Source organism: Oryzias latipes, chromosome 15 (assembly GCF_053564925.1).
Source record: "Oryzias latipes strain Hd-rR chromosome 15, Olatipes_Hd-rR_3.1".
Classification (NCBI taxonomy): Eukaryota; Metazoa; Chordata; class Actinopteri; order Beloniformes; family Adrianichthyidae; genus Oryzias; species Oryzias latipes.
In genome coordinates, this window is record NC_136251.1 from 13657798 (window position 1) to 14193089 (window position 535292).

Genomic DNA, 535292 nt, shown 5'->3' on the forward strand with positions numbered 1-535292 from the left:
AGAATGAATTTTTCTGGGTCAAGCCCTGCTTCAAAGTTCTAATGACTATCTGTGTCTGAGAAGACAATGAGAGGTAATGACCAAAAAGTTGGAAATTCCCAACAACAGAAATGTTTCTCGAATTGGTCAAATAGAAAGAACATTTCTGAAATGAAACATCTATATTTCATAGTTTGGCTGCTTGTCTCAACTTTATCTTTGCATGGGCTTCACATTATTCACAGCCCTAAGGAATCTGGTCTCATTAGTTCTAAGGTGGTGTTTATTGATTTGCCCTGTGACAGACAGGCGACCTGCCAAGGATAAAGGGTATAAAGGAAACTGAAGGGAGAAAATCCCAATTCAGCAGATTTTAAGGCTAACCAAGAAAACCGGACATCTCTAAATGTAAGACTCAGACAAAAGTTTATAGCCACAAAAAGAATCTGTTTGCTACCACAAACAAACTAGAACTGTGCAATAATCAAACAAGAATGGCACTAGAAGAATGTTTTCTATTATTCATGCATGATTTTGTCATCCATGCACACTTTGGGGATTGGAGGAAATAAGAATTAACTGTTACAAAAAATTAATGAAAAGGAGAACTTTCTTGTCATACCATATACAGTTATATCTATAGTTTACAAGAATAAATCCCCATAAATGTAAATATGTACTCATGATTTATTAGCCTGAAGTACACACATTTTCACTATTTTGCTTTTTTTGGTCTATTTTGGTGTTAAGATAAGCTTGTGAGTATAAGAAGCAAGTAACAAACCCTTCACTTATGAATTTAAATGCAATATGTCAACACACACACAAAAAAACCTTCCAATAAGAAAACTTGTTTTGCAAAGAGAACAATAATACTGAATGTCAAAACATTAAAGCAGCACATCTCGGGAAACGGGTCCAGGGCGTGTTGTGCGTCCCGCCTCTTCCTTCATGCAGTTTAAGACATTAAGAAGGCGTGAAAATGGCAGCAAACTAAGCCCTGGGCCAAGAGCAAACAGCATTAGCTGCGGAGCACACATCGCATTTTGCTCATTCCAATATCCATCGATGCCTGCGGCGATGCTAGCTGGCTGCTATTAGGCTGGCTTATTCACAGACATTTGCAGCAGCACCGCTGCTTTCTGGAGTCAAATGCAATCGTTGCTAATAAGAGAATTTGAGACGGAGCATCAGAAGCGACTGGAAAAAATATAAAAAAGCAAATCCAAATCCCTGTTGGCTTTTATCTAACATTATGTGTCACGGCCCCCCCGCCCCATTGCCGTTCCAAATTTATGTAAGAATAAGTTATGAATGATTACTAGAGAAGTGATTTTATGCTTTGCCTGATGTTTCAATACGGCATCCATCACATGCAGCCATGACAATGACAGGAGGGTGGTCTTTAAAATAAAAAAGAGAAAGAAGAGGAGGTGATTTATTGGTTTACAATAAAGAAGTGGGGAAAAAAGGTTTTGGGTAATCCATGGATCAATCAAGCCGGCGTTCGCTCTTTTCCTTCTATCACACACACTCTGCGTTGCCTGGGAAGAAAATAGAGTTGTGTGTACCATCCAATTATGTGTCAGGGGTGAATAATGGCCCCAATAATATATTCACATTGCCGTTGCAGATCAATTTTTAATCAAGCTGAGAAATATGGAGCAAGTGAAGCTAAAATGACCCACCAGGAACTCTCCCATAATGCCTTTGCAGAGGAGTCCCTAATTTTATACCAATCACATTACCCATTCCCCAGGCCCCCACCTGCTACCCTCCGGAACCCCCCCCCCCCCCCCATCCACTCTCTCCTGAACCAGTGCATTGATGGCTCCTTCCAGCCTGGGGTGCACCAGCAGCTACATCTGTTCTTTCATGGGGGCAGAGGTGAGGTGCACTGCGACCTCATTAAAGAACCCCCTCCCATAACAATGTTAATGCTGTTTGTTGTTTTACAAGAACAAGTTTAAACTATACAGGTTTTAGTCACTTTCTGCCTGCTTTAAATGTCATAAATGGAGTTATGGGGCTTTTTAAATAAACCGTTTTGTTTTTTGTTTTTTTGTTGTTTTTTTTTTTTTTTTGGGGGGGGGGGGGGGGGGGTTGCGCCAAAGTTCATTCCAAATTGTGGCCAAACAGACCTCACCTTCACTCATCTGCAGCCCTGAAACAATGCAAACCACTATTCTACAATTCAAACAATTCTCAACAAGAAACAACACGCCAAACAACCTCCCCCTCATTGAAACTTACTTCAGTTCAAAGATGGTGCGTTCTCTTCAGCAGATCATGGAGGGAAACAAAACACTTTCTGCTTATAGAATAAATTCTGGAATGCATTTGATAATGACACGCACACTTTTCTTCTTTAGAAAAAAAAAAGTTAGTAGGGGAATCATTAAAAAGAATGAAGACGAGATAAAATATCATATATAGTTTCTGAGAACAGAATAAATCTTTGTTTAGCAAAAAAAACCGATGGATGAACAGGAAGTTCAAGTTCTTCCTTTTCCTTTCTCATTCTAATAATATTGAGAGATGTTTGCTTAATGCAAGAAATATCTGCTGTTTATTTACATGACTGGATGTATGACTGGGCTGCACAGTGGTGTAGTGTTGGGACTCTCACCTCACAGTGAGAAGAGCCTGGTTTGAATCCTGGCTGTGACCTTTTTGTGTGGAATTTCCATGTTCTCCCCGTTCATGTGTTCTCCGGCTTCCTTTCACAGTCCAAAAACAAGCTACATATGTTCATTGATTCTTAATTGTCCCTAGAAGTGAATGTGAGTTTGACTGGTTATAAGTCTCAGTGTGGCCTTGCAATGGACAAGTGAACCATCCAGAGTGTACTCCACCTTCACCCAACACCAGCTGGGATAGGCTCCAGTGACACCCGGGACCCCAAAAGGGAACCTGGGTGGATGGATAGATGGAATTAGTCCCAACACTACAATACTAGAAACAGATTCCACCAACATGCAGCCTCCATGGCTCCACAGCAGTTCCATGAGTGCAGGTTCTACCATACTACAAATATAACGCTTAAATTGTGAGCATAGGTTAACGAACTTCACCAAGACATTGTTATGGGGAGGGGATTGGGGTTCCCTCAAATCTCACTTGTTTTGATGTCAGAAGTGGATGCATCAGTGACCCATCATTGTTAGCTGCAGTGGAGCAGATTCAAGGTGGTGATGGCTCATTTATCAATTTCAGTTCTTTTTTAAACACACTCAGCAAACTCATTTTGGGGTCATGTGTCTAGTGGTAAAGCCATAGGATGCAGCAACACCTATTTTTCAGATGTCCTTGCCAAATTATAGGCATCAAGTGTTTTGATTTGTTTTGTTTCAGTGTGGGTCAACTCCCTTAGTCATTTATGCTTTCATCACAACTGCCCTTACAGCTAGACATAGGCGAAAGTCTGTCTGCGGGCGTAAAATAGTCAATCCTGAACAGGGCACAAAGTTTACCCGCCCAAAATATCAAGGTCGTAGACTGCTAAGTGAGCCCCAAGAGCAAAATTGTTCAAGCACATTTTTCTATGGGCAAGTGTGACAGGTCATAGAGAACACTAAAAGCAGGATTTCCCTACTTTAGTCTTTGGGGCACACATTTCCTCAATCCAACCCTGCTCAAACACACCTGCTTTTGATGACTGTCCCTGTCAGGCTTCTGCAGAGCCTAATAATCAGGTGTGCATAGGCAGGGCAACATGGAAAACATGCAGGACATTATTCCCTGAGGACCAGGGTTGAGAAACACTGACTTGTGAAGGTAAAAGTAGAGGTAAAGTGAGTGAGTGTCGTACAGGTTTGTTTTTTCGATGCCCCAAATCCTGCAAACTGCGCAAGGGCTGCTGTTCAAGTGATGAGTCCATGCTTCTTTTGTGCCCCGTACAGGTTTGCCCACCTTTCGCCTGCAGAACGTTGTTTCTAGTTTTATAGGCAGTTGTGACTAATGCTTTACTAGTGACTACAGTGTGGCACAAGGGCATCGTGGGCAGCATCACACATACGTCATAAGTGCGTGCAACTAACAGTAACCTTACGAATACTTCACCAAATACTTACCACAAGCAATCGTACAACACATTTTCAACCAGCCTCGAGGGGGCTGATGGGTGTGTATGGGTGCATGTGACTATACAATTAGTAAACACTTTAAAATTTAACAAATAAATGTGTCGTTATAAAAAGACTCATATGGAACAGCTGAGCAAAGACAACATTACCTTGAATCACATAATGAGCGTATATATTATGGTCCTCAGTGCAGTAATGTTACACTCATTTTAAGACACAAAACTGTTCAACTTTTGTGTTGTTGCTCATTTCTGAATGTAATACTTGAAAATGCAAAATTATATGTGCACGTTAACACAGGCACGTGTTCAGCTCTGGGCACTTTTTGAAAAGCTTAACCCCATAAAGCCCCCCCCCCCCCCCCCCCATCCCATCCTCCTCCTCTAGAGACAAGTCATGTACCTCTGCAATGAAAGCCTTCCCATTTGCAATAAACTGCAGCATCTCCAAAGAGCAATCCATGAGAGAATTCAGCATCTATAACAGCATCTGTAAAACAAATGAGCAGGGAGGTAATTGGAGACAAACAAAAATTACATTTCCAATAAAGGTTCTTGTCTCTTTTTGCTCCCAGAAGCCCCCAGCCCTACTCAACTGTTTAACAGTCTTAATATACCCTCTCATCAGCCTTCCCGTTGAGAAACCGCTGGAGGGGAGTTAACTGAGCACAAACACGGCTCATCTAAGGCGAGCAGGTTGGAGGTTTAGTGGCTGAAGGGTTTACGGCAATTAAAGGAAATGTGATGGAAGGCTTGGGGCTTTGGAGGGATGATTAGGAGTTTACATGACTTACTCTTGCTACTTGAAGACTAAAGCTGTATCCTCTATGAAAACTAACTTTGAAAAGCCAACCGATTCAAGAGACAGAAGGACTTCCCCTTGAATTTCTTTCATTTTGAGTTTAAAAAATTGTAATTATTTTTGTCAATGTAGTGTTGCTAAAACTCATACGTAACACTCTTTTATTACTTCATCACTTACTTAAAATTTCAGAGTAAATTAGAAATAGCACAAGGTATGTATAACTCTAACTTCTAAATTCACATTCAGAGAGAAAAATGTTTTGATTCGCAACATTACTTCAGTTTGTGAGTATTAATGGTAATTTTGCAAAGCTCTCTTAAAATTTGTGAAGACTCGCCTTTAGTTCTGTTTTCTAGCATATGTTCTATTGTTGGTTTGTAGTCGTGTTTGGTATGTTCACATTTTAGTTTGAAACAATCTTTTTTTTTTTTAATTCCTTTAAGTTCTGTTATTGCTTGGCTCTATGGTGTTTTCACAAAATTAAGCTTTGCAATCACATTTTATGACCTTAATAACTTCTACCCAAGGGGTCATGGGGACGCACTTCTGCCTGTCTGTCCATTCCTAAAATAGTGACAGGGACACTCCTCTTTCTGCCTACCTGTTCCAAAGGGGTTACTTTGAGACTCTTCCTCCTCCCCTCCTTTTCCAAAAGTGTCACCCAGAAACCCCTCTTCCTGCCCACTGGTTTCAAAGAACCTGACCAGGACGCTCCTCTTCTTGTCTGCCTGAAGAGGGGAGGGGGATGTCACCAGAACACTAATCCTTCAAGAGTCCTCCAGAGTTCAATCCTTCCAAATGGGTCCCCAGGACTCCTGTCTCTTTGCCAGGCTGTTCTCAGCTCTTCTTCCCTGCTTGTTCTAGGGCGTTCACCAGTACATTCTGATGTCTGTCTATGTGCTCCAAAAAAGTCACTAGAGTTCTCTTTTTTTATCTGCCTGTTCCAAAGAAGTCAGCAAGACGCTTCTGATCCTTTCTGCTTGTTTCATGGTGTCACCAAGATGCTCCTCTTCTTCCATGCCTGTTCCAAAGGGGGCACCAAGATGCTCTTCTTTATTGATACTTTTCCAAGGGTGTCACCAAAATATTTGTCCTTATTATTATTTTTATTCATCAAATATAACATTAAAAGTTATAATTTTCTCTCTTTAGCAGAGAAACAGGTTTGAAAATTGAACAAAAACTGGGGTTTTTTTGAGGCAAGGAGAACAAGAAGAAGAACTGCACATGAGGAAAAAAGCAACCTCTTGATGCAAGAATGGCAGGGTGAAACACAAAAGTATAAAAATTTTATAGAAAAATAAAAATGATGTTATTGCATAAAAACATTCTAAATGGGCTTGGTCGGTCTGTGTTTGGCGGGAAGCCACAAAATGTACCTTAGGCAGTGCAAAGTGTTAACATGAAAAACACATCAGAGATGAAGGAGGAGGGGGCGGGCCGGCGGCCTGTGGGGGTGCACACGCTCATGGAAATGCAGACATGTGGCCGATATGTCCCACTTTCAATTAGTGTGCATGATATGACTGCGTGCACTCAATGATGTGGGTCACAGATCTTTATGTAAAGCATGGTGGTTTGTGCAAAAAGTGGGATGCATGCAGTTTGGGGTGAAGTTGCAAAATAAATCTTAATTGCTACAGTTGTAGTGTAATGCAAAAATGCACTGTTCTCTTTTTATTTATAAATTAAGATTAAAAATCATGTCTTTGCCAAACAGTAATTATGCATATTTTCCAGTTTAGTTAGAAGACAATTGTTTCAAATCCAGTTTTTAATTTCCTGCCTGGTGGAGCGAACAAAGCTGAGACTCATGAGGCCCAGGACAATTCTAATTGGAGAAATAAAATGCCTGAAGCAAACTTTCTGCATAAATGTGAATAGGTTTGCTGGGTGGAGGAGCTTGTGTGTAATGCGTCTGCTTGGCTGAAGCACACAGGCTCACAAATGTGTACTTTAGTTTTGATGATGACTGGAAAGAGCGTGTTTATTTTGCAAATCCCAGATTGCCAGACTCTTCCGCCACAGTGGAGTTGCTGCAGCAAAGTAAAGAAAGGGAAGAGCAAGGAGGAATAGGGAGCGGGTGGGTTAGGAATTGGTAAGTTAAACATCTCGGGGAGTTCTCCAACTTTGCCTCCTCAGGGTTTGATCATCAAAGAAAACAAGAAGACAGAACGAAGCCAGATTCATACAGCAACAGAGAAGAACCTAATTTAAAAATCTCACTCCAAAGCAGAGTCAATACGTGCGGTTTCTCAAATGCTCTGCTTTACAACAAAAACAGGTGTGGTATTTTGAACGATAGATGCTATGCGTTTTTCAGCCTGCATGTCATAAATCCTTATGTACCTGATTACAACTCCTAAGGATTTACACTAAGGCAGTGGTGCTGTACTGCTCTTCTTATCTAAAGCCTTGGTCACAGGGGGTTCACCCATGCAGGGGGTAATGGGTTGCCCAAGCCCATGGTGAGTTGTAGAGTGGAGCGGTCCCATCTTAAAATCCTGCATATTGGAGCTATCCAGCTGTACGTTTTGAGCCAGATGCCAGCTCAGACGAGAAAAACAAAGATGTATGTGGATCTAGTCGCCTACAAGTGGATGCATCAGAATAGAGTGGAGCAGGGAGCTGGTGGCCCACCAACTGTAGCACCTACGTCTGCTACAGGCTTTTGTCAATACCATTCCTTTGTCTGCTCCTGAATTTTACAACAATTTAAATAAAGGAATACTCAGCAATGCGATTATAAGCTTAATTTTCTTTATTTATGTCCTCCATCATCAGAAAAATGCTACAAGATAGAACATGTTAAAAACGCCAAAAACCCAAATTAATTGGATTGGGTCTTTAAGGGGAGTGCATGTCTGTCTTTTAGGCTCATCCAGTTACCTTAAGGGACTTCTTGAAAATGGAAAGTAGGATTGTTGAGTGTGCGGTAAGTGTATCAAGAAGTATTCTAAAATTGCATGAACTTACGACACATGAGTGATGCTATTGTACGGTGCCCTTACGCCACACTCTACTCATTAGTATGGTGTCCCAGCCACCTAAGTGCTTGGGAAAAAACAGCAAGCTTTCCAAGGCTAAAAGTGTCAAACTATATGACTGAAGTCGGAAGCATGCATGAATCCAGCTGCTGTAGTGGAGCTTTGATGCACTTTAGAGCTCGTTTGGAGCTGTACAAAGAGGCAAGTCTGTGCGCAAGAGGGGGGACTGTCATATTTTCTGACAGTGGATTTTGGCGCGTATCATCTTTGCGATTCGCTGAAATTGTAATCGCAATAGACATCCTTTAACTCCCAAATAAAATTCTTGCAGACAGTTAAACATATTGCTTGACAAATCCTATTTGTGAAAAGGGATTGTACTTACATTACATCAATTATTAACTGCTAAAATATTTCCACAGAATAAGAAGTCTGAAGAAAATGTCAATATATTCAGCAAATAGACTCGTATCTTGAGACCAAATCATGTGTGAAGACCCAGATATTAGGAAGTTTAAAAAAGTTTATTTATTCCTTTTTTCTCCTTTCTAGACATCTTTTTGAAGGTAATTGGTAAGTGGACTGATGAGCAGTGGCGTGGCCTATTTGCTATTATATCATGATGAACAGAGGAGATTCAATCCTTTGAGTTGTGTTTAAAGCCAAAATCCATTTAAAGATCTATACTAGAAGACCCTTACTGACAACTAAAATGTGATATTGCAGGATTACTTCCAGGTAAAGTTAAAACAAACAGGTGAAAGACACCATCGAGGGCAGAAAAACGGCCTTGGTTTTCTTTTCTAAATTACCTTCAATTAGTGTCAGGTTCTTAAACTGAGTTTTTTTCTTACTGAATTTCTCATTGTTTCTCTGAGTGGACATGGAGGTGTGTCCTGCTGGCTGTGATCCAAAGCATCTGCTTGGGGCCTTCTGTATTTTCTTTACATATGCTGGTCATGCAAACAAGGTGGCTGTGCTTTGATCTGTGTAGGATAAGCAAAGAATGTAGCTGGACTGCAAAACAACAGCTGCCTGCTTACATGTTTATCCTTTACCTAAACTACAGAGACCCTAAAGAGTTTCAGTCCAGGTCTAGAAACTCTGAATGTCCAGGACTTTTCAGACTTCCAGAATCAGCCACACCCAGAGAAACTAATGAAAATGAAGGTGAGCAGATGGATGGAAACGGTTCATGAAACAAAGCTGATTTAGTGGAACAGTCTCCGTGTAGTTTAATAAAATGTTTTACTATCATGTCAAAGATGACTACTTTACAGTCGTGTTGGGAGGCGATTGGCTTTTTGCTCCAAACTGTTGTTCCCGTAAAAGCCGTCAAACTTTCGCTGTTGGTCTGCCGCTGTCAAAACCGTTTAAGCGCAGTGAGAGAATTTGGTTGTGCATCCAGCTGCAACAGCTGCTTGTTTTAAGCAGTTTTTAGGAGCGCTGATGATGCCAAGGCTGTAAACTTTATTTACCTCTCAGTGAACTTCAAAACAATTGGACAAAAAGACGGAGGCTGGGCGAAGAGCGTACGTTTCCCAACCTGGAGCGTCAAAGATTAATCAATCGAAACACCGGACTGACGACTCATCTTCCTCTGTGTCCATCTGAATCTACATCAGCTGATGACCAGAACCTTTGAAGAATCCGGGCCACCTCACGCCAGCCGGCCACGGTGATGCTGTATCACATCTGACACCCCAAAGCCTGGCATTGATCCTGGAGTATAGGCATTGATTGGTTGGGGTTTGAACTCGCGCTCAGATGGGAAACTGAAGAAAAGGGTCAGAAGTGGGACGTGCAGCTGGCTCGGTTCTTTTGTTGGGAGGGATCGATGGTCTCCCACCGCGGGCGAGATTAGCCCGGTGTGAGCAGCACAGCATGAGACGACATTATTTTATGGCTTCATTTGCTTCAACCTGCAATTTGTTTCCATCCGTCTTTGGGAACCGGCTATCCCATAATTTACTTCACACTTCACTGTAACCCAAAACATCTGTTTGATAGTTTAAAAAAAAACCTCAAAGGCAGCAGCAACAAGTTACATTGAAACATAAGTTCACAAGCAGAGAACAGGGGTGTAAAAACATCTGTCAGAGTCCAATGGGTTTGCTTTTTTAGTTTTCTTCCATTATAGAAACAAAAAAATCCAAATTTCTAGCTTTCTTTAAACAAAACATATTTTTTTCTGTAACATCTTATGAAGGGTTCACATAGACCAGCGTATGCAAATATGCATATGTAAATCTCCAATTAAATCTGAATTGGGAATTTACGTATTTATGTACTTAAATACACAAGCTTACTCTGAAAAGCAGCTTTAAATTAAATCAGACATTTTTTTATAAATTTGATACACTTGATCATCGATAAATTTACATGAATATCAATGGTTACAACATGATAAAAAGTTCCTGTCATGTTTTCTTCAGTAACTTGTTAAATTGGACCCCACTGTTCGTAGCAATGACTGTATATGAGAAGTGGACAAAGCAACCATTTCTCCTGCGTGTTCCAAAACAGGAAGTTCCTGCTGGCTCCAGGAAGCCAAAATCAGACTTCTATGGAGAAATAAACAGCTGTTACTCAGTCATTCTATTTGTCAGAATAACTATTCCTGCTCTGAGACTTTTTTAATATGTTTTTAATATTACTATTTTTTCATGAAATGTTTTTCATTATTGTAAGTTTTTGGAGTTATAAACTGACCAATCAGATGTCAAAATTAAGTATGTACAGCCCCCACGTCAAACGTTCGAAACGGTTGAAAGATTATTTTCTATTGGAAGGGGTGTGGATTTCCAACTGGCTCACTCCTGATTAGTGAGAATGGTTGCCAAAGAAACATTGACTTAGACAGGTTTGGACCAATCACATGGCGACGTCCATATCACAAAAAAATGGTGATTGAATCAACTTCATTTTGTTAGAGCCGGAAAGTTAGCAGTTTTCTATGGGTGACGTCACTCTCACTCAGACCGGTTCTCATATGCCAGGGGCGTCAAACTCCAGGCCTCGAGGGCCGACCTCTTGCTTGTTTTTCAGAAATCCTGCTGTTGATTACTTGGATCAGGTGTGTTTAGCCAATAAGGAGTTGGGAGGCTGAACACTCACACCCTTCTGAAGTTTGGGAGGAAGAAAAACTCTATATCTGCTAGTGGAGTGTAGTTCTCCGTTTAGTTTAACATGCATGTGGAGTAACTTATGCATCAGTGGATATTAGATTGGCCGCTCTGCGTGTCAATTATGTGATGTACTTCTTGGCGAGGATTATCATTGGCTGGCTAAAACGTAAAAACCTTTTTTTTGATGGCCTGTAATCTACCCACACTTTCTTCCAATTGACCATATTTGGCAATCCTGACAGTTCTGCGGATTTGAGACTCTAAAAAGATCCGTTATCCACACGTGGAGAAAAGTAAACAGAGGAGAACCTCCAAGAAACGAGCGACCACAATAAGTCTATGAAGACATGGAGAACTCATCCAAGACGGAAGGAGCAGAAGAAGATGGAAAGAAGCACAGACTTCACTAGACTCGGTTAAAGTCAGAGTTCAGGATTCAACAGTCAGAGCGAGACTTTCAGACTGACAGCCATCACCAACGCTTGCAGGGAGGAGAGTAAATTATACAAAATGACAAAATTTTTCCAAAGTTTCACCTGTTTGGAGACAAAGAAAGACAGAAATACCAAAGACAGAGTGAAAAGAAAGGAGCAAAAACAGAGGGAGCAGAGGCTTTGGCAGCGCCAGAGTCGACCACAGGCAGAACAGCGCTGAAGGGCCGAGGACAAGTGTTGCCATGTCCCCCTGAAACCGCCAAGGCCGCTGGGTAATGAATAAATAAACAGCCCCTCCAACCATCTTGCTCCTTCCTCTTCCTGCTCTCCTCATCTGGCAGACAACACACACACGAAGCAGCACACAAACAATGCGCCTAAACATGCAGCCTGCTTCACACAGCCTTTACTTTTTTGTGCTGCAGGTAAATGTTTAGTTATAAAGGTCAAAGTTGGCTCTTCTCGGTTTATTCCCAAACGCAGCACACGTGCCAAAACATCTCTTCACTAGTTTGGAACCAAAGTAATAATAATAATAATAACCTCCACAACCAGGTACATATCTGTGAATTATTTAGTTTGGCACAGCAAGAGACAAAAGACTAAAAAAAAAACATTTTAAATGTGTTGCTTGTTGCGACAGCATGAGCAAAGCTGCCTCGCCACGCGCTGAAATCTGGATACCTCGTCTGGTTTCGCGAAAAATTAATTTGTCATCACTTTGCTGTTGCCGTGAACGACGAATGGGATCTGTTCAACATAGGAATGCAGCGGACCGCTGTCCAAATCTCTGTTAAACTCAAAGGATCATTTCTGGAGAAAAGACACCAACGGACATTTGCTGCTCAGTCTTCCACAGCATGAAGTCCCTCCAAGCGGCTCTCAAACCAAGACACAAATTAGAAATGTTGGAGCAAACAGCAGCCTTTTGTTTGGGCCACAAAACAGATTTTTGCTTTATTTTGCAGTTTTCTACTTCAGTTCAGGGGATTTTGTTAAAATAAAAGTCATATATAAACTGCTCAGTTGATAAAAACTGAGCAGTTTATTTTTCGGTCTGATCAGTTTTCTGTTCAAACTGCTTTATATTTCTGGACCTGAAGGACCTGGAGCCCTGTGAGGAAGAGCTTCAAACCTTAAACTTTGAGGCCTGTTAAAGACCAACTTCAATCAACTTTAAAAGCATTCCTAGGTTAATAAGTATGCCATTTTATGCCAAAATAAAAAACATGTCATTTTCTAGGACAGTGTTTTTCAACCAGTGAGCCGTGGGAAATGACCCATTCACTGATCTAAAAACATTTACCATCTCCAGGATATCAGCTCTTTGTTAATCCAAACAGGCCCTGATGAAACACTGAGTACTTAGTAATATGAAAGATCATAAAATACTTTTTCTTTGTGTTTATTTGATTCTATTAAAGACATTTTTATAAGAATGACGGTACCGCGATTTAGCCGCAGCTTCAGCTCCGTTTTCGGAAAAGTCCCGCCACTTTAACTGTCTCCACCAATCCTTCTTGGAGGCTTAATCATACGTCATCAGTCTGACCAATCAGAAGTGGTAAAAGTCTTCACTTCCTTGTTCAGATTCTGCACATAAAGTCTCTCAGTTCCATCAAAAATACCAGCTAAAGCTCGTCTTTAAACGTCTTGAAACCACAACAAACGCATCAAACAGTTTTTAAATCTTCTTGATGAAATCAGAGTTCAACAGTTTAGTTCTCCTTCAAGGTTTGTGTTTATTAACGGCCAAACATCCCAGAGTTTGGTCCAAGTCATCTTTCTAACTGAAACACTTTTTTAATAAGGTCTGGATTATTTTACATGTTAAATTTAAGAAAAAGTAATAACAATGAGAATAACAACTGGCCAACAAACACAATTAAACTAAATTGAAACAATTTAATCATCTAAAAAGAAATTAAAGAGTTTTGTTAAAGTTTTCAAAGACTTCATCTTTGATTAAGACAAAAGAAAAATTAATAAAACTTCAACATGTTCACTTTTTGTGTAGCTACAGAAAACATAAATATAATGTTAGTCTTTTTGTGTAAAATTTAACAAATATATTGTGATCATATAACTATTCAAAAATTATAGTTGCCTTTGCACCAACATTGAAAATAATATAAAAAATAAACAAATTACAATTTAGAAAGAATATATTAGTTTTTTTTGTGAGGTTACATAAATTTGCATGTTAATAAACTGAAGGGTAAAAAACTACCGGGGTAAATAAAATGTCAAATAATTTAGTTGAAAATTATTACTGAAAACTAACTTAACTTTTATTACATCTTTTAGAAAAAACATTGCAGAGGGACTGTACATCTATACAGACTATAGACTTTCTCCTTTTTTAATTTTTGGATGCTGATGTGCGGCGGTATTTTTGTCAAGGATAAAGTGTGCCTTCCAGGTTGAAAAACACTGGAATACGACATAGTTCTAGAAAATGATAAGAAGTTCATTAGAATTTCACCTCCGAGTTGTGGGGGGGATCGTTTGTGCCTTCCCTCCTGCCCCTCACACACCTAACATTACTGGTGCAACAAAAAAGGGCGAGCAATATCGGACCATCCAGCCGTACAGTTTTGATTCAGATTCCAGCTAAGACTAAAAAACAAAGACGTTCATGGATCTATTTGTCTTGTAGCCCCCCCAGCGTATTTTCTACACAACAAATATGGACTTTTTCAAACAGCATTTTTGCTGCTGCTGCTCCTGATTCACAATGTGAATTAAAACAATGCACAGAGATGCAATTTTGAGCTTAATTTTCTTTATACAAGACCTCCGTCATCAAAAAAATGCAACAAAGTCATGTTAAGAAAAACCACACTATTTTAATCGGAGTGGGCCTTGAAGTTTGTACCACGCTATAAATTGGTTATGTTATCTCTTTAATTCTGTGAGCATTGCAAACAAATGCTCTGAACATTTAAAGTTCTCATCAGTTTGACTCCAATAAACCCCAAACCTTTCAGAAAATACCACTTCTCACACCAATTAAAACTTCTGGTTTTCCTCAGATTCGAGTAGAAATGATAAACAGATCAGGTAATATTAGGAAAATACATTAAAACCCCCCTTTTTTCTAAATGTGTTGAAATTTCAACCACTGTTTTGTCTCTCAGAGGGGCCGAAACTCAGGTTTAACTGAAAACCATTTTTTAAATGTCAACCAGCCGTGCTCAGTTTTGATTTAAATAATTCTCCATCTCCATTAGAGCTAAATTTAGCTTCAAATATATTCAAAATTGCACTGAAAATGCTTCACTTTGAGTTTGAAATATAAATGAGCGCATGAGAAATCAGAAAATCTTTTAACTTTGGAAGTTTTAAATCTGCAGAGGTTTTTTTTCTTCTTATTTCTGCCACTTTTCATAACAAATCCTTGTTTTGTTTTCTAACAGAGTTAAAGAAAACTGACAGCTTGGTGTGGAAAAGAAGACCAAGAGGAGGTTTGTTTGTTCACGTTTGGACCTCAGCTGGCTTTATTATTAGTCGGAATGTCAGTAGATGATGTTCGACATTTACATTCTATACAACAAGAACTTCTAATGAAACAAAGCAGAGGGTCAAACGTCAACGCGCGGGATTAGCCTTCGCCGGATCTCTCCGCTCTTCCTTTTGCGCGGATGCAAATGAGGTGTTTGTGCGGACGTGGGGAAGATAAAAAGGAACAAGTGTGATCCCCGACGTGTGCTCGCTCGGCTCTCCGCGCTGCTCTGCTCCCACAGTGCCCCTGGGACCCATCTGCCTCCCTGTTATTAATTCATCAGGCTTAACCATGCAGCGCTTTATGGCTCTGTTTGGACTGACGAACTATCACATCGCTCTGCTGCTCCCACACAACAGCGCCGTTATCGGAAAACAATATCTTTTCGCTTTGCAGCACGGCGCGTTCCTGTCTTTTGTTAGGAGTCGTCAATAAGTGAGCACGCTGCTCTGCGGTCGCATTTTCAGTGTCAGAAAGTATTTCTCAAACCTTCGTTCTGCTTAACGCTGCGTCCGTCACCAAAACGCTTCTGCCGTCGTGTCCGAAATAAAACCGGCAAAAAATCCAAACTTCCCACTCCAGAGATAATCTATGAATCAATCATTGCCCTCCCGCTGAATTCGCCCTGATTGCCGTGCCTAAACCCGTTCTCATCAAAGGCGCGGAGAGAAGATGCAGATCACATCAAAAGGGTTTATCTAGCGAGCTGATGCGGCCAAGATACAGGGAAAGCTCCAAGCAGCCACAAAACAAAGTCTTCTGCGGCTTCACGGCTTAGAGCCAAGCAACAGGGGGGGGGGGGGGGGGGGGGGGAACCGTTTATCGCAGAAAAAGTTTCACTTTTCAAGGTAAATGTGTTTTTATGAACTTCTGTTGACAGTAACAACCTACTTTTAAAGTCAAAGACAGAAAAAGTATTTCTTTTCACAATGATTTATCTGATTTCATCCTCTGTTTCAGAGGGCAGCGTGAAACTCCATCCAAGGTTTCATGGACTCAGCTGTGGCCAACTACTGAGCTTATACTGCCCCCCAGTGGACGTCTGTATATTAGACAGCTGCTCTAAATATTAAAGTTTGGATGATAAAATGAAAGCATGCAAGACATTTTAATAAAAAACACAGGTTCATGTCGTGCCTTCACACCTGCTGACGGCGTTCCTGTGTGCTGCTGAAGCTCCAGCGGCGGAGCCTCGGCGGAGCTCAATGACTGACGGTGTTTGAAAATGCCCGGACAACGTGTGACTGTGGATGATGGGGAGTCGGCCTTCACTCTGAGACGGGAGAGCAGTGCTCTCTGTGGAGCGGAGCTCTCAGAAAACACAGAAAGAAAAAAAACACGTCTTTGCAGTTTGTTCTCATTCCGATGGCTGAAGAAACAAACCCGAGAAGCACTTTTGTTTCACTAAAATGACCAGAAATGTTTTCATTTTGCTCCAAAAGCCGCAGCAGACAAGAATTATAAATCACAGACTTCATTTTTTCAAAGAGTTGCTGCTTAATTTTACTTGACTCTTTTTTGTTGTCGTTAATAAAATAACCCACACAAAAATGTGCACACATACAACAAAACACAACATTTTTACAATTTTACCAATTTGACTTCATTGTTCAGGTTCAATTTGTTTAAGAAAAGTTATAAACGGCAACAGTGCACTATTATTTTATAACCGTTTGTATATGTGTGCACAGTTTTGGCTTGAAGGTGTTGAAGACACACAAAGTTGATAACATTAGTGCATGAAATAAAAACATCGTAGCTAAATTTTCTAACACAAAATGTAAAAATCGAGAAAAACAAGCAATAATGAAGCATTGTCAAAATAAGGATGCAACAGTAAGTCAACAAGCTTGCTATGAAAATGTGTAAGATTAAAAAATGAAAGCAGGAATAAAAAACAGGACGGAAGTTAACTTCAGTTTTGTTTCTTCCATGCCTTATATGTGTTGCACTACTTGTTCGCCATTAGTTTGCGTACTTTTCTCCACTGTGGAGCTAGCAGCTTGTCGCTAACATGTTAGCATGATAATAGCAGCTTTTAGGAACATTTCAAACTTGTTTTATCTTCTATGAGCTGCTTGCATTCATACTCACAAACTATAAACAGTTTAATAAGAATATTAATCAACACACTTAGAGGACGCCCTGTGTTCTATAATTTTCCATTTAAAATCCTCTTTCTCTACATTTCAAATGTTTAGACAAAAAATGTTAACCTATACAAATGAGAAGTAATGTTTTTCTGATGATTTTTTACTGCCTAACCCTATAAGCTTCTTTCTAATTAGAACCTGCACTAAAAAAAATAAAGTTGTTTGTTAAAAAGGGGAAGATATTTGGCACAGAAACAAATCCCAACAGGTAAAAACACGTTCTATATACCACCTAAATAAAAAAACTGATTTAAAATGAAAGGTGATTTAAAATTTAAACATCTACACTTACGTAAAAGTCTGACATCTTCTCCGCTGACTCTTTTAAAACAATGTGGCTGAATTAGAACTAAAAAATACTTTTTTAAGAATTTTTTTTAAATGGAAAGTAAATCGAGACTTTTAAAGATAATTTTATAAAGGTCTTGTTACACAGCAATGCTTTGGATTGTAGAAAGGTTAGAAGAATATAAGTTGTTTTCCACATTTTTACTAAAAACTGCACAAAATAACTTTTTTTTGGAGAAAATAAAATTTGGCCAGGATGCTTCAGTCATTTCAAGTTGAATAAAAATTGTGAAATAATAAAAATTGTGAATCACTATTTTCAGAATTTTGACTTTACGTGGTCTAATGTTTCAGAACAAAGTTCAATCTAAATTTACAAAATAAAATAAAAACAATATTGGTGCACTTCAGTTTCTGTACATACACTGAAGTGAAAGTGAAGGTCATGACTTCACATTTCTTTAATGTCTGGAAAAAGTCCACATAAAACAGCAAATGTTTTTTTTAACTAGTTTGTTCAATTTATTTTTAACAAAAACCCTTTATGGAAACAAGATTTTAAAGGAAAATTGCATAAAAGATTTTTAAATTCTCGACTTGTTCGAGTCTCATGAAGCAAATCTAAACCAAAAAAACGATCTTTATGCTCCTGTTTGTGTTTTCTCCTCCTGTTTCTTTCAGATTGACTAAAAATAACTAGTAAACTAAAACTGAAAATGCTGTTTTAAATATGATGTTAAACTGTAACATGTCAAATGAACTCTTGCAATGCTTCTTCCCCTCCGGACAGAATGACAAAAGCCGCTCCACTTCACTGCAGAGCACTGCCCTTTTTATTTTTCTAAAGTTTTTACTCATGGAAAGATATAGACACCTCTTTAGAAATGAATAAAGCACATATTTTTACTTCATAGCTGCAGTTTAAAAAGGCTGACTTCCATCTTGAAAATTTCTGAATTGTTTTTTTTTTGGAGGATTATCAAACACAGAATGCTGATAAAGACTTTGCTAAACACAAATTGGTACAAGGATGAAAAACTTGAGAAGGCCTGTGCTAACCTCAGTTCGTGCCTCTTCCCTCTGGGAGTCTTTTCTTGGCAAACAGCGCTGTTTATTTTCCTAAAACGAGCCCTCACTTCAGCTGGTTTGTCTAATTAAAATGTTGAGAAAGCTTTGGGGAGCAGCCTTTTTATTTAACAGCTAATTGTGCCGACGCCAGGGACAGGGATGTTTTATGCATACACTTAGCAAGATCTTAGGGAAATAACATGAGTGTTTACACACACCAACGCACGTGCACGCTCACGTGCACAGGAGACGCTGCTGCTGCTGAGATGAATGTTAAACAGTCGCGAGTTTCAAGTTAATCAGTGAGAATTCTGCGGGGGAATCTCCAGTTTCTTTGAACACGGCAGGATGCATGTCTGATTAACGCGGCGCTCCCGCCGGACTCATGTTTACCGACAGGTGTTTCGAATCCGCGCGCCGAGGTCCCGCTGCTCGTTTGTGAGCACGAGGACGCCGGTTCTGAGCTGTAACAGCTGTTTTGCTACAGCTGAACCGCTGTAAATATTACAGGAATAAAACAGCAATGACGTCTCCGCTCATATGATGAAAGGTCGGTTTGTCCTTAAATAAGATCTATTTAGAGATTTTGATGTCTGATAACTCAACTTTTGTTTTTATTCTAAAGTGGAACGCCAACTTTAGTTTGATGATCTCAAACTCCTCCCAGACCTGCTGATTCACCGAGCTCCCGCAGTTCAAGCAAAGCGTTCTCGGCTAAACTCATCAACAAAACGCTTCCCGTCTGCTGATGCTGATCGTCCCTTATGCGAAGGATTCTCTGCAGAAGCTGATTTTATCTCCACCTCTGGTTTCAACGTTACTGCAGAAAGGATCTCTTTCAGTTCCGTTATTAATAAAAACAAAAGCCTCTATAGACAGACAGCGCTGTGTGAACTTTTTGAAACTTTTGCTTCCCTTCACTCACAACTATTTGTCCTCCCATGTCTTTAAAGTGAGTAAAAAGCTTTAGCTGCAACAGCTACTGCATGCTTTTATGTTTGGTTTGTAATGACTTTAATTGGCCACCAGGTGTCCTCGTTTTGTTTGACATTGACCATCGACTGTATCTGACAACTGGACCTAGTGAGCGTGACATCACCCATAGAAAATTGTTTACTAGCTCCAACCAAATGAGGTCAATTCAGTCGCCATTTTTCACAACACAAACGCTGCCATATTGGAACCAGACAACCTCGGTAAGCCGTCATTGGTCGGAGTCGTCTGAGTCAACCACTGTTTTGGCAACCACTCTGGATAAATCATGCATGAGCTTGTTGGAAGTCCACACCCCTACTACGTGAAATCTGTCAACCCAATGTTTCCAACTTTTGATGTGAGACCACATACTTTTATTGAAGCATCTGATTGGTCAGTTAATACATTGAATAGCTTTCACTACAGAAAAAATACACATGCGTTAAAAAAGGTATCAGCAAGAATAGTTATCCTGACAAATAGAATGAACTTCTCTATAGAAGTCAATGGGATTTTGGGAACACAGGCGAGTGACTTAGTCCAGTACTAATATACAGGCAGTGGTCATTGCCTCAAAGCTTTGAAGTGTTTTTGATCAAATATGAGTCTCACTCTTTTTAAAGGAAAACAGTCCTTAATCAGTATTCTGTATTAGACAGTTCAACAAAACACCTCGTCTTCTTCTTCTTAACGTCCAGCTGCACCACTCCTTGCATAACACAGACTCTTTAAATTTCTCCTAAAGTTCTCGTCCCTGTTATGCAACAAAGTAGATTGAAGGGCAGAGGTTTGTCAAAAAAATTGTTTAAACATTTTTTTAAGTTTAGGAAAGATTGAAATCTCAAAGGCTTTTTGACAACAACCAATCATTTTCATTAATTATTTTAATAAAAAACATGTTGGTTGGCATGGAAGTTTAGTATTGATATATAGGACAAAGATGATACAATATAAAAGGAAAAAGTTCTAGTATTTAGTTGCTAGCATATGCACAGCTGGTAATAGAATTTGGTTGGAATATCGCAAGACGCTACCGTCAGTTAACAGCAGGAGATGGTCTGAACAAAGCAGAGAGGTTTGGGCAGAACCTCAGAGGACCGTCACCGATGCCAGTGGGAAATAAATGTATCACTTTTTCCTGCAAGCTTTTTGCATAGAACGTCCTTCTGGGAACAGGACAGATAAGATTCACTTTACCTGAGTGTGAATACTTTTATCGTCTGTCGTTCCTAACGAGGTGTTGGAGGACCCGGCTCACGCCATTCATTGGTTTGAGGATAGTTTGGAGGAACGGTGTGAATTCGGTGCAGTCTGGGAAAAAAAGGGATAGGGTTATTCAGAGGAGGCTTCACCAGAATTACCTTTTCACACATCAGACTGAAGCTGACAGGTTGTGAAAGCAAAGGTATTTTAACATCCAATTTCAACAGTTTTGTGGTGCCATCATGCAAGTCTCCAGGCGAAAATAGACTGATTTAGTCAGGGAAGGGCGGGACATCTTTCTCTGTCCAATCCCTTTTGGAAAAAAGACAGAAAACAAAAAAACGGTATTCTGCAAAAGCAGACCAGACAATAAAATGACATTTTCCAAATAACAAGTTTTCTGTGTTTGAGATAAAACTGCAGTTTTGCGGCTGACATTGTGCACAGAGGCCTTATAACCGGGTTAAGATGTCGTATCAACAGCAATCGGCTGTTCAGCTTCAAGCTGAAGTAATCTGCTTTACATCAAGCTCAAAGTGCTTTTATATAATTAAAAAGCAAAACATTTTAAAAACAAAGATGGACTAAAAAATAATACATGATGATTTTGACAGTCAAATTTTACAAACTAATGAACTTATTGATGAAAGCTAGTGTGTGCGTAGTTGCTGTAACTCTAAATAAAGCAGCTTTAAAAAGTTAGAGGATGATAAAAAAAAAGTGTAACAAGAATAAGGGCCTATTTAAAGTCTGAGTTTGAAGGCTTTCCAGTGGTCTTTTAATTGTGACGATGCCGTTTTTAGCCAAAAATTGAAAAAACTTGTGTCGTTTTCTAGGACATAGTTTCTGTAAAGCAGCAGGAATTCTTTAGAAATTCACCTTTGAGTTGTGGGCCGAAGGAGCGGAGCAACCTCGCCCCCCCTTTCCCCTCTCCATCACTGAGAACCCAGAGCAGGGAGCTTGTTGCCCACCCAGCTTTTTCCAGATGCATTTTTGCATCTGCTCCTAAATTACAACATTTTGAATTTAGAAAAACTCAGAAATATAATTTTAAGCTTCATTTTCTTTCTATATGTCCTCCATCATCAGAAAAAGGCCACAAGAACAGGTTTCAACACCCAAAACATGGTTTTTATCTTTAAGCAGCTGCAGTTTCTAACTAAGACAAACAATAATAGATTCAAAAATTTCTGAAAAGTGTTTAAGAAAAATGAAAAGTAAATATCTACATGCCTTGATAAATTTATTCAAATCCAAGATCCAGATCCAATCCAGACAAACATTGAAATTCTATAAATTCCAAGGATTCAAAGTTGTTTGACATTATTCTGCCTCTCTATTGGGATTCTGAATCTATGCTGCTCATTTAGTTTGTGAGGTTTGTGACCCGGAGATCAAAGTTGGAATAAATTTGTTTAGTTTTATGGTTTTCACATTTTTCCGTTAAGGGGAAATAGCAGTTCAAAACACCTACTACTCTTCACAAAAACGACTCAAAATGTACAATTCATGAAACAACGTTTGAATAAAAGTTTGATTCCTCTACATGTGTATTTTTTGGATATATACTACTACTGCACTTCAGGCATCAAGTCTGCTGCTCAACTCTTGTCCAAAAATGTGTTAATAAACCTGATGCTCATGATGTGACTTAGTGTTTGGAAGGAGCTGCTGATAACTAGTATTTTCCTGGTTTTCTATGTTATGGATGACATGGATGATGCTGAGAGAGTAGCTTGGGTTTGTTTATAATGCAGAACTCTAAAAAGAGTGTTAGCAAGAACGCCACCATGTCTGGGATCATTCAGTGACCCTCCCAGTTCGGTGAGGGTCACCATCTGTAGCAGGAGCTGCGTCTGAATGACGGCTGCATTCAACAGTACTTCTGTCTCTTTGTGTGGCGACTCACATTGGTCCTCAATGTAAAATACTAAAATAAATAAAAGTAGCAACCAAAGCTGTGTTCCTAATTGGTTGACAAGAAGTGACGCTTCGCCTAAGTTTAGACATTGAGAACCATATGGAGTCCATCAAAAGGTTTGATGCGTGTCAGAATTTCTGACGCACTGTACCCAAAACACACTGAGAATCCCGCCAACCCTGACGCTCAAAATGGATCATTTGATTGGATGTAAGACACATCAATGAGTTCATGCTACTTGACTAAAACAGTAAATGTAATTTTGGGGTATCAATGGACGTTTACGTACTTTTAATTTTTCCTTCTCTCTATTTTCTGCTTTTTCATTTCACAGGACTAGAAAGGACAAACGATCCATTTAAAGCAGAGGATAGAAGTTGGTTCTGACCCTCTAAACTCCAACGTTTGAACCCTAGCTCACACAGGCGTGTCCTCACCGTGGCATGAATGCATCTCCATCAGCGACTCCCCATCAAAGGGGAGGCTGCCCCCTCTTTGGTAAGTGATGCCAAATGTCCAACCTGGTCAGGTCCTGCCTGTTCTTTGCAGGCGAACTCGGGGCCGGGACTTGCTGCTCGGGCCCTCGCCTGCACAAACAGAAGAAATTCAAGAGCGAGATTGAATCGGGCTGGCTGATCAGCGGCGGGTTTGTTTACAGACGGGATACGCTGTTCATGTGGGATCTGTCATGAACAATTGTGCGTGTTTAGACCTTTGGAAGGGTGCAGAGGAGTAATCAGCAAACCAAATCTAAAACCAAATTCTGACATCGACTAATAAAGAAAACTCTTAAATCGATGGGTGTTCGTTCAGTCTGTTGGGCTACACAGAGGCAGTTTTTAGTGGTTTGAAGACAAATAAGCAGAATAATGGACCAAACAAGACAAAATGACCCCCGCCGCCCCCCAGGCTGCTGGTCCTTTAACAGGACTGTACATCATACCATCGGATGAGTCCTAATTCCATGTGACGGCTCTGTGTTTATCAAAGAGGCTGTGTCTCAGTGTGTGGGGTGGAGGTTTCTCTGTGGGGGAAAAGGCTCGTGTTTGCTGTGGATTCTTAAGGAAATTGCCGTTGAACGTGCGGAGACCGGAGCCGAGGCCGGCGACAGGGTAGTCTGGCCCTCCCGAACCATTACTGCGCCTGCCGGGGCCACGAGGGGCCAGGCTGTCTGCAAGGGGGGGGCAAAAATGTGGATCTAAAACAGTAAAACCGCATATAATCCACATGACTTTCCCATAATCTCAGTTTTTCACAGTCCAGATTTAGATTAGCTCAAGTGTTTAGACCCGATTAGCTGCGATTTGACATGAGCTGCGTGTTTTGAAAGAACCCTGAAGGTCCAAAGCCGAAGAGGCAGAGCTATAAATCAACATGAAGGCCGTGTTCTGTTCCCCACTTAAGAGAAACCCACAGACTAAACACGGATGACCCCAGCACTGACCTCTAACACACTTTTCAAAACAAAGGAAGAAATTACCCTTTATGTAACCATTTCAATAAGACATGATATTATACTAAAAAAAAAAAAAAAAATGTAATATTCAATTTATCAGGTGGATTATTTCATTTTCAAGTTTGCTCATTTAAGGCTGTTTAACATTAAGATGTTTGTTACAGTTTTAACAAAAAGAAAAAAGAAGAAGACGACTGACAAACAACAGTTATTACTAAACACTGGAGACAAAAGCCACGCCCACTTTTAATGACCCTAAAATTCAGCAGTTTTATAATGTTTTGCACTGTTTTGATGCACATTTAAAATCATGGTTTGGGTGTTTTTAACATTTTCTTGTGGCATTTTTCTGATAATGGAGGACAAGTAGAAAGAAAACTAAGTTTAAAATTGCATTTCTGAGTATAATTTAGTTTGAAACATGAATCAGAAGCAGAGAGAAAAAATGCCACTTAAAAAGAGCTTTTTTTTTTTTACACAAAAAATACGCTGGGCGAACCACAACAAATCAGAATCATGAATTCCTGCTGGTTTAAGTCTAAATGATCTAGAATATTTGCTTAACTTCTTCACTCTTAAAAAGCACAAGTTGGGTTTTGAAGGTTTTGAAGACTTTATGTAAAACTTAAAACAGCAGAAAACAGTAATAATTTAAAAACCAGTAAAAAAGGACAATTGAAAGAACAAGCAGGAATGTTGGGACAAAGACAGACTGACTCTTGACTGAGAAATTAAAAACCAGAATGACTGAATCATCTGAGGGGGTCGAGGGGTTTAAACCTAGTCTAAAAGTTCAGAAGAACCAGAAAAGAACCTCTAATAATCCTCTGGGCAGTGGATAGCCTTCATAGTATTATAGTATCAAAAATCAAAAATTCAATGCGGGATTTACAAAGAAAAAAAACAGCCAGAAGAACGTCAGAAATATGAAATATGTTACTCCAAAAAAAAAAAATCGGAGACAGTTGTGACGTGAGGTTATGTCTCCCTCTGCTGGACAAAAGAAGTATTGTTTAAAATGTGCTTCTTCGTCAGGTTGGGTTCTGTCCTGATTGCATATACTGAGTTGACCTCATCACACTTAATACGTAGGCAGGTGGTAAACCAGGGGGGCTGTATGATTGCTTTAGGGTCATTAGTAAAAGTGTAAATTTTATGTTGATTATTTCTATGATGTATTGTGATTTTAATGCATTCTTCTGTTTTGTGAAGCACCTTGAATTACTTTGTGTATGAATTGTGCTATACAAATAAACTTGCCTTGCCTTGCCTTGCCTTAGTGTCCACAGCAGGAGAGGCGGGGAGCATGCCTGAAGGGGTCAAATAAGGTGTTTATGTTTTTACTCCAAAGTTACAGACTGGTAGACGCCATCTGCTTCGTTCTTTTAGAATGAAGGAAAACTAAACTGGTCAGAGAGTGAAGAACGTCCTGCTGGACGTCCAAACATGAGAAGCCATTCAAAATATCTTTCTGTATTTCAGTTCTTTTCTCATGTAAATATTTACATTGTCAAAATTAAGATTCTTTATCCATTTTGTCTCTTCTGCCAGTTTTGACTGCATTAAAATATCACGGGAAAATAAGGAAGATGACCTATATAGACGAGGGTCATTTGGAGTATAATTTAAGTTATGTTGACTCTTAAGTTAAACTGGTGCAGTGAAATGGAAATTGTGTTTTTGGTTGTTTTGCTATTTTTTTCATGTATCGCAAGTTGTACCATCATGGCATCACTAAGCGCGAGTTTTCCTCACAGCATAATGTCTTAACCCATTCTGATGAAAATTGTGTTCTTTGTGTTTTATCATGTTTCATTTTTCTGATGAGGGAGGACATATATACATGAAATTAAGCCTAAATTGCATTTCTGAGTATTTCTTCACTTGTTTTTTTGTAAATCAAGAGCAGGCGAGAAAAATACATTTGAAAAAGAGCTTATTTGGGATTTTGAAAATATGCTGGGTGGGCCACAAGCTTCCTGCTCCTTGCTATTAGCAACGGGGAGGAAAAGGGGGGGCGGGGTTGCTCTTGTCAACAGTCCTGCCCACAACTCAGTGGGGAATTATGTTGGAGCCAAAAGGTATGTTTGTAACATTTGAGTGTGTTGACCAACTCCAATTTGGTCCAGAATTCAGCTTCCCGCATCATCACCAGAACTCCCTCCTTCCATCACATCACTGCCGTTCTCCAGCAGCTGCACTGGCTTCCAGCAGCTTTCAGGATTAAATTCAAACTTCTTCTCTACATGTTCAAACTCCTCCATAACCTGGCTCGCTCTCATCTTTCTAATCTTCTCCCCATTAACACTCCCTCTTGCTCTCTCCGGTATTCTTCTTCCCTTCAGCTTTCCGTCCCTCCGGCCCGTATGGTCACCATGGGGAGCCATGCCTTCAGCCGCTCGGCTCCCCAACTCTGGAACTCTCTCCCCCCAGACCTCCGTAACATTGGCTCCTTTTCAATTTTTAAATCCAGACTCAAAACGTATTTGTTTAAATTTTCTTTTCCAGATCACAATTTTTCCTATTCTGCTATCTGATTTGATTTATGATTTCAAATTATTTATTGTTTTTAACATTTTGTGATTTTATTGTGTTTTACTTCTGAATCTGTAGTGTCCTTGAGTGTTTCGAAAGGCACTTTTAAAATAGATGCATTATTATTATTTATATTATTTTATTTGTAACCGTTTTTGTTGGACCGGACGGAAAAGAAAAGGAGGGAAGAAGAGAGAGGGATGTTGGAGAGGGGGGGGTAGGAGGGTGATTATAGAAGGGGGGGGGGATCATAAAGCATCATAAAGCAACAAGTTACTGGATGTTTATAATCGTTACTGTCAGGTTTAGATGTTTAACAAATCTAAAACGCCAGTCCACACACAGACGCACACACTCAAATGTTACAAACATACCTTTTGGCTTCAACATTAAACCAACAGGTCAACATGTACACAATACAACTAACATTCACACACATGTGCCTTCAGACCAACACATGTGTAACATTTCAGTCAGTCACACAAACTAACAAAGGTGAGATAAATGAGTGTTTCTGTTCTACTAAGGTGGATGAGGGAATGTAAAAAGAAGGAGGGAGAGTGTCCAGTCATCCCCACACCAAGACCCCCACTGCAGCAGCAGCATCATCAGCAGCAGCAGCATCAGCCAGGACAACAACCGCCCGCCAGGCAATCACACACGCCACACCAGGCCAGGACCGCCACAGTGCTACCCCAGATGAGCATTCACCCACCACCCAAGAGTTATGAACATCCCCCCACCCCAGCCATGAGCCAGGGCCCTCCAAGGGAGACTCGCCCCACGCTCCAGGGAGCCACCCACCCAGCCCATGGTTGGTCCAGGAGAGAGCAAGGCAGGGGCTGGCCACCCCTGTCCAGAAGGAGGACGCCCAAGTGTGGTGGGGGTCCACAAGGAGTGTTGTAAACATGGCCCAACCAGGCTCACCCACAGTTGAATTTTGGAGAAGGTCGGTGCTCAAAGGCTTCTTGGTCTTGCCAGAGGGGACCCCTCTCCCTCAGTGGTGAATTTCTAATGAACTACAGCCATTCTATAGATATATGTCCTAGAAAAAGACACGGACAACTGTTGACAGCCTCAAAATGTTCACATAAATCAGATGCTGTAGACATATTTGTAACCAACTTCACGGCCACATCCTCAGATTTTACATTGTGTCTCTGTTTAAGGAAACTTATTCTAAAAATGTAGCAGTTTATTTTGTTTGTGTGTACATTCCTTAAAAACTACAGCCCATTTTTTGACATAAATGCAAATTATGCACTTACGTGCAAATTCTCTCTTTTTTGTTGTTTTGTTGTAGTATCAGGACTCCGTTTACTACTTTCCATTTATTTTCTAAGACAGCTTTGGAGGAAAAAAAATGGTTTTTAATGTCAACCAGATGTATAGATGGGGGAGATTGTAAATATTACAAAGGTAGTTTATATTTTCCCTTTAAAAATCGACCTGCTTTTCAGTCAATTTATAATTATTAATCAAACTGAAAATAGAAATTAAAAAAACATGAACTTACCTCTAAGTTCTTGTTTACTAATGGTGACCTCATTGGGGATTCTTGAAATAAAGAAAAATAATTCGTTTTAATTAAAAGAAAAAATGCAGGGAATGATTACTTTTGTTTGTTAAGTCATGTCGTGCACGTGCCTAAACTAAACCATCTTGTTCTAACTGATGTCAGCTTAAGTTCCTCCGACAAATTCCCCCACAAAAGTCAATTTTTCCAAGTCTGTCGTGTTCCTCTTTTTCTTCTAAAGTGAATATTTTTGAAATATATTTTTTTAGTCAGATAAAAGAATAAAACCGAAGCAGCTCAATCCCAGAACAGCTCGTCATCGCCGTGATTATCACAGGTCTCTGTTCCCCCAGCGTGCGCCCCCTACAGGCCACACGCGGACCTACAGATTGTGTGGGTGTGGCTAAGGAAATCTGCCTAAGAGGAAGTCAGGACAAAACAAAATGTAAAGAAAAGAGATAAACATGAGAATTAAAATAAAAGAAACAAAAAATTAAATTGTTTAGTACAAATAAAAAAATAGAAGAGATCCATGCAGTATTTAAATTGAAGACCTTCAGAGTAAAGGGACTTTTTATTTCTCAAAACTTTTTTATTTTAGAATTAAAGACAAATAAATTGATTTAATTTTGGTATTGTTGTTGCTCAAATAAAAATCGGATTCATGACTTAATGTCAGTAAAATCCAAAACAACACGTTTGAAAGGAAAAAGCTTGTTTGGATCCAATTAAATTGCGTAAAACGTGTCATCTAGAATGAGTTAGCTATGGTTTTAAAAAGCTGGATGCTCAGGAAAACTAGAATATTTATTGTTTATAGTTTATAGAGTGGGACAGAGTATGGAAATAGCCTAGACTACAATCCTGCATATTTACAGTGTCTTACTATTTTTGGGCACTCCACACTGTTCATTGTATGCACTGTCCCTTAAATAAATGAATACAAATAGTGTTAATTTCTCTTTGTAGATATAGATTTAGTTGAACTATTTCATGGTTTCTGTGGACCATTTTCCCTAAAAAAAAATCTCTATTAAGTACAACAAGACACATCTTTAAAATCTTTTTTAACAGTATCCAGAAAAAGCACTTTGAATAAAGTTTCATAAAAATCAGAAAATTATGAAAAACACAAAAACATTTGGTTTTCAGAGCCAGAAAACTGAGGCTCAAACCTGACTGTTTACCCAACGGATGATGTGCGTGTCTGAACGTGCGTGTGAATGGACTCAGTTACTGTTTATGTACACAAGGCAGCTGTGAATCAATGAACCCTCAATCCTCTGAGGCGGCCCTTCGTTGAATGAAGTGCATTCAGAAACGGGGAGCAAATATTAGCACAGGATAAGGACACAAAAACAACACACAGGGACAGAGACCAGACATAGTAACGAGCAGTGGAGCTCATGCATGCTGCTGCTGTTGGACATTTCATGTGACACCAGGAGATCTTTACACAAAAACAAACTTCATGTAATGGGACGGCATTTTTAATTGTCAAAAACCAGGTATTGATGTGGTGATAAGTGTGTTTTTTTATTATCATTTAATTATGTTTAAAATAACTTAATAGACAATAGCTTAATAAAATAAATAGATCTGTTCAATAGTAGTTTGCAGGGTCACCATTTCAATAATGCTGCATTGCTTTGATGCAGGTTTGACTGTTGAGCCGTTTACGTTCTCACCACACGATGACAGCACTGACTCCTGGGTTTGTTCCATTGACTGTCTGTGACAACCAGACTGTGTGACGTCACCCATAGAAACTGACTTGCTTCCAACTCCAACCAAAAGAAGACATTTGAGTTGCCATTTTTTTTGTGATATATGAACGTTGCCACATTGGAGCCAGGAGACATTACAAAGCAATAATGATTGGTCCATGTCGGTCTGAGTCAGCATTTTTTCACCAATCAGGAGTGAGTTTGTTGGAAGGCTACACCCCCAGCACTTGAAAGGGGGCTACATGAAATCTGTCAATCAAATTTTTTGAAGGTTCGGCGTAAAACCACCTACTTTCATTGAGGCATCTGATTGTTCAGTTTATAACTTGAATAACTTGAACTGCAGAAAGAAAATATCATGAAAGAATTATCAAGAACATGTAAAAAAAGTCATCAGAGCAAGAACGGTTACTCTGACAAACGGAATGACTAAGTAACAGCTGTGTACTTCTCTACAGAAGGATTTTGGCTTCTTCGGGCTGGTGGATACTTCCTGTTTGGAATGCCAGGGGGAGGGGTCACTCAGTCCAGTTCTCTTGTACAGTCAATGGTTTGTTCTAATTCTGTGTTTCTTTTCCAGTTGTTGCCCATGTTGTCATCAAAAAGTACAGTGGTGTTTGTGGTGAAGCACGGAAAGTAAATGAAACAGAGAAAGGTGGATGGGCAGATCGAAACAGCATGGAGTCATAAAAGATTTATGGATCAGTTGGAAATCAGATTTCAAATAAATAGAAATCAAATCATAAAGACTTTTTTGAATAAGGTAAAACCAAAGCCAAATCAATCAAATTAAATAAAAAAACAAATTCATACAGCACTTTCCTGACTAAAGTGGCTCAGAGTGCTTCGCAAAACAACTTTGTGCAGAACTTTTTATACCTGATTGTTATTGGCCCAGGATTTGGGCTACCGTTGATGGAAATGGAGTAGTGGTGTTCCTAAACAGGATGAGAAAAGGAAAGGCAAGTATGAAGGAGCTTGGAATGTAGGGACTTGGACATGAAAAACTGGATAGTTGATGATGGAAAGAATAAAGGTGAATATTCTGTGTTCAAGAGACCAGATGGAAAAAGAGCACAGTTTTTGATATATATATATTTTTTGACTGGAAGCAGGTTCAAACTTTTTTATCATAGTGTATGTGGAAGGAGGAGAAGGAAGGTTAGTTGTTGAATGTTGTCAGTGGTTATGACCCCCAGGTAAGCTAGAAAATATGGGTGAGGTGATCCAGCATATCTCCAGAGGGGAGAAAGTGGTAATTGGAGTCAACTTTAATGGACATGTGGGTGGAGGAAACAGAAGAGTTGAAGAAGTGACGGGTACATTTGGTGTTCAGGACAGAAATACTGAAGGACAGGGCACATTTCTCCAGAGAAAGGAAGAGCATAGGAAGTAGGAACCCATGTTTGATTCGATTTTGTGCAGACACTGTAATCTGAACGAGATCCACAATCTGTAAAATTGTAGCTGGAAGAGTGTGGCCTGATACCATAAGATGGTGGTGTGAGGATGACTATGAGAGCTGGAAAACAGTGGTGAGATATGCAACTGGTGTGACAGAGGAGTGCAAGGTGGAGGTGGGACGTCACCAAGAATCAGCCTTGAGCTTTTTGCTGTTCTGATAGGCAAACCGAGGTTAGAGAGGAATCTGTGGATAATAATGTTCGCAGATGACACTGTGTTCTATACTGAAAGCAGGGGAGGGGTCTAAAAAGAAGAAGAATGAATGGCAGCCAGGATATCTGTGTGAAAATATGAGGGATTCAAGTGGAACGGTGAGGTTACAGGGAGCAGAGGTGAAGAAGGTGGAGGTCACTAAAAGACTAATACAAACGTTAAAATGGAAATATTGGGGTTTTGGATTCAAATATCAACAACTAACACATTTATTCCATTTATTCATTAACTTATAGGCAGTGAATGTTACATATGGCCATAAAAATGCAGATATTTATTTCAATATCTGAATACTAGAAATGACTAATTACTTTTTCATCACACACATTTTAGCTGTTAATCAGTACTTGAATATTTTCTATCCATTTACTTTTTTTTTTAACTCTTACACAATTCATTATTCAGATGATTATTTTTACTTCTAATTTAGCAGCATGATTTGGAACACATTTTGACAAAGGTGGATAAAGGTGGAGAGGATTTCATGTCATCCATGGACACGAGTGAAGATCACATATTGAAGGAAAAAGGTTCAGAGCACTGTCTTGGGTCTAGATGACCCAACTCCCAATGTTAAAGTGCCTAGGATAGCACAAGGGTTACAGATAAAAAGGCAACACAAATTTGATCAAATGTCATTTTACAAAAACATTTGTGATAAGTAAAGTAATTAAAGTAATCTCATGTTATAACATAAAAGCAGCACCTTTTCTACAGCTCTGAAAGTATCCCAAAATGTAGATCAGTGCACAAAACATGCTTTTTCTTTGAAAAAAAATTCAATCTTCAATTAATTTATTTAATTTAATTTAACTAAAAGCTGTCCAGGTCAAAATGTCTATCATCACACAAATGCATATTCAAGGTGAACATAAACAGATTTTCTGGTTTATTAGATTAATGACTCAAAAATGTATTAAAGAAGAAAGAAAATCCAAATGTCATCATTTTCGATGTTTTTTACCCATTAATTGAAATTGTCTTATTATTATTTGGATCTAAATTATTATTAATAATTATGGTTATTATTTATTATTATTTAGATGTAAATTTAGGTTAAGATCACTGTTATTATTATTATTATACAGACATTAATGCATGCTTCGTGCTTACACACGTGACAACTGACCACTCATTCAGCTGTAGGAACCTGAAGTCACCAGCAGAGGGCAATGTACCATAAACAATCCAACCTTAGTCCCCCCCCCTCTCTCCCCCCCCAGTCATGATCCTGAAAACAATGCTGGCAGCTGTCGGGGGGGGGCGGGGGGACGCAGATCTGGCAGCACTCAAACAAAAGCGGCTAATCATCTAACTTCCCGGCTATTGAGCGGATCAATATGTGCTAAAGAGCTCTGAGTTGTGGATTAACGGAAGCCCGCACTGATACGGATGGAAAAAGTTAACAAGATCTGATAGAATTTAAACAATAAATGTGTTTTTTTCCCCTCTGTTTTCATCAGATACTTTTGGGAAAAGGCAGTTAGTTAAATAGCAAAAAGTCACCCAAACTGATTTTCTGCTTCGCTCTTTAACGTGAACGTGGAGGATTTCACGTGAGGTCAAAGCTGACACGATCGAGGAAAGTCAGCGCGCGGGCTTGTGTGTGTGAGTGTTGTGGTGGTGGGGGGTTCTTTTTAGGGGCCAGAGAGGCTCACAGCCATCGTGGGCCCTCCACCAAAATGAAGATCGACGTCACCGCTTCCGCCCAACACCCTCCTCCCCTCTCCCTCCCTCCCTCCCTCCCTCCTCCCTCCCACGGAGTCGTTGGAGCTGCTCGGTCGTCTGCGATCCAACATGGAGTAGTGAGAGATGGGGCTCTAGCGGGGCCACCCCCCTTCAGCAACAGCAGCGACCACGGACGCGCTTTTCTTCTTTTCTACGCACAACTCGGCGCGGAGAAAACACGCGCCTTTGGACTTAAAAAAAAAATAAATATATATAAATACAAGTGGGGCGCGTGCGTGCGTGCACGAGGAGAGTGGAAATCGCCAGCCTAAAACTGTCAGTATAAGCTATCTGCTGATGGGGGAGTTGAAGTCATCATAGGACGGAGGCGATCCACGCGTGGAGGAGCCGAGCAGCGAGGAGGCGGAGAGCGCCGACGCGCACAAAGGCACAGGCGGCGGCGGCGGCTGGAGCGGCGGCGTAGGGAGATTTATGCGGAATCGGAGACGGAGCCGCGGAGAAAGAATGACGAGTAAAAAGTATGCCGCCGCCGCGCTCCGGTACCTGAGGTGAAAAGGAAAAATGATAGAAGAAACGCACCCAAACGAGTGAGTACACCGTTCTCTGTCCATAAGTTGGAGCTGATTGCGTGCGTTTGGGGGGAGGGGGGGGGGGCTTGGTGGAATGTGCTGCCTATAAGTCCGCTTTGCAACTTGATGCTGCTGTGGAGAAATGCACTGACACAGCTAGGAGACCTGGGGGTGTATATAAATATTATTATTTTTTGGTTTTTGGAGCCCCCACCTCGGTGCAGTCGTGAGACAACAGAAGAAGAAAAAAAGAGGAGTGGGAGGAGGAGGGGAATACGCGTGGGTGGATCGGAAACATTTTCTGAAAGGATCTGAGAGCAGGCCCTGTTGCAGCAGCAGTAGGCTCGAATCAGACATGCGCGCAAGTTCCACCTTCCACAAACAGCCGCGCACGCGGCGCGTGAGGGGTCCGCCAGGGCCAGAAGGAATAAGGAGAAGCGCGCGCGCGCGGTTTTTGCGCCTCGGATGTTTGGACACATCTGCGTGTTTGCCTCCAACCGAAGGGGGAAGTCTCACAGGATATGAGATATCCGATATGCCTCATCCGCCATCTCTTTCTCAATCGCCGTCATTTGCATAACCTGTCGCGCTCCATTCATAAAAAACAACACGAAGACTGGAAGCGACCCTTTTTCTTGAATCCTATTTGCGCCAAAGACTGCGCGCAACTACTAGGAGGTCTGGCGCAAAGGCGGGCCTGCGTGTTTCAGGATCCAATTCGCCTTAAAAAGCACGAATTAGTGCGTCTAAAGTGGAGGCAACCGGAGCTGCTGCACGGCGGCCGGAAGCGCCAGCCCTGCAGGAAGGTTGAGGGGCGAATGGCAACAGCAGGGGGCGGAGGGAAGGAGGGAGGGTGGTGTTTGTGCTGCGGTGGCGTGACGCCGGCTCATTCATAAAAGCCCTCGAACCCTCAGCGCGTCTCCATTCATGCCTGCTGGGCCGGTTTGGCGTCTTCCCGCCGGCTGTCCAGCGGGCGCGCACAGCCGACGGCCGGAAGCAGGAGTCCCCCCTGGATGAGGCCCTTTTCTGTTCTTAAATAGAAACACCCTCCCACACTGGATCCTGCTGCTGGTGGTTCCTCACAGCTTCACAGGGAAAGAGAGTATCCACGCAGGCCTCTGAACCAGAAAGTCCCAATGAGAGGTTCCCAAACCGTCATCAGAGGACCACACAGGAGACAGCTAGAGATCAAAGCTTCACGCTTAAACTCCCATGAAAAATGGTGTTTTGGGTGTTTTTAACATGTTCGTTCAGCATGATGGAGGACATTTATAAAGTCATTTTAGTTTCTGATTATTTCGTGATTTAAATTCTAAAATCAAGAAAAGACTTTTTTTTTGAAAAATATCGTATTTGTGACGTAGAAAATGCGCGGGGGTGGGGGGCACACGCTCTCTGCTGTGGCCCATTCTGATGCATCCACTTGTAAACGCGTGTGTCTCTGTTTTCCTTGTCTGAGCTGGAATCTGGATCAAAACGGCGGGATAGCTCCATTATTACTCACCGTTTTTGTTGCACCGGTAATGTTATGTTGAGGGTGTAAACAGAGAGCTCTCAGCAATGGGACAGGGGGCGGAGTTGCTCCATGCCAATGGTCCCGCCCACAAATCAAGCTACATTTACACCGCATTTGGCAATGCACGTTTTAGCAGCCTCTTCCAAGGAATAGTCTAAGTTAATGTAAGTAAACACATTTAAAACTAGGGGTGTGACAATAACCGCATTACCGCTGGGGTGATGAGGTAACCGCGACAGCACGCCCCCTACTATTTCATCACCGCTGTTTAAAAATTCCACACTGCCACAGCTCTATTTTGCAGCATCAGCAAATTTCTAATGACCTCCTGCCGCTCTGCAGAAACTATGTCCTAGAAAATGGCACAAGTTTTTGCATGAACCCCGATCAAACCTCAAACCACAGTAAACATCACAGAAATTGAGAGAATTAAGAGAAAGCCATGTGCAACTTTTAACCTCTAAACAAAGTTTGTGGTTTTATGGATGTGTTAACCTGTCATTGTGACAGATAAGAAACCATCTTTGTCTTTAACTCAGTGTTTTCTGTTAAACAGTTCACCAAAACCCAGAGATCTCCGGGGTTCCATTATCACTAGTTCCTGCGATCACTTTATGATAGCATCTAACCCTTTTGAATGAAGAGTTTCCCCAGTGAAAGTGAATGCATCCTCCAAGTGTCGTACTGCGGTGTTACCGGATGGAAATAGTCATCGTTTGTGTGACGGGGTTTTCTTATCAAAAATAAAACCGGTTGTAGGATTAGTCAAGCAAAGGACATAGGAGACACACCTTTCCAGTGTCACGTTTTTTGTTCAAAAGGTGGCGTGTCACATTCCTCTGTTCTTCTGTCAGCTCATTGAAATGGAATCCCTTTTTTTCTGGTTTGTTTTTGTTCTGAACGTAAAGGTGAACTAAGAGCAATCCAACATTTAACAGTAGGGGCACCTCTTTGTTGAGATTGTTTTTGAGAAGGACGGGTAAGGATGCATTGATCCGCTGGGTCCTGCTGCACGGTCAGCATGTGCACACTCAGTATTGGACAGGAGATCCCGCTGACATTCAGCTAAGGTCGGCATAGCGGCGAAATACAATCTGGGTTGAACCAAAAAAAAAGCTGTATTCACAAAAGCAGCAGAGTGGCGTTTGCATTTTTCTTTGGTTCCAGTGTTCCAAATTTCAGCAGGAAATCACAAAGCAGTTCCAAAAAAGGAAAAAAAAATGTTAAGCTACAGATTTTTTTTCTTTTCGTTTTTTAAAGTTGTTTTTAAAAAGTTCTGATTTTGTTGGGTAAATTTTTGCCTTCCGACCCATTTTTGATCTATTGTAAGAGTGTTCCCAGTGGTCTTTTAATTATGATTATTTGACTTTAATTATCTTTCTAGGAGTTTGCATTCCAGTCCCCTACTGTTTCCGGCCCCCAAAGACTGACTGGGCTATGTGTGCCCAAACCATCAGACGTCCACCGCCATGCTTGACTGTTGGCATCTTTGTGTTGTCCAATACTTTCCTCTCTGAGTTTTGCAAGTCTTGTGGGCTTTGATGAAAGACGGTGTATGGACGCTGATTTAAAAAAAAAAGTTTTATGAAAACAAACGTAACAAAAATGAAGGACAAACTTCTTGGACGATTTTTACTGCCTCTGATGGAGCTTAAGCTCTTCCTAAACTTCTGTCAAATTGTCAGTCAAGAGCAAATGAAATCGGCTTTAGAAAGAAGATTTCTTTTTGTTTATTTATACTCGTTCTCACATCGCCAAAAAACATTTTTCTTTATGCTTTCAAAGGAATGGACAGGAACACTGCTGGTGATAGATAGCAACCTTTTTTCACTTTTAAACCATTCAGAATCATAAGTATATATTTTTTCCCTTCATTATTATTGGTATACATTCTCATTCCTTGAACTCAGTTTATATTTTTTCTGCTTGGCACACTGCTAACTATACAATTTATTGGCAAAAACCAGATTTACAGTATTTTTTAATTTTTTTTTCTGGTTTCCTATTTTACCCTGAGCTGTCCCAGGGTCCAGTTGTTCTTCTGCGTCATTTATTCTGATATTAACTTTCCGAAAAGTTTTGTTTTGCACTTGGTTCCACTGTTTTATGAACAGAATCGTCCCGAAACACAAAGGGCAGGCGTAAACAGAAACACTTAGTTGGACTACACTAGGACTGCACGATATGAGGAAAACTTTCGACGTGCGATACCAGTGTTCAATATCGCGATGACAATTTGATTTACGACACATGAACAAATGGCAAAACAATCATATTCATTTCACCGCAACCATCGTATTCAAATAAAAGTCAACATAACCTAAATAATACTCTAAAAAAACACTTGTCTAATAAAGAAGGGCTCCATTTGATTAGTCAATGACCTGGCGAGGTTCATCCGAATGCATAAACAGCTTTATTAAACACTTCAAGCTGCCATGAGATTATTTTAGCATGCGTGCAAACATATCGCAGTGTACGCCATCTTTGGGCTGATATCGCGATTTATTCTGCAGGCCTTAAGAACACTGATACGCAGTTTGTTCAGGCACATTTGAAGTGAAAGCAAAAAGTATGTTTCAGACCACATTTACAAACTTACTTTGTGTCTACAGATGAACATCACAGACCTTTATACCCCCCCCCCCCCCCCCCGTGTACTCCCCCCCTCCACACACATCATGTGGAACAGATGCTTTTCCACAGTGTTTCCTGTGTTTTACAGAGGCTCATCACTGCTCGCTATCCGGAGCCTCCGGGCCAAATAATGGCCCGAGCTGTTTATATCGGGATGACAAACAATGGAAGCAGCTTGTTTGTCGTTTCTTCTTCTTTTTTTCCCCTCCTCCCTACTAATCTCTGCTCATCAGCTGACTCGATGACCAAGATTATAATAGCTGAAGTTTTCATTCACTGGCCTGCGCGGTCGTCCAACCTCAGAAGCTCGTCTCAGGGAATGAACTCCATGAACCTTCTTGGGGGAATTGGTTCAGGTTTCAGCTCAGTGTCCCACCGTGTTTCCTGACTTAATTGACTAAAATCTGCACATTCGGGGCATGAGCATGCATCAGAGGCTTGGTCTGTGCATTCTAACCGTCTATAAAGAAAGGGCACCCCCACCCACAAAGCCTCCTTTTTTTTTTTTAGCGTTCATGTGCGGAAATGGAAAACTGGATCATTTACTTATAAAAAAAGTAAAGTAATGTCTCACTGAGACTGCCTGTAAATCGTTGGAAATTCTGATTTGACAGATAAGATAGCAATTTGGAACATTTTCAGCATCAAGGATACTTTTGCAGCTTATTGACTCACATTTCCCTTTTTTTAATAAATGAAAACTAAACTGAGAACAGTTTGTGACAACTCTGGGACTACTTTGACACATCGTTTGATATGCAGATTTATAAACACATTGAAGGGAAGCCTCAAGACTTTCAACTTAACAACACCCCAATACATATTTTGAGACCTATTTTATGTTTTAAAATGAGAGATTGTCATTAAACTTGGTCATTGAATGTATATAAGAACTGAATAGGCTTTCCATAGAAAGTGGTTTAATTCCAGCTCCGACCAAATGAAGTCAATTCATTTGCCATTTTTTTCATATGTATGTCACATGTTGGAACCAGACAGCGTCAAGAAGTATTGATCAGTTTGAGTTTGTCTGAGTCTATATTTCTATGGCAACCACTCTCACCAATCAGGAGTGAGTTTGTTGGAAGTCCAACCCCCTAACAAATGAAAGCAGGTTTGGGAGAATTTGTCAATCTAGCGTTTCAAACGTTGAACATGGCACAACATACTTTTATTAAGGCATCTGATTGGTCAGTTTGTAATTGAAATAACTTGCACTACAGGAAAAAATATGATAAGAAATTTGGATTAGCTGCCATCAATATCAGACAAAATGAGAGCAACTAAATATTTTTACAATCTTTTGTGGTTTACTTGCATCTGATGGTTGGATTTATGTTAAGATACAACATAAAAATGATAAACGTCTGTCCTTATTGTGTAGAGATGAACAAAAAACATTTTTTTTGTTCAAGTTATTAGTTACCGGTATATATTAGAAATATGGTAACTTTTTGCTTAAAGACCCATTCTGATAAAAAAGTGTGTTTTTAACATGTTCTTGTGGCATTTTGGAGGATACATGGAAAGCAAAGTAGGCATAAAAGTGCATTTCTAAGTATTTCTTTATTCAAATTTTTGTGAATTAGGAGCAGACGAAAAAAAATTCAGTTTAAAAAAAGAGTGTATTTGTGACATACGAAATACGCTAGGCGGGCCCCAAGCTTCCCGCTCCACGTTCTCAGCAACGTGTAGGGCAAGGGGGGGCGGAGTTGCTCCGCACCAACGGTCGCGGCTACAACAGCATAATCAAGGTTAAAAGACCACTGAGGATGCTGTGAAAATAACTCGGGGATGATCTGAGAAGGATTTTAAGTGTTACGCACAGCGTTGTGTAAAGAATAATGCTTTAAGACACAGAATTGCCCAAATCAGAGAGGTTTTAAGATGAGATTTGGTTAAAACTGAGGATATTTTTTGGTGTTGTTAGCTTAGTTAGTGTGTCTGTAGCTGTCAGCCACCACTTGACGTCAAAATTGTCTTCATAACTTGTGAAATGACACTTTTGTGTTGGCACCTTTTGCTGTCACTTCTATCCGGTCAAAAAAGTTCACGCAGCTGACAGTTTAAACTTTTTTACCACCATACAGAAGTTTATTGGTTCAAGAACCTTGAGGAAGCTTTGCGTTATCATGTGGAAATACCAACTCCCTTCAGAAACGGTAATGGCTGTCATGTGTAGCTGTAAATAATGTATATTTAGACCAGAGAAGCCCTTTGAGAACAGACTTCCTAGTGTTTGATGATGCAAATGATTTTCAATTGGGTTGGTGCCCTGGAGCTGCACCACCGTCTGCCAAACACAAGATAAACCATTGACATCTGATAGTTTATTTAACCCAAGTCCACCTGATCAAACACACAGAGCAACGGCGGTGGATGCAGATTCTAGAAGTCCTTTTCAGTTGACCCTAAGTGTCGACCTGAGCTAAGAATAAGCTGGCGTGAGGCGCTCTGATGGTTTTTCAGCTTCCTGTGAGAAACCTTCAGCCAATCAGCTTCATTTCTGTCGGGTTCGTCTATACAAGGTATTTGCTGCATGTCACAGGGACGTCATCTCATGATTTCATGCACAGTCTGGCCTTGAACATTTGCAGCGAACTGCCTGTGGAGGGAACATTTAAAAAGTTTAGTGGCTGTGAAATAAACTTCTCAGGGAGCAGCACATCAGTGCAGGAAAAATGAGGTTCTAACACTAAAACACAGAGGTGGAACCGTCATGTTGGTTGTTGTGCTACATTAAAACAGAGAAAATTGAATTCAGAGAAAAAATATCTCCCTTTGAGGCACAAAGAGGCTTTCTTAAAGCAACTTTGAATGCACATTGACTTTATTGAAAACCCCTTAACACTTTCAAGCAGGAGATGTCACCGACAATAATGTACTGTTTTGTCATACCGTAATTTTGTAATTATTGTGATTTTCATGTTTAACGTGAATCAGCTGGTGATTCTGATGCGTAGAAATGCAGCTTTTCTTTTTGGCAAAACTTCACATTGTCATGTCGAGCTGGTTGGGGCTTCGCATTTAAATGATAATGAAGAAAAAAATGAAACCTTTCATCACTCTTCAGTAATTTACACATTTAACATAATTCCTGTGGAATCTGCAGCGGAGAAAAGCAGCTGCGTAGAGGCATCATAGTGCAAAGCCGAAATGAAGAGCCGCCTTTCTCCGCGACAGAATCAGCTCATTTGTGTTACACTTGCATAAACATTTCAACTGTTCAACAATTTGTATGGGCAGGTTTTTTAATGTATACCGACCAAATGTAGATTACTTTGTACTTTGTTCCTGAATGGTTTGGGATGTTCTTTTGTTGATAAAGTAATTGTAATCAGCGCTGACCACTTTCAGAGTGAATTTCAGACAATAATGACCCGTGCCTGATTGATCTGACCTCAACTCGCAGAAGTCGCGCCGTGATTGGTGGGCCGTCCGTGGCGTGTTATCCTTTACCGCTGCTCTCATGTCAGTTGACTCACCCATTCACACCCGCAGCCGGAGCCTCGCGCTGCCCAAACATGTGAGCGTTCCACATCGCTCCAGTGATGGACAGAAAGCCGATCACACTTCCCCTCTGGAGCCTCCCCCGTCAATAGTTGTGAATGAACTCACTTCACCTCCCTGAGTTCCTCCCCCTGCTTTCCTGTCTGTGAGGGAGGCGGTAATGAAAACAACATCACAAAGAAGCAGATTTATCTCCTTCCATGCTGTTTTTTGTCCTCATCTGTTCATACTAATGGCTGCACGCACCACTCTGGGGTTACAACCTTTAAACTCATTAGATCAGATTAGATTAGATGACTTTATTAATCCCACAATGGGGAAATTCATTTATCTGTCGCAGCAGCAACGACATTCAGAAATAATCAGCTAATAATAATCGAAATAACATCAAAAAAGGACATCAAAAATGACATTCATATTAAATAAATAAATAAATATTAAATAAATAAATAAATAAATACAGCTGCGAAAGTGTGATCCACTGCAAACATGTGATCAACTGTAAAAAAAACATGTAAAACGTTTTTTCTTTTTTTTTTTAAATACAAAAATAAGTCAGTAATAAAGTACACACCAAAACAAACAGCCGGTCAGGAACAAAAATAATTGAAAACAGCAACAACTGCAACAAAAGTAAATGAATAAATGAGTGAAAGAAAGAAAAAACACCCGTGGGACCGTGGAGTGTCACTTGGACACGGTGTTGTACAGTCTGATGGCTGTGGGGAGGAATGACCTGCGGTAGCGCTCCTTCTTACACTGAGGGTGCAACAGTCTCGTATTGAAGGAGCTAGTCATCGCCTCTACAGTTTGGTGTAGGGGGTGGGAAGGGTTATCCATGATGGATGTTAGCTTAGCCAACATCCTCCTGTCCGCCACCCCCTCGATGGACTCAACTGTGCAGCCCAGGACAGAGCCGGCCTTCCTAACCAGTTTGTTAAGCCTCCTCCTGTCTCTGTCTGTACTGCCCCCCGCCCAGCACACAACTCCATAAAGGACCACTGAGGCCACCACAGTGTCGTAAAAGGTCCTCAGCAGCTGTCTGCACACGCCAAACGACCTCAGTCTCCTCAGCAGGTGAAGGCGACTCTGGCCGTTCCTGTACAGAGCATCCGTGTTATTGGACCAGTCCAGTCTGTTGTTCAGGTGAACACCCAGGTATTTAAAAGTGTCCACAAAACTCAATCTCTGAACCCTGGATGTTCACCGGTGAGTGTGGTGTGACCTCCTGAAGATGCAGTAGGTCACACACACACCTCATGCAGTTTCTTTCCTCAATTTCAAGATTGAATGTTCATAAAGTTTGATTCAAACAGAGTTTCTTTTTCCTGAGGTCATCTCTGCCGCCCTCTCCTTGTGTTTGCACCAGCAGATCCTGCTGTGGGCTCAGTCATCGCAATGATTGTAAAGCGCCCCTCATGCACATCCTGTGTGCAGAGGGAGGTGTTCTGTCCATGAGCTCGGGGCGTGGCCAATCCTTTTTTTTTATCGCAGGAAGTGAGGCCGGTCTTATCGCACATGGCTGGGTTGCCCTCACTGGCCCATTTATCTGTCACACATGAGCTGGATTCCAGTCCTCAACCAGCCCGCTTCTCCTTTTTATTGCAATCTTGTTACACATGAAGCACATCAGGTATTTTCAGGGTCAGTGTACTGTGGAGTGCGTCTAATAGCTTATTGTTTCGTGTGTGCAAGTGCTTTAGATTATTATTCCCACAAAGTAGATGCAGAAAAATGTAAAGTAAAGTTCATTTAAAATAAAACAACAACAAATAAGCCTAAAAGTTGCAGAAATTTCAGTTGGTGGTGTGACTGTGTTTACTCCACCCATAACCCAATTTCCCTTCCTGAGCACCTGCTTACCTGCAAAGGCCTAAAACTTATAATATGTTTTAAAGCTAAGATGAATGAAAAAAGACCAACAGAATTATGGAACATCAAAAAAATGAATTAATAAACTGTTAAAAACAGTTTTAGGTTTCAAAAAGCAAACACTTTTTAACATGTTTTAAACACTGCTAAAATGTTCCAGGCTAATTATTTAATTACCAAGGATATTTATTTAAACAAGTCAAAGTTCCTGAAACACTACAAAACCGTACTTGATACACGTATTCTCCAAATAGTTACCATATTTAGCATTTTTAGGACATGGAATATTATCAGCAAAATTCTAAAGGTTCCATGTGTTTTTATTTTTACAATTCAAGAATAAATTTGCTTTAATGACATTTGAATGATCGATTTTTGCAGCATTTCAATTAGCATTCAAAAGGAAAAACTGTCTAAAGTATGTAAATTCTGATTTATCATATTTATAACATTTCTCACCTTTTGTTAATTTTTTTTAACATTTTGAGTAAGTTAGTTTTCTTTTTTTGGTATCTTTTTGCTTCCTCCAGATAATTATCCTATGAAGCACCCATAAGAGTATATCCCGTCTTCTGCTTCTGTATATCCCTATTTACGCTCACAAAATTGTTTAAAAGACCTATATCATGATTTTCTTAAGCTTTTCAGAGTAAACTATATTCATGTATATGATAATATATTTCCTTTGGCACACAGAAAAATGTTTTTTTTTTATGAAATATGAGTTACTATCGCAGCTAGTTTTCCTACCCGGAAGTAAGACGACTCGATCTCTGAGGCACCGTCCATTTCATGACGTCATCATAGAGCCGGCCTCAGCAGTGTGTCTGTGTTTCACCCATGAAAACAAACAACATCCAAACTTTTGCAAAGATGGATGTGCAGATAAAATGAAAGCGTTTTAGCTGATTACCGCTAGCTCAGTGGAGAAAGTGTGTGTGTTAGCCCGGGGGCGGTGCTGGCAGTGCAGACTCTTCCTGGAAGGGGCTGTTCTCACTTTCATAAGTATAATTATGTGAGAACCTGATCGTGTTTATGGATTGGTAGGGGCTGGTGCTCAGAGCGCAGGTTTTTAGAGGAATACTCAGAAATAAATAAATGGATCAAAATACAGCTCTGGAGATGTTTTTTGTGAGGAATAAACATTAGAATCCATTTAAAAACTCCCAAAAAAGTTATTTTTGCATGATATTGACCCTTTAAATGTTAGGACCTAATTTCAAATCTTGGGGACGTCATCTTGTATTATGGTGTTTTTTTTACAGCTCTGCTGATAACACACGACTCTACATTGCTGTGTCTCGTAATGACAGAGTCAGTCAACATACTTTTAAATTGCATTTTAGACATTAAGTCATGGATGGCCGAGAACGTCTTACAGCTGAACCAGGACAAAACAGAAGTTTAAGTGGTTGGCACTGAAGACAAGTGAGAGATTGTTTTATCTAAACTAAAAAAGTATAAAACTTCTTAGTAGTGTTTGAGAAACCTGGGCATTATTTTTGACCCTGAGATGAATGTTACTCCACAAACACCCTCCCAGGGAGCCTCCGGGCCGTAGAGACTGTTCATGTTTTTAAAGGGACCTACCTTTTTTGTTTAAGCTTTTAGTTGAAATTTAGGAATTTATTTGATGTTTTAATTATTTTATGTTCTCTTTTTACTAATTTGATGTATTTTTTATTCACTGATTTATATCTGTCTATTAAGGTTTATTTATCTGGTTCTTTATCTGTTTTAACTGTTACCGGTATTTATTTTCTTCCTATTGCATTTTATCTAACTCCAGTGTTTTCCTCAGAGGGATCCGACACATCAGTGGCTGACCCTTCTCAGTGAGCGGGGTCGGTGCAATGGGATCTCCCGGGTCTGGCTTGTTGCTTAGATCTGGGGGGGGTCCTGTGGTAGAGTATTCAGTGAACTTGGGTGGGGGGTCACTGATGTGGACAGGTCCCCAAAAAAATGTTTCCCCTCTTCAGTACAACGCCAGACTACACAAATAAAGTTTAATTTGATTTGATTAGCTGTGAGATCCAGGACTGATGTTAAATAAACACTTTTTTCCAAACCAAAAGAAAGCCATGCCTAAAATTAAAAAGTAGTAATATCTGTTGTTGACCAGTTTCTAGGTAATTTTACTGATCAGTAATTATCATTTCTGATGTGTTTTCATCTCCATCTGCATGTGCTGCCCTCTAGTAGTCAGTAATTAGATGGATATTTGTTAATAAAAGCACAGATTGTTCTTTATTTTAGCTATTTTGTCAATGTCGCTTAATAAATCCACAGATTTCCATACCTGGTTAGATTTTTTTCAGACTTATGGGAGGGAATCTTGCAAGAAGCCTAAAGAACCTTCTGGTAACGGCATAGAACTGTGATTCCTAAGATGTGCATGCAGGACACTCCTTTGTACCTTTGTCCCCATGGTTGACAATAAATTACTAAAGGCCATGAATCATGAGTATCCTGCACTATTCTCATCAGTGAAGTGAGTTATGGCTTCAAATATGATTTTGTTTTCTTGCCCCACCTGAAATATTTCTTCTGGATCTTAAAATCAGGTGCCCGTTTTCTGTTGTTCTGAACGTAGCAGCTGCACCGTTGCTGTGTTATGGTTGATTCCACACAAATAGCTGCTATAAATAAAGTTTGAACGAGTCCTTCTTCAGTCCTTCTCCAGCATCGTTCAACACTCGCATGGACAGTATTAGATCCTAAATGTATGCGTGTTGTATATTTGTGTCAGAATGTGCAGTCACTTCCAAGTGTATTAAAGTAGCACTTTGCTGCTGGCTGTGACTGTCTGTGTGTTCCAACCACAGATTACAGGGCCTGTCGGCAGACAAGGCTCTAAACACGGGTCACAAGACAGACCAAAATGTGACGGGTTCTTCTCAGAGAGCTGATCGTCTGGATTGTGTTTCTTGGAGCACATGTGCTTATTTAGCCCAGGATTTGGTGTTTTATTTCTGTATGTGGGCGGTTGGGGTGTGTGTGGTTCCATATCTGGATGTGTCATACATGTGTTTGAGTCAAGTTGACCTGCTGTAGTGGTTTGATATAACAGCAGTAGCAGTGTGGCTTTCCAAATCAAACATTTCTCAGTTTCGGAGTTGCAACGGAATCAGAAATGATGATGTTGAACTGAGAAACTGCAAAGCCAAAGCGGGAGGTCTGTCTACTAACGCCGTGCTTCGGGGTTGCTCCGCCATTTTATTCGGACTTTATCACAATTCTGCTGAATTGTGATAGGGAACAATTGTTCTCCTGGTTCGACTTCTCCATTTCCAGTACTTGCCCCACCTGAGCTCAGATATTGCTATTCCACCTTCATGCAGTAGTTGGCGCTGTTTTCATTGCATTACTATCCACCAATAAAGGGAAAATCAGAGTAGGCCCCGAGACATTAGTTCTTGTTCATATTTCCACTTTTACCCAACACAAGGCAAAAGAATTTTATTTTATTTCCATGGAAAATTCCAAAAAAAATGTTTACGTTCACACTTCTGGAAAGAAAACAAGATGATCCAACTGCCTGGAAACATTTGACAGTTGCAACATTTGCTGGTTTGAGGATAATATTAGCATGAGCTTTGACCAGGAAACACCTTTCACCCCTTACAAAACCTTGTTTATAGACCAGAAATTCTCAAACTTACTGGTATTGGTGCTGCTTTGGCTTTTCTAACATTTGGATTACTTGTGCTCTTTGGTTTGCTGAAGTAGAACTCACAGTGCTTTTGAATCGCACCAGGGTTCACTTGCAATTGAATCAAGACCATGATTGATTTTCAAAACTAAAGTTCTTCCTACCTGTCAAACGAAGCAAACTAAATGAACCCTGGTCTGGATCTTAGACATCTAAAACTAGACAGATCATCTCTGATAGATGGATTCTGAACAGCCAAAGAAAATGAAATGAGATGAGCTTGGGGTGGAGTTCACCCCCTGAACAATTTCTTAAAAGATTAAAAAGAGTTCTCCATCTATCTGCCAATCAAAAAGCAAAACACACTGGAGATGTCAGCGGTGACTCCTTAATAACACACCTTCTTTGGTACGTATACCGTAAAACTTCAACCGTTTAGAGATCAGTGTGAACAAAGCTGCTTCAGAATACGCTGAACCTACATTAATTGCGTACACGGTTCAATAGGTACAGTAGTCAAAGTAATGTCAACACTGGAGCTAAGTTCTGCTGTTAACCCTTGTGCTATCTTAGATGACCCCACCCTTGCATTGATGTGTTCTCCCTACCATGACAAAGGTGGATAAAGGTGGAAAGAGTTCATGTAATCCATGGACACCAGTGAAGATCACAAATCATTGAAGAAAAAGGTTCAGAGCACTGTCTAGTGGGTCTAGATGAACCAACTCCCAATGTTAAAGTGCTTAGGATAGCACAAGGGTTACAGGGTTAAGTTTGACCTCTAATATAACTGCTGATGTAAAAACAATATGCCCCTCTCAGACTTGTAATGGATACAATAAAAATGTAAACAGTGTTAACAGTAAAATGTGTTAATGATTGTGAATGGGCTGAAATACCATCTTGGTTCAACTATGCAAAACCAAACCAAACTAAAAGCAACCTGGTTTCCTGTTGATGTTACGTAATAAGTTGACTTTATTTTTGTGGAAAATGTGAGCCTCTTTCTTTTTCACTGAAATGGAAGTGAGTCGTGGAAACCTCTTTGTTTGAATTTCTGCTATTGCTGCTTTTGAAGTTTCCCACGTGTAAGAGCAGATCCCGCATGACTGTGCTCACACCCCGTGCGGTTTGACGGAACAAATGAAATTATATCTGCCTTCAAACTGTCTGTCTGCTGGCGACAACAGCAAGCCTCCACATTTAGTTGAACTAAAAGCGCCCTGTCATATTTTAAAAACCTGTGCTACTCAGACGCCACAAACCTTTAATCGGAATGGAAAAGTCTTGTTTTACATATTGTGTGTGTGTGTGTGTGTGTGTGTGGGAGACACACAAAAGCTTGTGGGTGAATCTGTGGTTTCTTTTCTGTGCACTTTGTTTGTCTGATATCACCCAGTCAGTCTGTCATTCAGTCACTTTTATGAATGTGTGTGGGTGGGAGCTGGTGAACCAGTTTTGCCAGCTGTGTGTGTGTGTGTGTGCGTGCGTGTGTGTGTGTGCGTGCGTGTGACTGCCTGTAAGCTAATTATATAACACCTCTCTTATTCAATCCCACTCTGCTCTCTCCCTCCATGTTTTTTCGTGTGTCTTCCTTCAGTTGTCACACACGTGCAGAACGGCATCAATAGAACACGCAGAGGTACATCCTGTTATTGTCAGACGAGGATTGGGACCGTTTGCTCTCTGTCCCTGCGAGGGGTGGCGGCTGTCGTGCAAAGGCCACAGGACGCCTCGTGTTTTTAGCGTCCGACCTCCGCTGCAGGGCCTGCCTCCTCCGAGTTTCTGCTGCGCATTGTTCTCCTTTAGCCTAGACTAAACTGGAGCTGTTTTATCTGCCTGTTTGTGTCTGATTGTGGCTCCAGGCTGCATCTCAATTGCTGCATTTTGGATAAGAGTTCCTCGTTCTGAAAAGCTTTTGCTATGGTTCCATTTTGCTTAAAGACCCACTCCAATGAAAACTGTGCTTTAGGTGTTTCAACTTGTTCTTGTGCCATTTTTCTGTTGATGAAGGACATCTATAAAGAAAAGTAGGCTTAAAATGGCATTTCTGTGTATTTTTGTTATTTAAACTGTTGTGAATCAGGAGGTGTTTGAAAAAGAGCTTATTTATGACTAGGGTTTGTAGATTTTTTTCAGCAATGGTTTTTCATAATTTTTCTAAAACAGTTTTTCAAAACCTTTCACAGAATTTCAAAACTATGAATAAACATATTTCAATCAAACTATTGTAGTCTGTGCCACTAAATAAAACTATTTTTTTGCCACTAACCTCATCTGCTCATGAAAAATATTAGATGAGCTGCAAAAAGTAGAAAAGCCACAAAGTCTCCATGTCATAGACATGATCTGGGTTGTTTATGTGCTCATCACGATATCACCAGTTCCTTCTTCCTACTGACTTTATCCACAAACATTTCAGAGCAAAACATTGGAAGTAGTTCTATTGACCAGTATGAACTGTTTCTTTCTGTCTGTGGTGAAGCAGAAAACGAGTTACAGCCGGGGTTTGCCTTGATGTGAAGCTGCAGAGGCAGGCAGAGACCGTCAATAAAGTACATCAAAACACCCCAGACAAACAATAGCAGTTTTTCAGTAACTCACCATAAATAATCTCAAAAACATCACAAGTTCTTATTATTGTCAAAACAAAATCCACAGAAATCCCTAATAATATTACCCCTTTTCTTAGAGTGAACCAGCGTGTTCGAGTGCTGCAAGTTCTTATCACCAAAATATTATAGTAAATTTAAAAAATCCTATTTAATTATAAAAAAAATTAAAGCGAAGTTGACAAAGATGAACACACCCACAACGTAGCTACAGTAGCTTTATAAAAAAAAAAACTATGAACAGAGTAAACAGAAAATACTGTCTTTAAAAGAATATTCCATTTATCAGGGGGGAAAAATCTGACAAAACTTGTTTGATGGTGTAGGAAATAGTATTTGCTCCTATTTTAAGTTATAAAAAAGTACTGGTATTTGTTAGAATTAGTTTCTTGGAAAAATCAGTCGTGGGTTAAGAGGAACAGCTTTACTTTTTAAAAAGAGACACATTATGCTGCCATGTAAAACAAAATTAAATATGCGCCTCGTCCTTTAAAAACATCCAAAATAAAAATATAGGGGGTAAACAAGTTATTTATTTATGCACAACTCAACATTCAAAACATAATCTAAAGAAGACAGGGGACTGTGGAGCTTTCCTTTGTTCGAGTGCACCATGTGTTTGGATGGAACTCCAGTTTGTCTTTCCTATTAAAGTTTTGATGCAGGTGAGTTTCTGTGGAAATGATCAACATGAAGACGCCTTTCTATGAAAGTTTGTGTGTGTGTGTGTGTGTGTGTGCGTGTGTGTATTTAATGCTGACTTGTCTCGGTCCAACACCTCCCACTTCAGCACAGTGGGGATCAGGCAAAGTCGTGACTCGAGACGCCCTTAAACAGTCTGGCACGGTGTGAATCCAGGTCTAAAATAAACCGCTGTGGCTTAGGAACATGTCGAATTCACAGCTTTGTTGGTTTTTACAGGTTAAAATTTTGATGTTGGCTGCGGACGAAAGCTTTTTGGTGTTTGTGGTCACAGTTTGAAGCTTTTGTTCTCGTTTTCTGTCCAGTGACAGCTACATCGTGCGTGTGAAAGCGGTGGTGATGACGCGGGACGACTCGAGCGGCGGCTGGCTGGCTCAGGATGGAGGGGCCCTGACCAGGGTGGGGGTGTGCCGCCTCCTGCCGTCAGAGCTGGCACCCGTTTCGGCTTCCAATGGCTCCCAGTTTCTAATCCGTGGTGAGCGGCTACGGGACAAACAGGTAAAACTGGTGAGCCGCTGTCTTTGGGGTCTGTCGGACCAAACATGCTGAAATGAGCTACGGTTGCCTGCAGGTAATCCTGGACTGTCCACTGCGGAAGGACCTGGTTTACACCATAGCCATGCCCACATTTCATCACTGGAAGGTGGAGGACAGAAGGTGTGGCCTATCCTTCCAGAGTCCAGCAGACGCCAGAGCTTTTGACAGGGGCGTACGGAAAGCCATTGAGGACTTGGCTGAAGGTGAGTAATTGATTCGAGGGTCTGGTCATCATTAAATCTTTTTTTATATCTTATGAAGAGTTTTGGAGTGAAGGATATTTAAATGATGGTTAGTTTTCAGGATCCAAATATTTTTATGAGCAAAGAAAAGTAATAAATGTGTCTTAAAATTGTTTAGTTAGGATGTATACTTGTATAGTGCTTTACTACAGTCACAGTCCCATTTACCCATGCACACACACACATTCACACACTGATAGCAGCTCCGCTGCTGAACACTGGCACCAACCTGTAACCACCAGAAGCAATGGAAGGGTAGCTAAAGGACACTTTGACACAAGGGGGCGCAGAGCAGGAACCAAATCTTCCATTCAGAGGTCGACCGCTCTACATCTGCACCACGGCTGACCCACAACTTAGTTAGTTGCCAAGATTCAATATCTCTATTAACGAAAAACATTGGGCCATTTTATGCACAGGAAAAGAAAAGAGAAACGATTACGATTTTGTTAAAGAGGCTTCAGGCACTTTTTATGACATTAACACTTAAGCTGGATTTATGTTTCTGCATCAGGTTTATATGAGGATGTTTGTGCTCCAGGTTAATGCAAGATAACATCCGTAAGAACCCAATCTGTCATCCGCGTGTCCTGTAGTCACCCTCTTCTACGTTTTTTAAAAGAAGCATGTTGAGACTCCATACCAGATCCTGAACTGATCCTGAAGACTTTAGGGTCAAACACAATGGTTACATTCTGGATTGTTGGGTGTGTGCACCCTAAGACACAGAAAGTTAGACCCAACACACCCACTCTGTAATTACGTAAGAGAATTATGGAACCCTCGTAGATGCAGGATACAAGCATGGAACAAACCAGAAACATTTTTGTGTACTGGTGTCCTTAAGACCAACACGAACATGAATTGAAACTCAGGCGAGTCGGACACAGGATCATGTTCCGTCCTAGAAAATAATCCCAAAATCAGAAGCACACCAGAATCACTAAAGAAAACCACCAAGAAGACCTAAAAAAAATCCAGATTTCACCGTGGATACGCACGAACCCTTAAGGAGGACATGAGAGCACACTTTCCTTTTTCGGGCGACAGGAAGTAGGCGGGTGAATTTGAAGGAATAGCATCCACAGGTAAAACCTGTCAGTCCGGATGAGAACATGAAAGATCTTGAGTATTTAAAGGAACCCATGGTCTTAAACTTTAAGACACTCTGTCTAACCCACTGAAACCCAGAGAAAGTGCCTAAAGAGATGCAGTCTAAACATTGTTGTGTTATTGACTGGGCTGTTTTCCTCCCGTAGGCTCAACCACCTCGTCCACAGCGCTCCAGAACGAGGGCGAGCTGGGGGACGATGACGTCTTTACTGTAAGCACGTTTCCTGCCTTTCATTACCTCTGCGCCCCCTCCTCACTTGCTATATAACCCTTGAAAACTGGCTCGGTGGAAAAAGGGGTTGATAGCTTGAATGAGGGAAAAGTGAAGAATGTGCACCTAGTTGTTTATCTTGAATGACATTCAGAGAGGTCAATATATTGGAAATTCTTGAGAGGAACTCCACCTTATTGGCTTGAATTCAAAGTAACCTGATGATTGATGATTGATGTTTACTGTTGTTTTCTCTGAAATGCAGTTCATAGAAATGGCAATCACTGGATTAATGGTTGTACATAAAGATGGAATTATTTCAGGATTAGTTGTTTTATGGTGCAAGAACACAGTAGTTTCTATTATTATTGTTCTAGCTTTCAAAATAAGGTTGAAAGACTATATTTTTGAAGCTGTTTCTACTTTTCTTTGTTTATGTGAGAAAAAAACTCCCCTCATTGGTGATACATAAAAGGCTTGATAGAAAAAAGGTTTTCTATGCTGTTGTGAATGTTGTACTTTTGCCGATAGCTGCAAAAAAAAATAATTTTTGTCAAATCAAAACCAAAAATACTACGTAATGTTTAAATTCTTAAATGACAGAAAGGGTCTTTAAAAACAGGGGCCTGCTGTTGTTGTACATATTAGTTCTAGAGCCAGATTGCTTCCCTAACTTGAAGTGGGTTAGGTGTCACTTTAGAAAATCCTCTTCATATTTTTCACCAGTTCTACTGAATTTGGGCTTTGGTAACTTATTTCTTGATGTTTGTTTTTTTGACAGAAGAATCGGTTAATGCATTTATGAACGTTTGGCCTTATTGAGCACAAAAACATGACTAGATTTTGGGTTTGATTCCTCTTAAATTCCTTTTTTTTGTTGTGAAAGAAAAGGAATGTGTCTGTTGTTTACAATATACTGCTACCAAAGATGAAAGTGGCTGCGGTGAAATCATCCCACCATCACAGAGTCTTTATAAACTGCAGTGTTTCAGCATCTGATAAGCCTTTGAGCTCTCATACTGGCCTTGTTAGATCAGATTTAATGTCTTTCTAGTATTTTCAACAACAATCAACCTCTACAGCGCAGCCTTCAGACCGGTTCTGAGAGGACCTGCTGAGGTGAAGCTCACGTATTCTGGCAACATATTTAGTCAGACGCTGCAGTTAAACACAGAAATCCTCATTGAAACTGCTCCTAAAGCTCTTGAGTGTTTTTCTTTTTCCAGAACTAAAGTTTGCTTCAGTTATTATGAGCTCGCTGTCATGTAGAGCTGCCACCAGAAGACGAAGAGCGTGTGCGCCGTTTGTGTGTCAGGGCCTCTCTACCTTAAGTTAGCATGAAGAGCCTCGCTCTGTGACTGTAATCTGACACCAGAGCCAGCAGGCAGGGTCACAAAGGTCACTTCCTGTATCCCACCAACTTCCTCTCCCCTTGCGACCTTCTCTCCCCCCATATACACACACCTATACACACACTCACACACACACACAAACGCACACACAGCCACCAAAGCAGCAGCTAGCAGCTGTTTCCCAGCTTAGTTCAGGGTGGGTGATTTACGAGAGGAAGTGCCTCGTGGTTCATCTTTGACTCGAGCTGTCTGCAAGGGCCAAGACTAATAGGTGCTCTGCTGGGAGTGTACAGCCACCACAGAGAGGCACACAAACACTTGAGGGGGGGGGTGGGGGTGGAGACTGCGCCGGAGGGTGGAGCAATCCCTAAAGCAAGGCTGCAGAAAAGCATTTCAGTGCAACAAATCCAAAACCCCTTCCTCTTAAAAAGCTACTTGAAATGTACATGTAGTAAAAGAAAGAGATAATGACAAATGTTACTTCTCCAAAACAAAAGGTTTTCTGCACAGACTAAAGAAATAAACAACCAAATACAAAAGATTACCCCTATTAAATTCACCTGTAAATACATCTCGCTTTGCTTTTTTTGAGCCTGTTCAACTCCCAAGAATGCAGCTTATGTGCATTTCCATAGATAGAAAGATTGTTTAACTTGTGGCCATAAATAGCGCTGTTATTCAGCAGCCAGCCACAACATTAAACCATCTGCAGGATTTGGCAGCATTCGTGCTCCCGTCCCGGTCCCGTTTGCTGGTGAGAAACCTCAAGTTGTGGCTTTCATCTGGATGTTTTTTTACACGCCACCCTCCGAAACATTTCTGCAGATCAGTCATTACCGCAACCGGGCACACCCTTGAGGGGTTGGACACATTTGTGACAGACGTTGGTTGCTGTGATGTTTGAGGCCATCTGTGTTGCCGAGCTGGTTCTTACAACAACCTTGGTGTGAGCTCTTGGCCAAAAAAGCCTTCTAAAGATCCAAATATTGGCCTGGTGTTAGAAACTGGCAACCAAATGGACCAGGAGCCATGTACGGTATATACAGAAAAACAGTCGATGCTTTCATGTAGCAATGAGGCTTAAAACTTTTAAAAGTAGCTTCTGCCATACGTGTGAGTTGCAGCAAGTTTCTGAACACATTTTTGGACACGTGACAAAGCAGGGAATTTGACGGGTGTTAAAACAGAGGCAGAGGGCATGAGTTTGAAGAGCAAGTTGTGTTAGGTGTGAACGCAGCATAAGTGACTACAAATATATACCAAGTTTATGTCTAATGACCACATAGAAGATGAAAACTGTGCTGCTGAAACTTTAAGGCTTGTAGACTAAGCAGATGGTACCTCAGTTCTTGAATGGATGTCATCTGGGTTTAGTTGAGTCTTGAAATGATACACATTGGTTTTTTTGTTTTAGTGCTTGTGTAAGATTTGTGTAGTTAGTCCTTGTAGCTCCAACTGAAGCTCTGCTTGTGTGCGTCCTTCAATTTACGTAAGAGTTGAGCTCTGCTGATGCTCTTGCACTGGTGAGTCTTCTGAAACGCGCTTGTGGCAGCAGCAGAGTTTCAAAGCGGGGCTGGTTGTGGAAAAAAGGAAATGTAAAGTCTGATTTACTGCCGTTTCATGGCGGGAGGAGGCCACACTTCCCTTACTTACTTACTTACTTAACCCAAACATTACCCAGGCGGCTCTCTTCGCATCCTTCTCTCTGTGTGTCTATTTTGGCTTCTTCACAGTGGGGTGGGGGGTGGGGGGGGTCTGTAGAAGCCATTCTGGGCTCTTCCCAGGAGAGAGCCAAGCCGAATCCTCTGGAGCTCCCGCTCAGGGCGTGTTTTGTGTCAGAAAATCATTTGAAAGTCTTCCTGTCCAGCTTTGATTCCGATTAAAAGAAGAGATGAAATCCAGAACTTGTCTCTGGAGAAGTTTTGGTTGTTATGTTGAACTCGTTGCAGCCATGAAGGCCTGAATGGTTTTGTGCTACAGTGGGGGGGGGGGGGGGGGGGGGGGCGCGCTGAAGCAAAGGCAGTACCGGTATGTTGTTATTTTTGGCTGGCTGCTCTAAAGGCTTTGTAATAAAGCTGGGGGAAATTGTCAGCATGGCAGTGTCCATGTGGGGAACAGGCCTCTGCAACCAGACAGACATACATGACCATTTAAACATTCATCCAAGATCTGTTTAGGCCCATTTTTAGTGTGCTTGTTTGAAGCTGGGCTTTACTTGTTCTGATGAAACTTTAAGAATCCAACTCTCGTTCTTTGACAACAGATTCTGGTTTGATCCCCTGAATTCATGAAAACTCACCAAATTTAGAAAACACATCCACTCTAGTGACAACTTTTTAGGAATGAACTTATTTACTCCATCTAATCTAATTTTGCTGCCATTGCGACACAGTATTTTCAAACTTCTGTTTAATTTAATGCTTATATTGTGTCTGGGTCAAAATTCACATGGGTCAATTCTGACCCAAACACAATAACACAATATAAAGGTTAAAGTACTTTTCCATACAGTAACAAACACCAGACTCAATAAAACACAAAAACCCATTTGAAAACATTCTAAACATGATAGGACGTTTCAGTCTTGTGTCACAGTGGGACATAAGCACGTAGAGGTACTGTTCTGCCCTCAGAGTATAGCAAATGTCTTAAGTGCTCCTGAAGACAGGTGCTTTGGTTAACCCAATCAATACACATTGGTCAGTAAATGTTGAAAACTTTCATATTATTTAAAGAGGTTTTGTGTGAGATGATGCAAAGAAGACACCATCTGAGGCTCGACATACTTTGTCTGATCAATAGAAGTGTGATCACTTGTTGAGTCGATACGGTCTGCCAAATGTTTGCATTGCCTACCTAGGAAATATATGCATTCGGATCGGTAAACATGTAAACAAAAGGTCCTAGTGTTAGACGTAGTAAAAAGTCTGCCCCCCTGAAGGTCATACTTTGAACTCTGCTGGATATAGTTTGTTCACGAAGGCTTTTTCAGTCATAACCCTTGTGCTATCTGACCCCACCCTGACTTTGACGTGTTCTCCCTACCATGACAAAGGTGGATAAAGGTGGAAAGATTTCAAGTAATCCATGGACACCAGTGAAGATCACAAATCATTGAAGAAAAAGGGATCAACGCACTGTCTAGTGGGTCTAGATGACCCAACTCCCAACGTTAAAGTGCCCCAGATTAGCACAAGGGTTAAAGGCTGTCATGGGTTTATGGGTGATTGTAAATTTCCCCTTAGGTGCGAGCCTGGATCTGAGGTTTGTTTGTCTTCGTGTGTGGCCCCAAACTGTGCTGGTGACCTGCTCAGGCAGATGTAATTGAGGGATAGGCTCAACAAACTTCTGTTCCCCACTCAGGAAGGGGGTTTAAAATAATTGGAGGAACCCCACCTACTCAAGAGATATCTTATGGTTTTCTCAACAGAGGCTCAAACTGCTGGTTAAGGCTGTTTGGCACAGCCTACATCTCCATCCATTTTCTTAACCCGCTTTATCCCTTCCTGGGTCACAGGGTTGCCAGAACCCATCCCAGCTCCTTTGGGGCCAAGGCGGGGTACATCCTGGACAGGTTGCCAGTCTGTCGAAGAGCCTACAGCTTAAATTAGGAAATTAAGGATAGGTCTTTTGGTCTTCTCCTGTCCTAATCCGCACGATGGGAAGTTCATCCCATCAAATGGAAGTTTCTGTTTCTTCTATTTTTAAATAGGAACATCCCTTTGTCTTCAACTCACAGCGTCTTTTAAATCTCCTAGCCTTGTTTCCAGTGACAATCTAAGAGTACCTCTGCTGGCCATTGGGGCACCCTAACTGACCCCAACAAAAACAAGCTGCTATTTCTTTACACCAGCATGACCTGGTGCCTCATGCATGGCGCATATTTCATTTGACTGTCAGCTGGTTCCCACATAGGATGAGCCCCTGTGTTTGAAAACCGTCTGATCGTCACATGGCTGCAACGCGATTGTCTGTCCTCTGTCCAGCCAAGGTTTGAGTTGGAGCAGAACCCTGATGGGCTTTATCTTCGAGGGGACCGGATGCTTTTGACTCACATGTGGGGTGATGAAAAGGGAGAAGTAAGGATTAAATGTGGAAGAAGTCTGATTGAGCAAAGGATGTTTCTGGGGAAAATATAAGGCTATGATACGATGTTTTTGTTGCCAAAGGACATTGGAGTGTAGCACATCAGACTCTAAAGTCAGAAAGTCTTTTAGAATTCTTCGTGCAATAAACCTTTGCACCCATCAATTCAAATACAGAACTCTGCTGTTTTTCCAATCAGCACAGGGAGTCTTCCTGTTTTTGTTTGGCCAATCCTTGTGTGCTTGCTGTTTGTTTGAGAACTCCAATCAGAAATGTTCAGGCCTCATCCTGTGTTTGTTTGTCCCCCTCAGAACACCACAGACAGCTCGTCCAACTCCTCCCAGAGACTGGACAGCTCTCTACAGCCACTCGAGTCCTCGCCCCTTCCGCAGAGACACAAGTGTGTGCCGAGACATCGCCATGACCCGCATGACCCCCATCCACTCATAGACCACTTCTACTTGGACCAGGTAGGAGAAATTATTTTGGGTGACATCACATAAACACGTGCTCGGCCAGTCCATTTAAAGGCGCTGTGGTAAGGCGTCGTGCAGTTTAGTTAGAGTGTAATGTTTTTCAGAAAAAAAGCAACAGTCTCTTCCTTCCAAAACCGAGCAAAGGATCTCTTTTGAGGTTTCCCAGCCTAGTTCTTCGAGGTCTACTGCTGTCCCTGATCCTGATAAACAGGATTGGGTTTGTTGAGTTAATCCGAACAATTAACTTTAACAACGGAGATGTTGCCAGTGACATAACACACGCTTTTTTAAGTACCGTAAATCTTTGACCATTTATGTGATCACAGTGAATCTGGTGATTGTTAACAGTTACATAAGGGTTGCGGTTGCAAAGGAATGTCAACATTGGAACCGAAGTGCTGGTGTCAAGGGCAGTGGCGGACTGTGCATTACACACCTGGGCCTTCAGTAGTGCTACGTCTGAATCACTCAACACCTCATTAAGCATTTTATGCCACTAAATAATCTTAATAAACAAAACAGTAAACAACCACAAACATTTGGAATATTATTTTATTATATTTATCATTTCACTATTCAAAAAAATCGGATTGTTCGAAGACAAAATCCATCCTCCTCTCTTTCTTCAAAAACAGTTCGATTACCCTGTCATGTAGATTGTCGCACTTTAGTCCGTCAAGAAGTCCTTTTATATTGCCATCAAGGCCAGTGCTGAGAGCCGAGTCTGTCCAGTTGTATTTTTGTGAAGGTTTTAACTTGCTTTACAGCCCAAAATGTTCACTCGACAGACGCAGTGGACACAGGGATGGTCAGCGCCAAACACACAAATTTCATGTTCGGTTACATCTTCTCATTCATATTTTTTTGATTAAGGAGATTAGTGGGAGATTTCCCTGCAAAATCCTGCATGATGTACATTATAGTCAGCTCTGTTTTTAACCGAGACAGATCAAAAAGTGCTCCGTGGCTCTGTGTCAAACTGGAGAAGGCTGCATGTGATTTCCTGAAACTTCTGTCCAATCAGAAGGTCTGAATACTGTGACGTTGCCTAAGCCTGCTAGAATGCCCTGCTGGCACCAACTCAAAATCTGATTGGTTGAAAGAAATGAATGACCAACATTGATTTCACATCACAGGACCTTCACAACTCTTGCTGAAGGCCCTTATCTTGCCTGGCAACAAAGGACAGCTGAAATGCGATAGGTTAAATGCTCCTATATGAAAAGACGTATGTCTGGAAGCAGCATCATGAATACAATAAAATTGAATGGACAAGCCATTTGGAATAATGTAATGAGTATCCATGGACAATATATAATTAACACATGATAGAGATATTTTTTAGGCCTTCAGAGAAGGCCTTGAAGGCCCCGAGGCCCACCACTGGTCAAAGGGTTGACCATCTGCTAATAAAGCAGTGGAAAGCAGGCAAACAAGCAGGATGGTAGACTATGGCTGAGCACCCTTGGACTGAAATATACAACATCCACTCTCTGGATGCTGGCTCAAACACCAGAACCTTCTTTTTGTTTCCCAGAGCAGTGCATCTGACCCTTTTTCAACATGCCATAGCACCTTGTTACCAGGAAACATTAAATAGTGTGGGGAAAAAAGGAAAATTATTGACATTGTCTTAGAAAGAGACTGAATTATTATTTTTATTTTTTCAATATATTGCACTAAAGTGTGACTAGCTGCTGAATAACCACAGGTTCAAGTTCGCTTGGATTTTAGATCTATGTTTAAAGCAAAAGTTCAATCAAACATATGCTAGGTTAGACACTTTTTTCCTGATTAGGAAATTATTCAGCGTATGTGTTAACTATAACTTTGGTTCAATTTTGTCTTTCTGTTCAGCATTTGTCCCGTATTCCCCGCCGCGTGAAGTTTGAAGATGAGGAAATTGTCCGCATCAACCCCCGGGAACGCAGCTGGGAGCAAAGCACAGAGCGTCACTTTGGGCGCCAGTCAGACCGCCCCTGGCTGACTGGCTATGAGGACTACCGCCACGCCACCATGCGGGACAAATACATCCACACAGACGAATCCGAGTCTTACGTCCAGTTTGACGATATAGACGCAAAGAAGCACGACTACACCTACCCGCTGGCTCCAGCTCTGTCGCCTTCAGACTCTGATGCCCCCTTTGGACCCTTTGCCAATAAGGGCCACAGTGGCTCCTGCCGCTCAGACTTCTCTGCGGTTTCCACACAGCCTAGCTCTATCCTGTTGAGCTCCTCTGCTTCTTTCAGTGCCGCGAAAGGACGTAAAGGTGGAGGCACGGAGCGTGCTCAGTGCGAGCACTGCGGGGAATCCTTTTTTATCTCTAACAACCGAAGAGGCCGGTGCCAGGACGCCCCAGATCCCGTGCGTGCGTGCATCCAGCGGATCAGCTGCATGTGGCTGGCAGACACCATGCTCTACCACTGCATGTCGGACCCCGAGGGAGACTACTCGGACCCCTGTTCCTGTGATGGCGGGGAGAGCGGCGGAGGGGGTCGCGTCGGCACGCGCTGGTTAGCTCTGCTCGGCCTGTCGCTCGTGGCGCCCTGCCTCTGCCTCTACCCGCCTTTGCATGCCTGCCACCACGTGGGGCTGGTGTGCGGCTGCTGCGGAGGGCGACACAAAGCCATGAGCTGAGTCCGCCGCAAAGACTTCAAACCAGGCACAGGGAAAGGGAAGGATGGGGGGGACCCACACAGGCAGGAGAAGGGGGAACTAACGGCCGCTTGATCTTTTGCCTTAGTTCTCTGGGTTTTCTACAAATTCCAGACACTGAAATAAGCCAAAAAGAAAAAAAGAAAACATTTGGTGCATTTTATGAACCGCCTGGGAAGATAAGCTCCCCCTCACGGCAGACAGTTCTCTCCACGTGGCCATTTCATACTCTGTTTCTAATGAGAGCAGTCTTTTTTCAGGGGGCCTTTTTTATAGCTAACCTATATGTATCACATATGCAGGTACTTTATACTGATATATTTGTACACTGACTCAAAGAACTTGAATTGTTTCTTTGTCGTATTTCTTCTATTCTTTATGTTTTTGTTTCTATTTTATCCAGTATCGGCCCCGTTCGGTTCAGCTACAGCTACAAAAGAAATCCGACACTACACCTCTTTGTATGTGTGTGTGTGTGTGCGCGTGGATGCTCGCAGTTTAGGTGTGCTGCAGCTTCTAGTAAAGCCTGTGTATTTAGCTCTTCCTCTACGACATCTTTGTAACTGAAAGAAGAGTGGTACTCGTCTTCTAATATTCCAAAGATTCGTGTTTTTTATCCTATTTATTGATCTCGATCGCTCCCTCAAGCACCGTAAATCATCCCTATGACTCCAAACAGTGCCTAGAGATATACCTTAACCCTGAACCCAATAAGTCTCGTTTGACTTGACGAACACTTAATTTCAAAGCTCTTGATTTTTTTATTTTTTGATCCTTGCAAAACTTCCGCCAACTAGTTTGCTGTGTCATGTCAAAAACAACAACAACAACAACAACAACAAAAATCAATCAGCTACCATAAAAGTTGGTGCCACATGCCTTAAAATGTGAACTGGCTCCCAGCTTCACCAGTCTTTCTAAAGATGTCTGCTACAATGAAAAGTAGGAGCACAGTTACAGCTCCAAGCAATCAAGCATCACCCCAATGTTTCTTGGTTTTATAATAAAAAACTTTGAAAAAGATTGAGTGTGTGGAATTGAGTTTGCCTGCGATGGACAATCACCCCCACTTTAGTAACGAATACAGACATTAAAAAATTGATGAAATAAACATCATTAAGGATTAATGGGAGGGTTGTTATGACAGTGATATCTTTAAATAAAATAATTAACAGTGTTTGGGAAAAGTTAAGGTTAATTAAATGAAGTACAGGTTTGTTAGAAATGAGTTAAAATGTTGGATTTATAGTTCTGCCGTGGACTCTGTGAACCTTTACATAACTGTATTAATGTTGACATTGACCTTAACACCTTCTACACCTCATTGACATGCACCTGTGCATATGACTGGAGCTGTAAAACTCAATTTTCTTTTAATTGTAACTAATTTAAAAAAAATATAAGTGTAACATGATCTGTGCGCCATATACACAATGTAAAAATTACACATAGGTGGTACACGCGTGACAAGAGCGCAAGAAATACATGGAACGGTCGTAGAAAGCCACAAATTTGCGTGTGCATCTCGCAAAAATCATGCACAATTGGGTAAGAGTTACGTAATTGCATTTAAACCATGTAAAATATAAATAGACTGCATAATTCTCAACCGACCAAATATTTTGGACAGCTCAAAACCCAGTTTACGTAAAGACCCATTGGTCAAAACCGTTGACAGACATCTGTGCACATTGACGAAAGATGAACACAAGAAACACTTATAAATTCCATCATAGTAGTAGGTTTAGGGGTTGTCATCTGGACTTAGTTTTTAAAGTTGGAAGACGTTTCACCTCCTATCCAAAAGGCTTTGTCAATTCTGAATTAGCTGGTAAAAGAGCTGGTATGTATGTGCTCTACACAAGAGGCTTTACTAACATCGCAGAGCCAACTCAAGTGGACCTGAGTCTGCAGTGCACCTCCACCTTAAGGCCACAAACCACTCGGTCGAGGACAGTGAAGTCCGAATTCTAGCCAGAGAGAAAGGATGGTTTGAGCGAGGAGTGAAGGAAGCCATCTTTGTCAAGAAGGATAAACCATCTCTTAATAAGAATGGTGGTCTCAGGTTTATTCTTCTATCCATCTACGGCAGTGTTCTGAAACACAAACAAACCGAACCAGTTCCACCTGGGTCGTTACAGCTGAAAGAGGTGACCAGTTTGGGGAGGGAGTCACTGGCCTCCCCAACCCCCAGCTGAGGACAAAGGACTCTTAACGACCCGAAATCATGTAGGCTAAGTTGACAAAACCACCCAGTTTCAGGTCTGACTCATCCTCCATGAGCGCATATATACCAGCTCTTTTACCAGCTAATTCAGAATTGACAAAGCCTTTAGGATAAGAGGTGAAACGTCTTCCAACTTTAAAAACTAAGTCCAGATGACAGCCCCTAAACCTACTACTATGATGGAATCAACCTGGATGAATGACAGTCTTCATAGACTTATAAATTACATTTATCAGGCATGTCTCACAAAAGACCAAAATTTCATTTGTGCAATATGCGGAAAATGTACAAAGGGGCTGACACAGCTTTAATATGGCAAGCCTGAAGGAGTTTGACTTTGAATGAGATAATGTTGAGCGTGAAATGTTAACTATTTGGGACAAAAACACAATTTAACCCTTGTGCTATCTTAGAGAAACCCCACCCTTACATTGACGTGTTCTCCCTACCATGACAAAGGTGGATAAAGGTGGAAAGATTTCATGTAATCCATGGACACCAGTGAAGATCACAAATCATTGAAGAAAAAAAGGTTCAGAGCACTGTCTAGTGGGTCTAGATGACCCAACTCCCAACATTAAAGTGCCTAGGATAGCACAAGGGTTAAATATATGAGAAGCATGGGTAATGCTGGTTCTTATTAGCTTTTTATCAATGTGAATTGAGTTTGAACTAGCAGCACGTCTGCTGAATTGTAAAGACGTGTCATGCAATTAACCCATAAAGGGAGAAGAAAAATATGAGAAATGGGTTCTGTGGTCCACATGGTTTGTGGTAAAGTACACATCATTTTATGTTTAAGAAAAATGGGTCAGGGTTCTTATGGGTTGATTAAAATTTAAAAATAAGCACAACTGTTAGCCATGGCTATATAAACTTGTCAACATTGGCTGTTGAATCTAAGGTTGTGTCCAAATGTTCTCACCACCCGCTAACCTCTGAAAAACGATATAGTGCGGGACCACCTAGTGCCCTGAATTTTAACACCATTTGGACATGTGCTTAGTAATATTTTTTAAACGGCAATATGGTTCACCCACTTGCAGAAGTAAAAACTTAATATGAATTAACATTTTACAAAGGCTATTTATGTTTCTGATAGCACATTTTTTTGACGCAATGCTTTGTAGTATTTTTGTCAATCTAGTTAGCATCGATGCCCTCTGCTTTTTTGCAGAGACCTCCGGAGAAAATTCCATGGCACCGAACTTTGGAATTGTACAATCGGAATTCCCTACAAAATGGTGAACACACAATATAGTGTGAAGTTGTGAGGGAATTCGGACACAACCCAAGGGAACCAAAACGCAGTCCTGTATGCCAGCTTTGGAAAAAAAATACCTCAACATTTCCAAAATATTTGAATACAGGAACTGATTCCAACAAACTTTTGAACAAGTCATACTAGAAGACATCAAACTGGGTCTGTGACAAACTACTGAATAGCGCACTATTTGAACTTTTTAACTTAATTTAATCAGTTTATTCTTTAAATTGCATCAATGTGTTGTGGTAGCCAATAAAATCTAGAATTCAAAGACACACCATTAAAAATGAAACGTTGTTGAGCTTTTCTGTAAATCTAGAGTTTAAGTTAGTTTTAAGATAACCTAATGGGTTTTACCTGCAGACATTATGTTAGCGTTAGCACGCTAACTTAGTCTTAACGCAGAACAATAAATCCTGCTTTACATCGTTTATCTTTCGTTTTTTTCAAGCACGGTGCTACATAACTAGGCTGTTTGTTGCTAAGAGGAATTTCCTTGACATAATTCAATAATAAAACAATTCCACATATAAGATTGAATGTGCAGTTATAGCGAGCATTTTGCTTTTGTTTCAATTTGATAAAAATTGAACCCCCTTTACATTTTCTTTTCTTCAGTTTAATTTATGTTAAAATCAGGAAACTTCTGCCATGTTATTCCTTTCTTTTGAAATGTCCCACTTGTAGCCAGATTTGGGGTTGGGGTGCGTTTGTGTCAAACTCGGGCAAAACAGCGGAAACACTGAAGTGGAAACTGCTTTTTGAACTGGGTCACGGCAGAGTCAAGAATGTGACAGGGAGTACAATGCACTATTTGAAGATGAAAAGAAAAACGTCAACCAAATCCCCCTTGGGAGAATATTCTGAAAGAATCCGTGAAATCCTGCAAACAAACTGTATTTTTATTGTTTTGCCAAGGAAATGTGCTTTACTGTAGTGGAAATGCAGAATGCCTGAGGATGTCCTTTTTCTTTTCCTGGCTGTATCCATTTCTTACATCCTGTCCCACGCCTGCATGTCCTTGGTGTGTGTGTGTGTGTATGTGTGTGTTTATGCTGCATCCTCTCTGCCCCAACTGCTGCTCCATGATCTTAGCGACCGGGATCAGTCAAACATGGCACCACAAACCCCGTCCTTCAATGATGCAATGTTTCGGAGACAGCGGTCATTGTGATTAAAAAAAAAAACACACAAAAAAACCATATTTCATCTCCATTCTTCTGGCGTTTGAGTGATCTCACATTTCAGAGCCATTTATAAGTGCCTGAACTCATCGCATGGATTGATATGTTAAATAAATAAATAAAACTCGACTGAATTGGAACCAGTTTCTAACATTTGGTATATTTACCTATGTAAAAAAAAGAGCAAATATATATTGTCTGTTGTACATTTTTATTATAATTTTTTAAAACTGTTTCCTACATGGACAATGTATGTAGCTCTTGCTTTTCGAGAAGGAAAAATGAAGTACTTTCTAGATCCAGAAGAGTGACCATGTCTGTGAGAAACTAAAGTGAAATGTGTGTCTTACCTTCCGCCTCCAATAAAAAATGAGAACACAGTGAAACCGCCTGCAAGGTCCTTTTTTTTGAGTCAGACTTTGATATGTCCCTACATCTGTTGGGGGAACCCAAAAGACTGGTGCTCAGCCTGTAGCAACATATTTATGCCTCATTTTATGGTAACAAGCAGTACATTATGTTTTATTAGTACATAAAAGGGATTGGTATTTGTTTCTGCTTAAAAAATTTTGTTTTGACCAAAGTTTGATACAAATTTGCCCCAAAATTATCAAACAGTTAGCTAATTTGGTTAGACTTGTCTAAAACCTCTTTTCTTTGTTTGTTTATATCAGTTTTATACAGTAGAAATTGATGTATTTTTGTTGTAGTTTAACATTAGTTGAGGTCTTCAAATTTAAATTTATGTTTTAATTATTAACAAATGTTGTCTAAGAAGCCCCAATCATGGTACAACCACCACAACACGACAATCGTTAACCCTCTACCATAGCTGTCGCCAGCAACTCCTAAATAACACGCTCTTTAACCTACCGTAAATTTGACTGGTTACACATTCCACACGACTCAGCTGATTTTTATGTGGAGAAAAGCAGTTTTTCATGTCCGGTTTGCACCGATTCTGCTTCGGAATTCGCTGGAATAACGTTAATTTCATAAAAGGTTGAAGAGTTATGTTTGTCAAAAGAGCTAAAGCTTCGGTGGTAAAACGTTACATTCATTTTTCTGTTATTAGCAAATGCCGTTCAAAAGCCCCAATCATGATACAACCACCACAATGGGACAATGATTTTTAAAAAATAGGTCAAACTATTTTCTCGATTTTCTTCCAAGTACAGACTTTGGACCAGTTTGATTTCCTTTTCTGTTCAAACCTAAAAAGTAGAGTCTTCCGATCAGAAGGTTGCTGGTTCTGACCCCATCTAAAAAGCAAGGCAGTGTCTTACTTGTGAAACAGATTTAAGAGTTTTGTGTAATCAGCTAAATGGTTGTGTAAACCTTTCAAAGGTCCATTTCTCACTATTTTATTTCATTTGTCTAAATCCAGATAGCACCTATCAAATTCAAAAATCTGCATGAATCAAGTGATATGATATTTCAATGGGAGAACTACAGAAAAGACCTGAATTGAAACAACGAAAACTAAGGCGAGTCCACCCGTCCTCCCCATCTGCCTCCCTCCTCCTCAGCGGGAACATGTGATAGCCATCGAGGAGCTGTTTCAATCAGGATGTCTCTGGAAAAGCATGTGGGCGATAATGGAGCACGAGAGAGCAGAAGAAGGGGGGGGGGGCAAGAGAGAAGAGGGTCCCCGAGGGCTATTGGGGGGCCTGCTAAGCAGCTCAACGGCTGCAAACAGCATCAGGATCCACATGTGCAAACATTTAAGATATCTGCCGGTGTAATGGGGTCGGCGTGGCCCCTCTCCGGGCGCGCAGAGCCCCGCCGTTTGCCTTCCAACACACTTTACTGGAAGGGAGGGCTTTGCTCGAGCTCCTGACGTTTGTCTTTGTGAGTTTTAAAGGAAATTCATTTCTGCAGCTTCTCTTTAAGAAGATCTAACTTCCCTGTCTGACCCAGGCTGAACTGGATGGTCGCCTCGGCAAACCTCTGCTTCTACACCCCCAGCCTGTAGGAAATCTCTGAGCTTGTAAGGATTTGTGAAAAAGCAGCTTGGAAACTAAAGTTTAGGTACTTCAAGGTAAAAGAAAATCATGCGATCTGAGACAAACTGTAGCATCAGCAGTACGTTTTAAAAAAGGCTAGCAGGCTTGAATTTTGCACAGAAAATCAAAAATTCCTTGACTGGTGAACCCGTCATTTCTCCAATTTGTCTTAGCAACCAGTTTTCTCAGCTTTGATTGCCGTATAATCTGCTTTAAGGAAGATTGCACCAAGATGAGGGTCTTTCCTAAAGGTCGGAGGTCATGTTTTTTGTGAACACGTGTGGCTGGTTGTGGGGGCAGCGGTCTCAGCGAGGATGCAAGGCTCATCCAGAACAGATGAAATATAATCTCTCCAGGGTGTCCTGGGTCTGCCGCTGGGCCTCCTCTTGCCTTTAATGCGCCCCCTAGGAGGCTGTCCAGGTGGGATTCCCTCCATATGTCAACGCTTCCTCTACCGTCTCCTCTCCACGTGGAGCAGCAGTTCTCCTCTGAGATGCTCCCAGATGGCCGAAGCTTGAGCCCATGCTGTGAGGGAAACTCATTTTTGCCACTTGTACTCATGATCCTCCCTGTTGAACAGTCACAGCTCCTAGGGATAGTCATTGACTGTATGAGAGAACTGGACTGAGTTACCCCTCCCCTTGGCGTTCCAAAACAGGAAGTATTAGTTCCAAAAAGCCAAAATTACTGTAAAAGTTACTCAGTCATTTTATTTCTCAGAAAAACCATGTGTGTTCTGCAACCTTTTTATTTTAACATGTTCTTCATCATCCTAATTTCATTTTTTTCCATCACATTTTTCTGTAGTTCAAGTAATTTGAGTTATAAACTGACCAATGAAATGCCTCAATAAACGTGTGGGAAACGTTTGACAGATTCTCCCGAGCCAGCTTACAACAAGCTCACTCTTGATTGGCCAGAGTGGTTGTCATAGAAACAATGACTCCTACAGACTCGTACCAATCACTGCTTGGCTCTGGCTCCAACACGACATCTGTATCGTGAAAAAACGGCGACTGAATTGATTGGAGCTGGAAGTAAACCATTTTTATAAGTATGACGTCACACCAAGTCCAGCTCTCTGATTCAGTCAATGGTTGTAGGTGGTGTTGGGGTGTAGATGCTACTTTAAGGTCTTCAGACTCAACTTTATTTACAACGCAACAGAACTGGGTTGCCATGGTAACATACAAGAGAAGTGCCACCAAGTTTTTTAGTCTTGAAATTTTACAGAGTTAAATCTGCATTTCAACATTTAGCTGTTCTTCGTCTTTTGTACGCTTCCTTTAGGAGTCACAGCGAATCATCAGCCTCCATCTAATCCCATCTTCTGTATCCTCACTCATGTCCTCCTCCTCTACATCCATGAAATCCTTCCTGGTTGCTCCAACCTCAGCATTCTCAATGTATCCAAACGCCTCTTCACCTCTTTGCTGAACAAAAACCGTTTGGCCTAGTAAGAGGATAATGTTAAAAAAAAAAAAGAAAGCGATTTAAAAAAAAATGGCTTGAAATCTTTGGTTTTGGCCGAATTTCAGCTTTTTCTGAGTTCTGAATGAAAGCATCGCTCAGCAATAACGCTTCAAGGTCAAGAGGGAAGTGCCGCCAGACTAAAATGGAAAGAAACAGGAAGAGTCTGGGGTGAGATTCTTTATTTCAGGCACGGAAAGAGCCTCTTCCTCTGGTGGCGCCAGAGCCACTTTCCTCTTCCTCTTCCTGCGTGCTGAACTCTGTTTGCGTGGCGGGGGAGAGACGACACTTCGTCCATCTTTCCACCGTCTCAACTCCTAGAGCTTCATGAAAGCGCCACACAGCCAACCTTATAAATCACTTTTCTTTATTTAAATCAGCGTTAGGCAGTTATGCTATGAACAACACAGGAAAATAAAAACAAACCGTGACAGAAGAAAAACATTAAAACATGATAGATCCAGTTAACATTAACTGCACTTGGCACTGGATAGACGTTCATGGAAAGCAGAGAGAAAAAAAAATATACACATTTATTCAAAATAGAAGTGCCTCCAGTAATCATCAAGCTAACCGCGGGGAGTCGCTCTGGAGAACTTAAATATGGTCTCAACAACATTTTACCCTTTTAAAGATACAGTTTCAGAGTTTTCCGGATCGAAACTGCCTCTGCAGATCAGAGAGAACGCTGCACAAATATTGCTTCAACTGCTTTACATCCAGAGGCCGCCTGAGCAAATACTGACTCCCGCTTACGTCCCACCACCGTTTTAATACCCCCCTCCCCAGTACCGTCACAGGCCCGATGCCGAGCCCAGGGGCTTCCCACTTTCAATTCTCATTGAAACAAAGTGATCTCAATCGTTTTTTTTCCGTTTTTTTCTTTTTTTTAGCTGTGCACGGCAACAGCTTTCCAAAGGAAAGAAGAAGCAAAAGAAAGTCATCCCACTCCCAGAAAACAGCGCTGCGATATCAAAATATATAAAAACAGACGTGAGGTGCAATCGCCTTGGAAACGATGCAGCAGTCAGCGGCCGTGAGGAGTTTGGAATTTTGCAAGGACTTGGTTCCCCTCTGAAGTTTGTCTAAAAAAAAAACGAAGCAATTCTCGGGCAAACGTCCCCAAACCAGCCAGCCGGAGTTTGGGTTTTGCCATCTGCAAAGATGAAATGACTGTGGGCTTAGAAGGAGATCCCGAAGCAGAGAGGAGGAAGCGAAGAGGAGGAGGATGTTGGATCCCTGTGATGTTTAGAAAATCTCGAGCCAAAACAGAAGAGGGACAAATGGATATATGCTTTGGGATATGTGTGTGTGTGCGGTGAAGGTGTGTGTGTTATCGTGTCTGTCCAGTGCTTTATCTGACGGTGACACCAAGTTTTTCCAGCACACGCACTCCCTTCTCCTGGTACTCCTCCCGGGTCAGCCAGAAGTTATCCTTGTCTTTCATGATGTCGGCGAGCACAGCTCCACCCAGGAACACCATGTGCTTCCGCCTGGGGGGGTCCTCGATCCGGATCTTGAATTTCTGCAGAACAAAAAGAAGGGCGAAAGGGTGAGTTCCTGATTACGGATCATCCTTCTCACCCATCCCCCCAAAACCTGCTACTTAGCATCACAAAAACAGCCAAGCAGCATCAAACTAGATACTATGTGAAGCTGCTGGATCTGGACTGAGTGACCCCCCCCCATGTGTTCCTAACAGGAAGTACCTGCTGGCTCAAAGAAGCCAAAGTCCCATAGACGTCTATAGAGAAATAAGCAGCTGTTACTCAGTCATTCCATTTGTCAGAATAACCATTCTTGCTCTGATACATTTTTTTTAACACGGTCTTGATGATACCAATTTTTTTTCCATTATAGATTTTTTTCTGTAGTTCAAGTTCATCAAGTTATAAACTGGCCAATAACATAAAAGTATGTAGTCTCACATTGATCATTCGACAGGTTTCCGATTTCTAGTGGCAGATTTGGACAAATCACTGCTTATTGATGTCGTCTGGCTCCAACATGGCGGCGTTTATATCATAAAAGAAGGCGACTGAATTATCTTCATTTTGTTTGAGCCGGAATTAAGGCATTTGCTATGGATCACGTCACTTAGTCCAGTTCTCATTACAGTCGAGGCTTTTTACTGCTTTGTTGGCTTTATTTTTTCCCAAAATAAAAAAAAAACTGCAATAGTTTAACTATTTTTTGCTGTATTTTTCCCCAAATTTACATTTCCTAATTAAAGTGGTGTCATCTGCAAATAGTGTGTCCTATTGAAATTTTGAGTTTGATAAGATTTTAAGATATGTGGTGGGCGGGGTTTCTTCAGACTATTGCATTTGACCAATCATTTACATTTGATGTTTCACAACAGACAAACCTCTACAGGACTGAACCCCCATGATGAGCTAAACCGTCAAAATGCTGTTAGCATTCTGTACCACTCCTATTTTTACAGTAAAAGATTAACACCGTTTGTTTTAAGAACGCCATTACCGTTATTGAAATGTAAACACATTGTGTTTCCGTGAAGGGAGTTAAACTGCAAACGAAACCCACCACTAGCTGGTATTGAGCTATAAAACGTCTGTTAGAGGGGGGAAAAAGGATGGTTGTTCTGATAAGCTAAGGCAATGTCATGTTTCATGCTGGTCAATCAGACCCAGCTTTGTTCTACATACTAGCCAGCATGTCCCCCACACACAAAAAGCACCAAACATCAAACATCAGGTGGAAAAAGCAGCCTGATGAAAAGTTGATGTTTCATACATGCAGCTATAAAAAATACTTCAAAGTCATTAAGGTCCACAATATCAAAATGAATGTAGTAAGTCTAGAAGAGAGGATTTTATCAGCAAGCACAAAATTATGAGATTTTACATTTGATTAATCTGGATTACAAAATTCAATTTTATTTTATTGAAATGGTGACTTTAAAACATTATGTAATAAATATTGGTTATCCTTATATACACATCTTTTTTTCTCATTTCCATTGACTTGTGAAAAATCTCAAGTTTTACCTTCAGTCATTTTTTTAAATCACTTTCCTAAAGTTATGTTTACTATAGAGCAATTCAATTACTAAGGCCATAACTTTTGGATCATATAATAACTGTAACTATTACTTTTGAATGTAATTTCCCAACCAAGGTGCTAAAGCAGTTAAAAAATGTTTTTGGTGTAATATATTTTGACTCAAGACGGCGCCCTTCAGTCCAACCAGATTTAGAAAACATGCATCTTTTTAAAGAATTAACCATTGACTGTATAATACATAACTGGATGGATCAGGCGTGACGTCATCCATAGAAATGGCTTACTTCTGATTCCAACTAAATGAAGTCAATTCATTTTTCCACCATGTCTTTCGCCAAGTTGCAATCAGACGTCCTCAGTAAGTCATGATTGGTCCTGTTTTTTATCTGTATTGTGTACATGTTGACATGTGGACATTTTTGCAGCTAGCAGGTGTGTTGATAACATTTGAGTGTGTGTGGACAGGCCCCGCCCTTTTTGTACTACATTTGAACCGTACCGTTATGATAAACAACCAGTAAACTTGCTGCTCTATGCTGCTTCATGGTCTTACCCCCCCCTCTCACTATCACCCCCCCCCCCCCCCTCTCTAACATCCCTCTCTTCTTCCCTTCTTTCCTTTTCCGTCCGGTCCAACACTAAAGATTTTCAAACATGATTAAAATGAATAAAGTTTGGCCTCAATTACAAAAGGGTTTATTCAGACATACCTTTGGTTTGTCTGAATTTTAATAACCCCTGTTGTAAATGTAACATATGTCCAACACAAGAGGCCCTCAGTTCTCATCTGTCTGCCCAGCTGTTGGACAGGACAAGTTTAAAAAAAATAAATTAAAAAAAACAACAACTCATGATTGGTCCGTCTACATTTTTATGGCAACCATTCTCTCCAATCAGGAGTGAGCACGTTAAAAGGTCACACCCCTTCCACTAAAATGGGCGTGGGAGAATCTTGCTTCAAAGGTTCGACGCGAGGCCGCCTACTTTTAATGAGGCATCTGATTGGTCAGTTTATAACTTGGATAACTTGCATTACAGCAAAAATATTTAAAATATTAGGATTAGCAAGAACATGTTCATAAAAGGCATTAGATTAAGAATAGTAATTCTGACAAATATAATGACTGAGTAAAAGCGATTTATTTCTCTAAAAAAAGTCTTTGGAATTTCGCCTTTTTGGGACCAGCAGGTACTTCCTGTTTGGAACACGAAGGGGGACGGATTGTTCAGTCCAGTTCTCATTTAGCCGACAATGAAATGAACACAAACTTGTCGAGAGTTTTGTGATGGTGAATTTTGAATTCTGAAAGCGCCAACAGCAAAAGGAAATTTCATTTATGTCTCAACAGAGACTTTCAAATTAAATCTTTGGTTTGGATTATCTAGAAAACAAAGATTTATATCCTTGATATTTTTAGTACCAAACATATTTGTTGCTAAAATGATTGACAGGAAAAACAGCAGTGAGGGGGTAAAGTAGAAGAAGAGAGGTTATCTGAAAGCTCACGACTTCATGACAGAGATGGTGAATTTTTCCAAACATAAAAACAACAAACAAATAAATGCTCAGTTTTGTTTGGAAGGAATTGGCCATCTGGCGCCTCCTGGTGGTGGTTTGTGCATACTACACAACCCCATTTTATTGACTTGCCAGTATGTTTGGATCAAGTTTACTGTGGATTAAAAGTGATGTTTTGGCAGCATAGAGTCAGAGTTTGCTGAACCTGAATCTAGGATGCAGCTCTGCCCTTTAAAGCAGCATTTTGCTAACAGAAACCTCAAGGCGGGAAACGGTGGCGGTTTGAAGGTTCCTCACCGAGAGCTTGTCCACGTCTCCCTTCAGCACCCGCTCCAGGTACAGCTGCTTGAGTTCCCGCTCCAGTCGGGAGGGCAGGCCCGGGTACATGGTGGACCCCCCAGACAGCACGATGTGTTTGTAGAACTCGGCCCTGAACGCAGACAGAGGGATGCGGGTCAGTGAGAGTGGGACGTGGGACTTAACTTAATGATTGAGATGCTGAGTCATCCTTTGGGGACTTGAAGTGAGCGTGCGCTTTTCTTATCTCACCTGGTGTCGATGTCCGCGGCCTGGATGGTGTTAAAGAGCAGCTCAGCCACTCCCACCCCCTCCACGTTGATGAGGTGGGGCTGGAAGAGCGCCTCGGGGGCTTCGAAACGCTCGCCGCCCACCTTGATCACGCGGCCATCTGGCAGCTGGACGCATGGAAACGAGAGACCAGATGAGAGCCAGTGAGACGGCTGAAGCGGAACACTTTGGACTAAAAAAATAAGACGTTCAGCAAGAAGGAAGCAGAGTACAACCATTGCCGCAAAAACGGCTGCACAGGAAATGATGTCAGGCGCAGTCTGCGGCCCCTTTCGGCCGCAGCTACATTGCCCTCCTTGTTTCGCGTGCTCGCCCGCCCACACCAACCCAAACACAGGCGGTCACAGTGGGCTCAGAGACACAACATGTGCTCGGCAAGGCGTGCAGAAGGGCAGACTGCAGCTTTAGGTTCTGCGGTTCCCAGCGCAGGAAAAAAATAAAATAAAAAGCAGCTCGGAAAGAAAAGCAAGCCTGATGGAGGCCCTGCACCCCCACCTCCACACGTTTGAGTCCCAGAGAAAACAGTGCAGACGCAGCCAGCAGGGCCAAAAAAAGAGCATGTGGCCGTCTCCTTTAACTGAAGCAGATTTAGCTCCGATTACTTCAGAATTCAGCCACTTTAGAAAAGCAAATCCTCTGAGGCACATTTCTTCATCTGTGGCTATTTTCAGCAGAAATATGAAGCCCGCGCTGACGGATACGGAAAGAACTCATTTCACAGCAATAAAAATAAAAGCTTTAACTACAGTAATTCAGAAAAAGCTCAATGTAACGTCCAAGTTTTCCTGAAATCACATTTTAAATATGAGCTTCTTCTTTCAACCACAAAAACATGACATAGTTTACAACCGGAGATGCAGGCAGGCAGAAACCAGCCTGGAAAATCTGGTTTTCCACAAACAGCCAGGCAGGAAAGAGAGAGAGGGGGGTGGGGGGGTCAAAGGTTCACATTTTTTAAGATTTTCATACTTTTTTTATGTTTCTTTGGCTAAATATTTAGCATCAAGTGAGTTTACAGAGTGACCTTTGGGTTTGTAAGAAGAATAAAAGACCAACTCAATGAGCAGAAGCAGCAGGACACAATCAGGACACAGAGGAATGTACGCATCATCGATCTGCAGAAACCACTCAGAAGTTCCTCCTCCTTCCTTCCTTCCAGGAACAAACTGCTTCAATAAATATTATTTTCACTATGTTAAACTATGAAGATAAGTTTCTGCTCCCAAAAAAAAAAGCTTACTGAGGGCATTCCTCCAAACCTCTGCATCCAATTTCTAAACCCACTAATGAAAATGCTGTTTTTGGTATTTTTACCGTGTTCATGTGGAGGACATTTATAAAGAAAGTTAGGCTAAAAATTGTATTTTTGAGTTTTTCTTAATTTAAATCCTTGTGAATGTGGAGCAGACGAAAAAATGTCATTAGAAAAAGATTGTATTTGTGACAAAATATGCTGGGGGGGGCGGCAAGCTCTCTGCTCCACTCCGATGCATCCACATGTAGACAAATGGACCCATGCAAGTCCTTGTTTACCTCTTCGGAACCGACATCTTGATCAAAACTATACGACTAGATAGCTCCAATGTTTTATATATATACTCTGTTGCACTGCTAATGTTAAGATGGGGGTGTGAGGGGCTGTAAGCTAGCAGGAGAGCATGTAAACAGAGAACTCAACAACGCGGAGGGTGGGGGGCTCGACAACAGGTTTTTAAATTTTTAGGATCACAAGTAAAAGACCACTGAGAACGCGTTTAACATATTGAATGTACCAATCATCTGAAGATCGCATGATTTAAGCATTTAGGAAAGCGTTTACCGTGTACGACTCCACGAGTACGGTGGTCTCCAGCGCCAGCTTCTGCTCCTGCTCGATGTTGTAGCCCACGTAGCACAGCTTCTCCTTCATCATGCGCACCGTCTCAAAGTCTGCCGAGTGGTTGAAGGCGTAGCCCCTCAACAGCAGAAGCTGCGCCGAACAGAAAACAGTTCCTTACACTCTGCCACCTGAGGAGCGGCTCGGGGGAGTCCGGGCGTGGCGTACCTTAATGAGGTAGCGGGTGATGTCCCTGCCGGCGATGTCCAGGCGCCTGGTGAGATGCGGCAGGCTGAAGCCCTCGTACACGGGACAGATGTGCGTCACGCCATCACCCGAGTCCACAACCACACCGGTGAGAAGACCTGCCAAAACCAGAACCCGAGAGCTGCCGAATCCTAATGGAAAACTACAAAAACTGCTATGTTACCATGGAAACATGATGGTGGGCGGAGCTTTTTAGGGAAACACTTCTAGTTTTTTACTGCTTTTCAAATCAAACTCTTTGAAAAGAAAGTAATGACGCGGCTTTGGGCCTCTCCTGTTATAAGTGCCGAACCCCAAACCTTTTCTTACCTTGAGCGTACAGAGTGAGCACCGCCTGGATAGCGATGTAGACTCCTGCAAACTGGTACGTCTCAAACATCACCTGCAGGAAAAAACAAAAGTGAAGGCCTCATCCTGATACACAATCAGGAGGAACCAAAACCAGATGATCCAAAAACAGAGAAAAAAAGAAGTAGAAAGAAAACATCTACAAGTGCAGACCCTCATGAATAAAAACGGGATGGAACGTCATCCTGGACAACCTTTGATGTCAGATCCAAAACTTTGGAGGTGTGATCAGGGATTTCCTTTAATCAGAAGACCTCCACTTTGGCCTGTTCCCCATTAGAAAAGCCTCCAATTCAGTTACAACTTTAAAAAGATCAAAGTATGAAGCTCAAGTGCTTGTGTCTATAAAATCAAAGCCCAGAAGTCCATTACCTTCTTGTTTCATGTGTTAAAGAAGGTCTTTCAATTAAGTATTTTGATTAAATTTGCCAAAACGGGCAAATTTTTTCCAGATTTACACTGAGGATTAAAGTATGTAGGGTACATTTTTTAAAAGAAAATCAAGGAAAATTGAATATTCTTTATTAAATCTGGATAAACTACATTTATTTGCTTAAGAAGAAAAAAAATCTAGATAGTTTAAGTGTTAGATCAACAACCTCAGATGCGTAGATTGGATGGAGGGCTTTGATAGCATGATTTTTTCAAAATAAAAGCTTTCTGAGCTTTAATGTTTCGTTAAGCACAAAGAAAAGCAGCTTCAAAAAGCTGAAGTGGGCAGGCCCCCAGAGGAGAGCCCCCGTCCTTGTACCAGCGTACCTCAATGATTTTCTCCCGGTTCTTGGTGGGGTTCATGGGGGGCTCCGTCAGCAGGATCTTGCAGTTGCGGGAGCTGATGTTGAGCTTCTCTGGCCCAAAGGTGTAGTCCCACAGGTGCTTCATGTCATCCCAGTTCCTGACGATGCCGTTCTCCATGGGGTAGTTCACCTCCAGCATGGAGCGCAGCTCGCTGGCTTCATCTCCCACCATCAAGTCCTGAGAAAGAGGGGGGGGGATACATTTAGAAATGGCCATGAGTGGGGTCCCATGTGGAAAAGCTCCATTTGAACCTTCTCTTGGGTCATTTGCCTTTTTGTCATCAACAAACAAAAAAATCAATTAAACTTCTTTTTACCCAGCATGCACCAATTCACCATCTTTCCATGCACAAACACCTGTAAACACTTCAACCCTGGCAACGGCAAAACAGTCGTTTCATCCTCATTCAACTGTCGGCATGCGGGGCACACGGCCATGTGAGCAGCTGCCGGGTTAGCGCCCGGGGTTGGCCGCCGTTAGCCACAGCCCTGGCGTCTCACCTTCCACTCGGAGACATCAAAAGCCTGCTCCAGGCAGCGTTATATGGGTTCATCCTGTGGCATTAACAAAGTACCAGACGCAGGCATCGCCGCCATGTGGTCTCAATAAAAGAAAGGGGAAAAAAAAGGAAGAAAGAAACCCAGAAAAGCAGATGTGCTTCTGATTCAGAGCCTTTTTAAGCACATTTTAAGTGTGTGCAGCTCTACTGATACTTCTATTTTGCATAATTAAAGGGTTTTAAAAAGATTACCGGGCGGTAGATCAATTTAAACCCTGCTCCAATTACAAGATTTAACATAAACGGTAATTATGGCATTAGATTTCCATTTTTGGTTCCAAATATGCCCATTTCTTTTATTTAAAGGCTTTTGTTTTCTTTATAATTCAAGTGGCTAAAGCAGAAAACAGAAATAAATATTGGAAAGAAAATCATTCAAATTGGGTCAAGACAGCAGAGAGTAGAAAAAATCATCACTTTTTCTATTACAGTTTATCTTTAAATATCGAAGTGAATTGAGAATTTGGCGGATAATCAGATATTAAAGGGGAGCACTAACTTTTTCACAAATACATGCAGATTTAGACTGATTCTAATGTGATAAAGATACTAAAAATAGATTCTGTGAGGTGAACCGATGCAGCTGCAGCTGATAGAGATTTAACTCTTTTCTTGTTTGGTTTAGAGCCGGCTAGAAGTGTCAGGACGAAGATCAGAGACTCTGGAAGTGGAAGGCGTCCAAAATGTCTTTTAGCGCTCCACCGCTAACAGCTGCTGCGTGATTCAGCGCAGCTCTTCCCTGCTAAACACTTCCAGCCTGACGAGACGTTCACACAACCCACACCTCATTCCCTAAAAACACTTTATGGAAAGAAAGGCAAACGAGCTGGATGAGGAGGAAGAAGACGACAAAGAAGAAGAGAAAGAGAAGGATGAGGAGGTGGTTGGGGAGGGAGAGGAAGAGGGGGAAAGAAGGAAGACGAAGAAGTCAAAGAAAAAGAAGATGCGAAAAAGGAAAAAGGAGGAGGAGGAAGAAGATGACAAAGAGGAAGGAGAAGAAATAGGAGGAGTACAAAAATGAAGACAAAGAAGATGAAGTCAAAGACAAAGACAACAAAAGGAAGATGAAGAAGGAGGAGGAAGAAGAAAACACCAAAGAAGAAGAAGAAATTGAAAGACAGAGGAGGAAGAAAGAGAAGAGTTGACTTGAAAAACATCAGTCTAATCAGGGGTCACAGATAACAAGAAAAAGAACAATTAAGAAGATAAAGATGAAGAAAAGGAAGGAGGAGGAAAAAGAGCATGAAGAAGACAGAATGGAGGAGGAAGAAAAAAAGGAATAAGACAACAAAACCTAAAGAAGGAGAAGAAGAAATAGAAGATGAAGGAGAAGGAAGAAGAAAATGTAAGAAACATGAAGATGAAGAAGGAAAAGGAGAACAATGAGAGGAAGAAATAGAAGACAAACCAAAGGGGTAAATCAGGAAGCAAAGAAGTTACAGAAAAAGCAGTGTTCTTTTTCCCAGCTGAGAGCATGACATAACTCCACTCGCTGTAGCAGGCAAGAACAGGAGGCACACACCAACCTGAACTTACCATCTTCTGGACATTCTACCTCATGGAGGAAGAACAGAACATGGAGAAAAAGGAAGGCAGGTACGACAAAAAAAAACAACACAATTAAAGAAGAGTAATTAAACTGACAGAAGGAAACACCGGGAAAAGGCCAGAAACCTTTTGACACTTTTTAATAAAACAAAGAAAACACTCATTTCCTGTCACGTGACCTCCATGAAGCAAACATGCGAGGAACATCAGGAGAACCAGATCCTACCTTGATCTCAATGTTGCCCACTTTGGCCGTGGAGCGAATGATGGGTCTCCCAACAAGCGCAGGGAAGATGTGTTCTGGGAAGTTGGAGCCGGCATAGCCACACTTGACAAACTGCAGGTGGAAAGAGGAAGTGATTAGCAAACGCAATGACATAACGTCACGAAGGAGGGAGATGACAACGATGACGTCATCTGCAAAGAAATCTGGCTGAAGAGTTGCATTATGGGAGTTTTTAGGACACAGACCCACAATGATACCCGTATTTCAAAGACAAATATCAATACTTCATGTCAAAATAAAACAACTAAAAGTCTAAAATTCTGACTGCTTTTTCCTAAAATGAGGAAAAAGTTATGTTTAATCTTTTAAGCAAAATTATGTATTTAAAACCAGAAAAATGCTGCTTTTAGAGGGAAAAAAGTAATATATATCAACTTTCATGTAATTACAGGTCAGTGTTTTTTTTTTTTTGGATAACAACAGCTGGGAAAATCTACAGAAGGTGACTTCAGAACTCCAGTTTCTTCTCTTTAACCTCACTTAACACCTCATCTCGAAAGAGCCGCCCGCTCGGGTGTCAAACCGACATCCTCCTCTGACAGTGGGCAGGAAGTGCCAGGAGGAACTGTTGGACCTCTGCTCTCTGCTCTGGAGGCCCGAGCTGCGGGGAAATGACCTGGAAGCGACTCAGGCACAGTTTGCACAGGAAATGAGGTTGTCCGGTGCTTCCTGGATATTCCCCTTCAGGACAATTAAAAAAAAAAAAAGGACCACACTCCTTCGCTCAATCTTACTGCAGACAAGCAGCATGAAAGCCGCGAGGAGGTTTCAGAACCCTCCGCGTCTCCTTTAGATCAGTCAGAAAAATCTGTTTGAGGCGTTTCTAAAGGAGCATGAAGCAGCACACTTCTGCTGAGTCCTGTCTCATTTTAGCTACAATTAAAAAGTCACTGATCTGGAGTTTAAGCTGCTTTGCTTTAAACATTTGTCCAAAATGAAAGAAAACCAAAAAGTAAGGTTATTGAAAACACGGCACATTTTGTTCAATAAAACCTCACCTCATCGCAGCACCTTCAGCTCTGTACTCTAAATTTAACTAAACGATGAAGCATAGCTGCACGTTTGTGTGAACGTCACGACAGCAAACCGTCAAAATGAGACCAGCCTGATTTCTACAAAAAAAAGAGCTCCATCTGCCTTATCTGCACCCTTTCACCTCCTGCAGTCTCCTCCTGCCTCACAAAAACCTCTATGAAGGTAAACCGCTCTTCTCTGTCACAGCATGGACTTCTTTCAGGAGGTCATGGAAAAATCACAGGAAGAGCGGTCTCTCCTAAACATACAGATACAACCTCAGGGTTTACAATGGGGAGTGTCATCTGTATATGAAGGGACAATTTCCTCTTTTAATTGCAAAGATAAAAAAAAAGTGTCTCTTGTATCAAGTAGCAAAGAAACCTTAAGTTTCAAAGTTACATTATGGCTACTAAAACAAAAAGTCTTCCTACTTTCTAGATTAACTTGAATCAGGCAGTTTGAGAACCTCTGAGATCCTGTTTTCAGCTATTTCAACCACTTTGGTATTTTAAAAAAAATGTCCCCCTTAAAAAAACGTTTCCTGTGCTTACACTTGTCCTTTATGGTTTTTAAAAGATGACGTCATTTTTGCTGAACCAGAAAGGTTCAAATCCTTCCTTTGTGGTTTTTAGGAGCTAAAAAAAATTCAGCAAACCTTCAGTTTCAAGATCAAACATTAAATCCGTACTGTTCCGTTTTTTCACTTAGTCAAAATTGTGGTCAATTAATACCATGGCAACAAAAATTTATTAATTGGAGATATAAATATTTAGAGGTAATATACATTGTAAAAATTTTGTTTTCCAAAAACACAAAAAGTGTTTTACATTACAGAAGTTTTTAACATTATTGGGACGCTTGAAGCACGGTTTTAAATGATGTGTTTTTCAATAATATTTTGACTTATTTCTGACAATTTTGCTGTGAAAATCTGTTTTTTTGTTTAAAATTATTCTTATGAATTCTTCCAACTAAATTTTGTTTTTAACTTCTGCAACATCAGAGAACAAAATGTTTTTGTTTTATTTTATTTGAAATTGACTTTAGTTTATTGATGATTCGTTGATCATCGCTTGTCAGCTTCTGCAAGGGCATTTTTGCAGGAAATGCACTTTTTTCATTACATTGTAGCTCAGGAAATACCATTGCCGCGCTACATTTTCTAAAAATTGTCGGGGGTTTGTTGTTCGGGAAAGGAATTTTTAAACGGCAATCCGTTGTGAATGCAAAACACTTTGTTCTGCTATTTTTTCAGCGTTAGAATTTTTTTAAATCACGTTTTCGGGTTCTTTTTCTCGCAGGTGTGGGCACTTCCGCATCATGATTTCTCAAAGAACTCCTGCGATTTTCTGGCCGCACGGGTTTCGATGTCATCACTTAGCTTGAGTTAAACCTCAGGGGATGAACAGCGGCTGAGCTTACATGTCCAATCGAGGTTCGAACACCTCGCTGGTCTCAAGTCAGGAAACATTTGAGACGTTTGATCTGCTGAGTGATGGGTTCCTCAATTCACCTGACACGGCCTAGAGACAGCGCCGCGTTTAGCTGCCATAAAACGCGGAAAGTTCCCCGTTTTTCTTTGCGAATAGAGCCAAAATGGTGGCAGGAGCGACAAGCCCGCACATTCTCGGCGGTTGCTGAGCAAATAAATGTCTGGTATCTGAGGCAGCGATCAGACAGGAGGAACCAGACTTCCAGCTGTTTAAGCTAACATGCTAGTTAGCAACTTTAGCTGTATTCATGTTCGCTGCTAATATGCAAATATTCCCCCACGTATGTGTGTCATTATGAAAGTTACGCGCGAGGCTTTACATTGAGACTTAATTTTGGTATTTGCAGCCACCTTGTGAGCTATTTACGCATCATGTCCGGATGAATGAAAAATCGGCTAGCTAGCTTCACACCCAGTTAGCTAGCTAGCAAGCTAGCTCGGACGCTGACAGAGCCACTTCCTGTTTCAGAGGGAAAAAAATCCAGCGACTCGGCGACGCCGTTCGAAATGACACTCTGGGCCCGAACTGCAAACTCACCCCGGTTCCGTTGTCGCAGACCATTACTTTCCTTCCCTGGCTGTCCATTATGAAAAAGTCCAGTTACCGCTGAACCTCCCTCAACTTTCTCTGACAAGCCGGAAGGAAAGACACACCAAACCGGGCCGAGAGGAAGAGGAGAAGAGCGCTCATCCGGTGTGACGGAGGCGCTCAAATGTCAGGCAGAACACCTCCACCTAAAATAAAACCAAAGATCCACCCAAAAACCCACCAAAGAGCTTATTTTTAGCGAAAAATACGACACCCCTGTATTCCGCTTAATCTGGTTAAACTGCACATTTAAACGGGCAGTCTTTTGCGACAATTTCAGCCATTTTACACATTTGTTGTGATGCAGAAAAATCATATATGATTAATAGAAACATTAATAATAGAAATATTTGAGGAAAAAACATGCGGATTATATATAATATAACAAATGGAAAAAAAACATATTCCTTGAACGTGAAAAATGTGTTTCACTAAAAGGTTAAAGTAAAATTAGATCCCTGGGGTGGAATATAAATTTTGATTTTATAACTTGTTTTTGTTTGTTTGTTTTTTTGTTTCTTTTTAACAAATACTTGTGTTTCACGTGCATTTTAAACCAGAACTTTAAACTGACAGGTCGTTTAAAACAGCAATTTAGCCTTTGGTTTGTTGTTAGAATTCATTAAAATTAGGCAAAACTAAAAAATTACCTTTCCGTAACAGAGTACATATTTTATCATCATTACAAATTAATCAATTTGATGAAAATGAAATTAATCCGTTTCTTTTAAAAAGCAGCTAAAATCCTATCTTTTTAATATTTCCTTTTCACAAATCTTTTTTTATAGTCCGCTTTGCCTTACCGTGTTTTACTGTGAAGCACTTTTTGATTTTTTTATCTTGAACGGTGCTATACAAATAAATTCTATTTGTATTATTAAAATCCGAACAGTGCTTTTCATCAAATTAAATTGCAATTTAAAGGGGGAAAAAAAGAACTTGGTTAAATCAATGCAGAAAAAAACATCTTTTGTAAAATACAAGAACTTACATTGAACAATCTTTTTTGTTTTTTAACTTGTTCTGTCCAACAACTGAGCAAACAGATGACAGCTGAAGGTCTTTTGTGTTGGACAGGTCTTACCATAACAAAAAGAGGTTATGAATCTTCGGATAACCAGTGTGAATTTGTACAAACCCCTTTTGATTTTCTCTTTTTGTTTTTTTTATTATTATTTTTTTATTTATCTTGTTACATTTAGTATTTTAAGTATATATATGTATTCTCTTTATTAAAGGAGGCAGAGAGTGGGAAAGTGTGTGTGTGTGTGGGGGGGGGGGGGGGGGGGTAGAAGAAAAATAATAAAGAGAGAGGAGAGAAAGTGAGGGGATACAAGTGCCATAAATGCTGTGAGGTATTTATGCTAGATCTGCAGAAAGACAAATATTACATCCAATCGTGAAATTCTGACACAAAGATAAGCGGAAGATATCTGTCCATCAATACACTGTGGGTTAGGAGGAGGGATAAAGCAGCCCCATCCTGGGGTCCCTCCGTGTGAGTGTGTGTTTGCTGCGTGTGTGGTGCCAACATGCAGTGTGTGGTGTCTAAAGTGAGAGTTAAAATTGGGGGGCGGACCGGTGAAAGGTGAGCCCGGTTGTTTCACCGTGCCCCCCTCCACCAGACCATCCCCACAAGACCCTAGATGAATCAAGGTGTCTGTGTGATATGCGAGTAAAAGTGGAATGGAGGGCGGGTGCCAACAAGGCCCTAAAGAGAGTCACTCCCAGTCAGCCCCACCAGCATTTCCCATCCGAACAATTCTTGGAGCCCTTTGTGCATGTGTGCAAAATTTGTTTGGGTGGGAGTGGGAAGGAGCAGGCGGATGGACACAAACGGGGGAAGAAGGTCCCCCCCCCCCCCCCCCCCCCCCGAGCAACTGGCCCCCCAGCCAGCCACAGAAGGCGCCTCACCTCCCAGGGCGACCAGGAGGTCATAGAATAATAACGTGGCTGCATTGATAATTCAAGTCAATTTAAACAGTTACAGTGTGATTGGAATATTATTTGCATGTAAACAAACCTCTGACCAGTTCTTCTTCCAGATGATTAAGGAATCCAGTCTTCTGCTTGTGTGAACATCACTTACGCAGGACGATCAACATGTGGCGCCTACAGACCACTGCAGGAAAAAGAAACAAGACCCTTCTGTGTAATAAAGTTGGCTTAGTAAAAATAAAATTATTTTAACAAAAAAACAACTGAACATAAATAAGGAAACCATCGACCTAACCCTAACTTCAAACATCAAAACAATAGAAAAATAAAGAAAAGATCCTACCTGAAAACCAAATCAGCAAAAGACAATAATTGGTTGCTCAGAATTGTAAAAAAACAAAAAAAAAGATATATATATACGGTTGACTAAACAATAAAAAGTAAAATTTAGTAACAAGCATTCAATATTTCAGGACTTCTTTAGAAAACAATTAATTTCTCCAGGTGGAAATATGCAGAGGAGCCTTTTTCAAAACAACCCTTTTTTGAGAATAGAAACATTTGACAATGAAACACACATAAACAGGAAAACAAAAATATAGTTAACTAATTCACACATCCATGATTGTCAGGAGAGGCAAGATATTACATAAAGACACACAATAGATAAAATAATTAGTGAATATAACATGGCAACGAGAGAATAAAACTGCAATAAACTGCATGTCAAAATTTACAAAAGCGCCATAATACATCCAAGATCATCCCAGTAAATAAACAGACATTTATCTATATTCATTTCTATTCAATAAAAGAATAGATAATAATAATAATAGATAGATGGAAAGGAAAAAATAATAATACATATTTATAATAAGGAATAATAATAGAAATAATACATAATAGATAATAATAGAAAGGAACAAAGGAAACACAGTTAAATTCTTTAGTTCTAAAGTATTTTGGTTTAAAGAAATTCAGGTGGTGTCAAAAAAGGCAATAAAATAATTACTACTATATATAAAAAGAAGGAAACCATATAAAAGTGAATGAATAAATACATTTGATTGGAAACAATTTGTGTCAGAAAACTATTCAGTATATATTCAGTATATTAATATTTGTTTAAAAAAAAGCTCAAAACTTTTTTGATCAATAAGTAAAAATAAATAATTAGAAATATGTTGAACTATTATTATTATAAATTGTTATTTTTTTGGTGGACTTTATCATTATCATTATTATTATGCAAGACATTTATTGTCATTATGATAAATAATTACATTTTTTCAAAAGAACACAATAAAAACAAAATAGAATAAATAAATAGGCCATAGGGACAAAAGTGCAGATAATTGACATCTTTGACTGTTCCTCAGTCTGCTTGTTTTACACCTGATGCTCCTGGACCTTCTTCCTGATTGAAATGGGATAGTGCATTGCCCGGGTGGGAGCAATCTTTTGGTAAACCCTGAGCCGTCTTCTTGATTCTTGTTTTATAAATTGAGTTCAGACACGGTAGTCAACATCCCTGGTCCTTTCTGTTCTGGATTGTGAGGTTGCCATACCACACTGTCAGACTGAGAGACAACATGGCTCTGTAAAAGATTGCCCTGCTGAGCCCTTTTCACCAGGTGTGAGGTGTTCACTGTCCAGGAAAGGTCAGAAGAAATGTAAATGCCCAGGAGTTTGATGTTGCCTTCATGCTCTACCTCTTCTCATTGAATAAAGATGGGAGTGAGTCCTCCTGGACTTTCTTTAATCCATCATGACCTCCTTTGTATTGTTGAAGTTCAGAACAAGATGGTTTCTGGAACACCACTGGGTCAGGTTCTGAACCTCTTCTCTGTAGTGAGACTCAATGTTGTCAGTTATTACACCAACTACTGTCGTGTCATTTGCAAACTTTATGACTGTTTGTTGGATGTATCTATCTATCTATCTATCTATCTATCTATCTATCTATCTATCTATCTATCTATCTATCTATCTATCTATCTATCTATCTATCTATCTATCTATCTATCTATCTATCTATCTATCTATCTATCTATCTATCTATCTATCTATCTGTAACAAGAAACGGGCTGTATAAATAAATTTGACTTTCAATTTGTTTCTAAGCACGCGCGGAATTGATGCAGTACCAGTCTCTGTCCACTAGGAGTCGGTGTTAATACGCAAAAACCGTACACACAGTTCATTTTAAATGAATTTTTAATGTTTGTGGGTGTGTAAACATTTATTATGGAAAAAGGTGAAAAATAATAATTATTCTAAAAGTTCAGAAAATTATTACTTGGGAGTTTAATCGATAAAAAAGACTCTGAGTCACACCCAAACCGAACCGGGTTGGATCTGCGGAACATTCCGGTGGCGTTCCGGTCCAGAATACACCGGCAGCGGGTTGGGGTTAGCATCATTGTGAGGGGTTGGATAAAATCGGTCTGATTAGCTTCTCCAACAGAAGGGGATTAGGCTTTCGGACTGTGGTTAATGCATTGTGTTAATGTAAAGCACACGTCAGCAAATATCCACCCATTTCTGAGGCGCTGCTGCTGCGGGAGGGGCGGGACGGGGGGGGGGGGGTGTCCACGCACACACACACACACACACAGCCCGGCCAGGACAGGAGTGTAGCAGGAAGAGGAGCGTCCTCCTCCCGACACGCCACGCCACGGCTGACCGTTCCCACAAGCATCCTCGGTTCAAGATGGCGGTGCAGGCGGCGGAGAAGGACGGCACGGTGAGTGTTTGGAGCCTGCGCCGGGGTGAAGGTGGCGCCTGCGGGCTCTCTTTGTGGATGCGGGGCAGCAGGTGGGCTCTGAGGAGCGTACCTGCTGCCCCGCATCCACAAAAGCGACGCGGCCCGCTGACCCCCGCCGTGTTTCCCCGCACAGGAGCTGCAGACGAGCGCGGACGAGGAGCTCCTGAGCGACCCGCTGGGGAACCCCGGCCTCATCTCCCCCGACAAAGAGGGCCTCTCCCGTCTGTTGGTAGGGAACCGACCCTCTTTCCCTCTCGGGACGGTGCTCGCCCCCGCGCTGACGTGCTTGTGTTTGTGCAGACGGTGCCGTTCTGCGGGCGCATCCGCGGCGGAATGCGGCCGGGGAAGAAGATCATAGTGATGGGCATTGTTGACCTGGAGCCAGACAGGTGAGATAAGAGCGCAGGCGCATAGCTTCACAGCATCATTATCCGTCCATGAGGTCAAAGGTCAGACCCTTATTTTGTTATTGTCTGGAGACCTGCCCCTCCAGGACTGCAGCAGAGGAGATGTTTGGGTCCAGATCTGGTTCTGGGTGTGAACGTCCCAAGTGACACGTTAGTCTATGACTGAGACCTGCAAAAAATATGAATGAAATGGAGCTATTTTGGAGATTGGTTGGTCCCACTAAGGTGGAATTAGCCTGTTTTTCCAGTCACCAAGACTGCACTACGCATTTTCCGGACAAGGAGGAGCTTATTGTGCCCTCACAAGAACCGTTTTGTCCTCCAAACCTGTCCTGACATCCACAGAAGGACAGTGACTGCTGTCCGTCTCTGATTATGCAGTGGAAACACAAAGGCCCTGTCCGAACAACCCTCTCTGATGTATGCGGGGTTGCAGAGGACGACCAGCAAACCAGATACACCCCTTCATTCAGACCAACAATTGTTGATCAGAATCTGCAGTTGACCCATCCCGGTCATCCTCGGGGGGTTCATGTTGCCATGGTTTTTCAAAAACAACACACTGAAGAACAAAATGTAGGGGAAGAGGTTGTAGACTGTGCATTCACCCATGCTCCATCAGGAAGTTCCAATAGTTGCAGTTTCCACAAATGACCACTTGAGGCATGTCTCACAAGGAAGTTGTTAGTTTGTGCATTTTTTAAGGGGCACGGACTAGAGTTGCACGACATGAGGAAAACTCGATATATTAGTGATCAATATCACGATGACGATATGATTTGTGATACATGTACCAATAGCAAAAGCAACTAAAACATAATTTCCATTTCACTGCAACAGTTTGATTGAAATAAGTCATTGTATTTTAAATTATGATACATGAGAGGCGAGCATCTAACATGAAAGGGCTCCACTCGACGTGAAAAGGTCCATCTGATTGGTCAGATGTGGAACATCCAGGCTCCTCCGGTTGGAAGAGGCAAATCTCCAGGCTTTTTCGTTCACAGCTCTATTCCAACATATGAAAGACTTGGTGTCTTAATTCCGATCGGGCACAAACTGCAAGCCATCCATACGTCACCTGACCCTGATTGGTCAAAGTTTGTCCTGGCTTGACTTTCAACCGGCACTCACTGGCTGTGTGTTTTGTACGCAGAGCCCGAAAACGGTCAGAGAAGATTGCGTCGTGACACGTGAACGTGAGCGTTTTGAACACAGAACCCCGAAACGCGCACTTGCACAGACTTTTTCATTGGAAGTGGTCGCTTGAACAAGTGCTGCTGAGGGTGGTGTGAACGTAGTTAAATACTTCAAGCTGCCATGAGATTGTTTTAACATGTTAGTATACATATAAGATAACGGTTTACGCCGTCTATTGGGATGCGCTTATTGTTGATATTGCAACAACGATAAACTTCTATTTACTGTGCTGGTCTAGAGTGGTCATAATTCCCTCACAACTTGGTCGTTCTATATAGGGTGTTCCTCATTTTTTGGGGAGGGGGTTCCAAATCTAGAATTCCAAAATCCAGTGCTCTGAAAATTTCCCAGTAGTCTCTGCAAGAAAATAGTGTTCATCCATGCTTGAATGAGGCAATATACACCACAATTCAACTTGTGATTTAAAAAAGTTGTATTTAAATGTATTTTTTTCATAAATCACGAGAAAATGGTGGATTCATAAAAATGTTCATTTTCATTAGGTTTTTATTTTGGCAAATGGGTGACATCTTACTTGCCATTAAAAAAAAAAAGAAAAAAAAGTGAATGTGTCCGAATTGCGTTAAAATCCAGTTCCATTTCATTGGTTACTTCGGGTCACATGACTAAAAAAGTTCAAATTTTATGATTGTGAATAGTTACTTTTCTGAAGCTCCTCTTTATCCAGGTAACCCCGCCTCCATCCAGTGCTGTTTTGGGAGCTGGGAGTTGGTGTTTAGGTGGTTCAAAGCCACAAAAGTGGGGCTACGCCTGATCTACAACCAGACTGAAGAAAAGGGGGCTTCAGATGGGGGGAGGGGGGTAAATCAGCTGCAGGGATTATGAATAATTAACAGCTGATTTATCCAACTCTGCAGAAGCAGAATGATTCATCAGTCTCATCCCAGATTAGCGGCCTTGCCCGTCCATCTCGTTTGACCCCACCTCTCCTTTCCCCCCACCCCCCAGCTTTGACGTGAGCCTGACCTGCGGCCGGGACGTGGACAAGCAGGAGAACCCGGACGTGGCCCTGAAGCTCGCCGCCCGCTTCAGCGACCGCCAGTTTCTGAGCTGCGCCCGCATCTCTGGGAAGTGGACGAATGAGGACGTGTCCACCGCCTACTTCCCCTTCATCCCCGACCAGCCTTTCAGGGTAAAGTTCCCCGGATGTTTTTTAAGACGCAGACTTTACAAAGTCCCTTTTTGTCCTCCCTGATGATGAAGAACAAATGCAGAAGCTAATTTATAGCTTCAAAAGTCCAGCTCCCACAGTAAAGCATCTGCTTCTTAAATACAATTTTAAAGTAAAAAACAAATTAAGCCTAGGGATATACACCTAAAGACCCCCCCAAAAAATCCATCACTTAAATAATTCAAATGTCTCTTAGGAAATGAAACCTCGATTCCTCAAATATGAGGGTCAATTTTCCTTTAAAAGTGCTTTTCTCTTAATTTTTTTTAGGACAAACCTTTTAATTCAAACGTTCATCATTTTATTAATTAAAGTTTATTCCAAACCACCAGTTAGGAAAATAATGATTGTAAATTTACATTTTTCAGATTCTGCACAAAATATTAATCAGAAATGTTGACCCTATCTTTTTGTGGGCGGAGATGTTCCTCTTTTATTCAAAACTTTTAAAACCATCTGTCTGTTCAAAAAATAAAAATGTTGCACATTATAGATAAATAGTTTTCAGAAGTTGCATAGAGCTGGTTTCTATTTAGAAAAATGTATTAAAGTAAAGTAAAGCTGTTAAAGTTTTCACATAGCACTACTAATCAGAACAGATCAGGTTTTAGATTCTATGAATGAAAACCCTCATCTGGATCGGATGGACTTATTAATGGAATGGAAAGCCTTCTTTCACTGCTTTTTGGATGACACTCCCCCATGCCTTTTGCTTAACCCTTCTGTTATGTTCTGGGTCAAATCAACCTGCTAATCAGTTAAAAAAATACAAAAAAAAGTATTTTTTAAACTTGAAACTTCTCCTGCAACACTTGTAATAAACACATAGAATAAACAAAATGTTCATTCGTAACTGAAATAACATGAAGGTTGAAATAAAGCAGGTCTGCAGATCAACTGCAGGAGTCTCAGCATCAGCTGTTCATGGAGGGGTGAGGGGAGGGGGGTTATCATCCAGGCTCCAGGACCTGGATGTACGATGCTACCTTCCGCTCTAATAATCCTGAACCTGCAGATGATGCAGACGTCCAACTCGGAACAGGAATCTGTTTCTGGGGCGTTTCCTTCCCAGAGAGACTCTCCGTTGCGTGTCTTTGCCTCGCGGCCGGAGCGGCGGAGGCCCTGCGTCCTGCTGATTAAAGCTGCCAGTCAGGCGGCTCAGGGAAAAAAAAGGGGGGGGGCCTCATGATTTGCAGACACGTGGGCAGACTCATGACGTGTGGTTTCGGAGCAGGAGGTTCAGCTGGAAAAGCGCCCTGACCGCCTCGGGCGCTGCGCGCTCACGCATCCAGGTCTGTTACTGCTGCTCCGAGTCCACATCCTGCATCTGCTCAGTCCTTGACTCCCATTATCCGCTTGACGACTCAAAATGCTGAAATTTAGGCGTGAACCTAAGTAAGACGACAGCCGTGGTGGAAGGAACGATTTTTCTGCTGGGATTTACATTTGAGCAAAACTGTGGAAAGTGTGCCTGTGGTATGAACGCGGCGGGCAGCACTGTAAGGGCCAAACCTTGGCACTAAATGAGGTTTTATTTGAGGGGCAGCAGCTCTCGGGCTCAAAGCTCTAAGGGGAATTTCACAGCCGGACAGTCCTGCAGACTCTGCGCATTTAGGCAGCTGAAAACCAGGAGGAAAAATCCACAAAGACAAACGGAGGCGTCAGTCCTCCCTATGTCTGATTGTTATTGACCCACTCTGATCACCTTTTCTATTCTGTTTTTATTTTAAGTGTTCTCAGCGGTCTTTGAATTATGATTATCCCGTTTTTAGGCAAAACTTCAACAGAGAGGCAGTAGTTCAGCTTTGACTGTTGGCATAGAGCAATCCCCCCCCATCATTGCTGAGACCTCTCTGTTTACACACTGCCCCACTACACTTACAGCCACATACCAGCTTGGATAAGGAAAAGGAAGACTTACATGGATCTAATTGTCTAAATGCATCAACATGGAGCAGCGCAGGAAGCTGCTCGCCCCCCCGTCCAGCGTATTTTCTACATCACAAATAACGATCTTTTACAAACTGCATTTTTTTTCGTCTGCTTCTGATCCATAATGATTTGAAATTGAATTTGGAGCTTAATTTTCTTGATAAAAGGTCCACAAGAACATGTTAAAAACATCATTTTCATCAGAATGGGTCTTTCAGGTACTTTTGATTCTGGTTTGGATCTATTGGTTTACTTGCAAGTGAACTCTGGTGTGTTTCAAATATAGGTGAAGGTAAAATTCCAGGTGGTGTAATGAGGTGTAGATGTTAGTTTTTTTCATTTTGTGAGTTAGTTTTCTTTTTCTATCCCTTTAAGACAAATGGATGATGTTTTTAGGTGCAATTGACCAACAGAAAAGGGTAATTTAGTCTCTGAAACTTCAAAGCTAAAGTTGTCCTGCAGAAACTAGACCTGATTTTATGAAGAAAGAAAATCTTCTATCACCAGATGGTTTTATATATTATTAATCAATCTTTGGGTTTTTACAGGATTCAGCAGACCTGGCTCTGATTATGATCTAAAACTAAACTAGACTGAAATAATAAAAGTATTCCTTTAATCAGACTAAACATAATTTTATTTTGAAGGCGATGTTTGTTTGTTTTTTGTTCCACGCGTTTTTTTTAACAGTGACTGACAGCAAAAAAAACAACAAAAAAGTAACACACTCTTTTGGTTTTCATTGCAAAAGTTGCAGCAAAGTGAAAACGAAACGTTTCTTGAACAAATCTTTATTGTGACTTTCAGAATGTCCACCACATCACATTAAGACATTACTCCTAGCCTGGCATTTAAATAAAACAAAAGGGAGCTGTAAATGAATAAACAACATGAAAAGATATATTTTTATAAAAATGATTTAAAAAATAAAAGAAGGGGCGTACATCAGCACAGAATTCCTTGAGTAAACATGGAATGTGTTTGAAAAATCTATAAGAACTCCACAGAAATCACTTTTTTAAAACGTTTTTTCTCCTCAATATAAGTCTGTCTCTCCAGATCCAGACGTGTCATCACTTCTTTTGTCCACATTTGGAAACAAAACTTTTATTTTGAAATCTCTGTTGTGTCTTTAGTTTTGCAGCCTTCTGCCGTTCTGCCCTTTGTTTGCTTCCAGCCTTTCTAAGCGCTGCCTCTCCTCTGCAGATGGAGATCCACTGCGAGCACCAGCGCTTCCGGATATTCGTGGACGGACATCAGCTCTTTGACTTTTATCACAAAGTAAAATCGTTGTCATCCATCGACACGGTACGGATTCAAGGAGACCTGCAAATCACCAAGCTCGGTTAACTCTTTCCACATATGAAAGGTTGTTGTATTTTTTATTTTATTTGATGTATTTGGGCGCTGCGTGTAAAAGCAAAACAAGCAAAAAAAGACTGCATCTCCAATGTGTGCACACTTGCCAGCATCCCATCATGCACCTCTGCTGCAGCAACTGGAAATGCTCCAGTTTGTCTTTGGTTGGTCACTTGTTTTTTCCTGCATTCAGTTATTATATTATCAGTTTATTTTTACTGGGATGCAGAACTTGTGTGCATTTGGAGAAGTTATTAATGTTCTATCATTGTGTACTGAAGTATTTAAGTTCAACTGAGGATATGTGCTGATTTAATCCTTAATGAATTCCTCAAAAATCGCCAATCCGGCTAATGTGTTTCTTGATTTAACGACTCGTTTCCATGGGGATGTTTAGCCCTACTTGCGTTGAACCTGGGTTTTATCTGAGCGCCATGTCGCCTTTTCTTTCCAGTCGTCAAGGTAACGAGCAGAAAGAGGATGGTGGTTTGATGAACCGTTGCTTCCGTGTTGTGTGGCTTAATGTAGTTGTTGTGATAGCCGCTGTCCTGCAGGCGGCGCTGTTGCAGCCACAGGAATATGAAACCCCTAAATTAGTATCTTGCTGCCAGCGGGGCGAATCCCGTCGGTGCTCTGAATGTAAACGTGTTGCTATGGCAGTGTAGACGCCTGTGATGCATCGTACGTGTCTGGTCATACAGCGTCGGAGACACTGCGGCGTTATGAAGCATTTATATCTGTTTATCAGAACGCCTTGTTCCAGCCGTTAACCCGCTTTGCTGGTGTTCATGTATGTCAAATTTAACCAATCTGTTCTGTCAGAGGTGTGAACACGAACGAATTTAAATCCAAGTTAAAACTGGTCAAAGTATCACTTCCTAAAGGTTCTTCCTGGAGGAAGATGAGTGATTACTGTCAGACATTTTCCCTAAAAGAGCAAAGAGCAACAAATAAGGAAATATGAAGAACAGAGTGGACAGACGAAGTGATAAATGTGCATACAAAACCCATAAATATTCACGGCTGCACAGCCTGGTGCTTTCTCAACCTTCCTCCTCACCTTCTAGTTGCTGCCTGTCATGGGATTGAGCTCAGGACCTAGACCTGGTGCTTCTTCCCCAAATACTCCAAAATCCTTCATGTATGTTCCTGAATTCCTGAAGAAGTTCATAAAAGTTGCAATACCTCCCTATTTAAAGTATTCCAGTAAAATTTAGATTTTTTTCACTCAAGAAAACCTAAATACAAATAAGAACTCTAAAAACTCTACCTGATGATTATTTTCTTTGAATTGTGAGCTTGAAAGCTGAAGTGGGAGATGACATCAACCAAGGACTTCCAAGTTTGTTAAAAAGAATGGTTCCCATGGGGCCATCACCTTTGTAATTGCCTCCATTTTTAGTCTGGATTGACTGCACGTTCGGCATGCTGGGAAATTAGAGATTTGTAGAAGTCCACATGCTCTTTTTGGTGCTCCAGTCTGACTTCCATGTAGGTTTACCACCAGTTTCTTTAAGAGACTGCTGCAGCTTTAAGTCTTGAAGCTCTCAACATTCTGTATTTTCACAAATTCCTATTACCTGTATTTTATTTTGAAAAGTCTTTGTACATAGCTGAAGTTGAATCATTCCAATAACCATCAAGGAGGTACCTCTGAGATTCCGTTTTGATGCGTTCTCATGTTTTTCCTTGTGGAACGTCAACAGTTTAACAGGACGAGGAGGTTCTTTCCCAGCGTCCATTGGGGTTGTGATCTGCTCCTTCTGCTCTCTAGTGATTTCATCTATCCTCCAGCCTATATAGAGGAGCACAAACCAGAGCCTCTAGAGCCTTCACGTCATTGTGTCCGTCTCAGCAGAAGTTTTGGAGAATTAAGGCTTCCAGAGCAAAAGAAAAAGGACTCCAAGTAGATTGCATGCTTCATTTTTTATTTTCATTTTGGATTTCTCGTAGTTTTGCACTTTAACAGTAGCATCTTTGTCCACGTGAGTATTTTAGCGTTTGTAGGTTTTCCTGATCCGACGGTTCCACGTCCTTTGAAAATCCCTCTCGATTGTTTGGAGGAGAAACTGAATGTCTTCTTCTGATTGTAATTTGGTGGTGGAAGTTCTGATCTCCCAGCAGACATTTGTGTTCAGATTTTCTCCCATCGAATCTTTAGTTTGGAAATTGTCGGTCCCTCCGAGTGTTAGATGTACGAGTGTGGCCTCAGGGGCTTTTATTTTTTGTTGTTTATACATAAATATTTTTAGTGCTGCCTTCACTTTGTTCCTTTTGAACTGTTTGTAGCTAAAACAAATAAAATCATATGCTATATTTCCTCAAACTGACAACTTTCTGAAGTAAGGCTGGATGGTGTACATTCATCAAATGTTTCTAGAAGTAGACAAGTCTGTTCTTGAGGTGTCATGTGCTTGTACAGTCACATTCTATTTATTACCGTGGCTGTTGATGAGGGTGTGCTCTGACGTCGAGTCCTTTTATAGTGTTGGAAGTGTTTTTGTTGATCGCACATAGCTAGAACTGATGGCAGCGCGCTGAGACTCCAGAAAAACCACTGACTGTTTTTTCCCATCTCGAGATGCCCTCACCGCTCTGACGTGTCCTCAAAGTTTGAGGACAATAAACGTTCACAACACAGCTTCACGTTCCTGTGACATTTACAGATCTCTGAAAATGTACGACGGTATGCTGATGATGTTACACTTTGTTGTTGTGTTAACTCCATTTTTCTTCCATTTTTTTTTGTAAAAACAGCTCTTTTGCAGTTAAATAAACATCTGCTAACGTAGTTTGGCTTTTTTCTGATTCTTTTCATCTGACACACTCAAGTTTTATATTTATATGGTATAGCATTTGAAGCTAAAAGGTTTACCTTTTCTCAACTGTTCTCAGACGTGTTTCCTTTAAGCTAATTACTTTTTTTTTACAGTTACCTGAAGATTTGCCGATAGTTTAAATTAGCATTGATTTAGCTAGCTAGGTTAGCTTAAAGTAAATCAAAATATTTTATGTTATATATTCTTATTTTAATTAATCATTTTCCATATTTACAGTTTTTGTTCACTCTAAATACACACTTGGCAAGAATTGAAACATTGTACAGCATTGTTTTGGCATTTGCTGCTATTTTTCAGCTGTTTTCAACTATTTTCAGTTTATTTGGCAAATGTAAGGTCTAATTTTACACCCCCATTAAATTCCTTATGAGCTGTTTAACAATATTCTTCATTTAGATTCTTTTCCCCCGTTGGACATATTGCAGCATCTTTAGCTGTACTGCATCACACCTGGATTACAGTCTTTTTTTTGTTACACAATTTTCCAAGTGAATGACTTATTTAAAAACTAGAGGGTGTTTGGCATAAACAGTGTAATTGTCCACCTCAGCAGCTTCCATATTGTAGGAAACTGTTGTGCAATTACTTTCATGCAAAAGCAAGACCTAAATGTTTAATAAATGCTAAATTTGAATGAAGTACAAGCTGTGTGGTTTATTATTGCTTTTAAAAAATGAAGACTCACTCCAGCTGGTTAAAAAGCTATGTTTTTAGACCTTAATGCCTAATTGACTTGTAGAATATTATTCACTGTAAAATAAAGCTAGTTATCTGCCTTCTAATGCAAAAAAGAAATGGAAGTAAGGATTGATGTTACCAGATTTATATTAAAAATAATTATATAAATAAAAACATGAGTTATTACATGATTTGGGCATACAGATTTACATTATGTAGTGGCGGTCACATGCACGTTGGGTCTACTGGCAGCAGGGGATTGTGGGATCCGTTTCCCTAGTCAAAATAGGGCTGAGCATGGGTGTTTCTTTTTGCCAACGTTTCTTTCCATATGGCTGTTTTGTTGTTCCACCCTTAGTTAATTCTTCCTTTTATATTTGTTTCTTTTTGTTGCACCATGAGTGTGGGAAGGGGAGAAGGTGATGATTGGTGCAGCATGTGGGACACGATGAGGTCTCCAGCACAGCCATTTTGACAGCGCGGGTATTTTTTTTTTAATTGGTCCTTTTTTTTTCAGCTTTATTGAACATACAAAATCCAACATCAAGGAATCGGACAGATCCGCATCAGCAGTGGTAATCAATGCCATCATTCCAAGCTTATTAAATCACCTCAAGTAAAAAAATTATCAGAAATAAATCAAAAATAGAACTTGCTGATTACAAAATAATAATAATAATGTTTACAATACAAAGCTTTCTTAGAGGGGATTACCTTATCAAACAAAAAAGCACAAATTGATCCAGTGTTACTTGCTTTGGGTGTGTTAATTTTTTTAATACATTCATAAAACTGAAGCATCTCGATCTTAAATACAGTAAAATTGGGAGTTGTTTTTTTTATTCTGCACTTATGTATGTAAAATTTTGGAGAAGTAACAAATTAATACTTTTTTCTACTTTTTTGTCATCCGAATTAAAATATGTGACGATTTGTTTCAAATTTAAAGTAATTTTAGTTAAATTTGATGTTTAAAAAGCGTTTTAATTGGTTCCAAAATTCACGGGAAAATTTACAAAAGTAGAAAAGGTGAATAACTGCTTCCGGGAAATCAATACAAAAACTACAATTATTTTCTATATTTGAGAATTTGGATATATTCATATTTGTGGGGTAAATGTTATGTAAATTTTTTTGTGTATTTCTTTAACTTTATTTATACAAAATGTATCTGCCAGTAGCCATGCTTTTTTCCAATTTATATCATTTAGAAGATTGTTCCAAAATATTTCTCATTTCGGTGTAATGTTTCTTTTTTAACTTAAAGTATTACGAATATATTTGTTGTTGCACTTTTTATAGAAAATATCAATACCATTAATTATTAAAGGAGAGTCAATTTTAGAGGCTTCCTGATATTTAAGGTGAGAGGTCATCAGCTGAATTAATTCTGAGGGAAGAGCTTTCATTACACTGTTAAATTCTTTGCAGGTTACTGGAAAACACATTTTATTTAGAAACCTGCCATAATCCAAAATCGTACCATTCTCATCAAAAAGATCCGAAACATAAATTATTTTTTTGTCAATCCAGTTTTGTTTAAACAAAGATTTATTCTGTATTGTTATGTCTTCATTGTTCCAAATTATACTTTTGTGTGGTGAGAAATTGTGACTATAACATAACTTCCAAGCAAGAAGAGCCTGCTGATAAAAATTCGAGAGATTGATGGGAATCTTTTTGATATTATAGTTACATTTTAATAGAAATTGAAGGCCACCAATTTTATTAAAAACATTGAAAGGGATGAAGTACCACATTGAATTCGAGTGTTGAAGGCATTTTTTAATCCATTTAATTTTAAATGTATAATTCAAATCAGAAAAATGTATGAGATCATACCCTCCTTTACATGAGGGGGCATAAAGTTGTTCTTTCTGAAGATAGTGACGTCTATTTTTCCATGCAAAATTTACTAAGAGGTTGTTTATTTCTTTGGAAGTTGCATCAGGAACAAATAAAGATAAGGCAGGATAAACTACTCTTGAGATCCCTTCCGCTTTAGTCAAGAGGATCCTGCCAAAAATAGATCTCGTTGAAGCCACATATTTATAAGATCCTGCATTTTTTTAATCCTGAAGGAGAAGTTTTGTTTTTGTCTAGATTTAATGTCTTTAGTTATACTAATACTTAAATTTGTAACTACATCTTTAATCGGGATACTGTGAATTTTTCATATTTTACTTTTTTATACTTAATATTTCACATTGTCCTAATTTTGACAGCGCGGTTCTCGTGTTCACCCTCTACTAGTGACGTACCAGCTGGGTCGATACAATAAAAAGCCTTGATAGTTGTATAAGAGATGATTTTGAGTTTCAACAGCTTTTATTGTGATTTACTTTCAATCAAATACGTACACACAGAAATTATGATGGAACTTTTATGTTTGAGGGTTCCTATGTCTCTTTATAACTGAATAAAACTAATGCTGGTTGAAATATTTGTAATTTCTTTTTACAACTTTGACGGTGGCACTTGAAACGGTCCTCCAAAGACAGCAGGGGGCGCCAAAGCGATGAGGTGATTTCATTTAATCTGTAAACAGGAAATAATTGAAACACGCTGTTGCCTTTTGGTGAGTTCAGCCCATAGACTGTTTGGTACAGGCCGGTTCTCTTCATCAGTCCACGTTTCCGTGTCTCGGGTAGCTCGTCCGTCATGCTGGGGGCGCAACAGCTCCGGTTGCTGGTCAGCGAGCGGCTGGCGGCGGCGGCGGAAGAGATCTTCGGGCTCGTGGAGAAGACAATAGCGGCCTACAGCGAGGAGGTCGTCCGCTCCCGGAAAGAAATCCTGCAGCTGCGGGAGCAGATCGAGCAGCTCACCGTGTTCCGTCCGCGGGTCTTCTTGCCCAGAGCAGGTTTGTAAGATACGCCGAGAAGTCTGCCGCCGAGCGGCCGATGGTGGAACCATCAGCTGCGGTCACGTGACAGAGAAGATTCGCTAAACACGACAGTTGGCTCCCGTCTGTTCTCCATACAGTAAACAGAACCGAACTGTTCCAGAAATCAAGGACATCTACATCTCCAGGAAATTTCTGAAAATGTCACAAAAACACATTTATTTGTATTCATCCCCACCGCAAAAATGTTTTCAAAAACACCAAACCTTAACATCTCATTACCTTGAGTCCCAAAATCCAGGTGTTGTGGTTTTGGGTTTGATTGGATTTAGTTGTTTTGTTCATTGTTTGGAGCTGTTGGATGAAACCAGCCATGGACCCCACTTTCCCCCATCTAGACTGCCCCTGGTTGGAACCACATTCGGCATCAATGTTTCCGATCATTGGTTGATAGAGGGGCACGCCTGCTGAAACCACACAACCCAAATTTTTACAGGTCTTTCTGATCCGACGATCAAACTTATGTTACATTCTTTTACACTAAAAATTGGATTAGGACTAACTAAGTTACCCTTAAAGTCTCTCTCCAATCATGTTTTGATCTATGGTAAAAGTGTTCCCAGTGGTCTTTTAACTATGATGATTATGAGAAAGGGGCGGGGTTGCTCCATGCCAACAGTCCCGCCCACAATGGAGCGCACCAGCCCTCCATCACCAGCCCCCCAAGACCACACAGCCAGGGAGGAGCACCAGATTGCACCACTTTGACATTCTGCACCTAGCTTCTTCCAACTGTAGGTGACAGACATGTGCTAGTATCAGGTAGTGACAGTCCAGCCTGAACACCTTATGCTAGATGTGCTTTCAAGAATACCCAGTATGAGGCGTAAAGATTGTTTTATGTGGATCTATCACCATCATGAATGTGTCCTTTAGAGAGAAAATGAGGCCTGAGGGTTGTTTTCGTGTCTGTGACCATGTCTGACCATGTTGTTCTGTCTGCCAGAGCTGCAGCTGCCCTTAGAGGAGCCATGCCACATTACCAAGGTGGAGAAAGAGGAGGATCTCGATGATCATCAGGTCAAACAGGAGCAGCCTGATTTCTACGTCATCTCAGATTTCCAGGATCTCCACGAGAGTCCTTCAGAGGACATGACGTTCTCACCCTTTGAGCCAGAGGCAGCTTCTCACGAAGACATGTTCCCGGCGGTTAGCGGCGTCATGGTGACGATGAACGATGAGGACTGGATGGGGAACGAAGGCTCCAGCTCTTCCTACTGCAGCCGGGCTTCCTTCCTGCAGCACAAAGCCAGGAAGAACAAGACGGCCTGCCGCTTCTGCGGCGCCTCCTTCAGACGCGACTGCGACCTTCTCAAGCACACGGCCGAGTCTCACACGGGGAAGAAGGCCTTCAAGTGCTCCGAGTGCGACAAAGAGTTAGCCCGCAGAGACAGCCTGGTCCTGCACATGAGGATCCACAGGGGCGAAAAACCACACCGGTGCCCCTTCTGCAGCAAGTTCTTCTCGCAGACCTCCAACCTCAGGGTCCACATGAGGAAACACACGGGCGAGAAGCCGTACTACTGCGACAACTGCAAAAAAATGGTTGCACACTCCTACCACCTGAAAATCTGCTTAAAACAGACGTCTGCCCAGGTGAGGACTGTGGGGGTGAAGGCTTTCCGCTGCACTCGCTGCGGGAAGAAATTCGGTACGGCGGCTGACCTGAAGGTGCACAATGGGATCCACGATGCCAGGAAATGACCTGACTAGAAAAATGCTCATTTGTTGTCCCTTTTGGAGCTTTCTAAATTCTTAAACCGATTTAGAATTTATGAATTAAGTTAATGCACATTAACGTGATGCAATTTGTTTTTTCCCCCCTGCACTTTCCACGCCTGGCGTTATAACAAAACAAAACAAAAAGTTATCTGTGTTATTGATTTATAAACACTCCAAGATCTGTTTGGAAATTTCAGTTTTTGTTCTAGTCGTGTTTCTTTATGCGTTTGCTTTATAAAGAGTTGTTTCAGCACAAAAAAGTAGTTGTTGCCTTTGCTTGTTGATGTTAAAATTGAGCAAACATTACTTTGAATTTACCTTTCTTTAAATTTAAGGGAAAACGGACTTCCAGACTGAAGCACATTTCAAAGACAAAATAGTTTGAGAGAGTTGTCAGTTCCCTCAGTAACCACTAGGTGGCTACACGAAAAAGGTTTTCATTACCTATGATGGTCTAAAATTGGTCTAAAAATTATTTTTAGGTGGCGGACACGCCCTTGTAAAAACTGAAGCATAGAAAGCTTGGAAAATCACAATAAATATGCACCACATGCATCGCATGTGAACCTAGCTTCATGATGACAGATTAGAAGCATTAAAACTTGCTTCTAGGTGAATCAAAGATCTGACCTGCTGAAAGGCGCCTCACCCGGGAGCTAATATGGGTCAAACTGAGGACTATTTAACCGGGCTTGCTGGCATATGATTGGTTTTCCAATTTTTTCTGCTACTTATTTTTTCTACAAGTTCCTCTTATCCTAACATTTGTTCACCAACTGTTGTTACTTCAGTTTAAGAATATTTTTTGTTTATTTTTGTGACAGAAAATGCTTTTTGATTCCCATGTGCCTTTCAGATGCACTGAGAATTAACTTAAACATTTGTTCATTCATTTTGTTGATTGTTGTGTATCCCATGGAGGGAAATAAAATGAACCTCATGGTTCACTGTTCATTAAAGCACATTGACTGTATAATATATAACCGGATGGATCGTGTGACATCATCCATGAAAAATGACTTACATGCTTCCAATCAAAATGAAGTAAATTCAGTCATCATTTTTCCACCGTATGTCCTTCGCCTTGTTGGAACCAGACATCCTCAGTAAGTCGTAGTTGGTCCATCTACAGTTCTATGGCAACCACTCTCTCCAATCAGGAGTGAGCATGTTAGAAGGCCACACCCCTTCCACTGAAAGCGGGCTCAGGAGAATCTGTCAAAGGATTTGAATGTTAGATGCGAGGCCACCTAATTTTGGAGAATGGAAAAATATGTTTTTCAGCTGGCAGAAATTGAAATATCCATTCATATCTCATTCAAAATGAGATTGCCACATGGGGTTGCCATGGTACTGGAATAAGTTTGGTTGTAGAATTTAGTGGGAAAAGGTTTGGTCTTTTCCCCTCAAATACTTAATTCCCCAATAAAATTCGAGACATTTATTTCAAATTTATTCATAAATTTTACCCTGTGAAACACTTTACCAATTTTTTAAAAAGATCCGGACATAAACTGTTCATTTTGCCATTCCTCACCAGAAACTCTTCTTTTTTGGTATTTGCACTTTCACTCAAACATTTTGAAAAGATTTGACTCATTTTTTAACAACCCATCAATGTGAAGACTAAATTATGCTAGGAACACATTTTTTTTAGGATATCTTATTCAAAGGAGATTTAATGCAGTGAGAAGGTACACAGTTAATTTACTTAGAATTTGTCACAAGAACAGGCAGACAGCTGGATCCAAATGCAGCAGGTCCTTTGCTCAGCTAAAAGTCCACAAAGCTAAATCAGGGTCAGGCAGGCAGGAGTCGATAACAGGCATGAGATCATCAGAGGAGAGGAGAGACAAGGCAGTCAAACAGAAGACAGAAGATCAAATACAACGCTCGGTAATGAAAGCAGAGTGGTACTAACAAAACTTCACACTGAGCTCGGCTCAGTGCAGTAAGTAAACTGTGGTTGGTGTATGAATGAGAGTCAGGTGTGTGGCATCCAGGAAGTGAACACTGGGGTTGCTGGGAGTTGTAGTGTGGCTTCAACTCTGGGGACGGCTCCCGCCGGTGACCAGAAGGGGAGACAGAGTTCTGACTTCTGACATAATTAAGGCTAAATATTTCCTCCACAAGTGTAAATATGCTAACAAAAAAACGTATTTTCTATTTTTCAGAAAGAAATTATTCTGTCTGTAAATAGTATAGAATGCTGGACTAACAAAAAAGCAGTTAGAACAGTTGAAACATCTTCTACCTTTTATTTTTTATTTTATTCTTTAACCTGTTTTTATTATGGCTTTTTTTTACATTTTTGTTCATTTTCCTGGCAAATGTGAAAATTGTGTCATTTGCACATAGTGTGGAGTGTCAATGTTTGATATTCTGTATATGCAATATTTGTTAATAAAGTTTGTTTGGGAAAAAAGAGGCCACCTACTTTTATTGAGGCATCTGATTGGTCAGTTTATAAGTTAAATACCTTGCCCTACAGCAAAAATATAATGAAAAGAAATATGGATTAGTAAGATGTTCATTAGTAACATTTTAATAAAAGGTGATAAATCAAGAATGGTTATTCTGACGAACAGAATAACTGAGAAATAAACGTTTATTTCTCAATAAAGTCTATGGGATTCCAGCTTTTTTTCAGACTTTATTGACAAACAACACAATACAATAACGTCGTGAATGTCTCAGTTCTCTTTTTTATTCTTTTTTTCCAAGAACTTTATTGATCACAACTATCCAATACAAAACAGTGCAATACAATGAGAGGAAAAGAACAAGCCAGGGGGTTATTATTAAATGTGACACAAAGACATTGAAACTATTGTCAGAATGTTTTATTGTGTTCGTGTATTGTTTGACCTCATTGACAAACATTAAAAATGAGGGGTATGATATGTAAATTTGGATTTATGAAGGTTCCATTTGCATAAAAATACTATGAGCCTAATTATGTATAATTGTTGTTTTTTATGAAATGGACAGTGGGTGAGGCCAAACTGTCCATGTTTGAAGCAAAGGTACAAGCCTGAGTCTATTTATGTGGGTGGAAATGAAGTTACAAACTTTAGACCTAAGTTTGGTGGAAAAAGGTCATGATCAAAACAAATGTACAACATCTTCAAGGTGTTCTTGACAAAAAGAGTGGGTTGCATCAATGTCTTTTTATGAATTTTTGTAAATACATTGTGAATGGGTAGAATTTATGGATTAATTTAAAAGGAATTCTTTCACTTTATTGATTAAAAGATATTTTGCTGACAGATTCCAGATCTTTTTCCACTCTAATTAGTAAACTAGGTTATTCCAGTAAGAAATTACATAAAGAATGGAAAGAGGAAAGACAAATGTGGCCAATTTCTAATTTAGTGGAGTCAAATGATGATAAATTTGGACTCTGTAATGATGAGCTTTTGAATAACACACTAATACATTTAGGGGTTGCTTTTACGACTATTTTAAACTCAGTTTTAGGGATTTTGATGCAGTATTTAAGGCAGAATTCTTCATGTGACACCAAATATCCTTTTGAGTCAAACAGTTGATGAACCAGAAGGATGCTTTGAGTAAACCAAGATAGATAAAATAAAGATTTATGTCTATATATAATGTATTTGCTGTTTCATATGTAGTATTTGTGTGGAGAAAAAATATGTTTGTAAATGGGTGAAAAAATAACATTTGGTATGAAATTCGGTTATCATTTAAAGCCCAATGAATGAAACTGAGGGTGCAAAGCCAATTGTCCTCTTTAGGGGGCGACATTGCTCCACATCCGCTCCATTAAGATCGTATCATAAGAAGAGGTGTCACTTCGCTGAAGAATGTTTGAGCTGACGGTGAAATCGGAGGTTTATTTTCAGGCAGGGGGCTCCGTTTTCACGGAAACAGTGGGTTGGGTCAGAGCGGATCCAGTCCAGCGCCTTCCGTTTTGGACCTTTTCCTGTTTTCCTATCTCCAACTAAAAAAAAAAAAAAAAAAAACGGTACTAAGGCGCGGAGTGAGAGATTTCCTCTTTGTCGTGCCTCATAAACAGAAGTGATGTTGGGAGAGGAAGATGGAAAACTGGGCTGTGGCATGAACTGAGAGGCTGAGGGACAGCATACGGGTAAATTAAAACCTCTTCATTTAAACAGGAGGTTCCCTTTAAATTCCTGTTTTGTGTTTTTTTTGTTTCGAAGCGACAAGTCGTTACGTGAGTTAGCTGGAGGTCACTTTAGCTAATCAGCCGGGGGAGATGGGAAAACGAGAGGTTTGGGATTAGCAGTTCCTTTTGAATGTATTTTCTTTTTTTTTTTTCTTTTTTTTTTGTTTCATTAACTGAAATTGGAAAATTCCTTAGCATGAACTTCTTTAGCAACTTTACGTTGGTTTGCAGGTCACCATAACTCAACGTGAATGTGTGTTTTTATAAATATGTCGGTCTCAATTTTCAGCAATTGTGATGGACTAGGGGTTCTGGATGAAATGCTAGTGGATTTACTGTTATTAGGGAGAAAATGAGCTGTAAATATTAGCTTTGAGTCATGCAAAGTGGCGTACTGGATTGGGGATTACTGGGTTGCTCATGTGACAGATAATCTGTCCTGGGCTAATTTACTGACAGGTGACCGAGCTGCCGGTTGACAAACAAGAGACATTTGGGCAAAATTCCTCAACAACAAAAAAAAAGAACCCAAAAACTGGAAGTCCAAACTAAACAACAAAGAAGAATTAAACTTTGCACTTAAAAGTACCACACAGAATCGATATCCACAGGTCTCCTTTGAGGAAATCCATTCTTCAATCCTAATCTGATAGAATCTGAGGGCTGGGATTAATCTGAGATCTACACTTTGTAGCAGGACGAACAAGTCGGACAGGAAAAGGCAGTGAAACAGGTCAGATTTGCTCCAGCGTTACTACAGCATCACTATCACTGTGATCATTCATTGTTTACACTGCAACCTGTGGGGGGAGTGTCATGATATGTGGTAGTTTGGGTCTGTTGAGAGATTTTTGTGAAGCACTTTCTTTTTCACATTGATTTTCTGGCATCAACAGAAATTAATCAGTAAAAAGCAAAGAATTAGGTAAAATATCAAAGAGTCCTAATGAAAATGGTGTTTTTAACATGTTCTGGTGGCATTTTTCCGATGATGGAGAACATATATGAAGACAATTTAAAATAAACGTTTACCAGTAAAAACAAATACTGATGTAGAACTTTACAATCTTTACAAGATAAGATCCATTTTTTTGGTTGGGGAATCACTTCTTACCTACAGTTCTTCACCTGTTCTCTCTTTCAGACCCATGAGGCCTTCAGGTCTCACTAGGAGAGCCCTTGAAGCCTGCTGTCATGGCCTCGCCCCCTTCCTGCTCCTCCTCTACATTTGACGAGGAGTTAAAGGAGCTCTCTGACTGTGAAGATGCTAAAGAAGCGGGGTCCTGTTTCAGACCGGGACCTGTGAAGCCGGACTCCATCCACGCTCTCCCATCTGATGGTCATGCAGGTGCTGGGGGGTCGCAGCTCTCCGCTGCCGCCTCCTCCTTGCCTCTCACTAATGGATTTGATGGGGGTGACCGGATCTTGTCTCTAGAGGGCTCCTCTTCCCCTGAGGGGGAGATGGGGTTTGCTGATTTTGGTGTTTTTGGCGAGCAGGCGGCACACCCGTGGTGCTGTGGTCTCACCGAGCGGTGGGACAGCCAGGTGGGAGGAGCAAACCAGCAGGTGGGTAACTCAGGACAGAGGGGCGTTACCCAGTCTGCACCCAGATCCCAGCATGCCCTCGGGGCAAAGGAAGATGTGTGCTCGCCAGAAACAGCCTTCCAACCTCAGGACCGCAGTCATCCTCAGGATGATGGCGAGGCTCAGGAAACATCTGCTACCTCCCGCCAGTGCGAGTCCAGCACAGAAGGAGCACATTTGACTGAAAGGAACTCTGAGCAAAGGATCCTGGGAAGCATCCCACTGAGCGACAGCTTTGCAGATTTCTGCTCAGCATCCGCGCATGGGGGTGGAGGCGGGGCATGGGGGCACTTTGAGGAGCGATTTTCACTGATGGACCACGTGGAGTTCAGAGAGGCGGTCAGCAGCCTGCACCCTGAGGAGGAGGAGGAGGAGGAACCCGGAGGTGGGAGGAGGAGCAGCACTCAGGTAGGGTCCGTTTCTAAAATAAAATAAAGATCAATCAAAAGCACATCTGCATAAATTGACCTGAACCCTGTGGGTCAGACTGCGTGCCGCGTCCTGCAGCTTCTCCAGTCCAGCTTTCCTGAGGTTCTGCTTCAAGCTGAGGAGGAAGAGGAGGAACTGCTTGATCTCAGCGCTGTTCTTCAAGCCCAGCTTCCTCCACAGAGTGAGGAGGCTGCAGATGTCAGTCACACTCAAAGGTACAACTGCTATCATGCAGCCACAACCATTTTTCCTTCTTCAGCTTTCATTTGTTTCATTTTTTTCTCCCTGTAAACTAAAGTCAAATCTGTTCTGTGTCTCAAAAAGCAATTCTGATCTATTTTAATTTAAAAAAAAATATTTTTTTGAACAAGCATGAGATTGAATCAGTTTGGAATTTTAATTTAATTAAAAATAAGACATAAATAACCCCAAAGTAACAACATCTTTAAAGGTACACTTCCCCTTCCTTATGATATTTTCAAAATAAAAGCTCATCTGGCAGATCGGTCAATGTTTAAATATTTTAGGCTCTGATCACAGTAATGTAGAAAGTTTAACTTTTGCATAACTTTAATTACTACGTTAGTTAAAGTCACATACTATATAAACCTGTAAACAAAGTAAACAAAGACCCAGATGATGATCATCCCAGCTCCATGTGGTCTGGATAATGCAGCTTCATGCTGATTTCCTGGATCTTTACATGTCTTTTAGTCCATAAAAGAGTCTTCTTCAGTGTTTGAGGGGGCCTGCAGGTCATCTTGATCCACAGCTGCACCGAAGTCTCTTCTCTAAATGTTACAGCATCCTCTGATTCTCCACGATTGACCCAATATTCATGCTTTTGATCTGAAAAGGATGGAAAACGGCTGCAGACTTCCTTCATTCAAAAACCAAAACAAGCAGTCTAGTCCAGAGGTGATTCTTTCTTCTGGTCACTGCGCTCTCAGATTCATGTGAACACAGACATAAACCAAAAACATGAAGCGCTCCATAATAATGTTTGATCCGTTACAATGCTAACAGCGTCCCAACTCCAGCTATATTTATCTTCTGTCCTGATGTTGGTTCTCAGCTGGGATGTCTCGATCCGATCACACAATTTCAGACTCGATTGAAATTGGATGATGTTTCCCGATCAGAGATCAGATATTTCTTTTATTCTCTTCATAAAATCGGCACTAAATCTGTCAACCTTGTTACTACAGACACTACAGCGTTAGTTTGAGAAGGAGGAGCACAAAAGGTAAAGGTAAAAACCGGGTGAAGTTAGCAAGATGTTCACAAATTCGGACTTCAGGGATCAAAAACTCTTTCAATAGATATTTAAAACTGGCGCAAGTGTCTCTATTGGTTTGATTTAACCCAAGCAATGACCTACAAAGAAATTTGACTAGAAAAAATATAAGTATTTTGAACTTTTTCGATGAGAATTAAATGGAGAGACGGCTGCCAAGGAACCGTCTACAAAGTGCAAGCTCCTGGAAAAGATCAATAACATCTCCATAAAAAAAAATACTAATAAATAGTTACTTTTCTAGTAATGAATACTTATCATATTTATGCTACAACATTGATTTAGGAAGAAAGTGATTTCTATTTTTGAGAATTTTTCATGTAAACATAGATTATAATTAATCAAAAAATAACAGTAGTTCTGGAGAAAGTGAAGCTAAAGTCACCAAACTTCACACATGATAAATTATCACCTATTTTTACTATTTAATAGTTAACTATTATTATTAGTTGATAGTTGAGACCATTTTTGCTTGATTGTTTAAACTACTTCACTGGAGTGTTTGATTGTTAAATGATTAAAGATGGTAAATCAAAGAAAAATCTGTATCTGTTTATTAATTTGTTCCTTTTTTTAATGTGTCGCTTTTTTTAAAGTGGATCAGGACTTTGTATTGGCAGATTCATAAAATCAAATGACTTTGGGCTAAAAAAAAACCCACACTGCATTTCCTGCAAATGTGTTCTTTTAATACGATCTAGATGAGGTTTTTCCATGTTCTACTAACAGCAGGGACTCATGACGTCCACTGATCTTCTTCCAGGACAGAGCGGACGATGCTGTGGCCCCACCACCACATCCACAGCTCAGTGGGCCTCCAGTTTCGCTGGGATGGATCTCACAGCAACCAAATCCTGCTCAGATGCCTTGGAGTCGACTCCAGGAACAATGTGAGTTTGACATTTGGAAAATCTTGAAGCCTGAAGGAGAAAACCCCGATTAAAAAATAAATGCTCAAAGCAGGTGTGTTTACCTGAACACACTTTCTGTTTTTTCTTCCTCTCATCCTCCACAGGTGTTCACTAAGAAGCGGCTGGGGAGTTTGTCTGCTCACGCTTCAGGCCTGGTGAGTCAAAGCAGAGACTGCTGGGAAAGCTTAGCGGCTAAAGATGCCGATGTTCCACCCGATGAAGCTAAAGTATATCAAAGAGGGGAAAAAAGAACAGGGTTTAAAATGCTACACTAAAGGCAGGAAACGCTAAGATAACTGCTGAGATCGTAGCCCTGCTGAAAATGTGCTAAATGAGCTGAAACGGGTTAAAATGTTGGCCTCTAGTTTAGCTCAATACAGCTAACACGAAACAGTGCATAACAAAAATATTAACTTTATGTTTGGAATGATCAACTAGTAAAAAATTAAACACAAAAGAAAAAAAAATTAATTAAATGATATATGCCAAGTATATTGTGCTAAAAATGTTATGCCAAATATGAATTGTTAAATTATAAAAAACAGTTGAAACCTAATTGAAACTTTGTTGTACCAAAGAAAGTGTACACTGCTAAATTAAATGAAAGGAAATTAAGCAAAATTCTGGTCGATCTTTGTTCCAAAACTCACCTATAGTCATTTTACATCATTTATACTTGCCCATATGTTTTCATTTGATTTTATAAATATTAACAATAAATCCGATTTATTTATATTGTACTTGTGAGATGTGTTTGGTTTTTTTATATGTTTTCATTTATTTATTTTATTATTAGTATTCTTTTGACTATGTTTACTATTTTAACTCATGTTTTTGTTTTTATCTTACTAATATCTATTTTATTATGGGAAGCACTTTGAGATGCTCTGTAGCGTGAAAACCACTATACAAATAAAGTTAAATTGAATGAGCTCTGGGTCATAACTGAAAGAACAGAGTCCCGAATACAAGCGGCTGAAATGAGCTTCCTCTGTAGGGTGATTGGCCGCTCCCTTAGAGATAGGGTGAGAAGCTCGGTCACCCGCGGAGAGCTCGGAGTAGAACCGCTTCTCCTCCACATCCAAAGGGGCCAGTTGAGGTGGCTCGGGCATTGAGTCCGGACGCCTCCTTGGCGCTTACCTGGGGAGGTGTTCTGGGCATGCTCCACTGGGAGGAGTCCCCGGGGAAGACCAGGGACACGCTGGAGAGACTATGCCTCTTGGCTGGCCTAGGGGTCCCCCCCCCCCAGAGGAGCTGGAGGAAGTGGTGGGGCGAGAGAAGTCTGGGCATCTCTGCTTAGACTGCTGCCCCCGCGACCCGGTCCCAGATGAGTGGAAGAAGATGGAAATTTTGAATTAAAATACAACAGTTTTAGGTTTTAAAAACAAATGAAAATGCTCAATTCTGGACATTAAATCAGCTGAAAAAGCCTCAATAATACTGAATAATGCTAAAGGGCTAATTTAGGTGCCAAGAACACTAATCCAAATTATGGAGGTTTCTATTTAACGATACATGTTGATAGCAAATGGAGTATCTAGTGAAAATACTCAAAACATAATACTGTTTAAAGGTAGATACTGAAGTAGATGCTAAAATTAAGTAAAACTAAGGTAAATAATTTTGTTTAAATAGGTTGAAATGATATAGTACTGTATTTTTATAAGTCGCATATATATTTTCATTCAATTATTGTTATTATGATTTACCTTTGATAATAAAATGTCCATTCTGTTTTACTGTATTTTTTAAACTAAATTTCCCCCAAAAGTGCATTGTGATTTTTTTTTTTCCGTCTTAATTATGCATATTTTTGGCATTTGCAACCTGAACTCCAAAGCAACTTATAGTCCGACTAGTACGGTATTTGATAAAAAGAAGCTAAAAATGCTAAATATATAAACAAGGAAACTTCTGCTAAAACACAATTTTGGTAGTTTTTGTAAATAATCAAACATTATGCTGGAAGCAGCCTAATTGCAGCAATAAAGAAATCTAAATGAAATGTCTAATTTCCATAAACTTGTCACAGGGAAGGCCTGATCCTTCCAAAGATGCTCCGGCTGTCTGCTCTCCAGAACCACTGAAGGCCTGCAGCTTTCAGGACCCGGCGGATTGTTCAGTTCAGGTGTTTTTCATCACTCTAAGCTCAACGCCTGGCCTCAGACTGAAATGCTCATTCCAGTTTTCTTGTCTGTGCAGGAGCTTCCTTCCAGCCCTCTGGACTGGAGCATCCGTGGCCTTAGCAGCTCTCAGGACAGCGCATCCCCCCGCCGTGCACCTCTTTTCTGGGGATGGAAGTAGACTCCAGCTTCATTAAGAGCACCTCCAGACTGTGAGGCGTTCTCCTCCACTCCCTGCTGCTGTGGGGTAACCCCTCCAGAAAACAGGAGCCTGTGCCTGTTCCCTCCTCATCATCACCTGCTGCTATCTGTCTGAGGGAATCATCTCAGTGTTCTTGGGATCTTCCCTGGCAGTGCTCCTGCTGAAGATCAAACCGTTCGGACTCTTTCTTTAACAGGAAAATGTGTTTCTGTTTCAATCAAGCCGGATCTTCTGGTGCTCTCAGATTTGTTCCAAAAGAAGAAATGCTGCCAAACGTAAACACACTGTTTATTCTTTGCTCAGGAACCTTTCTCTAATAGTCATTTGAGCTTTAGACTGAATGTGAAAGGGATGTGTGGCTTTTGTTTGATGTAAAAACTTGATTATTGTTATCATAATCGTGTTTTTTTTTGTAGTGGCAGGCATCAAGAAAGAATAGAGGATAACGTGCTGCACAAATGTTTAAGCTGTTCTGCACAAATGGGCTCAATCTATTTTAAAATATGTGACAAACGCTTAACTGCGTGTTCCCACTAAATCCCAAAAAAGTAAGAATTTGTCACATTTTGAATGCACTGAAAACATAACAGCTCTAGAAAGTGAAAGAGCAGAGCTTTGTAGCATGAACTGTTGAAGCTGTGAAAGAAAGCTGCCCCTCTTTTGTTTCAAAAAATTTTCTTGTTTTCTGGAGTCATTTTTATGTCCTTCTTACAAAGGAACAGTAGAGGGCAGTGTTCTCTGGAATTAAAAACCAGAAAAAATAAATCTACTAAAACTGTCACATTACTTTAAATGCATACAAGTTCTGCAGAAAACTACTTTTACATATTTATTCAAGTTCTTTTGCACTTTATGCTGTCATTCCGAGCAGTTTCCACTCCTAAAGTTCCTCATTGTGTTATTTTCTGTTACAGGCGTTAACATTTGTGCCTTTTGGAAGCAAAAATGTTCTGTTTCGGTCCACATGGATGAGTCAACTTTAGACCAACACTGTAATCCTTTTTTTTAAAAAAATAAAACGATTTATCTCGAGTTGAGACCTTATGGACTACATGAAAGACTGCAATAAATCAGCTGTCTACTGAAATGCAGAAACGTGTTGCCTCTTCTTTTTGGGTCTTGATTGTATTGTATTGAATAGGAAATTTTAAACGATTCAATTCCATTTTATTTATAAAGTCCAATATTACAACACAGTTGTCTTAATGGGCTTCACACCGGTAATTGTACAAAACATGAAATCAGTCATAAATACTATAGCTTTGAATTGAATTAGAATTGAACTAATTGCACGGTGGTGCAGTGGTCAGCGCTCTTGCCTCACAGCAAGAAGGCCCCGGTTCAAGTCCCGGCTGGGGGGCCTGAAACAGAACAGCAATGGGGGACCTTTCTGTGTGGAGTTTGCATGTTCTCCCCTTGCATGCGTGGGTTCTCTCCGGATTCTCCGGCTTCCTCCCACTGTCCAAAAACATGCTTCATAGGTTAATCTAAATTGTCCCTAGGTGTGAGTGTGAGAGTGAATGGGTGTGTGATTGACTGGCGACAGACTGGCGAACTGTCCGGGGTGTCCCCTGCCTTCGCCAACAAGTGGCCGGGATGGGCTCTGGCAGCCCCGTGAGCCCAAAAGGGATAAAACGGAATAGAAAATGAATGAATGATGCATGAATGAACTAATCAGACTAAGTGAAACTGCCCCTTAAGCTGCGTTCACACCAAACATGGTTCACGTGGCAGAGGCGGACAGTTTCAATATTAAGTCAATGGTCCTGTGGCGTGATTTGAGCGAGGGGCACGGCATGAAGGTGTAGCAGCGGTGAGACATGAATTGGGCAGTGGCCAATCCAGGCTACAGTTTAAAAACAAATCAGAACTCTGGAGTGCGACTTCACCCACGCCCAGTGATAAGCACCTTGGTTCCAGAAAATGTGGTGAGTTTACCTCGGGGAGTCACTGAGGTGGCCGATGTAGCCACAGAAATGGTGACCCCGGATCAGCCCGACCTGTCCCCTCCGCCAGCACCAGAGGGGGATTTGGGCTGAACATCACCCACCTGCTGGATGATGTCCCGATGATGTCCCAGTTAGACAACGCTACCAGCGCACCCCTCCTTCCGATTATAAGGGCGTGAAGCAAAACATTAAGCAGTTGTTGGAATCCCAGGTAATTGGGGAGGGCAGCAGCCCATATGCCTCCCCAATCATGGTTGTAAGGAAAAAAGATAAGACTGCATGTGTGTGAACTACCATCAGCTGAACTATAAAACCAGGAAGGATGCATTCCCTCTTCCCCCCCATTGAAGAAACTTTGGACTTAATGGTGGGGGCCCGCTGCTTTTCCACAATAGATCTGGCCAGTGGATACAATCAGGTCCCAGTTGCAGAGGAAGATAAGGCCAAAACAGCATTCTGCACTCCATTCGGTCTCTTTGAATGGAACCGCAATCCTTTCTGACTTTTTGCCTTTGTACTTGGATGATATTTTGTTTTTTTCATCAACAGTTGACCGGCACCTGGAGAGGCTTGAGGTGGTGCTCGGGTGGTTGCAGCAGGAGGGGTTAAAGGTTAAACTGAGTAAATGTGCCTTCTTTCAACGGCAGATAAGTTACCTGGGGCATAGGATCTCAGACAAAGGGGTTTCCACAGACCCCAGCAAGGTAGAGGCGGTAGCCAACTGGGAACCCCCGACTACCATCTACCAACTGCAGTCATTTCTCGGGTTTGCCAGTTACTATTGGTGGTAAGTCAGCAGTAGGCTTGATGTAACGCTGGACGGAGGAGTGTCGTGAAAGATTTGAGACGTTGAAATCTAGACTAACCTCAGCCCCTGTCTTTGCCTATGCTGACTTTTCTCTCCCTTGCATTTTGGAGGTAGATACCAGCTATGGCTGTACAGCCGCAGGAGCAAGGAGGTGAAGTGAGGCCCATTGCTTATGCCAGCCGAGGTCTACGACCCCAAGAGCGTAAAATGGATAACTACAGCTCGATGAAGCTGGAGTTTCTGGCTCTGAGATGGGTGATGAATAGAAAGTCCAGGGAGTATCTCCTGGGACAAGTGCATTGTCTTCACGGACAATAACCCCCTGAGCAACCTGTCTACTGCAAAGCTTGGTGTCACTGAACACTGTTGGGCAGCCCAGCTGGCCTCACTTGAGTTTGAGGTCAAATACAGCTCTGGGAGAAGTAACAGGGATGCTGATGCAGTGCAGCAACATCTTTCAGAACCACTGGAGTGCTACAAGGTGGTGATGCCAGGTGGGCTGGGTGCCTGTGCGTTTCTTTTGTACTTTACTTTGGATTTTGTGGCTCTTCTTAAGCATGTTTATCCAGTCATGAACTTAAAGGATCACACAACTTTAAAAACGGAATACGGTTGATTAAAATGACTTTTAAAGCAGTAAGTACATCTCCCAAAGTAAATAAAAAAAATCTGAATTAAAAAAAGGAATTTCTATGGATAACAAGATTGTTTTCTTCCAGGTTCCCAGAATGTGGAGTACTCTGAGTGTTTTGTGTGCCAGACCTGTCATAAATTTCCGGACATGAAGTCTCTTCGCCTTCCACGAGAACCACCTTTACAAACTGACGTGGCCAAGAAGTGTCACGGCTGCTAGAACCCAGTCACAGGTCAGTCCATTTCCCCCTCAATTACATACAGTCTTAACCTTATTTCAATTCTATTATAAAAGCCTGTTTCCACTACAAAAACATGATTGACATCATTATTGAAAAAACTCCTAAATAAAATGCAATGAAAAATAGTAATAGTAATAAGATCAAATATCAGAGGTTTAAACAGAAACAAGTGAGGGTAAAACTTTTAACTGCAGTGTTTGTATTTTTGCACCAGTTTATACCAGTTTGAAAAGTGTTTTAGGAATAAAGCATGTGTTTAATATAACCATTCTTAAAGTTTATAGCTCAGTAATTCATCAAACGGAAAGAAAATGTGTTGGAATATATAGAATAAATATGAATCTTTCTCAAATGTAATCAAAAATTGATCAATTCTACCACAAGGGGGCACCATCCCCCTTGTGGTGCAAAGGCTTCTGGGTTACAAGATCGCCTAAATGCAGAGAGTTGTTTTCAGGAAGGTCATCCAGAGTAATAGCAAAGCATGAAGAGGAAGAAGAATAAACATGACAAAAGGTCAGGAGTGTGTGAAGATGAAAAGGTTGACTAAGAAAAAGTGGGACACTGAAAGGGACAGCAGACGGGAGTACAGGGAGATCCTTTTTTAATCAGATTTTGTCTGAAGACTGGAGGAGAAGGAAACATGCAGAGTTGTAGAAACTTCAGAGGAACAAAGCTGATGAGGCACACAATGAAGTTCTGAGAAAGAGTAGTGGAAGCTAGGCTGAGATGTATCTTTCTGGAGAGGTACAGAGAAGGTCAGAAGCTGCTTTGTGTCGTTGTAGGTGTAGAACAGGACTCTGCAACCCGAGGCTCTGGAGCTGCTTGTGGCTCTTTCACCCCTCCGTGTGGATCTGTGGATGAAGAAAAGTGAAAACCATTTTAAAATATAAGGATTTCTTATGATCATTCAACCAAATGAGTAAGTTACATTGATAAATTTAAGGGCTGAGGTGTTCTCAGAACAGTAGGATAAACTGTGAAAGTTCGGTCCAACGCTGCCGGCATGACACTAAATACCAATGCCTGCAAGGCAAGTTTATTTGCATAGCACAATTTGTACACAAAGTAATTCAAGGTGCTTCATAAAACAGAAAAATGCATTAAAATAACAATACATCATAGAAATAATCAACGTAAAATTGACTTTAAAAGAAAAGAAAAAATTTGAAAATTGATTTGGAAGGAAAGGAAAGAAAAGTGCAGATAGGAGCTTTCAGTCATATACACGGCTAAACAGAAATGTTTTAAGTCTAGATTTGAACATGAACACAGAAGAGGCCTGTCTTACGACTTCAGGGAGGCTGTTCCAGATTTTAGCTGCAGAATATTGAAACGCTGATTCCCCTTGTTTAGTTCTGACTCTGGGAATCAACAGGAGGCCGGTCCCTGAGGTCCTCAGAGTACGAGATGGTTCATATGGCACTAACATGTCAGAGATGTACTTTGGTGCGCTGCCATGGAGAGATTTGTACACAAGCAGAGCTGCTTTGAAGTCTATTCTTTGAGGTACAGGGAGCCAGTGCAGAGACCTGAGCACAGGACTAATGTGATCATACTTCCTGGTTTTGGTCAGGACTCGAGCAGCAGCATTCTGGATGTACTGAAGCTGTTTTACAGCTTGTTTGGAGAGGCTGGTGAGCAGGCCGTTACAGTAGTCTAACTTACTGGAGACAAATGCATGAATAAGTATCTCCAGGTCTGGCTTTGACATCATGTTTTTGATTTTGGCAATGTTTTTCAGATGGTAATGTGCAGCTGATGTTACTGATTTGATATGGCTGTTAAAGTTCAGGTCAGAGTCCATGATTACCCCTAGATTTCTGACTTGATTTGAGGGTTTAAGAGACAGAGAATGAAGGTAGCTGCTGACAATTTCTCTTTGTTTCTGTGGCCCAAAAATAATGACTTCGGTCTTGTTTGAGTTTAGCTGGAGAAAGTTGTTCTGCATCCACGCACTGATCTGTTGGAGGCAGTGGCTGAGTGAATCCACCGGCCCATATTCACCTGTTGTCAGTGACACATAGATCTGAGTATCATCTGCATAGTTGTGATAAGATATGTTATTACTGCGTATTAACTGCCCTAGTGGCAGCATGTAGAGGTTGAACAGAAGGGGTCCCAGGATCGATCCCTGGGGCACACCACAAGTCAAGGCCATGTAGTCTGAGACACAACTCCCAATTTCAACAAAATATTTCCTGTCTTCCAGATAAGACTTGAGCCAACTTAGGGCAGATCCAGAGATGCCAACCCAGTCTTGGAGTCTGTGCAAAAGGATCCCATGATCAACAGTATCAAAGGCAGCACTCAGGTCTAGCAGGATTAAGACAGAGACTTTTCCATCATCAGTGTTCAGGCGGATGTCGTTGGTTACCTTGATAAGAGCAGTTTCTGTGCTATGATGGGGTCTAAAACCTGACTGGAAAACATCAAACGAATTGTTTAATAAGAGAAAGTCAGTGAGCTGTTGGTAGACAACTTTTTCAAGGACTTTTCCTAAAAATGGCAGATTAGAGATAGGTCTGTAATTATTCAGTACAGTGGGATCAAGACCGCTCTTCTTCAGGAGGGGTTTAATGATTGCAGTTTTTAGGCCTCGGGAAATATTCCAGAGTAATTGGTGGCAACACACTGTTCAGGACAGACTTTAGAAATCTAGTGGGTAGCACATCAAGGCAGCATGTAGACGAGCTCACACTGGTGATGGTCTCTTGGACAGTTTGGTCAGTGACAGATACACTGGCTTTTTTAATGCCCTGAACCTTGTCCTTAAAAACATACACCAAACTCATTACATTTTGGTGTGCAAACCAGTTCTATTGGTAGCTGGGTTGGAGGGTTAGTTAATCTGTTTACTGTTGTGAACAGGATACGAGAGTTGCTGCTGCAACTTCCAATGATTTCAGAGAAGTACCTTTCCCTTGTTCTGCATAAAATCTGGTTGTAAGCGTACAACTCCCCCTTATACATTTCATAATGAACCTGGAGTTTTGACTTGCGCCAATTTCGCTCAGCTCTGCGGCACTGTTGTTTCTGTGCCCTGACTAGATCATCCTTCCTCAAGGGAGCTTTCTGTCTATGTTTTCTCAATTTAACCTTCATAGGGGCAATGGCATCCAGAACATTCAAGATGCTAGAAGTAACGGAATTCAGCATTTCATCAACATTGGCACCAGAGGCGTTTTCAGGGTTTATCATTTCTACAAACTGTGCCCTAGTGTCTCCTTTGGACAACTGCAGGGCCAGGCGGTGGTTTGGGAGCAACAGACAGTTCAAACTATACACAGAAATGATCAGAGATGGCGACATCAACCACACTGACATTGTAAATAATAACACCCTTTATGATGAGCAGGTCCAGAGTGTGCCCTCTGCTGTGGGTGGGGTTCTGTGATCTACCAGAATGGACAGGTTTCAAACACTGAGGGGAAACGCTGAGACATATTTTTTTCACAAACCTTATACACGTTTTTATTGGATCCTGTGGAGACGTGAACTCCATTGCCCAATGAACATCTCCCCAAGTCGGTTGATGAGGAAAAAGCACAATAAAAGACGGATCAGGTTAAGCAGAATAATGTCAAAAACAGAGTTCTGGAGCTGTGCCGCATCACAGTGCGTCTGCTGCTGCTGCTTTTTTACAGACACAAATGTTCGCAGCCTGAGTAAACACATGCAATGGGTAAACACTTTTTACTGATGACAAATCAATGAAGTCATATTTATATTCTGATTAGCAGTGGTAAAAAAGAAGGGAGAAGAACAGCAGCCCACCAAAGTAGAGTAAAAGGGCCTATTTCATGCAAAATCAACTTTTTGAGCTCATTCATTTACCACTGATTTTTAAATGATTTAATCCATTGATTTTTTAATCTTTTGATTTTTAAAGCATTGACCTTTTATTGTTTTTAATGTGTGTGTGTGTGTGTGTTTTATGATTGTCAGCAGATGGCCATTTAAAAATTTCCTCAGGGATTATTAAAGACCTCGTCTGTCTGTCTGTCTGTCTGACAGTCAAAAAATATTTTACAGGAATTCTGATTTAGCCTCATAACTGATATTATTTATTTCTAACTTTCCCTCTCAGAGGAGGCTGTGACCCCAGCCTGCAGAGCTTAAAAGTTCACAGGCTCCACCTGAGGCCTTTTTTTCTTCTTTTTTGATCCTTTGTAGGAAAAATATAAAAGATTGTAATTGACTGGGATGGTGTAACACAGAAACATGACAGACTGTTTTAGTTTTAATAGTTATAATCAAGTCATTTAAGAGCCTGAAAAAATGCCTGCACACACCCACGGGTCTTGGAGCAGTGGATGGCTTTGGAGAAAAGGAAGGCACAGGAGCAGCAGCAAATGGTTCTAGCACAGACTCCTGCTCCGAGAGGGGAGCAGGTCTCACAGAAGTCGGGGATTGCTGCACTAATACATGATCCAAAAATTAAAAATCTCTGCATCGATCACATAAGTTTTAATAACAACTTAAAACACATCACTCATCACTCATCTCCCGTTGAAAGAAGAATGGGTCCAGGATGGACAGGACGACAGAGAACCCTTTTTTCAAACTCCTTTCTTCCCTCATATAGAGGTCTTTTCTTCCCCTAATCTGTTGAAATAGCAAAGGTTATTAGGTAATGCTATCAGCATTTGATACATTGTAAGCAGAAGAGCTCAAAAATAGACAACTAACTTACGTTACAATTCAACTTCCTCCGAAACACTGCGCCATGCTTTTTCTTTCACCGCCCTGTTTAAGAGGGTGGAAAATGCAGGACTGCTTGTGGTTCCTACAATTAGTAAAAGTACGGTTGGAGGGAGAGCGTTTAGCCACCAAGCCCCTGTTTTATGGAAAAAGCTCCCAGCTCATGTTAGAGAGGCCGACTCAGTTTCTACATTCAAAGTTAGACTGAAAACATTCCTCTTTGGACAGGCTTATTGTCAGACTAGTTAGTATTCAGAGATTATTTAACTTAATGTTAATATGTTTAAATTAAACTTAATAACAATAACTATTTGTTTTAAAAGGCTTCTAGAAGTTGAAGCTGGGGTGACTATGGTGCACTGGGGTTCTGTCCTCTTTTCTCATCTACTTCTACCCTTCCTCTCCTCTATTCTTGATTTTTATTCATAATCTTGTTCTCCATGCCTCTGTTTGGTGCAGTGCGATTCATGTACTGTCCCTCTTTCCCTCTCCCCTCCTGGGGAGTGGAAGTGCTTCCAGATTCCAGTTGGCTCATCCGTGCTCCTGTACCTGACCGTGTACCTCGTCTCTGCTCCTGCTCCTACACCTGGCTGTGGATCCTGTCTCCGGCTCGACTCGCGCCCCTGACTGTCTCCCAAACTCAGTCTGGATGAAGCTCGTCTGCTGGACTTTAAACATGTAGTTGTAGAGTTAGATAGGTTCCTTCTTCTCTATGAGTTCTGGTAAATCGCCTGTCCGTTCTGGGGGAGGATCCCGCCTTCATGTGGGCACCCCTGGGGTTTCTTCGTTTTTCCCGGAATCCATTTTTTTTAGGAGATTTTCCTTACCGCGAAGGGGGGTCTAAGGGCAGGGATGTCCAGTTTGGCTTTGTCAGTTTGTTAGTTCAATTTAGTATTTTCCTATTGAATTCTATGTATTTATGATCCTTTTGAGTTTATTTTTTTCAGTTACCGATACGAAGCCCATGTCGTTGTGAATTTGGGCTATACAAATAAAATTGAATGAATTGATAAATGAAGAACTTGGTATCGTATAATTCCATCCAGATGCAAACTGCTATAATTAATTTCTCCTTTCTAATCAAATTGTTTATAAACGACTGGCACTTTTCTGAATTGAGAAGGACACTACCCATATGTCACTACCAAATGGGTCCCTGATTGGTCAAAAATAAACTGGCTTAAAGGCCCACTCCAATGAAAATAGTGTTTTTGGTGTTTTTAACATGTTGTAGAATTTTTTCATGATGGAGAGCATATATAACATAATTACATCTATTCAAAAGCATGCATAAGGTGTTTATATGCATTAACAAAACAAAAAAGTTTAATCCTTAACCTTACTACTTCTTCCTCATTCAGTCACATTCTTGGTTCTACCATTTTTATTTTGTATCATTAACTTGTTCTTTTTAAATACTCATACATTCTGAAAAACAGCAATGTTAAATAAAAACAAAGCTACTCTGGAAAATACTGAGTTTGAAATCAGAGTTTCTAAAAAAAAGCCATAGAATTATGATAATATTCAGCATGATTAAAAAGGAATATTTTAAAATGCCTGCGACAGACTGGCGACCTGTCCAGGATGTCCCCTGCCTTCGCCCACCAGTGGCCGGGATAGGCTCCGGCAGCCCCGTGACCCCGAAAGGGACAAAATGGAAGAAGATGAATGAATGAATGAATTTTAAAATGCTGTTTTAAAATAATGAACAGGTTTTTAAAGCAAAATTATATATATTTAATAACATAATGGTTAGTTTAAAATCTGCATGCAGATTTCACAATTTCATGATCTTTTTATATATTTATGAGAGGTTTGTTGGTTGATTGTGTGATTGCACAAAGTCAATTCTTTTTATTTTTATTATGAACAATTTGGGGCTCCAGATAATTGTGGTAGCCGGAAATGCCTATTCTTCCATCTAGCGGTGGCCTGTGGAACAGCATATATATAAATATTTTAAAATAACAGTTTCCTTAAAACACGCTTTTCTAAACACGAACATTTTTTAAAAAGTTGATTCATATTCTGAGTTAAAAAAGGCAGAATTTACAGAAAAGATAGTGAAGTTTTTCTGAGCAGAACTTATCCAAGGGAGATATGACCCCCCCCCCCCCCCTTAGAACTAAACGAAATAAAGCATAAGGGAAAATATATATTTTTTAAAAGTCCTACATGAGCCCCCTCTCTGCGACGCTGACCCATCCCCCTCCCCCTCCTCTTCCTCCTCCTCCTCCTGCTACTGCCATGGCCGCAGATGCCGCAGATGCTGCGGGTGATGCAGACAGCACCGAGATGCGGCAGCAGGTAAAGATGCTCTATTTGTTTTCGGTCGATATAGGCGCTTCCTTCTTCTATACAGCGGGCCTCTGAGGACGCGTCCGCTGCAGGCTGGAGCCGGAGTGCGGCGGATACCTCCGCGTCGTGTTTTCATGGTTAGTAAACGCGCGAGCCAGGACGCAGGTTTTTATAGGGCGGAGGGAGGGCAGGCGGAGGCTGTGCCATCCTCTGCTGATAGGCGGCGGGGGACAGCCGAGCCCAGTTGTCAGAACCGAGCGTCCAAGTCGTGGGTGGCTTTATCTGGGTCAGTACCAACCAGACCAGGGCGTTGGGCCAGAAGAACGCGCGGGGTCGCAGCTAACAGCGCGGTGCTTTCATAGTGAGCTCCGAAATCTCTGCTTCGGTCACCTGTTAAACGCGCGTGCGCCCGCCCAACCAGTTCTTTGACTTTGACGCGCTTGGCGTGCTTACTGGGGTCAGCTGACGGTCACGTGGTTCCCGCTGGTTTTCCTCAGTCAGCTCGCGCTCGCGCCTCTCAGTTTGTCTTCATCTTCCGCACCTGTCTCACCTCTGCACATCCAGGTGAGTGTTTCTCTGAGACTCAGCTGTTGTGAAAGACAGGTGTTTCTAAGGGAAGCTGACAGGTCCATTATATGGAGCCTGCCTGATTACAATAAGGTCTTTTTTTAAATTATTAAACCAGGAAGTTCTGAAGAACCCAACAGATATCCGGACTCCTTTTCTGCTCGGTGCTGCGTTCAGGTGTCAAAGGACAGAGACAAACATCAACTGCTGCTTTATTGGCTGGAATACCAGGAAAATTCATTTGATCCTACAAGCATCAACAGATTCGAGTCAATTATAACCCCACTAAAAGTCCAGTCCCGCCAACGTTTACACAAACTTCATTTATATTTTTGTTTCTTTGCAGAAAAAAGTTCCAAGAACTTCCCAGGACTTAAGTTTAAAAACACAAGCAGCAAAGCATTTGCTGAGATTCTCCATTGTTTGTTTTACCTGCATGCATTTGACTGCAGGGTTTTTAACCTTACCGACCAATAAAAGCATGTGTAAATGATAGAAAAGTGTTTTAAAAGTTTGCTAAAGAGCCTAGTTTGAAAAAACAAACAAAACAACAACTTTATTTTGTTTTTCAACCGAGGCTGCAGAACTAAAAAAAGCAAAAGTGGAGTGTGTGTCCACAGAAGGAACAGAAAGCTGCACCAGCGCTCTCATCTGGGGTTGTTCCTTAGTCATAACAGAGGAACAGAGACTTTCCATGAGCGGCTGCTGCAGGTGTCACAAAATAGTCACCAAAGTGCATCGGCTGGTGTCCAAATCTTCTTCCAGAACGTGATAGCTTTGACTAATTCTTAGCAAAAAGACAGGAACATTCTGCTCAATGGTCACATGTGTTGTGTGAACTGTTTGTTTAGATAAGAGGCAGACATAATTAGGGTGAGTCAAAGGCTGATAAAGGAAACGTACTGTCCTGAAGTTCTGATTGGATGACGCGTTTTAGTGGCCTCGCTGACTCTTAAGGCAGGTCTGCCGCTCTAGGATCGCAGTCAGTGGAGCGTGCAGACCTGCAGACACATCTGAGTGAGTACTAATTGTTTTCCTCCTCAGGGGACTTGTCACAGCTTTTTTGAGCAGTAACCGAACTTTTGGATCAGCTGACATGCAGCGTAACTGCAGGAAAGCAGAAGAATATTCTAGGAGTTCCTCTTTTTAGGCTCAACGCTCATAGACTTGTGTTTTTTCTTTGTTTTTTTTGTGTGTTTTTTTTCTGAACCAATCTCCTGTCTTTCAAATGAAGGAGGGAAGCATGAAGGCTGATTTGGAAGCACCTCTTCCTCCCGCACAGAGCGATTCCGCCATCCGCTGCCGAGATGTTTGCCGCTCGTACGGCAAACTGAAGGTCCTCAGCAACTTGAACCTGACGGTGCCTCAGGGTCACATGTGAGTAGAGCTGTTCTGACCAAAATCTGGCCGTATTTTCAAGACGTTGACTTCAATGGTGATGCTATACCAAGGGAACAAAAAAGAAAATGCTCTTCCTAATCAGTTGATGTGCAAATGAAGTTAGCATTCTTGGGTGAGGTGCCTTTGTCATCCACCTACTGACTGATGACTTGCCAAACATGTCCATTTCCTGCCGTCGGAGTCAGGTGTCCCTTTCGAAAAATACATCTTGTTGTGCTCTGGACACAGGAAAATTCCATCACCCAAAAGGACAGGCAGTGTAGTGAGACAGAGAACATACAGTATGGCATTGCAGCAACAGTTTACCTTCCATTTCCTGGGAGGAATTCCAGAACTGAACGTCTGGCTCTTGTCTTTAGTGTCTGTCAGAGAGCCACGCTACATATGATTGGTGTCCTGCTTTCTTGCACAGATCTGCAGTTCTTAACCTTATAAGCCAGAAAATTTTAAAGGTAGTTGTTGCATTCAGAAACTGTGCCGGAAAGGTAAATATGACTACTATGACAGTCATGAAAGTATTTAGTAACATCCTTACTCAACAATTTTATAAATGCTCATGTGTTTATCAGGCGTCAGACCTTATTAGTTTCATTCTGTAGTGGTGAAACTTTTCTAGTAGATGCATTAGAGAAGGGAGGTTGTGATGTTTCCTAAAAGCATGAAGTTTTGTGTGTTTTGTCTAATCTTATTGACCTTCTAACACATTTTTACAGAACCACATAACCATAATTCGATGAGTCATGAAATACAAATACTTTACAACATTAGTACAGAAGTATTATAAACATTTTGTTGCAATAACTCCCGGTTGAGTAAAACTGTTGCAGGTTAAAAATTTGTCTTGATAATTTGCCGTAGCAGCTCAGAAGAGACAGAACTGTGCAAATTAGTGTCAACTTTCTCTTTTTTTCTGAATTGTTGCACAAATGTTCTCTTAAAGCTTGGGTTCATATTCATGCAGTTGGCATGCGTTAACATACTAATTATTAACGGGCAAAACTATTTTTTTAATTACAAACATAATGCAGGTTTGTTTTTTAAAAGCATTTCATTTGGTCAACTTTCCATGTGTTTAGTTTCACATTTCAGCTCATAAATTTTCATCAGAGATTTTTCATTTAATCGAAACTGTCAGCAGTTTTTTAATGGCTCAGATAGAGATCTGTGTTTTACCTGGTTAATTATTATCATTCAGATAAATACAGTCTTTGCTTTGGCAGTTTGGCAATGCTATACAAGTTTCAGTCCATCTGAAAATGGAGGATGATGGGATTTCACAACAAAGACAAAGGATCCTTTGAGTTGACGTTCTTTTGAATTTACTGTGTAGCTATGGCCTTTTGGGTCCAAGTGGATGTGGAAAAACGACACTACTAAAATGCATCGTGGGAACCCTGAAAATCTCCCGGGGGCAAATCACCGTCCTGGGAAAGCCGCCGGCATTTCCCGGACACGACGTCCCGGGAAAGATGGTCGGATACATGCCACAGGTAAATTAAATCAGACCAAAAGTTGAAGAATTTTCCTAAAATGCAAATGTTGCAAAATGTTGTTTAAGTTTCAGAGGAGTGCTTGCTTGCAGTGTTGTGACATTCTTTGAAGATGTTTGTGAGTGGAAGGTTTTAGGCATTTGAAGAGGAAAATTATAGCGGGATTGTTTTCTCTAGCCACATGCAGCAGCTTGCTTTGAGCCATGAATCCACCTCATACTGTCAAATGGGAGGTCTGATGAGGTCCACTGCACACATGGCACACGTGCAACCCGTCAGCATTAGAATCATCTGAGAAACGGAATGAGACGCCTAAAAAGCTCACCTGCCTCTGCTGTCTGATGTTTACATTTAAAGGAAAGCATTTTCTCTGCGAAATTTTAGAAAAAAAATACACAAGCTGCAAATCAGATTCAGATCTCAGATTTACATCTGGAAGGACACTTAGTAATGTCAAAACATGGTGGTGGTGGGCTGATGATGTGGGCTTGCTTTGTAGCTATGATCCTTATACACTAGGGAATAAAAAAAAATCAAATAATATTTTATGAATATGAAAGTCAAAAGTTCAGACTTTTCTGTCTTAAAAATAGTATTTTGAATCTTGTAACCGTAGACAAATATGAACACTTTTCAATGTGCTTTGTTTTATTTTGTAATAAAAGGGCAGCATTTATCAAACCATAAGGATGACAAACTTTAAATTCTACTATTTGCAAGTATTTGCACGGTCTATTAACAAACTATTTACGACAGTTAATGTAAATCCTCTTTTTATTTAAGTGCAGAGCTGAAAATTAAAGAAAAAGTTAAAAGTCAATTTGAATTAAATGGCAGATTTCTATAACAACTATTGAAAATAGTGCAAAAAGGATGTAATACCACGGAAATATTGAACATGGATACAGCTCAGCTAAAGTTCTGATGATTGAAAATTGACTTTCCTTTAGATGATTAAGATGTCCAAATGTTAAAAAATTATTGTAGTTAATGAAAAATATGATTTTTGGATGTTTTAACATTTATATCCAGGTTCAAAACTGAGTTTTTAAATGTTACAACCTTCAGGGTCACATTTTCTGTACAAGGTACTAAAATATCGAGTTGAACTTTTTGAATTTTTATTACATTTTTAGATTTTTGTTATAACAAATAGTTACAGAAAAAGTTATAATAAAATTGTAAACCCAAAAGCAACAAAAACAGTGTTTATTTATTGTTAAATAAAGAGTAAATGCATTTTTTTTTATAACTTAAGTTTATTTTTCTTTTTTGTTAACAAAATATAAGACACTTGAACATGACATCAAACGAATTGAATCTTACAAAGAGAAGAAAACGAAAGAAAAAGAATGATAATAACTAAAAATAAATAGATAAAAAAGACAAGAAAATAAAAAAAGAAAATTGAACACGTCAGCCACCATTCCAGAAATGTAAACACGTTATACATTGGCCTGTGAGTTTTTATATACAGTCCATTTGTCCCATTTTTCCTTAAAATGTCTTTCTCTCAATCTTAAAGCAAAAGTCATCTTTTCCATAATATAAATCTCCTCCACTATTTCAGTCCAGTCTGTAATGGTTGGTGGTTCTGGCTTAAGCCATCTTCTAGTTATTGCTTTCCTTGCTGCAATCAGGAATATTTTCACCAATAAATAAAGAGTAAATGCATTAAATAAAAATGGATCCATGGAGTTTGGAATCTTTGTTGAATTTTGTTGTAGAGGATCCCTTTTAATTAAAAAAATAAAGTTTTGAAATACTTTTTTTGTCTACAAAATCTTGGAGTAAAATCTCTCTTGTTAGCTATTTGGAAGTTTGGACACCATTGTAGTCCGGATTTCAGGAATTAAAGTTGTGTTTGTGTCGTGCAGGACTTGGCCCTATACAACGAGTTCACCATCAGCGACACGCTGACTTTCTTCGGCCGAATCCACGGCCTGACGCAGAAGGAGACGCAGGCGCGCATGAACTTCCTCATCGACTTCCTGCATCTGCCTCAGAAGTGCAGCCTGATCCGAAATCTCAGGTGAATCCCCGACTCCTGACTCTTCTTTACGCCCGTTTTGATTTTTCCCAGCCCAACAGTTTTCAGTGTTATAGACCTTATCAGCGCCGGTCCTCACAGATGGTTTCATTTCATCCGATTTATGATCCACCGTAGCCTTTGGACCTTAATCACCTGAGCCTGTGCGTTCTGCATCAGACAAACATTAAGGAGATATGATTCAAATATCGTTCAAACAAAGATGGTTGATTATTAACATCTCCAGCTACATTCAATTTTCTTCAGCCACTTCTCCAGGAAGTTAACAAACGGGGACACAGCAGCCCCCCTTTGCCTCAGCTAAAATGTGCTGAAATAATGCAAGACGTGTAAATGAGCAACGTTACCTCACCTCCTGCCTCGCCCCTTTTTTTTGGCATCCCACACAAAACTATTGGTTGTGACTGCGATACCTGATCGGCATCTGAGTTTTTCCCACAAGGTTTTTTCCCCACGCCGCACAGCAGGTGATCATGTCTCCTGTTTTTCCATGCATTTCCACAGAAAGTCATGGCATTGAAATGCAAAAACAAAAAGAAATACATTTTTTTATGATCTGCTGCAATTTTGATTGCAGATTGTGAGAAAATTAGTTATTTTTAGTGAAAAGTTGTGTTTTTTATTGATATTTATGTAAGAGGGAATCCAGCTTGAGTCGTGTTCTGGTTTGTTCTGTTTGTCATTTGATGGAACAACAGGACAGATGTCTGTGGAATGTGTGAACATGCTGCACATGGTGCTTCTCCTCATGTCCACTTTAACACATCTGCGGTCTGTGACCTTCTAAATGTAGTATCTCAGAGTTTGTTCTGGCCGGTTATGTCATCTCCCAGCGTACCTGCCTCAGGAATGCCTGTTCGCCGGTCTCTTGCCTGGCTGGTTTGTCTTGAATGTTTTGCCCTGGCTACTTTCTGCTCCCACCTTTCACCTCCTGATGGATTTGAGCAGCTTGCGCAGAGGCGAGGTGGATGACAAAACACTCAGGAACTCAGGAGGTGATTTGTCTGTTGTTCTCCCCCCGTTGACGGTTTTTCTCCTTCTCTGTGTCACAGTGGGGGCCAGCGGCGACGGGTGTCGCTCGGAGCTGCCCTTCTGCAGAACCCGGAGCTGCTCATCCTGGACGAACCGACGGTTGGAGTGGACCCCGTCCTCAGGGCTAAGTATGCAACCATCTGCCAGAGATCCATTCACAACACCTCCCATGTCCCCTAATGGAAATAATAGTGCACAAACTTGATCCTCCAATTTTGGTCAAAACAGAAAAAATAGCTAAAAATGAAATCAAACTTACTGTTAAAATCCCTGCTTAAGATCCCCATCACAGCAGAGGTCCAATAGGATTTCAGTATTTTTTATTAAAGATCCACTCTGATTAAAATGGTATTTTTAACGTGTTCCTATGGCCTTTTCTTTATGATGGAGGTCATATATTAAGAACATTTGGCTTAAAATTGCATTTCTGGCTATTTCTTTATACAAATCAGGAGCAGAAAAAATGTTGTTTAAAAAAGATCATATCTCCATTCTGATGCATCCACTTTCAGACAAAATGATCCATGAACGTCTTTGTTTTCTACATCTGAGCTGGTATCTGGCTCTAAAACTTTACGGTGGGGGGGTTGGGGATGGTGGGGGGGGGGGGGGCAATCTACGCCAACTCGGTGCACAGTCAGCTAAACAAGCACCTGATGCATCTGCCAGCTTTTATGAGTTTTTACTTTGTTTGAGTTGATAAAGTATGAAATAAAAAAACAAAACTCTTTGGGTAGTTCACCACATTCCAATGCCCTTAACAGGAAAATAAGTGTTCCAAAAGACAGAGAGTGAATGTGATCCAGTAAAACCAGTCATGAGACATTTTAAGGCGAGAAAAGCTGTTCTTGACAAACTTAAGGTCTGACATCATGTTCATAATTAAGTGTTACATCATTAAGATAAAAAAAAGAATAGAATTTAAAAGAAAATGTATCTTAAATAGTAATTTCCATTGTCTCTTTCAGTGTTTTATGAATATGATTAATGTAGAGGTAAATATTTTTACAGAAATTCTGAATGTCAGTCAATTGAGCCTGTTTATTCTGGTGCAACATTAATTCCGCTCTGGTTGTTTGATCATTTTTCTCTTGTCAGATAAAAGCTCTAAAGAGGAAATGATGCTTTTCTGTTTGTCAACTTTATCAAAAAAAAAATGGAAAGAGATGCTTTTTTATGTTCAGTTGACTCTGGTGGGAAGGTTTTTTCCCAAACAAAGTCTGCACAAAGATCATGCTACAGAAAAGCAACCATGCTTGCCTGACTGCCCCAGGGCGTCGCCTCTCTGTCATTTTTCTCATCATAAAAGTCTGGTCAGAGCGGCTGGTTTTGCAAAGAAACTTTAGGAAAACTCCATTAGTGAGCAGAGGGAACTGTTACCTAACATGTTTGTGTCGTGTGTCTTTCTCGAAGGATCTGGCAGCACCTCGTAGAGATCGTGAAAACAGGAAAAGTCTCTGTCATCATCACAACACATTACATAGAGGAAGCCAGGCAGGCAAACGTGGTAAGGAAACTCACACATGTCCTCTGGACCTTCACTTGCATGAACACGCTCATTACCAAAATATGCAAACAAGCATACCACCCATACCTCCTCATTAAAAAATAATTGGTCTGGATAAATAATGAGCTTTGACAGAGGGAACAAATGGTCAAATTGAATAAGGAACCAAGGGTTTGAGTTTGTACAGAGGCTGTCTTTGTGTTCCTCAACATCAATTCACCATAAATAATCTTTGGGGGGGGGGGGTTACTTCCACTATGACCTAAAGTAAATCATATCAAAGACTAAAAAAACTAACCGCTTGAGTATTTAAGGATTCAAAATTTGTGTTGCAGTAGAAGCACAGAAATGACAGGTTGAGGGTCTGAAAGTGCATCAAAGGAACAGCCAATGTGTAAAAAATAATGAGTCATACTGTGATAAAAATAGGGAGATAAGATCCAAGTCAACGAACAAAAACTCTGAAGTCTGTGGTTGTGACTTTGCATAGTCTGAGCTCCTTGGAAACAAACAAATCCAGAGAACAAAGAGCATCAAAGAGCTTTACTTGCCATTAGTGTAATTCAGTCTTCTAGTTATTTTTCCTCTTATTGCGAATTACACAGGACCAACTGAGTCTCTTACAGCATACTGCCATGTACACATTTCATACAGTTCATGTGTTTTGTGTTTGCTTTCCCTAAAGCTTAACTCCTGGTTGAACACAAATACTTAATTCCACAAGTTTATTCATTGTTTTAGGTTTTTTGTAGGACTAATCTTCTTTGGGAACTCCAGGAAATCACATCATTTACACAGGAAAGTTTGGAATATTGGCTAGCTTCCTAGAGGAAACTATTTAATAAAATACATTTCTGTATGGGTCTACTGTTAGCTTTGCAGACATTCTCTTCAAATCTCAAATCTGCTTCTTTCTACAAGTCTATTTCTCAGCTAAGCTAACTGGCAGCTGTCAAATTATTCTAAATGACTATTTTACAAATTTTGAGGAAAGATTTTTTTCATTTGGAGTAAGGGGAAAAATCATCATTATATCTGAAAAACGTTGGGATGCCACAACTCTATCAACAGAATCGTGGTGAAAGTAATTTGGTGTATTCCTACTCTATACCAGTTTGTTTGTGTTAGTTGGGTCAACAATCGTATGCCTAACTGAGTTAGCAAAGCTAAGTTAGAGTCAGGGTGAGCATCAGTCTGATCCAGGTCAGGTTTCCTCTGATGGTGATCTTGGTTTTGCAAGTTTTTAAATCTTATCTGATCTTTGGTTTAGATGCAATGAGAAAATGCTGATCCTCTTTAGGACTTCCCTTTTCACTTGCAAATGAACTCTGGTGCGTTTCATTTCAGTGTGAATGCAAACAGACTTTTCACAGATAAAGAGGGAAAATTCCATAAGCTCTATGTTTGGAGGAGAAAAAAACAGGTCGCAGTGTGAATGTGAAGAAGAAGGAATCATGAATGTGTGTAATGAAGAGCTGCAGGCACTAATACACCTGATACTCAGAGGGCTAGGAACACTAGCTGCTTTTTATTAATTCTTCCAGCGTTTTTCTGTTGCCCAGAGCTCATTTCGGACAAAGCTTGATTTTTTTAGGCATATGAAGGGGTGGGGGGTGGGGGTGGGGGGCAATTATTAGCTCCCTTTCTAGTTGAACTGAATCCATTTGACTGTGCCAGAGCGGAAAGACCTAAAATATGTTTTGAAGCTCATTTTTTTTTTTTTTTTTTATTTACCAAGGCTGTGTCCCACCAAGGTGGGGTAGCCTAGACAAGGCACACAATTTTAGCTCCCTCTGTCTCTTCCCCAAACCCTCCTCCTTCAGTGTGTGAGTGCGTGTGTGCGTATGTGCGTGCGACTGGTCTGAGGTCTGGTCTAAGCCACACCACACTGCACCAGGGTCAGCTGCACAGCCCAGTGTGGGCACCTCCACAGCAGGGCCTCAGCCAAGGCTGGTTTCCCCTTGCCGCTTCATCCCAAGACCAGACCTCTACCACACCCATCCATTCATCCATACACAAACTCTCTCCACCCATCCCTGTCCTGAGCAGCCTCTCTCCCCTGCACCACAGTCATCCCTCTTGCATTCAACGCTCTTCTTACACCCTCTGTCCATCCCATTCGCGGTCTTCCTCTCATTCTCACTCCACTCACATCAGATTTGTATACCCTTTTCACCAAACGCTCCCTTTCCATTCTTTCAACATGTCCAAACCATCCCAGTGCCTTTTGCTCTGCTCTTTCAGCCAACTCTTGCGTCACACCAGTTCTCTCTCGGATAACTTCATTTCTCACACGATCCATACGCGTCACACCACACATACTCCTCAAACATCTCATCTCAACTACATTCAGCTTCCTCTTTTCCGCCACTTTCAGACTCCACGTTTCAGCCCCTTATAACGCTGCAGGCACCACCACACCCTCATACAATCTCCTTTTTGCATCCTTTCCCAGTGACCTACATTCAAACACTCTCTTCATTACCCCCCATATCTTTCGTACTTCATTCATTCTAAACTCTACCTCTCCCCCCATTCCACCATCCACACAGACACACGACCCCAAATACTGAAAACACTCTACCTCTTCCAACAGCTCCCCATTTAATGCCACATTCAATCTACGTTCACCCTTTAACCTCGTACACCTCATCACCTTACTCTTTTCCACATTCACTCTCAACTTCCTTCTGTCGCACACCCTTCCAAACTCCTCAACCAGACGTTGAAGCTCATGGTTCCACAATTTGAACTTGACTAACCCTGAATGGTTGGTGTTAAAGTACAACATTTAAGAAAAAATGTAAGTAACCTACAATTTTCCCAGAATCTCACATTGAATTGTTTTGGTGTGAATGTAGCATGAACCCCAGTTAAGATTATGTAGTTACATTTGTGCAGCAGGATTGCCCTTTGTCCCAGATTCTCTTCATAGCTAAGTGGTGGAAGAAAAAGGCAACAAAAAAAAAAGCTAAAAACAAACAGACCTGGAATTCCTCCTCCGGGTTAGGAATGAGTCACTTCCCCAGGTAAAGGAGTTTAAATATTTGTGGGAAGGCTAGAGCATGAGAATAGCATTATAAAATAATCTGTTGTAGAAGGTATTTCAGAATGTTTTAAAAGAAATCAGAAAGGCTCTCCTAGCTCAAAGCAGAACAAACATCTAACTAAACCACCAGAACGTAATAAAACATGTTGTTCTCTAATTAATAAATCATATGTCAATTTAGGAGTTCAACTTCTTTAAAGGTAAAAAATAGTAAATAAATGAGCTTTTGTGTCTGTACAGAGTTGCAAAGATGTTTTTATAAATGTTGACGCTGTAACTTGTTCTGCAACACAAACCTAAGAACAGCCTGAACTCTGACGCCTCTTATGCAGGGGCTACATTTCTAGAAACAACATGTTTTATCACCTCTAGGCTCCTATACAGAAAAAGATGACAAAATGACCTAAAAATCTGTTTTGACTCAGGTGGACTTTTTCTATGAAAGCTTTTTAAATCCTTTGTTTTTAATCGTACAATTTTTTTTTGTTTACCAGCTGAGCTCAAGGTGTTTTTACATTAATTCTATGCAGCTAATTTCAGATATTGTCCTGATTTTAGACATAAATATATCAATGCAATAAGATGTAACCTAAAAGTAGGCATAAAAGAAGAAGAAAATCACTAAGAAGTGGTAAAATTATATGTCCATGCAGCAAACAAGATATCTTTTTAGACAATAACTAGAAAAAAGGAGTTCAACATGAGCATTCAAAAAGGAAAAATAAGTTGGAAAAACTAAATTGAATATCATACAGCCTAATTAATTAAGATTTTATTTTGCTAGTTCTAAGCAAATTATTTGTAATTTTTCTGCACCTAATTTTAGTTAATTTTGATTACAGTGACGAACAACTAGTGGTATTAGTGGAAATGACTTATGAGAATATGATGATAGTACCAGTTGGCCCATCTTAAAAAATCCTTCTAAAATCTAACTCTTAGAACATAAATCTAAATTTTTGTTTCCAAAATAATGACAATGTATGGCAGTAACTTGTCAACATGAGATTTTAAAAAGCATCCTTAAAATGAAACAAAAAAAGAGTGCAATTTAAGTTTTTTTAAGTATTAAATTAAATTTCTCTGTAGTCAAGGGTATAGAGCAAAATGATTTTGACTCATTTTAATAATATTTTTCTCATTTGTAGATCCTAGATTCTTGACTGTGCTGATTTTGAGAAAAAGCAAATACTTTCAGTGTTTGCAAACGTTACTCTCACATTCTGGCTTGAAGTGCCATTTAAGCAGCCTTCCAGCTTCCCTGATAACATAAAGTACTTTATGCGGAATACCTCACGTATCTGTGTGTTTGGGTGTCCCAGTGCTTGAACTTAGGTGCGGCGTCTGAACACAGGGCCAGAACGTTTTCATGAAAACCTGTCAGACTGCTTGGGGATTTTTAGCTTTATAATGACACCCGGTAGAGAGATCAACTAAGGGAAGATGACGCAGACCAGCTCATTCATTTGCCCTTCACTTTTTGACACAAGTATGTCAAGGAGAGAAGCAAAACAGTTCAAGTATGTGTGTCACCATCCATAAGAAATTAAGTGTTCTAGCTAAAGATCCCCTGCAGCCTTTACCTGCAGCATTTGACCCATAGCTTATTCATTATTTGTTCTGGCCTTCAAAGAAGACAGAGCTGGGATGAGATTGACTCTCTATTATTAACTGTTGGTGTAGAAGATGTGACAACAAAGTTGTCAGGATCTTTTTTTTTGGTCTGTTGATGTTCTGTCACGTCTGTCCAGGTTGGTCTCATGAGAAATGGACATTTGCTGGCGGAGGGACATCCAGATGCCGTCATGAAACAGCACAGTGCCACGGTGAGTTTGTTCAAGCACAAAACAAGCAGTTATGGTTGCCAGCAAGCCTTAAGGTTGTTATCCAGCTTTTCAGCCATCTCTGATGGGCAACCATAAGGCTCATCAATAAATGAAAGAAAACTTAATTTAAAACGTTTTGAGGCAAAGTGACTCTGCCTATCTCAAAATGTGCTTTCTCATGATTCTACCTTCTTTCTTTATGGATACTGGCTCAAAATTATAGTCACATCAAACTATAAAAAAGATTTCATATTGACTTTTGACTCATTTTCCTATCATTCTCCACCAATCACTTTCGACTCAGACTTGTTCCGACAGATTAAACTGAAGAAAAACATGTTAAATATTTCATTCAATCATACAAAAATTTTCAATATTCCTATTTTTTTAAAATCTGTGATGAGCTCACCAAATAGATATTTTGCTAGCCCGAAAGGAAAATTCTATTCCAGCATCTTCAAAATTAGAAGCAATATTGTCATATGAAAATACACAGACGACACATAGAAAACTACAATTTGAATATTTAGACATTTAAATAAAGCTTTCAAAATTTGAATGTTATCTAAGTTTCAATAGTTGGCAACAATGTTTGCTGCATCAAAACATAAAAACTTTTAATTGTTGTGTTGCAGGAAAATTGCTATTTAAATAAAGTTGAATTTGAAAGATGGAGCTTAGGCATGAGACTTCAATTCAGAAGAAACCAAGAAAAGCTTTTTTTTTTGTTTACATTTTTTTTTATTTCAGGTATTTCATCAGACTAAAATAAAGGTCCAAACCCTCTAAATCAGCGCAACAACATACATTTTCATTTCAAAATTCAATTTAGAATCAAATAAAGAAAATCTTCTAGTATTTTATGAAAACTTCTGAAAAAAAACAAGGTGAACTTTTTATTTTAAACTCTAAAATTATTTATTCATTGTAGATTTCTTTTCTTTTTTTATTTATACTGGGATTTAAATAACTACACAAAATGAAATTAGTATTAAGACAATTTCAGATAATTCTACCTCATGGTTCAGTTGTTTTAGTTGTTTAAGGCCCATTGTTCCAAATTAGTTTAATTATCTTTGGAGTTAAAAAAAAACGCCCCTTCATCTGCGTAAATGCTGCGTTTGATGTGGATAAGCGTCTGGAAAAATTAAGTTTGAACCTCGTCGGTGTCCTGCAGACTCTGGAGCACGCCTTCCTGCAGCTGTGTGAGACCACAGACCAGAAAAGCATCATGCAGACGTCCAGTCCGCAGAGCGGGCAGCTGGAGAACAGCCAGTCATTCGAGGGGGGGCGGGAGGAGAACCAACCCATTCTGGCAGTTGGACCTCCAGCTGGGGACGAACTTCCCAGATTTTCAGGTAGTGACCGGATGTGAAAGTGGACAGATGATGCCCCGGTTTATCCCTAATTTATCAAGCTGGAACACACTAATCAGTCACTGTCCTCAATTTGAGTGCCACTCAGGGTTCCCTTGTTGCCGAGGGACTATTGGCAAACAGATTTCAGCAGCCTGCAGCTTAAGCCTGCAAACATTTCCTTTTCTCCAAAAACTCTTAGTTTTCCAGTAAATTGCAGATGTTACTTGAAAGAAAAGTGTCTTCTTTCAACTTCAAGCTTCTTCCAACTGTAAGCTGTGTGGAAAATTTATCAGTGCTGCTTTATCTTCAAAGCCCATCATGTTACAGATATGATACGAGTCTTTATGGAGCACCTTCATCTTTAACCTTCTCATATTGATCTCTGACCATCTGGAAAGATAAAAATCTATTTATCTTCAGATGTTATTTTATAACCATCCGATAATCTCATCCGCAGCATGGACTTCCAAACTGCTGGAATTGAAACTTTTATATAAGGCCGTAGTCTCTACTGCCCTTCCAGGTGCATGTGGGCTGTCTGCAGCTGAGAGATGGGAAAAACTGTTAGGGTAATGCAGGTGGCCTGCATGAAATATCAAGGTTGCAGACCGCTCAATGAACCTGTCGAGGGAAAATGTTCATGCACATTTTTTCTACGAGCATGCTGCAGGTGACAGGTCGTAGCAGACACTTAACACGTGAAGGTAGTTGAGACGCAGGTACGTCATGCGTATTTTTTATTTCTTCTAACCCTGTGCACAGCGCAAGGAGCCCATTGCAGGTAATAAGTGCACGCTCCTTGCGGGCAACCATTCCGAGCGTAGTTTGTGTGGGCATCCTGCAGACATCCTAAGGGCACTTTGGTATCACCTTCACACCCCGCCCGTGCAGGTTTTGCACGCAGTCAGTAAGGAGCTGGTACCTTACTACTGCGGCGTAAGGACACCGTACAACAGCATCCCCTGTATGTCATAAGTGCACAACTTACATCATCCTCACAAATACTTCATGATAAACTTACCCCACGCATGGTAATGGTACGTTCCACTTTCATGATGTACCTTAAGGTGGGCCCATGAGCCTCAGGAATTGCAAGACACACCCGCAGTCCTCTCTACGACCCTCCATAGGCCCAGACAACCTAAAAAACTTGCAGCACCTGTATGAGTGCATGTGATTAAAGTTATGCTGTAAAATGGTTGCATGTAAAAACAGGAGTGTGGAGCTTTGGACAAGAGGGCATTCAATTGTCTTTCTGTGGGTTGACTCCTTTGACGAGAACTGGACTGAGTGATCATTCCCCCCTGGCGTTTTAAATAGGAAGTAACCGCTGGTCCCAAGAAGCCAAAATCCCATAGACTTCTATTGAGAAATAACCAGCTATTTGTCAGAATAACCATTCTTGCTCTGATACATTTTTTAACATCTTGCTAATCCTAAATTTTTTTGTATTTTTTCAGTAGTGAAAGTTTGTTATTTAAGTTATAAACTGACCAATCAGATGCCTCGATAAAAGTATGTGGTCTTATGTCGAACGTTCAAAACGTTTGAAGTGGTAGGTATGTGGCCTTCCAACAAGCTCACTTCTGATTGACGAGAGTGGTTGCCATAGAAATGTTGACTCAGTCGAATTTAAACCGATCACTGCTTACTGATGATTTCTGGTTCAAACATGGAACCAGAAATCATCTCACTCAATCTGTCTAGTTCCCATATAGAGTCAATAGGGCCTCCCTTAGATTTGTGTTCATCAACAATCGTCACTCATCGTAGGCATTCCTGTGGTCTGAATACCCTCATCTTAGAGTTTCAGCGTAGACAAGCTGTGGATGCAGGGGGGATATGCTCATGGCAGCCCCTGAGACTGAGGGGATGAGAACTTCCTATCACACAGGCCAGGAGTGGCCTGTGTGATAGGAAGAGGAAAAGAGGTAGAGGATGTCAAACAGAGGCTGCTACCTGAACCAGTGTGTGTGTGTGTGTTTCAGCGAGCTGGAAGGTGCAAGCCCGCCACATCCTGCCCAGGGGCAGAAACGTCGCTGCCCTGTTCATCAAAACAATGGTTCGCATGAAGAGGATGCCTGGGTGAGTGCAGATCAGAGCAGCATTCAGCAGCGCCGCTCTGTTCCACCGTCTCATCCTCTCGCTGTCCACGCAGCTCGCTGTGCTTCCAGTTCCTCCTACCCGTCATCCAGGTCTCTCTCATCTGTTTGTGTGTCGGAGGAGATCCGAGGGGCATCCAGGTTGCGGTGGTGAATAACGAAACCTCCTCCAGTTCCTATAGCTACTCTCTGCTCTCCTTCCTAGATAACTCCAGCATAAATCAGGTAGGATTTTGGAATGTCATGTATGACAATCAGAGACTGGAATGTCCTTTCATCTGCCATGAAACATGCCAAACATTCCCAAAGTGATTAAGACGAAGATGTAAATGTTTTAGTAGATGAAGTAACTGTTCAGAACTTCACAATCAAAACTAAAGATTTTACGCTATGGACAGAATAAAACCTTTAACTACCACTAGAAATAAGACGGCTGCCAATTTTGATGCAAGGTTCACTTAGTTTTTTCTAAATAATTTTAATAATTGGATTAAATGTCATATTCTTTTCAAATACATAAAAAAGTCAATATTATTAGCATTGTATTATTGCATTATTATAATAAGCGATACACTCTTAAAAGAAGATAAGGAAAATATGATTTTCTGTAAAGATTTTTTATCAAATGATTTTAAATACTAGATGCTTATTTGAATAAAAAAAGATTCTGTTCATCATATGTAATTGCAAAAGACGTATCTTAATTAATTAGGGGGGAAAATTAAAGAAATGTTTTTTAATAAACAGTATTTAATTTTTTATTATTTAATTCAAGTCAATAATAAAAAAGACCAAGATTAAACAGATTAAAGATAATCCAGTTAATTTCAGTTGTGAACGGGTCTTCTTTTAGTTAAAACAAATAATTTTAACTTTTTTATTAACATTTATTTGCATAGGTGTGCTCTAAACAACAGAGTAGCTAAACGAACTGAACATTTTGTTTGCAAATTTGGAAGATTTGATCTCAAAACTGTGACTTTTGTTCGCAATGTGGTGTCAGAAATATCATTTCATAAGTTTTTGCCTCTGGCCTGAAGAACAATCACAGTCTGTTCTGCGATACGGTTAACTGTTTAAGTTCAGTATCACGTGCACAGATCACATGCTCGGATGATGGCCTGAGATAGAAGCCGCTCAGGGGAAAATGGTTTTCCTGAAAAGAGTTTCATTTATTTCCCTTTTTTTTTTAAACTCTGAATGCAGTTTTGGACTCTTACTTGTTTGAATATTTATTGCAATAAAAGTCATAAAGTAAGTGACTTTTCTGTGACCCTGCAGGTGCCATTGTCACAAAAGGATGCCTTTGAGGGCGTGTATGACGGAAACTACTGGGGGGTCGTCGGTTTCGGGGAGAACTTCACCAGCTACCTGACAAAACGGTGAGACGGGATCAATCCTGAAGCCTGCGTCCTCTTTTCATGTGCAGCTGACCTCTTCTGAAGCTGACAGAAAAGAAGCTGTTAGATATCATACTGACACGCAGCCAACCTAACAAGCTCAGGTTTGAACATCACACATCAGCAGCAGAATGTGTCAGCATGAAACCTTTTATCGTGGCGAGAGGAGGACAAATAGGCTGTATTTACTGAACTGACACTTTTGACTGAGATCGAGCGAGTGTGACGTCACCCACAGAAAATTACTTACCACGTTTTTCAGACTCTAGGTCACAGACACCAAAAAAAATTTAAAAAATCCACAATAAAGAACAAAAAATCCTATATAAGTCGCACTGGAGTATAAGTCACACTTTTGGGAGAAATTTCAAAGCAGCTCCCAGCAAACTCTTGAGGTCATCGGGACAGGATTTTCAGGAAAATTCCAAAGTTGAGCAGAATGACAAGTGGGAAAGTAGAGTTAGATGAGATCAGTTTATAGGTGAGGCACCTGCAGCAGCGTTCTGATTTCTGTCAGAAAAATATCCAGTCAACTTCAATGATGCATATAAAAAAAATAATACATAACTTTCTTGCCTCAACTACACTGATTAAATTTACATCAAACAAAAAAACAGCTTCATAAATGTAGTATTTAAATTGTTGCTGAGTTTTTCCTCAATTTTAACTTGCTTTATCCAGAGTGCAGGTCAAGATTTTCATGTATATGTCAAAAAGAGGGAAAAATCGTCCACGTTAATTAAACGCTGTTGCTTCACCGACAGATTATGGAGGTCAAACTCTGACAAAATTCAAATTACATGTTGAAATGGAGCTCTAAACCAAATAAAAGGCTAATTAATGCAACAATAGCAAACTAAAAACAGAAATTTAGATTAAAACCTTTGTTGCATGCTCCAAAAATCCAATATTTAAGTGAATTATTGTTTTAAAATCCACCTTAATTCACTTGTTCATTTATTTCCAAATGTATAATCTTTCAGTTACAGTACACATTGTGTAAGTGTAATGATTAGCATTTAACCATTAATTTTTATTTATTTTTTAAACCTCATGTTTTTTTTGTTCATCGAATAAATGCATAACTAAAGGAGTTTTATAAAATATTATTTAAATTCTCTGTTGGCATTTATTTCCAAGTGATGCAATAATAACTTGACACAGCCTACAAATGCATTAGAGAGGCCTTCTTTGGACTATATTTTATTTCAACTACCGGTAAATATTTATTATGTTACTTTTCTTTTTGTAGTATCTTTCATTTTTCTTTTCTGTATTTTAATTTCCCATATATTATGGAAAATTCAGCTAGCTTTTTTAAAAATCTTTTTTCCTGTGTATGTTTTTTTGTTTTGGTCGCATTTTCCTTCGATAGTTGCAGCTGTCAAGAAAAACAGGTCCTGTGAAAAAGGAGCGTTGAGATCAGCTGAGGCATTTTTTTGTTCACGTCTCTGTTCGGGAAAAACTCCTGTAAGCTCAAAAACAGCAGAACTCATACTGTCCTTAGTGAGGCTTTTAGGGTAGTCTAGTTTTTAGAGACTGACCCGATTCAGTAATTTAGACAGTTTTGCAGCTTTTTTTCTGCAGAAACGATTTTCTAAATCTTCTGCTCATCAGCCCTAAAGAAAACTTTAAAAGTCAGGACTTTTACCGCAAATTTAAAGAAAGAAGTTCCAAATTTTTGTCTTGATTTTGCTCTTTTGAGGCAGACAAAGCAAAACAAAAAGGAAAACAAAACCCCACAAAAAATCATCTTCTCCAGTTCAGCGTTTCTCAAGAAAACCCCTTGTAATGTAGGTGTGAGTCACCTTCATGCGGCTGGACGGTCTGGTCCGTCCTGTCTCCTAATACCCCAGGACAGGTACGAGTCAGGGCTCAGCCAATCAAAACGCTCATTGCCTTTCAGTCATGAGGTGCCAGGAGGAAAACAACAAGTGTGCAGATGGTGTGAAAAAGTTTGCGTTGCCTATTCAAAAAAAAAAGGCCCAACACTGACTAAAATATTTATTGAAACTTAATTTATTGCTATTGTCCATTATTAGGTCAGAGGTTTGCTCGCCTCATTTAAGGCAATTTATAGAGCGTCTCGAAGGAGATACACAGACATTTCATAAGTTTATTATATGTGATACCTTTTTCCTGATTGACATGTTAAACTTAAGTTTTTCTCGAACTTTCTTTCAATACAAAATGCTAAAAAATGCCCAAATCTACCTTTAGATTCTTGTCTTTGAAGCTGCTGTGTAAAAACGGCGCCACCTGTTGATCCGTTTTAACATTTCTGTTCCTCGTGTGCTTTTCAATTTCCTTCAGCTGTGATATTTATATGTTTTGGAAGGATGAAAGTGGGAGCTTTTCCTTTAACAGACGGGAAAATGTTCTGGTTTGTGCTGAAAAATCTGCTCTGAGGTGTTGAGCTCCTGCTGAGCGTTTGGTGAAATCACGTTCTAAATGTCTTCACATCTTTGCAGGATGATGCAGCGGCACGTTTCCAAGGAGGTGATAGACGGGGGATCGGTGCACGTGTGGCTGGACCTAACAAGTACGCCACAAAGTTTTTTAATACTGATTAGGATCAAATGATGCAGAGGATACTCAAAGAATTGACAGCACATGTGACCTAGCAGAGAAAGTGGAAGGATTTAGTCTTTTTTTTCTCAAAAAATGTCTTAGAAATGATCAAATTCTTTTGTGTGTAGAAACGTGCAGAGAATCAGACCGAGATTTTTTTTTTCCAGATCGACAGATCGCCCTGATGCTGCAGAAGAAGATTCATGAAGCCTTTCAGGTGCTAAAGGGACTCAGTTATGAAACATTGACAAAAATTATATTGTGTGAGGGATAGTAGGGGGTGTTGAAAAAAATCGTTTCGTCGATATATCACAATAGTTCATTTTCCGATACTTGTAATGATTCAAAATGCTGTTGGAACGATATTTGTTTTATTATTTATGAGCGTATGCGTCTTGTTTTCCACTTAAATCCCTGGCCACTTGTTAGCAGCAGAGCACAGTGAGCCTCTTTGAGCAGCTCTACTCCGCACAAGACCACTTCAAGGTCTCAGCGAGAAGCAGCTTGTTTTGTTGTTATGAGACATGAACTACAGGTACTTAGTTTTTACTTAGAATGGGTATCAAAACCAAACTCTGTGCCATGTTGCTGCCTGTATAATATATATACGCGGGTTGCTGTGCTTTGTAGCAGCTCAGAAAAGAACGAGTGAAGCACTGCAGCTGCACAGCGGCTAATCCACGGAGAATCAGGCCAAATGCTATCGGCAATGCGGGCCAAAGTTCTGCAGAACTTCTCAGCAATAGATTCTAGTTCAGCGACCTGATGGATTACAGTGATGTGTACAATGCTCTGAAAAAAGTCCATTGCTGTGGCGATGAGGGGTGAAATACGTGTTTACTTCCGTGTGTAAGAAAGTGTGGCTGCAGTGCTGCAATGCCGACTGTCACGTAAATAAAGCACTTAGCCACATTAAAACAACTTTCCTTCATCCTGTCATGGTGCATCATCACACTTTATTGTTTCGGGAAAGAATTAGTTTTTTGTTTTTCCCTTTATTTTGAAACACCATTCAGGCTCTGAACCAATTAAAAGTACTGGAGAAGCTATATTAAGCAATGTTGAAAACAAAAATGTCCTTAATCCTACTTTTAGAGCCTTATTGGTTAAGGCACATTCAATCTATTTTTTTTTTCTTGTACTAAAAAAAATTTTGTTGTGGAAATCAGACAACATTGACTGTTCCCTTTCTTTATTTTAAATTACCAAAATCAAAGCACCGCGAATTTGCCTGGGTAAAAGCAACCTATATATGAGATACAGTTGCAGTGCTCAACATTGTGATCATTTAATAAACCGAATTTTACAATAATATTACAATGGAAGACGTATTGAAATTCAGGTAGAGTTTTTTTCTAAGTCCTACTTTTAAAAAAAAGAAAAGAAAATGTGTTCTGGTACAATATCGAGATACGTATCGTATCGTCAGACTCTTGCCAATACACACCCCTAATTGTAACACAGTTTCTGTTAGATGAACAAAATTAAAGTTAAGTTTGGGAGATAAAAAATAAAAATAAATACGTATACATTATAATACCTTACTAAATGAGGTAGTACACCATAAATTAAACACTGAAAGTAATTAGAAAAATCCTTTTCTGCTAATAATGTCAAGACCTGGAAAAGATTTTCTTGTTTATTTGTTTGAAGTTTTATGGAAAATACAAAAATGTATGCAAATAAGTTTTGAAAAGAACTCCAAAATAAAAGAGTTAGGGTCTATTTATACAAGTACACGTAAAATTTTGAAAGAATTTGGATTTTTAGAACAGAAAAAAATGAAAGACCAAAATGAGGCAGAAGACAAACAGTAAAGAAGGGGGATAATATTGAACAGATTTTGAAAAATTACATAAGGGAGAGAAAAAAATAAATCAAAATAAACAAAGGCTCAACATAAATAACAACAACTACAAATATATATGTTTGTCTGTAGGCTTTCGTGGACAATAAGATGGGAAGTATGTCATACCTGGTCGCCTTGCCGATAAAGGTGAGACTTTACAGAAATAAACAGTAAGAGTGTAGAAAAGGCCAAGATGAACTCTGTCTTGTGTTTTTTCTTTTTCCAGTTTGAGGATCCAATCTACGGAAGTCAGAATACAGACTTCACCACGTTTGTGACCCCTGGAGCTGTGCTCAGGTGAGTGCAGGCGCAGTCACGACCTTCTGTCTTTTTTAATCAAGTGATCATTGTGTCCCTTGGTTTGACATCGTCCTGTTCCTCTCTGACTCCTCTAGCATCACCTTCTACCTGGCTGTGGGTCTGACTGCACTCTCTTTTGTCCTGGAGAGGAAGGAGGGGCTTCTGGACAGATGCTGGGTTGCAGGTGAGAAGTGATCCTGATAAGCTTATGAGCTGTTCTTAGCTGTAAATGTTCCTGTGAACATGAGTAATTTATAGAAAAATCTACTTTAAAAAAGTAAAAATTTACCTGCACATCCACAGAATTTTTGCTCATCTTTGTCAAACCAGGTATAATAATTAATAACTACTTTTTTAAGTAGATCCATCTGGTTTATTGATGGACCCAAACAACTTTCATGCTTGCTTCAACCTTCGATACCATGACCGCCCTCCTACCAAATTCATTTTAAACGTTCTCAACCAATTGGAGCTTTTCTGGCAAGGGGTCACCTCATCCTTTGTTTCTTTCCTGTGGAGTCTCGCAGGGTTTTGTTGTCGGCCCTCTTTTCCTGTGTTGGATTTACTGCCACTGAGGTCAAAACCTGGACTCTAGAAAATTAATTATTTAGCTTTTATGCAGACGACTCACACATTAATCTGCTGCCAATACATTTGAGCCTAAATTACATCCATTTGAGTAAAATGTCTTTATCTAAATGGAAGTAAAACTAAACGCTTCACGAGTGAAGCTACAGCCATCCCAGGAGGATTGAAACCAACAAACCTGGAAGTTATGTCTGAGAAAACCAACTTTTTCTATTGGCAAACGTAAACTTTTTCCAACCTTAGAAAAGGCGATTTTTGCCTCTATCTCTATCCAGGGTGAGTTATATTGATGGGCTTTACATTGGTGTGAACTGCTCCTATTTTCCCACCTCACACTCCCAAACTTCAGAGCGTGAACAGACTCCTGTCCTCTGTTCCCTGCTCTGCTTGCCTAGCATCACAGACTCACTTTAAATAATTGATGCTTGTACTCCATGTCCTCCACTACACAATATCTAAGTGAGCCCTGGTAGGGCGCTTAAAAACCTCAGAACAACACTTTCTCGTAGATGAAAGTGTCTCCCTTCACACAATACCTAAGTTTCAGATTTTATGTCTTTTGAATTTAAATTCAAGACCTATTACGTTTTCAGGCTTTTATGACACATTTCTGTCTTATTCTGTGCTTTAATTTAATTCTAACAAAGTATTTTAATTATTCTTTTCAGGTTTATTTACATTTGTGCCACACTTTGGCAACCTTTTAGCTGTTTTCCACGCTTTATAAATAAATATTGCATACATATAAATATATAAATATGAATGGCCTGCAGAGTTTAAATAGCTGTTTGTTCTAGGTTTGCTTTAAAAGAAACAAAATTCACCTGTAGAGTTTTTCCACATCAATCATTGATGCAAACTCACTAATGCATCATTTAAGTGTCATTTGAGACATGACCAGTAGAGGGAGTATCGTGATCAGGGCTGATAAAGACAGCCAGCAGCCATTTAGTGCTCTACATCTGATCTCAGGGTTTGGAAACTTGGATTTTTAAGCTCCAAAGAATAATAAAAACTACAAAATAAAACACGAAGTAGAGAGAAGTTTGAAAAGCATTCTTGACCTTTCTAAAGTAATTCATTCAAGTGCCAAAAAATGTATTAAAGGTTTCAAATATCCTTGCAACATTCAACAAGTTAGTTTTATTTATACAATAAAATTATCCAGGTCAAAGTTTTTCTACCTTATTTTGTGGGTAAATTGATTGATTGTTGCTGGAATTTGGTTAAAAGTTGAAGCAGAGACAGCTTAAAAGTAGAAAACAAAAAGGTGGTTTTAGTTCTGATTACCTCTGTGCTGCAAAACTGTGTTGGAGACAAACATTTAGAAAAGTTTCAGATGGCTAAAGGCTGCTCATGCTGGACATACAGTGCTGTTTTTCATTTTGATATATATATATATTTTTTTTCAGGCGTTAGTTCTGTGGAGACGATGCTGGCTCATCTCTTCTCTCAGCTGATCGTCATCAGCGTTCAGATCTGCCTCATGCTGCTCTTCATCCTCCTCGTCTTCAAGGTGAGTGCAAATTAAAAAATATATTTTTTTAAACCCTCACAAAAATAACATAAAACTTTATTAAGACAGTGGCAGTTGGCACAAACAAACAACTGATAAATTAATATATGGTCATGCAACAGGAGAAGTAAACTGACCTGCACAACTAACTATAGAGGATTATCTAGAATTGATTTGGCAAAAATGCCGAATAATGAAATATAAAACACAAGCACCATAACAAAAAATGATTTATTAATTTTGTTAATATTGTCATTATTCGTGTTTTACACATTTTAATGTAATTATTTATAAATGTGTTTTAAAAAATTTTACCCTATCGTTTGGCCATTAATAATTGTGTGTATCGTATTTTGTTTAAATGTATTTCTTCACTTTTGTCTCTTTTAGTGTTTATGTCTTTTTTCCAATATTTTTTGCTTGATTTTTAATTTTCTTTATAAAGAGCAAAATATAAAAATGGTTTTCAGTTGTACTGAGAATTTTATGTTTTATGGATAATTTGATAATTTTACTTTGTTTAAAAACACTTTCCTTTTTTTTAATTGTCTGTTTTTTTAACACATATTTTGCAAATATTGATTTAAATCAGAATATAATTAATTAGGAACAGATATGTGTGTGTGTTTAAGTGATGTTGTGAGTGTGCATATACGCATGTGTGTGTGTTTTGTATGTATACGGGAGTTTTGCATGTTGTATGTGTGTCTGCTCTGCATGTGTGTTTAGTTTTATAGGTGATTTTTGGACATGTCTTTCTGTGTGTGTGTGCATGTGTGTGTGTCTGTGTGTATTAATTAAGGTGCTGGAGTCCGCATAGGCCCTCCGATCCATAAATCTTTTCCTGCTTTTATCGTATCCAGGGATCGCCACGACAACCTGCTGTGATTGCTGTGGAGACTGAGTGGTCACATGACCTCTTGCCTCAGCTCTATTTTTGCACGTTGTCAGGGGTAACAGATAGAGTCCCAACACACAGAGGGGGGGGGGGGCTACAACCTGCTCAGAGTCCCACACTGGTGTCAGTGTTTTTACCTGGAGTTCAGGCTGCCTGACTTTTTTGCGCCTTTTATGACTTTAAATGCTGGCTTATCTCTGCACCCCCTTCCTCTGTCTGTGGTTATTTGCGCTCCATCTACATTTCTTTTGTTATTTTTGGCTTGAACATTTGGGAGGGGTTGTTTTTCCGTCTTCCTTAACTTTACACAGACAACTTCAGCCTGTTAGATACAAAGAAAATCTAAAAAATTCACATGTTAGTAACAAAGGGGAGCGATTAGAGAGCCTTTACAGGATCCAAAGGTGACAGTTTGATTCTGAGGGGGTCAGTTTAACAATAGAAAGGGGGCTAAAGAGATTTCTTGTGATCAGAACGAACACAATTCATAAATGCACTTTCACTGATGCAGTTTTCCAAATGATGCTCACACACGCTTCTATGGATCACCAAAAGAACTGGATTTTGAAGCACTTCACAGTTAAATGAGGAAAAACCCTTTAAACTCTAAAACTGCTGTGTCTCTAACAAAAACAGTATTTAAAGAAATTACACAGTCCCATTTTGATTGATGACCTTCATGAAGATGATAGCTCCATAGTGAGCAAAGTAATAATTTTAATATCTGATAAACAGTTTTTTTTTTAGTTTTTATGTCTCCACACCAAAACTATTTTTGTGTTGTCGTCATTAACCATGATCCTAAAAATGGTGACCAGCGGGGGCATTTGGGTGTGTTTTTGTGTGAGATTCAGAGCAGAAGATTTATTCATACCAAAATGGGCAATAATTTGAAAGAATAGGTGTAATTTTTTTTTACTTCCCATGGCCCAAACATTATCAGTTTTTGTGCTAACTTCCTCAGTTCTTACCTGTACAGACTAGACTAGACTAGACTTGAATAGAATAGACTTGAATAGAATAGAATAGAATAGAATAGAATAGAATAGAATAGAATAGAATAGAATAGAATAGAATAGAATAGAATAGAATAAAATAGAATAGAATAGAACTTAATTAATTTCATAAGGAGAAATTCTCTCAACATTGAAATTGGTTTCAGTACAACCCAATAAAGATCAAAGAGCCAACAGAAATACACATACAGTTCAGGTTGACTGCGGAGGAGCCGGGAAGAGGCGCTCCTTGCTTAGTGTGGGAGTAGACGGTTCACACGAGGAGGGTAAGGTCATTGGTGGCCGAAAAAAGTCTCATGCAATACTGCGTAGAATGTGAAGCAACAAGAAAAATACAACACGATCTTTAACTCCAGATCCATCTAATCGTTTGTAGATATGATGTTGAGATGGTTTATGATCACAAACTCTGTTGTTAGCTCTCTGACATGAAAGCTGTTGGGTTATTTGATCATCGCTCTACAGGAAGTCACATTTACTTTAGACCTTGTTAAATTTACGGGTTTGTATTAACCAATACAGTTTTTTCTTACTGTCAAACTGTGCAGATTAATTGTTTAAAGTGTCTATCCTGGTATAAAACCTGTGTTGCAGTTCTAGTGTGAAGCAGTTCTTTTGTTCATCTCAGAACATCAGCTCTCGTCCTTCAGATTCTGTGTGATTTCCTCTGAAGTTGAAAAGAAAGCTTTACGAAAGTCTGACCCTCATCTTCCCACAGACACCGAACGAGGGCTCGCTACTGCTCGCCATCATTCTGATCGTGCTGCAGGGCATGGCGGGCATCTCCTTCGGCCTCGTCATCTCAGCCGCTATCGACGATGAGCAGAGCGCCAACCAGGCCGCTCTCGGCATCTTCTACCCCAACCTCATCCTCAGCGGTAAGTGTGGAAACTTCTGTGGATCCTCGTTGACAAAGCTCTACGTACACTCCGTTACCACCAGGTAGTGAAAAACTGTAGCTATGTGTCAAACATTAGTGTCATTCAAGAAAGAAAATGAAATACCGTATTAAATCATCAAGACTTAAAGGCTTTAGCTTACATTGTTGTAGCGGAATTCTTGGCAAAACCAGTTTTGTTACATTTTTTCAGCAGCTATGATAGCAAGGCTCCACTAGAGGTCGGTATTGAGTCACTTTAATGTCAACATTTGGTGAAATTCGTAAAACGCTTCTGGTTTCGACTAATCTTTGCACCACTCTGGTACTCCGCATTTTAATGCAAAAGCAATTGAGGAAAAAAAATTGAAAATATCATTTTAACTTCATTTGTGGGACTTCTGATTATTTTTTGAATTTGTGTGTTTACTTTTTATTCCTTTGTTTTTTAATTGTGTAGTTCAGTAGAACCAATATTTATTAGATATTCATGGGTAGGTGTGAATTGAAAAAAGTGTTACTTTCTCATCAGCTCATCTCCTGACCATCAGGGGGGAACGGAGGAGGATTTGCTGTAAAATGTGATATTCTGTGTTTTATTCATTTGTCACCTGACTCTGACCCCCCCTGTGCGGCGCAGGGATCATCTGGCCCGTGGAGTGTATCCCGTATCCTCTGCGCTACGTCAGCCTGGCTCTCCCTCAGACCTACGCCTCCGAGTCGCTGCGCTGCATCATGTACCGAGGTAATCGACCGCAGGACTCGCACGCGGCCCGACATTCTCGGCTGCTGATGAATTATCTATCCTCTGCTGTGACTCCTGGAGAGCTTTGACTCCTCACCTCTCCTCTTCCTCTGACCTCACGGATCCTAAACAATAAGCTTTGATGAAGACACTCCCCCTCCCCTCTTCAATGCCTTCAGCCATGTTACACGATACCCGGGAACAGAGGAGCTGCTTCCTGTTTGAAAACGTTATCAGCGGGCCGAGTCTGAAAAATTTCTCCCAGGGTGGGGGTTTAAAGGTGTTAGTTGATTCTAGCTTAGGGTTTTGTTGCTCTTTCATCATTTGTCTTCTCGCTGACACAACAAATAATCAGATTTTAAATATGCTTTTTCTGTACAGTCTCAAAAATACAATTTAATTCTTTCCCCCATCCATCCATCAATTTTCTGAACTGGGGTTGCTGGAGCCTGTCCCCGCCACTTTGTGCAAAGGTGAAGTAGACCCTGGATGGGTTGCCAGTCTATTTCAGGACTCTTAATACCATATAATTATTGTAATGTTTGCAGTTTTTGCAAGACTTAAATTATACAAACAGTCAAACCTCATATCATCATAAAGGAGGTATTTATGATGATGTATTTATGCAAAATGATGCCGCTGCCTGATTCTTACTGGCTATCCAAACAGTCCCTGCATGTGCAAAATGCGTCTACTTCTTTTGTTTGTTTTTTTCTTTTTTTTTTCTAAAGCAGTTTATGGCACGTACCCGTCAGAGAATCTCTTGAGTTGTTAACAATAATAATTACCTCTCACAATGGTTACAATAATGAAAATGTTTATTTTAATTTGGGAAAAAACGAGAGAGAAAAAAACTGTTAAAGATCAGGACTGCAAGATCTGTACACGATATGTGCATGCGCAGTCATACCGTAAAGATCTGCATATGTGAAATGTCAAACCACACTGCTAGGTCTACCCGATCTGTACCACTGATGTGCAAATGTTTTTTTCTTACTCATTTTCATTTAACTGCATTTTATTCCTGAGTGTATGAGGATGCCGCCATCCACCGACACTCGATTAACTCGATTAACACAAACAGTTGATTTGGATGCAAAAGTGGCTGCAGTAACCCAGGAGCATCTCCTCAGAGCAATGCCCTCATTACTTCTCCTTTTGTAGTTCCCAACATATGAAAAAAAACAACAACAGAGAGAATGACTTCAAGCTCCAGGTGTGGCTGTCATTCCATCACACATTGAGATTTTCATTGTCTGTAATGACAACAATATACGATTACTCAGTGTTGCACTTAGGCTACGTTCTTTTATTTTATGGTGCTGTAATTCAGTGGGGGAAAGCTTTGCGTTGTTGAGGAAAGCATACGTTTGGGCAAACACTGAAACAGTCTCAAAGGAGGCAGAATTGTCGGGAAATACTACCAGGCCTAATCAAATTCAAATTGCTTAGTTGTCGCAGTATGGGTGATAAGTGGAAGGGATGTAAGATTCGCGCATGTGGGGTAAGGATGGGATTTCTGATATAGATCGGGCAGCGAATGATGAACATTTCCCCATTTTTTCCAACATGAACAAACTGGGACCCCCTAAGGTGTCCATCATAATGCCTGAACAAATCTCCAGAGACAGTACAAGTACTACTGGGGAACTTACAGCATTAAACCTTTTGGTTCTGTGGCAGAACGATGATCTAAGCTCAACCGTAGATCCATCTCTGATAGTCTGACGGTCTGGAGGTTGGGGCTTTAATATTATATTTAATAACAGCCGTTTGTGCTAAAAATTTCTTAAATGACCTAAATTAAGAAATGATTTAAAATGTGTTTTCTGTTTTTGCTGTGTTCATTTTTTTATCATTCAAATCACTTTTGTGTTAAAATTCCTCCGGAGGAGGGGCCACCCCCTTCCCACAATCTAGTGCTATCAAGCCTCCTGCAGAACTGAGTCCTCTCTCTGCTCATCTCTCTAGGCTGGGGTCTGTCTCGAATGATGGTGTGGCGAGGCTTTGCCGTCACTCTGGGCTGGAACACCTTCTTCCTCATCCTGGCCACAGTCATCCTCAAACTGAGGACATGAGGAGCCCCTCCTTTACGCCGCCCCTCCCAGGGCATCCTGCGGAGGGAAGCCGGACATTGAAGAAACCCCAGGAGCCTTTTTGATCACCGGGACGTCTCGTCTGTGGAAGACCTGCACAAGAGAGGGAGGAAGGGGGGTGGGGGTGTCACTTTGGGTGGTGCATGGATGCATTGGTCCCCCTCCTCCAGACTCTCCATCATATTACAATCACGCCTGCAAGTTTCCAGGTGCTGCACGTAGACTTTCAGCTTCTACCTGCAGCTCCTAGAAACTAATAAAGAAATCTATGAATTGTTTTGTAAGAAATGGAGGCTGACAAGTTTTCAAATGTTGCACAATGTTGTGGATGAGTTAAAAAGGTGACGTTTGCTTGGTGTTGCTCAGAGCCCCCTGATGTTCTGCTCGTGTTTGCGTAAGCTTCTGGATGGACCGGCCGTCTTTTGGCGGCATTTCCAGGTGCTTGCTGTCATCTTGGTGCCTGAATCTCAAACGGGTGGAAGCTGGGTGGTGGGAACTTTATCGCATGCTGTAGATTTGTTTTGATGACTCTGCTTTGCTGGACAGAGTGGAGGCGGTAGCTTTCTGTCCTCGAACTGTCGGCATCCATCCGGTTTTGGCTGCTTTTACATGGAAATTCCGATCCGGTCTCAATGAAGTCACTCTAGTTTTAAGTTGAAGGAGGAAAAGTCAAGGAGGCTTTTGACACCACCTTTATTTATAGGAACAGCAGAGCAGCATGGAGCCACAGGGGGAGAGCTCACAGTTTCACTGTTTACATTTACCGTTTTTTAACGATTTTGAAGCTCTGCATTCGTGTTTGTCATCAGCTTTACTCTTTGAGGGACGCTGGGTTCTTGTTTAGTAGAAACTGAGTTCTCAAAGAAACCTGAGATGAACTTTCCCGTTTCAGAATCCTCACCCTGCTTACATCCTGGTTCACACTAAGGTGGATGTGGTCTTATGATTCTGTGCTTTCTAAGTAAAACTCTAAATGTTTCTGACGACGAGGGTCCTCCTCACAAACCGAAGGAAGTGCAAAACCAAACACCTTCCGAAGGATCCGGAGGATCCGGTCTCGGGTCTGTCTGTGCCGTCCTCCGTGCACGTGAAGCACGCAGGCTCCTGTTTGACATGCCTCTGTTCATTTCCAACAATAAACCTAACTTTAACTCAGCTGCACTTTTGTGTTGATCTTTCTGTTAGAAAAACATGCAAAAGGTCAGGAACAGCAGAGGTGCTCTGTCTGTTACGCCTCTTGCATCACTGTTTGTTGCTGGTTGCCATGGCAATGTCCTCCTGTGTTTGTCCTCACCTGACTGGTTGTGGTCGACTTTTTGACCTTATGTGTGCGCGTGTGTTCATAAATCTTCACTCGGTGTGAGGAGTTCAATGGTTTCTGAGAAACAAATCGAGTCTCCGAGGTTAAACTAAAAAAGCATCTGAGTGTGTGCAGTAAATAATGAATAAACACTTTTAGTTTGTGTGTTTTTCAACACTCTCTAAAAGTGAACGTACACTTTAGAGAATTTTGTGTTGTATTTTAACAATTTTTTTTACTAAAAAATGAAAAGTCATACAATATATTTAAACCAAAGACTTTGTAAAATTCAAATTATTTAAGTATTCTTACAGTAAAATATTGATAACAAAATTCTTTTGAGAAAATTATGAAATGAATCTATACAAAAGACATGCACATCAGTATATGATCTACCAACAGCTGCTTTGGCCTGATTTTTACTTCAGACGTCAACAGGAAGTCATACAACCTTTAATTCTTTATGGTCATCTTGCTAACTGAGTCACATCTTGCGGTTTAAAGGCTAAGAACTGCTGATTTTCACCAGCATTATGATAATTGATGTTGTGCAACAGTGGAAACACAGAGACCAAATACGAAGCCCTGTTGCACACCATTACATGGAAACCATCAAAATGCAGTTTTTTAAGGTCAAACTGAAAATCCATTACAGATCTTCACAGGAAATTGAAATGTCTTGTTTGGATCAGGCTTTCATGTTTCAGCACCTCCCCCCAATCCCACCCCCACCTCCAGACAAGCTGCTGGTCAAACCCTCTTCCAATTCTTCCAGTCTCCCAGACATATGAGAGTTTATCCATCTTGGGCTGATTGCAGCGACTGGTGATAACAGAGATAATTATGGTTAATGACTGTAATTACATGCAGCGACACCACAAGCCTCAGCGGACTGCAGGCACCTGCGAGGTCTTCTTACAACTCATGCAGCTACAAAATGAATTTCAGCTGAATCTCCTGCCCGGTTCAGAAAGGTCAGATATGTCTGACAGGAAAGAGTTTGGTAGCAGAAGCAAAATCTTCAATAAATAAAGTATATTGTGAACTGTGAATTCAAATGTGACATAATGACAAAACAAATGGGAAAATATTGTAATATAAAATCTGACAGCAACAAACCTAAACCCAAAGACTTTAACGACGCAGAGTGGTAATTAACTGAAACAAAGATAGGTAAGTAATTGACCCTGGTGTGGTGTTACGCGACAGAACAAGACTGAACAAAAAATGAGACTGAAGAAGTCTGAACCAAAATGCCACAACATGCATCTGCAAATATCTTCAGTTGTTCCTGCACTTGAATTGCAACATCTTGTGGGGAGAATGGTTGGAAAGTGGCAAAATACTAGAATTTGTCATATTTTAACCAATAGTTTAATTAAATATTGTTGTTCTTTAAGACCCACTATGATGAAAATTGTGTTTTGGGTGTTTTTAACAATTTCTTTTAGCACTTTTTTCATGGAGGACATACTGTATATAAATAAAATTAAGCTTCAAATAGCATTTCTGAGTATTTCTTTACTCAAATTGTGAATCAGGAGCAGACAAAAAATGCAGTTTGAAAAAGATTGTTTTTGTAACATAGACACTACAATGGGCTCCCTCCCCCCTCCATTCTGATGGATCCACTTTTAGACGACTACATCCATGTACGTCTTTGTTTTCCTCGTCTGAACTGGAATCTGGATCAAAACTGTAGGGCTGCATAGCTCCAATATTGCTCTCCATTTTTGTTGCGCTGCTCATGTTAGGTTGGGGGTATGAGGGGGTGTAAGCTAGTGGGAGAGCATGTAAACAGATGGATAACAGGAAGAATGGCAGGTTTACTCTGCGGCAACAGTCCCACACACAACTCAGAGTCAAATTGCTGATAAACTACTTCTGCTCTGCGGAAACGATGTTCTAAAAAAACGACATAGGTTTTTGATTTTGGCCAAAAACTGCATAATCATAATTAAAAAACCTCCGGGAACACTTTTACAGCAGATCAAAAGATGATTGGAGTGGGATTTTAAAGATATAGGAAGTAAATAAATTAGAAATGTTTTAAACTTTATTTGTCCCATGAGATTAAAATATTACAATCAAGGTAGAAGTAAAATAAAAATAAAAACATTCTTGTGAACTAGTTTCTTTTTTCTCCTGTTGGTTCCTCATTGCCATTTAAAGACGGCATCGTGCAGTGACAGCTGATGGGGCTTGACTTCTGGTGGGGCCAGCAGGAAGTCAGATCTGAAATGCCATTCATTGCAGGGGGGTCCTTTAGCAGCTTTTTGTTTAGATGATGTATAAGAGCTACTATCTAGTGGCATAATTCATCAGAAGTTTCATTTGGTAGCGAATCAATGTTTTTGATTGGCCTTAAAATTTCATATTTTATATCTATTCATGTATGCTTAGGACAAAAGAAAAAAAATCATTAAGCCTAAACTAAAACTATACCTAACATTTTATGAATAAAGAACATTCATTTGAATTGAACAATAAAGGTATTGAATTAATATATAGATCTGCAATTTTAAAAATTACATTTATTTTTCATTAATGCAATGTGGAAATTTGGTTGTTTATAGTAATTTTCTCAGTATTTACAGATTGCAGTGACTGAATGTTGGTTGTGGGGTTCCTCAACGTTCGGTGTTGGGTCTTATATTGTCCTGAGTATATTATACATAACTTAGCTGCTTTGCAACATCACTTGATAACCAGCTCTATAGCATGGCAGTGGAAGGGTAATCATTTGGTTGTTTTTGAACTCTCTTGAGTATTTAGCACCGTCTTACATGAAACGAAGGCTTGTGTTCACCAAGGTGAAGGGTTGGGAACAAGGTAAACGTTGATGAACACAATCACATGCCTGCTGACGCTTTAGAATCAGAATCTGGAGGTGTATTGTTAGATAAAGAATTCTGTGATCCTTGCCCATCCGAACATTCTCCTTGTCAGATGTCTCGAGAGACTGTTTGGATGGGTACAAATTATTATTAAAAAGAGAACTTACGTGAGCACACAAGTACATATTGCTGCTTCTGTTTGATTGAAAAACATTACACATGAAAAACACCAGAATCTAGAAACCTCCACACTTTTTGTTTTTGCTCTTTGCAGTTTCAAAACTTTAAGTTCGATAATGCTCTAAAGCCTGATTTATTTATCTATTTTATTTTTTTGTGAGAGAATACCTAAAGAAGAGCTTGCATGTTGTTTGGACTGATTCAGTTCGGGCAGTTCCACATCGCAAATCAAAGAAAAACAGCTTCTTTAAAGTCAGATAGCATTTGAATCGGGTTCAAGAAAGCAACTGTTGTTGTACTCACACGGTGAAGAGGAAATGTCGTTCCATAGGGTTCTGTTATCAAGCAGGAAGTGTAGAGAGTGTGAGGAACACAGCAACGCGTTTGAACACCACTGCTTTTACTTTTCATTTTGTCTAACTGATCTTCTGCTCCCAATAGTTCTTAGGAAAACTTTTTAAGGAGGAACAGGAAACTGCTCTATTTTAATGTTTGCATATAACAAGCAAATTACATCTTCATACTTTAACAGGGTTTTGCTAGAAGAATATTCACACATCGGGTGGTTTCTCCTCCAAGCTCAGATTCCTCGACCAGAGGCTTGGGAGCTCGAGCAGTATCTGAGCTGTGGTTTTTCCAGGGATCTCCTGTAGCCACTCCTCCAGGTTAGGGGTTACTGCCCCGGGTGCTCCAGTTATCACAGGTTTTCTCGTTTCTCATGTTCCTTCTTCCTGATGTTTCTATCGCTTGGCACTGCCACATCCACCACAACGGCTTTCTTCTGTTCTTTATCCACCACTACAATGTCTGGTTGGTTCGCCATTACCATCCTATCATCCTATCAGTCTGGATGTATGCTTTCCCTGCCAGCATCTTACACCCCGCAGTTATGTACTGGATTGTTTCAGGCGCCACTTTGCGCAGCCTACACCTCCAGTCTTGTCAGGTGTGGTACATCTGGGCCTTTTGTGTCCCTGCACAATCCATTAACATGCCTCATAGATTGATTAATGACTCAACGTTGACCAGGGTGTCACCTCTGCGTCGTTCTAGGACACTTTTAGCAACCTCTGTAACCATGTTGGGATTCAGAATAGGGCTGCCTGTTATGCATCTGCTTTACTTGCTGATAACTAGTTATGATTCCTGGTTTAACCAAACACCACACACAGGTTGGTGCCGTGAACAGAATCTATTTTAAGTATGTTTTGGACCACTGAACCAGCACAGTGTGGCAAAAATATTCAGTTTCTCTGGTTCTTTTCTGTCCCTTTTGAGTGATCATACTTCCATGGCTGTTTATTTCCCTGCAAAACTTCCCATTTGAAATGATGCTGCACCATCATCTCTGTGAACTCATGCAGTCACATGCTCTGAAGACTTTAGATTGATGTTCCACAGACATAAACGGCATCAGGGTAATGGAGTCAAGGTAATAAAGTGATGGCTACACAAAAGCTTCTCTGGTCCAGGTTCAGCAACCCTTTGACCCAAAGACTGACACCTGACTGCCTAAATTAAAATGACCAATTTATTCTATTGGATTGCTTAATTCTCAGATGGCACAAGAACTTTCCATGATGAATAACCTTGGATTTATTATTATTAGCTCAGACTGAGAAAGACTGAATCTAGGAGCAGGACAGTTTAGTCCAGACCTAAACCACATTGAGATTCTTTGGACTGTGCTGGAAAATACTCCCTGAAATTCTAAACAGGAGTAAATGTGACACTAATGGTACGTTCACATTGAGTATGTGACACATGGTCAAGAACCCGCTAAACACACATTCTTGAACCCACTTTCAGCCCATGGTGTTCACACTGGACTTTCACTAGTTGGAAGAAGCTTGGTGTGAAATATCAAAGCGGTGCAAATCTCATGAATCTTCCTTCAGGCTTTTTCTTTCACAGCTCTATTCCAATTTATTAAAAAAACATGGTGCCATGTACAGTCATTCCTGCTGGGCAAAACCGCAATTATTAATTTCTTCTTCATGATCAAAACATTTGGCACTTCTCTGAATTAGAAGGAACACCATCCACATGTAACTACCAAATCCGAGTTCCTGATTGATCAAAGTTCAACTGGTTTAACTTTCAACACATGTTCAATGGCAGCACATTTTGGAGACAGAGCCTTAACCCTTGTGCTATCTTAGATGACCCCACCCTTACTTTGACGTGTTCTCCCTACCATGACAAAGGTGGATAAAGGTGGAAAGATTTCATGTAATCCATGGACACCAGTGAAGATCACAAATCATTGAAGAAAAAAGGTTCAGAGCACTGTCTAGTGGGTCTAGATGACCCAACTCCCAATGGTAAAGTGCCTAGGATAGCACAAGGGTCACAGCGGTTGTAGGAACTTGTGTAGCGATGCATGAAAGCCATTTTGAACTTGGAAGCCCAAAACACGCATTTACGCACGCTTACATACACTACTCCTTGAAAGTGGTTGGTTGAACTCGTGTTGCAGAGGGCGGAGTAAACAAACACATGGCTCATGAAGACAATGTTCAATGCACACTGTAGTCTTACTAAAAGAGGTCTGATCAATCATTAAAGTTGAACATTTTGAAGAAGATATACTGTGATTCTAGAGCTATTTGCAAATCTCTAATGAGCAAATATCAATTTTAAGATATAATTCTGGTAAATCTTTTAACAAAACCTTAAATAACCCTCCAGAAAACAGAACCTTTGGATGAGATTTTTAACACAGGTATTAGAAAAAAAATGTGACCAAGCGGAAAATCTTAGCTTTAGCGTGTTGCTTCACAATCTGGTGCCCCCTGGTGTTTGTTCAATAGGAGAGCAATCTGGGGGCAGAACCATGAATGCTGCTTGTGCACAACATCTTGAATGAATTAGATATCCTTTTCCTGTGTGTGGAGGCGGATGACTCGCCATGGAGACCCCTGAAGGGAGCAGCCGAAAGGAAATGAGAAGAAAAGCACATATGGAAGGGGTCCGAGCACAAGTTGCAGCTTTTTTATCCCATTCAGTGATGCTTCAACAATATTTTGTCCTTCAGTGGGTCAAAGCAGAGTCGTTACGCACGTTACAGCTCATTCTGTCAGTGTGAACACTGTCTTTGGTTTTAAATCAAATACACAATGTCTTAAACACACACACACACACATAATCAGTATGAAGGCTGCCAGTAAAAAATGTTCTCAGTTCTGCACACACATGTAAACACACGCAAACTTTGATTCGTTTTGGTCCAGTCACCCCGCATGTCTGCTTTGTGATCACTAAACACTCTGTAAACATTAGCCAGCACATGGTTACCGTCACCATGGCAGCACGACAACAGCACTCAGCCCCGGCCCTCAAACACGGTTATTTAATATTTGGATCCACATGAGCACAGCATGTTTCTATCACATAATCCTGTCACACCAGCGAAGACTTCTGGACGCGGCCCTGCTGCTCCCTCAATGCAGCCCAGCTGTTGCTATGTTTTGGTCTTATCGCACAACAACAACAAAGGACAAAATGCTGGCTGGCCTTTCGGGCTAACCCGCACACTTTGTCCAAGTCAGCGTAGCATGTGACCAGATGACTTTACCACACCTTCAGAATGCTTTCTGAAGAGGGTGCAGAAAGTAAAGAGTTAAATGGATCTTATGAATTAGCTTTAAAAATTGTTTTTTTTTTATTTCAAAAAGCTTGTTCAAAAATGTTTTTTACGTTTTTTTTTGCTGATCAAGCTGCAACAACATTTGAACATACTCCATAAAAGATGAAAACATGTTCAATCTATGCTACAATTTCTACTTTGCACCTCTCAATGTGAATGCTTGAATAAACAACGGATCGCTTCATATCCCAAAATAACGCAGTTTATTTCTTGAAGGTGTGAGAACGTTTATTTGTCATTTGCTAACATCGTTAAACATAGTCATTTGTTCAGAGCACTTGGTGCATGAGAGTTTGTGTTTTTCAAAGATACTTTCCTTTTTTTCTTTTTTTTTTGCAGAAATGTGGCTCTGCTTGTCTAAACATTGCTTATTGGGGAAGTGAACCGACTGCAGAGCCGTCACCCAAAGGAAGGTGTGTCTGCTGCCTCCAGCCCATGGAGACAGCTGGCGAGGGTGTTGCTGTTGTAACCATGGCAACGTAAACAGCAGGATTCAAACACTGATTAAAATGGGAGCAAAGATTATGCAATCTGTGGGCATGCAGCTTTGTGTGTGTGTGTGTGTGTGTGCTTTTGCACAAGCTTTCTTAAGCGCACACATTTGAAACCCACTTCATCCTGCAACACCCACCCCTCACTGCTGGCTTCGGCGCGGCAGCAAGTGTGTGTTTCATTAGCAGAAGCAAAATGTGCGGGTCAGCATCCGGCAGCAAACCAGGCTGTCCACCTCAGTGTGCATGAGAAACGGCAACTAACACATGCTGAAAGAGACTAAGGTCGGTTTGCTCAGGCCTTATTTAAACTAGACCCTCGTCGAATCACACAAATAAAACCCAATTGATTTCGTTTTTTGAAATTATTACTTTATTTAAGGTTTCCTGCATGATCTAGTCTTTTTTAAAACACAGATGAACTGATTGAGCACATTTTTGAAATGCCTAAGCTCAGAGTCACGCACCACACCCCGAGTCAACCTGCTGGATCAAGAAATCACCTTAAAACAAACTGACTGATAAAACGAAGCAGTAAAAAAGTTGAAGAAACAAACACATCAAGCTGTTGTCTGAAGAAATTCTGGAAGAAATCTTCAACATTCCCAGACGTGAGCGACCAAGCAGGACTCATCCAGGAGGAAATCAAAGAGGCAGAAGAAGATGGAAAGAACTACAGGCCTCACTTTGCTCAGTTCAGGTCAAAGTTCATGATTCAACAGTCACAAAGAGACTTTTTAAAAATTGAATCGATGAGAGAGCTCAAAGACACTGCTGAGAAAGAATGACACAAGAAACATCTGGATTATCCCCAAAATTTCTGGATAAATTATTTGATGAGACAGAAGAACTTTCCGGATGCTGTGCGTCAACAAACACCTAGACTCAACTTAACACCAAAGTTCAGACTCAGACATGGGGGTGGCAGTGTGATGGTGTGGGTCTTGTTTTCCCGTAGTTTGAAGTATTTCTTTTAAAAGGATCAGAAGCTAAATGAGGGTTCTGGTGCAAGTCTGGAAAAAAAATCAGCCTTATGGCCTGAAGTAGGTGTTTTGCAAAAAAAAAAAATCTGAAATTATCCTAAGTGAAGGAATTCACTAGAGACTGAGGGTATCTGCAGAAGTGGGAGATTCTCACAGACAGTTCTCCCAAATACTGGATTTGTTTATGCAGCCAATAATGGAATGGTCTATCATAAAGTTTACTGTTTATTACATTTTTTTCCATATTAAATCCCTAAAGAGTGCACTACAAAAACAGGCCCCTTAGAAATAAATCAAAAATTCTTATCCTATTGGCAGATTTTCTTTAAATGACTACAAATCTACCAATGGGGTAAGAAAAGTTGTCTTACCAAAAATTCTTGTTTTAAGGAAAAAGTCCAGTTACAAAGACATTTTTTCTCAAACTAAGCTTATTTTGCCATTAAAAACTTTCTTGAAAAGAGTACTTTTCTTGTAAAACAGAAAATGGAATATTTCTTGTGAAACAAATACTTTGTAGTTTCAATTTTTGGAGTGTGGAAAAGTTAAAATTCCTATTTGCATTCAGGCCAGTGGTCTGTGAATGACTTCAACCTTTGTGTTCAATGAATTCAATATTTGAATTAATGTGAAAAGGCAAAGAAAAATATAATCAATCAGAGACATTTTTTTTAAACCACAATCTTCTTCAGTCTCCAGTCGGTGAGTTTATTTTCATGGCAGGCTGGATGTTTGTTCCATTTTTCCCTTTTGCAGTCAGGTAGGTATTCACTTTAGCATCACAAAACCTCCCTTTGATTTTCCCTTTGAAGTTTGCAGAGGAGGCTGTATAATGCTGTGTCTGCAGCATTGCTTCTTCAAATATTTTAATCATTATCCTACAGCATCTGGACAACAAGTTTCTCTTCTGAGGGGTTACAACGTTAAAGATTTCAATTTGATTCTAGAGCAAAAACTTCGAAAAATGCACTTTCTCATCATGTTCAAAGCCGGCTTGTTTTTTTGGTGAAGATGTTCAATTACGAGAGATATTTCAATCAAACTTAGAGTAAAATTTTAGAGGTTTATTTACCCATAATATTAATTAAAAAATAATGCATCCGTTCATTTCAGAACTTACTGAAAACCCCTTAGGGTTCCTTGAGTCAACCCAGCTACTGTTGGATGAAGGCGGGTGTACGCCCTGAAAAGGTCACCTTTCTGTTGCAGGCCACACACTAGAATGCACACAGAGGGGCAAATAAAACCACAAATTAACCCATGAAGCATGTTTTTAGATTGTGGGAGGAAACCCTGGAGAAAAGCCACGCAGACTTCAAACCAGGACCTTCTCCCTGTGAGGTAAGAGCGCCAACCACTACACAACTGTGTAGCCCCTTTGAAACTTTGAAATGGACATATAATTCTAAAAATGTAGTCTAATTAAACTAGTCCAGATAAAGAATTAGGACATTTAGGTAAGTTATTTTCCAAAAAAATCTTTATTCTGTTAAAATCTCTTATCTTATTCTGCTGTTGTCTTAATGTATTCAGGATTTCCTGTTTTTATCATTATGTTCGTCTTATATAAACATGCTGTAATTCATGCAAGTCAAAAATGACTTACCAAACATTTAGGATAATAACATAAAAAAAGTTTTGTTATTGCTCCTGCAAAGCTGGAGGAATGCAACCAAAAACAAATGTTGGCAAGTGTGATATTAAAATTAAAAATCTCCTCACTCATAAAAGAAGTCTGTTCGTTTCTGTAAACATCTGACATTTTGCACTGCCACAGAGCTGCGGTTGCCAAAACAAAGTTCCTTGTGAACTGCAGCGCACGTGCAGGAGGAGCGCATGCAGCACTCTGGAGATGGAGATAAAAATGGACGCAACACAGACAGCCCGTTTCACTTCAGGGAGATCTGTCCAGATTGAGCTTGCAAACACTGCCAGTATGTGAGCTGTTTGGGAAGCACAGAGGTGTCGTGCACGCCACCAGTCCCACAGTTTTTTATCCAGGTGCAGCAGACGAGAAGTCTCATTGATCTGTGATTTAGGTGGTGCAGCAGAGACCAACAGATGTTTTTTTTTAAATATCAAGCAGCAGAAAACTTTATGTTTCTGAAGGCTCAGTTTCGAACACACAACAAATATCGACTTTTTTTAAAAGTATTTTACTAATCTGACCTTTGAAGGCATTTAAGAACCTGCTATGGCTGTTCATTCGCAGTTTATACACAGATGATTGAATTGAATGATTTTTAAACACAGTACGTTTTTTTCACTTATTCATAACAATTTGATTATAATTGGAACATTTCTTTTCAATGTTGTATCAGTCTGTTTTGGTTTTATCTGAACTGCTAAATGTAGCGTTTTACAAATAATTTTTACAAAATAAGAGCACTACAAGAAGTGGTTAAATCTTTAAATTTGTCATAGCTAATAGTGTTAATTGTGCTTTTGGAATAGTATATAACAATATTAGCTTCAAAACTGATTAAAGCCTTGCCTGTATGGAGCTTTTGATTTAGTATTGACATAGGTATTGATTATTTGTAATCTCAAATTTTTTCAAATTTTATTTTATTTATTCTTTTTTGTTTCAATTTTGAATTAGTTTTAGGCCTAAAACGATAATTATAGAAAAGTTTAAGTTTAGTTCTTCATGCACTCGATCTAAAACACTCTCAACTGCCCAGTAGTGCGTTTGTGTGTGTTGCATTCGCGTGGTGACACTAAACTCGGATTTTGGACAATCGGTTGTCTCGACTAGAAATAAATAACACAATGAAATGTTACTGTAACCACAGATGTATTTTCATAAAACACGTCAGTTACTTTATCTTTTTATTTTTTTTATCCTCGAAATATTTTCAACAGCAATGGTCGGGTGTCGAAATGATGATGAACATAAAATTTAACAAAATAACATGGGTTTGACATCGTAATTTATCAACAACATGGAGCTCAAAATCTGTAAAAGTGATGGGAGTTCTCTAAATCAAAAATTATGTTAGGTCACGAACACAACTCAATTATGCCCAGTATTTTTACGAAATACAAAGAAAAGTTTGACTTATCCGATAGTTTTTAAATGCATTTGTAGGCAAATGATGGACATTGGAATCGACACTCCAACTCCCGGCGTGCTCTACGTCACCTCGTTGCTCGTGCCCCCTCTGCTAGTGTTTACGTTGAGATGCTCACAACAAAGGAGCGCCTCGCGCGCGGAGGGAGACTCCGTGACTTAAAACAACGTTTTATTTTATCTCCCCGCGAGCCTTTGGATCTTGTGTCTGCTTTTCTATACGCCAGGCCTTCACGTGGCCTCCTTATTTTTGAATTTTATTTTTTTTAGTCCCGGGATACGGTTTTGGGAATTAACGGGAATTCTTTTTGTGTGTGTCTGCGTGCGTGTGTGCGCCGGCGGGACGTTTAGCTAGCTGCCGCAGCAGTTGGAGTAGCTGCTGGATCATCAGGAGCCACGGGCGCGCGGGGACCGAAACGAGCATCTGTACCGCGGTGAGTTTACGTTCGCAGCCTCCCAGCCCCTCTGCTTCCATGATGGGGCGCTCTCATCGGCACGCCGTGCCCCTCCGTCAGTGAGGGTCAGCCGCTTTGTCCTGTCAGCGGATTTCAGGCGGCCTCGTTACCGGCCGAGCCGCGCGGAGCAGCAGATGTTTGTGTCAGATGTTGCCGCACGGCCGCGTGCACCTGCTTGTCGTCGCAGCCGGGAGATCCATCCGTGGGCATAAAAGCTGATGTCAGTCTGATGCTCTGCTGCTTTAAAAGCTGCAGGTATTCCTCCCCACCGCTACCACCTCCACCATCATCCATCCTGACCTGTCACGAGGGAATAAGACACGGACTCCTGTCATTACGACCTACACACCTTCACCTCTTTCACTTTCTCCTCTAAGTTCAAGAGCTGGTAGCAAATATGAAGACCCCTGAAGATTTTCCTGCAGGACTTCACGGTTAAGTGGCTGTGGATTAGGGTGTGACCTCAGAATTTGAACCAGCAGGCTTAAAGAACTTAAAGGGACAGACAGATCTGGCTGCCTCCATGCATTACTAACCAATCCAGGGGTCTGCAACCTTCAACCCTTAAAGAACCATTCAGGTTGATTTCTCAATGACAACCCAGCAAGAGTCTCAAAGTCTTTAGAAAAATGAGACACAGATTTTTATTCAAATTATTGTCACTAGAAAAATAGAAATAAAATACTTTGCTTTTTGCCATAAATACACATAAAGAGAAAAAAGTCAAAATAAGAGGTTCCTTTAAAAAAAACGTCCCAAGTCAGCAGTGAAAAAAAATTAACCCATTTTATTTTACTGTTTGTGGTGCATGTCAGACAGAAATGTTTAAATGTAAAAAAACTAAAATTAAATCAGAGCTAATTAAATGAGTCTCACCATATTTTTTGAACCATAAGGCAAACTAAAAAACCCTTAAATTTGTTCAAAAATACAAAATCTGTCTTATAATCCTGTACCTTGATTCTGGTTGTAATTACTGGCCTCCAATTAATTTTCTGTCGTACGCAGTGCAGAAAAATATGACAAAATGTTTTGGTTTAACTTGTGCAGTTTTGTCTTTCACCCATTTGTGAATGAATTGAATAAGTTATTTGTTAAAATGAAAACCTTTTTATTTTTCTTTAACCAAGGATGCACAATGGAGGGGTTATAGAGCCAGATGCAGCTCCAGATCCTCAGGTTGCAGACCCCTAAACTAGTCGTTGATAACTGGTAGATGATGTGTGCTGTTTAAAGCCTCTTTATCTCTGTATGTTCATCTTCATCAGCATGAAAGTACAACCTGCTGAGGTGCTCAGAATCCAGGTTGAGAGGCGACATTTGCGCCTGTATTTTTGTTGTCAGGGTTTGACTTTTGTAAGCAAATCAAAACGTGTCGCAGGAAAAAGCTAAAAAGGTTTCGGGGTCAGTGTTTGATCCACACTCGCGTGATGAGACGATGAAGCACTTATCAGCTGTGTGGGCAGAAGGTGGTGGGAGTATTGTGCAGACTCCTCAGAGTTCCCACGCCCAAAAGCTCCACTTGTGAAGTCGTCCCATGGCGGTGGTTGTGTAACTGGGAAGAGCAGGTGTTGCTCACGCCGTGTGCACACTTCAGGGTGTGTTTTCTCGACAAAAAAAAATTGGTTATGTTTCTGCAGGTTCGAGTAATGTTCTAAAAGTTCCTCATGTTTGAGAACCATTTCAAGGAGACTTCATAAATGTTCCTCCTTGTTCAATTTAAGGAAAATAATGTTACATTTTCCAGCTTTAGTTGCAGTACCTCACATCTCTGCCACCCAATAAGCTGCCTCCTAACATACATTTATGTAAACACATGTTAAGGTAGTCAAAAGCATCTCTTTGGGTTACCATGACAACGTGAGACATACTGAGTGGCAGGGAGGCTGTGAGGACTGAGCTAAGTGTGCGAAACCTCCTTTCATCACAGGAAATAATCAAACCAGGAGCATCCGTCTGCGTCCTTTCAGAGCCCTCAGATGAAAACATCACGGGAGAGGGCTTGGCGTGTTTGCAGTAAATCCATACACGTGGCCGCGCCGTAGGGTTGGCAGGGACAGCCCGGCGGGTGTCAGCGTCTGCAGGCTGAGCTGCAGCTTTGAGGAGCTTGGGCTCCCTGACCAGCTTTACTGTTTGCTGGGCCAGTAAACAGGCTGAAGTTTGTACAGGAGATTACTTGTGTCATGGAAAGTGGGTCAGATGGTGGGCACGTTTTTATGGCCTTGTTTCTGCAATATAGGGAATTTAAGGGGGGGGGGGGGGGGGTGCTCAAAACCACCACTAACTTTCCGTAACGTTGCTTCAGGCTTCAAAAGTTTTTTCAGTTTTAGTTTGGAGCCTAAAAAACCAGATTTTCCTGACGTCAGTTCAGATTCTTTCAAACTCTTTTGGTCAGTCTTATTCCTTTCCTCTTCCTACATCTCCACCACGCACAGAGTGGGTTTTATTCAACAGGTAATACCAAAAAAAAATGGAAGAAACAAACATTTTTCAGAGTTCAGCATCTTCAACAAGCTTCAGCTCGTCCCGGCACATTTTTACTACTATGGAAAAAAACACCTTTGTGTGTTGACTTCCCATGCAAACGGTGATTTTCTGTCAGTGGTTAAACGCCCTTTCCGCCCTCACCACTCCTGTTCCGGCTGAAAGGTTCCTGAGTCTCTTTCTGGATAAAGCAGTAGCATTAATGGATAACAGAAAACATTTTTCTTCTGTTTTTACATCATGCAGACTCAGATAAACATTTAAAAATGTAGAGTGATGCTTTTTTTTATTCAAAAGCTGGAGTTAACTACTCAAAAGCGTGATATTTCTGTAATTTAATGTGATTCTGTAGCAGCAGAAGTATTTATCTTCTGCCTGTTTTACTGCAGCTTTGCTTCAGATTCATGATGCGTTTGAGTAACCAGTCTGTTTATCGCAGAATACAGTATAGCTGTGACCGAATCTAAAGGAATTTAGACTTTAAAGACCCATTCTGATAATAATTGAGCTTTGGGTGTTTTTAACATGTTCTTGTGAGGTTTTTCTGATGATGGAGGACATCATCAGACAAAAAAAAAGCAGTTAGAAAAAGATTGTATTTGTGATGTAGAAAATCTGCTGGGCGGGCCACAAGCTCCCAGCTATGCTGTATTTTGATACATCCTCGTAGACTAGATCCATGTACGTATTTGTTTTCCTCGTCTGAGCTAGAATCTGGATTATGAAAGTCTGTAAACTAGCAGCAGAGAGTGTAAATCAGGGGTCCCCAAATCCAAGCCTCAAGGGCCAGATTCCTGCTGGTTTTCCATAAATCATGTTTTATCTGCTGTTGATTACCTGGATCAGGTGTGTTTAGCCAAGAAAGAGCTTCAATGGCAGAATGGGTGTAAAACATGTAGGACACCGGCCCTCGAGGCCTGGATTCGGGCACCCCTGGTAAATTGAGATCTCTCAGCACGGGGAGAGGGAAGGGAGGCTCCTGCCGCTCTGCAGAAACTATATTCTAGGAAATGACAGTTTTTTTTTTTTTAATTTTGGCTAAAAAAAGCATAACCATAATTAAAAGACCACAGGGGGTGATTTGAAAATAGATTAAAAGATGATCAAAGTGGGACTTTAAGGGGCATCGCAGGATTTATTTCAAAGTCTCAAAATTGACTTTATAAATGGCAGATATAAGTACACAACATTTATGGTAAATGGCATGTAAAGAGTTTTTTTTTTTTTTACCTTCTTTAAAGCCCAAAGCTCTTCACAGTCACAGACCCATTTACACACCCTTTCACATACAATTCTACAGTCAATATTTCTATGGCAGCCACTCTCACCAATCAGGAGTGAGCTTGTTGGAAGTCAACACCCCTACCACTAGAAAGCGGGCTCGAGAGAATCAGTTAATCAAACCTTTCACATGTTTGACGCAGGACCACATACTTTTATTGAGACACTTGATTGATCAGTTTATAACTTGAATAATTTGCGAAGAGAAAAAATAGCAAGAAGGTATCAGAACATGACGAACATAATGACTAAGTAATGGCTGTTTTTTTCTAAAGGGGGCAGAGGTCACTCAGTCCAGTTCTTATACACAATCAAGGGTTCAAGTGGATGTTTGTTGCTTTTTACTAATACGGTGTGGGGGACTGTCTTTTTTTGGACCAGTGTTTAGATTTTCTTATAGCTCAAGGTTGTGAATGATTTGTGGTTTGGTTGTTTTTTTTTAACAACATGTAAGTGGAACTCGTAAATTTGTAAATTCTTTCACTTTTGCCACCCTATCTGCACTTTTGGGCATAACAAACTCCAGTCAAGAAAACCCTCCACTTTGGGCTTCGCTATGCAAAACTCTGGGTGTGATGTCAGAGCTTGTCCAGGAAATAAATGTTTGTGATTGTGTGTGCATGCCAGTGACCTCCTTGTCAGTGTCGATGTGTTTGTCATCTAAATGTCTTTACACTGGTAACAGACAATTTACAAAGAAACAGAAGAACTGGAAGTGTTGCTTGGCTGGTACCCAATAAGGGTGGATAACGTTGAAAATCTCGTTGTTTGTGGCCAATTAATCAAGTATCTTTAAATTTCCCAGAATGAACTGTAGTTCTCTAATTTTTTACATCAAAATACTAAAATCTTGGATTTAATTTGCAACATAGTTGTTGGAAAGGGTCAAATATGCAGAAGAATTTTTACATTTACCGGTACCTTGGACTTCATGGTGAACAGACGTTCTGATTGGTCAAACCCACCCTAAGTGAGTGTATTCTGTTTTGCTGAAACTAGTTGATTGAGAGAGATCATCCTGACTGTAGTTTCTTATGTAACAAACTGGACAAAGGAGAGATAGCAGTCGTTCCAACTGAACTCATGTTTCACGTCTCATGGCTTAGCTTGAGGTGTGTCCATGTTCAGTTCCTCTGCGCCGCCTAAGAGTCTCAGAAAGTCTCGGCTTTTGAGGGGAGAACTGTTGAGCTTTCATGCAGAGAACATGACACGCATCCAGAAATGTGGAACATGTGGTTTCCTCTCAACAGAGTTTGTTCAAAAACTGCTGATCAGACACATAAACATGCACACGCACACGTGCACGCTCACACACTTTTTAAAGGAACTATCAAAGCCCCTCTGATCATCTTTGATAACCATTTCCCGTCTGCCTCCCAGACCTTCCTGTCTCGTGCACATTACTCCTCACACGTGCACATGTTTGGGTGTAACTTGTTGATGCTTCACCAGTAAGTGCTGCTGTGTGTGTTAATGCAGGAGAGGCGATCCATGTGGAAAATCTATGAAAAAGTCATGTTGTCCTCAAGTGCATAAAAGCTGATTTCTGGAACATCAAATTAAACAGCCTCCAAAGTGTTTTTTTTCCGTGAATGTTTGGACTTTGAGGATGTCAGGAAGGAGCTGGAAGTAGAGCCAAAAAAATCCTGCTGCTCCACCAGCTCACTTTCATTTAGACAAGAAGAGACGAATTATTACAAACATCTGAGCAGATGTACCATCGGGTCCTCTGCTGGAGAACTGCCCCGGCCTCATCAAGACTGAAAACATTCAAATAGGAAAGTACGGTAACGTGTGTCTATGAATTTGAAGAAGCAAGAATCATGAAAACGTTTTAAAAAATATCTGCTAGGGTAGTGAGGAGCTGCAGGCATCCTCCCTCAACTATTTGTCCAAAGGTTTTGGTGGATAATGCAGATGTTTCTTTGTGTTATTTTGCTTAGTGGTGTCTTTTCCCATTCAACTCTTCACAGCATAAATTTTTGACCAAGGAGTCTTTCTCACCTGAACTCCGACCTTATGTCTTATTTACATGAACCCGTACAGGGGTTGACACGTTGATCCTGCAGGCTTTTGGGCCGCCCGGCCCCTGGAAGGTTGTAGAGAGGAGGTGTGTACTGTAGTTCCCTTGAGGATTATATGGCCGTGAGGAACTTCAAGGGACATCATGAAAATAGAATGCACAATTATTGTGAGTGGTAAGGGTATCGTGAAGTATTTTTAAGGATAATGTAAGTTACATGCAATTATGGCGTGCAATTATGACGGGTGATGCTGTCGTAGAGTGCCATTATGATACATTCTAGTCTTTAGTAAGGTGTTAGTATTGGCTCCTTACTTCCTCCGCGCAGTGCTACATGCACATGGTGCGCAGGTGATACCTAAGTCCCCATAGGATGCTGACACAAACTACACTCTGATTATCAAATTTCCTAATTTTTAAAGCTATGTTCACACCACCATCGGCAACTAACGTTCAAGGGACCACTTGCGTAACTACGCAAATGTCTGCAACTGTTTTTGGACTCTATTTCATCGCGCCATTAAACGCGCGATGAAAGTTTAACTGGGTCAAACTTTAAACAATCAGGGACTCTGATTAGGTAGTGAAGCATGGATGCGGTCTTTTTTAATTCACGGAAGTGCCAATCGTTGGAAAATTGATCATGGAGGACTAATTAATAATTACGGGTTGTGCCCAGCCGAAATTCTATGACACCGAGTATATTCATATATCAGAATAGAGCTGGGGAAGAAAAAGCCTGGAGCAAGATTCACAAGATTTGCACTGCTTTGAAATTTCCTACTAAACCTCTTCCAACTGTAGGTGGACATGTAGAAAAAGAAAAGAAGAAGCCCCTTCCTGTTTGTCCAGGGTGAACCCCATGGGTTAAATGCACCTTCTAGAAACTGCATTGAGCCAATTTTTGAATGTGTGTCACATTTGTGGTGTGTCCGTAACCTAACAGTCGAGCTGTGCACAAGGATCATGCATTTGTCACTAGTACAGTACTAACGGGTCTTGTGCAGTGCGCAGAGTTTGGGCGAAAAAATTAAAGTGAATTCTGCACTTCTTTCCATCTTCTGCATCCTGGATTTCCTCCTGGATGAGTCGTGCTCATGTTTTTTGGACTCCTCTTGGTTGTTTGCTTCTGGAAAGTTTACTCCATGAGTAGACTGAAACATACCAGCAATTTGTTTCTGTTTGTGAATTCTGCTATTTGAGATCTATTATCTGGTTTCATATCTTCTGGTTGAAATGATCTCTTCTCGGTTGTCGTGTGCTTTCATCAAGGTCAAGTTTTCTGCCGTGCTCGCCCTCAGCGATGACACCCGACTGTGTAAGCACTCACTGTTATGGGAACGACCATGTTTACAGCAAAGTGCAGCCGCTCTCATTTATTTATCCCTTTTCCAAACCCTCATTGGGTGTTGGTGGCTCGACCTTCTCTGTCCTCCGACCTCAGCTCGGCTCAGGGAAGTCCCTCAGGCTCTTATTGTGTCTGTCTGCATGAGCGTCCAAGGCCTTGGTGAAGTGTGTGCTGATGCTGTGTTTGTTGCATGTGTGCGAACACCAATCTGAATTATTAATACGGCTGTAATCCGAATACCCTCCACTACCACCACCCTCCTGTGATCAGCTCCCCTCGTAAAGCAGCAGACAGAGGAGCTCCTCGGTTTGTCTTGAAGTGGGCAGATCAGCAGGAAGCTTATCAAACAAACTATTTTCTGCTCCTATAGAAGAATGATTTTTGATTTTCCAAGACCAGCAGTTCCCAATTCTGAAAAGTGGCAGAAATGTCATGGATCTGATGTCTTTAGCCTCTCAGATAAAGAAAGCTTAGGTTGGGGTTTAGTTAAAGACGCTAGAGAATAGTTCTGGCATTTTGCCCTAAAACTGCCCGTTTCCATGCCTGCCTGTTAAATGTCCACTGATGCTGAGATCAAGAACAGCAGCTCTCTTTTTACATGATCTGCTGCTAGTTTACAGCCCCTCACAACCTGAACTGGTGCAACAAAAATGGCGAGCAATATTGTAGCTATTCAGTCATACAGTTTTGAGCCAGATTCCAGCTCAGACGAGAAAAACAAAAATGTACATGGATCTTGTCATCTACAAGTGAATGCATCAGAATGGAGTGGAGCAGGGAACTTGTAGCCCTCCCAGCGTATTTACTACTTCAGAAATAAGCTCTTTTTTACAATCAGAAATTTTTGTCTGCTCCTGATACACAACGATTTGAATAAAGAAATATTTTGAAATTGAATTTTTTGCCTAATTTTCTCAATATATGTCCTCCATCAGTTTTTGATTTTTGATTTGAAATCGTTTATTTCAAGCAATTAAGTAGAAATAATACACAACAGCAATATAAACATCAGTTATACATTCATACAGTAACTAATCATACTTAGGATAATTAGACATTAATAAATATTGATTGAAAGGGAGTGGAAGGAAGCGAACTTATATAATCCCACCCCGTTATACTATAACCATTTTATTACATGATTTATCAATATCCGGTTCCCAGTTTTTATCAGACAGAATTAAAAATCATAAGATATCGATAAAACCCGGAACCGGAAAAGAGAAAAAAAATTCTCAAGAACACGTTAAAAACAACAAAAACAGGATTTCCATCAGAGTGGGTCTTTAAGTGAGGCATCTGGTGTAATTCTAAACTACCTATAAAATATATATAGTCCTCTGTGGAGGAGCTGCAGAAGCAGGCGAGGACTGACGTGCTGTGGGTTTTGTCCTGGAACCAAAGCCTACTAAGAAAGCTGGTCAGGTGAAGCTGAGATCCCTGGAAATGTTCGTACATGCTTTTCCAGGACATTTCCAGGTAACGGCTGCACTTTTCTCACAGCTGATACCTGTGAAGATCAAAGCCGCTGTTTTCCCAGAAGGTTGATGTAAATCAGTTGTGACTTTTTGGCTTTCATAAATGCAAATAATTGTTATCTCTTTTATTGCAGTTTTCCCCAGTTGCTTAAATACTAAGTGCGATTCTTTAAACCAGTCTCTAAAATATCACTGAACCTAACACAATTTGCAGTTATTGCACAATTTGCAATAACAATAATAATTTGCAATTGCACAAAACTCTGGGTCTACTCTTAGCTGAAGAGGTTCTCACTTTCAAAACATTGTTGGCATTCACAACACACAAGATGCAAGCAATAAATCAAGCTCTACTTAACTTTAGTTAATTATCTCTATATTTATTTACGGTAAGCAAATGTGATTTAAGTTACTTTTTTGTTTTGTTTTATTTTTGTCTTTTTAAACTATGCATTTCAACATTTCTGTAATGAGTTTGATAAATATGTGTAATTTCTTTATTGCTTTGACTACAATGCTTGAAATAAATCAATGAATCAAATCAAATCAAATCAAAATGTTAACACAAAGAGGCAAAACCTAAACTCTGTTCCAACACAGTGATCACCATTAACACACTACTGGTCAAAATTGTAGACACTTCTTGCAAATCAGCTGCAGAAAATATAAGGACAATTTTGAAACAACTGAGCGACTTTTAAAAGACTGATAACAGAGCAAGGCACGTCAGACTAAGACCCAGACCCACACCAAGACCTGAATCCACACCAAGACCTAGACCTGCACAAAGACTTGAACCCAGTCCAAAATTTGGACCCCGATTAAGGACAAGAGTTTTTGATGGGATCCAAGCCACAGTTATTTGACCATGCATTGGTTTGTGGAATGACCATGAGGGAAGTGGGTCAAAAAGTCAACCTCCAACTCAACAGGTTCACTTTGACCTCAATCATACGGACATACAACAAGAAAATGACAGAGATACAGTTTTTGTTGATGCAGGGATAACGTCACTGTTCACAAAAGTCTGCTCATCAGACTCATGGTTCAACACAAACCACCTATTTTTATTAGTTTTCTTTCCACCTTATTCTCCATTCCTTAATCCAATTGAAAAACAATTCTGCTTGGTGTTGGAAAGTTTATGAGAGACAACCACACACTTGGAAAACCTGTTGTAGGCCACGGACCTGGCTTTACCATTCTTTACAATCCTTTTTATCCGCAGTGTCAAGTGTTTGTTGTGTAGCGTTTTGTGTTTGGTGTGTGTATTTGCAAGCTTTGAAAACTGAGCCTTGCTTGTAACCTCAAAGCGAGCTTTTGATTCAGCAGTCAAGTATTTTGTTCACTCAGCCTATATTTTTATAACCATGTTCATGTTTTGCCGTGTGTTAGTATTGACGACCAAGTCATCGTTATCACCTCAAAGTGAGCTTTTGGCTCAAGAGTCGAGTATTTTGTATGTTCAGCCTATTTTTTGTTTTATGTTTGGTAAAATTGGCCTAATATTTCAGGGAGAAGATGTTTTAGCAATTGGGAAAAACTGTAAGTTGGAAATATTATATACCTTTTTTTCCTAAAAGCACTGAGGAGGAACTTAATTACATTTTCCAAAAATCCAAAAAGTGGCTTAAACGCAGAATCACTTATAACAGTTTTCATCTTCTTACAGCCGCATTTTTATTATTAGCTGTTTTAAATTAAAGATATGTAGAGGATTGGATGACAGCAGATCAGTTTCCTGGGCGCCTCACCCTCAGCGCTTTGGCTCAAACAGAGGAGCCTGGCACGCCGGCTTTTGTGAAGCTCCTCGTCTTATGGAGAGCTCCAGGGCCTTGTGTCCCGTTATTGTAGTGCTAGCAGGAATTGGGCTCCACACAGCCCTGTTCTGGGCAGGAGGGGAAGCGGCGGCTGCCGTTGAGCTTCAGAAGAGGAAGGTGTGTGCTTTTAAAGCTGATGCCTCCCCGCTGCAGTCTCCTCAGCTCAGGTTTGCATTCCTCACCTCACTTCTAACGTCAACGTCCTTCTCCTGACCCGCTACGCATATTTCATACGCGGCTCTTCGTGACTGTGAGCATTGTAGCAGGCACCTTGGGTCAAATGCCCCACGAGAATTGCTCCAATCGGCCCCTTAAAGGTGTTTTTCTACTTTCCAGCGGTCTCAATCATCCCAGTGTTTTAGTGTAGTTGGAGTTTTTTTAGCTCCACACGGGTGAAGTTTTAGAAGATCTCTGCTGTAGGCAAATGGTTTCTCCAGATACAGTTAACATAAACGTCTTTTTACAAAATGGAGGAAACCTGACCAAGCTGGCACCAAATGACAGATTGGCTGAAACTCTGGTCTTCATCCAATTATTTATTAGTAAGTTGTAGCTCAATTTCTATTAATTTAATCATTTTCTCCAATAGTTAAAGTCCCACTCTGATAATCTTTTAAGTCTTTTAATTATTATTATGCCATTTTTAGCCGGAAAATAAAAGTTATTTTCTAGAACATAGTTTTTACAGAGCAGCAGTAGTTAAATGAAATTCACCTCTGAGTTGCAGGCGCAAACATTAGCATGGAACAACGCCTCCTGAGAGCTATAAGCAGGAAGCTTGTGGCCCGTCCATTGTAGTTTCTATATGATCTTTTTCAAATGGCATTTTTGTCTGTTCCTGATTTGAAACAATTTGAGAAAGAAAAACTCAGAAATGTAGAAATTTGAACTAAATCTTTCTTTATATATGTCCTCCATCATCAGAAAAATGCCACAAGAAAATGTTAAAAAACACGGAGAACATTGAGTCTTTAAGGTTTATAGGATATTTTTTAATTAAAAAAACTTTTACATTTTACAGTGATTGAAAAGATAATGAATTTTTTGCCTTTTATTTTGTAGTTTTCTTTAAAGGTGTTACTCGGATTTAGTGTTTAGTTTGTGCTTTGTGTAGACCTTTTCTGCTTCTTTAAGGCTTTCTCAGGTTTTCCTCAGCTAATGCACAACTTTGTGCCCCATCTTCATTAGCAGGCGAAGAGGAAATCTTTAGTTTTCCACCCAGTTAAACCATCAGTTTTATCTACCGTAGTATTCTATTTTTCCTTTTGTAAGTTGTCAAAATAAAGGATGTTTCAGTGACTGATGTGATAAATTGGTTACAAAAAAGCAATATTTACAGGAATTATTGTTCCTGCAGAATATTTTTGAAATCTTTTAAAATTCAAAATAATGAGCTGAACTGCTTGAAAATAACACAATATTTAAAAAAATTATCTGCCACTGAAGTTGTTTGAAGCCAGAAACTGACTGGACTGCTGACAGAAAATGAACAGTGCCTCTTTATAGAAATGTTACTTTGCTCAAAGCAATGATCCAACCACAAACATTCAGGCCATGCACTGGTTCCCAGGTCACGAGGATCCGCCCATGCAAAGCTCCAAGCCTCCACATAAACAGCCTGATGCTTCTACGGCGTCCATCAATGAGCAGCTTTTTCCCTCCCCCCCTTCCTTCCCTTCAGGTTATGTGTAATTGAGCTCATCTGATTCTGGCCCCCATTATGTTTCCATCCATCCCAGCATAAACAGAGGAGCATGCATGCACACACAGATAGACTGGAAAACACCTCAGGGACCACCAAGCATGAGAGCTGAGTGTGTCTGTGAGTGGGCGGGGAATTGGGATTTCCTGTTCGAGTCGACACGTCGACTCCATCAACCCCCCCACCCATCTGGCTGAGGTGTATGTCTGGAACTGCTTCTATGAAAATGAATGGATTTTAGAGAAATGTGTGAAATAAGAAGGATGATGTTGCAGGTCATGAACTCAACCTGATAATGAAGTCTTTTCTGTTAGCGCGGGCACCTGCTGAGCTGCAGGACTGTAATTCACGGCGCATTATTTCAGAGCAGCACTGCATCCACCCGCAGCGTCGACCTTCAGCAGGTCCTCTGCTGTTTTACGGGTTTCTTTGCATGGAAGTGATTCATTGTTTTAGGGCGGGGCGGCTTTCTCACCGCAGCTTCACTCTGAGGCAGAGACAGAGATCAGTTTGAGCGTGGAAATGAGCCGGATCAAGACGGATGGCCCGGAAGACAAATGGAGAAATAATGAGCCGCCTGTGGAGCACTTTCAGCTGAACACATACAGTATAAACCCTTATATGCACTGAAAAAAGAAAAGCTCTGAAAGGCAGTTGTGACTCAGAAGGTGTTGGAATGACAGCGAATGAATGCTGGTAACACACCGCCGTCTGCCTGTCCAGCCCAGTGTCCGTCCAGTCTGATAAACTTCAGGATCAGTGTTTTATCTTTGGTTGAAACCAGGGATCATCAGCAGATATAAACGCACAATAATGTCATTACTTGCATTGGCTGACAGTCTGTCATTTTCATCTCATAGATATGGTTCGGCTTGGGAACAATCAACATTTGCGTGAGGTTTAGTTTTTAAAGACCCACTCTGATGAAAATTGTGTTTTTGGTGTTTTTATCACATTCATGTAGCATTTTTCTGATGATTCAGGACATGTATATAAAGAACATTAAGCTTAAAATTACATGTCTGAGTTTTTCTTTATTCAAAAAGCTGTGAATCAGGAGCAGACGAAATAGATGCTATTTGAAAAATATCGTCTTTGTGACGTAGAAAATTGGCTGGGCAGACCCCGAGCTCTCTGCTCCATTCTGATGCATCCACTTGATGACGACTACGGTAGATCCATGAACGAGGTCCAGATCATTGTTCATCTCTGAGGTTAACTTCCTGTAATTTCCAGTAACCTCCCAAACTGTGACTTCAGAGTATCTTCTGCGGTTTAACTTGTTTGAGTCAGACTGATTTCATCCTCATTTGATGAGTTCAAGATGAGGAGAAGGTTTTATTATCAGTCAAGCCCACTGCGGAAAAATCCTTTGTACAAGAAATTATATTTACCTAATGTGAAAAGACATTTTTCAGGTGGTTAAGCAGTATTCATACTATTGCACATACTTTTAAACTAGCAAACTAACCTGTTATATACTACTTTACTTAATTGAATCAATGTGACCAGAATGGAGATTGCATTTCCATAGGATGCAGAAAGAAAATCTTGTGCTTTTATTTGATAACATTTTTTTCTTTTTGCGGCCCCGCATACTTTTATTGAGGCATTTGATTGGTCAGTTTATCACTTTTACTTTAGAAAAAGAAAAAATATAATGGAAAAAAAAATTGATTATCAAGGACATGTTAAAAAAAAAGCTATAAGAGCAAGAGTGGTTATTCTGACAAATACAATGACTGAGTAACAGCTGTTTCTTTCTCTATAGAAGTCTACAGGATTTTAGCTTCTGGGACACTGTGGATACTTCCTGTTTGGAACGTCAGGAGAAGGGGTCACTCAGTCCAGTTCTCATAAACAATGAGCAGAGGTCCTACAAGTTATTATTGAATGTGCGGATGCTTTATCTGGAAGAAGATGTTCTGATCGGCTCCTTTTTAAAAGAAAACCTTTAGTTTGCTGATATTTTTTTTTTGTTTGTGGCTTTTTTATGTTACCTTTTTGAATGCACACGTGCATTTAAGCAAATCCCAGAGTGTCAGAGTTTTATGTATGTATAATCTCGGTTTCCGTCAGATGGTCACTGATCTACATCTCTACCTGTCCTCTTGTCTTTGGTGTGTTTCTTGGGAGCCTTTCATCCTGCTTTAGCTTCAAAGAAGATCTCCCACACGCTTCAGTGTTCGGGCTCACGGAGAGCCAACAGCTTGGGAAGAAAGTCCAACAGCTCATGCAGACACACCCCGCTGTTCTAAAACTCCTCATTTCTACATAGGGAAAAATATTCAGAGGCTTTATGTTTTAATTGGTTTCCATGGTTACCAGTTTTGCATTGAAATTGGTTCACTTTGTAAAATTAGAAAGGGGGAGTAAACAAAAAAAAAAAAAAGAGGTTCCTGGCATCAGGTCCTCCTGATGGATCAGTTACAAAGTCTTCATCTCCACCACGAGCAAACTGATCCTCCCGCCTGACCTAACCATGCAACCCTACACACAGGTGCTGAAATCCAGCCTGGCACACATGCGGGGTGCTGCAGCGCATGACCACAAACGGAAACCCCATTCACTACCAACCCAAGTTAGCACGTGATAAGACATGTTCCTGTGTGTTACTGGGATCAGACGGTTTTTAAACTGGCTCAGCCCTGATTTCCTGATGTGCTCCACTACGTTCCGTTTGGATCATCTGCTTTTAAAGCAGGCCTACAATCCAGTATGCCTTTAAGACGTGTTGATGTGTAATGTTTGTTTACAGTCTGCAATGGTCTCCTTTGTCTTCTCTGAGGCCCACATTAATCCTGTCAACCCTGGCTTGAGGAGACAGAGGAACATGGAAATTTGTTTGGAGTTCTTCATGTGAATCTGGGCAGAATCAGGTCTCAAAGGTGAGCTTCAGCACTTCTTTCTGAAGGAGAAGAAATCCTAATCAGAAAGCCAAGGCGTCCTTGGTGGGGAACAAGAGTGCCAACCGCTGCACCACTGTGCAGTCCACTGTTGAAAAATGATTTATAATATTTTGATTTTACCAACAGAAGATTATGCTCAGATTTCAATTCAATTTTATTTATTTAGCCAAATATTACAACAATAGTTGTCTCAATGGGTTTCAAACTGGTATCTGTATAATAAAACATGAATCATAAAGAACATAAAGTAATAGAATTCAATAGGTAATGGCTAATCTAAAATAAACAGACTAAAATAAACTGGGCATCCCTGCCCTTATACCTTCCTTCTTGGTAAAGAAAAACTCCTAAAAAAAATAGATTCTGGAAAACAAAGTAAAAACCTCAGGGGTAATTTGAATTCAACTTTTTGCAGTTGTAAGAAAACCTTAGCGGTCCCTCATGAGTATGTCACCAGTAACAAAAGGTTCTTGGAAGTAGAGGATTAATGCACTGATGTTTCGGTTTTGTTTGGATTTTTCAAGCCATCGTAGAGCTAACATTTCAGATGAACCAAAGCTGGAACAGAATCTTCAGTTCTGCATGGAGCTTGGCTCATCAGCAGCTGTTGTTGCTGTTAGTGCTGTTCAAGTGATAGGTGTGTCCCCTTTGCTTGCCGCCTGGCTGTTACAAATGAGGAAATTAGACCATCAGAGTGTATTTTGTATTGGCATCCTATGGGCACTCACATATCACCTGCAAACCCTGTGCATGAGGCATTTACACATGGTCACATGGTCATAAGAAGTCAGTTCAGGCACCCTACCAACAAGTAGTGTGGCAGAAGGGCACTGTACGACAGCATCACCCAGATGTCATAAGTGCAAGCAACTTACCGGTACATTATCTTACAAATACTTCACGATACACTTACCACACGCAACGCCATGACTAGAGCTGTGACGGTGTGGGATTTTTGATCACCGCGGTGATGAACCAGCAGGGGGCTCAATGTCACTGAGCTTCACTCAGTGCAAAGCTTAAGTATGCTGTGGTTGATGTATGAATGAGAATCAGGTGTGTGGCATCCAGGAAGTGTGCGCTGGGGATTGCTGGGAGTTGTAGTGTGGCTAATACTCTGGGGACGGCTCCTGCTGGTGACCAGAGGGGGAGACAGAGTTCTGACTTCTGAAACATACGATCCTCACGGGAATTGTGAGACACAGCTGCACTTCCCTTAAGATGCAGCCACTCCTCTCTACGCCTCTCCATGGGCACGGACAACCCAAAAACCTGTAGCACCAGTACAGGTCAAGCCCTGTATCTGTGCATGTGACTAAGGCTTTAAAAATTAAATCAGAAGATCTGGTTAGCTGCTTGAGATCCGGGTGAAAGTTATCATATTTTGCATTTCTGGGTTTTCTCCAAAAGTGGGTGTTAGTGCGGTTTTATGTCTGTGTGTGGCCTTGGTTTGACTAAAGACCAGATCAGTGTCAGGATGGGCCCTGCTTTTACCCTTAAAAAAGCTGGGTTAGCCACCGAAGTGGCTACAAGCGATGGCTAATCTACACTCCAGCGTTTCGTTTCAAGCATGGGTTATTTGATGATGTTTCCTCTATATTTCACGTCTTTGCTTATGTGGAACTCCTCTTTAAGAGCTAAAGATGTTTGTTCAGTTCTGGGTGTGTCAGAGTTGCATTCAGGCAATGAGCCAAATGCAAATAAAAGAAATGGATCTATGGATTTCATGAATGGATCTTCAATCTCCCAACTGGAACTGTTTTTCCTTTAGCATCCTCTGAGCCGTTTTGTTTAATAACCTCAGTATTTTCAGAGCACTTTTACTTTTCCTGATGAACCAAAGCTGTGTGTTTTGACTTCTGGACTCCTCTGATGAATTCTTCAGGATTCTTCTTCCTTAAATTCCCCCATTTGCTGACATACAGATGCCCTTCAGATGACCCTCTCCCTCTCTTCATATAGGTGTTGTTTGTGAAGGTGCACTGCAGAACAATGCAGCACCTTTTTGAAGCACGGAAAGAGGGATTTGATGGCTTGCCTTTTTATATGAGCCCTTTCTTACAGAAGTCTTCGTGACCTTTACATTCCTGTTTTCTTTTTTTGCTTCACTTGAAAGCACCTTCTGCCCTTATAGTGGTCCTAGAAAAAGAAGGTTATTTTGCAGCTCCTCTCAATTGTGGCACAGCAAACAAAGGTGCAGGAGGACTGTTTTCTGCTGTACTGACAGTTTAAGTCGGGGATTATGTAGAAAACTGAACCAACATCAGAAAAAGCTCCATAGGAGAGATGGATATGGGACCTCACCTTTTCACCGTCAGACATTTACTGATATTGTTACTGGTACTTATCTCTTTATTTAGCACCAAACATCTGCTTTTCACATTCACGCTATAAGTTACATTAGTAGAATCTTCAGACAGAAAGTTTGTCAACTCAGAAATATTTATTCATTCAAATTTTCCAGACAACTGATCTCCTCTTAATATATGCGACTAAAACTACAAACAATGTTATATGTATTGAATATATAAAAAAAATTAGGATTTTTTAGCAACACATGCAGGAATGAACTCCCAGCTTTGTTTGAGAGATGAAACCTTAAGAAAAAAAGCAGCACATAATTGATAAATCTTCAATAAATCAATAATAGAACCCCCCGATTCTCTCTGTTGAGTCCTGGACTGCATGCCTATTCTCCTTTTAAAACAAAATAACACTCTGGGAGGGGGTTATAAAAAAGAATATCTGTGGCAGTTCTTTTTAATAAAAGAGCTCGGGTTCGCTGAACATCATCAGATTTGTTGACAAAGCTTTGGCTTTTGCAGAACTGATAACAAGAAAACTCTTTTAATCTATTGTAAACATGTTCCCAGTTGTCTTTTAATTATAATTATGCCGTTTTAAGACAAAATAGAAAACCCTGTTTCATTTCCTAGGACATAGTTTCTGCAGAGCGGCTGCAGTTCATTTGAAATTCGCCTTTGAGTAGAGTGTGGGACCATTGGCATGGAGCAACCCCGCCCCCTTTCCCTTTCTTTTTTCTGTTGCTTTCTTTATACATGTCCTCCATAATCGAAAAAATGATGCAAGAACCTATTAAAAACACCGTTTTCAGTTGAAGTGGGTCTTTAATGTCGTTCACATCTTCATCAGGTGGATGATCTGCTGACCGTCAGCCCAGCCCCCATCTTCTCTCTGTTGTCAGAAATAATTTTCCTAAAAAAAGTTATCATTGTTTTTGTCTTATTTATACCCAGATTATTATTATGCTCTTGTAAATGATGTTCCTGAGAAGTCCTGATCTGACTGTGAAGCAGCAACAGCTGACCGGTATCAGCAGAAAACAAGTTTTCAAAATCCCTCCATCTGACTGAAAACACTAAAGTTTGTGTGCAAACTCAGTTTGTGGACATTTTGAGTGGTCAAAAGCAGTGTTTTTCAACCAGTGTGCTGCAGCACACTAGTGTGCCATGGGAGATGGTCAGGTGAACCGTGGGAAATGACCCATTCACTGATCTAAAAACATTTACCATCTCCAGGATATCAGCTCTTTGTTCATCCAAACAGGCCCTGATAAAACACTGAGTAGTTACGAATATGAAAGATCATAAAATACATTTTTCTGTGTTTATTTGATTCCATTAAAGACATTTTTATAAGAATGACGGTACCGCGATTTAGCCGCAGCTTCAGCTCCGTTTTCGGAAAAGTCCCGCCACTTTAACTGTCTCCACCAATCCTTCTTGGAGGCTTAATCATACGTCATCAGTCTGACCAATCAGAAGTGGTAAAAGTCTTCACTTCCTTGTTCAGATTCTGCACATAAAGTCTCTCAGTTCCATCAAAAATACCAGCTAAAGCTCGTCTTTAAACGTCTTGAAACCATAATAAACACATCAAACAGTTTTTAAATCTTCTTGAAGAAATCAGAGGTCAACAGTTTAGTTCTCCTTCAAGGTTTGTGTTTATTAACGGCCAAACATCCCAGAGTTTGGTCCAAGTCATCTTTCTAACTGAAACACGTTTCTAATAAAGTCTGGATTATTTTATATGTTAAATTTAAGAAGAAGTAATAACAATGAGAATAACAAGTGGCCAACAAACACAATTAAAATAAATTGAAACAATTTAATGATCTAAAAAGAAATTAAAGAGTTTTGTTAAAGTTTTCAAAGACTTCATCTTTGAGTAAGACAAAAGAAAAACTAATAAAACTTCAACGTGTTCACTTTTTGTGTAGCTACAGAAAACATAAATATAATGTTAGTCTTTTTGTGTAAAATTTATCAAACATATTGTGATCATATAACTATTCAAAAATTATAGTTGCCTTTGCACCAACATTGAAAAAAAATATAAATAAATAAAAATCACAATTTAGAAAGAATATATTAGTTTTTTTTGGGAGGTTACATAAAATTGCACGTTAATAAACTAAAGGGTAAAAAAACTACCAGGGTAAATAAAATGTCAAATAATTTATTTGAAAATTATTACTGAAAGTTTCTCCTTTTATAATTTTTTGATGCTGGTGTGCCGCGGGATTTTTTCAAGGATAAAGTGTCCCTTGGCTCAAAAAAGGTTGAAAAACACTGGAATAGGGGTCATAAATGGAGCGGCTGAGTGTTCCAACAGTTTTTTAAACAGGTAAACTTTAGGCATGAATTGCACATACAAAACTGTAGATACACTGATAAACCCCTAAAAGAAGCAGGGTTTGCACCAATGTTGCAGGTATGAATTTGAAAATGTTTATTCTGCAAGCCTCTCTGCTGCCGTTTGTGTGTTGACTATGTTCTGTGGTGGAGCCCATGTCAGCAGATGTTGGCTTTAAGGGGCACACAGATCTGCAGGTCAATTTCCCCGCAATCCCCGCTGCTACTCTGTGGGTCGTCCTGAACCAGACCAAGGTCGGGACATGTGGAGTCTCGCTCTGCTGTTCCTGGACAGCAGATTCAGCTCCATTTTCTTCTTTTGGTGACATCATTTCCTCATGAAGCTACGACGGAGTTTTAGGGCCACGGTGAGGAAAAAAAATTCTGGCCAACGTGGCGAGATTAAAGTCGTCATGTCGACTTTAATCTCGTCATGACGAGAAAAAACTCGACACAAAGTTTCGAGAAAAAACTCGTCTTGTCGAGATAAAAGTCGAAATAAAGTTTCGAGATTAAAGTCGCAAAAAAACTCGTGAATTTACGAGGTTATTGTGGAAGTGAGCATCATGCAGAGCAGCAGGTGAACGCCGTGCAGCAGCAGAGCTGACCACCTAAACTTTAACAGGTGAGCTGAATGTTTATTGATAACGTTCCAAATGTCTGGAGGCTCATTTGATTGATTTACAAGTTATTAAAGTTTTATTTATTGATGGTTGGTTTGCAGGATCTCTGCAGCCCGATGAAGCCATCGGGTGTCCCTGCAGCTGTCCACTTGAATCCTTTCTTCCTCCACCAAAGACCAGATCTCTACGTTTGTGTGATGCTTCCGTCTGAGGAGGAGAAGCACTTTTTGCCTTTTTCAACGTTGTAATGCTAATGTAACAGACTATTTTCATTCATCTTTGTTTTTTAATGATCAAACGGGTCGCTTCATCTGCAGGAGGGGGCGTATGTAACACTGTTTACTTCCGCATTGGTGTTAGGATGACAGGTTCATGACGTAATGTGACAGATGAACTTCAGGTTATGTGAATGAAAAGGAGAATAAAGGCTGCAGCGATCCTCTGCACCCAAACGTGTCTCTGAGCTCCTTATTTTACAGATGAAACTCCGCTTTACACCGAACTCCGGAAAGACTGCTACACGGAAACTAATCTGATTTTGAGTCGCCAAAAGACTCAGAATCTCTTTATTTTAAACCTATAATCCGGAAATAAAGCTTCACAAAAGGCTCCACATCTTTCATCTTCAAGCTAGGCTCCGATAAACGGACAACTTCGGGGTTTTCTCCTTGTTAATCTATGAATTTTTCCCCGTAAATTTACGAGTTTTTATCTCCTAATAAAATTTATTTTTTTTGTGGCCATAAAACTCTGTCGTAAACTCTTAAATACAAAGCCACTAGCTCACTAACATTAGCCATAACACTGAATACTCCTGAAAGACTCAGCTTCACTTCTCTCGCGCAACATTGCGACTTTAATCTCGAAACTTTATTTCGACTTTTATCTCGACAAGACGAGTTTTTTCTCGAAACTTTGTGTCGAGTTTTTTCTCGTCATGACGAGATTAAAGTCGACATGACGACTTTAATCTCGCCACGTTGGCCAGAATTTTTTTTCCTCACCGTGGCCCTAAAACTCCGTCGTATGAAGCAGTTATTTCTTAGAAGCGAGGATTTCTCATCATCTTCTCATGATGAAGAGATCAAACGTAGAACTGACAAAGAGGTGAAGAGAGCAGAGGGAAATGTGGGAAAGCATTTTGAGTAATGAAGACCGTGTGGTTGTGCTGCTCAGCGCCTCATTGCCAGGGCGATCACAGGGGCTGACGATCCTTTTCTGGAAGGACACGTGGCTGCAGATGAGCCTTTTCACTTCTTTACGTTTATCATTTGTACCGAAACACTCATCCACTTCCTTCTCACATCTCCATCAGACTTTAGCTCAGCAGGCATAGGATCTGAAGGCTCATGAACGCAGCAGGTCAGGTTCTTTTTTTCCCCCTGAACATTTTGATATACTACATGTGCTAGAATACATAGGAAGGCACAAATGCTGCAAAATAAAACTAATCTTTATTTCTAATAAAAAATGTTCATGTTTGTTTACCTAAAAACATGTTTAAAGCTCCAGATTGATGAGGTCGCTTCTGAGTCTTTGCCAAGCATCTGTAATTATTTATTGATTTGATGACCCACTTTACTTTAGCAGAATATTAATACCTCTTTCCAGTAATGAAAAGCTCACACCATGCTGTAAGTCCAGATATTGCTTGGAATGGTTTGGTTTTTCTGAGATTTTTCCCGAATACAAGCGGCTGAAATGAGCTTCCTCCGTAGGGTGACTGGGCGCTCCCTTAGAGATGGGGTGAGAAGCTCCATCACCCACGGAGAGCTCAGAGTAGAACCGCTTCTCCTCCACATCCAAAGCCAGCTGAGGTGGCTCTGGTCCTAAGTCTGACTTAATGCGTCCATGCTTTTTTTTTTTTAAAACCAAATGTTTATCAATATTGCAGCCTCTAAACATTTACAAAACGCACAATGGATATGATGACTTTAATCACGTGTTTGGACAAACATAAGAAAAACATTGTTTTGCGTTCATTTTTTTACGTTAAAGACCACTTTTTACATGCACTTGTGGAATTTTACTGATGATGGAGGACATATATAAAGAAAATGAAGCTTAAAATTGCATTTCTTTAGTCATATTGTTGTGAATCAGGAGCAGATAAAAAAAAAGGTGTTTAAAAAAGTTCATATTTGTTATGTAGAAAATACACTGGGTAGGTCACAAGCTCCCTGCTCCACTCCATTCTCATGCATCCACTTGCAGAGAAATAGATCCATGTATGTATTTGTTTTCCTCGTCTGAGCTGACATCTGGCTCAAAACTGGACGGCTGGATAGCTCCAATATTGCTCGCCTTTTTTGTTGAGGGTTAGTAATGGGAAGGGGAAGAGTGTGGGGTTGCTCTGCGGTAACAGTCCCGCCTAAATCTCAGAGGTTAACTTCTGATGATCTATTGCTGCTATGCAGAAAATGTCCTAGAAAACGATTTTTGATTTTGACTAAAAATTGCATTATCATAATTAACAGACCACTGGGAATGATTTTACAATAGATTAAAAGATGATCAGTGTGGGACTTTAAGAAGCAGAAACTCGTTTTGTGCAGTTCTGCTTATTTCTCGTAGAATCTGGCTTAGTTTCTGGTTTTGTAAAACCTAAGATTCTAGCTTGTTTTAAGTGCAGATACTGCTTGGTTTTAGCAGAATGCTGTTCCAGCCTATGCCTTTTCCCCCCCAGTGTTTTACCCAGGTCACCAGCTTACTAGTGGCAGGGAAGCTGTCCGCGGTCGGCTCATATGACTGCCCCAGGCTGTCCATCGATCTTTATCCGGGGTAAACTCGCAGACCAGTGAACGCCGTGCCTCCTTTCACAGATTCTGTCTGTGACCCCTTTCGTAGGATCTTCTGACCCAGTTCTGGTTCCTGACTTGGCAGCTGAGAAGCCCTCACAGCCTGGGGTTGGTTTGTTTGTTTCCACGCAGGCGTGCCTTGTGATTTTAAAAAGTGTGTCAACCTTTAGCTTGCAGAAATGACAGACTTTTCCCCCTTTCAAGTCAAAGCGAGAGCACTGTGCCGGGCTTCGGGTCCTGCTTCACCGGGCATGTGCAGGCGCTCTGCATCCTTTCACATGCAGACGTGTGTTTTGTTGTGGCGTGTTGGGAGTGGCAGGTGTCGTCTGTGCCTGGTTGCAGTAAAGTTTTATGAGCCGCTGTCAGCACAGCGCCGGTGAAGTCAGCCTCTTCGCTGCCTTGTTGTGTAACTGTGTGTGTCGGTAGCTAAGCAGCAGCTGGACAGCAGCCACACAGGGCTGCAGAGGCTCAGACTTTACACCACTACCTGTGTCACTCCAGGGCAATAAAGTGAAGTTGTAAAAAGACTCAGAGATTCCTGTACGATCCCCTCTGAACACTCAAATGTTTGACCTCGAGTATGCTCATTTCCCCAGCTCATATTCAGCTTTTTAGAGTTCTGGCTGGATCTCAAACATGTTTAGATTCTTTTTAAATCAAGGCATTGCTTCTTCCTCTGACTGATGAGATAACTTAAACTTTCTAGACAAAGCTTTCAAACTTCTAGAAGTCTCTGGGTTTAAGACAGATGAACAAATGGTGTTATGCTGTGCTAACAAGCCGTGGCAGGGTTTGATAAAAGACTTTCTAATACATTTAATGCACTTACCTCCGCCCTCTGTGTATAAAGGTAAACCAGCTGCCAGATACTTTCTTTTGAGTGAACGTCAGTGTTGCTCTCACTACGATGGGCAGCGGTTACTGAAAAGCTCCGACCTCGCACTTAACACTTCCTGTGCGATCTGTCTGCTGATAAATAATGGATCAAATGCATCTGTGCAGCTGAAAGACGGACAGCTGCAGGAACGCTCTATACAGTCGAGACAGAGGAAAAGGACTGTTTTTAACTCTGATGGTAAAATCTTAGCTGCAACTTCTTCTAAAAGGTTAAGTCGATTTGACTTAAAATAGCACAAGTAATGTCACTTGCTGGGCAGTGTGATGTGTTTTGGTGCTGATGGAGTCTAAAACGCTTCGGTTTTGGTTGATATAAGTGCATTTTTTCTCAATTTTTTGCTCTGATGTAGGTAAAAATACTATGAAAGGTGAACTGAATCTTGGGCTTAGTGTTCAACAACCCACTTACAGCATGGGGAGGAGTTTCCCTGTACTTTTTGGGGATATGTCCCTGTGTTTGCCACTGCGTTCGTTTGGGAGCCTCGCACCGATTTATAGGTATTTGAAATGTAAACAAGATAATGCAGTTTCCTAGAGTCCTCTGTGATGACTTGAGCGATGAAGAGCTTCCAGCTGTTAACGTAGCTCCTTGCAGAGGAGTGATCATCATCTGTAGACATCAACACATTGTTGTTCTTCTTGGAGCTAATCTGCGCTGAGGAGACTTCGCACTAACTTGAATTTGCTCTTCACTGCTCTTCTGTAGGTTGACTCTATGAGCTGTATAAGAGAACTGGACTGAGTGCCTCCCCCCTTGCATTCCAAACAGGAAGTACCCGCTGGTTCAGAGAAGCTAAAATCCCATAGACTTATAGAGAAATAAACAGCTATTAGACAATCATTTCATTTGTCAGAATACCTGTTCTTGCTCTGATACATTTTTTAACATGTTCTTGCTAATCTTAATTTTTAATATAGTTCAGGTTATTCAAGTTATAAACTGATCAATTAGATGCCTAAATAAAAGGATGTGGTCTCACGGCGAACATTCAAAACATTTGATTGACATGTTTCGCATGCCCCATAGTCAAGTTTTAGGGATATGGCCTTCCTACAAGCTCACTCCTAATTGGTGAGGGTGGTTGCCATAGAAACGATGACTCAGATCGACAATGACTCCAACATGGCAACACCTGTATCACAAAAACATGGTGACTGGAATTTGGTTGGAGCTGGAAGTGAGGCATTTTCTATGGATGACATCACTCACGCACAGTCATGTAGTCAGTGGTTGACTACTAGCTCCTATTCTTCTTCCTGCTTTTTTTGGTCTTGGTTAGAGACAATAGTGCTTTCAAATGATCAGCTGTTCAAACTGCGTGATTATTTTCAAGAAGGGTCGGTCCGCTTTAGTCTCTGGTTCTCTCTTGAGAGTGCCATACGTGAAAGCCAGTCAATAGACTTGCGTTGTGATGGATCTAACAATTTAATTTCTGGAGGAGCAACATGTGAAAACGTACATCTCTACTCGACTATACAACATAAGAGGAGAAGATTTCCTTGTTTCCCTGGGATCAAAAGGAGGTTGTCCTCTGATTTCTGAGGACACTGATGTTTGACCTTCATTCTTTTGTCTTAACAGTTGTCTGGTGTTCGTGCTCAGACAAAATGAAAACTCTCAAACTTTCCCTCAAAGATGCCTTTGTCTGACGTCGTGTGTCTGATAGAGATATACTTGGATGGTTCCTCCGTGAACCTCTCCCACTCAGTCTGGTGGGACTTGAGCAGCCGTCCTGCCCCCACCCTTCCTCGCTCCTCATCAAAAGCTCCATCCTACATTCATGAGTGGTGTTCATGCTCCCAGCAGACAGGCTCTGTGGGACTGCAACAGAGGAGCATTCTGCTTCATGTGCAGCAGATTGCCTGGAACTGAGTGAGGATGTTATTGTTCAGAGAGGACTGCTTTGCCATTCGTATGGTGATCTCTGCTTATTCTTTTTTTGCTTGGTGAGTGGGAGAGAGGAGGAGATGTTCCAGAAAGGTCATTAGCTGAGCACCGGCAGCGTACTGTTACAGGAAGTCCATGCTTTCCCTTTTCTCATGCCCTCTTTCTCACGCGTCTTCTCCTCTTCTGTGACTTCCTGTGCTCAGAGAGTTTAGATGCTGACTTTGTGCGATGACTAAGAAGCGACTGCATCAAGCGCTTTGATCAGCGAGAAGCCTCCCACCACAGACGCTCCTCTGATTTCAGAAGGAAACAGTACATTCAAGGAAAACTTTGATGTCTTGTTTTGAATTGGTCCGAACGGTTGAGTTCAAATAAAAGCTAATCTGTAGAACTTTTACGAAGAGTCTCAGTGACAAAAGAGGTTCTTCAGGCCAGAAGGAAGAAGTCCCATCAAAATAAAACACAACCTTTTTACAGTCTGTCTGAATAAGAACAATTTTAGTCACATGTACTGATCACATCAGCTTCCTTTTTTTTTTTCATTTTTCATGTTGATCTACAATATTGGACTTTTGCTCAAATCTGGGTTGTAAACATTTGTGTTCCTTTGTTTCTGTTGTTTACAAAAAACAGTCTGTCAGTCTGATTCTTTGAACTCTTCAAACGTATTTTAAATACGGACTTCACGGTCGCCATGGTCACACAGTTGAGGCAGAAAGTGCAGCAGAATTCTTTTTATTTTCTGATAATCGATAAATGAACGGTGCTGGGAAACTTCTCCTTCAGTGACACATCTCTCCATTATCAAACTGAAGGGCAGGTGACCGGCTGGCTTTAATAAAGGTCGAGAGCGGAGAAACCTGAAAAACGTTTTGAGACAGATGCATAGCAACTGCAGTAGGCAGCCACTAGAGCGGCGCTGTTATACAACCTGGTTATAGAGCTTAAATACAGAGAGAGCGGCGCTTCTATTTTTCTAGTCTGTGGCGTCATGGAGGATCCAAAATGGCAGCTGAAACAGCTACATTCCCCTAAAAGACTATAGTGCAGGACTATCTATACCCTGGATTTTAATGTAATTTGGACCCCATGCTTATTTCCTTTTTTTATAAACAGGAAATGTGACTTCACAGGCTTTCCAAAGTTAAAACTCAACAAATATGAACATTTTATGAATGCTATTCCTAAATCTACTGTGTTCTTATGACAATTCTTTAAATACATTTATCAAATGAAAAGAGCTCCTGCTCATCACACAACAGAGCTCAAAAAGATCGTTTCAGGAGTTCTTCATGAGGTTTTTTCTCTGCAGGGCAGAAGACGCAACGCTGTGACGGACGAGCACATGACGCTTGAAACGTTGGAGCCGAGGCTCAGCTGACCCTTACCCTTCCGCCTCCTCCTCCCCATCCCACCCCTTCTACTGCATCCTGTCACCTCGTGAGGTCTCACCTGTCGCTCCTCACCTCCTCCTCCTCCAAAACTCAGCCCGCCCTTCCTGATGTACTCCCCAGAGCAGGAAAACATCTCCACCTCCTCCTCCACCAAAGTGCCAGTGAAGTACGGAGAGCTCATCGTGCTGGGGTAAGAAGCACAGAACAATTACTGGGGTAGCTAGTCCTCTGAATTTACATAAAGCTTTTTGTCAAAGTTTTGATGGTTTGCATTTTAACTTGCATCAACTAAAACATTTTATGGATTTATGGAAAACAAATTCAGATCCAAAAAAGCTGATCTGCTGGGTTTTGATCTGTTTGAAATCTCCTGCTTTAAAAACGTAACTTTGGCTTCAGTGTTAAATATTAAACAGTTTTTTTTTTTTTGTTTTGTAAAATATGAGATGAAAACATCAAACCCTGACCAGACAGACCACCAGCTGACATCTCATCCTGACATCAACACGTTGTTGTGCAGCTGTCATTGACCTGGCTGGGCTGAGATCAGCCTTGAGGTCGGGTTAGGGTTTGTGTGTCATCCTGAGCCCGCCCCCCACGTGTCCTGTCAGCGGCTCGGCGCTGACTCACACCTCGCTGTCCTGCTGCGGTTTCTCTCAGGCAGACCGGTGTGGAAAAAGCCTTTACGAGGGAGAACCCCGGCTTTCCACTCGCTCGGCTTTTTCCGCTCCTGGACTTGGATTGGGGGAAGCAGTAAGAGCTCAGCACCTGACCTTTGACCCCCTGAGTTAACACATCTCACTCAAATTGAATATGGAATACTTGCAGTTCAGACATTTCTGCTTTGTTTAAAGTCCCGAAACTGAAGCTTTATCTAAACTAAACATCTGAGACCAGATGTTCCTGTTCCATCTTATCAGAATATTTGTCCGAAGGTCTTGAGGTTAACCTAGATCTTTCACTTTGTTCAGCAGTGTCTTTTCTCCTTCAACTCTTCAATAGATCCAGTTTTTTCCAAAAGATTGTTAAATCATGACCTCTGACCTTACCCTCTGGACTCATTGTGGTCACTCGCTCCCATGAAGGTTCTCCTCTGTTCACAGTTTTCTCCATGTGGATGAGGGATCTCATGTGGTTCATTAGAGACTCCAAGTTTTGGACTCAAACCTCTCAGAGACTTAGATTCTGTCTTTAAACCCAGCAGGAAGTTTCTGGTTTGACACCTGGTTGCTGCTTCACCATCAGCTTCTGTAAAGTGATACATTTAGTGATCAGGTTTAACTAATATTATCAGAAAAGTATTTATCCCTAAGAGATGAAATCCTTGTGCAAATACTGCATTCTGAACCAACAGCAGGGGAATGTGTGTCACACTGCCCACGTGCCATACAGCGCTCGTGCCCCCACACATGCACAGAGGAGCTGCAGTCATGAACGCATCACAGCGGCACCATGAACTGCTCTCAGACTGCAGTGAACTCCAGCAGGCCGACTCCCTCTTTCCTCCCTAGCTTCTTCAGCTCTTCAGGAGCGTTAGCACCTTCATTCAACCGTCTGCTCGTAGACGGCTCCGCCCTCTGTCTGGCTACAGGTTCAGCTTACCGTGGTTTCTCTACCCCGTCACCACGGTTACACACAAACCTTTTAGGCCTGCAGCCCTTCCATCTGTTGACCAGGCCCTCTCCAAACCAGCCAGCTCCCTTTGAACCCGGTTTCACCTTTGATCTGCCAGAGTGTCGCTCTCTTCCGTCAGATTTAGAAGAAATGTGCTTGATCTGAAACAGAAAAGCGCTGCAACATTCAGAACTTTTAAAACCAGATAAAGAAGCAAAATACTTTTCTGTACCCAAACCAGAAACAGGGGTTTCTTAGAATCATCAGGACTTGGAGCTGAGCATAACCTGGATTCATCAGAACACAGAAGCAGCATTTTAGGGCAAACAAACAAAAATCTATGACTGCAGAGCCGGAACCGACTGTTCGCTTTGAAGCAGATTCTTTTGCTGCTGTCTTCATCCGGAAAGCAAACAAAAACATTATTCTTTTTTTTATTTATATTTTTAATTATATCATACAATAGTTCCACAATGAACCTGAAACTGTCCAAAAAAGTCCATTCTGAGTCGTAAATGTTGTCTTTTTTTTAAACGCAAATGCTGACGTCAAACAGTTTTTATGTTTCATGAAAAAAGATCAAACATGTAGAGAAAAAATCCAAATGTTGTTGTTCATCTTTCGGCACATCCTGTCTGATTCGCTGATAAAAATGTATAAATTTAAAAACAAAGTAAAGTCATGGCCAAAGCAATGATTAGTAAACAGACAAAACTCCACTAAACCACACACACTATTACAAGGATTATGTGTCATAACTCTTGTTGTTTGTTTTAAACCAAAAATTCCAAAGCTTTTTGAAACCTTCACGTAAAATTTGGAAGGAAAACTTTAGAAATGGGGAAGCCGTTGTCTTTGCTACGTCATTGTGAACAGCTGATCGGCAAACGCACCGGTGAGTTCAGAGACCACTAAGGGTTAAATCTTACCAACTATTGACCGTCACAAAACTGAAACATTTCCACGTGTTTCTTGGAAATGTTGTTTTCCATCAGCTTTAGGCACTGATGCTTTCAGGGTTTGTGTGTTTATGATGCATTTTAGCACATTTCAGTAAATATTGTTCAAAAACCGTTCATCTGCAGCTATGGTAAATACTTATATAGCGCTTTTCTACCTACAAAGCCCAGGGCGCTTTACAGTCACACACACATTCACACACGCAGGTGCCCGCCTACCACCAGAGGCAAGGTGGGGTTCAGCGTCTTGCCCAAGGATGCATCGACTCATGGGCGTGCATGGCGGGAATCGAACCTGCAATATTACGATCATGGGTCGACCGCCCTACCGCTGCACCACGGCCGCCCCGACTTTATTTTTACAACAAATCAACAACAACCAAAATAAAAAGATTCAGAATCCACCAATAAAAAGAGTTTAGTGTTCAGAATTTCTCAAACCATATTTGGTTTGGTTTTGGATTTTTAGATAGATAAGACTTTATTTATCCCACGATGAGGAAATTCTATTGTCTGCAGCAGCACAGTGGCATTCAGAACAGTGCAACATTATAAAAGAACAGAAGAACATCTGTAACTTACACGACAAAGTGAATTAAAATTAAGATTAAAATACACACAAACAACATCCCTCAGCTGATTTTTTTTTTCTGAGCGTCAACCAGCAGAAACCACAAACCTGCGGGAACCCTGGCTCAGATCAGGACTTTAGGTTTTCGCCTCGTCTGTCCCAAATAACCGGCTCAGGCGTGTGTGAGTCCACTGAGCAGGTGGTGAAAGATTGATGCTACAGCTGTCTGTGAAGCTGCAGGAAGGAGTCCTCACTGCCATGATTTGCTCCTTTAATCAGAGGAGGCGCAGTAAAAAGGCCACACACACACACACACACACACACAAACACACACACTCCTGTCCTTAGCCAGGCTCAGTGATGTCAGCGTGTTTTTCTGCAGCGACGTGCACTCGCGCTCGGAGGACGTTTTCTGGGAACATCAGGAGGGGGCCTGCAGAGTCTAACCCGCCATGTTTTTTACTCCCTGTATTGTATAGGACGGTCCCACTAAAGAGTGTATGTGTTTGTGTGTGTGCAGGTACAATGGCTCTCTGCCCAACGGGGACCGGGGCCGGCGCAAAAGCCGCTTCGCGCTCTACAAGAGACCGAAAGCAAACGGAGTGAAACCGAGTACGGTTCACATCTCCTGCTCCCCGCAAGCAGCCAAGGTAACACGCACTAACACACGAAGAGGCAGAAAGCACCTCACTGCTCCTAAACCTATCGTCTTCATCAGCAGCATTTGACTCCTCCCCCTACCACAAGCACATGGTCCGAGTGTCTCCTCAGTTTTCATGAATTCTGTTTAAAAAAAAGCAAAGTAGTATGAAAAGGTGTAAAAAAATATAATCAAATCAGGCAGAATGGAGGTTTTTCTGTTAATGAAGACATAAAATGAAGGAGCATGTTCCCTCAGCAGACCTGAAGGGCGCGCCCTGCTGGTCGGACACTGTCCCGCCCCACCTTCACTGTAGAGCAGAAAATAATGACTGATTAATCGGCTTCCTGTGTCCTCAGTCAACTTTTTTTTCCTGTTCCATCAGGCCATAAGCAACAAAGACCTGCACAGCATCTCCTACACTCTGTCCCGAGTCCAGACGGTGGTGGTGGAGTACACCCACGAGAGCAATACTGACATGTTCCAGGTGAGACGCACACGCCTGAGAAGTCTGTCGCTGCTGAAAACATTTGAGCCTCAAAACTAAGAGATCATCTTCATCGGCAGAACGTTGGTGTATCGTCAGGTCTTTGATGAAAAACCTGACGATGAATCAGGAAGGAAAACTCAACATATCAAAGTTACATGACCTAAAAAGCATCAGAAAATCACGATATCTCATGTTTTCTATGAAAGATGAACTTAAAACACGAACAGCAAAAGAATTCTGTCCAAGTCAGAAGCATCAGCGGTTATAAGAATTCCCCGAAATGATATGAAAACTTCACACTTTGCCACAGAAAAACGCAGAACTTTGGGCTTTTTTAACCTCATTAAAGTGCACGGTTTCCCTGGCAACCACCAAATTTTAACAGCCTCACTGAGGTCACAAACTTCTGTTTCCCTCTGGTCTCCCACATCGACTCTTAGCTGATCTCACTGCTGATTCCTGCTGAGTCATCTTTCTGTCTCCCGTCAGATCGGCCGATCCACGGAGAGTCCGATCGACTTTGTGGTGACGGACACAGTGGCCGGCAGCCAGAGCAACGCCGACACCCAGTCGGTCCAGAGCACCATCTCCCGCTTCGCCTGCCGCATCCTGTGCCAGCGCACACCGCCTTACACCGCCCGCATCTACGCCGCAGGCTTCGATTCCTCCAAGAACATATTTCTAGGGGTGAGCGGCGCTTCTCCTCCTTGTTGGGGGTTTGACCCCGCCCCTTGGAGAGGCGAGGAGACCCTGATGTCGCTGTCCATCTCTGTTCCAGGAGAAGGCTGCAAAGTGGGAGACGTCTGACGGTCAGATGGACGGGCTGACCACCAACGGCGTGCTGGTCATGCACCCGCGCAACGGCTTCACGCAGGACTCCAAACCAGGCGTCTGGAGGGAGATCTCCGTCTGCGGGAATGTCTTCACCCTGAGGGAGACGCGCTCGGCGCAGCAGCGGGGGAAGATGGTGAGAAGACCGGGCTGCGTTTGCTCCTCTCGTTCGGTTCTGATCCAAACCCGCTCGTCTGACTCACACCTGTTAAACTTGGTTGAACACGATCCCATCTCCATGGCAACCGTGTGTCCGTCACAGCTGAGTGGAACAAGAGCGAGCAAGCAATCCTCAGGGGGCGTCACCAGCGCTCAGCCAATCAGCAACCAGAATATATTTAGCCACACAAACCATCCACTTTGACAAAAAGATCCAATCTGATCCGCTTGGTTCCTGTCGTCACAAACGCGACTGATTGTTAAGAAGTTGTTCTTTCGTTCATAAAAGCTGAAGTGCCTGTGCAGCGTCAGGCCTGTTAGCCTCTGCTTTTTTTCAAGAATTCCTCTAAGTTTAAACCTGTTTTCAAATTTACATTTTTTAGTTTTTCAATGGGCAATCTTGTCTTTCACTCACTTTCAGCTGATCCTGATCTGACCTTATGCTTGAGATCCAGGAAGGATAAAGGCTTTGTGTTGCCACGACAACCTTTGAGCAGCATTACCAGCTGTAAACGTTAGATGAGTTTTCACATTAGATTCAGCCTGAAAGCTGCCAGGTTTGGAAACCAGGTGACTTCTGGTCTCTGTCCTCCTCTCCTCATATCAGGAGAACCATTTTTGGACCCTGACCTCAGAAAGAGTTTGAGTTCAGGATTCCTGTTTTAGCCACCCCCACCCCATGTAAATACATAAATCTAAAGAGGCTTGACAATTCTTTTATGAACTTGTTAGTTTTAGAATTCCTGCAAGCAGCAGGAGGAACACTGAAGATCCCAGCAAACATTCCCAGGATCTGTGGAGGTCACGCTGCCCTCATCTCAGCGTCTCCCCCCCCCTTTCCCACCTTAAAATTAGTCCTCTGGTTTTTCCTGGTTTTTCCCCCACCTGATCTCTAAACCCGGAATTTCCCGCTGATCTCGCTGTGTGGCAGAAAAATTCCTGCGTCCTTCTTGCCATTCACATGTGCACATCTGGATGGAGATGCCTGTGTTCTGCTGCCACCTGCTGTCCTAAGAGTGGTACTGCAGCCTCAAAGCCAACACCTCTGACAGAGTTCACACGTCCAGGTTCTTGTTTAGATATTTTCTGCTTTTTAAGTCATTTTCAGCGCAGAATTCAGACAATTTAAAATGTTGGCGACCTCCTAGATTAGTCTTGGTTTAGTTCTGGGTTTTTTTCAGAAAGGGGAAGAAGTTCAAACTGCGTTCCTCGCTGAACTTCCTGCATGTTTGTGTTCCAGGTGGAGACGGAGTCTCATGAGCTTGTGGACGGCTCGCTCATTGACTTGTGCGGCGCCACCCTGCTGTGGCGCACGGCCGAGGGCCTGTCGCGCACCCCCACCCTGAAGCACCTGGAGGCCCTTCGGCAGGAGATCAACGCAGCACGGCCGCAATGTCCCGTGGGCTTCAACACGCTAGCCTTCCCCTCCATGCGCCGCAAAGACACGCCAGACGAGAAGCAGCCATGGGTCTACCTCCAGTGCGGTCACGTGCATGGATACCACGACTGGGGCAACCACCGGGAAGAGCGGGAGGGCCGTGAGGGTCGGCTCAGGGAGTGTCCCATGTGCCGCGCCAAGGGTCCGTACGTGCCGCTGTGGCTGGGCTGCGAGGCGGGCTTCTACGTGGACGCGGCACCGCCCACCCACGCCTTCAACCCCTGCGGCCACGTCTGCTCGGAGAAAACAGCGGCCTTCTGGAGCCAGATCCCGCTCCCGCACGGCACGCACACCTTCCACGCCGCCTGCCCCTTCTGTGCGCAGCAGCTGAGCGGCGAGCACGGCTTTGTTAGACTCATCTTCCAGGGACCTGTGGACTGATGGGCGGACCTCCCAGCATGCTTTGCAGAATAAAAACTGATCCCAGATCTCTTTTTCTTCTGGACTTTTTGCCTCTTCCTCATTTTTAAGTGACCTTTGTATCACTTTTTCATGAATGATGACAAAGATTTCTATATTTTCTTGAGAAAACCAAACAAAGAACACTGCTGGGTTCACTTTCTTTCCCGGAGAGATCCTTCAACAGTATTTATCAAGACGACTAACAAACAACTTTATTTGTTGCAATATATTCATCTGAGAGCCTATTTAAACAAAGATGATTATTTATGCCCCCCTCCCTCCCTTTCAGTGTTTTCATTCAGTATCTGATGATCAGACGTGAAGTTTTCTGTGTGTTCTTCAGTCCCGCCCCTCCCCCAAACGTCATATTTATGCACCCCCTCAGTGTGAGCTCACCGCTGTCCTCCATGACGCTTCATCCAGACTTTGTTTTCCGAGCCATAGACCTGCAGCACAAACATTCTCCTGCATCGTCACTTGTTGTTTTCATGACCCCCCCCCCCCCCCCATCCTCAACATGTTTGCCACGATGGTCGGCAGACCTGAGAACACGTGCATGAACTGCGGGTCGCACGGATGCAGACCAAGACACCAGAACCAGAGTGGAGCGGGGTTCCTGAAAAAGCAGAAGGAAATTGAAAGTAAAGAATGTTTGAAAAAAATGACGACAAATAAATAAATCAACCCCCCAAAAAAAAAGAAGACAGAAAAAGAGCGACCCGTTTGGACTGAAGTGAAATAAAATCTCAGCATTAAAACACTAGAACAACACTTTTATTTAAACTCTCAACTACGTGTTGCTTTTCTGCATCAAAAGGAATTTCCGGGTTTTTTTTCATTTCTTGGTTACAGTGCCTTGGATTTTAAAGCACTTCGGACACCACGCTCACTGTTTGTTTTTTTAACTTTGGATATGACTTCATCAATTTTACTAAGTTAAAATCTAATTGATATGAGTGTTTTGCGACGATTATAAATGAGTCCACTGTCTTCTGAAGATAAAAATGTTGATGGCTTATTATTTATTTGGCAAAAATTGTTCCAACGCAATGCATTGTGGTTTATATTTGCCGATCTAGTGAGCATCGATGCACACTAGTTTTTCCCAGAGACTTCTGGGAAATTTCCAGGGCACTCGATTTGGGAATTTTAGATTGGAACAGCACTACAAAATGGCGAACGGACTATATAGTGCACTATATAGGGGTGAGGGTGGGAATTCGGACATAACCATAGACTTTACCGGAAAATATACAGCTATTACAGTATTAATTTAAAATAATTCTATTGTCAGAATTATTCTAATTTATCAGGAGCATTTTTTCTTTCTAAGTTATTTAAGTAATAAATTGGCCAACCAGATGCCTCAATGAAAGTATGTGGTCTCACATCAAACATTCAAAACATTTGATTGACAGATTGTCCTGAGCCTTTCAAATGGTAGGGGTGTGGCCTTCCAAGAAGCTCACTCCTGATTGGGAAGTGGTAGCCATAGAAATGTCGACACAAACCGACTTGGACTAGTCGTTGCTTACCGATGACATGTCTATTCCAAAAAGTGCTGCCTGACTTGACATCGTTTGATTGGAGCTGAAAGTACAGCATTTTCTATGGGTGACGTCACACGCGCTCAGTCCAGTCCTCATATACAGTCAATGGTTCAGACCCTCAGTGGGAGGAGCTCCCGATCTGCTGGGAGCATTTCGTTTCCAATGCTGTTCTTTATCAGTCAACATTTGACCAAAAGTAAACAAACATGGACTGTAGGGAGTATCACCACGATGTCATGCAAGAAAACTGTGATCCAGGCCATGAAAGTCTGGCTGCAGCCTCCTTAGAAAGATCTAGAACTGGTTTAGGGGCCCTCAGTATTGCCCACTTTGTTGTTTTTTGTGTTTGTTTATTTGTGGTTTACTGAAACAGATATGAGCAACAAAAAGCTTTTGGCTGAAACTTGACCTCAAACGCAAATGAGCTGTGACGGCGCTGCAGCCCCAAGTCGGCCGTGCGTCTCGTCTAAGTGAGACACGCAAACTGTAGACCCCACCCATTCACAACCACGCCTTCACCCCCACCTCCCCACTGTGGTTTGTGTTCATCTGTCTGACAAAAACCTGCACACACACACACCCCAACTCACCTCAGGGAGAAAGCATCACCTGTCCACACACACACACACTTGAACATGCACACCAACACACTCAAACACATGGATGCACATAGAGGTGCACAAACACGCAACCACATACATCCACACACACACACGCACATCCACACACCTGCTCTGCTCTGATGGACTCCTCAAAGGGCTTCCTTCTGTTTTTACACAAACAGCCCCTCCTCTTCCGTGCTTGTAAAAGGCGACAGCAAAATTGTTTCCAGCAAACACTTTTGTAACAACTTTAAACAATAAAGTGTAAAAGTGACTCTGGTCTGCGTGGACTTTGATTGGGATCAGAACGTCACAGATGAGGGAAGCTCAAAGCTCCAGAGTTTGCAGATTATTTTTAAATGTCGCTGAAGAAACATTGAATCCTGGAAGCTCAAACATCGCAGAGAGCCTCGCCGTCTGTGTTGACTCTAGTTGCCATGGAAACCAGGTTATATTCTCTCAGAAATTCCGGTTTCCCCTAACATGTGGCAAATGATGAGTGTCTGCACAGCTAACGACGGGCGTCACCTTCAGGGAGAAAAGCAGAGGTCCAATAATCCTGCCCTGAGGAACGTCACTTCTGATTGGGTTCATTGAGCTCTTCCTAAAAATCCTGGTCCAAATCCTGAATCTGCAGGTGCAGTAAAGACGCATGTTGCAGCATGTCACTGGTTTGATTCCCTGTGTGCAGAAAGTAACGAAATACACCACACACTCGTTTCTTCATATTGCACTTTATTCAGCTCTGAGGCTAAACTTGGCGAAGACCTCATTGCGTTCACAGATCTTTATTGCTTCCCGGTTCATCCAGAGTCTGTTAGAACGGACATCGGAGCACACGCTCCGGACAAACATCACAGACGCAGAAGGCTTTAGAGAACACCCATGATAGAGGAACACGTTTGGATCTGTCCCAGCGGGACGACGGCATGGTGACAGCACGGCCCTGCCTAGATATAATGCTACTGCAGGTGGCGCCCCCTGGTGGTACAAACTGAGATCCAGGCAGGTGTGATTGGAGAGGAGTGCAGTGAAACATCTCACAGTATTTATTTTGAAGGTTCTGCAGAAAGACGGGCACAGGGTTCACCTCAGGACCTGAAGATTCAGATTCAAAACCTCAGAACAGATTATTCTGTTGCGATTCAACCAATAGGAGTGAGCGAAACCAGGAAAAACAGGAAGTTTTTGGAGACAAACATCGATTAGTTGGTTTCAACTGTTTTTCAGTGATGATCTGCTGAGATCTGAGGTTCATACTTCGTTCCAGGACTGAAATCGTCCTGGAGGGTTCATGTAGTTCAGCTCAGCAGATCTCATCTAATCCTCCTAAATTTTGTCTCCAAAAACCTCCACTAGTGTTTCTGACTTGCTGCAAATTGTTCCTGAATCCCTCTAAGTCCTGCGGCGCCTCTGTGCTCCACAAACCTGCATGCCCTCACAGAGTGACGGTGGGGGTGGGGCTTAAGTACTTTTATTGTGGAAGTGCAGTCCCGCTCATGCCACCAACACCACCTTCTTCAACAGCTCTTCATTTCTGCTGGAGGGGTTCTGGGGTTTGCTTCAGAAACAAGCAGCTCGTGATTAACCGAGGTGATGTGAGGATCGGCCAGCAGAGGGCGCCGGCTCCCAGAAGCGTCCCCTCCACATGTCAGTGTGGAGTTGTGTGGTTGGGGTGTGAGGGGGTGTGGGAGGGGGGGGGGATGCTCTTAGTGGTCCAGGATGCGGAGGTTGCCGGAGACGATCTTATTTTCCAGCATGGAGCCGGCTGGAATGTCGATCCGATCTCCGTGGTTGGCGATGATGATGACGGTGCCCTGAGGACGAAGGCCATTTGTTGAAGACACCTGCAGACCCTTTAAGGAACACTATGCAACAATTTGGATAAAACCTGCAGCCTTACCTTCAGGGATACGTTCTTCCCAAAGGTGACGTCTCCAGAAACCGTCAGGTGGTCCAGCTCCAGGATGTCCGGGATGCTCTCGAGGCGGGTCAGGTACTCCTGGACCTGAACACAGATCCATGACGTTTACCATGAAGGTTTGAGAAGCTCTGACTTCACTTCAAATTACATCAGATTAGATCCAACAACAGTTTCTAGAACCAAGTTCTCTGTTCTCCTCAGGGAAGCAGGTCAGAACTGAAAAGTTCTGCTGCTAAAGTCATGGTTTTAATTCTTTTACTTAGGAAAACACTTTTGAATTTGTGTTTTTAAGGTGCAGTTTATTCATGTCTGTGTCTTTGCAGAGATCGTTTTTCCTTTTTGTTTAATTTATTTTACATAGAAATGTTCACAATGTTCAATTTAAAGCAGCGTTTTTGCTGCTGTTTCACACGTTTTCAGTTTATTTCTTATTTGGGTGATTTTAATGTTATTTACCGTTTTACTTTTCTTTTTTTTTGGCTAATTACGTTTGACGCAGATAATTTAAGCTAAAATAATTTGCTTTGGTTCTTACTTTCTGTGATTTACCATCTGATTTCAATTAATACATTTAGGAATGAAATTTAGTAACTTTTTTTCAAGCTTTTTATTTGTTTTAGGCATTTTTTTTAGTAAATCAAGTCACATTTCTAGCAACATTTCTACACACATATTACACAAGTTTATATTTTTTAAAATCTTTTTGGATTTATGTTTTTAAAGAATATCTTACATTATTCAGCCCTTTAAAAGCAGCTTTAAACATTCTTGAATGAAATAAGCCATTTTTAAAGCCCCACTCCAATGAAAATGGTGTTTTTAACATGTGCTTGTAGCATTTTTCTAATGGTGGAGGGCATATAACAGAATTTAAGTTTAAAATTGCTTTTCTTAAATCAAATTGCTATAAATCAGGAGCAGATGAAACGTTTGAAAAACTCTTAGTTGTGATGTTAAATATGTTGGCCGGGCCACCAGCTCCCTGCTCCGCCTCATTCTGATGCATCCACTTGCAGACAAATGGATCCATCAACATCTTTGTTTTCCTCGTTTGAGCTGGAATCTGGATCTAAACTGTACGGCATGTTGGCTCCAAAACTGCTGAATGTTTTTGTTGCAGCAGTAATGTTAGGCGGGGTGTGAGGGGCTGTAAGCTTGCAGGAGAGCGTGTCCACAAAGGGTTTCTGGGAAATCAGCGCAGGCTTACTCCCCGCCAACAGTCCCGCCCACAACTCAGAGGTGAATTTCTCATGAACTCCTGCTGCTCTGCAGAAACTATGTCCTAAAAAATGACTCTGGATTTTTGATTTGACATAAAACGCAGTAATCATCATTAAAAGACCTCTAGGATTGTTCTCAGAAAAGATTCAAAGATGATCAGAGTGGCTCTTTAAGTTTCTTTACTTTTTATTTTACTTTTTCGTTGGCTAAGAAAACCTTTTTAAGCAGTTTTTTTTTAATCAGCAGCTTTTTCTAAATGGACAAATTCAAAGTTTGACAACAACCCTGAATTACATATTTCTTATAAATTAATGTGTTTGCTTTTTATAGGAAGTCAAGTCTTTTTAAGAATAATAAATAAGTCAAAGTATAAGGCTTTGGCGAAAAAAAGGGCCACTGGGTTAGTTTTTTGATCCGGTTGCCGTGGTTACCTTGGTGAAGGAGCTGCCCAGCTTGACGTGAGGCGTGGTGGGGAACTCCCTCTTGGGGCTCATGGTGAGCGAGCCGGCATCCAGGCTGTACAGGTTGGACATGACCAGCAGAAGGTCGGACGTGGTCTTCACCGGCAGGAAGCGGCTGCGAGGAACGTTGATCCCCATGGCGTTGTCGAAGCACTTGATGGCAGCCCCCACCGCCGTCTCCAGCTGGATGACGTTCTGCCCGCCGTCGAGCGTCTGAAGAAGAAGAGGCTGCTTTAATGATTTTCTCTTGATGAAGCTTTTTCTGAAATGTTTAAACCGTTAAGTGATTTTGAGGTTTTAAGAAAAATGTTTTAAGGAGCTAAAATGTAACGTTTCCATTCCAGTTCATTCTAGAAACATTTTCTAAAGTCACATCCTAAAACTGACTCCAGAGGTCGTCACTGCTGATGTTAGGCTCAAGAACCTGGAGCAAAGGAGGGAGAACGTCCTGCAGTTCATCTGAGGGACAGGTGGAGGAGGACGGAGGATGTTCACGACCTCTGAGACTTCTCTGAAGATTTATTCTGAAAACTGGGAGTCATTTTAACCTAAAACTGGACTCTAATCCTGAGACAACAAAGTGAGGAGATCCTGACAGGGCTTTGTGTTTACGTCAGACCTGGATGAGGAGCTGCTCGGGTTTCTCTACTGTCCCTAAAGTCAAACTTGAGGAGCTTTTCTGCAGACAGGATGTGAAGTGAAGATTATGCAAGCATTTAAAAATAGTAGTTGGTTAATCTGGGTTTAGAATTCTGATGAATAGAATGGAACACGTTGTGATTGCTGTTTTTATACTTTAAGACATACAGTCAGGACCATAAATATTTGGACAGAGACACATTCTTTCTAATTTAGTTTCTGTACATTACCACAGTGAATTTTAAATAAAACAACTCAGATGCCATTGAAATGCAGACTTTCAGCTTTTATTCCTTGGGTTGAACAGAAAGATTGCATAAAAGTGTGAAAAACTAAAGCATTTTTAAACACAATCCCTTCATTTTATGGGCTCGTAAGCAATCGGACAATTGACTTCCATGCTATTGCATGGGCAGGTTGTTATGTCATTATGAGTGAAGCAGATAAAAGGCCTGGAGTTGATTAGAGGACTCGTGCTTGCATTTTGAAGATTTTGCTGTGAACAGACAACATGCGGTCAAAGGAGCTCTCCATGCAGGTGAAAGGAGCCATCATTAAGCTGAGAAAACAGAAAAAAAAACATGCGAGAAATTGCTACAGTATTAGGAGTGGCAAAATCAACAGTGTGGTACATCCTGAGAAAGAAAGAAAGCACTGTTGAACTCAGCAACGCAAAAAGAGTGAACAACACTCTCCAGGAGGAAGGCGGATCAATATCCAAGTCTACCATAAAAAGAAGACTGCATGAAAGTAGATACAGAGGGTACAATACAAGATGCAAGCCACTCATCAGCCTCAAGAATAGGAAGGCTAGATTGGACTTTGCTAAAAAGCATCTAAAAAAGCCAGCACAGTTCTGGAAAAACATTCTTTGGACAGATGAAACCAAAATCAACCTGTACCAGAACGATGGGAAGAGATAAGTATGGAGAAGGCGTGGAGAAGCTCATGATCTAAAGCACACTACATCATCAGTAAAACACGGTGGAGGCAGTGTGATGGTCTGGGCGTGCATGGCTGCTAGTGGCACTGGGACACTAGGGTTTATTGATGATGTGACACAGGACAGAAGCAGCCAGATGAATTCTGAGGTGTTCAGAGACAAACTGTCTGCACAGATCCAGGTGAATGCAGCCAAACTGATTGGGCGGCGTTTCATAATACAGATGGACAACGACCCACAACATACAGCCAAAGCAACACAGGAGTTTATTAAAGCAAAGAAGTGGAATATTCTTGAATGGTCAAGTCAGTCACCTGATCTTAACCCAATTGAGCAGCATTTCACTTGTTGAAGACTAAACCTCAGACAGAAAGGCCCACAAACAAACAGCAACTGAAAGCCGCTGCAGTAAAGGCCTGGCAGAGCATTCAGACGGAGAAAACCCAGCATCTGGTGATGTTCATGAGTTCAAGACTTCAGGCTGTCATTGCCAACAAAGGCTTTTCAACCAAATATTAGTAATGACCATTTTATTTTCAGTTATTTCATCTGACCAATTACTTAGGAGCCCATGAAATGAAGGGATTGTGTTTAAAAAATGCTTTAGTTTTTCACACTTTTATGCAATCTTTTTGTTCAACCCATGAAGTAAAAGCTGAAAGTCTAAACTTCAATGGCATTGGAGTTGTTTTATTGAAAATTCACTGTAGTAATGTACAGAAACAAAATTAGAAAGAATGTGTCTCTTTCCAAATATTTATGGTCCTGACTGTACAAACTGCCCAAACCGGTCGGGTGCATTCTTTACTTCTCCCATTTCAGGTCTTGATTCTCGCTTCATTCATGCGTCACGGCGACCGGCCCTCCTTTGGAGATTACAAGAACGCTCTCTAATCTGAGTCAGAGATTTTCCTGACAATTTGTTAGTTTGAGAAACTGGGGGAGGTTCCCATTCAAACCAGGAGAACACCAGGGAGGTTTTCATGAGAAGCCGAAGGTCTAAGGAGCCGTTGCAACATCTCCACCTTCTGGTCGCTGCTCCCGACTCACCTTAGGGTTGACGATGATCTCCATGTCCATGGCCGTCTTCTCCTGCAGCCTCTTGATGGCGGGCAAAGAGATCCACAGGTTGTTGGTGTTGAAGATCTTGAACTTTGAGACCGATTTGAACTCGTCCACGTGGGCCTTGGGCACCTGCGCGATCTCCAGCAGCCGCAGCTTCCCGTCGTAGGTGATCAGCGTTCCTCCCTGCAGAATTGCAGCCAGACATTGTCACGCCGCAGGAGGGACCGCCCCCTTTTATCCCTCCTCCTCCGGTTCTTACCTTGACGTCCGCGCGCGTTTTGTCCGTCACCTCCATGACGAACTCGCAGCGTTTGCCGTTGGGCTGGCTCACCAGGTGGTGCAGGATGTGCAGGTCCACGGTGGCGCCCAGGTTGTCGATGTTGGACACAAAGATGTACTCCTTGCCCTGCGCGATCAGCTGATCCAGCAGGCCCGAGTTGTAGAAGCTGGCGTAGATGTCGCCGTGACCCGGAGGGTACCAGGCCTCTGCGTTCTGCCCGCTCATGCTGAGGCTGGTGGCCACGGGGAGGAGGGACTCTTTGTTGATGCGGGGGTACCTGAGGAGGGGGGCGGAGCTCAATCAAACCTCCATTCTGTGGTTTTTCTGTTACACGTAGACTCCACACCTTTCACTCACCAAAACATTTTCTCCAGAGGTTAAAAGAAAGATCAGATTTTACCATTTAGCTACGGAGCTTCAGCTCCAGTCTTTACAGTCTTTTGATTCTTCAACTGTTTACGCAAATAATGTCAGTCCAGCGGATTCTGAAGAAGAGGAAAGCCGACATGAAAAGTCGGAATCGGTTACGATTTATCAGAGGGTGTGATATTTAAGGTTCAGCACGGCTGTGAAAGAGTTAAAAAAATGTGAACTTGTTTCTGATAAAACTATAAGCAGATGGAGTTCCTGATCGCTTCACTGACTCCACAAAAACTAAATTATTCACCACATTGAAATGTGGAGTCATCACTGACTGAAGAAAGAGCACATTTTTATGACTTTGTGTTTTAACAGAAAAGCAGAAGAAGGTCTGTTTTAACAAAGAATCATCCGAGTCCCTTCTGTCTTTTTTGGGCTTTACAAACTCTAAAACTTCTTTAAAACTAACTTTCTGAAAGTGAAAACATTGTTTACTTTTAAATGTGTCTGTTTATTTCCTGAAGTAAATTTAATGCTTTATGAATAAACACAAAATGAAATCCTTTCATCTCAGTTACAAAGATGTTATAAAGACCCAGTCTGATAAAAACTTTGCTTTCAACAAGTTCTTTTTCTGATGATGAAGGACATGGACATAGAAAATTAAGTTTAAAATAGCATTTCTGATCATGTCTTTATTCAAATCATTGGGAATCAGGAGCAGACGAAAAAAGAGAGCATTTGTGATGTAGAGAAGCTTCTTGCTCAGAGCTCGAAGCAACAGGAAGTCCAAACAAGGACGTCCGGTTCTAGACAGTGTCTGCAGCCTGGTCCTCCTGGTTTGAATGAACAAGTGTGTGGATCAGAGGATTAGGGGAGATGCAGACTGAAAAGTTTCTAACATTATTCCACATCTGAGAAAATGGTTCTTGCTGCTCTGATTGATCTTAAAGGCAGTGATGTTTTCCTGTGGCGTCAGAACCAAACGTGGGAAGTTTGCTGCTTCCACAAAAGTGCTGCTCCTAGTGCAGCTCAGCATCCACTTTCCCACAAAACCCACTTCCAGCCTGAGGGTCTGGATCCTTTTCCTTCAAGGGACGCTTGTCAAAGCGGACTGTCAGGCAGAAGAGAAGGTTCAGAACGTGACGGTCACAGTTGTAGCCTCACGGCTCAGAAAGTTCCTCTCCGTTCTGAACTCTGAACAAGAACAAGTTAGTGAGACTGAGAGAAACTTTCCTACGAGTTAGTTCCGAACCAAAAACCAGCAGAACCGGGCTCTTGTGTTCTTCTTTTAAATTGACAGTGGAACCAAACCAGTTTATTCCCACAGCACACAAACACACCACAACAATCGACACATCCTGGTGTTTTGTGACGTCTGCTGTTTGCTCGCAGGTTCAGATCCGTTTGTGTGAGTGTGTGTATGTGTGTGTGGGTGTGTGTGTGTGTGTGTGTGTGTGTGCGTGTTCACCTGCTCTGATTGAAGGTGTGTATCCTGACCCGGTGATGTGTGTACTTCTGCAGGATTTTCTTTGTGTCTTCATCTGTGTTGAAGGAGTTCATGAGGACCAGCGGCACGTCGGTGTTGTACGTCTTGTTCAGGTGCTGCGAGACGCAAAACAAACTTTGAGAAAGCGCCGCTGGAACCATCAGGAAAAGGTTCTGATGGATCACGCAGCTTGAAATCTTTATGTGAAACATGGCAGTGGCAGCATCATAATGTGGGACCGCTTTGACTTTTGAACATCGCAAGTATCAAGATGGAAAACATTTGATGAGAAGTTCAGAAGTTGAAGCTGAGGCGTTGTGCCGTCTTCAGCGTGAACCCCCATCATGAAGCTCCCACTGCAGCCCTGCAGAGCTTCAGGAACAAAATATTTGACTCCTATAATGTATTTTAACCAACATTGTGTACCCGTTTGTCTTGATAGAAAAAGTCTTTATTCTAACATTCAGGTTTTCATATATGACAAATTCATGAAAAAGCTAAAAATGTATTAAAAAACATTTTTTAATTGATATTTTTACCTTAAAATACTTATTTTTAAAGCTGTTCTTCAGAGTTGAATTCATTTTTTGTAATTAAAAAATTACAACGATAGAAAAGTAAATTAATTTATGTTTATTTACCACAAGCTCACAGAAAAATAAAGCGATTCAGATTTTTAAGCAAAACTCGTCATCGCAGACGAAACAGGCGGCGGCTCACAAAGGAGCAGGACGGGCGCGTTCAGCAGCGTCGCCTGCATGAAAGCACCAGAAAGCTGCAGGTCCTGCTCCTCCACTCCTCATCTTCATCATAAGGTGAGCAAACAAGAGCATAGAAGCCTGCTGACTCATGACAAAAGGAACAATGATGGCGCTCAAACTGGAATCTCGCTCCAGACTGTTTGATGAATGTGCTGAATCAGAAAGACTATTGAAGTCTGTTCTAACACCAACTCTGGAGGTGAAATGTGAATTCTCTGGTCTTAATCTGCATGACTGGAGGCTGACGTTGCTCATTTGGAGTCAGGTTTCCGTAGAAACTCTTCACTTGTGGTTTTTTCCAGCGGTGTCGATTGCAAATTCAACCGTTAAAAAAAGGATCCACTTTTTTTTCTTGCTTCCTCTTTATAACAAAGAATTCCTGCTTCCTTCATGTCGTTAAAATACAAAAAGCAAATGTAGTAACTGCAGTGTAAGGCGCCTGTTCTGATTGGACCTTCAGTGCAGCTCAGCTCTATAAGCCAGCAGGCGCCTCAGATGATCCACAGAAACCAGGTCACAATACGGAGAAGCTGAAGCCTCACAGATAAATGAGGAGAGCACAAACAATGGAAGGAGTAGAACAAAATAAAGAACACCTACATCTGACATGAACAGAAGGCTCTGAAGCTAAACCTGCAGAAGAAACATGGAGCAGCTGGAAGAAGAGCCCATAAACATCTGCATGATGGTTTGAAGAGAGTTTCACTTTCTGCCCCACAGTTGTTGGTCTGTTGTATGGAGAGCGTGTGATTCGCTCAATAGAGCGATTCAGCCTGAAGGTAATCAGAGCAGAAAACGGTAACTGACGGAGAGTCTGAGGCCTTGGTCAAACCCCCACCCCCACCCCCCCGGGAGGCTGTTACCCAGTACTATAACAGTGCGCTGGTTCAAGAGTCCTCCTGAGAGTTTTCAACCCTCCACCAACAGATCCCCTTTCACTGAACACTCCCCACCTCCTCCAAAAACGTCAGGTCTGTGACAGAGAAACGCCAGGAAGAACCATCAATGGTTGAAATATTCTCTAAATGCAGGAAAACTGTGTTAAATAGAGTTTAACAGAGCTCAACAATCCAACGATGGGATTTAAATAACATGGTCAATGCTGAATTTTACTTATTTTTCATGCATGCAGAGCATTTTTAACTTCCAAACCAGACAAACTTCCCAAACCGGACGTTTCTTAAACACTTCAATCAGTTTTCAGCGCTCTTTGAATGAGCAAAGCAGCTTTGGCGGCTCCAAACTAAAACATCAGCATCACCTTCACAGCTTAAAGGGAAGCCATCACCACAGATTTATTCACTGGTTTTAGGAGACCCGGGCTCAGATGGAGGATCCTCCTAACGGGAAGACCACCCCCTCTTTTATCTTTACACATAGAAGAGTGGCAGAAAGAACTACTGCATGCAAGTAGGCTATAGTCAAAGAAGCAACATTGTGTTTTTTCCCCCAACGCACTTTGTTCTGTGTCCTGATTGGCTGTTGACCGTGTCAATCAATCTCCTCTGTACTGTGCCCCCCTGTACAGGATGCGTGATCAGATCTTTGTTGTCATTCTAGACTTATTTTTCTCTGAAGGTTTGAACTTTGAGAGTTTAAACAAGAGAAAAAAAGTGTGAAAATGTACATGTGTGTGTTCAGTTGTGCAGAAAGTGTGTAGTGAGGGTTTCACTGCCTTAAAACATCTGCAATCCCACTTTTCACCCACCACTGGTTATTTTTAGAATGTAACTCTGGTCATAAACATTCTATCTGAAAGAAAAGGAAATTACTTTAGAATATTGGAGTATCCAAACTTTATTAAAAAGTAAAGCTAATCCTCTCAAGTCATGTGTTTAATTGTTTTAATGCATGTCATTTACAGCCTCTAAATGTCAGATTTCAATGATGTTTCCTTACGATAGCGCAGAAATCCCCCCATCAAGTAACTGGAACACCCATTTAAGATTGACAATTGAAAGTCAGGCTCCCAGAAATAAGAAGTTTATTTAGTTTTGGTCACTTTTCTTCTTCACAAGTTATTTTTTTAAATCACTAAAGTATTTTTGGACGTTTCTGAGCAGAAAAACGGCACTCAGAACAAAAGAAAAGCTAGAATCAGCATCAATAAGCTCAGGTAAAAAAGCAAGCTGCCAAAAAGCCTCTTAGAAACCACATCCATGTGTGAAGATTAGTCTGTCTACAGCTGCTTAAAGCAGAATTAAGTGAGCTGTAGAAAACAAATATTAAAGGTAATTTAGAATAGTATGTCCCATAAAACTGTGTTTGAAAAAATGTGTTTAAAGAGTGAGAATTATTCAGAGGAGAAGTGGATGAGTGAGTCACAGCTGATCCATCCTCTGTGAAAAAAGAAGCTGGATGAACCAGTTCACAATAACTGCTTTAGGTTATTTTCATGACGAAGCCATAAAACGATTTTTAGTCCTTCAAATGATCAGAAGCTTTAGTGTAAAGTGTTGCCGTGGGCTACCTCTATCTGCTGCACGGTCAGGTCCAGGAAGGTGTTCTCGTTGCGGACGCTGATCAGGCTCTTGGGGCCTTTACACCCCATGCTGGTGCCCAGACCTCCGTTCAGCTTTACCACCACCAGCTTGTTTAAGCTGTCGGCTACGCTGTCCGGCAGGCCGCGAGCAGCGATCTTATCGTAGGGCTGGATCTAGAAGGAGGGGGGAACAGAACGGATCAGTGAACCTGAAATAACACAAACTTTCCAAGCTGCAGTTTTTCTACACATGGATGGAAGATACTTTAGCAGAAAGTGAATCAATCAACAGGCAAATGATGGGGAGGGGGGGGGGGGCTGGAACTGTTCCTGTGATCAGAAGCTGAGGGGAACACAAACGCATCGCTGAACATCCCCCTCCAGTACTTTCACATTTATTTCTTCTGTATCGTCTTTTGCTTAAAGGAAACCGGTCATAACCAGAACAGCTGATTTTTCTTGTTCTTCAAGAAAGATGATTCAAAATTCTGGTTCCTTGAGATTTTATTTAAATACCTGATTTGTTTAAAAACCCCTAAGGAAATCTTGATAACAGAAATGTCTGCCAACCCTTCTGAAGTTTCACTGATCTGTGTTGCTTGAATCTTAAGTGTCTAAACGAACAATTCCAGATGAGCAAAGAATACCATAATAAGTAAGAAATGCACATACAATTCCAGGGGGAAATCTCCTAAAAAGAGCTGAATGTTTTCACACGGAAATAGTTAAAAGAGCTGAAAGCATGAATGGAGGTTCAAGTGCAGAAGAACACCGGAAGGTTCCTCAGAAACGTTTCCCACAAGTCCTCCAGCATCTTCACTGTTCTCCATTCACACAGCTTCCTCTGTTATCACCTCTTATCATTGGTGTTTGAGTGAAACATCATCAATACTTTAGTCCCATGCACCTGAACGGAGGTTGAGCCGTACCGGTGCTGTGGATTTTGGGTTATCCGGCCCCGTGGAGGGTCGTAGAGAGACGCGGCTGCATCTTAACCCTTGTGCTATCTTGCCTTGAAGGCATGTTAACATTGGGAGTGGGGTCACCTGGACCCCACAAGATTTAAGAGGAGCGCAGGTGTGTCTTGCAGTTCCCTTAAGGATGGTACGGCCGAATTGATGGGTGTCATAAAAATGGAACGTACCATTGTTGTGGGTGTGGTAAGTGTATTGTGTGGTATCCGTAAGGATAATGTAAGTTCCATGCGCTTATGACGTACAAGTGATGCTGTCATGCAGGCCCTTCACGCTAGCCGTTAGTAAGGTCTGCATACTGGCTCCTTACTGACTGTACACAATAATGCATGCTCGGGGCGTGCACAAATAAAAAACAGAAAAATTGGGCGTGCAAAATTATTCAGGCCCATGAAGTTAACACTTTGTAGCACCACCTTTTGCTGTGATTACAGCTGTAAGTGGCTTGGGGTACTGTATGTCTATCAGTTTTGCACATCGAGACTGAAATGTTTGCCCGTTCCTGCTTGCAAAACAGCTGGAGCTCAGTGAGGTTGGATGGAGAGCGTTTGTGAACAGCAGTTCTCAGTTCTCTCCACAGATTCTCGATTGGATTCAGGTCTGGACTTAGACTTGGCCATTCTAACACCTGGATATGTTTATTTGTGAACCATTCCATTGTGGAGTTTGCTTTAAGTTTTGGATCATAGTCTCTGCAGTTCATCCAGAGTGATCACGGGCCTCTTGGTTCCGTCTCTGATCAGTCTTCTTGTTTGAGCTAAAGGTTTAGGGGTTTTTGTAGATTTAGAGTGGTCTGATACTATTTCCATTTTAATGTTATCGCTTACACAGTGCTCCTTGTGATGTTTAAAGCTTGGGAAATCTTTTTGTATCCAAATCCGGCTTTGAACTTCATGTTCTTCATGATGCTCTCTGCCCTTAAACAGACCTCTGAGACGATCACAGAGCAGGTGCATTTATACAGAGACTTGATTACATACAGGTGGATTCTAGTCATCATCATTAGTCATTTAGGTCAACATTGGATCATCCAGAGATCCTCACTGAACATCTGCACTGAAAGTAAAGGGAATTCATAATTTTGCACGCCCTATTTTTCAATTTTTTATTTGTTAAAAAGGTTTAAAATATCCAATAAATTTCGTCCCACCTCATGATTGTGATTCTTCACAAAGAATTACAGTTTTATATCTTTATGTTTGCAGCCTGAAATGTGCCATAAGGTTGAAAAGTTCAAGAGAGCTAAATACTTTTGCATGGCGCTGTGTGATGCTTCTGCATTTCTGTTTCCTTCTTCAAACTAGAACTAAATGGCGTACACTTGTACAGCACTTTTCTACCTGTCTTGAAGGCCCAAGGTGCTTTACAGTCTCGTTCACCAATGCAAACACACATTTATACACTGACTGCGCCTCCACTGCTGAACGCCCGCCTATAACCACCAGGAGCGATGTGGCGTTCAGTGTCTTGCCCAAAGACACGTCAACCCGACAGGAACCAAATCTGCAATCTTCCAGTCAAAGGTGTCGACCGCCCTACCTCTGCACCACGGATCAGATAATGTGAGGTTGTTGGGGAGAAAAGTTCTTCACTGTAAAATGTCTTTAATGGTTTTTTTTTCACAGCAACAGGGTTTTCTCAAAAACTTCACATCTCAACAAACGTCTTTGTCTGAGCTCTTTGTGCGTCTGAAAAGAGGAGCAGCGTTTGGTCCAAGTCCAAACAATCCCTTACCTCACCTCTTGAGGTAAAAAAACCCGACAGACAATGAGAGGAGAACTGGACCTTACTGACTAAATGCAGGCTTTAGTTTGAAAACAATTCCCTGATTCTTCAGCGGAAACAAAGAATCTGACAGAGAGGAAAGGTTCACGTTGACCTGCAGATTCCTGGAAGGCTGGCAGAGCAGGAGAGCGAGAACATCAAGTCCTTCTTGATTACGGAGAACGTCTGCTCTCCTGGAAACGGCTGAAACTTCTCATCCTTCAAGATTAAAATCAAAGGGAATTTAACCGTCAACCACAGAGAACGTCCAAATGAAAACATTTGAACAGATTAAATGAGGAGGAGGAAATAAAAAATATTATCAAGCTCACACTGCAAAAACAGTCAATCAAGTATTTAGCCTCTTGTCAATTTATCTGGTACATGTTTATAGAATATATTTTTAATATGTACAGACTTTTTAATACTTTTTTACACTTACAAATGTGCTACGTTTAGGTAAAAACTAGTCAATTTTGTTGAAATGTCGCATTTTAATAGAAGAAAACCTGTTAATTTGAGTAAAAAAAGACAAAAGCACTAAAACTATTTAGAGTTTTTACAGATTAGGATGAAAAATATATCATAATTCACAGATTATTCATAAACTAGATGTTTTAGCCTTGAATTAAGAACTGCTGTCTGCACGCCACACTCAGATTATTATGAAATATCTGCATATGAGTGAACAATCTGTGAGGTCTTTTCTCATCAGGCCGGGCACACAGGTAGGGTCGGGCAGCGCCGCCTTGTCATTTCCTTCTCTCCTCGCTCTGAGGCCGTCTTTCCAGATTCTTAGGCATTCTCCTCAGACAAAAGATGGTTCTCTTTGTTGTTTGTAGACGCTGTCGGTAGCTTTTCAGATCCTGTACGCACGACTGCTCTCTTAATAACAGCCATCTTTGACAGCAGAGGAACACCTTCACTGGAACTGGATCTGATCCAACAGAATGCCTGACGAGGCCCAACAGATTCCCAACAGATTCCCAACAGATTCCCAACAGATTCCCTCAGTCTGCAGATCCTCCAAAGCAACAAAACTCTCTTTCACTATTTTATGAAACAAAATAAACTGTTTCCAAAGTTGAGGACTCCAAACAAACGTGTGATCATGTCCAATCACTGCACCACAAGTCCTTTCTCCTCTGTTTGAGTTTCCATTTCTGAGCATTAAGTCCCAGATATTTGCTTGCTGCTTTCGTGCACAAAACACTGGAGCCATTCAGACGGGCTCACAGGTAATAAACACGCAAAACCCGCGCCTTTCATTTCCGCAGAGAAAAGCCAAACTTACTGAGTCTTCTGGGGGCCTCTGTATCTTGACCCACTCCACAGACGGGCCCTTCACCTGCAGGAATCTTTGGAAAAGGTTTGTGAAGCCCTCAAAGTTCTTCTTGGCAACCTGAAAAAGACATCAAGATTAGTTTCTATTAAAAAAAAAACAGACAGAATGGAGGTCAAAACTCAAATCTTCAGATCTGACTGAAGACAAAAATCTCTGCTGAAGCTTTTTGTGCTTCATAAAAAAGTTCTTCATGAAAATGACAAAGCTAAACTTTACATCTGCACTACTGGAACAACAAAACTTGTGCAAATATGAAGCAGAAGCAATAAAAACACACATTTAGATGCAAGTTTTGGTCCCTTTCAGGAAGCCTCCTGCTGTCAAAGGTGAGATTTAGTACAGTTAGAGAGGAAACCTTATATTATTGGTCTGAGGACTAAAGATCAGAGCTTGATTGTCTCTAAAAAGGAGTTTGAGGAACTCATCCCCTCCTTATTTTTGGAGCCTTTTTCTTTTATCGATGTATCTGCAGTGAGTTTTAACAGCTATACATGCAGACAAAAACACTGTTGTCATCGATGAAAAAAAGCCAAGATGTTGTCCCTTTTGCGATTTGGTGGAAAAAAAACAGGAAGACGTTGAAGGTAGAAATAAAATAAGTAGAAAAAATGTTCATGTTTTTAAATGAGGAACATTTTCGCCCTAAAAATGTCCGGAAAGAAAGACAGAAGTACAGAACAGACCAAACGTTTGGACACACCTTCTCATTCATTTGACCAAACCTTTGGTCTGAACTGTAAGCGCCCCTTTTGTAAAACTATGGTAACAAAACTGATCTTTAGCCCTTTTATCAAAATTAAAGTGAAATCTTCAAAGGAAGGAATTATTCATCAAAAAAGGAAAAAGTTCTTGGTGTTTGTGTATTTTTTCTCTTAAAAAAAAAGAAAAAAAGAAGAAGTGCAGAAGAGTTATGCAATAAACCAATGAATTCATGTGGTTTATTTTTTGTCCACCTTATTCGTCATCAGGAATAGCAACCACTTGAGCATTTCCCAGCATCACTGTGACGCCATCATCTCGTAAATTACAACCAGATGTAGTGCGCGACAGACAGGCGGGGGTGCAAGGACAGGCGGAGGAGGCGCACCTCTTTCTCGGACCCTGACGCCGTGCCCAGCAGCTTCTGCAGCTCGGCCTGCATGGAGCCCTCCAGCTGCTGCCGCATTATTTCCTGGAACTGGGCCATCCCTCTGTGGGCCGATTCCTCGCACAGACCTGAGGGGAGGGGGGGCAGAGGTTTATCCGGATCAAAGGTTGGAGCTTCAACAGCAGATATGAACTCTGACGGATATTCTGAAGCCATTTTTCATTTCATCTCTTTTTGCCAGGCCCTCACCCACCCCTTGCACCCCCCCAACGTTAGACACATTCCCAGGAGTTTACAGCTAAATCTGCAGAATCTACTGGTTTACAGACGCTGCAGAAAAATAAAAACTGCAAAAACAAGGATTTTAAACCTTCAAAATGTGAGAATAGCAACAAAAGTCCAACCATTTGACTTCCTGGTTATTAGAATATTTGCATGATCAAGTAAACCGCATAATTTATGTCCTTTATCCAATCATCACAGTTCTGATCTGATATGGAGAAATCTTATTAAGACTCCTAGTTTTCTTGCTGCATGTTTTTCTGACTCGTTTTCTTTCATATCCAAGCATGTGCTAAATTGAAAAGGAATTAAGAGCAGAACCATATGCTCTGTGATTGAAAGCCAACCATCCTTTTCATAGAAACCAGACGAGTGTTTGTTCAGACTGAGGCTGGAAGGATAGCTAACACCAGAGAGATGGAACAAAAAAGTTTTAAAACAAAACGGAAACGATAGGATTTTGATTTAAAGAAATCTGAGTGTAGTCCAAAACCCATGAACCAGGTCTTATTTGGGATTGTAAGGCTCCTAAACTTTATGTAAACGCCTCAAATCCAAATTATAGCTGTAATCTGATTACTTACTTTTAAATTTTTACAGTCATGTATACAGACTTTTCCTCTCTTTTTATCCCGATTACTTCAGCAGAATTAATGATACTGGACTGCAACTCCAGCTTGATGATTTACCAGCTTATAAAAAGAGAGTACTTGTAAAAATGAAGACAGAAAGGAAAACATCCTGTATGAAACTACTTAAAAGGATATGTGTCACGCTACAAATAGAAAAAAACAAAAAAAAGATGATCTTAACAGTTAATCAAACTGAAGATAATGTGTCAAACATTTTTTATGCTTTTTTTAAAACAAAGTTTACAGGACTTTTCTGGTAGTACAGAGTAAAGACCCTTTCACAAAGTAATCACAAATCTTGTCTGAAGTTTCAGAGTTGATTCACAAATTTAGTTTTGACTCAGAAAGTATCTGGTTTTCTGTAAGTAGAGGAGAATGAGGTCGTGGTTAGTGTCTGGTTTCCAAATCTGAAATTGTTTTCACTGGAAAGTTGGCAGATGCATAAATACCATAAATGTTTTTGCTAAATTACCTGCCAACTCTGTCGTTTAAACCCTGAAGCTTTTACAAACAAAACTTGATTTGCACATTTCAGACACACTTGTCTCTGACAACTAATTGGCTCTGATCAGTCTGTGCCGACCCGTGCCAGAGCCCAACGATCCTCCTAGCCTGACTTCTTCCCGTCTACCGCTTACCATAACAACCTGGGCCTGTGGACAGGTAACCAGTCATACAGACAGGGACAGTACGCTCTCTTTTCACTGGTTAATCTTCCATTATGAGGACAGACATAACTGCCGTCTTAAGGAATTGGATGTTTAGCCATCAGGTCTGATTTGTACCACGTCAGAGTCTGCCGAACCCTGAAAATGTCTGTCAGAGATAACAACTTTCTCCACATTTGCATGATAAAGGGTCTACCTCAAGCGCTTAAGAAACCTGGTTCTTCAGAGGAACAGAAGCTTTGATTCTAAAACTGTGTGTGGATTTCTGCAAAAAAGTGAGAGAACTGGACCAAGTGAATGTGATGTCATCCATAGAAAATTGACTTGCTTCCAGGTACAATGAGTCCAATCAGTCGTCATTTTTTCGTGAAACAGACGCTGCCATATTGGACAATGGATATAAGTCGGTATAATTGGTCAGATTCCAAATGGTTTGAAATGCCAACATGCAGTCAGATGTGTGTAAACTTCTGCCCACACCCTGTCCTCATTTATCCACAGAGGTCCTGTTCATGAGATATCACAATGCAAACATTCATGAGCAGTCAAACAGGAAATAGATAATGGGAGAAAATCCAGCAATGTTTGCACGCTGTGACGTTGAACATCTGCTGACAAACTGAAGAGAGCCTCAAATCAGCTACTTTTATTTTTAAACATAAGCAGCAGCGGCGGCATTCAGCAGCAGTCGTTCTACAAGAACTGCTTCAGAGTTTCAGAAAACCAGTCAGACTTGAACTTGTACAAAATATAGTCATGGACAAGCCGGTCTGAGGTTCCTTAGCTGCGCTGTGGTGACAGCTGTTGACGGGACTGGGGGTTCTGGGTAGGTGAGCAAAGCTCTCCCACCTTCAGCCTCAGGGGGCGGAGCATCAGTGATGCCGTTTCAAAACACACATGCTGACACCAATTTAACCCCAGAAAGGTGATATTTAATGACCCACTCCCATGACAGTTCTGTTTTTAGTGTTTTTAACATGTTCTTGTGGGGTTTTGTATGATGGAGGACATTTATAAAACATATTAAGCTTAAAAAGGCATTTCTGAGTATTTCTTTATTCAAACTGTTGTGAATCAGGAGCAGACAAAAACATGCTGTTTGAAAAAGTTCATATTTGTTTTATAGAAAAGATACTGGCTGTGCCATAAACTCCCTGCTCTGCTCCATTCTGATGCATCCACTTGTAGACAAATAAATCCATGTACGTCTTTGCTTTCCTCGTCTGAGCTGACATCTCGATCAAAACTGTACGGCTGGATAGCTCCAATATTGCTCGCCATTTTTGTTGCACCCGTAATGTTAGGTTTAGGGTGCAAGGGGCTGTAAGCTAGCAAGAGAGCATGTACACAGAGAGCTCTCATCAATGGGGAGGGAAAGTGGGAGCAGGTGTGCTCCATGCCAACATCCCACCCTCAACTCGGAGCTAAATTTCTAATGAAGTCATGCCGGTCTGCAGAAACTATATCCAAGAAAACAACACAGTTCTTTTAAAATAACAATAATTTAAAGACCACTGTGAAGACTTGGAAAATAGGTCAAAAGATTATCGAGTGGGTCTTTAAAACTTAATTTCAGTTTATATTTGCACATTTAAGGAAACAAAATTTACAGCTCTGAGGTAAACCATGGCAATACCAATGAACAGGTTATGGTCCATTGTTGATGGATTATGCTTGTAATCATTCCTGTTCTTTCACAATAATTAACAACTTGCTGAGTGGCAATAAAACTGAACACAGTGCATATGTGTCACGTGTTTCTTTGTGAGTCCCGTTTGTGACATTGTTTATTTGTCTGCAACTGTGTAGTGGAAAAAAAATGACTTGTGATGTCTCTGGCGCGGTTCTGTGTTGACTTAAAAATGTGCATCTTTTTGTTTTTTTCTATAAATAATGACATACGTGTTAAGTTTTGTGAACACACATTTCAATCAGGTTTATAAATAGGGTCACTGTTTATTTGAGCGCATGCAAACTCAACCACTGAACTCAGCAGCCGTGAGGAAAAAGTTCCGAAATGACAAAAATTACTGTCATGCAGCTAGAATGAAGAAACTGGACAAAAGTTCATCTTTACCTTTGTCAGCACATTTGTCTAAACACACAGTCTGGAGCAGAGTCCAGAGCTGACAAATGCAGCTCACAAGCTGGCGGTACTGATATACTAGATCCAATCAGCTGTTACTACTCTCAGCATGATTCTATAGTAAAGAACCTTCTGGGAAAGCAGTGTCATCTACATAAATCTGATCTGTGTGTAATCTTGGGTATCTAGTTTTTTTTTTTTCTCTTTTTCTTTACAAAGATAAGCTCCAACTAGACACATGTGAGATTAAGGCACATGCAGGTTAAAGTCCCACACCAATCACCTTTTGATATATCGTAAAAACGTTCCCAGTGGTCTTTTAAATCTGATTATACCGTTTTTAGCCGTTTTTGTCCTTTTCTAGAACATGGTTTCTGCAGATTGGCAGTACGGTAGTTTATTCGAAATTTGTCTCTGAGTTGAGTAAGCCCACCCCCTCTTCCCATCATCCATCTGTTTACATACTCTCCCACTAGCTTACAGCTGCTCACATCATTACCAGTGATATAAAAATGGCAAGCAGCATTTGGAGCTATCCAGATGTTTAGTGTTGAGCCAGATGCCAGTTCGGATGAGGAAAACAAAGCAGTACATGTATCCTGTCATCTCCAAGTGGATCATCAGAATGGAGTGGAACAGGGAGCTTGTGGCCCACTCAGCGTATTTCTATGTCACAAACATGATACTTTTTCATCTGCTCTTGATTCACAACGATTTGAATACAGAAATACCAAGAAATGCAATTTTAAGCTTAATTTCCTTTATACATTTTCTACCTCATAAAAAAATAATCCAACCAGAACATGGAAAAAAACACCAAAAAATACAGTTTTCATGGCAGTGGGTCTTTAAGAAAAAAGTTGGCAAAAAGATGATCAACATGGACGAATCCAAATGTCAGAATTTACTCTAAAATCCCCCATTTTTACCAAATTATTTAGTTTTAAACTTAGAATGAATGAAGGCTATAATACAGTAGACTTTAAAGGAAATTCAAGAGATACAAATATGAGGCAAAAATACAGAAAAATGTATTAAAAAGTCGTTTCAAATTTCACATGAAAGCTTTCATAAGTTAATGTCTTAAAGAAATGATCCCTGGCTAAATGAACATTTTAAAAAAGTGAAGTGTGAGAAAAATTCTGAAAATAAATGATTCTTATGAGATTTGTGAGTGTCAGAAAAGAGTCCCCCCTGACCTGAAAAAAATAAAATAAAAAGACTAAAACAGTCTCAAAACAACACTTACCTTCCACGTAAAGCGTCATGTTGAGCTGCCGAATTAAGACAATAAATACTACCTAAACTATAATTAAAATGGCAAACGCCTGATTTTCTGACAGAGAGCCGGAGCCGTCGCTAAGCAGACATCTGTTCAATGAGTGGAAAAGTTTCCTTTTTGCCGGATCATCTCAGCTTATTCAGTCCAACCCATCAGTCCTTTCATCGTCACCTACTCTGTCAGCCTGTAAAATCTGCTGCTCGTGAAGCGGCACTCAGCTGATAAAAGAGTTAGAAGAGAGACCAGCCAAACCTGAACAGGACATTTTTTTCATTATTACCGATTGCCATCTTTGCTTCCCCCTTCTCTGCCCTGAAAATTACCGCGTCAACGATCCGAGAAACGAGTCCGAAGTTCGACTTTGTGATTTGTCATATTTTTGCTGCCTCGCGCCCCGCCTTCCTTCTCGTATTGCCTCATTTTATCCAGACCAAAGTCCACTTTTACAACCACAATAGAAATCCCAACACTTACGGATCGACTGCTCAGGACGTAGAAGGAGCTACAGGGAAGACTGACTGGTACTCGATTCTGGTGGACGTGCGTTTTCTCAGGGAGGTCAGATTTACAGAAGACACCCGTGAATGGCACACGATAGAAAACGTAGCATTCGGTAAAATTTCGACACAACCCCCAAAATAGCCGTAAAATCTACTAAATTAACACCCAGAAATCAAAAATCGATTTTTGAAGATAAGAAATGTCAACATAGAGGGTTTTTGTTTCTTACTAGATGACTGCAGGATGCTAGAGAACAGGAGTCGTCGAGGGGGTCGGCCTGGTCCTCCTGGAGACAGCCGAGAACACACAAGTATTTCTGATTAAAGCTGCCTCTCATTTAAACGCACCGTCATACAGCTTCCGTTTACGTTACTATGTAAAATACAAAATTAATTTATATCGTAGAGTTAATAACTTTAACGGAATTAAAATACTTTAGTTATTCTACAATATAGTACCAATAGTTTCACGAGCGAATGGGAATCTCACAATGGTACAACAGCCAATCAAAACGCTCTTTTTCTCCGTGACGCAGTTTTGTCAACCAATAGAATTCTGCAACGTCCACAACACTTTTTCAGACATTTCCGTAAAAAAAATCATCTCAAGAATGTAACGGGTCCCACGGTTTAGAAATTGTGATGACGTTTATCAACAAAAGTAGCTAAAAAAAATAAATAATATTTTGTAATAATTGTACAACTAGTGACTTGGTGTTGTGCATCTCCAGCGGGTCCTTCTGGGTGTATGCAATCATGGAGCAATGCTGCCCCTATCTGTTCTACCAGTGTCACATCACGTTTCGTCGTCGACCCCGACAGAATTTACGTTTTTCTTTTAGGTCATAATGTAAGCACACACAAAAAGTACATACAAAAATAAAACCTGCAACAGCTGTATGTTTCTTTATTTGTTTATCATGTGTTTCAGGCCCACACTTTTTTGGTTTGCCTATATGTTTAGTTATTGAGTTATTTGTTGAATGTTTTTTTTTAACAATATATTAAGTAACACAGCTCAAATTTTATCAGGTCAGGCTAAGTAGTTTAATTTGTACAGCACAGAACCTTATGTACACAAAGGCACCTTCAAATGCTTCACAGAAATGCAAGATACCATAGAAGTTAATGGGGAAAAAATAGAAATCCAATAAAAGTTAAAGTATTTTAAATGAAACTCCAAGAGTGCAATGTTTTAAACATTGGCAAACAGACAATACCTTAGTAAAGATAAGAGCTTGAATTAGAAGTGACTTTTTGCTTAAGGCTGGCTGTATTTAATATGCTCAGGCAAACATACTTTTAGGCAGGTTTTATTCATGCTAAAATCTTCCTTTTCAAAACCTTACTGCACACCACTGTATAATGCCCACCTGTGGAAAAATCATAGGGCATCCAGCATGAGGAAGCTACAGGTTGCCTATAACGATGCACTAAAGATTTTATTAAAACAGCCACGGTGGTGCAGCGCAAGCATTTTGTTTGTTGGTGCAAGAGTTAATACTCTCCAAGCTTTGTTAAGACATTTCATCTAAGGTTTTATTTATCGTCTTAACATTTCAATCAACAAAATCATCTTAACTCTCACCAATTGCAGATACAGCACTTTTAGAAACCACTCCCCTATTTAGAGGTTTTTGTGCGTTCTTTTTTAAGTGCATGATACTTGATTATTTGATTGTATTTTAGACTTTTATGTCACTATTTTTATACTTGTATGAATTTTTTATTTTTATTCTTAAGTCTTTTATACGTTTTGTGTTTATTGTGGCAAATGGACCTTGAGTCTGTAATGAAGCTTCTTCTTCATAACCATTTTAACTCCAGTGTTTCCTCCTCTATGACAGCATTTCTTGATTTATGTTATGATTCTCTTGGCTTTCCTTTATTTACTCTTACACTACATATGACTTGATGTGTACAGTTTTATATTTCAGGTTCCGTTTGCACATCTGACAAACCGTATGAAAGGTTCTGAGTAAATAAAGGTTTATTTAGTTAAAATGGCATCACTAAATCTTGTATTGTATAGATTTGGGGGGAAAAAATCAATCCATTTAAAAGGAGAGACTTTCATATTCTGGTAAAGTAGAAAAATCCCAAACTGAGATGTACAATAAATCAGACTTGCTTGAATGTTTAAAATTAAGTTAAAAATACAAATCTATTTATCTATTTCATTCATTAAATTTTATTTTGGCTGAAACGGAAATGCAATCTTTCCAAAGGCTTCAAATAAATATGGTAATGTTTAACAATTTTAACTTTAGATCACACCAATATATTAAACTAAGATGAGGTACCAAAAAAACATAAACAGCAAAAATACAATTTACCAATGATGCCAGAGCAACATTTTCCAGAGACTTTCCAGCTCAAAAAACACACAGGTTCCTAAAGGATGCCAGCCAAAGATGTGTAATCATTTCAGGGTTTCCCACAATTTGTAATTTCCAGCTTCCACTAAAAATTTGAATTTTACCAATATAGAATCTGGATATTTTCACAATTAAATGAATTATCAAGTTTTACAAAGGGATAAATTCTGCATCCCTCAGTCAGAACGTGAACGTGACTTTCTATTTAAAAAAGGAATCATTTTCCCTCTGAATGAAGCTTGATTTCCTGTTGCTTTCATGGACGAGCCCTGCAGGTGACACAAATGCATGGTTGACATCAGAGGAAGCAGAATTTCAAGTTCCTCTGATGTGAAATCCTTTTTGGTTTAGAGAATAATGATTTCAGAGCAGCTGTCTTAAAAACAACAAAAGACATCAAACGAATTTACACTTTTATTGCATAAGTTATTCATTTCAGTGAATGTCTTAGTGCATCATTGACTCCACGTAACATTTATCCATTGACCCCCTCCCCCTACAGGAAGGAGGTGTAACAGATGAACATCTGGCGTGCTTGTGTGTGAGACACGCACACATCCTTCAAAGACATCTTTAGATTTTCTACCAACATGTGTGTCTCTGATCAAACACAAATAGGGATCCATCTTCACACAGTGATGCCGGCCGATGGAGTGACTTGTTACAGGCGCGCTTCTGGAGTTTTGGGTCTGTCTGGTCCTGCTGGGTCCAGTCATGCAGCCAGGAACGCCAGTGCTGTGTCCCGCTCCTCCATCAGTTCTGCCGCTGTGGCGTCCATCTTTGACTTGGAGAAGTCGTTGATGGCCAGACTGTCCACAATTTTCCAGGCTTTATCCTGAGAGGGGAGATCAAAAATTACATCAGTGAAGAAATGCATTTGTATCCCCTCCTCCTCATATTTTCATTGATGTCACTTAATACATCTCAAACTGAAAAGATCAAACCAAGTAAATAAATAGAACAACTTCTGGAATAATTATTTTAGCGAAAAGAAGCTGCCTGGTCCCCTATGAAAAAGTAAGCCTCTAAACCTGATAGCCTGTCGTGTCATCCTAGAATCCAAATTTGCTGATGAATTTAGTTCTTTTTTTCTTTGCCAAATTGTCTAAATTCAAAAGGAAATTGCGGGTTTTCCAGCAAAATGATCCGTTTACGGTCTTAAAACTAAATCTCAGAGCAGACTTTGACCAGAACCTTTATGTAGATCCGGCCCGCATCATCACACTCCCACCACTTTGAGCAACTCTAAGTCCGTGTTAGTCTGAGTCCAGATCTTTGGGGAGGCACACCTTCCAGAAAGTTGCAGAAACGTCTGTGTGACCCTTTCAGACTAAAGCATGTCACAAACTTTGAATCTGATCTTTAGCTTAGATCAGATCCAGCACAAAGAGTTCTTCTCTGAGATGCTTTGAAATTATATTTTGGAGGCATTCTGGTTTTGGAGTAAAATTTAAATAGTCATCAATAAAGTGTGGAAGACATTACAAAACATTTTACTTTATATTTCACCTGTCTGTGCAAACAAACTAAAGAGAAGATTTCATCTGTTACCTTGATCTGGACAGGGAATGAGTAGATGAGGTCTTCTGGGACCCCATAGGGGTTTCCAGTGGAGTAGACCCCCATGGAGATGAACTCCCCCTGAAAGAGAAGACAAGCTGCTCAGGAATGGAGAAAAAAGAAAGAAAATCTTAAAAAAAAAAAAGATTTACCCTCACCGGCCACTTTATTAATTAGGTACACCTGTCCAACTGCTGGTTAACAAACATTTCTTTCTTTTTTTTTTTTTATTCTAAACTTGTTCTGTCCAACAGCTGAGCAAACAGATTAGAGCTGAAGGCTTTTTGTGTTGGACAGGTTTTACTATCACAAAAAGAGGTTATATAGCTTCAAGAAACTAGAGTGTAGATTTATATAAACCCCTTTTTGTCGTATTATTTTTTATTTATTTGTTACATTTAGTGTGTGTGGGGAGGGAGAGGGGGAGACTGTGAGGGGAGGGTGGAAGAGAGTAAAAGGAAGAAAGGTGAAAAGGTGGGGGATACAAGCACTGATTTGAATAAGTTATTATTTTAAGCTGTAACAATTATACCAGATCTGCTGGAAAGAGGAATGTTACATCAAAGGTGAAAATCTGACACTAAGATGAGCGAAAAAAATCTGTCCATCAATACACTGTAGGTAAGGAGAAGGGATGAAGCAGACAGGGAGCAGTGTGGCAGTGTGCACGTGCACGTGGGGGTGGAGATACATGCATGCTAACGACGTGAACCGTGTGTTCATAAGGGGAGCCAGATCCTACCCAGCCAGACCAGCCAGACCAGGAGAGGGGAGGAGAGCCCCCCAGGCCAGAAGCCCCCCCAGCATCCGGACCCAGGCGGCCCCGGGAGGGGAGGAGGAGGGGACCGCCCACCCCACCAGCCAGGCACAGAGAGGGCCCCCCTACAGCCCCCCCCCCCCCCCCCCCCCACACACACAATGCCCAGAGGCAAAGCGAACCCACCGGCCGACCCCCAGCGCCGTATGCCCGACCATTCCCGCAGCCGACAGGATACCCATAAGCCCGGCCCCCCTGAGAGGACCAGGCGGGTGAAGACTGGCCGCCCCCCCCCCGACCCCACCCATGTATGGAGGTGTGGGAGTGCTGTGTGTGTGCTGCAGGTAAAATAGGAGGTCCCCAGTGTGGGGGGCTCCACCGCTGCCAAGCCGCAAAGCCCCCCACTCCGGGGTCCCTCTGTGAGTGGTGTGTATTTGCTGTGTGTGTGCTGCTAGCATGCAGTGTGTGTGTCTACAGAGGAAGTTAAAATTGTGGGGGGGCCAGCGAAAGGTGAGCACGGATGTTTCACCGTGCCCCCCTCCACCAGACCCTCTCCACAAGGCCCTAGATGAATCAGAGTGTCTAATATGCAAGTAAAAAGCGGGGAGGAGGGCGGGTGCCAATGAGAACCCAGAGAGGGGCATCCCCAGTGAGCCCCGCCAGCATACCCCTCCCATCCAGTTCCCTGAGCCCTATGTGCCTGTGTGCAATATTTGTTTGGGTGAGAGCGGGGAGGAGCGGGCGGATGGGCACAACCGGGGGAGAAGGCTCCCCCGAGCGACCGGCCCCCCAGCCGGCCGCGGTAGGCGCCCCCCCTCCCAGAGCGGCCAGGCAGCCAGAAACGGCAAGCCAGCCGCAGTTGGAGGCCAGAGCCTCGTAGCGCCGAGAGACAGCCAGCACGGAAGGGTCCCGGTGCCAGAACGGACGGGTAGGGGGTCCAGCTCCACCATTCATACCCTGGCCTCCCTAAGGACTAGCACACCGCCCCCCCAGCCCCCCCCCCCCACAAAAAAAAAAAAAATAATAAAATAAACCCACCCAAGTGAACCCCTTAACCCCTGCTGTGACTGCGGCGTCGACCCCCGGGGGGCCAGGCCACGCGCCAACTACCGGCCACGGGCGAAACACCGGCCATGGGCAGACGACCCCAGGCCCCAGAGCCCCAAGCCCTCCCCCAGCCCCCGCCACGGCGACCAGCCACCCAGCACGGCACCCGGCCGCCGTTCCCAGTCAGCCGCACTGCCTACCCTGCGCCCAGAAGGCACCCGCCCAGGAACCCCTGCCAAGTTGCCGGCAGAGTGTGCGCCCCCACCACCACCCCACCCAGGCAACCAGAGCCCCGAGCCGGAAGAACGGCAGGCCCGGCAGAGCCCACCCCCCCCAAACCCACCCCGGCCCACCCAACCAGCCAGGACCCGGCTCAACCTTTCACCATCCCACCCCTACTAGGTGATGTGACTAACCAGCTGGAGCCAGGGAGAGTCTGAAGCCGACAGGTTTTTTGTGGAGGACATTATCTCTAAACTAATATGCTCTGACATGAGGTTTCTGTAGTGGTTGATGCTAAGATTATTTTTAGATTTCCGGTTTAGGAGGATAGTTTTCTTTGCGATACATACAGCGGTGAGAACCATATAAGCCTTGTTAGATTCCATGTTGATGTTATTCAGGTCACCTAATAAGCAGAATTTGGGGTAAGCAGGAATCTTATGATTAAACCAGATTGATAAATCCTCACAAACCTTACGCCAGAATGATTGGACAGGTGGACAGACCCACAGGGCATGCAAATAGTCGTCTATGTTGTTACCTATGCACTGTGTGCATTAGGGCTGCACGATATGAGGAAAACTCGCGATATGCGATATTGGTGATTAATATTGCGATAACGATATAATTTGCGGTATATAAACAAATAGCAAAACAACCAAAAACATAATTTCCATTTCACTGCAACAGTTTAAAAATTATACTCCAAATGACCCTTGTCGACGTAGGAGGCAAACGTCAAACATAAAAGGGCTCATCTGATTGATCAACAACGTAAACGGGTCCCTTCCGATTGGTTAAATGCATAAAGGGATTTATTTCATTTGTTCAGTATTTCAAGCTGCCATGAGTTTGTTTTAGCACATTTAAGGTAACCATTTATTGCGATTTTTTACATCTTTTGCGGTATGCATATTGCACAGCTTGATGTTGCGATAACGATAAATTTTCGGTATATTGTGCAGGCCTATTGTGCATATAGCAGACTGATTGAGACCCATTTTAAATAACCTCCGTCCGGTGTAGTGAGTTCAGTGGAGAACCTTGTATTGAATAAGTTGCAGATTAGGGATTTTGGTCATATTAAAGGCATTCAAATAGATCTGTAGCCAAAATTGATCACTAGAATTCAATGATAGCTCAGACTCCCATTTTGTCATGGGTAAGTAAATTGTTTCATCTATGTCTGATAACATCTTATAAATTTTGGAGGTGAGTTTGGGATTTTTAAGGTCCATGAAATGTGTTACTGTAAGGGGAGGGTCTAGGTCTATTTTGGTCAGGCAGTATTTAGTGCTTATAGCTGATTTAAGCTGCTGATATTCTAGAAATTTGTTTATATTAATTCCATAGGTTGAGGATAACGTTGAGAGGGACATAAATTTTCTATTCTGAATTATATGCTGGAACTGCTGGATTCCTTTGTTCTTCCATGAAGCAAAATGAATCATGTTTTTGTTAATCAAAATGTCAGGGTTATTCCAAATGGGGGTAAGTTTACATGGAAATAATGTGAGGTTGTTTTTTTTAAGAAAATCCCACCAGGCTGTTAAGGATGAGCTGATGTTTAAACTTCTGAAGCATTTGTGTTGTTTAATTTTAGAACTGAAGAAAGGTAAATTAGAAATATCTAGGTTATCACAGAGATTTTGTTCAATGTCTAGCCAGGATTCATCTAGCACACCAGGATGCAGCCATTTTTGTACATAACACAATCTGTTCGCGGAGTAGTAGTCCTGGAAGTCTGGAAGGCCTAGTCCTCCTCTATCTTTAGGTTTTTTAATAGTTTTTAAACTGATCCGTGGGGGTTTACCTTCCCAGAGGTATTGGGAAATGAATGAGTCTAATGATTTGAACCAAGTAGTTGGAGGTTTGGAAGGAATCATTGAAAACAGGTAGTTAATTTTTGGGAGAATCGTCATTTTCATGGTTGCAACTCTCCCGATTAGAGAAATGGGTAGAGTTTTCCATCTAGTGAGATCAGCCTCGGTTGTTTTAAGTAGTTGGGTGAGGTTTAGCTTGAGTAGATCAGAAAGCCTAGAGGAGATATTTATACCTAAGTACTTTATGTTTCCTGTTTGTATTTTAATAGATGACGGATTTAGATAATTGCAATTAATAGGTAGAATTGTGCTTTTAGACCAGTTTATGGAGTATTCTGAAACTGAGGAAAATCTATTAATTAGGGAGATGATTTGGCAGATGGAAGATTGTGAATTTGGAGTAAATAGTAAAACATCATCTGCATAAAGACTTATTTTATGTTCTAAATTTTTGGTTTGAATGCCTTCAATGCCTCGACTTTGCCTAATAGCAGCAGCTAGAGGTTCAATAAATAGTGCAAATAAAGACGGAGATAGTGGACAGCCTTGTCTGGTTCCTCTTTGTAAATTAAAGCTTGGAGATGTTTGATCATTTGTTCTGATACGAGCATTAGGAGAGGCATATATTATTTTAATCCAGTTAATAAATGATTTTCCAAAGCCAAATTTGTTCAGGGTGGCTATTAAAAAATTTCCAGTTGACCCGATCAAATGCCTTTTCTGCGTCCAGTGACAAAATGGTTGCTTCTCGGTGTTAACAAACATTTCTAATCAGCCAGTTAACATGGCAGCAACTCAATACATTTATGCATGTAGACATGGTCACTACGATCTACTGCAGTTCAAACAGAGCATCAGAGCGGGGAAGGAAGGTGATTGAAGTGACTTTGAACCTGGAATGTTTGTTGGTGCCAGACGATCTACAAGATTTTTCACCCAAAACCATCTCTAGGGTTTACAGAGAATGTTCCAAAAAAGAGAAAATATCCAGTGAACAGCGGTTCTGTGGATGGAAATGTCTTGTTGATGCCAGAGATCAGAAGAGAATGTCCAGACTGGTTCCAGCTGATAGAAAGACAACAGAAACTCAAAAAACCCACTGGTTACAACTGAGGTCTGCAGAAGAACATCTCTGAACGCACAAAACGTCCAGCCTTGAGGGAGATGAGCTACATCAGCAGAAGAACACACTTGGGGCCACTGCTGTCAGCTAAGAACAGGAACTAAGGCTATAAGTCACAGAGGCTCACACCAAAACTGGACAACATAAGAATGGAAAAAGTTTGTCTGGTCTGATGAATCTCCATTTCTGCTGTGACATTCGGATGGTAGGGTCAAAATTTGGCATCATCAACATTAAAGCATGGATTCATCCTGCCTTGTATCAACAGTTCAGGCTGGTGGTGGTGGTATAATGGTGTGGGAGATATTTTCTTAGAACTATCATGTCAATATGGACCAAACACTCAGAGGAATGTTTCCAGTACTTTGTTGAATCTTTTCCACCAAGGATTAAGGCCGTTCTGAAGACAAAAGGGGTTCAAATGGAGTGGTTGGTGAGTGTATATGGATAAAATGATCTACATCCATCACAAGTTAGTCATAAACACAGACAGAATTAGGTTTAAAAGCATGAAAATCAACAGGAGTATAACAAGGATTACATTGATGCACGCAACTTTACTCATTCAATTTTAATTTGGGAATAGAAACAAATAAATCCTGCAATGTTTTTTTTTAAGTTAGGGCTTCATTTAAAAAGAAACTTCGTTTGGCTGTTTGAGATTCTCACAAAGTTTTAATCTGACCATCACATCACAGCTTCTCTATGCTTCTTAACCCTGAAGAAAAACTGTTTTTTCCCGCAGATTGCAAACAATTTTTTTTTATCTAGAAATGTGTTGAAAATAGTAGAATTAAAAAAGCAATAACAAAAGAGCAATGAATTCAGGTAAACTGGTGTAACCTCCTGTAAGGGAGTCTGATTCATGAAGACTCCAATAAAAAGAAAACGATGCTAAAACTAGGCAAACCGCTGAGCCTTTATTGAGGAAAACGGAGAGGAAAATCACTAAAAGCAAAAACATGTTAGAGATCACAATAATCAAAAAAGCAAAATAAGTTATTTAAAAAATTACATTTTAAAAAATTAAAACAAATTTCCAGAAACCAGAAAAGGTAAATAAGAGACATCACAGATTGGAGGATTATGTTTGAGTTTTAAAGAAGAGGGAAAGTTGAAAGATGTTTTGCCCAAACTCTGGTAAAAAGTTGATTGAGCAATCACCACATTATTGCAGTGGTTGTGGTCAGAAGACATTGCCATGCCAATTAACTTCTGGATGAAAAGGTGAACAAACATTCATGAAAATTACTTTGGTTTTTCAAAATGTGTGTTTTTGATTTGTATTTTTGGGAATTGTATTGTCAGGTTACGTTTAAGCTTTAATTTGTAAACTGCCACAGAAGATCTTCCCTGAGTGTTTACTGTGTACCCTGTGGCATGCCTGAAAAACTGCTTTACCTCCGGCGTTCCTGACCAGATGTCCCTCATGTGGTCACAGATTGCCTTGGCTGCAGACATGGCGCTGGACAGTTTCCTGGCTTTGATGACAGCGGCGCCCCTCTGCTGCACCGTCTGCAAGAGACCATGAAGATTGTTTAAAGACACATGCTGATTAAAATAGTTTGGGACTTTTTAGCATGTTCTTGTGGCAACTTGTGGCAAAACTACACATAAAATTGCGTTTCTGAGTATTTTTTATTCAAATCCTTGTGAATCAGGAGCAGATGAAAAAGGCAGTTTGAAAAAGATCGTATTTGTGACGTAGAAAACATGCTGGGCAAGCCACAATCTCCCTGCTCCGCTCCATTCTGTTGACTAGAGGACTATCTACAGTATAGTTGGTCTTCAGCCTCAGACTTACAGCTATGAAGTCTCCTTTGAGCCAGCTGTCGTCCTTGACCGCATCAAAGCAGGCCAGCTCGCCGCTCGACATGCTGACTTTGCAGTGGTGAACGTCTGGGTACTGAGTGGACGAGTGGTTCCCCCAGATGATGACGTTCTTCACGTGAGTGGCGGGAACACCGCAGCGCATGGCCACCTTCAGGACAGAGTACACTGAGCTTTCACTGCAGAGCTAAGTCTGAATGCAGAGCGAAGGAGAACAAACCTGGGAGCAAGCCCTGTTGTGGTCCAGACGAGTCAGGCAGGAGAAGTTCTCCTTGGGGATGGAAGGAGCGGACTTGGCTGCGATCAAGCAGTTGGTGTTGGCGGGGTTTCCGACCACCAGGACCTGAAAAAAACATAGCATTAACAACACTCCCATGAACGTCAAACAAAGATCCAACCTAGAAGTTTCAAACGTGAGAAGTTTCATTACATGGACCGTCTTCTTGGCGTACTTGTCCAGAGCTGCTCCCTGGCTCCTGAAGATGGCCACGTTGGCCTTGAGCAGGTCCTTCCTCTCCATGCCCTCCTTTCTAGGCATGGAGCCGACCAGGATGGCTGCATCCAGGTCCTTGAAGGCCACTTCCTCTTTATCAGTCGCGATGACCTCTGTTGCAGAGGAAAATACCAGGTAGAAGATCTTCAGCTTCATCCAGATGACATGTGGAGCCAAGGATGCAACAAAAATAACACATCTCCAAGTTTAAACCTTAAAATTCTAAACCTTTATCACCAAATGGTTCATAAGCATGGGTGTCGTTGCATCTTCCTCCTTCCCTATGGGAAAATAAAATGTTGAGAAGAAATATCAAACCTCCAGGTGTATGGCAGCTAATGGGACTTGGGTGAGAAGGTAGTCAAATATCTCTCTTTCCTCCTGACATTATCCATACATCTGCCGTACACTTTTCCCCCGTCCCCATTGTGTTTATCTGTAAAATCTCAGTGCACAGAGAGCTGTCTTTGCAGTGCAGCTGCTCAATACAGGGGGGGCCTCTCTGAGCCAAACAAAGCAAAGGACGGCACCATTCCACGGGAAAAAAAAAAGAAAATCCAGGTCACAATGGAGGTGGCAGATAATGGCGCCTCACGACTGCGGCGATGCTGACACTGAAAACCGGATTTGAATTCAGGTTTTTGAAAGCAGTTTGTGCAGCAGATGATCCAAGTGAGCAGTGTTTAAAAAAAAAGATTTAACCCTTTAAAGCCCACCACATCAAAGAAGTGACAGAAAATTCAAATGTTTTTAATTAAAATGTTTTAAAACCTTTGATGAATCCACGAGATCTAGATATAATCAAATATGCTACATGGTGTGATTTGGTAAATTTTTGCCCACACCAGTTTAAGATGTAAAACTATTGATATGAGCGTTCATGGAAAAAGAAGTACTTTTTTTTTTACTCAAATCACACAATTCCTTCATGACGGAATTGTATTATGAAGAGTTAGTTATTAAAAAATATTGCATTCCTCAATACAGCAGCTCATCTATAGTTAGTAGAACGAAAAATGATTGATGACTAATTCTAACAACGTTTGAAAACATTTTCCTTTCAAAAGTGCTTTTGCAATTTTATGGAAGCAGACATTTTTTGAAATGCGCAAGAAAAGTTCTCTACTGCCTCTAGTGGAATGATGCTGAACTACAGAAAACATGGACCAAGTCATATTTAACGGGAGTTTAAGGAAAGTTTAAAACCTGCTAAAGAGATAGGGGTCTCAGAAATGTGTGTACCAAATGTGATACAAATGGTTTTATAGGGTTCATTTTTTTTAATAATAAATTGTGCTTTTGAGCAAGAACAGCTTTTAAAAATAATAAATGAAAGGCTGGAAAAAAATGCCCTGATGTGACCCGCTTACAGCAAAGATGGAGAGGCATTAAACTCCAGAAAACAAAATTTCTTTTATATCAAACAACATCTGCATCTTTATAGAATTAAATGTGTTTCGATGGAAGGTTTACCTCTCAGAAGTGGGAGGGCACAGTCCTGCAGCTCCATGACAACCCCTTCCAGGACAGGCAGCATGGGCGTAATGTCCAAAAGGAGCAGGATAATGGGCTGTCAGGAAAAGGGGGAAGTAAGATGCAGGGGAAAAAAATCCATAAGTTGGTGTCCATGCAGCAGGCTGGGTTGTGTTTCTGTCATGACACATCCACCTTTACTGACAGCAGCATGAGCCAAACGGATCAAGTGGTGTTTAAGATGGACTAAGACTCTTGGCAACAAGATCCACTTCGCAGACTTCAAGGACAATCATGGCTTCTCTAAGGCCAAACAGATGATCGGGTGCAATCTGATGGACTCCCACAGGGATGGCACCTGTTCAGACCCGCAATGGATACGATTGAAGACCCGCTGCATTCACAGCTGCTGGAGGCACATCCTTCACCTGCCTTACAGCTGACCATCACCAGATGAAGGAAGGGAATGAACAAATCATTTCATTACCTGATCTTTGCCAAAAACATCTCCTTTGGCGATGCTGAACAGAAGGGAGTAGGCAATCTGTCCGGCAGCACCAGTCACTAGAACACTGATTGGCTCAGCCTGCAGGATCCAAGACAACAGAGAGTCTTGTTACTCAATTAATTTATCAACCCAGATTTTACCAACAGGCCAAGAATGACAGTTTGGTAATATAAAGCACATGGGATCAGTGACTACCCCTGTCAACAGGATTTACTGCAGCATGGGGTCAGTTTATAAATAGACTCCCATGCCCTCCTTCACTCACTGTTACATAACAAATTATCCAGGGTTTATTAAGGTTATCTTCACCATTCATTCAACTGTAACAGAGGTTGGTTAAAAAGTCATGTAAACGATAGGAATATTTTTTAAATGCAGATAAATAAATAACGAACTCATCACTACTGTGCCACAAGCAGTCAAAAATACATTTAGCTGACTTTACTTAATTTCACAACTTTTTTTAGACAGTTCGGTCTCACATTGTCATATACAGAAACCACAATAAGAAATTATTATTAAACAGAATAACCTTACCATTATTTGTTCAGGAGTCGCACTGTTCTCCACTTCTGGATAAAGCCGCAGTTCACGCCTATTTAAACCCTCCGTTGATTACGACATATGCATCGCTCTCACGGTATTCAAGGAGGGGCATTGTGGGAATTGTAGTTTTGTATTGGTGTTTCCTGTAAGCGAAAAGAGCAAAAATGTCTGACTTTGTTTATTCCTGCAATTATTTTTTAAATTGATGAATATTTGATATGCCATAGAATATGCTTACGTGACTAACAATAAGAAAGGTGTTCAATGAGCTGTAAACGCGATAGCTGGTTAGCATCAGGTTAGCATTGGAGGCGTGTGAAGGTTGCCTAGCGACCAGCAGCGACATGTAAAAGCTAAACTGATCAGCTTCTCATCAAAAAATATACTCGAAAGTTTAGTTTGTGTTTAATTTAAGTAATTAAAACGGTGCCTTTTGAAGCAGCTGTCAACATGAGACTAGATTTATTAAAATCTTCGGCAAAAAGCAAGTTTAGTTTAGAAAATGCTAACTAGCTAGCTTAAGCCTTAAGCCCACAGTGACATCAACATTTGGAGGAAATAGAAGAACTTTATAAAACAAAATCCTGCATTTAAGGTAAGGGGATTATATGAATTTCTCTAGTTTTTGTTTGTGACTGCACCTGTGGCAATTTAATAAACTTTTATTATCAAATTTAAAGTTTAATGTTTTACTAGTTACGCATGAATGTATATATACTATATTCCCATTTTTCCCTATTTGGAACTCCCAGTTATGTGTTTCACCAGCCTTATTTTTTTACTTTACTTTATCTTCTGTCTACTGCATTTCTTTAAAAAAAAACATTCTGATTTAGAGTTTTGTTAGAAAAGCCTTTCATATTACTAACTTTAGGTTTTTACAAACCAAAAATGCCATTTCCTCAAATAAGTCACTGTATTCGAACATTTTTATTTAAAACTAAATGTTCAGTGCAGTTACACAGTTTGTGAGATTAGTACCAATGTGTCTGATTTCCCCTTAACTTTACCCTCAAGTGATGACTTGAAACCACATCAGCTTTGTGCACGTCAGTGGTTAAAACAATGTCAGTTCATGGGACTAGGAAATGTAATTCAAATGCTTATGAAATTATTTTATTTACTTTAAGTCAAAATTATTAGTTTTTGTCTAACTTACATTTTTAAAAATGTGTTTTTATTTATCATATAAAATACTTATTGATTCATTTTTTTCATCAAGTGATGGATACATTTTCTTAAATATGTTTTGTTAGAGATAGAATGGAATAGAGATGGAATCAATATTTTATCATCTAGAAAAATACATGTGTGAGTAGGGGGATTGGTAAATCTGCATAGCGGAGGGTTGGGGTTAAATTAGGACTTGCTTGAGGTAATTTAGATTAAGAATAAATGTAAAAATGTACCTTTATGTTGGTTAACATTTGAAGGATGTGCATTGGTTTCTCTCAGTTGTATTATTAAGATCAGCGTAGTCATTTTTTAGAGTATTGTTGTTAACCTGTAGGTGCCCTTCTTTGGCATGCGGGCATGATGGAGCAGATCCTGCAGAATCGCCTAAAATCCCTTTGGTTTCACAATAATGGCTGGTGACCGGGAGCATTTGAAAGAGTCTGTTGTTTGACAGAGTCAGACAAGTCAGACTCCGGTGTTTATTGTTTTTATTTCTTTGGCACTCTCCACTGTGGGGCTGACATGAGGGGATTAGAGATGCTTTGTCTTTGTAGAAAAAAAAAAGAAAGAGAAAAAAAAAGAAGGGAATAAGAGTGCAAGCAGTGTTGGGGCAGGCGATAATATCTGGTGCCGTTTGCATGCTGGCCTGATCTCCTGTGTGTGCTGTGAAAACAATCAGAAAATGTGGGGTTTGAGGTGAAACCTGTGGGCCAGTGATCACAGAGGAGGAGCCCAAATTCCGTTGGGGCCTAATCCTCTGTTCATGACTAAGTTAGCATGGCTTCCACTCCTCTTGTCCACACCTGTGTTATTCCCTTCTTGCCCCTGTAGATTTCACCTGACCGACCCTGTTGCATGGACAGAGAGGAGCCAGATTATCAGGTAACTAACTGTTGTCCCCCACAGACCAAACAGCCCTCATTGAGTACCAGCACAAACAGTGAGATAAGCACTCATGGACACACAAACAGCAAATGAACACAAATAGATCAGAGCTCCTATCAGCTACACCTTTTTTTAGCATGCGGCACATCTGTCCGTTAGCAGGTTCATGTCCCTGATGCTTTAGATCAGCTGATAAAGACTTGGATCAGACTTTTCTTACCATGCACCTCCAAAAGCAGCCAGGAGAGTCACTTGTAGTGGCAGCATTCATCCAGCAGGTGCCAGTATAAGCTGCAGATTTCTGCTCGTGTTGACTCACCTGACCCTGGGCTCCAGGGGAAAAAAGTGTTGATGGATTTCAGCTGAAGATTCTCCCCAAACACTTTCTGCTTCTGCAGAAGTCTGGCCTTTGAGAATCGCAGGGGGGTGCTTTAAAGTTTCCCTCTGAAATTGGATGACTCCAGATTTTGACACCTTCTTGCTTTGTTTAACCTGAACACCCAAAACACTAGGAGCTTTTTGAACGGCTAACCTCTGCTCTTTAAAGCTCCTAGTGTATTCACGCATCTGCAAAGTCTGCAAACTATTGACTTTAGACATAAAACGCAAAATTTGGTTATTTCTCTAACCTAAGATGGGAAGAAATCCAAAGGAAAATGAAAAAAAAATTAGATTGCTTTTAAAATTCTTCACCTAAAGCACATGTGTCAAACCCATGGCCCGGGGGCAAAATGTGGCCCGCCATGTCATTTTGTGTGGCCCGCGAGAGCATAAAAGTTTTTAATTTAAAAAATAATAAAAAATAGAAATTGGTGTGTATTTATTCATATCTAGGGGGAATCAGACTTGAAATACCAGATTGGGCAACTATACATTAGGACTTAAACACTGTCAATATAACCTAACCTGACAGAATCAAATTTAAAAGGATTTATGCTAAAGTAACAAGCAAACATATGTTTTCTATGCAACTGGAATTGTCACTTTAAAAAGTCATAATACAAAATGAGTTATCTAACATTAAGGAGTAGTTACATTTATTTTTCATTACAGTTACATTTTGGATAGCCCTGCCCCAAAGGAACCAAAATACTAAAAAAAACAAAAAACTTTTTAGTTAATTTTGAAAACTTCAAGTTATTTAATAAAAAAATATATATATTTGTAAATGTTAACACTGAATAAAGCAAGAATTACTAAATCCGACTGGATACAAGTAAAAATAACAAAATACAGTAATCTGCAAATTTAGAATTTATAGAAAATTTATAGGAAAAAGGATCAAAATGACAAGAAAATGAGTCAAACTTTCAAAAAGTCTTTTTAAAAAAAGTTGAAAACCTCTACAACTGTTAAAAAAAATGCTAAAATATATGAAACAATAAAATAGCTGCCGAGATGAACACTTGCTGCCAAAGCAGTTATATAAAGTTTAAATGAACAAAAAAATTTCAAAAATGTGTGAAAAGGGTCCAAAAGAGCACAGTGTATTTTTTAAAGCCTGATGCCTTCTCCATTTAATGTTAATTAAATGGATAAACAGCTTTGTGATGAAAAGATTCCTAAAGGAAAAATGTAGCTAAATGTATTGATTCCAGAATGACTAAAACACTCGGCTGAAATATGATCTTAGAGTGTGGCTCCTTGTTGGCCAGGTTAGAATTAAATCCAAACTCCTTAATTATTTCTACACCAAACTCTGAAGATGTGATGTCTGCAGAAACCGCCTGCAGCTCCATGTGAGCTCTTGTTTAGTAGTTTGGGCATTTTAAAGAGCACGGCTCGGGGGCATGCAAATGCTTTGCAGTCTTCCTTGACGTTCCTCCTGCCTCTGTGTTTGTCTGGGATTGAAACTGGAGAAGCTCATTGTTTGCAGCCAAGAGCTGGCATGCTGTGGGAGAAGGAACAGAGAGAGCACAAACACAAACCGACCTGCTTCTTGGCACAGATGCAGAACTACTCAATTAAATCTCATAATGCGCACACTTCCTCGGCGCAGCGCCTCGGCCTCGGCAGGTTCCTACACACTTCTCCTGCTGGTCTCCTCCTGGCAGAGCCGTGTGCATCGAGAAATTTGGGCCGTGAAACGGCTTTGATGGAATCAAACTCCTCATGAAGACAAATGTAAATGTATTAGCAGGCTGATGGGCTGATTGACGGGGCTGCGTCTTCATTTCCTCCGCGTCAAACAAGATCTTTATCTTTCTGGCTTTCTGGCTTGACTTGTTCAAAGGAGAAGAGGAGCTCCTCCTGTGATCAGTTTATTACCTTTCGATGTGTCCTGTGATGTCACTGTAACAGTCTGTTAGTTTGCATTGACAGGAAAACATGTACCTTTCTTAGAGGGCTATGTTTGACTTTGCAAAAGCATGGCTGTCATTGTAACACCAGACTTTTTTCATGGCTAACTGGGTTTCTACCAATCAGTCCAAGCACATTTTATCCACTGATAAGTTTCTGAATTTTGAGCACCAAGGACACCAAAGAAACTGTTAAAGGACCGGGAATTTTTATTTTATGAGGCATGAAAACAAACCAAGATAACCATCAAACATTTGGGAATGACAGTCACTGTCGTGGAAGATCTAAAAAAATAAGGGCATTTATTGGAAATAAAGAGGCTTTATTGATACCAAATGTTTTGCATTTGAGCCCACAATATTACAGCTATAGCTACAAATTTGTTCATAAAGCAAGACAGCATTAGGATTTTTATTGAAAGGGCTACACATTTTTCTACACTGCAAGAACAGCCCTTCTGACAATATATAAAACATCTTTGATATTAAAAAAGACGTCTGTAAATCACCAAAAATGGAGACTAAGAAGTGTCATCTTATCTAAAGTTTGAATTTTGGCCCTAAACTTCACTTTTTTTTTTTTCTAATTATAGTGTTGAAGTTGTAGAAGACTTTTTGTTCCTAAAATTCAAAATACACATATAAATATCTAGCTTGTTGGATACATTTTACTTACTGGTAGTATCTCGAAATCTTGCACGTTTTCTTAAATTAAAATTATTTTTTAATTGAAAAGTGACATACATAAATAAGGCTCTTTAATTGTTGCACTAAAAATATGCAAATCCCAGAATATTTTCTTGTTTTTACTGGGTGTTTTTTAATTGATTGTACTTTTATTTTGTATAAATCTCACTTCAAAGAAATGTGTTGCATCTTTTTCTGTTTTGGTCACTAGGGGGCACCAGACTGTCACCTGTGACTCTCAGCAGCCGTCCAGACTGGAACTGCTCTCATCTGCCTTTAACAGCAACCAACAGGCCAAAACTGAGGCACCAGCAATTTAGCAGCAACAGCCAGCTCCCGGGGCAGCAGACGTGTTTGGGGTGGGGGAATATTTTTTTATTTTATCAGTACAACTCCTGTTTTAGCACAACGTGCCTGGCTGACAAACTCCCCCTGACCCACTCCAGCTCGGCCTCTCGCACCTCCTTTAGCTGCGTTCAAAAACCAAATCCATCCAACTGGATCAGTGATGGCAACTCTCTGCCGATCCTGGCGGTCACGCCCCCCTGCACAGTCATAATGGGCCGTGGCTCTATTGGGTCGGGGGGCCACGTTACTGTCAACATTCCCTGTTCTTCCAGGAGGCCTGCAGGTTAGCAGAAAACCTGCTTGTCCCTGTTTGTCTAAAAGGAAAGAATGCCCCCCACACCCCCACCCCCACAATGTGGCTGTGCGGGGATTAAACCCATTCGGAGTGGCCCCGGGTCCTGCAGCAGATGTCGGCCAGGATAGCGCTTGTTGCCGTGCCGACGCTGAGCCAGCAGGATCGACCCGCCCAGACCACTTTAAGCTTATGTGCACGTTTAGGGAGAGGGGCCAGCTGCGGGCAAGTGGGGGGGCTTTTTACCCATCAAAAAGAGCAGGGCTCCATCATCTGCATAGTGTGTGATCCTTATCATGAAAACATAAACACTTTTTCAACTCTGAAGAGCTACAGAACCTCTGAAACAAAACAAGAACAATGACTTTCTGGACATTTTATATAGATTTAAGTAAAACATAAAACAACCATCACCACCTTCAAATATGATCAGAGATGCTAACTTGTAAACTGTGACCAGCCAGGATCCTTTTTCACTTTACTTTAAGACCCTTTCTGATGAAAATTGTGCTTTTGGTCGTTTTAACATGTTACATATTTCTGATGATGGAGGACAAAGATAAAGAAGACTAAGCTTAAAGTTGCATTTCTGAGTGTTTCTTTATTGAAATTAGGAGCAGACCAGAAATGCAGTTAGAAAAATAAATACTGAGACATAGAAACCACAATGGGGGGTTCAGGTTTCAGTCTGATACATCCAATGCATCCAAATAGAAAAACAGATCCATGTACATCTCCGTTTTCCTCGTCAGAGCTGGCATCTGGCTCAAAACTATATAGCTGCAACTCAGGAGTGAATTTTTATTGCACTACTGCCACTCTGCAGAAACTATGTCTTAGAAAACGACACAGGTTTTTTTGCTTTTTTCTGAAAACATCATAATCGTTTAAAAGACTACTGGGAATGCTTTTAAAACAAATCAAAAGATGATCAGAGTGGGACTTCAAAATGATTTTCTCAGTCTTAATTACATATTGCCTTTAATGAGACTTATTCCAAACGAGGAGGACAGGATCACACATCATATAAATGTGTAAACTAATACAGGTCATTTATGAGGTGTTTATCAGTTGCAAAAAATAAATAAAATCAATTGAATCGATTTGAAACTTAAAAAGTTCATATGCAATATGTGATATGAATTTTTAAAAAAGATTAGAGTTTTTAGATTTCTGGGGGGGGCACTGCTTGATGCTGGCTTTTAATATTAGAATTCCTAATAATGCAGGTTTTTAGAGTATGTAAAAAGAATGCAAAGTATCTAAATACCCAACCAGCATCAGTTGATGGGAATTCTGCTCCACCAAGTTATTTAACGTCATACTTTTCTAAATACCTTAAGGTTTCATGTTTTTTGCCTATATAATTTCACATTTTTTGCATAGTTTATTGCTGTTTTATTCATACAGAACAGTCAAAATCTGATGGAAATCATTTAGGATTCGTCCTGATGCAGTGCTGTGAAAACCTTCATGTGCTGGCTCCACTATTCAGTTATGTCAGAGCTAAAAAACTACTTTCCTTTGTGAAAAACGCTGTAAGCCCTCCAGGTGAGGATTACATGTTGTTTTTAAACTGCTCATCTTTCAGTTGGTTGTCTGCTGCTCGAATGAAGCCGATGAAGACGGCAAAAGAAGAGTATGAAAGGAATGAATGTGGTGGATAAACAGGGATCTGTATGAACGCTGTGGACTTTATTTGAACTGCAGACGAGGTTTTTTTTGAGAAACGAGGTTGTTTTATTCAAGTCAGACGTGCTGAATGTGATGCTCCCCCCAGAATGACACAGTGGAGGGCAGATACGGGGCCGGGCAGAACGTGACGTGAGCCAGGACTTACACAGAGCGCTGCCGGTGGCCCAAAAATCAGAAAAAAACATTTTCCTCTGATTCAGTGAGAGTTTTTGGCAGCTGTTCTCTCGGAGGATGAGTGTTGGACAGAGTGAAGGCAGGTTTTCATGCGTGGATGATGCTTTGGCCTCTGACAGGTGGAGAAAAAACCCCACATTTGTCTGTTTGCTTGCAGAAATGTGCAATCACATGTTTACAGTTGATTTATTCATGCTTGCTTTTCAGATTACAGATCTGATCCGCTTCACTCATAAAGTTAGTCTTCTGTGCCACATAATGATCAGTGTATTCACCTGTAATACTGTAGAAAATAAAAGGGCTGATTCCTTTCGTAGCCTTTTAACCTTTTGAAAGCATGCAGAGTAAATGCTAAACACAGAGACCCCGGAAAATAACATTTTTAGGCGTTTGAATGAAGTCAGTCGCAGGTGACCTGCTGCTAATCAGCTGACTGTGACTTTTGCTGCTGCTCCACAGCAGAAGCACCTGCCACAGAGTCCTTGTTCTTGTGTGGTTGTTCAGACGGTTCAGATTTAGATTATTTAAAGACCCACTCCGATTAAAATTGTGTCTCTAACATGTTCTTGTGGCATTTTTCTAATGATGGAAGAGATATATGAAAAAATTTAAGATTAAAACTGCATTTCTGAATATTTCTTGATTCAAATTGTTGTGAATCAGGAGCAGATGAAAAGATGTCGTTTGAAAAAGCTTGTAGTTGTGACGTAGAAGTTTCAATCGGCAAGTCACAAGCTCCCTGATCTGCTCCAGTCTGATGCATCCACTTGTAGACAAATAAATCCATGTTGGTGTTTGTTTTCCTCGTCAGAGCAGGAATCTGGATCAGAACTGTACGGCTGGATGGCTCCAGTATTGCTTGCTGTTTTTGTTGTACTCATAATGATGTTAGGCTAGGGGCCATAAGCTAGCGGGAGAGCATGTAAACAGATGGATGACGGGAAGTGTGAGTGGGCTTACTCCACGGCAACAGTCCTTAGAGACAAATTGCGAATGAACTACTGCCACTCTGCAGAAACTATGTCCTTGAGTACAACTTTTTAATTTTGGCTAAAAACGGTATAAGCATAATTAAAAGACCACTGGAGACCCTTTTACAATTGATCAAAAGATGATTGAGTGTGACTTTAAGTTTTCCATGTCTACAACAGCAGGTGAGGGGGACGCTCCCATGATGACAGGAAGTTTTAGGGCAGTTCAACACAGTGTTGGCCACACCTCATTCAGGGATTGACTTCTTCGTTTGGCTGCTGTAAAAGCTCATCCGAGGTCCAGATTGCAGAAAAGCTCTACCCAAAAAGAAAGCAGTGTAACATCTGAGAGATGCGCTGGAACATCTGTCCCGTACACTGAAAATCTGAAGCTGAATGAGACAAAGCTGAGGGTCAGCATTTACCTAATGAAGAGTCAGACAATGAACTGTCAAACGGCTAAAGAAGATCTTTAGCAACATAAACAGAAGCAGCTTCAGTGGTGGCCTTTGGAGCAACAGGGCTGTGGCTGCAGAGACACCAAAGATCCTTTAAAGCCATCAAGTGTTTGTGCTGCTGATTTGGAAGTATTGGCTTTCCTGGCCTGGGGCTTCGCTTCAGGGCAGCTCCCTGCTCAGATTAGACTCATTAGCTTGAACCGTAATGAAAGGAAATCGTTAAAGGTTTAATGAATCTCATCTAAATGTTCAGATGCTTCCCAGTTGTAATTGTTTTCCAACAGTTTTCACGCTCAATCAAGATTCCACTGCACCCAGACAGCGTCTCCCCTCCTCCGTCTACAGTTTCCACTCTGTCTGAGTCATTACTGCTGCTGTGTTTGTGTTTCTGCTTCAGGCGTTGGGTAAATACCTTTGCAGGAGTACGTTTTCTCCCACCTCCCTCCCTCCATTACCTTCACTAATGACGTTTACACATCTGCTGAGAAGAGCCTCCACTCGTCTCTCTGTCTCCTCTCTATCTGACTCTTCTGCTAAAGTGCACAAACACAGACAGAATCACATTCTTGACGAACGCGTAACAGACCTCCCACCAGCAAATGTTACAAATCGGAATAATTATTCAGATGGGTGCAGATGTTACAAAGTTTGCAAAAAGTGCAATAAAAAAATGGCATCCATCTATTTTCTTAACTCGCTGAATTCCTGATCACTGGACTACCAGAGCCTAACCCGACTAGTGTTGGGTGAAGACGGGGTGCACACTAGGCGGGTCGCCAGCCTGTCGCAGGGCCCCACGCTCACACATCCATGCACACATAGTCACATCAGTCATCTTTGAGTGGCCTCGCCCAACCTTACCCTGCTGAGCATCTCTATCCATGAGTCTCAGGTCAGCTGATCAGCTGCTCTTTGAGTTAGAAGGTCTAAAAGGAAGAGTAGGGGAGAACAAGCCTTTTCTATCTGTGCTCTGAAGCTCTGTAGCGCTTTGCCTCTAAATATTAGACAAGCGTCTTCACTGTCCATTTGTAAAACTCGACTTAAGTCTCAATTTTATAGCCAAGCTTTTAGTCATGTATGATATTTTGCTGTTATTTTACACTCACGTTTTATTGCGTTTTATGTTTTTACCCTCAATGTTTTCTTTTATTTTGTTCTTACCTTCATGCTTGTGTTTATTTTCTTTTATGTTTTTATTCGCTTATTTATTAAATTTGTATTTATTACGTTTAACTTTTAATGTGCAGCGCTTTGTTCAATTTTAATTGTTTTAAAGCGCTTTATAAATAAAGTTAATTGATTGAACTTAACACAGAATGGAGGGATTTGAACCAGGGCCCTTTCCCCTTCTTCTGCTGATGACTCAGCAGAATCTCGTGTACCCTCTGTTCTAAGGTCTCGGGCTAGCTCCCTGGCGCCACTTCTGCCTTCCTTTAACCAAACATGCTTCCAACAGTGAGATAGCTGAGGAGATCCCCTGCAGTGTACCATGTGTGTCTGTATGCTCACAGCAAACTTTGCTAGAAGGCTTTTGTAGTACTTCCACTTTGAAGAACTTCGTTTTCACAGCGGCTCAGGTTCTGAAACGCCTCAGGTAGCTTCAGACTTGCTGAAGCTGAATGACTTGACCCCTCTTCTCTGCGCTTTCAGGCTGAAATGCCAATGATCCATTTAAGGTTTAGAACACGACAAGAACAAAAAAGACTTTTTACATGGACATCACTGAGACTGTGGAGACCTTTTCAGGGCTCCAGGGGGGCTGGAGTATTTTTCACACTCCTCTGTAACAATCTGCCTAAACCACAGTACATTATTTTTAAAGGGATTGGTATCAATGCCAAAAAAAACACACCCCAGAGATTTTACATGACTGCAATAAATGAGTATTTTTGTTTTTTTCTATGTTAAACCGAAAGTAAACACACAAATATATCGGTATCGTGTGATTTGGAGAAACATTTCTCTATTAAATGTCTACAAAAACGTTGAAATCCTCAGTAAACTTTCAGTTACAATTGCACAACATAATTTTGCCTTCGTCTCTCAGGTTTTTCAGTCATCATTATTAAAATGAAAATACATTGACTTAATAGATCATTTAGGCAGCTATAATATTGTAGCTATGGACACACAAGGTGTATATCTGTATAAACTCCACTGTGATTTTGGCTAAGTTTTATTTTTATTATTTTATTTTTATTATTATCTGCAAGTGAGAGGTAGAGAGGGAGGACAAGGGTACAATAAAGGGGAAAAAGGGGTAAAGAAGTTGGAGGATGATGAAAGAAACATAGAAGCAGGTAGAATTATAACAAAATAGACGAGTTAGCAAAGGTTTATCATTATTTTCACATTGATGTCATCAAAAGAGCTTCTACAAATTAAGTCATTTCTTACACTGATTACTTTATACACGATTTTGCAGGATATTATTTTACTGCAAGTTTTTCGTCAGTGCCTGTTTTTCTTACTTTTGAATGGTTACCAGTAAAAGCTAACTCACATGCACCCATATGGGGGGATGACCCCTGTTGATGCTGCAGGTTTTGGGTTTTCGAGGCCCGTGAAGAGTTGTAGAGAGGAGTGGTCTCATCTCAAGGGGGGCACAAATGTATCTTGTAGTTCACTTGAGGCTCGTGCAGTGAAGTATTTGTAAGGCTGATGTTAGTTACATGCACTTATGACGTACGGGGATGCTTTCATGCGGTTTCCTTTATTTTATTTTTTTCCTTTTAAGGTGTGAGTACTGGGTCTTTACTGACAGCGTTCAAATCCTGCACGCACGGGATGTGCATATGATAAGTGAGTGAGCGCAGGACACCTGTAGGATGACCACACAAACTACAGCCAGGCAGCGTGTAAGGGATGGTTAAGGTGTTCACACTTATGACTTGAACAGTACTAACAAACTCCTTGCGCAATGCACTGTTTTAGCACGATTGGAAAAATGCCTTTGCTGTACATTCTGTACTTGGTTTGCTGAATAGGTAGTCCGTTTGTTGCTGAGCCAAAAATTCATTTGCCATCTACGACCGTCGTGATCTAGGTGGTTCAGGCTGCCTCAGAGTTTAGGATCGACAGATTTCACAATCCAACTCCAGTATAGACCAAACAGCACAATGTGAAAGCACAAAGACACTGGTAGAAATTGCACATCTGCTTTGTTTCTGTGGAATAGAGGGTGTTATAATGATTACAGAGACTGTGCTGCATCTTGTTCCTCTGCTCCTTGGGACGTCCCTCAAGTTTTTCTGCTTGAAAATGTTTAGTTCCTGTCCCCCCCCCCCCCCCCCCCCCCCACTAATTCTACTCAGAGCTGAAAAAGTGGTGAATGTAACTCGAAACCAACGTTTACTTGTGTTGCTTGGCTGTTTTTAACATTCTGAGCACATTTGTTTTCTGGGTGAGTTTGCTTATGGACAGATTAAAATGTGCACAAATAAGACTGATCTAAGGGTTTATCTGCATATAGTTAGCTGTTAACGCATCTATTTACACATGGATACCTGCTCTGTCTGCACACGTTCCCCACGGCAAGTTTGTCACAGCCGTCAAAGAGGTCACCGCTTCAGGAGAGTTTTTGAAAGATAGTAAAGTTTCAAATGAATGGTCAGATGGCCTAAAGCGCTGTACTCTGATAGAAATGAGATATTACCATGTTCAAAACAGGCAGAAAGTCAAATGAAGACATGCTGTCCTCGGAAATAGAAAATGAATTGAAACCAGGAGAGTAGCACTTGCAAAAAAGGTAAAGCAACAACTGCAGGCAGGGGACAGAAAGCTTAATGCATTTAAAGTAGGAAGTACATCAGGGAAACATGTGGGAATGGAAGGAGGGAAAGGAAGATAAAAGGTGAAGGTGAAGAAGGCGGAGAAGTGATAAGTGGAGGGGCATGAAGAAAAAAATCAACAGTTGAACGTAAACAGAAAGGGCGAAACCACAGATGAGGTAGACGATGGACCGGCATCCACTCCTCGTGTGACATCCCTTTGACTTCTATGCTCTGTCAAGTCTGACCTTTTTTGAGCAACATTTGGAGCAAAGAAAAGACATTTGTTTATTCCAAAATGCATAAAGGAAGAAACACACAACCCAAAGGAAAAATAGACTTTTTTGTGAGACAGTATGTGATTATGCTGATAACTGAAGTATTTTTAAGAGGGAATATTTGATAAAACTAGTAACTTACCTAAAGCTAGAGAAGAGGAACACAGCCAAAACAGTAAGAAGAAAATTCCAAATCGAACACATGAATGATATGTATTAGATGATATTAGCTGAAGACTTCACTTCACAACTGTTGAGTAAAAAAAAAAAGAAGCTAAACAGAGCAAAAAAATGCAACAATAATTGCAAAAAACTACTTAGGTAAAGCTATAAAAATTAATGTTTTTTTTTATAAAGTACAAATTGAAGTCCAAGTTATCATAAAACAAACAAAACTGAGAGTCCAACATTCGTTGAATAATTAAAAATCTAAAATTTTGTTGAAAATTTTGACTCAAAAAGCTCCAAGTTTTTGAAGGACTTGGATCCTTTTTCTCGAGAAGGTGTGTAGTTTGCCAACGTCTCTGTGTTTTGATTGTTTAAATTAAATCAAAACCCCACACAGTTGTCTTGTCTAAAAGCGTTGAAGGAAAAGCAACAGTCACATTTAAATATTTCAAGGAAAATAAATGCGTGGGCCCTTTTTAATAATTCAGTGCATGCGGCTGAGCGCGCCAGCTGCTGCTCTGCAGGAGGCTGCAGTGGCATCGGAAAAGAATCTGTTAGGTTTTATATTTGACGTTTAATTTCAAAATTTAGTTTGTATTTCCTGTTTACCTGTAAAGATATGAGATTGGTTTTTGATGCATCTTTTTTACACAACCAAAAGTTAAAACCCTCTAAACCGTTGCCAATTCTCTTTTTTATTTACTTTATTGTTTCTCTCTTTGTTACTTTCTTGATTTTAACGGAACTATTTTTTTTAATTGAAACGTTCAAACCAGGTAGATCCATTATCTAGTTTGTTGGACATTTGGGTTTTCTGTTGTTTTTATTGTTAGGTAACTTTAAATTGAAGTATCACATTAGCATCACTATATTATCATAATCATTATTTACAATCCATTCAATGCCACCACAAGGGGCATAAGTCAGTGCTTTTGTATGCCTTTCCCAAGTCCAGGTAAAAGCAGAGAGTTGTTTCAGCATCTGATGTAAAATATGAGTCAAATCAATCATACTGACCACAAAACTTTCACTGTATGTCGGCGCAGATTCTCAGTCATCCAGGTCATAATAGAGTTTCTTCAGTTCTGTCCGACTGGTGTTTAGCTAGATATATATATATATATATATATATATAGATAGATAGATAGATAGATAGATAGATAGATAGATAGATAGATAGATAGATAGATAGATAGATAGATAGATAGATAGATAACTGTAACAAAATCCCCTAATGTCCAACACTATAGTGTCTGAGTAACATCCTCATCGTGTCAAAGCATGTGATTTGGAACTTACTTAAACTGCAAACAGACCGTTTTCAAAGTACAATAAATTGAAATAGTTGTAACTTTGTGTTATGCTGTTTTACATTGATAAGCTACGATTGATGTAGTTTTATTTTGTGGTTTTTAATAGAAATATTTGGTATACAACGGTCAGCTGTAGGCACTTAGAACAATGTCTAAAAGTACACTTAAAAGAAAAAGAGAGTAAACCCCACTTTTGTCATTAAACTCTCTTTCTGCCTGTGGCGCAGAGGTACAGTGTTTGACCTCTGATCGGAGATTTGGTGTCGAAGTATCCTTAGGCAAGACCATTGACTGTATATGAGAACTGGACTGAGTGTGACGCCATCCATAGACAATGGTTTATTTCCCGCTCCAACAAAGTGAAGTCAATCCTTTTGTGATTCAGACGCCGCCATGTTGGAGCCAGAAGTCATCAGTAAGCAATGATTGGTCTGAGTTGGTCTGAGTCAACATTTCTATGGCAACCATTCTTGCCAATCAGGTGTGAGCTTGTTGGAAGGCCACACCCCTACCAGTTTAATGCGGACTAAACACAAAATCTACACAAAATCTGTCAGTCATACGTTTTTAACGTTTGGCGTGAGACCACATACTTTTATTGAGGCATCTGATCGGTCAGGTTATAACTTGAATAATTTGAAATGAAGAGAAAAAACACATGAAATTTAGGATTATCAAGACCATGTTAAAAAAAGCTAACAGAGCAAGAATGGTTATTCTGACAAATAGAATGACTGATTAATAGCTGTTTATTTCTTTATCAAAGTCTATGGGAACCAGCAGGTACTTACATCTAAAACATGAGGGCGGAGGGGTCACTTAGTCCTCTTCTCATTTACAGTCAAAGGGCAAGACACTAAACCCCACATTGCTCCTGGTGGTTATAGGTTATATGGCAGCCAATCCCCCATCAGTGTGTGAATGTTAGTTTGAACGAGTGAACGTGACTGTAAAGCACTTTGGGCTGGAATCAAGATACAAAGGTGCTACATAAGTAAGTATACACTATTTACCATTTGACAACTTCATTATCTGTGAAGGATCAGAGCTTTGTGCAGCAGGACCAAAAATTATGATGACCTGAAGAATGCTGCAGAATGTTATAAAGCAGCATTTAGAGCCATGATACCCGTGTTCATGTAACGCCTCAGGTTGCCTAAAGATAACGTCACAAACGGTGACCAGAGTGGGACAAGTCCTTGAAACGGTTCCTTTTTTTTTTTGACCAAACAGCCTTTTAATTTGGTTTGAGTTAAAAACAATGTCTTTTTTTTTTAACCATAAATGAAAGTTTGAAGAGACCAATCTGATAATCTGCTTGAAAGGAACTCCTTATATGTTGGGGTCTGTGTCGCTGATCCCGAGTTTGATCCAGTGTTTCTGCAGAGGTGAAGGTCGGCTGCCAGGTCCCTCTTTCACCCAGAGAAAATCTGCCTCACATCAATATTTACATGGAGTTGTCTTTGTGTCTCCTGTATACAGACCGTCCTGCTTGGGCTTTGAACATGTTGTCTCACTCTGCCCAGAGGAGCACAGATGAAAGGCTGGGGGGCTATGGACCCCCCCCCCCCCCCCCCCCCCCCCCCTGAAAGCTGACTCTGTTTTCCCTGACCTGCTTCTTTAATGTCAGAAAAGTCTCAACCATCACAGAGGCAGATACAATAACCTGAGTCCACCAACACTCCACACCCCCCCCCCACCACCAGCCCACTGCACGCTGACTGTACACAGCTACAGCGCTGTATGGGGGGGAGAGGTAACCCACAGCAACCCCAGCCAGCAGTCAGAATGAGTGTGGCAGCTGTCCAGGACCCAGGCGGCCTGCTGGGGCCATGTGTGTGTGAGTGTGTGTCTGCAAACTGCAGTGTGTTGGCGTGCGCGCAAATGTTTGTGAAGCGAACCTGTTCAGCTCACAGCGTTTCATAAATATTCTTTAAAATAATGAGCGCCATGGTGGCACACAAAGCTTGGTGAAGTTGGATGAGGCCTCCTGCATGCTTCCCTCCGAGCGTGTGCACGTGTCTGGTTTGACTGCATTCTTTCAGGTGCACGTCTGTTGTGGAGATGTGTCTGAGTTTCTGTCTGAAACCAGAGTGGCCATCTTCAGCATCACCACACTCTCAGATTTTCCGGTTCTTTTGCACGTTCTTCAGCTCTCTTAGCCTCTCTATCAATCTTTCTGATGTGAAAATGTTTTGATCCATTACTGCTTTTTAGTTCAGGTTTTCTCACTTTTATAGTTATTGAAATATAAAACGCTAAATTCTCATTGAAAACAACAGAAAAGCTTCAACTGTTCTCTTTGAGAGCTGAGATGTTCAGCAAATCTTCAGCTACAAAGATCATTGAAAAGCTTGATAATTCTCTCTGTTAATCTACTTTTTAAAATTTGTCAATACTTGAGGTACATTTTTCATTGTTATAGCCATAGTTCTATTTTTTTTTTGTCTGTTGAAATATTCTGAAAATTTTAGGGGGCTTTATTGAAATAAATTACTTTTTAAAATCAATTTGGAATTTTTTTTGTCATGTTTATTCAAGCAGATCTTGAAGTATTTGTAGCTCTGTTTACCATTCCTTCCAAACTTCCAGAATGTTTTTCAGCATCTGCAGTGAATATCTGTACCTTCAGCTTTTGGCAGCAGTCAAACCTGGATCTAAGAAGTCACTTGTGTCCAAAGGCTGGTTTCTCCTGCAGGTTCATGTTTGCACGCATACCTTCATACAGATGTTTGGCAGCTCTTTTCACTTCCTGCTCACTGGGCATTGGTTCCTTTTGTTTACCTTCAGCAGGAACATAAAAGCACAGATGATCTCTTCAGCATGAAAGGCCGCAAAAAAACAAACATCGTCTTTAAATCCCTTCGTTATTATGAATATATTTCATGAAACCAGCATGCAAATGAGTTCTGAGAGGGATTTTTATCGTGTCTTGGTGTTTATGAAAGCTTTGGCTCACAAGTTTCTATAGAGATTTATTGTTTGTTCTCATGCTGCTGCAGCTCAGACCTCCTTAATTAGTCTGATCCGCTCAGTTATTATATAGGCTGTCTTTTGTATTCTATGTGCAGCTATTCATTTTGTCATTTTAGTTTATTAATGTGCTATTGAGACATGGAAGGGACCTTCATTTTTCTGAGAGATTTGTAGACCATGCTCATGAAAACTAGCAGCTGATTGCAGGTGGATGCTTTTTTATGTATATTTAAATGCACAGAATTATTTTTTCTTTTTTTTCTAAAAGTTTTCTGCCGTTTCAGTGGGATTTCCACCCCTAAATGGTAATTTCACTGGAAAACTTTGCATCCAGGTGAAGAAAATAAATTAAAAACAATGCAGATGAAATCGCTAAATATTTCAGGTTAAAAAGCTCAGATTAAACCAGACAATAGGTTCTCAGTTATTTCCAAATTGTAGTTGAGGTTTACAGACTTTTGTAATCCAGGCCCTGAAGCTTTAGTCAGTGTACAACATTTGGTCTTTTATGAACATGAAAAATAAAAGTTCTGGCAGAAAAAACCTGAGAGGAGTAGATGCAATGGCATTTATCAGACATAAAGGATTGCATTTGTTTTCCACATCTGAATGGTAGGTGCAAATGGGTACAGATTTACAAAAAGATCCGCAGCATCCACAAAGTTGCAGGGAAGGACGTTCATGTCTTCTCTGCAGACATCCTGACCTTTAATGTGGCTGAGCCATTTTCAGTTAAACCCGCAGAACAAACTGAAGCTTCGTGGTTTATACTTTCAGAAGCAGCACCTCTATATCCCTCTAGAATGTATATGGAGTTTCAAATGCCACAAAACTACCAAAATCACAAAATTCTCCTTAAAGTTACATTTTATTCGCTCTTTCGTCTGTCTGGAAAAAATCTGTAAAGATGAAGAAGGCAGCGAAAAAGCCACTCTGAAAATTAGAAATCCAGAAAATCTGCCTTACTTTAGTCTCTCCTAAAAACCTTTTTTAAAAATACAGTTCTTGCCTTTGTTGAAATATTTTGTTTTTAAATTAGTTTATTCCCTTTGTTAAAGTCTAGTGTCAGGTAAACCTCACCCACTATTTGCAGAAACATCTTAGTTGTTGTTTTTGTAATGTGCTTTTCAGCTCTTTATTCTTATGTTTTTTCTTTCCCGTCTTCCTCTCTGCAGGCCGGGCTTGGGTAGCGCTTCTCCTTCAGATGGCGTTCTGCCTCGCCGAGCTGCACCTGTGGTCCACCAAGAACTCTCTCCACGTCAAAGGTCCACCCTATCCCCGCCTTTGATCCTCCTCTCAGCATGAAGTCTTTCCTCATCTCCTCCTTTTTCCACTTTCACTGTCTTTTTTTGTTTTTTTTCCTGTCAACACTCACTTTGTCTCCCCACCTGAATGTGCTTTAACCATCTGAGTCTTGCTTCATTCTGGACATTCTTCTGCCACTTTAGGTTGTATTTGTACAGCAGGAAATGTTTCTTAGACCACACGCATGCTCTCTGTCTTAAAAAAACCCTGCTTTTGTTTTCTTTTTTTTGTTTCAGTTTAGAGCGTGTGTGCACAGAAGGTCATTTTTTATGTGCTCTTCTGCTCCTCTTCTGGAATGACCTGAGACGATTGGAATCATGCATTGTAAAATAGCAACTGTGTGATTTTATTTGTTGTCAGTTTCCTTCTCATCACCTATCAGTGCATCTCTGCTGTCAGACGGAAACGCTGTGTTTTCCTCTTTTTTCCTTCGTTCAGTCCCGTCTGTTACAGTCTGCTGAGCCTTCAGTGCAGATAGTGTCTCCCCAAAGTGTGTTAGTGTGTGTGTGTCTGTTACGAAAGGTTGCATTTTGCCGGGTGACGGTGACAGATCTTTGTTTGTTTGTTTTTTATTTGCGCCTGTGTGTCGTCTGCTATCTCAGAAAGGTGTGTGTGATACATCAGAGGGAGAGACCTGTTCGCCGAGGCGTGACGCTTTCTCATCACCTCCTGCGTCACACGTCCATCCAAAAACCAAGGTCTAGATCCAATTCAGAGGAATGTTGAATTGTGGGAAGCGCTGTAACTCTGCTGGACATGTAAAACATAACATTACTCAGTAATTCTGGTGATTAGGTTTCAAACACACATTCAGCATCACCGTGGACGTGTGATCAAAGGATTTGTCCAACCATAGGAAGCTTTAAAAGCAATACAAATGCTATAAGGAGGTACTGTACTTCACATTACCACGTTCTCTTTAAAGAATATTGGAGCTATCCAGTTTTTATCCAGATTCCAGCACAGGCGAGGAAAACAAAGACGTACATGGATGGATTTGTCTACAAATGGATGCATCAGAATGGAGCAGAGCAGGGAGCCCAGCGTATAGTCTACGTAATAAAACAGCTCTGTTTCTAACCACATTTGTTTATCTCCTCGTAAATTACAACAGTTTGAATAAAGGAATTCTCAGAAATGCAATTTTGTGCCTAATCTTTCTAACAAATGTCCTCCACCATCAGCTAAACACCACAAGAACACTGTAAAAACACCAAAAACACGATTTTCATCTAAGTGGGTCTTTAAATCTATATAGACCGAAAAAGGTTTAAGTGGAGGTTGGAAATGTTAGTAAAACCATCAGTAATCAGATTATGTATGTTGTTGCTTTATACAAAATGGGGAGGTAGAAGAGTGTGTGTTAGAGTTCACACACAAGTGTAGCAGGTGTGCGTGTGCTGGCTTGTGTGGCCGCCGTCAGCTCTCGTGGTAAATCAGCAACGTGGCCTCAGGACCAGCAATAGCGATAAAGAAACGATGCAGTGTGCGAATCTGAGACCTGCTTCTTATGGTTTGGGGCCCGTAGGAATAACGCATGCGCTCGGCTAAGCAGTTTGTGTGCACGCGTGCGAGTGTGTGCATGTGCATGTTTCTGTAGCGGTCTGCAGATTTTCTGCTCATAAACGTGTGTGCTGCATGTTTGCAAATAAGAGTTTGTCCCTCAGGTGGAGTGGGTCAAAACACACTCCTGTCTTTATTAATACCCCTCAGCCTGGCCCGGACCCCCCCCCCACAAACCCGGGTCCTTATCTGAGTTGTGGGGCTGGCAGACAGGACGGGCCGCTGGCTGATACTGATTGTTTATCCCACAGTTCAAAATTGCTGATCTTTCTTGTGCTTATTTTTCCCTGACAGCAAGATGCTCACCTTGTCCCCCCCCCCACCCTCCCCTCCCTCCACAGATACAGATATTGGCACCTATCAGTACTACGAAAAAGGCGAGCCAGGTAAATAATGTTTCTGTGTGTTTGTGTTTCAGATTAATGACATTTGTCTTGTTTTGGAATAAAGTCGAGCTGCCTATGAATGAAGAAGGGCTTTTATTTTTTTTTCCCTTTCTCCTCCTGCCCGCTGACATTATTGTTCCAGTGTTTCACTGTCCTACACCCGCTAACCACACATGCACTTGTCCACACAGAGGCTATTAGTATGAAGGATTTACACCCTAAAACCTTATACACACAGCACACACTCACGGATTATAAGGCCTCTACGGCTCGATCTTTAGCGCCGCCTGTGTTCCTGTTGACCCCGGGGTCCTGCCACACAGCGATAGGAAAACTAAACTGTTGACTTTCTCCTAGATCACATAGCAAAAGGGCCCCCATGCAGCCCAGACTCATATTGCCTGAGGCCACAAGGCTTTCCTCTGCATGGGGAAGCATTCAGCTCTTCTAAAGGGCAATATTTGCTTTATTTTTTCGCTTTAAACATTCAAAGCCTCACTTCCATTCTTGTTTTTGTCTTATTTTTAAAATATCACATTTCTGAGCAGGTTTGCTAAGATTATGATAAATGGTTTAATTCATTTTATTATGTGTTTGAAGTTTAAATTAATCAGCATTGCTATAAATATGACACATTAAGTCTAACCTTTTTTTTTTTTGGAGTTGTCTTTGTGTCTCCTGTATACAGACCGTCCTGCTTGGGCTTTGAACATGTTGTCTCACTCTGCCCAGAGGAGCACAGATGAAAGGCTGGGGGGCTGAATCTGAAAATAATAATTTACTAGTTTAATACATTGAGAGACCACCATCAGATTTTTTGATCAAACCCACACATCTGTTTTTGTTCTCATGAATCTGAATATCATGCTGCTACAGAAGCCTAGAGAGGACGAACTTTAACCTCTGGAATATATAGTCTGTTGTAAAAAAAGAAAAAAGGAGCTTATTTGTTACGTAGAAAATATACTCAGCGGCCCACAAGCTCCTCACTCCGCTCCATTCTTATGCATCAATCTGTAGACGAATAGATCCGTGTATGTCTTTGTTTACCTCGCCTGAGCTGGCATCTGGCTCAGAACTTTACAGTTACATAGCTCCAATATTGCTTGACAGTTTTGTTGTATTGGTAATGTTATATTGAGGGTGTGAGGGGCCGTAGGCTAGTGGGAAGGCGTTTAAACAGAGAGTTCTCAGTAATGGGGGGGGGGGGGGGGGTTGCTATGCGCCAATGGTCCTGCCCACAACTCGGAAGGCAAATTTCCAATGAACTTCTGCCCCTCTGTCCTAGAAAACAACACAGGTTTTTTGATTTGGGTTTAAAACAGTATAATTATAAATAAAAGACCAGTGGGAACACATTTACAATAGATCAAAAGATGATCGGAGTTGTTCTTTAACCCTTGGCTGTCACTGCTTCTCTTGTCATTTTTGTGTTCTGAGTGAGCTCATTTCATTCAGGAGGTGTGATCATTCACCTAAAATGTTTTTGTAGACCAAATCAGGATCCTGGCTCACTTGCAAGTGAACAATGATGTGGCTCACTGAACTTTAACCCTTAAACAGAAGTGCTTTAGCCTCAGCATTTACATTCTTTCGACTACCGTAGCTATTCAATTCTTTATGCAATTTCAGTGGATTCTGAAGCGGAGAAAAGCAGCTTGGCGCTGATATCATCACCTGAAACTGTCATTTTACTATACCGTAAAGTGTTGCATAGTGGTGCAAAGCCAAAATGAAAAGCTGCTTTTCTCCATGTCAGAATCCGCTGATTCACGTAGATCGCTCGATAGTCAGAGTTACAGAATGTTAAGAGTGGTTGTTATTTAGGTGTCTCTGGCGACATCTCTGGTGTTAAAGAGTAGATATACCATTAACATGTCAAAAGACAGACAGTAGCGTCAGTTCAGCACATTTGGAAGATGTCACAAAGAAATGTCCACCCAAGACTTTGTCCCCTTTTTGTATTTCTGGTTAAAACTTGTTTCAGCTAATTCCACCTCCAAAGGAGAAACTGTTAGAACCACTAATGTTTTATAGTTTGTCCCCATTGGTGTGAAATCAAAGCAAAACAACTGAAAATGTCCAACTTTCCTGCTTTCCCCTCCATTTTAATTCAATTTAGGACCTATTAGAATGAAAATATTTCACTTTTCTTAAATTCTATTACAATTTTTTTTAAAACATGTTTTAAATTGAATATATCCATTGCTCTATTATGTCTCTGTAATTAAGTGTCTCTTAAATTTTAACAGATGTTTTTACAGTAAATAGAATATTGTTCTGTAATTACAAGTCCTCTATTGAGGACAAAAAGCCAAACATTCTCCTTTAAAAGAGAGCTACCCAAGGCTTTTAAATGTTTTGATCATTAAGAAGTTACGTGACTTTTGCTTTTCATTTTTTTAATGAAAGTTTAGAATCAGCAGTGAAAGCAACCCAATAAAGGGTAACATAAGGTATTTCAGAGCCAGTTTGATTTCAAAAACTTTTCAAAACAAAACACATTTTTTGTGTGTTTTCAGTGATTCAGCTTGATTTGGCTCTCTGCCTCACTTTCATGGACTTCCCTCTATTTTTCTCGACTTTTTTCCCCCTCCTCTTTGTTTTCCTCTGTACCAACTACCAGCTGTTTTCCTCCACTTTGTGTACTGTAAGTCTCCCCGTCTCATCCCCTCTTTTTCTCATCACGGGGTTCTCTCCCTTCTCACTCGTCTGAGTAGCTGCCTTCTCTTTCATTGCAATCTTCAGTGGTGAGACGATGCTCTTGCTCCCAAATCCTTTCATTTGGAGGATTACTAAAGTGTGTCTTGATATCAGAGTGGAGGGAGGAGAGGCGGGCAGAGCAGGGGAGCAGAATTACAATCCCAAAGTGTCATAAGACGCACACACAAACACACATAGTAGTGTGTCGAGACCAGTCAGGACTTGGTGTATTGTGAATTTCATTGGATATGATTAAACCAGATGTTTGTAAAGAATAAAGAAAGTGTAAGTTCATGTTTGTGTGTCTTTACCTGATTATGTGGTTTATAATTCCTCCTGAGAGTCAGAGTGATGCAATAAATGTTATTTTTAGATGTGAGCAACATTCGATGAAATTAAATGTAGTAATTTAATGGTCACTTTTTTTGGAAAATCAATTTTTATTGATTTGTCCAAACGTCCTCTTTGGCCACTAGAGGGAGACCTAGGCTTGCTGGAGCATCTCTGGGTTTTTGCAGCAGCTGATGCCCCCCACCTTCCATAAACCCTCTTCAGCCAGCCCCAGAGCAGGTGCCCGTGTCTGGGCCTGTCTGGCCCTTCACCCCCTTATCTGATTAATACTACTAATCCTGGAGGTGTTCCTGCCTGCCAAAGGGGTCGGCCACCAGACTGGCCACTTTCTTGCTTGGGGGGACCAGCCATGCCACGGGCCTAATTTAGGTTGCCAACACAGCCCCCTGAAGCTGAAGAGGTGGTGTGGGGGCTGTTTGAGCTTCAGTTTTAGCTTTCAGCATCATAAAAAAACATTCATGTTGTTTTTCAGTTTCAAAATAAAAACTCATTCTTCTTCTTTGCAGCCGCCCCCCCACACCTTCATTACTATGACGACAAACTCCAGTTCGCTCTAGGTGAGTCTCAGCTCCGATAACGTCCTGATTCCCCCCCCATATTTTTTCCCAATTGTCCCACCAGTGGATGACCATCTCCCTGAAAGCCCCGCCTCCTTGCTCAGCTGTCCTGCTTCCTCTGTTCGCTCCCTCTCTCTCTCAGCTTCCCAGTACTGGAATAGAAACATCCTTATCAGGAGACAAACACTCATCCCCCTGCCTCCTCCCCCTGCTGACCCCCACCCTCCCCTCCACACCCTCATTTGCATGCCTCTGTTTACCACCTTTTCCCCACTCAGGTTTTTTTTAAAAGGAGAACTCCTCTTAATGTTCTGTGAAGAACAAACCAAGCAGCGGCGGCGCTCTTTCAAACGTTTCGGGCCTGCTTCACCATCAGCCTGTTTAACCAGCAGGGATGGAGGGATGAGAAGAGCCGAGAGAGAAACAAAGAAGGAAAAAGAAATCCACTCAGACATCCACAGCTCTCTTCTTCTGCTCTCCTCCAGGATTCAGAAGTGCGTCTGAAGTCACACTTGTCTTTCATGAGAACATTTGCCGGTTCTAAATCTTTGGACATCCAGTCTCAAAAATGATACATGATATTTTAACTTTTCAAACATTCAGCTCTTTGAAAAGATTCCATCTTTTTTTTTAAATATTAAACATTTTGTGCTTTGGAAAAGCTTCAAACGCCTTTTAACCTTTCAGCTACAAAGAATAGTGTAGAAATTTAGCTTTGGTTTCTATTTTTTTGCCACAAATGGATTTTTCATGTCCTATTTGCATTTATTTAAGCATATTAAGGCCATCTCCAGCTGGTTTTACACTCATTTTAGCCTATTTTTTTATGTGCCAGCACTTCCTTTAGTATTTCACACTTTCTGTCTCCCTCATGAACTTCTCTATCATTTTGACTCTTTTGGAAACATTTCATTGAGCTTCAAAATTCTACTTTCAAGACTCTACTCCTATCATTTTGATTTATATTAAAAGCATTCCTATTGATCTTTCATTTATGATTAATTAGGATTTTTTACTATGATGGCGTTTTTTTCTAGGACATAGTTTCTGCAGAGTGGCAGTAGTTCATGAAAAATTCACCTCTGACTTGTGGGTAGGACTGTTGGCGTAGAAGGAAGCCTACCCTCTTCCCATCATCCATCTGTTTACGTGCTCTCCAGCTTACAGCCCCTCACAACACCTACCTAATATTATTAGCAGTACAACAAAAATAGTGAGCAATATCAGAGCTATCCAGCCATACAGCTCAGACGAGGAAAACAAAGACGTTCATGGATCTATTTGTCTGCAAGTGCATGCATCAGAATGGAGCTGAGCAGGGAGCTGGTGGCCTGCTGTTGCAGGTTCTAAATCACACTTACAAGCTTTTTCCAACAGCCTTTTCTTGGATGCTACAGATTCACCGCAATTTGAATAAAGGAATACACAGACATGCAATTCTTCCATCCTCCATCATGAGAAAAAGGCCACAAAAACTTGTAAAAAACACCAAAAACATGATTTTCATTGGAGTGGGTCTCTAAAACGTTTGTCTTAATTTGAATTCATTTCACAGCTTTTTTCTTTACATTGATACTTTATTCTCTTGGGGGAGATTTTGCTGTTTTCCGTTGAAAATTTGCATCTCCGTCAGTTTTCTGAGGGTGGAGGCAGACAAAGAGTTGAAAAGAGTGTGTTTTAGTTCAACTTGATCATATTTTTTTCTATTATCCCGACATTGGCTTGTGTTATGCAGCAACTGTGAAAAGTAAACCTACTTGTAGGAATTTAAAACATTGTTTGGTAAATTTTATTTTTATTTTTATTGGTGATGAATTAGTTTAGTCTTTTGGTCTGAGATGAAGCCTGAAACGCCTGCCTCCTTCCTCTTCGTCACTCTTTGTTCTCAACTATAATTCGAAGTTTAAATGTTACCGGTTGTAGCCCCTCACTCCTGTCAACTCCCATTGGTGCCTTTTATAAAGTATATTTCTCCAGTGTCTGGGATCAGCAGTGAAGTCACATGAGTCTCTTTCTCCGCAGCCCGAGGACATCCGTGGACCCCCAGGAACCGCAGACCAGAGAAGCTGCATGATTCGCTGAAGGAGTTGGAGGTAACCACCTCTGCCGTGCACCAGACCCCCACCAGCATCCCTTCCTCAAGGCCTCTTACTCCCCTCTGGGGATTTCTGGAGTTTTCCCTTTCCGAAACGGCCGATTGATTAACAAATAGGGGCATTCTCTGCGTGTTCTCTCTTCACTCTCTGGACGTTCCCGTCTGTTCTCTTTTCTTCTTCTCCTCTCTCATCACCTCTCTTTCGACTGAGCTCTGTCATCGAGGGGGATATTTGAGGGGATCAGGGCGCTGCGCCCCCCCCCCCTCTCCAGGCCACCCCCATCCCCTCATCCGCTCCCTTCCTTTCCTCGCCCTTTCCTCACCCCTCCTGTACTTGTGTTAGTACAGACCTAGCTTTGTTTGCTGGGACCTGTCTGAAGCTGCTGCGTGCACGCGCTCACATGCCCGCCCCCACCCCCCTCCACCCCCTCCTCTCACTCGTAACCATTGTCTGAAACCAGAAACACCCCGGCTCACCTTCACCCTCCTCCTCCGTCCCTTTCTCCTCCCATCCAATCACCCCAGCTGGGCTTGGAATGTGGCAAGAATGACTGATCTTACACCGGCACACATGCACGTGCATGCGCACATGCACACAGGCAGTTGGTACCTGCATCCTTTTCCAATTCTCTCCACCCCCTCCCACCTCCACCCCCTCAGTAGCAGGAGCTGCTCCACTGACCTCCTGCTGCTGCAGCCGCTCTGCAGACAGACAGACTTCCACTTGAAGCTTTTGTGTTTTCCTCATTTGTGTCGATTATTGAACACAACATCTGTTGTGTTGTACGTTGATTTGTTCTCACAGGAGCTGCTGCAGACCGACACCTGCATTCACACCAGATGGAGAAACAAACAGAGCTGTCAGGTACACAACCTGCTGCACACACACACACACAACTTACAGTCAGAAACTTAGGAGTTAAACTAAAGTATTGATTATTATGATAGTTTAGGGTTAAAAAAGATATCGCTAAATCTAAGAGAAGTTTGTTTAGAAAATCTAAGGAGTTTGAAAATATTTTTCTTCCTATCAAACTAAGATTTTGAAGTAAAATCTGGTATGAATAACTTCAAATAATAATAATGAATAACTTTTAATAACTTCTGGAATAACACACACATTGTGTGTTGATGTGAGTTGCTTCAGGGAACCTTTCTAAATAAAAACACTTAACTTTTGTGTCGCTCTCAGCAACTGTGGAACCAGCATTAGTTAATTGTTATATTTGTGTATCCATGTCTGCAGTTTTTAAAAATCTTTGCCAACAAGTTTTTGGGACAATCAATTTTTGACAGTATTTATTTCAAGACTGCAAACTTTGAAAATACAAACTTTTTATAGTATTCAAAAAGAAATAAGAAGAAGCCGATGTGAAGGTCATAGTGTTTCTACTGCAGCCAGTATCTCAGCCTCTCCCACAGAGGGCTTTTTCAGGCTCATAGATAGATTTGAATCATGCTCACAACTTGAGATTTATCAGAGGATTTATTTTACTGAATATTTACACTCCTACAATTATCCTTCAACTTGGAAAAAAAGTATTGTTTGTTAAAAAAAAACATCTACTAAGCTAACATATTTTTATACTTCCACTCTAAATTCATGCCACTCAGTCTGCATTACTGGCATCACATGATGGCAGTGTGAGACTCGAGGTGAAACAGGGGAAAAATTAGTTTTTATATGTATTTGGGGAGAGGAAAAACCAAGAGGCTTTTTATTTTAGACTTTGGAGCCTCTTTCTTAAGCTTTGTTGCTGCTTTTAATTCCAGTGAGCTCTTTTTAGGGGATCTGAACTGACCACACCAGACACAGTTTTCAATGTAATTTCAAATCCTTAATGTACAATTAACAGACCGCTCTTTGACAGCCAGTCAAACTCCGTGATCGATTTTCTCTGATTAATTTTAGTATAACAAATTCCTCACATAAGGTAACTGGTGTACATGTTTGTGAATGACCTTAGTGATCATTGTGCAGCTGATATTGATAAAAAAAAAAAAGTTTGAATTTCTGAAGCCCTGTAATTTAGTCCAAAGGGACACTTGAATGAGCATCCTGTTTCCATGACTTGCTTCACTGTGGTTGGTGCAGAGTTTATGACACTTTTTCCTAAACTGACATTAAGATATGGATCTTTTTTTTTGTTTACCTGTTCCTGTATCTTTTATTCTACTTTTTTAGTCTTTCTTTTCAAAAACATTGTCCTTTGTTTGAAAAGTGTTACATATCTCTGATGTGAGCTGCATCCCTCTTGAAAAAAACGACCTTAACCTCAGTTAGTTTTAAATAAAGGTTACCAAAAACGTGATTGGAATAAATTTGTGTTTGAACAAATTTTCACGAAAGTGGAGTTAAAATCTAACCAGCTAAAGATTCACTTCAGTCAGCCCAATCAGTAATTTATGATAGTTTACAAGGACAGAGTATAAAATCTTGATATTTTATTAAAAACTTGAAAAGTTTTAAGACCTTTTTCACAGTTTTGTGCCGCTTCGTTTCTGTTGCAGATTTAACCAGCAAATATTCTTTCAGATTTATACAGAACTTTCTAACTGGGTCTTTATCACATCTGAAAGGGCCCGAGTTGTCTCTAGAGAATTTTGGAGACCCAAAAGTGTAATAAAAGCTGAACTTCTGTCAGTTGTAACACTTTTTTGATGGTGATTTCCCTGCAGCTGATGCTGAGCAGTGGAGTGCTGGTGACCATGACCCTGAATGGACAGCAGCTGGAACAATTGTGTGTCGACAGAACTCTAGTCAGCCGGCTGCCTGCCAGCACCGTGACTGATGGTGAGTTTTTGTCCCAGGTTAAGTAAAACTTGAATGGGTTTAACATAGTTTTGAGTTTAAAAAACTGAATTAATCATCAATTAAATTAAAGCAAAACAAAAGTGGACTAAAACAAGTGTAATAAACTAGTTCTGAAACATCCGGCAGCTCCTCTAATGCACTGTATTCTGTCCGTTTTAGTTCAATAATAAATAATAAAAAAAAGTTTACCTAATATTCAGGAATACTTTGCAAAAATAAATTATCACATTTTATAAACATATTTTGAACAGATAAATTGTCCACAGGTAACTAACAACACCCTATCAAAGTTTTAGGACATTTTTAGGACAAAAATTGGGCCTTAAAGCTCAAATTGATCCTTCAGAGGGTTCATTTAAAGCCTTTCCTGCTCAAAATACCATTTTAAATTTTGGTTATATTTTTTAATATTAGTAATGAGATCCAGTGAAACACCAGGAAAAAGTTTTTTATCTGATTCTGCAACATTGTATTTGTTTTAGTTTTGTTTGAACACATTTCAATATTGAGTGTTTAAAAAGGCAGATTCTGCTTTTAACACCCCACCACCACCACCCCAACACACACACTCCCCTCACCTCTTGTTGTCACGCAAACACTTTCCCACAAAAGCAGCGACTCACACACATAACAGGTGCCACAGGTGAGCCAGGCGACTCTGCTAGCTAATTGCGGGCAAATCCTTTTGTGCTGCGTGTGTCCAGGGGCCCTCCCTTAAGAGCATCCATCAGTGTTTTTCCTCCATTGCACGTTCCTCCAGGGAGGGCTCCCCCTCCCTCCTCGCCTCAGACCTGCCAGCAGAGAATAAGAGGCTGAGGACACTGGCCCAAATCTGCTAATTATTTCTTTCTTTCTGTATCAATTATTTGTTCATAACACCCCCCCTTCCTCCACTTCCGCCTGGGGTCTCAAGACGCTTGATAAAGCCCCATAGTGCACACACACACACTGGTACTGTAGGCCCACTCACAAAACAAGCTGAGCGAAGACACACAGGTACACAAACCTCCCGCTGCGCTCCATTCAAAGCCTCAGAGGCACTAATTATTAGAGTAATGGTTGTGGGGGGTGTTCCGGGGATTGTGTTTGTTTGGGGGGGGGGCAATTCTCACATCTGCCACTTGTTAAATTAGCCGAAGACAATCAGAGCAGAGATGCAGATCACACATGTACAAACAGTTAGTAGTAAAATCACCTGTTAATAATGAAGTTTAATAAACATTTACTCACATTTTCTGACCCGAAGGTGCTATTTACCCAAACTGCATGAAAAGACAGAGTAGAAAGGCTTGATTTCTATGAAATCATAGGAACATTATTTTCTGTGTCTACTCCCAGTTTTGGGTCAAATTTCACTCAACAGCCACAGACAAGAACTCACACTCCATTGAGAGAGATCAAGTCCGCTCTTAAAGTGGACATCATGTCGAGCTCTTGCTTTAACATACCAGTATTTAAAAACCTCCCATGAAGCAGGAGAAAAAACTAAAATTTCATACCTATTTTGTGACCATCCAAAAAAATAATAAAGGAAATGTAACTATGGTCCTGGCCCATCCCCCTCGCGTTCCAAACAGGAAGTACCTGCTGGTCACAAGAATCCAAAATCCCATAGACTTTTATAGAGAAATAAACAGCTGTTACTCTGTCATTATATTTGTCAGAATAAACGTTCTTGCTCTGCTACTTCTTTTTTAACACATTCTTAATAATCCAAATTTTTTTCACTATATTTTTTTCTCTTTATTGCAAGTTTTTCAAGTTATAAATCAGTCAGATGGTTCAACAAAAGCATGTGGTTTCGCTTTAAATGTTTAAAACGATTCTCCCGAGTCCACTTTCAAGTGGTAGAGTGTGGACTTCCAACAGGCAGACTCCTAATTGGCGCGAGTGGCTGCCAAAGAAATGTTGACTCAGACCAATCACTGCCTGCTGACGTTGTCTGGTTCCAACATGGTGGCGTATTTTGAAAAAATGACGACTTAACTGACTTCATTTGGTTGGAACCACAAGTACGGTAAGCCATTTTTTATGGGTGACATCTCACTTACTCACTCCAGTTCTTATGTGCAGTCACTTTACTCTATTCACTGTAATTGCCCATAATGCATTGTACAGTAGTCAGAAAGCACAGATTTGGCATCTACTGACACCAATGTAAACCTTTTTTCTGATTTGCAAGCATTCAACGGAATCTCAGTGCTGCTTTGCTTTGGACCCATGATTTGAAGAGGCCACAACCAGCTCTTTTTCTTCATCTGTCCTTAAGTTTGCAATCTGAGCAACAGTCACCTCTGTGTTTAGCTCTGATTGCATCACACCCAGCAGCAGATTACCAATATTTTACACCATCAAAGTATTACCGGCTTCCTTTGGCCGATGGCTGGGCCAAGCTGCACATATGCTCCACGATTAAGCATCCTTAAGTGATTTTTCATAGCAGGTTTCATTTGCCCTGTTTAAATGTGCTTTGCTTAAGCCCATTGGCCTCTTATGTCAACAAGCTGCAGAGGAGATGGCATTAAATGGATTTAAGTGTTTCTGTGTGTGTGCTGCTGTCTGCATGCGCCTGTGAATGCATTTGTGTGTAAATGCATGACGGCAGGTTGCAGTCTGGGTCCACGGTGTGTGTGTATGTGTGTGTGTCTCCTTGGTGTGTCTGCGGGTCATGCAGGTCTGTCTCTTAATGCGAAATCAACCACCTGGTCCCAGATTGGCCTCAGCCTGATTTCAGATCCCCTCCTTCATTTGGAAAAAAATGGGATTATTCCTAATCCCGTTTATAGACACCCATAGAGATCAATACTAAACTGCGTTTAACTTGATTTGTCTGTAATCTATCACAAAGGCGCTTACTGTTGCATTAACGTTGTTTCGGGAAGCTCAGGCTTCATAATAGCTCTGCATTCTTTTTATATGCTTTAAAAAAATGTGTTGCTTTATAATCCAAGTCAGACTGACTCAACTGACCTGCTTTGAGATGCGAGTTTTCCTCCGCTCCCCTTTCCTCGTCAATATTTGCATATTTACAATTTTCACACAGCGCAATGAGTTGAAGCGTAAACAGGCTGTGGTTTAAAAATACAAAAATGAAAATGCCGTCCAGATTTTAAAACTTGATCCTTCATCCTAGAGCAGGATGTCTGAGGGGTTTGTAGCAGCCTCCCCCCTGTGTTCTTCATTTAATTAGTTTCATAAACAGATTAATTTGAAGGAGAGGGGGCTTAATTGTTAATTCCGTGCAGCTCCTGAAGAGCCGAACAGGATCAAACGTAATTTTTTGTGCAACAAACAAACAACCTCACATGCAAACGGGAGGAGAGGTAAAGGAGGTGGAAAGAAAATGTGAACAACAATATATTGACTTGAAACAAGCATTTGAAACGTCTGACCATGACGTTCTAAAGAAACACAAAGATCTATGGTGTCAGAGGAGCAGCCTTCAACTATAGATGAGAATTACAAAAAAAGAATTCATATTATCCTGATTTTAAACTGTAGTTTCTCAGAATTTCATGTGGTGTTCAACAGGGGTCCGTTTCAGGCCATGAATTATTATATTATAATAAATATGTATATACATATATACAAGGCTAAGGCTACATCTGAACTGTTATGTTCTGGAAAATTCTCCTTATACATTTCTTTTAAGCTCCAAAAACATTTTTTTTGTATCATTGCTAAAACTACAAACACAAAAAAATTCAGACGTCAATTCTGTACAGCTCAACTTATAAACAGAAAAAAAGAGATCCTAAGAATTTAAAGAAGTTACAGCTTAAGAGCTCTGTTAGAGAGGTATGTCTGTGTGGATTGAAGTCATGGAAGTTTTAATGAAGAAAAAAAGAACACAGTAATCGATTTACATACAAATTATTTGAGAAATCATTAATGGGTAAATCTTAAAACCAGGACAAAATATAATTGTATCTGATAGGAATCAGATAGTTCATATGTGTGTTGTTGTTTTTATGGTTAATACAAGACAAAGCTTTGCATTTTCTCTGCTCCCTCACATTTTTTTGTGTGAGGTTTTGACGTGCTGTTAAACTCTATTTTTAAATTTACCATTGGAGAAGAAATGAACAATGATATGAATATATTATCCATAAAAACTCAAAAGTGATACTCAGTTCAAAGAAATGCACGTGACGAGGTTTCTAAAGAATACGATTCTTCTGTAAGCAGTTACAAATGGATGATAGATAAGGGATGATGGTTGTGAAAAGCCGAAACTCCAAAATAAAAGCATATGACGTTGTTTATGAATTTTTCAGAAAAAATCAACATCTCAGCGCAAACTAAAACTCTTATCATCATTAAACAGTTAGTAGAATAGTTTTAGTCATGATTAGAAATGTTCCTATCCTAAAAGGTAAACAGTTTTGGGGTAAGCTTAACAAAAAATCCAAGCATTACATTTGAATATAGTGTATTTGAATAAATTGAGGAAAATGAAACGGTCAGTGTGAACACTGACCAGAAAAAATGTGTTTACATATGTGGAAAAAAATGTTGGTGCTTTCCAACTGATTAAAGATGATCATCAAAATAATCACCTAAGATAACTTAACAAACCAAGACTGCCAAAAGTAAAAAAAAAAAAAATCTGTTTTTAATTTGTTGCTTACAAGATTAATTAAAAATGTTTCGGTACAACCTTTATAGTGGAGCCAGGTATTAAATTAATGATGTATTTTGTTGTACATGCACCAGATTTGGCATGGACTCTTTTGCTTCTCATGTTTGACTTTTTCTGTTTTTAAGTCACAGAAACTTTCTGTCTATTTGCTCAAATTTCCTCTTTGATGAACCTGTGTGTTTTCCTCTATGTATCTAAACTTGTCATAATTCAGTGGCTCTAGCTGATGCTTCTCTTTTGTCCATCTTCTATGTGTGTCAGTTTTCAGCTCTTTAAGATCTTCGACACTTCTAAGTGCGAGCTCATTGGCAGATGTACATTTAGCAGGACAGACGTGTTTCACAAAAAAGATGAATAGACTCGACCTCACTCATGTGCTTCACATGGCGGATTTCCTTTGCAGCGCTGCTGACTGACCGGCTGATTCTGCTGTCCTTTCTGGAGGGGAGCCAAGCGGCTGCAGTCTTCCTGAACAAAAAGAACCAGGATTCCCCGGAGGCTGGCAGGCGAACAGACAAACTCTCACCCTCTGAAATCAAGGTACAGTCAGCCGCTTTGATGCCGCGTGTTTGGATTTATGAAAAGTGTTCTTGGTTTGCTTGAAAAACCAGAAGACTACAAAACAAAACCAGGCAAACAGAGAAAAGCCTTGAATCTCCATCCCGGCCTTTTCCTCATCCTAACATTCAAAAATGTATTTTTTCTTTTGACTCGGCCATATGTTCTCCACACCAAAGTCCTCTCTGCTGAAGAGATGAGACATCACAGGATTAAAAAATGGAATGACATGGGATCTGGCGTCTTATAAGGATCCCAGTTTTGGTGCTGGGAGGGCGTAATGGTAGGATGGATGTAAATCTGGACAAAGATATGCCAGTATCCCAGTTGATCTTATTGGTAAATATTCCAGTTTACATGTTGGTGGATTTCTTCATGTGTAGACAGGCCTCTAGCATCAAATCCTGCAGCAAATTTTCTCTAATTTGTCTAAAAAAGAAAAAAAAAATCTGATTTCATTTGGACTTAATTTAATGCTTTTCATAACTAAATCAGTCACAGTTTGTGCTCAAGTTTATTTTTCATCAAAATATAAACTTTATAAATTAACATTATTAAGGTTTTTTGAATATTGTAGTAAAAAGATATTTAACCCTTGTGCTATCCTATGACCCCACCCTTACAGTGTACTCCCTACCATGACAAAGGTGGATAAAGGTGGAAAGATTTCATGTAATACATGGACACTAGTGAAGATCACAAATCATTGAAGAAATAAGGTTCAGAGCACTGTCTAGTGGGTCTAGATGACCCAACTCCCAATGCCTAGGATGGCACAAGGGTTACTACTCTTCTTTCACTTTCGGCTTCTCCCATCAGGGGGCGCCACAGCGAAACAACCTGGTTAACTTGGCAATGTTTTTACGCCGGATGCCCTTCCTTAGGCTTGGGATTGGCACAGCAGCAGAGAAGAGAATAGGGAGCAGCCCAAATTCCAACCCAGGTTTCACGGACGGAAGGGGCCGCAAACCAGCACGAGCTAAACCGGCCCCCGAGCACAAGGGTTACTACTTAAAACTTTAAATGAACTGTTTCATTGAGTTTCTTTTAATCTGTTTTTCTGTAGGAAAAACATTCAAACTCTTGAACCTTTGACATATTTAAATCTTTTTTAACTGTCTGAAATCTAATGCCCCCCTGGAGATTTCTGCTCTTACATTTAGTTTATCTCTATATTATTTTCTAGGTGTTAAACGCTTTTACACTAAAGTAAAGTATACCTTTGAAATTGAGGAACTTTAAACTTTAAGCAACAAAAATCATCAAAGTTTTTTACTATAATTCATCAGATATTTGGTTCTTTCACTTGTAATCAGCTTTTAGAAAAACTTTTTAACTATTAAAGAAAACGATTTAGGATTATTTACATTGGTAGCTTTATTAGGGAGTCCGTGTCCTGACATTAAAAAACAAAAATATATCTCGTTCCCACAAATTAATATCTTGTTCCCACAAGAGAATATTCAGTTCCCTCGAAACACTATTTCGTTCCCTTGAAATGATTAATTCGTGCAAACGAAATAATTAATTCGTGCGAACGGAATAACTATTCAAGTCATTCATAAACACGGATATGCTCTCTGTCTGGCCGCAAAAGCCGCTTTCAGCAGTAACGTCCGTGTCTCTGTGACACAATATTCGTTCAAGAAAGGAAAAAGAAAAACAAGAATGATTAATAATTACTGTCTCAATGAATATAAGAAAAATATCATAAGATTTATGATACCTAGGCTTGCTGCTTTGCCATACGATTCACCGGACATAGCTCCTAGCTCCTAGCTCCGTCGCGGAGCTCTTTTGTTCGTCATGTCGGCATTTGGGCAGCTGGCTGGCCGGTAGACAGACACCAGCTGATATTGTAGTTCAGTGTCGAATAGGAATAATAATATTCAGGACTTGTCTTTTATTAACAACCTCTTTAGAAGTCGCTTTACATTCGAAGGCTAGCAGGCTACATGCTAACTAGCCGATCATTTATCCTGTTATTCACGTCATAGATTTACAGCAGATACCTTCACATTTCTGTCTGTGTGTGTCTCATTACATTGCATTGAAGACACGGAGGATGTTTAGAGATCAGATTTATTTATTTTAAAAGGAACAAAAGCATCGGTAATCACGTTCATTCACATGATCCTGGTATGCTCTCCGTCCATCTTGCTGCAAAAGCCGCTTTCTGCCGTTACTTCCGTGTCTCTGTGAGCATTCAATAGGGGTAAAAAAGAAAAAAAAGAATGATCGATCTATTATTGTCTCGATGAAAATCAGAAAAATATCATAAGATTAGACTGGCTGCTTCGCCATACTACTTAGCTCATGGTTCATAGCATCACATCCGGATGTGAGCAATATCCCAAGATGCACCTCGACCAATCACCGTGTCCCTGTAACTGTAGTGTAACAACAAGACCAATGATTGAGATGCATCTTGGGTATTGAGCATGTCTCTGGATGTTCAAATGATCATAAGTCTGATGGGTTTTTTTCCCCACTTTTGGACAGAAAATGTTGCTCAGCTGAAAAGAAAAATAGTCAAATCTGTTCTTGGGGTTCGGGTGAGTCCAGGTAGGCTGGGCCTGTGGAGCTCTCCATGCTGCTTCTGGTCTCTGGTCTGATGTGGAGCGGGTTTGTGGGTGTCAGTATCCGATCGGATCACGCACGGCCCCCTTCCCTCCCTCAAAACACCACTACGCAATGTCCTCCTTCTCCACTGGCTATCCGCTAACCCTGGCATTATCACATTACTGCCAGGCCTTTTTGTCAGTGTGTATCTGCGCGTGCGCAGACGTTTGTGCGCAGGCACGTGTGTGTGAGAGCAGCCGTTCCTGCTGTGCGCCTGTTTGCAGAAATCCTGATAAGGCACCCTTCATCACTGCCACCCCTCCACACTGAGCGCCATGCACCCGCCTGTCAGCGTGCGTACACATGCATGCAGCCAGCACATGGGTGCACGTGCACGCTCAGCTGCCCCATCCCCCCCCCCCACCCCCAACAGGCACACACATGCACAAACACATCGCCCTGGTCCAGTGGGCTAAGCTGGAAAAGGGAGAGTTGGGGCATTGAGGGGGGGGGGCTAAACTAATCCGGTCCACTGAAAGTGGTTTTTGATTATTGCTGACCAGCAAACGCCAGCAGAAAAAATGGAGAGAAGAGATGAGTAGGGAAGGAGGGATGGAGGGCCATGCGGGGGCAGAGATAGAGTTTGTTATTAACCCGCAGATTTCTGCGATTATTCCTCTTCTTCTCCCCATTTCTAATCTGTGAGTGATCTCCTGTTCAGCTGTTTGGGGGAACTCTTTGTTCCTTTATCATCACATGTTCTTCCATCATTTTCAGGCATATTTTGTGTCCAAAGCAAATTTGTCCCCCAGGGGGGGCAGAGAGGGCAGACATGGACCAGTGGATCTGAAATCTCCCCTCCTCACACAGCGCAGCTCGTTCATGAGCTTCTGCATGTTCCCGCGCCGCTAAACCTTCATTTTTTTTGGAGGTATTGAGGGAAGGATCCAGCATTCCTGCTCCTGACGGCGTTCCGGCTCGCTGGGATTTTGAGCGTCACAACTCACTGCTCTTTCTGATTTCCTTTTGCACAAACCTTTTATTGATCTATTACAAAAGATCCAATTATTCTTTCTTCATTTACATGTGTGCTTTTTCAGCCGCTCATTAACTCTGGCATGTTGTATTTGTCCCTCCCTCCCAAAGCAAAGACCTGCAGCTTCACCTGCTTCTATCAGGTCATGGTGCTGTCATGCACCCTAAAAACCATAAATCTCACAAAGTCTGTTGTTATTTTCTCATATGACCTCTGTCAACACCTCCCCTTGAAAATAAATAGTTTCTCCTAATTTAAAAGCTCTTTTACTCATAAATTATTCTTAACCCCTTGATGCCTGAGTTTGATGCTAGTAGATGCTAAATTAAGGTAAGTATGGAGCAGGAGTGGTTTGATGTGAATTTGCATGAAAAGGAACAAGGGATTAAAGCTCAGATTCCAGGACTCTAGCTATTTGTTATAATATTGTTTTTTTTTTAACACCAGTACATCTGAAAAAAATTGAGTTTTACTCATTGTAAGAAAGAAAGATATTGAACAAGTGATAATGTCACCAACTGAAGAAAACTAACCAACTCTTTGCTTGTCATTTTTACAGGAATTTAGCATGAAGCTAACTTAAACAAAGCTTCTGGCTAACGTTTAAATCTAAAACATTACATCTGTTAGTGTACTTCAGTAAATTAAAGTCCCCCTCTAATCATCTTTTAAACTATTTTAAAAGTGTTCCCAGTGGTATTTTAGTTGAGATTATGCCATTTTTAGCCCAAATGAAACTTGTGCTGTTTTCTAGAACATAGTTTCCGCAGAGCGGCAGAGGTTTATTAAAAATTTATCTCTGAGGTATGGGCGTTACTTGGAGCTCTCTGTTTACACGCTTTTCTGCTATCTTACAGCCCCTCACACCCCCAATCTAACTTTACAGGTGAAACAAAAATGACGGTTTGTGCAAAAAAAATATCAGCTCAGATAATGAAGACGTTAATGGATCTATTTGTCTGCAAGAGGATGCATCAGAATGGAGTGGAGCAGGGATATTGTGGAGTGCTGATTGTATTTCCTACATCATGAAAACGCTCTTTTTCAAACGGCATCACTTAATTTGCTCCTGATTCATAACGATTTGAGTAAAGAAATACTCAGAAATGCAATTTTGAGCTTAATTTCCTTAAATAATGTTCTCCATCATTAGAAAAAGGCCACAAGAATGTGTTAAAACACCAAAAACAATATTTTTTTGTCAACGTGGATCTTTATGTTCAGCTAAAAGAACAGAAGAAAGATGTTTGTTTTTTCATGTATCAGTGAAATGTTCTCTGTTTGATTGTGTCGACGAGTGTTAAATAAATATTCTTGGTAAGATGTTGTAGTGTGTCTATAACCCCCTCTGCTTGCATATTGAGTTCATGCACATACATCTACAAACTCATCAGACTGTGTGCCCCCCCAGCTGCCACGAGAGCTCATTATTGTGCGTTTCTTTTGTTGTGGCCCGCAGAGCGTGGCAGACCTTCCCAAAAATATGCACATCGCTAAAACAACAAGCAAGAAAAGGCACACAGACATTAATAATGGAAGATAAATCACAAAAACAAGCAAAGGGAGTGGGTCTGAGCTACAAACAACTCAGGGCCTTCAGGTGCTGTAATTATTGGTTTAATTGTGTCTCTGTGAGATAGTTGTAAAACTTTTCTCCTATCTCTGTTTTTTAGCTGGTGTCTGTGGAAGTGGGGGGCCAAAAGCTTCACCGACGTGTGGCGCTCAACCGTCTGCAAGATGTGGCGCTCTGCTGGTGGAGTCAGTCTGCTGAGGACACGTGGACCTCAGATGTCCTCCGGCCGAACCTGGTCCTGATCTGCTGCTCCGCTCCTGAAGGCCTGCAGGTACTGCAGCATCGCTCCGAGCAGCTTTTAACACAAGTGTGTGAAATCATGAAGGGAAACCAGCTCAATTTCAGTGAAGCTGCTGCAGATTTGATGAAAAAGATTTGGTCTTTTAAGTTGAGGACATGAATGAAATGATGACTCCAGAGTAGCTGAAACTCATAATGAACACTAATCTGTAGGTCAACAAACCTGTTCAGAATGAATGGTTAGAGCCAGAGTTAGAATCACTTTTTAAGCAGTGTCATAAATGTGCTAAATATAGTATATATATAGTATACTATAAATACTATATCAATATTTTCTAATGTTCTTGATTCTCAGTTTTATCACCAAAATTGTATGCATTTTATTACATTTTCGGTCAAAAACACTTTTCCTTTGATACAAGATACAAAAACAAGAAACATTTCATCATCAGGTGGGTAATTTAATTGACTTTTTTTTTTAAAACATGGTTTAAAATTCGTAATACACTTCAAAACTTTTTTTCATTTTTTATTTGAGATCTACAACATGACTACAAATAACTAAAAATTATTTTTTACTCTTTCCACTGATCTTTTCCCATCAATAATGTCGCCACTAAGTGATTAAAAATGTTTTTTCTGTCCATCAGAGTTTCAATTTAATTAAGTCTTGTGTTTTTGTATAGTAAAATAAATCCATATGAGTCATTTAGGCTTAACTGAGTTTAGTCTCACAGATTGACTGGCAGGAGTTGTGCTGCTTGTACGTTGGGACTGCTGGCAGAGAGTTTCCGTGACTTTTGCAGCTGCTTAAATGGGCCTTTTTTGTCTCTGTTCTAAACAGAGTTGTCTTGGGTTCTTCAAATCACACTGAAAATAGTTCTTGTTTAATTTCAGGAAGTGACAAACATGATAGAACTCTATGAGCCCAAACACTTTTGAAGCTAGTTTTTTACTGAATCAATTAAAAAAAACACAGTTCTGGTGTTTTGAACTTACAACACAACCGTTTATGAACTACTTCAAGATGTTGTAGATGGATCTCATCTGACACTCGGTTGCTGTTTCAGTTCAGAATTACAAACAAAGGACAGTGTTTTATGTTATTAGTAATTTTTTAAAGCCCCTGCGACAGACTGGCGACCTGTCCAGGGTGTCCCCTGCCTTCGCCCCGCGGGGCTGGGATAGGCTCCAGCAGCCCAGTGACCCCGAAAGGGACAAAAACGGCTTAGTAGAATAATGAATGAATGAATCTTTTAAAGCCATTGATGCTCTGCTGTTTAAACCTTTACCTGTTTGGCGTCTTGTCTTGAAAAGTAGTTCAGAATTGGATGACACAGAGGCTCTGTGGAGGATTAGCTTCACCAAGTTAAAAACGACTTTCAAACAGCAGAATCCCTGAAATCCTGTGGAATTCTGTAAAAATCATGAAAAGTTTTGCACTCTTCTGCAGAACAAAGCAGGAGCTGCTGTGCTGTGGTGGATAGGATTGGGAATGGTGTGTTAGTCACTTCAGGGGGGGCACCTGCGTGCATCTCCATATGAAATGAGCAGAAGAGCTAAGCTGTGGGACTCCTACACACTCACAAGCAGCCTCGCGGCCTCCGGCACCACCAGACTTGTGACCCGGATCCACGCGCCGAAACCAGATGAAAGATTCCAAGCTTTCCAAACTGAGGTTTTCACAGAGCAGAGGGAAAAACGAGCGTAACACATTCAGCAGAGAAGGATTGAGGAACTGGAGGTGTTTGCAGTGGGGGGGGGGGGGAGGGCATGAATATTGAAATAAACAAGCAGATGTTGTTTGCCTTCTCGTCTTTGGAAGGCTCTCCACGTTTATCACACTCCTTCACCTCGTTAGAGCCGGGGCGCTCCTCTTGGTGGGGCTGCGGCATCGCGCTGTAATGGAAGCGTTTGTTGTCGTGTTTCAGATGCGCAGTGTGAAATTAAGCGAACAGTTTCTGTAAGAGCCGTGGCAGGAATCAAACGGCGGGCGCTCATCGGGCGACGCCAGCGACTTCAATCACTTCAAGCTCATATATGTGTTCCTTTTGTTCACCTTCCTATCACTAAGCCAATTTTCAAGCCAGTCTCTAGGCATTTCAAAAGTCTGATTTCTTTCCTTATGTGGTCTTAATTCGTACCCCCCCCCCCACTCCCCCCCCCCCCCCCCATGCCCTCTTCATGCTGATAAATGGAGCCATGGTTTGTGAAGGGGAGGATAAAGAAAACACTAAGATTTTTAATGATGCTGCCTTCATGCTCTCTAAACAAAAACGTTTCTTCTGCAGCTGTTGAGGCTTTTTGTGTTTGCGGGAACACACTTGTTTGTGGGGGTTGTTTTTTTCCGTGTTACATCCCGTTATATGTCATCCAAAGTTTCTGCTCTGGTTTGATCCGGCTTCGGGTGTTTAGGGGCCGCATCCTGAAGAGGAGCGAGGCGTGAGGCCGAACCCTCTCCTGGTTTTGAGGCTTCATTCAGTTTTCTTGTAAAACATGAGGATTTGAACTGATGCCTGGGTGAATCTAATCTTATCCAAAGCCTTCTGTCACTTGTGGCTTCACCTGTTTAAAGCAGTGTTGGTCAGCGTGCACGTGGATTTCATGGACTTGTGATGAGCCACTGGCTCTATATGAGAACTGGAGCGAGTGAGCGTGACATCACCCAGAGAAAACGGGTTACATCCGGTTTCAACCAAAAGAAGTCAATAAGGTCGCCAAAAGAACGGCGCCATGTTGAAAGCAGACGTTGTCATTAAGCTATGATTGGTCTGAATTGGTCTGAGTCAAGGTTTCTATGGAAACAACTCTCGCCAATCAGGAGTGAGCTTGTTGGAAGGCCACACCCCTACCACTTAAAAGCTGAATTTGGAAAATCTCTCTATCCAAGATTTTGATGATTGGAAATGAGACCACATACTTAAATTAAGGCATCTGATTGGCCAGTTCATAACTTAAATAATTTACACTACAAAAATATATCTTGGAAAAATTCTTGGACAATTAGAAGATTTTTTTAAAATAGCAGAGCAAGAACGGTTATTCGGAAAAATAGAATGAGTAATGACTGTTTATTTCTCAGTAGAAGTTTATGGGATTTTTGACCTCTTGGAATAAGCAGGTATTTCCTGCTTGAAACGGGGGGAGGAGTCACTAAGTCCAGTTCTTGTATACTGTCAATGGATGGACCTGATCGTTGTCCAATCCTGAATAGGACAAAGCAGCATCAGACATGAGACAAATGCTGGTAGCTCGTACCAAAAAGGTGAACACTGTAGTACAGAGGGTACAGAATTGGCAGAACTGCCCACTCCATCCTCGGCTACCTTGTAGCACCCGACCAAAACAACTACAACCTCCTGTTGGGGATCTGGCAATAACAGCAAAGGTAGGAAGAATATTTTTTGTGTTTAATCCCACAGTGTCCGCACATTTTACCACATCAGAACTTCAACTCTAACTCTAATTCACATACCTAACCGTCCCACCCCCCCAGCAGCACTCATCCCTCCACTCTCCTGCAAGTCCCTCTGTCTCTCTCCGCCCGCCTCTTTCTGTCTTTCTCTGCTCTGTGAGCTGGAAAATTGGCTTCAAAAGGCCTCTGCTGTGAACAAGGGCCAGCCACACAGTTGGACCCGTCCGCTTTATCTTTCACACCACGGAGGGGTGGGGGAGCGTGGGGGGTGAGGGTGACAGAGAAAGTGGGGAAGGTGGGGGGGGGGGGGGTGGGGTGGGGTGCAGGAGAATATTTTTGACCAGTCACTGAAACCAATGACCAAGAGATAGCCCCTTACTGGAGGTCTCTCTTCTCATGTCTGCCTGCAACCTTCACAGTGATTCCACCTCCTCATCTCATGTTTCTGTCTGCATTGTCTTCCCTCAGTTTCAGTTTCAGTTTCTTTATTTCAAACACAAATTTAAAAAAAATCCACAGTAGTTTAAAATAAACAGACAGTTCTATGCTCCATCCACCTCTCTTTGACAAAAACAAGCATTAAAGAATTCAAAGGAAAACAAAGTAAGCAATGATTGGTCCGAGTTGGTCTGAGTCAGCATTTCTATGGCAACCATTCTTGCCAATCAGGAGGGAGCTTGTTGGAAGGCTACACCCCTACCACTTAAAAGCGGGCTATGCGTAATTTGTCAATCAAACATTTTGAACGTTCTACTTGAGACCGCATACTTTTATTAAGGCATCTGATTGGCCAGTTTATAACTAGAATTTACACTACAAAAGAATAACATAGGAAAGGGTTAGCAGGAAGATGTTATAAAAAGGTATCAGAGTAGGAATAGTTATTCTATAATAATAGAATGACTGAGTAATAACTGTTTATTTCTCAATATAATTCTATGGGATTCTGGATTCTTAGTAACCAGAAGATACTTCCTGTTTGGAATACCAGGGGGGAGGGCTCAGTCAATCCAGTTCTCATATACAGTCGATGATTATACAGATTGTCACAGTTTAACTACACTGACCAAAAATATAATTGCAACACTTTTGTTATTGCTCCCATTTTTTATGGTATGAACTCAAAGATGTGAAACATTTTCCACATACACAAAATAACCAGTTCTCTTAAATATTGTTCACAAATCTAAATCTGATAGTGAGCACTTCTCCTTTGCCAAGACAATAATCATGCCCATAAAAATGGGAGCAATAACAAAAATGTTGCGTTTATATTTTTGGTCACTGTACTGTATAAAGATTTGGCCTAAACCACTGCTCTAAAAAGGAGGATAGGTTTAAAATACATATTATCTATTATATCTATCTAATTGAGGGGTTCTTTTAACCCATACTAGCAAAACCAATTACAGAAGAAACAAATTAAACTGTCCTTAATCATATCCTGGGTTATAAAACAAGTGATACAACATCATGTCTTTTCAGAGCAAATCTTTTTCCTTCTTTAACTGACTTGGTGCGTCCCAGCCACGCCTTCTTCTGCCTAAGTTATGTCCATGAGAAAGTTCCACCTGAGAGGGAGAGAAAAACTCAGAAATAATATATTACTCATTGAAATTTGATCCCTTTTTTAGAGACTGACACAAAATGTAACTAAAACTTTAAATAAATGTGTGAGCACGTGTGCATCACCATGATTCACCTCTACAATGAGACAGGGGGGCTGCATCTCTCTGACAAACATAATGAGATGTTTCACATTATTTTAACACTTTTGTCATTCTGAACGGCATAATTTGCTCTGACTGTTCACAAAAAATCAAAGTCAAGGATGTCAGGTGGCATTTACATCCAAAGGAAAGTCACAGATCAAACATCGATGCAAAACATTTTTGGTAAATTCTATCCACATGTCGGTAAAATCAAAGCAAAGAGAACTAAACCTGCAGCTTGTCTTCCAAAGCTATACTAAAATGTACCAGAGTTATTATTGATCTTTCTGCATTCAGCCAATCAGTGATATCAGCAAACACAACCATAAAGAACTCAAAACGCTTAGCTTTCTTTATGTATGTTCTAATTTGACTGTGACCGTTAAAAAAAGAATTAGTTGTGAATAATTTGTACTTAAAAAGACATCGAATTGGTATCTCACAAATGTTATATTTGGGAGTTTGTGTCTTCCAGAATTCCAAAATCCTTTTTTCTCTCTCCAGTCAGCCCCAATTAGGTCTCATAAATAATTAACTCTTAATGGAGTTTTGATTTATTGATTGGTTTCTTTCAAGCAAAAAAAAAGGACCAAAAAGACAATAAAAGTTTACACACATAACAATTCTTTAAAGTATTTAATTCATAAATTGATCACAAAATAATATAATTGCTTTTCATCCTAAATTGAAGTATTTAGTATTTTAAAATTAAGAACTGTTAATACAGCTCTGCCACCATTTTGGTGGAAAACATGTTTAATTTTTAGATTAAGTTTAACATTTTAGGGACACGAGAAGAAGATCCTGTAATTCCCACGACAGCATTTGGAATGCTGCAAACATTTAAAAACACTTCAAGCTTTTTCTCAAATGATTTTTATGTTTTATCCACAGTCCGTTCATATTAAGAAATATATTTTTTTTGAACAAGCAGTTGTTAAATGTGAACTAAAGTTATTATTTTGCACTTCCAGGTCTGCTTGATTCCTTTAAAAATCCCTCAACATGTATGTTTACAGACTCTCGAATGTAAATGTGCCGAGCAGCCTCTCTCGCTTGTCAGATGTTTGCAGGAGTGTGAGGGTTTATCACATAAATGATCTAGTTTTGAAGGATCTAAAGCCAGACAACTTCCTCCGATCTCCCTATGAGACCACGGGGATCGGGTGGAGTTTGAGGAAAAGATGAGAAGTAAAGATTTTAAGAGTTTGCTGTTCAGTGCCAGTGGGTAGGGGGTCACCATTGCCCTATAGATGTAGCTTATGGCTGTGAGGGGGTTTGTGTGTTCGACCGTTTAAGCAAGCATCACTCCGTCCTGTAGAATCGCTGTTGTCCTGAAGATACACCATCTCCACCTGAATGGAACCCCGGTTTGCCTGCTGCCTGAAATAAACACACAGTCCTGCCCCCCCGGTGAGCAGCAGGAGCTGGCTCTGAAGGATTATAGAGAAGAAAAAGCTTTCAGGAAGACAGTCATCTGCCTCTCTCCTGCTGTAGACCATGGGCAGGCAGAAAAGAAGAAGCACCCCCCCCACACACACTAAGTCCCTTTTTGCCAGTGTCTGCCAAAAAACTGGGCCGAGCAGCTTTGCAAAAGGAAAAGGAAGGCGGGCAGGCAGCCGATCCCCCTTTCTGTCAACACGGCGAAAAGAAATGGGCTCATTTATCCAAAGCTGCCACGGTCACTGGGAGTTTCTGATGGAGGTGCCCCCCCCAAAAAGAAAGAAGCTCAGTGGAAGTGTTGGACTGCTGTTTAGCGTGAGCTGTTGTCTCCTGTCATCCACCTTCTGTTCCCCTGGATTGACGTGGGCGTTTTATCAACGGCACCCCCCCTCCTTGACATCACCACCCTCACTGCTCTTTACTTAGCCGTGTCTTTGCGCCCACTGACTGGTTCCAGGCCAGGAGCAAAAAATCTACATTCTGGATTTCACCTTTGGTCAAATACTTCCATCTTTTTCCTTATTTATCACTGAAGGCTTGTCATGTGGTGCTGAGGTGCTGAGCTCTTGGCTCCTCGCACAGGTAAACACTGCAGGTTGTTTATCAGCGAGAGCCAAGCAGTGGCATGCTCAGGGAGAAGATGCTGTTGACCTTGAGTTAAAATGGAGCTCTTATCATTATTTGTCTTGACTGACAGCTTTGTGTTTGTAAGCAGCGTGGAAGGACATATTTCTTCCTTCTCCAGGGGGCTCGGAGCTGCTGTCACGATTTATTTCTGTCTGTCTCTCACTCGCTCTGCTTTTTCCTCTTTGATTCCAAACCTGGTTAATTTAACCCCACACACAAAGAGAAAGAACTGCTGCGGATCACAAACACTATAAAGCATGTCCAGTCTAAAATATTAAGCTGTTTAAAGACTCACTCCGAAGAAAATTGTGTTTTTGGTGTCTCCTTGTGGCATTTTTCTGATGGAGGACATACGGTATATAAAGAAAATTGAGCTTAAAATAGCAAAAAACTGTTATTTCTTTACTCAAATTGATGTGAATCAGAAGTAGATGAATAAATGCATTTTGAAAAACATCGTTTTTGTTTTTGACAGCCCCGAACCCTGACAGATCTAGAGAAGATCTGTATGGAGGAGTGGGCCAAAATCCCTGCTGCAGTGTGTAGAAACCTAGGGAAGAACTACAGGAACCGTTTGATCTCTGTAATTGTTAACAAAGGCTTCTGTACCAAATATTAAAGTTGTTTAACCCATTAATACATTGCTGACCTTTTAACCTCTTACTCATCATCTTATTCTTTTGAGGTCCACAAACTAAAATCTTTTAACTATCCCTAAAGCTATAAAACCAGAGATCTATAAAACCCTCCAAGCTGTTGCCCCTCATCTTTGAAATTGCCTTCGTTTGTCAGACTCATCAAAAAAAAAAAAAAAGCCAAGTCTAGACGTTTTTTGTCACAAAATCTTTTTGTTGATTTCAATCTGTCTTAACTGTGACTAAACCTTTATTTCAGTTTGTCCTATGAATGTGATCATTATTTTTATTTCCTGTTTATGTACTTAACTAATTACTTACATTGTTTTCTGAATCTCCTGAACCCCATTTTTAGGTCACGGGGCTGCTGAAGCCTATCCCAGCCGGAGTGCCTAGAGAAAACCCACACCTGAACAAAGCAAACATGCAAACTCCCCAGCTGGGATTTGAACCAGGGCTGTGAGGGGAGAACCCTAACCACTAATGGAGCCACAACAGTTGTAGCATTGACTCAAATTTACTGTGGATCAAAACTCTAACAAACATCAGCTCCTTGACTATTCAAATGGTTCCTCCTATTCCTCTCATATTAGCCTGATTTTTGAAGAGCATTCAAACACATTCAGGACAAAAACCTCAAAAAACTTCTGTTTGATTGTTTTAGGTTTTTATAGGACCATAGCACTCTATCAATCGTTTTATTTTGCATATATGCAATCAAAGGGACTTTTCAAGTTGGAGGAACTTGAGGATGGGTAGCCCTTGAGCTGTGGCATGGATGTGTCTTGTATAGGACTTGTAGAGAACAGGTTGTGGGATTTAGTCCATGTTTGGTTACAACCAGGACAATGCTTGGCAGTAAAACATCTGCTGAATCAGCAGGTGAAATCTTTGTTTTTGGAACTCTGAAGGTGGGGATCCTCAGGGGTTGACAAATCTCAGGATGCATGAATGTTTCTTTTTTTGTTGTTGATGCCTTTAGTTGGAGATGTTGGTGTTTGCGACTTTGGCCTTGTAAATATTTTGCTGCTACATTGACTTTCTGCATGATTTGTATCTGAATGACAGATAATAAGAATATAGTTTAGATCAATCTCCAGAAATACATTCTTATTTCTCCACTGTCACTCCCCCCAAAGGTCCTGAGCTCAGTCCAAACTGAAGGCCTCCTTCTGGACTGCCGCTTCAGCCAGTTGCAGCATTACCAGGTGCTGACCGTGGAGGTGCCTGCAGGACCTCAGGGACTCACAGATGGCTTCTGCGTGGACTCCTGCATGTACGAATGCAGACGGGGACGCATGCACCGCCTCTCCGCCACCCGCATCCCGCTGCCGTCTCCTCCCGTCTCCTGCTCTCGTCACCCATCGGGCACCGCAGTTGTCCTGGGCCTGAAGGACTCCAACTTAGTCCTTTATGACCACAGGCAAGGGGTCTCGCTCCTGGGATCCTGCATGTTCCAGCCCACGCTCCTGGCCTGGCACCCTGCTGGAGCGATGGTCGTGGTGGCCACGGAACAGCAAGAGTTGATGTGCTTTGATGCGGGGTTGGCACCTCTAAAAATGGCGCTGGTCGCAGAGGACGTCACCCCAGCGGCCACATTACGGCTGACTCAGCACATGAGCTGCTCTGGAGGCCTGCAGGGGCTGCAGTGGGCGATCGGCCTGGATGGAGATCTGGGAGGAGCAGACATGCTGATGTTGGTCTTTGAGGGAGGACCACTGGCAACCTTGAAATTCAAACTAGGTAAGTAAAAAACCCAAATCCAGAATTATCATTTAAAGGAAAGCAAAAAACCATTTCAAATAAAAGATATTTACTTTTTTAAGTTCATTATTAAAAAGAAAATAAATCTGGAGCATGAACTGATGAACCTCAGATCTTTGAATGCATCGTCAGTATTGTGGGGCAGGAGCTTCTGCTTTCACTCTTCACTGTCCACACACCGGCATTTAGCACACAATGAAGAACAGAGCTCAGAGTTTACAACCAGCTAACACAACCTGGCAGAAAACAGGTAAGAAAATAGAGAAAAGGTGTCTTTAAACTGATGAAGAACTAGGTCTACTTCTGTAAAAAAAACATTTCACAGTTTCAGAGCAGAAATCGAAACAGTTACTGTTATTTATGAAGATTTTTTTATCTTTAATTTGAATTTATAAACTTGTGTTTATTATTTGATTATTATTTGATTATTACATTTTTTCATTGCAGTAGATTTACTGAACATTAAGAAAAAAATAGATTGTTTGACTTCTGCCAGGCTGACATGTCTGTGTGCATTTTAAAACTCATAAGAAAATACAAATAAATGCTCTGCTTTAATTTACGTAAACACAATTTTAAAAATTATTACAATATTGTGCGTTACAAAACTCTTACCAAAAAACTCCATTTGGAGTTTGTATTTGAATTTATATTCCCTCAGGTTTTGGTTTGGTTTGGTAAGCTCCCAAACTAGCAGTTTAAGAAATTCAGATCTTTTCTCAGCAGTCATTCCATACAACCTTTACATGTTATCTGGGTTTGAAAACAACGTTTCCCTCCATCCACTAGGTTGCCCTGTTTTTATTGATCCATCATCCACCAATAAATGAAAAAAGAAGGGCTTAGGGGCGTCTAGTAAAAAGTGTATTTTGTACTTTCCACTTTGTCTTAAGAGCACAATGTTTTTTGCAGTTTGTTTTATGTTGTGGTTTTGCGTTTTTAAATGCGGGCTAAGTAATTCAAGTCAAATATTTGGAGAGTTGGACCGCCTAACAATCTCATGATGGTGGTTACAATAGAACCCACCTCTCACAAATTGATGTCACTCCATCATAATTCTAACCCTCAACACTACACAGCTCCTGTTGGTGCCTAACAACACTGACATCAGGCTCTGACGGAAGTCAGACTAAAGTCCAAGCGACAGGACTGTCAAATGGCAGAGAGTAAAGGTCAGATACACAAAGAGGAATCATGTTTGGATCATGGATATGTTTGATTCAAAATGGTAGCACCAATCCTGTTTTGTCCACCAAAGTGTTTGCTGCAAAAATGTATCAAAACCAACCCTGATCAGCCGCCAATATTTTGGATTAAAAAATCCCCAAACTTTCAGAGAATGTGTTCATTTTTTGACGCATGGTTTAATGGGCTGCTGCTTTGACCGCTCAGGTACAGGAAATCATTTCCAGGACTGGTTTCGGGCCCGCTAGTGTGTATGTGGGGGGGTCATCCCAGCACTGCACCCCTGAACAAAGTTAATCTGGAAGGTTGGCAGGAGTCACGCTCTCAGAGGTCATTCAATAATCGCCCCGAGGCCCTAGCAAACCCCCCCCCAGGTGCATTCTGGGATGCATTTTTCCGATAAATCATTTACAGTGACTGCGCAGTCCCCCGGGGCCCTAAGATAAAGTTTGCCAATCAAAACGTTTCTGAACAGTCACCCTCTGCACCCTAGCCGCACACATGCAGCATCTTTAATTGTGACTTTGGAACCGAGACAGTGGGGGGGTTCAAGATGTAAGTGTGTGTTTGTGAGTTCAGTGGCTTCTTTGCACAGAGAAAACAGGGGTGTGTTGAGGGGGGGGGGGGTCCTCCCACAATAGCTTTCAGTGCTCTGATCGTCTGCCAAGCCTCCTGATGAAGAAAGTGGTGGCACGTCTTTCCTGCGTGATAATGCTGCCACACAGGCGCGTGCAAACGTGCACGTCTCCCAGTTTCTGCTCATTGGACTTGTTTCGTGCGACCTGCTGGATAACGGCAGAGAGTCTGAGACAGCAGGAAGAAAGACTTGGCAGATCTCCAGGTCCTTTTTTTTTTTATTTCCATAGGTGGCAGGGCTCCCTGGTGCCCCCCTCCCCAAACCCTCCTGCCTGCATGGCGTTATCTCATCTGGGCACACGTTGGCCTCAGCTGAGCCTGCACCGTTCAGGCTGTGGAGGAGCAGACCGAGGACACCGACATGAACACAGTCCTGGATGATGTCTGTGTTTGACAATGACAGACATGAACGTAGAAATGCTTAGATAATATGAAAACTTTTACTCATTTCCACATTTGCATTTATTCATTTCCTTTTCTTCTAAAGCGACTTAGCAGGCAGGTGGAGAACTTAGCGCTGCATAGTGTTGGGGGGGCAAGGGGTGGAACAGCCTCAGGCGAACCAGTGCAGAGATGTGGACAGCAGAGTGACATGTGATTAAAAGTGAGACGTGCAGCAGCATTTTGGATCATCTACGGAGGCTTGATTCTGCAGCAGCTGCTCCTCTCAGAAGATCCGAGATGACTAGAGTCTAAAGCAGGAGAACAGAATGGTGGGAGTAATCTCCTGAAGCTGCAGAGGACAGATCTGCATCTCAAAAATGACCCCTTAACTTTTAGCTAAACTTGTGGGGCGATCACCAAGAGGCAGAAATCATGAAAATAATGTGAAAATATCTGCTGAATGAGTTTTTGCCAAACACCACTAGCTCTGGAGAGAAAGTGTGTGTGTGTGTGTGTGTTAGTCAGGGGGCGGGGCTAGCAGCTCAGACTCTTCCTGGAAGGGGCTGTTCCTCACTTATTAATGTCACAATGTGAGAACCCGCTCGTTTTCGTGGGTGGGGAGGGGCTGGTGCACAGAGTGTAGTTTTTAGAGGAATACTCAGGAATACGTGAATGGATCAAAATACCGCTTTGTGGTTTCCTTTCATGATGAATGATCATAACACACTTATAATACACTTAAAAGCTCAGAAATTTCTCTAGAAAACGTTCACTAAGATACATCTGGATTATTAAAAATAAATCCTGAATATTAAAAATTATTTAACACATTTTGTTGTCAGATATCTAAATGCTACAATGTCTCTTAATCTTGTTCTAATAACATTATTTTTATCTAATTACAAACATTTTAAAGGATTTAGAGTTTTAACACAAACATTTGAAATGCTAATATTAAGATTGTTTTCCAAAATATTTTATATAATTCATGCTCAAATTCAAATCTTTACACATCTACATTCAAAATGATTGTTTTATAAAAGTTTATTTTCAATGAAATGTTAATTTCACATTTCTTTTTTCACATACATTAAACACCATAAGGATCATAAGCAGCACATTTTCAATTTTGGGATTCAGAAGAATGTATTTGCCACAGTTCTATTTCAGCATAAGAATCATACTTTAAAATTATTTAGCTTTTATTTACCTAACCCAGTTTGCCTGTTTAATTTGTTTTTCTTTTATCAATAATGTATGAAATGCTTTTGATACTTGTAAATTTGTTGTAAATTGATGATTTTTTTAAACAAGTTGAATTAAATTGAAATGACCAAAAACATAATTTATAACTTGACTTTTCAGAAAATTATTCGTCTTTAACCTTTATTTCAGAGTAAGGGGTTAATTTTAGGAGAAATTACAATTTCAAATAGGCCAAAGTGATTAAAATACTTGACGGAAAAAAAAGGTTTTTAATGTTAAATGGAAAAAATGTACATTTCTTTCACATTTAAGTCCCAATATGTAGAAGATTTTAAATATCTTATTTATTTTGTTTCCTAAGTACCGCTTACAATAATATTTTTTGGTTTCATCAGGCGCTCTGACGGGGGGACATCTGGGCCCAGGTGAGCTGCTTCAGCAGCGGCTGAGGTGCAGCCAGGTGAAAGAGGCGGTGGGCATCCTGCAGGCCATGGACTGGAGCACCATGGGGGATGAGTGCTACCGAGGGCTGAGCTCAGTCACCAACCACCTGCTAAAGCTGCAGCTGAGCGCAGAGCGGGAAGGTGGGTTTGTGTGAATAACCTTTCTCATGAAAAGGGTTCATAGTTTTGCACTTTTTTCTTTACATTATGCCTTAGATTGTCTGTTGATGAAATAATATCAAATTAAAAAAAGCCTCCTCTTTAGGAGGAGTAAAGGTTATGCCAAGCAAAATATCCGTCATAAAGGTTGTAGGCCTTGTAGGTCCAAAGCAACCATCCTTTCTTAATGCTTTTGGCTGATACATAGATGTAGTTTGTCCTTTCAGGCTGAAGCCCCCTCTGGTGGGAGCATCTCAACTCCATTCATTCTTGACAACTTTTTAACAATTTCTCGAGGTCCAGTAGTGTCATGCACTGAAACCAGAATGACAGGAAGATAATCAGCTTTAAAGGTCAGACCTAAGGCTGCTACCATCTTGATATTATACAGTAGAATTTTTGTTTTCTCCAAAACATAGACAATGCCCTCTGACATGTGGGTTAACAAGCAGTTGGACAGGTGTATCTAGTAAAGTGGCCGGTGATTGTATGTTTTCATTGCTTAAATACAAGCTTTGGCTTTGGCTTTTCCTGTCTCAGTCATTTTTGAGTTAAAAATATTTGGGGGTAGTTTTTAAACTACTTATTTAATAAAGTTAGTCATTAAAAGACAATGTGTTAAAGTTACTTAAGTTACATCATTTTGAAAGTAACACTGCTCTTGGTTAAGCACATCTATCAGTTGCTCTACCTGCCTTTGTTATTGCCCCCTCTGGACTTTTTATTGCTTTGTCTAAACTCAAACAATTCGAACATTTCAGTTTTGAAGATGAAGAACAAAAAAAAGACGTCGGACCATCATTGCATTTGTGCCTCTGTGGAATAAAGCTAAGATCTTGTCGCTTTGCATCTCTCATTCCAAAAAGTAATTAAATTAATGGTTTAGTTTTCTGCCACTTTTGGGGAAGATGCAAAGCAGCTGATGGCCCCTCTAAACAGGAGTGCCCTCCTGGTGTCAAACCCTGCTCAGTCCCGTGCCCCCCTAAACCTTCATGAAAACTATGTGTTTTGTTGACTCTGCTGTGTTTGTTTGTTTGTGCAGCCCTGCTGGAGGCAGCTCTGAGTGTCTTTTACGCCCCTCCTGCCCCCCTCCCCGACACAGTGATGCTGGAGTACCAGGAGCCAGTCAGCAAATACGCCCGCCGCTTCTTCCACCACCTCCTAAGGTAACAACCCCCAGGCTTTTGACCAGGAGGGTTCATGGTCTGAGGATCTCTACTGAAAATGAAACATCCTCCAAGTTCAAAGGTTTAGTTTGTCTTCAGACTTTTTTATTCAGGTTCCACAGCTTTAGCTGATGTTTCTAATGAACAAGAAAGATTTTAAGGCTGTAACAAACATCAGAAAAGACCTTTTGATGCTGATGTTTATGAAGAATGATTCTTCTATGTTAGACACAAACAGTCATTCACAAACAGTCCCGTTCACATTTCATTCTCATTTCCGCCATGAGAGCTTTTGAAACGGCCACTGAAATAGTTCCTCACCGCTCTTTTTCCATCTCTTGCCTCCCTTATCACACACCTGCATTCTTTTTCACTCCATCAACATCAAATGAAGGGAGGTCTCACTACCCGCCCCCCTCCTGATTGCTTGTTTGTTTCATGCTGATGGGGAGAGTTGAGATGTTTCCCTTCCAGTCAGCTTTGGTTCTTGATGAAAAACAACTGGAGCGAGCGGCTCTCTGCTCTTAACAAATAGATCCAGGTTTGTCTGCCTGAAAACAAAGCAGGAACAAATCTGTTTTTGAAACATTTTCTTCTATAAATTTCCATCCCGAATATCTGCACTGATGCACTGATCTTCAGGTTTTGTTGTGGGGATTTCTTTCCTCCTTTCTGACTCTTCTCCTTCCTGCAGGCATCAGCGCTTTGAAAAGGCCTTCCTGTTGGCTGTAGATCTACAGGACAGAGGTTTATTCATGGTGAGTACAAAGAACTATAACCCATCTTTGGTCACAGATTTATCCATGAAAGGAGGGTGATCATATTTTTTTTTAAAAGAAAAAGAATGCCCTAATGTTGTTAGCCATTAGTGTTTTGGGGATTCTTTGTCTTTCAGCTCTGTGGTCTTCTGTTGGTCTTGCCTGAAATTAATAAACACAGACTTCTGTTAAAAAGTAAAAGCAGGCAGAACCTGTTGGGACAAACAGGTGAAACAGCTGGTGGACAAACTAAGGCTGAGGATTACCTGTCGACCAAAAGACCACACCCCTATTTGACCTTTAATCGTTAAAATAATGGAACATTTTATGAAAATGAACCCTCAACACAGATGAAATGGGTATTACACCTATATGAGACACACCATGGGGGTATGTTTTTCTGTTTGTGTGTAACCACATCTGTGTCTTTGTTTCTGTGAATGTGTGTATTTACTGTATGTGTGTGCACATTTATTTGTGTGTGTGTGTGTGTGTGTGTCCATGCTTAAGTGTGTACACCTGGGTCTGAATGTGTGTATTGCATGTGTGGGTGCATCTGCTTTTGTACGTCCCTGTTTGTATGTGTGTGTGTCTCCTTTTGTACGTCCTTGTTTGTGTCTGTGCGTGTGTGTGCGTGTGTGTGGGTGTGGGTGTGTGTGTGTGTGTGTGCTGCAGGTGTGTCAGTTTATTCTTCATTTTAGCCTCTCTCCTCTCATTTTTTTCTAACTTCTTCTACTCTGCAGAAAAGGTTCTGTTGGTGTCTGACCCCCATTTTTCTTATGGGGCCCTTCATGTGCTCCTCCAACACACACAGACACACAAACTTGTGCACACTCACCCTTCTTGGTTCCTCAATCACACTGATAGCATTGGTTCCAATTCCCTCCCCACTAAGTATTGCTGCTGGGAAGTCGAATTGAAAAGGTGGAGTCAAGTCTGTGAACCTTGAAGGGAAGGGGGGCCAAACTGAAGCGCCATAAAAAAATAGAAAGAGTGGAAAAGGTGAAAAAGAGGAAACAGCTTTGTTGCCATAGAAGCTTAAAAAAAGGAATGACGTTTTTTACATTTTTTTTATTTCAGCAAAAATTTTAAGTAGAATTAAAAAATGTCAGTCTAAAAGCCTAAAAGTTTTTAAAGTTGAACAAAATAGTTCTTAACTTTCTTCAGAACTTATTTTTACAGTTCTAAAAAAAAGTCTGTGCTTAAGTGGTCGTAAAACTAGAAAAAGAGCAAAATAGCAAAATATAGAACAAGCGAAATCACAGTGAGTCAAAAAAAAAATACTTTTTTGAAACATTTTTTACAAACCTGATACTTTTTGAACTTTTTGAACAGTTTTGGGCAATAAAACCTAAACAAATGTACTTGTGTGACACAAGAGCATGTCCTTTACCTTAAAGTAAGGTAAAGGACATGGTCTCCCCTATTTTAGCTTCTTAACACTTGAATTTTTCGTATTATCATAAAGCTGTTATATTTTCCATAAAAAGTTGGAAATCCTTCTGAAACATTGTTCTCTCTTAAGGTTAAGATTTTAATCAAACTTTCAGCTGCAAGGATCGTTCACACTTCTTCTTAATTCAGGAAACGTCTTTCACTTGAACTCAATTTTAACATTTCTTTGGTTTACTCAAGGATTTCCAACTAAAGATTTATTATTGCAATTTTATCACTTACAATCTTTTTTTATTTATCTTTCTACCATTTTAGGCAAAACGTGGGGGCTTGGTGTTGGTCTTTCTTGTCCATATTAACCTTATTTAAGCTTCTTTAGTCATCATATTAAACTTTTAAAAACATTTTGCATTGTATTCAGCATATTTCAGTGGCTGACTGTTTTTGTAGTTAAGATTTGCAATTTTTTTGTCTGTCTTGAGCATTTTGTGTCTCTTTTAACCTCCTGCTAATTCATCATTAACTGAATAACTTTCTTAATTTTTTTTGTTAAACTTCAACATCTTTATCATCCAGATTCTGCATCATGACGTATTTTCATAGAGAAGGATGGAGCTCTGGATGGAGGTTTGCAGCTTCTTGATCTATAGTCAGGACCATAAATATTTGGACAGAGACACATTCTCTCTAATTTAATTTCTGTACTTTACCACAGTGAATTTTAAATAAAACAAATCAGATGCCATTGAAGTGCAGACTTTCAGCTTTTATTCCATGGGTTAAACAAAAAGATTGCATAAAAATGTGAAAAACTAAAGCATTTTTTAAACACAATCCCTTCATTTCATGAGCTCCTAAGTAATTGGACAATTGACTTCCATGCTATTGCATGGGCAGGTTGTTATGTCATTATGAGTGAAGCAGATAAAAGGCCTGGAGTTGATTAGAGGACTCGTGCTTGCATTTTGAAGATTTTGCTGTGAACAGACAATATACGGTCAAAGGAGCTCTCCATGCAGGTGAAAAGAGCCATCATTAAGTTGAGAGAACAGGAAAAACCCTGAGAGAAATTGCTACAGTATTAGGAGTGGCAAAATCAACAGTGTGGTACATCCTGAGAAAGAAAGAAAGCACTGTTGAACTCAGCAACGCAAAAAGAGTGAACAACACTCTCCAGGAGGAAGGCGGATCAATATCCAAGTCTACCATGAAAAGAAGACTGCATGAAAGTAGATACAGAGGGTACAATACAAGATGCAAGCCACTCATCAGCCTCAAGAATAGGAAGGCTAGATTGGACTTTGCTAAAAAGCATCTAAAAAAGCCAGCACAGTTCTGGAAAAACATTCTTTGGACAGATGAAACCAAAATCAACCTCTTCCAGAACGATGGGAAGAGATAAGTATGGAGAAGGCGTGGAGAAGCTCCTGATCTAAAGCACACTACATCATCAGTAAAACACGGTGGAGGCAGTGTGATGGTCTGGGCGTGCATGGCTGCTAGTGGCACTGGGACACTAGTGTTTATTGATGATGTGACACAGGACAGAAGCAGCCAGATGAATTCTGAGGTGTTCAGAGACAAACTGTCTGCACAGATCCAGGTGAATGCAGCCAAACTGATTGGGCGGCGTTTCATAATACAGATGGACAACGACCCACAACATACAGCCAAAGCAACACAGGAGTTTATTAAAGCAAAGAAGTGGAATATTCTTGAATGGTCAAGTCAGTCACCTGATCTTAACCCAATTGAGCAGCATTTCACTTGTTGAAGACTAAACCTCAGACAGAAAGGCCCACAAACAAACAGCAACTGAAAGCCGCTGCAGTAAAGGCCTGGCAGAGCATCCAGAAGGAGAAAACCCAGCATCTGGTGATGTTCATGAGTTCAAGACTTCAGGCTGTCATTGCCAACAAAGGCTTTTCAACCAAATATTAGTAATGACCATTTTGTTTCAGTTATTTCATTTGTCCAATTACTTAGGAGCCCATGAAATGAAGGGATTGTGTTTAAAAAATGCTTTAGTTTTTCAAACTTTTATGCAATATTTTTGTTCAACCCATGAAGTAAAAGCTGAAAGTCTAAACTTCAATGGCATTGGAGTTGTTTTATTGAAAATTCACTGTAGTAATGTACAGAAACAAAATTAGAAAGAATGTGTCTCTTTCCAAATATTTATGGTCCTGACTGTATACTTTTTGGGTGTTTGTTCCTTTTTTAGATCAGATTTACTGTTATGAGTGAAGGTTTGGGTTTTAAATGCTGCTGTGTAACCCTGGGTCTGAGGATTTGGAGGCTCTGACGCCTGTCCGTGGTGGTGGAGGTGGGACTGCGTGGAGTTAATGAGCGCGCACGGGCCCTTTTGTCCGGGACAGGAGCGCAGCCCGGGATCCTCTCTGCTCTGTGACAAGCTTTCCTGCCTCAGCGACCAAGAGAGCAGCATCAGGACGTCGACGTTTCACCCCTTACCCTAATTAGGTTGTGTTGTTGCTTTAACCTGCTGGTTGGCTGATTGGGTGGAGGTGGAGGGGGTTAACGAGGGCACCCCACCACCAGCCCCACCCCTCTCAGAGTCTTTGTGACTTACAAACTTGCCCACAGAACTTAATAACACACCAACGGCTTGGTAAAATGCAAGAGTGTGCACGTTTTCTGTGCACACTCCCACCTCTTTTGCTCAGCGGGATTCACCCCCTTCCTCCGCCCCCCTCCATCATCTGATCCCCCCCTTCCCCATTGTTTCCCTGCAAACAATGGCGGCCCTCCAAGCCTTTTTCTTCAAAAAGGAGAGCTTTTGTTAAAGTGAAACACTTCAGTGTCGGCCTAAATTGAGGGGGAGGAGGAAGTGCTGGTTGGGGTGGCTGGGGATGTTTGGGCGGGGGTGAAGGTCAGCTGTGTGAGGGTGCTGACTCGTTTGCATTTTTTTTTTCATAATTACTGCTCCTCTGTAGCTGCCTAATTAGTCCTTTATGATGACTTGATAATGTAGCCATTTAGCTCATTCATCAGCGAGACACACTGACAACAAATCAGGTTTTTTCTTCTTTTAGACCCCCCCCCCCCTCCTGGTTTTCTTTTTGGATCTTTAGCTTATCATATAGCCGTTAATTCAATTAAACTGTGTTGGCCGAATCCATTCTTTTCTGATGATGGTTGAGGATTTTTGACTCGCAGAAAAGCTAGCAGCATCTGCTCCATTCTGACACCCGACTGAAATGGTGGTGAGGGGGTGGGGTGGGGTGGGGGCTTTCTCTTGGCAATAAGCTTGTTGTTTCTCAGATGAGTAATTAGTCCTTTAAAGTCTCTAATACCCATACAGGCTAAGACTTTTGGGTGTCAGGTGTGTCAGAAAACAGGTCTAAAACTAATTAGGGGGATTCGTGGAGTCGTTAGGGTTTGTTGGCAAACAATTAAAGACAGTTTCTTAAGTAGCACAATAAATACGGAGAACATTTGTGGGAATCGACGTTCTGGTTTTTTTTTGGTGTAGCTGTTAATAAAACAAAGTGCGTTCCTCTGGATTTTATTCACATTTCTTTGGCTTTAAAGAGCAAAAGGCCCAAAATCTGTTTATTGACTAATCTTCACAGATTGATAACGGGCATTTATAAATGCTCAGTGGCTCACAGGTGTGTAACAGCAAGTAATAACACAACTGCATGAGAACAAAGCTAAAGTTGATAGGACAGAGAAAAGGTGGATGTGTCACTTCACTCATCCTGTGGCCCTTCTTCAGCTGAAGGTCACCTCTGCAGTCCCAGCTGCATGGTTGGTGACCATTGACTGTATATGAGAACTGGACAGAGTGAGTGTGATATCACCCATAGAAAATGACAACCAAATGAGGGCCATTCAGTCGCAATTCATCTGCCATTGTGAAATAAACGGACGCCCCCATGTTGGAGCTAGACAACGTCAGTAAGCAATGATTTGTCTGAGTTGGTCTAAGTTTCTATGACAACTACTCTCACCAATCTAGAGTGAGTTTGTTTAAAGTCCACACCCCGTCCACTTAAAAGCGGGCTCGGGAGATTCTGTTAATCAGATATTTAGAACATTGAACGTGAGACCCTATACCTTTACTGAGGCGTCTGATTGGTTAGTTTATAACTTGAATAACTTGCGATAAGAAAAAATATCTTGGAAAAAAAATTAGGATTATCAAGAACATGTTAAAAAGAGGCAGTAGAGCAAGAATGGTTATTCTGACTAATAGAATGACTGAGTACCAGCTGTTTATGTCTCTAGAAGTCTTTGGGATTTTGGCTTCTTGGAACCAGCAGGTACTTCCTGTTTGGAACGTCAGGGGAGAGGGTCACTCTGTCTAGTTCTCTTATACAGTCAATGATTGTGACCCACAAATGAAAAAATGCTAAATTGTTCTAATTTTCTCCTCATGGATTTGTAAATCCCACCAATCCATACAAGTTAATATGCTCTGCGTCATCTAAATGAAAAATACCCAAACACATCAACATCTACACCAAGCACCAAAATAATTTGTTTTAAATTCTGGCACTATGTGGACGAGTACGCCCTTTAACCCGTCCTCTGAGTGTGAACAATTGTGCACAAGCGTGGCTCGCTGGATCCTGTTTGCCAGCGATCCACTGCGTTGTCCTGCAGACATGAGCCTGTCTGTAAATGTGCTGTAAGCGCCGCTGTGAGCCGGTTACCTAATCCCCCATTTATTGGAGGTAACCCAAATATCTGTCAATATCAGCCCCCCCACCACCACTGAAAACTGCCCACTAAAACGCCCTCTTTATCAGCGGTTTTGGCTACAAACCCTAAAGCTCTTATATAAATAAGATTAGTGTGGCGTGGGGAGTAATGGCTGTAATATTACAACTGTTGTTCTCCTCCTGAAAGGCGTGAAGCTGCTCCACGTCTGCAGCGGTGGACTCCTCCACCTTTGCACATTTATGAGAAGCTCATCAGATGTTCTTGTTGCTCATCTGCCCCTTCCTTCATGCATGCCCCGCCCCCCATTTGCTGGCCTGTTTGTTATCCATTAAGAAGTTTCACTTGTATCTAATTGAGGGCCCGCATCCTTGTTTCACCTCAGTTCTGGGAACCGATTTAGGTTCTTTTGAGGCCATTTTGTTGTCGGCCATTTTCAGGTTTCCTCCTCACTCTGTCACCCCCCCCCCCCCCCCCACAGAGGGCAGGCTGCGCCCTGTAATTACCCAATCTGTTCCCATTCATACTCCTCAATTTCAGCTCCTCTCCCTTCTCCTTTCTTCTGCCTTCGCTGTCAGCCTGAATCCTATTCTGCTCCACACCTCTTTTGGTAGCCAGCGCTCCTTTTTTTTTTCTTCCTCTCTCCTCGGGGGCGACAAAAGCTGGGTTACAATATGGGGGTATTAGAGCCGGGTGCAGGCTCAGCTGGGGGCAGGCTTTAGCCAGCTGAGGGTTATCCATGCCGAGCCGGAGTCACGTCAGCGCTGTTCTGTGATGCCGCTGAGGCGGAAGGCTTTCCTTAACACGCCATCGCCTTTGGTGGGCCCGCCGCCCCTGCCTCCTCCCCAGGGAAACCCTGAGCTGCCCGGGCCGGGTGTCAGGATGGGGGTTTGATTCAGTTTTAGGGGGTCAAGTGTGGCATTCTTTTGTCTTTTAACATGATTGTTGATATTTAGAAATTTTGACAACAATTCAAACTTTTATACTCAGACAAACTTGCTAACCTGAAAAAGCTGAGATTCCTACTTAAATTAGACACAAAACAAGTGATTAGAAGAGTTTGACTCTTTACAGGAGAAATAGGTCTTATTTCTGGAAAAACTTACTGAAAAAAAACAGTTATTGTAATTCCATCTCACAACCAAAGTGAACTCAGAAAAATCCAGTTTTTAAAGACATCAAATCATCTGAGATTGTTGTTAATTGAACCTGATAATCCAAAATTGGTGAAAATCTGACTAATATCTAAAAAGGACTTTTCAAGAATATATTTCAAAGGTTTTAAGGTTTTATGTCCGAGAGGAAAGGACCCACCAAATAGAAACACTGGAGCGTGTTTTGTTTGATGAAGACACACAAACACAAATAGTTTAATTTGATTACGCTATTTACCTATTTAAACACAAGAAAGATTAAACATATAAGTTGGTGGCACATAATACAAGCAGTAGGACGAGAGGGCAACATTTATTCATTCCTGACGGCATGAAATGACGATTTATCGTATTTCGGGCAGATACTCGCTGCAGTGTTTTACAGGTAAATACTCTAGGGCGGTTCAGTTAATTAACTCACCTGCTCAGCATCCTATTTAAGCCAGGTGCGCAGTTGTTCATTCTTTCTTACCTTCAGCGCTCATTCTTTGCCCCACCCTCCTCCCCGGCTTCCACCTGTGGGCTCCGTAAAAGGGGGTTTTGTTACCCGAAAAGTTTTATGGAAATTTTATGGAATTTTATGGAAGTTTTATGGAATTGAACGGAGCCTTATGCCAAACGAAAATATGTGAATGCCAACTTAAAGAATGTGGAAAAATGTCAAATAAATATTTCTTACTGCAAGAGTTGTCTGACTGAAAAGGGTTTTCAAAGTCTTGGACTGTGTTCAGAGCAGAAAATGTAACCAATACACAGGGAAAACACTGCTTAACCCCTTGACGCTTGAATTTGTTGCCAGCTATGAAAAACATTTCACTTGTGTTTTTTGCTTTCATATAGATGCTAAATTCAGGCCACTTTGGAGCTGAAGTGGTTTGTTTGATGCATCTTTGCATTAATAGGCATAAAGGGGTTAATAATATTTTACTGCAGGAGAGAGTAGAAAAGCCGTTGGTTGAGGTCACCCAGGTCAACTTAAACGGTAATCTTCCAAAAAATCTGGAAAGTTTAGCTTTCAAAACAAATGATTCTTGATTGTAGTTGTAGAAAAATACACAGACAACAGATTATTTTTATTTTTCTAGCTCATTCATTTTAGTGATAAATGGTTCAAAGATTTTTGCTGTTAAACAACTTCTTGTTTGATTTCCTCTTGAGGCCACATATGACTCATTTAGTCCAAACCCTAAAGTTTAAATCCAGTAATCTGCAACATCTAAACATGCTACTCCACTCAGTTTGTCTAAACTGCAAAAAAAAGTCAAATTCCAAGTAACAAGCAGTTAGTGTCCACCAGAATACAATAGTTTGTAATAAATAGAGTAAATAAACCAACCAATTCAATCTGTTAAAGATGTATCTTGTAGACAAAGAGTCATTGTGTCCTATTGGGCTGTTGTCTACTGGTCTACTAAATAAACTGACTCAAATTTACAGAGTAAGGTTTAGTTTTTGCTTTATTTAAATGTAATTCTGGGATTTCTAACTGAGTTACCGCCTGGCATAAGAAGAGAATGCATCTAACTGAAAACCAAGAAGACTTAATTGCTCTTGTAAAGTTTGCACCCAACGGAAGAAAACAATCCATTCTTTTCCAAACCACCAATCCTTCTTTTCAGCAGTATTTTTCTTCAACAGGTTCTTCTGTGAGGTTTGATCTCTTATAATACAAACGCAAGTTGTGTTTATTTGCTTTAGTTGTGTTGACAAAGATACACATCTGTGCTCTTGAAATTTTTGTGTTTTGTGAAGATTAGTTTTGAATCAGCCACCCACAGACAAACCTTTCTGCCGAGTTGCGTCTTCTTGTCTCGTGAGGCTGAAACACAGAGAGTTCCTGCTGCTTCTAATATTGTCACTGGCTGATATAATATTATTCCCAGCTGGACTGTAAAGAGAGAAAACCAGCGGCTGAAAGGTGAACGGCTCCGTGCGTCCTCCTCCACTTTTGAAATGTGGCAGATAACATCCTCCAAGGTTCAAAACCAGGCCTCCACGCATGTGTGTTTGTGTGTGCGTTTGTAGTTGCGGGTATGGGGAGCAAAAAGCTGATTTCAAAGTTTTTTGAGGAACCGGCATTTCATCCAGACCTGCACATTTTCTCTGATGTCGGCCTTCAAACGGCTCGCTTTTTTTTTTCCTCCTCTCATTTCATCCGTTTCTCCCTCCTCTTGCCAAAACACCCACCCTCCCAAAAAAAAAGAAAAAAGAAAAACTATTGTCATCTGAGCCTAGATTCATTTTAGATTAACTGTCACGTTTCTTTCTTTCTTGCATTACCTTCAAAGGACCTCCATTATGTCGCCGGCGATAAGGGTGAGGTGGTGCTCGCAGACGTGGCCAAGAGGAAAGCTCATGAAATCGAGGCCGCGGCCGTCGCAGGAGACGGTAAGAAATAATCAAATCCACCAAAAAGCGGCTCGTCATTTCTGTGAGCGTCTGTGCTCCGTAACCCGCCGGACTCGGCCCCTTCATCAGGAATGTTCTCCTGCTTTTGTCAAGCACCACACGTCTGCACGTATATGATCAGAACCCATCGGTTTGTACTTTTCGTAATCGGGTTTCACTCATACACATTCTAGAAGAAATGCGGTGGACCTGCTGAAACTGAAGCTTCCTTCATGGGAGCCAGCATGAGGACGAGGAGGCAGCTGAGGCCCAGTTTTTGTGGTTCTCAGACTGAGCCGCTGCCCTTTGACAAACCCTCCCGAGAGCACATACCAGAGGGGATCAAGTCGAGCTCCTGATTGCACACGCACTCACAGATGCACACAGACACACAAAAAAACTCCTCACAAAGGCTTCAAGGGCTAATGGGTGAGCAAAAAACATTCAGATTTGTGAGGGGAACTAGATGAACATGTCCAATGAGACCTTCATTGGTGTTTAAAAAGCACCAGAGGCTGAGCGCGGCTGTTTGTGTGTTCACAGACAACCAAATGAGGCAGGAGAGCTATTTAACTTCACTGTATAAGGTCAGAGCTCCAGGCTGTGAGTCTGTGTGTGTGTGTGTGTCTGTGTGTAGTTGTGTGTGGCTCCAAATGAAAATGAGCGTTTGAGTTACTGTGAGGCTGTTTGTATTTTCTTCTTTTTTTTTTTAAATTCCTAATGTGAGTCATATCAGGCGCTCTCTGCTCATAAGCTCCTTAATTATGTCCTCCATGGTTTCCCTCTATCACCTGCAGCACATCCTATCCTTGGACAACAGCGCTGCCAGAAACTGTAGCGATGGGACAGCAGAGAGACAGAAAAGGAGGGATGACAACAAGAAAAGAGAGACTAAAGAAAAAACGATTTAGTTCATTTCTATATAGATGTAAAACACTGAACTTCTCTTTTATTTTGCCATCAAGCATCTTTTGCCTTTAACACTAACCTCTTCCAATGTTGGACAATTTAGCTGACTTATATTTCATTTTACGTTCTAACGGTAATCTTATTAAAGCAACATCTTCCCACCAAATTTAGTGCTAAACATTTCTGCACACCACAATGATTTGAACTTTAAAAATGCATTTAATGAGCAACAAGGGACTCCTTATTTAAAAGCAATGTTTTTATCATAAATTCAACGTTTAGCATTTGGTTAAGCATCTTTCGTCATACTTTCAAAAATTCTTTTTTTTTTAAACAGTTTTACATGATATGGAAGAAGTGAAATAGCATTTATTGCTTTGCATTTATCACCTCAAACCTTTAAAAGTTTTTTGGACGCTCTTAAAGCCCAACCAAGATCATATTTTGATGTATTTTCAAAGCATTCCCAGTGATCTTTTGATTAGGATTAAGACGTTTTTAGCCTAAATTTAAAAATCTGTGTTGTTTTCTTGGACATATTTTCTGCAGAGCAGCAGGAGTTCATTAGAAATTTGCCTCTGAGTTGTAGGCAGGACTGTAGGCCTACCTTCATTTCCCATTATCCCTTTGTTTATACTCTCTTCTGCTATCTCACAGTCATTCACAACACCAACCTAACATTAGCAGTGCAACAAAAATGACTAGCAATATTGGAGCTATGCAGCCGTACAGTTTTGAGTCAGATTTCAGCTCAGACGAGGGAAACAAAGACGTACATGGATCTATTTGTCGACAAGTGGATGCATCAGAATGGAGCAGAGCAGGGAGCATGTGGGCCGCCTACTGTAGCTTCTACGTCACAGCTACAAGCTTTTTAAAACAGCATTTTTGCATCTCCTCCTGATTCACGACAATTTGAATAAAGGAATATTTAAAAATAAAATTTTAGCTTAATTTGTTACAGGAACATGTTGAAAACACCCAAAACTCCATTTTTATAGAGTGGGCCTCTAATAATACTATTTAATTCTATTTTTATTGACATCGTTTTTTTTAATAATTTTATAATGTGGATATACACTTCTAATTAACATTTATGTTCATGTTTTAGTTTTGTTGTTAATCTCACTTTGTTTTTAAGGAAACTAGTTTCCCACCTGTCCAGGGACCATAGATGATGGTCTAGAAATCAACACAGATTATTTTTTTGGGCAAGAAAACTGTACAACAATAATTAAAAGACCACCAGGATCGCGTTTACAACAAAATAAAAGATTACTGGAGTGAGTCTTTAATGGGTGAAAACATAATTTAAATAGAAAAGAACAGCAGTAATTGATATCAATGTTGTAAATGGATCAAATGTTAACAAAATTATTTAGGCCTGTGGACGTTAAAGCTCCATTGGAGAAGGTGATAAATTCACAATGTTAGCAAAACAAACATTTTTGAAATTCACTGTCTGGTTCTGGTGGATGTTTCTCCCTGTTTATCCGTTACTTGGAAGCTGTATGGTTTTATGTTCAATCCTTGGGATTGCATCTAAACTTTCCAGGTAGTTTGTTGGTCACTTATGTCGGTCAAGCATAGTTTGATGTTTTGAAACAATCTCCATTGTGAAAATAGACATATGCTGACTGTACACAGTGGACAGACAATCTGTGATGTCACCTGTAGGATTCTGCAAAGCGATAAAAAACCAAAAACAAAACAAAAAAAACACGCCCTGCAAAACACCTGCAAATTTGAGCATTAATAATAATATCTTCTAGAGCTCCTGTGTAGGGTCAGGGGGGGGTTGTTGGTCTGTTTCAGGGAAAAGGTGATGTTGACCCTGGACAGTTTTGCTGGTCTGCACAGGTCACACACACCTAAATGTTCATTTAGAGTCACCATTTAACCTATGAAGCATGCATATTGACTGAGGGCGGGGGCCAGAGTGCCTGGAGAAATCTCTCACTTGCTCATGGAATCCACACAGAAAGGACCCAGCTGAGAATTTGAACCAGGAACTTCTCATGAGGCGACCGTGCTGACCACCACACCAACCTGCAGCCCAAACTCTCACCAGTTTAAAAGCGAGACTGACCCTGCGTGTGCATGTGTGTGTGCAGGCAAGTGTGTATTGATTTCAGGCACAAATTTGTAATTAAAACCATTTTACTTACTAAGTTTTTCTAAGAAGAAGAGAAGAAAGTGAATGTGATGTTTCTCATCTCTTCTGCTCCGCCAGCGGTGGGAAACGTTGGCACAGCCGTGCTCGTAAATCGGTGCGGGGGTCTGCAGGCGTGTTTTGGTGCACTCTGGCTCGGCTGAGACTTCACCATGACACGCCTTCACCAAATATTTGCATGTTCCTTCGCAGGAGTATAATTTCTCCTCAGATTCCGAGAAAAGTAAAACCGATCGGTTAAAGAGGAAGCTCTGAGCAACTTGTTTGGATTCAGAGGAATAAGGGGAGGATTCTGCACATGTTTTTAGGAACATCTGGGGGCGAGCAAGAGGATAGAAGCAAAAGAAGACACTTTAACAAGCTTATGCCAAGGCTAAGCTAAAGCAGTGGGGGGTCACATAGACTGAAAGAAGTGGATGATCACCAGTCTAAGCAAAGGTCTGGTTTTGATCAAGTCTTTCACTTCAAGACTCAAGAAACTTAAGGTTTTAACTCCTGTTTTAATAGTTTAAACTGAGCCTCGGGGTTGACCCTAATGGTTTAAATTGCTTGTTTCCAGCTTGCATACAAGTTGCAGCCTGAGGCAGATTAACACCTGGATTTACCTGACTGGTCAGACCGGAGACAGACCCGAGTTTCCTTCCCTCAGGGACATTGAGCGCAGCGCCGCTTCCTTCTGCCTAAAACCAAGAACTGAGATATGAAAGAGAGCTGATTTACATCTGAAAGAAGCAGCACTGACGAGAACACCACTGTTCCTATGGTTTTGATGTACTTTAGGTGAATGTTGAGATCAGGCCAGGATGCTTCTGTTTTTTTCTATGCATCTCATATTTATGTGCTTCCATTATAAATCCCAATGAGCGGAGATTCTGATGCCGCTTGTACGCACACAAACACACAATAGAGAACACAGATCTCAGCTTAGAAATGGTCCTTTCATGCCAGCGTTGGAAATTGCTTATAGCTGTCAGACTGACAAGTGTGCTGATTTGGATTGATACGGCGCTGTGAGAGGCAGAGCGGCGAACAAGTGCGAGGGAAGGCCTCTTTCTCCGCCTCTCTATCTCTTTTTTTGCGTTCGAGTGCCAAGGAGAGAAGCCAACTCTTGGTTTGCTGATGGTTGTGTGTCCCCCTCACAAAGACTCATGTGACTGCAGGGCCTTTCAGCTCTCAGGAACGAGAGCTTTATCTGGAGATCCACTTCTCCACCGCCTCTCTGCTTTTTCTATCTTTTCTTTGTGGATGCGGTGAAAGCCTGTTAGCTCCGGTGCTCCTTTGTTTCCGTTCCTTATCAACTGCTGGCTGCTTTGTGAGCACGTCCTCTGTTTCTGTTTGACTTCTTGTCTCAATTCAGAAATGTCATCAAGTGGAAACTCACTCCTTTGCTGCTCGAGAAGTTGTTGGACATAGAGACACCTCAGATCAGTTTGCCTAAAAGTTCTTGAAGCTTCACAAAAACGCAAATTGAAGAAACTAGTGCAAAATGCCGGAAAACTCAAGTTTGTGTGGCTTCTGATGGGACTACAATTGTTTCCTTTAAATAAGAATTTTGATTGGGATCAAATCATTTTGCATCCGCCAGATTTTTTTCCTGAATTTAGAAATATGTTTGGAGTGTCTTTAGCACCAAATGATCTCATCCTTCTTGTTTATGTCTTAGAGGTCATCTTGAGGAGCAGAAGCATCCCGTCTGGTCTCAGCGATGGGCGAACAGAGAGGAATCTGACCGTCACAGAACCCTCATCCAAACCACGGTGAGTTAAACACCCCGTCTGAATCTGGCTTTCTGCAAAAAGCTCTCAGGATCACTACATCACTGATAGGTTAAAGTCTTTCATTCAGACACACTGCAGTCAAGACAATGGGTGGCGGTGGAGCGGAGCGCAAGATCTCATCCTCAAAGGTGCAAACCCTCTGCTGGGAGGGCAGAAGCTAAAACAGAGATTTTCCAGCTGATCCACATTCCAACCCTCAGCCAAGAGATGCTGAAACAAACCAAAAGAACAGAACTGTAATACAAGCAGGGGACATTCGCTGGACTCTGCCTTCAGCTTGTATCTGTTCAGGCGGAGCAGAATCACGCTTTCATTTAGTGGAATTTATTAAAGCAAATCCTCGATTCCTTTTTTTAAGTGCTAGAAATGCATTTTTGTGGGGGAGTTCATACACCGTAAAGTTAAAGGAACATCCTTCCTGACAATTTAGTCCTGATCTGAACTAAGTTTGGTTCTGGTCTAATCCAAATTTGGTTCAGATCTGATCCTGGCCTGATCCAAGTTTGGTCTCGGGCTGATCCAGAACTAGTGTTTGACTGATCCAGGATTGGTCTCGGTTTATTCCAGGTTTGGTCCTGGTCTAGTTCTGGTGTTGAGAATTTCCTAACATGATCCTGAATCCCTGAAACCCAAAAAGATATAATTTTGGCCTGGTCCAGGTTTGGTCTTGGCTTGATCCTGGTTTGGTCTTGGCTTGATCCAGGTTTGGACTTGGTCTGATCCAGGTTTGGACTTGGTCTGATCCAGGTTTGGTCTTGGCCTGATCCAGGTTTGGTCTTGGTCTGATCCAGGACTGATTGTTTCATGTGCTGATAATTTCCAAATATTACATTGAAGAACCCCGAAAATCTGACTTTGATGAGGATTCAGTAGAATTTGCAGTTTAGAGTAATTCTTCGCCTTGCGGAGAAGAGCAAAATATTGGGGGGCAGAATTTAATTTATGCAGCTGTTAAGCATGGTGGTGGAACTATCATGCTTTAGTAATGTTTCGTTTATTGGGCTCATTCTGTGGATTATTTTCTTGCATCTTGGTAAATATCTGAAAGAAAAAATTGCATCATCTATAAAAAAAGATGAAGTATTCAAGGAGAATCCTGCTTACAGCTTAAGAAGACAGCAGAAATGACCAAGAACAATACATTTGTGGATCACGGAAGAACACTTTTATGTTGAAGGCCCTGCAGCTCTGTTTAAGTCAGTTCTGTTTAGAGAAAGTCTTTAGGTTTCCCACAATCAGGGCCTTGTTTGATGCAAAGCTTCAGTTTCTGTGCGTTGCATTGTCTCCCAAAACAGTCCATCATTGTCTGTGAACAAATGTGATGCAGCGCTTCAAATGTCAAAGCCACATCAGTTCCGGGTCTTACATTCCCAGCTCTGGACCCGGCGCTGGAGAGCTGAGCCACCGTTTCACTCAGCTAGGCGACCTGTTGAAGGCAAAGGCTTCGGGAGCACTGCTCCCTCTGTAGTCATCCATGTTTTGTGGTGGCGGTGGTGGTGGTGGTGTGTGTGTGTGTGTGTGTGTGTGGGGGGGGTCAACCTCGCACCCCAAAATCATTTTGGTGCATTTATGTAGCATATTTTGAGCATTACATCAAACGGCGCTCCTGTTCTCTTCATCCTCACAGGCTTTTCATGGCTGTTTAACTGTAACATTGATGACTCTCTGCACCCCACCCCCACCCCCATGCCCTTCTAAGCCCCTTCCATCCACCCCAAATCCCTTCCAATAGGCCAATTTAAACAAGCTGGGTCCAGAAGGGGGGAGATGCTTAGCCTTTTTAAAAACACTAGAATGAAGGAGAAGGGAAAGACCGAGGGCTAAAGAGGAAGATTTGGCAGCAGAAAGGCCGGCCCGACCGGCCCAGGTCTTACTCTACAGCGCCAACGCAGGCTAAGACAGCCTCCCCAAAGATGAAGGCCACAGAGAGGAAAAGACAAAGCCTCCGTTTATTATTTCACTGTTTTTAGACGGAACCCCCCTCCCTTTTTCGTAATCTGGTCTCTGATGAAGTGTCATTGTTCCTCGTGTGAAGCCAATGGCAGCTTAGCCGAGATGGAGCAGGGGAGGCATTATAGCGCGGGCGTTTTCCCGTTTGGCTCGCCGAGAAAAAAGCAGAGACAGACAGGGAGGCGAGCACAATGGCGGTTCGGGGGCTCCTCGCAGATTCCTGCATCCTCCAAATCCAAATCTGCGCGCAGAGACAACGAGACGGAAATTTGGGAAGCATCCCAACCTTTGATGGCAGTTGGCCTTCCTTGCTCATCACGTCCTCCTTTGCCGCTGCGCAAGGAGGAAGGCGAGGTTCTGTCCCTGATTGAGACAGAAGCTGATGAAGCTCAGAAACAACAAGAAGAGGATGTTTTAAGTTTAAGCTTGGAATTTTTTATTAAATTTTTCCAGATATTGTAAACTCTGAGACTTTTTTACACCATCATCATGCCAAACATGATATGACAGAGAATTTCAATGAGCCAGTAAAACAACAGCTGCATGTGTGCATGCTGTAGCTTCTACATCACATTACTTACTGGCTCATCTCCCAAATCATAAAAGCTGCACTTTTGTAATCCTCAAACTTTTGTGACGTAGTTTGTTTGACACGAAACATGTTTTGCTGTTACACAAGTTCAACCAAAATTCATGGAAAAGGCAGCGTTGCGTCATCACATCGGGCTTCGCTAGTTATTTATTATTCAAGCGTCCTAAAATGAGTCTAACAACTACAGATGGAGTCATCCAGGAGGTCATCGTAGAAGTAGAAGATGGAAAGAAGTGCAGGCCCCACTTGACTTATTTAAGGTCAGAGTTCAGGATTCAACAATCGAAAAGAAACTTTTGGACAAAACAGAATCCTATGGAGATTTTAAAGAGAATGACACTGCTGAGAGAAAAGATCACTAAGAAACATCCGGAATATCCCCAAAACCTTTGGACAAATATTCTGATTAGATGGAAACCTCCACAAACATCTAGACTCAAACCCACACACGCGTTCAGCAAAAGGGACAGCCATAGAGGTGGGAGTGTGATGGTGTGGGAATGCTTTGCTAAAAGTTTTATTTGCAGGCAGGTAAAATCCAGACATAACGAAGTTAATTTAAAAACCCTAAATAGGTTTCTGTTTTCATTTGTTTCTTTTATGCCAGAAGATAAAGATGATGTTTGAAGGTTTCTGCATGTTTGACCTTGTAGTTATTCATGTGACCTTTTGAGAGAACGTCTGATGACTGGACGCTGCTGTCAGGAGTTTTCCCCATCCTCTGCTTTGTTTTTGATCTGCATCATCTGGCTGTCCATCCATCCATCCATCCATCCATCCATCCATCCATCCATCCATCCATCCATCCATCCATCCATCCATTTTCTAAACTTGTTTCATTTCTATTGGGATCACTGGGTTGCTGGAGCCTATCCTAGATTCACTCCATCACAGTTCTCATCTGCTGTTCCTTTTTGTTCATCAGCATCGATGGAAGAACCAATCAGAGGAGGACGCTGTCAGAGGGTCTTCACATGACCATCAGCCCAGACATGCTCAGGACTCTAAAGCAAACAGGTGAGTCTGGTGGAGCTTCAGCCTTTATTGTTGTGTGGCTTTGATCAAAACTCAAACTCTGTTTCTCCTATTTTTGGTTTGAGCCCTCAAATGATACTGAAAGGTCAGATTTTAATCCATAAAATAATACATTTACTTTAAATAGAAACAGTCCTAATTTTAATCATCTGAAGCTCAACAAAAACTTTACAAACCTGTCAAACAACTTATAGAAGTTTGTTAAACTTAAACTGCTCACCCCACCCCCAGAAGTGTCACCGTGACAACCATACCAAGTTATTTTCTCTTCATGTGAAAAAAAATGACCTTCACCGATTGTCGTTAAAATTGGTGCACGTGTCTAATACATCAAGACGTGAAAAAAACTCTACTGTCAACATGATCTCTAATGCTCTGGAATGGTGCCACCTAGAGCTAAAGCATGGGTAACATGGCAAGGATGCATTTTTACTCCTAGAGGTTTAGGCTTTTAGAAATCGCATTTGGACAGCTTTAACTGTTTAATCACTAACAGACATGCATCCATCCATCCATCCATTCATCCATCCATCCATCCATTCATCCATCTATCTTCCTCCGCTTATCCAGGACCAGGTCGCGGGGGCAGCAGTCTAAGCAAAGATGCCCAGACTTCTCTTGCCCCAGCCACTTCCTCCAGCTCCTCTGGGGGGACCCCGAGGCGTTCCCAGGCCAGCAAAGAGGCGTAGTCTCTCCAGCATGTCCTGGGTCTTCCCCGGGGTCTCCGCCTAGTGGGACATGCCCGGAACACCTCCCCAGGGAGGCGTCCAGGAGGCATCCAGACTAGATGCCCGAGCCACCTCAGCTGGCTCTTTTTCAATGTGGAGGAGAAGCGGCTCAACTCCAAGCTCTCCGACAGACATGACACGCAGATTATGAAATATTGTGGATTTGACTCACCTTGAGCGGGGGGGGGGGGGGGGGGGGCATACTGATAAATGACACTCATCCCCCAACTATTTTGTTTGCATTCACATTCTTCACATTCAGCACTCTAACACGAGAACTGTTCACTGACGGACGTGGACTAAAGCTCCTAAAATAAATCCTGCAGTTCCACTACCTGCTATTTTGGAGCGCCGTCCAAAACGAGCTCTGACCACGACAGAAAAAAGTAGGAAGAAGAAAAGCAGTTAAATGAATTTGGTAGCTCCTCACTCACCACGGTAATTCCAGCTTCTTCAGATTGTTGACAGCAGCTTAGTGAAGATCCGTCATAAGAAAATACAACAAGCTGGTTTTCTATTTTCATAGAACCCTGCAGTAAATCTCAGGCAATATTCGGTTAATCACTGAGCACCCCCCACCCCCACCCCACCCTCCTTTTCAAATGTCTAACATGACTAGCTGGTCATTAAGGAAATCCTCCGTTTAGAAAAAACGACACTTGCCTTCTTCTGTACTTCCTGTTCTCCTCCCTGCCTCTATAATATTTCCATTTTCTTCTGTTATTAACAATTGTCTCGACAGCAAATCACTGTCATTTATTAATCCGGACTTTAGGCTATAGAGAAGAATTTACATCCGCGTCTTAAATATCTGTTAAAGGCATGCCGAGGTTTTAATGTCAATCACAACCTCATTAACGCAGAGCTCAGAGCAAGGAAGATCGCCATGAGTGACAACGGTTTACATTGGTTTAAACCCAGGAGAGGCGACGTGCCCGACCGCCTGAGCGAGCCTAAAACCTGACGGGACGTACAGCCGCCCATCTCCCTCTCCTGGGGGTGGGGGGACGCTTGTTCATGCCTAATGTTTGAATATTCAAGTGTCACAGCGGATGAATAGGAGCATCATTCTGATAGGAGCATCATTCTGCCGTCTGGTTGTGTTTTGCAGGAAGCGTTGGACGCCACGCAGACGGCGAGAACGTAAGTTGATCAGATAGAAGACTCAATCATGTTGTGGTGCAGAAACAGCAGAAGGGAACAGTTTGGATCCTAGACTGAAAAACACCAGGAAAAATGGGAAAAGATGCAAAGAAAAAAGTTGATCTGGACAAACCAATGTTTAAAACCGTTTAAATGATCACAAGTGAAGTAAAAAAACACTTCATGTGGAGTTCAAACTTTATTTGTCAAGAATCGATTTAAAGTCCCGCTCTGATCTCTTTTTGATCTACGTATAGTAAAATTAATGATTACGATTATACAGTATTTTTTCCAAAATTAAAAAAAACAGAAGTTGTTTACTAGAACACAGTTTCTGCGGCAGTAGGTAATTGGGAATTCACCTGAGTTGTGGGCAGGACCATTGTCATTGAGTAAGCCTTTCCCTACTTCCCATCATCTATCTGATTACATGCTCTCCTGCTAGCTTACAGCCCCTCCAACCCCAACCCAACATTGGTGGTGAAACAGGAATGGCAGATATATTAGAGCTATCCAGCCAAAAAGTTTTGAGCCAGATTCCAGCTCAGACGAGGAAAATGATGACGTACATAGATCTAGTCGTTTCCAAGTGGATGCATCAGAATGGAGTGGAGTGTATTTTCTACGTCACAAACAAACTCTTTGTTAAATGGCATTTTCTCATCTGCTCCTTATTCACAGCGATTTGAATAAAGAAATACAATTTTTTCCTTGTTTTCCTTCATCTTATATCCTCCATCATGAGAAAAGTGCCACACAAACATGTCAAAGCACAACTTTCATCGGAGTGGGTCTTTAAAGGTAAATATGACTCAAAGACAGAGCTAAAAACAGTCTTCATGAAGAAACCAACAGATTTCAAAGATATCATCTAGGGTTGCACGATATGAGGAAAACTCGCGATATGCAATATTACTGATCAATATTGCGATGACGATATAGCTTGCGATAAATGAACAAATAGCAAAAAAAACAAAAACATTTCCATTTCACTGCAGAAGTTTACCGTAATTTAAATAAGAATCAAAATACCTTAAATTATTCTCCAAATGACCCTCGTCTAAAAGCTCCGATTGGTCAACAACGTAAAGGGCTCCATCTGATTGGTCTAATGCATAAAGGGATTTATTAAATACTTCAAGTTGCCATAAGATTGTTTTAGCAAATTTAAGGTTAAGATTTTTGCTGACTTTTGCTATATGGATATTGCACAGCTCGAAATCGCGATGTCGATAAATTTGCGATTATGGATTATCATCCATCCATAACAATAACAAACTCTAAAAAAAATGCAAATTTTAAAGGCTTATTATTTTGGCTTCAGCTGTCCTCAGAAACCCTGTGAAGCTGTGGATGGTGATCTAGTGTCCCTACATGTTTTCTTTTTCGCTTTGTGTTCATCTGAATATGTGATTGTAAAGTTATCTGTGTAGAAAAGGTTTTCAGTCGCAGAGTTTGGGTTAATTTACTGTTTTCTTTTAACTCACATGTTTTGTAGAAGCTGCTTTTAAGTAAAGTTCCTAAAAGTTAATATTTCTTTATTTAGAGCAGACTGACAAAGTTCCTGAAAGCTTCTATAGTTTCAACATTTAAACATTTCAGGACTTTTTTTAATTGTATTTATGATCTTTCTTTAGTCTCTTTCTCTTAGTCTCTCTCTTAGTCTCTTTCTTTATTTGTTATATGTTTTTACGATCAACGGAGGACATGGTTTTATAATAATACTTGTTATGTATGTGTTTCAGGAGGATGAAGATCCCGAAATGCTGCATGTGGTTCATTTAGGAATGGTTTAAGAGAAAAACGTTGGCCTTAATGAACTCCAAAGGAAAGCTGGAGGTACCACTGCATACGACTGAGCTGGTTAATGGATATTTATGTCCAAACTTTGCTGAAATGTTTCTTTGTGAAAGGATCCAAAAGGCCTCCTCTGCACAGGCTCAGGTGTGAATATGAATCAAAGCTTCATTTTTCTTACCTGTCACAGTTTATCTGTGAATTTCCCTGGATGTGAATTCAGCTTCATGACAGCTGAACAGAACGAGCCTCAAAGGAAGCGGTTCCACCTGCTTCTGCCGTTAAGATGCTGACAGAAAAGCCCGCAGACCTGCCATTAATCAGCCTGATTTCTATTATGCCGCTATTGGATGCTGCAAGGCTTCCTCTGCACGCACGTGCACGGCATGTGCGTGCACGCTGGCCGAGATTACGAGCCACGGTTTTATTCATGAACAGGAGCCAACCAGCGACTTTAAAGCACCGAGCGGAGCCCCTTTCCTGAACAGCAGCCATCACCATGTCAGAGCTGTCGACGCTCACCGACTAATCTGACAGCGCCGCACGAGCCCTAATCCCTGACTGTATCCTAATCTATTTACTTTGCATTCTAAGAGGATTTCCACCACAAAATATACAAGAAGCAACGCTGGAAATGGACAGCAGATCAGCGAGGATGCTTTCCTGCTCTTTTTTTGTGGTTGTTGTTGTTTTGATAGCTTTAAAAAAAAAATCATTGTGTGTTTTTTGGGCAGTCAATCCTCTGCGAGAGGACGGCTGAAAGGAATTACATTTCAGACTGATACTAATGCTTCTCTTATGCATACATCAGAACGCTGTATTTGCAGGCGATGATACAGTCACAGCAGAGACAGCTCCAGATAAGTGGCATCTCTTGACACGTTCATAATTTCCAAACCAAGACTGCATCATCTCCTGATTGTTTGAATTGACAGCTCCAAGAAAAGCATCAGAAATTGCCCAAAAGGTAAGAGCGGGTGCCTCCCAGATGCCCCGATCAGTCGCCTTTTAATCAGGAGCGAGCTCATAATGCAGTTTCACAACACACCAAACAAAGTGTGAGACAGAGCGCCTGTTTCTCTCCCCCTTTCAGCAATTATGCTGCTTTGTGAAGCACAAACGCTTCATTTAAAACAGCCAGCAGCTTTGTTCAACAACTGCAATCTCTGCCATCCGAGATCAGGCTTATTAGTGGCATTAACAGGCTGCGCGAGGCGCTGGAGCCGCCGAACGGCCTTGTTAACATTTTGGAAATGAGTCGAGCCTCCAGCACTCATCATTATCCAGGTTGTCTGCCGTTTTCCAACCTCGGTGCAACAACTGTGCAGACTTTCAGCGGCCTGATTGGACCGCCGCTTCTGCCACAGAGGAGCCAAGATTCCCACCTTTGTCTCTGATCTGCATAAAGCAAACCCTTCAGACCTGACGGAAATGAATCAGGACTGTCTCAGACTTTAAACTCTGTAAGAACAGTCTTTCAGGTGGGTCTAATTCCCCTGAGAGAGTCCTGAAAACGTGGAGATTCTCCCTGATATCTTCCTCAGGATTTAACTGTGACAAGAAAAGCATCCTCCTGTCTGTAAATGAGTCCCTTTTTCCAAAAGGCTGAAATGAAAGCAAATTATCAAAAATTTGCTGAGTGAATTGATTTGTTTTTTTAATAATTCCGGTTTCAGAAGAGCATCAGAAGTCCTTCATGATGCTCTTATTCTGATGTCTGCAGGGTTTGAGCGTCGATCTATAGGTTTTCAGTGTTTTATGCACAGAGTTCTGCTTCATTCGTTCCCCCTGAAGTTTGAGTTGCCCTCTAAGTCAGTCAATGAAATCAATGTCAGCTCCTCTTTTACCTGCAGATTTCCTCTTACTTTCTTCTTTTTTTTGTCCAGTGATGTGAAAAAATAGGATCAGAGCCTGAATGAAACAGTCTGATGTCAACAATATCTTCAAGAACAGGGAAAGTTAAGGAATGTCCAAAGAACGACAACATTTTTAGCCTTTTTTACTATTTCTAATCTTTTTACATCACAAAATCAGATTCAGGAGAAACTGAAACGTAAAAGTGCCAAAATTTAACTTAAAAATAAGTCTAATTCATCAAAAAAATAATGATCTCAAAAATGAGAAAAAGAATCTAGCTGCTCTCACGACACGTCACTGCATTAACAGGTGGGAAAGTATCTGTAGAGGTAGATTTTTTCATAGATGCGGACATTTATTCAAGTTTTATTTTCAAAAATGTCTTGAGAGGGTTTGGGTTTAGATCAAATTCAGTCACAGAGAGACGACCACTGTGGCTGTAAACGTTGAAGCCTGCAGGCCGAGTGTCCATCAGGATCTCCCAGATCTGGAGAGTAATGAGGTTAGAAGACAAGTCAGGACGAGGCTCTGCTGCATCCTTTCTGAATGACATCACTCCCCACAAATGCCTCCTAATCCTCGTTACACAACTAACACTCAAGTGAGGATGTCGTCGGGACAGGTTATGTGAGTGACAAACCGCAGACTGAGCTGCTGCAGCCGCCGCCGCTCCAGTCTTGTCTGTTTTCCCATCAGACGAGGAAGGAAAGGAGGAAGGAAATGTGGGAAGAAGTTGTTAACTGAACCTCCGACCTCATACAAGCTTTGTTCACAAGAGAAGAACCTCAGCAGAGCTGGAATCAGCTCGTTTAGAGATCGGCTGTCATCTGTGATGAAGGTTTCGGTAGAAAATGCTGCTGCAGTCCTCACTAAAACAGGAAACAGCTGAATGGGAGCATCTCTGATTTGTGCTTTACAGTAATCTGTCAAAATATGAAATGATACTTTTTTTTCTTTGGAGGTTTTCATGAAAAATCAAAGGTGTTGATGATGGATCAATCCAATCAGTCATAGTTTTACTGTTTTCATTTGTTACCAGGTAAAGAGTTGTTAAAAGCCGCACACACAAAAAAACCCTGATCCATGTCAAGTCTATGTAGTCATGGTCAATGGATAAGCTATCCAAGGCTTTAAACTTAGCATTTCTGCTTTTATTTTGAAAATACCAATAAAATGACACGGATGCTGTTCTCCATAAATTTTGAAAGGATGACATACCTGGGATATTTTGCTGTTTCTCGTTTACCTTCTTGAACTATTTTGACATACATCAAGAAAAAAAAAGTAAATGTTGAATAACTTTTAAATTAAAGACTCTCCCCGATGAAAATCATTTTTTTGGTGTTTTTTAAATGTTATTATGGATTTTTTAATGATGGAAGACATCTATATAGAAAAATTAAAGTTGAAAATCCATCCCTGAGTATTTCTTTATTCAAATCGTTGTGAATCAGGAGAAATGCGGTTGGAAAAAGACCTTGTTTGTGGCAACGGGGAAAGGAAGGGAGGTGGGATTGCTCCGCGCCAATAGTCTCGCTATGAGACAAATTTCCAATGAGCTGTTGCTGCTCTGCAGAAACTATGTCCTGGACAACGACTGGATTTTTGTTTTTTGTCTAAAAACAGCATAATCATAATCAAAAGACCTCTGTGAAGAATTTTACAAAAGATCAAAAGATGAGCACAGTGGGACTTGAAGTAACTTAGCTGGTGGGGAGCAGCAAAGTGCATCTTTGCAATTCCAGAGTCTAAAGAGGAAGAAAATGTGAAAAAGTTTGCTTTTGTGGATATTTTGAAAATGATATATAAACTTGGATTTGATTTAATTTATGAATAAGGTGTGTAAAAAATGTCCAAAACCTTTGTGCTATCTTATGGGGTCAAGATGACCATTGACGTGTTCTCCCTACCATGACAAAGGTGGATAAAGGTGGAAAGATTTCATGTAATCCATGGACACCAGTGAAGATCACAAATCATTGAAGAAAAAAGGTTCAGAGCACTGTTTAGTGGGTCTAGATGACCCAACTCCCAACGTTAAAGTGCCTTCAGGTCACTGAAAAAAGCTTTGACTACGTGGGCATGCTGTAAGGTAAGCAGCGTTGTTTAGAATGAATGTAGGCAAATGCAAAAACATTGTTGGTCCATTTAAAGCATTTTTGTGACACTATTTTTATCAGCTGAAAGTGTTTTTGTGTGAGTTCTGACAGCTGAATGTGTGAAACATTTTAATTTATTTGATCGTTTTTTTTATCTTTTATTCTTACCTTTTTTTCAAATTCCAGTTACAATTTTATTTTGTGAAAATAGAACATCTGCTTTAACCCAAGTTCTTTTTATTTGGTGGATCACTTTTGTTAATCTTGGTTAACAGGTAAAACCCGTTTTTCACCAGTGTTGGGATTAACAGGTTACAAAAGTATTGCATTACAGTAATAGATTACTTTCTGCTGCCACACAATAGAGACCTGCAAGCTTATTCTGATAGTTTTAGTCACTTTGATCTTGGTGGAGTTTGAATTTTATTAGGTTTTTTTTTCTTTCTCTGTTGGTACAAACACCTAGACTTTATTTTTGTGATTTGGATGATGGAAAATGAACTAAAGGGAAAAAAAAACACAAACTCTGTCCTCTCTGTGCACAACAGTGTTGCCTCGTTACAATTTAGAGAAAACTAAGTCATGGCACAAATTTATATAAATGTCGTTTTGTGTTTTCTGTAAACATTCCTATTATGTACAGCCCTAATATATGTTTTGATTATCTCAACGTAAAGTAATTTAAGAATAATGTAAAAAAAAAAAAAAAAAAGGATTAGCAGATTCTTCCATTCATTTTCTATACCTGTTTAGTCCTGTTGAGGGTCAGAGGGTTTTGGATCTACTGAGCTACGCAGGGTTCACCTGGCAGGTCACCAGTCCATCACAGGGCACACAGACACGAACAACCACACACTCACATCTGAAGAACCATTAAGAATCACTAAATAACCTATGAAGCATGTTTTTGGAGGAACCGTAACCGTTGTGCTATCCTATGGGGTCAAGATGACCCCACCCTTACATTGACGTGTTTTCCCTACCATGACAAAGGTGGATAAAGGTGGAAAGATTTCATGTAATCCATGGACACCAGTGAAGATCACAAATCATTGAAGAAAAAAGGTTCAGAGCACTGTTTAGTGGGTCTAGATGACCCAACTCCCAACGTTAAAGTGCCTAGAATAGCACAAGGGTTACCGGAGTATTCAGACTGGAAAAGTACCATGATTCAGAACAAGTCCGCTTATTTTGGTTCTGGATCAAGTCCTGAACCTTGCATTTGGTCTGAATATAGACCTGTGTTTACCGGAGATTTCTGTTTCCAAATAGAGTCTATAAACAAAACTATGTGAACAAAGATCTCTTCAGTCATTGGCCAGAAATTATAAGAGCAAAGCAAAGAATAATGAAAGTGTGTGCGCTTTGTAATTCTTGTTGGGATAGTTTCCCTATTCATACTTTATATTTCACTGACCGATTATAAACGTCAGGTACAACACTTTCTACTTTGGTATGGCAAAGGCATGCTGCACCCAATGCAGGTGGAGAACAAGCAATACCACACAGAGAGGATCCATTGGGGATTTGAACCACCGCCTTCTTGCTGTGAGGTGGGAACAGTGACCACTACACCACTGTACAACCCCGATTTCAGTGGAATTAGTGGAACTCCTATCACACTAAAATCAGTAGAATTAGTTCCATGATTTGGCACATTTAACAACAGGCTAAAAGAGTTAGCTTAAAACTTACAAAAGAAAGACTGGCTTAACAAACTGTAAGAAGGCTAAAGTTAGCCACACAAGCTATTAAAATGCTAAGATGTGCTAAATTTAGGCATGGTGGTGCAGTGGTTAGCGCTCTTGCCTTACAGCAAGAAAACCCCAGCTCAACTCCTGGCAGGGGAAACAGAATCCCCCCACCCTCCCTGGGGACCCCAGCCTCCCCCCACCGTCCAAAAACATCATAGGTTAATTGGTTACTCTAAATCTAAACAGATTTTAATCTGAATGGCGCTTGTAACTCTTTATGATGCCTAATTGAGTTTTAAAGGGTTTGGTGTGTATAGGTCTTCAATCCTGTATAGCTGGACAGTAAATGAGATTGTCCAAAAAGCTGCAGACCATATAAAAATCGTTAAAACGAAACACATTTTTTATAGTTCACTGCCTCAACTCCACTTTCAAGTTGAAATGACGTTCCTATCTGAAAAACTGCAGAAGATGATGGCCTACATGTTAAAGTCAGGTAAGCTAAGGAAACTTCTGAATGGACTCAGATTGGGACCCGCAGACATCAGAACTTTGGAGCAGCAGAGCTGCATCAGACCCAATCAGAACCCTAAATGGACTGTATTAAGAGCTAATAAAGGCTGAAACCCAGCAGAAACAAATTTTCTGAAATATATAAAATAAGAAAAACAAAAGATTAGCTGATGCTAATCTTTCTCCTTACTGTCATGGCAGGAGAGCCACAGTGGAAGGACAATGCAGCTGCAGTGTCCAGTGACAGAATAAGCCCAACAATCAAGTTTCATAAAGTGCACTCACAAAGAAAACTGCACGAAAGACAAGAATGGGTCAGAAGACTGCAAATTCTATTTGCTCCATTGTGATTTTTTGTTTTAAATTCATCAGAATGAAGAAGTTTGAGTACTTTCTCTGTGTGATCCTTGTTTTCTATTCAAAACAATGCTCAAAGTAAAGCTCGTATCTGTAAATCATTGCCCTCTGGAAAATAATACCATCAGGATCCAGATATGATTAGACTACCATGCTGCATTTTTGTGTTTTAAGCTCAGGAATCTCTCTGAAATTGAAAGAGAATTTGTCCCTCAAATTACCGGTATTAATGTTATGAGAAAACCCAGCCCCGACTGACTCTTGGGATAAACCTGGATGTCTCTGGGCTTTCAGACCTAGATATTCTGGAAGGCAGGAAAAACCTTTTTCCGGTAGAAGTGACGACGCCTCAGATGGAGCTAAACCAAACCAGAGGATTCCTGAATTTTGCCCGTGTGACTTTGGTCTGTCTGGCTGACACCAAATCCCTATTCAAAGTCAGTGGGAGCTGAAAAATGGCCCAAACATGGCAGCTTTGGTTTTTTTTTTTTCAAACCCCGTGAATGAAAAAGTGCAAAGTCATTTGAGTTGTTTAGAGGTTGAATGATCTTTCTAGCTAAAATTTTGCTGAAGATTTTACATTTTGAAGAGCAGAAAGTTTTCGGTCGGCTTTAGACGATTTGAACCTTCCTGCAGTCATTTTCAATGGAGTTTAAATATGGTTTGTTGAAAAGTTTCAAATGTTTTCTTCCGGGTCAAAGACGTTGTAAATTAGCAGGTTTGTGTGATGTAAAGGCAGTGAAGCAGAGTTGCAGAAAGTGCCCCATTTGCAGCTTTAAGGGGAAGAAACCAAACCTCCTGGTTGTCTTTGGGATCAGGTAATTGCTGCGCTCCTGTAATTTCACCCAACTGACGAAAACGTACTGTTAAACCGAGCACCGCAGAGGGACGAGGTGTCCTTCTGGAACATCGTCTCAGAATCCGAACCTGCACCTTCATGAGGATCAGCTGAGAAATCTCCGAAGAGCTCTGCTGCTCTCGTCTTCTGCATGCGGGGGATCGCAGAAACACAACCGTGAAGAAAACGTGGCCGTTTTCAACCAACGTGCCAAGAAAAATGAGGAAACCGAAGACAAAGCAGAGAAATTGGAGCCATGGGCCGGACTGCACCCATTTCCCTGAACGGTTGACCCAAAGTTAACCTTCTAGTTTAATGTAATCGTCTCCTGTATCTCCTCTCTGCTCAAACCAGCCCATGAACATACCGGGACGCCAGAGCTGACAGCCAATCAGAGACCACTATTTATTTATTTTTTCTTGTCCTGTGTGGAAATGGAAGAAAATGGTCCCAGCATGTCGGCTGCTATCGCCGCATCTCCTTTTTCTCACACAGTGCTGAGGTACGGAGGCCTGTGAGGATCAGTCTGGTTCCGGCCTTTTATCTCCCTCCCCCAGATACAAATCACAAGCACTCATGCAAAAAAAAAGAACCTGCAGTCCGCTGTGGTTCCAGTTCATTTCCTGGACAAAGTGTGATCAAAACGTCAACAGTTTCCAGTTCAACCTCAGTCCCACGCCTTCACGCCGCAGACCAGAGGTCAGGAGGTCAAACCAGTCGCAGCGGGCGACACAGCAGCTCAATCGATCTGATTATTGAACAGAGAAAAAAAAGCTCTGATCCTCTGCTCAGGTTCAAGCTACGATCACTTGTCTCTGCATGCAGCTTTTATTTGTGACGTTTTTACAAAAGGTTTTGAAAGCTTGGATTCTCTCCGTCACACGTTGGGAAGCTCTGAGCAACAGAACACGAAAGAAACCTGCGAGAGGCCTCAGTGTTAATATTCCATCTAACTTTCTTTATTGGAAGACGCTTAGAAAAAAACTTTATGGCCCCTCAAAGAAACAGTTGAATGCTTCAAAGCAACCATTTGTTTGTGCTTTTGCAGTTTCAAAAACGTATATTTATTTAAAACTTTACTAAAACATTAATATTGGAGTTTTCATGTTTAGTGTTTTGACAGTATTAAAATATCTTTCATTTCTGTCTTCTTCACAACTTTAGTTTGTTGACATTTTTAACATTTATTTAAATTTAGTGTAAAAGCATTTTTGTTTTGATTTAATTGTTAAACATTTTCTTTAATTTAGAACAAAATAATTGAATTCAAGTGAAAAGTTAGCACGCGCTTTTTGAGAGAATTCGACATCCAGCCTAAACGGTTTATGGGGGGGGGGGGGGGGGGGGTGCTCGTGCGCCACTTTCATATCGCACTAAGTCGCTGAACTTTTGCACAACATTTTTGCGGAGCTGAAAGAAACTCTCCTGCGGGCCTCAACTTTCTCACCCGGGTTTTAATCCGCCCTTTGTCCGTTTGGGCCTCGGATTAACTTTCTGTCTTAAAATAAAACGTCTCCTGAAGCTCTGCAGGAAAACATTCAACCGCGGACCCTTCACCTTCGCCGAGACCCCCCTCTTTAGAAAGAAAAAGAGGGGAAAAAAACAAAATACGCGCGAGCCCGGCCGCAAATGTTTGCGTTTCTGTCCGCAGGGATTTTTGCCAGCATGGCCTCCGTTTATTTAAATGTTGAAATTATTTATATTTAATTTCAAAATACTTTAAAAGATATTTTCTAAATTAGTTGACATTTTTGCTGTGTAAATTTACACTGAACCCCACGTGCACGTTTGTCACATTTCCGTTTGACTGTGGATTAAGCACGCGCGTCGGGATTAAAGGCGCGCGCGGGGATTTTGAACACAAACACGTTTCTAATTTCTTCAAAAGAAAGGGGGGTAAAAAAAGGCTGCATAAACGATGCTTTAATTTAAGTTTCCTCTTCTCTGCGCGCGCACATACGCACGCGAGGGGGGTGAATATGCCTGCCCCATTTAATGCGTTTGTGCCCGCGAGCGCATGAAGACACACACACATTTACACGTGACCCGCTAACCTGGCCCCACCCACGTAATTACCGCATCAGAGGCGGTGAAATTCCTGCAGGTTATTTGGGAGAAAGCGGCTCGCGGCGCAGCAGTAATTATCACGCCATTACAGCGCTGCTTTCAATTACGCCTCGATCAAATGTCTCCCGGCTCGGCCGCAGAAACGGCGCATAAACGGGAGCCGGCCTCCCCGAAGCGGCGGAGGATTAGAAGCCGCGCTCTCAAATGGAAATGCGGGGCCTCCACGCGTTCACGCCGCCTTTTAATTACGCCCTCATTTGCATCCCCCCCCCCACCCCTCCACCTCCCCACCGAGCTATAATTAGAGAAAACGAATCAACAAGCTCCGGAATAAAAGTGTGACTCCTTCAGATGGGAGGAAACAGGCGCCGTGGATTTGTCATTTGCTGTGGAACACGCAGATAAAAGTGAGGATGAGGAGCAGCGCCGCCGCGGGGACTCAAACAGACAGAATCCACGTTTGACTTGACTTTATTGGATGAACATATATGGAGGGTGGTCGCCTTAAAGATACATTCAACATCTCACTGTCATTTGGGAGCTCTAAATCCACAAAATCTCTCTGGAGAAAATAATAATATTAATAATAATAATAATAAAAAAGCTTTGACTTCAATATCGAGTCAAGTGCTGAGTTTCATCAGAGCAGGTCGGACCGGATTCCTGGAGCCCAAGAGACATTCCAAATCACCCAAACTTTTTTTTTTATTTCTATAAAATGCTATTAAAAGCTCATGTTTAACGGCCAAATTGTTTTCTTTGGAATATTTGTGGAGATTTACATACATCTTTTTTTATTTCTTCCAAAAAAATGGTAATAAACAATTTCGAATTTAGTCAAATAAAATAAAACCACCAACTAAACATGGTCACTGTAACTGACCCAAATACATATTTACACATTTCAGCTGCTCTGTGTAGCTGACTAAAAATCTTTGTCATCCTAAAAGAACAGATTCCAGAAAATAAAAATAAAAAGCTGTACAGGTTTTGTTGGGGTTGGAGGTAAAAGGCCCCCCCACCACCACCACGGGGGCAGTTCCTGTGAGTGCGCCGGAGGGGAAAATATTCCTCCCATCCAGAGAGCTGGTGCTCCAAGGGGTTTGGCGTACATGACCTTCAGATGTTAAAAAAGAAAATACCAAAGAAGAAGAAAAAACAAAAATCAGTTTTGTTAATCTCATCCAGGAAGGGGCCTCTTTGAAAAGCCGCTCCTCATCAGGAAACCTCTGACCAAGGAGTCGCTGTTTGTCTCCTCATTTAGGCTGAGGAGGACCAGAAAAAATAAAAATAAAAAAAAGAGTCAGACTTCTGATCCTTCCTGCTTCAGTCCAGTTAGGGTTCATAAACTCTTTGCCTTTCAAAACAAGCAACAGGCTAATCAGGGCAATAAAAGAATGGGGGAGCAGGCAGGGAGGGGGTGGGTGGGGGCAAAGAAGGCAGATCACAAGACTTGGAACCTCCAGGAGGCCTGGTCTTTGTAGTCCAAGCAGTCTGTGGCGTTAAAGTTGAGCTTCCATGAGGAGGCTGCAGTCTGCTCTTTGTAATCCAGGCAGTCAGAGGAGTTGAAGGCCAGGCCGGCCCCCCCGTAGGCCTGGTGGTGGTGGTGCCCCGACGACTGGCTGATGTGGTGGTGCGGGTGGCCGGACATGGACGAGGCCGTCATGGGGCTGAGCTGGTGGGGGTGGTGGTGGGAGTGCATGGGGGCCAGGTAGGAGCCGCAGTCCACGCCGCTAAAGTAGGAGCTGGAGGGGGCGGGATAGCTCTGGCCATAGCCTGGCGTCTGGTTGTAGGACATGGGGTAGGAGGTGGCGGCAGTGGCTGAGCCCGTCATGGAACGCTGCATGCAGGAGGCGTTGGAGGGGGGTCCGGGCTCAGGGAGCGGGGCCACGGCGGCAGTCGGGGCGTTGCCGGGGGAGATTGCCGGGCTCCAGATGGAGGACACGGTGCTGATGGAGGTAGAGGTGCTGCTCAGGGCAGCCGGGCCTGTGTGGTTGGTGGACGAAGACGAGGAGGAGGATGAGCCGGTGCTGGAGACGGCGGGGGGAGTGAACTGGCCGCTGCTCTCAGAGCCGGTGCTCTCGCGGGCCGGAGACGACTTCTTCTTGGGGGGCCTGGCTTTGGCGGTGCTGCCGCTCTGCTGCTGCTGGCGACACTTGGCCCTCCGGTTCTTGAACCACACCTATGAGCAGAAGCGTCAGGCAGGAGTTAACAACCAAGCCCGCTTCTCCCACAGAACAGGAGAACACACAGAAAACTCCCAGGCCTGGGAGTACATTATGGTGCAAAATTGAAGGTTATTATCCATCCAGGTTCATTTCCACGCGGCCCCTTGGCTCGGATCAGCCCAGGGTCCAATTTCATTCCTGGAGACGGCTCTAAGATAGCAGGCTATTGAGTTTCACCACACAGTGAGGAAACTCTAGAGCGCCAAGAGGGTGAGATTGTGTAGAGCGTTTTGTTTCACACACTTGCAGAAAATAACTCCAAAGTGGGAGCGAGGCCTGCGAAAGTTTCCCCGCCATTCTGCTCTTCAAAGAGGACAAGGAGACTTTCAAAATAAATCATCCAAATCTGAAATGTATATAAAAAAAACTCCTTAAAAACACCTACATTTAAAGGTCTATGTGTGTTATTTAAATAAGACCTGAAATGAATTAAACCCAAGCGCAGTTTTTCTAGGAGAAAAGCTTGAACACTTGAACGCATCATCAGCCAGCAGCACTCCGCTGTTCAGAGGCAGCGGCGCCTCCTATTAATTACACACATCATTTAGGCGTTTATCAATTTAAGCAGCCATTACTGGCCCCTTCAAAGAGGCGCAAATCAGCGGATTAATCTGACATTATGAGAAGAAACCCTCACTTTTAAATCACTTCATTAAATTAGCCTCAGTAAATGTAAAACAAACACGAGGCTTCACTGTTTAAATCTGAAGTAGCCTGCTAGCTAGCAAAGAGTTTAGAGAGTTACGTCATTAAGGTTTGATATTTAAATTTAAAAAAAATTTTTAAAATAACAAATAAAAATTGTCACAATATAGCAGCAATTTTAAAAATAATAATAATAATAAAAAGTTGTAAATAAAAAAACAAGACTACTTTCTGTTTTCGGGGTGTTTTTATCCCCGCGTGTTCACCTGCACTCTGGACTCCGGCAGGTTGATCTTCAGCGCCACCTCCTCCCGCATGAAGATGTCCGGGTACCGGGTTTTGGCAAACAGAGCCTCCAGGACGTCCAGCTGCGAGCGCGTGAAGGTGGTCCGCTCCCGCCGCTGCTTCCGGGGAGTCGCTGAGGGACACAGAGCCGCGCAGGCGCGGTCCGTTAATGAAAAGCCTCGCGGGGAAGTTGACAAATAACAAGCTATTGGCGCTGGCGGTTCCGTAACGTGCAGCTTTTTCGTTTTAAAGCAACAAATCGTTTGGTTCCATTGAAAGAAAAAGCGTCGAACTGTGATTTTTAATTCAAACTGCGGCCTTTTCTTCGCAGGTGGGTTCACCTTCAGTGTGTTTGCCAGCGAGTACGCATGCGTACCTGGGTAGCCCACCGACGGGTGCAGCAGGTCCATGGCAGCGCCGCTCAGCCCCAGGCCGTTGACGCCATAGGGGGGCTGTTTGAGGTAGGACATCATGCTACAGGCGGTCACTGCTCCCCCCAGCTCAGGCCAGTGGTTCGGTTTCCCCCGATGCTGCAGCTTGACGGGACGCGGGGACCGATCCGGGTCTCTGCGGAACCGGAAGAGCGCACGAAGAACACCAGATTAAAACAAACAAACAGACAAACCATGTTTACAAATTATAATCAGCATTTTATAGCGATTATTTGTTTGATCTATTTTTGATTTGCAGCGAATGAACGAACACAAGCGGATGAAAAAGACGCGCCTCAAATTCATGTAAAAGACTTTTGGATTAGCAAAAAATAAAAAAATCATAAATAATCGATCATTAAAATAAGTACATTAAAAATATTTAGAAATATAGCTTGGATAAAAAACTGAGCAGCTTTTAAACTATTTTGTCTTTTTGGTTAAAACTGCAAAACTTTTCACAAACAAAAATAAATGTATAAACTAAATTAATTCAAAACTAGCAATTATTTCGTAATCTATAATCACATCTAACCTAAGATTACATACATATTTACATAGGAATAATATTTATTTTAGACTAATTATTTTTACTTTAAGACCATTTTATTTCATAGTTGTGTTTTAAAACTAATTTATTGTAAACAAGTGTGCAGGCCTTCGAGCGTGTTTGTTCTCCAACAGACACGTAAAATGATCTAAATTATGATCTAAATTATGGAAACAGTAAGTATTTTGTGTTTTTGAATTTAAGGCTGAAAGCCGTAGATCTAAGATGCATTCAGAGTCCGCCCGGGCTTTCAGCTTCTGCTTCTATTTCTGCGAATATTATAGTTTACGTTTTCCATAAATTTAACTCACAAGTGCTTTTATTTTCTTTATTTTAAAGCTACAGGAAACAGGTTTATCCCATATTAAAGTGTTTTAAATTGGCTTTATCCCCCGTTTTAAAACACAAGACTGTTTAAATTTATTCTGTTGAAGCTTCGGTATTAAAAATAAAACAAAAATGTCAACTTAAAGTTTGGTCTGAGCCGGAAGCGAGGATCCAGAATGACATTAGTGGTTTTTATTTGAACAAAGAGCAGAGCGGCGCGTAGCGGCTCCGCAGGCCGCAGTGAAGAGGCAGATCTGGGTGCAAATGAACTCCATTAGAATTCAGATTAGACCTCCGGGGAGAGGACGTTTCAGAAGGGCCCTTATCGGCGAAAGAAATTAACAAAAACCAAAACACGCCTCTCCAATTATCCACCAAGAGCTCCCAACGCTCTAATGGCCAATTGCTCTGACTGAAACTGATGAATGGGAATAGAAATGTGGAAATTATCTACTCGCGAGGAAGTTCTTCAATTTAGTCGTTTCAAGGGTTGGAGCTCGCGCGCGGATTAATTGATATGTCCAGGAACAAAAATAGAAAGGAGTGGAGCAGAAAAAGAGAAACGAGGCCAAAGTTCACGGAGATAAATAGAAGCAACTTTTTGTTTTCCTTACCTGGTTCCTCTCCTTCTCTGCTCCGAGCCTCCGGTCAGTTGAAGCCGCTAAAGTTATCCAGCAGCGGGTGGAGGTTCGGGATCAAACACCGGCGCGCGGAGCGAGCGGCATCACGGGTAGGCGCGCGCGCGCGGGTCTGCAGCTCAAAGGCGGCGCGTCCTCTGTGCGGCCGCGGACGCTTTTCCAGCCCGAGTCATCAGACTCATTTGCTCTCGGGGGCTCGTCCTCGTCTGTCACACAGTGGAGATGATTTCTGATGTGGACGGATGGAGATTGATCACCTTCTCTCCGCCCCGCGCCTCTATGAGCGGACCATCACCTGCGGATCCGCCTCCTGCAGCCAATCACAGCGCTCCAGTGGTGGATGGACAAAGGAGGCGGCCAATCAGCGCGTGGAAGCAGACGGGGGGGGGGGGGGGGGGCTCCCACTGAAAGGCCCTCCCCCCTTTCCTCTCGATCCCGAGACCTGAAGAAGCTAAGGAAAACATGGAAACCCTTCAGAGGCCTGAACGAGCCGAGCACGGAACCGGTTCTGACCCACAAAAGAAGAGCGGCTTTGGGGAAATTTTAGTGAAAACGTCCGGACTTCTCATCCAGACTTAACGCGAAACTTTGAACCCAAAGACGCCTCGAAAAGACTTCACACAAATCTGTATTTAGGATTTCTGAAGAAAAAGAACACATTTTTCATAGATTTTTTTTTAATAACTAATTTCCCTTTAAAAAATCTTATTTTTCTTTGTTATGGTTGACAACAGAAGTTTAACTTTTCCGTTTTGAAGTTTCACGACCAACCTCGCTTTCCCCACACGCACGCACGCGCGCGCACATCACATGAATATTAATGATGTTTAATCCTCATTTAGAATTACATTTGAGGCTGGTGCACGGAAAATCCAACAGGAAAGACCTCCGAGTCTGCTGGGAGCAAAGGAAACATCAGCGCACGCGCCCCCGTTCGGTTTAAATTTAAGTTCATTTTTTTTAAAGTTACTTAGAGAAACTTTTAAATGTTTTGTTTAAAATGATAAATACAGATGAAGCAAAAAGCATTTTTTTCCGTTTTATAAATGTATATCATAAACTTTAGTAAATGAATATTTCGAGGACGCGCGGGAGGAAATGACACATTTACTTAAAAGCCGCGCTGCACGAGGATGCAGTCTGCGCGCGAGGCCTGCGGTGATGAAGACTCGAGATGAAACACCTGAACGCATCTGCGCGCGCACGCGCCCGCATGAATGAAAGCATGTGTGAGGTGAGGAGGAAATGAAAAGAGAGGTCAAACACTGTTGCAGCTTTTTTTATATTTTAAATTCTCGCAGATCAGAAGCCGGCGCAGACAACCCCCCTACCCCCCGCTCCCACTCCCACACAGGCTCCGTTAAATTATGCAAAAAGGCCATTCATCAAATCTGCCCTCGCGACACAAAAGAGACGCGCTTTTCTGACATTTTTGCTTTTCTGCCTCTGATGTGAGTGCCGCATATAAAGCCGAACAAGTATCAAGTTATCAAGTTGCACAAACCTTTTGTAATCGGAGTATTTTGTCTAATCCCACACTGCAGTTGAATTTTTCCTAACGCTGATCTGCTAAAGCCTGGGATTAGGCGCTGAGGAGAGGAGGGGGAAAGTTTTGTTGCCTCGGCGGCGGGATTGGCGCGGGGATCTGCGGGGATGCTGCCGGCGCTTATTAAAACCGCGATGCAGAAAACGCGGAGTTGGTTGGAGCCGCAGCGCGCGCAGAGCCGCACCTGCGGGGTGCGCCGCCTGCGCGCAGAGGCCGCGCGGCACCTGAGAGGTGAGGCCAGAAGACATCAAAGCGCAGGAGATAATCCATTCATTTGAGGATCCTCAACTGCGCGGCCGCGTTCACGCAGCGCGCCGCTCTCATCCTGCTCTTTTTTCTCATTTTCCCTTTTCTGCTGGACCATTACAGAAAAGAGTAGGACGCAGGAGAGGTAAGATAAGGGTGTTTTAATTTCTATCGACTTTAAAGAATGACATCTTCCACCGAGAACAATCTAATACATTTTAACATTTTAGGCCAGCACAAACTTTATGGATTTGGCACAAAAAAAATGAATTTAAGACCAGACAAAATCTATATAAAGCTGCAAACTTTGAAGGAGCTCCCAGACAGAATCATTTTACTTTTTGCATTTGGCTTCTCCTCCTGCAGCTAAAACGGAGCGCGCAAAACAGGAGACGTAACTCCGCGTTCGATGGTTTGGAAGGCCGGGAGGACGTCCGCTGTCAGAACCGTTTCTGCTGCGTCAATCGTGGAAGGACGCTTCCCGCTGCGCCGGAGCGGAGGGTGAGAGCGCGCGCATTCTTTCTGAACGAGAAGTTTTAAGTTATTTCGCTCGGTTTGAATTCCGTTCGCTCTCTGCTCTTTTAATGGAAAAAGATGCGTCGTGCACGCGCAGCGGACGGCCCGGAAAACAGCAATTCCTCCCCGCTCCGCACCAGAAAGAAAACTTCTGTTTAAAACACGCAGAAATAATCATTATGAAAAATGCACGATTAAGTTGCAACAAACGAACAATTCTGCAACTTTAGAAAGTGCAAAAGTGCAATTAAATAAAAGCTTAGAATTCTAAAAGTGAACATTAAGTCCGCCCAACAGGGACAAACAGGCTCAGGGCTCCTGCAGTATGAAATGATCAGGACTTTATTTTTGCAGACTTGGATTATGACATTGGAATAAATAATCAGATAAATGTTCACACGTGATGGACAGCTGTGGAGCTCTAAAAGACGCACGTGGAAGCATGTTTGTCCTCTGAATACAATAAATACAAACCAAAAGTGGAGCAGGGTGCATGACATGGGAAGGTAGATGGACTTACAAGCAGCAAAAGGCAATAAATAAAATCCACATTTGTTGTTTCTGGCTGCGACATAAACAGGAATTCTGGAAGCTATTGGCCAGAGCAGAGAGGTGGAAATATACAACACTATCTTTGTTTTGGTAAAATGCTTTCAGGCCGGACAATACAAAAAGCAATAGTAAAGATTTATGAACATAATTATATATGCAGGTAGGTTATTTTACAAGTAAAAAGTGATAAGAGTGGAGCAGCTGGAAAAGATCTTTCAAAAGCTGGAGTGCTGTGCCGTACCTCACACCGCAGCAGCATCACACACACGTCACATGAACACGCTACACTGAAAGAGGATTAGTTCAGTTAGTCTCTGCCTTAATCTGGAGTCCAGTAACTGAACATCTGGATGACAGGGTTTTTTCCGGACGGTCACTGAAGGACACACTTCTCTTCTTTCTTGGCCATCTTGCCTTTGTTCTGCTCCAGCGTCCTCTCCAGGTGCTCGTCCTCCTCCTCGGCCCTGCGGACGGCAAAGGTCAGGTGTCATGCAGGGAGGGGCGGGAATACAGACGGAGGGACACAGGTGAAGCGGTCGGGGCCACTCTTGACAGTTACCGTGGCACCTGTGGAGCGGCCAGGGGCCAGAACTGTGAACTTTCACCTGCCAGGCGGCACTGATCACACCCACCAACCGGGGGAGCTTCCATGAGTGCAAAAGGACCTGTGTTCATTTTAGGAGGGACGTTGGGACCAGCAGAAGAACCAACCCCCCCCACAGAGAGACTTACTGCTTCTCCTGAGCGTCCAGGTCTCTGACCAGTGCGTCCCGTTTGTTGACCAGTATGACCAGTTCATCCAGCAGCAGCTGCTCCCGCCTCTTTTGGGCCTCTGTTTTCTGCCAGTCTGGAGGAAATGCAGAGAATCTGTCAATCTGCTGCTGACACTACAAATGTGAGTGTGTTTTTGTGTGTGTGCGAATGTAGGTGACTGTGGTTTTTGTGTGTGTTTGTTTGTGTGTCTGATGTAATTCTGTGTGAGAGTTATTATGTGTGTGGGAGAGAGCTTCATTCAGCTTCATTTTTATTCAACTTATAAACTAAGAACATTTAGCAATTTTTAAGGTTTTCTGTGTAATCTTTATTTGTGTGTGTTTGACCCCCCCCCCCCCCACTCGATAGATAAACAAACAAACAAACAAACAAGCAGGTGAGCTGGAGCCTCTCAGCTTTCCAGGGTTTTTCCAGGAAGGGGCCCCACAGGGTCCAGGTGGGACCCTGATCCAAATCCCTGAGCCTCCCCCTGGAGGAGGGGGGGGCTGCCCACAGGAGAGCCCTCACTCCCCCTGGGGCTCAAATATCCGCCTGGCGCCCCCAGCTCCACATCCAGCCAGTGCAGAGACGGACCCCCCCCAAGGATTTGTGCTCAAATGAAAATAACAAATCAGAGTATTCCACTGTAGTCAGGAAGTGTATTCATGAAGGTTGTACTGAGTAAACTTTGACAGCATTAACCCCGCCCACCACCAACATAACTACACCCCCATCTCTAATTTTGGAATGTTAAAGGGAATTTTTTCAAATAAAAGTCTTTACAGTATCTATTATTTGCCAAGTCTCAGACTTTCTCTGAGTTTAGCTCTGTCCTCATTGGTCGTCTCCATTCTCTGAACTGTGGCTCCGCCCCTTCTTTTAAAAGTAAAAATGTTGGAATGTCTGAACGTTGGTAGGAAGAGTGTGTCCTAACTCCTCCTCTGTGAACCGGCCCTCCTCTCCATCTGGGGATGAGGGAGGAGTGGGAGCACAATGCTGTCAATCACATGTCACACAGTCCCGCCCCCCTCATTAGGAAGGTAAACAATAAAAAAAGCAGATAAGAGACATGACCAGGCAACACCAGGGGGGGGGGGGGGGGGGGGGGGGCGCAAGCTGAGTAACCAAAGATGCAGGAACAAACAAACAAAACACCCTGCAGCCTCTCACAGGCTCCTCCTACTCCTTAACACACAAGCCCCGCCCCCTCCATCAGCAGAGAGGTTACAGACTTGGAAGAGTGTGACCGTCAGCACTCAGATAAAGCTCCGCAGGCAGACGGTAACCATGTGAGTCTGCACGAGGAACACAAGAATGCGCTGGTTCAAATCCCCACAGACGCCTCCTTCATCGTCCACAGGGACACCCCCCTGTTGAATCAAACTGATCCAACACCCTCCGCTTTACTTCCTGTTTCAAACACGTTAAATAGTTTGAACAGAAATAAAAAAAAACACTCTTCATCCTTTCTTTGTTTCTCCTCCTCAACATCCTCAAACCCCCCAAACGGTTCCTCACAGCCGATCCTGGCTGAAGTCCAAGTTAATCCCAAAAACAAAAGTCTCAGCAGAGAAGAAAGCTGGCAGCGGCGACACTCCCCCCACCTCAGATGTTCTTTGTCACTCAGACACAAAAACTGAGGAAGAGGATGGACAGAGACGAAGGGCAACCATCAGATATATAATCTTCTTTGGAGGAAAGTTTCACAGAAAACCATCATTGGTTTCACATAAAGGACTCAGGTGGATCTGGTTCTCTCAGTGATCTGTACCAATTCAGCTCCGTACGCCGGGCGTTCAAGAACTCACTTGGCCCATGGTGTTCACCACCAACAAGCGAGGAGGGGGGGATTCTTTTTCTACTGTTTACTAGCAGGGGTTGACATAGCCCAGAAATTTGCACTGGCCCACAGGGCCAGTAGTTTTTGAAACTTACTGGCCCTGCCTGAAAGTTACTGGCCCGACACCGCGCATAGCGGGACCCGCCGCTCCGCAGGTGCTTGCAACTTTAGGGGGGTCTGGGGGCATGCCCCCCCGGAAACTTTTAATATGGTACAATTTGGTGCATTCTGGTGACATCACTTATTTCTACACTTTTCAATGACTGAAAATAGACCATATCAAACTTAAATCACCTCTAGTCTGTTTCAGATGTTTTGAAGAGAGCACTGCAGTGTAGTAGGTAACACTAGTTCAGAAGTTTTCATGGTGCTTCTAACGGCAAATATCGCAATAAATCATAAACCTTAAATGTGTTAAAACAATCTAATGGCAGCTTGAACCATTTAACGAATCAAATAAATCCCTTAATGCATTTGACCAATCGGATGGACGCCTTCACATTGTTGACCAATCAGATGGAGCCCTGTTATGTTAGATGTTTGTAACCTATGTCAACGTGGGTCATTTGGAGTATAATTTTTAAACTGGGAATGGTTATTTGGTTATTTTGCTGTTTGTTTATATACAGCAAATTATATCGTTATCGCAATTTTAATCTCTGATATCGCATATCGCGAGTTTTCCTCATATTGTGCAGGTCTAACTGAGATCATTCAGCTAACTAGAAATACATACTGCTTACAGTGTTGTAAAGAAAAACAAAATTAAGTAGTTTAACATTCTACTGCATTTGAGTCTGAGATTCAGGTATTTTGAGTTGCCTTTGATTCTTTGACATTCAGCTTAAAGCTTAGTGGATACAGTTTCATCTTCAATGCATTCATTAAATATCTTGCTGTCCATACTACTAATTATACCCACTACTCCATCCAACATATTCCTATCTATTCCTGCCATGTCTTCCACATCTCTGACATGCTTCAGTCTCTCTTCAGTGACGGTGTCGGATTTATAATCAAATGTAATAATAACCCACTGGCTTGTGCCTTCGTTGTTGCTGTTTAACATTGTTTTGTATTGAATTGTTACATTCAATAAAGTTTGAAAAAAAAAAGTAGTGAGCGCGTGCCGCGTGGTGCTCGGCAGTGAAAGCCGCGCGCGCGCAGGCGGGAGAGAAGGAGAAAGGATCAAAGGTTTCCCATAGAAACCCTTGAAGTCTGAACACAGGACTAGCAGAAAAACTAAATTATGAAGACGAGGTAAATCTACACGTTTTCGCAAAATTTACTTTATTGAAAAAGGTGAAGAATATATAAACCGTTAAATATTTTAGTGGCCCGAGCGGACAAGTGTAAAGTAAAGTCTTGTGGTCCGCACTGCTCGAAAAACAGGACCGGGCCAGCGGACAAATGGCTATGTCGAGCCCTGACTAGCACATGTCCAACACCTCCAGTTGGAAGAGGCTTAGTGTGAAATGTCAAAGCGGTGCAGATCTGGTGAATCTTGCTCTAGGTTTCTTCCTCCACACTTCTATTCTGATGAATGAAAAACTTGGTGTCACAGAATTCCGGCCGGGCAAAAAATGTAATAATTCATTTCTCCTCCATGATCAATTTTCAAACGGTTTGGACTACCGTGACTTTAAAGGGACGCCAACCATATGGCACTACCAAATCCAAGTCCCTGCTTGGTTCAAGTTTAAGCTAGTTTGACTTTCAACGAGCGTTCAATAGCCAAGCCTTTTATACTTAGAATCCAAAAATAGTTTTAAAGGTGGACCCTTGAAATGCACCTTTACATAGACTTTTCAATGGGAGTAGCTGCATGAAGATGGTTAATGAGGACGCTGTGAATGTAGCTTTAGGAATGCTTGCAGGAGCTTCAAACTATATCACGGTTAACTACAGTGGATTAGAACAATAGAAGAGTCGTGGAAGTCGTCCTTCAGATGATAAACTCACTAACTTTACTCTTATCAGTGACAAGATGAGCAATATTTTTCACCTCCACCTGTTATTACTTTCTTTAAAAATAATTAAATAACCGAATTGAGAAGCAGGTTGGAGACTAAAAATAGAAAAAATAAATAATTTCAATCAAACTGAAGACTTAACTTCCAGAAGGAGAGTGATCAGATGCAGATGTGCTGGCAGCTGGGAGCTTCCTGTTAGCTTCAGAGGACATGGCAAGTGCGAGAACATGGAGCGCTATTCTGTAGTGAATGTTACCGTCAGTCCACGTAATCTAACAAAGTCGGCGGCAAGTTTCCTGTGTGATTGGATTGCACCGGCCCCTAATCAATCGGTGTCTGTGGTGCAGTGGCCCGATGTGTCACAAGGTCCAACTAGACTTACAAATGACATGCACGCACATGTGTGTGTGTGTGTTTGTGTGTGTGAGAAGGGATAAGCTCCTGCATAGGATTACATATTGATCTAAAACATAAAAAAGCTTATCATATAACAGGAAAACTCTGGGCCCCGTCTATGCAGAAATCCCTTTTAGACGCTGAGAGGGCGTTCACTTTCAAACACGGGCGTGCACACACAGCCTTTAAGACTTGTGTGTGCGTGCACGTAGGTGTCACTCTGTAAGCAGATACAGAGGGCAGGGTGCATCAATTTTGTGGCGTTACAGATGACGGCGTTCTCCCACCTGGCATCAAACCAACGTGGTGTTCCGCAGGTGGTTGTCTCTGAGCATGCTCACAGATGACATCAGCACCTTCACTGATCATTTCCATCCAGCTCTATAAACTTCAGCTCCACCTGATGCTTTTATTTTTCAAAGTGCATTGCCATGGAAACAACAGTAAGCCGTGACTTAGCAGGATGAACCCGTCCTCTACTTTGATTTCTATTCGTTTCAACTGTTAGACTCTCCTGTTTGGTCCAAACCAACGTTCAGTTTTCACACCTGCTAAACCAAAAACAGCATCAAAAGAAACCAAATCTGGATTAGACAGTTACAGAACCAAACTGGTCAGAGTGGATGCTCCCTGATTGAGTGTTGTCCCTAAAGATAACAGAGACTTGTATATATTTATATATATATATACATATATATATAAATATATATATAAAGCTACAGTTGTCCAACATGCCAAAAATGACATTTCCCTCTATGACATTTCACTCAGCAGTACCTTTACAGAAGAGTTTGATTTTATCTAATTAAGTCCATGACAGAAATATTTAAGGGATCAACATGAGAGGGGCGGAGCTTTAGCCAAAGTGGACACAAGTCTGTTTGGCTTAATAAAATCTTAAAATTGATCCTGATTTTGAGTAGAAACTGTAGGTGAAGCTACAGCATCTGATGATGAGTCAGAGCAGGATTTACAACAAGAATTTTACTAAAACCTACATTTTTTCTTTGTGTCTATTATGTGATGTGGGGGGGCTGTATTTTATATTCATTTCATTTCGGAGGTGTGGGAGTTCAGACTGCAGCCTTTCTGCACCTTTTCCTTTTGAACAGGACTCTGTTCAGGCGTCATCAGTGTGTGACTGCAGGCGGATGAACGGCCGCAGATGGACAGGTGTGTCTGAAAGCCTGCAGGTATACATGCTCTCAGCAGGGCAGGGCTTCTTTCTCCCATCTCTGTCTGTCTGTGTCACTGACTGACCAACCAAATCAGCAATTACCCGCCGGCCCGGCCATCGCTCAATAGACCTGCCCAAGCACCAAATAAGGGCTGCACACCTGCTCGCTCACACACACACACACACACACACACACACACACACACAGACACACAAGCTCTGTAGCTGCAGCAGAAAGAGGGGCTGTGGATGTTAAGTGCCCCCCTCAGGGAGGAAAAAAGGCCAGCTGATAATCCCAACAAGTCTGCATGAAGGATGACGGCCCCCCTCCTGCCCCTCCCCATCGGTCACACATCAACAACAACAACAAAAACACACATTTACAGCAGAAATCCTTATACATAAAGAGCTGTTGATTGGGTGTGCAGCTCTGGCCCCCCCCCCCCCCCCACTCCGTTCCAGCTAATTACAATTGATTTATTATGGAGCAGGTAGCTTATCAGGTGCCCGGAGAAATTACAATGGCTGTCCAAATGGGGGGGAGGGGGGGGGATGTGGGGAGGGGGGGGGGTCAATGTCGAAAAGTAAAATCAATTAGCATTGACTGGCAAAAGGTTCATTTTTTCAAAGAGGATGCAGTCGAAAGGGATTAAACTGTCCCCCCCACCCTGACAACTTTGATACGACACAATGGCTGCTTTGCGGCTGTCCTAACGAGCTGTAAGAATGAAGCTGCTGCTCTGCACACAACGCCTCTCTGAGCGCATTTCAGGCTGATAGCATTGATCAAGTATCACAGGGTGAAATTCTGCATCTTAATCCGGATCTGGAAACAGACGCAGAATTTTAATCTGCGGGTTCTCCATAGTCCGGAGAACGTTTGTGAGGAAAACCGAGCTCCTGCCTTCCAGACTGTCAGTGGGAAAAAGCATTTCTAGCAATGAGGTGTTTTGGGAAGAACCTGGCTGAAGCCTCATTGCATATGTGTGTGTGTTTGTGTGTGTGTGTGTGTGTGGGTGTGGGTCTCACCCTCAATGGCCAGCATGGCCCTCAGCTCTCTGTTCAGCAGTTCGAAGCGTCTCTCCAGATCGTGCTCTTTCTCCCTGCAGCACAGAAGAACACACAAACTTCATCAATATGTTAATGACTAAATCATTAAGTACTTAAAGAAACCTGCAATAAACATCGATTCCACCACTTCTCCCTCCACGCATTAATCTACTGCCCATAACTGATACTGTGTGCACGTGTCTGTCAGAGAGGAGCTGCAATAAAGCAGTGTGTATGTGAGCGTGCACGTGTGTGTTTGAGGTCAAATTGAATTCTTTCCTCTTTCAGTCATATTAAAAAAAATGAGCTAATTTGGCCCTTAATAGAATTTGTCCTTCACAGGCGCCTTTTCTCCTCGCCTCCACAAAGAGGAGCAGGAAGGGCTCATAATCAGCCCTTCTGTCAATTGGCCACTTTAAGAGCCCCCCCTTTCCCACGATATAATGTGATTATGAATACTGCAATCTCCGCTCCACTTTGAAATCCCGACGAGCACAAATGAAGAAAAAGGCAGGGAGTGTGCAAGCGCGTGTGTGAGTGTTCACCTGTCGCAGCTGACCACATAAAGAGCCAGCGCAGCGATCTTCACGTTTCTATTGATTTCATGTCCTTCAAATGTAAATCAATTGGAGAATGGAGTCGTTCAGTCAGACCCCAACGGCTCAGCTTTACGCTGATTCACTCTTAGAAGCACAAACGTGTCACGCTGCTTCTTCACTCGCCACAGCTCAGTTCGGGGACTAGCGCCCCCAGTCAGCAGCGACTGGAGCTGCATGATTTCCCGACGGCTTGGTCGGCTTCAGAGCTAAATGTGGAGGCAAACAGAAAGAGCTCACGTACAGCAGAGACAGCTGGTTCTGCCTCCGGATCAGAGCGTTCTTCTTGTTGACCAGCATGAACCACTCTTGCATCATGGCCTCCTCCTCCTCCTTGTTGTTGCCTGTGAAGAAGCAAACAAACATTTCAGCTCACATCACATCACACACACAGCACAGAGTGGAACCCCTCCCACCCAGCACACCTCTTTGCTGTAACACTTGCTCCACTTTGGTGCATGGCTGAAGCTCTGCTGCCAGCCACAGCTGATGCAGAGAGAGCAGGACCACAGTCAGGAACCACCCCCCCACCCCGAGCTAGGTTTTGCCCACAGGTATGGTGATCAATACCTTTATAAATGAGAGGTTTGCTACTTTCAGAGCACTTTCAGTCACAACATTTTAGGTAAAAGCAATGATCTCCATGTTTCTGTTCCACAAATCACAGGTTTCTTCTCCAGGAGCAGATGTTTCAGATCCAACAGATGCTCTGACGACCTCAGAGAGGAGGATGGAGGCAGGATGAAGGATGCTGACACAGGAAACAGCAGCTTAAGGACCCACTCCAATCATCTTTTGATCTATTTTCAAAGCATTCTTAATCTTCCACTTTCGGCTCCTCCCATCAGGGGTCGCCACAGCGAACGAGTCGCATGGTAGATTTGGCAATGTTTTACGCCGGATGCCCTTCCTGACGCAACCTTCTCAAACCGGGCTTGGAACCGGCAGAGGTAGAGAAGGGAACAGGGAGCAGCCCGGAGTCGAACCCGGATTTCATGGACGGAAGTCGCCGCAAACCAGCACGAGCTAAACCGGCTCCCTTTCAAAGCATTCTTAATGGTCTTTGAATTATGATTATGCTGTTTTCAGCCACAATGTAAAAACCTATGTGGTTTTCTAGGACATAGTTTCTACGGTGCAGCAGTAGTTCATTAGAAATTCAACTCTGAGTTGTTGGCAGGACTGTTGGCGTGGAGCAACTCTGCCCCCCTTCCCCCCACCCATAACTTAGAGCTCTATGTTTAAAAGCTCACCTGCTAGCTTACAAAAACCCTACAAAACTCTAAGAACTAAAAAAATACTTGATAAATGTGGAGTTAACTTTGAATATGCTGAAGTATCTGCAGAAAAAAGGTACAGTGGGTTAAATGTTTGAACTGCAAAAGCTGCAAATTTAAGGAAATAATAATAAACTGCTTCAAATGTTGTTTAAAAATGGGAAAATCTATAACATATTAAGAATTAATAGACTGAAGTTACACTGGTGAATCCTTGATTCTGAATCCTGCAGATCAGCGGTCCCCAACCTTTGTCAGACAATGTTTTCACAGACTGGCCTGTACAAGGCTGACGTGGGCGTCCGATTTTTTCTTTTTTAGCTTTCAGTTTCCCTGAACCTTTGAAGATAAAGTTTATCTTCATCCTCTTTATAATATCTGCAGCTGCTATAAACTTTATTCGTACACCAGATTTTGTGTAGGAACCATTCAAATATGATATCAATTTGAACCCATAAGTGTCAAAGTGGAAACTAAAAAAAAAAAAAGAAAAGAACATCGCACGCCAACTCCAGTCGCATTTGACCTTTAAAGGGCAATGGTTAAATTAAATGATAAAAAAAATACAGTTACTAAAACAGGTGTTTTCTAAATATGATTAAAAAAACGTGAATCCTCTGAGCAACTTTATTAGCAGCATCTTTGTAACATCAGACAGTGAGTTAATGAATATTTTACGTTATTATTATTATAATATTATATATTATTAAATGAATAAATCCATATTTGGAGTAAAGACTCCTGTTTTTGTCTTTTAAATACAGATTTTTTTTTCTGTTAACTCACTGGCTCTTTTCCGTTTGTTTTTGAAAACTTTGCTAGTTAGCATCCGGTACAACCTATTAAGAAAGTAGCGGGTGTATTTTTGACACGTGACAGAGCGACTTGACATGCAAAAAGAATGAGTCAGATGTGGTGGAGAGAAGCGAATAGTTTTCAAAAAGAAAACTTCCTTCAGAATCAGATTATAAATAAAACAGAAAAACGTAGTTCAGGTTTTTGTTCTCTGTATCCACTGGTCCACGGACTGAGTGTTGGTGACCAATGCTCTGGAACCCCATTCTAAAGTGTAAGTGAATGGACGTAAATAAAGGCAGAATTGATAAAGTGTGCTGACGGCTTCCTTGTGTTCAGACTGAAACTGACAGAGAAACTGCTGAAGACTGCGCTGCACAAAGACGAGCGGATGCGGCTGGCAGGCGGCGCCCTATTTCTCAATGCAGCCTTGGCTCAAAGGTGCTGCGGATCCCTGCTGGCTCTCGGGGGGGCCATCTTGGATCAAAGCATCCGGCAGTTTGGCAAGTTGCATTCTGGGTCTTGCTGCTCGCCTTACACGGCGCGACACCAAGCAGGATTGGGCCAAACTCTGGCGGGCTGAGGCAGCGGACCTGGCACTGACATGTGTTTGATCAGGACATCAAAAGGCGAGGAGTCGTGGCTGACGGAAACGGGAAACCTTCCCGTCATTAACATCAGTGTTACACGAGAGAACGCGTGCGATAGCATCAGCTGAGACCCGCACAGTAAAGATAGAACTGATTCACCTGTTCCAGGCAGCCATCTATCTGATTACTGTCTGCTGCTCTCTGGTTTCAGCCTCACACACAAACACAACCAAAACACAAGCGCACAAAGATGCGTGTCCAGCAGCACCAAGGTCCTCCAGGCATTAAGAAGGTTGGAGGGAGAGCAGAAGATGGTCAGAGACAGAGCAACAGGAAATACGCCACAAAAAGTATGAAAGCAAACAAGATCAAGATCCCAGCAGATCCCAGTGCTGCATTCAAGAGCCATAGGAATGTAAAAACTCACATGATGTTGGTTTTGAGATGTGCTGCAGTTCGCTGAGCATGCTCTTATTTTCTGTCAGTTCAACTTCCAACAAGTGAAAATATAAAGATTTATTGTCTAATCTTAAAACTGCAGATTGGAGATTAAATTTTTCACTTTTTACAAATCAGTAAATCAGAAGAATAGTTTCTCTGATATCATAATAGAATCCTGCAATTGTTTCATTTTCTCAAATCTCAGGCTTATTGCTGTAAAACCAAATGACTCCTTTCTTGTGTCTTCTGCGTCTCATTTCTTATTCCATCGCTCTGTCATCTAATCCAATAACTGCTCATCCAATTTGTCCATCTGACATGTTAATATAAGGAGGAGGAGCTGAACTTGTTTTCTGGCTCATCTCTCTGCAGTGTTTCCTCAGACATCAGGAAGAAGCAGAAGAAACAAGAGGAGAGGATGGGTGTGTTTTGTGATTGGGTTAGAGCTTGTTAGAAGGCCAACGCAGACAACATATATGACGGGGGCCGGCTTCATGCAGTAGGGGGGGTCCTCAAGTCTTGATCTAACTAAAGCCTTAGTTACATGCACCAGTATGAGGGGTTGACCCGTACGGGTGATGGGGGCTTTTGCGTTGTCCAGCCCCCGTAGACAGGAGCGGCTGCATCTTAAAGAAAGTGCAGGTGTGTTTTGTGGTTCTCACTAAAACGGGACGTATTATTGTCAATGTGGGAAGTGTATCGTGACGCTAATGTAAGTTACACACGATGTACAGGTGATGCTGTCGTACGGTGCCCTTACTAATGACACTAGTCATTAGCTGCATGCATGGGTTGATACAGAAGTGTCTGTAGGATTACAACACTCTTGTTTAATTTCATCATTTCTAACAGTCAGGCTGCATGCATGGAGTACGCACTTATCACTTGAACAGTACCTACAGGCTACTTAAACAGTGCGCAGGTTACGGGCGTTAAAAACATAAAAAAAAATCCCTAAGACATGCTTGTGCCTCACCGACTTCAACCTTATGTGTTGTTGAAGTTTTCGCTTCGATCTGTCGACCTGTCGCCCGCAGTACCCCTGCAGAAAATCCTGCACAAACATTTTGGCTCTACGGGTTCATGGAGCGGTCTATGGCCTTGTTATTTCTTGTGAGCCACCCAAGGTTTGACCATTATTTGCCTGCATACAGCCCGTATCCACCTGTGAGACAAGTGTGACTGAAGCAACCAAAAGAGAAGAGGATAGATTTCCAGAAACTGGAAAAGTTTTGTCAGCAGCTGGGGTGCGCACGTGTGGTCCGGCTGTGCTGCATCTCCAAGCTGTGTGGAACCAGTCTTTCGTTCTCAGAACATCTTTTAGAACATTTTAATAAAATCCTGCAGTTTCCTGCAGGATTTCAGACTTCAGTCTGACAGAACCAGCAATTCTATCAGGGAAGAATGAGGAAGATGTTCTCAGTCTCTGAAGAAGACCTGACCACCACCCCCCCCCCCCCCCACACACACACACACGGCTTTTCAGATGAGCTCACCTTCATTAGCTCTGAGCTGGAAGATGTTCATCAACACTGTTTTTACCCCCCCCCCCCCCCCCTTTGGACGAGCTTGTGGTGTTTCAATGGGGGGACAGAGCTGAGAGCCTTCTGAAGGGCCAGAGGACTTCAGGTAATTAATAAACTGGAGGGGGGGGGGGGGGGGGGAGAGAGAGAACATATGAGCTGCCTCTCTCTTTTGGCTGAAATGCTAGAGTGGGGGGGGGGGGTGGTCACCTGCTGATGTTCTCTGAAAGATTTCATAAAGGACTCCTTTAGCATACAAACACAGCCACAAAGCCTCAGCACCCCCAGCTCCATTGCCTCCCCAGAGCAGAGCAGCAGAGAGAGAGGGGGGGGGGGGGGGGGTGTCCCCGTTCATCATCTCATGACAAAAGGCAAAAAGCCATCCTCCTATCGCAGCCTGATCTTCACCAGCTCCTTTCCACGGGGGGCTCTCTTCCATTATGGAGGTGAGTGGGAGCAGCCAAAGCGCCCCTTATTAGCTGTGAGACAAGGTGGGGGGGGGGGGGGGGGGGGGGGGCACAGACCTCATGCCAAGGTGCTGCTTGGAGTTTTTTGTACCTTTTTTTATTTTTTAGTTTATAGAAAGAGTCTGCTTTACGCCTCAGGCAAACAATGACAGCCCCCACCCCCACCCCGTGCTAAAGTCACAATGACTCTGAACTCTTCAGCTCCCCAACAGCGACTCAAACCAGAAGGGTTGCGCCATTTTTGTGTATCCACAACAACAAGCATCACGGGAATCGTAGGAAATTTGTCCAACTGTGAATGACGGCTGGACAAATATCTTCAGTTTTGAACTGCATGGGCATTTTCAAGAAAAAAGTTGCATAATAAAAGTTTACAAAAAGGATTTTTTTCTCATGAAAACTTCCTGCTGCACATGAAGATCTGAAGAGAAAGAGAAAGTGTAGTCTTTCTCTGCAAAGAAACTGTCCAGTTGTTTAAACTGTGACTGTAAAGTTACACCAAAACATTGGGCGGTTCCTCCAATCCTGAAGTCAAAAGTGATAAAATGTTAAATTCAAAAGAAAAACAAGGGGTTGAACCCTTATACCCTGGTCTCCCATCTCTAACACCCTACTATCTCCTTCACTATTCTTTTTTTCCGTCTGGTCCAACAAGAAATGCATACAAACATAATTATTATAAATTAAGTGTAGCCTCAAATCCAAAAGGGGTTTATACAAATATACACCTCGTGTATCACAACATGCATAGCCCCCTTTTGGAACAGTAAAATCTGTCCAACACAAGAGGATTTCAGTTCTAATCTGTTTGCTCAGCGGCTTGTCAAACTCAAATTCCATGAGCTGGACACTGCATGTTAGCTTGCCAGCTACACTACAAATCCCACAATACACTGCTAGAATGTTTGCGTGCTGAAAGCCTGTCAAAAGCCCTCGATTGGAGGTTCTTACCTCTTTGAGTCATTTTACACCATCATTTAGTACTGAGGGTTTCTTCAGCTCAAAGCCTGGATTGATCTCATTGATAAACCTTTATCCAAGAGGAGACGCTAAGAGCAGCCAGCAGAGCAGTAAACTGAGCTGTAATGCAGGTTTGTTTCTTATTGCTACTATAGGACATTTTCATTTTACATTCTAACTGTAGAAATATGTGGCCTGTTAAAAACAAATGCATAAAAACTCTGGAGAGGACTTAAGAAAATAAGTGCAACAGATTTTTCCAGTTTCAAGTATCATCTATTTGTGCCTCACAAAGCGGCAAACTGAACTTCATACAAACTTCATTGTTGCACCATTTTTCTTGCTACTTCATTTTTATTTTTTATTTTTCCCGTTTTGATCAGTGGTATGATTTATTAAAAAAATAAAATGGAAAGGTGTGGATAAAAAAGGGAATATCAATGGTTTTTAAAGATTTATTTTAGGAAAAAAATTAAATATTTTGCAGCTGTTATGAGTTTAGGTAGAATTCATGCAACAGGGTCAATTTCAAGTTGAACCAGTCCAGTCCTGGACTTCTGTGGATTTGGGTTTGACACCCCAGCTTTAAGGGGACAGTTTCCCAGCCCAAAACCTGAAGTACCACAACCTCCTACAATGGTGATGCTTCTTTAATGTGCAGAAAATCTAAGAATAAAAAAAAACAACCTAAAACGAATGTTAGAAATACAGTAATATTTACCTTTTTAACGTGTTCTTCTAAAGTCAACAGGTGTTTGTAGATAAATGAACATAAACATGATAAACTACTTAATGAGTATATGAAAACCAAACCTGTGCATTTGAAAATCATTTTAAACAAAAATGAATGAAAATGTGTATCTCTGTATGTGTGTAGGGGGGGGGGGTGTTAGGAAAAATTCAAAATTAAAAATTGTTTTTATTCTTTCAGGCTTTTCTGATAAATTCTTTTGTTTGATGATGGTGATTCAGTGACTGAAGCTGGATCTGCTTCATCTCCTCCCCTTGGCTTCACTCCTCCTCTGGTCCAGTGAAAAGCCTGATGACCTGAGCGTGTAGCTTATTAACCCCCTCCCCACTAGTTCTTATCAGCCCCCGAACAGCACAGTCATCTTCTCCTCCTGAATCTTAGTGGGAAATTTTCTCCTCACATCAAGAATCTAATAATTTGCTGCACACAGTAAGGTGGTGGGTGGGTGGATGCTGGTGGGCCGGACAGATGTTAAAAACAGCTGAAAGATGACAAAGGGGGCTGTGCACATGCGCGTGCACGCATGTGCGTGTGTCAGAATAAATGAATGGCTGCCTTTGAAGGCATTAAGAGCCTCTTCTTCTCAATGCGCCACATTAAATGCTTTTCTCTCCTTTTCCATCCGTTTGCCTTCTTTTTCTCTGACAAGCAGGGCCACCCAGCAGAAAGCAAGTGATGCAAAACCCCAAAGTAACCCCCCCATAAACCACCCTCTCCCCTCCTGCTATCTTAAGTCTTTGACACAGTGGCCATTATCTGTAGGATTTAGCTAAACCAAAACCTGGTGTGTTTGTCAGGCTGTGGGTTCGTTCTCTCTGATGGCTCCTCTGCTTCAGTGTGGCCCGGCTGGGGGAGGTGGGGGGGGGGGGGGTTGCGTCATCACAACAGCTTGCTGAAAACTCACATGGAGGAGTATGTGTGCATGGGGTGGTGGGGTCAACAATGCTATTTATGTGAGGCATTCTCTGATGTATCTATGTGAAACATGTTCAAATCTGCAGACCCGAGACCCCCTCCCACGGTGGGAGCTGTTCAGGGAGGAGAAACACACGTTGACTGTTTAAAACCACAACCTGCTGATGGTGGTAACTATCAGCAGGTGAGTTTGAAAAACAAACAGCATAAATCTGCAGAGAGGAAACACACCCCTATCTGCATCACAAAACAGAGGGAGACTCAAGAAATTCCAAAACCAGCAATCCTGCAGACCATCTTGACATTGAAAAGGTTTAGACTCTTGGTGTACATGACTTGAGTTTTGGACTCCGGATCAGCAGAAAAACATCAGAAGCTTTAAGAACATCACTTAACTTCTAAATCACTTTGAACGTTGTTTTAAAGCCTTACCAGCGTCTCAGAGCGACTGAGGTCTCCTTTCCCAAAGAGAATCTTCTCATCTTTTATACCTTAAAACTATGTCTCTACCAAGTTTAAAAATATTAAAAGGACCTTATATCATTTTTAACACAGTCATTAAAAGTCAATCAAAATTCAGTATAACAGTCTAAAAGCACATGCAAGAAATTCTGCTAACACCAGAGATGTTGCCTACGAAGCCTAAATAATACGAACATTTAGACATACAGAAATCTTTGACTGTTCACACAATAACCATGAGTCAGATGATTCAAAAAGCAGTGTTTCATACCAGCTTTGCATCAATATGCAACACTTTATGTTTGAAAAGTGTTGGATGTTGATCCACAACCCAAGACGTTAATTGTGTAAACGACTGAAGAGTTATGGTAGTTCATAGAACCTCAACACTGGAGCTAAAGCTTTGATGTTAAAGGATTAATGCCTGAACCAAAAACAGACCGGTGCTTCGAAGAAGTGGGCTTGTTGGTGTAATTTACATTTTTCAAACTTTAAGGTTTCAAGAGTGTAAATATCCAAAACAAACGGCTCTTTTCTCTGCCTGCTGCTAAGAGAACGAATGAGGACATTGAGTTTGATTTAACTATCTGTGGGACGAGCTGAGTCACTGGCTGCATCAGCAAATACTTATTTAAAAAAAAGTAAAAGCAAAATTTCTTCTATTTCAGAGTAATTTTTGCATAACTGTGGGTGTCTGTCTGCTGTTTTTAGCTTAAGAGTATTCAGGAGGAGGAAGACAGAAATGAAATATCATTAGCCATGAATTCAAGTTATTTTTAAAGGTTTTGCGTCATCACATTCTCAGCTCATAGAAATGCCCAGGAACCAAAACAGCACAATCTTGATCATGAACAATTTACAGATGAAGACATGTATGAATGATGGATTTGGTCAGCAAAAATATTCATCGCCCCCCCATGAAAAAACACACACCACCCGCCTAGTTAACAGACAGCTGCAGTCCTTTAGCATCAGTGGCTCTGCCTGTCCCGAAAGCAGGGACAGTGGAGGGTGGGTGTGGGTGTGTGTGTGTGTGTGTGTGCGCGTGTGTGTGTGTAAAGGGTTCAAACTCCCCCGGGGTGAGATGTTGGAACAAATGTGAGTGGTGTCCCATTACACGCAGTGTGACAGGAAGGTGAACAATGATTTTATGCGACAAATTAATGAGCGATCGTCTCTGCGCCATTTCTTCCAACTAAAGTCTGATTTCATGGTCGACAAATTATCTTCTCAATCAGAACTTTATTACATTTATGGTATTCATAACATTATTTAATTACAATATGACAACTACTGTTAGTTTCGGCACTAACAGAGTGGATCATGATGTCCCTCATTTGACAAGCAGATGAAGAGCCGCTGTGTTTAAATAGACATTTAAATGGAAATAAATGGGGACAAACAGCTGCTGGCAGTTGTAGCCTGGAGTGCTCATTACAATAGGAAATAGTCAGGAGTGTGTGTGGGGAGGGGGCATGTCAACAGCAGCACGGTAAGCAGCTGTGTTAGCACGTGAATGCCGTAATTACTGACCAAACCTTCATCATTAACCTGCATTGTTGAGTGCCACCACATCTGTTACCATAAGAAAGCCCTTTTAATTGACTGCAAGGCAGAAATTCAATCATGTGGTCAAGCTGTGGTTTCTAATTGAATAATATCAACTGTATTAAAACAAACAATGAAACATGTCCCGGTATACTTGAGCGACACTTTTCCTTTAAAAGCAATTTATGAAAACGTTAGGAGAAAAGTAAGGGTGCTTTCACACTGCCCTGTTTGGTCTGCACCAATTCATTCTTCATTCTGGAGGAGGGAAAGTGGCCGAACACGTCAACCCTTGGTGGCCTTACATTGAAATTCACATGATCATAAACTCTATGTTTCACTTTATTAATTCAGGTTACATGCACACAAAAATTGGAGTAATTGGGAGTACCGGTAATCAGATTTTTAATATTCAAATGATAATTTAAAAAAAAATCAATAGTAATCCAATAACTGACCTCACAATGAGGATGTGAATGATCAGATATCAGGTTTATTTATTTTGAAGAACTGTACAAAAGCGTTGAGGAGCAGTGCGCGTCTCCATGAAATCATTCAAAAGTCATTCATGAAATCGTTCAAACTCTCCCAGTGAGGAGCAGCATCCGCCCCGCACTATAACAGGAGAAAGCCACTGCTTCTCTGTAACCAGTGGGAGGGGCTTTATAGCAGCAGGGGACATGGGGAAAGAATGTTAACTAGCATATTCTGAAATCTTTTACTAATTTTTTTCATATAATTTGGGCTTTGTTTTCTAGATGTATGTGTGATGATTTATTATATGGGCAGCCTGAGTATTATAAAAAGGAATATCTTGAGTTCAAAGATGTCATTAATTAATGTTTTGTTTTTATTAGGTTTCTATGAGCAAATATTTATATGATGTGTATTTATTGGTATATATATATATATATATATATATATATGTTTTGAAGTACTCAAAGATTTTTAAAAATTAATTGTAGGCTTTACTTTGTTGTCTTTTCCTATTTTTTCCTTTTTACTGATCTATAGAACCGTGACTCTAAAACCGTGACACGAGCCGAACTATGAATCTTGTGATCTGTTGCACCCCTAAATTCTAGTAAGAAAAATTTATTTTTTCTTTTACAAGCCAGCCCCCTTGAGGATGTGTTGCTCCTGGGTGTGCCTTTGGCCTCTGTGTCTGTGTTTGGTAGATCATTGTTGCTAAAAAGTCTCTCTGGGGCTTTTATGATAGGGGTTGTGTGGCTCTTTTCTGCAATTTCCTTATTAGTGATGATGTGTTTGGTAATCCGCAGCTGGATTCGGACCAGCAGCTGCATGAGGTCTGAGGCAGAGGGGCAGCTGATGAAAGTGTTGGCGGGATGCTCCAATAAAGAGCAGATTACCATAGGCAGCCCCCCCCCCAGTTGTCCCTAATAAAACCCCTCCATGTCACATTTACTCACTGGCAGCCTGTAAATGTAGCAGTGTTCAACCCACAGAGTGCAACTTTCACTGCTTCGGAATCAGTTTGGAAAACTGCACAAGGATGTAAAAATTCCGAGAAGGAAAAGACAACCAGACACATGAACACTGTAATGCAGCAATGTGGGAAGCACTTTACAAATCTCACCTCTACATCTTAAAGATGCAAAACAAACTACACCCTCACAAGCACCTCCTTACTTCTCTCTTCTTGACTCCATCCACTAAGTTTGTTTTATCTGAAGATTCTCAGAGAATGCTGAGAGGATCCTGATCCCTAATCTTCCTAACCCCCCCATCCCCACTGTTAAAGAATGTTTGAAAGACATCTGAGTGTGAGGGAGGTACCACTGTACTGGATTTGGAGGGGAGGCTGAGTATTAAGTGCTTTTTTTTGCTCAAACACTTAGAAGGAGAAGGTTTTTGTGTGGAGATGGTCCTCACCTGAGTTCCGACCCAGCTGGAGCTCAGAGATCCAACTGAAACAAAAACTAAAAATCCTAATTATTTTTGTTAGAAGTAGGAAAATACAATCTTCCCTGATGTTTTCCTTCCACCAGCTGCTCTTGAAGAAAACCTAAATGGAGAAACTCCTCTGTTAGCTTGACAACAAGAAAGTGACTAAGACGCTACCTGTCAAATGATGCTACCTTGGCTTCACTTTTCTCTTCTTGGCTTCTGTAAACTCTGGGTGGTTAGACTTGCTGAACCATTCAAGTTTGTAAAGTGTTTTTTATGTGCCTTTAAGCACATCTAGCAGATCACAATGTGTCTGGCATTGCTTACACACCGTGTAGATGTAACCTGTCCAAAGTTATGACTGTAAATGTTCACCTTTGTCACCAACATGTTTTTGGGGGAAGCGCTCTTGAGGAAGAGCTATGTAGCCATAAGACCACAAGATGGGCCCAAGACTGGGTGTCTCTGTGCTGGTCCCCAGCCCGGATAAAATACAGGGTTGTGTCAGGAAGGGGATCAGAGGTAAAAGTCTCTGCCAAACCACCTGTGCACGCTGCATCGCTGTAATGATCCCTGTACAGATATACCAAAAATGTGAACAATACCATATTTTATTACAAAAATATAATTAGAAAAACAGATTTTTTTAGATTAAGACTTTTTTTCGCATTCAAAGCACTTTCATGTTTTTGGATTCTAAGCTCTTGCTAAGCAGTTCTCTCTCCCCGAATACTTTAAAAATAAATCAGAAATTCGAGCTGATTTAATAATAAAAAAAAGCATCAAAAACAGGTTTTGTGTGCAGTAGTTGGTGCATTCAGGGCAACTGTTACCATTTTAATTAGAATCTACCCATGGCAAAAACAACCATAAAATGTCTGGCTTTTCATTGTATGGGGTGATTTTGTATCCCTACCACAGCAAATGTTTTCATTTTTCTTTAGAACCAGTGTTTATTTGCCACACCTACATCTTTACCAGTACAAAATACAAGAATGGCAGAATTTTAATGGTTTCTATGGGACATCTTTGTAAGCCCTCCACAAAAGAACGGGTTAAGGTTGTTTTTTTTAGCTAATTTGGCATTTTTAAGAATATCTGGACTACACTGGACAAAAACTTATTTCGATTTGGTTTGATTGCCTTTGCGTTGCACCTCAATGGAACCTCAGTTGTGAATTTGTGCTTTGGAAAACCCCCAAGATGATTTTAACATGTGGCAGGGTCATTGTTTTAATTTATTATTCATTTTAATTGCAACGGAGGCTTGTTTTTAAGAAGTACTTTGTTTGTTTTTTGAGAGTAAAAATGAGCTCAGATGGGGGCTTTGTCTTTTGACCTGACAAACGTATTCCAACAAGTGTCAGCTTGATTGTAAGCCCTCCATTTGTTTTTGGTATAAATAGGGATGAGAGTGGAGACAAAAGACTACATAATTTTTTAACCAATGTCCAACCACTGCTTTGAGTTTTTGTATAATTCTTAATGTATCACATTTCATATTGTTCAGCAATATTTGAGCAAAAGACATGGCAGTTATGATAGGCTATTATAACCCCATTGAGATACTAATGGTATCATGATGTCCTTGAAGATAAGATACCCAAACAACCCTGTGGTGTGTGGTCTACTTTATTCCAAGTAGTTTGATTGATACAAACAAAAAGGTAGATAACGATCTAATATAGTCTTTGAATTATTGAGGTTTTTGGTCAGATTCTTAGAGGGAAGGTTAAACGTCTTCACGGTGAGGCCATCATCAGCCCTTGCTCAGATTCTTTGTCAGATAGACTGCATGAATAAGGTACATCAGGAATTCTCCTTGTGCCATTTTCCTCTCATCTGCTTGCAGACACAAAGGCAGATTAAAGCAGCGCACCACCAAACACCACGTGTCAATCTTATCTTCTTGGGGAGCCATTTTTAAACATATGTTAATCTGGGACAGCACAAACTCATTCTCTTCTTTCTCTGCTTGTTTATCTCTTATCGAGGGCACAGTAGGTGAGGGGCAGCTCTGCCGCAGAGTTAAGTGGCATTATTTGGATAATTGCATCCATTGTTGCAGCTTATACAGTGATCTGAAACGTGTGTAAATAGCTGCAGGTCCAGGTAGCGGGTGGTTAGCGGATATCAAACAGAAGCCAGGGGATTTTCTACAAAGGCGACAGAAAGCATCTGAATGCCCCTTTATACCTGCAGCTGAATTTTCAATGAGTGTTTGATAAGTTCTTCTGTGAGAAGCGTCCACGCTCACAAGCAATAAACGCTGGATTCAGATTACATCAATTCAGTGTATTGATAAGTCATTCATTCAGGTCATCTTAAAGTGAATACAAACTGGGTTGAAAACTCAAATTAGTAAAGATTTTTAAATTCATATTCCTCCCAACTATTTCAAGATTGCAAATAACAAATTGGGTGTAGTTTATTCTAATAGACCAAAATCCTCCAAACTGTATTTCCAAAACGTCATTTATAATGGGCCAACAGATTACGGTGAAGAGTTTCAGTGTGACTCTCTCATGAAGGAAGAAACCTGGAGACTATGGAAAGAAATTTCTCTACTGAGACATTCATTCATTCTGGTTTTTGTGGACAAAAGAAGAAGAGAACCAACCAGGAAATTACATAAGCTCTGTGTGTTAGAGATAAAAAAAGACTAGTCTACAGTGTAAAGCTGAAGAAACAGGAATCATAAAAAGGTTAGCGCTTAAAAATGCCTGCTAAGTAAATGTGTTCTTATTTCAGAAATGTAGCTGCTTTTATTCTGCCTATTTTTGTTTTCTCCAAGTGTTCTGGTTATAACTCGTTTCAGACAACAGGGCCCCAAATGAGCAGCTACAGTTTGGTCTGCTACAATATTTGGTTCGGGAGCCATGTGGGTGAAAGTAAACTAAACCAAACCGACTAGCATTACCACCCAATTCAGCCAGATCTATGGGAGTGTACCAGAGAAGAAGTGGCCTGACAGGCAGAAACACCCAACAGAACTAGGCTCTGCATGCAAACACACCACGGAATCCATACACCCTAAACCGTTTGAGCCCACAGTATAGTTGGTTTGTATGTTGTGACTGTTCCATTCTATGCTCGAATGTGAACCATATCTGTGTCGGGTTTTAGAGGGGGTCCAGATCACGGTTCTGAGAACTCTGGTCCGGTAACGGATCTGCTGTGATCACTGAACGGGTCAATTCTCCAAACCCAAAGCACTGATTGCATAACACCACATGTTAAAATGTAAGACCACAACATAAACCAAACAGGCGAACAACATTGAGATATAAAACACAATTTTACCCCCTAAAAGACTTATTCACTCAGATATATATTCTTATGAAAAATAAGAGGCTGGACAAAAGTTCACTGCAAAAGAGTTAATACAAAGATTTACAACCTTGTTTGTAAACATTCGAGACATTTTACTAGGTTTTAAGACGTCTTACCTTATCTTTGCTATACACCTATTCACAATTTTCTCAAAATCAGTACAGTTGAGAATTTTTTGTCTTATTAAGAGGCACGATTTTCTAAACAAGGAAATTATTAAAATGAGTCTAAATCATTTATGCTTCACACTCTTGACAATAGAAAAACTGGATTTAGGCTAAAAAAATCTCAAATTGCACTGTAGTGTTTGGTTCAATTTTAGGGATGTTATTTTAAAGTTCAGTAAATGTTAGACTGGCATTCATTGTTTTTATTTTGGAACCACAAATTTTGGTTTATGTTCTAAGAATAAGTGCGAGTTTTAAACTTTATGAGGATTTAATAGAATGGGCCAAATTGCACTAAGATCATATTCTCATTTAATTTGATTGTGTTTCGAAAATGAGTAATTTCCACTAATTACACTAGCATTTTGTGACTAAATCAAAACGAACAACAAGTACGAATGTAAAAACTAAGAAAAAGCAAAACATTTGCTTAGAACAGGAAAAAAAACTTTTTATTGGGCTAACAGACATTCAATTCTAAGTAATTCTATAAAACATTTACCTTTTCACCTTAATTTTCCAATGACCCTTCTATAATGTTAAAAGCATTTTCCCTTATTATTAGATTTCCTGTTTAATGAAAATAACGTGCTGCATGGACAGATAATTGTACTACATTCTAGTGATTTTATGATTTAGATTAGTGTTCTTTTCCTAGTTTTAGGCTACCTGGTTTTGCAGTGTTTGTGTTGGAGAATGATGGTGATCCAGCATTATAGTATAGTATAGTATAGTATAGTATAGTATAGTATAGTAAGTAAGTAAGTAAGTAAGTAAATTTTATTTGTATAGCACCTTTCGCAGACAAAGGTCACAAGGTGCTTCACAGGTTAAAATATGTATACATACACATATAAAAACATAAAAACATAAAATATAAAAAGCATAAACTATGTAAAACAATCATCTCAAGCCCAATAAAAGTAGTTTCAGTTAAAATGCTTTGCAAAAATAAAAAGTTTTTAGTTGACTTTTAAAAGAATTCACAGAGTCCAGGGAACGTAGCGACAATGGAAGTTCATTCCAGAGTTTGGGAGCAACAGCCTGGAAGGATCTGTCTCCTCTAGTTCGGAACCGTGTGCGAGGGACCATCAACAGGTTCTGATCCGCAGACCTCAGTGCACGAGATGGTCTGTAAGGGGCGATCAGATCACAAACATATGGAGGAGCTTGGGAATGAAGGGCCCTAAAAGTCAAAACTAGAATTTTGTATTGGTAGCGGTAAGCAACCGGGAGCCAATGAAGAGCTTTGAGGATCGGGGAGATGTGATCTCTTCTCTTGGTGCGAGTCAAGATCCTCGCAGCAGAGTTCTGGATCAGCTGCAGGCGAGACAGCTCCTTCTTATTCATACAGGAAAACAGACTGTTACAGTAGTCTAGCCGTGTAGAAACAAAGGCATGAATAAGAAGTTCTAGATCTTCATATGACACCATCTTCCGTAGCTTAGAAATGTTCCTCAACTGGAAGAAACAGTTCCTGATCAACTGCTTGGAGTGCTGCTCCAGCGACATATCTTTGTCAAAAATGACACCCAAATTTCTAAGGCTGGGTTTGACATCCTGGCCAAGAGAACCCAAGTGCTGCTTAATCCCTGGTATAGCATCATCAGGGGCAACAACTAAGGTTTCTGTTTTCTCTGAGTTTAGTTGCAGAGAGTTTTTACAGAGCCATTGTTTTATCTGCATCAAGCAGTTCATCAGAGAATCCAGCTTGTGTGTCTCGGAGGGCTTAAAAGAGCAATATAGCTGGATATCATCAGCAAAGAGATGGTAGGAAACATCACTGAAATCCTGAATGATCTTTCCAAGAGGGATCATGTATAGGAGAAACAGAACAGGGCCTAGAACAGAGCCCTGGGGAACCCCACACAGTAAGTCTACTGACTGAGACATTTTGTGGTTGGCCATGACACTGAAATTCCGACCGGATAAGTAAGAGGAAAACCAGTGGAGAACTGACCCTGACAAACCAATCAGGTCCCTCAATCTGTCCAATAAGATCTGGTGGTCAACCGTGTCAAAGGCTGATGAAAGATCTAGTAAGACAAGGACCGTGTGTCTGCCAGAATCAGCAGACATCAAAATATCACTGGACACCTTCAGCAGGGCTGTCTCTGTGGAGTGATGTTTACGAAAACCTGACTGAAAAGTGTCATAGATGCTCCTTTTATCCAAGAACTCTGACAATTGTTCAGCTACCACCTTTTCCAGAATCTTTGAGATAAATGGAAGCTTTGAGATGGGTCTATAATTCTGGAAGACTGATGGGTCCAGATTAGACTTTTTCAGCAGAGGCTCCACTATGGCATGTTTGAATGCGTTTGGAAAAACACCAGTGGAAAGTGAAAGGTTGATCATTTCAGTGACACTTTGGCCGATGGTCTCAAACACCTTTAAGAAGAGTTTGGAAGGAATGACATCAGATGGACAAGTAGAAGGTTTCAACTTGGTCAACAGAGCAGATATGTCCTCCAGAGTGACAGGCCTAAAAGTAGACCATTTGTGGGAAACAGGCTCCACCACAACACCATCATCACAACAAGGAGGTGGGAGCTGCTCTTTGATCTTCTTAGTCTTATTTGCAAAGAACTTGAGAAATTCATTGGAGTCGGCTTTGCAGAACACAGGGGGTACTGGGGCTGCAGGACCAACAATAGAATTTATCGTGTCAAACAAAACTTTTGGGCTCTTCTTATTTGAGGATATTAGCTGGCGAAAGTAGTTAGATCTGGCATCTTTCACCATCTCGTTGTATGAGGACACGAGATCCCTAAGATGCAGTCTGTGGACCATGAGATTGGTGGATTTTAAAAGACGCTCAGTTTGACGACACTGTCTCTTTAAATTTTGGATGGTTTCATTTATCCAGGGACACACTTTTTTCTTTGATAAATTGGATTTGACAGGAGCCACCTGATCCAGGATTGTGACACAGTGATCACTAAAACGAACAATCAGATTGTTAACATCAGAACATTCCTTAAATAAGTGGGGGTCAAACAGCGCTGAAAAACGTCCATCAGTGTTGGCGGTGATGATGCGCCTTTGAGACAGTATGCATGAGGAAACAGGTTCAGGAGTGACGTTTAGCTCAAAGAAGACACCACTATGATCACTCATATGTACATCCTCCACATAAAGATTAGTAATGCTCAGACCAAGAGAAAAAACTAAGTCCAAAGTGTTGCCCTTTTGATGGGTGGGGTCAGAGACATGTTGCTCAAAATTAAAGGTTTCAGTCAAAAATAAAAATTCCATTGCTGGACAGGATGAACAATCATTTATATGAAGGTTAAAATCCCCTAGTATTAAAACCCTTTCCAGTTTTATGATGGAAGACAGAAAGTCACTAAAATCATGTAAAAAGGGAGCAGCAGGACCCGGGGGGCGGTAGACTAAAACACAATAAAATGGATCTGACGTATCAACTTTGAATGACAGAGATTCAAAAGATGAGAACGTTTGGGTGTTCATGTCTTTGCATGTGTAGTTGTCCTTATACACAACTGCCACACCCCCACCACGGCGAGAGGGGCGGGGCTTCCCGATGACTGAACAGCCCTCCAAACAGAGTTCGTTTAAATGAATAAACTCTTCCTCTTTTTGCCAAGTCTCAGTCAGAAACATAAAATCAAGGTTTTGTCTTGAAAAGAGATCAGTCAATGAGAAGGATTTGTTGGCAATAGAGCGAGTGTTCAGCAAGCCAAGTTGTATTGTTGGTGGTGACGTCACTATCGAAGCGGCAGCGGGGTGCACCGGGATTGGTAGCAGACAAGTCCAGCGGTCACGTGACTTCCAGTCGGGTGTCCGCTGCGGTGGAAGCTGAGTATATACCGGTGAAAACACGGAAGTGAGGGACGGTACAGTAATCCGGTGGTGAGAATGCCAGCATTGTTGGGGCTCCAGGACAGTAGCCGACGTAATCCGAGCAGGCGATGTCGGCGGCGAGGCTGTGCCGCTGCAGGCCTCCTGAAGAGGAATCGGACGCAGGCATCTTGCGCGTTTCCCATAACGCAGATCCGGGCCGGTGAATTCCAAGTGTAAGGCTCGTCTGCACTTTACCTGGAGTCCAGCCCTAAGACCTCTTTTCCTCTGCTTTCTCCTTTTCCTTGGAGGTCGAGGCAGATATAGTACATCTGACAGGCCAGCCGCACAAATAAATGGTGGAGGAAATGTTTGTTTGTAGCTGTCCCATGTTTCAAAGACAGACTCCATTTGCTCTTTGATTTGAAGGAGAAAGTCCCGGCCATAGGTCCGCAAAGCAGCAACATATCCGTTTGTTAATCGGGCTGACATGATCACATACATAGTAAAAACAATCACTATCACTCTACATAACATGAGACGAGCAGAGGCATTGCCGAACACAGGCGCCATCTTTGTCTCCCAGCTCAGGACTAACCCCTAACTATAGTATAGTATAGTATAGTATAGAATAGTATAGTATAGTATAGTATAGTATAGTATAGTATAGTATAGTATGCCCTCAGTAAAACTTTAAAATTAATATGTTTGTTTTGCGTTATCAATAAAGCTGCATTGTGGTTGAAAAGCAAACATGGATCCTGATGATTAAAAAGCCTGAAATGGAATTTAGTTTCTTCGTATACCTTTAAAAAAAAACCTCTAAAATTTGCAGGAGTTAAAAACTGCATATCTGAAGGACAGTGTGCCCAGTGCTGCAAGAATAACAAGTTCATTAGTCAAGAGGGGGCACCACAGGAATTCAAACTCTCCCCTGACGCAGGTCCGGCCTCTGATTGGCTGGCTGCAGCAGCACTGTGAGACTCATTAGAGCCCAGCAGTAATTAAGAGTTGTTAGAAAGTGAATTCTCCAACCGCTGATTAGAAAATTAAACTATTTACTGATTACATATTAATAGAAGACAACAATGGTGCCTGCCATAAGCTTGGAAGGCAACCAAGGAATAAATCTGTGTACTTAATTACCATAAACAATGGGGGCAGAGGAACGGAGTTTTATGCACTCTCCCTCCTGTAATGTGTCTGATATCAGAAGACACTTGACAATTCTTGTTCAATTATCTCTATTATTTAATGTGCTGTGAACTGCCTCTGAGTAAATAAATTAACCACCCCAATTACTTTGACTCATCTGGGGAGGGCCGCCGCGTAATAGAAAATGTTGCTGAAAGCAGCACTGAGCCCAAACTGGGGAGAGATGGGGGAGGAGGGGATGCAGGGATGCAGCAGATGAGAGGAAGCTGGGAAAACAAAAGTGATGTATTTAAGTGAAAGAAAAGTGTAATAAACAACAAAAAAAAGAGCAGATCTGTTTCAGGAGAGCAGACGTGGCTAACAATTAAAATGACAAAAACTAACTCTCAAGGAGACACACAACCAGTGAGTCTTTGAACAAAAAGAAAACAGTAAATATATGAACATGGAAAACTATAGAGGGCCACATCAAAGACATAGACACAGCAGAGCTGGAAGGATCTTCCCAGGCTTTCTGTTGCTGGAGCGGACAGATGAACAATTGCTCATGGGTCGCTCACTCTGTCAGCTCACATCTCCACATCTGCTCTGTAGTGCTGTGCAAGTGCACAGCAGTGAGGTGCATGCGCAGCAGTAAGATGTGCAGAATCTAAAACTTTACTTGAGAGGCCAGGTCACATGACCACATGCAACGATCCTCTAAATTTGTCCTCTCACATCGAAGAAAGGCACCGGGAAACAAAGAGCATTGGATGCTTTGGAGAGACATACTAAAGATATGGAACACATTTATCTTTTTGTACGACCCTGTCAATGAGATACATCAGTGACAGCTTGGATTTAGTTTAGAGTCAGAACTTTAGATTAATATGTGGATGAAAAAAAGACAAATAAACATCCAGGAAATCAGCATGAAAGGATCCAGACCAGTTAGCTGACTGGATTGTCATCTGGCTTGTTGTTTTGTTGTTTCTGTTCTATTAATTCATTTTTGTCACTGTAAATGAAACAGTAATAAAAGTTATAACTAAAAGCTGAGTCATGGTAACTTTTTCTCTGTGATCAGAAGCTGAAAGTTTCCGTTAGCCTTTACAGCTATCAGAAACAGACACACAAAGAAGGGATGCTGAACAAACGTTGATTTTCTTCAGAGCTTTTCTTGTTGCTCCACTAAAAAATACAGATTTAGCTCCATGTGATATTCTGACCTGTTTCAAAAGATGTTTTGTAATGATTACTCTAGCTGATAAATGTATCTTATTAAATGATTTTGGTCTCAAAATATCCACAACAGGGAAAATGGGGGGGGGGGGTGCATCAGGTGAACAGGAAAGTAAAAGCCAGCAAAGGTGGATTTCTAGATGTGATATGTTGCTCTAACCCTTCTCTAGTGAATTCTATTTTCAGGAGGGGACCTTTATGAAAGAGAAATCTTTCTGGCTGAAGGCGTTAGAAAGTAAATAACCTGGCGTCTAGCTGGCCAGCTGCTTTACAGGAGGAGGAAGAACAGCCCTTCAGACTGACACAATGGTATATGTTTGGACGGGGGGAGAGGGCACTCAGGCAGGGGGGAACCCCAAAGCTAACAAACAGCATTAAGATAGCCTCCATATCAGCATCCAAATGGGATGGGAAAGGTGAGCTCTAATCTCCCCACCTGAGTGTCTATTTCTATAGACTGCCACCTATTTCATTCCCCAAGTTGCTTTTCCAGGATTTCGGGAGGAAATCACAGTCAGACAGCAACGTGAAAACAGAGGAAGGAGCAACAAACCTTAACTTTTCACCATAGGAATGCCTGCTAATGTGAACGTTTCCCTGCAGCTTTTCTGATTTACGCTCCTAAATGAATCCTGCATCAATTCTATTTTTAAAAGTCAACAACACTAAAGCTAAGGCCAAATTCCCCGAGCACACGTGTGAAAACAACGGCACTCTGTGTGAGGGAAGGCTTGTGTGTCTGACTGTGAGTGTGGATGTTTGTGTTTGAACATTTCTGTGTGAACGTCTATGATTTTTGTGTGTGTTTAAACTGTGTGTTTCTGTGAATGTGTGTAAATGTTTGTGTACAAGAACATTTGTGATTGCAAACATTTGTGTATGCTTGTGTGTTTATAAAAATGTGTGTGTGAAAACTGTGTGCAGGTGTGAACATTTTTGTGTGTGAACAGTTGTATCTGTGGATAATTTTATGTTTGCAAACAGAGTGTATATTTGTATCTAAACATTCATGTGTTCAAAATTTATCTGTGTGTCAGTTTGTGTTTGTGAACTTGAAGGAGTTTATTTCTTTAAGCAAACAATTTTACATGTGAGATAATAGTGTTTGTGAATGTGTATGTTTGAACATTAGTGTGAATGAAACTTTATTTGTGTGTATGTTTACACTTTTTGTGTGTAAACATTTGTGTGTATGTCTACACTTTTTGTGTGTAGGTGGACATGTTTTTATGAAGGTTTGTGAGTGTAAACGCACGTTGTGCCTTAAGTGTGTGAAAGTTTAAGTGTGTAAACAGTGTGTGTAAGTAATTTGTTTGTGTGAACATAAAAGTGTGTGTGTGAACATTAGTGTGTGAATAAACTGTATTTACGTGAATTTCTGGGTGTGTGAAAAATGGGTCTGTGTGAACGTTAGTGTGTGAACATTTAAGTATGTGTGTGTTTCATGTTGTGTCTTTTCCTCTACATTCCCCCCCTCCCTTACCCCCCCCCCCCCCTACAGCATATCAATGAAGGCCAGATATGTACTAGAGGGAGGGAGGGGGTTTGGGGGATGCAGCCGTGCATGGCTGAGCGCACTGTTCAATAGTGTGCTGGCTGGCTGACGGGGACCGCGACTGGCAAACGGCTGCAGCGGCGTATTCGGCTATCGCACCCAGTTATCGTTTCCCCCATGAAGGGTTCCCTTATCACCCCGGCCCAGAGAGGTCTCCCTTCTTCTCCCATCCCCGAGACACACCCCCCCCTCCTCCTCTTCCACCCCCCAATTCCCTCCTTTCATATCCACCCAGCGCTACGTTGAGCAACATTCAACCAAGAGGCAGGGAGGGGGCTTCAAAGATTCTCTCACGGAAACACACAAACTCTCCGAGTGTGCACGGAAGTGTGCACGTGTGTGCGTACACTCAATTTGCCAAAACAGTTTTTCCAGTGTAATTGGGCTCGGGGTACCTGTGTCCATGAGATAGCGCAGCCTCTTCTCCACGCGCGCCGCTCGCGCGTCGATGTGCCTCTGCTCGCTCTCCAGCGCAGACAGCTCCCCGACCACGTACTGACTGGTGTCTTTGAACGCCTTCTGTCGACCGCAAGAGAGGCAGAGAAAAGAGGGGAGGAGGAGCAGAGAGACGGCGTTAAACACAGGGGCAAAGGATGGAGGGATGGAATACAAAGAGAACGGAGGAAAAGTAGGAAAAAGTGAACAAGAAATGAAAAAGAAAGAGCGAGAAAGTGAAAGTGGATTTAAACTACATGAACACGTGTTTGAGGAGCACAAATCCTCCACACATGAAAAAACTGAAGCAACTGTTGCTGTCTGTCATTTCTGAAAGCTGCTATTTCAACAAAACATGAAGAGACTTGAAAATTAACCTTTAGGAGCACAGAGAGTTCTGGAAAACTGATGCACAGTAAAACAGAGAAGCTAACGATAGGTTTTATTCTAAAAGATTTGAAAACAGGAGGAATTCGGGCTAAAGTTTTCACCTTCATGTCTGACTTTCCGTTTTAAGAAAAAAAGGATTCTTCAATGCTTTTTTCCATTTAAAGGTCCTGGATTAAATGGTACGTTAAGAATTAGCGGCATACGGCATGACTGGGTTAAATCAAACCTTCATAAACTGAAGAGTCTGATTTAAAAAAATAAACGTAATAATAATTGATAAATTTGTGTAACTTTAAATGTCATTCTTGTGTTTCCATGTTTAAACAATGCACTTCTCAAGCATATATGAGATGTATCATTGATTTAAATGAAATACTGAAACAGTTACTTTGAAAGATAGGTGGCAAATTCTAATATTAAGATTCATGCAACAATTTTTTTGTCCAAGTTTCTTTATATTTTTATAAAAAGACTATAACCACACAGAAAGCCTCAAGTTTCTGTTGAAATCAAATGATCACTCTAGTTTTTACAATCAAAAAAGGAAAAATGAAAATAGACGAGTGAAAAAATGTTGGAATACGTTGAGCTCACAAGTAGTATAAAAATAGCTAATTAAACAAAAATAAACACTAAATACATTTAAATAATAGAAAACCCTTTAAGTTGAACAAAATATTAATACATTTTTTTTTGGGGGATTAAATATAAATTAGGAACTGAAAAAGAAAGACTCTATAGATCAGGGGTCTGAAACCTGTGGCTCCAGAGACACATCCCTCAAGACTGGCACTGATTTAATATAGATTAGATTTCAAATACTAAGCAAAACTGGTAAAAAAATAAAAATAAAAAAAGTTTGATCTTTTCTGATTTCTCAATTAAATTTATTAGTTTAAAACAGTATATATATACACTTTTTTTTACTATACTTTCTACTGGATCTGTAACCGATACGTTTATGATTATGTTCTGGTAAACAGCAGTAGTAACTAGGAAAAAGGATGATGGATCATGAAGTAGACCTAACAAGAGAAAAATGCTATTTAAAAAGAAATAATTGCTAGTCTCTCTTTACTTTTTCTGTTAATTTGTTTATGAAAAAAAAACATTTAATAATAATTTATATTGAAAATTAACGATGTAATGATGCCAAGCGTTCTGGAGGGCAGAAAATGTAAAGCGGTATCAAATTTACCTAATTGGTCAATTAAGACTTTGTGGCTTCTAATAGGATTTATAATCAGTAAGAAACTGGCACTTTTTGACTGTTAAAGGTTGCAGACCGCTGCTATAGATCATATTATCATATTAGCATCTTCATGTCGTTGCAACATTAATTAATATCTGAAATAAAATTGAGAGAATAATGACCTTTGTCATTTTTGTAATGTTTTATTTGTAAAGAGTGATGCTCCCGTTTGCAGAGGCTGCAGAAAGCATCAAGTGTGTCGTCTGACTATGTTTACACTTTATCTTGCAGATAAAACTTGACTTTTTTAATTTGGTTGTGCTCACAAACTGCTTCTTCCAGCTTTTCCTTCGCGCAAAACACACACACGCGCACACACACCAACCTGTAACAACAGGCAGTGCTGACCCCTCTTCACCTCTGTCTCTCAGCTGTTTGCTATTCTTCAGGGACTCTCAGAGTGAGGAAAATGTTTATTCAAATCTGCTGCCGAGGATGCATCCCAAAAGTATCTGCGGTTTATTGCTGATGCACTTCCTTTTTTTTTTTTTTTTTTTTTAATGGGAAGGAGAACTAGTGAGAGGGAAAGTTTTTTTTCCTGCTTTCCACCCAGGCCAGCACTTTTCCTTCAAGTCTTTCCACCGAGCCTGTGTGGCTGCGCACACATGTGTGTGTGTGTTCATGCCCTGAACCCCCCCCCCCACCACCACCTCCCCCCTCTTTGCGCGCTCTCGCTCTATCACCATATTTTTCCTTGGCAAATCAATTTTACACATGATCAGCCCCCTCCCCCGCCGCGCTCGGCCCAGCCGTAATTAAGAGCAGGGAAATTACCATATATATTATATTAATGCAAACATCATTCAGCAGGTAATTCTTGGCTGATCGGGATAATGGAAAGGTTGAACACCCATTAACCCTGGGGCCTGCGCACCGGACGAGGCGCGTGCACGTGGGGGTGTGTGTGGGACAGGTTGGAGGGTCGAGGGCAGGAGGCTCTGCAGAAGCGCATGGCACATGGAAAGGCTCTTTTTAACGCCGCATGTGCACGTCCTTTTGGCTCGCACGTTCAACGTGCGAGCCAAAAGGATGTGCACATGCGGCGTGTGGGTCCCAGAAGGGCGTGCACGTTCAAACATGCACACGCAGGCAGCTCTTGATATCTACATTGTTATAATTAACATGGCAGTCTGTTAGATCAATACTTGAGTCTTTGTGGCACAGAGCGACGGTGGAGAGAGTGGGAGGCCACAGAGGTGAATGGGACAAGGGTAAACTGAAACATGCCAGGAGAAGGCAGTAACCCCCCCCAGCACAGAAAAAAAACAAAAAAAAGCTCAGCTCTTATTCATCCTGGCGCCTGATTTTGCACATCTAAAGGCGACCATCAGGGTCAGCCCCCTGCCCTCTCCACGGCAAAGTTACAGTTTTGATCAACTAAAAGCTTCACTTTTCACAAATATATGTATAAACCAGGAAGGATGGAAACTTCTTAATGGCCGGAGGTGGGGGCAAATGGGGGTGGGACAATCCAATCTCAAGAGTGTGCGAATGAAAAAAAAAATCTAAGGTTTATTTGAATCAGTTTTCAAAGATTTGGATTTAATTTCAATATTGTGAGAAGCTTTTTAAAAAATTCTCTAATCATTTGATTTAATCCTGGGGTGCAGTTGATGTGTTTGTGTTTAATTCAAGTCCTGAACAAGACACTCAACACTCATTTTCATCCAAGCATCATGCATCTGAGTCCTCTTCATTCAGAAAAGGTCTGCCTCCAGACACACTGCTGAGGGCAGATCATCCAGCATTTATCGACTCTGGTGGGAAAAGTTTACAGCAAGTTTGACTGTGCCTTTATCCTTAGAAATCAACATTCTGTGTGCTTCTTTGCTGAAGACTTCCTGTCCTACTGATTGTGGATTGGAGTTCAGCTGCACAGTGAAATTGATCAGACATCCAAAACAGGCTGAACTTGTTAGATTTAAATCATTCTAATATCAGACAGATGAGCCAGAAGGTGATCTGTATTACTCAGAAGATCAATTCAAAAGGTATTGTGCCATTTTTTCTTTTTTTTTGTTTCAGCTTGTATTTATAATATAAAAACAAGGAAATTTGTACAAACCTCGTCTTCAATCTGTCTGTGAACCTCCAGCTCTGCTGGTGAACCTCTGTCCTCCTCCATCCTCCTCAGGTCTTCAGGAACAGACTTCTGCCTCTTCACCTCTGCAGGGACACGATCACAGATTAGGGGTGCAATGGATCACACAACTCACAGTTTGGATTGTGTCATGGTTACACATCTGTGCAGGCATGGATGTTAGTGTGAAGAAAGCTTTGTTCACAGTAAAACCTTTACAGTTGGGTCTCAGCCACAGCACCCCACCCCCGTACCCCAGCATGATGACCAGCAGACTCTGCATTGGTCTTACCCGGTCTGTTCTCCACATACTGGCTAAAGGACTTCAGCTGAGTTTTCCTGACTGCAGAATCTGCGTTAAACACGACCGGGCTGCGTAACCTCTCTGTGGCTCTGCGCAGACGCTCTCCTCGCAGCTCCTCTGCATTTTCCTGTCAAATAGAAACAGAAGGTCAGTCTGAAGAAGTGCAGCTGGATGTCACCAGAATGCACTACATCTGTGAGGATCCATCCAATGCAGTGTGCCTTTTTTATTTGTGCTGTTTTCTTTGCTCAGGTTTTGATTGGTTGCCTCATGTAACCCATCCATCTTCTAAACCCCCTGAATTCCTTTTGGGGTCATGGGGTTGCCAACCCAGCTACTGTTGGGTGAATGGGAGCTACAACATGAACAGGTCCTCAGTCAGTCAGTCCGACACCAATTAACCTATGAAGCATGTTTTTGGACTGTAGGTGGAGAAAACCCATGAATAAGGAGAACGTTCAAACTCCAAAGAGAAACCATGACCATCTTAGCATTAGGGGTGTAGGAAAAGATCGATTTGCGATGTATCCCAATATTTCATTTGGCGATACTAGTATCGATTCAAAATGCTGTCAAAACGATATTTATTATTTATGAGCGTCCTTCAGCGTCTGACTCTTATTTTCCACATTAATCCTATTTTTTTTTCTTATACTGAAAATTATTTACAGTGTTGACTGTTCTCTTTAAGAACAAATACTTCCTAATTTACCAAAATGAAAGCACTATGAATTTGCTTGGGTAAAAGCAACTTGTATATGAGGTACAGTTGCAGTACCTCATATACATTGTAATCATCAAATAAAATGAATATCACAATTATTACAATGAAAGGCATGTTAATATTCAGATGCAGTTTTTTTCTAAGTCATACTCTTTAAAAAAGTAAAAGAAAATGTCTTCTGGTACAATATTGCGATACATATCGTATCGTGAGACGGGTATCAGGATACGTATCGTATCGCCAGACTCTTGCCAAAACACACCCCTACTTAGTATAAGGGACGAGCTGCGCCACTGTGCAGCCCCTAAATACACATCTTATAATTGAATGGAGGGGGCAGCTCAGATGGTAAATGGTGCATACTTATCCCTTGTGCTATCTTAGATGACCCCACCCTTACATTGACGTGTTCTTCCTACCATGAAAAAGGTGGATAAAGGTGGAAAGATTTCATGTTATCCATGGACACCAGTGAGGTTTACAAATCATTGAAGAAAAAAGGTTCAGAGCACTGTTTAGTGGGTCTAGATGACCCAACTCCTAATGTTAAAGTGCCTAGGATAGCACAAGGGCTAAATAGCGCTTTTCTACCTTCCTCGAAGTCCCAAAGCGCTTTACAGTCCCAGTCCCATTCACACACACATCCACACACTGATGATCAGAGGTGGACCGCCCTACCGCTGCACCACGGCCGCCCTCGGATGACGGTTTCTGTCTTTGTCTGACTTTGTGTATGCGTGCTCCTCTAAGGGCCTCCTCTTCCAGCCTGGGTTCTAATAATCTGCCTACTGCTTTACATTTTCCAAAATTCTGATTTCAGGACAAAAGTCAAGCTATTTCATCTGCAGAATAGAGGCTGCACTTTAGTCCAGCTCAACCCTCCGTCTCATATTCCCACAGTTAAAACATGGAGGACCTGCTCCACAGAGTTTAATTCACTTTATTTGGAGATTTTGATTTTGAGAGCAAAACCTCACGCATATGCGGTTCACATCCGAACAAAGATACACCTGCAGACACAAAACTGGTGAAAGTTGATGTATAAACCTCTCTGAGGTTTGTTTGGAAATGCACATTCATTTGCTCAATCGTGAGAGAGACAAAAAAGGAGGCAATTAACTCGACTTTCAGCCGAACCTCGAGCCAGAAAATATATTCAGATTATGCAAAACGCCACAAACGCTATTGTTTTCAAAGTGTTTGGAAAGCCACGGTGTTGCAGCACGAGACGGGGCTTCATTACGGAGCCATCACAGTCGAGCGAAAACAAGCAGACTCCAGTTACGACTGACACGGCGGCGATGCTAATGAGACCAACAAACGTGTAATAAAGTCGACAATTAGGACAAACGCCCTCCACGGCGGGAATAGACGGAGGGAGATAGTCAAGCGGGGTGTGCACAGCCAGCTAATAGGGGCAGTGGAGGAGGGGGGAGATGTTAGCATCGCTTCAGATTATTGACTCTCAAAAACAAAGTCAGCAATTAGCCTGGTCCTACATTGTTTGCTCTATTAGTCTGTCAGCTTCTGTAGCCACTTAAAACTCTGTGTCAAGTGAAAATTGAAGCAAATTTATTTATGGAGCGCTCTGGGCTTTTGCGCAATTTAAAGCAGGAAGGGACATGAGACAACAATGTGATGTTTAAATCACTGATTGTGCTGGAGAGGTAAAATAAGTGCCATGAGTGTCATTTCATCAGAAAGTTCAGCTGCAGAAAGCGGCAGGCCTTCAAACAAATGTTTCACAGACCAAATGGTAATGTTAATCCGAGGTCGACACAAAGTTTCAGACCTGCATTCGTCTATGAATAATGCATATGTTTGCTTAAAAAAAAGAGAAACAATCAAAGGTAATTGGATGTCGGCGGATTTGTTGGATTAGCTCTCCTGTCCTTGTCATATTTTCATGAGGATTTCAAACATTTGTCCTAAAGTGGTTTGTTAAAGCAGGACATCCTTGCACGATCTGCAGACGAGTTTCCTTCCAGAGAGTGATCCTCTGATGAGAAAAATGATTCCGATTCCAAAGAAGGATTTTATTTTTGAAAAGCACTTAAACCAAAGACAAAACATCAACATTGGTTCCTCACAGGCGGAGCAGCAGCTCCCTCAACTGACAATCTGTTTGATTTTGGGATGCCAACCCGCTTCCCCTCAGTGTTGCATCATTGCTGCTATGAATGAGCATGTGCCCCCCCCCCCCCCCCCCCGGCTAAAACTGCAGTCCGCTGAACGTAGCCCACTCCTATCGTGACAAGGGGGTGTGGTCACTTCACCTGTCCCATGTGACAGGCAATAGGAAAACCCACCTTTCCTTCCATTTAAAAGTAAAACGGAAAATCTATTTTTACCAAATAATAAGGAGAAAAAATCCACACAAAAACAGATTTTTCGTGCTTTTAAACTCCAGTAAGATTTGTAGCAAATTTTTACGTTTAAAATCTAACTGGCATATACACTGTCCCACATATAGACTGTTGTGGCTTGTAGGGTTGCTGGTTTACGACTGCCTTTTAGCGTTTGGATGGTGTGATGACACAGCAATCCAGTGTCCAGATAAGCAACAATCTGGAGCCAGAAAGGCTTAGAAAGGAGGTGAGAGAGAATCTCTGAGGTATTGGAGAAAAGTGGCGAAACATTAACACAATCTTTGAGGAAAAAATAGCAAAACTTTGGATGGAAGAAAATGTTGGGACACTGAAACGTATTAAAATATTTATCGATGTATTTAAGGCAAAAGGAGGCAGACCAAATATATTCTCAGTTTGGTACAAAAAGGTGTGTCTGCACATCTATGGGTCAGATCTGTTTATATTAAAGTCAAACAATCATCACTTTTCAGGTTAGAGGTCAATTTAGGAGAAACTCTAGAACTGCAAGGCGCACTAAAGCATGTACACAGACATGTATGTGCACCCCTCTGGGCATGAACGAATAAGCCTTTTAGGCTTCAGAACTGAACACACACACACACACACACACATGTGCATGTGCACACAGGCCTCACTCACTGTTTACTTATGACTAAATCAATTCAACAGGTGTTCAGATTTGCAGTCTGCCTCATTGATTCAGTACTCGTATCAGAGGCTTCAAACACGCAGCTGTAACTTTCACACTCACACTTATACACGCATGTGCACACATAAATGTGCGTGCGCACACAGCAGGCTGTCTGAAAAGGTCACTGCAGCGGGCTGCAGCGACAGAGGAGGGTTTTTCTGAAGGACACTGGAAGCGGCCCACATGAAGACGGCGGAGCGCCAAACTGACAAACCGAGACAATCTGCCTCTCAAGGATTCGACTGAACTTCTAGTGATACACAGAGAAAGAAAAAAGGCGGCAAAAAGGAAAAAGTGAATGTTGTGTTACCTCTAGTGCTTCTGTAGGGCTGAGGGGGGAGGGGGAGGAGGAGGAGGCAGAGGGCGAGGAAGAGGAGGAAGTGGAGGAAGGAGACGTGGGAGAAGTGACTCCTCTGGGGCCCACCTCCACCATCTTCTTCAGCTTCAAATCCACATTTTTGCTGTTGGCACCTGGAGAGGAAGAGGAGGAGGTTGTGTGAGACAACCTGTGTGAGTACCTTTCATGTTTATTTCAGAGAGCTGCTGAGTTTTCTGTACCAGGTGTGAAGGTCAGTAACCGAAATGATAAAAGATGAAGAAGACTAAAGTTTAAAACAGCTTCCCCCTTCAAACCCTGCGCACAGAGCCCGTTAGTGCTGTTCAAGTGATATGTTATGTGAATCATAACTGTTACAAATTAGCAAATTAAAAAATCAGAGAGTCGTTTGTGTGGGAATCCTACGAGCATCCTACAAGCACTTCAGTTCCTTTCAGTTCACTTTCACTAAAGTTTTAAATCTGAATTAACAACATTCAATTTAAATATTATAAAATAATATTCTGTCATAAAAAATTAGACGATTGGTTTTTCAAATTGTCAGAAATGTATTTAACCTCCATTTTCACAGCTACTTCTTAAAAATCGGCTTCATCATCAACTAATTTAATTAACACTTTTAACTGTTTGTTCCCAGTGGGACTGAACTGTCACCATGGTAACTGTATACAGAGACCATCTCATATTTTTCTTTTAAGAGTTTTTCTCATGTTTTACACTTTTATGCACAAATATTTTTCTGACTCATCCTCTAATATTCTGCTTTCTCCAAGACTTCCCTTATTTGCTTCAACTTCTCTTTTTTCCCTCTTCTTTTTTTCATCCTCCGTTCCTGCCAGCAGCTGCAAACAGCTCTATTTTACAGGGACTGCTGGGCACGGCCCCCTGCCAGGTCAGAGACGGCGCTGGGGAGGATGAAAGAGCAGGAGGGCGAACGTTTCATGTGCTCCCTCCCTTGGTGACTAAACTCAGGCCGGTGCTCTTGAACTTTGCCATTAAAACAATTTCCTACCTGGAGACCAAAACCCATGAACATTTCAGAGGAAAACCGGGTTTGATCCTTTCACATCCATCAAGGACATAAAAATGGGCACCAATAAAGACAGAAATTCCAGCACAAATTTGAAAAAGTGACATGATAAGACACATCAAAGCTGCAAAAACACATTTGCCTGTTTTCATTTTTGTTTTTTCGTATTTCTCGTGTCGTTCCCAGAATTAATTAACTACAAAACAAAGCAATTAGTTTCTAGAAGATTTAAGAAAATGCTTTTGAAGATATGTTTGTGTTAGAGTTTACAAACATCAGGGCTGCAGAAAAATGCAGGTTTGTGAGGAGGATGAAGATGAAGAGCTGGCATTTGCCAGAGAGTCAGATAAAAAAAGCAACAAGAGATCCTCAGCAGTGAAACAGAAGCAGAGGATGAAGAATGCCTGCAGCAGGTGCTTTTACCCGGAGAGGTCAGCTCAGGGGCGGGGTTAGTAAGCTCTGGTGGGCTGGAGGCAGCTGGAAGGGCCTCCGGTGGCGGTGGGTTAGTAACCAAAGCAGTAGCAGGAGCAGAGGAGCCAGCGGTGACAGAACCATCGCCACCAAAGATGACCTGCTCCTCCAAAACCCCACCCTCCTCATCCTCGTCTTGACTCCTCCCACTGTCCACAACATCTGAGGGTGTTAGGGAAAAAAGATGGACAGCAGGAAAAAAGAAGAAGTTAGAGAGGAAGTTAGGTGTGCAAAAGATAAAAAGAGGGAAGAGTCAGAGCAGGTTTGGTTTTCTGGAAAAAGATTAACATAAAAAAAAATCCAAACAATCCAAAATTGGTGCAGCAAATGGCATAAACCTTCGCAGTTCCCCACGGCACCCTGGCACCACTTTAAAGCCCTGAAGATCTGAGAGAGCACATTTTTATGCTATAACATTCAGAAAACAGCCCTAGTGCTTCCAATTAGCCTTTAGAGTTAAAATGGCTCCGGTGGATGGTGCAGGTATGCTTTCCTGATGAACGAGTTTCCGCTCTGCTTTGGCACTTGTGTGTATTCTCTTGACTCCCGTAACTCTTCAACCCCTTACATAAATAATGTAATTCCAGTGGATTCCGTAGCAACGTAGCGCTGATATGTTGGATTTTACAGTAGTGAAGTGTTTACACGGCTGATTCTGCTGTGAAGAAAAGCGGCTTTGCAGCACTTTTTGTTCATAAAGTGTTGCGCAATGGTGCAAAGCCAATATGTAAAGATGCTTGTCTTCGCACTAGAATCAGCAGTACGACTACGTGAACAGTCAAGGAGTCATAATGTGTGTTATTTAGATGTTGCCAGCTACAGCTCCAGTGTTAAAGGTAGCTGTAGCTGTGAATTGTTTACATTTGCCCCACTCAGTGGACACATGCTCGTGTCACATGACCAGTTTCGTTCCTGTTTTCTCAAAGACCACCATTTGATTTGGTTTCTGTTTTCCTTCTTATTAAAACATGTCTAGAAGAAACACCAAACCTCAGGTTAACATGTTCATATTTGGATATGATAACAGCAACATTTGGTTTTGTTACAAGGTGAAGCAAGATGGAGGCCGTCGTTCACGATGGAAGGAATTTACGTACAACTTTATTATCGCAGTTTCTTGTTGGTCTAAAACAGTGCGTCCATCAGGATGATTTTATTTCTAATTCTAAATTTTTGGGTAACTTTTGCTGAAAATTTATGAGACTTTAAGAAGCAGATGAATATTCATCCTCGTGTTTTTTTTGAGGGACTCAGGCCTTAAAAATCGGTGGGGTAAAAGAGTCCAGAGTGTGTGTTCTTTGTTTCAGTCCCTCTCATTGGCAAGTCTGCCTCCTGCCTTTCTTTTCCGGATAAAAGAAGTAAGGCGAACACAAAGCTCAGAAACATGAAAGCACATTTTCCATTAAGTCTCCTGAGGGGTTCGACAGAAACAATGCCGTCTCCACATTAGGAAGCAAACAGAAAGCATGTTAGAAGAAACTCAAACGGCTCTAGCTGCATGGATAACCAGCACGGATTAAAAGAAAACAATCAGTAAACAGTGTCAGACATTGCAAGCTCCCTCCTCTGCTCTTTATTACTTCAGACAGAGAACAAAGACAGAAGGAGAGGGGGGAAATAACACCGCTTCCTGATTTTTCTCTTCTAATTTGCTAGCTGCGACGTGGAGCGTGCTAGCAAGCGCCGTCCCTGCGTGGCTGGTCGGGGCCTAATTAAGGAGAGGCCATGGTGATGGAGTTGGGAAAGTTTGTTTGCGGGCAGGCACTTGGAGGGGGCAGCCCGAGCTGCATTTAAAGAACTGTGAGCAGTGCTAGGAGAGAAGGAGCGGGGGAGCGGGGGCTGGGATTAGCCGTTCTGCTCGGCAGGCCTTGTGTATCACAGCCCACAGCATTTCTCTCCTCCTCCGTTTGCTCTCTTCTTCCCTCTGACTCCAATTTTAATAAGATCAACAATTAGTCCGTTCAGAAAAGCTGAAAGAGCAAATAAACCCGGAACATCCGTCCGTCTGCCTGCTGGGCGGACGCTTCTCCTCCTTTGGGTCAGCTCTGTCCTCTAAAGTTCCCTCTCCTTCCTTTGGTCAGATCTAACAGAAAATGTCTTTGTTGCACGAACAGAAGGTCAGAAGTTTTAACATTACTTCCACAAAGAGCAGATTTTTAATAAAAAACCTCTTCTGCACCTCCTGTGGAGCATCAGTGATGTTTCTCTACACAAACTCTGAAGCTGAGGGTAGAACAAGCTCAGAGTCCCATTCAAGCAGAAGATTTGTGGAAAAATCCAGCAAAAATGGAGTTTGGTGAGGCTCAAACATCCCATAATCGCAGTGATCTCACATGAAGAGGCTCTTTGTCGCCTCATTAGGATGGAGTGAAGCTCCTGAACAGAGGAGTGATGGAGGGGAGAAATGTGGAGGAATGTGAGGCCTGATGATGGTTATTAGAATAATGACCTCAGTTTGAAGGAAATGGAAAACAGTGGGAGACACGTTTGCTGGTAACAGATGACTTCAGGGTTTTGGGTGTAATTCTGTTCCTACGGTCAGGTTGATTAAGAAATACTTGGGGGGAGGTGTGGGGGGCGTCTTGTTCAGACCTACAGAAGCTGACAAATTGCCACTTTAGTTTTTCTTTAGAGAGACTGAAACATGTAGAAGTGAAGAAGAGGCCAAAACAGCTGCGGTGACAAAGGAGGACTTTACTGTAGTCTGTCTGTTCTGCAGATGGGTTCTCAGGTGTGTCCTGACCTCCTGCAGGTGCTCCCCTGCTGCCTCTCGCTGTGTCCAGCAAGCTCATGTCGGATATCTTGACTCCGGACCGGGCCTCGGCGATCAGCTGCCGGGCGCGCTCTCGCAGCTGCTTCCGCCGCTCTGCATCCCGCTCCTGCACACAGGAACACAACAGTCTGAGCTGCAAACACAGACATTACGACAGAGGAAGAGCAGCACTTTTTTTTTTTTTTTTTTACTAACTTGTCCTGTCTAACAGCTAGGCAGGCAGATGAGAGCTGAGGGCCTCTTGTGTTGGACATATTTTACTTTAACAAGAGGGGTTATTAATCTTCAGACAAACAAAAGGTATGACTGAATAAACCCCTTTTGTAATTGAGGCCAAACTTTATTAATTTCAACCATGTTTGAAAATCTTTGGTGTTGGACCGGACGGAAAAGGAAAGAAGGGAAGAAGAGAGAGGGATGTTAGAGAGGGGAGGGTGATAGTGAGAGGGGGAGGTAAGACCATGAAGCAGCATAGAGCAGACAGGTTTACTGGTTGTTTATCATTACGGTACGGTTCAAATGTAGTACAAAAAGGGCGGGGCCTGTCCACACACACTCAAATGTTATCAACACACCTGCTAGCTGCAAAAATGTCCACATGTCAACATGTACACAAAACAGATAGTGTTCACAAACGCATACCTATGCCTTTAAACCAACTAGTGTGAAATCTTTCATTCATTCAATCATGCAAACTATTAGTGCAAAGGTGAGCTAACACCTGTGCTCAGGTGAGTGTTTATGTTCTTCTAAAATGGATGGTGGAAAGTGAAAAGAAGGAGGAGGAGCGCCCAGCCACCCCCACACCCAGACCCCCGCCGCAGCAGCAGCGGCAGCCGGAATCCCCCCAACGCCACACGGGAACAGGCAGGGAACAACCGCCCCCCGGGCGACCAAGACCGCCACCCAGGCCAGGGCCAGCAGGACCGCCACGAGGCCCCCAGAGCCAGAGAGCAGGGAGGCGTGGAGGGAAAGAGAGCGCCCCCCCAGCCCAACCAGGAAAGCAGCCCCCCGCCGCGCCGGGAGAGCCCAACGCAGGGCCCCACCGGAGAAGGACGCCCACAGCCCCAGACGAGCACCCCACCACCACCCAGGAGTTCCGGGCATCCCCCCGCCCCAACCCCAGGTACGAGCCAGGACCCCCCAAGGGAGACCCGCTCCGCACTCCAGGCAGCCACCCACCCGGCCCACGGTTGGTCCAGGGAGGAGCAAGGCAGGGGCCCGCCGCCCCCGCCCAGGAGGGGGGAACCCCGGGGAAAAAAGGGGGCCCATAAGGGGTGTTGTAAATATGGCCCGACCAGGCTCGGCCACTGTTGGAAGTTTGGCGGGGCCCAGCGCTCAGGGGCAAGGACAAGGACCCACCCCCCAGGGACACGACCCCCCCCGGCTCAGGTGTAATGTGAACCCCCCCACCGTGCGGAGAGAGCACCGCCGGGCCCAGGAAGCCGGCTCCCAGGGGACACGGCCGCCGTCGCCAAGGGGCCCGCACCCCCCACCAGGGAAGGGGTAGGGGACAGATGGACCCAGGTCCCACCTTCCTTGCAAAATGTGTGTGCGTATATGTGTGTTTGACAGGGTGTGTGTGTGCATGTGTGTGTGTTTATGTTGGAATGTATATATTGAAGGGGGAGGGGTGTGTGTACTAAGGGGGGTGCAGTTAAAATTGGCGAGTAGGGCACTAAGTGGACATCTCCTGATTACTCACAGTGATGTCCCCTCACCCTCCACACCAAGGGGCCCTAAATTTCTAAGGTGCGGTTAAAATTGGCGGGTAGGGTGCTAGGAGGACATCTGCTGCTTGCTGGCAGTGATGTCCAAGCACCCCCCCTACCAAGGACCCTAAATGTCTAAGGTGCAAATAAAACCGAAAGAGGGGGGGCCCACTCCATACGGCAACCATAGGAGGGGGGCCACTGCCAAGTAGCTCCCCCCCAAGGCGCATCGCAGGCTAGACCCCCCACCCCCTCACCCTAATATGAGGTTATATGAGGAAGGGGGTAAAATGGGGACAGCTGATAGACTGTCCCCCGGTGGTCAAACAGCTTTTCAAACTTTCTCTATAAATTATTTTGAATTCCAAACACTATTGATTTTTTTGTTGCTTTTATGAACATTAAGAAACTATAAATGTCCTTTTGAATCTTCAATATGTTTGTGTTTAGCATTCGTATTATTTACCTACTGATCTTTATTTGATCATTTATAAAGTGTGATAGTTTTCATTCTCAAAAACAATAATGAACAAAAATAAAATCATCTGCAGAAACCTGTCCAGTCCAAAAGATTTCATAAGATTCAGGCAGAGTTGGACAAATGAACTTTAGGGAGAATCATGAGTGCTTGTTTACAGTAAACACACACAGAGCATAAGTAATGTTATCTTCTGGTGATTCAGAGGGAGTTTTGATCAAACTGCATGTTCACATCATGGAGTCTACAGCCGCCTCGGCAGACAGATGCAGTATTGAGCCGTCAGCATCAAACGAATGGCAGAAATGCCATTTTCGGGTCCATCCAATGTGATTTAACTGATAACACACGTGCACACTCACATGCACACTCCCCCAGAGCAAGCCAGACTTGAGGACAATAACTGACAGAACGTTAACTGGTGATGACCTGAGTGTGTGCAGAGAGCATGCTGGGAACTAAACGCACTTCAAATGTTTCTCTAGTTTTAAAATCTCTAGAAGTTTGAATGAAATACAATCACTATGTGTGAAGGGGGCGGAGCCTTACTTTCTGCACTTCTACTTATTTTGTTAAACAAAACGTAAAGAGGCAAAAAGATTCCTAAAGCAAGTTCTATGAGCAGAAAAGTCAGCATTTTTCTATTGAGTATTTCAACAAAAAAACGTATGCTTTAATTAAATATTTGCACAAACCCCACCCTGCATTTGTACGAGTGAACTCCACCCTTAGCTGCCCCCCCCCCCCCCAAACACAGCATCTCATACGACTCAGGGGAGGGCGAAGCTGCATTCTGACAGCGACCCCCCTCCCTGTGGTTTCCTGTTAATCAGGCTGCTCCATATTGAGGCCGAGGTTTTATTGAAGCCATTAACAAAACAAGCAGCGCCCGCTAATGAGCAACATCTCTCCATTTCCATGTCAATTGTTTGTTTGTAGCTTTTGTCTGGGGGGGACAATGGGGCTGCATTGTAAATGACAGCAACTCTAATGCACCCTGTGAGTGTGTGCACGTGTGTGTGAGCGCGCCCAAGGGGACGTCCACAGGGAGAGAGATAAAAAAAAAAAAGAGGGGAGGGGGAAGGAGAGAGACAGCAGGAGAGATAAGGAGTGAGAGGAGGAACGAGTGCGGAAAGTGTCTGAGGAGAAGTGTCGGCTCCAAACGCTCCAGCCGGGATGTGCCAGGAATTCAAACAGGAAAAAAGAAAGTTCACCCTCTTTTACTGGGAGAACATACAGACCAGCCTGGTCTGCAGAGACTTTGAAGAAACTAAAAAAGTTTGTTTTTTAGTTTGCTCTAAATTCACTAAAACTTTCTTAATTCCTGCTGCTTTACATTCTTCTACTCTTTTCACTCTGTGGAAAGTCTGTTTGAAGTGAACTGTACCAGAGTTCATCTGCAATTGAACAGAGACTCTTGCTTTCAAGACAACCAGAGGTCTCTTGTTTGTTTAATCCAGAGTTCAGGTGAGCTTTCATAGCTGCTGGACCAATCGGACCGCCAGCGGAACAAGATCTGGATCAGACCAGGACCACAACTGCCAGAATGGCTTATTTCCTGACCCTGCAGTCATGATCTGAGCTTGCAAAATTAAAAGGAATTAAAAGGAGTCCAGATTGATCAAGGGCTTTAACTGAATTCTCCACAGATCTGAAGCAACAGTCCTACCCACATCAGGGCGTCTGGTTTCAGTGGTAAGTCAATGTACAGACGCAACCCGGGTCCTGCTGCACTTTTCAAAGGTTAACTGCGGCAGTCTTGCAGCAGCGTGTTTTGGGCCTCACAGGGCATCCAGAGCTCAAATATCTGAACTTTGGCAGAGAATTCTTGTCGCATCAACCAATCAGGGACTGCTTTGGTCCTTGAAGTGTTGATGATGTGATCAGTGGGTGGAGTCCAAAACCAACATTGAGGAAAATCTGATCGTTCTCCTCCTGAACTTTATGATAGTTTTTCATTTGTATCGAGACAACAATAAAAAGGTCCTCTAAATTTAATCTTATTTTCTCTCTGCTTAGATTAATGCGGGACAGCGAGTCATCTTATTGGGTCTCAGCCAAAGACAGAAGTACCGCTAAAGTCTGCCGTCTGCAGTCTGCAGCTCACCGCATTGGGAGAGTCTCTGAATGATCTCATGGAGACGTGCTTACCAATGTTTTGCTTTAAAAAAAATATATACCTCAACATTATCCGTTTTCTTCATCCACTGCAAATGAAAGGCACAGATATCCAGTCAATGTTTCCGTGTAGCGATGAGGCTGTAAACAGTGGCTCCTCCCACATGCGGCACGAATGTCAGGTTTCTGAACACATCTTTGTACAAGTGGCGAGAAGCGAATTTGACACGCATCAAAAGAGAGGCGGCAGATGCGAATTTGACACACTAATGACATTCAGTGTGAACACAGTACAATTCCCAGTGAAGCAGGGTAGAAACTACAATAGTCACAAGCTCCCTGCTCTCCATTCTGATGCATCCACTTGAAGACGACTAGATCCACGTATGTATTTGTTTTCCCCGTCTGAGCTGGAGTCTGGCTCAAAACTGTACAACTGGCTAGCTCCAATATGGCTCACTATTTTTGTTGCACCAGTAACGTTAGGTTGGAGAGTGTAAACAAAGGGATGACGGGAAATGAGCGCAGGCTTACTCCCAACAAAAGGTCCCCACCACAACTCAAGAGGTGAATTTCTAATAAACTACCATCGCTCTGCAGAAACTATGTCCTTGAAAATGACACAGGTTTTTTCATTTTGGCTAAAAACGGCATCATCATAATTAAAAGACACCTGGGAACGCTTTTACAATGGATCAAAAGATGATCAGAGAGGGTCTTTAAGAACAGCAAAAGCATCAGGGTGGGTCTTAAAAGACACGCAGCTCCTGGAGTTGAAGTTTGAAATCAGTCATATTGACCATCTAACTTGCTACTGGGGTTAGATTGGTTTGTCAGTTTAGTTCGTTAGTAGTTGGGTCATAGGACTTTTTAATGTAAAAAAAAAAAAACACAGAGTAAACTCACATTTGTGTCCACGGTTGTGAATATTTGAAGAAACTCTACAGGGCCGTTCAAACCTCTCAAACAAACTTTAGGGGGAGGTGAGGGGGTATGTCTGGTACAGCAGAACAGAACTCTCATTTAAGTCTCAATATACAACTTATTATTTCCTTTCTTCCTTTGTATTTATCCTGTTATTTTTAACCCCCACCCACCCCCAAACCCCCTGTAATGTAATGTCATGATAAACACTGTAACTGCTGGCCTTCTGGCTAAGAGCTGCTTCTGATATCAAATCTGGCCTTTGCAGATATGGAAACAGTCATGTCTTGTATCTGTATACATAAACATAAAGCTCAGGCGCCGACACAATCCAAAACATCCCATCTCTTTATTGTTGCTCGTCATTTTGGGGGCAGCAAATGGGAAATTGACTTTGCCTATCCAGAGGCTAGGATTATCAGGATGGAAGAAAAGCATCTGGCTGGTGCCTTTCTCCATCAGCAGTCGAGTGAGCGGAAGGCAAAAAAAAAAAAAGGTTATATGATGCTAAAACGCAGACCCACATTTTACCAAAAGTAAGGAACGAAGAGCTAGCCTTGAAGGTTTGCATCACAAACTTCCCAGATGCAGAAAAAGCTCAAAGTCATACGGCTGAAACGGGAAAAAAAACAGGCCTCCTTTAATTTCAGAGCAGAAAGGCCTTAAAGTTGATAAAACTGTTCAACTTTGACGTAAATGATCAAACTATTGGTCATTCCTGAATTCCGATAAAACACACACAATAAAAATTGTGTATTTGGTGTTTTTAACATGTTCTTGTAACATTTTTCTAATGATGGGGGACATATAGAAAGAAAACTAAGCTTAAAATTGCATTTCTGAGTATTTCTTAATTCATATAGCTGTGAAGCAGGGGCAGACGAAAAAAATACAGTTGGAAAAACAATGTATTTGTGACGTTGCTCTGAGCTCTCAACGGGGTTGCTCTGCACCGTGTCCCGCCCACAATTCAGAAGCCAACTGCTAATAAACTTCCGCTCTGCAGAAAACGACACAGGTTTATTATACTGGCTAAAAATGGCATAATCATAATTAAAAGACCACAGGGAACGCTTTTGCAAAAAATCAAAAGATGATCGGAGAGGGACTTTAGAAGTTTCAATTCATTGTCAGGCTGCTGCCTGTCAGCCACATGTATATGTTGTAGTAAGAGCCTGTGTTCAACAGAAACAAGATAGACCACAGAGAAAACTGCTGCTTCATTTAAAAAGTTGACAAAAAACAATAAAGTTTTTTTTGGTGAGATGACATGAAACCCACAAATTCACCAAACCAAAAATCCCACCCATCCCATGAGGACATGGTCACAGCTGGGATGAAAGCAGCGGAAAGAAGACAGACTTTTTTCCCCCAAATGGCGACAGCAAGAACAATCAGCTTCTGTCTATTCCACCAACTGCTGGGAGCTCCAGGAGAAGAGAGGCTGAACGCTTGAGTGGGAGGCAGAAACAGAGGCCTGCTCCGGAGGCTCGGCACAGGCTGAGGAGGCCTCTCCGCTCTGGAAGCTCCTTTGGAGCAAGACGGGAGAAGGTTGTCGCCTTGGTTGCTCTTTTCTGGGCAGAAGAAAGAGGGTGGGAGGGCACGCACCACCGGTCATGTACAGAGACCTGGCATGGGCACAGAGTGATGCTACACAAACAGACACAAACACACACGTGTGTGCACACAATCACAATTGAAGGAGTCTGCCAACCTCCCAGACAGCAAGCCTGAACGATCCAGACATTTGTCATGATGGGATAATTCACAGAGAGGAGGGGCTTTAGGTCTCTATCAGGACACACACACACACACACACATATATGCTGCTGTTAAACTTAAAGGACACAACTGGACTGTTTAAAAAACAGTAATAAATGTCAATATATTTAGACAGAAATGCAATAAAAAACAAATTAAGACAAATTCTGATCATAAAAGAAGCTGTTTGCTTTAATACATTAATTATGTGAAATCTAAGAAACATTTAGCTTCTGAAATCTTCTGTTTGCTCTGCTAAAATGACAAACACATTCAAGAATGAACCCACCCAAACCCTTTTTGTTGCTCAAATTTAGGTAAAGATGGGAAGAAAACGAGTGGAGAGAAGGGAAGAAGACGAGTGTGGAGCTTATCGGCTGGCTCCAGACGGAGCGCGTGGATCAATGGGCACGCAAGGCCCACAGCGATCAATGCATTTGATAAAGAATTAAAGGAGAGCCACTGTACATGGCTATCAAAGCACCAGGACACGGCCTAATTATGATTCGACGGGTGTGTGCGCATGATAGGGGTCTGCGAGCGAGTTATTGTACAGAAATATGAATCTGAGATGTCAGGACGGACTTGTGACTAAATGCACGCTTCGCGCGTGCACGTGTGTCATATTTGAGGCAGTAAAACCTGCATGTTTGTGATCTGTAGGTGTTTTAACTCGGGCATCAGGACAGGTGAGCTGGTGGAGAGGATCAGAGCTGGAGAAGCTCTTCACTACAACAGACCAGAGATAAGAAGGATTTGGTTTGCTAACTGTTTGGAAGAGCACAAGGAATATGTATCGCCAAACGGCAGATGACTCTATATAATATAAACAATAATTACTTAACAATAAAATATCATCACAGAAATATTTTTCAAAAATATAAGGACAAAAAAGTGAAATGTTAATAAAAAAATAAACCACAGTACTGTTTAGCAAGCCATAAAAATATTAGACCCTCTCTGATGAAAAATTGTGTTTTTAACACATTCTGTGGCATTTTTCTCATGATAGAGAACACATACAAAGAAATTTAAGATTATAATTTTGCTTCTGAATATTCATTTATTCAAATCGTTGTGAACCAGCAACTGACAAAAAAGACGCACTTTGTAAAAGATCATATTTTTAACGTAGAAAATATGCTCGACGGGCTACAAGCCCCACCTTTTTGCTAAATTCTGATGCATCCACTAGCAGACAAATAGATCCATGTATTTGTTTCTTCTCATCTGATTTTTAATTTTCATTGCACCAGTAATGTTAGGTTGGGTTGTATGAGGGGTGTAAGCTAGCAGGAGTGAGTGTAATGACAGGAGATGGATGAAAGGACGTAGGGGCAGGCCTACTCTGTGCCAGCAGTCACGCCCACAACTCAGAGGTCAATTTCTAATGAACTCCTGCCACTCTGCAGAAACTATGTTCTAGAAAATTGTTCAGGTTTTTAGATTTTGGGTAAAAAATGACAAAATCATAATTAAAAGACCGCTGGGAAAGTTTTTCTAATTTATCAAAAGTTAATCAGAGTTGGACTTAAATAAGAAGTAAAGTTAAACTGTGAAAACGGAAATTTTGACCTAATTTCCAAAAATCTCCCCAGTGAGACGGATTTGGAATTCTTCCCCTACCCCTACATTTAGCCCTCCAAATGGAGAGTTATAAAAAAAATAGTGTCTTCGAATTCGGACGTTACTCCCACTCGATGACATTATCAATAGTCGCCGGTTAGCTACGTTAGCGCAGAGCTGCTAGCGCTCGGAAATAACTTAAAAATCGGTTTTAGAACTTTAAAAAGATCATGCTAAAACAAAAAGTCGTTATTTATATTTAAGTGTATTCTTCTGTGCTTCAGAGCACACCCATGTGAAGAAAAGCGCTTCTCCTAACACCCTCGCGGCTGAGGGCTCGGCGTCCCTCCACCGCGCGGTTTAGCCCTTAAAAAAACTGTTTCGGACAACCCTGCCTCTCCGAATGGCCCTACAATTGGAGAGGCAGGCAGAAGCCGTAGGGATAGGGGAAGAATTAGGATTTGGCCTAAATGAAGTTCTTGAATCCATCTTTCTCTTTCCAGAAAAGGTTCTCACAAACGGCAAATAAGATTTCAGTTGTCAGTGAGTTGTCAGTGATTGTTTTATAAAAGATTATAAGACAGGAACAAACTGGAGCAGCTTTTCTGACAATGTTTTAGCAGCAGAATGAATGAGAAGCAGCACAGATGATGAGACACAGATGAACACTGAATCAAACTATAGACAGCTTTAGAGTCAAGATGATCTGAGATTATCAACATTGCACAGATTATCCAGATTACTGGTTTCACGTTTATGAGGACTTTTGAAGTATTGGCCCAGTTTTGAATTAAGAGAATTTCCATAATTATGCTCCTTTTTTTAGTCTCTGAACACTTTGAGGATGATTTAAGGACACCAGTGAGAGTCTTTAGGGGCTCTGACGTTTTCTAAAAGGTGCAAGTAATCTCAGACTCCAACAAATCACAGAATAGCCACCTCCTTGTTTACAGAGTCTAGATCTGTGGAAAGTTTCTTCCTAATCTTGTATTTAGAGGGATTTTTCCTCTCTAATGAGGAACTTTTGCTTAATCAGTTACACTGAAAATGTAACCTCTGGGTTACTTACTGTATATTAGCTGTTATTATACACTAAAAATAATCTGGCCTCCCTTGAATGATCTGGATTGAACCGGATTATAGTCATCAGCATGAACTACTGCTTTGAAATGAAGTGGTCCACCTAAATTCTTACCTCCCAAACCAGCTGCTATGAACATAGTTGAGAACAGGTAGGGGAGTCTCAATCAAATCATGCTTTGAGCTTTTGGTAATTCTGCAATCAGCTGCTGGTTTTGTCACAATAATCCCTTAAAAGCATGTTTGACGCTTAAGTCTGTGGAAAAAGGTAAACCTTATTTTCCTGTTTATCAGTTTAAGAACAAAAGGAGCAAAACAAGATTTCAAAGTAAAAGTTCAGTGAGTGTCTTCCTTTGAAGCTTCATTAAAACATAAAAAAGCAACATGACAAAGAACAAGATAAGACTGTTGTTACAGGAAAACAACCACTCATTTCCTTCTGGGAAGTAGAACTTCTGCAAAACATGAAAATTCAGCATTAAATGTCTCTGAGTTTCTTTTTTGTCCAAAACTTTCAGCAGTGCTGAAGGTTTGTGGGTGTGCATGAGCTAGCAGAGCAGGGACTTTCCTCTCTGATGGCTTGATCAGCTCTTGTGATGCAATTCAGGGAGATGCTTTAAACCTACTCCTTAACACATGCACACACACACATGCACACACTTTAGAGGCTGCCTTTGATCTCCACTTCTGCCAATTCAGCCACAACACATCCCATCACAGAACGCACACGGCCCAAAGGATCTCTGCAGCAAACCTTCATTAAGGACAGACCAGGAGAAGAGCGAGGGAACGAGGGAGAGGAGGGGATGAAGAGAGAAAGAAGCACATCTAAATGAGACCAGGAGGTAGGGACAACATGTCAATAAATTCATTTCACGACATGATCATTTTAAATGCGAAGCACCTTTATAAATACTGTAAATAAGCTCCTTTGATACAAACACTGAACTTCTCTCTCATGCTACTGATTTCTGAAATGCACCTCTCCATTCAGTGTCTGGAGATCAGGTTAAAACCTGAGGAGTTTGGAAAGCTGATCAGATCCATAGCGGATGTTTCTGTGAACGCCCATTGACAAATAACAGAAGAACCAATAGGAATGTCTCCTCCCTTAACTATGCTCAAGTATGATGATAAAATAGCCAGAGGAACTCATAGACAATCATCTTTCAATATTTTGTAAAAATGTTCCCATTGGTCTTTGAATTATGAATGTGCTGTTCTTAGCCCAAATCAAAACACCTATCGTTTTCTAGGACATAGTTTCTGCAGAGCAGCAGGTGTTGTGAAATATCTCGCAAATAAGTGCTTTTTCAACAGCATTTTCATCTGCTCCAGACGAGGATTTGAATAGAGAAATACTCAGAAATGACATTTTAGGCTGAATATTTTTAATCTATGTTCTCCATCAGAAAAATGCCACAAAAACATGTTGAAAACACCCAAAACACCATTTTCATTGGAGTGGGTCTTCCACAACCATAAAAGCCTGAGGATATAAAGTCAAATGCAAAACCCTGACATGAACTACAGGAGGTTGAAAGGTAAATGATGGCTTATAAAATTTCCAATAAAATTCAAAAGCATTCGGAAAAATGCTAAGAAAGCTTAATACGTTTCAACATTGTTTATAAAAAAAATTCAATAATCACTAAAAAGTAAAAAAATAAAAAATTGGTGCAAAACTAAAAGATGTAAACATAGCTGAAAATTTGTTAGAAATTAGTTTCCAGGGCAAATATTTGATCCTTAATTATTTATATAAAGTTTGAATTATTACATAATTCCACAAAACAAAGAAACAAATAAATAAATAAATACATAAATAAATTCCCTGTATCTCACTGAGCTGCACCTGAAGGACAGATTCATGGGGGCCCCCCCTCCCTCCATCCTCCTGAGCTTCCTGTATTGGGTTTTTCTGCGCTGGGTTCGGGCATCCCGGCCTGGGTCACAGCAGCATGACCTCAGTTCTCGAAATGTATGAGTATTTGTTGTTTGTCTGATCTTGTTCGAGACGTACTGGAACTAAATTTCCCCGTGATGGGTTAATAAAATACGTGTGAATTTGAATTTGATCTGCTGAATAATTAGAAGAAAAAAAGAAATTTTGGCGGAAAGTTAGCTGAAGCTCTTAAAGTTTTTCCCATTCATTTTCAATTACCATAAATCAGATTTATTAAAAACAAAATGAAAAAAACTAAAGATGAAACAGGATCTCCTACGGGACCTGAGCATTTTCGGACCATAATGAACTACTGAAAGCATGACAGAGTTTAAAGGAGCCGACGAACGTTCAAAAGAGGGTCTCTTAAGTCAGGAAGCTCAAAATAAAGAAGCAGAAATCCAGGGGTGACAACACCTACAGGTCACAACAGCAGGAAGCAAGGAGTCCTCTCCACTGCTGAGGAGGAGGACGAGGGGGGGCCAGGGTCGGCAAAAATCAAACAGGACCCAATTATAGGAATCACAACGAGTCAGTGAGCAGGGAACGCTGTTACCTGGAAAACACTGAGGCATGTGCGTGTGCTCTCTGACACACACCGGCACACAAACGGGCAAAAATAAAAAGTGCACAAAGTACACACAACTCTGCTGTGTGCTTATCGTGCATGTGATTGGGTGTCTACGTGCACACACTCATCCCAATCCTGGTGTGAATCCTGATAATTAGCCTGGCCAGGCCGCTGTGAAATTACAGTTTCATCTGCTAATAGATGAGGAGACCTGAAGCGAACAGACACACACACACATGCAGGCACACACGCCTCACTCCAAACACAAAAAGAGCGGGAAAGAGCACAGCAAACGCCAAAAATGGATGTTTCTGCAGGAACAAGAATAAATATTGACTGAAGGAGTTAAGGACAAAAACACTGGACCAATGAGAGGAGGAGCAGCTCTGAGTGAGAAGCTGACAGAGATCAGAAACACATGAAAGCAAAACATCGAATGAAGACTTTTACACCAGAAGAAGGAAAATAAGAGACAAGCCGAAAAGGGAAAGAGAAGGGAAAAGTTTTCATAAACAGAAGATGAAAGCGGCCATCACTGAGGGACGCCGCTGAAGATGGCAAGATGGGGCAGAAGTACACACAGGCACGCACAAACAGGTACACACACACGCCCAGACCCATCCACATACATGCGTACATACACACACATGCACAAACACGCCCAGACATAAACATATACATGTATATAAAAAGGTACACACCTGTACATACACGCTAGGGCTGGGCGATATGGCCTAAAAATAAAATCTCAGATTTTTTTAAATTCGATTTCTGATTTTTTCCCGATCCCCCCCCCCCCCCCCCCACTTAATGAAAGGAATAAGTACAAACGGCAGACAACCTCAAGCAAATTTTGCTTTTATTTAATCAAACGCAAGACAAATGTAACCCCCATTTCTGGGATGAATAATAAATAAATGAACACACTCTTGGAATCAAAGTCCCAGCTGTGTTTTATGTCACACTTTTTAGTCTAGACTAAGAGGAGACAAACATTCACCTTGAGAGTAGCACCATTTTCCAGAGGATCAACAATACAGCTCATATCTGGGGTTTAAGGTTTTAATTACAATAATAAACCCTGTCTTCTCCACGGTATATATGGGTACCATGTCTTTGGCTATATGCAAAGCGACCGCTTCGGTGATTGTTCTCCACCTTGCCCCTTTCCTAGGGATGGGTACCGAGCCCCGGTATTGAACGAGTCCGGGGCAACATTCTTCAAGACCGCAGGATCTGTAAGATCTGACCTAGACAGTTCTGATATCTGTACTGGAGAAGTCGCATTTTTGTGTCCCACAAGACATAAACTAGAGCGGTGACGGTGTGGGATTTTTGATCACTGCGCTGATGAAGCAGCACCCCCCCCTTGCCCCGCCACCGAACACAAAATCCCCCGGCACCGCATCGCAAATGAATACAATTTATAATTACAACGCAGTATTCTTTATTAACAAATAACAGTAACAACTAAGTACTAACTAATGAACTAATTATATAGGTGTTGTAGAATGAGTACGTGTATGTGGGTCAGCACGCTGCGTCTGTGGCAGCAAACCCATACCAGTTCCAAACAATAGATGATTTTATTCCTTTCTTGGGAACAAACTTCCCACTCTCACCGGTAGCCATGTTGTCGCTTGCTGTTTCGTGTGTGCTAGGATGTTGTTGTTTGTCGTTTGCCATACTGCCGTGTGAAATTAACGCTACGGAAGCTCTGGGGAGCCAAAAATGCACCATTACACAAAAACGTTAGTTATTTTTTTATCGCCCGTAACAAAAAATTTGAATTAATTCATTCAATTGATTTTTCGCCCAGGCCTAATACACGCGCAGACACACATGCACAAACACAACCAAACACATACATATTACAAATAGATAGACACGTCTATAAACACGTGCAGACATGCACACACATGTGTGCACAAATAGATATACATGCCTGCACAGAGACATGCACACAACCAAGAACACACATCTGCACATCCACATGAACAGGCACATGCACATACATGTTCACTAACAGACAGAAACACGTGCAAACACATAGGAACACGCACAGACATGCACATGCCCTTACACACGCATGTCGACACAAACACATACGCACACTCATAAAAAGTCTGGTCCGAACTCCACATTTCACATGACTGTTTTGGATACAACATCTTCTGCATTGGCTATATTCTGGACAGTATTCTGAGGTTGGTGTTTCCATGTTCCAGAGAATCTAGCTGGGTTTGGCTCCAACAGCCTTTTGGACCCCCACACAGGACACATTAGGAATAGATGGAATAGATGGAAACTCATCAATAGGTTTAAAAAAGAAATTCAGATAGACAGCTTTACTGACTGTTCCAATGACTTTCAAAAGAGAAAACTGGGAGGTTCAGGCTCATGATTGATGTATAAAGACCACCACCTTTACTTTGAGAGCTGCACCCCTAAAGTACACAATGCTGGCCCCTCCCATCTTCCAAATTAGCCACTTAGCCTTAAGAAAGAGGCTGGCTTTAACTAAATTAAATTATAGCTCGTTGACGCTAAACGCTAAAGCACCTACTTAGACAAATGGAGGTAAATGGGAGAGGTTCGTGTCTCTGCAGCTAATAACAGACACACACACTAGCTAATCAAAGCAAGGCATCAGGTAATCTAATCTGAATGGCTGACAATTATCAGCGCGTTGGCCTAAAGGCCAGCTTCATTCCATTGATCAATGATTTCTATTAAAAAAGTGTAAACAATTCAATCACTCCCCCCCTGCTTCCTCAAGCACAAGCGTGGATATTTGAAGGGGATCTTAACCGATTGTCCTTGGAATTAAGTGAAGAAATCAGGAGGAGAGGGAGAGTCTGGCTACTTGAAGGAGCTAATCTGAGTGAAGTCAGCCATCTTGGCGCACAGCGAGGGACAGAGGAGGACCTCTCTTTTTGTTGCTGCTGGAATATATCTGTGCTGTGACAGCCTTGGAAAACTGCTTTAATTTGCTGTGGCCCTCTGAAGGCGTTAATACTGGCGGTCCTTGGAAGGTCCTCATTTATTTGCACAGATTACTCTGAAATGGTTATTCCTGCGCCGCCACACAAACACCAACACACACACTTTTAACAGCCGTCTAACTCAAGGCCGCGTTTCTCTTTAAGGATTCAGGCGGCTGCTGCTTTTTAGATATTTCATTACCAAAAGGTATTTATTTCATTTTTCTCTCAAATCCCTTGTTGTCAGAATTCTCATAAGACCTTATTTTCTTCTTACACCCCTTCACTTTCTCTGAAATATTTGGAAACGGCAGATTTGACCACGGCGCTTTCTCAGGGTAGTTCCCGGTTCATCAGCGTGCCCCCTCCTCACAGCATATTATGTTCAGTGGAGCGTGCTCAGTTCAGAGCGGAGAGTCATTTCTAGTTTAGTTAGCTTCAGCGCGGCGATTCTTCACCTCCTTTCACCATGAATGTACTCTGCTGACAGCTGTTTTTGTGCAGATGGAGGGGCAGGACATACGGTTGGGGGTGTCATGAAAATGGTGCCCAGTCAAGATGACCAATGAGAGAAAGACGAGAGAGTTTCAGCAGAACTCATTAGGGTCAAACTTCTGTCCTTCTGAAGCTCCCTCGGTGTTGGAGGAAGTGAGCGACCCAGCATGAAACCATTCAGACGGGCCTTTCCAGAGAATTAGAGGTGCAACAAGCAGCACATGGAGGAGAGTGGAAGTGACATGTTGGAGGGGGAGTCACACTACAGTGTAGAAAAGGAAGCCCAGTTTAAAAAGGAAAACTTCAGATCTATCTAAATCTTTTTTACACAAAGTATTTCAACATTTCTTTGTTTGTTTAAACCATGAAGCATCACATCTTTCCAGAATTATCCCGTATGGGATCTACACGACACATGACCTAAAAAAAAACGACCTATGCAAAAGCATAAAGATGTGCTTTTAGTTAGACTAACAGAGAAAGCGGTGCACATTATTAATTAACTGTCATTATCATTCATTACCCAGCTAATTAATTAACTACTGCCTGTGTAGCAACAAGGGGGCCCGAGTCTGAGGGCGGGACTGTTGGCATGTAGTGAGTCCGCCCCATTTCCCATCCATCTATTTACTCTCTCTCATGCGAGCTTACAGCCCCTCCCAACTCTAAGCTAACATTAGCGGTGCATCAAAAATGGTGAGCAACATTGGAGCTATCCAGTTGTACAGTTCTGAGCCAGATTCCAGCTCAGACGAGGAAAATAAAGACGTACATGGATCTAGTCGTCCACAAGCAGGGAGCAGGGAGGTTAAGGCCCGCCCAGAGTATTTTGTCCATCACAATAGGGCTGGGCGATAGGGAACTTTTTATATCATAATATAGATTATTTTTCTTGTCAGGCGATATCGATAATGATTTTGATTATTGTTATTATATATCCTTTACTTTAAAGCAGACCCTTCAAAATAAAAACCTATTGCTATAGACTCATTCTTCCATCGAGAACATTTTTTATCGAGATATATATTCAATTATCGTTTTATTGCCCCACCCTACATAAAAAATAATCTCATTTATAAACTGCATTTTCTCATCTGCACAATTTGAAAAACGAAATACACAGAAATGCTATTTTATCATGAGAAAAAAACATTTTTGTTTTTTATCAGAGTGGGTCTTTAACTGTCCTGACATTTTTAATATACCGCTCATTTTATCCACTATTGTGCCAATATTACACACCTGCCTCTTCTTCTCATGCAAGAAATAGGTGAAAATCATGAATTTAAACATTTCCATCTTTTTGAACTTCATAAAGAAGTCAAATGATGAAAACAGCTTCTTGAAAAGAGAGTTCTGACATTTCTGAGTGAATTTTACTGAAACAAACTAAATTTCCAAATATCCAAAGACCTGGCCTTCTTTAAAAATGGTGTCAGAGCTTTGAAGGAGGAGATACTGGCACGTGTCACTTACGTCGGAGACAGAGCTGGACCTGGCGGTAGTGGCGGGGGCGTTCTTGCTCCCAGCTTTTATGGCGGCGTCTCTGCGTGCCTGCTCCAGCAGGAGGCGGGCCCTCTCCTTCAGCTCCTCCTGGCGGGACAGCACTCTCTGTACGCAAAAACAAAACCTGTTGTCAGACTGAGACAAATGCTGAATATTCATCATCATTCCTCAAATGCAGGTTTTACTCACCTTCTCTGCAGGACTCGTTGCAGAGGTGGGTGACGGCTCCTAAAAGAAAAATTCATTAGAATGGTCAGGAGGGATTTTTACAATGAGGCAACCCTGCATCACAACAGTCGGCGAGCGGATGCACAGCAGGATTAGGATGTGTGTTAGTGGGATCAGTCTAAATGCTGGACACTGTCTGGTCCAGTGGAGAGTGTGAAAATGTTCAGAACAAATTAAAGCTGTCAAAGAATTGAATTCTAAGCGCAGAAGCAAACAGAATGAACAAACCTGAACACTGAAACGTGTTATCTGTCCAACACTTTCACACTGGCCTGCATGCAGGCTGGGGTGAATCCCACTAACTAGATAAGAGCAGATCAAAAATGGGGTGCCGTGTCTGTCAAACCTGCCCCCCTCCATCCTGTGACCTTTCTGCTCGTAAACAAGAAACAGTAATCTGGGGTTAAGCAGAGCAGGCATCCCGTGTTTGTGGACGAGTGACTGTGCACAAGCACACAGGTGTGTGCGAGACGCACCCCTCCATGCCTGAGCGCTCACGGCCTCAACTGTCATCAACTGCAGGGATGGAAACTATAATGGAAAGTGTAATGAAATGTCAAAGCAGGGGGTTCATGCGGGCTCGGCTCGGACGCGTCTGATTCCTGAAAAACGACACGGTGACGACAACATCTCATGCAGGACGGGAGCGTTTCTGAACGGTCATTTCCGAGGTGTGGAGCTTAGCGAGTGCCAGAGGGTGGGGGGGAATCAGCGTCAGGAGCATCCTCTGTCTCATGACTGAAAGCTTCAATCAGAGCCAGGGTGCGAGGATAAAAGCGTTTGGAGGCAGAAGCCTGCAGACACCTGCACTCAGAATCCTAATGATTGAATTAAGCTGCAGGAATAAATCTGCAACATAAGCAGCTTCTGCAGCGACGTTCCCACCATAACTGGAGGGGCCGATGTATGACGATTTCACTTCCAAAAACATTCAGGTTGTCCAGTGAAAAAGCACCTCCTCTATTGTAAAATGAATATCATCATGCAATGAAATCTAAAGGTTATGGTCTCTAAAATGAGGAAGGAAAACCTGAACTGTGACATTCTGGTTTTTGTGAGTTTGAACTGAAAGGTTTGAATCTAAACAGGAAGTGTTTGGACCTCTAAGAGCCTTGATGTTCTCTACTACAGACATACATCTGAGTACTTTAGAGTGGAAGGAGCGTCCACTTAGAATAATTACGCCTTTATTCCAGTGTAATTCTAAATAAACTCTGATGAAAACATACAGTAGGCCAAAAAAGTATTTAGTTAGCCACCAATTGTGCAAGTTCCCCCACTTAAAACGATGAGAGGCCTGTAATTTTCATCATAGGCATACCTCAACTATGAGAGAAAAAATGAGGAAAAAAAAATCCAGAAAAACACATTTTCACAAACAAAGAGGACAGCCTGGATAACATTCTGAATAATGTCTTGTGTCGCAGCGACTGGACTGTTTCTGTGTTTCTGATCATCTTTAAAGGAAACAATGACACAGCGGTTTCTCATTCTGACTAGAACATTTTCACTTAATGCTTTCACTAAGATGTAAATTAATATGAATCGTTTTTCAGTCATTATACCTCTGAAGCCATGGATATTATTGTTCCATATTTTGAAGGTTTATAGGGTTTAAAATCATCACATCTGAGGACTCTCAAAGCACAAAGTTAACCTGTTGTTACTAAGAGTTTTTAGTTACTTTGTTACTTTTAAGGTGAGATTTCACAATTTTTCAAAAACATTTAGTTTTATCTTATATCATGTTTTATATCATGTTTTTTGTGACCTGTATTGTTAAGGATTTATTGATTTTTTTAAGTAAAGGTTCTCCATAACTAGATATTACTTGCTTGCGGGCTGCACGGTGGTGCAGTGGTTAGCACTCTTGCCTCACAGCAAGAAGGCCCCCGGTTCAAGTCCCGGCTGGGGGACCTAAAACAGAACAGCAATGGGGGACCTTTCTGTGTGGAGTTTTGCATGTTCTCCCCATGCATGCGTGGGTTCTCTCCAGGGTCTCCGGCTTCCTGCCACCGTCCAAAAACATGCTTTATGGGTGTGAGTGTGAGTGTGAGTGTAAATGGGTGTGTGATTGTTGCCCTCCCTGGCCGGGATAGGCTCCGGCAGACCCCTAAAGGGATAAAACAGCAGAAAATAAATGCCAGTCCTTTCTTTGGATGGAGTTTCAGTGCTATCCTTTTTCTCTCAATTTTATGTCATTTCTTCGCTTCTTCACCTCTGACCACTGTGTGTTTGTGTTGTTTCACACTTTTTTTTTACACAGTAAGCATAAAAAAGTTATAAGTCCAGGAGTGATGTGTTTACCTGTTTGCCATCTGCATGGTTGACCAGAGATGTTCTGGGTTCGGAGGCGGGTTCTGACTCTGAGTGACGAAGGCTGGCTCTCTTCTTCTTAATCAGGTCAGCGTCTCTGTTGTAGGAGAAGCCCAGTTTCTGGTGAGGAGGCGAGGAGGAAATTCCTCTCCTGGTTGACGGTGCTGGTTCAACGTCTCCCTCCCCTCCGTCTTGTCCTGCCTCTTCTAATTGCTGCGTTTCCTTTTCCATTTCCTTCTCCGCCCTGATCTCGCTTAGGTCTAAAGTCTTGGCTTTGAGCAACACCCCCCGGTCCTCAGAGACAGTTGCTGTCAGGTTACTAGAGTTTGTAGCGTTGGTGTGTGGTACTGAGATCTGTAATGGGACAGTAGGGGAGGGCTGCAAAGGCCCCGTTGTCAAGCTTAGACCCTCCTGAGGCTCAAGATCAGCCCCGTTGGCCTCAGTGCTTGTACTAGGAGAAGTGGGCTGAGGCTCAGCCTGCCGGTGCTGAACGTCATTTAACTCAGCATAAAACTTATCCTGGCCGACGGAGGCATTGGTGTCAGTTTCAAAGTCACCAACTTTGTAGGTGCTGCGGCTGCTGTTGGCCTCAATCTGCACCACGTTGAGCTCTTCGCCCGAGAAGTGAGCCCGGATCTGGTACAGGTAGGTCATCACAGTCAGCTTGTCTGGAATGGCTAGCAGCACCATGTCTGATGGCTCCAAGAGGCGGGAGATCCCGAGGCTCGCAAAGCCGTCATACGCCTGCAAAACGAGAGCAACCATCTTTAAATGACAGACTCATAAACACAAATGATTAACAAAAATAAAACGGCAAAGGAGCAGGAGAAACCTCTTAGAAATGTACTGATATCTGCGTGTGGTGGACATAACCCTCTGCTGGTTGGGACAGTTCTTAGCTTACCTCATTTTTAGATACCTGTTCAGAACTTTATTTTTGGTCCCTTTTATTTGTGGTTATTATTAAGATAAGGGCTTCTAGAATAACTAACTACAATGACATTAAAACTAAACATCGCTAAAAAGGCAATCGAGTTTGTGCAATTGTGATAATTTTGTTGTAGAAATACAGTCAGGACCATACATATTTGGACAGAGACACATTCTTTCTAATTTAGTTTCTGTACATTACCACAGTGAATTTTAAATAAAACAACTCAGACGCCATTGAAGTGCAGACTTTCAGCTTTTATGCCATGGGTTGAACAAAAAGATTGCATAAAAGTGTGAAAAACTAAAGCATTTTTTAAACACAATCCCTTCATTTCATGGGCTCCTAAGTAATTGGACAAATGAAATAACTGAAAACAAAATGGTCATTACTAATATTTGGTTGAAAAGCCTTTGTTGGCAATGACAGCCTGAAGTCTTGAACTCATGGGCATCACCAGATGCTGGGTTTTCTCCTTCTGGATGCTCTGCCAGGCCTTTACTGCAGCGGCTTTCAGTCGCTGTTTGTTTGTGGGCCTTTCTGTCTGAGGTTTAGTCTTCAACAAGTGAAATGCTGCTCAATTGGGTTAAGATCAGGTGACTGACTTGGCCATTCAAGAATATTCCACTTCTTTGCTTTAATAAACTCTTAAGTTGCTTTGGCTGTATGTTTGGAGTCGTATTATAAAACGCCGCCCAATCAGTTTGGCTGCATTCACCTGGATCTGTGCAGACAGTTTGTCTCTGAACACCTCAGAATTCATCTGGCTGCTTCTGTCCTGTGTCACATCATCAATAAACACTAGTATCCCAGTGCCACTAGCAGCCATGCACGCCCAGACCATCACACTGCCTCCACCGTGTTTTACTGATGATGTAGTGTGCATTGGATCAGGAGCTTCTCCACGCCTTCTCCATACTTATCTCTTCCCATCGTTCTGGAAGAGGTTGATTTTGGTTTCATCTGTCCAAAGAATGTTTTTCCAGAACTGTGCTGGCTTTTTTAGATGCTTTTTAGCAAAGTCCAATCTAGCCTTCCTATTCTTGAGGCTGATGAGTGGCTTGCATCTTGCAGTGTACCCTCTGTATCTACTTTCATGCAGTCTTCTTTTTATGGTAGACTTGGATATTGATACGCCTTCCTCCTGGAGAGTGTTGTTCACTCTTTTTGCGTTGCTGAGTTCACCAGTGCTTTCTTTCTTTCTCAGGATGTACCACACTGTTGATTTTGCCACTCCTAATACTGTAGCAATTTCTCGCATGTTTTTTTTTCTGTTTTCTCAGCTTAATGATGGCTCCTTTCACCTGCATGGAGAGCTCCTTTGACCGCATGTTGTCTGTTCACAGCAAAATCTTCAAAATGCAAGCACGAGTCCTCTAATCAACTCCAGGCCTTTTATCTGCTTCACTCATAATGACATAACAACCTGCCCATGCAATAGCATGGAAGTCAATTGTCCGATTGCTTACGAAACCATAAAATGAAGGGATTGTGTTTAAAAAATGCTTTAGTTTTTCACACTTTTATGCAATCTTTCTGTTCAACCCAAGGAATAAAAGCTGAAAGTCTGCACTTCAATGGCATCTGATTTGTTTTATTTAAAATTCACTGTGGTAATGTACAGAAACAAAATTAGAGAGAATGTGTCTCTGTCCAAATATTTATGGTCCTGATTTATTTCCTGGCAATAAACAGCGCTGAAAACTTTTATTCCTTTTAAAATACTAATTATAACTTGTACTCTTTTTGTCACTTTTGTCTATTTTGAAACAACTTAAGTTATAAACTGGAGCTTAAAAAAATAATATAGTTCTATTCAATTTTACCTATTAGTGTTTTTAGTCGTTTTGTGTTGCTTAAATATGGCAGATCGCAATATCTGCGTTTCTTATTATTAGTAAGCACCCACTTTGATAAATATGTATATACTTTGTAATTCAGAGTATTTTTTTAAAGATCTACTCAGATGAAAATTGTGTTTGTGGCTTTTTTAAAATCATCTTTTTAACGATGGAGGACTTGTGGACAGCCAGATTTATGTACATATTTGTTTTCCATGTCTGAGCTGGCATCTGGCTCAAAACTGTACGGCTGTCCAATAAAGTTAACCATTTTTGTTGCACCATTAATGTTAGGTTGGGGTTATAAGGGCTGTAAGCTAGTGGGAAGCAGGTAGACAGAAAGATGACAGGAAGTAAGGGTGGCCATACTCCACTTACATCAATTAAGAGGCACATTTCTAATGAACTTCTGTCGCCCAGCAGAAACTATGTCCTAGAAAACCAAGCAGTTTTTGTTTTTACTTAAAAACAGCATAACCACCATAAATGGAAAATAGCGTATACTCGTATAGCAATTTTGTACCTTCCTCGAAGGCCCAAAGCGCTTTACAGTCACAAACCCATTCACACCCAAATTCACACACTGGTGGCGCCTCCGCTGCTGGACACAGGCGCCAACCTTCCACCAGAGGCAAGGTGGGCTTCAGTGTGTTACCCAAGGACACTTCAACACATGGGTGTGCAAGGCGGGAATTAAACCTGCAATATTACGATCGGGGGTCGACCGCCCTACCGCTGCCACACGGCCCTTATATCAAAAGATGATGGAGTGGGACTTTAACTTTTTTTATCTTAAAAAATGCTGTACCCCGAAGGTTAAAAACATTTAAAATTGCAGATGAAAAGTAAAAGTTTGGATCTTTTGAAGACATTGGTTGTGTTGAGGCTGCATGCATGATCCAAGCGTGATCTGCACTTAGTTAGTTTGGCATGACTGCTGACAGATCATGTCAGGAATGGCTGTCCCCGATAAGAGACGCAGATATCCAGAGACAGAGCGCTTAATCCCAAAGTGTGTGTGAGTGTGTGTCCTTATCGCCCCCCACCGCCACATCAACACACCCGCGCTCTCTGTCACGCGTGTAATTGGTCTGATTAGAGTTTGATGAGAAAATACAGGTGTGATTATCAAGCGAGACACGGGACCCAATCCCCCATCACAAGATAGACTGAGACAGAGAGAAGGGATGAAAACCATTATCGCTGCCAATGACAGGTAAATAAATAGATTAAGTGAACACACACACAGCCTGCGCACACATGGCCTCCTCCCAGGTATCACAGCTTGTATCTGGTCTGCTTGATAGTGTTGATCTAATTCCAACTTGTTGCAGAGCCGTTTGTTTCACTGCCTTTGCAGATCTCCTCCTTCTGTCAGTCTCTCACTCAGATCAAACCCCAATGTTTGTTTCATTAACGGTTTTTAGCCTCGTTCAGACCTTCAGCCCTTTATTTTGCTTTCTTTATGAAAAATTATCTGCTCTCATTTTCATTTTCTCCTTAAATGAAGTCGCAATTCTTTTTGCCTGATGCTTGAATGTATATATAAATATATAAAGAGATGATTGTCCATCTGTGTGCGTTTGGAAAATCAACAACAGAACTTGTACATTTACAATAAACTCAATGTTTACCATCGCTGCTTGAGGACTGCTCCTTTTTAACTTAGTAAAGAGGTTCCAAACTAGCGCCATTTTCTTTGTGGAGGAAAAAAACTTTGTAAAAAAAATACTTCTCATTTGGGTCATTAGGAATTCTGCTAAGATAATATGGCCTTTCAAAATGCTTCGAACAGAACAAAATGATTTGATGTTTCTGTAGCAATCTTTGTTAGGTACCTTAAGATGTCTGGTTGTCATTTGGTGCTTTGCAAATAAAATAGAATGAATTCTCACTGATGTTGTTGTGGCAGCTTGGATGTCAAATACATAATCAAATGGAATCATTCATTCATTAAAATCATCATTTAGAAAGTCCTCTGATTCCCGTTGTATTAAGAATCAAAACAGTTCTAAAAGAAATCAATTGAGGATTTTGTCAATGATCTTCAGCCTTTGGTAAATCTGAAGGTTACAGCACTTGGATTCAGGAAGCAGACAGACGACGGGCAGACATTTTTCTATTCATATCATGTTAGATGTTTTCCTAAATTATTAAACAATCTGAGAAGTGTGTCCTCACAATGCTGCAATGTTCTTCCTCTGAGAGACACGACACTACAGGGTTTGAGGTCTTCTCCCAAAAAAATAAATCCTTTTTCATCACCCTTAACCTTATTTTTCCAACTACATTTGTTTCTGCAATAAGGAAACATGAGAGCAAAACAAAAAGGTGGTTCATTTAATTTAGAACTGTTCCTCCATGTTCCGCCTCCTTTCTTCTGACCCGTTTTGTGCGCTTTTTTATGGAAAAGGTAACAATTTGCAGGAAAAATCTGTACTTGCATAGAGAAGACTGGTGTATGGGAGCGTTTGTTCTATTTGTAAAGACAAAGCAGGAGCAAAGGCGTGACAAAAGGGAAGAAAGAATGGAGAACACAGGAGTTTGCCTTTACATCAGCTTCTTTAAGGCCCCCTTCCTCTCTGTCAGAAACCGTGTGAAAGAAGAAGAAAAAGGAATATGAGGAATAAGAGGGCCTGATTGGGTTTCTAATGCGTATTCAGGGCAGCGGTGTGCTGTATTGTTCTGCTCTCACCCAGCTGTGAAAGGGAGCGACAACTTTTCTGCTCAAAAGGGACAAAAAAGAAAGAACAGGAGAAAGAGGGAAAGTAAAAGCAGGAGGAGGCGGACAGGGAGGCTCTTGAGCCGGGCTTTGTTTCAGAGTTCATGCTGATCTTGTGCTGCCGTCTTTATGAGATCCGTGTCTTCAGGGTTTTCCTGCAACTTGTTGTCCTTTCTGGACTGTAACAAAGTATTCCATCAGTTTTTCCCACTAATCAATGCTATTATTGTTCTAACATCTCTTCACATTTTCATTCCGTCATTTTTTTGTAAGAGTTCAACACCATGAAGATCTGAAGATGATGGGTTTGTTCTGAACAAAACTGTCAGTAAGTGTTAGAAGAATCAGTGCACCAAGGACCTATTAGAACTTTGTCATTTGTAGTTTCAACAGTTTGAAATAATGAACGTGCAATGAGGGAAGATCAGTGGCAGTTACGGCCCCCAGATTTTGTGACCTATCAGCAAAAATGACGATACAATGACGGGATAGATCCTTACAAAACCAGTTCACAGTGGAACTAGCTGCTTTGCCAGAGGTGACCTATCTTGACTTGGTGGTTTTCTGCTTTAGTACTGCTACTCACCATGCATTTACGCACAACACTACACACTCCAGTATACACAGTGTATGTACACAAGCGCATCAGCCACACTAACATTACTAAGGCCTAGCAGATAAACTTGTAAGCAAACAATACTTGGCAAAAATAACATTAGCTAAAGTTTACAATTACTAACTGACCTCTGAGTTGAGCAAACTCGCAGATTAGCCAGAACTGTTTGAGTCGTGTCCTTCCGATTTAGTCTAGCCGCCCATTCCTGTCGTCGCTCAATCAACTATTTTTTGGTTGTTTCTCCCTGATGACTGCAGGTATTAAAATCCACTATTTGATTCATGGTTTCTCCGGGCGTGGCAAAAATAAACACCACAAGTATTCACCATTATTGTGCATTCGATTTAAAGTAATGAGCTCTCTGTACAGCGTGTTCAAATGTTACCAGCAGTTGTGAAGTTTCCCTTGCCCTCTGGGATGGCAGACATAAAAGAAAAACCTTACTAACTGTACTATTCTTCCTGATGGTCTGGTTTGCACCGCTTCTCTATACAGATAAACGCAACTTGTGACTGTAACCCACTTCAGGCCTTTATGACAGGGGAAAAGTGTTATACAGTGTTTCTTTGCCATATTACGGTTACCTCTTGTGGTGAACAGATTTTTCGCTTTTTTTTTTTTTTTTTTAGTGCATGCGTTCAGTTTGCCACATCTACAAAAATCTTGGATTATGATCAGATCTTTATTTTAATTCTATAATCCTGAACTCATTTTTCTATAAAGGTTTGAACTTTGAGAGTTTTAACAAGAGATAATAGTGTAAAAAATGTAATGTCTGTCTCAGAAAAGTGTATGTAGTGTGTAATGAGAGCTTTTAAGACTTAAAACATCTGCATTCCTACTTTGTACATTTCACCCATCACGGATAACTCTTAGAACGTAACCCCCCGCAATACCACTCTTTATGACCACTGTATAAAGACTTTGTGGTAAATCTTCAATAAATTAAAAGGCTTCAAATTTGGCTATTGTTATCAGAATATCCATATTTGTTTGCAAAAATCAAATATCATACACCTCTCCCAATCATCTTCTTTCCACAAGTCCCGCCTGCAGTTGATCGATTAAAAAAGTGATGAGGCTGCATCGGCTGAACTGCATGAACTCAGTCTGACATTTTTCTGCAATAGCACTATAGAAGCCTTAAAAACCGTGACGTTTTCCCTCAATCTACCTGGCTCTGTCTGGACTAAATGTCACCTCCGCCGGCCCCGGGCTGCTACTCCCTGCACCTTCCCCTCCCTTTCGCTTACTCTCACTGACTGACAGCTATCTATCGTTGTCAATCATCAGCACCTCCTCCCACCAGCCCAGCCCCTCAGGGTGATTCAGCCCCGTGCTTGGTGCAACACTATCAGATGGCATGACAAATTACTTCTCCTTGGCCTCATTACATAAACGCACACACAGATACACACACACACAAAACAAATGTAGAAAAGAAGGTGCTCAAACAGAATGGAAACATCCAAACATGCAAACCACCTCAAACTGGATTCATTTCCAAATGTCTGTAATGATGTCCGTCTCTGAGGCTGGAATCTTTCAAATATTCACTTTCTGCCTTTTTTTCCTAACTACACACCCTGATATTGATTATCCTTATCTGTCATAATTCAGACTGAGCTCGCTCCAATCATCCTGCAGACAGACTGTGTGTGTTTGTGGGTGTGTGCTGAAGGAGGGGGGGTGTCCATCAAGCAGCCATGAAAAGCAGAGATAGTCGTTGTTTCTATACATTTCCATGTCTGTCTGTCCAATAAACTCTATAGGTTCCAACAAGTCTTTATGGTCTGGACTGTGTTAGAAGTGTGTCTGTGTGTAAGTGTGGGTCTATTCATTATGATTTTTGAGAGTTCACTTATTTTGATTTCATATTGAAATAGAATTGTTTTCATACTTTCTCAAAAATATATATGAAGCGTCTTATCATTCCTCTCTGGTGTGCATGTGTGTGTGTGTGGGGGGGGGTCAAGAAATTATTAGACCACCATGACCTGTTTACTGATAAAATACGTCTGCTGATTGAAGCATATTGATTTGAAAAATTATCCATTTGATTGTTATTTTTGTATTCTAGATTGATTTTTGCTACATAAATGTTAGAGCTGTGAGAAAATGTAATGCTGTTGGGTTGTTTTCACCTAAAAAGCACAAAGATCAGGTGGCTTTTCAAATGGTTTTACACAGAGAATGTGACACAGAGAATGTGAAGCAGACCCTGGATTATCATTCCACTCCGTTCCCTGCACTGAAAGGCCTGCTTGGCCTCGTGCACATCAGCAGCAGATGTGGATCTGCAGACAAGCTGGTGGCAGCACGTTTACTACAGCTGCAGCTATTCAGCAGCTATCACCTTCAGCGGCATATTCTCATATTACTTATATCTGACCAATTTCTTCAGGGCTACTTGAGCACCTGGAGGAAGGTGAGGGCAGTTAGCAGATATGGGATTGGGTCTATGCCTTTCCCTCCACTCTGGTTATTGTCAACAAGGCAGCATTCATGCCTAACAGGGCCACCAGAGGTTATCGCTGAGCCCGAGTGTGTATGAGCAGAGAAAATCAAGCTGCAGGAAACCTGACGCGTATCGTTCTGTGTAACCCTCGGGCCAAAGAGAGGGCGTCTGTGTGCACGGCCTGCATGAAGGGACCAGACTGCAGCGTGCACGGAGAGGGAGGAAGATGTGCACGGAGGAAAAATGTAAAGAAGTGACACGATAACACCACTGAGTTGTATTTTCAATCCAGGCAGAGGGAAAAACGCAAGCAGGCTAATTCCTTCTCAAATTGACAGTTTTTTTACATTGTTAATGCATTAAATCCGTGGTTCCTGACCCCTGGGCAGCAGACCGGTACGGTCCGTGTGCCACTTGGTACCGGGCCGCAGACAGAAGAAAATGCAAACACTAACTTAGATTATTTCCATTTTGTTTATTTTCTCAAACTGACGGCAGTTTTATTTTGGAAAACTACCGGATTCTGTTCACCACATCCATCAGTCTTGATGTGTCCAGGACTAAACAGCTGGCTAAGTTAGTAGCCTAAAACTAAAAAGCTGATGAAAAACCAAAAAACTTAAAACATATTTGGAAAGTTTCTTCGGGGAGAAAAGAGCCGGTGAAGAAACCGAAGAAGAACCTCGACTTCAAAGCCGTTATTTACAGGCAAAACCAGGAGTTTTGTCTGTACGGATTTCTTGAGACAGTTATTCTCATGTACCCGAAGCTGCTCACTCTGCCTGATAACGCGGCGACTGACTTTTGAATGTTTCATATACGCAGATAATGAAGTTGCAGACAGGGTGGATTCATGTTTGGTAATATATTTTAAAAAATACCAGTTTTATGAGGGTTGTGTTTGTTTATTTTTGCTTTATTTATTCATCATAAAAGTCGGATGCAGCTGACGTTAGTGTCCAGTTGTTAGCCTCCACTGGAAAATCTTCATCACCGAGTTTAAGTTTAAACCAGCTGCAAAAATTTTACAGAGAATGATGATTCAATCAAATCAAATTGCTGATTTGTGGAAACTTGTAAAAAGGACATTTATGAATATTTCCTACAGCTAAATTAGGCATCCATCAGTTAAGAAACGTTAGCACAGAAAATGTTCCGATGTTAAAACAAATAACGGTACTCAATAATTCAGGATTTATATAATAACAAAATATGAAAAGAATTGTGTTACCCTGAAAGAGGATCTAAGACTGGATCGACTTTTCCGTGTTATAATAGCATTCTATACAAAACAACACTAAAAAACTATAATGCTGCTTTTATTAAATTATTTACAAATCAGAAACTACTTCTACAAATCAACAACTTTGTTTTGTTGAATCTTTATTATATGTAAAAAAAAAAAGATCTACTAATGTTTTCATTAGTTTTACATTTTATTTAAACAAAATTTCTTGAAGTAGCATTTTAATTAGAAAAATGTGTTTGTTTGTTTTATAGAAACTGAAAGCTTAAAAATATGAGGTGCAAACTTTGGCCCATTCGGACCGGTCCATGAAAATATTGTCTGACATGAAACCAGACTGCAGCTTGAAAAAGGCTGAGGACCACTGCATTAAAGAGTCATTGCAAAAACAAATATCAGAATAAGTGGAATATAATTCTTACAGATTGCATTAATGAAACAAATTGAATAAAATCTTTTTGCTAGCTTTTGACACAGCCCCTGTATCTTCTACACACTCTCTTCTCCTGCATTGTTGGTCAGAAAAACTTTACTTTTTAACATTTATTTTGTGTTTTTATTCTGTGTAGATTTTGTTTTTACTACTTCTGATTGTAAATTTTTAAGTTCAATTATATTTTAGGCCATTCATGTTCCACTACTAAAATCTCTTTCCTATTATATCTGAGGGAAATTGAATTTATACCCAATGACATTTAGAAACATCAAGTAAAATGATGCCAAAAAAAAACTGTAAGGAGAGAACATGAAGAAAAGAAGAATTAAAATTGCATTGTGAATGAAAAGAACATATCTATAATATTAACATTAGCACCAAAAAACGATTCCTGTTTCTTTGTAAATCTTTTAACTTACGAGTTAAACTGTAGCTCAAAGTGTTTTTTTCCCCCCAGATCAATGATGGATATATTGCTCATTTTCAACCATTTCTGTTGACATTCATGTTGAAATGTGTCTGAGTGGAACAGCAGAGTTCAGATCACAGCTTTGTATTCAGTCCAAACATGCGTATCTTCTTTTTGGAAAATCTGAGTTGTCAGTCTGTGAGGATGTATGTTTCAAAGCCTTATTTATTTCTTGTGAAAAGTGTAAAAATAACTTTGAATACCCCAAAAAGTTGCTTAATGCTTTTCTAAATGGTCCTTAAAGTCTTAATTCGAAATGTAATGACTTTTGTAATTGAACGCCTGATTGAACGCAGAAAACCTGATAGATGGAAGAGCTGCGGTCTGATCCCTGACACCTCAGTTGTGAACTCATGCCTTAAGCGCACACTAACACGTACACTGTCATCCTACATTTGTGTGTGTCCTTTTACCTTTTACCCCCCCCCCCCCCCCCCACAGTAAAAACACACAAACATCCAGGGATTACAGGCAGGTCTCTAAAATAAGGCCAAATGGAGACGTGGACGGGGGGTGGGGAGGTAAGTGGTGAGAAGGGCCCAGCGGGGGCTGCCTCTTACCTTTTTGTTGTTTTCTTTAATATCCTGAGGGCCGAGCGACTTGTAGTCTCTAAAAGAGGCGGAGGAGAGGGCGGAGGGGGGGTCAGACACAGAGAGAAACAGTGGAGGGGAAAATGTGTTTAAATATGCGTCACATGTAATGGTATTAGAACTGTAACATGCAATTTCAGAGCAGTGCAATCAACAGAACTAATAGGGTGGAAAATATGTAAAAATCACAGAGGAGTGCGAAGGCAGGCGGCATAAACACACACAGGTTCAGAGATCACAACAGCTCTGTTTGTCTGCCTGTTTTTGCACATTTGACGTTTAAGAAATCACACTTAAAACAACATGAAACCATGAACAACAAGATTAGTGTGGGCGGCAAACATGGAACTCCACATTTGACTGACGGTGTGAGTGCATAAATGTAAACTGATCACTCACATTAATCCCACAGACCAGCTGAAGTGATGGCGGTGACATGCTGACAGGTTCACTGTGCTAACATAGTCCTGCTTTTTATTGACTGAAGTAGTAGGAGAATGACACTCAATGTGGGATAGAAAGGGCAGATTTGGTTTTAAGGTGATTCACAGGAAGACAGAGTGATCCCATGAAAGAAGACACAGGTTGTCAGTAAATCCCTGCTGTTGAAACACACCCAGTCAAATGGCCAACACACAAATTAAGCATAACTTTGGCCAACCAAAAACACAAAAACAAAAGACAGTTGTCTTAGTTCTTAATATCTACCCACAAAAAAAGTTTAAAAAAAAGGATAGAGCCAAGGCTTTGAACTGCTCTCATGATGGAGGACATATATAAAGAAAATCAAGTTTAAAACTGTGCATATGAAATAAAGTAATTTGAAAAAGCTTGTAGTTGTTACGTACAAACTACAATCGGTAGGTCACAAGTTCAACGTTCCGCTCCATTCCAATATATTTACTTAATAGATTCACGTACGTTTTCGTTTTCCTCGTCTGAGCTGATATCTGGCTCAAAACTGTACGACTTCAATATTGGTCGCCATTTTTGTTGCACTGTAAATGTTAAGTTAGGGTTGTGAGGGGCTGTAAGGTAGCGGGAGAGAGTGTAAACAAAGGGATGATGGGAAATAAGCTGGCTTACTCCGCACCAACAGTCATGCCCACAACCCAGAGGTGAATTTCTGATGAACTCCTGACGCTCTGCAGAAACTACGTTCTAGGAAACGACACAGGTTGCCTGATTTTGCCTAAAAAAAGGCATAATCATAATTGAAAGACCACTGAGAAGCTTTAACAATAAATCTATAGATGATCAGAGAGAGACTTTCAGTGTGAATGCATAAACAAAAAGAAGGAATGACGTAAAATGTCAGATTGAAATGTATGCATTTGATTTCTACATTATTCTGCAAATAAAAATTACACTTTTGCATTTATAGCATTTAAGTGTTTATTTTGTTTTGAAAAACAGATTTTTTTTTAAAGTTAGACATAACATTGCTTAGGGTATTATCTGCCTTTTTAAAAGTGTTGCAGATAACAATCACTGGGTTGTTTGTGGGATGCTGCTCAGCTAAAAAAACAGCAATTTAAAAGATATTATGCATTATGCAGGAAATGACAGAAAAGAACCACTTCTTTTGGGAGTAGAATCATTTTCTAGCAGTGTTGCCTTGGGTCTCTGCTCCAGCATTCAACAATATCAGTGTTTTCAAAGAACATCAAACCTTTACAGTGAGAGTAAAAAAAGCTACTTTTTCTTAGCTTAAAAGATCCACTCCAATGAAAATAATTTTTTGGTGTTGTTGACATGTTCTTTCAGCATTTTTCTGATGATGGAGGACATATATTAATTGAATTCAAAATTGCATGTGTTTCTTTATTTAAACCTTTGTGAATCGGGAGAAGACAAAAGATGTTTGAAACAAAGCTTATTTGTTATGTAGAAAATGCACTCCATTAGGGGGTGGGGGGAATGCTCTGCCCCAAAAATGATGATGTGCTCCCTGATGGGAAATAAGCTGGCTTACTCTGCACCAACAGTCCTGCCCACAACTCTGAGGTGAATTCCTAATGAACTACTGCCACTCTGCAGAAACTATGTCCTGGAAAACACAGGTTTTTTTGTCTTCGGCTGAAACATGTATGAATATAATTGAAAGACTGCTGGGAACACTTTGAAAATGGCTGAAAAAAATGACTGGAGTGGGACTTTAAGAGTTTTGGACAAGAAGGTAGAGCTGAGCATCAACATGAAGAGAAAATATGCAGAAAGCAGAGGTGGACCAGAACATTGTGGATGATGACACAATTACCAGAGAAACGGGGTCTAAACTGGTCCACACCCAGTAAAACAATGTTTTTTCTTTAAACCCACCCAACACAGTTATCTAAAAGGATCCTGGTGGACCAGTCAACTCGTAATGGTGCTTATTTGAAAGTCCTAATCCCTTTCCCACCCAGACAGGCTTAAATTTAGGACTTTCTAATTTAAGTGTTATTATTATTTGTCCTATTTTATTTTAAATTGTATTCATTCAATGTATTTTTCTGATAATTTAATACACATATATAAAATTGAAATTACATGTAGTTTCAAGATTAGACAAAACTACGATAACAACTTTAGCGAACTCAATACTGGTGCTGAACTATAACATTTTCATAACTGCTGAACGTAAAAGAACTTCTTAATTTAACCAAAAAAATTCCAAATTTAAAGTTTATCTGGAAGCCTGGAAGAGCCAAACGTTGCAGTTTGGGCATAATTGGGATATCTTTGTGATTTTTTTTCTCCATCTCATCTATTTTTGATACAGCAAATTTGCGCGTCTGTTTGATGTGCCTGTGGTCAATAACTAGAGTGTGAAGTGGAGACAAAGTGACACATGCTGGTGGCTATGTGATGCTCACATCAGGTCAGGTCTGAAATGGTGCAGGAGGGCGCAGAAGGCCAGCCCATTCCTCCAGGAGGTGGTGAAGTTGGTGATCTTTACCCCACGGTAGTTCTTGGTGACCTCGCGACACCAGGCCAACAGGGACTGGCTGGCGTTGGGTTTCCCTCCAAGAACCGGGCTTGGGACGGGGCTGAGCTGTAGGTGAGGAGGACAGACAGACAGACTCTTGATTTTCTGACTCACATTAGAGTGTCCACTGCAAGCAATATTCAAACATAAACATTGTAAAATTAATTTTACCTATAAACTGAAGTTGATCCAGTTAGCATGTCACAGTAACACACAATGAGCGTGCACGCATGTTCACACAGCATAATGTGTTGTGGTCCCAGATTGTTGTCATTCTAGGGGAATACTGCCTGAAATTTACACTGACCAAAATGACAGAAATCATTTCTTCTATATAAAGAAGTTTCAATTTGACACATAGGATGAAAACCCCTAATTACTTTTTTAAAGAGCACGGTCATTTGCTTCCTTTTCACTTCAATTTCTTTTAAAATCTCCAGTAACAAGTAGAGGAATGTTTCTTTTTTGAGTAAACTTAATAGCACAAAGCTGGATTCAAACCTTCAACTGCAGCTTAACCAGTTAACCCTGGTTAAGGTGGCTCAAAAGCTCAACAACCTCTGCTCAAGGATGGCCAACCAGCCCCCTCTGTTGGCAGCTGCCTGCTGCTGCACGCAGGGAAAATAATGACAAGTCACGGGAGGAGGAGATGAAGACCCATTTGTTGGTGGAAATTGGAGAGGAAGAATTACCGAATGAGGGAGCTTGAGCTTGATTAATCCTTCTGAAGAACATATGACAGCTTAAAGAACGTTTGGATGGGGCCGCAGGAGGCAAAGAGACCATGTTTGACATGAAAATTAAAAACTTTTGAAGGATGTGGTTTAATGGCATCAATCCAAACAGAACAATGAGAACAAAGACATTATATTCACCTCTAAATGAACAATTAAAGGTGAATATTGGACATCGGACGATTCCAGAAGCATTTAACAACATTTGCAGTTGTGATATAATGGGGGGGTGGGCAGAAAGAGCCTGAAGCCGGCTGAGAGGCCACGGGGGCAGACACCGGTGACAGTCTGGGGGACATCTCCAACATCAGCTCCTGACCTTTGGACCGCAAAATGTGTGCACTTGTGTGAGTCCGTGCTCCCCCGCGGCAGCGTCGACACAGCGATGTGGGGCCGGAGGGGCAGACACTTGACATTTTCGGCTCATCTTTAAAAGAGGGCCTTAACCTTTCCTTGCGGTTTCTTCAGACACGTTTTAGGACGCTTCACATTAGGTTCGTGCCTCTCAGAGACATGGAGGGAAAGAGGCGAGGAAGGCAAAGGAAGACTCGGAAAGTCAATACGCAAAAACAAAAGGTCCCAGATGTCGGAAAGGTGTCTTTAAGTGTTATTTCTTTAGAACTGGAAAAACACAAAATCTGACATTTTACTTCATTTTGAACAAACTGCTAAACTTACAGAAACACATAAAGTGTGTTTGCCATCACTTGTGTGGAAGAATGAGTTTGGATGAGTCTTGCTGCAGGCCTCCATTCTCTCTTTTTTTTCCTGCTCTTTCAAGTGACGGTTGGAAGTAGCTGTCTAATTTGAGCGCTCTAATTACCCAGGATTAAAGACCAGGTGCTATTAAAGCAATTAGACGCACAGCACACTCCTTCACTGCAGAGCCAGACGGAAACACACACACACACCTGAACAATGACGCCTACATGTAAATACAAGTCTTTGAGGCACACAAAAACAGAAAATGCAGCACGATTTGCACTTTAACAGGGTTTTAAAAAAAACAAGAGAAAAAACATTATGCATCATCTGCCTCCCAGTCTGTGTTATTACATGGCTTCCTGATAAACAGAAACAAATACATGCAGTCAGTCAGGCCTGCACATAAATGAAATATTAAACAAAAACATATCACCTTTAACAGAAGCAGCTTTCCTGGAGAAACAAACACAGCAGTGAAAATTTCCATGGGGCGCATAAATGCACCCTGACTTATCAAAGTGTCTCGCTTAAAGGCAGGTGTGCTTGTGTGTGTGTGTGTCTTTTATCAGCTGTGTGAATGTCACCGTGAGTGTGTGTGGGACACAGCCATGTAGCTAGCTCAGCTCCAGGGTGGGATTAGCAGGGAGCACAGCCTCGGCCCACAAACAGTCCATATTAAAAAATGAAAAGGCAACCTTCATTACTCTCAGTGGCACATAACCTCCCCTCTTCCTCCTCCTCCTCCTCGCCTGCTATTATACACAAGCCTAAAAGGCTGGGCTGAAAATACAAGCCACCGACAAGAGATCCCATTATTCCTGATGCCTCCGTGTCAACAACATACATCTAACAGGGTAAAGAAAAGCAAAAAACGGAAAAAGAGGGAGTGGATGTGAGAGCGGAGGGGGCGTGGGGGGGTTAAGCTCACTATAGCACCTGAATGAGAAGATAGGAGGAAACCTGGTAATGGAAGCATGCAGGTTTTCTGGTGTCTGAAATGGGAATTTGAGAGGATGAAAGGTGAGTTAAGATCCAGAATTACAGCTGAAGGATGAGAAGAAATTACATTGAAAATGAAAAAGTGTATCAGGGTGACGCTCAAAACTGTTCCCGAACATTTTCTGTAAATCTGAGAAATAGCTGCTGTAGGTTTGAATAAAACAAAAGCAGCAGTAGTGATACTTTACTGATACTTGGCAGAAACGGGTGAGAATGCAGACAAATGCCCCCTTCTTCATCTGGTTTGGTTAGCTTTCCCAGGAGGATCTAAGACTGAAGCAGATCCAACTGCCAGAAAAGTCACGCAGTTTCAAAAGCTGCTCATTTGGGGGCGTTATAATAAGAGCAGAAAAAGCAGCCAGGAAGAAGAAAAAAGGACCTTGTCCTGCTAGTCCTCTGACTAATACTTGAAAAAGTGCTGGCAGCTCCTCACTAGACCACATTTACCCAGCATATATTTTAAAACTTTATAATGATTCCTGCTTTTTCGGATTCCTGTTGTGGCTGTTTTTTCTACTCTAGATACAAATAGTTGACGTCATTTACTCCCTTTGGTTCTTTTCATCTCTCTGGTCCATGAAAGGTCTGTTTGCATTCACACCAAAGAAAATCACATCAGAGTTCATCTGCAAGTAAAAACAGACCTTCAATTTCAAGAAGACAAGAGTTCCCTAGTTTGGTCCAAACCAAAAGTCGGGTAAGCTTTAAAACCTTCCAAACCAAAGGGAATATCAGAGGAAACCAGAACTCTAAGGGTGTATTCAGACTGGAAAAATCCTTTGAATCGGATCGAATCTGCTTATTTGTTCCGGTCCCGAACCTTGTGTTTGGGCTTTCTTCAGACTGGCATCAAGCGACCATTCTGTTTCTGACCAAAGCTTGAAAACAAAACCACGTAACTAAAGATCTCTGCAGTCATTGGCCAGAAACTACGAGGGTGGGTCAAAACAACAAGAGAAGGTAAGAAGTGCTGCGCTTCATGATTCTAATCGGGATAGTTAACGTATTAAAACTTTATATGTGGGTTATCGGTTTTGAAATCCGGGAACAACACTTTTTACTTTGGTACGGCGGAGGCATACTTGCAAGGAGACGTGCTGTGTGTGCTTTAACTCAGAGGATGCTAGCACGTGCAGTAATGAGGAGACGTCCAGGGATGCAGGTAGGCTAAGTGTTTATGACGTATAGATTGTCTGGAAAACAGTGTCAGAAGCAAAGCATATCATGCTTAAAGTTGTTTTAATGAGCCTGCATTCATCCGACCACATTTCAACGAGTTACTGTGTCTCATCGTTTTAAGGAAACTACAAGGAAGCTTTTAAGGTGAGGTCACAGCAGTGTCACATGCGTGCTGCGTAACAAGACACAGAAGAGCATGTAAGAAGCTTTTTCAGCTGTGTTAAAATAAACGTTCTGAAAAAGAAGGAGTTGGACTCTTTTTTTCTGTCTGATAATCGCTGATTTATATTTGTATTTTATTTGTCTGCTTCATTCCTACTCTGTTTATGTCAGCTACGGCCCAGTTGTCACGCTCCGAGGACGGATTGGATTCTGACTGTGGATTCTCAGAGCAAACCGAAGCTCAGTATGGTTGGAAACGAACCGAGGCAACCTCCAAAGATTGGTCAGAGAACGGTTCCTGGTCCTAAACAAGGATCCGCTTGGGTCTTTTCAGACTGTAAAAAATACAAAACAAAGAATCAGCTTTTTGGATGTGTTCAGTAAAACTGTGTCAGTAAATTTTCGACTTCAGGTAAAACAAAACTTTGGTCCCATCTGTGTATTACAGCCTGACTGCTAATGTCCATCTCTCCATCACTGCCACAGACGAGAGAAAATACTGCAGAAGTGACGTTTACATTAATGTAACTTCACATTACAAGACGTGAGAAGCTTCAGAGGCTGCTGAGCAAATCCTCATCAGGATTCCTGCTTGGTTCACATGAAGATTGAAAAGTAAACATTCATTAAAGCCCAAAAGGTTGAAGACATTCTGACCGCTGTCAAGTTCCAGAGAAGGGACAAGTTGCGCGCTGTGAGTGGCAGCTCCGTCTCTGGCTCTGGGGCGAGGCGCTTGGATGGAAACTTAACTGGGCTCGACCCCATGACATGAACCCACAACTCTGTACAGAGAGAAGGGCTTCGATGTGTCTCCAATCGCACTTTGGAGGCTTCAAAGTGGTGTCAGTGTCAGATTTGAGAAGGTGCTGAATCTCCTACTCTTTAAAACTTGTAATCCGCTCAAGAGAGCCTGGAGCAAAAAAAAGGAGGGAAAGAAATCCCATGCACGCATACAAACAGACTGAGAGAAGAGCACTTTATACGACAGCAGCTGGAAGAGGTGCAGCGTGCACACACACTGATCCTCAATGTAAACCGGAAATTTTTCACATTAAGGAGGATGCAGCTAAACAGATACGCCTCATTCCTCCCCTCGTTCTGCTGGAGAAGTCGTCCGATTGGTTATTCTCCAAATACCCAGATGTTCAGTTATTTAATTGTGCATGCAGTCAAAACAAGTAATTGGTTTAATCCAAGCCTCATGTCCCACATTAGGAAAATACGGAGCGGAGAGGAGGACCATCTCCTCGCGTCATCAAACCCGTGAAATTATGTTTCTGATTTCACGACGGCGGACACGATGGGGCGGCGTCCAATCAAAAGTTCAATTATGTAAATGGAAATGTGAAGTGCATGAAACAAAAAGAAAATGAGAGCGTGGTGGGGGAGCAAATGGACAGAACTCGAGAAGGGAGTAAATGTAGTGTGAAAAATAACACACATTAACATACAAAGGTGAGATAGCACTGAGGGGCGCCTGAAGAGGCTGAGTGAAAATGTGGGGAAGCTCCTGTTCCGTAAAGTGGAACTTTACCTTGTGTGGGAACAGCAGAGACATCAGATCCTAACACCACAAATGTTTTAGCTGGACCGCTCTTATTTTGAAGTCAAAATCAGCTTTACGTCCTATTTGAGCCTAAAGAAGTCACGTCAGCACAAACACCAAAGTCATGAATACATTATGATGTCCTGGCAGTGGAGCACTAGACCAGCTATTTACCCTCCCTATGATCCTCAGGGGATCCTGGAGGTTTGTACATCCACTTCACATGTTTGTGGACTTGGAGAAGGCTTCAGATTGTGTCCCACAGGACATTGTATGGGGGTGCAAAACCAACAAATAGGGCCATTCGGGTTTTATACAAACAAAGCAGGACCTTGGTTCAAATAACCAGCAGAATTTCACATTTTTTATAACATGGTCTAAGTAAATACTCAATTCTGATTGGCTGCAGGGTGTCCATTAAAAAAGGATAATGGATACCATAAAAAGAAGTTCCTCTAACTAGCCCAGGGGTCGGCAACCGGTAGGTCCGGAGCCGCATGCGGCTCTTTCTTCCTTGTGCTGCGGCTCGCTGTGTTTTTGTAAAATAACTATCATGTTCTAAGATTGTCATGGTGCCTTTAACACCGTCAGGTAGGGCGAACAGGCAGGAGGAAGAGAGCAGCGTGAACGTGCGGAGGGGGCGTGTCTGCAGCTGTGAACGCCGACCAGAGTCTGTTGTGGGATGGAAAGTTTTTTGGAAAGACAGACAGTGGTGAGGGGACACATGAATGCCAAAAAAAAGCATTTTTCCCCCTAGACTAAAACCACCCATTTCAGCGTAAAATGAATTAAATTTGCATTGGGGCGCCCCTACTGTCCTGTCACCTTGATGCTACAATGTTGCGCTGTCTGCGTAGAACACGCTAGAGGGGGGGTTGCACGCGGGGGTAAACAACGAACAGGTAGAGAGGCGGAGCCGGGGCTTAGACTCACCGCTTATGATTCCAGACCCGCAACAAACTAACAGCTGCTTCCTAATAAAACATAGCTGTCATCCATAAAATAAATATAATTTATTGGGTTTACTGGATTAAAAGAAAAAATAAATAGAAACAAGTCTGCATCAAAGTGAATTTGTTTCCATCATCTCATTCATCTTAACTCTGGGTGTTTGACAGACGGAAAAGTCTATTCAAGGTTGTGGAAAATAGACAAAAGATCAAAGGAAACATCACGCTCATAAATAATTAAAATAAATAATTAGATAAATATCCTGACAACATTTTGAATCAATACAAGTATTGCGAGATGAACTATAGCGATATTTTGCATAACATTTTTTCTAACACACCTAGTGCTTTCATTTCTGTGGGAAACTGATCAGAATGGCTCTTTGAGAGGTACAGGTTGCCGACCCCTGAACTAGCCTAACCGCCAGTCAATAATCAGAAAAAACAAGAAATTTGGGACATAAGTTGACAAACGTTTTGTCGTTCAAATGGCACTATGATCGAGATGCCAGTATCTCTATCAAATTTTACGATAAACATTAATGTGGCCTACAATTTCAAACAGTTCGTTGCCTCTCTTTCTGTATTGCTTGCTTATTGGTTAAGAAACAGTCACAAACTTTTGCTTCATCATCTCGTCAAAAACAAGCAGTAAGAGGTGAACTTTCCCTCTAAAATGGAGCTTTGTATCAGTTAACATGATGTTCAGCATATACATGACCACTTACCATGACAATGCATCACAGCGCGTATCAAATATTATGCTTCTTGTGTAAAACAATTGGAATGATAAAAATAAGTCCTAATAACTGGATTAATGTTTCTTTCTTTCATATCTTCCCTGCCCTTTGAGGTGTCCATTATCAGAAATGAATGGACTTCTCTGAAGCAACTGTCCAACGCGAAGAGCAATATCCCTTACACAACAGACAGAACTCTATTGGTTCAAATTTGAGAACATTGCAGTCTCATCTTTACTGTTTGCAGATGATGTGGTGCTTTTTGCTAGAATGGTAATGAGCACCTACCATGGTTCTCTGACAAAAAGAAAGGAACAACTCCCAGCAGATTAGGAATGAGCCCCTCCTCCAGTGGGAGGAGTTTAAATACCTGTAAGTGATGACGGCTGGAAAGTGGGATCACCAATCAGTGGGTCTGCAGAAATGTGGACTTTGTTCTGGACTGTTGTGGTTCAGATAAATCTGAGTCTGAAGACAAAGATCTCAATTCACTGCTCCATCCTGGCCACCCACCCCACACCTTTGATCATATGCTGCAGGAATTTAGAAGCAGGTAGAACCACAGTCACAGGCAGCTGTTGAGCTGCCATCAGGAAGACCTCGGATCTCTTTAGAGAAAAGAGTGAAGCTAAGACAACCTTTACTTAAACTGTAGTCCCCAAAACCCTGAGCCCCACATAAGCTCTACATGATAAAAACAAACAAAGCAAAAAAGTATAAATAAAGTTTATGATAGGAAAAAACACAACACAGAACTGGGCTGGGGCCAAAATAAATCAAACAAAGTTGTACTCAAAATGAAGACATTCTAAATAAGTATGTGCAGTTGCTTAAGGCATGAGACACCAAGTAGACTTTAGAGCATGTACTGATTGTAAACTTCCACTCTGAAAAAGATGCAGGTGCCTTCAGGCGGTTGGCTGCAGAGATGTAAAATGCAACAACCAGGAAAAGCTGCTCCCTCTTCCAGGAAATCCTTGTTCCAAGCTGGGCCAACTCATCCAAAGGCGTAACCTGGCAAAGCGGTAAAAAACAACAAGGCTAAACAGAAGAGGAAAGACGAGGCTTTGAAATGGGAATAAAAGCCATTTACTGAAAAGGAAAAGCGAATGCTCGTGATGGAATAACATTTTGAAGGAGACTGCAGACAAAGAGTGAGCGTGGCAGCCTGCAGCCTGTCTGCTCGCCTCACATGTAAGGCAGCAGCATAATGTGTTGTAAGCGCAGGCTTTAGCTTGTCATGGAAACAGCTGCAGCATTACCCATCCTCACGCCTCTGCAAATGAGCTTTGGCTGAGGAAATGAAGAAACCGCAGCATGGAGACTTTCTGTGTGCATCTGCTGAGGTTTGTATGAACGGAGATGGAGGTTTGAGGTGAGGAATAACTCAACATGAGCAGAGAATGGCCTCCACCCAAAAATACCTGCCCAGTAAATGAAGGATGATGAAAAAATGTCTGGCCTTCCAAACAATTTTGGAATCTATTATTAAAAGACATATACTCTCCTTTGATGGTCTGACGTGTACAGTTGTTACTGTTCAGTTCAGGTATCTAATGTTAATCAGACTTTACAGAAAAAGACACGAGGAAAGAGGAAGAGAAAGAGCGACCGGTGTTTAAGATCTAGGAAGTTTTCATCTCTTTTAACTGCTTTCTTTAACAAACAAATTAGTGGTGCACTGATTCAGAGATGGCCTGTGCTGATAACAACACTGTTTATCAATTAATCTAAGCCTTGGCAGGGAAAATCTCATTAAGGAGGCCACTTCAGGAATTATATAGCGCAGGTAGAGAGGATGAATGTGTTAGCAGCTGCTCAACACCAACCGCAGACGGCCATTGTCCAGTGCAGCGGGGGCTCTGGTGTGATGAGAGGGGTGATAGCAGAGCCAATTAAAATGAACATAATTACAAAGTCACCCCTTTGACTCCTGATCAGAATACACATGCATCAATACACACATCCTGAAGTAGGGGGTGGGGGTGGACATGGCAGGAACAGTGCAGTTGGGAGAAAATATGGCAGGATTCAGATTGAAAAACTGAGAAAGAGAGAAGGGCTGATGATGATGTGTGTGTGATGAAGATCTGTGGTGACCCAGATCAGACCTATTCAGCCCATCAGGGGCTGTAAAATCGGGGGTGGTCAGTAGGACTCTATATTGTCAAGACTCTGGAGATACATGTGCATCCCATATGTACCAAGACTGTACCAGAGACATAGATCGTAATGTTTTTTAAAGAGTAAGACTTTCAAAAAAACTTTGGCAGAATATGAATGCCTTTTACATGAATGAAATTGCATAAAATACATTTTATTTAATGATCAGAACAGTAAGCACTGCCCTTGTTTCTCACATGCAAGTTACTTTTACCCAAGTAGTTTCCAAATTATTTTCTTTTGGTAAATTAAGAAATATTTTTTCAATACTCAACTTTGTCTGGTTTCCACAAGATATTTTTCATTATTCAAAAAAAAAAAGGTAATTAAATGTGTTCAAGCAAATAAAGAGTTATTTATTCTCAACACTGCTTGAGTGTACTTTATGAATTTAGTAAATGGCTGCAAACCAAAGAAACAATGAACAACCTCCAAAAATATGTGCCTATTTCAGTTAAAATTAGAGAAGGGTACCATTTGGATTTTTATCTGCTGCTGGAGCCAAACCGGTACTTTTAAAATGGCTCGGGTGCCTGAACGGTGCTTGAACAGGTGCCAATACCAATTCTTTCCAAAAACATGTAAGTGTGACAGGTAGGGTGAGAGAGTGAAGGAGAGCGCTTGAATGTGATTACGATCCTTTATTTCAGTCTTTCTGACAGTCTGCACTGCATTCTCATTTTCAAACGAGAGACGTATTTTACTGCCCATCACCACAACCTCAGTCTTTTTTAGGAGCACTGAACATGTCACTCTTATCCATCAGGTCGCCTAATTAGAATCTTTTGCTATAAAATACAGCCAAACTTCACCTTTGGCATTTTGAAGGACGCTCCATGTTGTTGTTTTGGTGCAGAGCTGCTGAAAGAGGCTTGATGTGGTGTGCTGCCAACTAGTGGTCAGGGGGATAAAAGGAAGAGGTTGAACAACATGTTTGCACATACATAATTAATTTAAAATTGTTTATGCAGAATTTGAAATTGATAAAAGGATTGCCAAATGAAATATTGCAATTATTATTTCACATAATAGTTTTTTTTCCCTACACCCCTAGTTATTAGAAGAGAAACAGCTCCCAAAGTCCCAAAACATCAAACTGCTCTGAGTTGGACACCTGTCCTATCCTCGCCCCATGATCTACGCTCAACACAACGTAAGAAATGAACAAGCCTGTGAAGAAGATTTGTTTGATAGAGTCCAGTTTTCCAAAGTTTCCCAAAAATGCTGGCTTGCTCTTAGCATTAAAGAGGACGATTGGTTTAATTTAATTAAAACTACAGAGGCTAAAGGGTTCTGGAATGACTAAGAGTGCGGGGGGTCTCCAAAACATTGGAGGTCCAAAGGGTTTTCAAGAGCATGGGCCCTCTCTTTTCACCTTAAGGCTCCTCCAGCCTTACTCCCAAAATCCTGCATCCGGCTTGGTTTAAGCCCACACACACCTAGAGGACCTGGCCAGATTAAAACCAGATTAAGATAAAGTTACCCCCTCTTCGACTGCTATGTCATTCAAACCTACGGCCTCTGTGGCGGCTGGATGGAAGGACACGGAAGACAAAAAGGTCTGGTTCATTCCTGCACGCACTCCGACCCGGACCCACAAAAGGCTTTCTGGTCATCCTCATAAGCCCGATTAGTCTGCCATAGAGCCTCTCATAGCAGACATCAATCACGGGGGGATTAGTCAAGTCCCCCTCTGAAGGAGTGTGGAGGTAAACTTCCCTTCAACTCAAAGGCAGCTCTCTTTTTCTTAGAGATTACACAGCGATTTGCTTTAATTTCATTCCATCTTCATCGTTTTCTGTTTGCCTCGCTCTTCGCTCCTCTGCATCTCCCTCCTTCTCTCCTGCTCACAGCTCGAGCAGTAATCCCTGGCAGATAAAACTAAAGAGGACTTACCAAAGGCAGATTACAAGAGGCACTCTGCGGAAGGCCTTTTTACACCAGTCAGCTGGGTATTGAGGAGCAGGGGCTCGTTGTGGTGCTTAGCTCGTGACGAGTGGGGGGGTGGAACAACGATAGGCGCATTACAGTAACTAGATCAAAAACACATCCGTCCTAACATACAGATACATGTCTAATGTAAACATTAAAAAATTATTAAAATATTCAAATGTTTCATTTGCAAAACATTCAACAGATTTCTCGATTTATTGGATCTGAAAGCATCAGCAGAACTCTGCAGGTGGACTGGGTTGGGTCAGGAGCCGTACTCTCCCATTCGGTTCCTGATGACAGAGATGCCCTGCAGCTCTAAACCACAACAGCACGCCAATGATTGGACTGAAACTGAGTGGAAGCAGAAATTGTGTGCCTGCTCTCCCACAAGATCCAATGACACTCACTGACTGCTAATCAACAAGGTGTGGAGGGAGGGGGAGGGGGTCGCTGGGAAAAAGAAGATATTGAGAGGTAATGATTTAGCTTTACTTCTCTCAAGGATTATTCATCTAATATTACAAAGCTTTTGGAGAGGCCAACTGAGTCTAGAGTAGTCAAAGAATCTGAAGCTGCTCCCAAATTTCTGATAAAAGTGAAGAAAGGTCTCTAAATGGATTAAAAATGGCACGAAACTTTAAAAAAAAACATGCAGCTATGATGCTCATTTACCTTATAAAGGTTTTAGGCCAAGCAGATTGAGCAAATCATTAAATATGACTGAACCCGTCCAGATTCAGGAATGCAGGCAGGTTTCTAGCAGCTTTAAAGAAACTTTGAGAGTAAAAAAGATTTTAACGTAAAAAAAGCGTCCACAGCACTGTTTAGTATTCTTCATAAAGTTCTAAAATGTCCACAAGTAAAACTTTAACTAAGAGAAAAAATTCAATTAACCTTCAGAGAAAATCAACGTTTTGTGGGTATTAACTTAACTCTGATTCTCTGTAACATGAAGAAAGAATCCAAAATTAAAAAATACTGAGTTTTTACAGCGTTTTATAATTCCAAGAGCAAACCAAGCTCTAGTAAAAATAAGAGCTTTTTTAAAAAAAAAAAAAAAAAAAAAGGCCTAGTTTTTCTCATGACCCAGTTTTGTAGCGGTATAAAAAATGTCAAAGTTTTCAAAGAAGATGAAATTACTTTGTAAAAAGACAAGAGACCTTCAAACGGGTAAAGATCAGAAGATGAGATGACTGTCCTCGTCTCAGGGCTCCTTTCTGTCCTCCAGAACGTCTGTGGTTGTAACCACAGAAACAGCTCACAGCACGCGGGGGATCTTCTCCTGTCACCAACCTCCGACAAGCTAATTAAGAAATATCGCGGCCTTCTGCGAACTCAATTAAATAATGTTAATTTATTCTAATTTCAATATGTTTAAACTCAAGAGGTGTGTGTTTGAGGGGATGAGTGCCTCAAAAACAATTTCAGGGAGAGGAATAATAACCTAAAACTTTATTTAACCTGAACCTTTTGATGAACATTATTAACAAGAAAAAAACAGACTCAAATTTTTTTTATATGAGAAAAATGAAGAAAAGCTTCATGCAGATAGCTGATTCATAATCTGATTCATGCTAAATTACCAGTAGAGGTTAAGATGGTTCCACACAACCATTTTCAAAATAATACAATCACACATTGTGTGACAAACCCAGAAAAATGCTAAAAATACTGATAAATGATATTTTATCTGACTTAAATTTGATTTAGAAAGTAAGTTTTCGTGACAAAAAAAGTTTAAGGACAAAGTAAATTTTACAAAAGGAACGCACAAATCAAAATTAATCTTTTGATCTATTGTGTTTCCAATGGTCTTTTAAGTATGATTGTGGCGTTCTTAGCCAAAATCAAAACATCTATGTCGTTTTCTAGAACATAGATCCTGAAGTTCATTAGAAATTCACCTTGAGTTGAGGCTGGGACCGTTGGCACTGAACAAACACCACACACCGCTTGTGGCCTGCCTAGTGTACTTTCTATTTTTGAAACAGCATCTTTTCACCTGTTCTTGATTCACAATTTAAATATAAAATTACTCAGAAATGCAAATTTGAGCTTAAATTTCTCAATATGTGTCCTCCATCATCAGACAAATGCCACAAGAACATGTTAGAAACAACAAATATACCATTTAATCTTTAATGCTAAAAAGTTAAATAGAAAAAATGCTATTAAGCTCTTGAAACTTTGCTATTAGTTTTCACACAAAAAAAAAAAAAAAAAACGGGTTCAACATTTAAAAGACAATATTAGTGAGAAAAACCAAAAGAACAGACAGGATCTCCTGAAGGAGCTGAATCTGCCCAGAGTGGTTGAAACACTTGGAAGAAGTTCAAGTTCAAAAGAAGCCTGAATGTCAGTAAGCCTTCAGACAAATATTTAAAGATAACATTTTGTCAGATCCACTAAATGAAAGCAGAACTATTTTAGAAAATGCCTGTTTTAAAGAAGTAAATAATATGCAAGTTTCAAAGTTTTTGCTGAAACTTTTGTCTGAATGCCAACTTCCAACTTTTCCTTATATGAAAATAAGGCAAATAATTCATGAAGCGGAAACCTGATGAAAATCCAGAGATCAGAGCATCTAAGTGTAGAGCGGTTTGACTGCAGGATAGAGACGAGATAAAACAAAGGAGGAGCGGGGATCACTGAGTCACGGGGGGGGGGGACAAAAATCAGCTCCGGAGAGAAGAGATGGACTGAATCCGACCAGACAGAAGCTCTCAGCCCGCCCAACAGGAACTCCTGTGTTCATTTACATTAATCCCACAGACGTTTTCATCCCTGCGGCTCCTTCACACATGCCAAACTTCAGACTTGACACATTTGAGGATCTATATCTAACGGACAGACAGACAGACTGTCAGAAGAAAAAATGACTCAAGTGTCACTCCTGATGACTTTGGAGGAGAAACAAAGACTCAAAGAAACATTGAAAATAGTTGAGATTTTTTTTACAAATGCAAAAGAAAGAGACAAGAACAGAAAGCGTATATTTGAATTAGTTTGTGTCTAATGTGAAGCCATAAATGATGTGTTTATTCATGCTTTCATTCAAACACTTGAGAGGTTCAGGGCTGGTACAGACAGATTGTTAAATTAAATCCATTTAAATCAATGGTAAGTGTAATAGCTGTGTATAGAATAAGTGGACGAACGCCATATGTTCAATTGATGTAACAATTTTCCACAGACTGGCATGGCAGGTAGAGTTAATGCGATGCTGAGAAGGATCAAATTTAGAGAAACTAAAAACCGAATCAGTTTCAGTTTTGAGGACTTGGAGAAGATATTTTAGGGAAAACCTTTGGGGGGCTTTGGGAGTGTGCGCTTGATGCTGGGGGCTGTTTGATCCTTGTTTTATCACAACAGAGACCTGGTTTGTTTGGCCTACAGTAGGTCAGATGAGAGTTTGACTTTGGAGCCTCAGAATCTTAAGCTTTAGCTTTCTCTGTAGTGTTTTGCACCTGGAATGGGGAAGGATCTTCAAGTCTGAGGCCATGGATCTCAGCTGGAAAACATGTGGAAGCCTCATTAAGGGTGCCTCCTCCCGTGTGAGGTGTTTAAGTATCTGTTCTGCTGTCAGTGAAGAAAGATGGAGTGTGAAATGCAAACAAAGTTTGGGATCGAGGATGTGGACTTTGCTCTGGTCTGATCTTCTGACACATCCAAGTCGGAAGCCTTAAATGTATATGAGAACTGGACAGAGTGAGTGTGACCTTACCCATAGAAAATGAATTATTTCCAGCTCCAACGTATTGACATAAATTTATTTGCCATTTTTCTGTAAAAAAAAGACACTGCCATGTTGGAGCCAGACAACGTCAGTAAGCAGTGATTGGTCCAAATCAGACTGATTGTTGTTTCTATGGCAACAACTCTCGCCAACTAGGAGTGAGCTTGTTGGACGTCCACACCCCTACCACTTGAAATCGAAATCGGGAAAATCTGTCAATCAAAGGTTTTGGACGTGAGACTGCATACTTTTATAAGGCATATGCTTGGTCAGTTTATAACATGAATAACTTACGCTACAGAAAGAATTTCGTGAAATAAAAAATTAGGATTACCAAGAACATGTTAAAAATGGTCTCCGAGCAAGAATAGTTGTTCTGACAAATAGAATGAATGAATGAGTAACAGCGGTTTATTTCTCTATAGAAGTCTATGGGATTTTGGATTCTTGGAGCCAATGGGTAGTTCCTGTTTGGAATGCCAGGGGGAGGGGGTCACTCAATCCAGCCAATGGTCTGAAAAGAAAGATTTTAGTTTACCAATCTATCCATGTACCCCTTCCCCTCCCCTTACCCATCTCTGAGCATGAGTTGTGGGTTTTAACAAGCAGGGAAAATCATAGGTACGGGTGGCAGAAATTAGCTTTATTCAAGAGGGGTTGGGATATTTATAGAAAAAAGTATGTGAAGCTCAGACGTACAAGGAGAAACAAGAGTGGCTGAGAAAGTTTGGACTTCCAAAGAGAATGACACCCCAATGCAATCATAGACCAACAAGTCCAACCACGAAGAGGTCTGGTAGGGCATCCAAGACACTCTTGAGATTCTATATCTGCAAATATGGAACACTTCGTCCTTCTGGAGGGTCTGGAGGAGATAGGAGAGGCTGTCCCCACAACCCAAACCCCAGACAACAGGAAGATGACGGACACATTTATTTTCAATGACTTCAAACAATGATGAAACAAATGATGGTGTTCTTAAAATGGTCTTTAGGACCTTTGTGGCTGTTTTCCATGATCCTGCTGACGTAGTTAATGCTTTATTTGGGTTTTCCGATATGTGAAGAGTTTTGGTCTTTGCTGCAACTTTAAAAACGGTCATAAAAATATATGCAGATGAAAAGAGACTCCTTGAGCACACCTTGTATGAAGCAGGTTGGCTGTGTTTAGAGGGAAGGTCATAACTAGCTCAGCATATATTCACAGAACTGAGCCCGGGGCACTCAGAAACTGTAGAGCAGATATGAGTTTGCATTAAGAGGCTGTGCACGTCTGCCATGTGCTGCTTGGTCTAGGCCTCTCATAGTGGGAATGTCTCCTCTTAATCCGCCCTGACTTCATACATTCAAAGGTCATCGCACAGTCCGTATGTCGTCTGCGGTGTTTGTGTGTCACTGCGCACGGCCCGAATAAGAATGACAAATCTGCTGTATGTATAAACAAACGCTGCAGGCCCCTCCCTGGTCGCTGCAAACATCATATCTGTCTCTGCAGCTCCCCTCTTCTCTCCAGTCTTCCTGCTGGTTTGTCGTCCTCCACCTTTCACTTTCACTTCTTTCTTCACACTCCTCCGTTTTTCTCTCCCTCCCAGCTCCAGAGTCAGGGGTACCTCTTGGTTAAGTTTGGCCCACCACAGGCCACTGGCTCGGGGTAATTAAAGTAGTAACGGCCCCGTCACCCACGGTTACAGGCAACTGCAGCCGGCCGATAAAGGCACTGCGCCATAATTACATGGACGGCCAGCATCACTAAAACAGTCAGCTTCATGGGGGGGGGGGGGGGGGGGGGGGGGCGCTGTGTGGAAATGACTGTACTGTGCGTACATGTGTGTGTGTGTACATAGGGGGTCAACAACTCCTTGTGATCACTCTGCTGTAGTTAAGCCTCCTGTGTTTAAGCCCCACACAGGTTCAATGAGCTCCCACACCCACCCAGCCAAACAGTTTTAACCTCCACCCCCCCAGCCAATCATTCCCCATCAATGGTCTGACTCCTGCCATGAGTGTGTGTGACCATCAGCCGTTTAATTAGACCCATAAAGAACTTACCTGATTTGAAATACTAAAAATACTGAGAAGCCCTCCCCCAAACTAAACTTTTTAGTCTAATGAGCTGCTGAGCAGAAACTAAATCCTATATGCTCTTCTCGATGTGGGCGCCAAACAGCAAAGGCCCAAATTCAACTGACTTCTAAGCAAACAAGCTTCAAAGCACCGTTTCTTCTCAGGAAGTCTAGGGCACATTAGAACAGTCCTACACACGTATCCCTTAGTCATATGTGGGTTTTTGGGTTGTTTGGGCCAGTGTAGTGTCGTAGACAGGTAGAGCCTCTTAGAGGGGGCATAGGTGTGTCGTGGCTTTAGGCTCGTGCGGCCACCTTAAGGGACATCATGAAAATGGAACGCACAATTGTCATGTGTGTGGAACGTGGATCGTGACATCTTTGTAATGATAATGTAAAGATCCACGCACTTATGACGTTCGGGTGATACTGTCGTACAGTGTCCTGACGCTGCATTGTAGCTGTTAGTAAGGTGTGCGAACTGGCTCCTTACTGACTGCATGCAAATGCTGCCGTAGGACGCTTGAGTACACAAACTACACTCTGATTGTCTAATTTCCTCCATCCTAACAGTTAAACTGCAAACATCGAGTACGCAACAGTCGCACAAGGAGCGCACACATTCAGAAGAACAGCAGTAACAGGCCCCTTGCGCTGCACACAGATTTTGGGGGTGGGTGGTAAAATGAAAAATCTGTGCAGCACGCCTGCATTTCACGTACTTCCCCTTACTTTACCCTTACGTGTTGTTTAGGTGTTGGCTAAATCCTGTTGCCGCAGTAGGCCCATAAAAGAAAATGTATATGAACATTTTCTCTCCATAGGCTCAAACGAGAGGACTGTGATCTTAAAATTCCGCGTGGGCCACCTGCATGACCCATACAGCTTGGCCCATTTTTTACCTACAGATAGCCCGTATCCACCCCTCAACAAAAGTCCCAATGAGCAGCAAACTCTGCTAAATTTGACACTTTTATCTGGTTTGGTTTGCTGTCAGAAGCGGCACTCCTAGAAGCCAACTAAAGACTGAATAAATGGTGCAGTACCAAACACTGCTCACTTCATTTTGCCTGACATAGACATAAAACAAAAATGGTAGTAGAACTGAATACGCTACAAAAAATAGCCATGCCTAAAAGTAGTCTACAGCCGATGAACAGATTAAATAACAGCAGGACAACTAAATCTAAACCTTGTAAAGGTAAAAACACTTTGAAGAGCTGATATTTGAAGGATTCTTCTTTGCTTACCTTGGGGGAGGAGGAGGCCAGCTCCCTCCCCATCACTGCTGCCACAGGGCTCGGCCTGGTCGGCTGAGTTCTCTCCTTGTCTGGGCCACAGCTGGGTTTAACCGGTGTTGAACTTGAGCTGGGACCAGTGGTGGTGCTGGGGGGCGCCGGGGCCATTCTCTTATGGCTGCTGTCCACATTATGGGAAGGGCCGGCAGCAGCAGGTCCTGCTGGGTCTGATGTCTTTGGCTCGTAAAATGGATTGGATCTAGAAGAGAAGCATTTTTTTTTCCAACAGATATTGGGAACTTTATTCTTCAAACAGGAAATAGCAATTCCTCAACAGATCAGAACAGATTTGTTATTATTCAACAAATTAAGGACTTAATTTTGTTTTTGTTTTCTGAGGTGATTCTTGAAGTGTGATTAAATACATTTTTTTAAGTGGAATTTCCATAAAAAATGCTGAGTTCTGCATTAAAACTCACAAAACTTTTTATTAAAACTCATCTCTTAAAGATCACAAGTGAAGAAGATGGTTCTCTCTTCGGTGTGACGTGTCAATACTGGGAAGCATCTTGGACACCCTGGCTCACATACTGATTTGACTGATTGTTATAAAAGAAATCAACTTTTTCCAGCAGCGTCTCTTTCCTTTTAGCGTTTAACAGAACTAAGGTTTAAAACTGAATATCAACTCCCTAAAGTCAAGACTTTTGGGTTCATTGGTCCAGAACAAAAGGAGGAAAACTGATGAAATCTCCTTTCACAATGATTACTTTCTTTTTTTTTTTTAACAAACACTGATTAATTGAACAGAAAAACGGAAACAAAGGTTTAGAGCAACACAATGAAAAGCACACACTGGAGGTAAGGATGCAGGTGCACCGAGGTCAGGGCTATGTGACCTCATATCATCACTACCCAAGGAAGACTACTGACAGACGGGAAGGAGTCTGAGGACACTGAGCACACAGAGACAGGAAAACACACACAAACACAAAAACACACATGCAAGCTGGAAGCAATTGTTCAACACACTGATATCTAATCGGTTATAGTTTTGTTTAAGATGAAAACGTGTTTTATACCACTTTATAACTAATTTAACCCATTTACAGTCTTAAGGAGGATGTTTGTGTAACAGAAGAACTGGCACACTAACTTTGAAATGAAGAAAACAGAAAGTGCTGTAAAAGAAGAAAACAAATCTGAAGAGAGGCTCTAAATTTGAAACAGCTGTGGACAAAACACTCTTATTCTGAAGGAGTCCTGGCTGAGAGGGCAGCTAAGTGTTTTACAGAAAGATGAGAAAACAAAGCGGACAGATCTCTGTCGGAGAGCTCTGCTCCAGTATGAGAAGTTCTCCGCAGCTTCAGCAACACCTGACTGACAGCAGGAGGACCCGTCTAAAGTCCTGAACCTTTCCAGATCAATGTTAACCTCTGCTGTCAGCGTCTGCATTTTTATAAATTGATCTTCACCCCAAAATAAAGTTTTCAGTAAAGAAGCACTGAAAAACAGCAGCATAAGGAAGAATGGAATAAACTAAATAAAAGACTCTTAGGAAGGGAGGGTAAGGAAAATCACAAAGAGGGAAAGTAAGGGCCAACATGTTGACAGGTGGGAGGGGGGGCAAGACTAAAGAAGGACGGGGACACGGATGAAGAATGCAGGGAAACAACAGAGGCCTTGTTCCTGTTGAAAGAGCTGCCTCGTCACTTTGCCTGCTTGGGGGCTTGAGGCTGGGTGGTGGTGTTGCTGCTATAGGCAGGCTCTAGGGTGTGTGTGTGGGGGGGGGCACATGGTCACTAATAGCAAACCCCAAGTTCCCTGAAATATAAAAAGCAAAAACAAAAGATCTAATAAGTGGTGTCTTACTCGTCAAGCTCGTCCTCCTCGGTGTGGGACGTGTCAGCATACAGGTACTTGCTCATGTCAACAGGCCGCACCCCCTTTCTTGGCTTGGGCTTGGGGGGTTCTGGGTCTGGCTGGAGCTCTGCGTCCAGGTCGGGCTCTTCGAACGGGTTTCCCGAAGACGTTTCGGGTTCATCCAGCTCATTGAAGGGATTTGCAGAGCTGTGTTCATGTAAAGAATCCTCGGCAGGCCTCTGCTGAGCGGGGGGCTCTAATGGATGCAGGCAGGAGTACAGACTTCATCAACAACATGCACTTACTGAACCTGATACTGCGAGCTGTCAAAGCTTTAAGAATAAAGCCACTGCAGACAGCAGAGCGAAAAGGAAATAAATGTGACGGCAGTGTCTGGAAGTCGCTGAGTGTTACTTAACTGCCAACTCAACTCCTCTGCCGTCTGTGTGCTTTTCTTTTAGCTTCTACTGATACTAGATGGGTCTTTTTTTAACACATACAGATATGTATGTTACCATATATTCTGCTCCTTCAAACACATTCAAACTTCATCAATTTAGCACAACCTATGAACAACAGAAAATGAAGAACATGTCTGTCTGACGATATTAAAACCATTAGAAAACAAAGACAACATTCTTGTTGCACATACCTTCCTCGTCAGGATCACCAAACGGGTTGAGATGGTTGGTCTGTAGGTCATCGTCAGTTTCATCAAAGGGATTGCTGCTCATGGCAGGAGCGCTTTCGCGATCCTCGTCCTCCAAGAAGTTTAGCTTGTTGATCAGTTCTGTTTCCAAACAGTCCCAGAAAAAAGGGTTTAAATCAATGTTGAGGGAGGGTTTAATTCTTAAAAACTGGATGACAAGACGTTCACAAAAACCTGCACTTGGAGTGAACCGTGAGTGCAAATGTCTAAATAAACCCCTCTGTGTTCCTGGCTACCCAAAAACTCTGCAACCTAGGCATTCTGGGAAAATTTGTGTGTTACTGTGGGAGTATGGAGTTGCTATGGAGATGGTGGCTGTATAAAACCTATCCACTTTATCTTCTTCAAACTGAATCACACGCTGCCAGGGTGCGGGTGAGTCTGAAAAGACTGAATGTTTCTGCTGAGAGTCGAAGCAAAAAAAGAATAGTAAGGAGTTCATGAGGGTGATCACATGCTAGCTACTAGTGGGAGGAGCAACTCTCTTCCTCTTTGCATGTTTATGACTTCATAGCCTATTTCAGGTCGTGACTTTTGTCACATGCTCTGGCCTTACTTCAATGTTTACCTTATTGTTTGGGCTCATGAGTGGCTGACAAGCCGAGTCTTTATGAGCTGGTGTTTTCTTCATGCCTCTCTTCCAAGCATATGATTGGTGTTTTACGGTCATTCATGGAAATAAAAAATCTGCAAACCTTCAACATTGTGCTGAACTGGCGCTTAGATTGGAGGCATGACATGGACATGGCTGCAACACCTCACTAAGAAGGCGCCTCTTTTAAAAATTGATCATCATCGCGATATCAGGCTGTGTGATACACATATCGCAAAATATGATGTAAATTGCAATGAAAACATTAAATGTCTACCCAAATGATAAAACAATCTAATGGTAGCATGGAGTAGTTAATAAAGACATTAAAGCACTTTTATGCATTTGACAAATCGGATGGCCCTTTTCACATTGTTGACCAATCAAATGGAGCCCTTTTTTGTTAGATACCTCCTATGCAGACGTGGGTTGTTTAAAGTATAAGTAAGGAATAATGCCAGGCAAAGTGTGCGTTATCAGAAATTAACGGACAGTCTAAACCAGGGGTTCTCAAAGTGCGGCCCAGGGGCCAATGGCGGCCCGCGGGAAGTTTTTTAATGGCCCTCAATAAAAGAGAGCCAGAGCTGGTTCCTTTGAGGAAAAGTTTTCTGTTGGCGAGGAGAAAAGGCGCTTTCAAGCTAAGTGGACAAATGCTTACTTTGTCGTACCTCGTGGTCTGGATAAAGTTCTGTTTCTTGTTTGCAAGCAAGTAAATGCTATGCCCAAAGAATTCAATATAAATCAAAAACAAATCAAAAAAACGTAGACAAAGAGGAGCGCAACAATAAGCTCCAATAACTACAACGAGGCTATGCTGCACACCAGATGTTTACAAAAACGGCTAAATCCAGTGAAGCTGTGACTGAAGCTAGCTACGTTGTGGCTTTGGAAATGGCCCGGCGTAGAAAGCCCTTAAGTGACGAGGAGTTTGTAAAAAGAATGAATCCTGAAAGCAGCTGACATTGTTTGTCCAGAGCAAAAGAAAAAGTTTGAAGAAATAAGTCTATCAAATGATACAATTACTAGACGAGTAGAAGATCTGGGCAGAAACCTCTGACTGCAACTGGAAAAACATCTGGAGTGCCTGGGTAATTGTACAAATGACACTTAATCATTATAGTTACAAAAACAACTTTATCTGTTTATTCACTTTTTTCACCAAAATCGGCCCCCAATCTAATGTCGAGCTCCTAATTTGGCCCTCCGCTACAAAAACTTTGAGAACCCCTGGCCTAAACCGTCCGACACAGAGGACTGTTGCTTCCTTCATGGTGTTGCAGCCATGGAGAAATAACAGCTTCACTCCAACTGTCCCCTAAAGGGGTAAACTTCTAAGACAATTTCTGAAGGACTATGAAGGAAGCTCATATCTGCTGCCCACAGCTCAATATCATTGGAGGAGGGGGAAAAAGAGAGAGCGGTAGAATAAAATATTTGTCTTAGGACTCAACTCTCTTTCCTACCAAATTTATAATGCTGAGACAGACAGCAATAATTGTTTAATTTGCTAATCCCTGGGGTGGATACTGGAATGCCCAAGAATGCCAACAAGGTATTTAGGTTAGCCTGGGTCCTGGGGGAAGTGTCAACAACAGTGGGTAACTCATAGCTAGTCAATTTCTGATTGTTTAGTGTTGAGAAGTGGCTTTTCAGAAGAAACTAGATTATTTGGAGTTCAGTTCACTTCCAGTTGCAGTTAACACAAAAAAAAGGGTGGGGGTTCATGAACAAATGTAAAACATCAACCTGTATGTCAACACCAAGTACAACAAAAGTACAGCAGCTGGAGCACAAACACAAAATCAATGTCTGGAGGGGTCAAAGGGGGACATAGGGGAGGAAACGTCCCCCTATGTATAAGTATCACCAAATAAAGAAAACAACCACCATGAATGGGGATGGAGAGGTCACAGGATGTTCACAAGTCAATGAAACAAAAGTCAGGAAACTAAAGTGGGTAAAAGAAAGTCAGAAAAGAAGACCTTGGGTGGAAGCAGCAGGCTTAGCTTTTGCTTTGCACGTTTGCTTGTGAACACCTTCATCATCATCACCATCATCATCCCCATGAAAGCAGCTCAGGGCATTCAACTGGTTTACTATCTCTGTAAATGACAGGTCCGAACAGGAAGGGAGGAAGAGAAGCAGTGAGCACGGTGGAGGAAGAAAAGAGACAGCCTCTGCAGAATATTCACACACTTCAATAAAAAAACAAACCGGATTAATTCAAAAATACATTTACTCTAAAAGTCTTTTCTTTCAGTAAATACACAAATACAAGAACTTACTGACTCCTACAGAGGGTTAAATCATTCCATACTAAATTTTAAAAAAACCAGAGAGAAATTATTTAGGAATTGTGCATCAGTTAAGCACGCGTCTGTGATGCTCCAGCAGCTTGTGCTGTAGGTAGGATTGAAAGAGGAATGTGATGAGGGGAAGTTTGTCAGCTCCATCCAGCCTTTGATTTACAGATGTGTGCAAGTCAGGCTTTGCTGTAAAGCGCTCAATGCATATACATATAAATGAGATGAAGAGCAGAAAAAGGGAGGAGGAAGAGGAGAAAGCATGAAGCGTAATGTGAAGAGGTGCCGCTTTGAAAGTTGGATTAAGCAAAGCAGGAAGCAGCAGGGCCCAAAAACCCGAGAACACCGAACGTGAATGTATGGAAGGAGCTCACAGCAGACCAACCAAAACAAGGACAGGGAGCAGGGGTGTGAAAGCCAAAGAATATAAAAAAAAGAATGAAGACAGCAAAACAAAGCTTATGCATTTAAAGATTCTGGGTTCCTTTTATGGCTCACAGAAGCAAGAAGGAAACACAGGAAATGAAAACAGACGCAGAGCTGATGCCCCAGATGAAGCTGTGATTGAGATCATTATTTCAGGCATTTTATTTTTATAAAAAAAATATTTCATAGGTTTCACATCATATAAATGTCTTACAAAAACCTACATCATATTATAGACTTAGGGCACAGACACACCAAACACATTCAGGACACAAAGCATTCTTTACAAAAGTTTTGGCCTTTTATTTTGAAACACAAGCTTTCAAACCAGTTATTGAAGGTAATGTCCACACGTGACCTTTTATTTTGAAAATTGAGAGGGTTTCCCTCATTGTTTTTCTGTTTTTCTCATACAAGACTTTATGTGTGGGAAATGAGAGTATGGATGTCACAGGACTTAAATAACTTGAGTCCATTTTAGAGGTACACCAACTTTGCTCCCTTAAAATTCTTCTGTTCATAACAATTCTAACTATTACCCATCTGGAGGTCAGGTTTGAGCGCCCATTTGTCATTTCCAGCAAAGTCCCACCTCTGCACAACTGCATTCATTCATTAGTATTAGAAACATAACCAAGCTTAGCCCTTCCACGATGCTCAAAGGTTAGTCCACACTCTAGGCCCAGTGTGTCTCCATCTTTTCCAGGTGTCACTGACACTCATGGCCAATTAAACTAGAGCAGGTGTGTCTAGCCAATCAGAAGGTGACAGAGCAGGGTATGCTGGAAAAGTATCAGGGAAGCGCCCATGAGTCCCCACCCCACTTTTGCCTCTTCCAGTTTAGACTCCTAATAAATTCCTTATTGGGATTCCAGGAGGAACTCCAAAAGAGTCCAAACATAGGTGCCTCCTTCTTACCAGGCTGTCATGGACCACCACCATCTGAAGGGACTGCATAAACTACAACAGGACACCTCTGTTCCACAAATATCCAGACGTTTTACTTTTTAATGACATATTTATACAAAATAGGCTCCCAAGCTCTTGAAACTGACCATGTCGGTTTTTGGGGGGAACCAAGGACAGGAAAACTTGAAAAAGACTCATACCTGTGATCTTAGCAGCCTTTTCCTCCTGGTTGACGCGGTTTTCCTCGTCTTCCTCATTCTCCTCCTCAAAGTCGTCCAGGTTCCCGATGTCAGCCTGCTTCATGCTCATCAGGCTGGCCAGGCTTTGCATGTCCTCGTCTCTGGAATGCACAGACCATGATGATAAGCAGCAAGGCATGGCCTGTTAGGGATCTGTCATCTGCTGAGCGTGCAAACTCTGATCTCTGCTTTCATCGTGTCCGGATTTTCATCTGTAACCTTAAATCCTGTTTGTTTGTGAGAAGAAACTGTAAAAACTCTGTGGCAGAGCTGTAAAGGCTAAAGAAGAAGAAAAAAAACAGTAAATTTTAATATCCTAAAATGTATTTATTTTGTTATCATGTAAACAGGAAAAAATAATTCTTGTAACTAAATAAAAAATGTTTAAAAAAAAGAGAAAATTGCCCTATTTTTTAAACAAATTTTTAGTGAATTAATATTCTTTACTCAGTATTATTTTTGTATTTTGACAAACTTTTATTTTTGTAATTCCGATCCAGTTCAGACTCAAAATAGCTGGCACCCACTTCTGCTATTCTCACCACATCATTGTATTGCCAGATCACTATTCTAGTGATATAATAAGAGAAGATGTTTAAAAATGTTATTCCCTGTTATTCAAAAACACTTTTTAAAAGTCAATGTAGATCTTTTTTTTTTTTTTTAGGGACAAAGCATTTGTCCTTTTTCTGATGAGACACATGAAAGCACGTCTGCTCATTCTTTCTATTAAAAAATTTAAAATGCAGCATGGGTTTTCTTATTAGTTTGGTGCTGTAAATGCAAATGGCTTTCACTGAATTAGCAAGAAATCCCTTATGTATGTCTGAACCTTCCTTTTACTTTCTTGGAAAAGGTTGTGCTCATCATCACAAAAACTGTGGCAACACACTTCCCTCCTTTTCTTTTACCTTTCTCCTGGTCTCTCAGCTCTTCTCAGTGTTGCCCGTTATTTGGCTTTACACCTCATTCTGTTCTCTAACAAAGTTCTGGTTTTGCTATGATGTAAAAACATATCTTTTATATTGCTTTAATATATACAATTATACATATTAAAGTAAAGATACTAATAAATTGACTAAATTAAATGTTTAAAATATGTTAGGGGACAAAATACATTATATTAATAAATCAAGTCAGCTGAGGGGGTTTGTGGCTGTAAAAACCAATATATGTCCTGTAATGTTATGCAGCAGATAAAATGGGGTGGGGGCACATGCAAAGAGTGTCTGTGTTCTTTTAAACCCTCATCCTTCATACAGATGCATCACTTTCTCCATCGTTTCTTAAACGGCACACGTCTGCCATGCTTGCCTTAGTCTTTCATGCTGCTCCCCCTCCCCCTGTCCCCCCCCCCTCTTTATTTTTGGTGTCTCCCCAGCCTTTGGGCTCATTTGAACCGGTGTGATGGAGTTTGTTTGTGTGCGGCCGACATCATTCCCTGAAGGGTTAACAAGGGTTACGCGCCATCGACCTCGCCATCCACGCCACAACAAAGGCTTTTATGCTCTGCTCTGTGTGTGTGTGTGGCGGGGGGGGTTGTTTAAATTAAAGCTGCTGCTATCATCTAATGATGAATAAGAAAAGGACAAACAGGGTTTAAGAGTGTGTCCACAAAATAAAAGTTGGAGTTGAGACGACTGAACTCGGGGATAGAGAGGCTGCGGCTGCTGAAACTGACAGAAGTTAGAGCAGCAAAAGAACTCAAATCTGGTGTCAGGACTTACGTGGCCTTGCCCTCGCGGAGGAAGATGCAGGACAGGGAGAACTGTAGCGTGGCTGACACCACCTTCTTCGACAAGGGCTTAAACTTGAGCTTGACGTCCGTCTGTGTGGGCATGGGACTGGCATACTGCTTCATGTTTATGCTGCTGGTGGCCAAGGCCTTCCTCCGCCCAGACGGAGACTCCTACAGATGCAGAAAATGACATCAAATAGTGTTGAAGTTAGTTAGACAACTTAAACTAACCACAATAATAAATATCCTAAACGATTATTGCAAGTTTTTCATTGCTTTTGACAAAAACACAGTTTGGTCAAAAACAACAGCAGCAGATTCAGGGAGGCGAACTGATTACTTCATAAATGTGCAATTCAGTGTGATTGGATGGATTTTGTCCATTGTGAGTTAGCATAAAGAGGCCCGATGCTTGAAGTGAATATCAGACTGCCTTACCCCTAAGCCTGCACATTCCAATATTTATTTTCACCACAGCCTGTGCAATACACATATGCAAAAACGCTGTAAACTGTGATAAATGGTTACCTTACATGTTAACACACATGCTAAAACAAAGCAGCTTGAAGAATTTAACAAATCAAATGAAACTTCATACCCATTTGAGCAATCAGATGAACCCCTTCACATTGTTGACCAATCAAATGACAGAAAGAGTCAAATGACACTGAACCCCACATTGCTCCTGGTAGCTATAGGCTGGTAAGGAAGTGTGAATGTGTGCGCGGGTGAATGGGACTGTGACTGTAAAGTGCTTTCAGCCTTAAAGAAAGGTAGAAAAGGACAATAGTATAGGCCGTTCACCATTTATGTTAGATGCCTGCCTCCTATGTAGACATGGGACATTTGGAGAATGATTTAAATTTATTTTTATTTAAATAAAACTATTTCTGTGAAATGGAAATGATGTATTATTTGTTTGTTGTTTGTTTATGAATCGTTATTGCAGTCTTGATCACTGCAGCTTTCCTCATATTGGGCAGCCCTTCTTACCACCATACTGTGTTGGATTGCTGACATATGAAGGTCCTATTTTGTGTTATTTTCTTCTATTTTAATCCTCAGACGCAAATCCAGGTTAAATAACACTGTTTTATTTACAAGAACAAAGCAGTGATGGAAAAAAGCAGCTGAAAACATCTTCGTTCCTCAAATATTTCACTTCCTCTCACACATGAATGCCACACACACACCTACACAGAGGTTTAGCAGTTTAAAAAAAAAAGACCTTCTGTCTCAGCAGTGAATTGAGCCCTGAGGATTCCTCCTCTCATGCGCACAATGTCGAACAAAGCAGAGCTGCTGCCCTCTTTCACACCACAGCGGCTCCAGCGCACATATACATATACACACACACACACACACGCTGGCGCGGATGCTAGATAAACTGATACCAGCTCTTTATGTTGGCTGCTTCCTGATGTCTTCACACACCAACACATGCGTGCACCCCAGACAAAAACTCAATCTCAGCCTTATCACTGAGGACCGCGGGGCATTCATTCACACAAACACAAATCCACAGAGTGCCAGAAAAGCTTCAGTAACAGGTTCAAAACTATTCAGGCTCAAAACACAGATTACAAATGTAAGTTAGACACAGATCACAAAAACTGACTCTGACCAAGAAGTGCCTTCAATTATCAAGTCACAAAAAAAAAAAAAAATCACAAAAAACGTGAACATTTAAATTAAAAGGGGTCAAATCTGTTCTGAAAGTACTGACAACTTAATTTTGCAGGTTTCAGCAACACTTTTTTTCCAAGTAATATTTGGAATAACCTACATCTCAGTTGAGATGAAAAATTATGTATTTAAATTTTGAACAGTAAAGATATAGAGCTGCCCCAGCCGTGACTGCTCCTCCAAAAGAAGAGGAATGAGAAAACCTTCTTATTTTAGTCACCAAGTCTCCAAGCAAACCAAATAAAATGGCTAAATTTGTCAGTATTTGTTATTTATTTATTTATTTTGACTAGGTGTTGCTATATTGTCAGAAAAGTCGCTAACTGTAGGCTTATGCATTTCAGTTTTTTTCTTTAAAGAAACCATTATATTGCAAACAAAACAACAGTGTTTGAAAAGTTTTGGCCCTGCTTCAAGAAATAAAAATGATTTATGTTGAATCTTTGAAGTCCCACTCCAATTATGTTTTAATCTATTTTCACAGCATCCCCAGTCATCTTTTATCAATGATTATGTTATTTTTAGAGAAAATGTTTTTAAAAAAAACCAACTGTTGCTTTCTTGAATATAGTTTTGGCCCAGAGTAAGCCCCACCCACCCACTTACAGACATCCTTCTGTTTACACTCTTTCCTGTTAGCTTCCAGCTCCTCACACCCCCAACCTAACGTTAGCGGTGCAACAAAGATGGTGAGCAATATTGAAGTTATCCAGTCGTACAGTTTTCAGCCAAACCCCAGCTCTAAGACAGGCATGGGTCTATTTGTCTGCAACTAGATGCATCAGAATGAAGTGGAGCAGGTAGCTTGTGGTCAGCCAATTGTAGCTTCTTCGCTAGCGTTTTTCGCCACGTTTTTTGTGTTCACACCTGGCGATTTTCGCTGACGATGAGCCGAGCGAACATGCAATTTCATTCCCTGACATTAGATGGCGCTTAATGTAAACAGAAATACTCCTGTACACAAGGTGGCGCTGCGCAACTTTACGCTTCTCAAAGTCGCTTTTCACTCAGAAGAAGAGAGCAAGTATTTACGCGATTGTCAGAATCATACAAAGAAAACATGAATATTTCCAGCACCAGTAGCTCCAACTGGTGCTTGGTTCGGGGATATTTTAGAATGTCCGTCATTATTTCTCCGCGGCAGTGTAGACGCTACTTGGCGTCTATCTTCTTCGCTGGTATGTGTCCTCAGCAAGGCAGTTTTATGTTTGAGCGCCCCCAAGTTGTGTTTTACTGTAACTTCAGAAGCTCCAGACACGTGTGCAATAGCGCCATTCTCATTGGTCGAATAGATTTCGATTCCTTTGTTTAGTCACGAGGCGTTGAACGTCGGCGAAAATTGCCGGCGAAATTCGTCCCGGTGTGAACGGGCCTTCAATGCTACAAACTTTTTCCAAGGGCATTTTTCCGTCTATTCCTTCACAAGTCAAAAAAATAAGAAATACTTAGAAATGCAATCTTAAGCTTAATTTTCTTTATATATGTCCTCCATAATCAGAAAAATGCCACAAGAACATGTTAAAAAAAAATACAAAAAAACACCAGTGGGTCTTTAAACAGTTTTAAGACTCCAAAGCTACCAATGGAATTCATTAAATGTAACTGTGTAAGTGGCTGCAGCAGGTGCAAAAAATAAAAGTGCTCCTAAACAAGATCATCACAAGCTACATCTCGACATTTCAATTCTGTTTTTTTTTTCTTTTTTTTTTCTTTTACCTCACTCAACCGTCCACTCATCTAGCCTCTAAATCCTCTCACCCCCTCCCATCCTTGTCTATTCTTTTGCACCCCTCTCTGCTTAAACCAATAATTAAAGAGAAAGAAGGAATCCAGAGACGCACTAGCAATGGCTACTTGACATTTGGCGCTGACATTTGAGGCTTGTCGACATGGCTCGGAAACATAATGACGTATCACTGCAATGCTACTGCCCCTCCCTCCCTGCACCTCTTATCTCTGCAGATTATACCGTGCCTATTATGCTACACTATTAGCACATGTAGATACTTTATGATGAATGAATTTGCTAAACGCACCAAAACACTTAAGAAGAAAGGATTTAGCAAAAGGAAGACTGGAGAAAGTGTGTGTGTGCGCGTGTGTGTGTGGGGGGGGGTAAAGGCTAAAAAAAAAGGAGGATATGCAAATAGTCCAGTAAAGAATGGAATAGGCCTTTCAGCAGATTTGAGTAACAGCGAAAAACAATGGGAATCTGCTTCATTTCCCCCGGATGCAACATGTCAATCAATGTATGAAAGAAAGTGCGTTGCGGGGGGGGGGGTCCTAGGATTAGGGAAACTAGCTGGATGTGACAATGTGTGAAATGAAGGGGAAGGACAATACAGAAGTTTAATTTATTACAAAAGGGACACGACTATCTTCTTCTGAGCCCAGTGTGTCTGTGTGTTTAGCTGCAATAGAACAAGGGGTGGGGGTGATGGCTGTATGCTGCCCCCTACCTGCAAGTGTTCACACCTGCAGCGCCTCAAATTCATCACCAGGAGTTGAGTCTCAAGACTTTGCAGCACTAAACATTACAGCAGAATTCATTGTGTATGGGTGTGAGCACCGGTTTGTTTGTGTGTGGAAGTTCATGCCCGTCTGTGTTCATGTATGTGCGTACGAGCACCAGTCCATGTGAGTCAGTGTGTGTCTTTGTGTGAATGTGCATCCGCATGTGTGTGAGCAATGGTAGTTTTGGGGGGGGAGTGGGTCATAATCTAGGAGAGGGCTGTTCTTCAGAGTGCCACACCTGCCCCTCATGCCTGCTGCCAGCTGGCCTTGGATTGATCCACAGATGTTTTCTTGGTGGGGGGGCATGGGTCAGGGCAGGAGGTTGCCTGGGGTCCTGCTGAATCCCTCTACCCTAAAATGCCAATGGGACAGGCCAAAGAAGGGCTGGGTTGGGGGTGCTTTGAGCTAAAAGAAGCTGGCCTCTTTGTTGAGAGTCAAACTAACAGCTGTGGAGGAGCGGAAAGCTCCACAAGCACAGGACTCAACCTTTCTTCCTGGGACAGTCCCCAGGACTGGGTTAGAATAGGTGGGACTGCTAATAAGAGTCCCCAACTTTACTTGATTTGGTTGGCTTTCACACACGGGGCTCTTAAGGGATAACCAAAAGCTGAAGCAGACCAAAGCTGCTCATTTAGCGCGCTCTAGTCAAAAACAGCTCTGATCAGAAAAAGCAGATCGTCCTGCTTGTCATCTGACTATTATTTAAGAATAGGCTTCTGCAGAGTCTCACTACACCACGTTTACTCTGCAGACATTTTCAAACTTTTTCATGATTCCTTGCTTTAGATTTACAGAGTGGGTGGTTTTTTATTCTTCTCCTTACACATGGACTTTGCACCATTTCTTCCCTTTGGTGTGCTTCCCGTCTTCATTGTGGCAAGTCTGTTTGCATTTATACTGAAGTGAACCATGCCAGAGTTCATCTGCTAATGAACAGTTGTTCACAAATGGACCAAAGTTCTCTTGTTTGGTCCAAACCGGAGTGGGGAGCTTTATAGCCTGACTCCAATCATCTTTTCATCTATTGTAAAAGCATTCGCATTAGCCTTTTAATTATGGTTTTGTCCTTTTTGGTCAAAATAAAAAAGCTTGTGTCATTTAATTGGACGTCGTTTCTGCAGAGCAGCAGGAGTTCATCAGAAATTTGCCTCTGAGTCGCAGGTGGGACTTTTGGTGCAGAGAAACTCCATCCCCATTTCCCATCACCCATCTGTTTACGGAGCAGTTTACGGAGCGAGCAGGCCACAAGCTTTTTTTAAATGCCATTTTTTCATCTGCTCCTCATTGACAACGATTTGAACAAAGAAATGCTATTTTAAGCCTAATTTTCCTTATATATGTCCTCCATCAACAGAAAATGTTTAAAGGAACTGTTTAAAAACACCAAAAACACAATGTTTGTCAGAGTGGGTCTTTAAAATCTGCCAAACCCAGAGGACTGTCAGAGAAAATCAGCTAGAGACCAGAGCAGGACTAAACTGCAGGTGTGAACATGACCTTATTTCTCCTACATGAACTTCTGTGAACTGCACTGTTCATGAACTGTGCAGGGATATCCCACGTATGTTTTACAGAAACAGGAGATTAAAATGTGGTATTAAAAAGATAAGAGATGATTCACTGGTTTCACATCAAGCAGATGACTATCGGATCTAAGCTGCTGCCATAAAACAAAACAATGTTGAAATGGAGACAGGACAACCCGAGGTCAACTGCTTACGTTAAGAAATGTTCATCTCCATATTTACAGACAAAACGTTGTACTGCTTTAATAATCAACTCCACATTTTGCCATTTCCTTTTCCAATCAATCCTTCTAAGTAAAACAGGTTATAAAACAAAATAAAAATACTATAAGTTTTAACTTGGAAAGGAGACGATGAGCTTTTAGTTTGTCCTTGAGGTTCAGTAACAATAAAAAACAGATTTAATTTGATGAAGAGGACAATCTGGAGGAAGAAATGACAAGGCCCCTTCCACACACATACACACCAAAAATCCACCGAGTGCAACAGTCAGCAGACTGTGGGTGGGGCCGCGGCTGCTTCAAGGTCAAAGTTATTGGAAATGGAGACATCCAGTGTGCTCGCATCCCTCTTTGAACACACACACAATGGGCCGATACCTTTGTCTGCCTGGCACGCGCATTATGACTGATAAGACAACCGTTTCTACATACTGTCCATGAATGCCACACTGAAGCATTATAGGGAGCACACAGACAGAATGGGATTAAAACCAATTTATTCATCTACAGCTGTTATATATGGAGGATTTAGTTTTTCTCCCTGAAGCAGTGGGTTTGTGTACATTAAAAAGCAAATTACAAAAAAACAAAACGGCAATACAATCATTTTTAATAAAAGAACTTCAATAAGAACTATGAAGCTGCATAGTTTGGGGACAACAGGTCAAATTTCAGGTCCAAATGAACAAATTTTAGCTGATCACAATCTATCCTGAGGAAAACTGAAGTATGAGGAAGTTTGGATGAAAGTGAGAGAAGAAAGCTGCAGAAGAGCGATTAGTCCCAACAAGAGCAGGATTAGGCTTGTTTTAAAGGGAAGGATGGCTGACTCCAGCTCTGTGAGCCACGGCGCTGCGTGAACATGGTTTAAAACGACCGAGAGCTGCAGACATGGAGGGAGAGCTTTCTGTGAGACTAAGACTCTGAATGTGGGACAGGTTATAGCCAAGTGCAGAAGAGGCAATGGGACAAACACTCCATGCTGAGATACAAAACAATCGCATCTACTGCGCAATCAGCAGCTGGAAAAGAAAACTCAAAGAGTTGGATCCTGACGGAGTTAAAGTGAGGGATTAAACTGTTTCTATGCCTTTGTACACTCTAACACCAGCAGTGTTTGATAATCTGTGTTCAGCTACTGCACAGCTGCTGTCAAAAAACATTAAAAACGGGTTTTATTGACTAAAAAACAAATTTGACTGATCAGATTCATAGATTGTTTTTCCTTTGGTGTAATTTCTAACGCTTTTGTGGAAAGATTCAGCTTTTCTGCTCCTTTATGACAGAAGCATAAATAAAATATGTATGAAAATTCAAACATTCCTCATTCAAAGTTATTGAACATTATTCCAAATAAGCAAAACTGGTTGATATTGAAATAATTTCCCAAGCAAAACATTTTAATCTCAAGGCGAAAGCTGGTCAGATCAAGTCTGTAATGTTCTTTCAGGAACTCCATAATTCACCAGTCCCTCCAGGACTTCCCCTTGTCTTTTCTGAGTGCCTTCTCCGGATGCTTATAGAAGGATGAGGGGGTAAAACCATGAAGCAGCATATAGCAACAAGTTGCTGGGTGTTTATAATCATTACGGTCAGGTTTAGTAGTAATAAAAATCTAGAGGGGGCGGGGCCTGTCCACACATTCAAATGTTATAAACATACCTGTTGGCTCCAAAAATGTTCACATACAGACCTGTCAACATGTACACAATACAACTAACATTCACACACGCAATCTTATGCCTTCAGACCAACACATGTGAAACTTTTTATTTAGTCACGCAAAAGGTTTGTGCAAAAGTGAGACAGGACCTGTGCTCAAGTGAGTGTTTCTGTTCTTCTGGGGTGGATGATGGAATGTAAAAGGATGGGGCCCCGCCCACAATGGGGGTCCCCGTCCAAGGAGAGCACTTAGGTGATGGACTGACCGCCTACTGTGTCCTCAGCCTCTGCTCCCTTAGTGTAAGGCTTGCCAGCATATTCAGGAGTTCCTCAAAGTATTCCTCTCATGTCTCTACACTAATACACATATATATATATATATATATATATATATATATATATATATATATATATATATATATATATATATATATATATATATATATATATATATATATATATATATATATATATACTGATATACAATTTGCTTCACCAAGTGCTTTAGAAAAATACATCATTTCAAACATAAAATTAAAAAAATCATAAAAAAACAGATTTAAGCAGAAAAACTATCCTTATTAAAAATGAGAAAAGGAAACTCTCTCTGTTCAAAATGTTAACACTGAGCAATCCTTTAGCCAACACTGAAGTATGTTCATCAATGCTTCAGCAGCATCTTAACAAAAATCTTGTTAAAAAGCCACTGTAATCTAAACAAAGAAAATGCCAATACAAAAAAAAAATTAATGAAAACCTGTTTGGTTTGGAATCATTAAACTCAGAAAGTAAAGTGTAATCTGTTGCTGTGAGTGTTTGGATTAAAGATTCAACATTCAGGAAGCTAAAACTGAGTAAACATTAGAGATTTGGGTTAAATGAATAACATTTGTTTCCATCAATAACAAGAACACATCCAGAAATCAGCTGTTTCACTTCAGTGTTTCTATGTAGCCTGCATCAAAGTTCAAACAATCTTCAGACCAGGATAGTTTCTTCCGCTTCTCCTCCATCCAGCCCCTCTTATCAGCGTGTCCAGGGTGCCCTCCTCTTTTCTGCTCCGGGTTTTCTTTTGGGTGGCCCCTCAGTGACACCCCCACCACCAGTGTACGTACACACACACTCACACACTCAGATCCAGAGCAGGCACTTCACACAGGAGGCTAATGGGAAAATAAATTACCAGCAGGCAAAAGCCCTGGCTCTGCACTTCTGCTGGAGAAAAAGGGACGCATGAGGGGGGTGAAATGAAGAGACGTGGTCAAGGAATGGAGGGAAAGAGAGTAAAGACAACATGGGGAAAGACAGAGTTGGACTGATGGAAAGAAAGAGAAAATGATGGAAAAATGAGAAAAACAGGAGGGTGAAGGAGAGCAAGATAGGCTGAAGGGATTATCTAGAGTTTATTGCAGGTCTATGAAGTGCCTGCTCATCACTTTTTCTTCATTTAACCATCTTTTACCATCATAGGTTCCTAAAATGACCAATGAGATTGCCACACACACATTTACTCAGCCAATATACCAAGCTACCATATCTGGGATTGATTACTGGCTGTGCATGAAGCTGCAGTTCACATATCAAGCCTGCAGATTCACCATGCTGGTAGTAATCTCCAGTGGTGTGTGTGTGTGCACGTACGTGCACAAAGCCGGACAAGAGCACATTCGAGCTGCAGGACAACTCTGCCACAAACAATCACAAACTTTTAAACCCAAGATGTGTCACATCCATTAGGTTCATACAGAATCATGAGAAACGCTGCTCTTAGTGAAGAAAACGACATTTCCAAACAAAAAGAAAAGGTTAGAAAGTTAGAAAAGGTATTCACTAAACATCTTGGTTCCTTGAAAGTTAGGTTAGAGACCAGATACACCCACGAATGTGCAGAATCCGCGAATACAGAGAACCACCAAACCCCCCCTGCGGCCGAAGAATGTCTGTCACCGATATTTACTCATCAAAAACCCTCCTGAAACATTTCTGATGCTTTATAAAACATTTATTAAAGACTATTGCTCAACATTCGTTTTTAATAGACTGTACTGTAGCATACTTTATATCATACAGTAGGAGTGTCACTCTGTTTCTCTGTGCTTTAAAACCAGGAGCCCGAGCTTCCTCCTTCATCAGTTAACTCTCAGAGGTCATCTTCTTCCAGAAGAATCCGGTTTCATTCATATCAAACACCTGCTCCAGATGATGATTATTTTCCACGATCATCTTCCTCAGCTTCTGAGTCAGCTGATGCCATTTCTCCAAGCAGGGGCACAAACTTCAGATGGTAGCGGTTGAGGAACCGGTGGAGCCAACTCTTCCTCGCTGTGAAATATTCTTTAGCAGCTGGCAAGGAAGCCAACGGGTCGGCATGCTCTTCATCTCCGCTCCCTTCTTCAGAAATTCCCACAGCACTTCCTTCGGACGCAGAAGTCTCAGACAAGCAGCTTGAGCTGAGTTTTTCTGATAAACCTGGAGGAGCCATGTGACTGAAAAAAAATCTGCAAATATTGAAACGCAAATAAGCGGGGGGAAACTGCTGGGTTAGCATGTTGTATTGGAGAGCTGCAGGAGCTTATTCATCATATGAGATAGTCAGAAGACTAGCAGGATTAGCTGCTATTCTTCTTCTGGCTTTCTTATGACCTGATCAGAGCTTGTTTTGGACAATAGTGCCCCCAAAAGAGCTGCGTGAGCTTTCATTCATTTAAAAATGAGCTAACCAAGATGAGGGAATAATTTCCTGATAATTAATTTTATCTTGCACAATGGTTTTATTATGGTGAACAAAATTAAGTGAACCGGCTTGCAGAGGAGGTCTACAGCCCGGTTCAGAAGACTCTGGTACCAAAAATGATCATATAACGTGATGGGGAATGGTTCTACAAGGAGACCGGCTCAGTAGCTCTGTGGTAGAGTGTCTTGGAAGGTGGTGAGTTCAAATCCAGGCCCGAGTCATACCAGACTTCAAATATTACACTCCCTTCTTGACACTCGGCACTAAGGGGTTGGATTGGGGGGTTAAACCACTAAATGGTTCCCGGGTGCGGCTGTGTCTGCACTTCACCGCTTTCCAGTGGATAGATCAAATTCAGAGAACAAATTTCACACATCTAGGTATGGGACAACTAATGGGACCTATCAACTTTTGACCATCCCCACCCTCAGTCTAGGACTCCAACCAAGAACCTTTGGAGCTCAATTAGGAGCTATGAAAAGATTCTGGATAAGTTAAATCCCAGAAAACTAAAGAAGAGTTGAGATTTCCAATGAACCCCCCCCCCCTTTTTGTTCTAACTGGGCTCCATTTTCACACTAGTGACAACTACAAAAATATTTTGTGCTCTCAACAAAGTTTCTGATTCTAAAAATTCTCCATTGGACATTACGTTTACTTCAGAAAACAGACACAAATAGACTAGAAAGTATAACGTATAATTCAGAAAGAAACATCTTATAAAAAGACACTAAAACATTACTATGTGTGTCTGGATGGGGGTTATTCTACAATCAGCTTCTGTTTTGTTTTAGGGATTTTTGGCAGGCAGTAGAGATCTGACAGAGCTATGATAGGGCTCTAATCCAAAGCAAAGCTGATTTGCTTCAGGGGGATGGGGGGGTAAGATGGCCTCTGACAAGAAACAATTGCCCCAAGTGAGAGTCTGCTTCTCTCCCATCCTGCTCCATGACAAAGGTGTACTCTCCATGCTAAGTGGCAAATCTAGGGAGACAAAGAGCATTAGCTGGGTGATGCTCTGCTTCAGTGCCTCCGATTGTGGCCAACTCAAAGAGAATCTAATATGGATTTTGGAAAAAAGGAGAGGTAGAGATTAGAATGGAAAAGAAACAATGAGCACCTTCTACCAAGGGGGAATTAGTGGAGGGATAGGATAAGGAGATGGTGTGTCTTTACTGTGTGTGTGAGTCTGTTTGTGTGAGTGAGCAAAATCATGTTCTTAGAAATTCTTCACAAGAGAACAATAGGGGGTTCTCAAACTTTATTTTTGTGCACTTATATGTGACAAAAACAAAAGCGTCCATTAATAGAAAAAAAATAATGAGTGAAATGCAGGAGAGCAGAAGCTGTAAATGCTTTAAAAGGTTTCAACAATGTTGAAAATACTGAATGAGATATTAAACAACTTGATGTAGCGGAGAGGAAGCTCTTATACTCCTAAAGAAGCTTTAATATATAAATATTTAATACGTAAAAAAGTCCAAAATTAGGCCACTTGCTGTGCAGAAAACTAAATTGTAAAATGATTACCTGCATGATTTGATCAGCTCCAAGCTCCTGAACATTTCATAACTACAAACCTAATTGAAACTCAAAAACTGTCTAAAATCTTTAAAAACAACTTGATCTGGGATTTTGCAAAAGTCATACGTAGTTTTTAAAAGTAGAGTTTAAATGAAATACCAATGCCAAATTCTTCAGCCTGAATGATCTTTTCAACTAATATTTTTCATTAAACATTTAGCATCATAAATGTGATGAAAGGTAAAAGCAGGAAGTGGCTACAGGCAATAATCTTTGTAGCGAAATGCTTCTAAATGTTTGAAAGGGTTTGGTCTCAACTGTGATGTTTCTCAGCACTTCCATAATTATCGACGTGAATTATAATCAAGCGGTTATACAGGAGTTAAAATACATAGAAGACTGAAAACCATCAGAGTCTAGAGTATCTCCTCCTGAAACAGTTGCAGAGAAACATTTCCTCAACATGTGTGTGCAAACATTTACTGCAAACCACCTCAAATTCCTGACCCCCGACTGTCAGGGAGCAGCGCTCTGCAAACAGACTTATGTCCTAAACAGAGCATGTTAGAGATCAGCCTAACTGTCAGTGACCGGCTTAGCATCAGCATCAGAGCACATCACAAGACCCCATTCATTGTCACTTAGCAGAACAGCAGCCTGTGTGTGTCTGTGTGTGTGTCTGCTGCATCGAATGTTCACACACAAACACACACAAGCACGTAGGCACTGTGAGCGGATTATAAAAGAAAAAGATGTCGCCTTACGCACAAGTTTAACCCAAGTTCATGGTGAATGCCTCGAGCCACACACAGACAGTAGTGGCAGAGCGAAAGCCCCGCCCACTCGGGCCCAGTGGGTCAAGCTTGTGGGTAAACAGAAGGATTTAGCGGGGCTCAGTGCTGCTTGGGTCTAATACGTCTGTGTTCATCACATGCTGCTATCTCAAATCACACAAAAAATAAATAATCAAGGGCGAGATAATAACTGCTCCACTGCCGTCACCCCGCTGAGCTTCACATCCCACGAAAACCTCCGGTCACCCATCGGCAGAACGCACATGACAATGAAAACAAGTGATGAGGGAGACGAAGAGGAAGGTGGGCTTTGCATTTGAGGCTATGAAGCAAAGAGGGCATCTCAGAGACAACTGATGGGAAAGTGCCAGCGTACGAACAATCCATGATGGGACGTCAGGATTTTAAAACAAGCACACACATGAAAATAAAAGCCAACTCCATGTGAAAGCCCTCATCCTCAGGTGAATTCTCACTTGAGTCACCTGAGCCTTAAGCAGCATGAGCTTCTTGGTCACTGAAATTCTGTGAATTGTTTATTTTTCTGGATTAGTTTGGAGACAACAGGCAGGAACACGACAGCACAGCTTGTTTTCCTCCCTTAAGATTAGTACAAGACTGCAAACTAAGCAAGCATCCTGCAGAGTCTTTGCAGATCAACCAGTTTATTTTTTAGGGCCCAGGCTGCAGCTGCAGAGCTCAAGAACACTTGTTGACATTAGGGCCTCCACTTCAGTTTGTAGAATTCTTTACTACTGCTATGGATGAAGGGAACAAAGCAAGAGCTTTGATAGATGGGTTTGATGTTACTTTTTCATGTTTATTGCCCATTTTCATGTTTTCTTTGGGTTCAATCAGCTAAACAAAAACCTGTTTAGGTCTACGAAGAGTCAGTGATTGATGTGTTGGAAAGTTCTGCTGTTCAGTGCTGTGTAGATTTTAATTTAGAGAAAAGAGCATGTGAATAACCAGCAGACTCCCTCTCTTTGTTTTAAGCATCTCTGCATCCGTGCACGTTTGTCCTTGTTGGTGTGCAGCTTCTTCTTCTTGTACTTTGTTTGTTTCTCTTGTCTCCTTGGTGGTTTTTATCCTTGCTCGGTTTTTTCTTGTGACCTTGTGCGTCTGTGTCCTGAAGAGTCTGTGCATAAAGTCAGTGCATGCATGTGAATCTGTTTCTGTGGGACTCGTCCCACCGGTCCAGGTTGTGACCTCGGCTTTCATCTGCTTACTCTAAGGCTCCTGCATCCCGCTGCGGGCCGCTCCCAGCCAACTGCACAGCAGATGTCACCAGACACACACACGCGTCTTTGTCATATGCTGGGGTGTGTGTGTGTCGTATGATTTCGGGGATTATTGTGTATCCACAAAAGATAACTGGCAGAAATATACAAAGAACAGGAGAAAGGTGTCAGAGCTCCACCAACATGTGTGAACAAATTAGCTTTACCTTAAAAGTCCCACTCCAATCATATTTTGATCTATTTTAAGATTGTCTTTAACTATTATTGTGCTGTTTTTAGCCAAAATTTTTTTTAAAAACTGTGCGTTTCTAGGACATAGTTTTTGCAGAGCTGCAGAAGTTCATTAAAAATTCACCCCTGAGTTGTGGGCGGAACTGCAGTGTAAGCCCACTCCAATTTCCCATCATCCATCTGTTTACAGCCCATCACACCCCCAACCCAACATTACCAGTGCAACAAAAATGGTGAGCAATATTGGAGCTATGCAGTTGTACTGTTAGAGCCAGATGCCAGCTCAGTCTATGAAAATAAAGATGTTCATGGATCTATTTGCAAGTGGACGCATCAGAATGGAGCACAACAGGAAGCTTGTGGCGGCCCGATTGTAGCACCTACAGAGTTGTTACAAGCTTTTTGTAAAGGAATTTTTTCATCTGCTCCTGATGAAAAATTTGAATAAAGAAGCTCTTAGAAATGCAATTTGAAGCTTCATTTTCTTTGTATATGTGTCCATCATCAGAAAAACCATTACAACCATTATTTTCATTGGAGTAGATCTTCAACTGCAGACACACAAACATCACTGCAGCAGACTCACGCACAACTGCAGACACACAAACATCACTGCAGCAGACTCACGCACAACTGCAGACACACAAACATCACTGCAGCAGACTCACGCACAACTGCAGACACACAAACATCACTGTAACAGACTCATGTACACCTGTAGACACACAAACATCACTGCAGCAGACTCACGCACAACTGCAGACACACAAACATCACTGTAACAGACTCATGTACACCTGTAGACACCCAACATCACTGCAGCAGACTCACGCACAACTGCAGACACACAAACATCACTGTAACAGACTCATGTACACCTGTAGACACCCAACATCACTGCAGCAGACTCACGCACAACTGCAGACACACAAACATCACTGTAACAGACTCATGTACACCTGTAGACACACAAACATCACTGCAGCAGAGTCACGCACAACTGCAGACACACAAACATCACTGCAGCAGACTCACGCACAACTGCAGACACACAAACATCACTGCAGCAGACTCACGCACAACTGCAGACACACAAACATCACTGCAGCAGACTCATGCCCAACTGCAGACACACAAACATCACTGCAGCAGATTCATGTACACCTGTAGACACACAAACATCACTGCAGCAGACTCATGCACAACCATAGACACAATTTTCATGGCAGCAGGGGCGGTTAGTCAGCGGGCTGGTCATGTGACAGGGCGATGTGCTGTGGATTAGGGGCCTGTAAGCCTATTAGGGCGACAGGAGGGACCACCCGGTCTCACAGCCACCTACAGTCCACAAATACACAACCCATCCTGACACATAACTGAGCGGACATCCAGACAAATACCCCTCCAGAATTGAATCCAGTTTCTGGGGGAAACCAAAGCAGAAACAAATCCAAGTATGACATTATTCTCTTTTTTTTCTGGGATGGTAACCTGCATCACAGTTTCCCTCAATTTGTAACAGAGAGCCATTTTCTTCACGCCTGTGAATAAAAGCAGCTTTGTCATAAATGTGTGCAAGGCTACTCAGGGAGGGGTCTGAGCATGGGGGGTGATCACAAGCATCTGTTCCCTCTCCACATGACAATTAATTAGATTGAATTAATGTGGGAAGCATGTGTGAGTGTGTGGACCGTACACCCACAGGAAGTACTGCACCTCCCTCCGGCATTCCCGGTCAATCATGTCACCATCAGCAGCAAACGCTGAAACCCGTCCACAAAACTATTTAGGAGACCAAAAATGAGCAAAGGTGAAACTTTGGAGACACGTCCGTGAACAAGAGCACAAATTAATCCCAATTTGTTGGCCGCTGCATCTGGGGGGCACTTTTGGGATTTCATACTTCATACCAGCTTTTGTCATCTTTGCGTGAATAGCCGGGAGCTGAAATAATTGTTTCTTCCCCGAGGCCCTGTCAGCGCTCACAAGCCAGTGGCTTACATAATATGTTTCAGGCAAACGGAGGAGGGGGGCCACCGTGCCCCTCTATCTGCATCCACAAAATAAAACCGCCTGACTTTAAGTGTTTAAATTATTCTGTAGGAGGCTAAAGGTAAGTCACACCAACCATAGACTTGAGTCAAAAAGTACAGGATTTAGTGCCACCTACCTGTGAAGTTTCAGACTGTTTTTTGATTGCAAGTTAAATATCTGTTAGTAACGTTTCTATTCTAAAATATTTTGTTTTCAAATAAATAAATACTTAAACCAAACAAAAGGTCAAACTTTCTTATGTCTATAATAAACAAAACTGTTGCCTGAGAAACATAACAATAATTTATTTTGTGAATTTAAGAATCAATATTGTTTTTTTTTTAGGAAAGATACATTTGTTTGCAATAAATTGATTTAGTAAACCCATCCTAATTAGCCACCTTAAAAGATTATATTTGTGAACATGCCTGAATCTGAGATTAAAGACAGAGTTATAGTAAACCAGCAAAAGTGGACTACCAGAACAAAAACTACCACAAATTTTCTTTTAGGAATCTATAGTAGCAAATTTAAATGATTAATGTTTTCCTAATGTTTGCATGAACTTAAAATCTATTCTATGAAAATCTATGCAAACAAAAATAAAAGTCTTCATTCATTTTTTGTGTGTGTTGATCAATTTGATGAAAAGTTGCTGCAGTGTTGCGCTAAAAAAACTTGTCAATGGAAATTTCACAATAAAGGTATGGGTTTTCTCAAAAGGCAGAGCTCAGAAATGTCCTCCCTCTTAAGTGGCATTGCTGTAATGCAAGTGAGGAAAATGTTGACTTCAATGCTGAGCGATGGGGGAGGAGCACAAAGATGGGGGCTTTGGAGTCTGGATGGCTGTATATATTCAATATATTCAGACATGATAGCTTCTCACTTTAATACAACTGTCCTCTGTGTGTGGTATTTAAATCCTCCCACAAAGCTTTGAAGATGAGGGAAGTTGGTCTCCAATCTCCAGCTTTGGCTGATATGCTAACCGAGTAAGAATACACGCGGCCATACATACACACATTAACCCCCTGCACCATGCATATACAAAAGAGCCCGTCTGCACAATGCCTTTAAATGTAGCCATCCAATCTTAACTCTCAATTTGCCCACCTTTTTGATAATATGTGCCTGTTTGAAAGAGGGTGAAAGGCAAGGGTAGCATGCAATTTGGAGATACTACTGTGCAGCCGTTTGCAGCCTTCACCCCCCTCTCCATCTTCTGATTATGTGATTCGCCCTGGCAGATGAACAAATAGAGGAGAGAAAAAGGTAGTGTTTGACACCGCCATTTTCAATGACAAAATACAATCTAGCCAGGGCCAGTAATTTGACAGTGAGGGATTAGAGCAGAGCGAGGTTGGGCCCTAAGATTAAGACGCAGCCACAGCTCTGGGATCTTGAATTTCATCATCTCCAGCGCTCGGGCACAATGGCGTATTCTTCCCCCTCTGTCCTTCGCTGCCTGATGAGGGGTCAGGAGAACTCACCTCTCCTTCTTCTTCTGGTCCTTGTGAAAAGAGCGGCACTCGTGTGTGCTGACTTCAAACTAACTTCCCTAGAAGGGGAGGCATGGCAGAGGGCCTGAATTTCTCTACTGGTCTCAGTTTTACAATGCGGGTGCACTTCATCCACACGTCTCAACATAAACAAACGTAGCCAGAGCCCCCCAACCGCTGACATTCAAAAGCAGACAAACATAAAGCTGACACGAAGAACCCATTTGTAAGCAGCATTTAGAAGCAGCTGCTTAGAAAGAATGCCCATTCTTGTGCTAGACTGCCCTCCAGTGGTCACTAATATTATCAGCATTCCAAATAAGACCGAAAATGAACAGATTTCCAGCACAAATGCAAGAGTAAATGCTAACAGCTATAGTAAGCTAAAGAACTAAAAAATGATCAAATTTAAAACAAGTTATTCGGTCAACACTAGTTGGTATGCGTGAGAACAAACTCAGGATAAAAAAATACATTAAAAAAATGAAAAAAATGCTGTGCATTTATATAGTGCTCATCTTCTTCAAGGCCCAAATACTTTACAGTCTTGATCCCGTTCATTCATTCACATCTGTTCATTCACAGATGCTGACAGAATTGCCACGCCAGGCACTAAACAGACCATTGGGAGAAATTTGGGGTTCAGTTTCTAGCCTGACGACACTCAGACACATGGATATGCAGGGTGGGAATCAAACCTGCAATCACAATCTCAATCCTTTTATTGAGCTTTTTGACACATACGAAGCAGTGTCAGAAAAGTACCTTATAAATAGAGGCTTAAAGTCCCACACCAATCCTCTTTTGAGCTACTGTAAAATCCTTCCCAGCGGTCTTTTATTTATGATTACGGCGTTTTTAGACAATATCCAAAAACCTGTGTCGCTTTCTAGGACCTAGTTTCTGCAGAGCAGCAGTAGTTCAAATGACTGAAGCAGGGTTAGGGTTTGAGTCAGATGCCAGCTCAGATGAGGACGAACCTAACAAAGAATCAGAAGATCCAATGAATCTAAAAATGATTTTCTGATGTTCTCACAACGAAATAATCAACTGAATTAAGTTTGCGAATAAAAACTTCAACAAATGTAATAAACAGATTTACTATGCTACTTGTGTCCGGCATAAGAAAAGTACCGTGTTTGTATTAAAGAGGCATGTCAGCGCCAACCAAGCAAGAGTGAAAATGTCTCCATAGTTTTGAGGTTTCTTCTTATCAGGTGCCAGCAGATGTGAGCTGTTTCAGTTGGTAATCATCAAGCAGGAGCAAGAGTGTGAGAGTGTGAGGGCAGCTGGTCCCCTCCCATCATTCCTTCCTCTTCTTCATTCCTGCTGTCAGAAGGTCCTTTGATCCTTCTCTCATTAGTCAGGTATGCAGAAACACGGGCAAACCCACAAACTTGTCGTTTTCCTCTGCCTTTCTTGCTCTCTCCCACGCTCTGGTCAGAAACCGCCGGCTGACCTGTGCGTCTTCTTCACTCTTCATCAAGGCACACAGAGGCAGAGCCCCGTCTACTGTCACTCAGTCTGACATACGTAAAGTGAATAAGTCCTTGCAAACAGAAAGTTCACTACAAATATTTTCTCCACACCTACATATTTTGGTCTTGGGGGTCCTTCTTGGGGCCAGCATCACCCCCCTCTCTGTCCAAGGCCACATCAGGACACTCATATGTTAGTTTGAGACTATAGTGATTTCAAATGTTTCACGGTTTTAAAAAAAATCTGCTCGTTTTTCCTTCTGGACATGTCATAATTATGCTAATAATGACTACAGAAGCAGGAAGTGTGTTCTGCAGAAGAACATATCTGCTGATGACACGTTCACTGAAGACAGAAGCACAGGCTTCCTGCACAACAGCAGAAAGTTAAAGCTCATTCTTTCAGATTAGTTCAGAGATCAGTCACAGTCCAACTGGAACCTTCATACAAAAACGTGAAAGAACATTTGTTTGAAGTTGCAGGACAGCTCTGCTTTCAGGCCAATGAAAGATCAAAAATAATGAAAACTAATCCACAATTTATTGTTTCCTTAAGACATCTCTTGTTTAATAATAATTATTCAAAACTGTGCAATGGAACCTCAGCAGCTTTAAGGCCCTGACAGAGAAGATCTGACCGGAACTGTGATCTAGTTTTGAAATATCTTTAAAAAATCTGTGGCAACAATTTGTTGTTTGAATTCGGCAAAGATTTTACCCTTTAAATTTGATCCATGTGTCAATATGAGGGTTTTTTTAAGTGCTTTTTATAAATCATACATATTTTCCTCTAAGTGTTTCCTTTTTAATAAATTATTTTAAATATGGAACTATGAGGATCAAGGGCGAACTGTCCAGGGTGTACAACACAATGGATAAGATAACATTCTTTAACAGGTTTGAGTGTTTCAGTTTGTTGTGCTTGTGAGAAAGCTTTATGTGGGCAAACATTGAAGGATATAGAAGTTGTTCAAATTTAAATAAATATTCATTTATGTGCAGAAAACCCTAAGACAGATGCACTGTGGTCTAATGTGAGGTGCTCCACTCCACATGTAAGGGTTCGGGGGCGATGTGCACAAAAAAAAAGGCATCATCAGGTGATGTTTTGAGATCCCAGCCCATTATGTAAATCTACCAGGATTCCCATAGGATGTCAGTGCATTTACGATCTGGTTATTAAAACAAGGGCAGAATTATCCAAAGCATTATGAGTTCCCTTCAACATCAAACTTTATCCCTTTTGATTTTTTTTAAATTGATGTCCACTTCTGTCTGGACTTTCTGACTGTTCCTGCAAGTCACATGACCTTTTCCATGACCATCACCTTGCAGTGAGAAGTCTGGGCCGCTCCGCCAGCACAAAACAAAATGTGTTTAAAAAAGCTAAACCAACAAGAATAGAATCTGCTGGGATTCAGGATTTATACGAGATGGAATTTGTTTTTGTTGTTTTTCTTATTTTATAAGATTAGAATAACAGGACATTTTGGTTATTTGGAGCAGGAGAAAAGTCTTTCTCACGGCATCCTCTCCTGGTAGCTTCAGAAACTGTGATTACAGAGAGACAGAAAGACAAAAAGCAGAATGAAACGAGCAGAAAACTCCCCAGGAATCTCTGCACAGCTCTGAACAGCTTCAGCATTAACCAAGCAAGGACCCTCTGCAGGACTCCGTCTGTTATTCCTTACATAACAGCCAAAATCCATAAATTCATATTTATGGATTTTGATGACATCCATCCAGCATAGTTATGCTGTGTATCCTGATGACATTGGGACCCACTGATGAGCTTTTAAGTTGTGCCCTAACCCTAACTTCCTAAAGCTCAATCAAGACAAAACTGACATTTTAATTGTTGGTCCTGAAGCTGAGAGAGAAAGGGTCCAATCCTATTTATCAACTCTTAATCTGAATGTTTGCAGTTAAGTCAGAAACCTCGGTGTGATTTTAGATGCAGATCTTAACTTTGAAGCACACGCAAACTAAGTTACAAAGACTGCATTTTATCATCTTAGAAATATTGCCCGAGTGAGACGGTTTCTCTCCAAAGCCAGTGCTGAAATATTAATCCATGCATGTAGGTTTTGAAAAGTGGCCGGATTCTCTCTGTTACATCAGTCACACTAAAGCACGTCAAAGTCGCAACACCAAACGTCACGCGATACATCCCACTAAAATTAAACCCAAACAACCGAAATGGGCAAAACACAAACTTAAAAGTGGTAAGACACGGTAAAAGTGTCTTGCATGCAACTCACCCCCCCCCCCCCCCCCCCCCCCCCCCCCCCCCACACACACACACACCGGTCCGCGGTAAACGTGCCTTGCGCTGCACCTCAACAACACCCCCCCCGCCCCGGTCCACGGTAAAAGTGTTTTGCATGCAACTCACCCCCCCACACACACACACCGGTCCGCGGTAAACGTGTCTTGCGTTGTACCGGTCCGCGGTGACAAAAAGGTTGGGGACCACTGGGATAGATTATTGTAATGCTCTTCTTTCTAGTATTAAGAAAAATACTATCAACTGGCTGCAGCTTGTTCAAAATTCGGCTGCACGCCTTTTAACTAGAACCAGAAAAAAGAAGCACATTACTCCAATTTTGAAGTCTTTGCACTGGCTCCCAGTCAGCTTTAGGATCGATTTTAAGGTTCTTTTATTACTTTATAAAAGTCTAAATGGAACTGGACCCTCATTTTTATCAGATTTACTTTTAGTATATGACCCTCCCAGAGCCCTCAGGTCCACAGGTGCAGGTCTGCTGGTGGTCCCAAAGGTCAGAACTAAAACCCACGGCGAGGCCTCCTTTCAGCACTGTGGGCCTCGCCTGTGGAACAGCCTGCCTGAGGACGTGAGGGCTTCAGCCACTGTGGAGGTTTTTCAAAAGAAACTTAAGACACATCTTTTTAGTAAAGCTTTTACATAGTTTTTACTTGTCCACATGTTTTTATTTGATTTTATAAAATTTTAACAACCAATTAGATTTTTTTTTGTGTTTGATTTTTGTGTTTTTATTAATTAATTTTTATTATTATTCATTTATTTTTACTATGTTTATTATTTTAACTACGATATTTTTATCTTATTTTTTGGGAAGCACTTTGAGATGCTCTGTAGCATGAAAAGCGCTATATAAATAAAGTTGAATTTGAATTTGAATAACTTCCACGCACTTATACCCTCAGACTGTTTCAACGTGAAGACGGGCTTTTAAAATGGATGCATTTTAACTTGGAAATTGTTTTGTGACCTCAGACTTTTCACAAACATCAAAGTTCTCTGGTTTCTACTTTAGGTTCAAAAGACAACGGCTGTGTTTGCTTTATTTTTTAAAGAGCGCTAGAGACTTGGAGCAGCTGGGAATGAAAGAACATTCTGAGTGCATGTCACTCAGACAGAGCGGACTGAACATGCGAGGGCGGCCCTAATGCCAGCTTTGACAGCAGTTAGGAGGAAAAAAAGGGGGTATACGTCTCAGCTGGCACGCAGCAGTACCACTGAGCGAGCTGTTTGCTCATGAACAGAGCTGCTCTGTGTGAGCCGGAGAGGCTGCTGAGTGTTCCTGAACAACTTAGACAAACAAGCCTAATGTGTAAACACAAGGGCCCCATTTGTTCCACATGTCAATTTGACTAAAACACAGAAAAAAATTCAGCATTTTCGGAAAAACGGTTCGATTCTTCCTCCAAACTGTCACTCTCATGCACTACTACAGAAAAGTCAAGTTTTAGCCAAACACCTCCCCAGACAAGAGATCATTCTAGCAACATCTGTGTTGTGTGAATGTCTGAGCCCACCACGAGGTTAAAACTGTAAAACTACGACCAGGAAAGTGTGCAGAGACCCCTATCTTTGTATTTATGAAAACCCCAAGATAATAGTTTCATCTTAGTAGCCCGTAGTACCACAAATAAACCACACAGGGGCAGAAGCTGCACATCAAAATGCTAAACTTCTGCTTTGAAGCTACGATGAGGATTGAGGATTGAGAATGAGGACAAAAAAAGGGTTTCAAAAGAGAGCAACCGTTTCAAAAAATTTACCAAGGTAAGTAAAGTTGGGATGTTGTACTCACATTTTCAATAACAAACGTCCATTCTTTGTCCTCAAACTCCTCTGCATGGGGATCCTGTGGGCACAGGAAAGACACATTTGAACTTGCTTCCCCCCCATTCCATTTATTTTGAAAAAAAAAAAACAACAGAAAAAGACAAAATAATTTCATTTTGAAGACCTTCTCCACTTTTGATCCATTTTAAAAATGTTCCTAGTGGTCTTCATTATGATTATGATTTTTAGCCAAAATCAAACCAATCTTTTGTTTTCTAGGGAACAGTTTCTGCAGAGTAGAAGTAGTCCATAAGAAATATGTACTTTACACATAGATTTGAATTAAATACTCATTACATAAAAGACTGACTACAACACATTCCATGTTTATGGCTGCGTAAATATATTTTTGGACGTCATTAAAAACCTTAACAAACATAAATTAACATAAAAGATTAATGACAAACTTTACGACTTGCATAAAAGATGCTCAGAACATAATGGAAAATCTACTAGGTGACTTCTTTCAATGTTAATATTATTCTAACTTCATAAATATGCTGTTTTTTACATTTCTGAAAAGGAGCTGCTCCTTCTTTACATTTTGTTCCATGTTTCATTCTTCAGAAGCTCTCAGATTGATGATACTACAGTAGTAGTGTAATGATTAATTTTAACAATGGTTCCATTCATATCATAATTTGTGGTTGGCTAAAGATCCAGGACATCTTTAGCCCAAACTTCAGCCAGTGTGACTCAGAGAGAAATACCTGGTAATGAACAGTGCAGGTGAAGTTCTCCAGATTTCTTGTATTTCTTTCTAGATAATCAAGTGTATATTAAATATGTGTACAAACAAACACATAAACAAGAAAATAATGTCAAATCCATTCATATTTTAGTTTCCTAAGGTTCAGCCCACTTTTGTTTTTCCACATCAAAATAATCCAAAGGGAACATTAGAACATTCTACCACACTGTATGTTCACTTGTCTTTACTAAATTCTAAATGTTTCCACACATTGGACTAGAATGATGGACTGATCATTTTCTGCTGCCATCACACACGTCTTGTCCGCTGTGATGCACTTGCGGTAGTCATTTTTATGTTATAGTAATACAGACCTACTGTGTCTCAATCCAAATGGTATTTTCCACTATTGATTACATTTGATTTGTTTCATTTTGAAACCATTTTATAGTGGTATGCGGTACAGACCAAAAGCTTGGACACACCTTCTCATTCAAATGATTTAGAAGGTGTGTCCAAACTTTTGGTCTGTACTCTATAGGTCGACTCGATTTAATTCGAATAACCACTGAACTCAGGCTGATGGATCTGGTTGGATCATAAGAATATATATCAATTCACGTTTAGCCTCCCTACACTACAGTTTTTTATTCTTAAGTGTAGCCAAAGAGACCATTATTCCTATCTTGCAATCCAGACCTTCCAGGAAAATTTAGGTCAGAGTCTACAAATAAACACTGGACAAATTTCTAAAAAAAAAAGGTCAATTATTTAATGGAAATTATACACAAAAAAACAGCATAAAAGTCCACTGATCAGCAGAGGTCTGTAGCCGGATTTATCAGTATGCCGGTGATCAGGAATGACGCACAAGCACTTTTTCCTTCAGCATCTTTACAGCACCCAGGTATGTGTGCACCTGTGGAGGAGTTCTGCTTCTTGGGTAACAGGACACTGAGCTGCTCTGTCAGCGCAGAGGCCCAGCATGTTTAAGTAAGTCCGGCGCTGTTTATGAAGCGTGGGCTTAACAGACATCAGCATTCCTCCGGATATTTCCAGAATCGAAGGATTTCTTTAGGAGAGGTCCACAAGTTACCTTAAAGAGGGTGACGGTGATCTCAATGTTTTCTGGGACGGGCCACACCACAACTCCTCTGTAGGGGTTTTTGATGCCAGGCTGCCAGCTGTGAGACTGCACAACAACAATGATGAGAAGGTCACACCTGGTAATTGGAAACAGGTATAGTTTTTGTATTTCTTGGATAAAAGCACTTAATAATGCAAACCTTTGATGATTTCCGCCGACTTCTGCGGGTCCAAACCACCACCAGTTTGTCAGGTTGCCTTTGAGGGGAAAAAGATCAGTGAGAAGAAGCCATGTTTTCAAAACTGCAACATCTGTGGCTACAATAGTTACTCAAATGAAACAAAAATATATTAGTTACTTAATAGCTAGATTACTTTGCATCTTCGTGTCAAACACTAAGAAAACCCTTCAAGTCTCTCCAAACAAAAACATGCTTTGATTGAAGGAACGCAGTCTGATGGGATGAATAAATCATGAGAAAACTGACCCTTGTCTTTGTCTCTGTGGACTGCAGCGCACAAACACACACACGCAAACACACACACACACAAATAGACAAGGTATGGTCTTACCCCATTCATGCAGAAACATGCACACTGTGTCTCATGAAAGCATTCATGACTGCGTCTTCACATTTCATGCCTTCTAACCTGGATTATTGGGAGTTTAAACTTTACTGAGAACTTTACTTTTAAGACTGATCTCACTGAGTAGAACAGAAATGTTGATGACTGTGAACACATCACCATGCTTACAAAAAACCCGACCATGTTGGGGTGTTGGAATTTTGAAATCTCTGCAACAAAACACAAAAATGCTGTTTGTGAATCAGCAAAAGTTATTTAACACTAAGAGTTTTTGACTGACTCTAAATAATGGGGAAGCTATGAGTTATCAGATCTATAGAGAGATCATCTGAACTTCAACATAGTGCATTACATTCAAACTGTGTGTCAGTGTTTAAGCGTGTTTTGTAATCGTTTACTCCAATCAATGACACTTTATGAAGAGTTTTTCCTGCATAGATTTTAACAACCCAATTTATCAGCGCTGCCATCTCATGCCATTTAATTATGCCTGTGATCGAGTATTTCTAGGCTCTTTCAGTCATGTGTAACTGCAAAAACCCACAACTAAATGCTAGGTCAAAGTTAATGCAGAAAGCAAAAATCTCATCACCCACAGACTGATAGTCACTTTGGCCAATTTAAAAGTAAAAACCACAAAAGAAGAGAAGAAAAAAAATGGCACATTTTCACACACAGACACACTTATAGACAAAAAGTTCCATCTACTAAGGGGGAGAATTGTTTCTTTCATGACCGCTACCTGAATTATGTTATTATGTAAAATTGATCCATTTTGCAGGTATAAGAAAACCATAGTATGAGCAACTTTTTTTTTTTTTTAATCGGATAAGGAGAGGTAAACCTGACAGGTGGAGTGTAGTTCAATTAAACTCTATTACAAGCTGCTAAAATGTGCCATAAAAACATGCTTTATTAGTAAGACATGAGGGAAAACCAGAGGTACGTGATGAAGTTTCAAGTGCACACAACTTGCATGACAAATTTTGAGTATTCAGGTGCAAAGAATTAAGAGTTGTCAGCATTGATTATTATTAAACCCATAGTTAATTCAGAAAATCTGCTTATTTCCACTTATCTAATTTTGTAAAGGCATGCATGTATGGTAAACGGCGTATACTTAAATAGGGCTTTACTACCTTCTTAGAAGCGCATTACACTCACAGTCCCATTTACACACACATTCATACACTTATAGCGGCTCCACTGCTGAACACTCTTGCCAACCTATAACAACCAGGAGCGATGTGGCGTTCAATGTCTTGCCCAAGGGCACTTCAACACAGGCGGGCAAGGCGGGAACCAAATCTTCTCATCAGTGGTCAGCTGCCCTATCTCTGCACCACAGCCGCCCAGTGGCTCAGAAACTATTACGGTAATTCAATTCAATTCAATTCAATTTTATTTGTATAGCCCAAATTCACAACAACTGTCATCTCGATGGGCTTCGTAACATAAAATCAAAAGGATCATAAATACATATAACTCAATAGGAAAATATCAACTAACATCTCATGGTGCATTTCTTTAAAAGGCCTATATCATAAAATCTACTTTTTTTTAGCTTTTAGGTGTATTATAATGTTCATTCCTCACTAAAAGAAACCCCAAAGTGGTATTTTGATCCGTTCACGCATTTCTGAGTATTTCACTAAAAACCTGCCCTTTGAGCACCAGCCCCTCCCACCCCACAAAAACGAGCGGATTCTCACGAGCTGATGTAGAAAAGTCAGAGCAGCCCCTTCCATGAAAAGTCTGCGCTGCCAGCATCGCCCCCAGGCTAACACACGCACCCACTTTCTCCGCAGACCTAGCAGTGATCAGCAATAACTCTTTCCTTTTATATCAACAATATGCACATCCATCTTTACCAAAGTTCGGATATTTTTTGTTTTTTGTGGGCGATACGCAGACATGCTGTCGAGGGCCATGGTTGACATCATGAAATGGGCGACACCCACAAAGAGCAAAAGGCAATGCCTCAGAGATCGAGTTATCTTACTTCTGGGTTGGAAAAGAGCTCAGGAAAATAACTAATATTTAATTTAAAAAAACATTCCTTTGTGTGCCAAAGGTAATATATTATCATATTTTTGGATATGGTTTGGCTTAAAAATAGCATGGTTTAGGCCCTTTAAAATGTAGAATTGTATTGAACTGTTGAATGTATGAGCATGCAAAAACTGTAAAAAATTGTTATTTCCCTCATCAGCATTTAGGGATTTCATCTGTAATAATGCCATACACTAAAAAAAATGCCATACACTAAGAAAATTACTGGTTTTAAACCATATTTGTTCATTTTTCTGACTTGTGCTCTAATTCAGGTCAAACCTCTGAAAAAAAACAGCCTTCTGCATTCAACCTGTCTTCTGAACACAGCGTTGCAGCTGCAACTACAATTCCTATTTTACCTTATATTTTATGACTGTTATTTATTTAATTAAGTTAAGCACTTTGAGGTGATTTTTAGAACCAAAAGTGCTATAATATAAAGTTGAATTTGAATTTATAGTGGAAATTGAACACCTGTCCAAATATATGATGGCTTTATTCTGCACTCAAGACCTTAGTATGAGGATTTTGATATAAGCTCATGAGGATTTTGATATAAGCTCAATTCCTGACACATCAGAAAAATGCCAATGTTTTCTATCACATTAAATGATTTCAAAATGGTCAAAATGTCTTTTTAACAGACTGTAGTTGAAGCAACTGGGTGTTTGCTGAAAGTGCCAATTTATCAACTGGAGTGTCTGTACGGTTTTACAGAATTAAAAGCTCAAAAGTCCCAGGCTGTTTGCTGTGCAAATGCATATCGTTTTTAGCTACCATGACACTTCTGGATGAAGATGCTCATATCTTGAAGCTGAATCATGGCATCTGCCTGTTATTCTTGAAACGTTTCACCACATAACCAAACTATTTAAAACAACTTTTTTTTTTATAAAAGATGAAGAAACTTGACATTTTGCTCTTGCATTTTAAATCCGCTGAAGTGTCTCATTATAAACTTCAGGTGGGTTCGGGTCCATCAGTGTTGTATTTGGACAACACAATTTCAATCTCAGCTCTCAATAAGATCAAACACACTTATAACCAACTGAACCATAAAAACTCCAATGAGGGAGCAGATGCTGACTTTTCCAGAGGGGAGTGTAAATTTGGCAATGTGCAGTCAATAAATGAGGCTGTGTAGACCGGTAGCAGGCAAATCTAATGGAAAAAGAATTATCACATATTCAACTATATTCTTCAAAAATGAAGATAACTCTTTGAGTTATTCATTTTGTAAAGACCAGGGTCAAAGGTAGTCTGGACCTCTTAAAAAAGCAAGGAGGGTTACTGTCTTTAGAACAAAAAGATGGTTCAAGATTAGACATTTTTTGTGAGAATGATGGCGACAAGCTAAAACTGTTGACAGGCAGCTCAAAAACGCACAGTTAACGAAAAAACATCTTACACAAGCTTTAGAAGATGATTCCTTGATTTTGGAGGATATAAACAGATTTTGTTTTAAAATACATTTCAAGATTTCCAAATTTTGTTGAACTACTGCAGTAAGTTTTAGATGTAGTTTCTCCAGCTACCTACAGACATTTGGTGTAAAACCTGCAGCCCATCTTTCTTTGGTCTGCATTCCAGTTTTCTGTACTCCTGTTCATGGCCTCATACCTCCTTTTATTTTGGACTTCTTGTTTCCTCTCTAATCAGCTGTCAGTTGGTCCCTTTACAGAGGTTACATTGCATAGCAATTGGCAGAACCTATTATCCAAAGCAAATTACAGATTTTTTTTTTACAACAGGGGGCAGTGAGGGCTTGGGAGTCTTGCCCAAGGGCACAATGACTGTCTAGCCTGAGATTTAAACGCCTGATCAACCAATTGGCAAACAGGCTGCTTAACCCAGTGAGCTACAGCCACGCCCTGTAGCTTTTTTCAACTTTAATCTGCTCTCATCCAGAACGTTGTATCTGAGCTGCTGGGGAACTGCTGTCATCTTGATCACCTCCTTTAGGTAGTAGCATGTTGCTCCCACAGACAGACACACTGGATGGACCAACTATGGGGATTCTGAGCAGCTAAAATGCAGTCTGAAGAGGAAAACCAATAAGACCTTGAGATTTTTTTAAAAAAAGACCACTTTTGCAAGATAAGGTTGGGTTCACTACCTGCCATTAAAAAAAACCCACATCTTGGAATGCATGCTTTGAGTTCTAATAAAATCGAGTCAGTTGGTTTAAAAAAAAAAAAAAACATCCCAGCATGGTATTATAAGTAGAAAATAAACATAAAAAAGTTTTGACAACATAATCTATATACGTTTTTCTTTTTTTTTGTAAAAAGAAAAACAAAATCCTTTTAACATGGGAGCAAACGGTAAATTTCTCCTTTTTAGCACCAACTTCTAGTATTCATTTGAGCAAATGTGCTACCTCTTGGTTTGCTTTAAATTCATGACTAAAAAATGGGAGCTTGGTTGCTCCCCAGCATCACCTTCAAACATTTGCGCATTTCAACCTGATGGACAATGTGCATGTATCAGAAGACAAAGAAAAGCTGTCACATTTATAACACTTAACACTATGTAAATAGTTTTAAATATTTTACATTTTTTAGCCATAAACTTCATAAAACTATAAATACTTATTAATCATGACAAGGAGACAACCATGGAAACCTATGCTATGCATACATATTTCTTAAATGTTTACAGTTAAAGTAGAACTGTTAATTTTCTCCAGCTTTAGGCCAGACTGGAATGAAACGGCACAATAACAAACCACCGTTTTATATGATTTTAAGAATAAATCAATCAAGTGTGCTGCAAACCAAAGTCATAACAGATCCCCCCACACTCTTGTCAAAAGGACTTGTAGCCCATCCTGTGGTGATTAATGAAGTCAGTGCTCTGCAAAAGAACTTATCAATAAAGGTTTCAGAGGCCATCACATTTTTTTAAACCATCTATGGATTTTTCCAAAGATGATGAAAAACTACATTAAAAAAAATATTACAATTCCAAAGCTGAAGAAATCAATTTGAAGTGGAAGGTCAATGTTTAAAAATGCGACAACTCCCATCTGTTAGTTATGTGATTGTAGAAAAACGGAAATTAAAAAAAAGACTGTCCTAGCTTTGTACCTTAGAAATGTCAAAGCTTTACGACTTCTTTTGGCTCTGCAAATGTCTTAGAAATAAAAGAGTAAATTTAGATTGACATGACAAAACAATGAATACTGGGTAACGCTTTCTTTTACAGTACAGTACTTACAGTGTACTTAAGTGGTATTTACATGGTACTTTTATTGTAACTACTGGGTACTTACATGGTACTTGCTGTGTATTTATGTGGTTGCAATGCCTTTTGTTAAGTTGGTAAAAGAAGTATTTTCGTTTATGTAATTCATGCTTGACAGTTCGTTTTGGAAAATAGTCAGAGTGAGACATCTGTCGTTTCTGTTAAGTTTCGATTTTAAATTTTTGTCAGAGTGAGTGCTCTCACCATGCGTTCTCAAGTTTGATGGAGCACATTTTCACGGAGATGCGGCCATGTTCGTGCAGAGCTGGCTCTGTGCGTGCAAGCGTTGGGAATTTTCCGTCATTGTAAGTTGATTATACATTTTTTTATGTTTCTTAGGAAGTTGTTTAGCTGTTTCTTGTGCAGTTTAAAGTGTTTCTTACAAGCTGTAAATTAGCATTTGGCCTGTCATACCTTTATGGAACGCTAATGTCTGTGAACACATTTTTTCTGTTTTGTTTCAGTTACAAATAATAATATGAGTATTGTTCAAGATGAAGACAAATTAAAGAAGCAACTCAAACCAACTTGGAAGTACTCGTATTTGTTCGCTGGCTGTCTAGCAGCATCAAATCACATGTTGTGAGGACAGTACAGTGGTACTATTTTGTTCATACTTATGTGGTACATACTGGGAATTTATAATATATTTACTGGGTATTTGCATGTTGTGCAAAGGTGTCTTTTGTGGTACTTACCACACGTAAGAACAAGGTAAGTACAAATAAAGTACCTTGACCTTTAGGTCTGCACTCGTATGTTTCATGGTATTTACAATGAATTTACCACAGAAACTACCCTTTAAGTACAATGAAACTGGACTGTAAAAGAAAGTCAGCCCTATTTCCACTCTATTACATGGTACTTTCAGTAGTAAATGCTGGGTATGTTCACATATTACCTTCCCGTACAGTGTGCATACACACTTGGTCTTCTGACCTCACCAAATGAGACAATGCTAACTTGTTGGTAAAGGTGAAGTCACTGCATTGTAAAAACATATTCTGGCCTGATTACTTCTTGTAACATGTAGCAAATTTAAAGAGAAACAAGACAGCAGTGAAAACAACAATCGTTAATATGATACACTTTTGCAGCATAACAGTAAAACGGTAAAAAGGAGCATTCCAAAGAACACATTTTTTTCATATTATTTATCTTTTCTTCCAGAGTTTTGTGTTGTTCCAGGAATGATTCACACTCCTTTTTGCATTTATGGTTGACAACTTTTCAATTTATAAGAAGTACTGTCCTTGCTCCTGAATTCAACATCATCCAAGAATCCTATAAAGCTTTAAAGTCCAGTTTACAAGCAGACTGGTTAAAAACATTGACTTGTATAAGAGAACTGGACTGAACATTCCAAACAGGAAGTACCCGCTGGCTCCAAGAACCCAAAATTTCTCAGAATTCTATTTAGAAATAATGAACTATTAGTCATTCTATTTATCAGAATAACCAGCTACATTTTTCCGCCATGTTCTTTATGATCCTACATTTTTTCAATAATATTTTTTTTTGTTGTGCAAGTTATTCAAGTTATAAACCGACCAATCAGATGCCTCAATAAAAGTATGTGGGGCCTGCCGTCCCCCACGTCCAACGTTCAAAATGTTTGACCGAATTTGGATCAATCACTGCTTATCGACTAACGTCTGGCTCCAACATAGCTGTTTCCAATATCGCAACTAAATAGACTTCATTTAGTTGGAGCAGGAAGTAAGCCGTTTTCAATGGGTGATGTCACAAGTTGAACACAAGAAAAATTAATTTGACAGACATGTGCTGATTCATTATTTTGGTGGAGAAGGTGTGATGGTGTGGGCCGACATGTAATTCACTGGAAAAACTGAGCCAATGCAGGGCTCCAGACTAAGTTTTTTCACTAGGAGCACTGTGGCCCCCAACTGAAAATTTTAGGGGCACAAACAGAAAATTTAGGGGCGCATACCGTAATTCAACATTCTAACCAGATCTACTAATTTCCACTGTATTACGAATAAATACTTTAATAATAGATGCAGAAATTACAATGTGCTGTTTCAAATTCAGTGTCATATTTTATTCTGCCCTTTTGAAGATGCAACAACAAGGTAAACTGACAGCACCATCGCTGTCATGACAGTACAAATAGTAAACAAAATACCATACATTTAGAATAAAAAAAAGTTTTTAGCAACAAAGTGATTACCGTAGTAACCTGTCGGTCATTTCACAGTTACAAACAATACTTAAATGTATGTAAACATTAGGGGATGGAAATTCATGTTGGCCACACCAAATAGGTGCAGCCAAGATGCACAATAATTTGAGATCACCCAGATGGACGCAACGCTGCACAGATCACCTGGTGTGAGACGTATATTTTTGTTTTTCCTCTAACATCACCTGTCAATCAAAACAAAAATATCACGAGAAAGGGGTGGGAGCAAGACCCCAACCTGAGCGAACGCAGCTGGAAATTTAGTACTGAACTGACTGAAAGCTGCCCTACAGACTACAAAACAATGCATTATGGGACATGTGTCCTGATGGGTTTTTGTAGTTCACTGATCAATTAAAATAATTTAAAATACCAACTGATTAAAAAAGGCTACAGCCATTAAAAAACATTAAAATAATTATAAAAGATGTAATATCACAGATCATACTTAGGGGGAGAGGCATATTAAAACTAAATTGAATGTTAAGGACTACAACTTCCTGTTCTCCTTCAGTCTCGCTTTAGCTTCGCCTTCATGTTCTTACATGTGTTAAGTACCAGACACCTTTGCACAACATGTAAATACCCAGTAAATATATTATAAATACCCAGTATGTACCACATAAGTATGAACCAAATAGTACCACATAAATACACAGCAAGTACCATGTAAGTACCGAGTAGACACATAAAAGTATCCAGTAAGTTCCATTAAAAAGTACCATGTAAATACCACTTAAGTACACTGTAAGTACTGTACTGTAACTGTTGTAAGTCTGAAGTCCTTTATGTTTTCTTTGGTCTTACTGTTAAAAAGCAGGAATCTGTAAAGGGAAACAAAGAATTTCTCTGAAGGAGCTAAAAAAAAAGAGAAAGATGACAGAAGAAAAGGGTAAAAAAGATGGAAGGGGGAATGGCATAATTTCAGCCTTGAGGAGAGGCCTCACAGGGTTTGTTTAACAAAACATGCTCCAACAGAACAGAAACTATGCAAATATCAGGCTCCAATTGTTTTACTGTTAGAAAAATGTAAACCTTTTGTCTCCAGGCCAATTGACCTCATCCTCAAGCACTGTTAAAACCAAATTTTAACACAAATCTTTGTCTAGTTTTGATTTATATTAACTTATTATAATGACACAAGACAAATGATTTATCAGCCAACATTTTACAGATATACAATGGCTTTTTAAGCGAATAAAGTGCATTAGAAAGCATTGACAGTAGCTACCACTGTCTTCTGCAAGAGCAGAGGCAATAACAATAACAAACGGGATTGCTGTTTAAATGTAATAGGGGCTCCGTCCCTGCAGCTAGGTGGAGAACGAGGGATTTCGGTTTTTATTCAATGCATTAGAGCCACGCTTTGACATTCCCTCTCGGAAATACTGAAAAAATGATCCCTGCACTGTACGCCCAGACCAGAGCTACGGTTGAGATGACGCTGAAAACAGCAGAAAGAGTGGCCCTTAGACCCCCCTTCTCCTCAAACCAGCAATAGACGAGGGGCGTCTTGGCGCTAAAAAGGCAGTGGTTCTCAAGAAAAACATGAACATATAAAAATACATCACATGTAGCTTTTTCCCAAACGTTTTGTTCACAAAGATGTTTACTTTAGATGCACTTTAAGTTTATGTATTTTATACCTGGTCATTTATTTTGAAAGCAGTGTATGTCTTAAATAACTTAAAGGAAAGTTCCTAGCTACTTGATTTTTTTTTTTCTGGGAGAATTTTATTTTTGTTTACACCACATTAGCACTAAATGGTGTCATTTATTTTTAACAAAGACACTATAATTTATTCACAGAATTAATATCTGATTTACAGCTATTTTTTTTAATAATGCGATAGCTATGGCTTTGTTTTTCAAAAGTGCCTGGCAGCTACTTGACTTATTCATTTTTTTTTTCTGTTTACAGCAATTTTGTACTAAATAATGGCTGCTGTTCATGTTCACTATTTTTTAACCAAATTTTAAAGATGTTTCCAAAGGAAAATTGTCATTGTTTGTCAAAGACAGAGTATTACTGATTTCAGCAATGTTACACCATTACACCAAATAGGACACAAGTTGTTTTATATTATTGTGTTTAAAAACTAAAAAATAAATGAGGAAATATTTTCCAAAGACAGTTTTTCAAGTTCTTCTTTCTTAAAGTTTGATATATCGGGAGTTGTTAGAGACGATATATATCGATTATCACATTATCGTCATGTCGTGATAGTATCGTCATCGTGAGCAATGTATCGCAAATTGTATCGTAAGGTACCCAGCGATTTCCAGCCCTAATTGACATTGCTTCACATTTAACACAGTTTGATCTTAAAATCATTCTTATAAAGGTTTATGTTCATTTATTTTAATAAAAACATAAACAAGAGATTTTTGCATGTGTACAAAAAAAACTAAAATATATTCCAAATGAGCTAAGGCCCTTCGTCCAATGATTCGCCCTGAGATGTTCCCACAGCGTGAACTGGACTCCACCTGTTCAGCTACTTGGATGACACCTGTCTCCGGGCTGACAGTAAAATCTAGAGCGAAGCATTCTTGCATCAACACGGTATTGAGCAGAAGTTTTGATTACCAATAAACATGTTATTTATTTATTTTTTTTTAATAATTTGAAAAAAACATTTAATGCTTTCTTTTTTAGGCCGTCTTGATGTCATATTTGTGTACATACCAATATGGTTGTAGTTCACTTTCTTAATTAAATCAACATATACTATTAATTGCTTTAAAATTAAATAAATCTATTATACTAATATTGGAAAATACCATTTGGACTGAGGATTTGGATTGGTAGGTTTATTTTACTACAACGTAAAAATGACCATATTCATCACAGTGGACAGCACGTGTGATGGCAGCAGAAAAGGATCAGTCCATGATGTGTGGAAACAGAATTTAGTAAAGACATGTGACCATACAGTGTAGGAGAATGTTCTAATAATAATAATTCTAATAAATATTTGGATGTGGAAAAACAACAGTGGGCTGAACCTTAGGAAACTAACATGCGAATGAAGTTGACATTATTTCTTGTTTGTTTGTACACATTTCATTACGTGTCTGCTTAACTCCAGAGGTAAAACAGTCATCCTGACCATTGTTAACCGGTTCTCCAAGTTAGTCCATGCCAACTTCCTTCAGCTAGTGAGCTAGCTGTGGTTGTGTCCAGACACGTCTTCCGCCTGCACAGCCTACTGGAGGAAATAGTGTTAACATTTGTGGAGTTTTTCCCACCTAGAGTGGTGTTTCCTGCTATTAAAAGAACTCTGGATCTTCCCTCAACGTTGTTGTCTAGTCCTGCATCTGGGTCATCCTGATGACCGTGACAGGTTTTTAAAAAAATAAATATGAATCAGCAGATGACACCACAAAGCTGAGGTTTTACTTAGTGTGATTGAGGATAACGATGGGTTAAAACACCGAAAAGGACTCTGCAAAGCCTACAGCACAAGTGTTTCCTTTAGAGTAAAAATCTGTTCTGTTAATTATAAACTGAAGGTCAAATTAAATTTAAATAATATTTCCTGTATACCCAAAAATTATGATTAAAGAAAGTGAAGTGTCTTTTGCAAAATAAAGATTTGGATGGATATATGCTTGTGGTAAAATGAAGCGCAGTGCACGTCCCCCGGGATCTCTGGAAGTGCAGGGTGTGTCAGGAAGTTGTGGCTGTGCTATCTTTCCTGTAGGCAGGAGGAAGGAACCACTTCACATTTGATTTGACTATCTTCAGGCCAGCATTACACATCCACTCCAGCACCTACAGCGCAGCTGCCCCTGCAGCAGGGTGGGGCTCTGTTTAGACCAGTGGCACAGCAATAAAACAACCACACGATAAACACAGCAATAAAGACTTCTACTTTTTTTTATCCCCCAAAAATGACCTGGCAAATTCCAGAGGTAAATGCTGTGCACTAAATAATCCCTTTGCATCGTTCTTCCCAACAGATAACGCTCTGTGTTAAAGGCAGACACTTACACATAAATCAATATTGGATTTCAGACAATCGAAAACAGGGCTGCTTATTCCTGGTCCTCGAGATCCACCGACCTGACTGTTTTCAAGATCTCCAAGCCCTGCTAGTTGCTGCTTAGCTCAATCAGATGTCTCCACATTCTGATAAAATAAACAAACCTGGTCCAGGTAATCAACAGCAAGCAGTGAAGGGAGGGCTGGTAAACAAAAACTATTAAACACCTGCTGATTGATACAGAAACCATGTTAAAACCTTTGTTTGAAAAGAAGAACTATATCTGTGAGATAGATTAACTGAAATTTCAACCAATGTCAATGATTATTCTATAGCTAAACTTTTTATTCCCAATACAATGACCCCTAAGAATACTGGCAGATGTTTTAGTGTAGAAGGGGATTACATGTTAACATGAATCAATAAAAGAATAAACGACAACCCTCTCTACCATTGCACAACTTAAAAAAATAAAGAAATAAAAACAAGCAGGGATTGTTGTATGTAATCACAAGGATTCATGAACACATGACAGCTGCACAAGCTGTTCCTATGTGATGCTACTTTTGTGTGCAAAACACAAGTACAATCAAGTAAATCTGCTCATAATAAAAGTGAAAATAATCAATATCAATAAAACATTAGCTGTTAAAGTGCCATAAGTGAGTCAGACTATATATTACGTGGTTCCTTAATGATGTTTTGGGTTTTTCAGGCAAAATAAGCAACTATGCAACAAGATATTTCTATCTGTGCTTAGCTGCAGTGAGCTTCTGTCCTTTTTAAAGAAGTGCAACCCAAACATTGAGAAAGGTCTTTAGAGGTAATGGAGTTCATTAACTTTAGAACCACGGGAAGCTGCTGTGCAGTAAGATACACAAAGTAATTCTTCCCCTCACCATCAAACCCTTAGAAAGTGTTGACACACCATTAAGAGCCTCACAACGCAGAAACAAGCAGCTCTGTTACAGAAACATCATGCATTTTTGCAGATAAATGACACCACAGGGTGCAGAGTGTGATTCTTTCATTCCATTGCTGTGACCTTATCTAGTTAGAAGTTGTGGATAAAAACTTAAAGACTTCTCTGTTAGTTTGATCCAAAATGCATCAGTACTTAGTGAACAAATCTTTTTTCTGTTACATAAAAGATCATTTTTCGAATAACTTCATCTGAATTGTCAGTATAATGCTCAAACTGCAACAGTCTTACAGTTTCAGCCCTCACAAGTCGAGAAATGTGATTTTTAGCTTGGACACACACATCATAGTCTAGGCTTTAGATGTGTTTGATGACAAATCTAGATAATTGCTTTTATACCCAATCTAAACTCTATTAAATAATCCCGTTATCAGATTGGGACATCCCTCTGAAAAAGCAAGAATAAACTGGCTAGCCCCAGTAATCCTCTGATTACACAGACATTTTACAACTTTTTTTTTTCTAATTCCTGCTTCTTTTTGTTTTTATTTTGGGCTGTTTCTTTCATAATACACTTTTGTTATTGACTTCTTATACTTTGAGTTGTTTTCTGGTTCTGGTCCAAAATTAATGTTGGGTTAAAACAACCAAGGGGACCTGGTTTTGGTAAGTTTGGTCCCCATCAAAATACAGATGAGCTTTTACACTTGTCAAAAAAGTCAACAATCTGGAACCCTGGTGCCAATCAAACCTGCCAGTGTGAATGTGCCCAAATTCTGCATTCAAGCTCCTGCATGAAGGCAAAAGAAGGGGGGAGGGGAGCTGAGTTTTGGCAACTTTAATGTACCCTGAGGGTTGTGACTGATAAAAGGTTAAGAGCCCCCCTGAATCACAAGAGTTCCCCATGTTGGTCAATAAACACATCAGTAGCTGTCCACCGTCACCTTCTGCTTAATCATTATGGGAAAATAAGAGCCTTTTGATGTCATCTGCTGGTCACTTCTATGGATCACAGCATTCTAATTACTAGTCAATTTGGCCTTATTAAAATTATCTGGACTAAATTGGATCTTAACAATAACAATCAATAAAGCTATAATGTTCCTAACCTTTGCATAGAACTTTGAGAAAACCTAAGTTGTGAACTACCACTTATAAAATAAACTGAGATTACAACAAACAGAGTTTCTGTAGAGGGGCAGGAATTCATCAGAATTTCACCTCTGAGTTGTGGGCAGTACTGTTGGTGCGGAGTAAGCATGACTCCACTTCCCATCATCCATTTGCTTACACTCTCTCCTGCTAGCTTACAGTCCCTCTCAACCTCAAGGTAACATTACCGGTGCAACAAAAATGGCAAGCAATATTGGAGCTATCCAGTCGTACAGTTTTGAGCCAGATGCCAGCTTGGGTTAGAAAAATGAATTTATAAATTTCTTCCATCATGAGAAAAAAAAAACCTCAAGAATATGTTTGAAACACCAAAAACACAATTTTCATTAAAGTGGGTCTTTAAAAAGAAAAGCCTACATTGACATTTACTTGGTCTGTATGCATGGAATTATAAAGTTTTACCTCTGAATAGAAGTTTCAACCTAAATCTGTTGAGGGTAATTTTGTTTGTTTTTTAATTAATAAGGATGTCCAGTAGGCCTTTTTTTACAGAAAGTGTGCAAATAACACATGAAGAACCTCAAAAGTTAGAGGCTTTCGGGGTTAGCAGTGAGTAGAAAATACTTTAGCTCATAAGAGCAGATTTTTTTCTTAAAAATAAAAAGATGTGTTTTTTTTTTTTTTACCACAAACCAAGTGGACAACAGAATCACTTTCTGAAATATTTCTGTTACACTGATGTCACTATGGGTTCTTATGGGTAAATATTTTACAAGGGTGCGTGGGATGTGCACGAGTGTCCAAACAACCAGTATTTTCCCTTTCTTCATTACAGAATGAAACATTTAATGCCCTGAGCTTTTTTTTTTTTTTAATGTGTCTGAAACTGAAGGAACTGAAACCAGCCTGACCTCGGAGGACTGTTTCCAATCTGCACAGATGGAAAATCTCTGCTGTTGCAATGATGTTCCATAATGATGGAGAAAAAAGGAGAAACACTTTTACTCACTAGTTTAGTAATAACCCCATAACAGTGACTGCAGTATGCGATGTGCACCCAACTCCAAAAATCTAGTTTCCTGCAGCTCACGTCTAGCAGTACATAAACCTGTATTTCTAGACTACATACATTCAAATATAATACTGATTAATAACAATACTTCTGTGATAATAAATGTTTGCACACTCTTCTGAAATCCACAAAGATCAAAAAGCAGCGCTCTGATTACAAAAACAGTGTGTTTCTGTGGCCTCTGCACTGAGGCCAGCTAGCCTGCGCTCTGGTTAGAGATGTGCATTTTTCTCATTCCATTCTCCGACACGTTAACATCTGTCCCAGGTCGGAGCTGCGTGGAGCCGTTCAAGTCACGCCTACAGCAAGCTGCAGGAGAATCCGTGCCTGCAGGCTGTATCTCTGCTTTACAAGCCTTGGCGTCTCCCTCACTGCAGGAGGGAGCAGCAGCCAAAAGTGTGCTTTTATCTTTCATCATCTGTATGTGGAAAAAAAACAAGCAGCACCCTTCTTCTGCCTCTTTGTAAAGACTTATTTATCACGCTAGTGCATCTCCTAAGAAATTGTGGGATTTTGTAAGCATATAATAAGAGTAAGTTAAAGGTAAACACACCAGTTCCTTTTTGAATAAAAAGTAGTGTTTTTCTCTGTTTTTGACATGTCAACCATTATTGTACAATGGGGAAAGACCCCACCATATCTTTGCAAGTTATTCAGCATATTTTGTTTGACAGGAACAGGCTTATCGGCAGTTTGTTTTAGAACATTTTCAAAAAGTGAAAGGACTCAAAAAGGTCTGCTAACAGGAAATCCTGCATCATGCAACAGTGGTGCATAAGAAGATGTATAGTAAATTTTTCAAGCCAGCCCGAGCCCCTCCCAACACACCAACATGCCCGCACACCAAAGAGAAAGAGTGCATGCGTGTGAATTATGGCACCAGGACTGAGCTCAGCATTCCAGCAGTTTAGACTTTCCAGGGAGCTTCACTGACAGCAAACTCACCATTTCTTCGTGCATTCGACCATCAGTTCTTGATAAGAAGCCACAAACTGGAACTTGGAGGCGTGCTTCCCCACACGCTGCAGTCTTTTCCACACTGAAGCCATGGTTGTCTGGAAAGGCTTCCCTGGATCTCCTCCTTGGGCTTCCTTTGCACAAAATCTCACCTATGCTCACACGTATCTGAGCTTCCCACACAGACACATAGTTCCACTCGAAGCAGGAAAACAAAAGATTGGGATTGCAGATCCAGGGAGGGGAGAGGGCTGAGATTTTTACAAACTGCCAGATGAATCCACGTAAGAAGAGGAATCTCTGCAGCAGCCCACGTCTGGTTTAATGGCGCCCATGCTGCTGGGAGGAGAGATAATCCGTGATTTTGTGGTGCATGAGGAATAATCCATTGGGTTTAAATATCACAAATCCATGTGGTGATCTTCCTGCAGGAGAGATCAGAAGGACACGGTCACTGATGCACAAAGTACAAACACCAAGCCCTCCCACCCACTTCGATGCGTTTGAAAACAGCCCGGCTGTCCCTGCTGTGCTTTCTCCCATGCTTCAGCTGCATCTGCAGACCCAACACTTTCTTCATGTTTGGGGGGAGAGTCCAGCACCTCTGCAACCAGAAAGGGATATGCGCTCGCGCGGCGACCCAACTCGTCGAAAATTATACAGATCGATTAAGTGGCACAGAATCAATGACATCATCCTACAGGGAGTCAAGTTCCCCGTTCAAGTCAACGACCGTGCGACCGTGAAATCAGACGTTTGCCCAAACCCAAATTAGTTGATGGAATCTTTTTTATTGGATCCAGGGAATAGTCCGAGCCGCTGCGGTCCGCTAACCGGGACGCTCCGAAGCTAACGAGTGAAAACACCCACCTCACTGCAACCTTCGTCCCATTTCCAGGGAGGTCTCCTTCACGGCGATGAGGGCAAACTGTCCGGCCGGCCCTAGCAGCTGAGCAACGGAAGAAACCTCACTGTCCGAGCAGCGACACGAGCCGCGCGGCTAGCTGGCCCCGCTAGCTCCGACAGCTAGCTCTGGCATCAGGAGCGAGCGGAAACTGATGCTTAGCGGTTGAGTAATTCCCTCAGCCGGGAAGCTCCGTGTTTCCAGACCGAGACACTAGCTGCATTTTACTGCAGTCCTCTTTAACCATATTTATTAGGAAAAAACTTTAAGAGGGTGACCGACTGTTATCTTTTGTCAGTTAGTAGTAGTTTAATCGACCTGGTTCTTCTTAAGAGTTTGTCAAGTTACCAATCTTTCAAAGTAATTTTCCATTTGTGGTTAACAAAATAAAAAGAGCTTAATTTAAAATTAATAATAGCATACTTACTACTTATCTATCAAGTGGCGTTCCAGCCACCCCTTATTTTTTACTGTATAAAGTGACAAACTACCACAAGTCCAAAGTCTTCCTATATAGGGAACAGTCTTTGCTTTTATTTTGAAGGCACAACATACTTTCCGTGCATTCTCAATGTGACGTGAGCCAACCTGACAAAGCTTCCCTGATTGGTCTGCAGGCGGGAAGGCTGACTCCCGCGTGCAGCATCGTGATGGTCTCATTGCTCAGTCTTATGGGTTTATTTAAATGTTTGTTTTTTGTTTGTTTTTAATAAAGAAATTACATGTATGTAATAGTTTCCTTCAATATTTTTTTCTTTAATAGTTTTTGGGGTGTCATTTAATTTCTTAAACCCTGCCAAATTTCAATGCTCCATGTTTTTCAAGAATTTGTTTCAATGTTCTTAAACTTTTAAGCCATTTTTTGGAGAAAGTACTCTTTACATATGAAGAGATTGTAAGTAGTACGAAGCGTAATGACAGCTTTGCAGTAAACACAATATTGGTAGTAGGAAAAAAATAGCTTAAGACTGGAAAAAACTGCAAAGAAATAGCTTAAGTGGATCATTATTTTATCCAATTTTAATTAATTTATTTCATTTCAAACAAATTAAATTGAAAAATGTTTATATTACTTCAATATTAAAAAGCATGTAGGACAGGCATGTCCAAAGTCTGGCCTGTGTTTAAACTTCCACCAGCCCGCAGGCTACTGTCATAAAATCAGTGTGACCCCCAGCACTTTCTAAGAACTACAATGTTCCTGATTGTGATTGGATAAATTATGTTATACTCTTGTTGTAAACCTGTGGCTACATGACCTCCAGAGCTTTAGGGGCCAAATAAGAGGAACAGATGTATGTTTCTGTGAAAAATGGTTTGCGGTTACAAATAATATAACGTTTTGTGTTATTTTCTTGTTCACATGATTTAAATTCAAAAGTTTAGTGTGAATTTAATCGTGAATGATATGTAACGTTTCAAATGAACCCAGATTTAACGTTGATGAACGTTTCTTTTTTGCCCAGACATACTTTTTCTTTCTTTAAATTCACAGTAATTTTGGTCAAATATATTTCGATGTCTTTCTGTTTCATGTGAAGAAAAGAAAAGAAATAGAGTTTTCATGAAACAATTCATTTGCATTCAACATTATTATACAGATTAAACAGAATGCAGGACAGATGGTTGGCCCTCACACACTTTCCCCTCACAAAATCTGTCCGTCTTTGCTGAAAGTCTGGACACCCCTAGTGTAAGAGAAATGGATACATTTGATGAGTTCTACTTTTACAAAAAACAAACTTAGAAGACCATATTGTTGTTGGTAGCTCAAAAGCTAGGCCAGCGTATGATTGTGAGTCATGTAATTATGTTTACATGACTCACTTTTCTTACTACTTTAGTTCCAGTTTTAAACTGCAGAAATATCTAGAAAACCATGTAAACAAGGACCCAAATAAATGATCACCTTAGAACCCACTGGCTAATTAGCATCCATTTGGCTAAAAGACATTTAGCCATCATCCTAAGAAAAGCTTTTCTCAATCAGGCGATCAGAGCACAAAGTTCAGACACTTCAAATGAGCTGTTTGTCTTCACCTGGGTTTGACCTAGTAAAGATATGAATTCCACTCCATTCCTGGGATTTTTTTCTCGCATGTTAAGAAGTAATCAAACACCCATCATCAATTGGAAATCAATGCATTATTCTGCCTCCACACACCCCCTTTTAACCAAAGGGTTGTTAATGCAGAGTCTGAGGGGCAGTAGTGAGAAGACAGAAACATAATAAGAAGCAGATTTATTTAATCTATAAAAGATAGCGGGGAAGCAGCAGGAAATTGATATTTGATCCTGTTAGTTGTGGCTTGGGGCATGAAGCAGCATGAGAGCCTTTTTGTTCTTCCTTTAGAGCAGGCTGGAAAAACATTGTCAACAATAAAAAAAAAAATCAAATGTTTTAACAATTCAACAAGTTGAAAGTGGTGTTGTTTCATTTAGACATGTACTAAGAGCACTGAAAAACCCACTGCAATGAAACTTGTGTTTTTGGTGTTTTTTTTTACTATGTTCTTGTGGAATTTTTCTCATGATGGAGGAAATTTATAAATAAATTTAGGCTTCAAAATGCCTTTATGAGTATTTCTTTATTAAAATCATTGTGAATCAGGAGCAGATGAAAAAATGACATGTTCTCCTTACATGAATTGTATCAAAACCTGCTCTTTTTGTGAAGGTCAACATGGTTTGAAAAATCAATACATTTCACTGTATTCCAAATCCACTTTATTCTGTCATCATTTTGCAACAGTTTGAGCTCTGAGGTTAGAGTTGATCTGACAGCAGGGGAGCCATGGATCCCGCTGATTTTGCAGCTCTGCGTTTACTTTTGAGTCTGACAGATTACAGGGAACCTCCCTCTGTGTGTCAAGGAATGCTTTGATGTGACAAATGACCCGGTGCTAAATGATGCTTTGTGTGTCTGCCGACGTACCAGCGGAGGCCTCGTTTCATGAATAACATTGAGGGGGCGAAAGAGCTGCTGCCATGGGCCGTCGGTGAGAAAGAATGAGAGGAGCAGACAGACAGAGTGCAAAAAGCAACCAGTCTCTTGTTATCTTTTTGAAAACATAATCTTGTTTTTAGTTTGATTGTATTTCACCCCCTTTATTGTTGAAGAAACAAACATAGAAGTTCCTCCAATATCTTTTATTCATACCTGCCATACCTGCGATAGACTGGAAAACTGTCCAGGGTGTACCCCACCTATGCCTATCAGTAGCTCGGTTGGTTCCAGGAACCCCATGATCCTAAAAATGCGGGCTTGGAAAATGAATGGATGTTTGGATAACCTATCAAATATAATTGCTTTTTCTGTCCGAATCAAAACTTTGTGAGTTTGAGCACAGTCAGTTGATACTGATGGTTCTCTGTGGTTTTATACCCAGCCTACTGTACTTCTGACTGTTTCCCCATCAACCATGCACCAGTCCCTCCTTCACTCTGTGTGGAAAGCCAAAACCCAACAACAGCAGAGTCTGCTGTTTTATGTCAAACCACTTGAAGAGACCTGTTGACAAAGCAGAGTCCTTCAGATAGGAGCCAAGTGAGTCTGAGCCACTTCACCTGAGAGCAGATAACCCAAAGCGACTGTTTGCTCAATGCTGGGAAGAGAGACGAGGCTGTAGCAGTTAACCCTCGGTCATGTGAAACTGGGTTCTAAAGGGTCTAAAATTCAAAATGATTACTTGGGGCAAAGCTTGTTGAGAGACTCCAGAGTGCAGCAGTACGTTGAATAAAAAATAGGAGTTTGATTTTGGTTTTACACCAGACAGTGTGGTTGCAAGGACTTTGTTCTTTGGATTTGCAGGAGCACACACCCTGTGCAGGGGTGAGGATGGGTGGAGTCCCTTAGTCACCTTGCAGGAACCCACAAAGACTACACTGTTAGTCTTCCTTTGTCATTAAAAGAAAACCCACTAAAACTGAAATACATTTAAATTGACAGTTCAAATTTACCAAAAGTCAACAAATAAAAATCAGTTAGAGATTTTTAAAGTTTTGGTTTTATCTCCTTGACTTGTATATGTAAGATTAGCCACATACTCAGACATAGGACTGCTCATTCGAGGAAAACCTTTTTCCTGAATTAGCGTCTGACCTTTATCAGTCACAGGAAGTCTCAGTCTTTTCGATGCATGACGGAATTTAAGGGTGGATGGATACAGTTCTGATGTATGTGTGATTTGTTTAGAGATTTAAAAATGCATTATTTTTATATCTCTACTGTCTCTCACTTTTGGAATCCTGTATTGACTTGGCCTGCAGATCAAAAGGAGAACAACTGCAAGATTTAACTAAATCTGAAGCAGTGTTTGGGCTGCGTAGGTCAAGGCCCATTAACCAATAAAAGAAAATCAGATTACAAGGAGACGGATTTGCTATCACTGCTAATGTAAAAACTGAGATTTAAAAGTATAATAATGAGTAGATATATGATAGATGGAGGGGCAGGGCAGATGAAGGAATGAAGGAATAAATGGATGGATAGACAAACTGGAGATATTTTGGATGACTGGATGGATAGATATTAGATGGATTAACAAATAGATGGATGGATGCAAAGATGGACAGTTTAATTACTGAACTGATGTTTGATAGATGCATGAATGGATGGATGAATTGATATTGGTGGAATGGATGTTGAATGGATACATGTACTGTATGTATGCTGGATGGACAAACAAATGAGGAACAAATGGATAGATACATGAACAAAATGTTGGGAGGTTGGATAGATGGAAAGATAGATGTAGAGAGATTATGGATGGATGGAGGAATGTCTGTTAGATGGATCAACAAATGGATGAATGATAAATCCAAAGGTTGATGCATGTTGGATGGATAAACAGATATGATCATAGATAGATGGATGGGTGGTGGAAAGGATGAATGGAGAGATGGATTCATGTATGTATTTATGTCGGATGGATGAACAGATGAACAGGTGAGTGCTTGTTGAATGAATAGGTGCTGGATAAATAAATGGACAGGTACCTGCATAGATTAACAGATAGATAAATTAATGTTGGATGAATGGATGATAAATGGATGAGTGTTGTATGGAGAATTGATTGGATGGATGATCAGTCAGGCAAATGGATAGATAAATGTTGGAAAGATACATGTATGTGTGAAAGTTGAATGGATGAATAGATAAATGGATGGATTTTAGGTAATGGAAGGATTGATGGATGAAGGTTGAATTGGGAAAAAGGCCAATGGATGGATGGATGGATGGATGAGTGAAAAGATGGATATTTTTCAAGGAAGGTCTGAATTTCATCAGCTAATTTGGGAAAATCTCTTAGTTTTGAAGCCAATGGAAAAACAAAATCCATTGTGGGTCAACATAGCTTTTTCTTGTCTCTCCAACTCCTTGACATAAACATAATATTACATACATGTAAATAAGATTTTCCATCCTCAAGGTGCAAAATATTAAAAAAACAAAACAATATATATGTAAATTTGTGAACACTGTAAGAAAATCAATACCAAAGAAGACCGGTCAAAGGCTGTTGGTTCTCAGGTTTCTAAGTTATCTTAGTTTGCATTACTTGGAGATCTGTAAAGAAACCTTTTTTGCTGAAATTCTTTAGAGAATTTTACAGCAGCACGATGCCAATTCACAGTCTGCATGTTCAAGACTATACCAAGATTTTTTTTGCAAAACATGTAGACCCTTTTTGTCTGCAGTCCACACCTGCACATGTTTTTGTTAAAGAATTGTACCTTATAAAAAGGGGAAACAAAAAATAAGCCTTTGATGCAGAAATCTTTTGTCCTGAAGAGATTAGTGCTCATAAACAGTAGATACAGAGTTGACATGATCACAAACTGTACTAAATGCAAAGATCCATTAAAGGTGAGAAGATTAGCATCAGCATAGAAAAATATTTGTAGCTCTGAGGCATGTTACAAACGAGAATAGTGCACAGGTGGTGTCATCACAAAAATATGTAAATACACCCAGCATTCACCAGGGAGCAAGCTCACACCTGCTCTGAGAAAAATGGAGGCATTTTCAGAGTCAAAACAAAGCCAAAATTCACAAAAGCTTTCATTCATGAAGATATGCAAGAACGGAAACACATTCCAAAGTTACATTAATCAATGCGAAGGTGGACTGGAGATCTTGAAATGTCACAGGCAGAGCTAATAAAAATGTTTAGAGTGCAGTTTCTGCACCAATATTGGTCAAAGACTATTCTGGTAGGATCTAAGGACCGTGGTCAACGGAGATCTCTGCTCCCTTACTCTGAAATTACAGATAAATTAATCTCTGCTTTGATTAATTTAAGCGTTAACCAGATCTGTGAAAAAGAACCCTTCATTCAGCCTGGACTCTGGCTGAGAAATCAATCGTCTTTTAGAGAGAAGCTGCAAATTACAATCAGCCTACAAGCTGACAGTAAAACCCCTTCATCGCATTTTTGTTTTTTAACACAGACTGTGAAAGTCAGAGGCAGGGCCACAGCAGAGCTCCACAACACTTAAAACATAAATGTTTCCTGAAGCTGTCAGATTAAAATGCCATCATCTTCTGAAAGCTGCTGCACTGAATGCAGGGTCAGCGTCCATGTTTCCCATCAGGACTCCAGCTCTCCAACAGCTTGAAGTAGCCACGGTTTTGTTTTCGGAAAGGAGAATAAAGGTCATGTAAAAAATCTCCTTTAAAGATTTTGGAATGCTAATCGCCTCTTGATTGATGTTTGTGTCAGTTTGTCTTCATGGTTTTCTGGTGTAGTCACATTTAAAAATAAGCATACCCTGGAGGGCTGGACCTCTTCATGAAAGTTCAGGTGACCTTTATTTTACATAAATGATACAGAAGGTCACATGGTGATAGACTTTTCCAAAGAATAGAAGGCGGAGGTGGAGATGTGTTAGGTACAAAAACACCTTCCACCAGACCCCACCCCGAGTATAAGTGACATACCATTGCCCCCAGTTCTCTCCTCTCTTTTGTTAGATTCATCTGGATGCTTTCTCTGCTGCTACTACGTTGTTACTTATGGCTGTTTTTCAGCAGAGCAAAGCCCTCCTGTATGCTCCAGCAGCTGATGTTGGACACTGTTGCCTTTCTAAAGAGTGGTTAATTAAACGTGTGGAGGTTGGTTGAAGTGATGAAGATGTTAAGAAAGAACCATTAAAGAAAAATGTTTTGTCTTTTGTGTCACAGCGAATCTGAGACTGAATCTTTTGGAAAGTCTTTGCCAACATGCTCATTGTAACCCTTGTGCTATCCTAGGCACGTTAACATTGGGAGTTGGGTCATCTAGATCCACTACACAGTGCTCTGAACCTTTTTTCTTCAATGATTTGTGATCTTCACTGGTGTCCATGGATTACATGAAATCTTTCCACCTTTATCCACCTTTGTCATGGTAGGGAGAACACGTCAATGTAAGGGTGGGGTCATCTAAGATAGCACAAATTAAAAAGTTTTCATCTTTAGCATTTGACCTCCAGTGCCATCTAGAGTTTGAGGGAAGGAAGAGGTAAACCTCCATGCTCAGGTGTGAGCACGAGCAGTCAACCTGTCAGGTTGACAGATGTTATGTTGAACCATGAACAGCTGCAACAAACCAAGTTGTCCAACAAACCAAGCGAGTCTGGTCCAACACGCAAATCCATGCCCCAAACGCACAGCTGGAGATGCTAACTGCAGACACGTTTACTGATTTTCGTTTTCAAATTTCAAAATGTTTTCATTATCATCGTATCATCACAAGACTCACAGGTCAGTAAAACTCCCAAAAATGTTTGAGTAAAACTGACAGAAATCTCTCCAAACTGTGAAATCCATCCATCTCGAATTAGCACTTAGTCCTGGAGCCAACCCAATCTGCTTCAGGATAAAGGCAGGGTTCCCATTGGAGAGGTTACCAGTCCATCACAGCTACATAGACCCACCTGAGGCAACATTAAATGTCACCAATCAACCTATGAAGCATTTTGAACTGTGGGAGGAGTCAGAGTGCCCAGAGAAAAACCCACACCTGCATAAGGAGAACACAGAAAGGATCCAGCAGGGATTTGAACCAGGGCTTTCTTTTTGTGAGGCGCCAGTGCTAACCATTTCTTTACTTAAAGCTAGTTATATGTGTTAAACCTGGTGTAGCTCCTGTAGGAGGAAAATGAAGGTGCAGCACTCCGAATCTGATGAAACCTGTCATGTACATTACATACTATCATTGTAGGTTACTTTGCATATTTGTCTTGTAAAAGTGAGTTTTACTTTAAAATTATTTTACATTTAAGTTAATTTTCTGCAGTTGTTTGTTCAGACTTCAGCATCTCCTCTTCATGGTGTGTCAGAGCAAACCAACACTTTCAGAACCAAAAGGGAGACTTTTTTGCAAACATCAGATAGATCCATTACCGCATAAAGAGACTACTGCATGCAGGCTGACGCAGAAACACACACAGATGTACAGAGCTGCTCTATTTTTTGCCTGGAAGATGACAAATTTATAGTTAGAAGGGTTGAAGGTCAGGTGGTGTTCCTGTCGGGTTCTGCAGGAAGAGGAAGTGTCACCTGTGCCATTTCCACCGGTCTGGACTCTGCAGATGTTCTGCTGAGCTGCCAGTCCTTTCAGGAGGCGTCCCTTTATCATACGATACAAACAAAGATGCCTGATGCTGTTTTGTCATCAAATAGATGTAAAGTTGGTATTTTGCCTGTGGCCCAGCATCAGACTCTGGTGTTAGGTTATTTTTTTTCTAAAAAGGGGTGGAATACTTGCTGGAAGTTTCTTCTTTTTCACAGAAGACAGAAAGCAGGCAATGATCATCTGATGGAGCAAAGAAAGCATTAAAGAAAGCAGAAAAATGGCCTTTACTCTCATTTCACAACAGCTATGAAATTTGAGGAAGAGTCACTGCAGGATCTTGCACTCGCAAATTTTCAGTGAAGAGGAAGGAAACAGATGAGGGCTGGAATGTAAAAGCCAAAAACTAAAACGAACAGACTCATTAAATGAAAATCATTTGATCCATAATATCTGTAGGTTACAGTCTTCCTGCGTTTCCACAGATCCATAAAATTCTTCTAGTAACCCATTTCAAGACTTTCTTAAAACCCTAAATTCAAGTCAAACGTTTGTGGTATTTCTTATAAATTATTTAAGGAAAATGTTTTTGTGTTTGATTCTGGACCAGATTTCTTTTTAAAAACTCAAAACCTCTGTCATTAATGTGGTGTAAGTGTCTAATAATACATTACTCTGCAATTATCAAATTGTCCTCTATGGGCTTTTTAATAGTTTCTGTTCATAAAATGAAATCAGCTGAAATGCAGATTTTCCAGATGAGGCATATTTCCAAACATGCTGACATGCCGCTCATGTTGCTTTGCAGAATCGGCAGAGCTGAAAAGGTGGCCGGGTTCCTGCAGAAAGCTGCAGAGGAGAACTGATCTGTTCTGAGGTTTATTATTCAGTTTCCTCGCTGGCTGGACAAACATCAGATAATGGAGAAGGTGAAAGTGTTTTTTTATGACTGACTTCTGTGACATAAGACAGATGAAGTGTCTTCTGTTGTGGTTAAATGCTCCAAAGCTTCAATCAGGAACCTGGGGGAAGGAGCTGGGGGGTGTAAGGAAAACAGAGAGGGAGTAGCAGATTGTGCTCATGGCTTGCAGGTGTAATAACACGCACTGATCCAGGACCTGGTTCTGGGGCCCAGCAGCTCCCTTTCTTCTGGAAAACAGCTGCTCAGCTGTGTTTTCTAGTTCATGTCGTTCCAGGAGGCTCAGCCGTTCTGCCACAAACCACAAAATGCAATCCGGATCCACACAAGAACTGATCCTCCTCTCATCCCACCTGTTGAAATTAGCAGGTATAAAGATGCAGAAATACATTGAAAGCAGTTTGAAGTAACAGGCTTTTTATTTTTATTTTTTAACTTTTCCTGACCAACAGCTGGGCAGACAGATGAGAGCTGAAGGCCTCTTGTTTTGGACATATTTTACTTTAACAAAAGGGGTTTTGAATCTTCTGACAAACCAGAGGTATGTCTGAATAAACCCCTTTTGTAATCGAGGCCAAACTTTATTCATTTAATATCATTTAAATGATATTCTAAAATCCTTTGTGTTGGAAAGAAGGGAAGAAGACAGAGGGATGTTGGGGGGTGGGGGGGTGGAGGGTGATCATAGGGGGGGGATAAAACCATGAAGCAGCATAAAGCAACAAGCTACTGGATGTTTATGAGTATGGTAAGGTTCAGATGTAATACAAATCTCAAAGGGCGGGGCCTTTCCATACACACTCAAATGTTATAAACACACCTGTTAGCTGCTAGCAGATATTGTTCACACATGCATACTTATGCCTTCAAACCAACTAGTGTGAGATATTTCATTCAATCACACAAAATATTAGTGCAAAGGTGAGCTAACACCTGTGCTTAAGTGAGTGTTTATGTTCTTCTAAAATGGATGGTGGAATGTGAAAAGAAGGAGGAGGAGCGCCCAGCCACCCCCACACCGAGACCCCCACCGCAGCAGCCGCGGCAGCCAGAACCCCCCAACGCCACATGGCAGCAGGCAGAGAACAACCGCCCCCCCGGGCGATCACATCCGCCACCCAAGCCAGGGCCAGCAGGACCACCGCGAGGCCCCCAGAGCCAGAGAGCAGGGAGGCACGGGGGGAAAGACAGTGCTGCCCCAGCCCAACCAGGAGAGCAGCCCCCCCGCCGCGCCAGGAGGGCCCAACGCAGGGCCCCACACGAGAAGGGTGCCTTGCCAGAAAGTTCAGGGATCACTCTCCCTGCGTGGAGAGAGGGCCGGCGGGCCCAGGAAACCAGCACCCAGGGGGACACGGGTCCAGTACCCCCTACCAGGGATGGGGTAGGGGACAGATGGTCCATGGTCCCACCTTCCTTGCGAAATGAGTATGTGTGTGTGTTTGTGAGGGTGTGTGTGCATGTGTGTGTGTTTATGTTGGAATGTATATTTTGAGGGGTGAAGGGTGTGTGTATTAAGGGGGTGCAGTTAAAATTGGCGGGTAGGGCACTGAGGGGACATCTCCTGATTACTCACAGTGATGTCCCATCACCCTCCCCACCAAGGAGCCCTAAATGTCTGGGGTGCAGTTAAAATTGGCGGGTAGGGTGCTAGGAGGACATCTGCTGCTTACTACCAGTGATGTCCAAGCACCCCCCCCCCCTACCAAGGGCCCTACATGTCTAAGGTGCAAATAAAACCGAGAGAGGGGGGGCCCATTCCATACGGAACCATGGGAGGGGGACCACTGCCAAGTAGCTCCTCCCCCCAAGGTGCATCGTAGGCTAAACCCCCCACCCCCTCACCCTAATACAGGGGTCGGGAACCTTTTTGGCCAAGAGAGCCATAAACGCCACATATTTTTAAATGTAATTTCGAAAGAGCCATAAAACAATGTAGTGTCCCTTTCCCACACTAAGGCACGGAGACTTAACCTCTCTTAAGGTTCTTTATTCTGGTTACTGTAGACTGCAACAAACGCCGTACAATTAATTCAGCAACTCCTCAATCTCTCCCGCAGAGACGAGAGAGAGCGCTTCTCCCAACTTTATATTCGCTCCTGCCGCGTCAGCCCTCCCATTTCCATTATTCGGCCCACAGCTGAACCCCATTGGTCCAAACTACCTAACAACTGGCTGAGCGACAGAACTGAGAGCCAATCAGATCTCTGCTTGATGCGTTCATGAACTCCAGAACTTTTAACGCGGCCCAACAGCCATCCAACTCAGTCCACGTCAATATGTTTAAAACTAAATAAACAAATGAATGTGTGCATTTGATGTAAATTCAACACTTTTAAAGTGCAATAAGTCTGTGGATTCTTTTTAATAACATTGTTATGCTGTTGCTAATAAATGATGAGTATTTCTCATGGTGGTTTTGCTGATGGTCTAGTCTGGTTGATACGTGGTGAGTTTCTGCTTCATGCAGGCGTTGAGACTTTAAACGTGATCGTAGGTCTGAATGTTCTGTAGATGTGAGACATTCTTATCACATGCAGACGCGGAGCCAAACACACACTCACACGCTGCAGTGAGTGACGGGAAGCGGGTTTTACGTATTTACAATCCCTGCGCGATTCACCTGCTGCCTGTCCCCACAACCCCTCACCCCCACCCTCTGCTTTCTCCCTCACACATCCCGTCCCCGCAACTGCGCGCTCTTTCTCAGAGACGGGAGCGCGCAGTTTTAGGCACGGTAATTCACAGGTTTCCGGCTGGTACAAACTCTGTGAAATTATAGATAATAGTAACTGATAGCGCTGGCGCAGATTTTGTTCTCCAAGCACCGCTACTACTCCGCGCCTCTGGCATCGCATCGCGCCCGAGAAGGACTGGTCTAATGAAAAAAAAAGTATAATTAAAGATTTGTCTGCGAGCCACATGTGACCATCAAAAGAGCCATATATGGCTCGCGAGCCATAGGTTCCCGACCCCTGCCCTAATATGAGATTATATGAGGAAGGGGGTAAATTGGGGACAGCTGGTAGACTGTCCCCCGGTGGTCGAACAGCCATCCCCCAGCCCCCCCCAGCATAGGACCCAGGATCAACAACAGGCTTTCTCAGTGACACACAGAGCACTGGTGTTGTCAATTTGTTGAGTTGCACGAGAAAACGCTGAAACTTGTCTTCAGAAATTCAGACTTTGAATCCCAGGAGTGAATATTTGCATTATTGAGACACAGTGAGGGAAAGATCAAATCAACCTTCAAATCTTTTCTTTGATAAAAGTAAGCCTAAGAGGTTATTTTCATTAATGAGGTATGGAAAAACATAAACGAATCAAAACTTCAGTAAAAGCCATATATCCATATATATTTGTGGCTTCATATTGAATTCTCAATGTTGATCTTGGAAGCGCACAATGCAAACAAATTCTTACCGTTGACTTTCCAAACTCCAGTCTTGCTCATCATGCAGGATTCCTGCCAGTATATTATTCTGGCGTGAAGGCCCATAAGCAGACATAAATCAGGTTTAAGTGGAGGAACGTGGAAAACTCAAAGCAGATGGCAGTTTGACTGCAGGCTCAATACAGATCAGGAGGAACTTTAGCAGATGTTGGCAGGACTGCGTTGGTCAAAAATGCTCTGACTTATGAACATCGAGAATCACACAATATGTGTGTAATGAACCTCAACTGAGGGACTGCTGAGACTGTACATTACTAAAAATGCTGGGGGAGCTGCAGACTGCAGGGTTCTTGCTGATGTTTCTTAATGCGTCCTGTCTTCATTCAGTATTTTCCCAAAGAAGTGACAGAGAAAAGTCTGATTTGCATTGATCAGCTTGTTGTTGTTAATTCAGGATCGGTGGACAAACAAGAGTTTTAAACAGTAGAACTTTGTGTTGGGACTGTTTCATCACTTTTATTACTGTAATTCTGGTTTTTGCATTGACTTTAGCATTTTAATATTTCATGCATTGTTCTGCGCTGTCCAAACCATTTTATCTAAAAACATATCTTATTGTGCTAATTCAGTCTTTTATGGTTCATTTATTTATTTATTTAGGTTAAATGTTCTGTGTTCTAGTGTCCCAAAAGTCCGAATAAAATAAAAAACTGACTTCTTGATGTACTGAATCTGATGTGAAAGCATTGTTTTGAACTTATATTTTTTTTACACATCACATGCACCTCATAACGTCTGGATCTCTTCTGTTTCCTTCAGCCACATCTCCGTTTAAAACTGCCCCACTCAGCACCGGCTCCCATCTGGGATACCTTGGATCCCTTCATCCATCTCCCTCTGGAATTTCTCCTTCTCCAGCTCACAGCCGACCTGAGGGTCTTAACCACAGACAACATTCAACATCCCACCTTCAACTTCCAGCTTCAGACTCATCTTCCTATCTGACAGTCTCTTCACCCTTCTGAAGGTTTTAGCAGACTCCTTCAGGATCCCGCCCTACGTTCCCGTTTCTATCTACACCATGATAAAATAGCTTGAACCTGTTTTCAATCTTTAAGCTTTGCTCTCTTTCCATCTGGTCTATTGAACCAACAGCATTGTGTGTCAGACAACTGTAATGTTTTCTCTCAAAATCTCCACATTCAAAGTTCCTGAACTCTAAATCCTGCACTCCTGCCTTGTCTTTTCTCTAGAACACGCCTGCCTCATCTCCTTCTTCCACCAACAGAGGTTCAGTTCCCACCAGGACGCCGTAGGTCAACAGCAGAGGTGGTGGTGGTTGTTAATCCAGGCCACTGCTAATAAAAGATCACATTGTGATAAGAATGACTTTGCCCACTATGTTAACTTGGACTCGGGATCCAAACACTGGATTGCGCCCCCTTGTGGTTGCATTAAAGAGTTACTCTTTAATTAAAAAGTAACTGAGGTAAAATAGTCAACAATTCTTAAAAGGTTTACTTTTATGCTGTTTGGAAAGCTCAGATGATTTATTGAAAACCAGGATTATCATCTTTCATTCGGATTGAAAAACATGAAAAGAATCAAATATTTTATCAAAGCTTTAGGTGTCCTTTATGAAGTCTTACACTTGTTACACAACTTTATTTTAAAGCAATTGTTCTACTTAAAAATTTTCTTATAGTCAGTTACTGTTTCTTGTTTAAGATTCTTCTACATTTTTGTCTAATTAAAAAAAATAAAATAAGGACAATTATAAACCATAATGAATGTACAAAAACTATTAAATGTAATTTGTTGGTATTTTCTCACTTATACGGGATGCTGTTAAACATATGAAATATTCCGTCCATATTGGAATATTCTGTGCTAAATTGGTTTATTATCAAGCAAAAATGTTTTATGCTTTTGTATGTAAAAAAGAATAAAAAGTAAATCTGGACTCCAATGAAGAAACCCAAAACTAGTGAGGCTCTGCTGCCCCCTCCTGGTGGAGAAGATCCATTACATCTTAACACGGGAGCCATATTTTTATAATGTGCTATCTTAGATGACCGCACCCTTACTTTGACGTGTTCTCCCTACCATGACAAAGGTGGATAAAGGTAGAAAGATTTCATGTAATCCATGGACACCAGTGAGGTTCACAAATCATTGAAGAAAAAAGGTTCAGAGCACTGTCTAGTGGGTCTAGATGACCCAACTTCCAATGTTAAAGTGCCTAGGATAGCACAAGGGTTACGCTGTCACTCTTTGAGAACTCATACATTTATAACCCAGAGTTAATACCTTCAAATGCAATAACCTTTATTTAAACCAGATGACAACTTTGAGGGTCATTTTCTCATAAAATAAAATTTCTTCTGTATCGAAAATATTCTGAGGCGGAAATGAGGAGAAACATGAATACAAAAGCACAAATATCACCTTTATTGAAATAACTCTTTAAAAGATGAACACATTCTTACACGTACAGTACAAACCAAACAAAGCATTGTGTTTCCTCTGGTTCTTCCTCTGCTTAGAACCGTACAGTCAAGATAATTTCTTACATTCAGAAGAAACTTCTTTGGTTTCTTCAGTTAGACTGTTTTTAAAATCAAACTCAGCGATGACAGCAGCTGAGAAATGGAATTTTAAAGCTAGGAAGTCCGTTACGAGGAGAAGTGACAGAATGGAGAGAAGCCAGGAACAACAACAACAACAAACCTAACAGATCCTGAATGAGAAAAAGGTTGAGAATAAAAACAGCATGTAAACATTTGAGCGACTCACAGTGTGGCATGAAATGAATGTTTTCAGTTCAGTAGAAAAGGCGGAGACCAAAGCGAGGTGAAGAGGTGTAGCAAAATTTGAGTTTCCCCGCCTCCCCCCTGAGCATTACCTGTGGAAAACTGATCCCCATTTTTAAGGCTGTAAAGGAGCATAAATGAGGCTATGGTTAAAACAATGCAACGATGTCTTATAGGATCAATTCCCCCCAACCAGCAGGGGGTGCTCTAGAGACATGTTGACTTTAGACAGAAATACCGAAAGTAGATTGAAAGGACGGACAGAGCTTTGGAGACTCGTGCGAGTGTTGGGGGGGGCGTGGTATCTGTGTTGAGCAGCTGTGTGCTGATTATCAACCTTAACACTTCATGAATGATTCACTTGAAAACAAACACTGGATGAGGGCCGCGGAGGCCTAAAGAGCAGAGTACCCCCCCTGTTTCTTTAGCAGCTGTGTTCAGAAGCAGGACACCTCCAGGCTTGAAAATGCACTTCGTGTGAAGCTCTGCAGACCTGCAGGGAAGAAGACTTCTAAGGAATCAGCGACTTTCCGGGAATCTTGTTTTGAAATTCAGAGACAACCTTAACGGAGGACAAACTTGGAGGAATTTGGGCTGAATTTAACCCCCCTCCCCCCGTGTAAAAGTCCTGACTATCCCCCACATGTGAACGCCTCAGCCCTCCTCAGCTCTTTAATACAGCATAGAGAGGACTTAAAGCACTTTAAGGCTACATAAATAGTTGTGATATAAATATTTGTACTCAGTGTGAGACGCTGACTCAGCAGGAAAGCAGGATTAGCTTGTCAATAAAAATACAAAAGCCAAACATCTAAAGACTTGGAGCCACAATGGTGCCCGCTTATCCTGTAGGTCTGAAAAGTGTCAAACATAAAGCTGCCAGAGGTCCTGCTCAGCCTCCAGCTTCTGTGACTTTGGCTTCTGCAAACAACTTCACGAGCTGTTGGCCCGATTCCATCACTGGCATGTCAAGTCAGGTCTACTAAGCCAGGACCAGATCTTGATCATCTCCTGTGGCGTCCTGGGATGGACGAGCATCAGACTCTTGTAGGCACAGGGGTTGGAGCGATACTTCTCGTCAATGTTAAAGGTCCTGAAGCCTTTGTGCTTCTCAGGGGCCAGCCCCAGCTTGCGCAGGCACATCCCGGTGTAGACGTCGTCGATGGGGTAGAGCGCCACATGGCTGGACACGTTCTGAAGACGAGCAGCAATGTCCCCCGAGTACAGGTATCCCCCGCCCCCTGCATACGGAGGATAGGAGCCCACATACATGCTCTGTGGGATGAAGTACTTGACTTTCTTGTCTCTGTGAGGCCCTGCGTTGGTGATGACGTCGCCCACAAACAGATCTCTGGCTTTGGGCTCAGAAACGCTATTCAGGAATTCCATGATCCGGTAGGTGTTCACAAAGACATCGTCGTCCCCCTTAAAGATGAAGCGAGCACCAGAGCACCGAGCCTGAATCCATTCCAGGAAGAGCACCTCTTTGACGGTCAGGTTAAAGAACGAGTCTCGAAAATCCCACTGGACAATGTCTTTATGTTTAGCGCTCTCGTAGAGCAGCATCTCCGACAGATCGGGGTGGTGGTCTTCACTCGTGGCATTGCCGAGAAGAAAAACGGTGACCACGGTCCTATTGGCTATGACGCCTGCCCGCCCCCAGGACTGGCGGATTGCTTGGCGCCGGTCAAAGTGCGGTGACAGGGACTTAATGGCGAGCAGGAGGAATGGGGGCTCCTTACAAATGTCCGGCTGGTCCATCATAATCGGATATGACCGGCAGCGCATGTAAAGAAGGAAGTCCTTGAAGCGGTTTGGAAGAGTGTTGTAGTCCTTCACCTGAGTAGTGACCCTGAAGTTAGGCCGGCAGAGGTCAGAGGTCAAACTGGTCTCATTGAGCCAGTCGGGCAGGTCTGTGCCGCTGGAGTTGGCCCAGATGACAGGATTGTTCTGGAAGTCCAAAATCTGCTGCTGGCGGTTCCAGAAGGCGGGGCTGGTGCTCAGTTTGGCCCAAAAGGGTTTGGAGGGAATGTGAATCTTGTTTTGACTATTCTTGACTTGGCTGCTGTTTCGGGAGATGAGAATGAAGATGAAGAGGTTGACCATGGTCACTGATACTATCAGCTTCAGCTTCTTCCGCACACCCGCCATGACAGGGACACTGGACACCACCTGAAGACAGACAAGAACACGGAAGCTTCAGGAACATCTACTTTTAAACTCTATTGAAAAGTAAAAGCTCTTCCTGATCTTCCTGCAGAGATCACATGGTCAATGCAAGGAGGGGATCTTCCGCCTTTGGTTTGCAGCTCTGCAATGATCCAACATCAGAAATGCTGCACAGTTCAAGCAGGAGCAGAGAATCTGGAGACCTGGCATTTGATCTGGTCTGGATTTTTTTTTTTTTTTTTTTTTTCGGAACTGAAGCAGAAATGAGGGACGCATGTGAGGCAGAACACAATACAGCCTTTCAGGAGGCTTGACTCTGCCTCAGGTTTCCATGCTGGCAGCGTCACACATCCTCCATCTCCAAATGTGAATTTAGTCTCTGTTTTTGGGAAGCGCCTGAACCTCATGGCTTTTGTTAGTGATTAAAATGGCAGTGAGGTTGGTTGAATAATGTGACAACAGGAAGTCAAACTTACCAAAGAGAATAAAAGGCTAAAAGCTGAAGTTAATATTTAATCAAGTTCCCATTTAAATTGTAGTTAATGCAGAACAACTTAAGTCTAACATTTGACATTAGGTGGGCTGATCCTATTCTTCGAATAAGAAGAAACCCTAAAGAGCGGCGTTCATACAAGTTAACCTTTGAGTCCAAACCTTCAGACTCTAAAGGTGATCATCTGCACCTCCATGTTTTCAGCTGTTTAATTGGTCTGTTTGGTAAACTTTCTTTTGAGCTACAAAGATCATTGGAGTTTTTGAGGATTCAGAAAACGTCAGCGTTCATCGTGTTTATGGTCAGGTTATATTAAGCATTACGTTTATACTTTGAGCTGTTTCTGAAAATGTTGTTTGACCTTTTCACACCAGAGCTTTAGCTCCAGCGTTGACATTCTTTTGACTACTCCAACCCTTCAACAGTATACAAAATGAATGTCATTCCGGTCAGATTCTCGAGTTGTGCCGATATGCAAAACTTTACAGCAGCGCAGTGTTTCTGAAATTAATGTGAATCCCCTAAATCAGTCACAGAGGAGAGCGGCTTTGGGACAATATGTAACACATTTTGTTAGTGATGTGTTGCATTTCGGTGCAAAGCCGATATGAAAAGCTGCTTTTGTCAGAATCTGCTGATTAATATTGATTGCAAAAACAGAAGAGAGTTATTTAGGACATCTCTGGTGGGATTAAAAAATCTATTTCATTTGTTGAGGCTTTTTATGCTGCGTTCAAACCGAACGCGATTTGCGTGGCAAATTCCAGTCAGCTGCCTCTCTTTCCCTGCGCGGTGAATTCTCAGCTCGCCTCCTGTCCAAAAATGTGTTCCTGAGTTTGATGCCGTGGCTGCGTGTGGGAGGAGCTTCCAGATAATGTTTTTAGCCACTGTGTTTATCTCATTTACAACGCGTTGAAAACCCGGATGAGGTTGAGAGATCAGGTTGATTTATTATGAAGAGCTCTACAAAAACATCCGTAATCAGTCTCAATGTCTGGGTTCATGAGATCATTCATAGATTCTCTCGGTACCGGCAGCTCCAATCCGCTCCAAGCTCTGTCTGTATGACAGCCGGTTCTACTGAGTTACTGTGACCCAGTTGGAAGGCTTACTGTCCCGATATAAAAAAATATAAACAAAAATAAAATCAGGGAACCTATTTTATTATCGTCTCTATGAAAATAAGAGATAAGATTGATTAGGAATCAATGCAGGAGTTCATTAAAAAACACAGCTGTTATCTGATGTCTTCATTATATTGTGACTTCCTTTCTGTTTGCATTTAACCTATTATCATTATTTAAAATAAAACATGGGTGTTCTTTGTAAAACAATGGAACAAGTTGGTTGGTAGATTTCCTTTTAATCTACCAACCAACTTGTCTGATGACTCAAACATGAGATTTTCGTCTCTGGGGTTGGGACTTCAAACCACAAACAGCAAAATCTGTTTCAAGGCCGTTGCTATCAAAAATGCTCTGCTGAGTGCGTTCTAGTATTTCTCTTTATGAGATACTGAAGCTAGCGGTAGCTCACAAAACATTTGCTGCATTGATCTGAAAACATATTTACATATTTTATTTAGTTGAACTTTGTATTAAAGCCAATGTCCAAAGGAAATGTTAAAATAAAATAGTTTTTTAAATTAAATAGTTGTTATTTGTAATGTTTGTTGAAGAAAGTAAAAGCAGGGAGAAAAACATCAATTAGAATTGAAAATCAAATTTAATAATCTGAGATTTTCTTTTTTGGACAGCTCTAAAAGGAAATGTGTTTTTTTTCTTTATAACAAATTTGTAATACACATTGGCAAAATACTGACATTTTTTTATTGGGTGTGCGTGCTTTTCCTTTAAAGGCTCACGAGGAATGAGGACTTTACTAAAAAGCTTGAGGCCTTAGCAGAACTCATGAAGGTCTTCAGATCAGAGGGACGCCTGACTCCCGGACAGAAAAAACTTAACAAAGCTCACTTCTGTAATCTAACCAGCAGATTTCTTTTCTCCAGATGAGTTGAAACGGATCAGAGCCGGGCCTCAAGGCAGAGGACCGGATCCTTCCTGTCTCTGGATTGTGTTTCTCTCTGTCACCTGGCAACGGCTCCGCTCCAGTTTACCCCCCCCCCCCTTCCTTCAGCTCCCCCCACCAGTTTCATTCCCTTTAATTTAGAGCACAGCAGCTTCAGATGATGATGCTCCAGGAACGAGCACAGGCGTCTGTCTTCCTGTGAACCCCCTCCCTCCACCACGACTTTTGCATGTATAATTAGCCTTTCCTGGTAAGTACATCCCATAAAGACGTGCAGCCTTCTGGGAAGTGAGTGGGAGCAGGAAGGTGGGCTGTTTAGAAAGACAGAGCAGCAGATTCATTTGATAAGAGCAATTTGATCCCGTAGGAGGTCAGACTTCTACCATTTTAATGAAAACCAGAGCAGTAAGATATACCTTCATGTTAGGATATATCAGTAAAGCTTATTGCATTCTGATCAGAAGAATTCTGAGAATTTGGATGTGAAGAAACAACCGTTCAGACAGACCCAGCTGTATACAAAGCCGTGCACGCCCTGTTAACTGCTTCACTCACTTCCCCTGAAGTTACCCTTTAGCACATTAACACAGACAGTGATAAAGCCCAGCCGAAGAGCTGCAACACCGGATGAACTCACATTAGAGATGAAAAAAGACTGTGAGAAACACCCAAAAAAAAAAAGGAGATGTTTAATCACTAGCGTGAAAATATGACGTCAGGATTCATTCATTCTGAATGATAACGTTTTCGGTCATAATGATAATGACATTTTTGTTGCGGTTTATTCTAAAGCTCGCCCACAATGCGTTCATGTCTAACAGCCGTTTATAATCACACAGCGTGTCATCTTATCTTAGCCAGTCAAACTAGATCAGAATAGAACTGACGTGACAGCAAAATGTCTGGTTTGCAGGTCATACATCAAAAATGCATGAACATTAAATGCGCAGTCAATACTGGGTCCTATTATTTCTCTTTTATATATAAATGACAGCTGCGAAGTCTCAAATGATTAAAACGTTTGCTGATGACAGAAATTCTTTGCTCAGGAAAAAAACGGTAATAGAAAATATTCGATTGAAATGGTTATACTAATATATTGGCTTAATAACAATAATGTTTCATTGAATTTACAAAAGACTAAGTTTGTATATATTTTGCTAATAAAAAACAGGAGGAAGTAAAACTGTCAATTAATGCAGTAAAAATTAAAAAAGTATTTGAGTTAGGATTCCTTTGGGTAATTTTGGATGAAAATGTATCTTGGAAGCCTCATATATCGTATGTTAAGTAGTGTTGTGTGTGGAAGCAGGTGGTAAAGCCTATTGAAAGCTTTTTTATGTGATATAGGGACAGAAATAAAATATGAAACTTAATTCTTCTTACTGCTCATTTCCAGTCATGAAGATGTGTGGACTCATGCTGTGTACTGAATATGTTAAGGTACTGTGGTATTCTTCTTGAAAGGAACAAATAAACCGAAACAAAAAACAGAAAACATCTTTGTGATCCAGGTCAAATGTTACCACGGCAACTGGAGCAGTATTTTCACTGAATGTGCATTTTGACCAAAAGAGCTCATTGATGCATGGCGGTGGAGGGGTGATGATCAGGGTCGCAGTGTCAGACTGATTTCAGTCACTTATCGCCAATAAGGAGCTATGTCACAATTTTTCCAAATAACGTTTCTGCTTTTCTGTTGCCAGGATTGGAGATAATCGTACTGCTTTTTTTTTCAGTGTTTCTGTATTCCACGGGGTCATCAACCTGGGGCTCGAAAGACAGTGGCATGCGGAGGTGTGACAACAATAAGATCTCGAAAACTAAGTTTGCTAACGAGACATTAAAATGTAATATTAGGGATGTGTATTGGAAAGAGTCTGGCAATACCAAACGTATCGCGATACATCCCAAGACTGTACTGGAACAATTTTTCAATATTTTTTTCAAGAATATACAAAAAACAACTCTACCTGAATATTTCTACGCCTTTCAATGTAATAATAAAATGATAAAATTCATTTTATTTAATGATCACAATGTTAATATTGTAATGAAAACATTTTTCAAAGTTAATGCCAAAACATGTTTAAGAAAACTATCTGACCTGCTGTTTGTGAATGCAATATTATTTCAGATATGTTGAAAATGTTTTTGAATTTCTTTGTATTAGAGTTCGCATTATAGTTAGTGATGTCACAATTGTTATGGAGAAAATTACAATTGGCACTTCAGGGCATAAACGTAGCTGACCCCTGCTGTAGTCTTCCTCTGTCTTCATCAGAAATACAATCTTGAAAAACAAAAAAAAATCAAACATGTGGCATGGAAACAGCTTTGTGTCATCAATGGGGCTTGACCCATTTCTATTCTGATACAAGCGTCAGAGAGACGCGGCCTCTCCCTTAGGGGGCGGGGCAAGGTGGTTATTTAACAGTTTGTAGAAAAGCAGGTTTTACGTCAAGTCTTACGCCCATACAACTTTCAGAATATGCAAATAACTTCATGTTGATTAACGGTTCAATTAAATCCCCGTTTCCTTCCTCAGTGCTGCGTTTCTGCAGACCTTTACCTGCACAGGTGAGTAGACCTCCTCAACTCGAGTCGCCTCGGTGTGTCAGCTCTTTTAGCCCATGCTCACCTCCAGCCTCGTGGGACAACAAGCAGTGGGGAGGGGGGAGGGGGGGCAATGGTTTCACCTGAAGGAGGAAAAAAAAAAGGATGAATGAGCAGGTGATGAAGAGCTGAGAGGAAGAAGAGGACTTAAGAGTCAAAGGGCTTTGCTGATGCAGCTGAGCGATGCAAACATGTGATTTGCTTCGGAGTCCAACCACTGTGGTTGCAGATGCAGCAGCTCGGTGAGGTCGTGCAGGACCTGCTTCAGAGATGATGGGGATTTCAAAGGTTTGTGGTTTAATTTGCACACAGGCAGTTCAAAGGGTTTCTACCAACTTGCTCTGCACACACCAGCTCCAAGTTATGAAACTCTAAACAATTGAAATTAAAATCACTGAAAAAATATTTTTTTTAAAGCCAAGTATAAGTGAAAAGAGTGTAGATCTGCTGAATTAACAGGATCTGAAAACATATTTACATATTTTATTTAGTTAAACTTTGTATTAAAGCCAATGTCCAAAGGAAATGTTAAAATAAAATAGTTTTTTTAAATTAAATAGTTGTTATTTGTAATGTTTGTTGAAGAAAGTAAAAGCAGGGAGAAAAACATCAATTAGAATTGAAAATCAAATTTGGAATAAAAATAATCTGAGATTTTCTTTTTTGGACAGCTCTAGAAGGAAATGTGTTTTTTTTCTTTATAACAAATTTGTAAAACACATTGGCAAAAACACATTGGCAAAATACTGAAATACTGACATTTTCAGCAGGATTACTTATTACTTATTCAGCAGGATTACTGACAATCCTGCTGAATAAGGATTTTTTTGCTGAAACTTTGAAAAAAAGTTCAAGCTTTTGCAAGTTTTGTAACAAGTATAAAGCAGCTTCATACACCCATAGAATGGAGAAGAAGCAGCAGGAATCAAACGGTCAAACAAGGTGAACATTTTCACAGCAGCATAAAAAGCTGAGCGCATGAAGGAATTTAAAACAGCTAAAGTTTGAGAAGATTTTACAATTCACATTTCTACAGATCTCACATTTTAAAATTGTTTTTAAAAAGTACAGGGTAAAATTGGTTTCTTATATTTTCCTACACCAAATCACAGGTAAGTGCAGACAATAACGGACAGAGTCAATGCTTCTGATGATCATCTATCTGGAAGGATTCAGGTTTTTCCTCGCTGAATGAGGAAGAAGCTGGAAAACCCCTGAGGTGAAAAATATTTTTAGTTATCTATCTCTTTCATGTCCTGAATATAATGTCAAGTCTGTCAGTTGATCTCACAGCAGGAAAACGCTGCTGCTGAGCGTACACTGCAAACACATTTGAACATTTTTCTTTAAGTAAGCAAAAAATCTCACATTTGGCTTACCAAGAAATATTTTAAGAAGAAAACTGTAGTGGCTACGATGTTTAAATAAGATTATTTTGCAGTTAAAAAAGATAGATTATTTTTTGAAACAAGCGTCTTTTTACTTTCTTAAGATTGAGTTTTTGCAGTGCACACAGTCCTGCCCCAAACACACACTGACAGCACGTGCTGTCATTGATTGTTCTATTGCAGTGTCCAAGTTCAGAGTTTCCTCTGAGGACAAAGACGCCCAACCATCTGAACCAATTCTGGTTTCTAGCAGGGGTGTAATGATTCATTTAAACTACAATACAATTCACATCCTAATTTGTGGTTGAGAATATGATTTATAGTCAATATTGGTTCATTTTGAACGATCTGGTTCGGTTTGATTCACTGACCTAAAATAGATCCAGGACATCATTTGCTAAAACTTCAACCAGTGTGACTAAGAGACAGATACCTGGTTAGTGAACAATGCAGGTGCAGTTTTCCAGATATCTTGTATTTCTTTCAAGATAATCAAGTGTAAATCGAATATTTGTACGAACAAGAAAACAAGAAATATCAAATCCTTTCATATTTTAGTTTCCCAATGTTGTTTTTCCACATCCAAATGATCCAAAGGGAACATTGTTACAACATTCTACCACACTGTATGGTCACATGTCTTTACTAAATTCAAACTGTTTCCACACATTGGACCAGAATAATAGACTGATCATCCTTTATTGTCATCACGTATGTGTTGTCAGCTGTGATCGATCATAGGAATATAAATCGATTTATTGATGAAGTAAATTCATCGTTTCACCCCTAGTTTTTATTATGTTTGACAAAAATCTACAGACACTGCACCCCCTCACCCGGTGTACTGAATACAGATAATATGGTGATATTGACTAACCAGGATGGAAATGAAACAAAACTGCAGTTAGGATCATCTCATTATGGAGTCATGAGGGATTTCTGCCTCCACCAAAATAGATGTTCTTCCCAACAGAGAAACCAGCCCCCCCTCCCCTCCCCTCCCCTAAAGTAAAGCCAGATGTTTGCTGTGCGTTTTCCCCTCAGACTGCATGTTTGAGTAAAACCCTAATGATTGTTCAGCCTTTCACACACACAGGAGCTCTGATTCTTTATACAAAACCAGAAATTCATTCAGAAGCTGACACGATGCTAAATTTGAAAACTCTAGTCAAAATATGTGGGAATTGTCTTTACTTTAACTATTTTGTAAAACATTTAACACATTAAAAATAATTTACCTGAAAAAAAACCACCAAGCTATTTACAGTAAAAACTATTTCAACTTATAGAAAACAAGAACCTTTTATTGTCCAACATTTCCATCCAGTCCAGCAGGCAAAGACCGTATACTTCACATGCAGTGAGGATTGTTCAAAGATGCTACATCATTGCTGTCATGTCTGTTTCAGGTGCACCGAAACATTTACCGTCAACATGGTCAAATGGAAATTCCATAGGATGAACCACACAAAGCCATTTTCCTATCAGGCAGATATGGAAATTACATTCAGTACAGGACAGAGATGACCATGAATTGCAACTAAGAAAGTCTTATGGTCTATATCTTTCACTGACCCTCCTGAATAATTGAGGTTCTCGGTCTCCTGAATTTGGACTTTTGATGTCCAGGTTTGATCGACACAAACTTGACAGCTTCATTTTCCTTCGATCTTAGCTTACACAGTGGTGTTAAAAGTAGAGTTTTTTTGAACAGGCGGCTTGCTGCATTCTGTCCATCATTTGTTTTGCTTGTCTTGGAATTCTCACCTTTCATGGTTCTGCAAAACCAGATTTCATGGACTGCACAAACATTGGGAGTGCAGCTGAAGGGTTTGATCATTTCCTTTACTTTTTTATGGTTGACAACTTTTCAATCTATAAGAAGTACTGTCCTTGCTCCTGAATTCAACATCGTCCAAGAATCCTATAAAGCTTTAAAGTCCAGTTTACAAGCAGACTGGTTAAAAACATTGACTTGTATAAGAGAACTGGACTGAACATTCCAAACAGGAAGTACCCGCTGGCTCCAAGAACCCAAAATTTCTCAGAATTCTATTTAGAAATAATAAACTATTAGTCATTCTATTTATCAGAATAACCAGCTACATTTTTCCGCCATGTTCTTTATGATCCTACATTTTTTCAATAATATTTTTTTTGTTGTGCAAGTTATTCAAGTTATAAACCGACCAATCAGATGCCTCAATAAAAGTATGTGGGGCCTGCCGTCCCCCACGTCCAACGTTCAAAATGTTTGACCGAATTTGGACCAATCACTGCTTATCGACTAACGTCTGGCTCCAACATAGCTGTTTCCAATATCGCAACTAAATAGACTTCATTTAGTTGGAGCAGGAAGTAAGCCGTTTTCAATGGGTGATGTCACAAGTTGAACACAAGAAAAATTAATTTGACAGACATATGCTGATTCATTATTTTGGCGGAGAAGGTGTGATGGTGTGGGTCGACATGTAATTCACTGGAAAAACTGAGCCAATGGACATTGTGGAGTCCCCAGTGAAAACAGAAATGAATAAACTAACCAGGGGAACCAAAAACGAGCCAATAACAATACTTACACAGAAATCAAACAAATTTCCTCACTTTTCAAACTGCTTTTATGAACACCTTAAATTTAGCAAGACTCTTCCCACCCCCTGCAGGAACTTGCACATGAATAGGAAATTGCTCAATAGATGTGTAGAGAGCAATTGCTTAAACAAAACTGTTGGCGTTTATCCATTAGACAGTACTGTGCAATCAGACGTTCTGCTGTTTATTTAAGCCTTAGTCACATGCACCAATGTGGGTCAACGTCCGAACAGGTGCAGGGAGTTTTTGGGTTGCCTGGGCCCATAGAGGGTCATAGAGAGGAACGGCTGCATCTTGAGGGAAGTGCAGGTGTGCCTTGCGGCTCCTTTGAGGCTTGTACTGCTACCTCAAGGGATGTCATGAAAATGGAACATGCAATTGTCATGCACATGGTAGGCGTTTTGTGATCTAATTGCAAGGCTAATGGAAGATAAAATCACTTATGGGTGATGCTGTCTTACGGTGCCCTCATGTCCCACTCCAGTTGTAAGTTGGATGCAAGTACTGACCCTGTGCGAATGCTGCACCCACTGGGTGTCCGCCTGACATGCAAGTGCTTGGAGGACGCTCATAGGATGCCCATAAAAATTACCCTCTGCTCGTTAATTTCCTAATTTATAACATTTAAGCAGCGAGCAAGGAGCAAAAAAAACGGAGGGGCGAAAAAAATGACAAATTTGGAGGACACCCCTGTGTTTTACCTATTTGATCCCAGCTTTATTGTTGCATAAGTGTTCGCTATGATCTGTCGCTCAGAATGCTCGTAGTTAAAAAATGTGCATAACCATTTTCGGTCTATGACCTTGCTTTTTGTGCGGGTCACCTGTTTGCCCCATACAAGTTTCCTCAGGTTCATCTCTGCATCTATAAAAGTTTTATTCAATACTCATAGCTGATTCAGGCCTTATAGAAATACTTCACCTTCCCCTTGTGTTGTAATTTGATGCACCCATTTGCATATTGCAGGTGCGCATGCCGTGATTGACAAAGATTCATTTCTGAGGGAACAAGTGGAGGCTTCCAGTGACTGGGAACAACAAAAGAGGAGAGCCCCATAAATAGTTTGAGAGTGACAGAAAATACGGCATCTGAGAATTCTCCGCAGCAAAAAGCTTTACCCAACATAACTGCACTAATCTGGTGAACTGTTTTACCCTCAAAAGCAAAATAAGATGAGGTTAAACACAAAAACGCAGAATGTTAACTTCACCAGACACCTCCCTAAAATAGAAAGGAATTTCCCTCCAACAAACTAGCGTCCGTCCCGGCCTCTCAGCGAGCTGCAGCTCATCAACACACACTTTTCATAATCCAGCAGACATGTCGGAGCTGAGCTAACATCTCCAGGTTTCCCTTTGACAGGAGCAGAAACATGACACACTGAAAAACCTGCCAGCAAACATGCAGCACTGAATTCAACCAGCATAAAGCAGAACCCCAATATGGAAGCGATTGTGTAGCATAATTAAAAATAAAAGTCAAAACCAGAAATGCCTTTTCATTTTCAAAATGAAGCTGCATTTTTTGACTCAAAATGAAAATGAAAAAGCAATCCGCCAAAATGCTTCTTCATTTTCTTCTTAAACACCGCTTATTCTGTCACTTAATTAAAATGATAATTTAAATGGTATTTGACATTTCATTTTCAAAAAGGTCTCTGTAAATGTGTAGCAAAATTCATTTAGAAATGTCTAATGTGACAATTGAAATGGATTAACAATTAAAATGGATCATTTTCAAAATGTAACTGCATCAAAATGACTCAAAATTAAAATGAAAAATCAATACTTCAAAATGCTTTTTCATTTTCTAATTAAAAACAGCTTATTCTGTGTCATATTTAAAAAAAAATGCAAAGACGGGATTGCATTTTCATTTTATCATCCACCCTGCGAATAGTGTCGCATAATTCAATTTGATTTAGCATTTCCAGAGGAGAAGTGGGGCAATGACGTCAGTGCTATCTCCGTGTGTCCAGCTGCCAAAAGACACAGACACTAGGAGCAGTGCGGCCTGGCTTGTAGCTTTGTGTTAGCGGCAGAGGAGATGGCTTTGTGACGGATTTGCACTCCCGATGATTGTAAAAAAGCTTCTCAGGACTACATAGAAGCATTTCCGCCTAATAATATTTAAATTATTTTTAATTATGCTACACAATCGCTTCCATACTCCAGCTTTCACTGGAGGCCATTTAGGTTTCCACTGGGTTATGAAGAGCATGAGAACCACAGCTTTTGAGGAATGCAAAGTTTCTGTGAAAGGAGACACGACAGGGACAATTTTGTGATATGCAAACTCCAAACAGCTCATATCCTGCTGTAAAAGGATCAAGAGCGACCACATCCTCTGGAGAGGGCGTGGTGTCTGTGAAAACGTTTTTAGCAGAGATGAGAGTAATGTTTGAAAACGGGTAGGCTGAGACACCTCCGTGTGAGTAGAAGGAAGCATCTGTCTGCAGTTGGAGGTCAAACGTGTCAAGAACACCGTTTTCTGGATCATCTATTACACAGAAACCAGAATCAGCAATTGCAGGGTGGAAAGGGGTTGAGTCAGTTTTTCATAAACAGTTCCACTTTAATTACCGTATCACTTTTTTTTCTTTTTTTTTTTTTAACTTTTCCTGTCCAACAGCTGGGCAGACAGATGAGAGCTGAAGGCCTCTTGTGTTGGACATATTTTATTTTAACAACAGGGGTTCTGAATCTTCAGACAAACCAGAGGTATGTCTGAATAAACCCCTTTTGTAATCGAGGCCAAACTTTATTCATTCTGATCGTTTTTGAAAATCTTTGGTGTTGGACCGGACGGAAAAGGAAAGGAGGGGAGAAGAGAGAGGGATGTTAGAGAGGGGGGGATAGGGGGGTGATCAAAGGAGGGGGGGGGGCGTGAAACCATGAAGCGGCATAGAGCAACAAACTGCTGGATGTTTATCATTACGGTAAGGTTCAGATGTAATACAAATCCCAAAGGAGCTGGGCCCATCCACACACACCCAAACGTTGCAAACACACCTGTTAGTTGCAAAAATGTCCACAAGTCAACATGTTCGCAAAACAGATAGTGTTCACACATGCACACTTATGCCTTACCGCATCACTTTGAAATAAGTCAATGGCTTCTGTTTAGGTTTGAGTCGGTGACACCCGCTAATAACTGGCACCTTGTGCTTTATATGAATGTCAGAAATGTCCACAAGAATCCGGACAGACTTAATTTAACAAGTTTCCAGGAAAAGCAGTGACCTCGTCATCTTGCACTTAACCCCACTTAGCTCTTTTAAAATAGAGATTTAGATGTTCGTTTATTCTCACAGAGGGGGACCAATACCAAGCCCCACCCCCAGCCAGGAGCCTTCTGCTGATGTCAGTGTTTTGGCACCATTAGTGACCTTTCACTCCAATAGGTTGCAGAACAAGAAATGCCGCCTGTCCCACTTGTTGCTCTGCACATTCGTTTGTAGCAGAGTTCTTCAGTGAATCATCTGCTTAAGGGGTCATAATTGCCGACTCCTGCAGATGGGAGATTCCTAGATCTTCATGAGTGACATCCTCACATCTACGGAGTGATATTTCTGCCACCATGTTGCACACAAAACTTTCTAAATTGCAAATGAAAATACTAAATGTTTGCTTTTCAATTAGTTTTTTTTGCTTACAAAAACTTTTTTTGCGTTTGCAAAACATGTTTTTGCATGCATTGTGTCAAATCTTGCTTTTTTCTGATCTTTGATTTTGCTGACTACTCTGAGCGTGACTTAGCGTGATAAAACTGCCACCGCCAAAAAAGTTTTCGCACGCGTTGTGTGTCATGTCCCTTTTTACCCATCTTTGATTTTACTGAATTACGTTTCAGTTTGACGTGACAAAGCTGCCATCAAACAGCTGCTGATTGGTCCAGATTCCAACCAATCAGGTGTCTCTGTCTCATATTGACTTTGTGTCGGTTCTGTTCTGACGGGATTCTGCCGTTTTCAACCATTCTGGCCCATTTCTCTCAGAGGAAAACCCAAAAGGAGCAGCAAAGCAGCTACAATAAAAGAGTTTTGTATTTATTTTTGTCAGTGTAGCGACCAGCGTGTTCAAAATGTCTGCAGCAGACAAAAGATGTCTGAGCTCTGACTCCGTCCAGCAGGAAGTAACACTTTTTAAGATTTAAACCTGAACGACTATTTTATTTTTTTTATTTTATTTTTTTCTCAGATGACAGTGCCATTGTGGGCTGTGTATCAGGGGGGGATGAGCAGGAGTACAGGGGGGTCATCACTGACTTTGTTAGCTGGTGTGAAGTTAACCACCTGCTGCTTAACACCAGCAAGACAAAGGAGCTGATCCTGGACTTCAGGAGGTCCTCACCACCACAGTCACCGGTGAACATCCAGGGTTCAGACATTGAGGTTGTGGACACATTTAAATATCTGGATGTTCACCTGAACAACAGACTGGACTGGTCCAACAACACGGATGCTCTGTACAGGAGGGGCCAGAGTCGCCTTCACCTGCTGAGGAGACTGAGGTCCTTTGGCGTGTGCAGACAGCTGCTGAGGACCTTTTACGACACTGTGGTGGCCTCAGTGGTCCTTTATGGAATTGTGTGCTGGGCGGGGGGCAGTGCAGGCAGAGACTTGAAGAGGCTTAACAAACTGGTTAGGAGGGCCGGCTCTGTCCTGGGCTGCACACTTGAGTCCATCGAGGAGGTGGCGGACAGGAGGATGTTAGCTAAGCTGACATCCATCATGGATAACCCTTCCCACCCCCTACACCAAACTGTAGAGGCGCTGACCAGCTCCTTCAGCACAAGACTGTTGCACCCTCAGTGTAAGAAGGAGCGCTACCGCAGGTCATTCCTCCCCACAGCCATCAGACTGTACAACACCGTGTCCAAGTGACACTCCACGGTCCCACGGGTGTTTTTCTGTTTAGTCATTGATTCATTTACTTTTGTTGTAGTTGTTGTTTTTCAATTTTAAATTGTTTTTTGTTCCTGAACAGTTGTTTGTTTTTGTTCTTGGTGTGAACTTCATTAGTTATTTCTGTATTTTGAAAAAATTTGTAATGTTTTTTTACAGTTTACATGTTTTGCAGACCGCATGTTTTTAACACTTTTGCAGCTGTATTTATTTAATATTTATTTCTTTATTTAATAAGAATCTCATTTTTGATAATGTTTCATAATAATTTTAGTAATATTTTTAATTATCTAATATAAATGTAATTTGTGATGTCCTTTATTGATGTTATATTATATAGATTATTTCTGAATGTCGTGTTGCTGCCACAGATAAATGAAATTTCCCCATTGTGGGATTAATAAAATCATCTATCTATCTATCATTTTAATCACTAAATGTTGAAATATTGAGAGAAAATAGCATTTTTCATGAATTTTTTTTTAAACTTTGGACAATCGCTCACGAGTTATAAAATATAAGACACTGGGAAAATGAACATAAAAGTTAAAAATGCTTCTGCTAAATACATTGAGTCTCTTTTGGTGAGCCATTATTATTTTGCTTATTATTGCTGTTGACCTAATCCCAAACACTTGTGCAGCATAAAATAATATGTGCTTTAAATCTTTTATTGTTTTTACCTGACCGAGTACCTCCTTACTTGACCGAGTACCTCGTCTCTGCTCCTGCTCCTACACCTGGCTGTCGTTCCTGTCTCAGGGTCAACTCGCGCCCCTGACTGTCCCCCCAACCACGGCTGGATGAAGCTCGTCTGCTGGACTTTATTTATGTAGTTGTAGATTTAGATAAGTTAATTCTTCTCTAAGAGTTCTGGTAAATTGCCTGTCCGTCCTGGGGGAGGATCCTTCCTTCATGTGGGCACCCCTGAGGTTTCTTCGTTTTTTTCTGGAATCCGTTTTTTTGGGAATTTTTCCTTACCGCGAAGGGGGGTCTAAGGGCAGGGATGACAGTATAGCTTAGTCAGTTTGTTAGTTCATTTTAGTATTTTCCTATTGAACTCTTTGTATTCATGATCATTTTGAGTTCATGTTTACTCCGAAGCCCATCGAGACGACTGCTGTTGTGATTTTGGGCTATACAAATAAAATTGAATTGAATTGAATTGAATTTTGTTTTAACAAACAGATCTTGAAGAAAATCAAACTTTTTACTAATATTTTGCTCCAGAAGATTCTCAGATCACACACAGGCCTATTAATATAATGTCAGTAGATAAACTTTACAGTTTATTTACAGTTTCAGGAAATCCTCGGCCATAAATTCAAAAATCTGACCAGATAAAAAATGAATCAATGCTAAAAAAGAAAGAAAGTATGAATTATTGTTAAAATGATAAAAATGAAAACAGCTTCATCCAAAGAGACAACATTGAGGGTACAAAGAACTGGTTAGTTTTCTCTGCCTCGGTAGGAGACACCATGTTAGATAAATATGGCGACTTAATTGGTTAGATTCTGGGCCAATCAGCAGCTGTTTGATGGCAGCTTTGTCACGCTAAACAGAAACATAACTCAGCTAAATCAAAGATGGGTAAAAAGTGAGATGACACGCAACGCATGCGAAAACATTTTTGGCGGTGGCAGTTTAATCACGCTAAGTCACGCTCAGTGTAGTCAGCAAAATCAAAGATAGGAAAAAAGCGAGATTTGACAACGCATGCAAAAACATGTGTTTTGCAAAAGCAAAAAAAAGTCTTTGATTGAAAAATTTGATTGCAAAATAAATTTGAAAGCAAAAAAATAAATACATTTGAAAAGCAAACATTTAGTATTTTCATTTGCAACTTAAAAAGTTTTGTGTGCAACGTGGTGGCAGAAATATCACTCCATACACATCCAGTCAGGACAGCCACTTTCATTTGTAAGCATTCAATGTGGTTGCAGATTTTGCACTTGCAGAGCCTGCTCTCCCTCGAAGGCCTTTAGCTGAATATTCAACACATTTGAATGCATCTTATCCCCATTCCTGCTTGGAAGGTGTAAAAGCTTTGGCTTAAACAAACAGTTACATTTCAATTGAGACAGAAAAAGAAAGAACTAAGGCAACAACCAGGTTTCTAACATAAACCAGAACAAGAAGGGATTACTTGCAGAGATGTGAAACACGACAAAAAGACGACATAATGAGAACTTTAATTAGCTTCACCCTTGGGTGTGGGCATGTTTCCAATTTAAAATTAGCTGAAATCACTGACCTTCAAAACCAAAGTCACAAGAGAGGAAAAGAAAGAGGTTTGAAGGCGTTTCTCAACTCATGCTCTTCACTTTAAAACAAAGATCTTAAAACGACCTGAACCAAAGTTCCTGCACTTTTGTCTTTCAGAAACAGACAGATTGACCTTTTGTTATGGAAAAGACATGGTAGACTGTCCTAACATGAGGTTTAACCGTGTTTGAAATAGATTTGATCTTCTGAATGTTGAAGTGCATTTTTTTTTAAATGAGAAACAAGAAAAAGACCACGAAGGTCTTCAAAGAGCATTTAGTTGAACAGTAAAAACATAAAGACATTTGCATCAGCTGTGAAATAAGTGAAGGGTCTTCATTTTTGGCAACTGCTTCAAGAAAAGGTGAATGTTTAAAGTGAAAAACCCAGGACAAAGCTCCCAGATAAACCTGTGGAGTCTTTAAAGGTCGGCTGCTGTGGAAAAGCTGAGTTTGTCTGTAGTAAGGCAAAACTCCGTGCAGACAAAGTGATGAAGACGCAGATGGCAGCCTGAAAGCAGGTTTCCATCCACACACAGAAACATGAAAGCGTGCAGCTTCGTTAGCAGGAAGCTTCGGCCTTCAGCTGCGGAGTCATCCTCAGTTTCAGATCCCACTCTGCTCTCATTTCAGACCTCTGCCATGAATTACTGTAAACAGCCGCTAACCACAGGAATCGAGATTTTACCAAACAACTCATCCATTAGTCACGGAAGTACTGGTCTGTTCGGAACTGGCTAAGTGTAAGACTAATAAAGTAATGAACAAAGTCCATTGTAATCTAAAATAATCCCTCATTCAGTTTAAATTAGAGCCACAGATTGACCTGAAAGAGTTCAGAGTGAGAACTAAAACAAAAAAATACATTTCTGTCCTAGGGGACAAAAAAGAAAAAAGATTAAAACATAAATAAATACAATAAATCCTAACATTCAAAGTGAATATGACTGATTTTAGGTCCAAACAGAAATTTCCTTTATTAATGTGAATCATTTTTAGAAAATCTTGTTTGTATTTGTCACTTCATGTAACAGCTAAAAAATAATGTCAGCATAACATTTGGAACAAATGGAACAAAGACTACAGTTTTAACATCCTGACTCCTTTCTCCTCTGCAGCTTTTAACAAACATAATATTTGTATTTCAATAGCTCCTTTGAATTCAGATGGAGCTGCTGCTAATTGGTTGCCATGGCTCATCACCCTGATGATGGTCATCTACGTTTCCAAGACATCACTGAGCTCTGAACATGACCAGCCTGATGCTGAAGAGCAGAGAGACTTGTGTCATAAGTTAGAAAGGAAGTACTTATCAGTTGTAATCTGAAACTTGTTTTTTCATTCAAAATAGTTTAAAGCCCACCAACTTCCTGGGGCGGTCAGAATGGAGCGCAGTGTGGTAATCTAGCTTTGAAGTAAACATGGGCATGGTGAGTAGCAGGTCAGCCTGAGCAGGAGCAGGCGGCTGCGTGAAGCCAGAGCTCATCTGTTAAGAGTCTGTGATGGAAATTTCCATTTGAAATCTCACCAATCGACGAGGCAGTCATAGTTGGAGAGTGGGGATCAACCCTGACACTGCACCACCTGTGCAACACTTTCTCTCTTCATAAGCAGTATTTGCTCAAAAGACAAAAAAAGGGGGGGTTGCTAAGAGCTGCTGATTGGTGCTGTTGTTTCTCTGTTGCAGAAAGCAGCAGCCTCCTGCCTCTGACCTTCTTTTGAGCCAAGCCCCCCCCCTTTCCTGAATTTGACGCGATCCAGGAAGTACCAAATGTTGTAGTTCCTCAAACAGCAATGGGAAGCAGATTACAGAAGAGAACAATACTTTATGACCCCCTCCGAATATGTTAAAAAGTTTAAATTTAACACAAAAAAATGCATTTTATAGTCTGCCTTTAAGGATTTTATTGATGGAAATTGCTTTATTTCCTAATCCTGACTGTTTCTATGTATCAGGGGAGAATTAAACACTTTTAAAATGTAACTTTTCAAAACATAAATACAAATGAGTGTTCGACCCTCGTACCAGTTACAATATGGTCCTTGCACTCTGTGAGTGCTGCGGGCCATAATAAAAACAGACGGCAATTTTGTTTCAGGATAGAACCACCTAAACCTTAAAGAATTTTCAAACATTTTGCTCTCCGTAAAAATATATTCTGTCAGAATTATACAAGATTTGTAAAACACTAAAATTTCTTAACTTTTATGTCATTTTATTTATATAAAAAAAAAGCTTATGAATATCCCAAAAGGTTTTGCCATCCATGAAAATATATCTAGTCAAATAAAATATGAACATGCTGCAGAACAGAACAAACAAAGCCTGGACACAAAATTATCTTTGTGCTTTTACAGCAAAAACTACGGACCTCGTGTCCTGACATTAAAAAATTAAAATATATCTCGTTCCCACAAATTAATATCTTGTTCCCACAAATTAATATCTTTTTCGCATGAAATACTTTTCCTTTCCCACAAGATAATTAGGGCTGCAGCTATCGATTCTTTTTGTAATCGATTAATCTAGCACTTAATCGATCGATTAATCGAGTAATCGGATAAAACGATTTGTGTGTGTTTTTGAACAACCAAAACAAATCTTGCATAACAAAAATGTTGTAAAATGAACAAGCATTTGATTTTAAAGATCCGCTCTGATGCAAATGTTACCTTTGGTGTTTTTAAGTTGGTCTTGAGAAGTGGCGGAGCTAGAACATTTTGTATGGGGGGGGGGGGGGGGGGGCAGAAGACTTTGAAAGGGTGGCACAACACCAAAGTGGAAGGCCATTAAAAATAAAAGAATCAGAAAAACATATTTGATTATTATCATTGTTTATATTTCGTGTAAAAATAATGCTTTTGTTATTTTTGCAATGCTTAAAGAAGCCTCGCGGTCCGCCGAAAGGCGAGCTACCGCCTGTCCCAGCCCCTGCCTCTCGTCGCCCCCTCGGCGGTCCGCGCTGGTCGCCACAGAGGGGGCGCGGAGCGGCTGACGCCGCCCCTCGCTCGCTGCCGGCGGCACGCGCGGGTATGCCAGCTCTATTTTGCAGTAGAGACACTGCACCTTGTTCTCTTCTTTATTAAGTGTGTAATGATCCCACACTTTAGACAATTTCTGCCGTTTATTTATAGATCTATTCTCCGCCATTGCGCCAACTAAATTCCAGGTGTGGTCCGTGTGAAAAAACGGTCCGTGTGACACAATCAAATCCCTGCGCTGCGCGTATAGTGCGCGTCATAGGAATTTAACGAGGCTTCGAGGCAGAGTTTTTGCCTCAAGGAATTTTTGTAATCGAGTAACTCGAGGAATCGTTTCAGCCCTAAAGATAATATTGCGTTCCCTGGAAATACTATTTTGTTCCCTCGAAATGATTAACTCGTGCGAACGAAATGCCTTTGCCTCCTACTCTGCGCCGTTATTGTAAAGGAAACATGCAAAATACATTTTGATTTTATTATTGGATCCTCATGATGGAGAGGACAGTTTACAGGTGAGGAGCTGGCTCACCTGCATCCCTGACTGCATGTCCCTGTGGTTTCAATAAGGAACCACGGAACCGACCTAACCCAAACCCGCCCAAATGATGTCCACCCGCCCAAAGCTATTTTTGCCCACAAACTTAGAATCTAAACCCCCCAATTGGGCAGGTAATCACCCATTCTTGCAAGCCTCAGCCATAATTACTCGGCGGGTAGGACGCGGCCCACAGGCCTCGACTTTGACACATGTGGTGTAAATAACGGATGATGGGATGTAGGGGCAGACCTACTCTGCGCCAACAGTCCTGCCCACAACTCGGAGGCAAATTTCTGATGAACTACTGCTACTCTGCAGAAACTGTCCTAGAAAATGACAAAGGATTTGGGGATTTTGGCAAAAAACGAAATAACCATAATTAATAGAGCCCTGGGATGTGTTTGTAACAGCTCAAAAGATGATCAGAATGGGACATTAACTATTTACAATATCTCGCATCACAATTTGTTCCAGCAGAGCATTGGTTATATAAGTTTGTTATTATACAAATGTCATAATTTCCACATAGCTGGCTTATTAGGAAAAGATTAAGGCAAAACACGGTTCAGGACAGGAAAAAACAGGTAAAACACTCAAAGCAGGGAATAAAAGGCTTTTTTAAATGGAAATTTAGATTTCGTTTAGCAGAACCTGTTAGGTACTTCTACTCATTCAATTTTTTTTTTTTCATTTTCCGAGAGATTTTCTCTTCTTGGTGTATGCATACAAAGGGTACAGTTTTACTGGTGGTCTGTCATCTGAGTTATAACATGACATATTCTGCATTTTGTTGGGTTTTTGTCACAGTTGTAATTGCATTTTTCACAGCACTTTAGTTCAGCGTTCTGCTCTGCAGCGAGCCTGACATGGGAGTGTACCATCTGTTTCTCCTGTCACCACTGACTCTGGATCATCTTTGCTTCATTTATTCAGAACCAAAAACACTCAAGGATGGAAATTCCTTCGGCAGGAATATATGTGCAGAACATCTCAACTGAAATTGGAAATGTTGATAATTGCGCCAGATGTTTTTCACTATTCAACAGGAGAGAGGGGAGAGTTATCATTTTATGTTTTATAAGAGCTCAATTTTAGGCATTACTAGTGTAATTTTTTATAAGGTAGCAGGTAGGGGGACCCCAAAAACCTCTTGCATTACCATATTTAACCTTTAGCATGAAAAACCCTAAAAACTGTACATCATTTTCAAGGGGGAAAAAATTGAAAACCTACATGTGTTTTAACCACCATAACCTGGGAAGAGCGGTTTGATGAGATAATGGTGACCTGAAGAAATGACAACAACTTGCAATTTTATCATAAAAAGTGAAAAAACATTTTGTAATGGACAATTCAGGATTGCAAGTTAAGAATACATTTTACAATTTAGAATTCAATATAAAAAATTACAACTGTCATGAAGGGCCTCCAATGTGAAAACTGTCGGCAAAATCACCTGTGTGAATCAGTGAAAGCTAATTGGCCGTGGCAACTCCTGACAGGATGTAGCAAAAGGTAAACATTTAAAAAAAAGATTGAATAAAAGTTAGATCAATTGCATTTTAAATTAACATGGGGTTTTGGTACCACAATTCAAATGAAAATGATTTTTGCAATTAACAATGCAATGTTGATTATGGTCATACATTAGCAGATTTATTTGCATTTGCAGGTGGCAAAATCTGGTGAATATTGCTCCAGGCTTTTCCTTTCACAGCTCTATTCAGATTTAGGAAAGACTTGGTGTCATAGAATTCCAGCCGGGCACAAACCACAACTTTTCATTTCTCTACCATGCTCAAACGGTTGGCACTTCTGCGAAATTAAAAGGGACGCCATCTATATGTCACTACCAAATCCCGAGTCCCTCATTGGTTCAACCTGGTTTAACTTTCAGAGGGGGGGGGGGGTATTTATTTAAGATAAAAAATGTAATAACTTTTAAGTTAATTTAAAATTAATTCAAAGCAAAAAATTAACTGAAATGCCATTTTATATTAGGGAAGTGTAAATTTCAAAATGAAAAAAAAATTAAAAAAAAATAAAACAATGTTGGTAATGGAGGTGAGTGAAGCCGAGGCCGTAAACCAACATCTGCTGCTGTGAACTGAAATCTGGACTCTGCAGGAGATCAGCTCCACACAACCAAGCAGCACTTATTGATTTAGTTGTTCAGGACACCTCAGACCCCCCCCCCCCCCCGGACCCCCCCCCCCCGGTCCTGCTCGCTCAGTGTCTCCATGGCGGTGTCTTGTTTGTTTGGGTGGAAGCAGTGCGCACTTTTCTCCAGGCAGAGGTTCGTGTCTGGATAATATTTTTACCAGAGCTCGTGCGCCTGTTCGGTTGAGCCAGACGTGTTCCGGTAACGGAACATCCCGTCTCCGGCTCCGCACGTGACAAACAGCGATCAACTCGTTTAACACAAGTTTTTGAACAGGTTACTCAGACGAGAGACGGCGGATTAAACTAAGAAAAACAATACTAAAAATGTTGGGAGCGCCTTAAAATGGTCCCACTCCGTTATTTCCCGTCGTGACTTTTGACTTTTTTTAAGGTTAACTGTGACTCCGCTCACCCTGAACTTAGGTGTCACGCACTTAATCAGGCACCGGTTTGCCTCCTCCTTGGGCGCCGTTTCCTGAAAACGACCCCTGTTTTTTGGCGGACGCCTCGTCCTCGGGGCTCACCTGGGTTCAGACGCCCGTCTTCAGCCGATGGTAAGGCCGGCGGCGGCGGTGGCAACCCGGTCAGATAAATCCATTCCCCGTTTTCCGCTCCGAACTGATCACAGTTGAACTTCGTCTTCGTCGGAACATCTAACTGCCGCGCTGTTCCCTGGGCGGGGCACCCTCCCTCCCCTGACGCACACGCGCGTGCGAGCTTACGCAAACATTAATGTTGGCTCGTGGTCGTTTTCGATCCGAGAAAAGCAGCGGCTACAGCTCCTTTGATTAAAGAAGTTTTATTAAGTGCGCAGATTTACAAAAAATGCAAATCATTTTTTTCAAATGTAAACTTCCGATTTTTTATTTAAATCAGTAAATGTTATTTTGAAAATAAAAAGGTAACTGCCATTTTTTTCTGGCAAAAGTGAGAAACATTTAGCCTCATTTTATTTCAGATGTCTAAATAATTTAAGGTGTCACTCCGATCACGTTTTGCTCTATTTTCAGAGCGTTCTTGGTGGTCTTTTAAGTGTGATTGTGCCATTTTTAGACAAAATCAAAAAACCTGTATCATTTACTAGGACATAGTTCCTGCATCAGCTGGACTTAGTAGGGGTGTGCAGACTACTTCCCATCATCCATCTATTCATGTTATCTCCTGCAAGCTTACAGCCCCTCACATCCCAACCTAACATTATTGGTGCAACAAAAATGGCAAGCAATATTGAATCTATCCAGCCGTAACGATTAGAGCCAGATGCCAGCTTGGACCTAGAAAATAACGTCAAACGTGGATCTAGTTGTCTACAAGCAAATGTCTCCGATTGGATCAGAGCATGGAGCTTCCAGCTTGTTGTTGTTGTAGGTTCTACGTCACACCTACAATGTTTTCCAACTGAATTTTTTTTGTCTGCCCTTGATTCACAACAATTTGAATAAAGAAACACTCAGAAATGTAATTTTGAGTTTCACTTTTATTATATATGTCCATCATCAGAAAAATGCCACAAGAACATGTTAAAAACACCAAAAACAAATTTTTTCTTTGGAGTATGTCTCTTGTAAAATTTTATTTTGCATAAAGACTCATTCTAAGGGGAAATTAACCTTTATTTAAAGGCTAAAGACTTGACCAAAACCCACAACCAGAGACTTGAAAGTCAACATTGACTTGCAGAGAGTGATTTATAAGCATTTTTATGTGTCATCATTTGGTTAAAACATGTGGTTATCATATAAATAAATAATGTTGGGTATTTGTATGCGTTTATGCATTTTTCTACCCCCCCCCCCCCCCCCCCCCCCCCGAGCCAGTGCCACTTGACCTCTGACAAACACGTTGCGTAATGTTACCATTCAGCAGTCACAGAGGTCATTATGACCTCTGAAGGCAGACTTCATGTAAACCGACCAAACCCTCTTCATAAATGGTTTCTCTGTGGTGCCCTCACCAAAGATGGCGGCCTTAGTGTTGCAAAGGACATCCTTAAAACTCCTGCACTATGATCAACACAAAACATAAAAGTTAACTTCAAACAGAAAAAGCTATTTATTGTAACAGCTGCTGAAGAAAATGAAAAGATTTATTTTAATAAAACAAAAGACTTGGTGTACATTATTATTAGCTCCAGAGATTAAAAAAAAGAAGAAATAGGATAAAAACATGATAATTGTAAGGCTGACTTGTCAATTAAGTCTTTGGGCATAAAATCCGACAAAGTTGGGTTTGGTTTTCAGGAGCTTCTTGAAAGTAAAAGCATTTGATCATTTCTATATGAAAAAAAGATGTGTGTTTGTGAAAACAGTACAGACTAATATGACACTGATGCAAGAATCTAAAGCAGAAGCATTTAAACACTATTAACTTCTAAATGTCTTGCATCATTTTACTTGTTTTCAGACAGCACGAAGGGTGGTTAAAACTGCCAGAAACCCAGAGGTGCATTTTGCATAGTGACACCGTTTCAGAAGTGATCTGCAGAAGTGACACTTCACCTGCTAAAAAGCTGCATTTGTTTAACTTAAACTTGCTGTGAGCGGAAAACAATGGCTAAAGCTCACGCTCAAACCACACCCACTTAATCTGCTCAAACCTCTCTCAAAAGTTGGATGTGAACCCCATGACAGCTGTCTTCAAGACAAACGGGTTTGAAGAAGGTATGGGTTTGGATTTGTCTGCCGCAGAGGTGGGTGTCTACTCTTCATACAGCAGGGGAGGCGTCCTCCGGGTGTCTGGTATGATGACAGGAACCAGAACAAAGCACGTCTGCTGCAGGCTTTTCTTCCTGCCGAGTCACAGATCCACTTCAGTGCAGACAATGTTCCTCATGCATCATCCCAGGTTTCACATATGGTGTAATTATACTGTGCCAGGGCTCTTCATCCTTTAACTTATTGCTCCTGTGTCTTCTCTCAAAAGGGGGAGGGGGACAAATATACATTTGACACTGCTACTACTACACACTAAAGATAACAGAAGTCTGGGGCTGACTTGCAGTCTTTTTTAAAAAGAGGTGAGTAATATATTCTATCTACAGTTGAATGGCACACATGTGCTACTCTTACCCAACAACTATTATGTAACTCAGTCCCTCACTGATCACAGCTCCTGGACTAGGAGCTACAGAGACTCCTTTAGTTTTCCAGACAGGCTTTAGACAGCACAGCACTGAGACACTCTGACCAAAGTGAGTAATGATATACATCTGAATACAGACAGTGGAAATATGTAAGAGCTTGTTTTATTGGATCTCAGTGCCACATTTGAACCAACTGACCACGCTATATTACTCAAACGACTAGAAAACTGTGTGGTTAGGGACCAGTACAAAACTATTTCAAATGTACTTTGAAAACAGGAAGTATTTTGTGTCAATTGGTAACTTCACATCTAAACCAACAAAAATTACATGTGGAGTTGCCCAAGGCTCCATCCTTGGGCCACTTCTATTTAGCATCTACATGCTCCCACTGGACTAGATTATAAAGAGCAACAGATTAGTTACCATAGCTATGCAGATGACACACAGACATATATTACTGTGACACAAGGAGACAGAGGCCCAGTGCAGACTCTTGATAAAAAGCATTGAGGACATTAATGACTGGATGTGTCACAACTTACTTCAGTTAAACAAAAACAAATTGGAAGTTATTCTCTTTGGGGCTAAAGAGAAAGGGTTGGAGGTCACTATAAAGGTTCAATTTATTCTTTTAAAAACCACCAACCAGGCCAGAATCTTGGGTGTAGGGAAGGACATAGACCTAAATTTTGATAAAAACACCAAGGCAGTCACAAAATCTGCCAACTATCATCTTCAAAATATTTTAAGCATTAAAGATCTAATGACATGGAAAAACTAGATCATGCGTTCATCTTTAGGCGACTTGACTTGTATTGTTTTTACAGAATTACCAAAAAAATCAATCAGGGAACTAAATCTTATCCAGAACTCTGTTGCCCAGGTTCTCACAAGGACCAAAAAAGTAGACCACAACAGTCCAGTTCTTTACACTGGCTGCCAGTCTGCCAGAGGATAGACTTTAAAGTTCTAAGCTGGTTCATGCTGGTTAAATGGTTCACAATCAAAATCCATGATTGACCTACTGACCCCACCTTTAAGGTCACTGGATCTGGCCTTTTGTCAGTTTCTAGAGTCCAAACCAAACATGAAGGAGCTGCATTTATATACTCCACATGTTTAGAACAGACTTCCAGAAAGCCTTAGATCAGCTGAAACATCCAGTTTATGTAACCCTTGTGCTATCCTAGGCACTTCAACATTGGGAGTTGGGTCATCTAGACCCACTAGACAGTGCTCTGAACCTTTTTTCTTCAATGATTTGTGATCTTCACTGGTGTCCATGGATTACATGAAATCTTTCCACCTTTATCCACCTTTGTCATGGTAGGGAGAACACGTCAAAGTAAGGGTGGGGTCATCTAAGATAGCACAAGGGTTAAATGCTGGTTAAAGGCTCACCTGTTCTACCTGTTCTCAGCTACTTTGGATTAGTTTTGTTCAATAGTTTACATAGTTACTTTAAACTAGCTTTTAATTCAGTTCTATTTAACTTTTTAATGATCACTTTCATCATTTCTTTTGAATCTTGTTATATATTTCTCTTATTTTATGCAAGGCACTTTGAATTATCTTTGTACACAAAAAGTGCTAAAATAATAAACTTGGAATATCTGGGAGTACGTGGTGACCTGGTTTTTCATAGGAAACACCGCCTGGTCACATCTGACATGGGCAGCACAAATCTGTATCTCTGATTCTAAAACAGGCACGTCCTCCTTCTCTGTGGTGTTAGACAAACATCTTAGCTGTAAACATCAGTAAAACAATTAAAGTTTTACCTCAATTTTCAGTCCTGAAACCGTGAATTAGGTGAGAAAGACAAAAAAAAAAAAACTTTTCACTTGGCTCATTGGGAATTGTAGATCTTTGCTCGCTTTACATACCCGAAACAACAGTTACTTATTTCGTTGTAACCCTTAGAAGTTTGCTCACAAATAACATGAGCCTTTTATTTCCGTAAAATGTTACTTCTTAAGTCATTGCGGCTTATGATAGATTAATTTCACAACAATTACACAAGTCTACCAGGGTTTGTGCTGTTTCAAAATGTTTGTTCACTTTCAAGCATTGCCTGATTACAGTTCCACTGAATGCCACAAATGTCTGAGTAGCAGAACTACGTAGAGCTTGGACAGAGAAAAGTTAGTCAAACTGTTCAAACCAAGAAAGAGACACAAAAAGATGTGGTTGGGATTTTTTTTCACATTGTGGCATGAAATTGGTTGGAGGAAACGGGTGTTTCCCTGCAACATAGACTTTGACAGTTTCAAAATGTGCATTTCAGAGGAACCGAAACAAAACTGAGCTAGACGGTTGTCATGTCAGAAGATCTTTGTCCCTCCGCTTGCAGGACAGATGGGGTTCCTGAGGTTAAAGCAGAGTTACTGCGGGCATAATCGAACCCAGCCAGAGCTAAAGTGTCTCCTTGGTGGGTCAAGTGTCGTTCCAGGCGTCGCTCACTTGTCATGTGATCACTCCAGGGTGTCTGACTCTTGTAGATGGCCCAGCTGCTGGGAGATCAGGTTTAATCAATGTGTGACCAACAATCAGTTAACAAAAGGGAGGGCCACAAAAGCTCTGAATAATTGAAACCAAAACAGACACAACCAACAGACGTAAGATTCACCTTTGGGTTCCTGGTTTTGGTCAAGATGGAATCCTGATGTGCACATAGGTGCATGGAGCACTAAACAATCTCTGCTCTCCTCTTTCCCCTCAATTGGAACACTCGTATGGAATTTCTGAGAAGTCAGCATTCATGGAGCCTGACCTCACCTTCTCTGAATGCCCCTGGCATGCCGCCTCGGTACACCTGCCGCATGTTAGGCCCCAACAACAAAAGCAGAAAACACACCTGCACTGGTTAGGCTGCTAAAATACTGCTTAGTAGTCGTACATTTCTAGGAAAATGTTTGTCATGCTGGGAATAATTACATCCCCGCCCAACATTCTCTTAAATCGACTTTAATTCCTGCAGATTCCCCAATAAAGACATGTTTGCATTCACTTGAAAAAAGCTTGTGTTTACTCCATCATGTTGTGACACCTTCCAGTCTTTGTTTTACTATCAGACACTTTCAGGTTTTACAGGCTACAGTAAATCAGTCAAAAACAGAGTTTACAAAGAAACATTTTCTTTCATAAAGATGGTTCCTGGAAATCTTTACCTTCTTAGTTCTTTTTTTCTCATGACAGAAGATATATATAAAGAAAATAAAGGCCTGTTTCGGAGTATTTTTTTATTCAAATTGTTGTGAATCAGCAGCAGAGGAAAAAATTGCAATTGGAAAAAGTTGTGATGTAATCGACAGGCCACAAGCTTACTTTACCGCTGCATTCTGATGCATCCTCTTGCATACAAATAGATCCATGTATGTTTTCCTTAACTGAGCTGGTATCTGGTTGAAACCTATACGGCTGAACAGCTCCAATATTTTTCGTTTTTTGCCATTTTTGTTGCACCGGTTATGTTAAATTGCGGCTGTAAAGGGTTGTAAGCTAGTGGAAGAGAATGTGAATAGATGGATGATGGGACATGGGGAAGGCTTACTCCACACCAACGGCCCTGCCCACAAAGAGGCGATTTTCAATTGAGCTACTGCCGCTCTGCAGAAACGATGTCCTAGAAAACAACACAGGTATTTTAATTTTGGCTAAAAATGGTATAATCATAAATAAAAGATCACATGGGAACGATTTTAGAATAACTCAAAAGATGCTCGTAGTGAGACTTTTAGTATATGTGTCACAGGCTCTTTCTGAATATGAACATATGAATTCAAACTTTACCCTTGAGTCCATTTTACTATATATTTAGACAATTCACATGGCAAAAATTTTCACTCATTTCTATTTCTTGTGTCTGGAAGCTGTTGTGGTGAAATTCAACATGCTACCTTGCAGTTTTTCTATTTCAGCTGCCTCCTTTGTTGTTTTTTTTCTATTTTCGTGCAGGGCACAGTATGTTTGTTGTGATAAATTACTGCTGAAATTAAGCTGACCTGGCTTGACTCGAGTGCAGTCCCTCCCCAGTGATGGCTGTAAACAGGAATAACTTGGACATATTGAAAACCAAACCTTCCTGGGTGGGAGTCTGTCTCATGAATGTCGACAGTGTTTTCCAAAATGTTTCACCTACATTTCACACAGCTCAAAGTGAGTCCAAGTAGAAACTATTACACTTGTATTCATTTTTTAATTTTTTGCTATTGTAATTCAATTACAACCCAGTGAAATATTACGTTTATATAATATAACTTTATAATATATAACATGATCACAATGTTAAATTAAACATTAACCTCTCAAGAGCCGAGATCACATCTGAGTTAACCCTCTACACATAGTCACACGTGGGGACGCCAGTTCCTGAGAAGTGAAATGAAGCGGTGGATCAGGATTAACCTGAAACTGCTGTAACTCACAAAAGGCAGCTGAGAACATGACCAAAAACAACATGAAAACCAAACTAAACCACAGAACCCTTCCAAAAATAAAACCAAATAAAATAAAATAAACTATACACTGATAAGATACATATATACATACACACACACCCACTAACACAACCCCCACACATACAAACATACAGACACACGCACACTCAAACACACACAGGTACGCACACAATCATAATTCCATTCAGTTTTAAGGAAGAGTCAGCAAAGGGGAAACGGTCACAGAATCAGGCCGCCGTATCTGCTGTTACTGGTTTGCTTGTTGACCGTTAGCTGTTGTGCAACATCATGTCACACGCTGTGGCCTCGCTGGACACTCAGCCATACTTTTACACAGATATGGAAAAGTGAGAGCTCAGTGTTGAGCGTTTGAAGGGCCTGCACCCTGAACTCGGTGACGTTCGGTGGAGCTGTGTTTACCTTCTGTCTTCATCAGCAGCAGAAACACCTTGTTTACTAAACAACAGGTTTGTTGTGACAACAATGCAAAATATGAAATCTCTCCAGCGCAATTGTGTGGGTGCAAATGAAAGCGTGGTGCCTTTTCCGCCCTCATGGGTGGGGTTTCTTCCTGTGGACGAGGTAGATTTACTGAAAACGAGGAGCGTCCTGTAAAGCTGCACAGAGGTGAGAAAGTTGACCGAAAGGACTTTGCAGGGATTCTTTAATGCACAGAATACACCAACCCTCTATGTGGGTTTGAAAAAAAGTCAGTAAGAGTTCTTTCTGATTTAGAGTTTCCTGTCAGATCAGCTCACACAACTTTAGTTTTTTTAATTTGTCAAGTTTTTTTAATGTTTAAAAAAAAAAACTCATCAAGTGGAGTGTTTCAAAACAAGTGGGTGTTTTGTGTTATTAAATACTTTAGGAACCAAATGGCTGCTTGGAATATTTTGCTGCTATTATAAAATAATAAATCTAAATCGGATTTTGCGTTAAAAGTGGAAATGCTTTGAAAATGGTGCCAATGTAGTTTACATTGGGGGGGAGAATGTCGTCCCTCACAAATGTCTAACAAGACATGACAAATGTAGATTAAAGTAAAAAAATAAATCATGGCATCATCTTGTGAATAAGTTGTCTCCATGTTGTTTCATTTGATTTTATGGATCATAATCTTTACTTTATTGTCCTTTGGGAGTGTGCAACGTCTGGGTACGGTTTCTTTATGGTTACATTAAGTAAAACTTCTCTTAAGGATTTAACTAAAAGTCACTTGACATTCACACCTCTTACTTCTACTGTTGTTATTCATATTATTAACTTACTTAATATTATATTATTATTATTTATTATTATACTTTATGATTAATTAATCTTTGCCCTACTGTAGAGGACTCAGACCATGGAAGCGGATTTAAACCTGGTAGCAAAAACTTCTGAATAAAATAGTCTGTCTCCAGTGATCTGAATACTTAAATGTCACATAATCTGGTTACTTACTTGATGAAATCTGGTAATTTTAATGTCATGTTACCTGTCTTTTTCAATGTCATGTAATTACTTCTGTTTCATGAAATATGGTTACAGCATTCTTAATTACACTGCGTCTCACCCTTCGTCTTACAGATTCTTTTCAGTGCAATTTCACTTGTTTTTTCTAATACAGAGTACTGCATTCTGTATTTTGATTGGCTGTTAACCTTGTCAATCAATTTCCCCCGGCCTTTGTCTCCAGCACAGAATGTGTTCAGTTTGGCACTTTTACATAAATCTTTGATCACTAGTAGATCTTTACATTCTAAAACACTTCTATGGTTTGAACTTCGAGATTTTATTCAAAAGAAAAAAAGTGTGTAAATGTTCATGTCATCTGCTCACATCAACATCATTAAAACAGATAACCTGGTTTCTGTAACCTAACAAGAGTTACAAACCTGGTTTTCTGGGGTGGACTTCTTCCAGGAAAACCAGGCCTAACTGTACCATAGGAGTAAAATTACATCTGTGAAGTTACTTATTCGAGGGTATAATAGTTAAAGATACAGTTAATGCTACTTTTAAGATTTTGTTTCAGTCTAAATTACAGAAATTCTTTGGTTTGCGTGTTTTCGCCAGTTATCAAGAGGGTTTCAGTGTTTGTTTCGACACAGGCAGTTAACTCTTAAATGTTTGTTTTTAAACTGTGAATTTCGGATTTCTTTTCATGGACTAAGGGTGAAACCCAGCAGATCTGTGAGCTCTAAAGCTAAACTCTTGAAGTACAAAAAGATTAAACCACATGTTTGAAAAGGATAAAAGAAAGTTGGAAAGATTACCTTATCATCAAATTATTTAAATCTTATTATTCAAATACTCTGATTACTCCTCCCCATTAGTTCTCATTCTGAGATGCAAGCAAACACAATAAATCAGATAATCAAGTGTGCATGATTGCTGGTGAGACCTGAAGTGTGATTATCTGATTTTTTTTCTTGCTTTGGGACCTCCTAACCTTTCCTGTAGGTCCTCCAATCAGGATCAGGGCATGCACAGCCTTTTCCGGATGTTTATGTGCGTTCAGTCACACACAAATGCCCACCCTAGTCTAAAGGTTGTCTCCAAGGTTGAGTTAATTACAATCAAGTGAGGGCAGCAGGGTCGGCTCAGTTCAAAATTAACCAGGAGAAGTCTATTTTTAGCACTAAAGAGTATTGATTTGAAACTAAGAACACAAGCACATAAATAGTTGAGGGTTTTTTCTGTTTGAATTGCACACCGGTGAGGAAGAACCACAGGAAGAGGAGTCATGCAGAGAAAGTTCATCCGCAGAAGAATACGGTTCAAATCTCAAAGCCAAACGTCAAGCATTTGCCATCTTTTCTTGTAATAACAATGAGGAGGAGGAGCTGGAAGAGGTTCTTTGTCGTTTGTTCCTCTTCAGCAACAACAGCGGCTTTGTGGTTTCCTGCTCAGATCCTGGCAGTGATCCTTGGGTCCTGTGACTTTGGGTCCCTGTAGTCAGTCTGTACATTTCCAAACCCTCTTAATGCTTGTTGTGTTCAGAGATCAGGCAGCAATCACAGGCCAAAGCTGAAATCCTGTCGTCGATGGGAGGTACTCAGAATGCCATCAGAAACAAAAGGATCAGCTTCAAAAGTCTGGATGATGCAAGAATCATCATCCCTGTTGACAACATCAAAGCACAAGTGGTTGGGTTTAATCTCGACTGTGCAGTCGCTGTTGTGTCTTTACGGCTATGAGTATAGAAAAAAAGGTTGAACCCAGAAAAAACAGAGACATGCAGATATGTTCTGTGCAAACAGCTTCTTAAAAATATCAACATTTGTGTTTCAGTGTTAAATTCTTCAGCGATAATTTTTTTTTACAATCCTTAAACATTTGTGCTTTAAATATTTGAACAGGCAGCATTCACTATAGACACAAAGGAATGATTTTGGTCTGACATCCCCAAACATTTGAGCAAAATTGAATTACAACCCAGAATTTAAAATATTTACGATAAGTTATACGGAATAAAAATGTTCTTTCAGAAAAGAAAGAACATTCTCCATCACACAAAGACACTAAATCTCTTTCTGTTTATTTTGACTTTATTGACAGTCATAAACGTTAAAGATCTTACTCTGATGAAAATTGTGTTTTTTATGTTTTTAACATGTTCTTGTAGCATTTTTCTAATGATAGAGGGCATATATAAAGAAAACTATGCTCAAAATTGCATTTCTGAGCATTTCTTTGTGTCTTTCACTCAATGTTGGTCATAAACTGACGATATGAATAAACAAATAAAAATAGAGATTGTAAATTTCTATTCAAGTATTTGGATTAATAAATTTAGCTAAATACAAGAAATAATAAGGAGGCACCACGGTGGTGTTGTGGTTTGAATCCTGCAGCTGGATCCTTTCTGCGTGGAGTTTGCATGTTCTCTTTGTACATGTGGGCACTCTGGTTTTCTCCCTAAGACCATATTCATGTTTTGTAGGTTTTTTGGTGTCACTAAATTGTTCCAAGGTGTGAATGTGAGTGTGTGGCCCTACAACAGACTGGCAACCTGTTTAGGGTGTTCCCTACCTTCACCCAACAGTAGCTGGGATAGGCTCCAGCAACCCCATGACCCCAAAAGGGATAAAGCAGATTTGGAAGATTGATGGATGGATGGACAGAACTTCTTATGAGACCAAACAAGAAAACTTTGTGTGCTAGTGTGAAACCTTTCCTGTAGAGACCCTGCGGCCTGCGGCCAGATAGAGTCCACTGTATTGAGTCAGAATGTGACTTTACATTGATGCTCTTCTCTCAGTGCTCATTTACACCACCTTGTTACTGTGCTGCTTCCATACTTCAGTGCTTCACCCCATTTCTTCAAATCCACACAGACTCTCAGAATTCGTCGAGTTAAAGACATGTAGGAGACGCCCAAACACCTTAGTGGCCATGGGAGAGTTTTTCCAGATGAAGGCGAACAAGTGTTTGCTTTAGGTTTTAAGTCACCGCTTTTACATAGTTTTTATTAAACAATAACTCACCAGATGATTTTAAATAAATCTGGATCTGTAAACCAATAGAAAAAGTGAGGACATGCTCTCTCTTTCTCCTAAATCCTTATTTGTAAAATGCAGGACTGCTTGTGTTTCCCAAAATTTCCAAAAGTACAATTGGAGGTAGAGCCTTTAGCCACCAAGCCCCTGTTTTATGGAAAAAGCTCCCAGCTCATGTTAGAGAGGCCGACACAGTTTCTACATTCAAAGTTAGACTGAAAACATTCCTCTTTGGACAGGCTTATTGTCAGACTAGCTAGTAATCAGAGAATATTTAACTTACTGTTAATGTGATTGAATTAAACTTAACAATTACAATAAAGTTGTTAGTGGGCTGCTAGAAGTTTGAAGCTGGTGCATTTGGGTTCTGTCCTCTATTTTCGTCTACTTCAACCCTCCTTCTCTACTCTATTCTTGATCATTATTTATCATTTAGTTCTCTATGCCTCTGTTTGGTGCAGTGCGATTCATGTACTGTCTCCCTTTCCCACTCCCCTCTGGGCCAGTGGGAGTGCTTCCAGATTCCAGTTGGCTCATCCCTGCTCCTGTACCTGACCGTGTACCTCGTCTCTGGCTGACCTCTACCACTGCTCCCACACCTGGCTGTTGATCCTGTCTCCAGTTCTTCTGGCGCCCCCAGCCGTCCCCCAACTTTATCTGGATGAAGCTCATCTGCTGGACTTTAAATATGTAGTTGTAGAGTTAGATAAGTTAATTCTTCTTTAAGAGTTATGGTACATTGTCCATCTGTCCTGGGGGAGGATCCCTCCTTCATCTGGACACCCCTGAGGTTTCTTCATTTTTTCCATAATCCGTTTTTTTAGGGTTTTTTCTGTAAAGGAGGGTCTAAGGGCAAGGATGTCCAGTTTAGTTTAGTCTGTTTAGTTAAAGTTTAGTATTCTCCTATTGAATTCTATGCATTTATGATCCTTTTGATTGTTTGTTCACTTTATAATTACCTGGACGAAGCCCACTGAGACGACTGTTGTTGTCAATTTGGGCTATACAAATAAAATTACATTGAATTGAAAATGAACTCATGGGATGTTGAAACTTTAGATGGAGGAGGAAACAGAGAAGTGAAATGCTGCGGAGTTATTTACAGTATCTGACTTCATTGTTTGATAGTGACTCATAACTTCCTTATTCCTTGCAATCATGAGACAACACATCATCTGACATGTTTTCTGCTCTATTATCAGACCAGCATAGGAAGGACTCTAAGAATCTCATTCTTTAACCTTTGTGCTATCCTAGGCACTTTACCATTGGGAGTTGGGTCATCTAGACCCACTAGACAGTGCGTTGAACCTTTTTTCTTCAATGATTTGTGATCTTCACTGGTGTCCATGGATTACATGAAATCTTTCCACCTTTATTTTTTTTATTTTTTATTTTTTATACACTGTATTTCATCCCACGAAGGGAAATTCTTTCTCCGCATTTGACCCATCCCCTTGGGGAGCGGTGAGCTGCAGCCGAAACCGTGCTCGGGAGGCAGTAGCGTTAAGGGTCTTGCCTAAGGACCCTCACTGGGTGATGTTAACTGCTCGCCATTGATATGGTAATTGCCCCCAGTACCATTGCTCATTCCCCTCCGGGAATCGAACCCTGGTTTCCTGCATGGTAGCTTCCCACCTTACCAACCGAGCTACCCAGCCTTTATCCACCTTTGTCATGGTAGGACTAACACGTCAAAGTAAGGGCTGGGTCATCTAAGATAGCACAAGGGTTAACATTTAGCTGGACCAGGGGTCGGCAACCCAAAATGTTGAAAGAGCCATTTTGGACCAAAAAAACAAAAAACAAATATGTCTGGAGCCGCAAAATATTAAAAGCTCTGAAGGCAATGCATGCGATATGTATCTATATTAGCTATTTTGCGGCTCCAGAAATTTTTTTTTTGGTCCAAAAATCAACATTTTGGGTTGCCGACCCCTGTCCTACAGAAACCATATTAAAACATAAAATATATGTCTCTCCCCGATCTTTTACATTTTCAAACATTTTTGAAAATGCTCCAGGGAACCACTAGGGCAGCGCTAAAGAGCCGAGCGGTTGCCGACCCCCGAGCTAGACCAACATGGAAGTGAAGGCTCAATGTCTGATTTGTAAAAGTAATGATTCTTGTATTGCAAAGGTTTACTTTTGAATTCTTGAGTGATACAAATTTTGTTGAGCTTTTCCTGGCTGTATTTTGGAGGAGAAACACATAATCTGAGTGTGTGTCTTGTGCTTTAACTGTCAGGTTTTATATGAGTGTTTTGTTTTGCTCATGGGGGGCACAGGCAGTTACCATAGTGGTGTGATCCATTCTGAAGGGTTAACAAGGTTACTGTGTCAGTGTCAGGTGACAAATGGCTGCAGTGCCTTTATCTTGTTTGTGCCACAGGACAGTTGAGTACATGAATACATGGCTCAATTGCGAAAGAGGAAACCTGTAGATCGGGTGACAGCAAAAACCAAAAGATGGTGCATTTAGAAAGACAGAAAAAAATCATTCTATTCCAATCCATATTCAGAAAAAAACTAAACCAGTACAGAACCTGTGTAACTCTAAGGAAAGGCCTTATGAACGGGATGAACCCCAATATGAAATGTCTTTACAACAGAAAAAAAACACTGCATTTTCTACAGTATGGGCACACCAGCAATGGTCTGCCAAACTGAAACGCACGTTGAGACAACAGAGTAAGAGATAAATCAGTCAGAATTGATTAATCGCGTTCACAGTAATTCTAGATCTTGTTTGTAACACACTACACAATAGCCACGTTAGAGGCGTTAGGCACGTTGGCATATTCACAATAGCCTACCTGTAACCTTGTTTGCAACACATAAAAGAACAGACTGATACCACTAAAACAAACACTACTATGACTACTGAGGTAGCTGTGGTGCACCGGTGAGGTGGTCGACCCCTGATTCGAAAATTGCAGGTTCAATTCCTGCCTTGCCTGTCCATATGTCAAAGTGCCCTTGGGCAAGACACTGAACCCCACCTTGCCTCAAGTAAAGGCTTGGAACCAGTATGTGAATGGGATTATAAAGTGCTTTGTGCCTTCAAGGAAGGTAGAAAAGTGCTGCATTTCATTTACCATTTTGCACTAACTACCAGCATAATAGTAACATGTAGAAAAAGCTACACTTCAACACAACCACATCTCCTGCTTGCTGGGAATGATGTCCAATCACCCCCCCCCCACCACCACCACCAAGGGTCCTACATGTCTCAGCTGTAATTAAACCCGAGAGGGGCGGGGCCCGTTTCCATACGGCATCCACGTCCCCCAGCCCCCCTACTCGCATTGGGCCCAGGTCTCCTCAGCACAGGGCCCCCATCCCCCGAAGCGCCGACCCCATAGCCCCCCCCCCCCCCCCCCCCACACACACACACACACAAAGACACAGGAGCTAAGAAAGCAAACCCAGGTCCCCACACCCAAGCGTCGCCCCTGGGAAAACTCTGGTCAGGCCTCGACAGGACCGAGGCAGTTG

At 41.2% G+C, this 535292-nt stretch overlaps 13 protein-coding genes and 2 long non-coding RNA genes across 53 annotated transcripts; 8 read left to right on the top strand and 7 right to left on the bottom strand.

Annotated features, from left to right (window-relative positions):
- Window positions 1-2088: 2088 nt before the first annotated feature.
- LOC144984123 (uncharacterized) lies at window positions 2089-28162 on the bottom strand. Its single transcript, XR_013647788.1, has 6 exons — window positions 28038-28162; window positions 22968-23117; window positions 20604-20717; window positions 16068-16233; window positions 4467-4553; window positions 2089-2892 (listed from the first exon to the last, which is right to left on the bottom strand). It is a non-coding gene; the product is annotated as an uncharacterized LOC144984123 (long non-coding RNA).
- A 4999-nt stretch (window positions 28163-33161) lies between these two features.
- On the top strand, window positions 33162-61898 carry LOC101162704 (sprouty-related, EVH1 domain-containing protein 2). Its single transcript, XM_004077229.4, has 6 exons — window positions 33162-33717; window positions 50506-50698; window positions 50772-50940; window positions 52239-52303; window positions 58053-58211; window positions 60075-61898. The coding sequence occupies exons 1-6, from the start codon at window positions 33692-33694 to the stop codon at window positions 60855-60857; spliced, it is 1395 nt and encodes a 464-aa protein (XP_004077277.1). The 5' UTR covers window positions 33162-33691; the 3' UTR covers window positions 60858-61898.
- A 7481-nt stretch (window positions 61899-69379) lies between these two features.
- On the bottom strand, window positions 69380-83055 carry actr2b (actin related protein 2b). Of its 2 annotated transcripts, XM_020709345.3 has the most exons (10): window positions 82833-83030; window positions 79726-79836; window positions 79488-79502; window positions 77354-77569; window positions 76556-76628; window positions 76208-76344; window positions 75983-76132; window positions 74125-74270; window positions 73873-74005; window positions 69380-70554 (listed from the first exon to the last, which is right to left on the bottom strand). In XM_020709345.3, the coding sequence occupies exons 1-10, from the start codon at window positions 82878-82880 to the stop codon at window positions 70384-70386; spliced, it is 1200 nt and encodes a 399-aa protein (XP_020565004.1). In that variant the 5' UTR covers window positions 82881-83030; the 3' UTR covers window positions 69380-70383. The 2 variants fall into 2 exon arrangements, with proteins under 2 accessions (XP_020565004.1, XP_004077042.1); XM_004076994.5 differs by lacking the exon at window positions 79488-79502 and having other exon boundaries at window positions 82833-83055.
- A 4147-nt stretch (window positions 83056-87202) lies between these two features.
- On the top strand, window positions 87203-96469 carry lgalslb (lectin, galactoside-binding-like b). Its single transcript, XM_023963753.2, has 5 exons — window positions 87203-87567; window positions 87722-87817; window positions 87889-87977; window positions 90165-90348; window positions 93526-96469. Exons 1-5 carry the CDS (start codon window positions 87535-87537, stop codon window positions 93667-93669), a joined length of 546 nt encoding a protein of 181 aa, XP_023819521.1. The 5' UTR covers window positions 87203-87534; the 3' UTR covers window positions 93670-96469.
- A 3198-nt stretch (window positions 96470-99667) lies between these two features.
- On the top strand, window positions 99668-102779 carry LOC105355762 (uncharacterized). Of its 2 annotated transcripts, XM_011484178.3 has the most exons (3): window positions 99668-99774; window positions 99848-100056; window positions 101045-102779. In XM_011484178.3, exons 2-3 carry the CDS (start codon window positions 99858-99860, stop codon window positions 101800-101802), a joined length of 957 nt encoding a protein of 318 aa, XP_011482480.1. In that variant the 5' UTR covers window positions 99668-99774; window positions 99848-99857; the 3' UTR covers window positions 101803-102779. The 2 variants fall into 2 exon arrangements, with proteins under 2 accessions (XP_011482480.1, XP_011482479.1); XM_011484177.4 differs by having other exon boundaries at window positions 99710-100056.
- A 2858-nt stretch (window positions 102780-105637) lies between these two features.
- LOC101163195 (uncharacterized) lies at window positions 105638-113614 on the top strand. Of its 3 annotated transcripts, none has more exons than XM_011484180.3 (8): window positions 105803-105934; window positions 106585-106706; window positions 107118-107965; window positions 108044-108201; window positions 110047-110173; window positions 110299-110349; window positions 112227-112322; window positions 112397-113614. In XM_011484180.3, exons 3-8 carry the CDS (start codon window positions 107168-107170, stop codon window positions 112496-112498), a joined length of 1332 nt encoding a protein of 443 aa, XP_011482482.1. In that variant the 5' UTR covers window positions 105803-105934; window positions 106585-106706; window positions 107118-107167; the 3' UTR covers window positions 112499-113614. The 3 variants fall into 3 exon arrangements, with proteins under 3 accessions (XP_004077279.1, XP_011482482.1, XP_078787911.1); XM_078931785.1 differs by having other exon boundaries at window positions 105833-105934; window positions 106668-106706; XM_004077231.4 differs by lacking the exon at window positions 106585-106706 and having other exon boundaries at window positions 105638-105934.
- A 9398-nt stretch (window positions 113615-123012) lies between these two features.
- abch1 (ATP-binding cassette, sub-family H, member 1) lies at window positions 123013-154549 on the top strand. 3 transcript variants are annotated; one of them, XM_020709346.2, is made up of 20 exons: window positions 123013-123165; window positions 124958-125100; window positions 126455-126614; window positions 128492-128646; window positions 129717-129824; window positions 131110-131203; window positions 136004-136078; window positions 137256-137436; window positions 139425-139521; window positions 139595-139763; window positions 140820-140920; window positions 143410-143480; window positions 143677-143726; window positions 145449-145505; window positions 145585-145655; window positions 145754-145842; window positions 147659-147762; window positions 150395-150554; window positions 151194-151298; window positions 153270-154549. In XM_020709346.2, the coding sequence occupies exons 1-20, from the start codon at window positions 123034-123036 to the stop codon at window positions 153374-153376; spliced, it is 2229 nt and encodes a 742-aa protein (XP_020565005.2). In that variant the 5' UTR covers window positions 123013-123033; the 3' UTR covers window positions 153377-154549. The 3 variants fall into 3 exon arrangements, with proteins under 3 accessions (XP_020565005.2, XP_020565007.1, XP_020565006.1); XM_020709348.3 differs by lacking the exon at window positions 123013-123165 and adding an exon at window positions 123229-123720; XM_020709347.3 differs by lacking the exon at window positions 123013-123165 and adding an exon at window positions 124616-124740.
- Window positions 154550-165982: 11433 nt separating this feature from the next.
- Window positions 165983-203192, top strand: peli1b (pellino E3 ubiquitin protein ligase 1b). Of its 2 annotated transcripts, none has more exons than XM_004076996.5 (7): window positions 165983-166341; window positions 193581-193852; window positions 197327-197456; window positions 197832-197933; window positions 198426-198623; window positions 198715-198903; window positions 200167-203192. In XM_004076996.5, the coding sequence occupies exons 2-7, from the start codon at window positions 193770-193772 to the stop codon at window positions 200743-200745; spliced, it is 1281 nt and encodes a 426-aa protein (XP_004077044.1). In that variant the 5' UTR covers window positions 165983-166341; window positions 193581-193769; the 3' UTR covers window positions 200746-203192. The 2 variants fall into 2 exon arrangements, with proteins under 2 accessions (XP_004077044.1, XP_011482484.1); XM_011484182.4 differs by having other exon boundaries at window positions 166014-166341; window positions 193586-193852.
- A 444-nt stretch (window positions 203193-203636) lies between these two features.
- On the bottom strand, window positions 203637-225700 carry ugp2b (UDP-glucose pyrophosphorylase 2b). 6 transcript variants are annotated; one of them, XM_020709354.3, is made up of 11 exons: window positions 225623-225700; window positions 225394-225450; window positions 219714-219841; window positions 218576-218683; window positions 214532-214717; window positions 211283-211416; window positions 209431-209728; window positions 209157-209354; window positions 206495-206737; window positions 204822-204926; window positions 203637-204735 (listed from the first exon to the last, which is right to left on the bottom strand). In XM_020709354.3, the coding sequence occupies exons 3-11, from the start codon at window positions 219810-219812 to the stop codon at window positions 204628-204630; spliced, it is 1479 nt and encodes a 492-aa protein (XP_020565013.1). In that variant the 5' UTR covers window positions 219813-219841; window positions 225394-225450; window positions 225623-225700; the 3' UTR covers window positions 203637-204627. The 6 variants fall into 6 exon arrangements, with proteins under 6 accessions (XP_020565013.1, XP_078787927.1, XP_004077045.1 ...); XM_078931801.1 differs by having other exon boundaries at window positions 225654-225669; XM_004076997.5 differs by lacking the exon at window positions 225623-225700 and having other exon boundaries at window positions 225394-225533.
- A 2241-nt stretch (window positions 225701-227941) lies between these two features.
- mdh1ab (malate dehydrogenase 1Ab, NAD (soluble)) lies at window positions 227942-238948 on the bottom strand. The gene is given in 9 exon segments (NM_001104836.2): window positions 227942-228376; window positions 229093-229182; window positions 235475-235588; window positions 235878-236054; window positions 236124-236246; window positions 236334-236509; window positions 237870-237966; window positions 238357-238455; window positions 238915-238948. Coding segments are annotated over 9 exon segments (1002 nt in total). The 5' UTR covers window positions 238918-238948; the 3' UTR covers window positions 227942-228253.
- A 49-nt stretch (window positions 238949-238997) lies between these two features.
- Window positions 238998-319334, top strand: wdpcp (WD repeat containing planar cell polarity effector). 15 transcript variants are annotated; one of them, XM_011484185.4, is made up of 20 exons: window positions 239237-239518; window positions 240931-240981; window positions 244183-244330; window positions 257590-257679; window positions 259624-259668; window positions 263229-263279; window positions 265302-265372; window positions 266180-266239; window positions 268054-268168; window positions 273235-273371; window positions 278661-278831; window positions 287772-288375; window positions 292203-292391; window positions 293452-293575; window positions 294270-294333; window positions 303857-303956; window positions 308702-308795; window positions 312284-312375; window positions 314233-314264; window positions 316010-319334. In XM_011484185.4, exons 4-20 carry the CDS (start codon window positions 257619-257621, stop codon window positions 316058-316060), a joined length of 2061 nt encoding a protein of 686 aa, XP_011482487.1. In that variant the 5' UTR covers window positions 239237-239518; window positions 240931-240981; window positions 244183-244330; window positions 257590-257618; the 3' UTR covers window positions 316061-319334. The 15 variants fall into 15 exon arrangements, 14 of the variants coding, with proteins under 14 accessions (XP_020565008.1, XP_011482489.1, XP_078787920.1 ...); XM_020709349.3 differs by lacking the exon at window positions 244183-244330 and having other exon boundaries at window positions 238998-239518; XR_013647790.1 differs by lacking the exons at window positions 314233-314264; window positions 316010-319334 and adding an exon at window positions 304500-304543.
- Window positions 319335-325941: 6607 nt separating this feature from the next.
- On the bottom strand, window positions 325942-330861 carry otx1 (orthodenticle homeobox 1). The gene is made up of 4 exons (XM_023963402.2): window positions 330567-330861; window positions 329021-329211; window positions 328626-328777; window positions 325942-327668 (listed from the first exon to the last, which is right to left on the bottom strand). Exons 2-4 carry the CDS (start codon window positions 329115-329117, stop codon window positions 326931-326933), a joined length of 987 nt encoding a protein of 328 aa, XP_023819170.1. The 5' UTR covers window positions 329118-329211; window positions 330567-330861; the 3' UTR covers window positions 325942-326930.
- Window positions 330862-332387: 1526 nt separating this feature from the next.
- Window positions 332388-334097, top strand: LOC144984125 (uncharacterized). Its single transcript, XR_013647791.1, has 3 exons — window positions 332388-332527; window positions 332749-332883; window positions 333881-334097. It is a non-coding gene; the product is annotated as an uncharacterized LOC144984125 (long non-coding RNA).
- ehbp1 (EH domain binding protein 1) lies at window positions 333223-480490 on the bottom strand. Of its 10 annotated transcripts, none has more exons than XM_078931786.1 (26): window positions 480370-480490; window positions 479027-479463; window positions 463094-463151; window positions 462904-462999; window positions 461082-461135; window positions 437848-438029; window positions 436082-436221; window positions 434226-434345; window positions 431595-431732; window positions 430952-431198; window positions 429092-429338; window positions 410818-410996; window positions 407930-407978; window positions 396642-397394; window positions 394296-394334; window positions 394077-394211; window positions 376937-377099; window positions 374146-374355; window positions 372666-372826; window positions 368557-368695; window positions 368250-368350; window positions 364503-364626; window positions 341480-341579; window positions 340619-340692; window positions 334183-334297; window positions 333223-333914 (listed from the first exon to the last, which is right to left on the bottom strand). In XM_078931786.1, exons 2-26 carry the CDS (start codon window positions 479128-479130, stop codon window positions 333824-333826), a joined length of 3819 nt encoding a protein of 1272 aa, XP_078787912.1. In that variant the 5' UTR covers window positions 479131-479463; window positions 480370-480490; the 3' UTR covers window positions 333223-333823. The 10 variants fall into 10 exon arrangements, with proteins under 10 accessions (XP_078787912.1, XP_023819165.1, XP_078787913.1 ...); XM_023963397.2 differs by lacking the exon at window positions 480370-480490 and adding an exon at window positions 479909-480304 and having other exon boundaries at window positions 376937-377072; XM_078931787.1 differs by lacking the exon at window positions 480370-480490 and adding an exon at window positions 479909-480304 and having other exon boundaries at window positions 364503-364623.
- Window positions 480491-495238: 14748 nt separating this feature from the next.
- b3gnt2b (UDP-GlcNAc:betaGal beta-1,3-N-acetylglucosaminyltransferase 2b) lies at window positions 495239-520575 on the bottom strand. 4 transcript variants are annotated; one of them, XM_023963141.2, is made up of 3 exons: window positions 520290-520575; window positions 502886-503012; window positions 495239-497795 (listed from the first exon to the last, which is right to left on the bottom strand). In XM_023963141.2, the coding sequence occupies exon 3, from the start codon at window positions 497772-497774 to the stop codon at window positions 496581-496583; it is 1194 nt and encodes a 397-aa protein (XP_023818909.1). In that variant the 5' UTR covers window positions 497775-497795; window positions 502886-503012; window positions 520290-520575; the 3' UTR covers window positions 495239-496580. The 4 variants fall into 4 exon arrangements, with proteins under 4 accessions (XP_023818909.1, XP_078787929.1, XP_078787930.1 ...); XM_078931803.1 differs by having other exon boundaries at window positions 520178-520528; XM_078931804.1 differs by lacking the exon at window positions 520290-520575 and adding an exon at window positions 512531-512809.
- Window positions 520576-535292: the final 14717 nt, after the last annotated feature.

Bases quoted from the DNA above. Each gene is read 5' to 3' on its own strand.
- LOC101162704 (XM_004077229.4), top strand. From the start codon at position 33,692: ATGATAGAAGAAACGCACCCAAACGA. The intron at 33,718-50,505 runs GTGAGTACACCG...TTTTCTGTCCAG, and splicing joins GAAGAAACGCACCCAAACGA to TGACAGCTACATCGTGCGTG. The intron at 50,699-50,771 runs GTAAAACTGGTG...GGTTGCCTGCAG, and splicing joins AGCGGCTACGGGACAAACAG to GTAATCCTGGACTGTCCACT.
- actr2b (XM_020709345.3), bottom strand. From the start codon at position 82,880: ATGGACAGCCAGGGAAGGAAAGTAATGGTCTGCGACAACGGAACCGGG. The intron at 74,271-75,982 runs GTAAACGCTTTC...CCATGCGTCCAG, and splicing joins TACTCGTGGAGTCGTACACG to CTGCCAGATGGCCGCGTGAT. The intron at 74,006-74,124 runs GTGAGATAAGAA...GTCTGCGTTCAG, and splicing joins GCCGCGGACATCGACACCAG to GGCCGAGTTCTACAAACACA.
- lgalslb (XM_023963753.2), top strand. From the start codon at position 87,535: ATGGCGGTGCAGGCGGCGGAGAAGGACGGCACG. The intron at 87,818-87,888 runs GTAGGGAACCGA...GTGTTTGTGCAG, and splicing joins AGGGCCTCTCCCGTCTGTTG to ACGGTGCCGTTCTGCGGGCG. The intron at 90,349-93,525 runs GTAAAGTTCCCC...TCTCCTCTGCAG, and splicing joins TCCCCGACCAGCCTTTCAGG to ATGGAGATCCACTGCGAGCA.
- LOC105355762 (XM_011484178.3), top strand. From the start codon at position 99,858: ATGCTGGGGGCGCAACAGCTCCGGTTGCTGGTCAGCGAGCGGCTGGCG. The intron at 100,057-101,044 runs GTTTGTAAGATA...TCTGTCTGCCAG, and splicing joins GGTCTTCTTGCCCAGAGCAG to AGCTGCAGCTGCCCTTAGAG.
- LOC101163195 (XM_004077231.4), top strand. From the start codon at position 107,168: ATGGCCTCGCCCCCTTCCTGCTCCTCCTCTACATTTGACGAGGAGTTA. The intron at 108,202-110,046 runs GTACAACTGCTA...ATCTTCTTCCAG, and splicing joins GATGTCAGTCACACTCAAAG to GACAGAGCGGACGATGCTGT. The intron at 110,350-112,226 runs GTGAGTCAAAGC...AACTTGTCACAG, and splicing joins CTGCTCACGCTTCAGGCCTG to GGAAGGCCTGATCCTTCCAA.
- abch1 (XM_020709346.2), top strand. From the start codon at position 123,034: ATGAGCCCCCTCTCTGCGACGCTGACCCATCCCCCTCCCCCTCCTCTT. The intron at 139,764-140,819 runs GTAGGATTTTGG...GTGACCCTGCAG, and splicing joins ATAACTCCAGCATAAATCAG to GTGCCATTGTCACAAAAGGA. The intron at 150,555-151,193 runs GTAAGTGTGGAA...TGTGCGGCGCAG, and splicing joins CCCCAACCTCATCCTCAGCG to GGATCATCTGGCCCGTGGAG.
- peli1b (XM_004076996.5), top strand. From the start codon at position 193,770: ATGTACTCCCCAGAGCAGGAAAACATCTCCACCTCCTCCTCCACCAAA. The intron at 193,853-197,326 runs GTAAGAAGCACA...GTGTGTGTGCAG, and splicing joins GGAGAGCTCATCGTGCTGGG to GTACAATGGCTCTCTGCCCA. The intron at 197,457-197,831 runs GTAACACGCACT...CTGTTCCATCAG, and splicing joins GCTCCCCGCAAGCAGCCAAG to GCCATAAGCAACAAAGACCT.
- ugp2b (XM_011484183.3), bottom strand. The intron at 214,718-218,575 runs GTAAGTTTGGCT...CCCTCCTTCTAG, and splicing joins AGAGGCCCCCAGAAGACTCA to ATCCAGCCCTACGATAAGAT. The intron at 211,417-214,531 runs GTAGCCCACGGC...TGCGTCTCGCAG, and splicing joins TGACCGTGCAGCAGATAGAG to CACCTGAACAAGACGTACAA.
- wdpcp (XM_020709349.3), top strand. From the start codon at position 257,619: ATGGCGTTCTGCCTCGCCGAGCTGCACCTGTGGTCCACCAAGAACTCT. The intron at 293,576-294,269 runs GTAACAACCCCC...TCCTTCCTGCAG, and splicing joins TTCTTCCACCACCTCCTAAG to GCATCAGCGCTTTGAAAAGG. The intron at 294,334-303,856 runs GTGAGTACAAAG...TTACCTTCAAAG, and splicing joins AGGACAGAGGTTTATTCATG to GACCTCCATTATGTCGCCGG.
- otx1 (XM_023963402.2), bottom strand. From the start codon at position 329,117: ATGATGTCCTACCTCAAACAGCCCCCCTATGGCGTCAACGGCCTGGGG. The intron at 328,778-329,020 runs GTACGCATGCGT...TGTGTCCCTCAG, and splicing joins CCCGTCGGTGGGCTACCCAG to CGACTCCCCGGAAGCAGCGG. The intron at 327,669-328,625 runs GTGAACACGCGG...TTCTGCTCATAG, and splicing joins TGCCGGAGTCCAGAGTGCAG to GTGTGGTTCAAGAACCGGAG.
- ehbp1 (XM_078931786.1), bottom strand. From the start codon at position 479,130: ATGGCTTCAGTGTGGAAAAGACTGCAGCGTGTGGGGAAGCACGCCTCC. The intron at 434,346-436,081 runs GTATGAGTCTTT...TGTCATTTACAG, and splicing joins AAAGGCTGCTAAGATCACAG to AGATAGTAAACCAGTTGAAT. The intron at 394,335-396,641 runs GTAAACACATCA...TTTTTCTTTTAG, and splicing joins ACCATGCAGATGGCAAACAG to GAGCCGTCACCCACCTCTGC.
- b3gnt2b (XM_023963141.2), bottom strand. From the start codon at position 497,774: ATGGCGGGTGTGCGGAAGAAGCTGAAGCTGATAGTATCAGTGACCATG.